The sequence below is a fragment of the Musca autumnalis genome, unplaced genomic scaffold (assembly GCF_047663935.1).
Source record: "Musca autumnalis isolate F117 unplaced genomic scaffold, ASM4766393v1 scaffold_1, whole genome shotgun sequence".
Lineage (NCBI taxonomy): Eukaryota > Metazoa > Arthropoda > Insecta > Diptera > Muscidae > Musca > Musca autumnalis.
In genome coordinates, this window is record NW_027411644.1 from 174266597 (window position 1) to 174843312 (window position 576716).

At 36.1% G+C, this 576716-nt stretch overlaps 2 protein-coding genes across 14 annotated transcripts; one reads left to right on the forward strand and one right to left on the reverse strand.

The window, feature by feature from the left end:
• Positions 1–4032: 4032 nt before the first annotated feature.
• Positions 4033–386337, reverse strand: NK7.1 (homeobox protein NK7.1). 13 transcript variants are annotated; one of them, XM_073959048.1, is made up of 6 exons: positions 385952–386337; positions 371325–371691; positions 345226–346164; positions 167199–168780; positions 134148–134506; positions 4033–14769 (listed from the first exon to the last, which is right to left on the reverse strand). In XM_073959048.1, exons 4-6 carry the CDS (start codon positions 168703–168705, stop codon positions 13240–13242), a joined length of 3396 nt encoding a protein of 1131 aa, XP_073815149.1. In that variant the 5' UTR covers positions 168706–168780; positions 345226–346164; positions 371325–371691; positions 385952–386337; the 3' UTR covers positions 4033–13239. The 13 variants fall into 13 exon arrangements, with proteins under 13 accessions (XP_073815149.1, XP_073815142.1, XP_073815140.1 ...); XM_073959041.1 differs by having other exon boundaries at positions 371325–371697; positions 384975–386336; XM_073959039.1 differs by having other exon boundaries at positions 384446–386336.
• On the forward strand, positions 203424–208264 carry LOC141389328 (uncharacterized). Its single transcript, XM_073960694.1, has 3 exons — positions 203424–204202; positions 204235–204461; positions 208140–208264. Exons 1-3 carry the CDS (start codon positions 203424–203426, stop codon positions 208262–208264), a joined length of 1131 nt encoding a protein of 376 aa, XP_073816795.1.
• Positions 386338–576716: the final 190379 nt, after the last annotated feature.

Sequence of the window (576716 nt, forward strand, 5' to 3'; positions counted from 1 at the left end):
GAAGTTGAGGACAACAATCCTCAGACCGTTGTCGAACTAATGAAAGATGCACTGATGCAGGTAGTAGGTAAAGTGAAACGAAGGGCTGGTAAAACGAGAAGGACTTGCTACAACTGTCGGAAAGCTGGACACATTGCACGAGAATGCAGATTGCAACGACCAAGGACCAGATCCGCCTCACCGCCTTTGAAAAGCGAAGACCAACTTGTGGCTAAGAATCCGAAAAATGAGACATCAGGTGAATCAAAAAAAGTAAATTCCGTCAATCACGAAGCGCCGCTGGCAGATGATGAAAACGATGGTCCCACAATCTCTATAGCCATAGTCCAGCAGGAGAATCACAACTTAACGGCTAAAGGCTTTATCAATGGTGTATTGCGTACCTTGACATTGGACACCGGTGCAGCAAAGTCCATTATTAGACCGGATTTAGTAAAAGGGAAGGTATTGCCGTTAAATGGAGTCAAATTGAGTACGGCCACAGGCGAGACTACAACGGTTCATGGAAAGGCCTACCAAAGGCTGAGTATGGGTAGGAAATCGGTAAATTTCGATTTTATAGTTGCCGATATTGTGGACGAAGTTATACTTGGCGTGGACTTTATGATTGCCTTCGACATCAACCTGGACATAAAGCACCGTGTGATGACTTGGTCCAATGTGGAAATACCGATAAATGTGGGCTACAACGAGAAAAGCAAGCATCGCCAAAGTGCAGAATCCGACGAGATCGCTGTAGATGTCCGTACGCTGAAGGTGGAAGCCGCTGACAATTGGCCCGTAGGAAAGTGGAAAAATCTCGCGACGAGGAGGAAAAAGAGAAGATGTACGTCGAGGAAAGGTCTATCGAAAAGCGGCCGTACAGCAAGGAAGGGCAAGTCCGAGGAAGACCAGGTGGCACTTAGGAAGGTGACCACGAAGAAAGAAGGTATAGCATCGCGATTCCTGGAGAGAAAGCAACGTCGTCCAGAAGAGCAAGAGTCCAAAGCTGACGCAGTAGAGGGTACATCTAAATCAGTTGCCACCACTACAGAACGAGAACTGCATCTAGTCAAGAGGAACAGGCTTAAGCGGGAGGCAGTGTTACCAATGCCCATACCACCGAGAGGGAACTGTGCCTATTCGGGACGAACAGGCTTAAGCGGGAGGCAATGTTACGAATGTAACTGATAGGTTTAAGTTAGTTTAGTTTAATTTCCGTTAATTTAAAAATTTGAATTGTAACGTAAAGTTTTTATTACGCAGTTACTTTATTTAAGCAACAACAACTACCATGTAGAACTCTCTTCATCATTCTAGTCGTTACATTACCTTTTGTTAATGTTCTTTTGTTTGTTTTGTTTTGCAACAATAATGTAATTATCGTTTAGTTCCTACTTCTTGTATTTCGTGTAATTGTTTGTTGTTGTAGTTACGTCATTACTGTGCTTGTATGTATGTGAGTATGGATGTTCGCTTAGTGCGAATGTGAGTCTGTGTGTTCGCTGCACAGATTCGAGTTGTTGCCATATTTCTAGATATTTCTAGACCAAGGAGATTTTGGGTATAAATAGAGTTACAAATGGCAACATTGAGTTGAGTTGTGTTTTAAGCGTTGAACTGAACAGATCGGCAAAAGAAGTGCTGCGTGCTAACTAGAGACAAGCTGTGTGCTAGTAATTAAAGTCGGTTCCGAATAAGTGTAATAAAGTAAATAAAGCATTGTAGAAACGTAATCTAAAACGAACCCTGTTTTATTTGGTACAAATCGTACTGGGGAATAAAACAACGTCTACACGGACATTAGTTAAATCTAATTCCGTAACAATATATTTTTGGTCAGTTCGTTCATGTCTTCAGTGGGAGCATGAGCGCGAATAAAGCTGATGTTGGAGAATTTTGATTTTATCCTAATTGTAGCAAGTCTTTCATTCACTGGGGTATACAGTGCGTCACCTTTAGGTGTTGTGTTGACGCCTTTCCCAATCAATCGTATTACCTGTATGGCAGATATGTCGGACTTGTACCTCTCAAGTACATCTGTCAATACGTAAACTGAACCTATAAAAAGTGCGAACATTCCAGGTGCAGATTCGCAGATCGTGATCCTTAAAGTGTTTTCGGGGGTTGTCAACTTTAGATGGGTTTGTTTTCCTTTTCATAGTTGAATGCTTTTTGGGGGAGCCGATACTAGCCCTACGCCCAACCCAACTTTTTAACGTTCTTATGGGTGAACGCGCGGCACATGTTAGCTCACTACCTTTAACGGGTATTAAAGGCAACTCCCCAGATGTCACCACGGTGAGGTCAGTGTACAATTCAGATGAAAGAGAGAGTGACCAAGACCCCTACGTCACCTATCGATTAATTGCATTATTCATAATTGACATGTGTATAGGTGTGATTCTACCGGGTAAATTTCTTTTTTTGGGTGTTTATTTGGGTAAACAAATGCTGTGTTCCAGAACCTGCAAGAAGCTACTATTTTTTACTACGATAACATTTTTTCCTTTATGTTATCGGAAAAAATAGTAAAAATTAGTAGATTCTTGCAGTACTGGAACAGACCAAAAATGTTATTTTGTTCTATGAAAATTTGAAATGATAAATATTTTCTTTATATTTTTTTTTCATTTGACATTTATTTCCTTTATCAAATTTTTCATTTCACATTTTCATAGAAACAGAATTGACAAAGACATAAATACAACAAGATAAGACATTTTTTTGCTATCATTCTTCAGTGAATGGCTTTTGAATTTAACATAATGTTATATCACGATATGCTGATATAACATTTTTTTCTTTTATACATTTTTACTTATTTAACCGAATTTACCGATCCAATTGACATAGAATCATTCTTGAATAGATTCTTGAATTCATAAATTTCGTTTCTGATACCATTACATGAAATGTTCCTCCTTGGATGCGATTTTGAATTAACTGCAACCTGTTAAGGGTAATGTTTCTATACAAAGTTTCGTAAACATTTTTTTGTTGCATGCATTTTGTATAGTCTTAGTTGTATTTATGTCTTTGGAATTGAGCACCAGAAAAGCGGTTTAACCACACGAGCTAAACTTTTTATATGTCAAATCGGTAGTTGGAGTTGCTTGTGCGAAAAAGTTAATGAAGAATGCAAAAATTATAGCTTTTTTGGGGAAATCGTGAGTTAATCCATCTGATAAATGATAAAGTTTGGATCTCGGTCCAACGTTTATGTTTTTCTGCAATGAGAACTACAACAAACCGCTGTAAAAGCTTCCAAATATCAAAAATTATGCTGTCACAATATATGAGAGATTTACCAAAATATGGACCAAAATTGGTAATATTTTAACTTGTCCCGTATCCAAAATAGGTAATTTTATATAAAGTCAGGTAAAGTTTGCTAAAGCGCTGCGTTTTCGCATCTAATTGGATGATTTTAGTTTCTGTAGTTTCTACCCACATATTGGGTAAAAACCAGGGTATTTACCCATTTGTACCCAGTTTAAATTTTAATGGGTATTTATCCATTTCCCATCTCTAGACAAGTGTTACCAGTTTTAGGAAGTATTGAGGATACATACCTTACAACTGAGGCCAGACCTTGGCTCAAATAACTTTTAGATATAATCAGAATCAAAATTGATTTTTCTATCTAAAAAAGTTATGCGCAAAATGAAACAAACGTTTTGTAGAATTAAAGATTAAATTGTTATTTATTTTTATGTTTCAAAATAACAACTAAAGATTTTCAAATAAAAGTTAATTTACATAATTTAATTGTATATACATATATATTTAATTATAAATTATATTTTTTATTTATAGTTTCTATAATTGAGCTGTGACTTGTTAATGTGGTTTTAAATCTAATCTTCTGCCTTAACAATTTATTTTGTTTTGTAATTTTTGTTTGACTTTTTTTCATTTTTTACATACATATATGACTTCGTATACTTTCAGATTCTTTTCAGATTTTCAAATTATCACATGAAATGTTAAGAGTTTTTTTTGTTTTGTTTAAATTTCTTTTTCGTATATTTTTTAGCTTTTATTAAATTCTGGTTATATTTAATTATTTAATCAACACTGTCATTGTTTTATGTTACGCTTATGGCCTCATTTGGGATTATAAATTACTTAAGAGCTAAATAGTATTTTTGTTTTTGTTTGTTTGCTGCATATGTATATTACATTTATTATTTTTACAATGAAATCTACAATATAATAAGTGTTAATAAATAGATAATTAAAAGTTATAATTTTTGTTAATAGTTGAAAACTATAAACATGTCTGGAGACTATCGATTTTACGACCTTCTTGGGGCCAGTAATAATAAGGGGCTTACATGGGGCTGTTACTATGTCAGTTATTGAAAAAGCACCTGTATTGTGCTGGAAAAAAGGCAGTTCTGAAAAATTATGCGAATAGGTTTACAAATCGAAGTACTGATTCCATCAGACAGCTGATATTAGGTGTGTTAGTTTACTCAACAATTTGTACAAGTTCATTAACTTCTTGTAATCGGCGAAGGTATTTTGCATTGTACTGCAGAGTAAACGAACAACATCCAGTAACAATTTGTACAAATTTTGAGTAAACGAACACACATATTAATAACAATTTCAAATTAATATATTCGACTATTCATAATGAAATGTTGAAGCAATCCGTATTACAAAAATTACATTTTTAAAGTAAATTATTTTTCAATAGTTACAGTTTAAAAGCTATCAAGGCAATTATGAATATTTCCTTCGTAATTTTCCGCACGGAAGAATGTTTTAAAAATTTAAATTCAATATTTTAAAACGTTTAAAACATATTCCCTTTTTGGACATAAATATGAAAATAAAAAAATATGCAACTGGGGAAAGGGAATAAATTCTGCACGGTTTTTTATTCATGATTATCCTGTATATTCTTTGCTATTGCGATTGATCTTTAAATTCAAAATTAAACTGACATAATACATCACTCTATTGTAACAACTGTGAGCTACTACTAAAATACATCACCTCATACTAGATGTGACCTCGCTTCTCAAAAGTGGAATATAAGCAGAACAAAACTCAATAAAATCGCTCACTTTACAGGCCACATTAGGAGCTTAATATTAAATTCAGGATTAACACAAGTTTTTGGAAAGATATACCGTGGACAAAATTAAGTTAATAAGTTGTTGTTTACATTTCAATTTTGTTTTTCTTTATTGGTGCCCAACATGGGCCATGTAAGACGACTTCTGTGCAACATAACAGCGCAACCACAACCAAAAAATGAAGTTTAATTCAAGGAACAACAAGCCTTAGCAGATTCAACAACCCATTATACCTGATACAGTTCACCGTAGCAGATTCCTACAGTATACATTATAAGATTCAACAATCCATTATTCCTGATACAGGTTGCCGTAGCAGTTTCCCCAACCTATTATTCCTGATTCTTCAATAAAGTCGCTCACTTTGTCCGGTTCACACTAGAGTAATTTCACTGAAATTTTGTCATGATATTGTATGATTTTCGGGAAAAACACATCATTTCAAGAAACTCGTATACGCGCTTTCATTAGTTTGCCATTTTTGCTTTGTTGCAATATTCGTATGAAAGAAATAGACCGTTATAATTTACATTTTCTGTTACTTTCATTCCATTTTCAGGGATGAAAGATACCAAGCCACGGCCCTGACCGACTTTAATATGGCAAAGTTCAGGATTATCTTGGTCCCTTTTTCATCTCATGTGGAGACTGACCTCTCTATGGTGTCACCTGTGGAGCTGCCTTTAACATCCGTTAATGGTAGTGTGCTAACATGTGCCACGCGTTCGCTCATAAAAACGTTAAAAACTTGAGTTGGGCGTTGGGTTAGTAATCCACCCGGCCCAAAGACAGCTTACTATGGAAAAACAAGGGAAAAGAAGAAAAACAAACCATTCTAAAGTGGACGACCCCCTCAAACGTTTTAAGAACCAAGATCTGCGAATCTGCACCTAGAATGTTAGCACTTTTTATAGAGAAGGTAGAGGGTACGCATTGACAAATGTACATGAAAAATACAAGGCCGATATTGCTGCACTACAGGATTGGGAAAGGCGTCACATGAACACCTATAGCTGTCGTGACATAAATCACGGGTTTGGCTGCGGATTTGTTGTTGGTTGGACGTTAAAACATCTGGTCTACAACATCACCCCAGTTAATGAATGACTTGTGTACAATACGGATAAAAACCAAATTCTTCATCTACACTACATCCGACAATGGAATGAGGCTCATAGACTTCGTATGGGAAGGATCTCGTTTTTTTATAGTATGTTGGCTCAGACTCAGAGCAATAACAATAGCCTGATATTTTGATGATTAACTGATCTTAATGCTAACATTGAGCCGCATTATGTAATAGGAGTCGTAGGAAATTGAAGTTTCTCGATCAAAAATACCCAATTTTCAGTAGAATTTCAAGTTTATTTTGCACCAACTCTCTTCATTCCTTCGTTTTTCTTTTGTAATTTTATAAAACTAAGAAGAAACTGTTAACTTATGCCAAATTGTTAAAGTATTATAGACAATTAAAGTCCACAGCTTTCATAATGTCTTATTTTCCCGGTACTAAAGTCATAGTTCGATCAATTTTAGCGTTTTAAACTTGAAATGGCTTTTATTTATTCCAATTTTAAAGAATCGTAACAGTAGCATTCAAAATTTGCATTTTTACTCAAGTTATTAAATAATGTGCTATTCCGATGAAACACTTTGAACCGAATAAATTTTGGTCTTTTTTAAATAGAATTAAAAAAATTATAACGGTACTTAATGGAATCCAAACTTTTTGTTGAAGGATACTTCATAAAATTACAAACCAAGATATATAAACTTTCCTGAGGTTATTCCACGGATATCGACTAAACTGAAGTAACAATAACCAATTTGAAATGTGCTATTGACATGAAACGGAGTGTATTCCACTCAACTGACCCAATTGCTTAGTCGAAGCACTCCTCGTCTTGATAACATATCAGCACAGTGGCAAAATATGACCCATATCCATCCTCCATTAAGGAACCCAAGGTATGAGCAGCAGTATAGTGCTGCTGCCGAAGAAAAAAAATGCGGCATATAGAACTACTTTAACATATCAGCACAGTGGCAAAATATGACCCATATCCATCCTCCATTAAGGAACCCAAGGTATGAGCAGCAGTATAGTGCTGCTGCCGAAGAAAAAAATGCGGCATATAGAACTACTTTACAATCAGTAGAAACGCCTAGCGCACTAGAGAGGTATCGGGAGAAATGGTGAAACGTCTTATTCGCAGGAAAAAAGAGAGAAATAGAAAAACGGCGGTGTGGAAAATCGAGATATACAGGAGCCACCAAAGAGTGCAATATCAAACTGATGGCTTTGGGGAAAGCACACCTTCCAGTAGAAACCATCAAGGATATTTGGTAACGGATACAGATAGAGCATTTTTTCAAATGCTACCGAAGACTATGAAGAGACAGACCACAGATTCAATCCCAGAAGCTGATATTGGATTTATACATAAGTCTGATCCCTATTGCTTAGATAGTATCAGGGATATTGTGCGAACGACTAAAGCCTATGGTCGACGAAATAATTGGGTCATACGCGGCTAAGATCTGGCAAATGCACAATTGACCATATGGTAAATATATTTTGCGGCAAATTTTGAAAAGACCCAAGAAATGCAGATTGACACCTATCACCTTTTTGTCGATTGTAGAGCCGCCTTCGGCAGCAAGTTACGTTCAAAGGTATTTCGAGTCTGAATTTGGTATGATACCAATCCTCAATTAAAATAGGTAAGAACCTCTCCTAACAGTTCACTACCAATAGACTTTTCAGACAAGGAGGCAGCCTTTCGGGTTATCTTTTCAACATCCTGCTGGAAAAGATAATACGAGATGTAAAAGAAAATGACATGTTACTTGCTTATGCTGACGATATAGACATCTTGGGTCGATCAGTAAAAGAAGTAACTGATACCTTTGAGAAGGTCGAAAAATAATATGCTAAAGTGGATCTGGCGGTAAACGTCGACAAGACCAAGTTGATGATTTCTACTCGCAATGCATCCATAGAACTCGGACAAAGTGCGGAAGTTGGTTCCTATAATTTTGAGGTTGTTAAAGACAATGATACTGCCCGTGCTTATCTATATTTCCGAAGCCTGGGTATTTGCGCAAACATATGAGATAGTGCTTAGTATCTTTGGAGAGAAAAATTCTTCGACAGATTTACGGTTCAATATGCTTTAACGGTTTATAACCACGAGCTACATCTGCAATACAACGACATAAGTACAGTTAAACTTATTGAGTTGCAACGATTGCGTTGGCTAATGGATGTGAGAACTCTCCGAGTAGTTTACATCTACAGTGACCACGAACTTCTGATTGAAGAATTAAAGATTCGAGTAAAATATACAAGGTATACCGTTTCAAGACTCTGCAGCAGCAAACGTTTTTTCTGATGACATATGCAGAAAGCTAAATCAAACACGGCTCTGATGTTCGCAAAATTAAAGTCTGCTGAAGCTAATTACAACAATGATGAAAATATTTTAATTAAGTTAGTTCGAAGAGACAGACGGTAACGGTAGAAGCACAATGACTTTTGTTGCTTGCTTCACGCTCCATTTCAAGTAAATAAATAAAGACCAGGTACTACCTAATTCAAATGCTATTTTGGATTTCTTTATTCCTTTACACAAATTCAGGCTTGGATAAGCATGCATTTCTCATTGTGTTCTCACCTTAAAGGGGTGAGTACATAAGCTGCCTTGCCTGCTTACCTTGCTGATAAAAGAATAAAAAAGAAAAGGGCAACCCAGTTCGAAATTTGCTCGGCCTTCTTTATTCTTTTATTTTTATTATGTTAGAAATGAAGCAGGAAAGCAAGGCAATCAGGCAAGGCAGCTTATGTACGCAGGCCTTAAGGGTTCAACAACTTCGCATCCGAGGCAAAAGACGCTGCAAGACGGGGGAACACACGGACAGTCTACAAGATATATAAGAGACTCACAAGACAAATATTTTATTCAATCGAGGAACAACTTCATAAATGGAGGTAGTTCTTTGAATCTCCACCAACAGAACCAAACAGTGCCCATAATGAGGCTTTGTGAAGAAGAACCCTAAGAAGGGACATATCAACCTCAGCTCTTTAACTAAGTGAAATCAGAGATGCAATTACGGAGCTGAAAAATAAGAAAGCATCTGGACTGGAAATATTTAAATATACCCCATTTCAGACCAATTCATATGGCCAAAATCCACGAAGATTGGATTACAGAAAACATACCACTATATTGGAAAGAAGAAGTGATCGTTCCCATACCGAGGAAAGGTGATCTTAGAGAATGTAAAACTGGCGGAAGAGTATGGTAATCGTTCAAATATCAACCCAATCTAAGATCCGTATATTCAATACGAGTGTTAAATCCGTTCTGCTCTACTGATGTGAAACATGGGACGTAAACGTCACAATAATCAATGAACTGCAGGTCTTTGTAAATAGATGTCTGAGAAAGATAAATAAAGTTTTCTGGCCAATGCGCATCAGCAATCAAGACCTTAGGCAGAGATGCAACATGCTCCCTTAGACATCGAAATCAGACGAAGGAAATGGATAGGTCATATTATGAGACAAGAGTACACTAAAATCACCAAAGTTTGCTTCCAATGGAACCAACAGGGACATAGAACCGGGGGACGACCAAAGATTACATGGCGAAGATTAGCGGAAGAATTTGGAAGCAAAGTTCTCACATTGCAACAGCACAGACGCCTGACACAAGACAGAAGGAAATTCAGAAGTTTTGTCGACAATTTAAAAAATGTTATGTTAAAATGAGAAAACATTAATATGAAACCAAACTTTACTAAACCTAATACTGAAACTGCTACTCAACGAACACGAAGACTAAAAAAGCAAGAGAAATATATCAAGAGAAATGACTCAATGAAACCGAGGACAACAAAGTTATTAGTACATGAATATTGCAGACAACAGAACAGAGAGAAAGAATAATAAAGCAGAGCAATAATAAACTCGCTTTCGCTGTGAATATTGAATTCATTCAAAAAAGATCATAAGCATAGGAAACAACTTAAGGCCTGCGTACATAAGCCGCTCGGCTTTCTTACTTAATTCATTTCTGGTAAAGCAATAAAGAAATGTCAGAACCACATTTCAATTAGGTCGAACTTGGTCTTTGGTCTTTTACCAGAAATGAATTAAGCAATAAAGCCGAGCGGCTTATGTACGCAGGCCTTTACTCAGATATAGAGTTTAATAAATTCCTGTTTCGTATACATATTTTGGATTAAATAAATGTTGTAAATTTTGGAAACTAATTACTCGACGAGCAATACTATTTATTTGGGAATAAAGTGATTTCGGGAAGGAGAAACCTATTGTGGTGCTTGGGCAAATATATTAATGGCCCGGGGAGCAAGTGTTTTGCTTTATTAGGCGGCCATCAGACCATCTGCTTTTTCACATGTATGTTGTCACTTTTAGTATACTAATACTACAGAACAGCTGATGTCATACATGTGAAAAAGCAGATGGTCTGATGGCGGTCTTAATTGAAATTCCACAGATGGCCCATTGGGCCAAACCACAGCCGTTTTTGTTGCCTCTCGGGTAAGTAATGTTGTTGAGAAACTTGTTTGCACGATGCTTGTCAAAAACCAAGTTGATATTCGATATTCTGCTCCAGCCAGAGATGGAAATTTCAATTGTTGTAAACGAGAATTTATTGCTGGCCAACTGAGTTGACCAGGGATTGTGGATCGGTGGTGGTCGGCTCTAGAAAGTTGGTGAGTGACCCCAAAAACAGTAATGCTAGAGTAACGCAAGATTCAATGTATCACAAAATTCATTACGTCATGCAACACAGCGAAAAATGGAATCACTCGAAAAACGACTGTTTAAGACTGTTCAAAATTCATTATGTCATGCAACACAGAGACAAATGGAAACATCCAAGGAGTATGAAGCTAGATTAGTACAAACGTGATTTAGAATGGGGCGCGTGTCGTGCCGTGAGTAGTGCGTGTTCGTGCCTTTTCGAAAAACGCAGTGTTTGTTCGTGTCGTGCCGCAATACATTTTTCGATTATGTCGAGTTTTCGTGGTCGTTTTGTGCATTTACCCTGTTTTTGTTCAGAAAAATACTATATTTTGTTTTTTGTATATTCGTTACAGAACATTCAAAAACACAAAACACAGTTTTTTTTCTGAGCAAACAGGGGTAAATGCACAAAACGACCACGAAAACGCGACAACATCGATTTGTTGTCAATGAGAGCCGAACCTAAAATGTTCTGGACGACATTTTTGCTGAACATTTCGAAGTTGAAAAACGTCATCTTGTGGTACTTTTATAGCAGCTCTTTAGATAAAGGACGAAAAGGACATTGAAGGAAGCGAGTTAGAAGGTCGAAGTGCTGTACGAAAATAATCCTCATTCGATTTGACTGAAGACATGTAATATCAAAAATAAGCTAAAGCAACAGTGGACAAAGATATAACGATAATTCCTAATGGCTTACAGGGTCTCTAGCAAAAACTTCATCACGCCATATCGCGAAAGATCGACTCACGGCGAATCTGTCCTTCGGGGTTCTGTATATACTCACCAAGGGCTTTCATCTCCAATAGGAATTTTTCACCCCCCAAAATTTCGGTTCACAGTGTTAGAAGTACATATGAATATATTTTAAAAAACAAATAAATGTACACCTATATCGATTTCTCCTTTTTTGTAATTTCGTGCGTGAGTATGTGTTCGTGCCTTCTCCAAAAACGCCGTGTTTGTGCGTGAATATGCATTAAATTTTTGGTCCGTGTTCGTGCCTAATTATTTAGGCACTCGCCCATCTCTAGCTATGATCCTGCAATTTAGAGTGAGGGTTTCTAATGGTGATTAGGTGCGTGATAAGGCAGGGTTTTTGGAAATTCGTACTGGGTTCGAATAGTACTAAAATGTACTTAAAATTGTACGATTTGAGTGACTTATTGGAACACAACACAGAGGCGAAACGGCTGGATCTAGATTACTGTAATTTTGAGTGAGGGTTCATATTAAGGTGTAGGAGTGTATGTGGGTTGGAAGATATGCGCCTGAAAAAATATTCATCTTGATATCAAGGTATCGGCGCTGTGGCTGTGTTTTATGAATTTTATATGTTTGCAATGTTAGATCTTTATGGTATGAGTTAAATCTGTGCCCTTGGGAGTAAATCAAAATTCTTAACGGTTTGGAAGATATCAGTCTGAGAAAATTATCCCCTTTGGCATCAAGGCTTCAAGTCTTTGGACGACCTTAAACGCGAAAGTGCAAGTGCGAGCGACAAACGCCGAGACACGTATCTCCTCTTTTTTGGTCTTCTATAACGCTGCAGTGTCTGAATATATGGTTAATTTGTTCATGTTGCACGGTGTAATTAATATTAATGTTAATGCAGCAAACTCGTATCTCAATAAATGCGTTTCGTGTTTAAACGGAAAAGATTAATATATTATTACTACTAATATGCGTAGATGCACTCAATTCCCTAATAATTGCCTTTTACACTTTTACCCAAACACCGATGTATCAAAATATAAATCGTTTTTTATCTCTCCTGAAAAGTTGTATTTATTTTAAGATACGAGGTTGAGAAATTAAGGCATGTCATAAGCATATTTATTAATATCAAGCTTCCAATGGTTGCAAAGAATATAAGCGTCTTTATTAAATTTTCTCTTTGATTTTGTGGCATTTTAGGAGGTTGAGAGATATTGGTGAATTACGTTGGAACTGTAAAAAAGTGTCTTGGAATAGTTGTAACAAAAAATGGTTTACATGCTACATTTTATCAGTTTTAAAATTTTTCTAGAACAAAAATCTATTCTCTTATTTATGGAGATAAAAAATCGCCATGATTCGCTCCTGACCATTGCAAAGCCCCTTTTTAGGATATAGTACTAAAATTTGATAGCTTCTCCAATTCTTTCAAATTTTATAAAAAAGAACAGAAAACATAAATTAACCGATTTTGTTGTCTATACAAAAATCTATATAACACTTAACTTATTTTAAATATGTACATATTTATGTATGTATGTAGGTAAGTAGCAGCATCATAATTTATTATTTTGACATAATTTTTGGCACACAATTTGTTTGTTTCTTATGGTTTTTGGACTGGAAGATCTTTTTCAAAATGTCGATTTTTTTCGATTTGAGTAAATTTTAAATTTCTTGCATTTCAGTATCGCCATTATCATCATTTACGACTGCGGGAGAAGAAGATGAGGACGAAGAGGAGGATGACGACGATGATGAGGAGGAGGAAGAAGAAGAATCATTTACAGGCTCTGCAGGTTCTTCTTTGATTGCCAATCCATTTTTGTTCTCAATAAAATTATCATCAATTTCCATGGGTGTAGATGCTGTCTCAGCATTTGATTTAGTTCTATCTACCTCTCTGGCTGAAACTTCATCATCCTTATCATTCAAATCACATTGCATTTTAAGCTGCTGCTGATGATGATATGGTTCATCTTTGTTTTGACCATTCATGAGTGGAATAGCTGAGACAACATTGCCTTGTTTTTTTGCGGTCATTGTGGTGTCCTTTGTTTCCTTGATTTCTGTTTTAATCGCGGCAGCCTCTTTTGCATGCAGCTTTTCACTTTTGCTGGTAGTCTTGGCCTTTTTTAGCAAAGCCGCTGCAGCTGATGCACCCTCGGAACCATTCAATTTGTTGGCCATTGCTAAAGCATTTGAAATTTTCGATGCGGCCAATTTACTTTCAAAATCCATTTCGCCATAATGTGGACTTTGTTGGCCACCATGAGCGGCGGCGGCACGTAGCAATGTTAATTGCAACTCGCGATGTTGTGGCGATTCCTCCAGTTTGATTTCGAGTTTTTCAGTCTGTTCCAAGGGTGCTGCAGGCTCCACCGTTAATGGAATAGCATGATGATGATGTGGTATGGCATGATGATGGCGATGATGACCACGTTGGTGATGCTGCTGCTGATGATGATGTTGTTGGTTGTTGTGCAATTGTTTATTGTTGTTGGCTGCTGCTGTTGAACTGGGTCCATTCTTGTTATCCATTACTGCTGCATTTGTATTATTTGCTAATTTGCCAACAGCAGCACTAGCATTGTTGCCAGTTGTTGGATGTCCCGAAGCAGCTTGTAATGCATGTTGTAAACTACTACCACCACCACCACTGCCACTACTAGTTTGCTCATGATGCTGCTTTGTTGAACCTGTAGCATTTTTTGAGGTCTTCTCCAGCAAAGCATTCAATTGTTTTTTGATTTTTGTCGCTTGTTTAGCGGTTAATTTTGCACTTAATTCATTTGCAATGTTGCGTTTACCTTCGGTATTAGCTACCTCGACGGCACCACTACTGCCAGAGCTATTTCTGGTGCCATTAATGTGATGAGCATTTTTCTTTGTTGTAGCCGTTGTTGTTAAAATCGCATCAGTGTTTGTGGTCACTGGGCCATTTGATGTTGTTGCTGGCGGCATGGATTTGCCATTTGGCGTAATATTGTTATTCTCCATTGTTGTTGTAGTTGAGGATGCTGTTGTTGTTGTTGCAGTCGTCGTTGCTCCGTTTGCTGTGGATGACGAGGTAGTGTCACTTGCTGTAGATGTTGCTATTTTACCAGAATTTGCAGATTTAACCTCAGCTGCCTCAGAGTTGGTAACATTATCTTGCCTTTTCCATTTGGTTCGACGATTTTGAAACCATATTTTGACCTGGAAAATAGAAAGAAAAATGGGATTTTTAATATAAAAAAATAAATGATAGAAATGTTGCAAAATTGAGAATGGAATTTTTTATTTATTATTGTCTTATTAGGACGAAGCCCATTCTTTATGAAAGTTTTTAATTAATTATTTGAATTAATCGATCTAATGAATTCTAGCGAAGTACCACACACACAACCACTATGCTACGATCGTTTCGCTGGTGGTTTAGGCCAGCTCATCAGGCATATTTTGAATGTAAATGGCTAGAAGACAAAGGCGGATTTTGATAACTTCTATTTATACAACCATTTTTACAAATTTGTAGATATGAAGTATTTTTTGAAGTCTTTTTCTATATCAATTCACCCTAGTGAATTGTAATGCCCTCCATTTCGGAAGGTTTTGCTGATATCATATGAAGAAGCGTTCTAAGCCACTGCCAACCTATCATATCAACACTTCTTCATTACGCCAGGACATTAAAATATATACTACTGATGCCTTTTTGAAGATCAGAGCCGAATTAATTTTTAAACCTTTGAGATGCTTCTAGAGACCATTTAGGAAAGAAAAGGCGCTTTTAGAGACCCTTTAGAAAAGAAAATGCTTCTAGAGAAATTTTCTGAAAGAAAGGGTAATTTAATATAGACCCTATCACATTAAAATTTCAGCCTTCGTTCCCAAAGAAATTACCAAGCTGCTTGCTTGCTCCGACGACAACCATATCATTTATTCCACAAAATACAGTTTAATTTATGATTTCATCAATATTTGAGCTACTTTATTTATATTCCTTCTTGGGGAAAAGGGAAACAATAATTCGCCAATCCATACGCTGCCAGAGAAGCAACAACAAGCACTCATCATTAATTAACATAACACGAATCATTAAATATTTATCTATCGTTACGCATTAACACGTCATTCTCAATTTTGGCAAGGAAATTCATCATCAATATCACCAAGATCGTTGCTGACGTCGCCGACCGTCATCAAGATCACACTGTCCGCTAAATCAGGTAATGTAAAATATCTAAATTTAAGACATTTTTGTATTCTTGCAATAAGTTTTTTTTTTTTGGTGTTTTTGATGATTTGGTCTGTCAGTGGATTCAACCAGGGCCTATTTAGTCCCACTATTTATTTACAGACTAATATTATACTATAGTATGTATATGAAACTATGAAAGAAACAAAAAAATGGCGCCCAATTAATTGAGTCGAAGAATTCTGAATCTGAATCTTATAAAGATTTTACAGATTTGCTATAAGTAACTTTCAACTAATTTTGGTAAAATAAGTTTTCATCTCATTTCATTGAATTTTGCGGAACAGAACTCTTACTTATTTAGTTGGCCCTCTACAGGACATTTGTCCTATGAGCCGAACTAAGAAAAGATTTCCATTCCTCTCTATTTGTTGCTTTATTTCTTCAATTTGGAATACCGTGCTTTTCGATCCCGTCTTCCGATTGTTTACTCCATAGATGCCTTGACCTACCAGTTTTGCGTACACCGCCATGGCCATTAGTTATATGCCGTTTTAGAGGGTTCATCATCGCTCTTTCTCAATACATGCCCTAGCCAACACAATCGTTGCAACTCGATACGTTTAACTATACTGATGTCGTTGTATTGCAGGTACAGTTCGTGTTTCATAAGACGTCGATATTCTCCGTCAACGCAGATTGGCCCCTAGATTTGTGAATATTTTTTCTCTCAAACAAACCAAGCTTTGCCTTATTTGCTTGCGCAAGTACCCAGGCTCCAGAACAATACATTAGCAAAGGTAGTACCAGTGTTATGTGAAGAGTAATTTTTTGACGATTTGTGCCTTTGTTTTTAAACTGCTTTCTTTAAGCGGGCGTTTTGGCAGCGCGGACGTTCATTTTTGTCAGTCATCATGCAATTTTAATGTTGTTGGACAGTTTGACACATCATCGATACATCAAAAATCGACAGTCAAAACTGATCGTTCGCAGCCCACATAAGTCAAAGTAGCATCTGTTAGCCAATACAATTCTTCTTCTTTTTTAACAACTGATGTTGTTTCATGTGTTTTTGGCGGTGCCGAGGTAGACGAAAATTATAGGAACCAACTTCCACAGTTGGTCCAGGTTTTATGGACGCACTGCGCATCGACTCCATCAACTTGGTCCTTTCGTCGTTTATAGCCAGAGCCACTTTCCCTTACTGGTCCCATGATATCCATTGTTGGTGTAAAGTGCGTCATTTCTTGTAACATCTGCATCTCATTGAACCTTTTCCAACAGGATGTTGAAGAGATCACACGACATGCCGTCTCCTTGTCTGAAACCTCTTTTGGTACTTAACTCTTCGGAAGAAGTGCCTTCCTATTTTAACTGACGACCGAGTATCAGTTAATGCCATTATACAAAGCCGAATGAGCTTGTCGCAAATTCCAAATTCAGACATGGTTGGAACACCTTTAAGCATCATGGGGTTGTCGAATCTACATCTCTTGGAGAAGATTTACCGCAGGGTAAATATCTGGTTAATAGTGGACTTGCCAGGTATGGCCTAATTATATCGTTGATCATAGGCTTTAGAAGTTAGCACAATATCCCTAACACTATCTTATAAGAAATAGGTAGAAGGCTTATGCCCCTGTAGTTAGATCATACATTCTTATCTCCTTTCTCGTGGATGGAGTACAGGATGCTCAGGTTCCAATCGTTGAGTACGCGTTCTTCCTGCCAGATGGTGCTAATTAACTGATGGATACACATTAGCAGCGTGTCGCCTCCGCTTTTGGACAGTTCGGCTTGTAAGACATCGGCTCCTGCTTATTCTTAAGCCGGTTTATTGCTGTGTTTACCTCATCTTGGCTGGGCGTTATACATTCAATACCATCTTCTGGGATTGAATCTGTGGTATCTTCGCCGTCTTTGCTACTATCGGATACCAACAGTTTGGAAAAAGTTCTTTCTATATCCTGAGCACACTATCTGTATCAGCTACCAAATTGCCTTGCTGGTCTCTACAGAAGGATATGCCTGTACCAAAGCCATCAGTTTGATGTTTCACTCTTTTGTAGAACTTTCGGACTTCATTCTGGCTCCTGTATATCTAGATTTTTTCACACTCCCGCCTTTCCATTTCTCTCTTTTTTCCTTCGGAAGAGATTTTTTCTTCTCTCATTTTCTCCCGATACACCTCTGGTGCACTACGCGTTGCTATTGATTGTAGAGTAGCCCTATATGCCGCATTTTTCTCTTCGGTAGAAACATGACACTTCTGGTCATACCATGGATTCCTTCCAGCTGTTTGCATGGAGTGGGCAATACTTTGCCAATGTGCTGATATGTTATCGAGACGATGAGTGCTTTGACCAAGCAAGTGGGCCAGTTGAGTGGAATATGCTTTGGCTATCTGTTGTGATTGCAGCTTACCGATGTCCAACTTCTGTGCTGTGTCTGTTCGTACTTTATTTGCTACGTTTAATCGGTACGTAGCTTTGCTGTAACAATGTGGTGGTTTGCTCCTCGGAACGAACGAACGTACATGAATATCTTCCATCTGTCACAACGTGATCAATTTGATTACTTGTTTTTTTTTTTTGTTTTTGGTCTGAAGACACCCAGGTGCCCTTATGAATGTCGAATGGCTTAAATCTGGTACTGCTAACTACCACGTTTTTTGTCGCTGCGAAGTCTATCAGCCCCATTACATTGTTAGATGTTTCACTGTGACGACAGAATTTCCCGACTGTTGGGCCAAAGATATTCTCCTTTCCAATTTTGGCTTTAAAATCACCTAGACTAATTTTAATGTCATGGGCAGAACAACGGCAATATGTTTCTTCCATGGTTGAATAATAAGGTGTAACGCCAAATACAGCTGATCTTCATACCAGTTGTCAAAATTCGTTATTGTGAATAAAATCACATACAAAATGTAAACAAGCAATTCACAGTAATGCATTATTGCGAGCAAATTTGACGTTTGACATGATTTGACGTAACACCTTCTTATTCCACCATGGTTTCTTCTAAGCGCTCCTAAAATATATGTTTGGTCTGTTCGTCCTTGTCTCCAGTGGGAGTATGGGAGCAAATAAAGCTGATGAAGAATTTTGCTATTATCCGTATTGTAGCACAAAGAAGGTTAACCCGGCAAAATGCTCCAGTGAAAACGCCGTTTAATGTATGTATACGGCGTTTTATATCGGCCCCATATTTTTCAAGTACATCTGCCAATGCGGAAACTGCACCTTCTCTATAAAGACTCATGGTCCTTAAAACGTTTGCGGGGTTCGACGACTTCAGAGGGGGTTGTTTTTCTTTTTCTTTGTTTTTTCATAAGGGGAGGGTTACTAACCGGACACCCAAACCTATTTTTTTTAACTTTCTAATGATTGTTTGCTTAACGGGTATTAAAGGCAGCTCCCAGGTGACACCACGGGGAGGTCAGTGTCCATTTGAGAAGAAAGAGGGACCAAGATAAATCCTGGGCTTTGCCATGTTAAAGCCAGTCAGGGCCATTGCTTGGTATCTATCATCCGCTACGTCACCCACAACTCAATATTAATAATTTCACATTAAACAAGTAAAAAAGTATCAGTCGGCTTTACCGACAGAGATATACCCTCAGCCTGTGTATATTGAAACAATTTTTTTTTCTCAAAATACGTATATATTTAGGGGTTTTAAAAATCTTGGGCGTTTGAACCGACAAAAATGTTGTTTAGGATTAAAGATCAAAAGTTTTGCGGATGAGATACTAAAAGGAATGGATCGACATTGACCGTTATGGAAGTGGATCTCCAGCCACAACATATGGTGCCATAGGGGGTTTTTACAATCTTCGGGCTGTTTGCTCAATAAGTATGGACTTGCCCCTAAAAACACTTTACCATCGTAATTGAGGCAGCGAATGCAAGTTGCTTCAACAAAAATCAAAGTGAACTTATCCGAAATTTGGGGAGGGAGGTACAGGATGGAGTGGACAAATATAGTCCATATTTGAACCTGATCTATATCTGGTAGATATATTAGGATGTGTAAAGTATAGACCAATTCGGCCACTCCCTTCAAGAGTTACCGTACGAACAATTTTTCCGAACATTTTTGAACTTTTGTGGGGGAGGTGCCTGAAGGAGTGGACTGATATGGCTTATCTTCAAACTTAAACTATGTTTGCACAAAATATTACTAAGACTAAATTTTGGACCGAATCGGCACATCCGTTCGAGAGTTATCTTGCGCTCCAACCACCTCACACGGTGTCATAGGAGTTTTTTGCAACTTTCAGGCAATTTTCTCAGGAAGTATGGACTTGCCCCTGATGAAACTTGTACCGTCGTATGTAGGGCAGTGAATACAAGTTGCTAAAACAAAAATCAAAGCAATTCGAGAGATGGCCCTAAACTGAACTTTTCCGAAATTTTGTGTGGGAGCTACCCGAAGGAGTGGACCGATTGAGTCCATATTGAAACTTTATCTAAGTCTGGAACACATTCCACGATGGGCAAAGTATGGACCAAATCGGTTACTCCCTTCATGAGTTATCTTGCGCACAAATTTTCCGAACATTTTCGAACTTTTGTGGGGGAGGTACCGGAAGGAGTGGACCGATATAACCCATCTTCGAACTTAAACTAAGTTTAGGTAAAATATTACGAAAGCCAAAATTTGAACTGAATCGGTTAATCCGTTCGAGAGTTATCGTGCGCTCCAGCCAGCCAGCCATACAGACAGACGGACGAACATTGCTCCATCGACTCCAAATTGTCTGAAACACATTTCGTCCAAACATACTTGGGGTCTAAAACCATTATTTCGATGAGGCACATTTTTCCCGTATGAAAGTGTATATTAGGGCTATAACCAAAAAAATACCACCACATAGTCGTGTAGAGCATGGAAAACTATTATGAAATACGGCGTTAATTTTTCTCTATCGCGAAAAAAGTTTCCGCACCAAATGCATTGAAGTTCAGTAATGCATTTTTTAATTTTAGCTGTTATGACAACATATTTGCTTTTTATTAAATTTTTTATTTTTTTGTAATCTAATTTAAAATCATTACCAAAGCGTTCTGGACCAATTTTTTCTCAATTCGCGCCATTTCGGAGCATTTTAGGAATTTTTGACACTATTGCAATTTTTGTTTTTTCTTTATAAACTCGTGAATTTTATGTTTATATTTATTGTACCTACCGGACAAAAGAATATAGGGTCATTTGCAACGAAGTCGCGAAAGTTACAGGCTGTTTTTGTTGACTTTGCTGTGAGAATCGGATATGTTTTTTACAAAAATACAACACCAGTACCACTTGGGGAATTTTGTCCTAATAATGAAAACGCGTTTCTAAGATCGATTCGGTGAAAAAAGTTTCCGCACCGGCCGTGATTACTAAAACCCTTTTGATATTTTTTCTACTTAAAATTTTAAATTTGCTTTGTTTGAATAAATATTTATAGAAAAAAATACAATTCTCACAGTCAAAGACAACAAAAACAGCCTGTAACTTTCGCGAATTAGTTGCAAATGACTCCATATTCTCTTGTCCGATAGGTTAAAAAAATATAAACATAAAATTCACGAGTTTATAAAGAAAAACCAAAAATTGCAATAGTGTCAAAAAATCCTAATATGGTCCGCAATGGCGCGATTTTAGAACAAATTGGTCCAGAACGCTTTGATAATGATTTTAAATTAGATTATAAAAAAATAAAAATTTTAATGAAAAACAAATATGTTGTTATGACAGATAAAATTAAAAAATGCATTACAGAACTTCAATGCATTTGGTGCGGAAACTTTTTTCGCGATAGAGAAAAATTGACACCGTATTTCATAATAGTTTTCCATGCTCTACACGGCTATGTGGTGGTATTTTTGATATTTGCAAAAAAGTGCAAAAAGTTATATCCCTAGTGTATATACCCTCGTTAGCATAAATGCTGAGGGTATAAAAATCGTTATTCTCTGCTAATTATTTGATAGAAAATCGTGTTGAAAAATGTATTTCATCATCACTAGACATCGGATTTTGCATATTTGCATATTTTTTAATATTAAAGATACGAAGATTCTGATTGGACCAAAATTCGTTTCAAAGAAATCTAAATTCAATGGCAGGGTCATATTTCGTATTTATTTTGCATATTTTGCATATGCACAAAATATGCAAAAAATATGCAAAATATGCAAAAATATGCAAAATATGCAAAAAATATGCAAAATATGCAAAAAATATGCAAAATATGCTAAAAATATGCAAAATATGCAAAAAAATATGCAGAATATGCAAAAAATTAGCAAAAGATGCAAACAGATTTCATTTAAAGTTGGAAAAACCATCAAAAAATACATAAAAGTGTTCTAAACTAAGACTGTTGACCGTATAACGTCGATTTTTTCAGCATATTATTATGTTATTGATACCATTTACGACAGTGTGGTGTAGGGTATAAAAATATGGTATCGTAGTACCATTTTTTTATTATTAAACTATGTAAAAATATAAAATTTGATAAAATATCAAATGTTTTATGTAAAATTCAATATTTTCTTTTTGTAGCATCTTAATTTAATTTGTAGGATTGGGCTGGTTTTAACTCAAAGGACCAAATCGATCTCGGATTTTTTAGCCGGGGAGCCGCCTAAACCTTTTAGTATTGTTAGATTTTAAGATTGTCAAAGTTTGAGCACAATTCGAATATGTTAAAACATGGTACTGGGGCCTCGAAGTTATAAAAATCCATTTTTTTTTTGCTATTTGGCGACTTCGACGGCCCATATATGTGGAACGGTTAAAGCTACTTGCCCGTATTACGCATTTAATTAAAAGCTATTCTGTTCTTAACATTTCTTGCTGAACAACAAAGTACGCAAGTGTTACTGAATTCGAGATAATAAACCCAATGTCCCGAAAAAGGCCTTAGGGCAAAAATGGAGTCTATTAAAAAAAAAAAAACTTTTTTCTTCCTATATTATCAAATTTTTGCGAATGAAAACGAATATATTTTACTTTATTTGAAAATGTTGCCTATTAGGGCGAAGATCTATTTTAATATTAATTTTAATTCATTTCTCGTTGGAGTCGAGCTTAATGACCGATGGATGATGTTTGCAAGTGAAAAAGGAAAGCCGAAGATTCGAACCCCCACAACCACCATTATGTGACATTTTTCAACGCCCTAATTTCAACGTCTGGGTAAACGTAGCTACCTATTAGTTATCTTTACCTACGCGTTTAGTAATTTCTCCATGTCATTTACCGAGGCCGTGTAACTTTTGAAATCATGTGGTAATATTGGTGATTTTCATTCATGTTTCGCAAAATCATTGCCACATAGAAGTGTTTTACAACTTTTAACACATTGGCAACGATTAACCAAGTAAAATCCTTGGTGTAAGTAACACGGCCGTTTTTAACTCGGTAACGTTACCTATGCGTTGAAATTATAAAATGTTGCTTACACGGGAGATATCTGTGAACTCATATAAAGCTACGTGTTGAAATTACGGGCATTAAGGGACTGACATAATGTGGTTTTAGAGCCATCTGGGTACAGATGACAACTTGGTGGTGAACTCGATTCCTTGCTATGGCGCTCACAATTTTCAATTTATTTACCATCCTTTACCACTCCTGGTAATTGATGTTCTGTGGTCAAGATGCATTATCTTTTTCAAGAAATTCGGAGTTAAAGTTTAATCTCTTGAACAACAATTAAGTCTCACTTGTAATTATGCCTGGTAAATATTTTTCTATGAATTTCGGCAGTTGATTTTTGTAAGTTTGGATCGATTATTTCTGGAGAAATGTCTATCTTTGCTTTGATAAGATTTTTGTCGTCTTTTGGATATTTACGGTGTTTTGCACTATCAGATCAAACAATGCCAGAGCAATAAGTTCAGGACTATGGTACCACATATGATTTATCATTATGTTATTTCCTTTATGTGATATTTGTTTGTGAATGCCTTTCGTATTAAGTAAATCTTCAATGCGGTTTAGGTCTTGTTTTGGACCTAAAATATTTCTGAATATTGTTCAAACGATTTAAACGCAAGGTGCTTCTACGGCCTCTTGTCCTTGGGAAGTGGGTTGGGCAGTAGTTTTAAAACACTCTCGCCTACGTCGAACTTTGATTTGTCAATCGCAGACTATTCTTATAGAAATCGCTTGAAAATGTTTGGTTGATGTCCGGATGTGCTTCCAAACTTGCAGTCAAAAATCCCTCTCAACAATTTTCTAACAAGTTTGTACGGTTCTACCTAATAACTGCTCGAGCTGGTGAGACCCCATTTTTCTAGGCATTTGTACACTGCTAGTTCTTGTTTCTCCCATGAGCTACTGTCAGTTTCAGGAACACCTAGGAGTTGTTCTTTACCTCAATGTGATACCAGAACAGCAACCCGTTTTTTCTTCCCTCTTTTGAGAATATCTGGTAATAGTTTTCCATGCCAGTGCACACAAATAGCCTCGTTCCTTGAAGCTGTTGCGTTTATTTTTCACAGTTTATTCTCCGCTTTTCACGGATAAAGCTTTTAGAGATATTATATTTGTAGGGATCCTATCCGATAGATTCTACTGTAGCCATAATGATACTAGTAACGTTCCTATACACCTTACAGGGGTCCAGCACCAATGACAATTGCATAGTTACGACTTTCTTGAAGCCACACTTGATTGTTTTCGGGACAGATGGTTCTTCAGATTCTACGATACGTTTAGCATCAAAACAAGACCTAGACCTCATTGAAAATGTATTGAAATATGAAAACATTGACACACAAATTTCTGAAAAGGGAAATAACAACATAATTAATAATTTGTGGTATCTTAGTCCTGAACTTGCTGACCTGGCATTATTTGATCCAACGGTGCAAAACGCCGTAAAGAGCCAAAAGGCGACAAAAATCTTAACAAAGCAAAGATTAACATTTCTTCAGAAATATTCGATCCAAACTTCCAAAAGAGCAACTGCTGAAAATCCTAGAATAAGTTCTGGGATAATTCTTGTTGTTCAAGAGATCAAACATTAACTCTGAATTTCCAGGAGACACAAAGGATGGTAAACAACTTAAAAGTTGCGTAGTCAGCTGTACCCAGATAGCTCCAAAACCACATGATGTCTGACTCTCGAATAAATTTTATTTAGAACAAAATGTAAAAGACATTTGTTTTCATTCCAAAAATTTATAAAAATGAAGAAAATGTTTTTTAATAGTCTCCATTTTCGCACAAAGGCGTACCTAGTCACGTTTTTCGGGACATTGGCTTTATTATCTCGAATTCTGTAATACATATTTAGTATTAGATTTATTATATATACTTATATTTTGTTGTTCAGCAAAAAATGTTAAGAACAGAATGGCCTTTAATTTAATGCTTAATATGAACAAAAAGCTTTAACCATTCCAGAGAAATGGGTCGCCGAAATCGCTAAATAGCCAAAAAATCGAGATGTTCATAATGTCGAGGCCCCAGTGGCACATGTTAACATATTCCAATTGTGCTCAAACTTTGAAGTCTTAAAATCTGACCAAACTAAAAACTTTATGCGGTTGCCGCCTTAAAAAATCCGACATCGATTTGTTCCCTTTGAACAATAACCAACCCAACGCTACAAATTATAACAAAGAAAATATTGAATTTTACACAGAACGTTATATATTTTAAATTTTTTTATTTTTTTGCATAGTTTAATAATAAAAAATTGTATTACAATACCATTCTTTTATACCCTACACCACACTGTCGTAAGAGGTCTCGATAACACAATAATCTGCTACAAAAAAATCGACGTTAAACGGCCAACTATCTTAATTTAGAACACTTTGAAGATTTTTGAGGATTTTTCTAACATTAATTGACAATTTTACGACTTTTATGACGATTTTCGGCCAAAAACTGTTTGCATATTTTGCATATTTTTTGCATATTCTGCATATTTTTTGCATATTTTGCATATTTTTTTGCATATTTTGCATATTTTTTGCATATTTTGCATATTTTGCATATTTTTTTTTGCATATTTTGCATATTTTTTGGCATATTTTTTGCATATTTTTTGCATATTTTTTGCATGTTTTTGATATGACCCCAAATATCGAAAAGTTGACCCTTGAAACGCCTATATCCAAAATTTGAGTCCAATCGGATGAGAAATAAAAAACATGCAAAAATCCGATGTCTAATCATCACCATCTGTCAAAAAGGAATATTTATGTGTATGTGTTGCGTATGAAAACGTCTGGCATGAATTATGAGTTATTAAAAGAACAAGGTGTCTAAATTCCCTAGGTGAATTGCTGTGCGACCTGTCATTCTGCTGCCTGCCTCTTCACAACTCACAAAACATATAGAATGGCATAACCTATATGAGGGCATATCACTTAACACATTTACAATACAAGATGTGTGTTTTTTTACGTGCCATAGGGATTGATGGACTACTCATCCATCTATTTTTCATGGCAAAATACTTCATTGGGTATGTATGTATTTGTGTTGCTCTCTTGCTGAAGAATGATGCTTATGATGTTGTTGTTTTGGGGGAAGAATATTTCATAGTTGTGAATGATTTTCGTTATTTTCATATTTTCTGTTTTAAGTATTTAATGTTGTTTTTTGAATTTTTGTTTTTCTTATTCATCAGTGCCTGTAGAATGGTATTCAATCGAGTCAATTTCTTTTGGGCAAGAAGTTGAAGGAACAGCAGCAAAATCAGGCAGCACTAATTAAGTGCGTGATTTAAATAGACATCATTGGTTTCATGCAACATTGGCAACATAAGTTTCATGACGAGGGGAAGAAGGAAGGAAGGCAGAAAGAAGGAAATGTTTGTATTAAAACCATATGTTTCTGAGGTAGGGATGAGTTTCTTAGTGGCAAAAAATCTTTACTGTATTTACTGCACTTTAAAAAAATTGATGAGTTAGAACGTGGCATTATTTAGACGATGAGGGGTAGTCTAAATGCTACATCCGCTAAATGTCATAATTTTGTTATGATTTTCAATCTAACCTCAATAATTGACGGATTAAAGGTGAAATTAGTCTCCGTGTAGGGAGGTGATATATGTACATAGATACCCCAATAAAAGATCATGGATGACTTGAATATGGCAAAGCCTAGGGTTTTTTAAAAACTTCAAGAAAAAAACTTGGAAACACTTACGATATTTGCATGCGGTTGCACATTAACGCGACGCTCAATGGACTAATTCTCTTCAATCCTTCAACAACTTCAAAGTATTTGTGGTCGTCTAGTCAAACTATCACGATGGGCGTACAACAATGAACTTGGGGTGAACCCATCTAAGACAGAGCTGGTTCTGTTTAGAAACAAATGACAAGTCAAACCATTCACCCTACCAACGCTAGATGGAGCAGCCCTGAAGCTCTCTCTAAAGACCAAGTACCTCGACATTATCCTGGACCATCAACTAACGTGGAAAGGGAATGTTGAAGAACGTGACAAGAGGGGTCTTATAGCCCTTTATTCATGCAATAACTTCATTAGTAAAAGTTGGGGATTGAATCCACCTTTCACGCATGGAATTTTTACGACCATAATTTGCCCTATTCATACTTATGTTTCTTTGGTATGGTGGAATGCAGTGCGTAAGACATCCTTTCTCCACTAAATAATTACCGTTCAAAGAGCGGTATCACTTTTAATTACCGTTGCCATGAAAAACACTCTACCGTTGCCATGAAAAACACCCTACAGACTGCCCTCAATGTACTACTGGATCTTCAACCGTTGAATCTCGTGGTGCACAAGCTGGCAGCAAAGATTGCTCTCCGACTCAAGGAGATAAATTCATGGTGCAACTCCGAATTTGTCCACGCTGCTATTTTACGACAATCTGGAGGTTATCAGTGATTATATATCACCACAACTACACTTCGACGAGATTTATGTTCGGATACCCAAACAGAGAGGCCTGGACTCACAACTCCCCACTTCTACCCGGTATAGAGGTTTATACCGACGGTTTCAAGATGAAAAGGGGAACAGGAGCGGGCGTCTACAGCGATACCCTTAACCTACGGCTCTCGTACAAGCTAAACGAAAAATGTAGTGTCTTCCAAGCCGAAATCTTTGCAGAGTTGATAAGAAACATGGAAGGGGACATAGCTGGACCGGTGACTATCTATGTGGAAAGTCATGCGGACCTTAAACCAATTATATCCCACTCAATCAAGTCTGCTGCGGTCTTGCACTGCAGGAAAGCTTTGGAGGCACTAAAATCAATCGTTACCTTGTGCTGGGTCCCGGGGCATTGCAACATCGAGAGAAATGAAAAAGCGGATGAATTGGCGCGTTGCGGATCTGAGCCAATCGACACTGCAATCGACAACTGAATCAAACCATCCTTGTGCCACTTCATGCGGCAGTTAGAACAACGATACCAGGACAGGACTGGTCAGGTTTGGCACAACGAACCCGGCTGTATGGTGACCAAGACAATATGGCCCATCCTCTCCAAGCGAAGGACCACATTTCTACTTTTCATGGGGAAATCCGACCTGAAACTAACTATAGGAATAATCACGGGTCACTGCAGAGTAAGGGGAATGTCCTGCAAATGGGAAGGAGATGATGATATTGACTACTGCAAGTTGTGCGAGGATGAGGAGGAGACGGAGACGATCGAACACCTATTATGACGATGCCCAATGCTCGTGACCCGTAGAATGAGAATCATGGGGTAACACCTGTTCCAATCTCTGACAACCTTCGGCCAAACCGAGCCCACAACCCTGCTTCTACTTGTCAAAGGTCTGAGATGGCTTCAGCGAGAAGGAACTACTGCACCATAACATGACAAACTCTCTGACTCTCTTCTCTAAACCTAAATCGTATATAATTTTTCTACACGCAGAAAAATATATGTTAGAAATATGTTTGGATCCAAACAAATATTTGTTTGGGACTGATTGCAAAAAAATATATGTTTGGATCCAAACATAATTTGTTTGTGTTCAAACAAATATATGCTTGCAACATTTTGTAACATATCTCATATTTATTTGTTTGGGTACCAACATATTTTTTGTGTTAGAACATATTTTTTATGGGTGGAGAGAGGATTTTTGTCAAAGAGAGTAACAACAGGGCTCTCGCGGCTGCGGAATGTTGTTTTATAATAAAGAGATGTATGTATGGCGTAATAGGAGACGTAGAAGCTTTGGTGGTGTGTATGCGGTAAAACACGTGTGTTTCGTGCTTTGTTGTTATTAACCAACGTAGCAAGCGAAGAGGAAAAGAAACAAATGATATTAATTATGTCATTCTCTTGTTTTCAGTTTTCTAAATACAATCGTTGTCACATTTCACTTTATACACCTTTCTTCTTCTACCTATGACTCCTATTTTCCTCTCTACAACTTAATCTTTCAATACATTAACAGGATGAACACAATGGACCACAAGGTCCCTGAGTGGAGTGGGGACGCCAGTATTTTTTTGAATTCACAAACAAAAATCGCAAGACCCGTAAATTAATACATGGTGTTCACTAGGGTCTTCTTGGGAATCGTTTAATATTTCTGATCGTAAACAACCATTTTCAAGACTTTAAAATTTGTTTATTTTGAAATCTGCTACATCCAGAAACAATATCTACTTTATTTTCATAATTTTTGTTCTTGTTAATTTCAAAGTGTTCTAAAATTTATGTTGTGTTCATTTTTTCAATGATTTCAAAATAGAACAACGTAAAAAATGAGGCGAGATGTTCTTATTCATCTTGACAGACATTCGTCATTCACATTATCTCATTAAGTTGATTTCCATAAGATTTTCTAGTCGAGGGAGAAGATGAATTTGAAATGTTCAAAAAATCTATTTTCCCCAAATAAAAAACACTTCTGGGGTTGGCCTGTCTTTCGTCTTTCTGCCCGCAGAGACAGACAGGCAGGCTATCATCATTCCACAGGAAATGTATTTCATGCTGATGTGGTAATTTTTATGCTTTTAATTGTTGTTAAAGAAAAAAAAAAAACAAAAAAAAAAATAAACGAGAAGAAAAATATTATAAATTTTCTTGTGTCGCTTTTACTAATTAACGCTGATATTTTTCCATTTTCTCGCTGTGGCTAAAGATTTCATAAAAAATATGTGTTTTTCAAATAGTTATTTTGAGTGTTTGTTTTTTGTGTTTCTTTTTCAAAATGGGAGGGAGGGGTGAAGGTAAAATACATGACAAGAATACATTACACTTAATTGTTGTTGTTATACATTCATTGGCCATTTGGTTTTGTTTCTTAACGAGGAGTACGACTATTAATGATATTCTCAATTTGTAGCACAATTGGTTTTCGTCGACGACTAATTGCCAAAAATAAAAAACAAAATATTTAAGAAGGTTTATGGTTTGTGTTGTTTTAGATCATTTTTTATGATTTTTCTCAGTTAAGTTCTTGGAATGCGGTATAATGGGATGGGATTTCTTTAATTGACTTAAACAAATAAATTGTGTATTATTTAATTTATTTATTTAAATATGTCACGGTGCGCCTTAACTAATTTTAAATGGAAGGGGCTTACACCTGGGAAGTTTTTGCAGATTCTGAAACTACAATGCTCATAGATGAGAAATATCAAGAAACAAAAAAATTGTCGGAGGGATTTTCAAATAATTCGCGATTTAAGTCTACATTTTTAGGGGTTCTTTAGGTTTTCACGATTTTGCTTGGAAACCACGAGTCCTATGTAAATGGACCTAAAGAAAATATTGTAGCTGTGAAAATCCTCCACAAGATTGACCCTTTAGGTTTTACCGTTTTTGAGATATAGAAGTTCAAATTGAGACAATGCAGGGACTGTATCGCCTCCTTATAAAACAATGTCATTACTGCAATTTCCCAAATTAAACTTATATATCTTGAAAATGGTACAACCTAGGAAAAAATAAATCCAGTCTTGTAGAGAATTTTCACAGCTTCAACATTTTCTTTAGTCCCATTTTGATATGACTTGCGGGTTCCAAACCAAATCTTGAAGACTTAAGATAAAAACCTAAAAATTTGAATTGAACCTCTATATCTCAAAAATGGTAAAACCTACAAAAAAAAAACCTAAAGGTGAGACTTGTAGAGAATTTTCACAGCTACAACATTTTCTTTAGACTCATTTCGATACGACTTGGGGTTCCTAAGCAAAATCGTGAAAACCTAAGAAAACACTAAAATTGTGAATTTTGATCGCGATTTATTTAAAAATCCCTCCGGCGATTTTTTCTGATTTTTTAATTTTTTATATCTATGAGCATTGCTGTTTCAGAATCCGCGAAACCTTCCCATGTGTAAGCGGCTTTCATCAAAAGTCAGTTAAGGCGCACTGAGCATGATATTGTTTTATAAGGAGGCGAAACAGATATTTCTCTAACTTTTGGCAAGGATGTTCTATATACTATTACTAATAAATCTTGTCAAAAATATAAATATTTTCTACAGTCTGCACCAAGCAGTTGTGACGTAAACATTAAAATGCGATTATCTCAAAACGGGAAAATGGCGTATGGAAAACTTAAGCATGACACCGACGATATGTATAATAAAGTATATTCATTCTTTTTAGAATAAATTTAACCAAGATTTTTTTTCTCAATTAAAATCTAATACCAACTAATGCTTCTTTAACATTATTTGTTGTACAATTGAATAAAAAAAAAAAAAAAAAAACAATAATAATGATGATCAACATCAATATGCACGGACAACAATTTACCACATATAAATGTCTGCCACAGTCATTAAACATTTTTTGCTTGCATTTTTCCAATTTTCCAAACCATTCTCTTAAACAGCATCATGGTCTACACAATCGACAACAGCATCGGATATGATATGCAACAACCAGGTTTCATCTCTCTCCCCCAAATAAAGATAAAATACACAAAATATTGAGTGTTTATTTTATGAATGTTTTAAAGAACCTCACGACCATTCAACATCAATAAAAACAACAATATTCTTTTCACATATTTCGGAATACTTTTGTATTAAATGCTCAATAAAGAATACTAAAACAACAACAACTGAACAGCAAAAGGCACAATTGTAAACAATAAAATTCAATAGTGGAACAGAGGTTGGGCACAGAGAGAGAAAATTGTCTTTCCTTTAACAAAAATTATAATTTTTTTCTTACAGAGCCAGACAATTAATTAAAGAGATTGTTTATCCTGACCCCAGGTTAATATATCTTCTTAGGATTAAAAGTATTGTAAAAACAAACGAAAACGGCGCTAAGTCTAAGTCCAAATTTCAGCAATTAAGCAAGGATAATGTGGCCAAAACTTTAGAAAAGCAGAAAATCAGGTATTTTTGTTATGTAGGAACTATATCAAAACGTAGACCTATATCGACAATTCTGTGCAGACATATTTTATAGTTCCAACAGAGATTAAACACCAAATTTCAGCTATTTCGGATAAAAAGCCGGTTAAAACCATTAAAATACCGAAAATCGGTAGTTTCCGTTCTTAAAACGCAAACACCCTATGAGTAGCAGAAACTTTTGTATCAAATTATAAAGTTCTATCTTCTATAATTCTTCTGTCAGATGTTTTCTTTTGCCGAATTTATCCAGTCAAAAATATCCTCTTTCAGCTAAATAAAATAACATTCATTGCACTTTATTATAAAAAAGGTTCCGCACAAACCACTTTGATTTTTATTTTTTTTTTGAACAAATTTTTTAAAATGAAAACAAAAAAATGTTTCTCAAAAAAATTATTTCCTGTTGCACAAATGATTGGCCTTTTGCCTATTAATGACTAAAATAACTTTTATCCCATTTAAATTTTAAATTTATTTTATGATATATGAAAAAACGTTACATATAATATAAAATGATATATATGATATAATACGATGATAAAATTAGTGAGATACAAACGGTTATGTCATTTTAGTTATGTCGTGTGGCCCTATACCTTGTTTTCAGTTAAATATCTGCTCACAGTGACTTCAAAAAATTTTCAAAAGTTCTGAAAAATAAAAACCTTAAACCTGAAAAATAAAAACCTTTGTGCGGAAGTTTTTTAATCGAATCACTTTGTTATTAAGATATAATTAAAATAAGATAAGGTTGTAAGAAATGCATAACCCTAGTATATATAGGACAGCACCTTCGGGTACCTTCCCCACAAAAGTTCAACATCTTCGCTTATGTACAGTTTAAGGTATGTTCGATGATAGTTTTGTAATTTGTACCGAAGGTACTCTTTTTGATCTTGTTTACATCGATATTTCTGACATAGACTCCAAAAAAAGCTCTAAGGGATCCCACGGTGACCAATTAAAAAGGATGGTTGGCACGATAATTATCGACTGACGTTGGTCCATTCTTTGTTTATCGTAATATTTCTCTCACTCTTAAATTAAGTCCGAAGATGGACTATATCGGAAAACTCCGTCCTCTTAGCTTAAAGACTTAAGAACTTTTTGAGAATTGTTTTGGCATTTTCATCAAAGCTAGTCCTTAGGATTCTGATTACAACGACATATTTTTTTTTGTGAACAAGTCCATGCATCCCAACTTTATGATCCTGAAGTTCTAAAAAGTCCTACTGTAACCAACTAAAATTGTTGGTTGGCACGATAACTATCGAAAGGAATGACTCTCAAAATTAGATTCAGTTCCAAGATTGACTTTGTCGGTTCATGCTTTCAGGTACTTCCTCGGCAAAGATTCATCACTTAGTGCCGTAAATGGGTTGGCTTCAGAGGAGACGGATCCCTCGTAAATCACGATTAGTCTCAGTTAGGGTAGTGTTTCTGTTGATGCCGAGGACGATTTATCCGATGACGAACTTGAGACCACAGTCGTCTCAATGACGGTAACCGCCGTTAAACTGGCCTCAGTAGAAACCGCTAACCCTTCGAACTAGAAAATTGAAGGAAGAACCTCGACCAATGATTTGGGCGAGAATATTTTCAACACGTGCCGTAAATCGGTTGAGTAAGGAGAAGAGAGGATCCACGTCCATCACGATGGGTGAGTACAGGTTTCTCATGCATCTAGCATCCCGATTTCCGCAGAAGCCAAGTTGAGTTCAAAGTCAACATCGACCAAAATCGTCGTAAATCGGTTGACTAAAGAGAAGAGAGGACCCCCGTCCATCACGATGGGTGAGTACAGGTTTCTCAGGCATCTAGCATCCCGATTTCAGCAGAAGCCAAGTTGAGTTCAAAGTCAACATCGACCAAAATAGTCCCTACTAAAAGCCAAATATGAAGCCACGATGGCTTGGCTCAACCCCCACCTAATTAATAATCTCTTTTAGATTTAATTACCTTCTTCAAAGGGATTCTATGCTACCACACCGGTAGGACAAAGTGAAGGATGCGAAGTGAAGAAATCTGGGAAGTCCGACTCGGCACCACCACATACATATACTTGGGCATGTGATTTCTAACAAAACCAATCTTTCTCCATCAAAGAACATGGTGAAGGGTGTTAGTTCAAAGGAGGCACCACACCCTAAGGCTAAGAGATCCAACCCGAGTCTTGACACCAAAACTTCTACCTGCTATCTAAACAATGAGAGTCGGAAAGATACCACTGCCAAGGTGATCTCTTTTATCGGATAGGAACGCTGAAAATATCACCATATGGCCATCCAGATGAACTTCAAGTGGCAGATATCGATTAAGCTGGTCCTGGTGGGAAGATTAGATAGCATCGGAATATATAGTTTCCGGGGCTGATCAGTAGTCGAGCTATTCTGAAATTTTAATAAGCTAAATCTTTTGTTTGCTGGCAGGTCAAGTTCGAAAATGGGCTATATCGGTCCCCGTTTTCAAAATCGAATTAGCTATAATTTAGTATTTATGGTTTCACGTGATCCAGAAACTTCTGCGACAAAAATTATGCACAAAGATCCATGTTTTGGTATAGCACAGTAAATCCCGATTGTCGATATTACCTGCAGTTTGAAGTTCCCAGTGGTCAAATAACATCTCTACAAAAATTGTCAATGTTTTGTTGAAGCCCCCATATAACGGTACCTCCCTATGGTCGGTTTTTGGGGATTTTTGTTAAATTTTTTGACATAGCTACCTGTAATTTGTCCATTGAAGTTCCTAAAGGTCACAAAACTTCTCCAAAACTTTTTTAGAGATTTTTCCGAACTATCTGTAATTTGGCATTTGAGGTTCCCAGTGGCCACAAAACGTCTCCACCAAAAATTGTCAAGATATGCGACAAGCGTTCTGACGCAAAATTCTATCGTGTTGGGAAAATGCTTTTAGTTTGTTTGAGCCACTTCGTTTTATGTTTAATAACGGTAAAAGTAGTGAAAACAGGGTTTCTAACATTTTCAATTTTAAACGGGCATATCCTTTTTCCTTCAAAAGGGGTGAATAATATCTTTAAAATAAGTTATCATTTTTTTAAATCGGTTAATAAATGGTTTAAGTCTGAAAACCTCCACAAAAAAACTATAACTGAATTTCTCATAATTATCAAAAAAACAAAAAAAAAGAAAAATATATATAATGTTTCTTTGTTTTGTTCAATATTTATTTTGAAAATTGTGAGAAATTCATTTATAGTTTCTTGTGGGTTTTTTTTTCAGACTTAAACCACTATAACATAGTATTAAAGAGTTCTGAATTACTGTCTTGGCTACAATTGTTTCTTTGTGTTGGATCGAAAAATTCCAAAAAACGTGGATAAAAAACTTAAAGTCAAAATCGGGGGGCTCGATTTTCACCGTAGACCTATGGTCTAGTGGACTTTTTTTGCTCAGTTCAATCCCAGGAATCAGAAACGCGAAGGGCCCATTAAGGTTAACTCTCATAACTCTCGAACAGATCAAATTTGGACTTCGTAATATTTTGTCCAAACTTAGCTTAAGTTCCAAGATGGGCTATATCGGTCCACTCCTTCCGGTACCTCCCACACAAAAGTTCGGAAAAATTGTCCGCACGATAACTCTTGAAATTAGTAATCGATTTGGTCCATCTTTCTCCCAGAAATTTGTTGGTATAGGTCCACGCCTTCATATAGCCCCCATAGAGCGGTACCTCCCGATTTGCGGTTTTTTGAAGGTTTTAGCCTCGTTATTACACTGAAATTTGGTACTTAGTCTTCGTTGGGGGTATAAAATGTTCTTCCAGAAATTTGTTGGTATAGTTCGACTCCTTCATATAGCCCCCATAGAACGATACCCCCGATTTTCGGTATTTTGAAGGTTTTGGCCACAATAATCCACAGAAATGAATGAAATTTGATAATTGGTCTTCATTTGGAGTATTAAACGTTCCATATGACATTTGTCGGTATAGGTACACGCCTTCATATAGCTCCCATAGAACGGTACCTCCCGATTTTCGGTGTTTTGAAAGTTTTAGTCTCATTATCACACCGAAATGACTGAAATTTGGTACCTAGTCTTCGTTGGGGGTATAAAGCTTTCTCTCAGAAATTTGTTGGTATAGGTACACGCCTTCATATAGCCCCCATAGAACGGTACCTCCCGATTTTCGGTATTTTGAAGGTTCTGGTCACAATAACCCATCGAAATGATTGAAATTTGGTATTTAGTCTTCGTTGCGGATATAAAACTTCCCCCCAGAAATTTGTTGGTATAGGTCCACGCCTATATAGCCCCCTAGAAGGCTACCTCCTGATTTTCGGTATTTTGAAGGCCTTGGCCTCAATATTTCTCCGAAATGGCTGAAATTAATTATATAAACTTAGTTGTGTGTATAAAACTTCCCCCTGAATTTTGTCGGTATCGGTCCACACCTTCACATAGCCCCCATAGAACGGTACCTCCCGATTTTCGGTATTTTTAAGGTTTTAGCTTCATTATCACACCGAAATGGCTGAAATTTGGTACTTAGTCTACGTTGGTGGTATAAAACTTTCCCCCAGAACTTTGTCGGTATCGGTCCATGCCTTCATATAGCCCCCATAGAACGGTACCTCCCGATTTTCGGTATTTTGAACGATGTGGCCTCAATATTCCACCGAAATGGCTGAAATGTGGTATTTAGACTTCGTTGGGGGTACTCAAACTTCCCCTTTAAATTTGTTTATATAGCCCCCATGGAAACGTACCTCCCGATTTTCCGTATTTTGAAGGTTGTGTCTCCAATATTCCACCAAAATGGCTGAAATTTGGTTTTTAGTCTTCAATGTGATATAAAACTGTTCGCCAGAAATATGTCTGTACAGGTCCACGCTTTCATATTGCTCCATTTCTGACTAAAATTCGTCGGTATAGGTCCACGTTTCGACATAGCCCCCATAGAACGGTATCTCCGGATTTTCGTAATACTGAAGATTGTGACGTCAATATCCAACCGAAATGGCTGAAATTCGTTTTTAGTCTTCCAAGAGTTATAAAATATTCCAGAAGAGTATTATCAGCATACCTTGTCCTATATCTCCATAGAAGCGTGCTTCTTGATTTGCGGTATTTTTTAAGTTTTAGCCACATTCTCATACCGAAATATAGGAAACTTGGTATTTAGTCTTCTTTGAGCCTAAAAACTTTTCGTCAGAAATTTGTCGGTATAGATCGACGTTTTGAAATAGCCCCCATAGAATGGTGCCTCACATTGTTTTACCGAAATTGCTGAAATTTAGTATTAAGTCTTCTTCATACACGAAAGGAAACTAATTATTCCATTTTACTTCAATACAACTTGTGGCGGAGGGTATAAGAAGTTCGGCCCGGCCGAACTTAACGTCGTTCTTACTTGTTGGTATTTTAAAGGTTGCGGCTGAAATTTGGTATTTACGGGTTATTCAACTTTCCCCTCTAAATTTGTCTGTATAGGTCTACGTAAAGGTTAATGCCTCAATATTCCACAGAAACGGCTGAAAGTTGGTATTTTGTCTTCGTTTTGGGGTATTCGACTTTCCACTGAAAATTTGTAGGTATGGCTCCACGCCTATATATAGGTACCTCCCGATTTTCGTAATTCTGAAGGTTGTGACGTCAATATTCCACCGAAATGACTGAAATTTTATATTTTGTCTTCCATGGGGTTATAAAATATTCCAGAAGAGAAGTATCAGTATAGGTCTACGTATTCTATATCCGCCATTGAAGCGTAACTCTTGATTTTGGATATTTTGAAGGTTTTAGGCACATTATCTTACCAAAAAATCGGACATTTTCTATTTAGTCTTCTTTCCGCCAGAAATTTGTAGCCCCCATAGAATGGTATCTCCCGAATTTTACCGAAATTGCTGAAATTTGGTATTTAATCTTCTTCTTAAACGAACAGAAACTAATTGTTCCATTTTACTGAAGTACAACTCGTTGTGGAGGGTATAACAAGTTCGGCCCGGCCGAACGGCTTTCTTACTTGTTTACTCGTTTATTTTGTCACAGAAAGATATTTTCCCAAGAATGTGTACAAATTCCTAGATTCCAAGATAGAAAAATGCAGTTATTTCTCAGTGTACTTCATTCATGATTTTAAATATAAGTTTTTTTGTACTACATTTCATATTTTGTTCAGTTCAACTACAAAATGAATAAAGGAAGAAATTATTGGCGGGGTTTTTATTTGCTGCCATTTGTCTGGGCATTATTTGCAGGTCTCTTTCACTAGGTGATATCCGCATTATAGATGGTAGCTATTGTGGTCGTTGTTGCTGTTGTTGTTATTAAATTGTTGTCGGTGTTAATACCCCACTAGTGATGTTGATGATGGTGTTGCTGTTGTTGTTGTTGTTGATAGTATTATTATTGTTGCTGTTTGTTAAATTACGCACATAAATGGTTTTCCGAGCTAATGGTGTGTAGCATGTTGCGATTCATCGTTTAGCAGCGTTTGGTTGGTCTTCTACTTGGTGGATGGTTTCAATTCAAAGTACATAGAAAATTTTGACAATATGCTGTGCAATTATACTGGGGACATACAGTCAGGGACAAAAGTTTACATACACCCCCTAAATCTCGGGTATTAGGGTTAGTAGTGATTTTTATGAAATTCCAAGTATGCAGTTTTATTTCGTGAATGCGTATGTGTGAATGCATACAAATGTATGACTACTGTTTATGGTAACATTTATATTCAGATCATTTTGATAGATATTTGGTATAAATACTGTAATAGCATTATTTTAATTTGCTACAAAATTTTAAGACAATCTAAGGTTAAAATTATGCCACAAATTTTGTGTTGTATGGCATAAAAATATCAAGACATTTTTGAAAACCATTTATTTGTCATTGCATCACAACCCTACCTTACCCCTGCCCACATCTAATCTCTTCCACACAATTTGTTTATTTATTTAAATGCCAAAAACGATTACTATACCACCACATAATTATAAACATTTTTAAGATCATAGATTACGAAAAATTTATGAATGTTTAATTGAATATTCTGCCAGTCTTTCAGTCAGCTAGCCAGTCACTTGGATTGGTTGTCTTATTGAATGTTTTTTTCTGTAAACATTTTCTAATTATTTTCATATTCAACAACACATTTTTGTGTGAGAGGTGGTGGTTATTCGTTTTCATTTAGATATTAATAATGACGAATGTTCTCACTCAGTGTGTGAAATAAATTTCATTTAAATTAACCAAAAATCCATTATAACATAAACAATAACAACAACAGTAAACGGCAACTCAGCATCGTCTAAATATGAAATTAAAAAATATTTTAATGGGCCGCTAAGAAATGCTGACCGAATGCCTTGAGATTTTAAATGAAATCAACACAAAATTATTTGGTTTTAATGTGATTACAATTGCTATGGCATACAGAATGCATTTGATTTAAATTTGAATATTTTCTTTTGGGAGTAAGTGTTTATAAAAATTGCTGTTTGCAAGTGCAAGCTATTAATTTAAAATTTATTTATTTTCTCTATGAATATTAAGCAAAATTTAGATCGAGAGAGAGAGAGTGTATTTAAGGTGATTATTTCGTAAATTAGTGTACAAAATTATTAAATTTTTGTATACCTAAAATCAAAGTCGACTTTTTATGGAAAAGAAGGATAGTGCGTATGATTGTTACTATAATCTTTCTAATTAATAACTATCATACTCACCAGGGGCTCAATTCTGTTTCTATGAAAATGTGAAATGAAAACTTTTATAAAGGAGAAAGCTGTCAAATGAAAAAATATAAAGGAAATCTTTTTCATTTCAAATTTTCATAGAACAAGAATTCAGCCCCAGGTTTCCAATGTTCAGAAATACAAAATATTAATAAAAAAAAGCTAAATCTCAGAAAGTGTTTATTTATGAAAAATTAAATAAAAAGGACATAATAAAAAAATAAGTTACATTGTTTTATTTATATTTTTTTCTTAAACTCAATAAGAATATCCTTCTTCATGGTGGGATCTTTCAAATAAAACGTTTGAAGAAGAATATAATTATTGAGGCTAAAAGAAAATTATTTTCTAGTTTTCAGTGTATTTATAAATAAAACACTGCAGCTTGTTTTTTATACCCTCCACCATAGTATGGAGGGTATATTAAGTTTGTTTTTCCGTTTGTAACGCATTGAAATACTCATTTGCGACCCTATAAAGTATATATGCCCTTGATCGGGGTAAAATTCTGAGTCGATCTGTGCACGTCCGTCCGTCCGTCCGTCTGTGGTAATCACTCTAGCATCCACAAAAATGAAGATAGGACGCTGAAATTTTGGGAAAATGCGTCTTTTGTTTGCAGGCAGGTCAAGTTCGATGATGGGCTATATCGGTCCACGTTTTGGTATAGCCCCCCATATAACGGTACCCCCGATTTACGGTATTTTGACCTTTTTAGCTACATTTTCAGACCGATGTAGCTCTAATTTGACATTTTGGGCTCTTAAGCGTCACTAAACTTATATAACAAAACTTGTGGACATAGGTCCACGTTTTGGTATAGCCCCCATATAACGGTACCCCCCGATTTACGGTATTTTGACGTTTTTAGCTATATTTTCAGACCGATTTATCTATAATGTGACATTTAGGGTTATTAAGTGTCAATAAACTTATATAACAAAAGTTGTGGAGATAGGTCCACGTTTTGGTATAGCCCCCATATAACGGTACCCCCGATTTACGGTATTTTGACGTTTTTAGCTACATTTTCAGACCGATTTAGCTCTAATTTGACATTTTGGGCTCTTAAGCGTCACTAAACTTATATAACAAAACTTGTGGACATAGGTCCACGTTTTGGTATAGCCCCCATATAACGGTACCCCCAGATTTACGGTATTTTGACGTTTTTAGCTACATTTTCAGACCGATTTATCTATAATGTGACATTTAGGATTATTAAGTGTCAATAAACTTATATAACTAAAGTTGTGGACATAGGTCCATGTTTTGGTATAGCCCCCATATAACGTTACCGCCCGATTTCAGGTATTTTGACGTTTAAGTTCACATTTCTGGACCGAATAAGCTATAATTTGATTTTTAGGGTTCTTAGTGGCCAAAAAACTTATATTCGAAATAATTATGAACGTAGGTCCATGTTTTGGTATAGCCCCATATAACGGTACCTCGGTATAACGGATTTCGGTATCCCCATATAACGGATTTTCGGTATTTTGAGAATTTTACCTACAAGTTTTAACCGAATTATCTGTAATTTGACATTTGAAATTCTTAGTGGTCACCACACCTCTCCACCAAAAATTGTCAAGAAAGGTCGATGTATTGATAAAGCCCCCATATAACGGTACCTCCCGATTTTCAGTAATTTGATGATTTTAGCTACAATATTAAACCGAACTAGCAGTAATTTGACATTTGAAGTTCTTAGTGGTCACAACACCTCTCCATAAAAAATTGTCAACATAGGTCCATGTTCGGATATAGCTCCCATATAACGCTACCTCCCAATTTTCAGTAATTGGCAATTTTATCTAAAATTTTTAACCGAACTAACTGTAATTTGACATTTGAAGGTTGTAGTGGTCACCACACATCTGCATTAACAATTTCCAACATAGCCCCAATATAACGATACTTCCCGATTTTCGGTACTTTGATGATTTTACTTAAAATGCATCTTTGTGTTTATTTCAGCTTTAGTCCATATTTTGTTGTATTCAAGTATTTGAATAACAACAAAATGTTTTACAGTGGATATGAAATTGATTAGTTGCGGGCGGAGGGTAGGGAATACTATAGTTTCAGTTGTCACCAAACAACTTCATCAGTTCCCTTTTCCGCCGACTCTGTATCGATAAACAGGTCAATAAGCCCATCCAGCAAATTAAACAAAATGAGAAATTTGCTATATGGCCCTAAAACTGATTACCCTACAATTTGAGTCGAACTAAAGAATTTTATATCCACCACTGTTTTTATGTCGTCTTTGCTTTGCAAAGAATACGAACATAGGAGTGTTGCTTCAATAAGCGGGGGTAAAACAACGAGAAAGTTGTTGTTTTTGCATTACGCATTGATCAACAAGGCCGTGCTGATGCCTATTATTGTTGTTGGCGTTTTTTATTGTTGGACTGCAGAATTTTACATCTTTGTGTTTATTTCAGCTTTAGTCCATATTTTGTTGTATTCAAGTATTTGAATAACAACAAAATGTTTTACAGTGTTTACAGTTTTACAGCGAAGGGTAGGGAATACTATAGTTTCAGTTGTCACCAAACAACTTCATCAGTTCCCTTTTCCGCCGACTCTTTACTTAAAATGTTTAACCGAACGTAGGTCCATGTTTTGGTATAGCCCCAAAACAAACCTCCCGATTTTCCGTACCTTAGCTTTATTTTTTGGACGAACTTTCTGTAATTTGAAATTTAAAAGCCAACAAAAATTGTTCATTTATGTTCATATTTTCGTATAGCCCACATACCTCCGAACTAGCTGTTAATGACATTTGAAGTTCCCATGTTATGTACAGATTTTCGGTATTTTGAGGATTCTAACTACAATTTTTAATCGAATTAGAAGTTATTTGACATTAAAGGCTCCCATCAAAAACTGTCAACATAGGTCCATGTTTTATTATAACTCCTATATAACGGTACCTCACAATTTCTAGCCCATCAAAAATTGTCAACATACATAGTTAGATATAGGCACCATAAAAAAGGGCCTACCGAATGAAACATTTTATGTACATTATCTGACATTTTAACGTACCCACTTAAAGTTGGGGACAGGAATGAAAACTAATTATTCCATTTTAGTTCAGAATATTTTATGGTGGAGGGTATGAAACGCTTTTTTACTTGTTAATTATTTCTCTTTTATTTTTAATTTTTAGTCAATAATTTTTTCCTATTCATGTATCCATGTCATCCAAATCTAAAAAGTGTGCAAAGTTTTAGTTCGATTGGTCAACGACGACTGTGTTAAAAATGAGTTACTAGACTTGAACTATACAGACGACAAATCAAGTTAAATAAAACACTGTAAAACATGGAATAAAATATTTGAGAAAATAAGTTTCGATTTGTGTTATTACCTTTTCATTCCCTCGACTACATTTCAAACGGTTATTGACTTTTTATTTATCGCTATTTAATAAAAATTTAAACTTTTTCTTTCATAAACAACAAAGACGAAATAAGTCCTTCAAACACAACTTCATAAGTCAAAGAAACATACAAAATACGTTTTACAACTTCTTCAGAATTTTATGTTTTGTGTAAAATACTGCAAAGTCCTTCCTTTATGAAATCAAACTTTTAAGAAAATACTTATTCATTGTCCTTGTAAAAGTTATGTGACCACAAGTTTTCTCATTGCCTTACCATCTGTACAATAATTCAAGCTTTGTTTGGGTTTTGTAAAAAAAATGTCGCGGTAAGTATTCGCCATTAACTTTAATTTCCACAGCTCTTTATTCGCTTCGTAAGTTTTTTTTCTTGTCGAGTTTGTTTTCTGATTTCACTTCTCGTCATATTTTATATTTCTCTTTTATTTTGTTTTTGAGAGGTCATAACGATGATTAAAACGTTTCGATGTGAAATATGACTGCATTTATGTTGCAAGAAAATTATTTAAAATGTAGATAAATCATTTATTTGGAGTAAATAATTGTTACGCAATGTGTCAAGCTTACCAGCCACCAACATACCATGACAACCGACCATAACGTCTTAACCCCATTCAATATCGTGAGGAAAAACTTGCCTAAGTAGCTTCTTTTGGCACTCAGAAATACAAATGTAAATATGGCTGGTTACATGAGATGTTAATTTTATGAAAATATACACATTAGGGCGATGACTTTTTGACATTTTCTTAAAAATTATTTTGATTAAACTTTTGCCAATTAACGACTAAAATAACGTTTATCCCTTTCAAATATTAACAAGTAAGAAAGTATAAGTCAGTAGTACCGACACACTGTGGTGGCACTTAAATATTGAACTGAAATTTTTATCAATGGCTCCAAGTGGCCTTAAACACACAGTAACAACAAGTAAAATGTAGTAAAATGTTGCAAAACCGACTGCAACAGCGATATACCCTCAGCCTATGTGAATTGAAACTTTCAGTCACAATTTTGGTCATATCAAAGTGTATACACTAGGGTTATGACTTTTTACAACATCATATCCCTGTATCATAGCGTGATAAGTTTCTACATAAGTTTACATAAAATCTTAAATATAAGGTGATTCGATAAAAAACCTCACGCACAAAATGATATTAAAATTTGAATTCATCGGAATTATGGGTCATTTTTTGAAGTTTCTATAAGCAGATATATAATTGAAAATAAAGTTGAGAGCCACCTGAGAAACCAAACTGACATAACATTTGTTTCTCACTAATTTTCTTTAATTCTGAGAATCATAAAAATGTCGTAAACGATTTTTTATATAATTTTTACCAAAAAACAAAAAATCAAAATTTTTTCTAAGTCGTTTGTAAATGACCTTTTTCCATATTTGAATGCAATAAACGTTATTTTAGTTTAAGTAAGCCAGAGTTTATTCATTCATGCAACAAAAAATAATTTTTGAGATTTTTTTCCAAAAAAAAAATATTTTTTTAAATCGATTTGTGCGTGAACTTTTTTATATTTCAATGGAATAAACGTTATTTTAGTGATTAATAGACAAAAGTTCATTCATCTGTGCTACATGAAATCTTTTATGAGAAAAAATGTCGAAAAGCCATAACCCTAGCCTAAAGGCTGAGGGTATAAAAATAATTTCTGAATGTATTAGAACCTGTATCAATTGAGATGTTTGCTGCCTATACAAAAAGCGTGAAAAACGGCTGTTCGAAGAGAAAGGTCACTCCACATCCAAGTTTATCAGTTGTCGACTAGAGATAGGTAAGTCGACTTTCGATTAATCGACTTTTTGCAGTCAAAAGTTTAAAAGTCGAAGTCGACGTTTATTGCCCTGATGGGCAATATTCTTTAAAAAACGGACGTTTATTGCCATGATGGCCTTTAAAAAATCGACGTTTATTGCCATGATGGCCAATATTCTTTATTTTTTCTGATCTCTAAAGGCAAAAGCTACATTTATGGGAGTTGCGTGTGCTTTCTTCGAAACAACAACAAAATATATTTATTTCAAAATTTTGTTTAGAAGAACGCAAACGCAACACGCTTAAATGCCAGAAAATTGTCCTAAAAATACGTCGACAGTCAGTTTTCAATGATTATGTGTAGTTGACTTTGGCAGTTTTACAGTTTTCTGACAGCTGATCTGTGCAAAGGTTTAAAATTAAAAGAAAACTCGAAAATCGACGAATAATCGATTATAGTCGATTTTCTGCGGTTACGAAAAAGTCGAAATAATCACCAAACCGAAAAATCGCATTTTTAGTTTTAGGCCAAAATCGAAAAGTCGAAAAATCGATTATTGCTTTTCATTACCTATCCCTATTGTCGACATTATGGGCATGATTGCGTTCTTCGCGTTGTTATGGAATATGAACTCCATGGGCCGAAAAAAATCATCAAACATTGAGCACTTCTTGTGAAGGATTAGATGAGCAATTTTGCTCATTTGAAAGCAGCCTTCACAAATTGTGGAACTGAGGTTAAGGCTGCAGAGACAACATGAAGTTTCTCTTCTACCTCACTCGTGTGTTCCTTCACTTTACTTAGAGTAGAGAAATCCCTTTTGTAAAGTTAATGCTAGAGTTGTGTAGTTCCGGAACGAACTAGTTCCAAGGAACTATTGTAACTATATCGAGCTCTTGCATTTATATAGTTCCTTTAGTTCCAGTCGTGCATATAATTCCTTTAATTTGTATAGTTGATTTTTTTCCTTTATTTCCACACTTATTTCGATCTTTTTCGTTTGGTTCGTTCATCATTCAGATGCGGTCACATTGTAAAATAAACGTAAATCACATCCATCGCATAAATTAATCCACCAAAAAATTTAAACAACAAGTAAAAAAGTATCAGTCGGCTTTGCCGACAGAGATATACCCTCAGCTTGTGTATATTGAAACAATTTTTTCCCAAAATACGTCTGTATTTAGGGGGCGTTTTTGGGCGTTTGAACCGACAAAAATGTTGATTAGGATTAAAGATCAAAAGTTTTGCGGAGGAGATACTAAAAGGAATGGATCGACAATGACCGTTATGGAAGTGGATCTACAGGCACAACATATGGTGCAATAGGGGGTTTTTACACTCTTCGGGCTGTTTGCTCAAGAAGTATGGACGTGCCCCTAAAAAATGTTTACCATCGTAATTGAGGCAGCGAAGGCAAGTTGCTTCAACAAAAATTAAAGTGATTCGATAGCAGGTCTTAAAGTGAACTTATCCGAAATTTTGTGTGGGAGGTACCGGATGGAGTGGACAAATATAGTCCATATTTGATCCTGATCTATAACTGGTAGATATATTAGGATGTGTAAAGTATAGACGAATTCGGCCACTTCCTTCAAGAGTTACCGTACGAACAATTCTTCCCACCATTTTTGAACTTTTGTGGGGGAGGTACCTGAAGGAGTGGACCGATATGGCTTATCTTCGAACTTAAACTATGTTTGGACAAAATATTACTAAGGCCAAGCTTTGGACCGAATCGGCAGACCTGTTCGAGAGTTATTTTGCCCTCCAACCTCCTCACACGGTGTCATAGGGGTTTTTTGCAACTTTCAGGTTATTTTCTCAGGAAGTATGGACTTGCCCCTGATGAAACTTGTACCGTCGTATTGAGGGCAGTGAATACAAGTTGCTAAAACAAAAATCAAAGCGAGATGGCCCTAAACTGAACTTTTCTCAAATTTTGTGTGGGAGGTACCCGAAGGAGTGCACCTATTAGGACCATATTGGAACCCCATATTACTCTGGTAGAAAGTTTACGCTATACAATGTATGAACCAAATCGGTTACTCCCTTGAAGAGTTATCGTGCGCACAAACTTTCCGAACATTTTCGAACTTTTGTGGGAAAGGTACCGGAAGGAGTGGACCGATGTAGCTCACCTTCGAACTTAAACTAAGTTTGGGCAAAATATTACAAAAGCCAAAATTTGAACCGAATCGGTTCATCCGTTCGAGAGTTATCGTGCGCTCCAGCCAGCAGGACAGACAGACAGACGGACGGACATGACTAGATCGACTCCAAATTGTCTGAAATACATTTCGTCCAAACATACTTGGGGTCTAAAACCATTATTTCGATGAGGCACATTTTCATCGTATCAAAGTGTATATACCCTCCTTAGCCTAAAGGCTGAGGGTATAAAGAAAGAGAAAAATTCGTTAAACTACTTTACTCTCGAAACTATTTTGAACGAAGGAAATAAAAATAACGACGGAAGAGAAAGATTGAACTATGTCGCTCTCGGAACTATTTGGAACTATCGAACTATATTAAGGAACTAGTTCCTTTTGGGAAAAGGAACTAGAAAGATCGATCCGCTCCAGGGACTAGATTGCCCAACTCTAGTTTAAGCAGATCTGCAACACAACACTAAGTGTTGCCTGGCGCCATCTGACATTGGCATTGAAAAATTGTCATTTTTCAGCATAGACGTACTCAGTAGAGATGGGCAATCTAGTTCCCGGAGCGGATCGATTTTTTTAGTTCCTTTTCCCTAGTTCCTTAATATAGTTCCATAGTTCCAAATAGTTTCGAGATCGATATAGTTCTATGAATCTTTCTTTTTCATCGTTATTTTTGCTTCCTTTGTTCCAAATAGCGTCCTTTTTGTTCAGCGTTCTTTTTGTTTTCATTTGCTGGATAATTCGAAGTGAATTTGGTATAAAAGAAGAATGAAAGGAAGAATGAAAGGAACTATATGATCTAAAAGAAATTAATATATGATTGCAAGAGCTGGTTATACTTCCAATAGTTTCTTGTTGGGAATAGTTCCTTGGAACTAGATCGTTCCAGAACTACACAACTCTATCTGATTCCGGCCTTGTTGACCAAACGTAGACGTTAGCGCTACGTAGTGTAACAATATTCAAATTTATCAGAAGGTCTCCTTGGTGACTGGGTTCCTCCAACAAAACAGGGTGCTGTCGATGCAGTTAGTGTCTACTTTTTCCAAGAGCATCCCTGGAGAGGTTTGCTCACTTAGGCAGACTTTAATAGCAGTAGTAAACAAAATAGTGTGAATGTCATATATGTATTTCAGAAACCGAGTTACGTCATAAAATATAACGTGTGATGTTACGTATACGCAGTTTGTTCATACAAATGGTCATAATTACAAAAAAAAACGAATCATATTTTCTGACCCAATTGTATAATTATTACGAAAACCCCTACATCTATCAACAGGAATGTTAAGTTGTGTATGGAAAATATTTTATAAATATACAAATATCGATGGCATAAAGATTCATGAAGATTCTAAAACAATTATGCTTTAACACAACAATGCTAACATATTTATGAGCGTTTAACAGCATTTATTGGACATACTAATTGATTTTATTGTTCTTTGGGGATTTGATGTTCCCCCATAGGCGATGTAAAATGGCGACGGGGAGTAGATTTTATTCCCTTGTAAAAAACAAAAAAGGGTATTAAAAGATATATTTATATTTTTATAATTGTGTAGAAGAAATAGAATAATGAATAATTTTAAACGAAAGCAATAGAAAAAGACAAACGATAGATTTGAACTATATACGAATTCAAATGTTGAGGTTGTATTCTACATTTGTCCCAGAGTTAACCATGATAAACTACTATATTTTGATTTAATCAACGTAAAATATATGCCAAACGATTGATGATGCAACCATTATCACGATAAAGTGACCCAAAGTAAATAAAAATGATCTTTGCCCTAACAGGCAAAATTTCAAAAAATAAAAAACAGGCTGAGCCCGGCTGGTATTTGAACCCACGTCCTTGAAAACATATGAAAAAAATGTTGTCACGGATTGTTAGCGTTCAAAGCCAAAACTCATAACTTCAAAGGCAGCGCAAAAAAAGCGTTTGTCGTGAAGAAAACACATTTCTGTGGCCAAGTATCCGCGTATAGTATAAAACACATTTGCATTTGAAAAACGATAAGTTCTAGGACAGAGAAGCCATTACATAGACGATACGTCCGAAGATTTGCTTTACCACCAATGAAACCAGGTAACGTAATTTGGTGACTATGTGGGTTCGAGTCCTTGGCTTTCCTTTTTCACTTGCAAATAATTTCCGATCATCAAGCTTAACTCTAAACGAGACAATTAGTAAATAAAGTTTGTTATATTCATAAAATTCATATGTAAAACCTAAAGAAATACAAACAACAGTAAAACAATACTATTGTCCAAACTAAGATATTTTACTTTTTGAAAAATCTTTACAAACATAAAAACCCCCATGACTTTCCATTTTTTAAAAAGAATTAAATCAAAAAGAATAGCTTTTAAATTATAGTTTTCAACTGTATGCAAAGACCTCTGAAACTGTAGTACGAAATGAAGGGAGAGAGAAAAACATTATAAACAGGAAATGCAGAGAAAAAAAGGGGTTGGTCAAGAATCCAGCTTCATTAATTTGCCTCAATTATAGGACCTTAAAGTAAATTAGTTTCGCTTTTTTTTTTTGCATAATTTTATATTTTATGCAACTGTTTTTTTAGTTTTTAAGCATAGCTCAAAAAGTGCACAAAACAAAATATTCACAACACGAAAAGAGGGAGAGTGGAAGAAAAAAATAAACAATCCAACAAAAGCTACCATGAAAATGGAAAGAAAATGTACTTCATTTTGTTTATACTTATAAATACTTTGGTCTGGGGACTAAAAGCCAGCCATTTGAATCATGGAAATACAGAAACAGGAGGCCTTCATGGTTCTTTACATTTTAATTGGTTTGTAAATGCCCCAGCTCAAACACACACAAACCCTAAAGTTTATATAGTAAACTCATAACCGTCATCACTAAGAGTTAAAAAAAGAGGAAAAACTTTTGCTGCGGCTGCTTCGGGACCAACATTACTATTAACAAAACTGTGAAATGCAGATGCTAGGTCAGTTAGCAACTTTTATTTTCCTGTTTTATAACAGCAGGACCCTAAAGCCATTCTTCACTTAAAACATTGCAGGGTTTTAGCGCAGAAACTTATGTTAACATTATGCCTGCATTTTTTTCTATTCGATTTCAGAGCTTGCTTGCTAATTTTAATATTTTAACAGAAGTTTCGCTCGTTTTATGAACAAATATTTAAATTGAAACTACATTAAGTAATGTTAAGGGGGGGAAAGAAGGGAATATTAGGAGCTTCAAATTCCAAATTCCTAGCTAATACAGCTGAAACAAGTGGCCAATCTAGAACGTTTGACATTCCAGTGTTTAATTTTATTAACTAACATAGAACATTGGTGGCGTCGTTTTTATGGGGACAGCTGATACAATTTTTTTTTTCCAGACTATTTTCGAAAAACAAATTTATTAACTAACGATAAATCGTTAAATGTGAACTAGTCTAATACTAATCACCTGTTAAAAAGGTTATGGAAGTCAGCTGATTTACCAACTACGCCCAATCCCACGGCGGCCTTTTCTATGCCCCAGATTAGCACGGAGGAATATTCGACCAGGAACCGTCACCTCAACAATTATGTGTTTGTGTTCGTGTATTTTTCCACCTTGGGAGCGGCAATTTATCGCGGATTGTCTGCTCCGAGCTCTTTTGGTCCGTGCCGGGACAGGGATGAACCCCAGGCCAGTATGGATGTGTTCATTTTGCCAGATCGGCATACACCACATGTAAACATCGGTGTGATGTAATAGATGTTGGGCATGTTTGCACTTCCGAGGGTTCTCTGGCCTTAGTCGCACCCAGGATTACTGCGATAGGTATGTCGTCGTCGTTCGATTCTTCGCCGTCGTCGGAATACGAGGCGCCCACGCAGTTTTCTTAACAACAAACACAACATATAATACCACAAGTTGTTGTTCAGCGGTCCGGAAATGCATCATGCCTCAATTCAATAGCAACGGTTTTCACAATAAGGATATCGAAATTGTGGACTTTATGAGTCGAAAAACATGATGGTCACCGCGATCCAGAAAACAAAGCTTACCGCCTCCTGTAGCTTACAACGTTGCGATGGTTACAACGTTCTACGGAAGGATCTCACAAGAAGCGGAGGAGGAAGTCTTTTCTTTCTAATACACCAGTGCGTTCATTGCAAACCTATCTCGTTTGAGCCTGACTCCAGTGACAAATGTGTGTGGTATTGCCGAGGTAGAGCTACATAATGTGTACATACCGCAAAGAATATTTGTGTCCTGCGCGATATCAGTTCGCTTTTAGAGGGTAATAACTATCTGAAGGTAGGCGTCTTCAGTGCCCATCATGAGCTTTGGCATTCCGCCATTGGTAATTTTGATGGCTCCACAGTTTGTACGGTGAACGAACACGCTCCTATGATGATAATCACAGCTCAACAGATATCACCATCTTCCGATCATCGTCTCCGTTAACAGTTTATCAGACTTCATAACCTCTGACCGTCATTTCTGAACCATGCTGATTGATGATTGGTGAGTGTTCAGAGAAAACTGACGTGTCCTGGCAACCCGTTATTTCCTTGGCTCAGACCACTTTCCTATGATCGTCTTAATAAATAGACCACCCGCCTTCATAACCTCTGACCGCTGTTCTGTTCTGAAATATGGAAAAGCTAATTGTCAAGTGTTCAGAGAATATACCAATCACCGCTTCAGAGAACTGCAGATTCACTTAGATTCTTGGGTAGCTGAGAGAATTTTTCGCTAGCCACATACCTTCTGGTGAATACCCGAAATCAGACCAGACCAGTCGTACGAACCCTGAAGACCCAAGCGTTAGAGAACTTACTCTTGAAGCCAACAGGCCAGTAGGAGAACATAAGCGGAAAAAGTAGGTAGAACACCTGAAGCAATGCAACATTGGTACAGAATTAATTAAATTATGGGCAAGGGTTAAATCACTATCGAATCCAGGAAAGAAGGATAATAGAACGACTGTGACTTTCAACGACGTGAAAGTAACTTACGCAAAGAGGGTGGTATTTTTTTTGTTAATTTTCTCGTTTAGAGTTAAGCTTGATGATCTGAAATTATTTGCAAGTGAAAAAGGAAAGCCAAGGACTCGAACCCACATAGTCACCAAATTACGTTACCTGGTTTCATTGGTGGTAAAGCAAATCTTCGGACGTATCGACTATGCAATGCCTTCTCTGTCCTAGAACTTATCGTTTTTCAAATGCAAATGTGTTTTTGTACATTAACGCGGATACTTGGCCACAGAAATGTATTCTTCATGACAAACGCTTTTTGCGCTGACTTTGAAGTTATGAGTTGGCTTTGAACGCTAACACGCCATGACAACATTTTTTTTTTTGATATGTTTTTCAAGGACGTGGGTTCAAATCCCAGCCGGGCTCAGCCTGTTTTTTTTATTTTTTGAAATTTTGCCTTTTATGGCGAAGATCATTTTTTAATGATTTTTGTTAATTTTCTCGTTTAGAGTTAAGCTTGATGATCTGAAATTATTTGCAAGTGAAAAAGGAAAGCCAAGGACTCGAACCCACATAGTCACCAAATTACGTTACCTGGTTTCATTGGTGGTAAAGCAAATCTTCGGACGTATCGACTATGCAATGCCTTCTCTGTCCTAGAACTTATCGTTTTTCAAATGCAAATGTGTTTTTTTACATTAACGCGGATACTTGGCCACAGAAATGTATTCTTCATGACAAACGCTTTTTGCGCTGACTTTGAAGTTATGAGTTTTGGCTTTGAACGCTAACACGCCATGACAACATTTTTTTTTTTGATATGTTTTTCAAGGACGTGGGTTCAAATCCCAGCCGGGCTCAGCCTGTTTTTTATTTTTTGAAATTTTGCCTTTTTAAGGCGAAGATCATTTTTAATGATTTTTGTTAATTTTCTCGTTTAGAGTTAAGCTTGATGATCTGAAATTATTTGCAAGTGAAAAAGGAAAGCCAAGGACTCGAACCCACATAGTCACCAAATTACGTTACCTGGTTTCATTGGTGGTAAAGCAAATCTTCGGACGTATCGACTATGCAATGCCTTCTCTGTCCTAGAACTTATCGTTTTTCAAATGCAAATGTGTTTTTGTACATTAACGCGGATACTTGGCCACAGAAATGTATTCTTCATGACAAACGCTTTTTGCGCTGACTTTGAAGTTATGAGTTGGCTTTGAACGCTAACACGCCATGACAACATTTTTTTTTTTTTTTTTGATATGTTTTTCAAGGACGTGGGTTCAAATCCCAGCCGGGCTCAGCCTGTTTTTTTATTTTTTGAAATTTTGCCTTTTATGGCGAAGATCATTTTTTTAATGATTTTTGTTAATTTTCTCGTTTAGAGTTAAGCTTGATGGTATTTTAACCGGCCGTTTATAGAGCACCTCGAGATTGATAGGGCGAAAAAGGGGTGTGCTACGCCGTATAAGAGCCCTCCCAACCGAGCGGGTACCACCACAATTTTCGATGAGCAATGTTGCAAAAGTCATCCGAAACGCAAAATCAATCAAAATCAAAAAACAACTTGGACCCACACGGAATCTCAATTGTAATTCTTAAGCAGCTGGATGAATCCGGAGTTGAGTATTTGACAAGTGTCCTCAATCTGGCGATAACCACCTATATTTATATTGTACAAGAAGCCTAAAAAGTTGGCAGGGTGGTCCCGCATGATACATGGCAAGAATGCCAGCAGAGGTGGGTGAAGTGTAAAAGCTGATCTACTTCTTGTTGCCACTAGCGAAGATTCTAGAGGCATTACACCTCCGCACAATAAGAAGCAGTTTCCCAGTTGTCCAACATCAGCAAAGAGTCCGGAAAATGCACAGCACACGCCATAGCTACACATATCAGTCTATGACTGAACCAGAACAGGTCGTGCGATCGAACAGCTACCATAGCTGTTGACCTACCAAAGGCCTTTGATACCGTCAACTATGCCATGATGTTCAAGGACATAGAGATGACATCTCTGTAGCCGTGTTTGAAACATTGCACGCCAGTCGTTTGTGGAATTCACACATAAGAAGTCTAAAGTGAAACGGAGAGTTCGCCAAGGCCAGGTGATATCTTCGAAACTGTTTAATCTCTACATACATACATACTTATGTTTCCACAACATCTCTCACATCAATGAGTGCACGCCGATTCATATTGGCTTAATGATATGGAAGCTACTTTTTTCGCAGGGTCCGAACGGCGCGTCTTACGACACCACTTGTATAGAAGTGTTTCATGGCTGAAAAACTCAGGAAATGCAAGCCAACATTACTCTGAAGGGATTTTCCACCGCCGTAAATTTTGATGTTCTGCTTAGAGATTGAACCGCAGACCATCTGAGTGCAATGCGGACATGCTTACCACTGCATCACGGTGTCTCCCTGTTACACATCTACCTTTCTAAAGCTCCACAACCTCCAGACGGCATAGAGATCGTAATGTATGCGGATGATTGTACGATCTTGGCATAGAGTTCTAGCGTCGATGGCCTACATATCGTCGGTGTCATGCTTAAGTGTTCCATACGCCATTTTTGACTTTTTTAAATATAGGTGGTTCCTAAGGTTTTCGTATCCTTTTGAGGAATATGAAAACACATACATACATATGTTCCCACAAAAACCCCGAAAGGAAAAGGTAGATTTCTCCACGGCCACTGCCGAAAATTTAGGTGTTCTGGTCAGGGATTGAACCGCAGACCTTCTGAGTGCAGGGACGAAGACGGGAAAATATTCGCCGCTAAATCCACTTCGACAATGTTCACCAACTGGACGTCTGAAATGAGGTTTCCCCTGAACATACTGGTCGATGGTGTCCTGATTTCAACCACTAACTACCCCAAGATATTGAGTGTAACGTTCGGCAGCATCCTTAAGTCGTCCGCGCAAGCCACAGCTATTTGCGACAATAAGGAATAAGGTTCTCATGCCTCTGGCCGGCAGCACTTGGGGTCCTGACAAAGAAACCTTGTTGACTCCTTATAAAGCAATAGGTCGGACCGTGGTTAGCGTACGGAACCAATGTGGTATGCGAATGTAATGTGAGTTTTTGCTGGGTACAACTGTAAGTTGGGCTTATGGAAAACATTCGGTCACGGGCCATCTAATTAAGCATATCCGTTCATTTTATATATTAAAACAAATTCTGCCTTACAAAATTATTATACGATATACATACATATGTATGTATGTATGTATGTACGAGTATGTACATTAGTGTAACGATTTTTTTACAACCTCATATCTCTGTATCATAACGTGATGAGTTGCTACATGTTTTTTTTTAAGTCACTGTAAGCAGATTTATAATTGAAAATAAACTTTATAACCAAACTGATATGACATTTGTTTCTCAATTCTTTGTTTCTTTAATTCTGGGAATCATAAAAATGTCGTAAAAGCTTTTTCAATGGTATAATTTAAAAAAAATCTAAATTTTTTCAAAGTGGTTGGTGCATACCCTTTTTCTATATTCGAATGGAATAAACGTTATTTTAGTTATTAGTAAGCTTAAGATTATTCATTCGTAAAACAGGAAATCATTTTTGAGAAAAAATTTTGTTCATTTCATACATTTTTTCATCAAAAAAATATTTTTTTAAATCGATTTGTGCGTGATCTTTTTTATATTACAATGGAATAAACATTTAAATTTACTGATTAATAGGCAAAAGCTCATTCACCCGTGGTACAGGAAATCATTTTTGAGAAAATAAATTGAAAAGTCATAACCCTAATGTATGTGCATATGCATATATATGTACGAGTATGTGCATGCATATGTGCATTAAAATGTCCACAGCCATCAACCAACAACAAAAATAAAAATTGTATTTATAAATTTCAATTAAATTGCAAACTGATTGATAACGAATTTCAAATACATCAACCGGAAATTAAAAGAGACAAAATCCACAACATAATCTACTCAATTTGCCACATAATTAGCACAGAAAAAGAGTGCATCAAAAAACACCAAACATTTACAAAAACATAGGAAAGATTGAAATGTGTCTGCCGGCCTGTCACTAAAGCCTTGTGGCCTTTTAGCAACAAAGTGTTGCAATGGGGAACCGTTTGGTTTTCGTTTTTTTCGTATCTCTGTCTCTATTGAGGAGGTAATTTAAAATGTCATTAATTTGTTTCTTCATGCAACACTCAAAAATAATGTGACGATGATGAAAAATATATTAAAAATGTGGAAAAAGGAAAAAAGAAAAAAGCACACACATTTTTGTAGAGTGTGAAAAATCTACTCAAAACCCTGAGATGTTGGGAAGGTAATGGCAGGGGAGAAGAGAGAAATTAATTAAAATGATGCTGTATGTGATGACGCCTGTAACAACAACAAAAAGATACCAAAGTAGTCTTCTTCATAATATTGGTGCTGTTGCTGATGATGATTACTATTCTAAATTTAAGCCAACAAGATTAATGCAGCTGCATAGAAATGCGTTTTTTTCGCACTTAATGTTAGAGAAAATTTACGTACTACGTGCAGTTAATGCTGCAGGCAATTTTGATGTAAATCAAAATCTTTTAAATTGTTCCTTCGGTTCGCCTTGTTCACTCATTCAGTCACTCGCTACGCACTCAAGGAAATTGCCGAAAATATAATATTATTCAACAAGATATTGTTGAGTTTGTGTGCTTTATATGAGATTTGTACAGCCAAGGAAAAATATCAGAAAGGAAAATATTTTTTTGTATTAATGTGAGTGTTCAGTTGGCTACCTGATTTTATTTATAGAAACCACATTTATAAGCGCTCATTATTTAAAGCCCTTTGGGTATAGCATTGAATTTGTCGCATATATGTATGTATGTATCTGTTCAACCAAAACTTCTGTACTAGTACGAAGGGTGCAGAAACAAGTTAGAAAGTATCAGTCAGCTGTGCTGACCGAGATAAACCCTCAGCCACGGACCTAAAGCAAAGAAGTAAACACAATACGGTACCTCCCGATTTTTGATATTTTGAAGATTTTAGCTAAAATTGTTAACCGAAGTAGCTGTAATTCGACATTAAATGCTCTCAGTGGTCAAAAAATTTCTTCACTAAAAATCACCAACACAGGTTTATGTTTCGGTATAGCCCCCATAAACGGTACCTCCGGATTTTCGGTATTTTGAGGATTTTAGCTAAAATTTTTAACCGAACTAACTGTAATTTGACATTTGAGGTTCTCAGTGGTCATGAAACTTCATGACTTAAAATCGTCAACATAGGTCCATGTTTTGGTATAGCTCCCATGTAACGGTATTTCACTATTTTCGGTATTTTGAGGGTCTTAGCTACATTTTTTGACAGAACTACCCGTAATTTGATATTTGAGGTTCCCTGCAGTTATAAAACTTTTCCACTAAAAATTGTCAAAATAGGTCCACACTTTGATATAGCATCCATATAACGGAAACTTCCGATTTTTGGTATTTTGAAGATTTTAGCTAAAGTTTTTAACCGAACTAACTGTAATTTGACATTTCAGGTTCTCAGTGGTCATGAAACTTCTTCACTTAAAATCGTCAACATAGGCCCATGTTTAGGTATTTCGGTACGGTATTTCCCTATTTTCGTTATTCTTAGGGTCTTAGCTACATTTTTTGACAGAACTACCCGTAATTTGACATTTGAGGTTCTTAGTGGGCACAACACTTCTCCACAATAATTGGTAACATAGGTTCATGTTTTGGTATAACCCCCTTATAACGGTACCTTCCGATTTGTGGTATTTTGAGGTTTTTAGCTAAAATTTTTAACCGAACTAACTGTAATTTGACATTTAAGGTAGTCAGTGGTCATGAAACTTCTTCATTTAAAATCGTCAACATAGGTCCATGTTTTGGTATAGCTCCCATGTAACGGTATTTCACTATTTTCGGTATTTTGAGGGTCTTAGCTACATTTAGTGACAGAAATACCCGTAATTTGATATTTGAGGTTCCCTGCAGTTATAAAACTTTTCCACTAAAAATTGTCAAAAAAAAGGTCCACACTTTGATATAGCATCCATATAACGGTAACTTCCGATTTTTGGTATTTTGAAGATTTTAGCTAAAATTTTTAACCGAACTAACTGTAATTTGACATTTGAGGTTCTCAGTGGTCTTGAAACTTCTTCACTTAAAATCGTCAACATAGGTCCATGTTTAGGTACAGCTCTCATACAACGGTATTTCCCTATTTTCGTTATTCTTAGGTTCTTAGCTACATTTTTTGACAGAACCACCCGTAATTTGACATTTGAGGTTCTCAGTGGTCATGAAACTTCTTCATTTAAAATCATCAACATAGGTCCATGGTTTGGTATAGCTCCCATGTAACGGTATTTCACTATTTTCGGTATTTTGAGGGTCTTAGCTGCATTTTTTGACAGAACTACCCGTCATTTGATATTTGAGGTTCCCTGCAGTTATAAAACTTTTCCACTAAAAATTGTCAAAATAGGTCCACACTTTGATATAGCATCCATATAACGGTACCTTCCGATTTTTGGTATTTTGAGGATTTTAGCTACAATTTTTAACCGAACTAACTGTAATTTGACATTTGAGGTTCGCAGTGTTCATGAAACTTCTTCACTAAAAATCGTCAACATAGGTCCATGTTTTGGACTGTATCGAAAGTCAATCCATTGTCCTTATTTGAACTTCTATATCTCAATAACGTTAAATAACTACGAAGATATCACAAAAGTCAATATTGGAGAGAATCTTCATAGCTACAACATTTTCTTTAGTACCATTTCGTAAGGACTTGCGGTTTCCAAGCAAAATCGTGAAAACCTAAAAAACCCTTAAAAATGTCAACTTGAATCGCGATTTATTTAAAAAGCGCTCCGGCGATTTTTTAGTTTTTTGATTTTTCGCATCTATGAACATTGTAGTGTCAGAATCCACAAAAACTTCCCAGGTGTAAGCACTTTCCATTTAAATTTGAATCAAGAGCACCGTGTACATTGTTTGACAGAACTACCCGTAATTTGACATTTGACATTCCCTGCAGCTATAGAACTTTTCCACAAAAATTTTCAAGATAGGCCCACACTTTGATGTAGCCTCCATATAACGGTACCTTCCGATTTTCGATATTCTGAGGGTCTTAACTACATTGTTTGACAGAACTACCCGTAATTTGACATTTGAGGTTCCCCGCAGTTACAAAACCTTTCCACAAAAATATTCAAGATAGGTCCAAACTTTGATATAGCCACCATAATAAGGTACCCCCTAATTAAATACATTTTTATACCCTCAGCCTTTAGGCTAAAGAGGGTATTTACACTTTGATACGACCAAAAATGTGCCTCATCGAAATAATGGTTTAAGACCCCAAGTATGTTTGTACGATATCCGTTTCAGACAATTTTGAGTAGATCTAGCAATGTCCGTCCGTCTGTCTGTCTGTCCGTCCGTCTGTCTGGCAGGCTGGTGCGCACGATAAGTCTCGAACGGATCAATCGATTCGGTTCAAATTTTGGGTATCGAAATATTTTGTCCAGATTCGATTTAAGTTCGAAGATGGGCCATATAGGCCCACTCCTTCAGGTACCTCCCCCACAAATGTTCAAAAATTGTCGCAAAACTTGTGCGCAGGATAACTCTTGTAGGGAATAACCGATTTGGTCCATACTTTGCACATCGTGTAATTTCTACCAAACTTAGTAGAGGTTCCAATATGGACTCAATCGGTCCACTCCTTCGGGTACCTTCCACACAAAATTTCGGAAAAGTTCAGTTTAGGACCTGCTCTCGAATCGCCTTGGTTTTTGTTGTAACATCTTCACTGTCCCCTAGACGAAGGTACAAGTTTCCTCAGGGGCAAGTCCATACTTCCTGAAAAATTAGTCTAAAAATTGAAAAACAAACCCTATGACACCATGTTCATGGGTGAAAGCGCAAGATAATTCTCGAACGGAAATGCCGATTCCGGCAAAAATTTGGCCTTCGTAATATTGTTTCCAAACTTACTTTAAGTTCGTAGATAAGCCATATCGGTCCACTACTTCAGGTACCTACCCCGAAAAAGTTCAAAAATATTCGGAAAAATTGTGCGCACGGTAACTCTTGATGGGAGTGACTGATTTGGTCCATACTTTACACATTCTCATAATATCTACCAGATATAGATCAGGTTCGAATATGGACTATATTTGTCCACTCTATCCCGTACCTCCCTCACAAAATTTTGGATAAGTTCACTTAAAGACCTGCTCTCGAATCACTTTGATTTTTGTTGAAGCAACTTACATTCGCTGCCTCAATTACGATGGTAAAAGTTGTTTCAGGGACAAGTCCATACTTCTTGAGAAAACAGCCCGAAGGGTGTAAAAACCCCCTCTGGCACCCCCATGGTCTATGTCAATCCATTCCTTTAAGTATCTTTTCCGCAAAATTTTTGAACTTTAATCCTAATCAACATTTTTGTCGGTTCATACGACCAAAATTTTGAAACCCCCTAAATACTTAAGTTTTTTGTGAAAAAAGTGTTTCAATTTGCACAGGCTGAGGGTATATCTCTGCCGGCAAAGCCGACTGATACTTTTTTACTTGTTTAGATTAGAATAGATAATTTAGGCATCTGGAGTATCCGTTGTCGAAAATTTTATGCACCTAAAATTGAGGACAGGAAACGACTTAACGACTTTTTACTTGTTTACAATAGTCCTCTCGGTCCACCTCTCCTGTTATTGTTTTGTTGTACAGTCCCTAGAGGTGAAATTTATTTGAAAACAATTTTTTCTCGAGCTTGTATTAAATTATTTGTCACTTCTAAAGTGTGACAATATTGCAAATGTTTGTGTCGCTTTTTTGTTTCTTCAAAGTGTGGCGGCAGGTTTTCAAATAAGAATAGTGTCGCCATATATTCATTACAAACTTTTTAAAGAACACACATTTTATTCATTTAGAATATAAGTTTTATTTTTATTTTTTGTCATAATAATATTCTGGCTATGAGAACGTCCATGTGTTCTATGCCGTATCGAAAAATAAACAAACAATGCATCTAAGGATACCTTGTGCAAATGAAAACTACGCTAAAATATATAGGTCCATATGACTCAGTCATTGGCCCATCTGTAGTTGCTTCTTTGTCATTTTAGTTACTCGCTTATTGTCAGTTTTTTTACGTAGGAAAATGTAGCGTATTGCTACCAGACGGACCCCTGCACAGTTACGGATTAAACATGTAGTAGTGGAGAATTCTGGTGGCGAGTCCTGTTACAGTATGACAAACTTATTAATCCCCATTTGTTTGTAAATAGTATACATTATCGTAGCGCAACAATATATCGCAAGGTCTCGCTTTCCAAGCACTTATTCTTCAATTTTATGAAGAGTGATTTTTTCGATTCTCAGCTAAAAAAGAGTAGAATATTCCTATTGAAAATGGTTTCAGTATCTGTTATCCTCTGTATTGAGTTAATATGGCACTACAGTGTATCACAATTTGTTCATATTTTTTATTCAAAATCAATTTTGTAAATAATTTCATTCAATCTACGCTTACATATCTAGCTATATTCATGTGATATACATACATATGTACTTGAATTATATCACCTGTGTGTGTTTATTGATTATTTGCATGCTAATTACAACCAAAGGCAAATATTCAAATTGATAATATTTTGAAAATGGTGGCCAATTTCATTATAAAAACACATGTTTTGTATAATAAATAGCCAGCAGTTAGCATAAACAATTTAAATATACACACAAACAAACACAACAGCAACAACAATAACAAAAACAGTAAACCAATTTGTTATTTTTGCCACACTCATGAATGGTCATCATCAAAAACTGATTATATTTTAAATTTATTTATTTTTATATTGGAAATTCAAAACAAACCATTTAAACATTTCCATTTGAGAGATATTCTGGCGATTGGTTGGTCAGTATGTCGGTGTATTGCCATAATGTAAAATAATATTTAAAAGAAAAAAAAAAAAAAAAAACAACAAATGTTTGGTCAATGTCCACCACAGTGATGGACAGACAAATGGACAACCTGCCAGACAGACATTAGGAAAAAAAAAAAATAAAAACGTCTGTTTTTGTTTTGTTTAGTGATGATGTGATATGAATTCAGGCATTTTAAAACGTGAATGTGATTTGTGAGTATGCAAATATAGATGTGTGATATCTGTGTGTATTCGACTGAGTATGTGTACAAATGTGTTATAGCCAACGGCCAATTGCAGCTTTGTTATTGGCCAAGTTAGACAATATTAAAATATTCAAATTAGAAATATATGCATATGTATTAGTTTACAATTGTTGTTGTTGCTTTTTTCAATGGATGCCCATCGGTGTGAAAGAGAGCGTTATAGAATATTTATGTAGATGGCTTTGAGGAATACTAAATTGTTTAAATAAAGAAATTCATCAATCCATGCCGCTATTCATGTTGGCTGCTAATCTGTTATTCAAATAGACTGTGAACAGTTGAAATCATGGGCTGAGAAATAACGATTACAAGGTTTAGTCAAAAGAACGAAAAACAAAAATAATTCATAATTTATATAACAATAAATTAACTTTTTAAAATAAATAACTATAAAATTTTATAATTTTGTTTTTAAAATTTTATAATTTTATGATTTTATAATTTTATAATTTTGTAATATTATAGTTTTATAATTTTATAAGTTTATAATTTTATAATATTATAATAAATATTATAATTTAATTTTACAATTTTTTAATTTATAATCCTATAAGTTTATAATTTTTTAATTTCATAATTCATAACTTTATATTTTTTAATTTTATTATTTTATAGCTTTATAATTTTATTATTTAATAATTTTAAAATTTTATAATTTTATAATTTATTTTTTTTTTATTTTTATATAATTCATAACTTTATATTTTTATAGTTTTATAATTTTATAATTTTGGAAAAATAAATAAATATTAAAAATCAAGAACAAGATCTTGTTTTTATTTTTTCACATGACCTCGAGCCAAACAAAACATAAAAGAAGATAATAAAAGTCCAAAGCTCAACAATAGGTACTACAATAATAATTTTAAATTTTAAATAATAATTTCATAATTATAAATTTTATAATATTGTAATTTTATAATATTATAATTTCATAATTTTATTATTTTAAATTTAAAATTTAATAATTTTAAATTATATAATTTTGTAATTTTACAATTTTACTATTTTATAATTTTATAAATTTATAATTTTATAACTTTATAATTTTTCTAACTTTATAATTTTATGATTTTATAATTTTTTAATGTTATAATTTTGTAATATTTACATCTTTGTGTTTATTTCAGCTTGAGTCCATATTTTGTTGTAATTCAATTGTTTGAATAACAACAAAATATTTTAAAGTGGATATGAAATTGATTAGTTGCGGGCGAAGGGTAGGGAATACTATAGTTTCAGTTGTCACCAAACAACTTCATCAGTTCCCTTTTTCGCCGACTCTGTATCGATAAACAGGTCAATAAAGCCATCTAGCAAATTAAATAAAATGAGAAATTTGCTGTATGGCCCTAAAGCTGTTTACCCTACAATTTGAGTCGAACTAAAGAATTTCATATCCACCACTGTTTTTATGTCGTCTTTGCTTCGCATAGAATACGAACATAGGAATGTTGCTTTAATAAGCGGGGGTAAAAACAACAAGAAAGTTGTTTTTGCATTACGCATTGGTCAACAAGGCCGTGCTGATGCCATTATTGTTGTTGGCGTTTTTTATTGTAGTTTTATAATTTTATAATTTTATACGTTTTCGACATTATAATTTTATGATTTTATAAGATTAAAGTTTTATAAATTTATGAATTTATAATTTTTGTAATTTTATAATTATATAATTTTTTAACTCTGTAATTTTTGTATTTTTATAATTGTATGATTTTATAATGTTATAATTTTAATATTTTAAATTTATAATTTTATAAATTTATATTTTTTTTATCCACAAACAAAAAACAAGGGAACTGATGAGGTCCTGTGGCGAGGATCGAAACTAGTCTTCCCTGCCTTACCCCTTGGCGAACAATGCCAAACCTTCTCCACTAATAAATTGGTTGTTTTAAGTATTAAAACAACAACAATGGGATTAAGCCAGACTATTTTGGAAAAGTCAAAATTGTAACAGCTATCCCAATAAAAAAAACGTCACCAATATTTTATTTTATAATTTTATATTTTATAATTTTTTAATATTATAATTTTATGATTTTAAAATATTATAACATTATAATTTTATATTTTATAATTTTTTAATTTTATAGTTTACAATTCTATAAGTTTATAATTTTTTAATATTATAATTCACAATTTCATATTTTTTTAATTTTATTATTTTATAGTTTTATAATTTTATAATTTTAAAATTTTAAAATTTTTGTTAATTGATAATTTTAATTTTTTTTTATTTTATAATTTCATAATTTTATATTATAATTTTATAATTTAAATGTTATAATTTACAATATTATAATTGTATACTTTTATAATTTTATATTTTCATAATACTATAATTTTATAAATTTATAATTTTTGTAATTTTATAATTATATAATATTATGACTTTGTAATTTTAAATTTTTATGATTTTATAATTTTATAATGTTATAATTTTCAAATTTTGTAATTTTATAGTTTTATAATTTTACAATTTTATAATTTTTTTATTTTATAATTTTTAATGTATAACTTTTAATTTTTAATAATTTAGAATTTGGAATTTAGAATTTAAAATTTTATCCATATTTGTAAAAAAGTACATTTTATAATATAATAATTTTACATTTTATAATTTTATAATTTCATAATTTTATATTTTATAATTTTACAATTTTATAATTATATAATTTGGAATTTACAATTGAAAATTTATAATTTTAACCATATTTTCTTCTATTGCTATTTCTAAAAAATGTACATTTAATACAATAAATTCTGTTTAAAGTCAATATAATTATAATTATATTGAAGTCAAGACTCATCATTTTTTTCGCGCTTTTTATTTTTTATAAGAATATTGTCTCACACTTGTTGCCATTTTATATACATATGTATGTATATGTATGTATATTTGCATAATTCAATTTGTTAATTCAATTTGGGGGCGGAGCACAGCTCTATGGATGTAAAGGTAAAACTGTTCTATAAGCTTTTTTATTTATTTTGGCACGTATTTAAATAAAAACAAACTCACATACACATACTGCGTATATGTATGTGTGTTCGCTTACCTTGAAGAAACAAAAAAGAAAAACATGAAACGTGCTGCTAAATTGAATTACATTCTCACACACCGAGCTAGAAGGGCGTGCTTAATAAATTTGTATGGAACGACGATTTAGGTGTGCTCCGCTTGTAGACATTTATTATGTCAGACATTTCTTCGAAATAATTTTATTTCTTCGAACCAAAACAGAATTTCATGTTCTTTTTAAGGAATGAGAACAAGAAGAATATTTAATTCAATTTATCTAATGGTGGTCGGAAAATTTTTGTAAATAAATAAACAACTTCGTAAGAAATAATATGATATTGTTTTGTCATAACGTGTATAATGCATAGAAATATGTATTGTTCTCAGGACAATTATACATACAACATATGTAATTGGACAATTGGATCAAGCGGTACAAAGTTACAAAATTATCCAATACCACTGAATTAAATACAAACTTTTAGACATTGATGATTTAAAAAATTGACTCTTTGATGTAGAGGTTGATAGATAAATTCCGATCGTCTCAAATCAAAATATCAATCATTTATATTTTCGAATCTCTAGAAGTCGTATAACAGCATACTAAGTTTTCGTTTTACTTGTTTTTTACATGTTTGTAGAATTACTCTAGTGAAATACTTTACTTTCTTTCAGCCTTGAACATTATTTTCCTATAGTTCAGTATCTATTCAGGACGTAAAAATGTGCAAATGAGTAAATGACTTTTTATGTAGTTATTTGTTCGAATCTTTCTCCCACTTTAATAAATAATTCCAATTTAAATTTTTTCTCTTAGCTTTGTCCAATAACTAATTATGTTAATTGGCATTGGGGCAAGTATTAAAAATAGCATACTTACACATAACTATTTACATACTTACATACATGCATTTGTATATCAGATGAAAAAATATACATTTCACATTTTGTTTGACCTCATTTCAGTGCAATTGTTGTGTACCTATGTATGTATGTAGATGAATGTTGTTGAAATCCCATTACATTTAATTACATTTTTACCATTTAAAATGTTTTAATAAGGATTAAATAACTCATTTGAAGAGTATTATATGTATTATATAAATGACAATGTGTGTGTTTATTCAAACATATACATTAGTACATTTGTTGTGTGTGAGTGTATATGACCACTTGTGAATCATTTGCACATGAATAACATTTACAATTATTTTTATCAGCAATTCGTTGGTAGCCTGCCATGGTAATGCTCTGCTAATCTCATTTAATAGCTAAATTAAATAGTTATCACAACTTTACAATTGATATCTAACCTAGAGCTTGAGGATGGAGGGCCTTTAATATTTATGTATAACAGAGGTGGATATTAAAATTATTTATTATTAATTTATATTTAATTTTACCACACTTCACATTTTTATTTTGTCCGCTGTTGGGGTTGAACATTTGAACTTATAAGTTTTAGCTAAACCCCTCCAGAAACTCTAGACCTACTGGCAATTACTCACTTTCCGGAGGACAAGGATGCCAATTCTGTTACCCTGACGAAAACAAGAGAAATGCTGTTTGATGGACAAATAAGATCTTACATAAATCGTGATGGACAAATAAGATCTTACATAAACTGACACATGGCTTATGTCAAAGGGAAGTCAACAGAAACAGCATTACACGAGATTGTGAACTATAAAGAATAGATTATGGACGCCTCGAATCACACCTTAGCTGGCTTTCTAGATACAGAAGGATGGTTAAATAATGTGGAACTTGAATTCTCCTCTAGAGCTACTGAGTAGCTCCTCTCTTCTAACTAATTGAATTGATAGAATGCTGGAAAGCACACTAATCAACTCAATTATTGGAGAGAGCTCTGTAAGAAAATCAGTCACTAGAGGCACCCTACAGGGGGGAGTCTTATATCCTATGCTGTGGCTTCTGGTAGTGAACGGGATACTCGAGAAATTTGATAGACTAGGATCTAGGGTATTTGCCTGTGCAGATGATGTAGTCATCCTAATTAGCGTCATTTTTTTGTTTACGCTCTCTGAACTAATGCTAGGTGCACTAGTAATTTTTTTCACAGGGCTTATCATAATGGCCTTGCTGTGAATCCAGCAGAGATAGAGTTGACACTATTCACCAGGAAAAAACATTGCTGCCTTTATGTCGCCAATTGCCTTGAAAATGGACCAAGATGGAAAAGGAATACCGAAGAGGATACGAAGAGGTGTGTAATTTCACTTTACCTCTGTTAGAACACCAGAACTAAATGTTGAGGTTTCAGAACACATGTAATACATTGGCTGTATAGACCAGTGGTCTGCCTTATCTTGACCTATTGTTGTTGTTTTTGTAGCAATGAAATAATGTTCATTCGTGTATTATTTCAATTATCAGGTTCTAGTTCCTCTGTACCCAGACTCAAAAATTGTGAAAACTGGACTGGTTGCGACCACAAATAATCAGGAGAGAATCAGCTAAACAAATGCAGCGTGTCCAGTTGTCTAAACCAAATGTCGGGCATATGTTTGGTATCGTGGCATAAATTTGAGCCTAATATAAATTCAGGTGGCTGCATCGCTCGGATCTTAACTGGACTAAAACTACTCGTGTTTGCATTGGTAGTTAGTGCTCTTCTGCTGCGATGGATGGGAGGTGGTATCCAAGTACGGCATTCACACTGTATCTCTGTACTGACTGCGCGACTGCATCAGTTTGAATGCTATCCAAGCCTGCCTTATAAGCACGTTGGTCTGGAGGTTCTCGTTTATACCTTTGGACCTCTCTCTCGCTCACGAAGATCATTTCTTACGTGTCTAGGTGGGGAAAGCCTTTCTATTAAACCGTGACAGTGGTACTGCATTAGTAGCATTCTGTTGTGCTTATGCAAAGGTAAAACCTTCATCTCTTTGCAGTGTTGAAAGTCTTAAAGCTACTAGGGGATACGACAGGGTTTGCAGGTATGGTAGTCACAGTATAAACTAAAGGCATTAGGGTCCTTCTCTATTCCAAAAACTTCTGGTATGGTAAATTTTGTTGGGTACATCAGAGCTCGCAATATCGAGGGAAATGGACCCTGAACTTCAGATGGAGAACTGTGTGAAGCCACCGCTTTGCTTCTACCTCGACACACTGAATAAGTTCTATGTAGGTAGGGAAGTCACAGTATACGTGGATAGACAGGCTGCCCTAAAGGCATTAGGGTACTTTTCTAAGACTTTTCAAAATTTCAGGTCAATTCCAAAAATTTCAGTATAGCTGCTAAATGTTTGTTGAGTACGCCAGGCCAGTGCAATGTGGAGGGAAATGAGACCCTGACCTTTGCTTTTTTCTCGACAAACTCAATAAGTTCTATGTAAGGAAAACCGGAAAGATTTGACAGGACGGACCTGAATGCAAGGTGTAGGCAATCTGGCCGGCAATCGCATTGAGTAGAACTGTGTCCCTTCCATAAGATCTATGACAAGTAAGTGGGAGCACAACCACATTGAGTACTGCAGGCTATGCGAAGATGTCGAAGAGATTGAAACAATCGAGCACCTTCTTTGTCGGTGTCCTAGTCGTAGGCTGTTTGGTGCAAATGAGATTGCATTTCTCTCATACTTTTCTTCCATTTAGCCCCGCTAAAATACTGCAGGAACCTTAATTTGCTATGGGACGGGTCATCCTAGACCACAAGTTCAACTTATTCTTTCCTCTATCCCTTTATCCACACTCCTCTCACTTTTTGTGGTCCACGTCCTCCTTCCTCCCTCATATTATTTCTTCTATCTTTTCAGAATAAGCACAATGGACCACTGGTCTACGAGTGAAGTGGCTGCAAATAAGGAACGGTAGCCGCGCATTCTGCATCCAGGCATGTCAGGAGGGATTTTTCTTGATCTAGAAAGAGATGTCCAACGTTACAAAGGAGAACCCTTAGATCAGCAAGCTTATCAAGCAGGTTTAAATAGCATTCTCATGGATGCAGTTGCAGATGCCATAAACAACTATCGTGTGAATGCGGTCCTCAGGGAACATCCCCCATCTATTGCAGCTGACGCGAGCCTGCTGCCGCGACAAACCAGAGTAGTTTTGGCTCAACTATGCTCGGGATGGTGCAGCCGTCTAAATATCTATAGGGAAAAGATCGATGACACCGTGCAAAACATCAGCCCAGCATGTGGCAAAGACCCGCACGGCACACAGGACCTTTTCAACTGCCCTGCCAAACCTACTCAGTTTACTCCGGTAAATCTGTGGTTACATCCAATCGAAACAGTCACATTCCTGCAACTAGAGATAAACCCAGAGCCAGATTAAGTAGAAAAACTTCTGGAAGCTTGTATATATGTCTTATTGGATGCACTTCGTTCAACATTTTAGAAAATCCTAGATTGAGGATTCTAGAGCTGTCTATGCATCAGCTAGCGGGTATAAATATGTGAGTTGCAAATCAGACCGCGAATTAAAACCGTGAGCTAAGTAAATTGAAGTCGTGTACGAATAATTGCAATAACGTTAATAAATCATTGTCCGACTCGTAATCTAAAGAACTCTCTTTTTGTTTGGTACAAATCGTATCGAGGAATAAAACAACGTTTACACGGGGTTAAGATAAACCTAATTACGTTTTTATCTAGTTATTCAGGGTCACTTGAGCCTGAATCTCGTCTAAGCATTGAATAAGCGTTTCAGTACTGACGTTGTTGAATGTGATGAAAAGCACTTTCAGCAATGTCAATATAGACAGCGGCTGTATAAATTTTCTTGTCGAAGGTGGCCTCGATGTGGTGCGCTACCATTATATGATATCCACTGATTTTTTAATGTGTGTTGTTTATATTTCTGAATTGACTGCGGGTTCCATTGTTTTGAGTAAGAATACGGTTAGAATAATCGGTGATAGGATCGTACTGCGTAATTTCCCTCGACAGGTTTAGAAACGAAAACTCTACTCTTGTCTCCTGCCAGTCTCAAATAGGATACGCGAAAGTTTATCGCATTTTGAACATTCCAACCATCTTGGGTAGTTAGCAAAAGCACCATAATTAAATGGGTTAAAACATTTAAGTTGTCATTTTCATTAAATATCTGCCAAAATTTCATAAAACTCGTAAATTAATTTTCAGGTATCATATGTTCTAATCAACCAATCAGTTGTAATCTTCGTTGTACGTTTTTCAATTTAATTACCTTCGTAACTAACGAATAGGTATATGACTGTTGTAAGTGGTTTCTAATGATTATTGTTGGTATTAGCAACAATTACAATATGTGTTTAGTGTCAATAACAGCAGCAGCAACAACAACAACAAAGTCAATAACAGTAGTCACATTATTGATACGATGAGAGAACTTAATTAACAAGGCTTATGAGTGTAATTAAATTTACACCGAGAAAAATTTATGGAAAATTCTGTATATGATTGTTTTTCTTGTTTGATGAAATTAATAAATAGATAAACAATTTTAGTAAATATTTATAAGTTTTAGTTTTTTCGACTTCTTTATGGTTTATAAAAGTGTTTGTCGAGCTTGATGCCTTTGTTGCTGTATTTATTTATGACCTGTTCCACTAAGACGATTCGAATTCAAATTCGGTCGAACTACTACAAAAATTCTGTTGTTGAATAAATATTTTATTCAGTTTTGCTTTCGATCAAACACAAATTTTCTACAATAACAGGAGTTTGGTTGTAATTCGAAGGAGTTTGAGGTCCATAATTTCCAATGAAATTCACGGAATTTCGAAATATTAGAAATTGAAGCAATTCTTCGTCTAAGGTTATAACCAATGTCCATTAAAACGAAGTTTATTGATGTTTAAGTACGATTTATTAAATTTTGTACTTTGGTTGGTATCTTCGACTTGATTTCACAACTTGTGCATAACGAAGCTTTGGTCTTATTGGAAAGCAAATCTTCAGTTTAGAAGGCAACATATCGATAGCTATAGCTTTATCAGGTATACATTATAAGAAGGTGCAAGAACGACACAGTCGACCCTTAAGTTGCCACCGGACATTCTTTTGATTGAATTGCACACATGCAATATTAAATAGAAGTTATCATCTGGAACGCATGTACGATGACACATAAAAATTTCCAAGAAGCTTTAGAACGATTCTTAAAGGATTTAAGAGCAATTCACGTTTAGATTTCAGACAAACACTGCCAGTTATACTATTCCAGCAGATGAAATAAATGCATGGGTCAAGTCATCAGTTAACATACAGCCAAAATTTCATATAGGCACCAACATTTCTGAAGATGTTTTTTTATAGTCACGTGCAGTTTCCTACTATTTTGCGACGCAAGAAAAATATAATTTAACAAGTGAGCAAAGGCTATAGTCGGGACGGGGCCGACCATGTGATACCCTACACCACTACCCCTGTGCATAAACTTTTCACTGGTAAACATTTCTTTTAGGGAATATAATCCGACTACCACCAAAAATAATATGCCTCTTTATCTCTGGGACCCCCATAAGCAACCAAAATTTCGTGACCATCCGATCAAAATTACGACCTGTAGCTTGATTGCAAAAAATGGAAGAATTGGATGCATTACCGACTATTGTGGTATCTCCCTTGTTTGACCACCTTCGCCAACCTGCTTTACACCAATGTAAAGGTAATATTTTCTTCTTCCATTGACAGGCTTTGCCGTTGGAATACCCCTACTAGAAGCCGATATATTCACAAAGAATAAAACTTTGAATTTGTCTCCAAATGAGTTTTTCCCCATTCCGACCCCTAAATATTATCCGACTATCACCAAAATCAATAGGCTTCCTCCTCTGTGGGGCCCCCATCTACCCCCAAAAATTTCGTCACTATCCGATCAAAATTCCAACTTGTAGCGTGATTACAAAAAATGGAAATATTGGGTATATTACTGAATTTTGCAATATCTCGGTTTGCTCACTTACGCCAACATACTTTGCATCAATATAAACGAGATCGTTTCTTCTTCCATTGACGGGTATTCCTTTTGGAATACTCCAACCAGAAGCGCAGATATTCGCATAAAAAACGTTGACTTTTCTCCACATAAGCTTTTCGCTTAGTCCGACTCCTGAATATTATCCGACCATCACCAAAATAAAAAGGCTTTTTCCTCTGTGGGACCCGCATCAACTCCCAAAAAATTCGTGACGATCCAATCAAAATTGCGACCTGTAGCGTGATTACAAAAAAATCGGAAAATGGGATGCATTATCTACTATTGCGATATCTCTGTTGTTTGACCACCTACGACAACCTGCTTTACATCCTTGTAAAGGTGATATTGTCTACTTTCCTTGCCAGGTTTTGCTTTAGATATACCTCTTAAAGAAACAGAGATATTGGCTTTGAAATAAAACGTTGATCTTTCTCCAAATAAGTGTTTGCCCATTCCGACCCCTGAATATTATCCGACCATCATCAAAATCAATAGGCTTCTTTCTCTTTGGGACCCCCATTAACCCCCAAAAAATTCGTGACGATCCGATCAAAATTGCGACCTGTAGCGTGATTACAAAAAAATCGGAAAATGGGATGCATTATCTACTATTGCGATATCTCTGTTGTTTGACCACCTACGACAACCTACTTTACATCGTTGTAAAGGTGATATTTTCTACTTTCCTTTCCAGGTTTTGCTTTTGATATACCTCTTAAAGAAACAGAGATATTGGCTTTAAAATAAAATGTTGACTTTTCTCCAAATAAGTGTTTGCCCAGTCCGACCCCTAATTATTATCCGACCATCACCAAAATCAATAGCCTTCTTCATCTATGAGACCCCCATTAACCCTCAAATCTTCGTGACGATCCGATCAAAATTGCGACCTGTAGCGTGATTTCCAAAAAAATAGAAAAATGGGATGTATTACCGACTATTGCGATATCTCCGTTATTTGGTTACCAACGCCGACCTAGTTTGCATCATTGTAAAGAGGGGATCTTCTACTTTTAGAATCAGACTTTGCTTTTGGAAGGTTTTCAACCAAAGCTGTGATATTCGTCAATATAATTAAAATCGCAAAAATGAAAATTGGGGTTTTATTTGCTTCTATTATGATATCTTCGTTGTTTGATCACCTACGAGCACCTGCTTTACATCATTAGAAAGGTGATATTTTCTACTTTCATTTTCAGGTTTTGCTTTTGGTATACCCCATATAGAAGCTGAGATATTCACTTTGGAAAAAAACGTTGTCATTTTATCCACCTAAGCTTTTTGCCCTTTCCGACCCCTAAATATTATCCGACTATCACCAAAATCAATAGGCTTCTTCCCTCCGGGACCCCTATCAACATGCAAAATTTCGTGACGATCCGATCAAAATTGCGACCTGTAGCGTGATTACAAGGTTTAGATGGACAGACGGACAGACGGACAGACGGACGGACGGACGGACTGACGGACGGACACACATAGCCAGATCGACTCAGCTCGTCGAGACATTCATTTTGGTATATATAAGTATGGGTCTGCGACCATTATTTCGATGCGTTACAAACTTTTTGGCCAAAACCAACTTATAATACCCTCCCCACATAGTGGTGTAGGGTATAATTAAGAAAAGGTAACATAAAACTGTTCCAAGGCCCAGCAACGTGGACCGGGCCGGCTAGTTTATAATAAATATCATAACAGTTTATTTATATTTCACGGTGCTCTTGAAGCAACTTTAACATGGGACAATGCATTGACGGTATCGCTACCTTATAAAACAAGTTCATACATGGTGCGCCTTAACTAACTTTAAGTGAAAACCGCTTACACCTGGGAAGTTTTTGCGGATTTTGAAACAGCTGTAGCTGTGAAAATTCTCTAGAGGATTCACCGTTAAGATTTGTTCATAGGTTTTACCATTTTTGAGATATATAGATGTTCAGTTCACATTTTTAGCGTTTTTGTTATGTTTTTACGATTTGCTTGAAAACGGGAAGTCTCATCGAAATTGGACTAGAGAGAATCTTTTAGCTGTGAAAATTCTCTACAAGATTGGCTAATTTTTTCCTAGGTTGTACCATTTTCGAGATATATAAGTTTAAGTTGGGAAATTACAGTCATGACATTGTTTTATAAGGAGGCGATACAGTCAATACATTGTCCCAATTTGAACTTCTATATCTCAATAACGGTAAAAACTACGTAATTATCATGAAGGCCAATCATGTAGAGAATTTTCATAGCTACAACATTTTTCTTAATCCTTTTTCGATAGGACTTGCGGTTTCCAGGGAAAATCCTGAAAACCTAAAACACCCTCAAAATGTCAACTTGAATCGCGATTTATTTAAAAAAACGCTCCGGCGATTTTTGTATACCCCCCACCATAAGAAATAATCATTGTAGACCCAAAAAACTATATATATTCTTGATCAGCGTGCAATTCTACATCGATATAGCCATGTCCGTCCGTCACTGTAGCGTCCGAACGAATTGAAGTAGATGGATGAAATTTTGGTAGAATCTATTATATGCATGTAGGACTTTTGACTTTGAGAGCGGTCTATGTAGGTCCACGATTTCTTATAGCCCCCATACAAAGTGACGCGTGAGGCGTCGTCGTTTTAAGGAATTGTTAAGATATTTATCCCATTTTACCACCGATTTGGTTGTAATTTTGCATTTTGTGTCTCCAGAGGCTAAAAAACATTTCTACCAAAGTTTGCTTATATAGGTCCACGTTTTGGTATAGCCCCCATATAACGTCCCATATATAGTTCGCGTCACTTTAAGATATTTTGAATTTATTGGTCTCATTTGACCACAGATTCGGTTGTATCTTTGTATTTTGTGTTTCCAGAGGATAAGAAACATTTCTACCATAAAATGTTTATATAGGTCCAGGTTTTGATATAGCCCCCATAGGACGATATCTCCCGATTTAAGGTATTTTGAAAGTTGTGGCCTCAATATCGGTGATATGACTGAAATGTAGTATTTAAACTGCCATGAGTATATAAAATATTGCAGAAGAGAAGAAGTATCCAATAACCCCCATAGATGCGTACTTCCCGATATTCGGTATTTTGAAGGTTGTGTGATCAATATCTCATCGATACGGATGATATTTAATAGTCCATTGGTGGCATAAAACTTTCCACCTGAAATTTTCCGGTATTTTTCCATGTTTTTATATACCCCCCATAGACAAGTCCCCTCCCGATTTTCGGTATTTTGAAAGTTTTAGCCACATTATTCAACGGAAACTTTCCTCCAGAAATTTATCTGTACAGTTCAACGTTTTATACAGCCTCCATAGAACGGTGCTCTCGACATTGTTAACTATCCAAATCCAGAATATCCAGGTTTAGGTCTAATCGGTATTGCCCAATTTTATGTATTTCGCTCACTTCGGAAAATTGTAAATATTGGTACATGTTTTGGAAAGAACAAAAAAGTCGCCCCATACGAGCTGTTTTGAAGGGAGTAATACTCCCAGTTGAGATATATGATGTACTACTCCTGTAAACGAAATTAAACTAATTGTTCCTATTCACTTCAATACAGTTCGTGGTGGAGGGTATAAAAATTCGGCCGAACATAACGCTTTTCTTACTTGTTTGTTTTTTGATTTTTCTCATCTATGAACATTGTCGTTTCAGAATCCGCAAAAACTTCTACCTTCCTTTTAATGTTACTTCAAGAGCACCGTGATGAGTATGAGCCCGAAAAATAGCAGCGTTCGCCATCAGATGCTGTAAAAGCTGTTTTTGAGGTGTCTCAATCGGAGTGGGAAAAAGTGCTTCGACAAATGGTTTGGGTGCAGGAAAAAGTATATAAATCATGCTGGAGATTATTTAAGAAAACAATAAAACTATTTTTGTTAGACCAGCAACTTTTTTAGTTCCCCTCGTATCAAACAAATTGTTTTCAAAAAAGTAAGTCCTAGATAAACAGTCTACATTGGTATCAATATTAAACTTGTTACATTAAATAAATTTATTTGTGATATTTTACAACGACAATATAGATATTATGAAAATGAAACTATCGAGAGATGCTGTTATCTGCCGGCTCTAATTCCCTATCTATTTATTCGAGAATGTGTAGGAACTATAAAGTCATTAGAAGGAGATTTGTAGCTAAATATACACGTATGTATGTGTCTTCCAACAACAACAGCAGATAATAATGTCTGCACATAAATTACAAAATGTGATGTTGATATTTGAATTTTTGATAAGTAATTTAATTACAAGTGAACACTTGTGGTTTGAAAACCTCACATGATACATCGTATATGTATGTACGTGTGTGTGGATTTATTGAAGGTACGTTCAAAATAGCATACTCAAACCATTGGCATTATAAGGGCACTGTGCAATTTGTAAGAATTACATATTAATTGTTGAATCTAATTATATGCAGTGTGAGATTTCTAAGAAGTAAATTATATGAAATTTCATTATTACATAGGTAAATACTATTGATGGCTCTTAAGCCATCATAGTTTATAGAATTGCTATTGAAATTGTTCTTGAATAACCTAATGAGTTCAATATACAAACAATATGCAATATAGTTTATAGAATTTGGTATCTTAATAAGAGGTTTGCATGACTAAACAAAGCCTTAATATTGTGACTGTTATATTGAATGTAAACTATTAGTTATAAGTTTATTTAGGTAAATTGCAGTTAATTTAAAAATTTGAATTGTAACATAAATTCATAGCAGTTATTCTATTTTGAATCAGTTAAAAAAAAAAAACAACAAATAAATACATCGTAGCAATTTCCACAATAATTCATTTATTGTTTTGCCACTAGTTTTCTAGTTGTTGCACTCTTTTTCATATTTGTTGTGCTAACTCAGTAGTATTATTACGGAATTAGTTTTAACATAAAACCTGTTGACGGTGTTTTATTCCCCCGATACGTTTTGTATCAAATAAAATGCTGATTCGTTAGATTACTATTCTACAATGCTTTATTTACTTTACTACACTATTCAGCTCTACTTTACTCTCTCAGCTCTACTTTATTTAGGTTATACTTTACTTCACTGAAGGTTTTAGTTCGAGGGCTATTTTTTTAATTTTTGAAAAAAAAACCATTTAAAAACTCATATACTCCAAACAAATATTTGTTTGGTTGAAATATAAATAGAAACCCAAACAGCCATAAAAAACATACACTTACACACAATTACACTGTGCAACATTTTTAAGGTGATCTTGTGCAAACAATTCGAACTGAAGATTTTTTGAAAGTACAGACCAAAACGACAAGAACCCTTAGTTTGGTTTTGTCGTGTCAGATCCAGCTCGGATTTTATAGCCGCATCTAAACATGGTTAAATATTTAGTTTTTAAAGAAAATAAGGGCTATATCTCTGAAACCAATGCGAATATTCTTCTGACCTCTGAAGCAAATTTGTAGATAAGAACAAGGACAACATATTTGGAGAATTAATGAACTCGAAAAACTACATTATTTGCCTCAAATTTCAAAATATATGCAAAAATTACACAATTTTTATACATTTCGCACCGTATTTCCAAAACCGTTAACTTTTTCTGAATATTTTCTTTTGGAAAAATATTCCCTGGAATGTAATACACAACTCTTCAGAACATGTCATTGTTGTAAAATGCTTCTATGCCGTTGCTTTCAGTACATTTTTCAACGACGATTTAATAAAAATATCAATAATGTAGTGAAATCCGAAATTCGAGAAAAAACTGTTGGTGTGAACTGCGTTTGAAATACGTGTTGTAAAAGATATGATGCAAAATACCGCTGAAACAACATGAAGTGAGCATTTTAGAGGTTCAGAATGTTCTAAAGAATTGTTGAGAACTTTATTTGGAAGATTTTTGCAAAAGGTTACTTGGTTCAACTCCCAATAGTTTAGCCGATACTGACCAGAATTTCAGCAATTATGTAAAATTTTCTATATTTTATAGATTTTGATGCCCTAGATGGAGTTTTCCTTATGTGGTTTTTTCAAAAGATAAGTTCTACTAGTTTAGGGCTACGATATTGCTAAAGACAGCAAGGCCAAATTCCTATTCGTTTCTGAGATAAAAGCCTGATAACTACAAAAAAGTGTAGATTTAGCCCGGTTTAGATGAGGCCATAAAATCCGAACTGGATCTGACAGGACAAAACCCTACTAGGGTTTCTATAGTCTAAATATGTACTTTCAAAAAATGCAGACTAAAAGTTGTTTGCATTTTCAGTGTTGCATAGTGTTATAAATGGTTGTAGATTTTCTTTTATTAGAATTACCAAACACAAAAGCAACAACAGACGCATATATACATAAAAATTCAAAATACATGAAATTGTGTCACACTTTTAGAAAGAAAAACAGATAAAAACTGTAATTATAAAATATAGTAACACCGTTGAACGGTTCTCATTAGTTGTGAAATACTAAAACACATTCTCCTCAAAATTGAAATCATCAACGGTAAATCGACATCTGTAATCAGTTGATTATATAATTTAATAAATATGTACATCCATATTTCAAATATATGCATGTATATGAAAAATGTATTAATGTTATTACCAAAATTAAATGCGATTTCTTTCTTGTCCAATAAAATATTTCCATACTCCTTTTTGATTCAATTATAAAATTTCCAATTGGGTGACGTAGGGGGTGGAAGATACCAAGCAACGGTCCTGAACGGTTTTAACATTGCAAAGCCCAGGATTTATCTTGGTCCCTCTTTCATCTCAAGTGAACACTGACCTCCCCGTGGTGTCACCTGGGGAACTGCCTTTAACACCCGTTAAAGGTAGTGAGCTAACATGTGCCGCGCGTTCTCCCATAAGAACGTTAAAAGCTTGGGTTTGGGCGTCGGGTTAGTAACCCTCCCCTAGAAAAAACAGCATACTATGAAAAAACGAAAGAAAAGAAAAACAACCCCCTCTAAAGTTGACGAACCCCGCAAACGTTTTAAGGACCATGATCTGCGAATCTGCACCTGGAATGTTCGCACTCTTTATAGAGAAGGTGCAGTCTTCGCATTGGCAGACGTACTTGAAAAGTACAAGACCAATATTACTGCCATACAGGAAATACGATGGATTGGGAAAGGCGTCATAACAACACCTAAAGGTGACGCACTGTATTATAGCTGCCATGACGTAAAGCATGAGTTTGGTTGCGGATTTGTATTTAGTCTGGTATCCAGCTTCACTCCAGTGAATGAAAGACTTGCTGCAATTCGAATAAAAGCTAAATTCTTCAACATCAGCTTTATTTGCGCTCATGCTCCCACTGAAGAAAAGGACGAACAGACCAAAGATATATTTTACGAGCGCTTAGAAGAAACATATGACAGTTGCCCTGCCCATGACATTAAAATCATTCTAGGCGATTTTAATGCCAAAATTGGAAAGGAGAATATATTTGGCCCAACAGTCGGGAAATTCAGCCTCCACAGTGAAGCATCTGACAATAGTATGAGGCTGATAGACTTCGCAGCTGCAAAAACATGGTAGTTAGCAGTACCAGATTTAATCATCTCGATATTCATAAGGGCACCTGGCTGTCTCCAGATCAGAAAACAAGAAATCAAATTGATCATGTTGTGATAGATGGAAGACATTCATCGAGCGTGTTGGATATACGATCGTTCCGAGGCGCAAACATTGATTCGAACCACTACCTTGTTGCAGCAACGGTACGCACCCGCTTAAACGTAGCAAAAAAAGTACGAACAGACACACCACGAAAGTTAGACATCGGTAAGCTTCAATCACAACAGATAGCCACAGCATATTCCACTCAACTAGCCCAATTGCTTAATCAAAGCACTCCTCATCCCGATAACATATCAGCGCAATGGCAAAGCATTGCCCACTCCATGCAAACAGCCGCAAAATCCATACTTGGATACCAGAGGCCTCCACCAAGGAATCCATGGTATGATCAGGTGTGTCGTGCTGCCACCAAAGAGAAAAATGCGGCATACAGGGCTACTTTACAATCCGTAGCAACGCATAGCGCACGAGAGAGATACAGGGAAAAAAGGAGAGAGGAGAAACGTCTTTTCCGCAGGAAAAAGAGAGAGACGGAAAAGCGGGAGTGTGAAAAAATCGCGATGTACAGGAGCCAGAATGAAGTCCGAAATTCTACCAAAGAGTCAAGCATCAAACTGATGGCTTTGGTACAGGCACATCCTCCTGTAGAGACCAGCAAGGTAATTTGGTAACTGATACAGATAGTGTACTCAGGATATGGAAAGAACATTTTTCAAAACTGTTGGTATCCAATAGCAGCAAAGACGACGAAGATACCACAGTCCCAATCCCAGAAGATGGTATTGAATGTATACCGCCCAGCCAAGATGAGGTAAAGACAGCAATAAATCGGCTGAAGAATAATAAGGCAGCAGGAGCCGATGGCTTACCAGCCGAGCTGTTCAAAACCGGAGGCGACACGCTGATAAGGTGTATTCATCAGCTAGTTAGCACCATCTGGCAGGAAGAACGAGTACCCGACGATTGGAACCTGAGTATCCTGTGCCCCGTCCACAAGAAGGGAGATAGGACTGTATGCTCTAACTATAGGGGCATAAGTCTACTCCCTATTGCCTACAAGATCGTGTCAGGGATATTGTGCGAACGACTAAAGCCTATGGTTAACGAGATAATTGGAGGAGTTTTGTACCAAAAGAGGTTTCAGGCAAGGAGACAGCCTTTCGTGTGACCTTTTTAACATCCTGCTAGAAAAGGTTATACGAGAGGCAAACGTGAAAAGAAGTGGCATAATCTACACCAATAGCCACATGTTACTTGCTTATGCTGATGATATAGACATCATGGGACGATCAGTAAAAGAAGTAACCAATACCTTTATGAAGGTCGAAGAAGAATCTGCTAACTAAATCTGCTAACACGTTGGGTCTGGCGGTAAACGGCGAGAAGACCAAGCTGATGGTGTCGACGCGCAATGCGTCCGTTGAGATCGGACCAACTGTTGAAGTTGGTTCCTATAATTTTGAGGTAGTAAAAGACTTCGTCTACCTCGGCACCTCCGTAAACACAACAAACGACATCAGTAAAAAGAAGAATTGTAACGCTCTACAAAACACTGATACTACCCGTGCTGATGTATGGTTCCGAAGCCTGGGTACTTGCTCAAGCATACATGGCAGTGCTTGGTGTGTTTGAGAGAAAAATTCTTCGAAAGATCTACGGACCAATCTGTGTTGACGGTGAATATCGACGTCGCATGAACCAGGAGCTGTATTTGCTGTACAACGACATCAATATTGTTAAACGTATCGAGATGCAGCGATTGCGTTGGCTAGGCCATATCATAATAATGAGCGATGATGACCCCGCTAAAATGGTGTATAAACACGGACCGCTTGGCGGTGCACGCAGAATTGGCAGGCCAAGGAATAGATGGCGCAAACAAGTGGATGATGAGATGAAAAGGCGCGGTATTCCAGAAAGCGAAGCAACAAATAGAGAGAATTGGAGATCTTTTCTTAGTTCGGCCTATAGAACAAATGTTCTCTAATGGGCCAGCTAAGTAAGTAAGTAAGTAAAATTTCCAATTATAAAATATATTGGGCATTTAATTTACTAAAAAGCACAATTTCTTTCAGTAAACACAAAACACTGATTTATTCATTCACTTCATTCATTTTACCGTCTTAACTCAACGACTGCCTTGGGGAAACTAAAGAAAAAGAGAACAAAAATAATTCATACCATTTTTTCTTTTCCTCTTCGCTTGCTAGGTTGGCTAACTTTAAGCTACAGAAAAAATGACTGTTTGTGGAAAAAATCGAAACAACAACAAAGCACGAAACACACGCGTTTGGCCGCATACACACCACCAAAGCAAAAACAAACTTTTTTACCCTCCAGTCTTCGCTTCTGAGTCTTCAATTACATTATACACACAGCTCTTTTTTTATAAAATAAGCGAGAGCCCTGTTGTTACTCTCTCTCCACCCATAAAAAATATGTTGGTACCCAAACAAATAAAATTAAGATATGTTACAAAGTGTTGCAAACATATATTTGTTTGCAGCCAATCCCAAACATAAATTTGCTTGGATCAAAACATATTTCTAACATATGTTATCATAAGTAGTATTTAAATAAAATATTACTGAATAAAAATCACTGTCTTACAAGCACTCACTAATATCAGACTTCCACGTCTTTTCTATTCAATATATCAGTCATTATTTGGTTATGGGAGCAATCTTTAATGATCTTAACCTACTACAAATCTGAAGGTCGTATGGTCTATCATACCAATGGACAACATACAAATATGGAGTGGGATAAAATTGAATATCCTAAAAAAGTTTCCAAATATTTTAAAAATAGATATTTTAGGTATTTCTCGACTGTATAACTAACTGCTTTATAACTACTTATTTCGTGCAACATGCCCTTGATAAAATAGTTGATTTGTAAGTAGTTGTTGCTACCAAATCGTTACATATTAACCCATTATTTGATAAAGGAGCTTCCTTTGCTGAGATATAACAAATTTACATAACATCCATTCATATCATTGACGTAATTTATTTCCCGTCTTTGCCATTTGGCAAATTTTCACAATTTCCATTTATTTTTGTTACACTCACGTTGTTATTGTTGTTGTTATTTAACGCAATATGTACATGCATACATATTTATTTATATATGTACATGCATTTAACCGAATTAATGTAATTATAAATGAAAATAAATTTTATTTTAATTAAGTTGTGGTTTTACTCATAAACACACGTTGAAAATGTTGGCCGTATGGTCGACTGCCTGGCTGCCTGCTGTCTTATAGCACTTCATTAAGGCAATTTTTCTGCTGGTCCTGCAGCAAATGCCATGGGAGACAAAAAACAATAAATAATTTTATATTTTATTTTTATAGTTATTTAATTATTCATAAATGCTGATATGAAAATTATTGTTGAAAATGATGAAACTATTTAGCATAGACATTTACAGCTTGCAAGGGTTATTAGGAAGATGTGAGGGATGAGGTGGTGTTGGTCATTTATTAATTCTTTTGTTTATATGAATCTTTAAATTCAGTTTGCGGTTATTAGCTACGAAAAGTAATTTAAAGATAATTAATACATATATTATCGATTTGCCGAACACACATTTATATAATCGCAAAAGGTCAACTCTGACGTCTGTATTGGAGCCTGCACAATCGAGGTTACATGACTTATTCATTTCACAAGAACAAGACCAAGAAAAGTAGTTCGTATTTGTACAGTACAATACAGTTTAATTAAAGCATTTATTATATCAGCCGCTTGTTGGTTTTCGTTATTTAGGCATTTGCTGATCATTGTACATCTCACACAAACTTCAGGTATTATTGATAATACAGACTCAATTGGGTAAAGGCAATACACTCCACATGAAGAGCAGAGATATTGTATGTTCTAAGAATAAAATATGGTATTTTAAAAAGCTGTATATTGTTGATTAGACATATATTTTGTGTCATTATGGTGCTGACACTAAATATATGATTGAAACAACAATATATATTTTCAGATTTTTAAAATACGTACGTACGTATAACCTTTTCTAGCAGGATGTTAAAAAGATCATACGAAAGGCTGTCTCCTTGCCTGAAACCTCTTTTGGTACAAAACTCTTCGGAGAAGTTCTTTCCTATTTTAACTGAAGATCATGTGTCAGTTAGAGTCATTTTACAAAGCCGAATGAGCTTCAGACATTGCTTGGAATACCTTTGAACGTAGCGGGCTGTCGAAGGCTGCTTTATAATCGACAAAAAGGTGGTAGGTGTCGATCTGCATCTCTTGGGTCTTCTCCAGGATTTGCCGCAGGGTAAATATCTGGTCAATGGTGGACTTGCCAGGTCTAAAACCGCATTGGTATAGTCCAATTATTTCGTTGACCATGGGCTTTAGTCGTTCGCACAATATCCCTGACACTATCCTGTAGGCGATAGGGAGAAGACTTATGCCCCTATAGTTGGAGCATAAAGTCTTATCTCCTTTCTTGTTGGCGGGACACAGGATGCTCAGGTTCCAATCGTCGGGTACGAGTTCTTCCTGCCAGATGGAGCTAACTAGCTGATGCATACACCTTATCAGCGTGTCGCCTCCGGTTTTAAACAGCTCGGCTGGTAGGCCATCAGCTCCTGCTGCCTTATTATTCTTTAGCCGATTTATTGCTGTCTTTACCTCATCTTGGCTGGGCGGTATTTCATTCAATACCATCTTCTGGGATTGGATCTGTGGTATCTTCGTCGACTTCGTTACTATTGGATACCAACAGTTTGGAAAAATGCTCTTTCCATATCCTTAGCACACTATCTGTATTAGTTACCAGATTACCTTGCTGGTCTCTACAGGAGGATGTGCCAGTTCCAAAGCCATCAGTTTGATGTTTAACTCTTTGGTAAAATTTTCGGACTTCATTCTGTCTCCTGTACATCTCGGTTTTTTCACATTCCCGTCTTTCCATTTTTCTCTTTTTCCTGCGGAAAAGACGTTTCTCCTCTCTCCTTTTCTCCCGATACCTCTCTAGTGCGCTACGCGTTGCTACTGATTGTAAGGTAGCCCTATATGCCGCATTTTTCTCTTCGGTAGCAGCACGACACTCCTGGTCATACCATGGATTCCTTGGTGAAGGTCTCTTGTATCCAAGTACTGATTTTGCGGCTGTTTGCATGGAGTGGGCAATGTTTTGCCATTGTCCTGATATGTTATCGGGACGAGGAGTGCTTTGATTAAGCAGTTGGGCCAGTTGAGTGGAATATGCTGTGGCTATCTGTTGTGATTGCAGCTTACCGATGTCCAACTTCCGTGTTGTGTCTGTTCGCACTTTGATTGCGACGTTTAATCTGGTACGTACCTTTGCTGCAACAAGGTAGTGGTCCGAGTCTATGTTTGCACCTTGGAACGATCGTACATCCAATACGCTTGATGCATGTCTTCCATCTATCACAACGTTATCAATTTGATTTCTTGTTCTTTGATCTGGCGACAGCCAGGTGCCCTTATGAATATCGAGATGCTTAAATACTGCTAACTGTCATGTTTCTTGCAGCTGCAAAGTCTATCAGCCTCATACCATTGTCAGATGTTTCACTGTGGAGACTGAATTTCCCGACTGTTGGGCCAAAGATATTCTCCTTTCCAATTTTGGCATTAAAATCGCCTAGTATAATTTTAATGTCATGGGCAGGGCAACGGTCATAAGTTTCTTCTACGCACTCGTAAAATATATCTTTGGTCTGTTCGTCCTTGTCTTCAGTGGGAGCATGAGCGCAAATAAAGCTGATGTTGAAGAATTTTGCTTTTAATCGAATTGCAGGGAGTCTTTCATTCACTGGGATGAAGCTGGAGACCAGATGTTTTAACCTCCGACCAACTACAAAGCCGCAACCAAACTCATGCTTTGTGTCATGGCAGCTATAATACAGTGCGTCACCTTTAGGTGTTGTTGTGACGCTTTTCCCGTTCCATCGTATTTCCTGTATGGCAGTAATGTCGGCACCTTCTCTACTGCATCTATGTAAATTCTATGTAAACCTGCTTGACAGGGATTCTCTCTTATAACGTTGGACTTCTCTTTCTAGATCAAGAAGTTCCATTCATTACCATATGCTGATTAGGATGGCTCTCTCGGTAACACCCGAGCAAGTATTGCATCGAAGTTATGCCATTGTGTTGCTGTACTGGAAGAATATTTGTCTCCTCATGTAGATGTTCCATTGAAGAGATGCGGATGTTGCAGTTTTCATGGCGGGTTTGAATATTATTAAATTGCATTGCACTTAAATTGGTGGACCACTCTGGCGCCGCATAGCTTACCACAGACCGAGATATCGCATTATATGTGGTCAACAAGGTTTCTTTATCTGCACCCAAACTGCTGCCGGCTAGGGGCTTGAGGAGCTTGTTTCTGACGCACACTGTCGCGAGTTCATATTAACTGTGGCCAAAAATAGAAGGAGTTATTGTAGGTGCATCAATTTTGGTACACGTATCTACTATTGATTGATCGGTCCACGTTTTGATATAGCCCCCATAGAACCGTACCTCCCGATTTTCGGTATTTTGAAAGTTTTACGCACAATCACCAGCCGAAATTACTCAAATTTGGTGGTTAGTCTTCGGCAGAGGTATAAAACATTTCAACAGAGAATTGTGGGTGTAGGTCCACGTTTTGATATAGGCCCCATAGAATGGTACCTCCCGATTATCGATATTTTGAAGATTTTAGCGTCATTATTACACAGAAATTGATGAAATTTGGTATTTAATCTTCGTTGGGGGTTACTTACTTTCACCTTGAAATTTGTCTGCATAGGTCCACGCCTTCATATAGCCCCCATAGGACGGTACCTCCCGATTTTCGCTATTTTGGAGGTTTTAGTCTGATTATCACCTCGTCTTCCTATAGCCCCCATAGAACCATGCCTCCTACTTTTCGGTATTTTGAATGTTGTGGCCTCAATATCCACCCGAAATGACTGAAATTTGGTGTTTAGACTTCATATTTTTTGTGAGCTTATTGAATACATCAAAATCTTGTCTATATATATATGAGAAATTTCCTTTAAAAACATTTTTGACCGATTAATGGTCAAAAAAATCGAATTTTGAATTTCGCTGTTCACCATTTTTTTTTTTTAAAAATTGATATTTGTAAATTTCTCTCTTTTTAAAGCAGGATTATTAGGTACTTAATAAGCCCACAAGCATATATGATTATCGGTCCATTCGTTTTCGCGCTATAGCCAACACCGCAAAAGGCTTTGTTATGTAACGACACCTAGGGCCCTTTGCCGAGGTTAGCTCGCGGTGGCCAAAGTTCGTCACAGAAATTTATTTCTGTCAGTGACAGGAGTAAGGAAAGACACAAAGGTATTTTCAAAGAAGGGTTATCCCGCTTTATTTAGATGATTTTATTACGTCGCCTTAGTTTCCAAGACCTGGGTCGGTCCTCGTGTTAACCAATGATATACTCCGCCACGGCGGCTTTAGCGTGGTAGGTCCCGGAGTCTGTCCGTCGGTAGACCTGCACAGATTCAGGACGGATATGTATACCAGCGGCGTTGGACAACTCACTGGTCGTCGGACAGCTTCCCAATACCGCTCTGCCTGTGGTATTCCCGGACAATAATTCCTTGGGATTCCTTGGTAGACAATGCTCTCCTGGTGGCGTGTGGCAACTCACCAGGCTTCTCGCTCGTGGCTCTGCGGCGTCACTATGCCTGTTCCGGGATTTCGTGGGGAACAAGGCTCCTCTGGTGGCGTGTGACAACTCACCAGGCTTCCTGTTCAGGATCGCGACGGGTATGGGTACCAGTGGCGTGGGACAACTCACTGGGCTGGCAACCGGCTACTCTATGTGGTCGGAAGTGGCGTCTCAACTCACTCCCCCGATTCTAGTGGCCTTACACAACTCACTAGTTCAAAATGTCCCCGGTCGGTAGCCGTTCACAGTTGGCGTTCACTCTACTCACCTGTGTTCTTGGGTTGCCTTGCACTCTTGTTATTATTAACCTGCTGACGTAGACTCCACGTACTGGATTCGCGAACTGATCCCCGTCCTAATTTCGCCACATCCCTTTATAGTGCGATGTAAACAACCCCGCCTACCTTATCCACTTGCATGTTGTTGCTTGTTGTGCACTTCGCGGGAATGCACTAAGGTTCTCCGTGCAGGCATCGTGTTGTTGCTTGTTTACAACCAAGTGGGGTCGGAATGCATAAAGGTTCTCCGTGCATGCATCGTGTTGTTGGTTGTTTACAACCAAGTGGAGTCGGCATGCACAAAGGTTCACCGTGCATACATCGTGTTGTTGGTTGTTTACACCCAAGTGGAGTCGAAATGCATCAACCGCAGGCGCATTGTTGTTACATGTTTACGCGCATACACCGAGTCGTTTACTTGCAAGTGCATTCGCCGGCAATGCAATCGCCAATAGAAAGCCTATTGACGTGCGTTTTGTTGCTAGATGTTTACTTGCAAGTGCATTCGTTGCAATGCATTCGCCACTAAAACCCTATGGACGTGTGTTTTGTTGCTATATGTTTACAACGATGAACTCATTTGAATATCGTTGGACGTTGGTTTTAAAAATCTACGCAACGGTAAGTTGTTTTGATCCTTAGGGTATGAAAACAACTTCGAGGGTCAGTTGGACAATGTAGAGAAAACATGACATTTGGTTAATTCAATTTATGTTATATTATCAAGTATTCAGTTCAAATTCAACGCTTAACCCTATTATAATATTAATATAGTACCATCCTGTGGTACCAGTCTGTGTAGCCGGAAACGAGCCAGCGACTTCCGGCGTCACAGTTAAAAAAGGGGGTAACCCCTGAGTGAGGTGGTCGCTGAGAAAGAGAAATAACATATTCGTCTGCAAACCTCTGCAGCTGGAACATTTATACGTTTGAAGTACTCACCTTTCACAACTCAAACAGCAAATAATATCGATATACACTTTTATACAATTTTTTCCCAATCCACTAATTTTAAAATTTGGTTCACAAAACAATTTTGGAGCAGAATTTAAGCAAAATAAAGACAAAAATACACATTTCCCAGCAAAATAAGTCCTCCCAAAATCATGGGTTTCGTAAGGGATCTTCCCCATTATTTTTACAAGGGCATGTCGAACTCAGTTTCTAGTTATTTTATGACCACTAGAGTAACTAGTTATTCTGTGGCCAATAGAAGTTCAAAAGTAAAGTGAAAAAATTCTATTTTTAGAACAGTTGATGTGGAGAATTTGTTTTTAATTTCCACACACTTCTTACTTTTATTTTACTTTATTTTATTTCGCTCCCTTCCCGTGTTGAACACACGATCTCTCTGATTTCTAACCAAACACACTACACACTATGCCACGCACATGAACATAAAGGGTTGCTTAAGAACTTAAATGTGCAGTGCACATGTGCACCACGAACTGTTATTTTTATACCCTCCACCATAGGATGGGGGTATATTAAGTTTGTCACTACGTTTGTAACTACTCGAAATAATCATTGTAGACCCCACAAAGTATATATATTCTTGATCAGCGTGCAATTCTACATCGATATAGGCATGTCCGTCCCTCTGTCCGTCTGTCTGTCTGTCCGTCTGTCCGTCTGTGGAAATCACTCTAGCGTACGAACGGATTGATGTAGGTTGATGAAATTTTGGGAAAATATGTTATATTTACGTAGGACTTTTGGTATTGAAAAAGGGCTATGTAGGTCCACGCTTTCGTATAGCCCCCATACAAAATGACGCGTGACGCGTCGTCGTTTTAAGGAATTTTTAAGATATTTGGCCCATTTTACCACCGAATTGATTGTAATTTGGTACTTTGTATCTCCAGAGGCCAAAAAATATTCCTACCAAAGTTGGGTTATATAGGTCCACGTTTTGGTATAGCACCCATACAAGGCTCCATATAAAGTACGCGTCATTTTAATATATTTTGAATGTATTAGACCCATTTGACCACAGAATTGGTTGTAATTTGGTATTTTGTGTCTTCAGAGGTCAGAAAACATTCCTACCAAAGTTGGGTTATATAGGTCCACGTTTTGGTATAGCCCCCATATAAGGCCCCTTATAAAGTACGCGTCATTTTAATATATTTTGAATGTATTTGACCCATTTAACCAAATAATCGGTTGTAACTTTGTATTTTGTGTTTCCAGAGGCTAAGAAATATTTCTACCATAAAATGTTTATATTGGTCCACGTGTTGATATAGCCCCCATAATACAATATCTCCCGATTTTCGATATTTTGAACGTTTTAGCCTCATTATCACACCGAGATGGCTGAAATTTGGTATTCAGTCTTCTTTAGGCGTATAAAACTTTCCCCCAGAAATTTGCAGGTATAGGTCCATGCCATCATATAGCCCCCATAGAACGGTACCTTCCGAATTTCGGTATTTTGAAGGTTGTGGCCACATCAATCCACCGAAATGGCTGAAATTTGTGGTGGAGGGTATAAAAAGTTCGGCCCGACCGAACTTAACGCTTTTCTTACTTGTTAATTAACAAAAAGTTTTTGTTTTTGTCAAAAACTCGCGTGCCGACGGTGAGCGTTGAACACACAACCCTAGAATTTATAGTCGGACACACACACACTGTGCCACCGTCCTCATTACTTAGTGAGGAGTAAAGTAAGTAGGTTTACCTTGTAAATTTTTTAAGAAGTAACCCATTACTTTTCAGATTACTTGTAATGCGAAAAGAAGCTTGTTTACATTACTTTGTAAAGGGTTACATAATGACTATCGGATCCAAATTTTTGCTGGGTTCCAACAATTATCGGATTTGAACCTTCACATCGACAAAATCACAAATCAATACAATAATTAAAATTCCTTCAAATTGAAATGTTTACTTTATATTCTCATCAATAAATTTGTATTCCGAAGTACTTGATTTGGACCATTTTTGGCCACGGTCGTGACACTGTGTGACGTGAAGATGCTGTCGAATGTGACCCCTATAATTTTGCGGTAGTTTGTGGTCATTCAATTCTTGTACCATCGACCATGACATTTAATTCTATTCTCACCTGTGACGTCCATGTGATGAACAGAGTGCCGTAGATTTAGTGGCGGATATTTTCATATTCCTCGCGTGTAAAATTTTGGGAAAATCTGTCAAATAGGAGTTCTGCCTTTCAAAAATGACATCGGAGAAGGTACCTGACGTCAAGATCGTACAATCGTCCGCATATGTTACGCTCTAAATGCCGTCGGGAGTTGGTGAAATAAAGGAGAGGTAGAAGTTAATCAGTTCACGAGATGTGTGCCTAGGAGACAGCGGCACATGCAGACAGTATTGTGGAAACTTAGGAGAACTATGTTCATTAAGGAATTAACTGGAAAAAATATAGTATAGGAAACCTGCTTGCTAAGGGCCTTTACTAAGTTCTGGGTTTTCGTACCCATCCTATATATAGAACGGCACATCTAAACCTAATGGCATAAAATAATTTTAAATAACACTATAAATATAAATAAAATTCAATTAAATAAACATACTCGGCTTTAATGTCCTGATAAAATACTTTGATTAGAATAATAAAAAATACTACATTTTTTATAAATAAATGAAGTTAAAGTAAAAACCTTTGAAATTTTAACGAATTGTAATTATAATTGTCATCAGTTGTTGCATTTTAGTTAATTGAATTCAAACATATTAAAATGTTTTTATAAGCTAAGTATATAAAACAATAAAAGTAAATTGTTTTTTTTTCATATATTTGTAATGTTTTTGTGATGTGATTTATGTTTTTTGTTCATTTAGCCCTTAATTGTCGTGGTAAATATTTAAATTGATTAATTTGCTCTCAGGCTGGCTTTTAATTGCAACTTTTTTTCTTCTCATGAATAATTATTCTTTTTTTATAGATTTTTTATGGATGTTTCCTATAGATTTTTAATATTTACAATTAAATGAATATTATTTGTTAATACCTTTATTCATTAGGTTATGATTTCAAATGACTGTCTAATTGATTTAATTAAATATTTTGTGTGAATAGTTTTTGTCTTGGATTATGTTTACACTCAGGATAAAATTCAATTAAATATAATATTTTTTTATTTTATAATTTAAAAATGGGACTTAATCTTTAAATGATTATGTGCGGAAGTATGATAAATTGATTTTAATTCAAAATTTTGTGTTATTGGAAAAATTATGCTTCATACATTATTTATCCAACATAGAGATGGACAGTGGGTAAATACCCAATGGGTAAATACCCGGTAAATTGGGTAAATACCGGGTAAATACCCATTTGTGGGTATTTATTTGGGTATTTACTATATTGAATCGCTAATACAACATCTTAGACCCTATTTCTGGGTTTAGGTTATGAAATCGATTCAAAATGGATAGTTGTACAATACTTTAACCAAGTGGGTAAATACTTGGGTAAATACCCGAGTATTTACCCAAGTGTTGGGTAAAAACTCATTAACTGCCGAATAGAGTTGTACAATCTAGTTCATTTGAAAGATCTAGTTCAATAGCTCAGCTCTTTTAACTGAACTAGTTCAGCAATCTAGTTCATAGTTCACTATCCAGTTCAATCATTCGGATCAGAATCATTGACGGGTTCTTAATCGTTCACTTGATGAAAACCCATACATACACCCAAAAAGGGACAAACCCGAACCAAAAAATATCACATTTAGATATTTTATTCCATTCATAAAGAAAGATTAAGTTTGCATTAGGTTTGGAAAAAAACGTTCTTCGGAAAAAATTGTAATTAGAATTTCATTTAAGTGGCTGGCAAAACATCTTATGTTGTGTGTAGTAATTATCACTGCGAAGAAAGCTTTGTGTTTGTATGTTTATTTTAATTTTTTCCATTTTCCAAAACAAGGCACATTGAATAGGTAATGGATTCGATATATTGGGATATGTTATTTCAAAATGTTCTTTATGTGTTATATGTTATTTCAAAACTTCACATTGATCCAAAACATAAACAAAACTCATTACATTACGAAGGCATCAATCAGCACAAAATACGGCGTCACTTTATTCATATGTGAATGACATGCTGAATTAGATTGTGAATCGATCGTTCGTTGATCGTTCTTCGTGGAGCTTTCGGTCGGCGCTCAGTGAGCTATTGAACTATAATGAACTATATCGACTGATCTAGTTCATACGCTCTTTTAAATGAATCGTTCAAATGAACTAGTTCGTTCATGAACTATACAACTCTACTGCCGAACCACTTGACGTAAGCTGACAAAATTTGGCTCAAATCTTACTTATGTCAAGAGAATATCTAGCATTGAAAATGGGGTCTCTGGGTCCATGTTTTGATATAGTCCCCATATAACCGTACCTCCCGATATAAGGTAATTTTTTGTCTATTTGCCTCATTGTACAATCATAGTTGCTGAAATTTGGCACAGTGAGTTCTTAATATGTAGAAAATATCCTTGCAAAAATTTGTCAACATAGGTCCATGTTTTCTAATAGCCCCCATATAAGGGTACCCCGATTTCGAGTATTTACCCAAATTTTGGGTAAAAACTCTTTAACTGCCAAACCACTGAACGTAGGCTGACAAAACTTGGCATACATCTTTCTTGTGTATTTACTATATTGAATGGCAAATACAACATTTTACACCTTATTCCTGGGTTTAGGTTGTAAATTCGTTTCAAAATGGATAGTTTTACAATACTTTAAACTAGTGGGTAAATACTTGGGTAAATACCCGAGTATTTACCCAAGTGTTGGGTAAAAACTCTTTAACTGCCGAACCACTTGACGTAGGCTGACAAAACTTGGCATAAATCTTTCTTATGTCAAAAGATCTTCTGGTACTGAACATGGGGTCTCTGGGTCCATGGTTTGATATAGCCCCCATATAGCCGTACCTCCCGATTTAAGGTATTTTTCACCTATTAACCACATTTTACAACCAAATTGGCTGTAATTTGGCACAGTGAGTCCTCAATGAGTAAAAAATATCCTTGCAAAAATTTGTCAACGTAGGTCCACGCTTTCTTACAGCCCCCATATATGGGTTCCCCGATTTCAAGTATTTACCCAAATATTGGGTAAAAACTCCTTATCTGCCGAACCACTTGAAGTTGGCTGACAAAATTTGGCTCAAAACTTTCTTATATTAACAGTATTAAAGGTATTGAAAATGGAGTCCCTGGGTCCACTTTTTGATATAGCCGTTCCTCCCGATTTCAGAAACCCATATTGGGGCTACAAGAAAACGTGGACCTACGTCGAAAACTTTTTGCAAGGATATTTTATACGTATTGGGAACTCACTGTACCAAATATCAGTCAGTACGATTGTAAAATGTGGCTAATAGTTAAAAATACCTTAAATCGGGAGGTACGGCTATATGGGGGTTATACCAAAACATGGACCCAGGGACTCCATTTTCAATACCTTTAACACGTTCGCGGACGCAAGCAAATTCAGGGAGGTGAAAAAAATGACACCCAATTATTTTTGAATTTAGTTTTTTTGTTTTTATTTAATAATTATTGATTGTTATTATTTTTTTTTACTTATTATAGAATGTACCTTGTTGAAATAAATCGTATTATGTATATTAATCACCAAAACTTACGATTGTATTCAAGTAAATGAACAAAAATTGGCTGACAATGTGAATGCTATAGCATTCACGTCATTTGCCATCGGAATGCTATAGCATTCACGTCCGCGAACGTGTTAATACTATTGATATAAGAAAGTTTTTAGCCAAATTTTGTGAGCCTACGACAATGGTTCGGCAGATAAGGAGTTTTTACCCAATATTTGGGTAAATACTTGAAATCGGGGTACCTATATATGGGGGCTATAAGAAAGCGTGAACCTACGTTGACAAATGTTAAGAAGGATATTTTATAATCATTGAGGACTCACTGTGCCAAATTACAGCCAATTTGGTTGTAAAATGTGGCTAATAGATGAAAAAAACCTTAAATCGGGAGGTACGGCTATATGGGGTCTATATCAAAACATAGACCCAGAGACCCCATGATCACTACCAGAAGATCTTTTGACATAAGAAAGATTTATGCCAAGTTTTGTCAGCCTACGTCAAGTGGTTCGGCAGTTAAAGAGTTTTTACCCAACACTTGGGTAAATACTCGGGTATTTACCCAAGTATTTACCCACTAGTTTAAAGTATTGTAAAACTATCCATTTTGAAACGAATTTACAACCTAAACCCAGGAATAAGGTGTAAAATGTTGTATTTGCCATTCAATATAGTAAATACCCAAATAAATACCCACAAATGGGTATTTACCCACCGTGTGGGTATTTACCGGGTAAATACCCGGTAAGTACCATCTCTAATCCAACATATATTAATATTTTAAGAAGCTAACTCGGCTCAACAACTGCCTTATTTTCACAATACAAAGCATTTAAATTAGGAAACATTTGAAGTCTAATCGATGATTTAACAATTTAAATGTTTGAAATAAATTAAATTTAAATGCTAACCCATTAGATGTATATCGCTATAATTCCTAACCAAACAATGAAAATGTTCATTTAAGTTGTCAATTCCATTGCCAATAAATGGCATATTTTCTCAAAACATTTGTTGTATTTGCCTGTGAAAATATGGTTTCAATTTATGAGCAGGTTTTGCATTGAAGTAAATTGCTCAGATGTATTATTGTATAGTCGCCATACTTTCCATATTTCTAAGCATTAACAAATATTCCATTTGATTAAATCTTTTTTTGTTAACAATTTTCCAATTTTCAACAAATATAATTATAAAATGTTATTTGTTAATCCTTAGAACAACAACAACATTTATTATTATGCGATTTTAATTAATTCCTAATTAATTTATTTACAAATGATTTGATTTACATAGTTGAGGCTTAATTTGCATTAAAGAACAACAAAAAAAGGTAAACATGTCAACCTCATTTTCATAATTTTATTTGTTGTGTTGAAGTACAAATGTTTAGGTATGAAGCATGAAGGAGGTGGGGTAGATTATGTGTTTTTAGAGAAGGAGGTAATGTGAAATTGCACAAATACAAAATAACACTTAAAATAAGAAAAAAATATTGAGCAAGAGGTTGCGATATAATTCCATAGGATAAAAATAATCTATGCTAGTGGGAAACGCTTACGTTTAAATTTCACAATAATGTGTTTGTTCCCGTACTCCCATTAAATGGGTTATTTCTTTAAAATTTTACAAGACAAAACTATTTATATTACACATTACTGTCGCGAGTATTTCTTGTTGCAAAATAAGAATGGGATATGATAGATTGGCAGTGGCTTAGAACGCCAAGACCCCGACAACATTGTCTGTTTGTTGGAGAGAACCCGATTAAAATTCAATAAATTAAAAACTTTCATAAATAATGACCGTCGTCCTAATAAGACAACAATAAATAAAACTTCACAGCAGTGCCCGGCTGCTCCGGCTGAGGTTTGAACCTGGGTCCTCTCCAACAAACAGACAATGTTGTCTGGGTCTTAGCGCTCTAAGCCACTGCCAATGATAGATTCCGATATGGAAGGCATTACAATTCATGAAGAAACCCCATCTTCGATTGTAAATGTGTATGTATTGAGAAATAGTTCTAGACAGGACACTAGGTTGACTTGATAAGTAAAAGGCTTCAAAAATACTTCATATCTGCAAATTTGTAATAATGGTTGTATAAATAGCCTTTGTCTTCTAGCCATTCACATCCGATATGCCTGATGAGCTGAATTAAACCACCATCGAAACGATCGTAGCATATTGGTTGGGTGTGTAGGACTTCGCTAGAATTCACTTTTTCAATGCAAACTCCTTAAGGCCAGAACAGAATCAATCGTCACTTGCTTTGCTTGCTTCTCCAAATTTCAAATTATAAAGGAATGCCAGAGCTTCTTTGCAAATCCGCCTGCGTTCCCCTTTAGGAGGCTCGGGCATTCCTTTATAATTCGACATTTGGGAAGCAAGCATAGCAAGCGACGATTGATTCTGTTCTGGCCTTTAGGTCATGATAGCTCGATTTAAATTCAATTAATTAAAAACTTTCATAAATAATAACTGTCGTTCTAATAATACAACAATAAATAAAAATAAATTTATTTTTCCGTTCACTTTTAAAGTAAACTCTTACTCTATTTCGAACATTTTGCCTCCCACTTTTACTTTTCAAGAAGGAGTACTCGCGAGCCCTGCATCATAAAACAAACGAGTCTGAAACTTGTACTCTACGAATACTTCCACTCGAGAGTAAAATCGAACAAATCATATGTATGTACCAGATTGACACGAAACTTAAAATGTTTCGTTTTGGGAACGGCACATTTCGGAGTGCTTGCTGCTACTTTCATTCGTCCTAGCCGGGATTGCAGAAAATCCCGGACAATGGTTGGGTTCTGTCTGTCAAAACCGATCTTACGCTGGTCAGTTTCGATGCGATGCAACAAATGCATGGATTGGTTGGACTTCAGGGTCTCCATGTAATTCCAGATCAGAGACTACAACAGCAAACGCAGAGAAAAAATATTTTTTGCTTTTGTTGGAAAAGCAATATCTATTTTTGCTCGAACAATTTATTTGTTTCGTTCAAGCTTGTAATTGCAAATCCAAAAGTACAAATTATTGCTCCAAACTTAAGAAACAAAAACAACTTGCGAAATTCGGCAATATTGTAAAAATCATTAACAATACCGATGGTATGAACTATCATAATCTAGAATTTTCACAAAAACTATTGTCAGCTCAGAAAATCTGTTACTGACATTTTTGATTTGATTGTTTATAGTTCTCATATACACTTTCCACATAACTTTGGTATAAATGTCACGTATAAAATTATGAGTATTGACAAACATAGGTCGCCACCGTGGTGCAATGGTATGCACACCCGCCTGGCAATATCAAATTTTCAACGGTGGCAAAATACCCCTCAGTGATGTTGGCGACATTTTCTGAGTATTTCACCCATGTAAAACTTCTCTACAAAAGTGGTGTCTTAGACACGCCGTTCGGACTCGCAATAAACAGTAGGTCCCAATCATTAAGCTAATATGAATCGGGGTGCACTCATTGATATGAGAGAAGTCTCTCTTGTCCCATCTGGGATGTTTGTGGAACAATTATATAGGTATTATTGACACATATAACACATGAGCAGGTTATGCCAGTTTTAACTAAGAAGACAACAAAGTGAATGAAGAAATAAAACTACTCCTTCGCGCTCATCTGAGCAACCACCCCAACATAAGGAATAAATAACCATAACAAATATAAGAGGAAAAAACAAATTACGACCAGGCAAGGTTTCTCCCAAAAACCACTTCTCTCAACCATCAAGACACAAAGAGGAAAAAAAAAGAAGAATCAAATGAAAGCAAGAGTCTCAAACAAACAAAACAAAAATAAAAATAAACAAAACTCACCGAAATTAGTTTTTACCACGGCATCGATTACCGAGAGAAGAGAATAAAATTGTCGAAGAAAAGGGAATAATATTGTCCAGTGGACAAAAACTATTGTTGAATATCACAAAAATAATTGTTGTGATTGACAAAAACGATGGTTGGAGTCACAATACTACATACGGAATCTAACAATATCTTTACAATACATATTTTGCTCTTCGAATATTGTTGGATCAATCATATTTTTTTCTCTACGTGCAGACACTATGTTGTTTCATGTTTTTAATATCATCATCATCGATGGAGCCCTCAATCGTACAGAGGACTCAACCAGAATAATCTGTGTGACAAAACAGTTCTCATGGCACTATAGAAGGCATTCGATACGCCATTCTACTTGAAGACATTAAAGCCACGCACAGTGCAAAATATGAGCACTTTAGCGGAACTTTACTAATAACTTTTAAAGGAAAAGGTGTAGATTCCTAAAATTTTGCACAAATGTTTCTTATATTAGTGGACAGTGTGGGGCTCAAATTGGGCCACATAGACCCGCGGTTTCCTGTAGCGCTCATGTAACGGTGGCTGCCGTTTTTACGTTTTACATTCATTTTTCAATCGATTTTGATGCAAATTGGTATATTGAGTTTTCAGCGGATAGAAAACTTATGTAGAAAATATTTTCAATATAGGTTCGCGTTATGGAATAGCCCCCATATTGGGTATTTTAAAGGTTAAAGACAAACATTGCAGCCGATTTTGATGCAAATGTAAATTTTAACATGTTAGCGAATAAAAATCCTCCTCACACAAAAGCTGTCAACATAGGTCCACTTCTGGGTGAAGCCCCACAACCCTACACATCTATTAAGGAGTAAAATGTCAATATTTTTTGTTTTCATTTGTATCTATAAAGTTTATTGGTCCATTCAGCATTTTGTTAATAATGTCTTTCAGATCAAGTTCAGGTCTGCACTGCATTACAATGTTTAACGTATTTTGGTATTTGCACCGCAGCATCTAAAAATGTTGCACTATATGTAAATCACCAACATTTAGAGGTCAAAACTATGAAAAATTGCGAGAGGTTTCTTAATTTTACAGAAATTATCATTGTTGGAATTAGTGAGTCCATTTCTTCAAAACACAGTCAACAATGGCGTTCATTGTCGCGTTTTCCTTCCACTTTTGGAAAATGCAACTGAATGAAATTCCCGAAGTCTTTTTAGAAAATCTTGAATATCTCCAAAGACCGCGCGATACCGCACCAGTTTTATAGCTTTGCGAACAGAGGAGAATCCAATCTTTCAGATTATATATATCTTAACACGTGAATATACGGAACTCACTTTTGAAATGTCCACGGAAAGTAAAAAATTATAATTTTGAAAACTTCAAAAAATCACTTCTTTCCGACTAAAATTGCACGAAAACAATAAGGATTTTTTGCATTTTTTTAAAGTGTAAAATATCATAATGGTTTTATAAAATATTAAGAAAAATAAATCATGGCATACTGACTTACCATTTGTCCGCGCCACTCCATTTTTTTAATGAATCAAAAATACATTTCTTACAAAAAAAAATGTTTTTCAAAATAGTCAGGCTTAATCCCATAGTCGTTGTTTTAATATTTTATTCAAACAACTTTAATTCATTAGTGGGAAAAAATTGGCGATGTTAACCAAGGGGTAAGGCAGGGAATACTATAGTTTCAGATCTTCAACACAGATCTTCAACAGTTCCCTTATTTCTTGTTTTTCAACAAGAAACTTTTTATACCCAAGTGTCAATTGCTAGCTCAAATAGATACGTGCGCAAAGAAACACTCTGATCGAGAATTTCTTTGGCTCTACCTAAACTCTAGCAACTTCACTTTTTTCCCACTAATAAATTAAAGTTGTTTTAATAAAATATTAAAACAACGACTATATGATTAATCCTGACTACTTTGGAAAAACAAAATAGAAGTCGCCATCCCAAACAAAAGCGGCAACCCTCCTAAAAAAATTAATAAACAAAAGTGCAACTTTAAGTGCATTTTTAAGTCGATTCGTGAAGTAAATCGGCAAACTGAGTATGGACCATTTGCAGTGGAGTACTTAGCTAACGAATTCAATAAAAGTTTAATTAATTTCATGTACTTCGAAAATCCCTTAAAGTTCCACCAAACTTCCCAAATTTCGCACTTTGCCACGCCAGCTTCTAGGCGAGTTCGAAGCGTTGAATCCTAAAATAGGAGTGCGGTCGCCAGTCATATGTGGAGTTCAGGTATGCGAAGTCAAGGCGGGTTAATTTGTTCAAACTTTACCCCTCAGGACTTGCACAACCAACGGACGGTATAAACATCATATATTTTGTGGATGATTGTACGATAACATACTGAAAATCGGGAGGTACAGTCCTATGGGGGATATATCAGAACGTTGATCTGCAAATTTCTGGAGAATAGTTTTGTAGCCCAAGCGAAGAGTAAATACCAAATTTCAGCCACTTCGACGGGATAAAGTGGCTCAAGCCGTTAAAATATCGAGAGTCGATGAGCACCGCCCTATAGGAGGTACGTCAAAACGTGGACCTACACCGGAAATTTTTTGAGGGAACATTTTGTAGCCTCAAAGAAGACTAAATACCAAATATTGCTATCGTTCTGTTGGTGCAATGCCAATACGTTGATCTACTCCAACAAATTTCCGGAAAAATTTTTTGTAGCCCAAGTGAAGACTGAATACCAAATTTCAGTCATTTCGATTGGATAATGAGGCTAAAACCTCAAAAATACCGAAAACGGGAGCTACCGTTCTATGAAATCGGGTGGTACCATTGTGTAGGAGGCTATAATACAACGTGTTGAAATAAAACAAAAGCTTAAGCAAAGTTTTGAAAATCAATATGAAATAAATAAATGTGGTATGCTATCTCTAATATTAATCCAATTGACCGAATAAACCATCAACCACTGCCGCCATACCTCATTCAATTGGCAATCAATATGTCATTATTAAAAGCCATTAACAATAACTGCAAAAATTATAAATAATTTTCACTAAATATCGACAATTATGTGTCATATTTGCTGTTATTTACATACATACACACATATTCAATTTGATGTTATGGCCATTTAATGGCAAATTCATAGACCAGTGCAGCAATAACACCTCGAGCATACAATAAAAAAACTGAAAACAAATATTTCATAAATTGTCCAACTAAATGCCTTCGAATACATGGTTGGCACTTTGCTATGGAAAATAGTTGAAGAGCAACATAGTGGCTGGGGTTTGTTGTGTTTGTCTGCTAGTTGGTGGTTGCAATGGTTGGATGGATATTCAATCTGTAGCTACATATATAACAATTTCCGCTTCAAAAGCACTAGCAAATAGAAGCAACTGTTGCTTCGGCTAATCGCCTAGTATGCCTGTGAAAACAACAAACAGACATGGACATGACATAATATTACATTGGTGTGTATGTATGTACGAGTATGCATCATGAACTTACATGGTAAATATGTTGGTTTGTGTGCCGTTGTTGTACAACACGTTGAGGTCAATTTGTTAGGAAAATAAGCAATAATGCAACAATGTTGCTTTGTCGTTGCTTTGCTCTCTCTGGCTGTTCTTTCATAATGGCCGGCATTTGGTGTTGATGCGCCGTACCTACAATGGAATGGTTTCACTGCTTACTGCACTTGCTGCTTTTGCAACCAGTTGATGTTGAATATATCATTTTATTGAGATTGTCGTCGCTGTTGTTGTTGTCGTTGGCGCTTTTGTGCCTCCTATCCTTTTCTAATTTAACTTGATCGTATTTCATGCCTGGCATTTTTTGATGACTAACCAACAGACCAACAAACAATCACCAGTATGGTTGAAAGACCCAGACAGGAGGCGCAAGGACAGACAGACAGCCAGCCAGCCATACAAATAGGCAGATCATCAGATATCTATGTGTGCATAGATAATCACAAAGTACTTTTAGCTTGTTTGGCTAACTTATAAAAGAATTAAATGTTAAATATGTTTCAAATTTATTACAGGAAAACAGAGTTGAACGCCAACATCCACTAGCAGGATACAAACACACACAAATATTTTCAAATGAAGGGGGTTGGTTAGAGCAGTTTGGTTGTTGTTGTTGTAACAGTGTTTTATTTTCTGTTTGTAAGTTCTTTTTCTGCTTAGTCTGGCTCTGGGTTTATCTCCAGTTTTAGGAATGTGGCTGCTTCGATGGGATGTAACCACAGATCAACTGGAGATAGTTGAGTAGGTTTGGCAGGGCAGTTGAACAGCTGCAGTCTATCGTGCATGCCTGGGCCACACGCTGTTTTGCACTATAGAAATTTAGACGGGGAACTCCCTGTTTCACTCTACTCAACGGATAAGTTGAGCTCCACCATCACTGTTCTATCACACAGCTTGCTCTGGCTGAGTCGTCGACCAATTTGTGTGGAGATGGCGTGCAGCGCTGTTGTCTAGCTGCTTACAGACGCTGGCTACAGGCGACAAAAGCGAAATCGGTCTGTACGATTTATATTTGGTGGGTTCAGTAGCGGAACCACCCTGTCCATTTTCTAAACTTCAGAACAATGTGGGTGGATAGTGAGATACTCGACTCCCGGCTCATCCAGGCGTTTCAGCATTACCATCAGGAGCCAACGCTTTGGATTATTTAGCGTTCTTGATGACATTCGCAGCATCATCCATGGAAAATTGTGGTGGTTCAATCTGGGCAGGAAAAGATCTAATGCGATGTAGTACTTTTCTCTTCGCTCTGTCACTCCCGGGGCGGTAGATAAACTGTCGATTGAAATAACTTGCGCACCACTTCGGATCAGTAAGCGTAACGTCGTAAAACGATACTGAGGCCCTATCTTCTTTTTTTCAGGGTTCGAGAGAGACTTGACCGTTGTCCACAATTCATTTATTTAGTAACTTGTTCCGCATATGCTCCCCGACCGACTTGTTAGCTTCCAGTGTCAGCTCCGTGACTCTGGGGTCACTGGGGTTGGCACGACGAAGCTCATCACTCACGCTTATTTGCTTAGCAGGTATATGGCGCGCGGTTACAGCAGTTATTATGTCTGCTACCCGAACATCGGAAGGGCTGGGCAGATCTCTGAAGCGGTGATTAGAGAAATCTCTGAAACTAGTCCAATTAGCTTTCTCATGATTGGTGAAAATGCGGCGTTCAGAGAATGATGAAATCGGGCGGTCTGCTGATAGAGATTATTATGGAGAGATGATCTGATCCAAGAGAAACGACGGGTTGCCAGGTGACGTCATTTGTCAGACCAGGTGATACTATGGTTATGTCTTTCGAACTGTCACACTACCCGCTAATTCTGGTAGGGGTGTCCTCATTGCCAGTGCAAAACGTAGAACTATCAATCTGCTCAGCCAGAACTATACCCCTCTGGTCGTTTCCGAGGACCGAATGCCACAACTCATGATGAGCATTAAAGTCCCCCAAGACCAAAAGGGTACTAATGTTGGGTCTGTAACCTGGAGTACAGCTATTTAACGGCGGGATGTATTCATTCAGCAATTCTACCTCGGCAGTTCCAGTTGTCAGGCTCAAGCGAGACAAGCCTATATTGAACAGACTGGTGCAATAAGAAAGCTAATGCCTCACCTCGACTTCTGGCGTGATCATTCCCCAGTACGTTACAACCATCACAACGCTGTAAGCTGTAGTTATGTGTGTGCGGCTGCTGTTGAGAGGACTGCGGGGGAATCGCGAAATCGGAGGACGACGACTCACTTGGGGCTGTGTTCACGCAGCATGCAGCAACAAAGACCCGGTCGTAATCGCTATAATCGACAAGTCCAGAACAAACCCTTAGATTCAAGCACTCCTGACATCTATTGCATGCCACCGAAGATTGGATTTGGATAAAGATGCGGATGTGACAAACAGAGCACAAATATATTGGTCCTTTGGGTTTTCCTCCATCCCGGCACGGACTAAAGGAATCCGGAGCAGGCTTTCTGGGATATGCTGCTCAAAACCTCCGTAGGGGTCTTCTATAGAATAGAAGACTTCCGTAGGCGTCTTCTATAAAATAGAAGACATCCGTAGGGGTCTTCTATAGAATATAAGGTATCCGTAGCGGTCTTCTATAAAATAGAAGACAACCGTAGGGGTCTTCTATAGAATAGATGACATCCGTAGGGGTCTTCTATAGAATAGAAGACATGCTTAGGGGTCTTCTATAGAATAGAAGACAACCGTAGGGGTCTTCTATAGAATAGAAGACATCCGTAGGGGTCTTCTATAGAATAGAAGACATCCGTAGGGGTCTTCTATAGAATAGAAGACATCCATAGGGGTCTTCTATAGAATATAAGACATCCGTAGGGGGTCTTCTATAGAATAGAAGACATCCGTAGGGGGTCCTCTATAGAATAGTAGACATCCGTAGGGGTCCTCTATAGAATAGTAGACATCCGTAGGGGTCTTCTATAGAATAAAAGGCCTCCGTAGGGATCTTCTATAGAATAGAAGACCTACCTAGGGGTCTTTTTCAGGATAGAAGACCTCCGTAGGGGTCTTCTATAGAATAGAAGACCTTCGTAGGGGTCTTCTATAGAATAGAAGACCTACCTAGGGGTCTTCTATAGAATAGAAGACCTACCTAGGGGTCTTCTATAGAATAGAAGACCTACGTAGGGGCCTTCTATAGAATAGAAGGCCTCCGTAGGGGTCTTCCATAGAATAGAAGAGAATAGAATAGAAGGGGTCTTCTATAAAATAGAAGACCTCCGTAGGGGTCTTCCATAGAATAGAAGAGAATAGAATAGAAGGGGTCTTCTATAGAATAGAAGACTTCCGTAGGGGTCTTCTATAGAATAGAAGACTTCCGTAGGGGTCTTCTATAGAAAAGAAGACTTCCGTAGGGGTCTTCTATAGAATAGAAGACTTCCGTAGGGGTCTTCTATAGAATATAAGACTTCCGTAGGGGTCTTCTATAGAATAGAAGACCTCCATATGGGTCTTCTATAGAATAGAAGACCTCCCTAGGGGTCTTCAATAGAATAGAATACCTCCCTAGGGGTTTTCTACAGGATAGATGACCGCAGTAAGGGTCTTCTATAGAATAGAAGACCTTCGTAGGGGTCTTCTATAGAATAGAAGACCTCCCTAGGGGTTTTCTATAGACTAGAAGATCCCCATTCCATGAAAAAAACCTACTCGTTTTCTACGATAAGACTTGCCGATTTTCTATGAGAAGACCTACTAATCTTCTATGAGAAATCCTATTGATATTTTATGAGAATTCCTACAAGTCTCCTGTTAGTAGATTTTCTATTACAATACCTATAGGTCTTCTATAAGATGACCTACTACCGCTATGACCAGACCGACTGGTCTTTTATGAGAAGACCTATTGGTCTTCTATGAGGAGCCCTACTGCTCTTCAATGAGAAGACCTAGTGGTCTTTTGTGTGAATACCTACTGGTCTTCTGTTGGAAGATCTTCTATGAGAAGACCTGCTAGTCTTCTATCAGAAGACTTACTTGTCTTCTATGAGAACACCTACTGGTCTTCCGTTAGAAAATCGTCTGTATGAAGTCCTGTAGGCCTCGATTTTCTGAGAGCTAAGAACTGCTAATCTTTTATAAGTAGACCTACTAATCTTCTATCAGAAGACCAATTATTCTTCTAAGATCTTTTAAATGAAGACATACAGGGCTGCTATAGCAAAACGTCCTGGTCTTCTATGAGAAGACCTAGTGATCTTCTGTTAGAGAATCTCCTATAAGAAGGTTTACAGGTCTTCTATGAAAACTCCTTCCGATCTTCTATGAGAATATCTACTGGTCTTCTATGAGAAAAAAACTTCTGGCCTTCTGTTAGATAAACTTCTATAAGAAGACCTACAGGTCTCCTATGGGACCACCTACTACTTTCTACGAGAAGACATACTCGCTACTGCTAGAATATCATCTATTGATTTCTATGAGAAGACATTGTGGTCTATCTATCTTTTTGTCCACTTTAAGAAGACCTAGTGGTCTTTTTCTGTATAATATCTCGTGAATCTGAAATCTGTAGATATTGCAGCCTCAAATTGTTAATGACTTTTTTCCTGCCAATCCAAATATCCCAACCTCGTTGCAAATTTCGATTTGCCATCAGATATGCAATGCGTAAATACGGTGGCAATTCGCAACAATTCCTACAGACGATTATATTGTGCGTACTCCTCCTATATGGCATGTGAATGCTATTGACTGTGCACAACAAATACAAACAGACAAACATATTTACATGTTGTCAGTCTAATATGCTAATGCGGCAAATAGACACTTTTAACGTAACGTCCTCTGCTCCCTCAGTAGTGGCTAAACAAATAATCATTATTTGTTTATACGCACTAATAACAGGTCGGACACACAGTTTGGGGACGAAACTAGTAAATTGCTGGGGCATTTGCTGCTGTTGTGGTATGTTGTCTATCCGCGGTGTATATGTTTAGTATTTTAAGCATGGCCAGACATTATTAGAAATGTGTAATTATGACGAATAACAACAACAGCAAAAAATGTTTGTGAATATGAAATGATGACTGCGAAATGATGATGAGGTGGTTTATGACGATAATGTCGGGATATGTGTGATTTTTTTTTGTGTTTAATAAACCGTCAATATTCAAGTTAATATTTAATTTAAAGTTGATGTTCGTCGACCACCAGGCAATGGGTGGTGGACAGTGGTACTACTTCCTGCAGCTACTGTACTTCTCCTTCCCAATCCCTTCTTGTAATGTGAGGCCTAGTGATTTTGTCAGTTTTTAATTTGCTTTGACCATTGGACATTTTTTTTTTTTGAATTTACTTATGTTGCGTTTAATATGCAAAATGCAATTTGCAACGTCGCGTGACGTATGTAATCATGTTGTTGTTGCTGCTGCTGTTGTTGTTGTTGTTAAACATACAACTCCCATCAATTTATATTGCTGATTTCCTCCAAACCTCCATCCAATTCCCATTATTGTTATGTCTATGTTATGACCCTATTTAATGGGGGTGAGGCGCTCTCACACTGTCAAAAGCACATGGCGAGTGCTTGTCACTCAATCAAACAGGGCTTTTCACTTTATAATGGGCACAACAATAAAGTTATTAAGATTTGTACATACATACATATACACACACACATGTATACGAGGATTGGGGGGGAAGAGATTTGAATTAAAATTTAATTAACAAAGGATTTGGTAGGGGTAATTTATTTGTTCATATATAAAAAATGTTTAGGATTGGGGGCCACAAAGATGTTTTATGGGATTTACATTCTCCTCAAAGACTCTTCACCTACAAATTCTTTTAAATAATAGGCTTTTACTAAGGATAAATCCCCAGTTCCGTCGGCTTATTTTAGTATTTTAAGCATGATATTATTAGAAATGTGAAAATTTGATTTTTTTTGTGAATGAAATCCCCGCGGGCCTATAACGAAGGTACAAAAATATCTTCTGACTTGTATGTTGATATGATCTACTAATGTAATTCTTAAAATTACCATTCAACCATCGTAACTATCCATTCCATACCAACCATAGCTCCATACATTGTTGCAACATTTAAATCGTAGCAAAAATATGTTCTAAAATGTGGATATGAGTTTGGGTCGAATTCAGAGCATATGAATTGGTTTGTCACATTTTGTCGTCTGCAATTCATTCGCCCATCTATGGCTATGGACGACAACAACATTTATCCGAACATTGAATGCCATTACCGCCGCCAGTCAGTTATTTGTGCAACATACCATAACCCCAACAGAGTTCGGATTCTCCGTGATGCTGTTTGCTGCAGATGGATAGATAGAGATTGTATGCATGTCATTTTTATAATGTACCATGATTGTGTATGTGCTGAGTGTGGTTGTACATGCATGTATGTAAATCTGTTTATGTTCATATGTATGTGGAGACATTTTTAAATATTTTAAATGGTTTTCATGTCGGCATTCATAGCTCCAATGCTAATGCAATAAAAGCAACAGCATCATTATAACTGAAATGTGTAATAACAACAGCAGCAACAATAACACAATTGAGTTAAAGAAGTAAAAATAACGGCATTTTTACGTTGATCTTGGTCGAACATTTTATATCCTACGCCACAAGGACACATACACATTTTCTATTCCAACTAATACTACTTAAAGAGAGGTTATATCTTTGAAAAATTTGAAAACAATAAAAATAGCGTCCTATCCCACAACGTGGATGTTTATCGATAACTTTCTGCTAGGAAGTTTTTTACTTCTTCTTCACCACGGCAAAAACACCACAATTTTGGTCAATTCATTTGATTAAATAAAATCTTTATTACACCGAAAATCACGATGATCATTTATACAGAGGATACGTGAAAACTTAGACCCACATCCCTTGAAAATACTAAACAATTAATTTCAGCCATTTCGATTGGATAATTTGTCTACACGCAGAAAAATATATGTTAGAAATATGTTTGTATCCAAACAAATATTTGTTTGGGACTGGCTGCAAACAAATATGTTTGGATCCAAATATAATTTGCTTGTGCCCAAACAAATATATGTTTGCAACATTTTGTAACATATCTCAATTTAATATGTTTGGGTACCAACATACTTTTTATGTGTGGAGAGAGGATTTTTGTCAAAGAGAGTAACAACAGGGCTCTCGCGGCTGCGAAATGCTGTTTTATAATAAAGAGCTTTGTGTATGGTGTAATAGGAGAAGCTTTGGTGGTGTGTATGCGGCCAAACACGAGTGTTTCGTGCTTTGTTGTTGTTAACCAACGTAACAAGCGGAGGAAAAGAAAACAAGTAAGAAAAGCGTTAAGTTCGGTCGGGCCGAACTTTTTATACCCTCCACCACAAATTTCAGCCATTTCGGTGGATTAATGTGGCCACAACCTTCAAAGTACCGAAATTCGGAAGGTACCGTTCTATGGGGGCTATATGATGGCGTGAACCTATACCTACAAATTTCTGGGGGAAAGTTGTATACGCCTAAAGAAGACTAAATACCAAATTTCAGCCATATCGGTGTGATAATGAGGCTAAAACGTTCAAAATATGGAAAATCGGGAGATATTGTATTATGGGGGCTATATCAACACGTGGACCTATATAAACATTTTATGGTAGAAATATTTCTTAGCCTCTGGAAACACAAAATACAAAGTTACAACCGATTCTTTGGTCAAATGGGTCTAATACATTCAAAATATATTAAAATGACGCGTACTTTATAAGGGGTCTTATGTGGGGACTATACCAAAACGTGGACCTATATAACCCAACTTTGGTAGGAATATTTTCTGGCCTCTGAAGACACAAAATACCAAATTACAACCAATTCTGTGGTCAAATGGGTCTAATACATTCATAATATATTAAAATGACGCGTACTTTATATGGGGCCCTATATGGGGGCTATACCAAAACGTGGACCTATATAACCCAACTTTGGTAGGAATATTTTTTGGCCTCTGGAGACACAAAGTACCAAATTACAACCAATTCGGTGGTAAAATGGGCCAAATATCTTAAAAATTCCTTAAAACAACGACGCGTCACGCGTCATTTTGTATGGAGGCTATACGAAAGCGTGGACCTACATAGCCCGCTTTCAATACCAAAAGTCCTACGTAAATATAACATATTTTCCCAAAATTTCATCAACCTACGTCAATCCGTTCGGACGCTAGAGTGATTTCCACAGACGGACAGACAGACAGACGGACAGACGGACGGACATGGCTATATCGATGTAGAATTGCACGCTGATCAAGAATATATATACTTTGTGGGGTCTACAATGATTATTTCGAGTAGTTACAAACGTAGTGACAAACTTAATATACCCCCATCCTATGGTGGAGGGTATAAAAATTGTACTAAGGGGTTATGGCCACTTATTGAGCACGAAAAATGAAATGTTTCATGAATTTTTTACAAGAAATTTACTAAAAATATTGCACACTTTTCTGACAAATGGCCGTCTACCAAACACTGTTTTTACTAAAGTAGTTTGTGGTGCCCACTGTAGCTCGCAAATGTCGATGTTTCATACAAATCACGAATTTTCTCTTTCTAACGCTCATATCTCAGCGAATTTTTGTCCGATCGACTAGAAATTTTTGCAACATATTCTAATCTTCCTGTACTTCAAAATGAGCCAATAAACAAATTTTCGGTTTAGTAAAATTTGTAAGTCTTCAGTTTTCTAAATACAATCGTTGAGTAAAGACGCTAAAGTGAGTGAATAAATAAATCAGTGTTTTGCGTTTTCTTAAAGAAATTGTCCCTTTTAGTAAATTAAATGCCCAATATACATTATAATTGGAAATTTTATAATTGAATCAAAAAGGTGAATGGAAATTTTTTATTGGACAAGGAATAAATCGCATTTAATATTGGCAATTACATCAATACATTTTCCATACACATACATACATATGTATATTTGAAATATGGATGTACCTATTTATTACATTATATAATCATTTTATTCTAAATGCCGATTTCCCGCTAAGGAGTAGCGTTCAACGATGTTTCTATATAATTTTTTCTTTTTAAAAGTGTGACTTTTAATAAAATATTGTAATTGCAAATCCGAAAATACCATCGTTGCTCCAAATATAAAAATCAAAAACAACTTGCGAAATTCCGAAATATTGTAAAAATCATTAACAATACCGATGGTAGGAACTTTCATAATCTGGCATGTTTACAAAACTATTGTCAGCCCTGACATTTTTGATTTGATTGTATATAATTCTCATATGCACTTTCCACATAACTTTGGTATAAATGTCACATATGTATTATATATTGATGAACACAATACATGGTCAAGTCATGCTGCTTAGTTGTCAACAAAGACAATCAGAATTACTCCATTGCAATAATTAAAACCCATAACAAACATTAAAAGAAAACACAAACTACGACCAGGCAAGTTTTTCTCTCAAAAACACTTCAGATTGTGCCGGTATAACTCAACAATCAAAACCCAAGGAAGATAGAACAAAAACAAATAAAAACAAGTATCAGTCGGCTTTGCCGACAGAGATATACCCTCAGCCTGTATATTAGGGCTATAACCAAAAAAATACCACCACATAGCCGTGTAGAGCATGGAAAACTATTATGAAACACGGTGTCAATTTTTCTCTATCGCGAAAAAAGTTTCCGCACCAAATGCATTGAAGTTCTGCAATGCATTTTCTAATTTTATCTGTCATAACAACATATTTGCTTTTCATTAAAATTTTTATTTTTTTGTAATCTAATTTAAAATCATTATCAAAGCGTTCTGGACCAATATCTTCTCAAATCGCGCCATTTCGGACCACATTAGGATTTTTTGACACTATTGCAATTTTTGGTTTTTCCTTATAAACTCGTGAATTTTATGTTTATATTTTTTAACCTATCGGACCAGGGAATATGGGGTCATTTGAAACGAATTCGCGAAAGTTACAGGCTGTTTTTGTTGACTTTGCTTGTGAGAATCGTATTTGTTTTCTACAAAAATACAACACCAGTACCATGTGGGAAATTTTGTCCTAATAATGAAAACGCGTTTCTAAGACCGATTCTGTGAAAAAAGTCCCGCACCGGCCGTGATTACTAAAACCCTTTTGATATTTTTTCTACCTAAAATTTTAAATTTGCTTTGTTTGAATAAATATTTATAGACAAAAATAAAATTTTCAAAGGCAAAGTCAACAAAAACAGCCTGTAACTTTCGCGAATTAGTTGCAAATGATTCCATATTCTCTTGTCCGATAGTTTAAAAAAATATAAACATAAAATTCACGAGTTTATAAAGAAAAATCTAAAATTGCAATAGTGTCAAAAAATCCTAATATGGTCCGAAATGGCGCGATTTTAGAACAAATTGGTCCAGAACGCTTTGATAATGATTTTAAATTAGATTACAAAAAAATAAAAATTTTAATGAAAAGCAAATATATTGTTATGACAGATAAAATTAAAAAATGCATTACAGAACTTCAATGCATTTGGTGCGGAAACTTTTTTCGCGGTAGAGAAAAATTGACACCGTATTTCATAATAGTTTTTCATGCTCTACACGGCTATGTGGTGGTATTTTTGATATTTGCAAAAAAGTGCAAAAAGTTATATCCCTACTGTATATATTGAAACAATTTTTCCCATAAACCGTATGTATTTAGAGGGTTTTAAAAATGTTGGGCGTTTGAATCGAAAAAAATTTTGATTAGGATTAAAGTTTTGCGGAGGAGATACTAAAAAGAATGTATCTCCAGCCACTACATATGGTGCCATAGGGGGTTTTTACACCCTTCGGGCTGTTTCCTCAAGAAGTATGGACTTGTCCCTGAAAAAAACTTTTACCATCGTAAATGAGGCAGCGAATGCAAGTTGCTTCAACAAAAATCAGAGTGATTCGATATCAGGTCTTAAAGTGAACTTTTCCGAAATTTTGTGTGGGAGGTACCCGAAGGAGTGGACCGATTGAGTCCATGTTAAAACCTTATCTAAGTCTGGTACACATTTCACGATGTGCAAACTATGGACCAAATCGGTTCCTCCCTTCAAGAGTTATTCTGCGCACAATTTTTCCGAACATTTTTGAAGTTTTGTGGGGGAGGTACCTGAAGGAGTGGACCGATATAGCCCATCTTCGAATTTAAACAATGTTTTGATAAAATATTACGATGGCCAAATTTTAGACCGAATCGACAGATCCTTTCGAGAGTTATCTTGCCCTCCAACCACTACACAAGGTGTCATAGGGGCTTTTTGCACCTTTCCGGCCATTTTCGCAGGAAGTATGGACTTGCCCCTGACGAAACTTGTACCGTCGTATGGGGGGAAGTGAATACAAGTTGTTGCACAAAAATCAAAGCAATTCGAGAGCAGGTCCTAAACTGAACTTATCCGAAATGTTGTGTGGGAGGTACCCGAAGGAGTGGGTCGATTGAGTCCATAATGGAACCTCATCTAAGTCTGGTAGAAATTTCACGATGTGCAAAGTATGGACCAAATCGGTTACTCCCTTCAAGAGTTATCATGCCCACAAATTTTCCGAACATTTTGGAACTTTTGTGGGGGAGGTACCGGAAGGAGTGGACCGATATAGCTCATCTTCGAACTTAAACTAAGTTTGGACAAAATATTACGAAAGCCAAAATTTGAACCGAATCGGTTCATCCGTTCGAGAGTTATCGTGCGCACCAGCCAGCCAGACAGACAGACGGACAGACAGACAGACGGACGGACATTGCTAAATCAACTCCAAATTGTCTGAAACACATTTCGTCCAAACATACTTGGGGTCTAAAACCATTATTTCGATGAGGCACATTTTGCCCGTATGAAAGTGTATATCAAGCTTTTTGTAGAAAATTAACTAATGTTGAAACTGAGGTATGGGGTATTGTAACTCGCGATCAGTTTCACTAAACCATAACTTTTGACCGCATTTCGGTAAAATAAACTGTTTTAGCCCGATTCACCGAGGGGTTTCTTAAAATAATAATTTGAGCGGAAGCTGTGGTCTTACTAATGTAAAAAAATCGGAAAAAATCGTTGAAATAAACGAGTTTCATTATGTTATTTTCCAATTAGTGGTTTTACAACACAATGTAGAGTTTAATGCTCAAAGGAGAAGTTAAAGAGTACACTTCAGAGTTGAAGTTTCTAATGTATGATTTTTTAATATATCCACTGTATCTACCTCAAACGGATGCTGACATTTTGAAACCTAAAAAATGGGGTTTTTTGAATTTTTGCTCTAATCGGGACGCGCAGCTGGATTTTCCTAAAAGCTTATTATTTGATTGTAGTACGCTCGATTTCGCATTTTTTAATGCATAGCATGAGGGTGTAGCCCTAACAGGATCACAGTAATCTGCGCCCAAACACGAAATTTTTGTGCGTAAATTTTTCTCAAAAACCTATTTTTTTGGTTTAAAATTTACAAACGTCATTCGATTTCCGTGGAAACTCGCGTAAATTTAGTTTTTTTACGTTCTGAATCTAACAAGCCACGACGCGTAAAAATCCAACCACTAGATCGGCGGATATCATACCCCTCAAATTTCGAAAATTTGCAAAAAATTGTTTTGAAAATATCGCATATTAAAACGCGCTTTGGATATGTCAGTTCTACTTAAATAAATAGATCTTTACGCGTGTTTAAACTGCGCGAAAACAGATATTTAAAAATTCTCGTAAATCCAGAGATATAATAGATTTTTTCTAAAAATTGAGTGCGATGCTACACCCACGGTTCTTGATGGATCGCATTGAAACGGCATAGAATGATGTATTTTTTAATGGTGATTATTGAAATCGGATGCGCATAAAATGTAAATGAACTTCGCGGAAATCATGACCATTTTACAGTATTTTGCACCCTTATATGCAGCAGATGCTACATCGTGGCCGCCAAATAGAATTTGATAAACTGTACATCAAATAAAAGGGATTGATTCGCTGTGTTGTAAAATCGGATGCGCATCATGTCATTTTCATAATTACGCGGTTTATATGCGTCTCAAATGTTGTAATACTCAATATAACATTATTTTAACGTTATGCCACTGTTGGAATTCCTTCTGATTTAATATAAGGTTCTAATAATATTATCCAATAGGAAAACTATAAGCGAAAAATTTGTTACAACGGAATATCATCATTATTGCGTGAAATTTTGACGAAAATGCCGAAGAACTCAAACATTTTTTCTCCAACTTTTCCTATAAAACCACAAAAAAATAAAATTAGAATAATATGATTTTAATTTTTTCGTAATATTTTCTTCGTATTTTTGCAAATAACATGAATACTATAGCTCCAACCTTCACAACTTAGGTTTCATTTTATTCCTCAAAATGTCTGGATGCTGTTATAATTTTTTTATATATTTTTCGTAAGTATGAGCGCTATTGTTTCAAAAATATGTTTGTAAATACGTGAAATTATTTAACAAATTTGATTTTTCGCGAATATATTGAGACTTTGCGATTATTTTTTGCTTCATCGCAAAGGTTACGAATTCAGTTAACGATAATAGGATATAACAGCTAACTATATTAAGCTGCGATTTTTTTAGAATTTTTTCTAATTATCATAATTAAAACGGTCATATCTTTTGCGCGCAACGATCAAAATTATTAACGAAAACAGATTTGGAATGCTAATTTTTTTTCTTAATCTATGTACCAAAAATCATTGATGTAGTATCAAAATTTTTTTTTGATTTTTTTGAAATGGAAAAAAACAATTTTAGACATTTTTCCTGATATACCCTTTCTAGCCTAAAGGCTGAGGGTATAACAAGAATCTAATTGGGGGTGTATATACATGGTACAACAATATAAGGTAACGGAAAACAGCTGATTGAACTGGGCTGTAATATTAGTGTCAAATTCCGTACGACATTTTTTATATTTATATCTATTTTCGTTATATATTAGAGACATACATTTTTTGAGGAAACAAATATATCATTCCCACAAAGACTTCTTCATATCAATGTCATGTAACCTTCTCCAAGTCTTAAAGACGTGCTGAAACTAAAACACCTCTTATGGAGGCGGGACAACATTCGTTAATATGTGTGGTATTTTGTTGAGTTTGAAAAAACTAAAGCCCTAATGAACATGTGCTTTTTTGATTTCAAAAACAAAAGATTCAAACACCTTCTCCTTTTTCAATTATGCCAAACATTTTTGCAAGAATTCTACTTTCTGCGAGAAATTATCCATTTAGTGCAATAATATGGAAACATTCAAATTGAAAATGTTACGAATTTTCATTCATGTTTTTCAAAATATTCAATCAAAAGTTAAAAATATTTTATTCGTTTTTTAAATTCCAATAATTTATAGACATTTCCCTGGTTTGTTTACATATACCGATGACACTAACATTACAAACAAAAACAAATTTCTATGTGGTTGTTGTATTTACTTTACCTTGTTAATTCTACCATGGTGTATACATACGAACCAAAGATCAAATTTTCCCGTCAAACAAACAAAACTCGCCAAAAATTGAATACCGAGAGAAGAGAATAAAATTGTCGAAGAAAGGGAAAAATATTCTCTCTTCTCAGTGGTATTAAACCTTGATTAAAAGAAAGCAATATTCTTCAGTTAGCGTGGCGGAAGAGTTTAGTACTTTCATAAACAAAAGGAAACTAATTGTTCCATTTTACTTCAATGCAACTCGTGGTGGAGGTTATAAGAACTTCAGCCCGACAGAACTTAACGCCGTTCTTCCTTATTGAACCTAATCCAAGTTTGGACATAATCTTCCTTAGTATTTTCAGAAATCTGAAAATATAAATTGTTGATTCAAAAATATATTTTGTGTTAATATGATACCTTGCACAAAATATATGGTTGAAACAACAGTATATATTTTCAGATTTCTAAATTAGCGTTTTTTGTTCTTAGAATATGATTGCTCCAACAATATCACTTCTCTGCGCGTAGACTAAACAAAGCTAGAGCAGTTTTCGGACAACTCAGCATGTATAAAATCGCTTTTTCTTTACGGCATTGAAACAAGGCTTGTATCTAATCACGCAAAAGCTACATGTATTAGTAAACGAATGCCTCAGGGCTATATACAGGAACTAGAAACCTATCCAAAAGCTGATTAAACGTAGAAATGGAGCTGAATGAGCCTTTAGAATAGAATCCCCAATGATATGAAATCTATTAATTGTGTACTATGATTATTGATTAATTGGATACTAATAAAGAAGTAATTATATCTCCGTAAACTCTACTTCCAACGGAAGCTATATATTATTTTTATATAAAAAACAGTTTTATGTTTATTTGTTACAAACTATAATAACAAACAAAATATGTACATATCAGATATACACTTTCGTACAATTTTATACGTACATACATGCGTACAGATATCCCTGTTCTATATGTATGTATGTATTAAGCCCCAAAAGTATCATTGTACTTCTGCATATGTTTGCCAATTTGTAGTTATGTGGTATGCGGCTGAGTAATTAATTGATTTTTATCTGACTTAAGGCTATTTTACAGTTTGTTGATGACAGTTTAAATTTGTTTATATCTCCATCTCTCCTCAACAACCATCTCCCCTCTACAATCACCAGCACAGCTTTACATTGCTCTTGTACATTTTGTCTGGATACAAAGAAAAAAAAGCGATACAAATTTCGAGTACATAATTGAAGCATGGATAATAAATGGCATTGTCTATAAATTTGGGCTTGTGTTAAATGAAATAATTGTTTTTACATTCTGTTGACATTTTATTGGGATTATTAATTTAATTGTCTTCTTTTGGATTTTCTTTTAGATAAATAATTGAAACTGATTTAAAGAAAGATACAAAAAAAAATTGATTGGAAAAATATCTTGTAGAAATATTGGATTATTTTGTTGGTTATTGTGCTAAAAGTTAGTTAATATACCTAATATACTTGCACATAATGTCATACTAAAATCATAAGAACAAAATAGGGTACATAGTTACAATGTAACATTGTGCCCAGGAACATAACATCATCTGTTACGCAAGAAATGGTCGTAAGTCCACTTTTTTGGGAAATCGCGTTTTTGTTACAGAATGATAGTACAAGTCAAAACACGTTGTATGATGTAAAGAAAATTGTATTAAGTCGCGTTTTTCTATATGTTTTGCCCTTGTCGGAAAAGGTCATAAGTCCATAAAATGTGGAAATTTGAGTACGAAAAGTTCACAGGAAAAGTTTTATTTTGAATGAATACTACAGCTAAAGTAGTTAAGATATAATGATAAACGTCATCCATGGTTGGGGTATATTGCAAAGAAGCAGCCTACAACTTTGGATGATAATCGGATAATATTTGGAGGAGCCGAAAGACCGAACTTTTAATTAAATTAAATTAATTAAATTAATTAAATTAAAATCTGATCATTTCTATTTCATAATTTAATTATTAATTTTGCAGCGAATTTTTTTCTTGACAGCTATTTAGCTTTATAAGCGCACTGATTATGAAGGGTTGACTCCTGACCTTTTCATTGATGCCAATTGTGATGATATATGTTTGTGTTCAAATACCACGCATATTGCAACATATGTAAAAATCCCAATTTTTTATTTTTATTTTATTTTATGGTCGTATGTCTTCACATTATTAAAAAAATCAAGTGTTGTACGAGGGTCACTGGAAAACTTTCTGGCCTAGGCAACACGCAGTGTCGTCAGTCGCCATTTGATATTTTTTGGAAAGTTTGATAGTTTGTAGCCTAAGCGTACTCAGGACAGTTCGACATACGACCATGTGTTGGGTTGTTTACAGGGCACAGTGGTGGCACTTACTTCTGAATAATATGTATATCGAACTGAAATTGTTATCAATGGCTCATAGTGTCCTAAAATTAGGTGTCCTAGTAAAATATTGGTGTCCTAGGTCCAACTGTACTGTTACCAACACATTTTTCAACCGAATTTGCTGTAATCTGGTACCAAGAGTTTTTAATGCATAGTAAACCTCCCTGCGAAAAATTGTCAGTATTGGTCCATTATTTGGTATACTCCCCATATGATTTTTTTTATCGATTTATTTAGGCAGATGTCAACCACATATTCTAAGCGACTATGTTCTTATAATGATCTCAGACTTCAGGACACCATCTTATAAAGAAATGTCATATCGGTCAACTTTTGACCTCCATATAGGGTTACCATCCTTTTCTTGATACTTTATAAGATTTGACCACATAAGGTTGTCCCAAAAAATAAAAATAAAATAAGTTATTTTTTAAAGTGAATACCCCCAAATCTTTTTTCTTCCCTGATTTTTTATTACAGCTCTAAGTTACCATAGAAATCGCTAATAGCACAAATACATTATATTGAAACTAAATTTAAAAAAGGATAATAAAATTGCTTAAAAATATTCCATAAAATATAAATTCAGCAACTAAAAAAGGGAGTTAAACTTTTAGTCATAACTGCCAAACCGCCAAAAGTCTATGCAATTTTGAAATCTACAGGCGCTAGGCTTCAATTTGGTACTTGTGGTCATTCTTGCGAATTTTTGGAAAGTAACTTAAACTTTAAGGAAATCCATATATCTATATTAAATATTTTCATTTTGACCCATATTATAAATAAAATATATGGCAACCCTAGTAATTTAGAGGAATTTTCATAACTAGAAAAATGAAGCTAAAGCAATTTACTAAACGATTAAGTTAAGGCGTTAATAAAAGGTCTTTATTTCACAAATTCGCTTAGAATATAACCATTTTTTCTCATTTTTAAACACAATTTTTTCTTCAAAATTAGTTATGTTTATGAGGCTTTTTCTCCTTAAGAACCGCGAAAAAAGGAAAAAAATAAATTGAGTTTCGAAAAAGTTGGAATGTTTTGAAGCAATTTGCATTTTTTAATTTTTAAAACGATGTCATGAATTTTTTAATTTTTGTCGTTGGGCGCATCCACTGTGCAGTGGCTTATTGAGACACCTCAAAAAAATGGTTTTTGAACTTTTTTACAACATCTTCTGTCGGCGAAAATCGTTGACCAAGCCTTTTTTCTTTATGTGCTGGAATCAAATGAAGTCATTGGATACCCAGTCAGGGCTATACGGCGTATGACCCATAAATTCTAAGTTTTGTCCGGTCAAACAGGCGCTGGTTTGAATCGATTTGTGAGAACTCGCATTGTCATGATGCAGAACGATTTGTCTTCTCTTGTTCGTTTTTCGAATTTTTCAGGAGACTTCAGGCAAACAAATTGTGGTGTAACACTCAGAATTAACCGTCCTACATTTCTCAAGCCGTATTGTCGCCACACGGTCAGTTTTACCGAAGAAACAGGCGACCATTTGCTTCGAAGGTCTTCTTCCATGAACAACTTTCGTTGGATTTGGCTCGCTTTCGAAGACCCAAGTGGTCAATTACTGTTTTGTTTCGGGCTCCTAAGCATAGATCCATGATTCGTCATCTGTGACGATCTTATAAATGCCGTTTGAAGCACCGCGATTGTTTTTATTCACAATTTCTTTGCACTAATACACAAGATCCTTTTTTGAGCGATTGCTCGACCTAGCGAGAAAAATCTATTTTTGCGGCCAGGTGTTCATGCAATATCAAATCTTAGTTGGTAGAAGAAATGTTCAAGGATGCCTCTATCTCACGGTATATAACATGGCGATCCTGCATTATTGCATTATTCGTTCACGCATGGCTTGAATTTTTTCTGGCACAACAGCCGATTTTGGACGACCCTCACAACCTTCGTTTTTTTGCGAGTGTCCTTTATCAGCATACAAAGATTTACTTTGATCGATGCACTCTTGCCGTGATTATCCACGTCGAAATTTATGTAAAAATATCGGACGAAAATGTTCACAAGTAAATTTTATTTTTTACTTGTTTTCAAGTCCCTGCACAGTGGATCCACTTTTATGGAGAAAGTGGCCAAAAATATTTAGAGTGTAAAAATCAATCCAATTCGCCGGTTATGGCTTTGTGCTGCTGCGAAGAGTGTTTTATGAAACCATGAACGTAACATTCACACCTCTTTCCTTTCTGCAGGGGGTATACAGTATGCATTGTTTTCTGCTGTGAATACAAAATGACATGAACAAATGTCCCGATTATCTTATGATGCAAAAATAGGCTTGGGGAAACAAAACAACATAAAATCCAACCAATTTAGCGGATTAAAAAAATCAAAATTTGTGTCTGAAAATTGATAAATTTCTTTATATAGATCTTATAGCGTTCTTCCTGAAAGGCACGTACCGCAAATGTAAGACAAATTTGAAAGAAGATATCTTCATCTTTCCACTGATGCCAATTATCTTAATATACGTGGTCAGATAACAGAGTTATACGCTAATATATCCATAGAAACCCTATTCTAGAGCAGCTGTAGTCAGCGACCCACCATGTATAGTCTGGCACTAGACGGCAGCTGATTTTAATACTGAGTAATCTTAAACCCATGACCTATTTTGAAAAATTATTCCCGAGGTGGACACTGGTGGGCATAATGACTAAAACCTTAGGTCAAATTTAAGTATAGGATCGAATTGGCATTACACATTACACTAAGAAAATATGCAGCTAACTAGAATTCCACAACACACTAAAACACTATTTTTTAATTAAAATTAAGCTATTACCTCCTCCTTCCTAAACCACTATAATATTTTGCTATACGTATTAGTTTCGCGATATTTTGAATATATTTACTTGCACTTAAAATATAGGTTGTACTCGTAAACCCAAACCTTACTTAAAATTTCGCGTCAAACAGAGCATCAGTGCGACCTTCAGAGCCGCTGCAAAATATGAAAAAAAATTAGTTTTTGGTCCATTCCATCCCTTCCGTTAATGCATTTTGAATTCCATTTAACTTTGTTACATTTAAACATTTAATATTGACTCTAATATTTATACCCTATACCACAATGTGGAAAAGGGTATAATAAGTTTGTTTTCCCAAAAATTCATGTAACGCCGCGAAATATTCGTCGTAGACCCCTCATGTGGTATACCAAACTTCATATCTCGACGAGATAAAGCGATTTAGCGATGTGTGTCCGTCCGTCCGTCCGTCCGTCTGTCCGTCCATTAAAAATTGTAATCAAGCTAGAGGCCGCAATTATGGACCGATTGTCACGAAATTTAGTATGGAGGTCGGGTTTGGACCAGAATAGAACTGATTAGTTTTTGGCGATGATCGTGAAATGTTAAAGGGATGAAATGGACCAAAAACAAAATTTTTGCTCGATTTTGTAGCCGCTCTGTAGGTCGCAATAATAGTCCGATCGGCGCGAAATTTTAAACGTAGTTTTGGTTTGAGATGAAGAAGTAGCGTGCAAGTCAACGGTATGATCGGATAATATTTAGCGGGTTAAATTGATCTAAACTTTTGTGTGAAAATTGGTAAAATTTCTAATGCACGTCTTATAACTTTATCCCAAGAAGACGCGTTTAGTGGTATAGGGTATCACATGGTCGGCCCCGTCCGACTATAGTCTGTTCTTACTTGTTTTGAAATGAATTTGAAAATGTCTTTATTAAATTTGTAAATATGTTTACCACAAATTGTTGTAATAATATTCATAATCCTAAGTGTAAATATTATCATTCCTTTGGGGTTTAAATAGCCTGAGTAAATTATTAGAAATTCTTTCTCTCTGTCATTAATTAGCATCATTAATAATGAATTTCTTGATGCAATTTAATGTTTTGCGGTTAACAATGTATTTTCATATATTATGCAACATATTTCTTGCATTCAAGAGTGTGTTCATATGCAGTTAACCCTTTCATTTGAAGAGTAAATTGTTTCAGTGGAGGACATTTTAAGTTTCTATTGTGAATTTTATAGAGGACATTAACTATAATCAATCATCACTAATTCTCGTGAAATTATAAATATGTAAATAGTTTCTTTTGGACCCCATCAGTTATTGAAGCGTTAAGTTTGTTTGTTTAGTATGTAGAATATATATTATATAATATAATAATATATTATAATTAACTGTAAATGTGTGGAATAACATTACATAAACAATATAGTTGTATAGTTCATGAACGAACTAGTTCAATTGAACGATTCATTGAAAAGAGCGTATGAACTAGATCAGTCGATATAGTTCATTATAGTTCACTGAACTATAATCAGTCGGTGACCTACGATCACCGAACGAACGATTCACAATCTAGTTCAACATGTCGTTCACAAATGCAAAGTGACGCCGTCTGTTTTAAGTGATGCCTTCGTGATGTGATGAGTTTGTTTACGTTTTGGATCAAAGTACATGGAATGGAATAGCTGCTCGAAAATGAAGATTTTTACAGAAACATAGAGACATAACATATTCCAATATGTCGAATCCATTACCTATTGAAGTACCTTGTTTTGGATAGAAAAAATAAAAAGTAGAAACGCACGCGACTCTCAAAGCTTTTTCGAAATGACAATTTCTACACACACACACAACATACGATTTTTTTGCCAGCCACCTAAATGAAGGACGTTTTTTCTTAAAGTAATACCAAGTTAATCTTTCTTTATGAATGGAATAAACTATGTAAATATAATATTTTTGTTCTGGAGAAGTTAAATTACATTATTCAACTGTTTGTTTCTATTTGGTGTATGTTTGCGTCTTCATCAAACGAACGATTAAGAGCCGGTGAACGATTCTGATCCGAATGATTGAACTGGATAGTGAAGTATGAACAAGATTACTGAACTAGTTCGGCTAAAAAAGCTAAACTATTGAACTAGATCTTTCAAATGAACTAGATTGTACAACTCTAATAAACAATTGCACATTACATTGAATTACTCTAATTCACAGCCACATTTGTGTAACATAAACCCACCATACCATTGCTATCGAACACGATATCGTTTTCAAATGTTTCTCAATAGCTTTGCGGATATTTTAGTTCGAGAACGACACATGAGAATGAATTGAAAACAATTTATTGGTCGTTCAGTTTGTGGCAGGAAAACCTTCGATTTCGGATATCGGTTATAATATTATACGTAGCATTTATTTAGAAATTATTTGAAAAATGCAAATGGAAATTTTGTACAAACAACATAAAAGCTTCGTTCCCGTACTTTTTAATGGTAAAACTCGTAAAAGAGAGAACTGCAAAAAATTTGTTCTCACACACAAGTTTTTTGAAATAGTTCGGGAACGGAAAAATGGAAAATACGTCAAAAAACTGGAACAAATGTCAAAGTCGGCGTATCAGCCAATCAGACGCCGGCAACCATGTTACTATTTTTTTACTCGCCCAAATTTGTCGTGTAAAAAGTTTTTAAAGAGAGCGTCATTCAGCGCCATTTTTGTTTAAAGAGAAGTGAACATTTTACAACTTTTTTGTGTACGGGAACGCTTTTTCGAGTAAAATGTGTAAAAGTCGTAAAAATTGTAAAAACTTTTTAGTTCTGGAACACAGCTAAAATTATTTTTTGAAACAAAAAAATTTCCAAAATAAACAATCGTCTGCTATGTACGAAAAGGTCGTTAGTCCATTTTTAGAATTTTTTTAGGAGGAAGAAAAAACATTCTAACGCTTTCTGTATTAAAGATTTTCTTATGGTGCTAAAAACCGTATTCTTCGTTATTTTTTTTTTTTTGCTTCAATACCTGTATTTTGATGACCAAATTCCATCGCGTTTGGGAGATAATTGGATATTAGTTTCAATTTTTGTTGGTACTTATGACCTTTTCGCGAAATATTAGTCGCAGATCTCCCTTGCCATGTTTCATGTCTCGATGAGATAAAGCGAACTAACTACGAGTATGTATGTCCGTCCATTAAAAATTGTAATAAAAACTCCAGGCCTAATTATGGACCGATCGTCACGAAATTTTGTGGGGAGGTCAAGTTCCGACCAAATTAGGCCCATTTATGTGTTGGTGATGATCGTAAAGGGTGAAATGGACCAAAAACAAGTTCTTATCTTACTTTGTAGCGGCTCTGGAGGTCGCAATGATGGTCTGACTGGCGCGAAATTTTATGTAAGGTTTGGGTTTACGACAAAAAAGAAGCTTGCAATTTAACATGAAGATCAGTTAATAATTAGCGGGTTAAATGGACCAAAACTTTTGGGTAAAATTTGGTATTTTTTAATATGATGACTATATCATTATTCCTGGAAGACACGTTCCACCCACGAAAGTTATATTTGGAAGAGAAATGATTGGTCTTTGATGCCAAATATTTTGATGTGCATGGTCAGATAACAAATTTCAGCCAAATATATCCTGGGATCCACAGTTTTAATTGTTTGTTGTGTAACAATAATCACGCTAGAGGACGCATTTATAGTTCAATATCGACAACATTTCCCACGAAGGAATAAACTTAAAAACTGTATGATTCAAATGCCTATAAATGTATGATTATACGGCTCGGGAAACATTAAAATTTTTATTTTGCAAAACACAAAGGTCGTATTACATATAAGGCCACATATAATTCTAAGTAATATATACGAAAAAAAAAAATATAAAAAATTTAATTTTTTTTACTAATTTTGCAATATGATGGTATTTGAACACACACAGAATTGGCATTAATGAAAAGGCCAGGAGTCCACAATCCATAATCAGTACGCTTGGAAAGCAAAATAGCTGTCAAGTATACATTTTCGTTTGAAAATAAATAATTAGATTATTAAATAAAAATTATCAGATTTTTATGCAAAAATCCGGTCCACGGGCTTCGCCAAATATCATTCTATTATCGTCCAAAGTGATAGGCTGCTTCTTTGCAATGTACCCCAAGCATGGATAACGTTTATTACACTATGCAACACTGAAAATGCAAACAACTTCTAGTATGCATTTTTTGAAAGTACATATTTAGACTACAAAAACCCTAGTAGGGTTTTGTCCTGTCAGACCCAGTTCGGATTTTATGGCCTCATCTAAACCGGGCTAAATCTACACTTTTTTACATTTATCAGGTCTTTATCTCAGAAACGAATAGGAATTTGGCCTTGCTGTCTTTAGCAATATTGTAGCCCTAAACTAGTAGAACTTATCTTTAGACAAAACTACCCCATCTAGGGCATCAAAATCTATAAAATATACAAAATTTTACATAATTTCTGAAATCCTGGTCAGTATCGGCTAAACTATTGGGAGTTGAACAAAGCAACCAGTTGCTAAAATCTTCCAAATAAAGTTCTCAACAATTCTTTAGAACATTCTGAAACTCTAAAATGCTTACTTCATGTTGTTTCAGCGGTATTTTGCATCATATCTTTTACAACACGTATTTCGAACATAGTTCACACCAACAGTTTATTCTCGCATTTCGGATTTCACCACATTATTGGCATATATAGTAAATGGTAGTTGAAAAATATGCTGAAAATAACAGGATAGAGGCATTCTACAACAATGAATTGTTCCGAAGAGTTGTGTATTACATTCCAGGGAATATTTTTCCAAAAGAAAATATTCAGAAAAAATTGACGGTTTTGGAGATACGGTGCGAAATGTATAGAAATTGCGGAATTTTTGCATATATTTTGAAATTTGATGCAATAAATGTAGTTTTTCGAGTTCATTATGTCTCCAAATATTTTATTCTTGTCCTTATCTACAAATTTGCTTCAGAGGTCAGAAGAAGATTCGCATTGGTTTCAGAGATATAGCCCCGAATTTCATTAAAAACTCAATATTTAACCATGTTTAGATGGGACCATATAATCCGAGCTGGATCTGACACAACAAAACCCAACTAGGGTTTCTTGTCGTATGGGTCTGTACTTTCAAAAAATCTTCAGTTCGAATTGTTTGCACAAGATCACCTTAAAAATGTTGCACAGTGTTATTATACCTGTACTACTTTAGATCTAGTATTCATCCAATATATAATTTTTCCTTTTCCTACTCAAATTTCCAAATTTTGTGGACTCACGACCTTTTACGACAAGGGCAAAACATATAGAAAAACGCGACATAAAACTTTCTTTATATCATACGACCTGTTTTGATTTGTACGATTTGACGACGACATGTTTTTAGCTTATTTTTCATTCTTTGGCCATAGAATAACTGGTAATACAGTGCGATACAGGGGTGCCAAGTTGGTGGTTTTCCCGCTACTTGTGGTGATTTTTGGCATACAAAAAACAACGTTTATGCATGAATGTAAACTGTTTTAAGGTAAAAATCGCTACCGACCTATGGTGCGTATGTGGCTGTAGCGATTTTTATCTCGGAACAGTTGGCCTCGCTGGTGCGATATGCCCTTATAAAAGCAATGCGTTGGTAGGGTGTTTTGTAACTAGTAACTACCACCAAAATGTAGTATAAAAACCCATTATTTGGTAATGATTTTTTTGCTGAGTAATATAAGATTCCTTACAGTTTATGGTTATTGATAATAACTTTTTTTCAAGTTATCCCAAACCTATACATCGGACAGTCTCACAATATGTTTCAAAGATTTAGAAAACGAAGTTGTATATTGGAATATCAAATTGGGTATTTAACAGTATTTCAGCTATATCCCCTTCGCGTCAGTTTATCACACATTTGGTTTTTAAAAAAATGCCGAAAGCTTACTATTCTACAAAACTATTGACATTCTCATGCCATTTATAATCCATTGAATTGGTCCGTTTAAAAATGTCAATAAATATTTCCGTTACAATGTGTAAAACAATGTTGCAAATTTGTTGTTGTGGCATTAATTAAAATAGACATCAGACATATGGTTGGTTGCTACTGTTATGGGTTGGCAGGCAGCATCGATGTATGTACAGTCGACATCGATCTATGTACAGTCGGCCACAAACATAAGTATGCCACCTTGAACAAAACAAAATGAAAGGATAAAATTAAAAAAAAAATCATTAGATTAACAATAACAGAAAGATTTAAGTTAAGAAACTTCCTGTTATATCATACAAGATAAGTTGATAATCACTCCATATTGATTTGATAGTCCATTGTTTAGCTCTTTATTTTTAGATATATTTATTTGAAAGTGATCAGTATTTTTTTAGTTCCACGATCGAGTATATGTTTCATTCATTTATTACTAGTTAATTTATTATTAATTAATTTATTAGATTATAGTATTTTTCCCTCAATAAATATTTGCAGCAGTACATACTTAATTTTGCTATAGACTGTATATTTATTATCTGTATGTATGTCTGATCAAGTAACAAACATAAATTTTCTACTGCTGCTTAAAAGACAATACAGCTTCAGAAAATAATAAAATATCTTCAAATTAAAAGTAGATTATAGTCAATATTCATTTGAAATCAATTGTCGAAAAATATTTTAAATTTCTACTTGAAAGAGATTTAATACAATGTTGTTGTTGTTGTTGCAGTTGATGTTTCTAATTGTTATTGTTGCTATTCGTATGAAGCTAATGGCATTTTTGGCAAAACATAAATAGGAGGTGGGTGGTGAAATATATATTTGCAATGATTACTCTTACCCATTTGCCAGCAGCATAAGTACACATGACTGTGTGTGTGCATTTTGATATAATGCTTTATTATAGTTTAACATAAATTTATTATAATGAGTCAATAAATCTCAATTAATATCAGATGTGGATTTTCATAACTACAACACACACATTCGCACTTTCTCTTGCATATGGAGATATGCTGCTGAAGGGCATTTATTACAATGTTTCGTATCTTGATGTTGTTGTTATTATTGTAATTGTAGTTATTTATTAATGTGTGTGCGTGTGCATGTATGTGTATAACTACTGCTGTTGGTTATTATTGTGATTATTATTGTTGTGGTTTAAGTTGTTATAATTATTATTATGTGCGCAATATGGTCCTTGGCAATTTATACCAAGCACCGCCACCCGTACTCTCTCCTTGTTCCACCACTCTTTGTACACTACTTCTAACACCACTTCAGGGAAATGCAAATATAGCTGTCCATATGCCAAATGCCTGCAAAACATTTTCATAATTTATAATTTATTACATCAACGAGAAGTGCATGTAAGGAAATTGTTGAGGAGGGATATGAAGTTATGGTCTTTTAGAAGACCGATAGGTGTTTCTATTTAATTGTCTTCTATAGGACATAGAAAACCTACTACCATATACACAATTTTGATTTCAATATGAATATTCCTTAGATTTTTACAGGAAGCAATATCGGTTTCCAATAAGGAGAAAAAATAGTCTTCGTAATGAAGACCTCTGGGATTTTCATTAAGAAGTCCTATGGACTTTCAATAATAGGCCCTGAAGGGTTCCTACATAAGCCTTCCATAAAAAGACCTGCTGGTTTTCTACAAGATGACCAACTGGTCCTCCGTACGAAAAGTTTTTATAAGAACACCAACTAATCTTCAGGTTAGCTTTTATTTTCAGGTGGTGTCGTAAGACACTCCGTACGGACTAGGTGATAAAAAGTAGGTCCGAAATCAATATCAAGCGGCGTGTACTCATTGATATGAGAGAAGCTTCCTTGTCCCTTCGGGGATGTTGTGGGAACATAGGTATGTATTATTGTTAAAAAGATATATTAGTTTTCGAAACCAAAGAAGTAAAAAAAATGGGCATACAGGATTTTGTAAGAAGACCACTGAGTCATATATAAGAAGACTTCCTGGTCGTAAAGAAAATTAACTGGCCTTTCATGGGAAACCTGGACTATTTTCTCTTAGAAATCCTACATGTAGTCTATAAGAAGAACCCTTATTGTATATAAGACATATACGACTTTTATAAGGCAATTTACTGGTCTATTACAAGAAGACCTACTAGTCATCTATAAGAATATGTACAGATCTTCTTTAGAAGAAGTCCCAACGATCTTCTTAAGCTATTCCTACAAGGCTTCTATGAGAAGACCTGCTGTTCTTCTATTAAATAAACCTATAAGAAGTCCTACTGGCCTTCTATAACGGTCAATGTGTTTTCTATAAGAAGACCTACTGCTCTTCTATAAGATTTCCAGCTCGCCCCCTAGAACATACTGGTCTCCTATAAGAAGAGCTACTGTCCTTACGTAAGCGGTTTAAATGATTATCTATAAAAGAACCAACTAAATTTCTTTACGCAGACTTAGCGGTATTCTTGAAGAGGTGCATGGAGTCTTCTGTAGAAAGATTTACTGGTGTTAGAATACCCGAGATAAGACTTATTATCCCAGCAGAATGATCTCCACGGCACAAAGCCGTCTACTGAAACCTGAGGAAGTTGTGAGTAAGGGAGACTCATACAAGCCGATCTCTCTTCTCTCGCCAGAAAGAAACAACACTTGACGCCTTAATCTTCCCTAGCTTTAGAAGAAATCACCAAACTGGAATAGAATAACGACTGCCCTTTACGCCATAACCACACATGTATGCAGAGAACTCAACCGGAACAAACCGTTCTTGTGCCACACCATCCTGGTGTAGGAAATTAATGACACTATCCAATCGAGTTTTAAACGATGGCGCCCTGTAGAATAGAAGAGGTAGTTCTCCAGAGAAGGGGTGATATCTTCAGAAATGATCAATCTCTAACTCGTTGGACTTCCACAACCACCGGATGGCGTAAAAATCGTGTCTATACGAACATTAGCTAGTTAATATACACTCACACTAGGACCTACAGGTCAATGGAGTAAGAATTCCGACCACAAATTACACCAAAATTTTGTGGGTCAAAATTGACAGCCTACCGGTGTGGTCTGCTAATGATAGTTACTCGGCGAAAGAAACTTCGAACCTGCCAAAATATTGTCCTGAAAACCGCAACAGGGTATCTTAACATATCGTCAATTGATCACATATTTAATGAAGCCATTTAACCAATTCGGATCATCCGAGCATGCCACTATTATGTGCGATAAACTAAGAAGCAGGAACTAGGTTCTCAAGCTCGTAGTCTTTTCATGTCGCCAATTGATGATGATAATATACATGAGCTTATGTATACAGACCTTGTCCCAGGCAAGTAAGGCGGGGTCTATATTATTTGCAGAAATATGTGCAGAAATACAAAAGAAAACCTCTAGATCAACAAGCTTATACTGCACTACTGACTAAACGCTATCCACACATATGCAGTAGACAGCGCCATCCCATAGTGAGAATAATGTATTGGGGGATCATCCAGCACCCATTGCATCTGGAGAAGTACAACTTCAATGATAGACAGGAGCGATCTTAGTACTATTGGGCGCAGGATGGTGTAGCCAACTCAATTCGTATTGGGGTAGAATTGATAACGCAACACAAAACATTTGCCTGGCGTGGGAAAACGGCCCACACGATACGTTACACCTTTTCAAATGTCTCGTAATGCTTATTCTTTTGATCGCCAGGTCTCTATGGATGCACGAAGTTGAAGACTGAAAACACAGCTTATTTCTAGGAGAAGTAAACTTTGCTATCTGGAGTATATCAATTTCTTTTAAACCAATGAGACATCAATGTTTTCCACCCATTGAGAATCCGAAATATTAAGTTACAGCCACTTCAGTACAAAAATCCTTTAAAAGACTTCAAATCCGGCCGTATGGTTTACCTTCAAATCTGAGAACCCGCCATCAACATTTAAATATGGCTAAAACCTAAAAAAATACAAAAAATCGGAAGGCAGATTTCATGGGAGCTGCATCAAAACGTAGATCTATACCGACAGTTCTCTGCAGCAACTAAGACTTTATACGCAATTTTACTCATTTCTAAAGGATAATGCGGTTAAACCCCTGAAAATATCAAAAATAGGCGGTATCGTTCTATGGGGGCTATATCAGAACGTGGACCAGTACAGGATTCTCAGGAAACGTTTTGTAGCCCAAAGAAGACTAAATACCAATTTTCAACCATTTCCGTGTGATAATGAGGCTAAAACCTTCGAAATACTATATGCTATATCCAAAGCGGTTCTAACAAATTTCGGGGGAAATGTTTTGTAGCCCCAAAGGAGACTTAATACCAGTTTCAGCTATTTCCGTGTGATAATAAGGCTAAACCCTTCAAAATACCGAAAATCGGGAGATACTGTTCAATATTTGGTACTACAGTAAAATCGTATGTACCTAATTATAAAGTTCTATCTTAAATATCTGTATCTTCATTTCAACAGGAATTAAGGAATTTTTATTATTTTAAATATAGTCAAATAACTCGGATATTTTCGGGAGAAATCTTTATAAATTATTATTTCTGATTTTTCGACCTTTCAAGCTCGACGTTTTCAAGCTCGACGTCTAACAGCCTGTTTATGTATTTCGAAACGAAAATGTGTGCGCATAAAACACACCCAAACTTTCCTTTTAGAAATGTTACTTCCTTTGCATTTGATTCAAAACAAAACAAAAATTGAAAAACATACTCGGGTTTGGTAGTGTTTCTTACGTATTAGTTTTCTTATCGACATGCATAAACAGGCTGTATAATTATTTATTTATTGAAATATTAATAATTGCGAAATATTGATATTTCAATAAATAAATATTTAAACCACAACACTTGGACCTCGAGCTTGAAAAATGATTTTTACTTTATGAGAAATCTTTACTTTAGTAGTTTGGTGGCCCTCAAGGCTCTCAAGTCATGGTCTATCCATTGATGTCAGTTACCTTTATGATACTACAATAAACACCCCTGCGTATGATTACCGACAACATTCATACACTCCCACTTCATGTACCTGTGTAAACATTTAACAGTTTTGACATTTCGATGAGTTCACTTGAACTATGAATTTTAAGAGGTCTACTATGAAAACACGCTCTGCAGATGACAAGTTGAATTTGGTTGGTGAAATCGAATCGTAGAATCCGCTTTCTGTGTAAATTAGATATGCAAATTACTTTAATATGCTTAGATTTCCGATTTCGAAATGGCATTGCAGCAGTGTTCTGTACTACCCATAATAGGACGATAGAGGCGGTCCCATATTAAGAGCAAATATACGCATATAATTGTGTAATAATGTCACCTAATTAAGGAATATTATTACATTTCTCTACCGGACAATAGATATATTTGATATTTTCCATTATCAAAAGATAATCAAAAAGGATTCAGACTCAGGGATCGGAGAATCCCACACAAGCGTTTTATGTTTTGAAATGTAGTCGTTGCTACAACAACTGCCACGATGATAAATTACTGGTGAGAATGATAACTTTCGAAATCAGAATCTTCTCGAACTGTTCATATGCTTTTGGTTAATTCTGGAAGCCTACACTTCTCGAGGAGTGTACACACATTCCGTGATAATGTTTTCTAGGCGTCTGGAAAACAATATACCAAAATAAAAAAAAAGTGAAAGAGCATTATGTTCGCATAGTCAGCATTGGGGCTCTGTTCATAGGTCGAAGCCAACAGGAATCCGGCCATATACAAAGTCTTTAATGTTTGAAATCCGGGGCTGGATCCTGCCGAGGACTTCAAATAGAAAGTTACTATTTTATTTGTTGTAGAGCTTTTAAATATTTGAAATCGCATACTCTGCACGACTCAAATTACAGTTAATATTCACCACATGTTTTTTAGCTTAATTAAAATCCTTTTCTTCCCAACTTGTTATACGACCCTCATATAATTGATATACTGTTCTGCATATGTGATTATAATCACACCTAATTTGAGCATTCACAAGCTCATAAACCACACATTTTCTATTTATAAATAATATTATGTTGTTGTCGTTTTTGTTGTTTCTAGTATTTGCTATTAATATTATCCATAATTGGTCATTGAATCTAGGAATTTTCCATACAAAGCTACAGTAGAAGTTAAGCAATCAGCTCAATGAAGCTTTAATTATATAACAAATTTGTTGGTTGGGGTTCAGTTGATGTTACTAGTGGTTTTGATTATGTATTATACCATCAACAATTGGCTAGCTTGCAGAATTAAATCGGTGTAGTAATTATTTTGAAAATTATTGTATAAGTTAATTGTTATTTTATTTTTGTTCAGCTAAGCTAAGCCAATTGAATGAGATAATTGGAGGGATTTTTAAGAAGAAAAGATTAAAATACCATTTTTGCCGGTTATAGACAAAGTTTCTTAATAATCATTTTTAGTTTTGTGTTTGTTTTGTTATTATTTTAAGTTTTTTAATAATAAGGAACCCCTCAGCGTATGATTACCACCAACACTCATACGCTCCCACTACACGTTTTATTCAATAAATTAATCCGCTGAATGAGAGGAATTTTCACGGAGAGACATTTTTACTAAGAAAACTCTTTGGATGTAATTTTTGTTGGTTAAAGATACGGTTTCTTAATGTTATTTTAGCTTTTGAACATTAAACCTCTCGGCGAATGATTATTGAGAACACTAATACGCCAACCACAACCCCTGGTAGAATCTCTCTTAAAAAACTTACCTGCGTCTCGGTAACATTTAACAGCTTTGCCATTTCGGTGCGTTCACTTGAACTAAGGTACTTTTTAATTTCAAATTGTTTTTCCAATTCGAATATTTGACGACCGGTAAATGTTGTTCTCGCCTTCTTTTTGCGTCGGGCATCTGTTGAACCCGAATCGGAATCATCCTCGGTTGTTTCCATACAACTTACAGCTGGTGGTGTAGTACTGATGGCAGGTGGGGCCAAACGTTCACGCATTAAGCTATCACTACTGCCCGAGGGACTGACATCTGGTGGGAGAGTGACACTGCTTGCGGCATGGGCTGAGGACAATTTCTTCTTTTTCATACTATTTTTAACGGCCGTGTGATGAGGATCTGTAATGAAATGCAGAAAATGGAAATTGTAGTCAATATTCATGTTGTATGCTATTAGCCTTCCCACCCTCTTTCTCCCTCTCTCTCTCTCTCTCTCTCTCTCTTCCCTTTGTCAGATACCACTTTTGTTAATTAATTTAATGTGTTTATTTTAATTACACACAAACAAAAGATAATTCAATTTTTAATTCAGTTTCATTATAATTTATTCAACGCAACTTTGGTCATTTGTGTGCAATATTCTGTGGTATTTTATTTGCCATTTGACTTCGTTGACGTCCAGCAGCCGCTTATTGTCTGTCTGTCCGGTTTCCTACCCACAGAGCGTTTCATTAATTAATTGCACATGTTTAATTCACAATATTTATTTTTGTTATTTTTATTGTAATTTTTTCGCAGTGCTCTGTTATAGCATTGCCATTATTTAATATTTGCCCTTTTGCAATTTCCAACCACGTTGTATAATGGTAAAATATTTAATGGTCTCTATGATGAGGTTTTTTTTGCTTTTGGCTGAGAATCTTTATTATTGTAAATGCTGTTTATTTAAAAATGATTTTATAATCAATTGCAGCTGGTCATTAAGTGCATTTTTATTATTTTAAATTGTTTAAAAAGTCAAAACACTTTTGGCGATTTCGAATAAACTTTGGATGATTTCCTGGTGGATGGTGAATGTCATGTTATGGGTCTCATATTATGATTATAACATTGTGTAATAATTCATATGAGAGAAGTTTCCCTTTGTCTCCTCGGAGATTTTGGTTAGAAATTCTTTAATTCAGTAGCAAAACGATGTCAGTAACCTTAGTGATACTATAATACACACCCCTGCTTATGATTACCAACAAAATACATACGCCTCACTACACTTTTTTTATTTAACGACAATAAACCCCACTGCGTATGATTACCGTCAGTACTCATACGCTCTCACATCACATTCTGCAATTTCCCCAAAAAAAAAACTCATCTGCACCTCGATAATATTTAACAATTTTGCCATTTCGATGCGTTTACTTGAACTACACACTTTATATGGTCTACTTTAAAAGCACACTCTGCTAGTGACAAATGTAATTTAGATGCCAAAATATCCATGTAAATCTGATCGCATCGTAGAATCCGTTCTCTGGTTAATCTAGTTATGCAAATGACTTTAATGTGCGTAGGTTTCTGATTTCGAAATGGGGACATGTTAAATTCATCGTAAACATCAATCCCGAGACAGATTTGGATTAGCCTCGCTTTTGCAATCAATACCTTCTTCAACGGGAAGGTTTGGGACACCTTTTGACGTTCAAGGGTGTGATGTCAAAGGGGAAATCAGTCTCATGATAAACCAAGGATGTCGTAGGCTGGGAAGGCTGATTCGGCCCCGGCCTCGAATTGCAGCAAGATCCAAGCGTAGGAAAAAATACCACACAAACTAAGCTAATAAAAAAAACACTAACGTGCGTTAGTTTTAAACGAGCTTCGAGTGGTCGTCATCGATAGAGCTGACCTTGATGGAAAAAATCATATATAATCGAAGGCTGCAGAGTGGGAAGAAACAGCATCAAGATAAGCCAAGGACGCAAAAAGCTGAAAAAACTGACTCAACAGAGGCGTCGACCCTTGGACTTGTGGATTCCACAGGATCAAACTTTTTCACCTAAAACACGATGAAGAGAGTTAGGTCCGCGAAGGAACCACACCCGAAGGCCTGAGACCCAAACCGAGTCAGGAAAAATACCACTGTCAAGGTAGCTTCACAAACTAACCAAAGGTACGATCCCAATACAAAAAGAAGAACACCAAACGACCGATGGTTCTAAACGAGATTCGAGTTAGCTTGATTGAAAATTCAGCGATTAATGATAAACCAAGGATGCAGAGGGATGAGAAGACAGATTCAGCACTGGCCTCGCACCCCTGGGTATGTGGATTCGACCATGGCCAAACTTAATCCACAAAAAACATGACCAGAGTGTTAGATCATCGGAGAAGCCACGCTCGAAAGCCGAGACAGGACTCCAATTTTTCTAACTCCTCTACTGAAGAACACAAAACGACCGATTGCTTAAACCGAGCTTCGAGTGGTTGTCATCGATAGAGGTGACCCTGATGGAGAAATCAGCGACAATTAATGGCTACTTACTTACTTAGCTGGCCCATTACAGAACATTTGTTCCATAGGCCGAACAAAGAAAAGATCTCGATTCCTCTCTATTTGTTGCTTCGCACTCTGGAATACCGCGCCTTTTCATCTCATCATCCACTTGTTCGCGCCATCTATTCCTTGGCCTGCCAATTTTGCATGCACCGCCAAGCGGTCCATATTTATACGCCTTTTTAGCGGGTTCATCGTCGCTCATTCTTATGATATGGCCTAGCCAACGCAATCGCTGCGTTGTCGTTGTATAGCAGATACAGCTCGTGGTTCATGCGACGTCGATATTCACCGTCAACGCAGATTGGTCCGTAGATCTTTCGAAAAATTTTTCTCTCAAACACACCAAGCACTGCCATGTCTGCTTGCGCAAGTGCCCAGGCTTCGGATCCATACATCAGCACGGGTAGTATCAGGTTTTTGTATAGCGTTATTTTTGTTTGACGAGATGTGGCTTTGTTTTTAAACTGCTTACTTAAACCAAAGTAGCATCTGTTGGCCAATACAATTCTTCTTTTTATTTCACAACTGATGTCGTTTGTTGTGTTTACGGAGGTGCCGAAGTAGACGAAGTCTTTTACTACCTCAATATTATAGGAACCAACTTCCACAGTCGGTCCGAGCTCAATGGACGCATTGCGCGTCGACACCATCAACTTGGTCTTCTCACCGTTTACCGCCAGACCCACTTTTGAAGATTCTCCTTCTACCTTTATAAAGGTATCAGTTACTTCTTTTAGTGATCGGCCCATGATGTCTATATCATCAGCATAAGCAAGTAACATGTGACTATTGGTGTATAACCTTTTCCAGCAGGATGTTGAAGAGATCACACGAAGGGCTGTCTCCTTGTCTAAAACCTCTTTTGGTACCAAACTCTTCGGAGAGGTTCTTCCCTATTTTAACTGAGGACCTCGTGTCGTGACATGGCTTGGAATACCTTTGAACGCAGCGGGCTGTCGAAGGCAGCTTTATAATCGACAAAAAGGTGCTAGGTGTCGATCTGCATCTCTTGGATCTTCTCCAGGATTTGCCGCAGGGTAAATATCTGGTCAATGGTGGACTTGCCAGGTCTAAAGCCGCATTGGTATGGTCCAATTATCTCGTTGATCATAGGCTTTAGTCGTTCGCACAATATCCCTGACACGATCTTGTAGGCAATAGGGAGTAGACTTATGCCCCTATAGTTAGAGCATACAGTCTTATCTCCCTTCTTGTGGACGGGACGCAGGATACTCAGGTTCCAATCGTCGGGTACTCGTTCTTCCCGCCAGATGGTGCTAACTAGCTGATGACTACACCTTATCAGCGTGTCGCCTCCGGTTTTGAACAGCTCGGCTGGTAAGCCATCGGCCCCTGCTGCCTTATTATTCTTCAGACGATTTTTTGCTGCACTTGCTTTGCCATTGCGCTGATATGTTATCGGGATGAGGAGTGCTTTGATTAATCAATTGGGCTAGTTGAGTGAAATATGATGTGGCTATCTGTTGCGATTGCAGCTTACCGATGTCTAACTTTCGTGTTGTGTATGTTCGTACTTTGTTTGCTACGTTTAGGCGGGTGCGTACCTTTGCTGCAACAAGGTAGTGGTCCGAATCAATGTTTGCGCCTCGGAACGATCGTACATCCAACACCCTCGATGATTGTCTTCCATCTATCACAACATGATCAATTTGATTTCTTGTTTTATGATCTGGAGACAGCCAGGTGCCCTTATGAATATCGAGATGATTAAATCTGGTACTACTAACTACCATGTTTTTTACAGCTGCAAATTCTATCAGCCTCATACCATTGTCAGATGTTTCACTGTGGAGGCTGAATTTCCTGACTGTTGGGCCAAAGATATTCTCCTTTCCAATTTTGGCATTAAAATCGCCTACAATGATTTTAATGCCATGGGCAGGACAACGGTCTTCTAAGCGCTCGTAAAATATATCTTTGGTCGGTTCGTCCTTTTCTTCAGTGGGAGCATGAGCGCAAATAAAGCTGATGTTGAAGAATTTAGCTTTTATTCGAATTGCAGCAAGTCATTCATTCACTGGGGTGAAGCTTGATACCAGATGTTTTAGCCTCCGACTAACTACGAATCCGCAACCAAACTCATGCAGCTATAATACAGTGCGTCACCTTTAGGTGTTGTTGTGACGCCTTTCCCAATCCATCGTATTTCCTGTATGGCAGTAATATCGGCCTTGTACTCTTCAAGTACTTCTGCCGATGCGAAGACTGCACCTTCTCTATAAAGAGTGCGAACATTCCAGGTGCAGATTCGCAGATCATGGTCCTTAAAACGTTTGAGGGGTTCGTCAACTTTAGAGGGGTTTGTTTTTCTTTTCTTTCGTTTTTTCATAGTAGCCTGTTTTTTTCTAGGGGAGGGTTATTAACCCGACACCCAAACCCAAGTTTTTAACGTTCTTATGGGTAAACGCGCGGCACATGTTAGCTCACTACCTTTAACGGGTGTTAAAGGCAGTTCCCCAGGTGACACCACGGGGAGGTCGGTGTCCACTTGGAATGAAAGAGGGACCAAGATAAATCCTGGGCTTTGCCATGTTAAAACCGGTCAGAACCGTTGCTTGGAAAATCGTCGGCGAGATATTTTGTTATCAGGAGATGGGGATCTTGCAAAACAATTGCAATTCAGTAGTGCCGTCTTTTATAGGGGAGTCAAGGTTATCTGCTGTGGGAATAAGGAATCGTTGGATTACCGTGGCGAAAGTACTTCATGGATACAAGAAATACGAAGGCCACCTCATCAACATCTAAAGATGGTGTATTGCCATGACACCAGACGTGAACTTCGCTGTGGATTTGTAGTTAGCCGAAGGCTTAAACAGATCGCCTCTAGATCCATCACGGTGGATGAAAGATTAACAACAATTCGGATAAAAGCTAAATGCTTCAACACCAGTCTTGTCTGTGCCCATGTCCCGGCCTAAGACAAGGACGTGCGAAGATATTTTTTACAAGCGATTTGAGGCAACATATGATAGATGCCCTGCCCGTAATGACATTGACTAGGCGATTTTAATGCAAAAATTAGAAAGGAGGATATTTTTGGACTAACAGTCGATAAATTTCGCCTGCTCAGTGAAACATAAATAACGGCATAAAGTTGATTGACTTTGAGGCAGCAAAGGACATGGTAATTGGCATCACCAGGTTTAGACATGTCGACATACACCAGGCCACGTGGAACTCTACAGATCAAAAAACAAGAAACCGAAGTTGGCAAGGCACCTCCAGAAATAAGACAAACAAAATCAGTTCTGACATATGGAAGAATATTTATTTATTTATTTATTTCGGTCTATGGAACATAATTTCCTTACAGACTATGATTTAAAAAATATAAGTATTTACAAAAAAAAAAAGAAAAACATATTTTTAATCAAATTTAGTTAAAAAATATAATTTAAAATTATCTTTTGAAATGCTGAATTCTATACACTGGTTAAATTTCTTTTGGTATTTCATGTTAATGGAATTGATAAAACAAAAAGTCCGTGTTAATGGGCTATGATTAGCATAGTTAACGCGGTGTAGGCAAACGTTAAACACATCGGTATATCTCATTTGCCTAGGTGGTACATAAAACGGTATACGCGATATTAATTCTGGAGAATCAATTGAATCATTAATCAAATCAAAAACAAAGAGAGCCGAATTAATTTTTCTACGATGCTCAAGAGTTTGTAATCCCAAAAACAAACACTTAGAAATGTATGTGGAATGGCAAATGGAAGGAAAAGATTTTAAAGCATGTTTAACAAATAATCGTTGAATTCTTTCTACGCGGGAGGTATGGGATATACCATGTGGATCCCAAATAATTGAAGCATATTCAACTCTAGATCTCACAAAAGCTGTGTAAATAACTTTTAGAGTGCAAGGATCAGTAAAGTCATTACAATTTCTCTTAATAAATGCTAACATTTTATAAGCTTTCGGAAGCATGTAATCGATATGAGGCACAAACGACATGGCTGAATCGAAAACAACCCCAAGATCACGAATAGTTTCAACTGTCGTCAATGTATGTTCACCAAGTTTAAAGCGGTATGAAATAGGATGATGGGATTTGTTATATGATATGTGAAAACATTTAGAGATATTTAAAGGTATTCTATTCGAAATGCACCAATTGTATAGATTATCAAGATCAGCCTGCAGATAAACTGCATCCAATAATGAATCTACTTTCGAAAAAATCTTAAGATCGTCTGCGTAAAGCAGGAATTGGGATCTAAAGAAACAAGAAGAAATATCATTAATGAACAAATTGAAGAACAAGGGACCTAATACGCTCCCCTGTGGAACACCAGATGTTTGAACATATGGTGTAGAAATGAAATCAGCAATCCTTACTCTACAGATTCTATTTGATAAGTAGGAATCAATCCATTGTAAAAAAGATGAGTGGAAGCCTAAACATTGTAATTTGTATATTAATATCGAATGGGACACTTTATCAAAAGCTTTGGAGAAGTCCGTATATATTGTCTCAACTTGGCTTTTATGCTCCAAGGCTGAGATGCAATATTCACTAAATGTTGCAAGATTTGTAACTGTGGATCTGCCAGTGAAAAATCCGTGCTGTTGCGGAGAAATAACTGATTTTGTTAAGAAAAACAGCCTTTTATATACAATACGCTCAAATAACTTTGACACGCAGGATAATTTAGATATAGGCCGGTAACAAGAAACATCATGTTTATTGCCGCTTTTAAAAACTGGGGTGATTGATGCTGTTTTCCAGCAGTTTAAAAATATTGGCAAAGACATTGTAACGTGGTTTTCTTATCAGCTGGGTAAGTCCATTCACGTCCATTCAGAAATTTAGATCAATAAATTCTACTATGTTCTATTTCAATAAAATGCGATAGTGTGATAGGCTTGGCAATGCTTTTCGAAATATCTGCGAGCCAATCTCCGTATGGTTAAACGTATTGAACAACAAGGCAGGTTCTGTGCGCAAGCAGATCCACGTAAGTAAGTAAGTAAGAATCCCAACCAAGAGACAAGGTCATGATCGGATAATGGGGGTCTTGTCATTACGGTGTCAGTAACTATTCAAAGGCAAGATTGTTTAGAAACGCGTGATTGTAAGCTGTACTTTTGTACGGTTTGGATAAGATTCCGTTCAGCACTAAGTTTCAAACATATATTTTTATTTCAGCGGAATGTTGTTCTGGCATTTCTAAACGTAACTTAAAATATGTTCTAAAAACCTTGTTGCGTATGACTATTGGCGTATGTTATACGCATAGTGGTTTTAAAGCATTGTTAGACTAATTACATAACTATGACTTGTTCAGAATCCTTTTTCGACATGTACGTAAAAATTATTGTAGAATTTAAGACATTTCATGATAAATTTTAAAAATGATTTTTTTTTTCATTTAAATTCATTATTATTAAAAACACATTTATTTTTGGTTCTAAACATTTTTATTAGGCAATTAAGCAAAACTAAATGCTGCAAATAACTGCGTGTCTGTTGTGTGAATATTAGCATAAAAAAACAAACAAAACAACAACAAACTTAACCAAGAATTTATGACAAGTTTAATGAATGCCCAGTTTTTGTAGAAAAACAGCAGCAGCAACAACAACAAGATTGCTATTTAAATGAAAAATACTTGTTTTGTGGCTATCTGTTTGCCATTATGACCAACTAGATAAATAGACAGACAGACGGACGGATATATTTTGACATTTTCATTTGAAATTGAAATCCATAAATTCAATTAAATTTGCCACCAATTCTAACGATTGACCAATATTTGTGTGTGTGAGTATAACTAACTAAGCATTATATCATGTTTGTGATAAGCGTGTACATATTTTGCAATGTTGTGTATTTTAATATACGATTTATTGATTTTTTTTATTATTATACCCTATACCACAATGTGGAAAAGGGTATAATAAGTTTGTTTTCCCAAAAATTCATGTAACGCCGCGAAATATTCGTCGTAGACCCCTCATGTGGTATACCAAACTTCATATCTCGACGAGATAAAGCGATTTAGCGATGTGTGTCCGTCCGTCCGTCCGTCCGTCTGTCCGTCCATTAAAAATTGTAATCAAGCTAGAGGCCGCAATTATGGACCGATTGTCACGAAATTTAGTATGGAGGTCGGGTTTGGACCAGAATAGAACTGATTAGTTTTTGGCGATGATCGTGAAATGTTAAAGGGATGAAATGGACCAAAAACAAAATTTTTGCTCGATTTTGTAGCCGCTCTGTAGGTCGCAATAATAGTCCGATCGGCGCGAAATTTTAAACGTAGTTTTGGTTTGAGATGAAGAAGTAGCGTGCAAGTCAACGGTATGATCGGATAATATTTAGCGGGTTAAATTGATCAAAACTTTTGTGTGAAAATTGGTAAAATTTCTAATGCACATCTTATAACTTTATCCCAAGAAGACGCGTTTAGTGGTATAGGGTATCACATGGTCGGCCCCGTCCGACTATAGTCTGTTCTTACTTGTTCTGTTTACATTTGATGTATGTATATGTTTGGATTTTGAAAAGTACATGAAAAGTTATTTAAATGGATTATTTAAATTAATAGCCAATTTGAATTCAAATACAAAATACAAAATTTTAAAATTAAAAGGTTTTTTATTGGTCACGAGAGACATTTGGTAATCTTTTGGTCTGTTCCTTTACTTTAAAGCATGGTAAAAGTGGCAAAAGTATAAAAGTTGCAAACTGCTTATATCAATTGTATACTTACATCAAGCAAAGGAATGCTTTTTGAGTAAAAAGTAGTAAGACTTGAAGATTCTTGCACGTAAAGGAACTGAGCTTTAGCTAGTAAAATATGGATGCTGTGGAACACCGTTTTCTGTATTGGAAACATTCTTATTGTCCTACAGCAGTGCAGTGCCTAGGACAGTTTTGTGCTCAACCGACGTCATTAGAATATCCTTAATCCTCAGAAGATAAAGTACCAACTAAACTTACAAAAGACCCACAAATTTTAAAAATCTGCAAAAAACCACATGTCGTATAAGTAACGTCAATAGTTATGCGCCCCAATAGTTATACGTAATTTGCTTATATAACCTTTGTTCTCATATTAGACAATGTTTTTTCCATTTAACTTAAAACAAGTAAGAAAAGCGTTAAGTTCGGTCGGGCCGAACTTTTTATACCCTCCACCACAAATTTCAGCCATTTCGGTGGATTAATGTGGCCACAACCTTCAAAATACCGAAATTCGGAAGGTACCGTTCTATGGGGGCTATATGATGGCGTGGACCTATACCTACAAATTTGTGGAGGAAAGTTTTATACGCCTAAAGAAGACTAAATACCAAATTTCAGCCATATCGGTGTGATAATTATGCTAAAACGTTCAAAATATCGAAAATCGGGAGATATTGTATTATGGGGGCTATATCAACACGTGGACCTATATAAACATTTTATGGTAGAAATGTTTCTTAGCCTCTGGAAACACAAAATACAAAGTTACAACCGATTCTTTGGTAAAATGGATCTAATACATTCAAAATATTTCAAAATGACGCGTACTTTATAAGGGGTCTTATGTGGGGACTATACCAAAACGTGGACATATATAACCCAACTTTGGTAGGAATGTTTTCTGGCCTCTGAAGACACAAAATACCAAATTACAACCAATTCTGTGGTCAAATGGGTCTAACACATTCAAAATATATTAAAATGACGCGTACTTTATATGGGGCCTTATATGGGGGCTATACCAAAACGTGGACCTATATAACCCAACTTTGGTAGGAATATTTTTTGGCCTCTGGAGACACAAAGTAACAAATTACAACCAATTCGGTGGGAAAAGTCCTACGTACATATAATATATTTTCCCAAAATTTTATCAACCTACGTCAATCCGTTCGGACGCTAGAGTGATTTCCACAGACGGACAGACGGACGGACATGGCTATATCGATGTAGAATTGCACGCTGATCAAGAATATATATACTTTGTGGGGTCTACAATGATTATTTCGAGTAGTTACAAACGCAGTGACAAACTTAATATATCCCCATCCTATGGTGGAGGGTATAAAAATGTTGACCTAACCTGTCTTTGCTTATCATACATTTTTCTAATTTTTTAAAGAACTATAAAAGTCCACCAAGATAAAAATTACAAAACCATTTGAATTACCCTCCTCTTTCTAACATTTGAAATCATAATAAAACAATTAAGGCTAACTGGTGGCACGCAGGCAATTGCAAGTTCGCAAATCGAGGGGTAAGCAAATGCAATTAAATTAGAAACAAACAGAAAAAAATAATTGTTAATGACACCAACAACAGATCAGCTCAAATAGCTGCAACAAACTTAACAACGTTATTGTCGGCTGGCTGCCTGCTTGCCTGGCAGTTCAAAATGCTATTTAGCAACTAAATAGCAAATGGTGGGGATTAGTTGAAATGAAAAACAAATGTACAATTAATTAACACTAACAACAGTGAAAACAACAACAAACAACAACACTTGCTCCGTAGCAAGTTGTAGTAGCAACAATCATGACAGCTATAGTTACGACTACACAATCGAATGAATTGAATGTTACGACTTTGAAACGGAATCATTTTCCAATTTAAACACGTACCAAACACCAGCACCACCACCATCACCAACACCAGCCAGCACTGCCATTAGAGCCCAGACTATTAGAAAAAAATATATATGACCGACACTCGCCTGCACTCAATGAAAATGCAACGACGATGATGATGATGGTGATGAGGCAGACAATAACACCCACTCATTGAATGGAATGAACGACCAAACTTGTGTGAATACATGGACGGACGGACAGACAGACGTATGAACCGAACGAACAAACAATCTATAAATTGAATGGTTGGGTCGTTCAATGGATTGATTGCTCACCAATTTTAAGTTGAATTGCAATGCAATGCAATTTCTAAATGCATTCCATATTGAAATGTCTAACTAACGTTATGTTCGGTGATGGTTCGAAGACGAGGAAAGTGCTATGGGAATAGGTTGAAAACAATTTTCATTTCATGGATTTTAATATCAACAATTTAGTTTGAATCATGCAATGAATATTGATGATGATTTGTGTTGTGATCATCATAAGGCGATGTAAATGTTTTAACCTAAATTTTGAAAAAAATATCTGCAGTCAATTTATATTATTTGAAATGAAACTCGTGGAAAGAGATGAATTGTTTCCTTTATATGGATCGTATAATTATTAGCTTTGATTATGTATATTTTAGATGGTTCGGAAAGTTATTTCAAATGGTAATTATTTTGTTTGGAAATCTAGGCGTATACATTACCACAAAAGTTATACGCGCTAGAGGAATATTGTTTTTTTTTACTGGAAACTCAACTACGTTTTAAAATACAACTTTGTTTTTCCAACTCGAAACCTGACGAGTTTGGCGTAGGAGATGATATATTCCCAAATGTATTTTCTGTTCCAGAAACTTCAAAAATCCATTATTTTTGAATTTTTTAAATTTGTAAAGGAAAAAAAATCAAAATTTAAATATAGTAAACTCTTGCAGGTTCTGGTAGAGATCGATAGATTGCATATTTAGTAGCATCGATCTTTGATCTTTTCCTTACTGTGTTTTCAAATACTGTGAAATGATGCATTTTTTACTTGTCTATTAATAACTAAATTAACTTTTGTTCCATTTAAATATTGACAAAGGTCGTGCACAAAACACTTTCACTTCATATGATATATGGAATAAAGTTATATATGATATAAAACAAGTGAGAAAAGGCTATAGCCAACCTATTTTGCATCATAATAGAGGTGACATATTCCTCATCTATTAACGGGCGTTCCCCTTGGAATACGCCTACTGGAAGCGAAGATATTCTCATTTGAATAAAACGTTAAATGTTCTCCACATGAGTGTTTTGCCCATTCCGGCGCCTGACCAGACCTGTACCGTGATTTCAAAAAAAGAGAATAGTAAAAAAGCGTTATGTTCGGCCGGACCGAACTTGTTATACCCTACACCATAAAATATTCTGAACTAAAGCGGAATAATTATTTTCATTCCTGTCCACAATTTTAGGCGGAGATATTTTGTAACCACTGATAGGGGATGGAAGATACCAAGCAACGGTCCTGACCGGTTGTAACATGGCAAAGCCCAGGATTTATCTTGGTCCCTCTTTCATCTCAAGTGGACACTGACCTCCCCGTGGTGTCACCTGGGGAACTGCCTTTAACACCCGTTAAAGGTAGTGAGCTAACATGTGCCGCGCGTTCGCCCATAAGAACGTTAAAAACTTGGGTTTGGGCGTCGGGTTAGTAACCCTCCCTTAGAAAAAACAGTCTACTATGAAAAAACGAAAGAAAAGAAAAACAACCCCCCCTAAAGTTGACGAACCCCGCAAACGTTTTAAGGACCATGATCTGCGAATCTGCACCTGGAATGTTCGCACTCTTTATAGAGAAGGTGCAGTCTCCGCATTGGTAGACATACTTGAAAAGTACAAGGCCGATATTACTGCCATACAGGAAATACGATGGATTGGGAAAGGCGTCACAACAACACCTAAAGGTGACGCATTGTATTATAGCTACCATGACGTAAAGCATGAGTTTGGTTGCGGATTTGTAGTTAGTCGGAGACTAAAACATCTGGTATCCAGCTTCACTCCAGTGAATGAAAGACTTGCTGCAATTCGAACAAAAGCTAAATTCTTCAACATCAGCTTTATTTGCGCTCATGCTCCCACTGAAGAAAAGGACAAACAGACCAAAGATATATTTTACGAGCGCTTAGAAGAAACATATGACAGTTGCCCTGCCCATGGCATTAACATCATTCTAGGCGATTTTAATGCCAAAATTGGAAAGGGGAATATATTTGGCCCAACAGTCGGGAAATTCAGCCTCCACAGTGAAACATCTGACAATGGTATGATGCTGATGGACTTTGCAGCTGCAAAAAACATGGTAGTTAGCAGTACCAGATTTAATCATCTCGATATTCATAAGGGCACCTGGCTGTCTCCAGATCAGAAAACAAGAAATCAAATTGATCATAGATGGAAGACATTCATCGAGCGTATTGGATGTACGATCGTTCCGAGGCGCAAACATTGATTCGGACCACTACCTTGTTGCAGCAAAGGTAGGCACCCGCTTAAACGTAGCAAACAAAGTACGAACAGACACAACACGAAAGTTAGACATCGGTAAGCTGCAATCACAACAGATAGCCACAGCATATTCCACTCAACTAGCCCAATTGCTTAGTCAAAGCACTCCTCATCCCGATAACATATCAGCGCAATGGCAAAGCATTGCCCACTCCATGCAAACAGCCGCAAAATCCATACTTGGATACCAGAGACCTCCACCAAGGAATCCATGGTATGACCAGGAGTGTCGTGCTGCCACCGAAGAGAAAAATGCGGCATATAAGGCTACTTTACAATCCGTAGCAACGCGTAGCGCACGAGAGAGATACAGGGAGAAAAGGAGAGAGGAGAAACGTCTTTTCCGCAGGAAAAAGAGAGAGATGGAAAAGCGGGAGTGTGAAAAAATCGAGATGTACAGGAGCCAGAATAAAGTCCGAAAATTCTACCAAAGAGTGAAGCATCAAACTGATGGCTTTGGTACAAGCACATCCTCCGGTAGAGACCAGCAAGGTAATTTGGTAACTGATACAGATAGTGTACTCAGGATATGGAAAGAACATTTTTCAAATCTGTTGGTATCCAATAGCAGCGAAGACGACGAAGATACCACAGTCCCAATCCCAGAAGATGGTACTGAATGTATACCGCCCAGCCAAGATGAGGTAAAGACAGCAATAAATCGGCTGAAGAATAATAAGGCAGCAGGAGCCGATGGCTTACCAGCCGAGCAGTTCAAAACCGGAGGCGACACGCTGATAAGGTGTATTCATCAGCTAGTTAGCACCATATGGCAGGAAGAACGAGTACCCGACGATTGGAACCTGAGTATCCTGTGACTCGTCCACAAGAAGGGAGATGAGACTGTATGCTCTAACTATAGGGGCATAAGTCTACTCCCTATTGCCTATAAGATCGTGTCAGGGATATTGTGCGAACGACTAAAGCCTATGGTCAACGAGATAATTGGACCATACCAATGCGGCTTTAGACCTGGCAAGTCCACCATTGACCAGATATTTACCCTGCGGCAAATCCTGGAGAAGACCCAAGAGATGCAGATCGACACCTACCACCTTTTTGTGGATTATAAAGCAGCCTTCGACAGCCCGCTACGTTCAAAGGTATTCCAAGCCATGTCTGAATTTGGTATCCCCGCAAAGCTCATCCGTCTTTGCAAAATGACTTTAACTGACACGAGGTCCTCAGTTAAAATAGGAAAGAACCTCTCCGAAGAGTTTGGTACCAAAAGAGGTTTCAGACAAGGAGACAGCCTTTCGTGTGATCTCTTTAACATCCTGCTGGAAAAGGTTATACGAGAGGCAAACGTCAAAAGAAGTGGCACAATCTACACCAATAGTCACATGTTACTTGCTTATGCTGATGATATAGACATCATAGGCCGATCAGTAAAAGAAGTAACTGATACCTTTATGAAGGTCGAAGGAGAATCTGCTAAAGTGGGTCTGGCGGTAAACGGGGAGAAGACCAAGTTGATGGTGTCGACGCGCAATGCGTCCATTGAGCTCGGACCGACTGTGGAAGTTGGTTCCTATAATATTGAGGTAGTAAAAGACTTCGTCTACCTCGGCACCTCCGTAAACACAACAAACGACATCAGTTGTTAAATACAAAGAAGAATTATATTGGCCAACAGATGCTACTTTGGTTTAAGTAAGCAGTTAAAAAACAAAGCCACATCTCGTCAAAGAAAAATAACGCTCTACAAAACACTGATACTACCCGTGCTGATGTATGGCTCCGAAGCCTGGGTACTTGCGCAAGCAGACATGGCAGTGCTTGGTGTGTTTGAGAGAAAAATTCTGCGAAAGATCTACGGACCAATCTGCGTTGACGGTGAATATCGACGTCGCATGAACCACGAGCTGTATCTGCTGTACAACGACATCAATATTGTTAAACGTATCGAGATGCAGCGATTGCGTTGGCTAGGCCATATCATAAGAATGAGCGATGATGACCCCGCTAAAAAGGTGAATAAACACGGACCGCTTGGCGGTGCACGCAGAATTGGCAGGCCAAGGAATAGATGGCGCAAACAAGTGGATGATGAGATGAAAAGGCGCGGTATTCCAGAAAGCGAAGCAACAAATAGAGAGAATTGGAGATCTTTTCTTAGTTCGGCCTATAGAACAAATGTTCTGTGATGGGCCAGCTAAGTAAGTAAGTAAGTAAGATACCTAAATAAGGTAAAAAAGCATAAAAATTTATTTACTTCGTCGGGAACCTTATATGGGGATATATCGAAGTGTTGACCTATGTTTTTGATGGAGAAGTTTTGTGACCACTGGGTACCTCAAATGTCGAATTGTATATATTTGAGTTAAAAATTGTAGCTAAAAACCTAAAATCGGACGGCTTCGTTATATGGGGGCTATACCAAACCATGGACCTATTTTGACAATTTATATAGGGGGCTATTACAAAAACATGGACCTATGTTAACAGTTTTTGTGGAGATGTTGTGTGACCACTGGGAACCTCAAATGTCGACTTACAAATATTTTGGTTCGAAAATTGTAGCTAAAATCTTCAAAATACCGAAAATCGGGAGGTACGGTTATATGGGGGCTGTTTTAAAACATGGACCTATGTTGACAGTTTTTAGCGGAGATGTTTTGTGATCACTAGGAACCTCAACTGTCATATTACAGGTAGTTCGGTTAAAAATTGTAGCTAAAATCCTCAAACTACGGAAAATCGGAAGGTACCGCTATATGGGGGCTATACCAAACCATAGACCTTTGTTGACATTTTTTAGTGAAGATGCTTTGTGATCACTAGGAACCTCAACTGTCAAATTACAGGTATTTTGGTCAAAAAATGAAGTTAAAATCCACAAAATCCCGAAAATCGGGAGGTACCGCTATATGGGGGCTATTCCAAAACATGAACATATGTCGAAATTTTTTGCTGAGTATCTTTTGTGATCACTAGGAACCCCAACTGTCGTAGTTTGGTCAAAAATTTTAGCTTAAATTCTCAAAATACCGAAAATCGGGAGGTACCGTTTCATGGGGGCCATACCAAAAAGTGATCCGATATAGCCCATCTTCGAACTTGACCTGCCTTTGGATAAAAGACACTCGGGTGCAAAGTCGCCAACCAGAGCTGTGATATTCGTCATTATAACTAAAATCGCAAAAATGAAAAGTTGGGTTTTATTGGCGGCTATTGCGATATCTTCGTTGTTTGACTACCTACGACACCCTACTTTACATCGCTGATATTTTCCCCTTATGGAAGCTAAGATATTTGCTTTGGAAAGAACGTTGACTTTTTCTCCAAATAAGTTTTTTGTCCATTCCGACCCCTAAATGTGATCCTACCGTCACCAAAATCCGATCAAAATTGCGACCTGTAGTGTGAATACAAAGTTTAGATGGACAGACACACATATCCAGATCGACTCAGCTCGTCGAGACATTCATTTTGGTATATATAAGTATAGGTTTATGACCATTATTGCGAAGTGTTATACACTTTTTGGGCAAAACCAACTTGTAATACCCTCCCCACATAGTGGAATATGGTATAATGATATCTATGTAATGATATAGCAATAAATTTGGTAAGAAACAAAAGCTTATGTCATTTTGGTTATAGCGTGTGGCTTTAACGCTTGTTTTGAGTTATATATGTGTGTGCTTAAATCGACTCCAAAAAATGTCAAAAATCTAATATATGAAAACTGTAAAAGTTTTTTGTGTGCGAGCTTTTTTTTTTATCGAATCTTCTTATAATTAAGATTTTATCTAATCTTGGGTAAAAGCTCATCAAAATATGCTACAGGGATACGAGCTTGTAAAAAAGTCATAACCCTAACATAGCTTGTTTAAAAGATAGTATTTGACAATAGTAAAGAAAGAAAAAATAATAGAAATCCTTTGTAAGAAAATTCAAGAAACTCCCGTTTTTTCTACCTTTACCATTATAAAATCACTTAAGGAAGTGCTCTAAAAAACCAAAGGTATTTTCTTATTCACTGGACTCCAACAAAATCGAATTAATACAGCAGAATAATTTTTGTGTAATTATAGTGTGACTGCTGTCCTCAGAGTTTTATGTACTCCATCTATAGCAGCTGATACATGAACGAACACAAAAGCTTATCAAATATTGCTACAACAATTGCCCAATATTTCATCTCTAAATATTAACTAAAAACTAATATTTTTCTCAGTGTAGCTTGTGTGTCAAAAACTGACTGTCTATTTATGAAATATTAATAATTGTTATCGCTGTATCATGGCAGTTATTTTTATTTTTGTTGTAATATTTATTTGTCGCTGTTATTCTTTATTTTTAGTTTTTTTAGTGTCTGTAATTGAACAGCAAAAGTCATTAATCGATAGACACTCGTTCGGTATGGTTCAGGCCAGTCAGTCAATGGTTCATGATTTGCATACTAAAATAAAAAAACACGCTTTTCAGTAGTGAAGAACAACAATCGAAACTATTTGTGAGGTTCTCAGGTGGCTGGTGGTGTTTTATTATTGTGTTAGCCCCCCATTGTATTAAATGTGTTGTTAACTTGTTCAAAATATTGCTGGAATTGTTCGTTGTCGTTTTTTTGTTTTTCATTGTATAGGATACCATATTAAGGGGTAATTAGAAAACAAAAACAAAAATCAATAACAACAAATCCTATGGAAATAAATAACAACAACCACCACAGTTCTGTTGACGTTGTCGCTGTTTTGACCCAGACTAAAGTGAGACTGATTTAGTAGAATTGTTGTTATCATTATAACGAATCGAAATTGTAAATAGCTGCGGTTAAGTCTTAATGCTTATTTGCCATTTCAAATTTGGTATTTTGAATGCAGGTTTTGTATTTAATTATCAATTAATAAAGTGTAAAAATAATACATTTTTTCCGAATAACTAATTGTATATTCAATTAACAAAAATTGATGAATTCAAAAGTACAGGTAGAAAAATTGTCGTAATTAATTAATAATTTTGAAATTATTAAGCATTGTAATGACGGGGAGAACAATAGAAATAAGAATTGTAGAGGGAAAATAATGAAAACCGGTTTGTAAGGGTTTCAATAATATAATTTTATTAGTTGCAGTTTCCAAAAGTTTTCTAATTACTTTCGTGCGTATGATTATTGCCGTTATGTATTCGCATTGGTACCGTATGTAGGTTAGGGTTATAACTGTTTGCCTTTTTTCTCAGAAAGGATTTTCTGCAGCGGAAATGAATGAACTTTTGCTTATTAATTACTTAAATAACGTCTATTCTATTTAAGGATTAAAAAAGTCAAGCACAAACCAATTTGAAATTATACGTATTTTTTATTTTTGCCTGCACTGGAAGAATTCTGCTACCGTCAATCATGTGGTCGTAGATTTTGTGGCGAATATTTGCATATACCTTGCATGGAAAAAAGTGGTAATATAAGTCAAATAGGTGTTCAGCCTTTCACATATGGCATCAGGGAAGGTACGTGACGCCAAAATCGTTCAATCATCCGCACTCGTTCTCTCAATGTCGTCTGGAGGGGGTAGAATACAGGAGAGGCAAAGGTTAAACAGTTCCGGAGAAATCACCCAACTCCCAGTTTCACTCTATGGGGTTTGGACTTCTTGTTCCTGAATTCCTCGTTCTACTGTTGTCCACACATATAATTGATTGTCAATCCGGAAGGTTGTCTGGTCGATATCCTCAAACAGGGTGGAGTGCTTGACAGGATCAAAGGCTTTTGATAAGTCAAGTGCCACCATCACTGTTTTATCAAACGGCTTGCTCTGGTTGAGTCCTCGACTAATATGTGTGGAGATGGCGTGCAGCGGCAACTTGATAGCTATTTCTGACGCTGGGGAGGACTAAAGCTCAAGGGTTTTTGCTACGGGCGACAAAAGCGAAATCGGTCTGTACAATTCACCTTTGCCCGGCTTCAGTAGGCGAACCACCCTGCCCATTTCCAGACTTCTGGAACGATGTGCATGGCTAGCGATAGGTTGAGAACTTAATGGTATACTCGACTTCCGGCACATCCAACAGTTTTAGATTACTTTTTATTTTCCATCAGGGCCCAACACTTTGGATGTTTTAGCGTTCCTGAAGACATTTGCAACATTATCCATTGTGGTGGTTCAATCTTCGCCCCTGTCACTCCCGGGGTGCTCGAACAATTTCGATTGAAATAACTTGCGCACCATTTGGGATCAGTCAACGTAGCGTCGCAAAAATTTAGCCTTCTGCCGTTTCTGTTAATGTGATTATGATAGATGCCTGTCATATCTGTGTTTGTGTGTTGAAGAAGTTTGATAGCATACTTCTGAGCTTGTAGTTTTATTTCGTCTGTGACTAAGTTTATACGAAGATCTCTGTGTAGATCGGAATTTCTTACGTACCATGGAGCTTTTGCTATAGATCGTAGGATTTTATTTTGTATTTTTTGTATCTTTTGGATTTCGGGTTGATTTGCACTTCCCCATAACTGTATACCATATGTCCATATGGGTTTAATAATTTGTTTATATACAAGTAGTTTATTGGTTATAGTAATGTTTGGCTTTGTTGAGAAGATCCAATTTAGTTGATTTAATTTCAGTTTAATTTCTTGCACTTTTTTCTTCACGTGCTCTTTCCACTTAATCTTTATATCAAGAGTCATTAGTAGGTATTTTGCTGTGTTAGCATATGGAATTTTGATGTTGTTTATGAAAATTGGTGGTGTGCGTGGGTTATTTTTATTAGTTAAAAGCATATGAATTGATTTACTTTCATTTAATTTAAGTCTCCACTTTTTTGTCCATGTTACTACTCCTTAAAGAGCTGTTTTTAGTTTATCTGTTGCGATTTCTTCTGTTTTACCACTGGCTAATATAGTTGTATCATCAGCAAATGTACCGAATGTAGACTCTGGCGATATTGGCATATCGGATATATATAGGGTATAGGAGTGGGTGCCACCGTGGTGCAATGGTATGCACACCCGCCTTGCACGCAGAAGGTCGTGGGTTCGATTCCCCGGCCAGGCAACATCAACATTCTCAACGGTGGCAAAATACCCCTCAGTAATGTTGGCGACATTTCCTGAGTATTTCAGCCATGTAAAACTTCTCTATAAAGTGGTGTCGTACGACAAGCCGTTCGGACTCGGCGATAAACAGTAGGTCCCATATCATTGAGCTAATATGAATCGGGGTGCACTCATTGATATGAGAGAAGTCTCCCCTGTCCCGTCTGGGATGTTTGTGGAACAATTATATTATATATAGGGTATAGGAGTGGCCCAAGGACACTCCCTTGAGGCACACCTGCTCTTATTGGTTTTAGTGATGAGTACTCATATTCAACTTTCACTCTAAAAAAACGTTCTTCCAAGTAAGATTTTAATATTTCAAACATTTCTGTAGGTAAATATTCGTGTAGTTTAAATAACAGGCCTTTATGCCATACCTTATCAAAGGCTTGACTTATATCCAGAAAAACTGCAGATACTACTTCTTTCTTATCAATCGCTGTTTGCGCTATATTTGTTATTCTGTGCACTTGTTCAATTGTAGAATGTTTTTCTCGAAAACCAAATTGATGTGTAGGTTTTAAAGTTCTGATTTCAGCTATTTTTTGAATCTGGTAGCAAGAAGTTTCTCAAATATTTTGGACATTATTGGAAGCAAGGATATTGGCCTATAAGATTTCAAGTCATTTGGTGGCTTACCAGGTTTCTCTACGACGATTATTTCCGCAACTTTCCACTGTAATGGCACATGTCTTAGTCTGAAGCATGCATTTATAATGTATAGTAATGTTCTGATAGCCTTTTCTGTAAATTTCTTTACTATTTCCGTGGTAATTAAATCGTATCCTGGAGTCTTTTTATTGGACAGATCTTTATTTATTACTGTTTTCAATTCACTAACTGTTACCGTTTTTAAAGGGTGCGAGTCTATTTTATTGACAGGTGTAGTATTTTCCTCCGATGTTTGCACTGGTAATGGGCTAAATGTGTTTTCAAAATGCTTAGCAAAAAGTTCTGCTTTGTCTTGATCCGTTCTGATCCAAGTTCCGTGGGGATGTTTAATTGGAGGTATTTTTGGTTTAACTTCGTTAATATGTTTAGTAGCTTTCCACAGACTGTAATCGCCTTCTTTAGATGTAGACAGGCTTCATTTTTAATTAACCTCTTGAGCTCTATAGTCAATTGATTGAGTCTTCTCTTGTTTTCTGTAGTTCTGTGTTTTTGCCAAATCCTCCTTGCTTTGCGTTTAGCTGATAACTTTTCTCTTATCGATTTTGGGTAGTTTTTGTAATTTGCAGTTTGTCCGGTGTTTCCCGTAGTGCTTTGCCAACAGGCCTGTTGAATAGATTGAATAAAGCTTTCTAGATCGTCATCAATATCATTTCTAGATTTAAGAGACGTGCTTAGTGTTATATTTTCATCAAGTAGTGATCTGAATAGTTCCCAGTTAGTTTTCTTAGAGGTTAATGTAGCAGGTGTTGGTTTTGTGATTATATAGTCTCCTACAGTTAAGATGAGTGGTGAATGATCCGAAGACAATCCTATATAGTTTTCAATATGTAGATATGATTCGGGTACATTTTTTACAATGAAAAAAATCAATTAAATCCGGTATAAGGTTTGTATTTGTTGGCCAATATGTAGGCTCATTTCCAGATATTACTCGGCACTGGTTTCGTTTTATAGTCTTAGTCTTGATCCCCATAGCTTATTTTTGGCATTGAAGTCTCCTCCAAGTATGAAATATCCTAGACTGGCAGTCAAAAGACACATGTTCTTTGGAGTGCAAGAAATAGTATCCCTCTCTTATTTTCCTCCATAGAGGGTTATCCTAGGCACAGGAAGTTCAATTAACCACATTTTTATTACCTAACTCTATGTATATCTGTTCTGCTCCTACATCTTTCCTGTCCATCTCTCTTCTTCTCCCTCCCTCTCTTTTCAGAATGAGCACAATGGATCACAGGTCTCCGAGTGACAGGTGGCTGTCAACAATCAATGGCATTTGCGGATCATTGGCTCAGTATACAATTATTCCGTGCTGAAGATTTCGAAGAACTATCTGTGGCTCTAAATGACCCTCATTCATAAATAAAAATTTTGAAATTAATTTTTGTGTGAGATTTTTTTTATCGAATCACCTTACAATGATACACGGTTACGAGGTTGTAAAAAGTCATACCCCTAGTAGACAAAGCTTGAGGTTGTTTATCCTGTTCCTGAGTCCTGTCATATTTTCATATTTTCAAAGCTTTTAAAAGTACTTCCGTGCGTATGATTATTGCCGTTATGTATACACATTGGCAACGTATGTAGGCGCGGAAGAAATATGGAAATTTAAACGATAGATTGAAATAATTTTAGCTGTTCCTGAGTCCAATTCCCATTTCATCACACCAACAAATTAAATATTTGCATGTTAGTTTTAATTGCATATAGCCAGCCCTGCACTTGTTCTCTTCTCTTCTAATGGCACAGAACGAACAACCATGAGCTGTACTAATTGCTATGTTGACCTAAATATTCACTTAAATGGCATTTACTTGCTGGCATTGTTGTTGTTGCTGTCGGGGTTGCTATTGTTATTTTAAATGTTTATTTCAATTTAATGATTCGCATGTTTATTGAATATGTGGCTTTTTTGCAGTAGTTCTTCACCAACCTCCATCATTCATATTTTTGTTTTTTTATTATTATTGTGTATAGAAGAATTTTTTGCAATCAATTTATTGTTTATGTGCAGCGTTATGTGTTGTTGGTTTTTAGTGCGGTTAGTTGTTTTTGTTCCCTTCTTATACTTGGAGCATGTGTGGGGACTGAGGGAATAACCTGGTATTGGGTACATTTAAACAATTAATTCAATTATACTAGCAGTAACCATGATGCATCATGGTCGAAGTAGTTGTTGCTGGTTGTTTGTTTTACGATTTTTTAAAAGGTAATATAATTTTAAGTATACATAGCTTAAATTTGTACAATCATGTGGTAGAATGGTTCTATTGTTGGTGTTCAGTTATTTAGAAGAAGAATTCTAAAAAATAATCAATTTGTCAAAAAACCCCTCTTTAACGCCAAATAATTGTTATTAATATCGTTACCTGAAATGCCCAAAGACGTAACCCTCAAAGGGTTACGTTGAGGGTTACGTCTTTGGGCATTTCAGGTGACGACATATTAATTTTATAATCAAATTTATTTACCCACTTCTTTCATTTACAAGTGGAAGAAAACTTCACAGATATTTTGTTCAATATATCTTCGAAATCTTCAAAGCAGCTGCAATAAAAATACAAAACAAAATAATAACTATAAAAACTTCTCGCTTAATAGCCATTCCACTCTTAAAAAAACAACGTAATGAAATGTAAATTGAAATGTTTCCAAGTGTGGCGGCTAATTAACACATAAAAGCAAGGCGCCACAAACTGACTGCCTGGCTAATGAGTGTGAAGACAGTCGCCTCATTAAATGGCGTTCACTTAAAACGCCCGTTTCGCCGAAATTTAACAGTTAGATCAATTAGATCACGTAAACATGTAGTACACACGTGACATTTAAAATTGTCCAAAATAAAAACAGAAATATTATGGTGATATTTTTCGTTGGCTTATATGGAGTGTTGGAAATGACATAAGGAAATGAATAAACACCAAATTAAAGATATCAATTAGACCGCTTTTGTGAAGAGTTTCAATGGGTTGTTGGTGTCTCCCAAAAATTAAATCAAATAAAACAATACTAAAGACCAAATTTCAGGTATTGAGGCCACAACCTGCAAAATGCCGAAAATCGGGAGGTACTGTTCTATGGGGGGCTATATGAAAACGTAGACATATACCGACAAATTTCAGGTGGAAAGGTTTACATCCCCAACGAAGACTAAATACCATATTTCAGGTATTTCGGTCTGTTAAGGAGGCTAAACCCTTCCAAATACCGAAAAGGGGCACCTGATGGTCCAACACATTTTTATACCCTCAGCATTTATGCTAACGAGGGTATATACACTCTCATACGGGTTTGGTTTTAGACCCCAAGTATGTTTGGACGAAATGTGTTTCAGACAATTTGGAGTTGATTCAGCCATGTCCGTCCGTCTGTCTGTCTGTCTGGCTAGAGCGCACGATAACTCTCGAACGGATCAACCGATTCGGTCCAAAATTTGGCTTTCGTAATATTTCGTCCAAACTTAGTTCAAGTTCGAAGATGGGTTATATCGGTATCTCCCCCGGAGGTTCGGAAATGTTCGGAAAATTTATGCGCACGATAACTCTTAAAGGAAGTAACCGATTCGGTCCATACTTTGCAAATCGTGAAAGGAGCAAACGGAAACCGTCCAGAACTTTTTTTGGCCTCTTGGCAGTCTGGAAGACTGTGAGGTAGTAAAAATGGTCCAAAACTTACTTTTTGAAACGAAAGGGGCAGTCGATGATTTGAACACCTTCTCAACGTTTAAAGGTTGTGACTTTGTCGTCACTTTTAGATTATTGGGGTGTGTTACCCATGGCCTTGGTATCTCCTTAGCTTTATCAAGTTGCAGTTGGGTCATATCCCTTGAAACCATCCTCTGCTAGAACTGGAGATTCCCATAGTCGTCATCTTTATAGGTGGCCCCTGTGATTCACTCCCACACTTGATGTGGGAATTTCACTGATAGGAAGTTCCCTTGTTGCAAGATAAGAACAGTTCATTTCGAACTTCCCCACAAACTTTACGTGCTTTCTCTTCAGCTTAAATTCCGTTCAGCTATGATTTTTGGATCTGTTTTGATGTATCGACTGCAGTATGTATGTTACTGTCCTTCGATATGATTTGCATTTAATGGAGTTACCAGCAAACCATTCGATAGCCTCTCTACTTACCATGGCACTGACTGTCAGTTCAGCGATATTTGATTGTTCCTAAAATAGCACGGGCTCATCCGACAGCAGTACAGATAGTCCTTAGGAGGATGCCAATGCAGAATCAACAAGCAAAGGGAAGCATTACCCAAAAGGCATTGTAAGGCGCTGTGTTATCAGGAATGGAAAATTCAGTAAAATAGTACTTTTTTCAGTACCAGTACCGAAGTGAAACTAAAAAAGCAAAATTCACACTTTGCTTCCAAGATTAAATATTTATATGTATATGCAAATTGGTAGAAATTTTAAAAATCTGGATGTATGTAGCTTTATATTGGGAATATACCAAAATAATAAATATTTATCATTTTCTCTGTGGAGCTCTTGTTGTTTTTACTGAAAAAAACATTTTAAGTTTTTCTAAAAAAAATAATAAAGTCCTTTTCTATGAAAAAAGTATCATTTCAGTACTTTTTGAAATTTTTAATTTCCATCCCTGTGTGTTATAAGCTCAAAGCTGTCGTTCCACCAGTTTTCCGCTGGAGACATTGCAATCCCAACGCCATTTCAGTCAAGATTTCAAAAAGCTACCTACAAGGAAGCTGCTCGGGTGAAGGAGTACTTGGTAAGTAGAATATGGAGTCTTTCTACAGACCTCACTTGGCCCTGCGCTCAGTTCAGCCGCCTCGAAGAGTTAAATCCTATTGTTTAGCTTACTAACGCTCAGGCCAACCCTGGTTGCGTGTTTTTTCTTTCATTCAATCACATCCATCTCGAAATTTTTCTTCAAAATTATTTTTTGGTGCTTAATGTTTCTCTAAGACGATTGGAAGTCAAATTCGTTCGAATTACTACCAAACTTCTGTTTATTGAAAAATGTTTGAATATTTGCTTCATTTGTGTTTTAATTAGACAACAATTTTCTAGAATAACAGGAGTTAGATAGTAGAGGGAATTTGAATTCGAATCGTCTTACAGAGACAGGCCAAAAGATTTTTTTTTATTTTTTAGTGAAGTGTTGAGGTAGTTTTGGAAAATCGTTCATATGGGTACGAAGAGTACTAAATATTATTAAGTTTGGTAAAATTTTGTGGTATTGGACGAACGGATATAGCAGGAATCCTGAGATTCGGAATTATGATTACCGTTATTATTTTGTATTAATATCAGTGTAGGGTTGAGATATGTGGTTGTTGAAATACGTACCATAAGTATACGAAAATTACTAAATGGTACTCAATTTGTTGTTGGGTGCAGGGACAGAGCTGGAATCGGTATTTTTTGGTACCGTTTGGATAATATAAGGATTTTTTTTAAATGCGTAAAAATTTTGAAATTTGGTACGAGCGTAGCTGATGGCTGAAATTTGTCTTGGTTTATTTTCTTACAAGAATGTTTTATCTTCTGAGGACAGAAAGGCCTTAATTAAAATGGCTCGCTTTTGATGTGTAAGGGTGATATAAGGCTGTTTTTTTTAATATCGAACGAGTAGTATTTAAATAAAAATAAATATTAATTAAAATTGGTATTAGTACAAAAATTTTTTCAATGTTCTCAATTTCCATATTAAATATTGTTTATTATACCCTACACCACTATGTGGAAAGGGTATTATAAGTTTATTTTGGTAAAAATGTATGTAACACCGCGAAATATTCGTCGGAGACCCCCAATGTGGTATACCAATCTTCATATCTCGGCGAGATAAAGCGATTTTGAGATGTGTGTCCCTCCGTCCGTGTGTCCGTCTGTCCATTATAAACTGTACTCAAACTCCAGGCCGCAATTTGGAACCGATCGTCACGGAATTTGGTATGGAGGTCGGTTTCATATCAGAATAGATCGCTATTTTAATTGGTGATGATCGTGAAATATTTAGCGGGTGAAATGGACCAAAAACATAATTTTTATCCGATGTTGTATATGCTCTGTAGGTCGCAATAATAGTCAGATCGAAATTTTAAATAAGGTAAGAGTATAGGACAAAGAAGTAGCTTGCAATCAGATAATATTTAGAGGGTTAAATGGACCAAAACTTTTGTGTGAAAATTGTGAAAAATTTTAGTATAAAGCTTATATCTTTATTCCTTGAAGAGACATTCCGGGCAAGTAAGCTATACTTGGAAGAGGAACGCTTGACCTTTCTATTGATGTCAATTGTGTTGGTGTACACGATAAGATAACAGAGTTACAGCCTAATATACCCTGTTATTTGTTTGTAGTGTAATGATAAACACGCTAGAGGTCGCAATTATAGTTCAATAATGACGAAATTTTGCATGAGGTGAGAGTTTAGGTCGAAGAAGAGGCCTACAATTTTGGATGATGATCTGATATTATTTAGTGGGTGAAATGGACCATTACATTTGTATGAAAAATACAACAAAAATATTTTTGGTCTATGTTTTTTTCCTGGAGGGCATATACCGGCAAAGTAGACTACATATGAAAATAGAACTACTGATCTTCCCCCCGATGAAAATTGCAATAAAGTGTCTGCTAGATAACGGGCCTACTGTTTAATATATAATGGTTTATGTGTAGAGAACCAAATTTTCCCATTGCCAGTTGTTGCATTGTTGCATATTACATTTTAATTGTCCACCTTTGCCACCTTCTTTCAAAACGATTCCCCAGCCAGGCAAAATCAAATTTTAAAACGGTTTTAATACGCGATGAGTTAATACATATATGTAGTGTTGTAGGGTATCACATGGTCGGCCCGTCCGACTATAGCCCTCACTTACTTGTTTTTATATATATCCTTTCCGCACACGAAGTAGCGGGCACTTTGATAGTGTTTTATAAAAGAAAATATAAAAAAAAACCAAAAGGTTTAAAACTCAAAAAAATTTTATTAGTGTTCTATTTTTCTGTTTTTTCTTCTTCATTATTGTCTTATTTAGTTATCATTAAAAACGTCTAAAACGGTTGTTAATAGCGTAAAATATTAGTAGTGAATCTCGGGTACCAATATCTCAATAGAACCTTTATGAACTATTGACTCACTACCTCCAATTTCTGTTGTGTAATTGTTTTAAGTCTGTGACGCATTTCTATGAAAGTTGTTCCAATTTAATTTTGTTGTTGTATTTTTTATATTTATACATTTATTTTAGGGCACTCATTTAATTTTTAGTGATCCAAAAAAATTTGTTTTCAAAATTATTAAAATAAATGCAAAAAATTAAACGTTTTTAAAAAGTATAGGACTGATTATGAAAAGAAACAAAATATCTATTTTTTAATGTTGGTGTGGCTATGTTGAGCAATGAACAAAATAACATTCAGAACTATGTAAGTGACAACATGACATAAACACATTTTAATGAATACCAAAATGGTAAAGCGCAATCAGAAAAACACCAAACCCCAAATGAAATAAAAACATTAAAACTTATTTTACACAAATGTGAATGTAGAACAACTTTCAAACTCTCTTCTTAAATGATTCGAAAAGACAAATTACAAAGAAATCATCTAAAAACGGGATCTTCCACAATTTCTGGTCTAATGATGCCGTTAAAATGGAATGCCACCCCCACTGACACAGAAATAATATTTTCATTACGACATAAAAAAGGCAATGATGAAATAAACCGAAATTTTGTGACAAGTGAGTGATAAAGAATTCAGAAAAAAAATCTTTTCAAAATTGATATAATAAACATTTGTGAAATGTTTTCGCTTTCATTTATTGTTGTTTTTTGGAATTTTTTTGTGTCATCTCAATTAATTTCAATATATTTTAGGTTGTGGTCATTAAAATTACGACTTCTGGGCATTAAAAATAAAAAAACAAGTAAATTTACTTTACTTAATAGCCATTAGGGGGAAATTTAAAGGATCTTATTAAATATACAAAAACAACAAACAATGTTTTGTGATTTTTTATTGCAAAAGCGATGACATTTGAGAAGCTTAGAACTTGTATTATTATTGTCTACATTTTTATTGACATAATAAACTTGTATTAGAATCAATTAAGATTGACAATAATAAATGAAAAAAGATTAATGACATTAGTAGAATTGTTGATGATGATTTGAAAATTATACAGCAGCAGAACTTTGGAACAATTTGAATTCAAATGTTATTTTAAGTCAAATTGGCGTTACATGCATACATATGTATGTAGGTGACTTTGTTTCTGTCCGGGGGCGAATGATTTATTCCCGGCCTCAGGCAATATACCATCCCCTTTAAATAGAAAGTAAGGGAGTTTTTTCGATCGTGCAGGATTTCAACGTGTGTATGTATAGAAAGTAATTCTAGGCGAATGGTTGACTTGAGAGAGAAAATATTTCAACCATACTTCAGACGTTATCAAACTCGACCTTTCTCCATCTAGACACACACATCGTTCCACAGAATGCTGCTATGAATCCTTTCCAGTGGAAAAGGTGCTTCTTTAGACCATTTCCAAAGGAAATAGTGCTTCTATAGACCCTTTCCAAAGGAAGTAGCGCTTCCATAGACCCATTTTATAGGAAAGGGTGATTCTATAGACCCTTTCCAGTTGAAATGATGCTTCTATAGAACCTTTCCACAAGAACAAGGCTCTTCTATAGACCCTTTCCAGAGAAAAGGGTGCTTCTTTAGACCCTTTACAAATGAAAAATGCTCTTCTATAGACCCTTTCCAGAGGAAAGGATGCTCTAAAAACCCTTTCCAGAGGAAAACTTGCTCTTATATACTTGTAGACCCTTTCCGGAGGAAATTGTTCTTCTATAGACCCTTTCCCGAGGAATGGGTGCTTCTATAGACCCTTTTACGAGGAATGGGTTCTTCTATAAACCCTGTCCCGAGGGAAGGGTGCTTTTATAGACCCTTTCCAGAGGAAGGAGTTTTCTATAGAGCCTTTCCTGAGGAAAGGGTGCTTCTATAGACCCTTTCCAGAGGAAGGGGTGCTTCTATGGACAATTTTTCGAGGACACGCTGCTTCTATGGACAATTTTTCGAGGACAGGGTGCTTCTATAAACCCTTTCCTTTCCAGTAGAAAGGGTGCTTCTATATAACCTTTCCAGTGGAAAGGTTGCTTCTATAGAACCTTTCCAGTGGAAAGGGTGCTTCTGTAGAACCTTTCCAGTGGAAAGGGTGCTTCTATAGAACCTATCCAGTGGAAAGTGTGCTTCTATAGAACCTTTCCAGTGGAAAGGGTGCTTCTATAGAACCTTTCCAGTGGAAAGTGTGCTTCTATAGAACCTTTCCAGTGGAAAGGGTGCTTCTATAGAACCTTTCAAGTGGAAAGGGTGCATCTATAGAACCTTTCAAGTGGAAAGGGTGCTTCTATAGAACGTTTCCAGTAGAAAGGGTGCTTCTATAGAACGTTTCCAGTAGAAAGGGTGGTTCTATAGAACCTTTCCAGTAGAAATGGTGCTTCTATAGAACCTTTCCAGTGGAAAGGGTGCTTCTATAGAACCTTTCCAGTAGAAAGGGTGCTTCTATAGAACCTTTCCAGTGGAAAGGGTGCTTCTATGGAACCTTTTCAGTGGAATGGGTGCTTCTATATAACCTTTCCAGTGGAAAGGGTGCTTCTATAGAACCTTTCCAGTGGAAAGGATGCTTCTATAGAACCTTTCCACTGGAAAGGATGCTTCTATAGAACCTTTCCACTGGAAAGGGTGCTTCTATAGAACCTTTCCACTGGAAAGGGTGCTTCTATAGAACCTTTCCAGTGGAAAGGGTGCTTCTATAGAACCTTTCCAGTGGAAAGGGTGCTTCTATAGAACCTGTCCACTGGAAAGGGTGCTTCTATAGAACCTTTCCAGTGGAAAGGGTGCTTCTATAGAACCTTTCCAGTGGAAAGGGTGCTTCTATAGAACCTGTCCACTGGAAAGGGTGCTTCTATAGAACCTGTCCACTGGAAAGGGTGCTTCTATAGAACCTTTCCTGTGGAAAGGGTGCTTCTATAGAACCTTTCCAGTGGAAAGGGTGCTTCTATAGAACCTTTCCAGTGGAAAGGGTGCTTCTATAGAACCTTTCCAGTGGAAAGGGTGCTTCTATAGAACCTTTCCAGTGGAAAGGGTGCTTCTATAGAACCTTTCCAGTGGAAAGGGTGCTTCTATAGAACCTTTCCAGTGGAAAGGGTGCTTCTATAGAACCTTTCCAGTGGAAAGGGTGCTTCTATAGAACCTTTCCAGTGGAAAGGGTGCTTCTATAGAACCTTTCCAGTGGAAAGGGTGCTTCTATAGAACCTTTCCAGTGGAAAGGGTGCTTCTATAGAACCTTTCCAGTGGAAAGGGTGCTTCTATAGAACCTTTCCAGTGGAAAGGGTGCTTCTATAGAACCTTTCCAGTGGAAAGGGTGCTTCTATAGAACCTTTCCAGTGGAAAGGGTGCTTCTATAGAACCTTTCCAGTGGAAAGGGTGCTTCTGTAGAACCTTTCCAGTGGAAAGGGTGCTTCTATAGAACCTTTCCAGTGGAAAGGGTGCTTCTATAGAACCTTTCCAGTGGAAAGGGTGCTTCTATAGAACCTTTCCAGTGGAAAGGGTGCTTCTATAGAACCTTTCCAGTGGAAAGGGTGCTTCTATAGAACCTTTCCAGTGGAAAGGGTGCTTCTATAGAACCTTTCCAGTGGAAAGGGTGCTTCTATAGAACCTTTCCAGTGGAAAGGGTGCTTCTATAGAACCTTTCCAGTGGAAAGGGTGCTTCTATAGAACCTTTCCAGTGGAAAGGGTGCTTCTATAGAACCTTTCCAGTGGAAAGGGTGCTTCTATAGAACCTTTCCAGTGGAAAGGGTGCTTCTATAGAACCTTTCCATTGGAAAGGGTGCTTCTATAGAACCTTTCCAGTGGAAAGGGTGCTTCTATAGAACCTTTCCATTGGAAAGGGTGCTTCTATAGAACCTTTCCAGTGGAAAGGGTGCTTCTATAGAACCTTTCCAGTGGAAAGGGTGCTTCTATAGAACCTTTCCAGTGGAAAGGGTGCTTCTATAGAACCTTTCCAGTGGAAAGGGTGCTTCTATAGAACCTTTCCAGTGGAAAGGGTGCTTCTATAGAACCTTTCCAGTGGAAAGGGTGCTTCTATAGAACCTTTCCAGTGGAAAGGGTGCTTCTATAGAACCATTCCTATAGAACCTTTCCAGTGGAAAGGGTGCTTCTATAGAACCATTCCTATAGAACCTTTCCAGTGGAAAGGGTGCTTCTATAGAACCATTCCTATAGAACCTTTCCAGTGGAAAGGGTGCTTCTATAGAGCCTTTCCAGTGGAAAGGGTGCTTCTATAGAACCTTTCCAGTGGAAAGGATGCTTCTACAGACCCTTTCCTTCCAGAGGAAATCGTGCTTCTATATACCCTTTCCAGAGGAAGCCCCTTCTTTAAACCATTTCCAAAGTAAAGGGTGCTTCTATAGACAAATTTTTTGTCTTTTATTTTTAGATGCAGGTTAGAAGACACTTCATACTCTATCGCTCAGAGTGGCAAGAATATATTTCTGTTGAAAATACACATCGCAGATGATATTAATAAGCATCCCCAAATTTAAACTCCTAACATTTAATCACCTTCTCTCTCTCTCTAAATGCTCGTACTTACCCTTCTTCAAATGTTTGCCCAGCAGTGACTTTTCTCGTTCTGGGGTTATACCCAAAATTTGATTTTGTTTGACGGCAGGCGGTGGTGATAGGGAATCTCTAGACTTTTTGGCTACACACAAATTCAAAGGCTGGTCAAGACATAAATCTTCGGAAGCGGGAATAGCGGCAGGCGTCGGCGTATTTGTAGTTGTGGGCACACTTGGAATAACAGCAGCTCCTCCTCCACCGCCACTCACCGCAACATTATCATCTTCACTTGTATCACTAGCCGAAGCACTTCGTGCCTGATGTTGTTCATATTGAGTGATCTGTTGTGAGTATTGTTGTTGGAAATTGCGTAAAATACTCTTGGGTGATTTGGCAGGTGCTGGTGGTAATGTTGTAGCCGATGAATTTGACGATTCATCGTGTGGATCGCGCGATATTAAATTGTTTGTATTGTGCGGTAGTGTGTTGATGTTAGTGGTCGTTGCTGTTGTTGACATAGTTGTATTATTGTTGTTGCTGCCACTACCAACCGAGTGAATGGCCACATTTAAATCACGCAAACCCAGTATATCGGCAATGGTATGAGGGGTGGGACGTGTTGGTGGGCGGGCATAAACATGAGGATGCCATGTGGCAGGTGCTGACATATTCGTTGATGTTAAATGAGCCTCAGCCGATGCTGTGGGCGATAGATTTTGTCTGGTTTGTGGCGTTTTGGCTTGTACACCAATGGGTGGTGGTGATGATATTAACGGTTTATTGGCAGCCGTAACGCCCCCAATACTACTACTACCACCACCTCCACTACTAATGGCCAATGCTGGCGAACTGGCGGCATAGCCATTTGTATAGCTGTGTTGATGCCTTGGAGGGGCTTCTAAAGATTTTTGTAAAAATGTCGTTGTTTCACTTGGTTTGTTTTCTTTAATGCTGTTGTTGTTGGTATGTTGGGCAGAGGTAACATCACCTGCAACATTGGCACCTGTTGCGGGTGAAACTGCTGCCGTTGCTGTATTTTGACTAGTTAGAGCTGCAATTGAATGTATCTGATGATGATGCTGCTGTGGCTGTGAATGTTGTTGTTGATGATGATTGCCATGATAATTATTATTAAAAGCCTCTGCTACATTGTTGTTGTTGCTGCTGTTAGTAATGTTTTCATACATTGCCGCTGTTTGTGTGGGTGGTATGGTCAAAGGACTACGATAAACATATGAACTTGTGGCCATTTTGTATTGCACCTGTTCCAATTGATGTTGTTGTTGTTCAAGAGCAAGCTTATATTCAGCTGCGGTGCTGTATTGAACTGGCGGCGGATATGATTGCTGCTGTGGAGAATGATGATGAATATGATGCTGCAGCTGTTGTGCCTGTTGATGCAGTTGTTGTTGCTGCTGCTGCTGATGTATGCTGTAATATTTTTGGGCCACTGTCGTTTCAAAAACGGGCGCATGAGCTGCACCGCTGACCATATCTGTTCGTGCTGCCACCACGTCACATTCAATTTCGGGCATCATTTATAAACATTTGGCTGCCTTGTTTTGCATTAAATGGTATTGAATGTTGTTGTTAATTTTCATACATTTGATTATCTGCAATGAAAAAAAAATAAATAAAAAAAATTGTTAATATAATTGTAAATAATAAATATAATGTTATTAAATATATACTACATAACTTATAATATATAATTTATAAATTATAATTTATAAATTATAATTTATAAATTTATAATTTAGTACTAGCAGACCCCGGTCCGCGTTGCTGGCCCGCCGTAATGAATTTTAATGACAACTTTTTATCGACTTTATGCTCGACAATTTAAAAATAGGTATTTTGTACCTCACTTCTTCGGTCCATTGTCAAAGCGTGAATCAACACATTTTGTCTGTAACCTTTCTTCTCTCTTACGGACTTTGTCGAATTTTTCTCCAATTTGTGCCTTTTAGGATTTATTATCGTCCATGTCCCTGTCTTTATCCCAAAGCGATCTAATTATAAAAGTTAAAAAAATGGTTAAATCGAATTCTCCCGCTTATTGAGACTTATATGTTTTAGCTTTTCATGGCTGATGGACCGTTGAACCTCACCATTCAAGTACATTTGTAAATATATAGTTTTTCTTGATCGGGGACGCAACCGTTGTCTCGAACACTAATTCGTCTACAAATATATAGCATTTTGGACCACGGGACATTCCTGAATATTTGCTGAAAATTAGGTTCAGTAGTTTTGGAAAAATAATGTTTTGAAAAGAGTGGGCATGGTCATCAGTTTTCAAGATATAACATATTAAAAAAAGTGGTCCGGTATTTTGGCTCCAAATATGTACCTAGGGTGCACACAACTTCATTGCCTACCAAAATTTATGCAGAAACCAATATAATCATAAATTTGGCTTATAAATATCGTCGGTGTCATGCTTAAGTGTTCCATACGCCATTTTTGACTTTTTGAGATACAGGTGGTTTCTAGGGTTTTCCGGTATGCTCTCTCTGAATTTCAAGTCGGCTTTCTCCTACCTGCTCTAGTTATCCACGCCTCGACGGGAAAGCATACACTTTTTTCAGTTATGAAATTAATATTTTAAAAAGTTACAATTTTAAAAACACATTTCAAAAATCAGAATTTTAATTTTCGATTAAGAAGTATTTATTTTATTGAGGCAAAGATGAACATTTTTTTGTCACTTGTGATGTGATTTAAAATATTTCACATTTGTGTCATAAGTGCGGATATGGAACAAATCGATAAAAATTCTTTTTTTTAAATCTCTATATTTTTTATATTCCAATACATATTCCTCTAAATTTTTGCAAATATGTTCTCTATACTACTGTGAATATTTTAAGTCAAAATTATAAATATTTGCTTTAGCCAGCTCCAAACAGTTGTGACGCAAAACATTAAAGTGCGATTATATCAAAACGGGCAAATGGCGTATGGAACACTTAATCATGACACCGACGATATAGCGTTTAACAGAAAGGCATGGGGAAGGTACCCCACCTCTTCCGAAATTCCCTTCAGTAGTATTGGAGTTATGACATATTGAAAAACAGGCGTGGTCGGGCCTATAGGCCCCGAAGAAGTACAAAGATTGTAGATTCCTTTCCGAAATTCAACTGAATTTGTAGCCTATTTTAAGCGGGGCCATCTATTTACATTCCCTGGCAATTTCAGGAACATCGCTTCAGTGGTTTTTGTAGAAATGATAAAAATTGAAAATTGAAAAAAGTGGGTGTAAAAGTGGGCATGGTCAAATTTTCTTTGCATAAAAACCCAAGTCGAAAATCGGTCCAGCCGTTCTCAACTGATGCCATTACCAACGAACGATATTTGATTTTTATTTATAAAGATTTAAAAGTTTAGACAAATCTCGATTTTCTTGAAAATCCCTTCAGTAGCCTTACCTAATTAGAAAGTGAGCGTGATCGGATCTTAAGTCCCAAAATAAGTACGTTTGGTTGGAGAAACAATCGCCATTGACTCGCAAATAAATTCCCAAACCGATACATTCGTATGTGTTGCAAATATTGCATCTTTACAAAAATAGGGAATATGGAAAGTACCCGCCCGATCCGAAAGTCAAAAAATATGTAGCCTATTTTTATCGGGGACCAACCCTGTACATTCGCTGAAAGTTTCAGAAAAATCGATTCAGTAGTTTCGTAGATATAACATATTTAAAAAAGTGGGTGTTGTCCAGTCTTAATGCTCCAAATAAGCACGTAAGGTCGGAGACACAATCGCCATTGACCCGGAAATTAATTTTCAAAGCGATACATTTGTAATTGTTGCAAATATTGCATTTTTACAAAAATAGGGCATAGGGGAGGTACCCCGCCCGATCCGAAATTCAACCAAATATGTAGCCTATTTCAACCGGGGGCCATCACCCTGCGATCCCTGAAAATTTCAGGAAAATCTATTGAGTGGTTTCGTAGATATAACATATTTATAAAAGGGGGCGGAAAAGTGGGCGTGGCCAATTTTTCTTTGCATAAAAACCTAAACTGGACTATGACTAACATTTCAACAAAAAATTATCCAAATCGCTCCAGCCGTTTTCAACTGATTCAATTACCAACAAACGACAATTGAGTTTTATATATAAAGATTTAGTATTTAGTATTTAGTATTTAGTATTTAGTATTTAGTATTTAGTATTTAGTATTTAGTATTTAGTATTTAGTATTTAGTATTTAGTATTTAGTATTTAGTATTTAGTATTTAGTATTTAGTATTTAGTATTTAGTATTTAGTATTTAGTATTTAGTATTTAGTATTTAGTATTTAGTATTTAGTATTTAGTATTTAGTATTTAGTATTTAGTATTTAGTATTTAGTATTTAGTATTTAGTATTTAGTATTTAGTATTTAGTATTTAGTATTTAGTATTTAGTATTTAGTATTTAGTATTTAGTATTTAGTATTTAGTATTTAGTATTTAGTATTTAGTATTTAGTATTTAGTATTTAGTATTTAGTATTTAGTATTTAGTATTTAGTATTTAGTATTTAGTATTTAGTATTTAGTATTTAGTATTTAGTATTTAGTATTTAGTATTTAGTATTTAGTATTTAGTATTTAGTATTTAGTATTTAGTATTTAGTATTTAGTATTTAGTATTTAGTATTTAGTATTTAGTATTTAGTATTTAGTATTTAGTATTTAGTATTTAGTATTTAGTATTTAGTATTTAGTATTTAGTATTTAGTATTTAGTATTTAGTATTTAGTATTTAGTATTTAGTATTTAGTATTTAGTATTTAGTATTTAGTATTTAGTATTTAGTATTTAGTATTTAGTATTTAGTATTTAGTATTTAGTATTTAGTATTTAGTATTTAGTATTTAGTATTTAGTATTTAGTATTTAGTATTTAGTATTTAGTATTTAGTATTTAGTATTTAGTATTTAGTATTTAGTATTTAGTATTTAGTATTTAGTATTTAGTATTTAGTATTTAGTATTTAGTATTTAGTATTTAGTATTTAGTATTTAGTATTTAGTATTTAGTATTTAGTATTTAGTATTTAGTATTTAGTATTTAGTATTTAGTATTTAGTATTTAGTATTTAGTATTTAGTATTTAGTATTTAGTATTTAGTATTTAGTATTTAGTATTTAGTATTTAGTATTTAGTATTTAGTATTTAGTATTTAGTATTTAGTATTTAGTATTTAGTATTTAGTATTTAGTATTTAGTATTTAGTATTTAGTATTTAGTATTTAGTATTTAGTATTTAGTATTTAGTATTTAGTATTTAGTATTTAGTATTTAGTATTTAGTATTTAGTATTTAGTATTTAGTATTTAGTATTTAGTATTTAGTATTTAGTATTTAGTATTTAGTATTTAGTATTTAGTATTTAGTATTTAGTATTTAGTATTTAGTATTTAGTATTTAGTATTTAGTATTTAGTATTTAGTATTTAGTATTTAGTATTTAGTATTTAGTATTTAGTATTTAGTATTTAGTATTTAGTATTTAGTATTTAGTATTTAGTATTTAGTATTTAGTATTTAGTATTTAGTATTTAGTATTTAGTATTTAGTATTTAGTATTTAGTATTTAGTATTTAGTATTTAGTATTTAGTATTTAGTATTTAGTATTTAGTATTTAGTATTTAGTATTTAGTATTTAGTATTTAGTATTTAGTATTTAGTATTTAGTATTTAGTATTTAGTATTTAGTATTTAGTATTTAGTATTTAGTATTTAGTAATTTATATTTGATGTATATTTCGGCTAAATTTAGTATTTAGTATTTGTTTTATTTCGATTTGTTCAAAGGATGTTTAGGACCACCACTCCTATCAATTTTTTTGTATAGTCATAGGATGGGTGTATTCGACGAATCCGACTGATTTTTGTATACTTCTTTTTACTTTGCAGTACATATTTTCACATTTCTGCACTAAATGGTAATATCCTGTATCCATTTAGTTTGAATTACCGCAAAAATATACTCGTCCCCCCTCATTTAGATAAGAGCGTAATTTCGTTTTCTATTTGCCTTAATTTCTTTACAAACTTTAAATATAAATAAACATATAAAAATCTACCTTTCAACTTAATTTTGATGAAAATGTACTTGTCTATCCAACAACTACTGCAGCTGTATTAAATACTCGGCACTGGAAAATGTACTGAAGAGTGGTATACAAAATACACACAAACCCACTCATCCACCCACCAAACATAAATAGACAAACATTCATTCATTCATTCGTATAGCAGCAATACAACTAAACTTTATTATGTTATCCTTTATTTAAAACATTTCATTTCAATTCAATTAAGGCAATTAATTAAATGTTCGTTGAGTGCAATAAACACACATACACACAATGCATAGCATACATAAATTAAAATGCATACAGTTACAAATGGAACTACAAACACACATATAGTACATTGATATTAACTCATTTTTAAATGGTTAAAGTTCAAATTTATCCTATTCAATTTAATAACGCGACCTTATTTAGAGGAGAGGGCAAGTATAAGCCGAAGAGAGGGAAAAGAGCAAATAGCAGATATCAAAATGTGAAAAAATTGGTTCATTTATTGCCATGGTTTCTCTGGATTCTTGTTGAATTTGTAGAAGAGTAAGAGAACAAGAAGGGAAGCAAGAAGAAAGGACGTCATATGGATTCATGACATCTATGTGTATGTATGCCAGTGGTAGTAGTTTTTTTTACCATGGTTAGTTTAAGGTTTGTCCTCCTCATAGAAGCCTCGCCATGTACGTTGTATAATAAACTACAAAATATATAACTGCAATTTTTCTTCTTTCTCTTTTTCGTCCTCCTTTCGTCCACTCTATCGTTATCCTCATTGTCGTTGTTTTGCATATCAGTTGAATGTTGGGTACACTAGTGAATTAAATATGCCATAATAATTTGACTCTATTGCACTTGATGAAAGAATCACAGAATCAACTAAGCTCGCATGCAGTAACACGGGACCTCCTCCATGTTACTACTACTACTCAGAGTTGGCAGATATTGGGGAGATTTTAAATTTAAATTCTTGGGAAATATATTATTAAATGAAAATTGGTATAACAAGGGTAATAAAGGGTCGGATTTAAGAAATTAACACTTGATGCAAATTAGTAACGACATGAAGCAAAAAGAGAATAAGAGGACATCACAGGAAGAAGCCGATAATTTTCTGCAATAAGTATTTTTGAGAAAATAAGAAAGCAGCCAGTCCAATTGGATAATATGGCTTAACCCTTAAATATATATCTAACAGATGGCGGCTATACCAAAATGCACTATGCTGACATTTGGGTGGCACATATACCGAATAACCCATTACAAAGTAATCTAAGCAAGCTACCTTCTACGCTATAGGTAGGCTAAAAAATAAAATAAAATGAGGTATTTCTTAAAAAATAAATGTTTTACTTCTAATCTAATATACACAATTAAATGTGTCACTGTGTGATAGTAAGTATCTAAATCTGTTGTATAAGCTTTTATACAAATTTTTCTGTAATTCGTTAGGTAACCTTCAACCTTTTTTTGTTACTTTCTCACAAACGATGTGAGAGGAAAATCTCAACACGCTTTCATGAATAAATTTAACACCAACAAGTTAACACACATTGTCGTTTTCCCACTACACTATTCATGGTTGTTTTCCATGAATGCATATACAAACAGAAATACATATATACATATGAACGTAAATGATGACGACAACAGTTACGTATTCACATTTACTATATCGAAACATTTTTTTAGAATTGTGAATGTTTCTAGGGAAAAGAATTCTATTTAATGCTAAAATTTTCTATTTATGTAAATTAGAAAAAATGTAGGTAAATGTTGTGATTATTTTGAAAATATATAAAAACAAATAATTGCAATATTTAATAAATGTTTTTTTAGGATGGGGATAATGAAATGAGTTTGGTTTTTAGGTCAAATGAAATTCATTCATATTAGTAAAATAAACTCTCATAGAAAGTTATATATGAAGAAATAGGTTCGGTACAGCAGTTTGTCCTCTGGACTGAAAAAAAACACGAGTAAAACTTTTTATACCACAATAAAATATTCTGAACTAATTAGGTGAAATAATTAGTTTCCTGTTAGGTGCTAAAAAAGGTCGACCACGGAAACCCAAGATGCCTAAATTAGGAAAAACGGATCTAAAAATTTCTTTAATCTGTTGGTACCTTCATATGGGGAATATATCAAACCATGGACCTATGTGGACGATTTTTGGTGGAGGAGTTTCGGAACCTCTGACAACTTCAAATGTCAGATTACAGCTAGTTCGGTTAAAATATGTAGCTAAAATCCTCAAAATACCGAAAATTGCGAGGTACCGTTTTATAGGGGCTATACCACAAAATTGACCTATGCAGACGATTTTTGCTGGAGAAGTTTCGGGACCAATGGTCACCTCAAATGTGAAATTACAGCTAGTTCGGTTATAAAGTGTAGCTAAAATCCTCGCAATATCCAAAATCCAAAACGTGGACCTATGTATATTGAAGAAGAAGAAATTGGGGGACCACTGATAACCTCAAATGTGAAATTACAGCTAGTTTGGTTAAACATTTTAGCTAAAATCCTCAAAATGCCGAATATCGCGGTGTACCGTTGTACGAGGGCGGTTCGGAAACTTCTTAGCCTATCAATGAAAGAGAATAGTTAGTTTTTCAAAAATATTTTTATTTTTCAATATAATCTCATGAAACTTCAATACACTTAGTCCAACGCTTTTCTAGCAATTCTATCCCTTGATTAAAATAGTTTTCCTCAAGGTCTTCAAAATAGTGGTTTACAACTGTAATTGCATCTTCATTTGAGGTAAAACGCTTGCCAGCGAGAATTTTTTTTAGATTTGGGAACAAGTGAAAGTCGCTGGGAGCTAAATCAGGAGAATAAGGTGGGTGGTCAAACAACTCGTACTTTAATTCCTTGATTTTAGCCATTGTTAAAACACTCTTGTGCGCTGGTGCGTTGTCTTGATGAAAAAATATTTTTTTGTGTTGTAAGCCAGGACGTTTTTCTCGAATTTGTACATTTAATTGATCCAAAAGGTTGCAATAGTACTCTGAATTTATTGTTTTACCCTTTTGCGGATAGTCAATCAATAAAATACCTTTGAAGTCCCAAAAAACCGTTGCCATAACCTTACCAGCCGATTGAATTATTTTTGCCTTCTTTCGGGCACTTCCTCCAGCTTCAGTCCATTGTTTGGATTGTTCTTTTGTCTCTGGAGTATAGTGGTGGATTCATGTCTCATCAACAGTTATAAAACGACGCTTAAAATCCATTTTATTTCGCTTAAAACGATCCAAACAAGCTTGAGAAATGTTCATTCTTGTGCGTTTTTGATCGACTGTTAACAAATGCGGCACCCATCTTGCAGAAAGCTTTTTGATCTGTAGTTCTTCATGCAAAATTAAATGGACTCGATCATTTGAGATGCCCATGATATTAGCAATTTCACGCACTTTTACTCGTTGATCATTTTATACCATACCATGCACTTTGGCTACAATTTCTGTTGTTGTTGCTGTTTTTGGACGTCCACTACGTGGTTCATCTTCAATGCTTGTACGACCACGTTTAAATTCAGCAACCCAATTTTTTACTGTTGCATATGAAGGAGCACATTCACCTAACACATTCACCATATCATTATGAATTTCTTGTCCCGATAAACCTTTTTTTTATGTAAATATTTAATGACAGCACGCATTTCTAATTTTTCCATTGTAAAAAAATTGCGGATGCTTCATTTTGAACACCTGTTTCTATATGAAGGAGTTGCCAGATCGAAACAAAATTTAACACGTGTTCATAACAGAGATGGAAGTTTCCAAAACACTTAACTTTTTTCTGTATATACCGCGCTTTTTGTGCTAGGCTAAGAAGTTTCCGAACAGCCCTCGTATATGGGCTATTCAAAAACATGGACCTATATTGTCGATTAGGTCGTTAAGAAACTCCAATGTCAAATTTCAGCCAGTTCGATCAAAACATTTAGCTAAAATCCTCAAAATACCTTATATCGTGTGGTACCATTATATGTGGGCTATACCAAAACCTGGTCCTATATAGTCCATCTTCGAACTTGACTTGCCTATGGAAAAAGATACTCGGGTGCAAGATTTTAGAATTTTATCTCAATTATTGCAGACGCTAGAGTGATAACAACAGTTTTTTTTAGCGGGAAGTTCCCACAAACTTTGTCGGATCTTATGGAAGAAGCTCTAGTCAAACTATCGATATGCACGCAGAGAAGGAATAGAGCAATCATATTTTAACAACAAAATAGTGTATTTTAAAAATCTCAAAATATACATATTGTTGTTTCAACCATATATTTTGTGTCAGGAAACATAATGACACAAAATATATTATTGCTTCAACAATATATATTTTCAGATTTTTAACATACACTATTTTGTTCTTAGAATATGAATGCTCCTACAATATCACTTCTTTGCGTGTGGGCGAACATCAATGGTCTTGGAGTGAACGCATCGAAGACTGAGCTGGTTTTGTTTACAAACAAGAGGAAGGTCTGCTCCTGCTTATAAGATAGTGTCAGGTACATTATGCGAACGACAAAATTCTAGGTCAACGAAATTATTGGGTTATACCAATGCGGCTTTAGACCTGGCAAATCCACCATTGATCAGATATTAACCCTGCGACAAATCTTGAAAAAGGACCCAAGATAAGCAATACACATTTATCATCTCATTTATCATTTTTATAGATTATAGAGCAGTCTTCGATAGTTCCTTACGTGCAAAACTATTCCAAGCCATTTCTGAATTTGGTATCAGCGTAAAACTAATTCGGCTTTGTAAGATGACTTTTATTGATACCTGGTTCTCAGTGAAAATAGGAAAAAACCTCTCCAAACAGTTCAGTACCAAAAGAGGTATTAGACCAGGAGTTAGATTTTCTCTTTAAAATCCTGTTATGCTAGCGTCAAAAGAAATGACACAATTTACACCAATAGCCACATTTTACTTGCTTATGCTGACGATATAGACATCATGGGTCGATCAGTAAAAAAAGTAGCTGACACCTTTACAAAGGAGAATACATAGTCTAAATTGGGTCTTGCAATAAACGGCGACAAGACCAAGTTGATGGTATCGACGCGAATTGCGTCCATAGAACTCGTTAGTCGGCGTGGAAGTTAGTTCACATAATTTTGAGGTAGCTAAAACGCAACAAACAACATCTCTTGTGCAATAAAAAGAAGTGTAATATTGACAAACTGGTTCTACTTTTGTCCGATTAAGCAGTTTAAAAACAAAATCACATCTCGTCAAACAAAAAAAAAAAAAAAAAAAAAAAACGCTTTACAAAATACTTATACTATTCATGCTAATGATTGGTTCCAAGGCCTGGGTACTTGCGCAATCAGATAAGGCAGTGCTTGGTGTGTATGAGAGAAAAATTATTCTAAAGATCTACCGTCCAATATGCGTTGACGGCAAATATCGATGTGTTAAGAACTACGAAGTGTAACAGGCCAATATGCGTGAATGCCGACGTTGTAAAAATTACGAGCGTTGACGGTGAATGTCGATGTGGTAAGAATTACGAGCTTTATCGACATACGACGACAGAAGTTGAAAAAATATAATTAAAATTGACGTCACAATCTTCAGAATTACGAAGATCGGGATGTACCGTTCTATGGGGGCTATACCGAAACGTGTACCTATACCTTCGAATTTCAATCGGAAAGGTTTTTACCTCCAACGTAGACTAAATACCAAATTTTAGGTACCGTTCAATGGGCTAAATGAAGGCGTGGACTTGTACCGACAAATTTCTGGGGAAAGTTGTATACCCCAACAAACGCTAAATACAACATTTCAGCCATTTCGGTGAAATATTGAGGACATAACCTTCAACCGCTTTATGGGAGCTATATGAAGGCGTAGACCTATATCGACAAATTTAGGGAAGCAAGATGAATACCCCAACGAAGACTAAATACTAGATTTCAGTCATTTCGATGGGTTATTGTGGCCACAACCTTCAAAATACCCAAAATCGGGAGGTACCGTTCTATGGGGGCTATAGTAAGGCGTGGACCTGAACTGAAAATTTCTGTAGGAAAGTTTTATACTCACAACGAAGACTTAATGTCAAATTTGAGCCATTTTGGTGGAATATTGAGGCCAAAACCTTCAAAATACCGAAAATCGGGAGGTACAGTTCTATGGGGCTGTATGGAGGCATGGACCTATACCGAAAAATGTCTGGGGAAGTTTTATACCCACAAGAAGACTAAGTAAAAAATTTCAGCCATTTCGATGTGATAATGAGGCTAACACCTTCTAAATACCGAAAATCGGGTTGTAACTTTCAATGGGGGCTATATTAAAACGTGGACCGAAATTACAAAGCTCTCCCTTAAAAATTGCGAGCTGTATCTTAATTTCAACAGACGGACGGACATTCTTTTATCGACTTAGAATTTTACCCGGAATATATATACTTTATAGGGTTTCCGATGAAAATTTCGATTGATAAATTTAGTTATACCCTCCATAATAAGTAAGAACGGCGTTAAGTTTGGCCTGGCCGAACTTTTTATAACCTCCACCATGAACTGTATTGAAGTGAATAAAAACAATAAGTTTCCTTTCGTTTATGAAAGTTCTTCCTCTTATTGCAGGAGTAGTATATCCCAACTGATAACACTATGCAACACTGAAAATGCAAACAACTTCTAGTATGCATTTTTTGAAAGTACATATTTAGACTACAAAAACCCTAGTAGGGTTTTGTCCTGTCAGATCCAGTTCGGATTTTATGGCCTCATCTAAACCGGGCTAAATCTACACTTTTTTGCATTTATCAGGAGTTTACCTCAGAAACGAATAGGAATTTGGCCTTGCTGTCTTTAGCAATATTGTAGCGCTAAACTAGTAGAGCTTATCTTTTGAAAAAACCCCATGAGAAAAACTCCATCTAGGGCATTAAAATCTATAAAATATAGAAAATTTTGCATAATTGCTGAAATTCTGGTCAGTATCGGCTAAACTATTGGGAGTTGAACCAAGTAACCTTTTGCAAAAATCTTCCAAATAAAGTTCTCAACAATTTTTTAGAACATTCTGAAACTCTAAAATGCTTACTTCATGTTGTTTTAGCGGTATTTTGCATCATATCTTTTACAACACGTATTTCAAATACAGTTCACACCAACAGTTTATTCTCGCATTTCGGATTTCTCTACATTATTAACATTTTTATTAAATCGTCGTTTAAAAATGTACTAAAAACAGAGTTGTGTATTACATTCCAGGGAATATTTTTCCAAAAGAAAATATTCAGAAAAAATTAACGGTTTTGGAGATACGGAGCGAAATGTATAAAAATTGTGGCATTTTTGCATATATTTTGAAATTTGAGGCAAGAAATGTAGTTTTCGAGTTCATTATTTTTCCAAATATTTTATTCTTGCCCTTACCTACAAATTTGCTTCAGAGGTCAGAAGAAGATTCGCATTGGTTTTAGAGATATAGCCCCGAATTTCTTTAAAAACTCAATATTTAACCATGTTTAGATGGGGCCATAAAATCCGAGCTGGATCTGACACAACAAAACCCAACTAGGGATTCTTGTCGTTTGGGTCTGAGCTTTCAAAAAATCCTCAGTTCGAATTGTTTGCACAAGATCACCTTAAAAATGTTGCACAGTGTAATACTCCCTTCAAAAGAGCACATATGGGGCGTCATCGTAGTTCTTTCCAAAACATGGATCAATATTTACAATTTTCCGAATTAAACACCCAATATTAAATTAAAACAATCTCGTTCAAAAATTTGACAAAAAACCATCGAAATACATAAAATTGGGCAATACCGACTAGACTTAAACCTGGATATATATGGAAATTTTGTTTGCGAGTAAGTTTTCTATGTTCTGGGAACACAAAAATCCAATTAACCGGCACCGATATAGTCCATTTTTAATACCAAAAATTGGGAGCAGTATCCTGATTTTAACAGACAGATTTTAACGGACAGACGGACATGGCTATTTCGATTTAGAATTTTATGCTGATCAAGAATACATATACTTTAAAGGGTCTCCGACGAATATTTCGATGTGTTACAAAGGGAATTATAATTTTAATTATACCCTCCATATTATGGTAGCATCACGTATCGAAAAAAAAAATTGTTAATTAAATTAATAATTTAGCTATATCCAAAAAATACTACATATTTTGATGGTACCTATTTATGAAGGCTTTGAGAACTCATCTTCTCCCCGTAATATACGATTAAGGCGTAAGTATTCTAAAAAAAATATTAACACTAGATCACCCAAAAGCTCTCCTGAATTTATCTCAATTTTTTCGAATCTCACCCCACTCTGATACGTGTCGAATACAGTCACCACCACTTGTAGATAAGTTTTAATAAATGTTAAAATCGACTTTATTTATGCAATATTTTTTTCTGAAAAAAAACTTCCATCTTCTTTCATTTCATTACAAAAGAAGAAAAAAACAAAATTCGCATGAAAAATAAATATTTTTGTTTTTTTATTTATCTCTAATCCACAGAACAAAAATTCTTTGGTATTCTTATACACATACATACAATGTATGTATTTCATGCATACAAGTATTTATATGTACGTTATGTAAATGTATCCTTACAAATAAACAATTTACACATTTTATATTATGCTTTACAACACACACACACACACAACACAAATATACATTGGGTACTAAATGCAGAGTGATGAAGATGCAGTGTACACTGTACATATTTATAAAATTGCATATCCTTTCATTATGAAATAGTTATCATTTATTTATTTTTATCCAATGGCATTTGTGTTGAAAATATTTATCCGGTGTTGTTGACATTTATAATTGTGTTAATTTAATATGTGTTTGAAATCTTTCGGGCAAATAACATACCAAATGAATGTGTACTATGAACTCAAGGATATGCCTTTTAATAGGACAAGGATATTGTGTAGTAGTATTTATTTGAAACATATGGAAACGATTTATATGAACGATTTATTTATAGAATCCATTTGAACTAAATATATGATGTTTTCGAACAGCAGTAGTAGTAGTTACTTTATTCTAAGTGCAAATAAATTAACTAATTAAATTAAGTATATGAGTCACTATTTGTGAGGACTCATATAGTCAGTCATTTAGTATACATTTTGTTTTACAAAATAAATATTTTTACTTATCATTTGTTGCTCCTTATCGATTTCTTTCAAAACCCAGTTTTATTTGTATATATTATTTGGTTTATTGGGAAAATCACATACATATAAACTATAACTTTGTAAGTTTAAACGATTATTCTGCAAAAACAAACCCAGCAAAAATGTGAAAGACACCCATTACAAAGTAATGTAAATAAGATAACTTATTAATAAGTATAATTACACTGTGCAACACTGGAAATGCAAACAACATCTAATGGGCATTTTCTGAAAGTACATATTAAGACTACAAAAACCTTAATTGGGTTTTGTGTTCTTAGATCGGGTTTAGATTTTATGGCCTCATCTAAACCGACCTAAAATGAGCCTCTTTTCCAGTGATCTGACCTTTATCTCCGAAGCTAATAAGAATTTTGCTTTGCAGTCTTCAGCAATATTGTAGCCCTAAAGTAGTAGAACTTATGCGTCAAACAGATGAACTAGGAAAAGCTGCATCTAGCGCATCAAACTCGTTAAAATATAGAAAATTTACATAATTTCTGAAATTCTGGTCAGTAACAACTAAACTGTTGGAAGTTGAAACAAGTAACCACTCTAAATATGTTCCAAATAATGTGACCATCAATTCTTTGGAACATTCTGAACCTCTAAAATTGTTATTTCACGTTGTTTAAGGGGTATTTCATAACAAACCTTTTACAAAACTTATTTCAAACAATGTTCACACAGGCTGTTTATTCTCATGTTAGGGATTTCAATGAATTATTGAAATATTTACCAAATTGTTGTTGAAGAATTTGCTATAAACAATGCGATAGAGGCATTTTACAACAACATAATATTCTGAAGAGTTGTGTATTACATTCCATAGAATATTTTCCCCAAAGGTAACATTAAGAAGAATTTAACATTTTGGAAGATACGCTGCGAAATATACACAAATTATAGAATTTTTAGATATATTTTAAAATTTTAGGCAATAAATGCAGTTTTTCGAGTTCACTATTCCTCCAAATATTTTCTTCTTGCTCTTATCTACAAGTTTGCTGCAGATGTCAAAACAAGATTCGTATTGCTTCCAGAGATACAGCCCCGATTTGTTTTAAAAATTCGATCTTTAACCATTTTTAGATGAGGCCATAAAAACCGAACCCGATCTCAGAAAACAAAACCCAAATATGGTTTTTGCCTATTGGTCCTCTACTTTCATAAAATTCTGGACAGAAGTTGTTTGCACGCGATTGGCTCAAAAATGTTGCACAGTGTTATTTTAAAAGCTATCTTTATGTTTCTTGACTCCAATACGGTAACACTTATTTTGTTATATACTTGCTTTTACACAAATCCGTATTGTCTTCAAAAAAAAAAGGAAAAGGACAATGCAAAAGAAAAAAATATTGTTTTCTCAAAATTGTAAAGTCCTTGAGAACGTTTCACGTAAAAGGATGACAATATTATGAAATATTGAAGTTCTATTTTAACATTTATGAAAATGGCAATGCGAGGTGACTAGTTAGAATGAAAAAGGTAAGCCTTCAGATTACAAGGGCATCACAAAATAAAAAATACAACAAAACAATCGGGCATATTATGAAAGCCAAATATTTTTCTTCTCTGCATTTTCTTTCTCTTCGGCGAACTTTATTCTCACTTCGGTTGTTCGACCGTCAGGTATATATCGAGCGGCTGCAGCAGTGATTATGTTTCTGCTACCCGAATATCAGAAGGCTTGGGCAGATATCTGAAGCGGTGATTAGTAAACTCTCCAAAACAAGATCAATTATCTTTCCATTGAGTGTACTGATGGATACAATCATGGGGCGAACCATGATAAACGACTGCCAGTTGACGTCATAAGTCAGACGAGGTGACACGATGAATCTATCTGGCGAACTGTGACACTTACCGCTAATTCTTGTAGGGGTGTGCTCATTGACCTTGCATAACGTAGAGCTATCAATCTGCTCAGCCAGCACTTTACTTTACTTAGGTCTTTGCCTAGGACCGAATTCTACAACTCATGATAAGCATCATGGTTTAATAAGAAAGGTTAGCCAAAGCTTTATGTCAATTTAAATTTTTTCATTCGAGTATTCCTAAAACTTCAAAACAATATACACAAACTGTGTATGTGTGTGTGGTGTTTGAATAATATGTCAAACAATTTTAAAAACAATCGAATTCAATGATTTTTAAAATTTATTTTTGGAACATTTGTATGGAAATAATTCGCCAGGATATCATTGAAACAAACATTTTATCATATCCACAACTTGATTATGCGGAGAAACATTGGTCCTTCATTCATTTTTCGCGATTTTTATAAAATGCTCAAAACTGGTGTTGTAAACAAACCCACTTGTTGCTTAATTTTGAAGTTTTAGGAATTCAGGAAAAACAAGGGTTCTATAGATTTTTTCATTTAAATCTACCTCTTTACTTATACCATGGATAAGCATTAAAGTCTCCCAAGACCTGACGGTTATGACCTTCCAAAAGCTGGCTAAATTTGGGTCTAAAACCTGGAGACAGCTATTTATCGATTGGTCTTCTTCTGTCAAAAGAAGAGACCTTTTTCTGTCCATAAAGGGCGTCGAAAGGTCTTCTGTTGTCTATAGAAGACCACAAGAAGTCTTCTTCTGCCAATAGGAGAGCTTAAGAGGTAATCTTCGGTCTATAGAATACTTCAAAATGTTTTCTTCTGTCTATAGAAGTCATCAAGAGGTTTTCTTCTGTGCACGAAATACCCAAATATGTGTTATTCTGTCCATGGAAGAGCTCAAGAGGTCTTCTTTGGTCTGTAGAAGAGCTCAAGAGCTATTCTTCGGTCTATAAAATCCATCAAGAGGAATTCTTCTGTCTATAGGAGATCTCAAGCGATATTCGTTGGTCTGTAGAAGACTTCAAAATGTTTTGTTCTGTCTATAGAAGTCATCTAGATGTTTTTTTCTGTGCATGAAAGAAACAAAGAGGCCTTATTCTGTCCATGGAAGACCTCAGTAGGTCTTCTTCGATCTCAAGAGCTATTCATCGGACTATAGAAGACCTTAAAAGGTTTTTTTCCGTCTATAGGAGATCTCAAGAGGTATTCTTCGGTTATAGAAGACTTCAGAATGTCTTCTTCTGTCCATAGAAGTCATCAAGAGGGTTTCATCTGTGTATGAAAGACCCAAATAGGTCTTATTCTGTCCATGGAAATCCTCAAGAGGTTTTCTTCGGTCCATAGGAGATCTCAAGAGGTATTCTTCTGTCTACTGAAGTCATCAAGAGGTTTTTTTGTTCATGCAAAGGCCCAAAGAAGTCATATCTTGTCCCGTCTATAGAAGAGATCAAGAGGTATTCTTCGGTCTATAGAAGAGCTCAAGAGGTATTATTCTGTCTATAGAAGACATCAAGTGGTTTTATTTTGTCTATTTGAGATCTCAAGAGGTATTCTTCGGTTTATGGAAGAGTTCAAAATGACTTTTTCTATCTATAGAAGTCATGAAGATGTTTTCTTATGTGCATGAAAGACCCAAAGATGTCTTATTCTCTCCATGGAAGACTTCAAGAGGTATTCTTCGGTCTATAGAAGCGCTCAAGAGGTATTCTTCGGTCTATATAAGAGCTCCAGAGGTATTCTTCGGTCTCTCCTATAGACCGAGGTATTCAAGAGGTATTCTTCGGTCTATAGAAGCCCTCAAGAGGTCTTCTTCGCACTATAGGGGATCTCAAGAGGTATTCTTCGGTCTATAGAAGAGCTCCAGAGGTATTCTTCGGTCTATAAGAGATCTCAAGAGATATTCTTCGGTCTATAGAAGCCCTCAAGAGGTCTTCTTCGCACTATAGGAGATCTCAAGAGGTATTCTTCGGTCTATGGAAGACTTCAAAATGACTTCTGTCTACAGAAGTAATCAAGAGGTTTTTTGTGCATTAGAGAGGCCATTCTGTCCATGGAAGACCGCAAGAGGTCTTCTTCGGTCTATAAAAGAGCTCAAGAGCTATTCTTCTGCCTATAGAAGCCCTCAAGAGGTCTTCTTCGCACTATAGCAGATCTCAAGAGGTCTTCTTCGGCTCAAGAGGTATTATTCGGTCTATAGAAGAGATCAGAAGGTCTTTTTGTATCTATAGGAGACTCTTCGGTCTATAGAACACTTCAAAATGACTCCTTCTGTCTATATAAGTCATCAAGAGTTTTTTTAGTGCATGAAAGAGGTCTAATTCTGTCCATGGAAGACCTCAGGAGGTCTTCTTTGGTCTATAGAAGCCCTCAAGAGGTCTTCTTCGCACTATAGGAGATCTCAAGAGGTCTTCATCGGCTCAAGAGGTATTATTCGGTCTATAGAAGAGATCAGATGGTCTTTTTGTATCTATAGGAGACTCTTCGGTCTATAGAACACTTCAAAATGACTCCTTCTGTCTATATAAGTCATCAAGAGTTTTTATTGTACATGAAAGAGGTCTAATTCTGTCCATGGAAGACCTCAGGAGGTCTTTTTTTGGTCTATAGAAGCCCTCAAGATATCTTCTTATGTCTACGGTCTATAGAAGACTTTAAAATGTTTTCTTCTGTCTATAGAAGTCACCAAGAGGTTTTCTTCTGTGCATGAAAGACCGAAAGATGTCTTATTCTGTCCATTGAAGAGGTCTCAAGAGGTCTTCTTCGGTCTGTAGAAGAGCTCAGAAGGTATTCTAAGGTCTATGGAAGACCTCTAGAATGGGAGACGAAATTTTAAATCATCATATTTGATATGGGAGGATTTTTTTTAATTAGGCTTTTAGCCAAATGTTCTGTAGTGGACCACCTAAGTAAGGAAGTTTTATTTTTGGGGCTATAACTTTTTGGTAAGAAACAGCAATAATTATCAAGCTTCGTAACTCGAACGAATATTGCGTGACGAACATGAAGTCTTCCTCTGAATATCGTTAGTTTTGTGCACCTGTTGTTGCGAATTTTTATAGCTATTGTTTTGCGGCTGCGACATCTCCATAGGTGGTAAAAAATACCCCTCAGGATAATGTTGAGGACATTTCCTGAATATTTCAGTCATGTAAATCTTCTCAGAAATTGATGTCTTAACACTCGAACTCGGCTGTAAAAAGTAGTTCCCATATTATTGAACTAATATGAAACGGGTGAACTCACTCATATGAGAGAAGTCTCCCTCGGGGAGGGGAACATATGTTTGTATGTACATATGTCACATTTAAACTTCAGTTTCAATTAAATGCATCCCCTCGATTTAGAAATTCTTCCCGTTTAAAATATTTAATTAATTTTTGGGGTGCTTGAATGAAATTTTTATATTGTTTTCATCGAAGGATACTTCGATCAAACCCCTCCCGATTACAACCCAACACTTTTTTGTTAAATTATGTGACTGGTAGTATCGTTTTCGATTGTATTATTGATTCTAAAAAATTGGCATTTTATTCACTCCACCTACGTACATCATGAATATCAGGAAAAATATGTATGACCCCCATCCACACTTCCATGCTGATGCTTTCCAATGAAACGAGGAAAAAATTATACGGATGACAATGAATGAACAGCGAAGAAACAGAAGAGACAGAGTAAATAAATTCATTTTTCAATTTTTCAGTTATTTATGTTGGATTTATTTATGGTCGTTTTTCAACAATGGCTATAACAACAACAACAACGACGACGATGACGACGACAACAGTTGGAAACTTAAATGGCAGATTGTCAGACAGACCGGCTGGCAGGCAAACAAGCAAGCATGCCAGTGATCCCACACGAAAACCATTCTCTGCAGAAAATTTTGAGCTTTGAGGGGATTTACAGTGTTTATGTGTAAACATTGATTCGATAAAAAGTTTATTTTCCAAAAGCAAGCAGGATGGAGGGAGGGGAGGTGTAGGAATTGTTTGAAGCATTGTGTTTATATGGAGCATAGCATTGGATCCTTTACATGAATGAATTGCAAATTGATGTCCCATTGAGTGTAATTGTGTGTGTGGGAGCTTTATTCTGCTATTTGGAAGAGTTTTGAAAAAAAAAATCATTTGTCTGCCTCACTGTAGCTGTGGTTGTGTGTTAATATAAATGCCATAACTGTCGGTCTATTGTGTGTGTTTTTGTCTGCAAGTGTATATGTTTTGTTTTTAAAAACATTTTGGCTTTTAACTCATCTCTCTTGTCTCATCTCTGGGGTATATTTTTGGTCAATTATACGTTTTCAAAACTTATTTAGGACATTTTACAAATAAACACATATAAACACCCGCACACACACACAAAAATATTAACATACAAACACATTTAGGCCATACTTATGGAACGTTTTATGGATTTATATTGTTTCGGTTTTTTGTTGTTTTTTTTCAATTTTGTGATTATTGTTGTTTTATTTTGTTTGTGTATGTCTGTGTTTGGTATTTATATTGGCTGGGGAATTTGGCCAGCCTGGCCATTTTTGAAACAATCTAAGAATGTTTATAGCAAAGGAGGGAAGCGACGAAGGTTGTAAAATGTCAACTTTCAATTGAATTTAAATTAACTTATTTATTTTTATGGTCAAACAAATTACAAAGGTATTTTATGTTGCTTTTATCATTGTCATTGTTGTAGTGGTTTTTGTTTTTCAAAATAAATACAACAAATATGTAAATCGGATTATATCTATTGATGTTATTTGTTTGACTGCATAGAAGTGTTTGCAGGTAATGTATAGCAAATTATCATCAGTCATTTATTAATAATGATATTTTTAGATATTTGTTTATTTGAAATGAAGTTAAAGGCTAGAGGATTGAAATCTCGGTAAATGTCTTTTTTGGAACGTTGGAGAATTCTTTTAATGGGTTATCATTAAATATATTGTAAAGATGAGTCTATATACGAATCTGTCAAATGATCTGCTTGGATTATAGGTGTATTTTGTGTTGACTTATTTTATATCTATTTAATTTTTTATTTATTTTTCTTTGGGTATCAGGGCATTGCCGTGTCGAGGGAAATGACAAAGTTGATAAATTAACAAGACGGAGTTCTCAGTCCACCTACGTACAAGTGGAGGAATGTGTCAAGCCTCCGCTCTATTTCTTTCCCGACAAACTTAAGAAGTTCTACTTTGAGAAAACCATAAGAATCTGGCAGGACGGATCTGAATGCGAGATACAACGGTCAATCTTAGTGGTAATCTCAGGACGTAGAACGCCACTCAACAAGAAACAGATCAGAATTGCTGAAATTGCAAGAAAGTGGGAAGACAACAGCATTGAGTGCTGCAGGCACTGCGAAGACGAAGGTCTTCGATACCGTTAACCAGGCCAAGCTATTCGCCGATATAGAGAAAACCTTCTGTCAAGTCGTGTTTTAATCGTTAGATTATTAACCATGTGTGTGGACGCCAGTCGTATGTAGAATTCAGAAAAAGTCTAAGGTACGTAGAGTGAACCTTTTTGAAACTCCACACCCTTCAGATGGCATAGAGAACGTAATGTATGTATGACCTAGTGCAGTTCTTCTCACTGGGGAATATCCACTGTCACACTGTTCACCACCTGAACGGCTGAAACGAAACTCCTCCTGAACATACTGGTCGATGGTGTCTTGATTTCAATCACAAACTACCCCAAGATATTGGTTGGTTCGACATGAAGCTATATGCCCGTCTGGGGTAAGCTATGTGGCTCCAATGTGGTATGCAAATGTTAGTGCAGCGCCCTGAGAATGTGCCTCTTCAGTGGAATTGAACCGGATAACTGATTAATATTTACGAACGAATATATTTGCGTTGCTACAACAACAGAAATCTCGTCTCCATCCTTCCTTGCCTGTTCCATCTACTTACCTCGTTCTCTCCCCTATTTCTCTCACTTTTTGTAGGTGTTCATCATAGACCGCTGGTCCCAGAATGGAGTAACAGTCTACAATAATTGCAGCTGGGCAACCTATAACCTAACCTATTGGGGGACTGTTCTGGTCCTCTGTGGCATTTGGATCAAACGAAAAATAAAAATAATTGAATAAGATCCAGTACAGTAAAGACTGATGACATCAATGTCCTAAAGCATGATGACGAGGTCGACTGTATCGAATGCCTTCTATAGCGCCACGAGAACATTTCTTTCACACGGCTTACATGTGCAGTTATAGAGTGAACGGCAGTCGTTGTACTATGATGCTTGCGGAAAACATGTTGATTATCGACAATTTGGTAACTTCCTCTAACGCTTAGGATGTGTAAGGCGTCGAGTGTCTTTGCTTCTAGTGAGAGAAGAGATAGAACTGTAAGATCCTCCCTTACTCGCAGTTTTGATGCTTAGGGAACTATGTGGTTGGCTAACGACAAATTGAGCACCTTGTTAAAATACTCTGCACTAAGTTTTCTAACTTCATCTACGGTTTATCTTCGGCTGAAAGAGTTCTAGTGTGGCGCGAAACTCATCTTTTTGCTCTATCACCACTCGGGCGTCAATCTCGTGATTCTGGGATCACTTGGGTTTGTATGGCGGAGATTATTTCGTTCCACGCCGATTTCTGCAGCCTAGATGCCCTATGTTCAACCTGAACTGTTTACATCTGTTTTGTATTTATGTAATTAATGAACTTATATTATGTAAGACATACAGATACAAATAAAGGACATATATATATATATATATATATATATATATATATATATATATATATATGCGGGGAAGTTAGGTTCACGGGTATTTCACGATCAGGAACTGAACTGGCAGCTCTTGAATTAATTATGTCTCTGAACCGTTTCTCTGCGACACGAACATCTAAGTGCCATGAAGCGCTGGAGGACTGAGGCGGAAGAGTTTTAGAGCGACGCGAAATTCGTCTCTTCGATTTATCGCCTTCCGAGTGCTTTACGGCATCTGTTGCAACATCGTCGCCAAAAATGGCAGACGACGACCAGTGTTGGAAGCGATTTAACCGTTGACCACAGTATTAAGTTGCAGTTCTTATAGCTATTTTTCGTTTGTGCTCGTCTATCAAACTATTGATCTCAAGCGTCAATTTCCTGACTCTTGGATCAGCCGGGTTTGTACGGCGGAGATCATTTCGTTCCACGGCGATTTCTGCAGATTCTGCTGGGAATTTAGGACTTATCTGGGGGTATTCTACCTGCCTTTATCTTGCAGCTATAGAATTGATGTCTCTTAATACTTAGCAGCGATCCGAGCATCAAATCCCTGAAGCGATTGTCACCTAACTCTCTGAATTTAGAGCCAATTAGCATCCTAAGAACTTATGAAAGCACGATTTTCAGGATATGATTTTGCCAATTAGCATCCTAAGAACTTATGAAAGCACGATTTTCAGGATATGATTTTGGGGAGGCGGGGAGCCATATGTCGTGGTGCAATGTGACAAGTGAGTTGCTGCGAAGCCACATGCTGTTCGGAGACTGTCGAAGCATTTCATACTGCGACGACAATGCTGATGATGAATACAAGGATACACTGAAGACCAGCACTAAGCAATGTTGCAGTCTCATACATGGGGTAGACCCTGAAATGCACCCAGTCCATGCATAAGTATCGAGACCTGTGGAGGATGTGGTTATGACAGACAGAATATAACCATGGTCAGGGAATTTCTTCGGGGAAATTGAACCATAGTTAAAGGAGCTTGCTGAAAAAATGTCAAAGCGATCCAATATCCTTTGACTTCACTTTTATGAACAATTTTGAATTTTTGTGTGGAAGGTACCCTAAGGGTTAAACGCATCTATGAACTTGATCTAAGTTTGGACAAAATATTACGATGTGCAAAGTTCGGACATAATCGATTACTCCCTTAGAGAGTTATTGTGCGTACCATTTTAGCGAAACATTCTGAAGTTTTGTGGTGGAGGTACTCGAAGGAGTGAACCGATGCGGCCCATCTTCGATATTGGTTAGAGTTTGGAAAATATATTACTAGGTGGAAGGTTGGGGCCAAATCGGTTGATCCATTTGAGAGTTATCATACGCGCCAGCTACCCAGATAGACATACCGATGTAAGGGCTGAATCGAATCTGATGCCTGAAACGGATGTAGTCCAAACAGACTTGTGGTACAGAACCATTACTTCGATGATGAGCGAAGAAAAGAAAACACCTCTACACATATATGCGAGTATGGCTGTGTTTTAGGTGCAGTTTTCTTCTTAGTGGCCTTTTAAAGCCTTTTAAAAGACGATTGATTAAGAAGTTGGCAATTATCGAAATTTTACAGTCTGAACTTATATAAAAGCGTGAGATTAGATCAAACAAGACCACAGATTTCGATTTCCAAGTGATAAAATACTTATAAAGGTATACAATATGACATTAAGTTTGCGAATAGCCACCCTAATATATAACCCAATATTAGTATAAGAATATTTTTCTGTTATTCTGAACTTCTAAAATAGCGTGAGATTAGGTCAAACAAGACCAGATTTCGATAAAATACTTATAAAGGTATATGACAATAACACTGTGCAACATTTTTAAGGTGATCTTGTGCAAACAATTCGAACTGAGGATTTTTTGAAAGTACAGACCCAAACGACAAGAAACCCTAGTTGGGTTCTGTTGTGTCAGATCCAGCTCCGATTTTATGGCCCCATCTAAACATGGTTAAATATTCAGTTTTGAGAGAAATTCAGGGCTATATCTCTGAAACCAATGCGAATCTTCTTCTGACCTCTGAAGCAAATTTGTGGATAGGAACAAGAATAAAATATTTGGAGAAATAATGAACTCGAAAAACTACATTTATTGCCTCAAATTTCAAAATATATGCAAAAATTCCACAATTTTTATACATTTCACACCGTATCTCCAAAACCGTTAATTTTTTCTGAATATTATCTTTTGCAAAAATATTCCCTGGAATGTAATACAAAACTCTTCAGAACATGTTATTGTTGTAAAATGCCTCTATGCCACTATTTTCAGTACATTTTCCAACGACCATTTAATAAAAATGTCAATAATGTAGTGAAATCCGAAATGCGAGAATAAACTGGTGGTGTGAACTGTGTTTGAAATGCGTGTTGTAAAAGATATGATACAAAATACCGCTGAAACAACAAGAAGTAAGCATTTTAGAGTTTCAGAATGTTCTAAAGAATTGTTGAGAACATTATTTGGAAGATTTTTGTAAAAGTTTACTTGGTTCAACTATTAATAGTTTAGCCGATACTGACCAGAATATCAGCAATTATGTAAAATTTGCTATATTTTATAGATTTTGATGCCCTAGATGGAGTTTTTCCTATATGGTCTGCTCAAAGGATAAATTCTACTAGTTCAGGGCTTCAATATTGCCTAAGACAGCAAGGCCAAATTCCTAATCGTTTCTGAGATAAAGGCCCGATAAATGCAAAAAAGTGTAATTTTAGCCCGGTTTAGATGCGGCCATAAAATACGATCTGACAGCACAAAACCCTACTAGGGTTTTTGTAGTCTAAATATGTACTATCAAAAAATGCACACTAGAAGTTGTTTGCATTTTCAGTGTTGCATAGTGTAAGTTTGCGAATAACTACCCTAATATATAACCCAATATTAGTATAAGAATATCTTTCTGTTATTCTCTTCATATAATAATATCGTAACTTAAATAACCTTCCACTAAAAAAATTACCCTTTTTATAAAAAATTTCAGAGATTGACATGCATTCCTCTGAAAACCTCAATATCCTTGAAAATTATAATGAGATTTATTTCCATACATCCTTAGTTTGCTTTAAGCACATTTGATATGCTTTCAACTATTCATGAAGTTGCTACTTGATTTTAATGACATTTTGTCTATTAACGAGGAACGATCCAACCACCCTCTTTTGTGAAAATTTCATAATTTAATTAGCGCATGTTTTTTGGCAAATGACAAAAAAAAACTTCACGTACATTGCTACATAACTTCTAGAATAATTTATAAGACAGCAAGGGTGGCATTATGAAGAAATTATAATTGAATGTGTGGGTTATTGTTTGCATGTTACAATTAACACTCTAATAGTTAAGCGTTCTTTAGGATAGGAATGTGATACAGAAAGTTTTGAAATATTTACTACGTTATTGCTTTGTCGACAATTTAGCCTATGACAATTCAGTAGGCTGCTCTTAGTCGATCTAACATTGACTAATTTCATTGTCCAGCATTTACATTACCTAAGTGCCCCTTTGAAATTTATGGAAATCTACACATATTTCCATAGGGGACTCGACCAAGAACATTTGTTCCACAAAACGTACTTGGAATAGATTTCCAACCGCGCTTATCTTTTATTTTGCCCCTCAAATAGTCAATACACTGCTTTGGCCATCCCCATACAATTAACTGTAGGGTATCTCTAAGTAGGCCATTCTGATTTGTCATTCATATCCATCCCCATATATCCAGGAAATAATTTTTCATATCAATTGCCTTTGTCACGTACTTTGATTGCAAAATAACTCCCCCGACAATAACAAAAAGTAACTACGAAGAATGATTCATCCCCAAGAAAAAGAATTTTGTCATCGAAATAAAATTAAAACGGAAATTATAATTGACATTTTGTTTGTTTTTCTTTGAATTGACTGTGTCCTTTTAGTCCTTTAATGGTCTTTATTATCTGCCCTCAATTTAATAGAGTATAATGGAGATACCAACTGGGTAGAAATTCAATAAAAGCGTATTAAGAACAACAATAACAAGAATAATAAAAACAACAAATACAACAGTTACAACACACCACAGGACATCCAAGCAATTTAAGAATTAATAATGAAAGCCCTTACCCTCGCACCCACCACACACGCACACACAGACAGTAAGCCACTCAATTCAAGTGACAAATGAACTTTATGGTGATGATTATGAGGATAATGATGATACAGCGCAGAGAGTAACAAAGTGCAAAAGGCATGAGAGTAAAATAACCATTGCGCATAATCCTTCAGAGCAACATGTTGCCGCAACAATTGTTGCCTTGCAGTTTCTTGTCAACAGGGAATTCCTTTTCTCTTTGCCGTTATCATAACTTTAAGTTAGAGTGTGTGTATGTGTGTTAGGGATACGTAAAATCGATTTCGGTTAATCGGTTATTAGCCGTAAAATTTCTAAAAGTCGTAGTCGACTATTGAATGTGCGAAAACCGGATAATCGATTATTCTAAGTCGACTTTCGGAGGACGGAGCCAACTAGTATTCGTAGTCAACCATCAGTCGTATTCTATAATTATTCGTAGTCTACTATTAAACGTGGTCGACGCTCACACCCAATAGTCAACTACGACTAATTAGTTGACTATTGGGTGTGCGCGTAATCAACGGAACTTTTTTTATACATATAACCACCACGGATCGCATCAAGGAAAATGGTAGATTATATTCGATAATAATCGGTATTCGGCGGTTAACGATTAATCGAAAGTCGACACTCAACACTCTCGAATAATCGACTAACCGACAATCGAGTTTTAGTTTTTTTTACAAAAACCGAGTGATCGAAAAACCGATTATAGCATTTCACTGTGTATCCCTAATGTGTGTCTGTCCGTGTATGTCGCTGTCTATTAAGCCAATCTAATAACTTTTTAATCTTTTTATTGCTTCCATCCCTTGGCTCTCCCCATGACTAACAGGAATAACACACATCTGACTTCCATCCTCTATTTGTCTTCCTTGGAGAAGAGTGAATCAGCAGAGAATATACACACAAGTACGAAACTGTAGCCAGACAACAAACAAAAATTATTGCGAATTACAAATCCAACCCAAGCAGAGGAATTAAAGCATCAACTACGAAAATGTGTGCCATTATGTAAAGAGATTCTGGTAACTTCTTTGTTTTGGCTTCCTTTTTTTTTAAGAATTTCTTTATCCTTTCTCAATTCCTACAAAAATATGAACTAACAAAATGAACAGAATATACTTGAGAAAAAGATATGAGACATTAAGGTATATGGCAAAAACCAAAATTGTTTTACAATCGATGAATCCGAATTCGCGAACTGTTAACATATTCTAAATAATATGACTGAATTTTTTTAAAATAAAGTGTTTTAAAGTGTTTTAGGAAGGATCCCATAATGTAGATCATTAAAATAAATTTTCGTGTAAGCTGTGTTGGCATCAATGTAGAAAAATGGGTAAAAATGGGTTGAAGCCAAAAAGTTTTTTTTATATTCCCATCCGATTTCTGGCTTAACCCTACCTTTTATAGACCTATGCCCAAAGAAAGATTCAAAGAATACACCAACAACATGATATTAGTGTATGATTTGTCGATATATCCACTGCATCGGCCTAAAATTGATGCTGACATTTTGAAGCCGCAATTTCGGGGTTTTTTGAATTTCTTTAATAATCTCATGAGTGTGCTCCATACAGCATCCTAGTAATTGGAGTCGAAAAGCCAAAATTTGATGAGTGAATTTTTTTTTAAAAAAAAACCTAAAATTTACAAGTGTCATTTAGTTTTTTTACGCGACGGATCTAATGAGCTCTTCCGCGTTTGAATTCATCCACTAAAACCGCAGATATAGATACCTTGAAAATAGGAAAATCTACAAAAAATTATTTTGACAAATCCGCGTACTAAGCCGCGATTTTCATTGAACATTTTTACATATATGGAAGAGATACGCGAGTAATATGGGTCTTTTACGCAAAATATAATGTGGCACATCCGCGGTTCTTGCAGAATCTTATTGAAATAGGTGTATATTGGCGTATTTTTGATGGGTGCTACTAAAACCGGATGCGCATCAAAATCGTATGCAAATTGCGCGATTTTTACCAACTTTAATAGTTTTTGCATTGTGTAATGCAACTGGCGGCACACAATGACCACTGAGTGAAACATCGAAATGTGCATAAATATTGAAAGAGACTGATTCGCTGTATCCAAAAACGGATGCGCATCAACTGATTTTAACTAAATCGCGAATAATAGGCTTTTTAATTTTCACATTTTTTGAATGATTGTAATTTCAATATTACTCTTAATTTCCTATACTAATAAGTTATCCCAATAAGCAACTAAGCTTTTGCGCGCATCGGCCAATTTTGTGAACGCGAACAGATTTGAAACCAGAATTTTTTCCTTAACCTCTATACCAAAAATTGTACAAGTGCTTGCATTTTTTTTAATTTTTTCAAATGGAATTGCAAGGGAATTTCGTTATTACCATATATATCAGGAAAAATGTATAAAATTGTCTTTCCATTTCAAAAAAATCAAAAAAATTTGTTGATACTACATCAATGACTTTTGGTACATAGATTAAGAAAAAAATCAGCATTCCAAATCTGTTTTCGTTACTAACTTTGATCGTTGCGCGCAAAAGGTAAGACCGTTTTAATTATGATAATTAGAAAAAATTCTAAAAAAATCGCGGCTTAATATAGTTAGCTGTTATATCCTATTATCGTTAACTGAATTCGTAACCTTTGCGATGATGCAAAAAATAATGGCGAAGTCTCAGTGCATTCGCGAAAAAATCAAATTTGTTAAATAATTTCACGTATTTACAAACATATTTTTGAAACAATAGCGCTCATAGTTACGAAAAATATATAAAAAAATTATAACAGCATCCAGACATTTTGAGGAATAAAATGAAACCTAAGTTGTGAAGGTTGGAGCTATAGTATTCATGTTATTTGCAAAAATATGAAGAAAATATTACGAAAAAATTAAAATCATATTATTCTAATTTTATTTTTTTATGGTTTTATAGGAAAAGTTGGAGAAAAAATGTTTGAGTTCTTCGGCATTTTCGTCAAAATTTCACGCAATAATGATGATATTCCGTTGTAACAAATTTTTCGCTTATAGTTTTCCTATTGGATAATATTATTAGAATCTTATATTAAATCACAAGGAATTCCAATTGTGGCATAACGTTAAAATAATGTTATATTGAATATTACAACATTTGAGATGCATATAAACCGCGTAATTATGAAAATGACATGATGCGCATCCGATTTTCCAACACAGGGAATCAATCCCTTTTATTTGATGTACAGTTTGTCAAATTCTATTTGGCGGCCACGATGTAGCATCTGCTGCATTTAAGGGTGCAAAATACAGTAAAATGGTCATAATTTCCGCGAAGTTCATTTACATTTTATGCGCATCCGATTTCAATAATCACCATTAAAAAATACATCCTTCTATGCCGTTTCAATGCGATCCATCAAGAACCGTGGATGTAGCATCGCACTCAATTTTTAGAAAAAATCTATTATATCTCTGGATTTACGAGAGTTTTTAAATATCTGTTTTCGCGCAGTTTAAACACGCGTATCGATCTATTTATTTAAGTAGAACTGACACATCCAAAACGCGTTTTAATATGCGATATTTTCAAAATAATTTTTTGCAAATTTTCGAAATTTGAGGGGGTATCATATCCGCCGATCTAGTGGGTGGATTTTTACGCGTCGTGGCTTGTTAGTTCTGAACGTAAAAAAACTAAATTTACGCGGGTTTCCACGGAAATCGAATGACGTTTGTAAATTTTAAACCAAAAAAATAGGTTTTTGAGAAAAATTTACGCACAAAAATTTCGTGTTTAGGCGCAGATTACTGTGATCCTGTAAGGGCTACACCCTCATGTTATACATTAAAAAATGCGAAATCGCGAGTACTACAATCCAATAATAAGCTTTTATGGAAATCCAGCTGCGCGTCCCGATTAGAGCAAAAATTCAAAAAACCCCATTTTTTAGGTTTCAAAATGTCAGCATCCGTTTGAGGTAGATACAGTGGATATATTAAAAAATCATACATTAGAAACTTCAACTCTGAAGTGTGCTCTTTAACTTCTCCTTTGAGCATTAAGCTCTACATTGTGTTGTAAAACCACTAATTGGAAAATAACATAATGAAACTCGTTTATTTCAACGTTTTTTTTCGATTTTTTTACATTAGTACGACCACAGCTTCCGCTCAAATTATTATTTAAAGAAACCCCTCGGTGATTCGGGCTAAAACAGTTTATTTTGCTGAAATGCGGTCAAAAGTTATGGTATAGTAAAACTGATCGCGAGATACAATACCCCATACCTCAGTTTCAACATAAGTTAATTTTCTACAAAAAGCTTGATATAACATTTGAAAAATAAAAATGATTTAGTTCATTTTTAGACGATTTATAGAGGTACATTAGGGAATGAATAATTAGAAGATTATCTAGGCCATATTCTGATTAATAATAAAGCGTATTCCGTACTAACACCACAAAAGAGTCTACACCATTTTCACATGTAATTCGAAGAATTTCAGTTGTAATTTGATTATTTCATTTGAAATTCGAAATTTCACTTGTAATTTGAGAATTCCAATTGAATTTCGAATTATTTCATTTGTAATTTGAGAATTCCATTTGATATTCGAATTATTTCATTTGTAATTTGAATTTTTCATTTGTAATTCGAATTATTTCATTGGTAATTCGAATTTTTTCATTTGTAATTTGAATTTTTCTATTTGTAAATCGAATTTTTTCATTTGGAATTTCAAATGAAGAAAATTCAAATTACAAATGGAGCAATTCGAATTACAAATGAAATAATTCGAATTACAAATGAAAAAATTCAAATTACAAATGAAATAATTCAAATATCAAATGGAATTCTCAAATTACAAATGAAATAATTCGAATTCCAAATGAAATTTTCAAATTACAAATGAAATAATTCGAAATTCAATTGGAATTCTCAAATTACAAATGAAATGTTTCGAATTACATCTGAAATTATTCGAATTACATGTGAAAATGGTGTAGTATGGATTACCTTCATATAAGTTAGTGTCGGCTTATTCTGTTTTAAATTCAATGATTATCGGCGAGTAAGAGCGTAGTGCCAAGGGATGGTCCGTCATTTTTAGGGTTTCGGTCTTTAAACTGTTGTAAGCGTCGAAAACGTCATATACCTGTTCCTATCTAAACAAAAAGTCAGGATGGAAAGTATCCATAAAGGCATCAAACGAATAAATCAAAGCACAGAGGAGGAATTCTTCCTCTTATGGGGTCTCCACATGACCTAGCTGGACGTTGTTTACATATTCCAAAAATATAAAATATCAATTTGCTCCGCCATTTATATCTTTACGGGTGAACTTTCTTAGGGTTGTGGTGTCACAACACTAACAACTTCAGTTGTGGGATCCATTGGGGTTCTTAGCCCATTTCGTCCCGAGACAATTTTTTTATTTATTTTTTTAAGAAAAAATACTTTTTTAGGGTAACTAGGATCCACTGATGTCAAAAATCTACACAAAAAAATTTCCGATCTTTCGTTTTCCCGGAAAATGGTGTTCGAAATTTCGAACACTGGCGCTTAACCTACATATATGTATAAAAGTAAAAAAATTATTTATTTTCTGTTTTATTGATTAATTTTATAATTTTCGCCCTATTTTTCGGTTTTTTTTTTTCGGGGATTTAGATGCATTATCCTACAGAAATGTCAGTAATTTTATATATATTTAGTTTTCTTTGGGACTACTAAAATTTCCTCCAGAAATTTGTCAGTGAAGGTCCACGTTTTATATAGCCTCCGTAGAATATTACCTCCCGATTTTAGGGGTTTTCAGAGTTTTAGCCGCAAAATCCTACAGGGGAAGGGAAGATTTTTTTTATTTTGTGACAGATTAGACTTAATATCTATACCAAAACATGTTAAACATGTTATCTTTTTTGTCCATAAATATTTTTTTTTGAAAAAACTACGATTTACTAGGCGTTTATACACAGACAGTATTGGCAAGACAATAGTAAAGTTACAAACCATTTTCACCAATACATTCATACTTTTCTCTATACATATTTAAAAATTTATAAATGTATTTGTGAAGAAGGTTTGTATTTTTGCTATTGTCTTGCCAGTACTGGCATTTGTAAACGCAGGGTAACCCTGCGAACAGTAAGATAAATCGAACACCAAGTACGAAATGTATTAATATACTCGATTGAGGCTTTGATTCCCAAAGGGAATTTTTCGCCCCAGACGTTGACTTCATTTTGTGTCACAGTGTAATCAGTATGATTTCCCATAGAGACCACAATGTCTTTCATAGGAGTCCAACAGGTCCTTTAATAGAAGACAAGGATGACTTCTCACAACAGACAATATGAGAAAACCAGTAGATCTTTGTGAGAAGACCAGTAGGTCTTCTGGCAGAAGACTTGTAGGATAGATTATATAGAATACGTTAAATTTTCAATTATAATTCGATTGTCATGCAACATTACTTTTGTGATTCTTTTTTACTTCTTTTCTATGTATTTAATATTTGACCACGTTCAATAACATAATTGATAACAATTTATGGCTCAGATGGTCTTCTTTAAATGGGCCGCTTTAATTGAAATGTCCTCGACCAAAGCTGGGATATTCGCCTTTCAATTAAAAATAAAAAAATGGAAAATTGGATGATATTTGGATACAAAAACTTGCTTCTTCCTCTCTGTGCTGCAACAATTTGGAAGCCGCATGAGCCGAATAGCCCATCACAAAGTTATGTAAACAAGCTACTTTCTGCAGCTGGCAAATAATGGGTTATTTCTTAAGGCGTCCACTCACCTATCAGTCTGCCCGACAGCATGTATGTGATAGTGTGTGTACATTTTCGAAAATTTGAGAATGTATGTGTGAGTTTTTCAAGACTGATGAAAATCAAAATAGTTTTGATTTCAAAATAAACCCCCTTTAGTTTGGGTGAATTGTGTTTATTTTCAAATTGTCAATATAAAATTTTTGTTTGTGAAGGAAAAAATAAAAATTTAAAATCAATTCATTTTTGGAGGAAAATTTCAAGATTTCGAGAATTGACTGAAGGCTTTGCTACACACTTGTCATGCACACACATACAAAAAGGGTTCATCGGCCCGACAGCATGACTGATAGGTGAGTGGAGGCCTTTAAAAATTTTACAAAGCAAAACTACTTACTAAGTAACTAATGAGTACGCTTGTACAGAGCGTATATGTACTTACTTACTTAGCTGGCCCATTACAGAACATTTGTTCTATAGGCCGAACTAAGAAAAGATTTCCAATTCTCTTTTTTTGTTGCTTCGCTTTTTCATCTCCTTTCATCGCCTTTTCATCTCATCATCCACTTGTTTGCGCCATCTATTCCTTGGCCTGCCAATTCTGCGTGCACCGCCAAGCGGTCCGTGTTTATACACCTTTTTAGCGGGGTCATCATCGCTCATTCTTATGATATGGCCTAGCCAACGCAATCGCTGCATCTCGATACGTTTAACAATATTGATGTCGTTGTATAGCAGATACAGCTCGTGGTTCATGCGACGTCGATATTCACCGTCAACGCAGATTGGTCCGTAGATCTTTCGAAGAATTTTTCTCTCAAACACACCAAGCACTGCCATGTCTGCTTGCGCAAGTACCCAGGCTTCGGAGCCATACATCAGCACGGGTAGTATCAGTGTTTGGTAGAGCGTTTTTTTTTTTGTTTGACGAGATGTGGCTTTGTTTTTGAACTGCTTACTTAAACCAAAGTAGCATCTGTTGGCCAATATAATTCTTCTTTTTATTTCACAACTTATGTCTTTTGTTGTGTTTACGGAGGTGCCGAGGTAGACGAAGTATTTTACTACCTCAATATTATAGGAACCAACTTCCACAGTCGGTCCGAGCTCAATGGACGCATTGCGCGTCGACACCATCAACTTGGTCTTCTCACCGTTTACCGCCAGACCCACTTTAGCTGATTCTCCTTCGACCTTCATAAACGTATCAGTTACTTCTTTTACTGATCGGCCTATGATGTCTATATCATCAGCATAAGCAAGTAACATGTGACTATTGGTGTAGATTGTGCCACTTCTTTTGACGTTTGCCTCTCGTATAACCTTTTCCAGCAGGATGTTAAAGAGATCACACGAAAGGCTGTCTCCTTGTCTGAAACCTCTTTTGGTACCAAACTCTTCGGAGAGGTTCTTTCCTATTTTAACTGAGGACCTCGTGTCAGTTAAAGTCATTTTGCAAAGACGGATGAGCTTTGCGGGGATACCAAATGGTAGCTGTGTATCAATGCATAGTGTAAAATCAAACAAATCATCTCCCATAAAATCCTGCAACGGTAGCTCACCTCGACTTTTGGCCACGTCACCATTAACCTCATCGGCATTTTCCTTAAATCAATTACCCAGAAGACAAATTTCACCCAACTCCAGTTTCCGCAGTTATGCTGGCGAAGAAAATCAAACGTTGAGACCCGTATTTGCCACTCCAATGCCAATGCCACCAACACGTCAAGGATTATTTGCCTCTGATTTGCAATTGAATAATAGACCAACACATCATGGATCCACATTAGGATTGAATACCTCCATGACAGCGGCTAGTGTTTTTAATAATTCGTTTGTTGAACCCAGAGAACAATCACGTATAATCAACCAAACTCAGGATAATGATGCCTCATTCTTTACTGCAGGGAATACGACTACAGTTTTTAATGGCGACAGAACCTATTCACAGCAGCAGCCTACACAACATGTTACCTCTGGGATATTTTCACCATTCTCGGCCTCAACAAGTGCTGTTTATCAACAAACTTCAAATCAAAATACTGCCACCACAAGACCAAACAGACTATTGTCACCAACCAGATTTAGTACCACCAATTTAGCTCACAACTCCACCAATGCCTCATGGTTGGCGGGTGGCTATTTCAATCAAAGACAATCAATGACAGAAATTCCAAGAAATGGATTACTTTTACAAACAGTTAATAGCCCACTAACACCCATGGATGAAGGTCTCTCAAGAGCTTCCTCACACCAGGAAATCCCATGTCAAGAGAAAATTCCGTATGTCCAGATATTAATGATTATCATCAAAGAACTTTAACTATGGAAAATATCAATGGATTTCAACCAATAGATTCACCAAGTCTGGGAGCATTTTCACCAAGACCATCGGTGTTTTCAAATCCTTCACTTCACACAACCTCTCAACTGAACAGTGATATTTGGCGTCAAACAGCCTATAGTCGAAGACCAATTAATTCAGCCAATTCGGTATTTTCATCCCGCTGTCGAAGGCTGCTTTATAATCGACAAAAAGGTGGTAGGTGTCGATCTGCATCTCTTGGGTCTTCTCCAGGATTTGCCGCAGGGTAAATATCTGGTCAATGGTGGACTTGCCAGGTCTAAAGCCGCATTGGTATTGTCCAATTATCTCGTTGACCATAGGCTTTAGTCATTCGCACAATATCCCTGACACGATCTTGTAGGCAATAGGGAGTAGACTTATGCCCCTATAGTTAGAGCATACAGTCTTATCTCCCTTCTTGTGGACGGGGCACAGGATACTCAGGTTCCAATCGTCGGGTACTCGTTCATCCTGCCAGATGGTGCTAACTAGCTGATGAATACACCTTATCAGCGTGTCGCCTCCGGTTTTGAACAGCTCGGCTGGTAAGCCATCGGCTCCTGCTGCCTTATTATTCTTCAGCCGATTTATTGCTGTCTTTACCCCATCTTGGCTGGGCGGTATACATTCAATACCATCTTCTGGGATTGGGACTGTGGTATCTTCGTCGTCTTCGCTGCTATTGGATACCAACAGTTTTGAAAAATGTTCTTTCCATATCCTGAGTACACTATCTGTATCAGTTACCAAATTACCTTGCTGGTCTCTACAGGAGGATGTGCCTGTACCAAAGCCATCATTTTGATGCTTGACTCTTTGGTAGAATTTTCGGACTTCATTCTGGCTCCTGTACATCTCGATTTGTTCACACTCCCACTTTTCCAACTCTCTCTTTTTCCTGCGGAAAAGACGTTTCTCCTCTCTCCTTTTCTCCCTGTATCTCTCTCGTGCGCTACGCGTTGCTACGGATTGTAAAGTAGCCCTATATGCCGCATTTTTCTCTTCGGTGGCAGCACGACACTCCTGATCATACCATGGATTCCTTGGTGGAGGCCTCTGGTGTCCAATTATGGATTTTGCGGCTGTTTGCATGGAGTGGGCAATGCTTTGCCATTGCGCTGATATGTTATCGGGATGAGGAGTGCTTTGATTAAGCAATTGGGCTAGTTGAGTGGAATATGCTGTGGCTATCTGTTGTGATTGCAGCTTACCGATGTCTAACTTTCGTGTTGTGTCTGTTCGTACTTTGTTTGCTACGTTTAAGCGGGTGCGTACCTTTGCTGCAACGAACGATCGTACATCCAACACGCTCAGAGCGTATATGTCTTGCTTCAAATCTGAGAGTTGTGTGGACAATGCTCACTGTCGACAAACAATTTTTTTAGCTAAATTACGAAGATTTTTAGTGTATTTTTCGACATCTAGTGACCATAGAGGAACTAGTTATTCAGTGCGATAAAAGTTCGTTATTTGGAAATGGCACCCCTCGATTAAAAATTTATTAATCTATTCTGGAGCACAGTACGCTCCAGTGATCTTTTTCATATAGTTAAACAATTAATTTTCGATTTAATATTCAATTTTCTATTTTCTTTCTGCAATACCTCATACAAAACAATTTCCGATTGCGTGAGTGAGTGAATTGAAAATGTTATTAAAATGGATTTTGGTTGTATCTTTTTTCTTGTGTTGCCATTGCATGCCCCTGTATTGTTGAAAAGGGGGGATATAAATATTCCACTTATTTTTCAATGGGTAAACAGAAGCTTTTCACTAAGTATTTTATTGAGAAAGTCCCCATGGCTGACTGGTTGTTGGGAGTTTATTTCTGTGTGACAAATGATGACATTCATCCCTTTATAATTCCCTTACGATTTCATTTTGGTTTGGGATATGGCAATATGGATGATAATAAAACTATGGGGGTGATTTAAGTAAGACTAAATGGTAGCCAGTGGCAAAAGAGAAAGAGGAGTTAGGAACAAAGAGCGGAAAGCTATTTCCATAGAAAGTTTAACATTGAGTGGGTGCAATACATCTGACATCAGCATAATTTTATGTTCGTTCTCATGTATGAAGTGGTGGGGTATTGAAGAGTGTTTATAAAAATAGACATCTGTTGGAGAAGAGACTGGGAATAGAGAAGGACGAAAAGCACTGGTAAGCCAGCTAATAGAAAATATCTTGTTCTTGTCTTTAGTTTCAGGGTTAAAGACTTTTCTTATATTCTGGTTCCAGAAATTAATTTTTTTATTAAGATGTATGCATACCTGCGTGTATTCCGAAAGAACTTGCTCTCATGATACCTCTTTAGCATAAAATATTTCTTTCTGGAATTATATTAAAATTGTTACTTTTATATGCAACAAATATCTCTACTTTATTGTTTTCTCAAACTTTAGTGGCTACCCCTCGCACCATAATATTGGCATTTAAAAACGCCCTCCAAAACTTGAGGACGTTATGAAATAGAGTAAAACGAGCTAATGGTAGCAATATTACATTTTTCTTGGTATTTAAATGCTACGTGAATGTGTGTGTGTTTGTGTTTGTACAAACATGTAAATGTCATAAAGATGTCATTATGCCTTTTGGCAAAGATTTTATTGTAGTTTCACGTATCTACATATAACACAAGGAGCAATATGAATAGATGGATGGATGTGTGGAAGAATATTTGTTCTAACCTTGTACCAAACTCAAACAGCATGAAATGTTTTTCTCTCTCCATATCAATATGAAGAACAAGGAAGTACAAGCAAACAAACACATATGAATATACACATACATATGTATTTTTATACATGCCATTTCGCATAATAGTATAATGATACATATGTATGTATATAAGAAAAATATTCTTATATGAATTGTGTTTCATATAAAATACAAAAGAATTCAAAACTTCAAGCATATCATCATCAACATCGCCTTCTACGCCCTCTTTGGGCTGTTGGTAATAATAGTTGAAGAAAAAAACGAGCTGAATAAGAACAAATTTGTCATCATTTTAGGTTGTCTGTTGTGATACGTTTTCTAGGGTTGAATGTTTATGTATAGCCAGTTTTTTTCTTCTTGTTCGAATGGAAAATCTCATCGCATCATTTTAAGGAGTTTGAAGAAAGCAAACGAAAACATTTTTTGGCATTGTTATTATTTTCAACAGTTAAGGATGTTTTTGAAAAGGACAATAGCAAATAATATTCCAACCATTTCCATAGTCGTCGGCTTTTGTTCAAAAAAATATTTTTGAAGTTTTTGTAAAGGCGTAATTTTATGTCTTCTTTCTTAATGATTGTTATAGTAAAAGTGGAGCATGAAAAATTTCTAAACGTTGTTAATAAATGGGTAAAAGTACGGTGACAGTGAATCACGAGGGTATGGGTGCACATCCACTTGGATTCGCATATACAATTTCTAGACTAAGCAAATTTTAATTTTTTATATCTTCAACCTTTAATGTGTCTCAAGAATGTTTGGACGAAATCAGTTTCAGACAATTTGTAGTCGATGTAGGCATCTCCGTTTGGTAGGCTGGAGCGCACGATAACTCTCTATCGGATCAACCGAGTTGGTCCAAAATTTGGTTGTTGCAGTTTAGGAACTCATCACGGATTGTCATGTCCTTTTTGCAGCAGGTTGTGCTCGCGACCAGTCGGGCAAGTCCATAATTTCTGAGATAATATCCCATAAGCTCTTAATAACCCTGCCTGCATGAATTTAAATGACTGCAAAACACGAAAAGTTACGAATTGAGTATCCGAATTGGACGAAACTTTGCACATCGTAACATTTCTTCCAAACTTATATAAGGTTCAAAGAAGTTCTATATTGGAAATTTTTACAGCGATATAATATTTTTTGGTGGAAAAGTCCATGCTCCCCGACATAATGGTTTGAATGTTCTAAAAGTCCAAGGTGATCAACTAAAGATGAGCGAGATGACAATCGAAAAGAGTGATTTGCAACAATTGGGCATCGTAATATTTCACACCTAAATCATGTTCTTATAGGGAAACTATCGGTTCTCTCACACAAAATGTCTAAATTATTCGCAAATCTGCAGTTCTAGGTAATGTCTAATATCGTTTTGAAATTTGTACAGCAAATCATATTAAGACAGTATAATATTTATCGGGGGTAAGTCCATTCTGACTGAAACGGTAAAAACTATTTCTCCTAAAACGAGCTGTTCTTCTAAACTTACGTCGAATTAGATGTGGACTACTTCGGTTCACTTCGGTTCGGCAGTGTCGACTGATACATTTTTTACATGTTTTTGTATAAATATTGCTCCTGGACTAAGACGATACTAACCTCAGACTTCGTGAGGGCTAAAAAAGTTCACTAACCGCCCCTTTACATTAATCGATATGCATTGTGCGAAATGATTGCTGCCTATGATCCTCTACTGTCTTGGTGCGATGCGGAATCTTATCCAAACAAGTACAAATTGCAGATTACCTCAGGCATCCTTAGACTTCTATTCTCTGGTCTGGAGATTGTTATTCTGCGTACCAAGTATGCGTATAGGGTCCACAGGGCCGGTGACGGCCTTGCTGACAATACTCTTCTAAATGGAATCTCCTTCACTCTTATGATCGCAAGTTTGCATCCTTCCCAGAGTTCGCAAAGACCAACTACTGAGATAACAGGGAATCCACACACAGACAGCAGCAGGCTGAACTGAGTATGCTTGAAAGGATCCCCATCGCTCAAAAACAGACGATCTTCAATAAGCAGCCATCGATTTACACTGATTTTACCTTGATCGAACCGCAAGTCTAAGTTCATCTCGAACCATCGGTCGTTTGGTGTTGTTTCCAGCACTGTCACCCGTGAGAAGAGCGCCGGAAGTAAATTTGTGGTTTTGGTTAGATTGTGAGGCTATTTTGACAGTGGTATCTTTCCGGCTTTCAGTCTCTTGATGGCAGTTAGATTTTGCAGAGGGCTTGGATTTCTGACTCGGTTTGAGTTATTTAGTCTCCGTGTGTGGTTCTTTTCTCTCTTCACCTTGTTCTTTAGTAGAGAAGGGTTGGATTTGGTTGAAAGCACAAGTATAGAACCCGGTGCTGAGTAATTTTTTCCAGCCCTCTGCATCCTTGATTTGTCTTGGGGTTGATTCATCATCTTTGACTGCGCATCCTTCTGAAGGTGAATTCTGCCGGTGAGATGACAGAGCCTCCCTTTTGAGAAGGTGTTAGTTTCAAAAGGTCTTAAGGGGCCATTTGGGGCCGATGCTTACATTGGATTCAATTTGGCCTCTACAGTAACATTCCGCAGCCCTTTACTCGCGAGCAAGCAAATAGAGATTCTCTCTCCACTCACTAATTGAAAAACCATGCACTAACAACAGTGTTTACTCAAATTGTTGTTGTGTGCCGATTGCTGCTCTACAGACATCGGGATGAGAGAGAGAGAGAGAGAGAGTTTGTTAAGATCAGAATTTACCTTGGCTAGGTGAAGGTATCTTATTTAGACTTTGCTCACAACATTAATCCTGATCAACCTGCACTTTTTCATCGTGATGGTCGAGGGTTTTTCTTCTCTTTGTAAATCGATTACCGACACTGATTGAGGTAGTGAGAACATTCTCGTCCAGTTCCATGGTCGAGGTTCCTTCCTTAATAGTGTCCTGCATTGGAGGGGTAGTTCTAACGGCTGCTGCCGATGCGTAACTCTTCTGGATACTAGACTGTCGATTACATAGAGATTGCGGTAAAATATTGGGTCGATCAGTAAAATAATTAATAGAGAAAGAAGGATGATATCGCCGCAAAAGGCGTCCACAGAGCTCAGACCAACTTTACTGTATGTCAAAAGGCCGAAATTGCTATACCATCGGTGCGGACATTTTTAGTCATTTCAAATATGTAGAAGAAGCCGGGGCGACTTGAAACCCTTAAAGGGCGCGTTGCTTTCCTGATTCCTGGGATTGTACTGAGCCTCCCGATTTTGACTTGAAGATTTTTATCCACGTTTTTGTGGATATTTTGGCATATAAAAGCTAAACTATTGAGATTTTCGATTCAACACTGAGACCAAAAATTGTAGTCAAGACAATAATTAAGAGCTCTCTAGTACATCGCAGAGCACTGGAATGCTTCTCCAGGCAGTTTTGGCCTTGAGACAGTGCAAATTTCTTGAGAAATTTCGAAAAATGACACAGTGCTACAACAGTTGGTCAGAAAAATATTCAACTTTAGTAGTCAACAAATGACACTGTATTTGTTGACAATTTCCGAAAAATTTTCACAGTCTCAAGGCCAAAATTGCCTAAAGTAGCGTTCCAATGATTTTGCGATGTACTACATAGTTCTTATTTATTGTCTTAGCTACAATTTTTGTCTGAGTGTTGGATCGAAAATCTTAATGGTTTGGCTGTTATGTGCCAAAATATCCAAAAAAACGTGGTTAACAAATTTCAAGTCAAAATCGGGAGGCTAGATTTTCACCGTAGATATATGCTCTAGCTGACTTTTTTGCTCAGTATAATCCCAGGAATCAGAAACGCGACGCGCCCATTAAGGGTTTTTCCTTCCACACAAATCGCCCCGGCCTAATATGGAATGGTATTACTTATGTCTATATTAACAATTTTCTGACATCCTTTAACTATGTCGCTACAATATCCACTGTGCTACAAAAGTTGATCAGAAAAATATTCAACTTTTGTAGCACAGTGTCATTTATTGACATTTTCCGAAAAATGTTCACAGTCTCAAGGCCAAAACTTCCTAAAGGAGAGTTCCAATAATTTTGCGATGTACTAAAGAGTTGTTAATTATCGAAAATCTGTTATATGCCAAAATATTAAAAAAAAAACGTGGATAAAAAATTTCTAGTCAAAATAGGGATGCTCGATTTTCACGTAGACATATGCACTAGCAGACTTTTTGCTCAGTATAATCCCAGGAATCAGTTCTTTTCCTTCCACATAAATCGCCCCGGCCTAATATAGAATGTTATTACTTATGTCTATATTAACAATTTTCTGACAGAAGGTTTCTACTTCCTTTAACAGTGTCGCTATAATATCCAAAATCCGATACCTTGGTACTATATTGACAATGTAATCAAAAAGGTTACTGCTGCGAATCGTTTGGCCAATGTGGCCAACACCTTCAAAATCACTAAAATTGGAAAATGATGCCTTATGCTGGCACCATAATATAAATATATTTATTATAAAAAATTCTAAGGAGATTTTTATACTACTGTGCACAAAAATATTATTATATCATCACAAAATTTCTATGAAGCGTGCCAAACACCGGTAGCTCGAAACACACACAGCAAGAACCACCACCGCCACCATTCAAAAGAGACAAGAATCAAGTCGCACGCTTCTAACGTTATTATTTATGGAGTGTTTGTTATAACAATGTTGCACAATGATGACATAGCCATGGAGACGGACGAGGATATAAAAATGATGGCAACAACAACAATAATGCCTATAACAATGATGATAATGATAATAAAGTTCTTGTTGAAGATGTCAGCATGCTATTATATTGACGTCTAGAGTAAAATATTGGATAATGAAGTTAAAAGAAAATAAGAACATAACGTAGAAGTTTTTTTGAGCTTAGGGATGTAACTGGCATACATGTTTAATCGTGTTTTTCACATAATTTAAATCGATGCCTAACTGCTTAGTATTCAGGAGAAGAAAATTTTATTATTTCAATGGAAACTAAAAATTTAATTTGAACACAATCCATATTCTATGAAACTAATTTGCATAAAGTTTGTTGGATTTACATCTTAGATTCATTATAAAATAATGATTTGAAACCCTTAGCTATTTCAGTATTTCCTTCCATCTAAAAACGGAATTAAGAAAGCAGATCGAAAACTTTTTATATTCCATCGTAAACCATTTTCACATGTAATTCTAAGAATTTCACTAGTTCGAAACATTTCACTTATAATTTGAGAATTCCAATTGAATTTCGAATTATTTCATTTATAATTTGAGAATTCCAATTGAAGTTCGAATTATTTCATTTATAATTTGAATTTTTCATTTCTAATTCTAGTTTCTCAATTCGTAATTTGAATTTTTTCATTTGAAAATTGAATTATTACATTTGAAATTCGAATTATTTCATTTCTTCAAAATCTATAAAAGTCTACTTGTTTTTGAAAAACCCAATAATAATACCCTAAATCTATAAGCCATCTATAAAAATCACTCGACTTGAAAAAAGGATAATGAACATAAAACTTGGCTAAATTTAGAAGCCAACCAATGCAAACTAAGCTCGTCCTCTTTCCCTTCCTTCATCACACACTCACTAAAAACGTAAAGAAAAAACATTAAACCAAAAAAATCTAACTAAAAAATTGGCACGAGGCCAAGTGAAATCAATGCCAGTGTTAACTACAAGTTTAAAGGCAAAAGCTACAACGAAAAAGGCAAAAAACGAATTGCAAAGTCCAACTAAAGCAGCAGCTGTAACAGCAGCAACAACTAGCGATGTTGAAGCCAACCATGTTCCGTTGTTGTTGTTGGACATACTAACAGGAATTTAATTTGACATTTGACAAGGATCAACATTGTTGAAGCTCCCCAGGTATTCACATAGATGGACGGACAAACACACACACACACAATCTCATCGGAGACACCAAAGAGATAAAGGACATCCATCCAATGACAACTACAAACAAGGTTGTGAGAAAATTGAAACGACTTTACTTCAATAAAACAAATCAATTGGCACTCTGTGTAAAAGTTTTTCTGTTCGTTTTGTTGCTAGTCCAAAAGCCCATTAAAATGTTAGCCAATAAAGAGAGGGAGATAAAGAGAAAAACAATAATTAGAATGCTTGTTATCTAATACAGGTGAACTACAAAAGGACATGATTTGTAGTTTTTTGTTTGTTGGCATTCGATTTGTCAATTTAGAATTTCTAAAGGATTTTATATGGCTTTAACAGAAGATGATGGGTAGAAAATTAGTTGAAAACAAGTTTGTAATTGATTTTAAAATTTGCAACAATTGTGATTGGCTAAATTGAGTTTGTGTCGGTTATTTTATTTTTGTAAATATCTAATCCTTTAGATATTATCTTCAGTTTGGATGATAGATAATTAGGTCTTCTAGAAGACATGATTAAATTTTGAATATTAGTATTTAAAATAATTTAATAAATAACCACGGTGCCCTTGAATCAAATTTAAATGGAAGGTGCTTACACCTGGGAAGTTTTTGCGGATTCTGAAACTACAATGTTCATACATGAGAAAAATCAAAAAACAAAAAAAAAATCGCCGGAGCGCTTTTTAAATAAATCGCGATTCAAGTTGACACTTTTAGGGGTTGTTTAGGTTTTTGCTATTTTGCTTGGTGACCGCAAGCCCTATCAAAATGGGAATAAAAAAATGTTGTAGCTATCAAAATTCTCTACAAGATTGACCTTAATGATATATTCGTAGGTTTTAAAACTTTTGAGATACAGAAATTGAAATTGGGGCAATTCAAATTCAATTCAATTCTGTATCGTCTCCTTATAAAACAATGTCATGAGTGCATTTTCCCAACTTAAACTTCTATTTCTAAAAAAGTGGTACAACCTAGGAAAAATTACATAAGCCAGTCTTGTAGAGAATTTTCACAGCTATAAAATTTTCTCAGGTCCCATGCCGATAAGACTTGCCGTATTCAAGCAAAATCGCGAAACCCTAACAAAAAAAAACCTAAAAATGTAAACTGAGCTTCTTTATCTCAAAAATGGTACAGCCTGAGAACAAATCATAAACGCCAATCCTGTTGAGAATTTTCACAGCTACAACATTTTCTTTAGCTCCATTTCGATTGGACTTGCTGTTTCCAAGCAAAATCATGAAAACCTAAAAAACACCTAAAAATGTGAATTTTGACCGCGACTTATTTGAAAATCCCTACAGCGATTTTTTCTTGTTTTTGGATTTTTCTCATCTATGAACGTTGCTGTTTCAGAATTCGCAAAAACTTCCCCTGTGTAAACGGTTTTCATTAAAAGTTAGTTAAGGCGCACCCTTCATGACATTGTTTTATAAGGGGGCGATACAATCATTGCATTGTCCCAATTTGAACTTCAATATCTCAAAAATGGTAAAACCTACGAAAATACCGTGAAGGTCAATCTTGTAGAGAATTTTCAAAGCTACAACGTTTTCTTCAGTTTCATTTTGATACGACTTGCGGTTTCTAAGCAAAATCGTGAAAACCTAAACAACCCCTAAAAATGTCAACTTGAATCGCGACTTATTTAAAAAGCGCTCCGGCGATTTTTTTTCTTTTTTGATTTTTCTCATCTATGAACATTGTAGTTTCAGAATCCGCAAAAACTTCCCAGGTGTAAGCACCTTCCATTTAAATTTGGTTCAAGAGCACCGTGTAACGTCATTTTATTACGAAATAATAAATAAACAAATTCTGTTAAATAGTAAATAATTTCAGGAGAATTGGTTGGATTGGTCCAAAATTAAAACAAAAATGATGACATAATTGTGCCAAAAATGGATTATCAAAAATGAACCAGTGAACCAAAACTGAAAATAAAAGTTAGTAAGGAACAAGTAAAAAAATTTCAGTCGTCTTTGGCGACAGAGATATACCCTCAGCCTGTGTGGCAAAAAGTTGAATATTTGTGGAGGTGGTGTCCCAAGTATGGGACAGATAGGGCCAAAATTTAAACATAAACTACGTTTCGACAATATTTATAGATCCAAAGTATTTTCGAACTTTTGTGGCGGAGGCACCGGAAGGAGTGGACATATAAGCATTACTTTCGCATTTTATCTAATGTTCGAAGAAATATTGCGATATCCAATGTATGAACGAACGCAGTATTCGGTTCGACCTCTCCAGCCACAACATATGGTGCCATAGGGGTTTTTTTTACAGCTTTCGGCATGTTTTCCCAAGAAGTATGGACTTGCCCCTGAAAAAATCTTTACTGTCGTAATTGAGGAAGGGAATGCAAGTTGCTTCAACAAAAATCAATCAAATCCTTAGGCCATGTTAGCTCGATTAATCCAATAATTAAAAATCAAGGTGATTCGAGAGCTGGTCTTGAAGTGAATTTATCCAAAATTTTGTGTGGGAGGTACCCGAAGGAGTGGACAAATATAGTCTGGTAGATATATTAGGATGTGTAAAGTTTGGACCAAATCGGTCACTCCCATCAAGAGTTATCGTGCGCACAATTTTTCCGTACATTTTTGAATTTTTGTGGGGGAGGTACCTGAAGGAGTGGACCGATATGACTTATCTTCGATCTTAAAGTAGGTATGCACAAAATATTACGTTCCGTTCGAGAGTTATCTTGCGCTCCAGCCAGACAGACAGACAGACGGACGGACATGGCTAAATCAACTCCAAATTGTCTGAAACACATATCGTCCAAACATACTTGGGGTCTAAAACCATTATTTCGATGAGGCACATTTTGCCCGTATGAAAGAGTATTTGCCCTCGTTAGCATAAATGCTGAGGGTATTCAAATTTAATTTTAATTCTCAAAATTCCTCGGAGGACTTACAAACGATATGTCAAATTAAAATTACATGCACATGTAGATTACAAAATCGAAGTATTTGTCAATTGTGCTCAGAAATATTATTATACTAGCAAATGCCCGCTACTTCGTATGCGGAAAGGGCATAAAATATATATGAACAATATTTAATATGGAAGTGGTGAACACTGACTGATTCGGTTGTACAAAAACCCATTTTTAATACCAACATTTAAGATATACACCAACAGCGACTCATATTGCAAATTTCAGACTTGACTTCTGGTTTTGCTCCTTCACTAACACAGCATTCCCTCCCAATACGAATTTCCAAACACTGAACTTTATCTCACCCGTTCACAACAACAATAGCGCACATTCACAATTCAAGGTTGTAGCTTCAGCGGTTTCGCCAAGAACCCGAATAGGTTCGCAAAATTTTCGGAATATATACCCATATAACGGTACCCCTCGACATAGTGTATTTTAAAAATAGAACAAATCTATACTGTCCAATTTTCTTTACATTTGGACCTTGAATACTCAGAGGATATAAAAAGCTTAATTTAAAAAATGTCTACTTCAATCCACTTTTATTAGAAGAGATATTTTGAAGACATAGAGTATTTTGAAGATTTTATGCACATTTTCCAATTCGGAACTTTTGGCAGGAAAGGTTAGAAAAAAACTATTTTAAAAAAATTTAATGTTAATGTGCACGGGTGTGCCAACCGTATATAACGGTAAATTTTTTGATGCATTTCAATTTAGGCCTTTTTATTATCAGGCGAAAACCTTGTAGTTAACAAAATTGTCGCATTGGACCACGTTTCCAAATTATCATACAAAAAACAAAAAAAAAAATTTGAAAAGATTCTTTACGTCTGACTACATAATTCCAGTACATTATTTAGAAACATAAAATTAATGGAACAATATTCAGTACAATTTATCAAACTCCGAACTTTATTTCAAATTTCAGAGTGATCTTCATAACAAATATTTTTCTGTTTCGTATTTTTTGTCCAAATTATATAATCCAAGCTGTGTTCCTACACCCAACACTTTACGTTCCCCTATAGTAGGTATTTCTCACTTTAACCGTTTACACAATACCAAAATGGTTTTGGTACCAACATGTTACCAAACTTTTCGTACACATAATTAAACGTTTCAAAACTTACTTCCTCATATTCAACATACATATATCCCAATCGCAATTCACTTTTCCAACTTTATATGTTCCCCTGAAACCAATTATAGTACTATTTAGTACTTTTTGTATAAATAAGTACGAATTTTCAAAACCTCCTCCCTACCTCCACTCTGAACAACAATTGCTAATCTAATACCGAATTTCAAATCCAATACCGAACTTCAAATTTAAAAATTCCATTTCTACCACTTCAAATCACAAAGAGTACAAAATTCTGTACCATATACCAAATACCAAAAGGTACCAAATTTTGTACCATTTACCACTTTTCGTACACAACTTTCCAAAAACTACTTTCATACCTCAGTTCTTTTCGTTCACCTAAATCCAAATTATAGCCAATGTAGTTTCATTTAGTACTTTTCCATAAGTACGAATTTCCAAAGTAACCGCAATCCTACAATTCAACAGTAATCTGTTCACGCAAATACTAATTGTATCGAATTTAGTACCATTTTGTACTGCTTCTTGCACATTAGTATGATTTTCCAAAGTTACCTCCATATCTCAATTCTACATTCTAACAGTAATCTTAATTCGAAGTTTGACGATTGCAGCTCTATCCGTTCACCCAAATCAAAATCGTACAAAACTCACTACCATTTAGGACTTTTCTACCTTTGGTACATCTTTCTTACTCTGTACCAGTGACTCTCATTCTAATTTTCAGCACTATTCGTTAATACAAATCCAAATTGTACTATATTTAGTACTTTTCGTACACTTTTAGTTCAAATCCGTTCACCCGAATCCAAATTGTAAATTTAGTACCATTTAGTACTTTTGTTAATCTCCTTCAGTAACCCTCAGTCCAAATTTCAGGATTCCAGCTCAATCCGTTGACCCAAATCCAAATTGTACTTAATTTAGTACCATTTAGTACTTTTCGTACACTAATAGGTCGACTTTCCAAAAACCTTTCATTGTTACTTTTCATCAGTAACCTTCATTCCAAATTTCAGTATTCCAGCTCAATCCGTTCACCCAAATCCAAATTGTACTAAATTTAGTACTTTTCGTGCACTTACAGTTCGAATTTCCAAAATTTTTTCTTTGTTACTCTCCATTAGTGACCCTCATTCCAAATTTCAGGATTCCAGCTCAATCCGTTCACCCAAATCCAAATTGTACTAAATTTAGTACTTTTCGTACCCTTATAGTTCGAATTTCCAAAAAACCTTTCATTGTTACTCTTCATCAGTGACTCTCATTTCAAATTTCAGGATTCCATCTCTATCCGTTCACACAAATCCAAATTGTACTAAATTTAGTACCATTTGGTACTTTTTGTGCGCTTATGGCTCGAATTTTCTAAAACCTTTCATTGTTACTCTCCATCAGTGATCCCCATTCCAAATTTCAGGATCCCGGATCTATCTGTTCACCGAAATCCAAATTGTACTAAATTGAGTCCCATTAGTACTTTTCGTACACTTATAGGTCGAATTTCCAAAAACCTTTCTTTGTTACTCTCCATTAGTGACTCCCATTCCAAATTTCTGGATTCTAGCTCCATCCGTTCACCCAAATCCAAATTGTACTAAATTTAGTACCATTTAGTACTTTTCGTACCCTTCTAGTTCGAATTTCCAAAAACCTTTCATCGTTACTCTTCATCAGTGACTCTCATTTTAAATTTCAGGATTCCATCTCTATCCGATCACCGAAATCTAAATTGTACTAAATTTAGTACCATATAGTACTTTTCGTACCCTTCTAGTTCGAATTTCCAAAAACCTTTCATCTTTACTCTTCATCAGTGACCCTCATTCCAAATTTTAGGATTCCAGCTCTATCCGTTCACCCAAATCCAAATTGTACTAAATTTAGTACCATTTAGTACTTTTCATACACTAATAGGTCGAATTTCCAAAAACCTTTCTTTGTTACTCTCCATTAGTGACTCCCATTTCAAATTTCAGGATTCCATCTCTATCTGTTCACCCAAATCGCAATTGTACTAAATTTAGTACTTTACGTACCCTTATAGTTCGAATTTCCAAAAACCTTTCATCGTTACTCTTCATCAGTGACTCTCATTTTAAATTTCAGGATTCCATCTCTATCCGATCACCGAAATCTAAATTGTACTAAATTTAGTACCATATAGTACTTTTCGTACCCTTCTAGTTCGAATTTCCAAAAACCTTTCATTGTTACTCTCTATCAGTGATCCCCATTCCAAATTTCAGGATCCCGGCTCTATCTGTTCACCGAAATCCAAATTGTACTAAATTGAGTCCCATTAGTACTTTTCGTACACTTATAGGTCGAATTTCCAAAAACCTTTCTTTGTTACTCTCCATTAGTGACTCCCATTCCAAATTTCTGGATTCTAGCTCCATCCGTTCACCCAAATCCAAATTGTACTAAATTTAGTACCATTTAGTATTTTTCGTACCCTTCTAGTTCGAATTTCCAAAAACCTTTCATCGTTACTCTTCATCAGTGACTCTCATTTTAAATTTCAGGATTCCATCTCTATCCGATCACCGAAATCTAAATTGTACTAAATTTAGTACCATATAGTACTTTTCGTACCCTTCTAGTTCGAATTTCCAAAAACCTTTCATCTTTACTCTTCATCAGTGACCCTCATTCCAAATTTCAGGATTCCAGCTCTATCCGTTCACCCAAATCCAAATTGTACTAAATTTAGTACCATTTAGTACTTTTCATACACTAATAGGTCGAATTTCCAAAAACCTTTCTTTGTTACTCTCCATTAGTGACTCCCATTTCAAATTTCAGGATTCCATCTCTATCTGTTCACCCAAATCGCAATTGTACTAAATTTAGTACTTTTCGTACCATTATAGTTCGAATTTCCAAAAACCTTTCATCGTTACTCTTCATCAGTGACTCTCATTTTAAATTTCAGGATTCCATCTCTATCCGATCACCGAAATCTAAATTGTACTAAATTTAGTACCATATAGTACTTTTCGTACCCTTCTAGTTCGAATTTCCAAAAACCTTTCATTGTTACTCTCCATCCGTGATCCCCATTCCAAATTTCAGGATCCCGGCTCTATCTGTTCACCGAAATCCAAATTGTACTAAATTGAGTCCCATTAGTACTTTTCGTACACTTATAGGTCGAATTTCCAAAAACCTTTCTTTGTTACTCTCCATTAGTGACTCCCATTCCAAATTTCTGGATTCTAGCTCCATCCGTTCACCCAAATCCAAATTGTACTAAATTTAGTACCATTTAGTATTTTTCGTACCCTTCTAGTTCGAATTTCCAAAAACCTTTCATCGTTACTCTTCATCAGTGACTCTCATTTTAAATTTCAGGATTCCGTCTCTATCCGATCACCGAAATCTAAATTGTACTAAATTTAGTACCATATAGTACTTTTCGTACCCTTCTAGTTCGAATTTCCAAAAACCTTTCATCTTTACTCTTCATCAGTGACCCTCATTCCAAATTTCAGGATTCCAGCTCTATCCGTTCACCCAAATCCAAATTGTACTAAATTTAGTACCATTTAGTACTTTTCATACACTAATAGGTCGAATTTCCAAAAACCTTTCTTTGTTGCTCTCCATTAGTGACTCCCATTTCAAATTTCAGGATTCCATCTCTATCTGTTCACCCAAATCGCAATTGTACTAAATTTAGTACCATGTGCGCCATGAGCGCACAAAAAGTACCAAATGGTACTAAATTTAGTACCATTTAGTACTTTTCGTACCATTATAGTTCGAATTTCCAAAAACCTTTCATCGTTACTCTTCATCAGTGACTCTCATTTTAAATTTCAGGATTCCGTCTCTATCCGATCACCGAAATCTAAATTGTACTAAATTTAGTACCATATAGTACTTTTCGTACCCTTCTAGTTCGAATTTCCAAAAACCTTTCATCTTTACTCTTCATCAGTGACCCTCATTCCAAATTTCAGGATTCCAGCTCTATCCGTTCACCCAAATCCAAATTGTACTAAATTTAGTACCATTTAGTACTTTTCATACACTAATAGGTCGAATTTCCAAAAACCTTTCTTTGTTGCTCTCCATTAGTGACTCCCATTTCAAATTTCAGGATTCCATCTCTATCTGTTCACCCAAATCGCAATTGTACTAAATTTAGTACCATGTGCGCCATGAGCGCACAAAAAGTACCAAATGGTACTAAATTTAGTACCATTTAGTACTTTTCGTACCATTATAGTTCGAATTTCCAAAAACCTTTCATCGTTACTCTTCATCAGTGACTCTCATTTTAAATTTCAGGATTCCATCTCTATCCGATCACCGAAATCTAAATTGTACTAAATTTAGTACCATATAGTACTTTTCGTACCCTTCTAGTTCGAATTTCCAAAAACCTTTCATCTTTACTCTTCATCAGTGACCCTCATTCCAAATTTCAGGATTCCAGCTCTATCCGTTCACCCAAATCCAAATTGTACTAAATTTGGTACCATTTAGTACTTTTCATACACTAATAGGTCGAATTTCCAAAAACCTTTCTTTGTTACTCTCCATTAGTGACTCCCATTTCAAATTTCAGGATTCCATCTCTATCTGTTCACCCAAATCGCAATTGTACTAAATTTAGTACTTTTCGTACACTCATAGTTCGAATTTCCAAAAACCCTTTGATACATCTTTCTAGCTCGCCATCAGTTACCCTCATTCCAAATTTCAGAATTCTAGCTCTTACCGTTTCCCTAATACAAATGGTACCATATTTAGTACCTTTTAGTACTTTTCGTACACTTCTGGGTCGAATTTCCAAAAACCCAGCCTTATCTCACCCCTACACACCAACAGCAACCTACACCCAAAATTTCAACTTTCTAGCTTCCGCGGTTTCGTCTGGGCGGTGATGAATCAGTCAGTCAGTCAGTCAGTGAATACCTCACCTCACTGCTCTTTTATATATATAGATCATCACACATTTGTATGAAGCGAGTAGAACACCGGTAGCTCGACCAAGCACCACCATTCCAAACATACAACAATAAAGTCGCACACTTTTGTTCTTATTATTTATGGAGTATTTGTTATAATAATATTGCACTATGACATAGCCATGGATGGGGACGGACTAAGATATGAAGATGATGGCAACAACAATAGTGCCAATGCTCCCGAAGTAAAAATTGAAAGCTAACACTATAGAACATATTAAATTTATTTTTCATGTTTCTCTTATCCACCTTTTTCACACCAAAACTTAACTAACAACTACTTTTAGTGTTTGCTTTATTCCTCTTGTCATCCTCTACATCCATAGAAGCAAATTCTTAAAATGTCATCGATTTAAAAAGAAATCATAAATATTATGAGTTTTCCCAAATGTGTTTTATTATTTGAGAAGGATATTTTTAGCTATACCTTTACAGGTATGTTATGTTTCTGACATGTCCCACTTATATAACATTTATAAAAAAAACTCAAAAGGGTATAGCATTATTTTCGTGGACAGGGGTACATGCATCCCTATGAGAGACATCTAAAATTCTAAAATGAAAATAAAGTTTGGAGTAAACAAGAAACTTGAGACTATTCAATACCTTATTAGACAACAAACCTACGCCTAAAATAAAGTCTTTTCCAATTGAAATTACTTTTACACGATTTCGAAACAATGTTTTAATGTATTTCGTATTTATTTATTGACAACAAAAGTAAAATTGGGATTTATTCAAATGTTGATAAAATTAATCTATAGGCAGATTTAGTTGCGTCTTGGAGACATTATTAACTTATGTTTTTCTGAAATTTGGTGTTTAATCTTCGTTGGGGTTACAAAACGTTCCACCTGAAAATATCTTTGTGTAGGTTTCCGTCTTTATGTAGCCCCATAGAAGGGTACTTCCCGATTTACGGTATTTTGAAAGCCTTGGCCTCCATATTTCACCGAAATGGCTGAAATTTGGTATTTAGTTTTCGTTGTGGGTATAGAACTTTCCCCCAGAAATTTGTCCGTATATGCCTTCTCTTTAATATAGCCCCAATAGAACGGTACCTCCCGATTTTTAGTATTTTGAAGGCTGTGGCCACAATAACCCATCGAAATGGCTTAAATTTGGTATTTAGTCTTCCTTGGGGGTATTCAACTTTCCCTTGCAAATTTGTCGGTATAGGTCCACGCCTTCATATAGCCCCCACAGAAAGGTACCTCCCAATTTTCTTTACTTTGATGGTTATGGTCTCAATATTCTACAGAAATGGCTGAAATTTGGTATTAAGTGTTTGTTGGGGGTATAAAACTTCCCTCAGAGCGGTACCTCACGATTTTCTGTATTTTGAAGATTGTGGCGCCAACAACCCACCGAAAGCGCTGAAATTTGATATTTAGTCTACGTTGGAGGTAGAAACCTTTCCGACTGAAATTCGTCGGTATAGGTACACGTTTCGATATAGCCCCATAGAACGGTACCTCCCGATTTTTAGTATTTTAAAGGTTGTGGCCACAATAACCCATCGAAATGGCTTAAATTTGGTATTTAGTCTTCGTTGGGGGTATTCAACTTTCCCTTGCAAATTTGTCGGTATAGGTCCACGCCTTCATATAGTCCCCATAGAACGGTACCTCCCGATTTTCGGTATTTTGAAGGTTATGGCCACAATAACCCACCGAAATGGCTGAAAGTTGGTATTTAGTCTTCGTTGGGGGTATTCAACTTTCCCTTGTAAATTTGTCGGTATAGGTCCACGCCTTCATATAGCCCCCACAGAACGGTACCTCACGATTTTCTGTATTTTGAAGTTTGTGGCGCAAACAATCCACCGAAAGCGCTGAAATTTGATACTTAGTCTACGTTGGAGGTAGAAACCTTTCCGACTGTAATTTGTCGGTATAGGTACACGTTTCGATATAGCCCCTATAGAACGGTACTTCCCGATTTTCGTAATTTTGAAGGTTGTGACGTCAATATCCCACCGAAATGACTGAATTTTTTATTTAGTCTTCCATGCGGTTAAATTCCATGAGAGAATTATCAGTATAGGTCCACGTCTTTCTATATCCCCCATAAAAGCGTACCTCACAATTTTCGGTATTTATAAGGTTTTAGGTACATTATCTTACCGAAATATCGGAAATTTGGTATTTAGTCTTCTTTCCGCCAGAAATTTGAAATAGCCAACATGGAACCTTGCCTCCCGAATTTCGGTATTTTGAAGGCCACATTGTTTTGAAATTTGATATTTAGTCTTCATCATAAACGAAAAGAAACTAACCACTTTACTGCAAGACAACTCGTGGTGGAGGTTATAACTTGTTACTTGTTTTAGCTAAAAAAGGTCAAGTTATAAGTACCGTTACTTCAAATGTAACGGTACAACCAACGAAATTTTAGGGTTTTCTCTTAGCTAGCATGTTTTCTATCCCCTTAATGTAAAAACATTGGCGATTTTCGATTTGTTTGCATTTTTGGTACAAAATATTGCATTTAGCCACACTGTGCGACGTGGTATTCCAATTTTAGCGCAATGCAGTGTAAGAATTTAAAACAAGAGGAAGCCTTGTCTCCCATATCAATCTAAGTCAATAAAATGATATCCGTCCGACTGTCTGTTGAAATCAAGATAATTTTACATATATTACTCCTAGCATGTTTGGTATTGATATGACCCCTACACCTCTTTTCGGTATTTTGAAAGTTTAAGTGGCATTATCCTAACGAAATATTAAAAAAAATTGGTATTTACTCTACAGTGTAGATATAAAACATTTTTGCAGAGAATTGTAGGTTTAGGCCCACGTTTTGATATTGCCCCTATTGCACAGTGGATGCGCCCAACGACAAAAATCAAAAAATGCATGATACCGTTTTAAAAATTAAAAAGCGCAAATCGCTTCAAAACATTCCAAAATTTTCAAAACTCAACTTATTTTTTCAATTTTTCGCGGTTCTTAAGGAGAAAAAGCCTCACAAGCATGACTAATTTTGAAGAAAAAATTGTATTTAAAAATTAGCAAAAAATGGGTATATTCTAAGCGGAGTTATGAAACAAAAGGACTACTATTAACGCCTTAACTTAAGTTGAATCATTTAGTAAATTGCCTTAGCTTCATTTTTCTAGTTATGAAAATTCCTCTAAATTGCAAGGGTTGCCATATATTTTGGTTATTATATCGGTCAAAATGAAAATATTTAATATAGATGTATGGATTTCCTTAAAGTTTAAGTTACTTTCAAAAAATTCGCAAGAATGGCCACTAGCGCCAAATTGAAGTCTAACGCCTGTAGATTTCAAAACTATATAGACTTTTTGCGGAAATTTGCGGTTTTGGCAGTTATGACCAAAAGTTTAACTCCCTTTTTATATTTTTTTGGAATATTTTTAAGTAATTTTATTCTCCTTTATTAGATTTATTTTCAATATAATGTTATTTGTGCTATTAGCGATTTCTATGGTCATGGTAACATAGAACTGTAATGAAAACTCGCGAAAGAAAAAAAATTTGGGGGTATTCACTTTAACAAATAACTTACTTATTTTATTTTTGGGACACCCTAATGTTTGACCACGATAAAAAGTGGGGATTTTCCCCGCACTGAGAAACAAAAATGCATTATTGCAAGTAATTCTGTGGTTAAATCTTATAAATTACCAAGAAAAGGATGGTAACCCTATATGTAGGCTGTGGTCAAAAGTGGGCCGATATGACATTTCTTTATAAGATGGTGTTCTGAAGTGTGAGTTCATTATAAGACCATATTCGCTTAGAATATTTGGTTGACATCTGCCTAAATAAATCGATATAAAAATCATACCAAATAATGGACCAATACTGCCAATTTTTCGCAGGGAGGTTTACTATGCATTAAAAACTTTTGGTACCGGATTACAGCAAATTCGGTTGAAAAATGTGTTGGTAACAGTAAAATACTTTAATTCAGAATGATTCATTACATGGCAACCACGCGAAATTTTGGCCCTAGGACCCCAATATTTTACTTAGAGTGTTTTTAGGCCACTATGACCCATTGATAAAAATTTAAGTTCGATATATTAATTAGAAGTATTTTTGTCATACCTTCCCATGTAAGTGCCACCACTGTGTATTGATCACATTATCCAACCGAAATAGCTAAGATTTGGTTTTTAGTCCCGTTGGAGACATACAATATTCCTGCAGAGAATTTCCTGTATAGGTCCACGCTTTCATATAGTCCCCTCCAGGGTTTCGGTATTTTTAATTTTTTAACCTAATCCCACCGAAATGGCTGAAATGAAATTTTGGTTTTTATTATGCTTTGTGGACATTTTTCAGCACTGATCTTTATGTTGATATAGTCCCAATAGAACGCAAATAGCTCCATTTTTTGTATTTTCAAGGTTACAGCAGCATTGTCCCACAGAAATCGAAAAATGTTGGTAATAGTCTTCGTTTGGGCTTTATGAGACATGGAACGTCCTTGTGATAGCCGAGTTGGAACAATGTGGCGAACATAATACTACAACAGAGATTTTACGTGAAATACTAAAGAAAGGAAGCTATATTAATCTAAGGGGTTTACCATTATCGAAATATCTAAAGTTTCCTTTCTGAAGTTTCGAACCCACGATCCGTTGTGTGCTATGTGGACTTGCTTACCCTTGTATCCCAATCCATTAACGTTAATGTGACATAGAATATTGTTGCCCGATGCCTTAACCTATTCTGTTATAATTTTCAATTGACCCGATGAGCAGCTTAAGGATTTCTCATTTACCCTTCCCAACTATGAAATTAGCCAATATTCCAAGTCATTGAAATTCTTTGACCAAGTATTTCCTTTTCAAATTCAGTTTATTTTCGGTTATGTGTTTCTTATTTCTTTTCTTTCGGTCATGTCTAAAAAGAAGGAATTTTTATTGTTTTCAACATTACATTATAATCAAATCAGTTATGAATGTTAAAAACCAGTAAGGAAAGGATCAAAGTCGGGCGGGGCCGACTATATGATACCCTACACCACTGTGAATATGTAAAATATAAATCGGAGCTATATATCTAGATCTTAACCGATTTTGATATAATTTGGCACATTTATTTCCAGACCGAATTCAGTCACACATTCCAAATATCATTGAAATCGGACTTATATAACGTGTTTGGAGCAGAAAAACACGAAATCGGCCGAAAATATATATGGGTGCTATATCCAAATCTGAACCGATTTCGATATAATTTGGCACATTTATTTCTAGACTGAATTCAGTCACACATTCCAAATTTCATCGAAATCGGAAATATATAGCGTGTTTGGTACATAAAATACGTGAAATCGGCCAAAAATATATATGGGAGCTATATCCAAATCGGAACCGATTTCGATATAATTTGGCACACTTATTTCTAGATCGAATTCAGTCCAACATTCCAAATTTCATCAAAATCGGACGTATATAGCGTGTTTGGTGCAGCAAGTACGTGAAATCGGGCGAAAATATATATGGGAGCTATATCCAAATCTGAACCGATTTTCACCAAAAGCAATAGCGTTCTTCCTATGGCTAAAAAAGTTGTAGTCCCCAATTTTCAGCTGAATCGGACAAAAAATGCGACCTGTATGTTGCGAACAAAAATACATGGACAGACGGACAGACAGACAGACAGACAGACGGACGGACACGCATAAATCGACTCAGAAAGTGATTATATGTATATCCCCAAAAGGAACTGTGGGTCTATTTCGTTTCCTTTTGTATGTTACATACAAATGCACAAAGACATAATACCCCTTACCACTGTGTGATGTAGGGTATAAAAAGGAGGGTTGAAAATATGTTATAGGTATATAACATTTATTATATGGTTGATATACATACATCTGAATTTGAATCTGTCTCAAGTTATTTATAGCAATTCTGTTTGTCTGTCCATTCATATCAGTGACACTTGTGTGTTTGTGTGCTTGAAGTTCATTCAATTCTTGGGTCTGGTATTTTTTCATTTCATAACTAAATTCAGGCAAAGAAGATGAAACGGAATTTTGTGAGATTTGTTTTCTCTCTGCGAATTCAGTTTCTGCTTGAACTGTTCTTGAACTCAATTTTTTCATAATGATCTGGTGCTGGCTGCTGCTGAATCATAATAACGAAGGGTATGATTATTAAGTTGCATGTTCGTTTCATTCATAGCTTTTTTCTGTTGGCCTTTTTTGGGTCTTCTTATGTCTGCCAATTTCTTGGGCTTATGGCTGGATTTATTTCTTTGGCCATTTATTTTGTTCTTCGTCTTTTTTGCTTAATATTTGTCTTATTTGCCACCAGTTTGCCTTGTTATTGAATTGTGGTAGAGACCCTCTATAAAGGGAGGCGTGGAGATTGCATATTTACAGGTTATTTTTTTGTGATATTTTTTCAGTTTTGGCCATTAGCAAGTGTAGCAATGAGAACTGTCTTGTTTTGGCTGTTTGCGATTTGTTATTTTCTGATTATTTTCGGGTTTTTGGCCATATTTTCTTTTTCATGTTCTGCAAAAGGTCCGACGACGACGACTGCATGCCATGTGTTTGGTCTTTGCGTTCATAACTTTTTCGTTTTTTGGTTTTTTCTGTAGCTTAGTTACGCTGGCGTCGGCAATTAACTTTTGTTTTTTTTTTTCGACCAATGATTGATGATTTTTTAAAAGCACAAACCAGCATCATTTGCACTGATTTGTTTTTTTTCGGTTTGCCTCTTCTTGTTGGGTTCTCACAAATATTTTGCGTGTTTTTGCGGTTGAGTTATTTAGACCTTTTTCCACAAGCCATTTAAATTCCTAGCGTGTTATTCGTCTTTTTTTTGGGTTTTGGTTTTAGAAATGCAAATTATGAGAAGTATATTTGAAAATTGATAATTACTTGTTCATTGAAATATTAAAAATAATTTGGACGTTAATTAGATTCGAAGTCGCAAACGGGGATATTTTTCTTAATGACTACAGGTAATTGTAGGATTTTCATGAATATACTTTACTTATTATTATATTTTCCAATGAAAAATTAAATCATCTTAGTGAAATTCATTGTAAGGACATTTCTTGGCGGCGTTAATTTTATAGTTCCAGGAAAATATTGTAGTCTTCAAAGAAAAGAAACCTCAATTATAATGTAAAGTAATTTATCGTTATTTTGTGTCAACAGTTAGAATAAAAGCATGTTCAGAAAAAGCAACTCGTTCAGAATACCCGAGCATTTATAAGTTTTTCGTTCTACACCCCGATTTTTGGTGTTTCCGACTCGTTTTTTTTTATAACAAGGCGCAACGCTTAAAATACAAGCAACTTCTAATAAGAATTTTTTGAAGTACGTATATAGACGATTGGATTTTATGACTTCATCTGAACTTGATCAAATCCGTAAAAGCTATTCCATTGCCTCAAACATTATCGGAACTATATTGCTATCCGGTAAAGTCATCTGGCGGGAGACATCACCTTGTGTATCCACTACTGCTAATGGCAATATATTATTGGGGCACTCCCCCCACTCAAGAATAAGTCTTAAGAAATTAAATTGGCTACGCTTAAATTGAAAGATGGAAAATCTCAAACAATCTCCAGAGTTTGTTAGATGCTTTGAACCTGTGTGGACTGTTACCCAGGGATGCAAACTGTTCAGAGGTAAAAATCGCTACAGACCTATGGTGCGCATGTGGCTGTAGCGATTTTTACCTCTGAACAGTTGGCATTAAAACAGTTGACATTCCTGCTTAAATAGTGGTTTTTGTACGTCAAAAATCACCACAAGTAGCGGGAAAACCACCAACTTGGCACCCCTGCTGTTACCTATCCAAAAGGGTGAATATAGGGGTTGTAGTTCGACTGCAGGAAATGTTCGACAAGAAAAGTCATCATCAGTTGCCAGCAGAATCTGCTAGATCGCCTTCTTCGCGTTTTCGTGGACGATTAGCTCCATGGGTCGAATAAGTCACCAAACATCGAACATATCTTTGTGTAGGATTTGATGAGCAATTACGCTCAATTGAGATTAATGAAACAGGTAAAGCTGAGATTAATGAACAGTGTCTGGAACAGAGCTCCGATTTGCTCGTTTTTAAACGCGAGTGAAAAGTACATGCGAGTGGGAGTACTCGAAGAGTACGAGTCGAGGTGGGGCAAGATGAGGGCGGGGAAGTTGAGGGAGTGTACTCACTCCTACTTTTGCAAAACTCGTACTCGCGAACACTTTTCACTTTATGCTTCGCGATTTATTTTTTCTACTTGCTCGAGTACTCCCGCTCAAACTCTCGAGTAAAATTCGAGCGAGTATTTTGAAGCTCTGTAGTGCGATTCTGTAACCACTTAACGACAGAATTAACGACGAATGTCGTTAGTTAACGATAATTTTCGGTAAGTGCTATTCCGTATACCAATTTTAACGATTTTTGTCGGTAAATTTTGTCGTTAATTACCGAAAATTATTGTTAAGTTAACAACCAAAAAAAGTTGTTGTTAAGTCTTAACGACAGTACATTATTGCAATATTTTGCTGATTTCTTTTAAAAACGGCGTTTTTATATGAGCATATGTTATGTTAATGAGGAGGGCACACAAGGTAAATTCTGCCTTATTGAGAAAAATCTTATTAAAGCGTTTGCAAAAGGGTTAACTATGTAATATAACATGGGTCAGCTTCGACACTGTTGTGCTTTCGCCAGACCAGATTTTATTGAAGCTGCATAAAGACCACCAAAGAGAAAGTTGTAGAACTTCGATTAACTCATAACTTTCCCTGTCTTATTTATTATAGAAGTAAATCGTAAGCTAACGCTTCAAAAGAACACATGTGTGGTACTGTTATGTAAGATTTATATTATTTCCGTTAACACTATCTTCCCAAGATGCGTTTGTTGGCTTTAATGTCGTATTGAAGCCAAAATGCTATAAGTTCGGATTTCCGAACTATAGGTCATGAGAAGTTCCATTTAATATGGGCGTGAAATGAATAAATGACTCAAATGGCGGTAACGTGGATCCACGAACGTCACCGAAGGGGCTTAATTATGTGAAACCTCAAAGTTCAATTTTTTTCCTTTTTTTGCGCTGTTCAGAATTTTCGCACAAAGCACCACAACCCAAAATATGACCCTACCTTTGTAGTTAGAAAAAATAAAACAGCGGTTCACATACATATAGGAGGGATTATACCAAATTTATAATTTTTAAATCATGCATGTATAAAATACAATTCACTATAATAGGAAGTGACCTTTTGACCAATGATCCTTACATAAATCTGTTAAATTTTTTTGTCAGTAATACGTTTAATATATGAATGTGTGGTAGACATAAATAATGCAGCTTCTCTTGCTTCACCAAAGACGGTGTAGATGTACACGCATATTTTTTTGGTCTAAAAGACAAGTTCTTGCCCACTTCAAAACCATAAATTGGGGATATTCTATAATTTGTCTCGCCGAACTATTACGGTGGAGGCTAATGATATATTTCTTCATATCCTGGAATAAAACCACCAAAATCTATGAGAATCATGCATTGTTCCTCCTAGAAGTACTCACATACACACTTGACGTTTTTGAAGTTGAAGTTACTCCTGGGTTTCGCATTGTTGGGATACTTGTAGACACTTATTATATGCACCTTCCTTCCAAAACAAGATATTTTTCCTCCTTTGCGCGTTTTATATTCTGCAGTTGCGAAGAAATAATGTTTTTAATTTAAAAATACATTAATAAATATTAAAATATATTATTTGACAATTTGTCTTTCCATCGATATTCGTCGGTATGTGCTAACGATTTCTACAATCGGTAACATAAAGTTACAGAATAGCACATTCGTTAACTCAACCGAATATTTTCGTTAACTACCGATGTCGGTTCGTTATTAAAAAAAGTTACAGAATCGCACTACTGGTCTGGAAAGACGACTTGATGTTTATCTTGCCATTTCAGACGGTGAACTATGCGGTCCTCCCCCACAAAACTTCAAACTTTTTTGCTAAAATGGTGCGCACGATAGCTTTCGGAGGTAGTGACCGGTTTTATCTAACCTCTGCACATTATAATATTTTTGATATACATATAACAGGTGCAATTTTTTCGAATTTTGTATCAAAGGTATTTCGCTTACAACTTTTTTTCGCTTCAAACTTTTTTGCTAAAATGGTGCGCACGATAGCTTTCGGAGGTAGTGACCGGTTTTATCTAACCTCTGCACATTATAATATTTTTGATATACATATAACAGGTGCAATTTTTTTCGAATTTTGTATCAAAGGTATTTCGCTTACAACGATAGAACGTATTAGTGGACAAGCCCATACCCCCGAACGTAATTGTACGAAATCCCTAAAAAACCCTTTGGTCACTATCTGAAGTAAATGGTGGATGCGATAACTATCGAAATGAATGACTGATATTAATCCAACCTTTGTACATTGTAATATTTCTCTCAAACCTTAATCAAGTTCGAAGATGGACAATATCGGACATCCGGTACCTCCCTCATAAAAGTTCGAATTTTCCGCTAAAGTGTTGTTTTAGGGCTGCTCTGCTAGTAGTGCCTTAAGACACACAGTTCGCAATCTGCTATAAAAAAGGGAACCGGCTGTAGGAAGTATATGAATCGGGGTGTTTGTAGCAACATGAGCTGTTCGAGGATTGTTTTGACATTTTATCGAAGGTAAGCCTTGTGATTCTGATTACTACGGTACAATATTCTTGCGTAAGCAAATTCTTCTTTTTTGCTATCTACATTTCTCTCCCAAGCCGAATAAGGATACATATTTCAGCAGCAATGCACTGACTTCTAGTAAAGTAATTGTTAGGTAATTTTTGAGGAAGATAATTCTATGCCTACACGCAGAAAAATATATGTTAGAAATAGGTTTGGATCCAAACAAATATTTGTTTGGGACTGGTTGCAAACAAATATATTTTTGGATCCAAACATAATTTGTTTGTGTCCAAACAAATATATGTTTGCAACATTTTGTAACATATCTCCATTTTATTTGTTTGGGTACCATTTTTTTATGTTAGAACATATTTATTATAGGTGGAGGGAGGATTTTTATCAAAGAGAGTAACAACAGAGCTCTCACGACTGCGGAATGTTGTTTTGAATGATTCAATCGTTGAGTAAAGACGGTAAAGTGAGTGAATAAATCAGTGTTTTGTGTTTTCTTAAAGAGTTGGTGCTTTTTAGTAAATTAAATGCCCAATACATTTGAAATTTTATAATTGAATAAAAAAGGTGAATGGAAATATTTTATTGGACAAGGAAGAAATTGCATTTAATATTGGTAATTACATCAATACATTTTTCATATACATACATATGTATATTTGAAATATGAATGATGATTTTGAGGAAAATGTGTTTTATTTCTGTGGAATTTGTATGTACCTATGTGTCTGTTGTTGCTTTTGTGTCAATAAACCACCACCATTTATAAATGTGTGTATATGTTAGAGATAGCCAGTGAGCGCATACTGAGAGCAAGTGAGCATACATTTTGATGTGTTTTACATTGAAATTTACGCTCCCTTGCTCTCCGTAAGCGCTCACTGGTGCATGTGTTCGTTTTTTGTGGCTTCTGGGTTTGTATTTGTTTGCAGGACCCAAGCATATGTTATGTTTACATGACCCAAACATACGTTATGTTTGGGACTGATTGCAAACAAATATACGTTTGCTGCAAACTATGTTTGGGGCATATGTTAGAGAGGCCTCCGTGTACGAATTTAGATGATACACCCTGACTTGATTTTTCTCTGTCCTTTACTTAGCATCATCAAGTCGAGTCTATAAATAGTAAACAAGTTTATACGGACAGGATTGTTAAAAAGTTTGAAAATTACTTCACATAATATGTGGTCGTGCATTGCCAGGTAACTTTAACTTATTTTTAATTTATTCGTGCTTATTTGTTTAACATACCAAGACTGCAGATAGAAGTTGTATGAAATCGAGTTTACGTACCTGAAACAAAAGAAAAACAAATTATTTAATATAAGAAATTTTTAACATACACATATCATCGATATAGAACAAAATCTAATCTAAATCTTATGTAGTTAAAAACTCATTGGATAATATTTTTTGTTAAACATAAATGATTCCAAAAAGAATTAGCATTGTCTTCCTGTGAACACTGTACTTGGCAATGACATTTTACTTAATCAAAAATATTTAATTAATGCCATTTAACACAATACCACCGGAATATGAGGATACATCATCAATGTCAAAATCATTATCCACCACTTAAAGTTCTCCGTCGCCAAAAACGACAACAACAGCAGCAGAAATAATCACTAACAATATCTTAATTATTATCAGAGCAGCATCCTTCAAATTCATTCACTTAGTTGTGTACAAACTTACAGACATACATAAACACAGCAAGTTACCCATTATCATCGTCATCATCACAAACCATAACGAAATTGTTGGGCAACATTTTCCATACCTTCGCAAAGATTAACTTCTCCCCATTTGTTGGGCCTTTGCTCTATACTTATGGTATCATGACATCATTAACGTTTAACAATGGTGGCTAAAACAAATAGTTTGGTTTGTTGTACTTGACTGATTACTAGCTACATCTGTCATTTTGCTCAGAAGCACACACAGACATTATTAATTTGCAAAGAATTAGTTTTAATATTGGCAACAATGTATGTGCCGGCAGGAAGGCAGGCAGTCAGCCAGTTATTTGTGGAGTATTCTGAGGATTACAAGGGAGACAATTATTGTTTGTTAGATACAAAGTAAAGAAAGGTGACTATGAGGGATATACTTTGGACATCAGCATCATCATCATTGGCAACACGCACACACACGCATGCATACATATTAATTATTGTTATTATTATCAAAATATTTCTGCTGAGAATTAAAATGATGAAGATGAATATGACGATATTAGTTGAGAAAAAAATAAATACAAAACTTGAGACATAAATTAACACAGCTATACTCAACCCAGCAAAACAATCGTACGGACGCTACGTCGGATGTCGGATCCGAAATATGAAAGTTATATGAAGTGGTTGACATAATTTCGGAACAAAACGTCGGAGCGAAATCGGATCGATTTCGGTCAGAATTCGGAACGAAATCGAAAGAAAATCCTTGGGAAATTCGGAACGTGAAGTTTATCATCCGAATTTTCGTACGATTTCTGAACGATTTCGGAATAATGCATGAAAATCGGAGGTACCTTCCGAATTTTCGTAAAGATTTCTGAACGATTTTGGAATAATGTCGTATGAATATCTGACGCCTCTTTTTTATAACCTCAGCATTTATGCTATCGAGGGTAATATACACTTTCATATGGGCAAAATGTGCCTCATCGAATTAATGGTTTTAGACCCCAAGTATGTTTGGACGAAATCCGTTTCAGACAATTTGGAGTTGATTTAGCCATGTCCGTCCATCTGTTTGTCTGTCTGTCCGTCTGGCTGGAGCGCACGTTATAGTGCGAATTATCGTATCGAGTTATCTCTCGAATGGAACAACCAATTCGTTCCAAAATTTGGCTTTCGTAATATTTTGCCCAAACTTAGTTTAAGTTCGAAGATGGGTTATATCGGGCCACTCCTTCCGGTACCTCCCCCACAAAAGCTCGAACATGTTCGGAAATTTTGTGCGCACGATAACTCTTGAAGAGAGTAAACGATTTGGTCCATACTTTGCACATCTTGAAATTTCTACCAGCTTTAGATGAGGTTTCAATTTGAACTCAATCGGTCCACTCCTTCGGTTACCTCCCACACACAATTCCGGAAAAGTTCAATTTAGGACCTGGTCTCTAATCGCTTTGATTTTTGTTGTTACAACTTGCATTCACTGTCTCCGATACGACGGTTCCAGTTTCATCAGTGTCTTTTCCATACTTCCTGAGAAAATAGCCTGAAAGTTGAAAGAACGTCTACGACAACGTGAGTAGTGGTTGGAGCGCAAGATAACCCTTCAACGGATCGCCGATTCGGTCCAAAATTTGGTCTTTGCAATATTTTGTTGAAGCTTAGTTTAAGTTTGAAGATAAGCCATATCGGTCCACTCCTTTAGGTACCTCCCCCACAAAAGTTCAAAAATGCTCGGAAAAATTGTGCGCACGATAACTCTTGAATGGAATGACCGATTTGGTTAATACTTTACACATCCAAATATATCTACCAGATATAGATCAGGTTCGAATATGGATTATATTTGTCCACTCCTTCGAGTAACTCCCACACAAAATTTCGGATAAGTTCACATTAAGACCTGCTCTCAAATCTATTTGTTTCTGATTTTTGTTGAAACAACTTGCATTTGCTGTCTTAATCACGGCGGATAAGTTCGTTTTTTTCAACGGCAGGTCCATACTTCTTACTTATACCGGTCAATACAATACCGGTCCATAACTTCCGGTACTTCCCCACAATATTAAAAACAAAATTCACTAAAATAGTATGCACGCTACCTCTCTTGAACTGGGTAACCAATTTGGTCCAAACTTTGGAACTCCTAATATTTTGTCCAAAAAAACTAAAATGGCCCATATCGGTCCTCTTCTTACGGTACCTCCCCGCAAGAGTTCAACATTTGTGTCTAACTGTAGTTTAGGGTCCGACGCTGTTCGTTGTGATCATGTTTAAAGGTTTAATATGTTTTCCGTGGACAAGTCCATGATTCCTGGCATACTGGTCCAAGAGTTATACGATGACCCACTGAAATGACTAGTGGGCGCGATATCTATGGGAAGGATATAACTCCCAAAATAAGATCCACTTCCATAATGAACCAAGTCGGTCCATTCCTTCAAGTACCTCTTCCGCAACACTTTTGCACTTTAATTCTAATCCACATTTTTGTAGGCAAGCTCAAATGTCCAAAAAAGGCCATAATATTCCGAAAAAAACATTGGTATATTCTGGAAAGGGAAATTTACTTCCGACATTCTCTCCGAAATCTGAACGAATTGCCCTACGAAAATTCGTATAGAAATCGAAACGAAATCTGAACGAGTTTTCTTCCGAAATTGTGCATATGTGTCGGACATCCGACATTTGGTTTGCTGGGAAGATACTTATTTACACGCAAATAAACCCACACTTAAACAATGGAATAATGAACTTCGTATTGGTAAATATATTTTTGGTTCCTTTGACACGCACATACACAATGCGATCATTTAATTAGGAACGATACAGTGGCGTAAAAGAAACAAGCTTAATCATAACAACTTTAGGAAACAAGGAAATTTGGAATGAGTATTCCTCTCGGTGTTTCTACGTACATATCAGGATGGATTATTCTGCAAAGAATAAACCTGCGAATTAATATTATTTCGAAAACAGGAAATTACTTGAAGTGTTTGTGTAAGCGCATAACAAAACCCAAAAGCTTGAAATTTTATTTCTCCCTTTGGCACCACTGTATCCATTAAAATGCTTGTGGTAGACAATAGCACCAGTCTGCTTGTCCGCAAAGGGCATTTATTCTGTCTGTTTAGTTAATGTGCCACAGTCCGTTTGCCCAACCATTCAAGCTATCCTTTTTAGCTTATTTTCTTAGCCAACCATCACTTCATCATCTTCTTCTGTTTCTCCTCGAACATCGTTTTAATCATTAATGATGAAAGCGTGTGTTTGCGTTTCCATTTGCTGCTGTTCACATTGAGTTGATGATTTCCGTTTTGATTCATAAAAATTCACCATAATTAAATACAGTCGAAAGACATTTACTTATACACTTATAATCTCATCCTTTTATTTCCGTTTTGTTTTTTTGTTCGCTTTCTTCTTTCAAACTGGCTTGAATGCCTCTTTATTTTATTATGGTGTAGAGGGTTCTATAATTTGTCTTGTTGAGAAAGGGAGATTCTTGTTTAATTGTCTGTTGAATCATCATCATCGTCGACGTCGTCATCTCATTATAATAAATAAAATAACCATTCAAAGTTATAATGGCGTACAATGGTCACCAATTGAATGGTGGCAGAGGTTGGGCAGAAACATACCAAAGTCAATTAATTTTTACAGTTTTTCGAAAGAATCGAAATTAATCGTTTTTATTGTACTTGCTTGCCGGTCCATCTGGCTGTTATAGGCTCGGTTCATTGCCATTAGTTTTAAACAAAACAAGCAATTAATGAATGTTTGATAAATCGTCTTTTAGTTATAAAGGATTATTGTTTTGATGAAGAACTTCTTTTTCATCTTTAATGTGATTACAAATAGGCGGAACATTTTGAAAGTGAAGTTAGAAGTAATTAACATTTTCGATGGGGTGTCGGCAAAATTTTCTGCTTGAAATTCATTTCTGGTTAGAACTACTTAGCTTTTCGTTAAGTTCTGCCATCAGAAAATATGTAAAATCGTAGACGCTGTGACTTAAAATTATGATAGACAACTTTGAATGTTAAAAACATATAGACATACAGTTAGTCAACTATATTATTGCAAACGATGAATTTTTAAAAATTTAGATATTTAATTAGAAATTAGTAAAAGTAATTCTTTCAATAATGTTGGGCCTTTTGTAAATATCTGTTGATTTACTTGTTAATGACAACATCAAGCCAATAAATGCAGAAATCGGTCGGAAATAACAAAAACTATGGGCAAAATGGATAGGTACCTGGTTTTTGTGATGTCAACTTAATAATTGCAAAATGAATGAATGTGAAACAAACTCGAGGAATTTTCCTCGCAATTTTTTCCAATTAAGGATTTTTATGAGTTTTATGGTATGTGGGCATGTAGATCCATAATTTTTAATCATAAATAAATTTTTGTGTGTGTAAAATAGACAGTATATTCAGAAAAAGAGAAAGTCAGGTAAGCGGTTTCGGAAAATATGCTACATTTGGTCTATTCCAATTATAATAATGGTAAATCCGAAAGAGATATCCTTTAAGTCACCTCTTGTAAGCTGAGAAGTGTATACAACATCATTCACCGCACCGAGAAAGAAGCCAGTCTCAACTGAAGGCGTTACAAGGCAGACCCAAAACAGTAACCACGCGAATTGACGGGAGAATGATAAAAGAAATTGACGAAAGAGGCCAAAGGAGCACCAGAAAATTGATTTTTTTTTAATTAAAAATGATTTTGGAGTAAGTGTGTCACATGGAAAAGTCATAAAAGTGCTACATAATAACAAGCACTCATCACGAGTGACTAGGTAAAAACCATTGCCCTCCTACAGCACAATATAAAGAAACTATTCAGACAACTTTTAGTATCGGCATGTCGTTATATTTTGTGATGAGACTAAAATTATGCTGTACTAGCACGATGGGTGTCAAAAAGTATTGCGTAAACCCCTTTACAGTCATGGAAAACAAAAATTTGATACATACCGTAAAGTTCTGAAAACTGTTATTTATGGTATGGGGTTGTATACCAAGCAGTGACGTTGGTAACATCCAGATTTTGGAGGAAACAATGACAGAGGAAGTTTATTTAGATGTTTCAAAACATGATTTAACCAAAAGCGTCAAGAAATTTAGGCCTGTTGGTCCTGAAAATTCAAACAAATTGCAATATTGCAATTGCAAAAAGTACTACCAAGACAACGCCCCTAAGCATAAATCTAATTTATGTAGGACTTGGTTGTTATACAACTGTACCAAAGTCATTTACATCCCGTTCCAATGTCTAGATATTAACCCCATCGGCAATTCATGGGTACACCTGAAGGAAAAAGTCGGGAATAGGTCGCCCACTAACCTGGGAGACTAAATTAAATGCAATAAAGAAGAATGGCAAAAAAATACCATTGGAATATGACATTACGAAACATATTTATTAAATTCAGATACGTTTACAAGCTGTTTTTGATGCCAAAGATGGGCATACGAAATATTAGAACCAACTTTTCGAAAAATACCGTAAAAGACTGAAAACTTGTGAATTTTGCAATTCATTTTTGTTAATTTTAAGTAATTGTTACTGAAATTCAGCTGCTTTTTTATTTTATTATATTAATAAACATTTGTAAGAATTATACTGTTAACAAAAATTTTAAAAATGATATTTATTTATACCAATAAAATGATGTGTTATTTCAAATTTTGTAATAATTTTTGTTTTGCAATAATTAAGTTGACTAACTGTATATGTTTTTACTTTTTATTTTTTATTATTTTTCATCATTTTGTTAAAAAACATTTGGCCTGGTCGAAATCTTAGGATTTGTTGAACTAAATGCACTATGAACACTACCTGATGTGACTTGCTCCCCTTTTCATCACAAAGTGCAACCTGGGAAACTACGAAACAATAATTTTCATATAATGAAATCTTATAATCTAACATAAACATAAATAGATGCACATTGATTAATATGCACACTGCACACATAATAGTTAAGGGCGATAAACACGCATAAATTAAGACCACTATTTGAATGTCACTATCGCCATGTGGGCGCACCAAAAAGTGAAAACATTTTCAGTGGAAATACACTTTCTATTTTCAGCTTTACAAATGACTTACTTTTTCATCTAATAATAAAACTCACAGTTTGTCACACAAAACTGTACATACTTCCGGCCTTAAAAGATCATAATCGTTTAACAAAAAAGAGCAGATCCATTATCGAACAGTCTCACGGCTGACTTCAAACTTATGTGACTCTATTTACATAAAATAATTTACTTACAAAACTGAACATTCCTCCTGCCTTATATGTTCCTAATATTTTAACAATCATGTTATTATCTTTTAAGGCTGAAGGCATTCTATGTTCTAACTTATGATGGAACAAGTAAAAGATGGCTATAGTCGGACGGGGCCGACCATGTGATATCCTACACTACTTTCCCTGGGCATTAATTTTCCGTGGAATTTATTTATATGATTGCGAAGTCTCCCTTTTTCCTTCGGGATGTTGTGGGAATAGACATATGTAGGTTTGTATGATTGCGACACGTTATATGTTATTTTCATTATTTCGTAATTAACAGATAGATGGACGATATTTCTTAAAAAAATTAAAATTTGTGTTAAGAATGAAAAAAAAATACCAAACGCATTTAGAAATAGCTTTTGGTGACTTTATCCAATTCGATCAATGAAAGAGATCAATATTTCGAGGTATTACATTACTTCTAATCAAAGCTAGCATAAAAACTTCAAACCCCTGTACAGCATGGTAATTTGCATCAATATAAAAAATGGGAATTCCTCTATCATGATTTTATAACTATACTATCATGGTTGCGAAATTTTGTAGCATGGAAGATAAACGTAGTTCCTTACAAACAAACCGAACACATTTATAGGGTTTTCCAAAATTTCACGATTTTGCTTGGAAACCGCAAGTCCTATTGAAATGGGATTAGAGCTAATGTTGTAGCTGTGAATATTCTCTACAAGATTGACCTTTGTGATACTTTCGTTTTTCCACTTTTGAGATATAGAAGTTAAAATTGGGACAATGAACTGACTGTATGGCCTCCTTACAAACAATATGCGCCTTAATTAAAAAAAATCGACGACGTGATTTTGAAATAAATCGCGGTCAAATGTCACATTTTAAGGGTTTTTAGGTTTTCAGGATTTTGCTTGGAAACCGCAAGTCCTATCGAAATGGGACTAATAAAAATCTTGTAGCAGTGAAAATTCTCTACAAAATTTTTTATGCAAAATCCTTAAAATCTAAAAAAAGAGAACTTTAACAGCGATTTATTTAAAAATCCCTCCAGCGATTTTTTCTTGTTTTTGGATTTTTCTCATCTATGAGCATTGCTGTTTCAGAGTCTGCAAAAACTTCCGAGGTGTAAGCGGTTTTCATTTAAAGTTAGTTACGGCGCACCGTACATGACATTGTCTTTTAAAGAGGTGATACAGTCAGTGCGTTGTCCCAATTTGAGGAAAAACCTACGAAAATATCACAAAGGTCAATCTTGTAGGGAATTTTCACAGCTACAACATTTGCTCTAATTCCATTTCAATAGAACTTGCGGTTTGCAAGCAAAATCGTAAAAATCTTAAAAAAAACACTAACATTGTGAACTTTAACCACGATTAATTTAAAAATCCCTTCGTCGATTTCTTTGGTTTTTTGATTTTTCTCATCTGTGAACATTGTAGATTCGGAATCTGCAAAAACTTTTGAGGTGTAAACATCTTCCATATAAAGTTGGTTCAGGCGTACCGTGATGTTAGACAGCAATTCCTTTATTTAACTGCTACAGTGATATAATTTGCATCAAGTGAGAGGTCAAGTTTACTTTTCGTAAGTTGTCCGAATATGATTTAAAATTAAATTTGGATTTTTTCCCACAAAAGTTGTGGTCAATTTTACACGCTAAATACTATCCGATCCGACTGGTTAACACGACATTTATTTCATCCTAATTTTTTTGTGTTTCTAACTTAAAACGTCGAGTTATTTTCGAATCTGGAAGCGGATTTTTTTCAATCAGCTCTTGTTTTTGAGATATAACTCAAAATCGTTTTTACGATTATTACCTAGAATTTCGTTATTCTCGGATACAAATAAATATTTTTTGCGGGTTTTTCGAAACGATTATGTCAATGAGATGTTGTACGATCTACACAAAAAGTTTCTGCAATAATTATGCCGATTACATATCAAAAAATATAGAAGACATACAACGGACCTTGCAAAAATTGCGTATTTTGAGCAATTTAAGCAGTAATTACGTCATCAAGGGAAGTGGTAGGATCTTCATACTGCTTACCGGGTATGCTTCGGGTGTCTACTGTATAGTACAGTATACAAATATATAATATAAAGTTCATAGCGCCCACGTGTTAATATCTCAGGGAGTATGGATTTGTCACAAAAAAAAAGAAAAAAAAAGAATTCCGTCATAACAGAGACCGCGAGGAAAACCTTTATCAAAAAACATCAAAAGGAACAGAGAAATGTTCTCAAACTGTACTTTAGCAATGAAATTAGAAGTTTTGTGTTGGAGGTACCCGATTTTTTCGATTTTCATAAATGTTTGAAGAAATGTTGCAAAGTTTGGACAAAATCCGCTACTCCCTTCGAAAATTATAGTGAACAAGATCTATAGAAAAATTTTGTGAGGAGGCATCCGAAATGATGAACTTGATCGAAATTAGGACATAGTATTACGAGGTGCAAAGTTTGGACCAAATTGTTTGATCACTTTGAAAGTTATCAATCGCCTCCACATTGTCGGAATCGGATTTCGCCCAAACACATTCGGTGTTCAAAATCATTATATTGATGACATTTTAGATCGTGTATCTACTTAGTTAGCCTAAAGTTAGAGGCTATAATAACATTTATTTTTAAAACATACCAGTTAGCTCAGTCAAAGTCGAATTTTGTTCGAGAATCCATCGATCCCATGTGTACAAAAAAATTATTCGGCGCCAAAAGTATTATTTTAATTTTCTCAAATAATGTAAATCTTACCATATAGTGACTAAAGTAAAAGTTTTAAATAATTCTAACGTTATCAGACAAAGCCCACAATCCGATATTTCTTTCCCATAAGCTTTCAAGCGAAACACATTTTGTAGTAATCGGTTCATTCGGACCTGTTCACCGCCTTTTTTATCTGGACCTTCGGTTCAAATAATTAGATGTCTGAGTCCGTCCCACAGGAATTAATTTTAAAAAAAGGAGTTTTAAAAACTGATCTGTTTCAATTAGGATTATTTGTTGAACGTGTATCATGTGATTACTGTCCAGCTAAAAAATCCTTACAAAATAATGGATTTTTATAGTAATTTTGGAAGTCGTAACTACCCAGCAAAATTTTTAAGGAAGGGGTTCCATGCGATGACGTGATTTCATGACATATTTTGCCTTGGTTAAAACGAAGTCGTGGAAGATCCGATCTTTTCATTAGCATTTGAACCAATGCAAAGAAAGTCGTGAAAGATCCGATCTTTTCATCAGCATTTGAACCCATGCAAAGGAAGTCGTGAAAGATCCGATCTTTTCATCAGCATTTCCATCGATCCGATAGAGATAAATTTTTTTGTTTTTATTTATAGAAATATATAAGATTATTTATTTACAATAGCCTTGATGTTGTCGGAGACTCGAAATCACAACCAACGTTGTTAAAACTCTCGTCTAATGATGTCATTGCAAGGGGTTGGTGAAAATGTCATTCCAAAGCATTGGTGGAAATGAAATGCCAAAGCATTGGTGAAAATTACATGTCAAAGCATTGGTGTAAATGACATGCTTTGGATCCAAAAATGAATAGCATCTTTTGGGGTCCACGCTCATATAAAATTCATCGATGAAGATGCTAAAAAGATGACATGCCTGGTCACTTACACCCATGATTGAATGGCATCTTTGGCATCGAACATTTTGCTGGGTATTTACAAAATTCCGTACTAACCCATTATCTTAACAAGGGCATATCGCACTGAATAACTAGTTATTATATTCTATGATCACTAGAAGTTGCAAAATAAGCTAAAAAACATTTGTTTTGTTTTTAGAACAGTTGAGAATTTGTTTTCAATTTCAACACACTTCATATTTTTAGTTAATTTTATTTTGCTCTCTGCTGGATTATATCATGCGAATTTCAGTGCCACTCGTACGAACATTAAGGGTTGTTTAAAAGCTTACATGTTTTGTTGAAACAAAACTCGCGTGCTGACAGTGAGCGTTAAACACATTACATAGTACGTAGTGAAATAAGTAGTTTTACCTTCTTATTTTTGCTGGGTAGAGTCGCTCAAGAATGGTAGACTTTACGAAAAAAATCATACGAATCGGTTTGCAGAGAATTTTAGGATTTACTTAAGTGACATGTTTATGGTTTTTGAGAAAAATAAAAAAACATTAAAATTTGTCCTTTGATACCGAATGACTTTTTTGGAGATTGGGACTTTTAGCACATTACTTGTAATAGCTGAGCTCTGTAGGAATTTTTTCTATTTTAATATCTATGTATATTTTATTTATTTATCTATCGAGTAACAGAATTATCTACAATCTTTGGTAAGTGGAAATTTTTAAATGTTCATAAATGTTATTTTCACCTTTTTACGAAGATGAAAGCTTGCGCAAAGACTTACCGATAAATGTTAGCTTCAACATATATCAACCTCAACGACAAAGCCACTGAGATTCCTATAAGAATTATTATTAAACAATTCACAAATATGTATTGGTCTGATTTTTTCTAAAGTATTCTTAGCAAATACACGAGCATAATAGTTGTAATCCCCAATAAAAAAGCCATTAAACGTTTTAAAATTGACATCAAAACATACAATCCATGTGAATGTATATAAAACTGTTCCAACCAACTACTCTGTAATTACAATTATAAACAACAAACGTATCTTTATTTATCAATTCTCGAAATTCAGTCGCCCTTCATCCTTTTATCCATTCATTCACCACCACTTAACCGGTAGTCAATGTACCCAGAGATGGATATTGTTTAACATTTTGTGTTGTCCTGTAGTTGCTGTTTTTTTTTCGTCCTTCTTTATGGCCAATACCCACTTGATCGAGGTTACTGCCACATAATTGAAATAAAACTTTGTGACAACATTCACACAACTGTTGTTGCATTTGTTGTTTTCGTTATCGTTGTTGTCATTATTCGGTCATCGTTTTTATACTCTTCAACTCAATTGGGGAATTGTAAAACAGACAAATTGAAAAATTGCTAATTGAACAGTGGTTTTGGAGCTTATGAATTGGGCCAGGTCAGGCAATGTGCGCTTGCTGAGAGCAAGTGAGCATACATTTCAATGCATTTTACATTGAAGTTTTCGCTCACTTGCTCTCAGTAAGCGCACATTGCCTGACCTGGGAATTGGGACAACTCTTAGCAATGGGAGATATAAGAATATCCCTGGAAGATGGAAACTACCTAAAAATCCATGGTACGATCAGAAGAGGAGAGGGGAAATGTGTATTTTTAGAAGAAAGGAAAAAGATCAGGAATAACCTGAGTGTGAAAAACTCGAGACTTTCAGGAGTCGGAATGAAGTCCGAAAATTTTACCAGAGTATAAAACACAGACTGAGGCGGCGATGAAGATACCCCACAAACCAATCCTAAACGACGACATTAACCTAGCCAAAGTCAATTCATGACAGCAATAATAAATCCGCTGAAGAACTATAAGACAACAGGAGCTGATGGTCCGTCTACCAAACTATTCAAGACCGATGGCGACGTACTGATAAGCAAAATTTGGCTGGAGCATTCCTCCATACACAACAAGACAAGAGGTACATTTGTATGTGTGAATCCAAAGCATGAGTACTTGCGAAATCAGATGAAGTAGAACTAGGTGTGTTTGAGAGAAAATATTTTCTAAAAATGTATGGAATAATATGGGCTGACTGTGAATACTGATGTCGCACAGTGGTTTAGAATAGCTTTTTTCCTGGTCAAAACCCTGTAACTTACGAAGGGATAGAAATACTTTCATAATTCTTTTTTTTTTTGTTCGACAGATAGCACTTTCAGCATTCTGACACATCAAAGCCATCAAGTTCAGTCTACCGGTTGCGAAGGTGAAAGTTAAAATTTTGGGTTTTTGCATCAAAATATGAGTGTTTTTGAGTTGTTCATATGTTCTAACTGATTAAAAAAGGACAAAACCCAATAAACAAAGCATAAAAATACAAAAAAAAAAAATTAAAAAATTAAAAAAAAAAAATTTTCAAAAAATTTAAATTTTTTTCTAAATTGAAAAAATACTCCTTGGGTTTTCATAAAACTCTTATAAAAACTCATATGAAGAAAAGACAAAATTTTTTAGTTTTCCATCGAAAAAAAATTAAAAATTTTTTTTAAATGGAGGACTTGCACTCTTCTGTATGTGCAAGTCCTCCATTCTCAGAACCTGAAGATATGTATCATCCCACCCTTATGGTAACTCTTGAACTCAATAATAGTTCAACTACTAAAACTTTATCGCAAACTAAGCCAAGTAAACTAAATTTTGGTAAAACTAATGTGGTCCTTCTGCGTTCTATCTTATCAAATAATACTTGGTTACCTCAGGGAAACATTGATTCCCGTATTTCAAATTTTTATAAAGTACTTAATGATGCATTAACAGTATCAGTTCCTCTCTTAAAGATGTGCCCAGAAATGGGTCCTGCTTGGTTTACTCCACATCTCAGGAGTTTGCGCAATATGAAAAGTAGAATGTATAATAAATTTAAAAGATGTAATTCCACTTTAAACTTTACCAATTATGCAAAAGCTAGAAATGCGTTCAACAGAGAAAATTCAAGGTGTTATTCAAATTACTTAATTAAGATGCGAAATAATTTTCATAGTAATCCTAAAAACTTTTATAAATTCGTAAACTCTAAAAAAAAAGTACGTGAATTTCCTAGTAGCATGAGACTTGGTTGTAGTGAATCATGTGACCCTAATGACATTGCAAATATGTTTGCTGACTTTTTTCAAAATACTTACTCCAAATTTTCAACTAACTCCCTTAATTACCCTTTTAATATTCATAAACTTAACCAGTTTCCTCGCATTATTCTCACTGAGGATGAAGTATTAAATGGTTTATTGTCATTGAAATATTCAAACTCACCAGGTCCTGATGGTGTTCCGACTTCTATTTTAAAATCATGTGCATATGAACTTTATCGTCCCCTAACAATTATTTTCAATGACTCGTTGACATTGGGATATTTCCCACTTGTCTGGAGATCTAGCTTTATTATTCCTTTGCATAAATCTGATAGTAGATGTGTGATTGAAAACTATAGAGGTATTGCAAAACTAAGTGCAATTCCTAAACTTTTTGAGCTTCTGGTTTCACGCCGAATAACTCATTTCGCTAGATCTATAATATCACCTTATCAACATGGTTTCGTTAAGGGTAGGTCTACCTTGACAAATTTATTGGAACTTACATGTCACGTTCACAATGGATTCGTAAATAAATGTCAAACTGATGTTATATACACAGATTTCAGTAAGGCCTTTGACACCGTTGTACACGAATTGTTAATATATAAGCTTGATTCTATGGGGTTCCCATCAATACTCTTGTCTTGGATACGTTCTTATCTACAGGACCGTACCCAAAGGGTTTCTTTTAATGATATTCTGTCAAAAAATATAACTGTGCATTCTGCTGTTCCTCAGGGTAGCCATTTAGGTCCATTACTTTTTGTACTCTACTTAAATGACCTTCCGTCTGTTATTCATTGCTCTAAAGTATTAATGTTTGCTGACGATGTTAAACTGTTTAGCAATCATGATTCTTATAATCAATCAATTAATCTGCAACATGATTTGTATTCTCTTTCCAACTGGTGTAGTGTCAACGGTATGTCATTAAACTTAAAAAAATGTAAAAAATTGTCATTTTATAGATCTCGTCCTGATTCTTGCGATTATTTCATAGGTTCTCACAAATTGGATAATGTAGACTCGTTTGTGGATCTTGGAGTTATTTTAGATAGTAAATTACGTTTCAACTTACATATAGAGTCTTGTGTCAATAAAGCCAAGTCATTACTTGGCTTTATAAAACGCTGGTCTAAGGAATTTGACGATCCATACGTGACCAAACGCTTATTCACTAGCCTTGTCCGACCAACATTGGAATACGGTTGTGTACTTTGGAGTCCTTTTTACAAATGTTATTCTGATAAGATAGAATCAGTACAAGTTCAATTTCTTTTATTTGCTCTTAGAGGCTTAGGGTGGAGCACAAGTGAATCTCTTCCACCATATGAAAACCGTCTAAAGTTAATTGACCTTCCAACGTTGGAAAAAAGACGTTTAATGCTCAGATCTATATTCATTATTAAACTTTTTCGTGGACAAATTGAATCTCAGTTTTTAATTGGCGAAATCAATTTTAATGTACCTTCACGTAATACTCGAAACTACATACCACTTAAATTAACGTTAGCGAAATCTAATTATGAAATAAGTAATCCACTCCGATCTTTATGTGATGAATATAACAAGTTATATAATAGGATGTCTTTATCGGAACCTCTGCATGTCATAAAAAACTTTATCTTACGTTCTTAGTATTGTTGTAGCAGTTGCCAGGCAATATGTTAGATTAGACCTATTTTATTTTTTGATGTGTTTGTCTTTAAAATGTAACTTCCTAACCGGCTGATGTTTTGCTGTAGCTGGTTTTCCCTAGTCTACTAATCCCCCATATTCCGGAATATGAGGTGTACGCGCTCCCTACGTTAAGGGGAGGTGGCCCTCTCGGTCGGCAAGGGCGGGAAAGAGTGGCGTTGGGAACGATCGAAAAAAAAAAAAAACTACATGAATGACTTTTGGTACACGGCTTGAGAAAAAATTCCCATTCTCAAATCTGTTCGAGATACTAATTTCGGTTATTGCGCGCAAAAGTTATGGCGGTTTCAATTCTGATAATAAGAAAAAAATCTTTAAAAATCACTACTCATTATATTGAGAAAAGCTGTTAACTAATGGCTTCTTACGTACTATATGATTACTGAGGTGCTATAACATTAGTAAAAATTTTGTAAATTTTCGCGGAAAATAAGAAAGAATTAAAAAAAATTGTAGTTTGCAATATGTTTTGATAGAATTCAAGCTGTTTATGCATCCTAAAAATATTTTAAAAATATGTGCGTAATGTAAACATCACGAGTATTCAAATGAAACCAAAACTTTACAAATCTATTTAGCGGTTCGCATATTATGGCAAAAACAAAAATTATATTGAGCAAATTCAAAAAAGAAAAAAATATTTTTCAAATTTATTTTATGAAATAGTTGAAGAAAATATAAGAAAAATAGGTTGGAGTTCTTTATCTATTTTAGGTAAAATTCGCGCGAAAAGGCACATTTATTATTGTAATCACTTCAGTACACACGCTAACACCTTGAGGAAGATATGGAAGACCTTCAAATAAATGATGGGTTCCCTTAAACAGGGAATAATTTTGAAGGAAAACTGTATCAGGTAATATACATTTTGAAATGCGTGAAAATAGCGAAATCCTCAAAATCAGTTGATGCGCATGCGGTTTCCCGATACAAGGAATTGTTTTCTTTTCGTTTGTATACTTTTAACAAGATTTACATTGGCGGCTGCGATGTAGCATCGTCTACAGTTTAGTGTGCCAAAAACTGTATAATGCTCATAATTTGCACAAAGTGCATACACTTTTTATGCGCATCCGATTTCACTATCAACCGTGAAAAAATACATCGATCTAAACATATTTCAATAAAATCCATCAAGAACCGTGGATGTAGCATCACACAGTATTTTTTGGATAAATCGGATACAGCTCCCATGTCACTATATTTGTTAAACCGCTGTTTTCGCACAAACGCGAGTGATGATTCAGTTTCTTCATTGAAATGGAAACGATCCACATAAAACGCGAATTAGTCAGCGATATTTTGAAAAACATTTTTCGCAAATTTTTCCATTTTTGCAGTAGCCATATCCGCCGTTCTAGTAGATGGATTTTTACGATCTGTGATTCATATGATCCCGATCGTCGAAAAACTAAAATATCGCGGGGTACCAGCACACTCAAAACGATATTGTAAATACTGTACACAAAAAATAGGTTTTTTAGAAAAAATATCGCACTAAATTTTGGCCTTTGGCAGTAGATTACTCTGCTGCTGTGTGGGCTACATACTCAATATACATATCAGATTATGCGAAATCGCGAGTTCTTTAATCCTATAATTGGTTTTTCGAAATATCCGAATGCGCGTCCCAGTTACATAAAAAAATACAAAAAACGCCTGAAATCCGGCTTCAAAATGTCAGCATCCATAAAAGGTGGATGCAGTGGAAATTTTGAAAAGTGATACATTAAAAGTGTAATCTTCATTTTGTATTCTCCTACTTTTACTTTGGACAGATGTCCGTCATTCGAATGGTTTAATGAGAAATCGAATAGCAATGTAAAAAACCTGTTTAGCTTCAACGTGTTCTTACCTATGTTTTTTCCTTTACGCGGTCGTAACTACCACGTAAATTAAATTTTTTTGCTAAATTTTTGAGCTTTGTACAAAAACATCTAACTTAATCCAGCAATAGTCGTAGTTATTGGTAAACTACAATAGTTCGCGTATTATAATAGTGCAAACCTTAGCTTCATGGAAACTAACAAATTTTGACTTTTCCTCATATACATATTAAAAATATGTCCATTTGTGTGAAAAAGCTATAATTTATATGGGAAACGGTATGGAAAAAGCAAACTTTTTTCCCCATGTAATTTCAAAAAATTTAAAAACGTGTTAAACGGACGGAACGGGTGCAAAGTATATGTGGGCTGAAAGAGGACACTTTCGGGCATCATTCTGTGAAAACGGAACTTTGTTCCAAGCTGTTCCCTAAAAGTTCTGGTCCACTAAACTTGGAATTTCACTAAAATTTACTACCTGAGGAAAAATAAAACAGCTTACTTCATGTAAACGCTACGTTAATTTTTTAAAAACTACTCTTAAAGGCAACAAACGACTCTTAAGGCAACCTAACAAAAAAACAATGTTATAGTTTCTGAAAAATAGCTGTTTCTTTCTCCAGAAATTTGCAAAAATTACGTATTTTCCAAAATTTTGAAACATTTTTCGTCTTTAGGAGCACACCACGCCCACACCTTCCAATATTTTGATCCAATTTTTTGCTGTTCTTAGTTTCAATAAGTTTACGATCGAATCCCATATAGAAATTAACAATCGCTGACAACAAAAATGGGGTTTTTGACTGTGTGTCGCATGGACGATAAGTTGTACTAGCCGATATAGTAGAAGGTGCCGCCGCCAAAAGGCACGATTATTTTCCAATTGACGCAAAAAATTTTAAAAGTTCATTGTTGTGGCTAAAATCCGAATCCTATATTTTGTGAAAATCGGGCCAGAATTTGGTATTGTTCCAATATACATATTTGGCCAATTACAGGTAATTTAGGCCCTATAATATAGCTGGTATTAAAATCCGAGCCAATTTTCACAAATTTTTCTAGGCTTCTTTTTTAGCCACAACAATGAACTGGTAAAATTTGTTCATAGATTGAAAAATAATTGTGGCCTGAAAAATTCCTGGTTCTCTGAAAATATAAAAAGTACTATGGAAAAAATATTGGTCAGGGGGCAAGGGTTATCGTTAACTGATCATCACAAATTTTTGTAGAAATCGTTTTTTTGCCACAACAATGAACTTATATGAGAACATCTATTGGATCATTAATGAGTCCTTTAGATTAATTTCGTAAAAATACAACTTTAGTCCCATACAAATTACCATGGAACAAAGACCGCTCTGGTGACACGGGTTAACGTTAACCGATCGCCGTAAAATTGCATACATAAGGTTTTTGAATCAAATGGAAAAAAATTATTGGGTAGGCATTTAAAAAAAAAATAATTTTTTGGGCCGCCCTAATGTACATATATAAAAAGATCGGTGCGGTGGATGGAACGTTCTATTCACAAAAGTTCAACACGTTGGGTTCGTTTGTAGATGTTCGGGAACACGATCGGTTCGGAACAGCTGACCCGAAGGCCCCGTGGAACTGCTGACCCGATGGTCCTGTGAGATGTGTAACGTGACCGCTACTTCTGATTTATACTATCTCACTAAAAGGAATGTTGAGTTCAGTGTATTTCCTGTTGACTCGCCTTACAAATAATTCTCATTCACTCTATAAACCCAGAGGGATAAGGTGTTGGGTTTTCGTCGCTGAAGTTGTCGAGTGCTAGCGTTTACCGAAGTGAAAGAAAATACGTGTGGCATTGTCTGCAGTCCTATCTGATTCAACCGAAGACTACATCAGCCATCGACCTAGCGATTTGTTCGCTCGTGACGATCCGTTCGTTCCTGTCGCTTCGTTCGCTCCTGCCGATTCGTTCGCTCCATGCGATTTGTTCGCTCCTGCCGATTCGTTCGCTCCTGCTGATTCGTTCGCTCCTGTCGATTCGTTCCCTCTTGTTGATCCGTTCGCTCCTGTCGATTCGTTCGCTCCTGCCAATTCGTTCGCTCCTTGCGATTTGTTCGCTCCTGCCGATTCGTCGCTCCTGCCGCTTCGTTCTATCCGTTGTCTCACTATACCCGACTATTTTCGTTGCAGAACAGCAATCCGAATAGGAACGAATCGAACCCAATACCCGAAGACTACCGAGCCGAACTCAATACCCGAAGACTACCGAGCCGAACTCAACACCCGAAGACTACCGAGCCGAACCCAACACCCGAAAACTACCGAGCCGAACTCAACACCCGAAGACTACCGAGCCGAACCCAAAACCCTAACACTATCGATCCGATAGCAATCCGAATATCACCGAGCCATGCGATCGAGGACTGCCGATCAGAAGATTGTCGATTTCACTATTGCCGAGCCGATTGTTATCGACCGACTGTCAACGACCAACCCCATCTGGTATCCGCCGATTACCACCTACTTGATACCGACCAAGTCGAAGCGATTCCACTCGAGGCCTTACCAACATATACTACAACCTCTACTAATGTCCATACTATCTGAAACTTATGTTTACGAAATTATATAAATAAAACTCTGAAGCACAGTTCCATCGTGTCTCATCTCACTTAAGGTTTGTGGGTCCTTGAGTCGACCCTGGCAGCGCCTGAGCTAACCTCAGCCTTTGGTAAAACCACTCGTTATAAACAACTGACACGAATGTCTTGTGGAACTGCTGACACGAAGACCCAATGGAACAGCTGACCAGAAGGCCCTGTGGAGAAACAGCTGACCCGAAGTTCCATTAGCCACCACAACTTAATGAGTAGCTCCCAAAAAGTATTCCCATCGCTATAATTGTATTCCTCAATAATGGGCCGAATGTTCCAAAAATCTCCCCCCACCCCAGTTCAATTCATTTTGTCGTATTGATTAAAATCATAGGTTACTCCATCTATTGGATAATTTTTTATATGGAAGGTATTTCAATTTTTGTCACATGTGTTACCCCTTTTGTCTAGAACCACAGTGCAATATTAAAAAGAAATGTCATTAAATTGCATTTTAATAGGACGTATAACAGCAATACCACCCACGATATAACGGGATGGTCTTGCATACTGCTATTTAAAACGATAAATAGCAACATAGAAGACGAATGCAGAAAAAAACTGAAAAAATCAAGCTGTATCCCTTAATGACTTTTTAAATGTAATGAAAGTAATTTTCAACAAGAGTTCAACTCCGAGGATTTTTTTATCTAGCCACTTTTAATTGAGAAGTTCGTAAACCTTAACATCACTCGCTCACCACTTCAGGCAAGAAAGAAACATACAGTCGTCATTTTGACACACACACCCACTCAATACGGATATGTTGTACCTTCGAATGTCATGATATTATCCTGATGGCAATCGTCAACGTCGTTATTATCAACAACACTGGGTAGATGACCAACCGTCGTAAGCTGGCCAGGGAAAGCGGAAATAAAGTCAAAGTTATAATAAAAATGAAAAAAGGAAATAAACAAACGAAATAAAATACAATTTAATTTGTTAAATGAGAATAACAACAAAAACAAAAGGAATTTAATGACAAATGCACACACACACACATACAGATGAAAAATATACAACAGAAGTTCGCAGACTTAAACGTTTTTAGTTGTTGGTTGTATTCTCTTTCTCAGGGTTTTTTTTTTCGTTTTCACAATACGTTCTACTTTGTTTCAAGCATCTGCCAAAATCTACACAGCCAGCCAACCAGGCAACTAAGGAATTAAATTTCATGAAACATTTGCCAAAAATCTGTTGCCATTTTGGTAGTTTTCGTCCAAAATGAAAAGGAAAATATTTTTTAATGGACATTTAACAAAAAATTCCTCAAAAATAATGAATATTGCTTTAATTTTAGATTTTAAAACAAGTTGGAACGGCGTCAAGTTCGGCCGGCCCGAACTTGTAATGAAGTAAAATGGAGCAATAAATTTCCCTTTGTTTATGACTAAATACCAAGACTAAGACTAAATACCAAATTTCAGCAATTTCCGTAAAACAATGTGGCTAACCTTCAAAATACTGAAATTCGGGAGGTACCTTTCTATGGGGGCTATATGTAAACGTCGATCTATGCCGACAACTTTCTGATTGAAAGTTTTTAGACTCAAAGAAGACTAAATACCAAATTTCCGATATTTCTCTAAATAATGTGGCTAAAACGTTCAAAATACAGAAAATCAAGAGGTACCCTTCTATGGCGGATATAGGAAGACGTAACTTCTGCAATATTTTGTACCCCATGGAAGACTAACTAACATATTTCAGTCAGTTCGGTGGGAAATTGACGTTACTTCCTTCAGAATTACGAAAATCGGGAGGAACCGTTTTATGGGGGCTATATGAAAGCGTGGACCTATACCGACAATTTTTTGGGGGAAAGTTTTATACCACCAGCGAAGACTAAATACCAAATTTCAGTTATTTCGGTGGATTATTGTGGCCACAACCTTAAAAATACCGAAAATCGGGAGGTACCGTTCTATGGGGGCTATATGAAGGCGTGGACCTTTAACGACAATTTAGGTGGAAAAGCTGAATACACCCAACGAAGACTAAATACCAAATTTCAGTTATTTTGGTGGATTATTGTGGCCACAACCTTCAAAATACCGAAAATCTGTAGGTACCGTTCTATGGGGGCTGTATGAAGCCGTGGACCTATACCGACAAATTTCTTATGAAATGTTTTATACCTCCAACGAAGACTAAATATCAATTTTTGGGCATTTCGGTGGATTGTTGTGAGCACAACCTGAAAAATACCGAAAATCGGGAGCTGCAGTTCTACGGGGGCTATATGAAGGCGTGGACCTATTCCCAAAGAAGACTAATTACCAAATTTCAGCCATTTCGGTGGAATATTGATGCCACAAACTTCAAAATTGCGGAAATCCGGAGGTACCGTTCTATGGGGGCTATATGACGGCGTGGACCTATACTGACAAATTTCTGGGGGAAGACTAAGTACCAAATTTCAGTCATTTCGGTGTGATAATATAGCGAAGATTGGGTGGTACAGTTTTATGGGAGCTATATCAAAACGTGGACCGATATAGCTCATTTGCAATACGAAACATCCTAGGAGTAATAGAGTTTTCTATTATCAAATTATCAAAGCTCTATCTTAAAAAATCTTAAAAATTGCGAGCTGTATCTTGATTTCAACAGACGGACGGACTGACGGACGGACATGGTTATATCGATTTAGAATTTTACCTTGATGCAGAATATACATACTTTATATGGTCAACGATGAATATTTCGATGTGTTACAAACGGAATGAAAAATTTAATTATACCCTCCATATTATGGTGGAGGGTATAATAAAGAATACGGACTATTTTCAAAATCCATCTAGCCAACCAAGTCAGGCAAAATGTTTCTTCTTTAATTTTTGGATTAAAAAAAAATATTCCCAAAAAATTCAAACACTTATCCAATATCTTTTTTTAGTCCGATGACCTTAATTTTTGGTAGTTAATGACTATGGGTAAAGGCAACACTGCCTCTTGGTAGTAAAAAGTCGAGCAAAGCAAAGCAATTAATTAGTAGCCATTGCAACGCTCTCTCCGGACAATGTTATTTCTCAGCATACTACTATCTGTATGTCTGTCTAACTGTTGGTCCATTTATATCACCATTTTCCCTTCCTTCTATCCTCTGTTGTTTTATTTGGCAGTACTAGAGGGCCAGCAGCCTGTTGTTGTCAATGACGACGACTTTTGTCTGTGGGTCGGTTGTTCAGTGTCTGTTGCCATTGTTCACAAACTTTTTAAGGCATTGCTACTGGAATTCTAACATACAAACATTTGTTTGTGTGTGTATATATGTATATGCTGCACTGCAACACTCTCAAGCTTTTCCATATCATGGCTATATAATAGTGTTTTGTGTGTATGTGTTTGTAAATAACAGTTACAAAGTATAAAGGATTAATTAAAGTGAAGGAAAACGAAATAATGTTAATGCACTTCACTTAGCACTCAACTCATACTCCACTCCATTCCATTCGAAAACTGCCAGTCAATTCAGTCAGTGAGCCAGCCATCCAGTCGATATGCTGGCAGAATAAACTCTCCAGAGAGTTGTTAAATGTAGAAGTAGTAAACTTATTGCCATCCGTCGTCTGTGTGTATTTTTGTTGGCTTGGCCTGATTACGGTAAAAACGACTTTGGTTGAGTAGCTAACTTACCGACTGATTGGTTGGGTGCAAAACGTTTATTGTGGACAAAAAGAGGAATATGGAAAATAAAGAAATGTTGAGAGGGGTGAACACAGAGTGTAAAATTGTTTCTTAAATGTGGTTAATGTTATCTATTAAGTTAATGAGATGTACACTGAAAGAAATGGGCGAAAAAGGGTATATCTATGTTTTCAGCTAATTTTTCGAACGAGCATTCCACAAAGCTTTTGTTGCTTAGAACTGCATTAAGATGATGTTTAGCTGAAATGAGGTCAGGATAGTAGTTAACAGACTAAAAAATAATAAAACAGCAGGAATTGGTTGTCTACCAGTTGAATTATTTTAGATGTATGCATCAGTTGATTGGTACAATGATAAAAAACTCGTCACATTTATCCCATGCATTAAAAAGAAACAAGAGCTGCTGAATTATGCCCGCCGCACCGTTCCACACTGTGACTTTCTTAACATTTAGGTGGCCAAAATTGGAAAAATTCATGTTCGCCGATCTCCATGATTTTTTATCATGTAATACATAAGAGTATATGTAATTTAAAAATGTTGCGAAAAAACAACAAAAACAATAAGAATAAAAATGACGGCTTTCAAAATTGAAATATGAGAAATTGTAAAATAATATGTTTTTTAGAGTACAACATTTAGTCAAATTGTCGCTGTTGTAAAAAATTTCGTACCGATACTACTTATTATATTATTATTAATTCTTGATAATTAATAGATTTTTAATGTAAATGGTAAGTTTTGTTGCATTATAATATATATTTGATAAAAAATTGTGTTGATCAAAAAATCTCTAAAAACAAGGGGAAAAATCAATAAACAAAATATTAAATGGAGTGCGTAAAAAAAGTCCACCAAAGTCCAGCTGAGTTATTTTGCTAAAAACAATACCCGAGGAACCTAGTATCTAAATACAAAAAATTGGCTGCAACTACTTGCCCCTTTCGGTTTTACAGAAAGATTATAATGGCGATTCCAAGAAGTGCACTTTTTGAGGTTTGGCTTGAAAACAAAAATAGTGCCGGAAAATGTGCATTGTTGAATTATATAACAAACCTTATTGGAAAGGACGTTGACTATCCAAAGTTAAAAAAAAGTATAGAGCGTTTGTGTTATCGTTTTAATAAAAAATGGGATTCATCACATCGACTTAAAGCCCGTTTTTAGGATTTTCATTTCATTTCATTTCATTTCAGGATTTCACATTTTGCCTTCTTGATGTTGGACCGAGTACTTCCCAATACAGTAACAGAGCTGTAGGAAGACCTGCAACGGAGTTCAGTGAATTATCTCACCGCACAAAAAGGCGGGTAGCTAAAAATCTTGTAAATGCTTTTGATTCTGAACACTTGTTAATGGCAGCTGAAATGAACTTGAGATCATCAGGAAAAAGAAACTCAGCGGAAATAGTTCATCAATTATCTACAGCATCCCCCTCAAAAGGCACGGCTCTCAAAAAAGCACAAACATCCACAAAAAGTTCAAAAGTATTGTCTTCAGACCAAGCTCTTGCACTTATTATAGATACCGGCTTATCAACTAATGAATACGATTTGCTTAGACAACATTTGGCAAATATTAGTTCAAAAATATGTCCGTCATATAATTGTATTAAAACTTCAAAACTTTCCTGAGAAAATTACAATATCAGAAAATCAAGCAGATATTGAATTACAGTCACTAATTGATCACACATTATCTCGACTTTGCGCTACTCCATCAGTGTTAAATATACGTGAATCCTCTAAACTAAGTGAGATAAATGCAGTTTTTAAATGGGGTTGCGATGCACAGTGGAAAAAAGTATCGATTTAGCGCGCCAAAAGTAAAAGTATATGTTTTATTGTATGTTTGTCCATAAATTCGATATGAACAGCTATAAATTGACAATTTTACTTCATTTATTAATGTATTTGGTAAACTTGTATTTTTACCGTAGAATGGTACCTATAGATTTTCGGTATTTTAAAGATTTCTACCACATTATCCAAGCGAAACGGCTAGGATTTGGTATTTAGTCTCCGTGGCGGTTATGCATACACTCATATAAACATTTTCGGTATAGGACCATGTTTTCATATAGCCCCCATAGACCGGTACACCGATTTCGGTAACTTTGGAGGTTTTAGCCATATTATCCAACCGATATAGCTGAAAGTTGACATTTAGTCTTCGTTGGTGGTATAAAATATTCCGACGGAGAATTTTCGGCACAGGTACATGCATTGATATGGCCCCCATAGAAAGGTACCGCTCTAATTTCAGAATTTTTACATAAAAATTATATTAATAAAAATAGTAATAAAATAAAATGTTGCAGTTTGTTGCAGCTAAAATTTTACAAATTAGTTAAGAACTATGTGTACTAAAAATAAAATAAAAAATCTACGCGCCATCCCGCGACACTCCTTAGTAATAGCTTTAACAAAGTGCTCAATTTGGAAAAAAATCGGATATCACATGTTTTAAGTGTAAAATCCGAGTTGCAATAAATAACATCTTATATTCAACATTTTTTAAATCACCTGCGTTACGAAATGTTAAATTCAATAAAGCTTTAAAATTACTTTGTAGGAAGAGTGCATGCGACGATCACAAATTTACTACTAAACTATATTATGAAGACTAGTTAAAAAAATGTCAACCAAAAACGGACCGTTATTCCGCTTATACTGATGCAAAACAAATTATTTCAAATGCAGTTCTATTCTATGGACACCTTAGATTAATACTGCAACAATCATTTTTAAATTGGCGTATGTGATTTTTTTGACTTTTGGCGCGCTAGATCGGTATTTTTTTCCACTGTGCGATGGGGCTACACAAGTCAATTATAAACAAAAATTTTCAGCAGAAAACCAATCCGATAGTAGTTTGTTTTCTATATCAATCGTACTTTTGCAAGTAAGTTCAAAAATTGACAGAAAAGAAAAAATAATATGGAAAAATCCAACTCCAAATTCAACCCGATGTTGTCGTCCTATTAAGCTCGTATTTGCCAAGGAAACACGTGAACGTATTACTAAAGAGGAAAAATATGGAGGTACAGCTGTGTTCAAAATAATAGGAGTGCTCATTAACACCAAGGGAATGGTCGAATAAACATGGTTAAACTTACCCATTTTGGTTTATTTTGAATTTGTTTAACATTGTTGACATCCCAACAGTTAATTCATCAGCAGAAATGTGGTAATCTGTTTTAAATTATTTACTGTTTACACCAACATTATAAATCGCCTTCAAATTTGTTGTTCAAAAAAATAGGAGTGCGGAAGAAAAAGGACAATAAAAATATTTTTAGTTGAGTTTAAGATCAAAAGTGTCTATATTTTAGTTGACAGTAGTGAATCCAATAGATTTTATGAAATTTGATGGCTGTTGGAAAACAAAAGTTCTTTTGGAGGTAGCCTAAAAACAGGTGATTGTCCTTGCAGCGATTTTTTCCATAAATTGAGCACTTATTGGGTAACTCAATGGATTTTGTAGACAGAACTTTAGTGATTAGAGAATTTTTGATGCTCTGACTGTTATCTCGAACAATATATAATGATCGGTATCCCAGAAATTTGTGTATTTTGATCCTTGAGCCAAGTTTAAGCCGGTTTCCGTTACTTCTTTACGTAAGCATCGGTTAAAAAAGCGTATCTATAAGGCATTAATATCTCAATCAAGTGATTTTTTGAGGTCCTTAGCATCTTAACTGCACGCAGAATTCATTATATGGTTCATTTTTGAATAATTGGATGATTGGCACATATGAGACATTTTTCAAAACGCTATGTTGAGAAGGAAACTTTAAAGACAAACTTTTGAAGTTGGCCTAAGACTATTTTTATTAGGTTTTGCATCGTATAATAAAAAGTTTTCTAATGAAAATTACCTAAATGAAGAATTTTTGAGTGAAAAACGTAAGTTTATATTGAAAAATATATTACGGCGTATACCAACCTTAGTGCAATCCCAGCCTGCGTATCACTAAATGGTTCAAAGTACATTTCAACCGTTCACGTTTTAAACATTTTTTGAATAGAAGCGAAACTCATTGCATATACAAGGTTAGCATCCTAAGGACTTTTAAATATTATTTGGTTAGGGGAATAAATTCCTTATAGATACGATTTTTTGGACGATCCTTGCCTTAAGGGCTAATGTAAACTGTCCTTAAACTTGGCTCAAGGATCAAAATACACAAATTTATGGGATACCAATCATTATATATTGTTAGAGATAACATCCATAGCATCAAACAAATCTAATCGTTAAAGCTTTTGTCTACAAAATCCATTGAGTTGCCCAATAAGTGCTCAATTTATGGAAACAATTTCTGCAAGGACAATCGCCTGTTTCTTGGCTACCTCCAAAGGACTTTTGTTTTCAAACAGCAATCAAATCTCATAAAATCTATTGGATTTACAACTGTTAACAAAAATATTGACAATTTTGATCCTAAACTCAACTAAAGCTATTTTTATCATCCTTTTTCTTCCACACTCCTATTATTTTGAACAAAAACTTTAAACACGATTTATAATGTTGGTGTAAACAGTAAATAATTTAAAACAGATTGCCACATTTCTGCTGATGAATTAACTGTTGGGATGTCAACAATGTTAAACAAATTCAAAATAAACCAAAATAGGTAAGTTTAACCATATTTTTTGACAATTTTCTTTTTTTGTATGGGCGCTCCTAATATTTTGAACGCAACTGTAGGTATACAAATATTTTTAATATTTTTTTCTAAGTCAATTTGAGAATTTCCATGTGTCTGTCCGCCCGTCTGTTGTATGTAAGCGAATTTAGATAGACGTCTCAAATTTTGTGCAAAAGTGTATTTTTTTCAAGCAGGTCAAGTTCGAAAATGGACTATATCGGTTCATGTTTCGGTATAACCTCTCAATAAAAATACTGCACCATTCGAAGCAGCTGTTGGCATTCGAATTTCTCAATGATCAGGAAATTTCCCTACAACTAGTAAAAAAGTATTTGCCGACAGCCTGTGTGAATTGAAACACTTCTTTTTCAAAAACGTATGCATTTAGGGGGTTTTCAGAATTTTGGGCGTATGAACATGGCGACAAAAATATGGATTTGGATTAAAGCTCAAAAGTTTTGTGGGGGAGGTACCTATAGGAATCGACCGACATAGTCCATTTTGGAAGTGGCTCTTATTTTGGGAGTCATTCCTCTCAATAAATGTCGCGCACACCAGTCATTTCAGTTGGTCACCATACAATTTAGATGAACGAAAAACATATTATCGCTGTAAACAGGGACACTAGGAGTACCTTCGGTACAAATTTCCAAAGAATCCCCGAACAAAACCTTAAACAAAAATGTTGAACATTTGTGTGGGTGGTGAACGTAAACTAAGTTTTGACACAATATTTCAATATCCATAGTTTGGACCAGCCACTAAACTTTCTGGCCGTGGGGTTTTTTACAGCTTTCGGGTCATTTTCTCAATAAGTGTCGACTTGCACTCAAAAAACTTGTACCATCGTAATAGGGACATTGAGTGCATCCTGTTGCAAAAAATCAGTACGATTCGAGAGGAGGTCCTAAACTGCACTTTTCCGAAATTTTGTGTGGGAGGTACCCGAACGAGTTGATATTACAACCTGATCTATGTCTCATAGAAATATCACGGTGTGCAAAGAATGGACCAAATGGGTTACTGCCTTCGAGAGTTATCGTGCACACCACTTTATCGAAAATCTTGAACTGTTGTGGGAGGTACCCAAAGGAGTGGACCGATATGGCCCATTATGGAACATAATTTAAGTCTGCACAAAATATTACGACTGCCAAATTTTGGATCGGTTTGGTTTATTCGTTGGAGAGTTATCGTGCGCTGTGTCTACTGCACATGGTGCCTTAGCGGGTTTTTACAGCTTTCGGGCCATTTCCCAGGAAGTTGCGCCTGAAAAAAAAAATGTACCGTCGTAATGGGCGCAGCAAATACAAGTTGTCACAACAAAATATGAAAGCGATTCGAGAGCAGGTCCTAAACTGAACTTTTCCGAAATTTTTTGTGGGAGTATGGACCAGATCGTTTACTACCATTAAGAGTTATCGTTCGCACAACTTTTCCGAAGACTTTCGAAATTTTGTGGGGGTGGTACCTAAGGAAGTGGTCCGATATGGCCCATCTTAGAACTTAAACTAAATTTGGACAAAGTATTACGAATGCCAAATTTTGGACCAAATCGGTTCATCGGTTCGAAAGTTATCGGGCGCACCAGACGGACATTGCTAAATCGTCTCAAAATTGTCTGAAATGGAAGTGGTCCGATATGGCCCATCTTAGAACTTAAACTAAATTTGGACAAAGTATTACGAATGCCAAATTTTGGACCAAATCGGTTCATCGGTTCGAAAGTTATCGGGCGCACCAGACGGACATTGCTAAATCGTCTCAAAATTGTCTGAAATGGATTTCGTCCAAACATACTTGGGGTCTAAAACTGTTTTTTCGATGAGGCACATTTTACGCATATAAAAATGTGTACAATAGGATCTCCCGATTTGAATTGGTTTGCAGGTTTTAACCGCTGTTCGAGGATCCTTTTGAAATTTTCACTAGAGGTAGTTATTGTGGTTTTGATTACAACCATTTCGTGTGTAAGTCGATTTTCCCGATATACTATCCAGGAAGATCTAGAAAATTCTACGGTGACCAAGTAAAATGACTAGTGGCAACAATAACTTTCGAAAGGAGTTACTCCCAAACTTAGATCAAGTTTCAAATGGACTATGTCGGACCCTGCCTTTTGGAGATAATGGTCCAAAAGTTTAAAAACCCCCTGCCGGAACCAACTGAAATGATTAATGAGATGGAAGAAGTTTTGCAACTCTTGATATTTCTTCCAAACTTACATTAAGTTCAATGAAGTTCTATATCGGACAACTCCTTCCCAAAACCCAACCCTTTCGGTAATGGACTGTTCGAGAATCTTTTTAAATTTAAAATCGTATCTGAAATTCCAAGATAGACTACACTCAGGTAGATCAACCTAAAACTAACAATTACATGCCTTAATCCAGTTTACGACCACTTTATGGATCGTGTCGAAATTTCTATAACGGGTCACTTCTCGGATTGAGTTGAAATTTTACTAGGTGTAGTCCTTAAGATTATTTTTGTTCTAGAGTAGCTAATACTTCCCGAGATAAGGGCCTTAACTCAACGCATTTGTACTTGTTCTAATTAGGGACGAGTTATTGTTGCTTTTTACAGTAAAAGGCTGAGGGATTTAGTTGTCGGATAAATAAATCAATTCAAAATGTTATGAAATTGACTGAACTATGGTACAAAGTCTTTCAGCAGAAACGTATTTTAAAGTGTCCGTTACAATTTATGAATATTTCGATATTTAATGGTGATGAGTTTCAAATGTTCGTTTTTGTCGAATTTAACACTTTTTTGCTTTGTTGTTATTAACATAAAAACGAAACAAACCTTTCAATTTCATAAAACTAATTAATTACAATATAATAACACAATGTACCCAAAGTACGATCTCTCACAGTTAACACACAATTAACACAATGTTTACAAACCCCGTTAGAAATGACGACTAGGGCATACAATTTGAAAACACAGTATTTTTCTATGATGTCCTTCTTCTGTATTTCGAAGAACCAGCAATTGCACAACGTTACAATAACACGATGGTAACGATGAAGATGAAGCCGAAAGGCCATTATGCTTAGCAACAGGGTGAAATTGTCATAGTTATTCGCCCGCCATTATCTAATTGGTGTAACACGAAAGAGAAGAGTGTAGTGTGGAGATGGGGGAGAGAAACTGGTAAGGAAAAAATGTTACAACATTACAATCCCAACAAAATCTAAAGACTTACGAAAAATGTTGTTCCAAAGAATGAGTAACTGTGGAAAATTGACGATAAAGATAATCAAATAAAGCTAAATGAAGTTTAAAGGGTAGATGTACTACCCCCCACCACTCCGTATATTAGTACACTAAAGTTTAGCTAAGATAAGAAAGCAAAAAATCCAACATCCTTTTAATAAGGCACGTAAATGCTTTGAACGTTTCTTCAGTTTCCTTTATCTGTAACTTATTGCGTGCCAGTATTGCCGCAACTGAGTTCATTAATGTTTCTTCTTGGTGTTGGTGTTGCTTGGCTAACAAGGCTTCACCGCGTATATGGAGCAAGGATACGCAATTTATTTCCTTTTGCCTGCTTCGTTCGTTCTTCGTTCTTTTGCTACGTTCAGCTCCATGGCCCTGACTGTTTGCTATTAAATACATGGCAGCGGCAACGGCTTATAATTTTCATTATTGTTCTAGTTCTCATTTTAAGAATTTCTTCTTCTACGCTTCGCAGCAACGATTTAGTATCTTTAAAATACTTTTGCAAGGGGTTTTAATTGTTGTCGGTGTGTGTGGCTTTTTGCTGGTGGTATTCAGTGTCGTGTGCCAATTTGTTGATGCTGTCTCCCTTCGCATGCAGAGAGGTTTAAGCAATTAAAAAAAATTGTTGCCTGGTAATGCTATTTAATTAATATTGTCAAGTGTTTGAAGCTGTACAAAACAGTTTCTGTGCAAACACCCGCCTTCCGCATCATCCTGTAATATGATACAAACGCATACATTGTTAAGTTTTTCACGAGATGAGGGAAGAATGTGTTAGTGGATGTCTTCATTTAAGTCTGCATGTGGTAGTTGCCATGGGAAATGTTGTCTAAAAATATGTTAAGAAGTGGTTTAATATTTATATATACATGTGAATGTTTCTGAAATATGTTGTCTTAATTGAGCCAATCTAAATGTTGGGGCTGGGGAAGAGTGGAGTCTCAAGACAATTTGCTACGGGCGACAAAAGCGAGGTCGGTCTGTACGCTTCACATTTTCTGACATCATTGGTCTTAGTAGCGAGAACACCTTGTCTATTTTCCAGAATTCGGGAAAAATATGCGTGGCTAGCGAAATGTTGAGAACTTTGGTGAGATACTAGACTCCCGGCTCATCCAGTTTTTTCAACATTACCATGGAGATCCTGAGGACATTCGTACCACCATCCATTGTGAATTGGTTCGTGGTTCGTCCTCGGCAGGAAGAGCTATAATGCCAAGTAGAACCTTTCTCTTCGCTCTACCGCTCCCGGGCACAAGTCGAGAAACTGTCGATGTAAATAATTTGCGCACCTCTTCGATTCAGTCAGCGTAACATCCCCAAACGTGACTGAGGTTCCATCTTCCTGCATTCCAGGTTTCAAGAACGACTTAACAGTTGCCCACACTACAATTATTCCTGCTCCAATGTTGCAACTCTTCAGATAACTTAGCCCCCTGCTCCGCTTATGCTCAAACTGTTAACTTACAGTGTCAGCTGTCTGAGCCTGGGGTCGCTGGGTTTGGCTCGACAAAGCTCATCACGCTCATTTCCTAATTCCGTCGCCTCTGCTGGAAAATATTGTCTCACTTCGCGTATTCGAGCAGCAGGTACTTGACGTGCGGCTGAAGTGCAGTGATTATGTCTTGCAACCGTTTTCTCTGCAACATAAGCATTAGAATAGTTAGACAGATCTCTAAAGCGATGATTAGTGAGCACTCCAAAACTAGGCCAATTTTCGTTCCTATGATTGATTAAAGTGCGGCGTTCAGAGGAGACAATTATGGGGAGATAGTTTGACCAAAGAACTGCGCGCCTCTGCACTAATTCCGGTATGGGAGTTCTCATTGACCTGTAAAACGTAGAGCTATGTGTCTATCTGTTCAGCGTTATACCTCTCTGGTCTTTGCCGAAGACCGAATCTCACTACTCACGACGAACACTAAAGTCCCCCAAGACCAGACGGATATAAACATCAAAAAGCTGGCTTATGTTGCGCCTATGACCTGGAGTACAGTATTTATCGGCGGGATGTAAACGATGTCACTAACGAAGCGTTTCAATTGTAATTCGGAAAAATCATTTATAATTCGAATTATTCCATTTGTAATTAGTTGCAATCCATTTAAAATTCGAATTATTTAATTTGTATTCAGAATTTTTTCATTTGTTATTAGTATTTTTCCATTTGTAATTCGAATTATTCCATTTGAAACTCAAATTTTTCCATTTGTAATTCGAATTTTTCCATTTGTATTCGAAATAAAAATTAGCACATTTCTTCACCATTTTCAGAAGAAGTTCGTATTATTTTGGGTTCAATTCGTAACATTTAATTTGTAGTCGAGCATTCCAATTGTAATTCGAAGTATTTCGATTATAATTCGATAATTCCATTTCAATTAAAATTATTTCAGTGGTAATTCGAATCATTTCAATTGTAATTCGAAAATTCCTTTTGTAATACGAAATATTCCATTTGTAATTCGAAATATTTGATTTTTACATTTGAAATTGGATCTTTTCTATTAGTAATTCTAATTATTAAATTTGAAATTCAAAATAAAAAAAGACAGAATATTTAGTTGCATTGGTTTTATATTTCGTTCTTCGAATTACAAACAAAATTTCTCCAATTACAAATGAAATAATTCGAATTTCAAATGGAATAATACGAATTTCAAATGGAATAATTCGAATCACAAATGGAATTTTCGAATTACAATTGAAATGCTTCGAATTACAAATGGAATTCTCGAATTACAAATTGAATAATTTGAATTACAACTGGAATTTTCGAATTACAAATGGAATTTTTGAATTACAAATGAAATGTTACGAATTGAACCTAAAATAATTTTGTAATTTTTTATTTCGAATTTCAAATGGAATAATTAGAATTGCCAATGGAATAATTCGAATTACAATTGAAATGCTTCAAATTACAAATTGAATTCTCGACTTACTAATGGAATAGTTCAAATTACAAATGGCATTTTCGAATAACAATTGAAATGCTTCAAATTACAAATGAAATGATACGAACTGAATTTAAAATAATTTCAATTACTTTTGAAAATGTTTTAGAGCGTTGCCAATCTACTGTCGTCGTTATATGCTTACAGAGACGTTACTCGTCGGTATAGGCTTCAGAAGCGTGAAATTCGACAATATTTACAGTGTTTTATTTAACTTGCTTTGGTGTCGGTTTAGTTAAAATTTAGTAACTCATTTTCTACACAGTTGCAGTTGACCAATCGAACTTAACATTGTACAGGTTTCATATTTGGATGACAATACATAAATATGAAACCAAAACCAATATTGGTTCTTTTTTTTTCCTATAGCGGTACCACCCAATTTCAGGTATTTCAGGGATTTTAACTTAATTTTTGGCCCGAATTGTCTGTAATTTGTCATTTGGGGTTCCCAGTATACAGAAACTGACCCTTGTAGCGTAGTGTCACATATTACTTGTTTTGTTTTACTTTTAATTTATTGAAAACATAGTAGTTTTGTCTTTTTGTAATTGTGTCATTGTTTATGTTGTCAAATATTTTAATTTACCTCAATACTGATATAAATATTTTTTCATACATTCATTCTCTTTGAAACCTTCGTATCAAACACATATAATTTTATTAAATAAAGAATAGTTTTTTTGTAACGTGTTCGTGTTTTCAATCCGTTCAAGAACCTTCTGCAATTGGCGCACACAAAGATTAACATCCCGCTACAAATTGACGCCCAACAGCGAGGCCAGAATAACGCCCAGAAAGCCGTGAAGAAGGATTTTTATTGAAAATATATTGGTGAATTGGTTTCCGACAATAGTGGACATAAATTGTGGCCCTTTCCGTCTGGAAAAATCTCAAATTTTTTTCTTCAACCCGTGTAACAAGATAAGGAATATCCTGTCCATAGTCAATATCTATGAATAAAAGAGTTATTGCAGAAGGTACACGCAAAATCAAACGAATTACGAGGAATACGAACATGGTTTCGCTTACAACAGAACAATTTGAAAGTCTGTTGAGATCCATAAACAGACCCAGCGAGAAGAATTGATCGTTTAGCGGTTGCTCAGCAAGATACAATGGAGAACGATGTTCTACGAAAGTTGAGGAGTTTATATCAGCTATAACAACATACCAGCTTGTTGAACACGTTGCTGATGCTAATGCTGTTAATGGTATTCCTATGCTACTTCAAGGAGATGCTGCAGAATGGTGGAGTGGTGTTAAGGGTAAAGCCAATACTTTCAAAGATGTCATTAAAATGTTACGTGAGGCCTTTGCTCCACCGAAATCAGCATGGCGAATCTATGCGGAATTGCTTGAGCTTAAACAGGGTAAGAATGAACCTACATATACATTCATTAGAAAGAAGAGAACGTTATTTGCGCAGTTAGCAGAAGTTCCTACAGAAACCAGCCAGATTGATATGGTGTTTGGGATGCTTCATCCTCAAATAAGGGAACGCGTCTTTCGCCATAAAGTTAACACCTTTGAAGAACTTCTGGCAGATGCAAGAGAAGCTGAAATTACAATTAGTGAACGCGTTGTTGTGAACACTAAACATTTAGAAAGTGGTATTCAAGGTGGTCTAAAACGTTGCTCCTTTTGTGGAAAGAAAGGCCATACTGCTGAAAGCTGTTTTAAAAAGCAAAATGTTGTTGAAGATGTAAATTCAAATGCCAAGACAGAAGTTTTAAAACCGAAATCGTCTTGCTACGGATGTAATGCACCAGGTTTTGTTCGTGCGAATTGTCCTAAATGCAATGAAAAGCTAAAGGCAAGTTTTAATTCCTATGATATGTGTATCGGTCGTGACATTCCAAGGGTGAATGTTGAAATATTTGGATTTTCTGGACAAGCTTATTTTGATTCCGGCTCTAAAACGAGTGTAGCCAGTTCAAGTTTAAAGCTAATTATGCAGTTAAAAGGATGTAAATTTGATACCATTAGATGTAAAACAACGTTGGCCGATGGATCCACAACCAATCAAACATTTCTTACAACAACATGCAAGGCATTGGTTGGAGGAAGAAGTTTTGACATCGATTTTTTGGTTTTTCCGGAAAATAAAAACAACCGCACTCTTCTGGGAACAGATTTTATGGAGCAGGCAAGTATTGTACTGAAGGATGTCCTAATAAAGTTTTTGATTTTGCTAAAGAGCTACCAGTCGAGTTGAACTTAGCAGAAACAAACAAAATTACTGAATCGTATGTTAAACGCAAGCCAGTAAAACTAGCAAAGGGACATATGGATTCTCCATTTATGAATCGAATGAGAAGTTGTCAATCATATGTTTCGGACTTTGAGTCTTATGGTCCTGATTACCATGATTATTCTCCAAATTCAAGCAAAGCTATATTTAAAGATGCTCTACCAGATGATGTCACTACTCCACATAGAAGAAAGTATGCTGGCTTATCACCACATATGCACCCCACTCACAGCAACAGAGTGGAAGATGAAATATACACCGAACTTCGCATGGCTGACTTTAAGATCCCGAAAGACTCAGATGCGTTTAATGTTAACGAAGAAGATGAGATTCAATTGGATTCCATGTTGGTAAAATACACTCCATCCGAGGACCCAAGTCCATTTGCAACACACAAACTAAACACAAGCGATCATCAACCATCATTTTCTTCACCTGTTTTAAAGCAAGCCGTTGTTGACATGTCTTTTGCTATACAATCGGACGCAAGTGCTCATGCGTTAGGAGAGGTTTCATTGCAGGGGGAGGGCAAAGAAGAACAAGCAGTTGAATATGCAAACTGTTTATTAAGCGCTACGGAACGAGGAGAAAAGAAGCAAATAGAACTGAAGTCACAGGACAAAAACAAATTATATGTGGACAATAGTAGACGTCCGCATGAAAATGTTGATATCGGAACGGAAGTCCTTGTCAATAAGAATGTCTTAAGTAATTCTGGGAAAGGAGTTACATCAAAGTTTGTGCCAAAGAGGGATGGCCCATATGTTTTTAATCCTAAAATAGGCTCAGCATCATTTGAAGTTTCATCACCAGATAATCTTAACATTCTTTTGGGCAGATACGACTCATCAGCACTAACCCTATATAATGCAGCGAACGTTGATCAATTACCGTCACCTAGATACTCGCTGCGGAAAAGAGGCAGACAAAAGAAAACATCTTAATGAAGCCGCCTTGTTGTTGACGCGTGACTCGGGGCGAGGTTTCACACGTCAAAGGGGGAGTATGTAGCGTAGTGTCACATATTACTTGTTTTGTTTTACTTTTAATTTATTGAAAACATAGTAGTTTTGTCTTTTTGTAATTGTGTCATTGTTTATGTTGTCAAATATTTTATTTTACCTCAATACTGATATACATATTTTTTCATACATTCATTCTCTTTGAAACCTTCATATCAAACACATATAATTTTATTAAATAAAGAATAGTTTTTTGTAACGTGTTCGTGTTTTCAATCCGTTCAAGAACCTTCTGCAATTGGCGCCCACAAAGATTAACATCCCGCTACACCCTCCAAAAATTGTCGACATAAGTCCAGGATTTGGTATAATCCCCATATAGCGGTACCATCCGATTTCAAGTATTTTGAGGATTTTATCATCATTTTTAGCGCGAATTGGCTGAAACTTGACATTTGGAGTACGCAATGGTACAGGAACTTCCTCACCAAAAATTTTGGAAATAGGTCAAGGTTTTGGTATCGCCCCGATATAGCGGTACCACCGGATTTCAGGCATTATAAGGATTTTATCTTCATTTTTAGCGCGAATTGTCTGAAACTTGACATTTGGAGTACGCAATGGTACAGGAACTTCCTCACCAAAAATTTTGGAAATAGGTCAAGGTTTTGGTATCGCCCGATATATCGGTACCACCCGATTTCAGACATTTTAGAGTTTTTATCTACATTTTCGACATACAATGACTGTAATATGGTTATGGGGTTCTCAGTGCACAAAAAAAATATTTACTAAAGAATTAAAAATAAAAAATAAGACCTTACTTGTTTATTAAGGTATTAATCGCGGTCCCTTTACTATTATAAATTTAGTTTTATTGGAATGAATATGTCAAAGTGACATTAACAAATGAACGGAAATGGATGTTAAAATATTACTGAAATGAATTTAATAAGCAAGTCCCAATTTACATTAGGCGAGTTTACTTGCGGCAATTGTCAGTTTGTAGGTGAGAGAGGGGGCTGAGAGGCAAAGGGTTACCATATGCCTCACCTCTCTCTCCATCAAACTGACAATTGCCGCAAGTAAACTCGCCTAATGTAAATTGGGACTAATATTCATCGTAATATTGCATCGCCTAAAAGCATGCATCACACTTCTACAAATGAGCCATTTGAACATTTTTTAATTGAAGTCACTTTGAATAATAAAATAATATTAATATATAATAAAAAAATAATTAAAAACAATAAGTTACAGTGTTCTATTTATGAATGCACTAACTAGAAAACACTTTTTCGCTTAGCCTCAATAAGCACATTCTTCTTCATGACGGAATCTCTCAAATAAGAATTAAAATTTAATTAATTCTCTTCCGAGTTAAGCTTTTTAGACCTATTATATACATTGAAAAGTTAGGAGTCTACCGAAGTCCCACGCATTGAACCATTTCTTCGGAAGACTCCTAATTAATTAAATATCACTATAAATGACATTCGCTTTAATAAGGCAAAAATAAAAAATTAAAATTAATAATGGTGACAAAATTAAACGGTAAGCGTTTTATTTGAGAGATTCCATCATGAAGAAAAGTATACTTATTGAGGCTAAGCGAAAGGTGTTTTCTATTTGTTAGTGCATTTATAAATAGAACAGTGTAACTTAATTTTTTTAATTATGTTTTTATTATAGATTAATAATATTATTTTATTATTCAAAGTGACTTCAATAAAAAAATTTTCAAATGGTTCCTTTGTAGAAATGTGATGCATACTTTTAGGCGATGCAATATTACGATGAATATTACGTATTTAAAAAATTCATTTCCGTAATATATTAAAATCCATTTCCGTTCATTTTTTAATGTCACCTTGACATATTCATTCCAATAAAACTAAATTTATAATAGTAAAGGGAACGCGACTTATACCTTAATAAATAAGTAAAGTCTTGTTACCATAATTGTATTTTTATTTTATTCAAAATTTATAAACCTTGTGACCATTTTTTTTTCAAATTTCATTGCATCTATAACTGTATTTTGTTCTAACATACAACAAATGAAAGGTCCTTCCTATTCCAATGTGAACTTTCCTCAGTGGGCCACTACTAAACAAAAGTAGCATTGCCATAGAATCTCGTGTTTAATTAAATATTATTATATAGCAAATTTATTATTCACATTTGTTTGAAGTATATGGTACCTCCTCCGTGGATATGGAGGGAGATATGCAACATATGAACATGCAACATGAAAGTAAAGTATTTTGTTGTTCATATTTCATAGTAAAAAAATATTGCAAGCTATTTTTCGTGTGTGTGGGCACTATTGAAATTGAGTATTTAAAAGCCCTGGCTGGCAGTTAATATGCAAATGACCGAGCAAAGGTCCTTTAAGCGTGCTTGTTGCATTACATTACGATGGTTGTTGTTTTCGTCCTCCATTAGCATGTTTTTTCGCTTTTTTATTTTAGCAACTAAGAATAAATATTAACCCTGTCCCTGTTTTTTTTCTCTTCTAACCATTGTGGCGTTTGTGATGTGATTTGCATTTTGCGTGCAACGTTTTTTTTTTTTTTTTGGTGTAAAAATAAAAATGAAAACTCCCTCTTTACAAGTCATTTTTAATGCACTCTGTCGAAATGTTACTTGGTTCTGCCCTCATGTTCTTGTTGTTGCGTTATACTGCAATCACATGGCATTTAAAGTAAATCTTAACTACATCACTCCCTCCATCACTATCAACTAACCACCCGGCTTTACTTATTTAAATAACGAAAGTGTTGTGGTACCTTGCATACTTTTTTGTATGCGCCACATGAGTTAATTACTATTTCACTTAAGTGCAATTTTAAAAACGAGAGGAGAAAAAAAATTTCTGGGGTGTTAACCACAAGGCAAAAACAAAAAAAAAAAAAAAAAAAAAACGGAGAAATGCAAAAGAATTGAAATGGGTATTTAGAGTAATGGAAGCAAATGTTAATGCGATTGTATAATCGGATTTATTTTAAAAAGCAAACGTTTACTGCAATATAAAATTAATATTATTTTCAATTCATTACTGACCTTTGGACTTTAAGAGGATTATATTTCATACTTTTTTTTGTTTTGCTAAGTAAGACGTCATTACTACGAATTTACTTTTAGTTTAAAATTTGCATTAAACTATGAAAAGTTAGTTTGTTTATTAAAAAATTAAGTGAATTAGTTGATCAAAAGGTGGTCCCATAGCACATTGAAATTAGATAGAACAAGTAAAAAGTATCAGTCGGCTTTGCCGACAGAGATATACTCTCATCCTGTGTGAATTGAAACAATTTTGTTTCCCAAATAAAAAATAATTAAAACCAGTAAGGAAAGGATCAAAGTCGGGCAGGGCCGACTATATGATACCCTACACCACTGTGAATAGGTAAAATATATATGGGAGCCAAATCCAAATGTCAACAGATTACGATATAATTTGGCACATATATTTCTAGACCAAAAACCGTCACAAATTCCAAATTTCATCAAAATTAAACATACATAGCGTCTTTAGTGCATCAAATATCTTAAATCGGGCGAAAATATATATGGGAGCTATATCCAAATCCGAACCGATTTCGATAAAATTTGGCACACTTATTTCTAGACCAAGTTCCGTCACACATTCCATATTTCATTGAGATCGGACATATATAACGTGTTTCGTGCACCAAATACCAAAAATCGGCCAAAAATATATATGGGAGATTTATCCAAATCTGAACCGATTTTGATAAGGCACAGTGTGTTTCGTGCATCAAATACCTCAAATCGGCCGAAAATATATATGGGAGCTATATCCAAATCTAAACCGTTTTTCACCAAAAGCAATAGCGTTCTTCATTAGGCTAAAAAAATGATCTTCCCCAATTTTCAGCCAAATCGAAAAACAAATGCAACCTGTACGTTGCGAACGGACGGACGGACTTGCATAAATCGACTCAGAAAGTGATTCTATGCATATCCCTAGGAGGAACTATGGGTCTATCTCTTTTCCTTAGACATGTTACATACAAATGCACTAACACATAATACCCTTACCACAGGATGGTGTAGGGTATAAAAATTAAGTTACAGTGTTTTATTTATAAATGCACTAACAACTAGAAGATCATTTTTCATGATGTCACCATTTTTAATTTAAATGCAAGCGTTTTATTTGAGAGATTCCATCATGAAAAATAATCTTATAGTTTGCGCATGATTGTACGATCTTGGTTTGGGTCATATTGTCGATAGAATATTTGATAGGTTGAAAGTCTAAATCTGATTTAGTGCAGTTCCTCCATCTGAGGAATATGAAAACATCCGCCGCTAAATCCACTTCCACACTGCTCACTACCTGGTCGGCTGAAACTAGGATCCCCCAGAATATATTGGTCGGTCGTGTCCTAATTCCTACCACTAACTACCCCAATATATTGGGTGTAACATTTTTAAGGCGTCCTCGTAAGTCATAGCTATTTGCGACAAGATCAGAAGTAGGAACAAGGTTCTCAAGTCGTTGGCCGGTAGCACTTAGGGTGCTGTACCCGAACAATCTTTGCCTTCTCATGCAGATGGTCTACTGGAGTCATAAGGAGACAACCTGTTGCTGTTCTCAGGGCGGTATTTTGACAAGTTTGAATATTTTTTTATCTCGTGTTACTTAGATTCACGGACTAAACTGGCGCCGCATAGCATACCACAGACCGACCTATTGCGTTGTATGTGACCAAGAAGGTTTCGTTATCTGCGTCCAAAGTGCTGCCGGCTAGGGACATGAGGACTTTGTTCCTACATTTCAGCTTGTCGCAGATGGCTATGTGCGGATGACGAGAACGTGCTGCCGAATGTGACCCCTAGACTTTTGGGGTACCTTGTGGTCCGAATACTGCTATCAGTATTAAACTCTCTTCTAACCTATGGTGAACAGAGTGGACGTAGATTTAGTGGCGGATATCTGCATATTCCTCGCGTGAAAAAAGTTTGTAAGATCGGTCAAAAAGGAGTTCAGTCCTTAACAAATGTCAGCAGAGAAGGTACCTGACGCCAAGATCGTACAATCATCCGCATATGTTACGATCTCGATGCCGTCTGGAGTGGAAGGAATACGGGAGAGGTAGAGGTACAACCCAACCTTGGGAAACTCACAGTTTTACTCTACGGGGTTTGGATTTCTTGTTCCTGAATTCCACATGAGACTGGCGTCCACACATATAGTTGATTACCCAACGTTTCAGTCTTGGCCGGAAAATTGTCTGCTCAATGTCCTCAAACAGCGTGGAGAGCTTGACAGCATCAAAGGTTTTTGATAAATCAAGTGCCACCACCACTGTTCTATCACACGGCTTTTCCTGGTTGAGACCTCTACAAATATATGTGGAGATAGCGGAATCCATAACAATTTCTGGGGAGGACTAAGGCCTCAAGGGCCTTTCATGCGGGTGAAAAAAAAAACGAAATCGGCCTGTACGATTCACCTTTGCGGAAATCCTTGCCTGACTTAAATTTCTGGGGAGGACCTCGGCCTCAAGGGCCTTTGTTACGGGCGATAAAACCGAAATCGGCCTGTACGATTCACCTTTGCTGAAATCCTTGCCTGACTTCAATAGCCACCACCCTGTCCATTTTCCAGACTTCGGGAACGATGAGGGTGGCTAACGACAGGTTGAGAACTTTAGTGAGATACTCCACTCCTGGCACATCAAGCTGTTTCAGCATTACCATAGAGATTCCATCAGGGTCTAACGCTTTGGATGATTTAGCGTTCTTTTGCAAAATCATCCATTGTAAACTGTGGTGGTTCATCCTCGGCAGGAAGAGATCTGATGCGTTGTAGTACTCTTCTCTTCACCCTTTAACTCCCGCGTTGCTCGACTAACTGTCGATTGAAATAACTTGCGCACCTCTTCGGGTCAGTCAACGTAACGTCGCCAAACGTGATTGAGGTCCTATCTTCCTTCTTTCCAGGTTTCGAGAGTGACTTAACCGTTGCCCACCATTCACTTATACCGACTTCAATGTTGCAACTCTTCAGATGATTTAACCACTTGTTCCGGTAATGCTGCCATTCTAATCACAATATGGTTGATAGGTCCGCCCATTCAGGCAGGTCAAGAAGAATTTGATTGATCTAGAAGAAGAGGTCCAGCGTTACAATAGGGAACCTCTAGATCAACAAGCATATCAAGCGGGTTTGGATAGCATTCATACGGACGCAGTTACAGATGCCATAAGCAGCTATAGTTTCAATGCTGTCCCCGGAGCACATCCTCCATCTATCGCAGCTGAGGATCGTCAGCAGTCACGACAAACCAGAGTAGTTTTGGCTCAACTATGCTCGGGAAAGTGCAGCCGTCTAAACTCCTATTCGGCAGGGATTGACGGCACTGTGCAAACTTTCTGCCCAGCATACGGCACAGGCCTACACAACACACGAAAACTTTTCATCTGCCCCGCCAAACCTACCAAACTTACTCTGTGGTTACATCCCATTGAAGCAGCCACGTTCCTGGAGCTTGAGATTGATCCAGAGCCAGATTAAGCAGAAGAACGAATATACAAACATGTAATATAAAACACTGTTACAACAACAACAACGAAACTTGCTGACCTATTATAAAGCAATACGCCAGCCTGTGTTAGGATATGCGGCACCAGCGTGGTATGCAAATATTAACGCTAAGCAATGGAAGAATAATGGACAGGCTTCCCCCACATATGCACGCCAGGAGAAATGTTCATGATCTGGAGAGAGAGAGGTCCAAAGCTACAAGCTAGCCTCTCTAAATCAACGAGTCTGTCAGAAAGGCTTGAATAGCATTCACACTGATCCAGTTTTGCAGTCACTACAAAGATACAGTGCGAATGCCGCTCTCGTAGTTAAGATCCAAAGGTTTAGACATTTTGAAGGTTTTAGCCACATTCTCTCACAAAAATGACTAAAATGTTGCATTTAGTCTTCTTTGGGCCTAAAAAACTTTCCTCCACAAATTTGTACGTGCAGGTCCACGTTTTGATATAGCCCCTATAGTACGGTACCACTCGATTTTCGGTTTTTTGAAGATTTTAGCCACATTACCTTACCGAATTGACTGAAATTTGGTATTTAGTCTTTTTATGCTACCAAACTTTTCTTGGAAATTTGTCGGTATAGGGCCACGTTTTGATTTATCCCCCGTAGAACGGTATCGACCGATTTTCGCTATTTTCACGGTTGATCTGAATTATTCAATATTAAACTATGTCCATGTCTTGTAATGTTAACGAATTTTTCCCAGTAAAAACCATTTTTGAATCAATCACCATAAAGTGCTCGATACCCAATGTTTGCCCGATAAGCCGAATTGTGGGTTCTCATAACGACAGAAATTTTTTAATATGTTTTATTTAATCATCATCAACAGCTTCTTCACAAAAACACTTATTTACTTTTCGGGTCATTTGAACTGCATTGAAAACCATAACTTTGCATTCGGTTTCTTTTAAATGGTCCAACGTTTAATATTTTTATTGTCTGCAATATTTTTAAACTAATTTTTTCAACGGCAACAATGTATTGGCATTATCTTTTCAGTGGCAGTAAATCCTTTTAAGTGGCTATATGGACTTTTATGTGGGGACAAGTTGATGTTATACCCAATCAATGTATGTCTGCATGTTCAGGCCGAAAGTTTCACTTATGGATTTTCGTTTTCATTTTATTCCATTTCATTTTTTCGATATTCGCAAATGCCACAAAATGCAATTTAATTCATTTTCATAAAATATAAATCAATATTTTGCCATGCCATTTTTATAACTTCATATGGTGGCAATTGTGCATAGCTTGAGCTTGTTGTGGTCTGCTGGTTGAAGGCTTGCATTTCCAGTCAGTGACAATTTTAATGCTCGGTTGATATGAGCGAAAAAAACGAGAAGAGGAAATATGAAAGACATACAAATAAAGACTCTTCGTTGTTACAGATATACATATGTAGCTGAGATAATATTCCAATTGAAACTCCATTTAAATACTTTACTCTATATTCAGATTCATATGTGTGTGAGTACAGTATACAATGTGGACGATGATACACTAACCGTTAAATGAAAAATAAATAATAAATTAAATGGGGTAATTTTTCTCAGTATTTCATTGCGAACAGATAGACGAACGGATAAATGCTTGCAAAGATATTCCGATGTTTACTATGGGAATGTTGAAAGTTTCACACAACTGTAGTCAGTACATAAGTTTGTCATTTTACGGTTCTCCGAAGTCGTACGTGTATACAGACAAATGTACTCTTGTTTGTTTTGAAAACTATATAATGATTTTGCACTATGGGAAGACATGTACCATAAGGAAAGTAATTAAAGGACACATAATTAATATTTAATTGGAACCGACAAATGGCAGAATTTGCAAAAATCAAGCTATAAGCCTATCAGATATCAGCAAACATACTGCTGGATCCTACTCTGGCAAATTTGTCTAGTAAATAATAGAAGAAGAAATCGCAATTTTTGTTTCAATATCTTAAATTTGTTTACAGCTTGTACTAGTTTTTAGGATAGGGAAGCACTTTTTTAACAAAAAAAAAAAAAAAAAAAAATGCAAAAACAGTACAACATTGCAAATTCCGGGCCACAATTATTAACTACCCAGCATAATGTTCGATGCCAAAGATGCTATTCAAGAATGGGTGCAAGTGAAATAGAATGTCATTTTTTGTCAAAGATGCAATTCATTTTCAGATCCTAAGCATGTCATCTTTACTAACTCGATGGAATGGCATCTTCAACAATTCTTTGGCATGGCATCTATACCAATCCTTTGGCATGCCATCTTAACCAATTCCCAAGAATAGCATTTTCACTAATATTTGGCATGTCGTTTTCACCAACCCTTTGGCATGTCATTTTCACGTCTTGTTCGGAAAATGGAAAATGCTGTATTGAAAAATTATTTTCTTTTTTTTATTTTATTTATTCAAAGGAATTAATGAAATAACTATAATTTATTTATCATTATAAAGTTTACATCTATAATTGCAGTTTGTTCTCGTTGTTGTAACAGTAGTTAATATGTTTGTATTCTCATTTTTCTGCTTAATCTGACTCTGGGTCTATCAGTCGTAAGAATGTGGCTATTTCGCTATTTATATGGTTTGTAACCACAAAGCTGCAAATTTAAGTTTCTTAGCAGGATTGGTAGGGCAATTGAAAAGGAGCAGTGTGTCGTGAGGGCCTGTGCTGTATGCTGGGCAGATGTTTTCCACGGTGTCATCAGTACTTGCCCTATAGAAATTTTGGCGGCTGCACCATCCCGAGCGTATTGACCCAAAACTACTCTGGTTTGTCCTGACAGCTGGCGCTTCTCAGCTGCGATGGATGGTGGATGTTCTCCAAGGACCGCATTCACACGATAACTGTTTACTGCATCTGCGACTGCATTCGTGTGAATGCTACTTAAACCTGGTTGAAAGGCTTGGTCTAGATTATGACCACGGATTGCTCTGAGTGAGTCCTCTGCTAATATGTAGATGGAGGTGGATTCAGCGCAGTTGTTGTGCTGCTTGCGGACCCTATGCTATTGATCGGCAACTGGAAAGTTATTTCTGATGCTGGAAGAACTATAGCCACAAGAGTCCTTGCTACGGGCGACAAAAGCGAAGTCGGATGCTGGCATCCTTTTCGGGCTACAGTAGCTGGCCTATTTTCCAGACTTCTGGAACGATGTGTTTGGCAAGTGATAGGTTGTAAATTTAAGTGAGAAACTTGACTTCCGGCTGTCCCAGCTGTTGCAGTCTAAACACCGCCGCTGCACGCAACAGAGTTTAATTCATCCGCAACAAGTTTTGATTCATCTTACAAAAGGATTTTACTTCCCATCAGTGCAGTGCAGATTTCGACATTGACTCCAACTGCAGATTACTATTTCGTGAATTTTATTTTACAACGTTTTGGAAATGTTTGTTGTTTTGTAGGGATCTACAAATCGACTTGTTGAGCAGGGTTCTCTAGAGCAGGCAAGGAAACTTTTATAATTGGTCTCTTCCTTTTCTTTTAAAAATGGTAATTGTTGCAAAAATGGTAAAAGTGGTGAACCGCTCTCATATAAATTGTATGCTTTTAAAAGTAAGGAAACACTTTGCGGGTAAAAACTGGTAACCTCAGGCACGTAAAGGAACACGACTAATACCAAAGAGTGCAGTCCGACTCTACTTTTAGCTCAATGATTGGGACTTCCTAGCATAATAAATCTTACATTGCTTTAAACGTACATATTTAGATAAATAAAAGAATATATACATGTGTAAAAATAAAAACACAAAATTCATCTCTATTGGATCGATGGAATGGGTTCAAATGCCAAGGAAAATATCGGATCTATCACGACTTCTTTTTAATTGGTTCAAATGCTGATGAAACGATCGGATCTTTCACGACTTCTTTCGAATGGGTTCAAATGCTGATAAAAAGATCGGATCTTTCACGACTTCATTTGAACCAATGCAAAAGATCCAGTGAAATCATGGCATCTCATGGAACCACTTCCATAAAATTTTGCTAGGTATGTATATGGAGGGTTAGTTGGCTGAACTGATATGTATATGCTTCATTGGTGGTATACAATTTTCTATGTATAGGTCGACGTTTTCATATAGCCCCCATGGAATGGTGCATCCCGATTTTCGGTTTTTTGAAGGTTGTGGCCTCATTATCCAAACGAAATAGCTGAAATTTAGTATTTAGTCTTCGTGTGGGTATACAATTTTCTAGGTGAAATTTCTTGGTACAGGTCCACGTTTTTATATAGCCCACAATAGAATTGTACTTATCGATTTTCGGTATTTTGAAGGTTGTGTCCTCATTTCCCACCGAAATGACTGGCATTTGGTATTTAGTCTTTGCTGTGGGTATGTAACTATGCGCCAGAAATATGTCGTTATAGGTCCACATTTTCATGCAGCCCCCATAGAAAAGCTCAATATACCACATAAAACTTTTTACCAGAAATTGTTTGATATAGGTTCACGTCTTCATTTACGGCTTAGTAGAACAGTACCCTCCGTTTTTCTGTAATTTGTTAGTTTTAACCCCACTTTTCAACCGAAATTGCTAAAATTTAGTATTTTGTCTTCGTTAGAGTTACAAAACTTTCCTCCAGAAACGTCTGGATACAGCTCGACATTTTGATACAGCCCCCACGAACGGTACTACCGATTTTCTGTATTTTGAAAGTTTGCGATCCGCATGTCGGGTTCCATTTCCTGGCCAAGCAAAATCAAATGTTTAGCGGTGCAAAAGACCCCTCAGCGTAATTTTTGGCGACATTTCCTCAGTATTTCAGCCATGTAAAACAAGTGTACAATTTCTTCTCAAGTTATATGGACTCGGCTATAAAGAGTAGGGCCCATATCGTTGAGCTAATATGATATGAGAGAAGTCTCCCTTGTCCCTTCGGGGATGATTGTGGCAACATATGCATGTGTATGTATGTTCATTGGATAATGCCTAAAGTATTGAATTTTTTGTGGATGGTAACCGAAGGAGTGCACCAATATAGCTTATTCGAACTTAAGATGGTCACAGTGGATTTTTGTTGAGGTTTTGGACCATTTTGTCAGGGAGCATGGATTTACCCATGAACAAATTTATATCGAACAGGACCATAAAAATTACTTTCGGTAAAAATTTGCTAACGATGCTCAAACTGCACTTAATCAAAAATGTTGAAATTTAATGAAGGAGGAAAATGCCCAAGGGTATTTTTCAATACAGACCTTCTTGTAATGAAAATTTATGATGTGCAAAGTTTCGGCCAAGTCTGACACTCAACGTGTAAGTTTTTGTGCTGATCAGTCGTTTGAGTTGGTGCAGATTTTGGGACATTACTTCAGGATGTATGGACCTGCCCTCGAAACAAATTATGCCGTTGTAAAAAAGGCCACGAGCACAACTTGCTGCACAAAATTTCATTACGATCCTATACTGCAGTTGTGAGAGGTACCCGACGGAGTGGACCGATATAGTCCATATTCGAAGCTGATCTATGCTTGGAAGAAATATTACGATCTGCATCGTGTGCACCATTTTAGCCAAAAATTAGAACTTTTGTGGGGGAGGTATCTGAAGGTGCTTAGACAGGAGTAAAATACTTCAAACAACTAGAAATTGGGCGGTACCGCTATATGAGAGCTATCTCAAAACGCGGACATAGGACCTTCATATCATATCTATCACATCTCTGATATCGGGCGGTACAGTTATATGGGTCTATTTCAAAACGTTTGCCTAAGTCCACAATTTTTGGTGGAGATTTTTGACTACTATGAACGCTGAGTGCCAAATTATTACTAATTCGGTGAGAAAATCTAATTAAAATCTCCAAAATACCTGAAATCAGGCTCTACCGTTATATGGGGGCTATTTCAAAACAATCCTCAGACAGCCCTTAAACTGCACTCAAACGAACGTTTTGAACTTTGAGTCAAAGAAAAACATTATATCGCTGTTAACAGGACCATAAGAAGTATCTTCGGTAAAAAATTCAAAACTGTCCTCAAACAGCCGATGTACATCTTTTTAGGACTTAATGTACATTTGGAAAAAATTTTGCGATACGCAAAATTTATGCCAAATTGGTTACTCCATTTATAAGTTATAGTGCTCGTCAGTCATTTTACTCGGGGTCGACAGGGGTTTTATAGCTTTTGAGCCATTATCTCAGGAACTATGAATTTGACACCAAAAATAAATAGTAATATCGTAATGGAGGCCGTGAGGACAACGTGCCGCCACAAATGTCAAAACGTGCCGAGGCATGTCCTCAACCTGCATTACTGCGAAAAATGTTTACATTTTGTGTGGGGATACCCAAAGTCGGGGAACAATATAGTACATATTTACAATTTCCACATAGATTAGAAACTATGTTTAGAAGAAATATTACGATGTGCAAAGTTTGAACCATATCCGCTACTTTTTTCGAGAGTTGTTGGGCACACCATTTTAGCAAATTTTTGTGGGGCGGTACTCGAATGAGTGGACCGAAATTGCCCATCTTCGAACTCGATCTATGTTTGGAGAAATATTACGAGATATAAAGTTTAGAAAGAATCTGTTGATCCGTTCCAGATTTATAGAGCGCACTAGCCAGACTGACAGAAGGATGGAGAGGGCTAAATCGACTTAAAATGTGAAAAATCTTTAGTGGTCATACTTACTTACTTAGCTGGCCCATTACAGAACATTTGTTCTATAGGCCGAACTAAGAAAAGATCTCCAATTCTCTCTATTTGTTGCTTCGCTTTCTGGAATACCGCGCCTTTTCATCTCATCATCCACTTGTTTGCGCCATCTATTCCTTGGCCTGCCAATTCTGCGTGCACCGCCAAGCGGTCCGTGTTTATACACCTTTTTAGCGGGGTCATCATCGCTCATTCTTATGATATGGCCTAGCCAACGTAATCGCTGAATCTCGATACGTTTAACAATATTGATGTCGTTGTACAGCAGATACAGCTCGTGGTTCATGCGACGTCGATATTCACCGTCAACGCAGATTGGTCCGTAGATCTTTCGAAGAATTTTTCTCTCAAACACACCAAGCACTGCCATGTCTGCTTGCGCAAGTACCCAGGGTTCGGAGCCATACATCAGCACGGGTAGTATCAGTGTTTTGTAGAGCGTTATTTTTGTTTGACGAGATGTGGCTTTGTTTTTAAACTGCTTACTTAAACCAAAGTAGCATCTGTTGGCCAATACAATTCTTCTTTTTATTTCACAACTGATGTCGTTTGTTGTGTTTACGGAGGTGCCGAGGAAGACGAAGTCTTTTACTACCTCAATATTGTAGGAACCAACTTCCACAGTCGGTCCGAGCTCAATGGACGCATTGCCCGTCGACACCATCAACTTGGTCTTCTCACCGTTTACTGCCAGACCCACTTTAGCAGATTCTCCTTCGACCTTCATAAAGGTATCAGTTACTTCTTTTACTGATCGGCCTATGATGTCTATATCATCAGCATAAGCAAGTAACATGTGACTATTGGTGTAGATTGTGCCACTTCTTTTGACGTTTGCCTCTCGTATAACCTTTTCCAGCAGGATGTTAAAGAGATCACACGAAAGGCTGTCTCCTTGTCTGAAACCTCTTTTGGTACCAAACTCTTCGGAGAGGTTCTTTCCTATTTTAACTGAGGACCTCGTGTCAGTTAAAGTCATTTTGCAAAGCCGGATAAGCTTTGCGGGGATACCAAATTCAGACATGGCTTGGAATACCTTTGAACGCAACGGGCTGTCGAAGGCTGCTTTATAATCGACAAAAAGATGGTAGGTGTCGATCTGCATCTCTTGGGTCTTCTCCAGGATTTGCCGCATGGTAAATATCTGGTCAATGGTGGACTTGCCAGGTCTAAAGCCGCATTGGTATGGTCCAATTATCTCGTTGACCATTGGCTTTAGTCGTTCGCACAATATCCCTGACACGATCTTGTAGGCAATAGGGAGTAGACTTATGCCCCTATAGTTAGAGCATACAGTCTTATCTCCCTTCTTGTGGACGGGGCACAGGATACTCAGGTTCCAATCGTCGGGTACTCGTTCTTCCTGCCAGATGGTGCTAACTAGCTGATGAATACACCTTATCAGCGTGTCGCCTCCGGTTTTGAACAGCCAATCCCATCTTCTGGGATTGGGACTGTGGTATCTTCGTCGTCTTCGCTGCTATTGGATACCAACAGTTTTGAAAAATGTTCTTTCCTGAGTACACTATCTGTATCAGTTACCAAATTACCTTGCTGGTCTCTACAGGAGGATGTGCCTGTACCAAAGCCATCAGTTTGATTCTTGACTCTTTGGTAGAATTTTCGGACTTCATTCTGGCTCCTGTACATCTCGAGTTTTTCACACTCCAGTTTTTCTATCTCTCTCTTTTTCCTGCGGAAAAGACGTTTCTCCTCTCTCCTTTTCTCCCTGTATCTCTCTCGTGCGCTACGCGTTGCTACGGATTGTAAAGTAGCCCCATATGCCGCATTTTTCTCTTCGGTGGCAGCACGACACTTCTGATCATACCATGGATTCCTTGGTGGAGGCCTCTGGTATCGAAGTATGGATTTTGCGGCTGTTTGCATGGAGTGGGCAATGCTTTGCCATTGCGCTGATATGTTATCGGGATGAGGAGTGCTTTGATTAAGAAATTGGGCTAGTTGAGTGGAATATGCTGTGGCTATCTGTTGTGATAGCAGCTTACCGATGTCTAACTTTCGTGTTGTGTCTGTTCGTACTTTGTTTGCTATGTTTAAGCGGGTGCGTACCTTTGCTGCAACAAGGTAGTGGTCCGTTCACGTTTTTAGGTTTATTTTAGGTTTTCACGATTTTGCTTGGAAACCGCAAATCATATCAAAATGGGATTAGAGAAAATGTTGTAGCAGCTAGTAGATTTTATGCTATTGTCGTAGGTTTTACCATTTTTAAGATATAGAAGTTCAAATTGGGACAATGGATTGACTGTATCACCTCCTTATAAAACAATGTCATGGCTGCAATTTCCCAACTTAAACTTATATATCTCTAAAATGGTACAACCTAGGAAAAAATTATGAAATCCAAACTTGTAGAGAATTTTCACAGCTATAAGATTTTCTCCAGTCGATAGAACTTGCCCTTTTCAAGCAAAATCGAAAACATAACAAAAAACCTAAAAATGTGATCTGAACTTCTATATCTCAAAAATGGTAAGACATAGGAACAAATCATAAAGGTCAATCCTCTAGAGAATTTTCACAGCTACTACATTTTATTTGGCCCCACTTCGATATTACTTACGATTTCCAAGCAAAATCGCGAAAACCTAAAATAAACCTAAAAACGTGAACTTTGACCTCGATTTATTTAAAAATCCCTCCATCAATTTTTTCTTGCTTTTGAATTTTTCTCATCTATAAACATTGCTGTATTAGAATCCGCAAAAACTTACCAGGTGTAAGCTTCTTCCATTTAAAGTTGCTTCAAGAGCACCGTGTTGTATAATAACACAAATAAAATAATGAAATCTAAAATCTGATGGTACTTTTATAACACTGTCCAACACAATTCAATTTTTTTCAAAATATAAAAATATGAGACACGTGTATCGGCGTTTTAAAAGTTTACGTCGGAAAGTAACCAAAATAGGCGGGTCAAGTTCCGCCCATTTTTAATTTTTTCGAAATATTCGAGTTAAGATATCTTTGAATCCTTACATTTCAGGTATATAGTGTCTTTGGCAACTTTACAGAGGAGTATATGGGCAATATTTTTGTTAAAAATTTTAACCCTCATGCGATTCATCAAAGGGGTCTTTTTTGTCATTTTTTCAAAAATCTTTCAAAAACTCCTTAAAAATGTGATTGTATCAAATCCAAATATTCTACAAAATTGTTCGCCATAAAATTTTACTATAGGTCTCAGAATACACGAAATCTGTATCTCTTGTCTAATCGCCAGGAATCTCTAAAAATGAAAAACACGTTTTAGGGTTAAAGTCGGACTTCATCTGAGTTTATTCAAAATTGTCCCACAAAACATAATTTTAGACAGATGATGTCAGAGACAAAAATATTCTTCGTCAAATTTCACTACGGGTCACCAAAGAAATGAAATGTCTATTTACATTTTATAGCATGAAAATATTAGTATCAATTTTGCTAAAAAACATGAAAATATTTCCCAATTTTTTGATGAAAAAAATTTTCCTTCTTTTTTCGAGTTGGTACATGGAAGTAATATGAAACTTGGTTATAGGTGAAAAGTGTCAAAGGATGAAAATTTCTACACAAAATTTCACCATGAGTTTCAAAATAAAGCATATATCTATGTATAATATTTCCTTAAAAAAATAGATTGCAAATTTATATATATTAGGATGAAATTATATCCCAGCAAAAATTTGGATCCGGTAGTCATTACGTAACCCATTACAAAGTAATGTAAACAAGCTTCTTTTCCCATTACAAGTAATCTGAAAAGTAATGGGATACTTCTTAAAAAAATTACAAGGCAAACCTACTTACTTTGCTCCTCACTAAGTAATGAGGACGGTGGCAAAGTGAGTGTGTGTCCGACTATAAATCCTAGGGTTGTGTGTTCAACGCTCACTGTCGGCACGCGAGTTTTTTTTAATTAAAAAATAACTGTTCGTGGTGCACATGTGTACTGCAGATTAAAGTTCTTAAGCAACCCTTAATGTTCGTGTGCGTGGCATAGTGTGTAGTGTCTTTGGCTAGATATCAGAGGGTTCGTGTGTTCAACTCGCACAGCAAGCGAAATAAAATAAAGTAAAATAAAAGTAAGAAGTGTGATGAAATTAAAAAAAAAATCTCCACATCAACTGTTCTAAAAATAGAATTTTTTTCAACTTACTTTTCAACCTCTAGTGGCCACAGAATAACTAGTTATTCTATGCATGTCAATTTCTAAGGTTTATTCCGTAAATGCCACCAAAGTAGGAGTTAGCCCCATCCTTGTAGATTTTTGGACCATACCAAATTGTGCATGTGAGAGCCCATATGACACCTATATTTTCACTTGACCATAGCCGTAGATCTTTAATGTATTTTCACTTTACAACCAATGGCTTATCCAAACTTCGGAATTTAAGTTGAAAGTATTAAAAATACGCAATTTGGACAGGTCCAATGTGGTTTTTTTATATTCCACATATATATGCACCACAAATATTTCAAAAGCATTATGAATGGACGCACAACATCTTCTGTATGAATTCACAACGAAAAACCATCAATATGATATTTACAGTATTCTATCACAAAGACAATCTGTATGAAAATTGGGAAATATGGCCCTAAAACATATATATCAAAACAAGTGCTGCTAAGAATGTTATATGCTATGGTTACAGATTTCTTTTATTCAGAGACCCATAATGAAATTTCGTTTGAAACATTTCTTTCTTTAACAATATTCCCAAAAAGTAAAGGATTTTGCTAGATTTTGATCCAGTATGGAATTATGTAAAACTAACAGTCCAAAATTAAAACATATAATTTCATCCTAATATATATAAATTTGCAATCTAATTTTTTAAGGAAATATTATACATAGATATATGCTTTATTTTGAAACTCATGGTGAAATTTTGTGTAGAAATTTTCATCCTTTGACACTTTTCACCTATAACCAAGTTTCATATTACTTCCATGTACCAACTCGAAAAACGAAGGAAAAAATTTTCATCAAAAAATTGGGAAATATTTTCATGTTTTTTAGCAAAATTGATACTAATATTTTCATGCTATAAAATGTAAATAGACATTTCATTTCTTTGGTGACCCGTAGTGAAATTTGACGAAGAATATTTTTGTCTCTGACATCATCTGTCTAAAATTATGTTTTGTGGGACAATTTTGAATAAACTCAGATGAAGTCCGACTTTAACCCTAAAACGTGTTTTTCATTTTTAGAGATTCCTGGCGATTAGACAAGAGATACAGATTTCGTGTATTCTGAGACCTATAGTGGCGAACAATTTTGTAGAATATTTGGATTTGATACAATCACATTTTTAAGGAGTTTTTGAAAGATTTTTGAAAAAATTACAAAAAAGACCCCTTTGATGAATCGCATGAGGGTTAAAATTTTTAACAAAAATATTGCCCATATACTCCTCTGTAAAGTTGCCAAAGACACTATATACCTGAAATGTAAGGATTCAAAGATATCTTAACTCGAATATTTCGACAAAATTAAAAATGGGCGTAACTTGCCCCGCCTATTTTGGTTACTTTCCGACGTAAACTTTTAAAACGCCGATACACGTGTCTCATATTTTTAGCTCTACTTTCATAATCTACTCGATTTTCCTCGTCATTTCTTTTTGTTGTCGCACAGTGTAATTGATTTTATAGTATAATGGTACTACGCCTGGCATGCACTCCGAATGACAGGATTCAGGTATTAAGGCTTAAAAATCTATTCCAGATATATATCATAGTAATTAGTACCGCACTAAAGCATTTTGGACTCTTAGTAAAAAATAGGTCCTCTCGAAGAAATAATCATTTGAACCGCTGGCAACGATACTTCTCGGTTTTATCGTTGAAAACAAGCAACAACTGCTCTTCTTTAACACGCCATATTCATTTCCAAGTAATAATCATAAAATAACCACATAATATTTATCGTAAAAAATTTGCATATTTACTTACTCTGCGGCAAATTGTTTTGTTGTCGTTTTTTGTACTTTGTATATGCTTCACTTTCAATTATACTGACCTGAAATTGAGAAACAGAGAGAAAAAACAACTACAATAAATACAAAGTAACATTAAATCAATTTTAATGGCATAACTGAAGGCTATTTATGTCCGCATGCATGTCCAACTAAATGAATGTGTAACACACAAAGCATGTGTACGGGGCTATCTTAAAAGAGTGTTGGACATAATTGCCTATCTGTCCGGTTAACATTTTCAAGTCATAAATAATTGATTGTTAAGAAGAAACAAAAAATGAAACAAACAGCACTTTACTCCTCTTGTTCTGGGCCGAAGTAAAAAATAACAAAAAAACTTCAAATAAAAAAACTTGGCAAGCTAGTGTAACAACAACAACAGGAGAATAAAAAACGCAATAATATTAACAAACAAGTTATGCGATGAAGTACGTCATATTACTCCACACTTTGTTACATATCAATTTTTGATTGATTTGCTGTCAGACTAAAAAAACAAAAAAAACACGTTATTTATTACTTGGAATCGAATATGAATTTTGATTATTCCGCTGCGAATTTGTTTTTCTGTTGCGTTTTTTTGTTTTTGTTCCAATTGATTTGTAATATTGTCATACTTGTTCAATTACATTCCGATGCAGTTGTTGTTGATATTGTTGTATTTTCATGGTTTTATTGTCATATGACATTTTTAGTTCAGTTAGTTAATTGAAAACATAATTGAAATGTTTGAAATTATTGAAAGAATGTTTAACTAATGAAAAATTCATGTTTTATGTCAATTGGTGAAGAGCTGGCGGAAAAGTGGAGTTCGTTTATTGCATATGTGTTCGTTTCGGTTGATGGACAGTCAAATGTGGACTGCGCTACACCAAAATTATGCAGGTGTTATGAGGCAGCAGCAATTCGCTTTGGTTTGAGTCCATGAAGGACGAAAATAATGTTGATTTTTTAGGTCACTTCTTAAATGTAAATGTAGAGAAAACCCGGGTTTCTTAGATTTTCATTTTTAAAAGGGCACAACTTCTTTTTTCACAACGGATTTCAATTCCAATAGAATATTATCTTTCAAACAAGCCATATATTTTAAAATCGATTAACAAATGGTTAAGTGGCACGGTACGCCTGAACCAACTTTAAATGAAAAGGGCTTACACCTAAGAAGTTTTTGCGTATTTTGAAACTACAATGTTCATAGATGAGAAAAATAATAAAAATACAAAAATGCAGGAGAGATTTTTTAATAAAACGCGGTCAACGTTCACATTTTTAGAGTTTTATGCTTGGAAACAGCATGTCCTATGAAATAGGATTACAGAAAATGTTTTAGTTGTGAAAATTCTCTACAAGATTGACTTATATGACCTTTTCCTCGGTTTTGCAAAAATAAAAAAAACAATAAAAATGGGAACTTTGACCGCAATTGTTTTTAAAATCCTTCCTCCATTTTTTTTAGTTTTTCTCTTATATGAGCAATGTAGTTTCAGAATCCGTAAAAACCAACGAAGTATGTATAAGCACCTTCCATTTAAAGTTAGTTTAGGAGCACCGTGCAAGACATTATTTTATTAGGAGGCGATACCGTCCAATTTGAACTTCTCTATCTCAAAAATGTTAAAACCTACGAAAATATCATGAAGGACAATCTTGTAGAGAATTTTCACTGCTACAAAATTTGCTTTAGTTACATTTCGATAGGAATCGTGAAAACCTAAAAAACTCTAAAAATCTGAAGTTTGACCGCAATTTATTTAAAAATCTCTCCGGCGATTTTGTTATACCCTCCACCATAATATGGAGGGTATAATTATATTTGTCATTCCGTTTGTAACACATCTAAATATTCATCGCGGACCCTATAAAGTATATATTCTTGATCGGGGTAAAATTCTAAGTCGATATAACCAAGTACGTCCGTCCGTCTGTTTGTTAAAATCAAGATACAGCTCGTAATTTTTAAGATAGAGCTTTGTAATTTGGCATAGAAGTAACTACTGCTCCTAGGATGTTTGGTATTGCAAATGGGCTATATCGGTGCACGTTTTGATATAGCCACCATAGAACGGTACCATCGGATTTTCGGTATTTTGAAGGTTTAAGCTTCATTATCGCACCGAAATGGCAGAGATTTGGTACATAGTCTTCGTTGGGTGCATACAACTTTTCCCCAGAATTTTGTCGGTATAGGCCCTCGCCATCATATAGCCTCCATAGAACGGTACCGCCGATTTTCGGTATTTTGAAAGTTTTGGCTTAAATATTCCACCGAAATGGCTGAAATTTGGTCTTTATTTGGGGTACAAAACTTTCCATATAAATTTTGTCGGTATAGATCCACGCCTTCATAAAGCCCCCATAATCTCCGTTAGTGCTATAAAACTTTCTCCCAGAAATGTGCCGGTACAGGTCCACGCCTTAATATAGCCCCCATCGAACCTTATCTCCAGATTTCCGGTATTTTCAAGGTTATGGCAAAAATAACCTAACGAAATGGCTGAAGTTTAGTATTTAGTCTTCGTTGGGGGGTTTTCAACTTTGCTCTTTAAATGTGTCGGTATAGGTCCATGCCTTCATATAGAACGGCACATCCCAGTTTTCGGTATTTTAAAGGTACTGGTCTCAATATTCCATTGAAATTGATGATATTTGGTATTTAGTCTTTGTTGGGGTTGCAAAACTTTCCACCTGAAATTTGTAGGTATAGGTCTACACCTTCATATTGTCCCCATCGAACGGTATATCCAGATATTCGGTATATTCAAGGTTATGGCCTCAATATTCCACCGAAATGGCTGAAATTTGGTATAAGTCTTCATTGGGGGTATTTAACTTTCCTCTTTAAATGTGTCGGTATAGGTCCACGCCATAGTATAGGCCCCATCGAACGGTATCTCCAGATTTTCAGTATTTTCAAGGTTATGGCCTCAATATTCCACCGAAATGGCTGTAATTTGGTATTAAGTCTTCATTAGAGGTATTGAACTTTCCCCTCTAAATTTGTCGGTATAGTCCTCGCCTTCATATTGCCACCATAGAACCTCTCGATTTTCAGTATTTTCAAGGTTGTGGGTTCAATATTCTACCAAAACGGCTGAAATTTGGTATTAACGTTCCCCCCGAAATATGTACATACCGGTCCGCGGCTTCATATAGCGCCCATAGAACGGTACCTCCCGAATTTCGGTATATTGAAAGTTAGCAACATTGTTTTACCGAAATTGGTGGAAATTGGTATTTAGTCTTCTTCATAAACGAAATGAAATTAATTTTTCAGTTTTACTTCAATCCAACTCGTGGTGGAGGATATAACAAGTTCGGCCGGGCTGAACTTAACGCCGTTCTTATTATTTTTTTTTTTTTTTTTATTTTTCTCATCAATGGACATTGTTGTTTCAGAATCCGCAAAAACTGCCCAGGTGTAAGCACCTTTCATTTAAAGTTAAATCAGACGCACCGTGCTAGGTGTTTGATTAACAATTAACCATAGAATAAACACGTAAAAGGTTGTCAGTCGGTTTTACCTATGCAATATATTCTCTGCCTAAGATGGAAATAAAAACCATTTGTTGATTATTAATCCGTTTATCTAGTGTGTTAAATGTTCGCTTGATCCGAATAGAAAATACCGATTCCGACCATTTCCTAGTAGTAGCCAATGGAGCGGCGAAATGTGATATGATACAGAATGGAATTTGAACTTCTAAAAAGTGCTAACACAACAGATAACACCTCTTGATCCAGTAATGGGTTAACGCTAATGTGTAAACCCTACCAAATAAAAATTCCTGGTCGGATAGGGAGTGTCGTAAAGCTGCTGGAAGGAAGAACAGAGCGCTCCTTCAGTCACTATCGATACGGAGATGATGACCGTTTATGTACTGAACAAGGTCCCGCACAAACCACTTTGAAAATATTTTGTAAAATTCTGAGCCGATAAACTAAGACAGAATGGCGCACAGATGCGTCTGTTGCTTGCCAGTGGCCAAGAAATTTCTCCACCAAAAATTGCGGATATAAGTCCACGTTTTGGAATGGTCCCCATACTGCGGTACCGCCCGATTTCTGATATTTTGACGTTTTTATCGATGCTTTTATCCATTTCTGATTTGATTTTACATGAAGGGTTCGTAGTGGTTAATGAACGTCTTCACTAAATATTATTGACATATGCCAAAAAATTTCTGATCCAAAAATAATGGAAAACGACGTTTCTGCCCAAATTGAAAGTAATTCTGAGGTCCACATTTAGTATTGCCCCACATAAATTTACCGAACCTTACAAGTTATTTTGATGTTTTAATCTACATTTTCGGCACAAAATTGTTATATAGGATTCCCAATGGAAAGTGTTATAACAAATTGCGGACATTCGGACTTTCATAACAGAAAGGAAACTAATTATTTAATTTAAGTACAGAATATTTCAAGGTTCGGTAATGCGGAATTCACGCTTTACTTGTTCTATTTTTAATCATTTTGTTCTATTTTTAATCTAGCCATGTGCGTACATCTGTCTATCTGCTTAATTAAGAAATCTATCGAAAGGGTCCAAACTTTGTACATTGTAAAATTTCTTCCAGAGCTGGATCAAGTTTGGATATGGACTATATCGGTCCGCTATTTCGGATTCTTCTCTCACACTGCAGGTAAAGGGCTGATCAAGAATCATTTTAGAATTTGTTACCCTAGGTAGTCTTTGTGGTCCTGATTACAACAATACAATTTTTTGTGGTCAAGTCCACGCTGCCTGATATAATAGCCCGAAAGTTTAAAAAATCCCTACCGGCACAAACTAAAGTGACTGATGAAAAAATTAACGAAAACTCCTTGGGATACCTCCCTCGTATGTCTTCAAAATGATTGCTTTGATACAGTTTAAGACATGTTCCAAGAAGTTTCCTAATGTTTATAGAAGGTAATCCTTGAGATCCTGTTTGCAACGATAAAATGTTATTCGTGAGCAAGCACATGCTTCCTTTAAAATATAGAAAGCTCTATAAAATAGAACTATGTCAAACAAAACATTGATAAGTGATCGAGGTAGTGATTGAACTGGTTAATCCTTTGCACATCGCAGTTTTTTCGTGCCCTGAAATAATGGCCAGAAAGTCCTTAAAACTCCTACGGTAGTTTGTCACCGGCGTCTCAACTACCAAAAGCAGCATATTATATGAACGCTCACTCCTTTAGGCACCTCCTCAAAAAATTCAACATTTCCAGTTCTCCAGACCATTTTTCGGACCATGTTAAAATTTTAGTTGTTATGCCGGGTAGTTTTGCCTACAACATAACAATTTATTTCTAGGGGAACTAAAACTTCGCTAGATATGGTCCCCGAAATTTTTTTCACTTAATAACAGTTTTATTTTATTTTTCAAATTTCCCTTGGTAATGGCACAACCTTCTCGATTTTGTAATGACGTCTTTTGTAACGAAAATTCTTTTTATAGGGCATTCCTGTAATGCAGTTTTTACAGTCATAGGCTGAGGGTATTTAGTTGTCGGCGAAACCGACTGATGCTTTTTTAGATGTTTTTATACGCTCGTCCACATAATGGAGGGTATATTGTCATTCCGTTTGTATCTCCTCGAAATAAAGGAAACAATAATAGCATTGAAAATGGGCTCTAAAGGTCCACGTTTTAGTACAACCCCCCATAAAAAGTGACATCTTAACACCCTGACGCTTTAAGGAATAACGAAGATATTAGTCTCATTTGACCAACGAATTGGCTGTAATCTGACATTTTCTATTTCCAGAGGCTAATAAACACTTCTACCGAAATTTTTTTATAAAGGTCCACAGTAAGCCGGGGCGATTTGAAAACCTTAATGGGCCCTTCGCGTTTCTGATTCCTGGGGTTGAACTGAGCAAAAAAGTCTACTGGACCATATGTCTACGATGAAAATCGAGCCTCCCGATTTTGACTTTAAGTTTTTTATTGACTTTTTTTGGATATTTTGGCATATAACAGCCAAACCATTGAGATTTTCGATCCAACACAAAGACAAACATTGTAGCAAAGACAGTAATTAAGAACTCTCTAATACATCGCAAAAGCATTGGAACGCTTTTTCAGGCAGTTTTGGTCTTGAGAAGGTGCAAACTTTTCGAAAAATGTCGATAAAGGGCACTGTGCTACAAAAGTTGACCAGAAAAATATTCAAGAGTTCTGATGCAAAATTCCATCTTGTTAGGATCCATGGAGAACGAGAATGCCTTTAGTTCATTTGAGTCACTTCGTTTTATTTTTTTATAACGGTAAAAGTATTGAAAATCTGGGTTTCTTATATATTCAAATTTAAACGGGGATATCTTATGTTTTCCACAACGGATTTCTTTTGACCCTTCTTCCTTTTAAAGGGTTGAATGATATCTTTTGAATAAGCTATTATTGTTTTAATTCGGTTAACAAATGGCTAAGTTATAGTGGTTTATGTCTGAAAAACCCCACAAAAAACCTATAAAGGAATTTCTCATAATTTTCAAAATAAATATTGAACAAAACCCCGGCTGAGGTTTGAACCTGGGTCCTCTCCAACAAACAGACAATGTTGTCGAGATCTCAGCGTTCTAAGCCACTGCCAATGTATCATATCAACAAACTAGTCGACATGATGCCAATGTATCATATCAACAAAACTAGTCGACATGATATCCAAAAACTTCAAAAACTGAAGGCATTACAATTCATGAAGGAAACCCCCCTTCGATTGTATATGTGTATGTATTGAGAAAATGATTCCTAGACAAGACACTAGGGTGACTTGATAAAGAAAAAGACTTCCATAAATACTTCATAATTACAAAATTGTAAAAATGTTTGTATAAATAGAAGTTATCAAAATCAGCCTTTGTCTTCTAGCCATTAGCATTCAAATACGCCTGATGAGCCTGGCTTAAACCACCAGGCGAAACGATCGTAGCGTAATGGTTGAGTGTGTGGTATTTCGCTAGAATTCATTTTTCAATACAAAACTCCTTAGGCCATATTAGCTCGATTAATCCAATTAATTAATTAAAAAAAAACATTATATTTTTGAAAATTATGAGAAATTCCTTTATAGGTTTTTTGTGGGGTTTTTCAGACATAAACCACTATAACTTAGCCGCTTGTTAACCAATTTAGAACAATAATAGCTTATTCAAAAGACATTATTCACACCTTTAAAAGGAAGAAGGATCAAAAGAAATCCGTTGTGGAAAAAATAAGATATGCCCGTTTAAATTTGAAAATGTAAGAAACCCAGATTTTTACTACTTTTACCTTTATAAAAAATAAAAACGAAGTGACCCAAACGAAAAAAAGGCATTGTCGTTGTCCATGGATCCCAAGACGATATAATTTTGCATCAGAACACTTGAATATTTTTCGGGTCAAATTTTGTAGCACAATGTCATTTATCGACATTTTCCGAAAAGTTTGCACATTCTTAAGGCCAAAACTGCCTGAAGGAGCGTTCCAATGTATGAGAGAGTTTTCAATTACTGTCTTGGCTACAATGTTTGTCTTTGTGTTGGATCGAAAATCTCAATGGTTTGGCTGTTATATGCCAAAATATCCAAAAAACGTCAATAAAAAACTTAAAGTCAAAATCGGGAGGCTCGATTTTCACGGTAGATATATGGTCCAGTGGACTTTTTTGCTCAGTTCAATCCCAGGAATCAGAAACGCGAAGGGCTCATTAAGGTTTTTTTCCTTCCACACAAATCGCCCCACCCTAGTCCACGGGCTATACCACCCCATATAACGGTACCATCAGGTATTTTTCACGTTTTGATCTAGATACTTACTTACTTACTTAGCTGGCCCATTACAGAACATTTGTTCTATAGGCCGAACTAAGAAGAGATCTCCATTCCTCTCTATTTGTTGCTTTGCTCTCTGGAATACCGCGCCTTTTCATCTCAACATCCACTTGTTTGCGCCATCTATTCTTTGGCCTGCCAATTCTGCGTGCACCGCCATGTGGCATGTATTCATACGCCTTTTTAGCGGGTTCATCATCGCTCATTCTTATGATATGGCCTAGCCAACGCAATCGCTGCATCTCGATACGTTTAACAATATTGATGTCGTTGTATAGCAGATACAGCTCGTGGTTCATGCGACGTCGATATTCACCGTCAACGCAGATTGGTCCGTAGATCTTTCGAAGAATTTTTCTCTCAAACACACCAAGCACTGTCATGTCTGCTTGCGCAAGTACCCAGGCTTCGGAGCCATACATCAGCACGGGTAGTATCAGTGTTTTGTAGAGCGTTATTTTTGTTTGACGAGATGTGGCTTTGTTTTTAAACTGCTTACTTAATCCAAAGTAGCATCTGTTGGCCAATACAATTCTTCTTTTTATTTCACAACTGATGTCGTTTGTTGTGTTGACGGAGGTGCCGAGGTAGACGAAGTCTTTTACTACCTCAATATTATAGGAACCAACTTCCACAGTCGGTCCGAGCTCAATGGACGCATTGCGCGTCGACACCATCAACTTGGTCTTCTCACCGTTTACCGCCAGACCCACTTTAGCAGATTCTCCTTCGACCTTTATAAAGGTATCAGTTACTTCTTTTACTGATCGACCCATGATGTCTATATCATCAGCATAAGCAAGTAACATGTGACTATTGGTGTAGATTGTGCCACTTCTTTTGACGTTTGCCTCTCGTATAACCTTTTCTAGCAGGATGTTGAAGAGGTCACACGAAAGGCTGTCTCCTTGTCTGAAACCTCTTTTGGTACCAAACTCTTCGGAGAGGTTCTTTCCTATTTTAACTGAGGACCTCGTGTCAGTTAAAGTCATTTTACAAAGCCGGATGAGCTTTGCGGGAATACCAAATTCAGACATGGCTTGGAATACCTTTGAGCGCAGCGGACTGTCGAAGGCTGCTTTATAATCGACAAAAAGGTGGTAGGTGTCGATCTGCATCTCTTGGGTCTTCTCCAGGATTTGCCGCAGGGTAAATATCTGGTCAATGGTGGACTTGCCAGGTCTAAAGCCGCATTGGTATGGTCCAATAATCTCGTTGACCATTGGCTTTAGTCGTTCGCACAATATCCCTGACACGATCTTGTAGGCAATAGGGAGTAGACTTATGCCCCTATAGTTAGAGCATACAGTCTTATCTCCCTTCTTGTGGACGGGGCACAGGATACTCAGGTTCCAATCGTCGGGTACTCGTTCTTCCTGCCAGATGGTGCTAACTAGCTGATGAATACACCTTATCAGCGTGTCGCCTCCGGTTTTGAACAGCTCGGCTGGTAAGCCATCGGCCCCTGCTGCCTTATTATTCTTCAGCCGATTTATTGCTGTCTTTACCTCATCTTGGCTGGGCAGTATACATTCAATACCATCTTCTGGGATTGGGACTGTGGTATCTTCGTCTTCTTCGCTGCTATTGGATACCAACAGATTTGAAAAATGTTCTTTCCATATCCTGAGTATACTATCTGTATCAGTTACCAAATTACCTTGCTGGTCTCTACAGGAGGATGTGCCTGTACCAAAGCCATCAGTTTGATGCTTGACTCTTTGGTAGAATTTTCGGATTTCATTCTGGCTCCTGTACATCTCGAGTTTTTCAGCCTCCCGCTTTTCCATCTCTCTCTTTTTCCTGCGGAAAAGACGTTTCTCCTCTCTCCTTTTCTCCCTGTATCTCTCTCGTGCGCTACGCGTTGCTACGGATTGTAAAGTAGCCTTATATGCCGCATTTTTCTCTTCGGTGGCAGCACGACACTCCTCATCATACCATGGATTCCTTGGTGGAGGTCTCTGGAATCCAAGTATGGATTTTGCGGCTGTTTGCATGGAGTGGGTAATATGTTGCCATTGTGTTGTTATGTTATCGGGACAAGGAGTGCTCGCGTTAAGCAATTGGGCTAGTTGAGTGGAATATGCTGTGGCTATCTGTTGTGTTTGCAGCCTATCGATGTCCAACTTCCGCGTTGTGTCTGTTCGTGCTTTATTTGCAACGTTTAGACGGGTACGTACCTTTGCTGCAACAAGGTAGTGGTCCGAATCAATGTTTGCGCCTCGGAACGATCGTACATCCAAAACGCTGGATGAATGTCTTCCATCTATTACAACATGATCAATTTGATTACTTGTTCTTTGATCTGGAGACAGCCAGGTGCCCTTATGAATATCGAGATGATTAAATCTGGTACTGCTAACTACCATGTTTTTTGTAGCTGCAAAGTCTATCAGTCTCATACCATTGTCAGATGTTTCACTGTGGAGACTGAATTTCCCGACTGTTGGGCCAAAGATATTCTCCTTTCCAATTTTGGCATTAAAATCGCCTAGAATGATTTTAATGTCATGGGCAGGGCAACGGTCATATGTTTCTTCTAAGCACTCGTAAAATATATCTTTGGTCTGTTCGTCCTTTTCTTCAGTGGGAGCATGAGCGCAAATAAAGCTGATGTTGAAGAATTTAGCTTTTATTCGAATTGCAGCAAGTCTTTCATTCACTGGAGTGAAGCTGGATACAAGATGTTTTAGTCTCCGACTAACTACGAATCCACAACCAAACTCATGCTTTACGTCATGGCAGCTATAATACAGTGCGTCACCTTTAGGTGTTGTTGTGACGCCTTTCCCAATCCATCGTATTTCCTGTATGGCAGTAATATCGGTCTTGTACTTTTCAAGTACGTCTGCCAATGCGAAGACTGCACCTTCTCTATAAAGAGTGCGAACATTCCAGGTGCAGATTCGCAGATCATGGTCCTTAAAACGTTTGCGGGGTTCGTCAACTTTAGAGGGGTTTGTTTTTCTTTTCTTTCGTTTTTTCATAGTAGGCTGTTTTTTCTAGGGGAGGGTTACTAACCCGACGCCCAAACCCAAGTTTTTAACGTTCTTATGGGTGAACGCGCGGCACATGTTAGCTCACTACCTTTAACGGGTGTTAAAGGCAGTTCCCCAGGTGACACCACGGGGAGGTCAGTGTCCACTTGGGATGAAAGAGGGACCAAGATAAATCCTGGGCTTTGCCATGTTAAAACCGGTCAGGACCGTTCCTTGGTATCTTCCATCCCCTACGTTTTGATCTAGATGTTCAGCCTAAATTGGTTGCAATTTGGCATTTATGATTCTCAGTGGTTAAAAACTTCTCCACCAAAAATTTTGGACATAGGCCCATGTTTACATATAACCACCATCGAACGTTACCTCCAAATTTTCATTATACTAAAGTTTTTAGCCTCATTTTTTCACCGAATTGGCTGAAAATTGGTATTTGATCTTAGTTGGGGCTACAACGGTACAGGTTTTGATAAATTCCACATAGAACGGTACTTTCCTATTTTAGAAATTTTCAAGGTTTTAACTGCATTATACAACCGAAATAGCTGACAATTAGTATTTAGTGATATATATAGCCCTCCTAGAAAGGTACCTCCCGATTTTGTGTATTTTTAAGGTCTTAGCCACATTATTTAACCGAAGTAGGTGAATTTTGGTTTCGGGGCGAGCATAACGCCGTTTTCAATTGTTTCATTTAATTTTGAAAATATGTAAATTCTCCCAAGAGAGGAGATTTAGCAGTTCTTCTGAAATTGAGGTTTTAATACTTGTATTAAGGTATTTTTTTTATTTGTTATTTCACCTGAACATAATAGTTACAATTGTTATCAACAAAATTTCTAACAAAAATTGATATTCGACAATACAAAAACTCAATTTGTTTTGGCAATTCTGGTTTCACTAAACATACAACCAAGAAAACATTTATACGGCCATCGATCTAACCAAACGTTCAGCATCCACTACATCCATCCATCCATCCATGCATTTTTCATTCATGCACACAACGAGTGACGACATTAAGCGGTTGGTGCAAAAAATAACTGCTTAACTGCTGTGTTTAAGAATGTGGATATCAATTTTTTTTCTTTCATATTTTCTTTTAACGCAAAGTGACTGGTCTTTCGTCTGGTCACTTGTTTGTTTATGCTGACCGGTGGTTTTAAAGATTATCGTTGATGGTATTTTATTTAATTTCTGTTCCTAAAGGGGGACATGCCTTTTTTATGATTTATTAATAGCCTTTTATTTTCTTCATAAAACCGCAATTTGCGTATGTACTTATTTGTTGTTGTTTTGGATAGGTTTTTTTTTTTTTAATTTGTAATTAATATCGAAAGCGGGATTATATGGGGCTATTCTCTGAAACAGTATATGTTGAATGATTTGGTAATTTAAATGTTTTTTGATTTGAGGTTTACGATGTAAATTTTTTCGAAAACTAACCACAATTTGCGTAATTAAGGAAATATGTTGATCGAAATTGTAATGTTTATGTGACTGAGTTTAAGAATTTTTTAAGGTATTTGTAATAGGATTTTGTTTTTAATAAACACAATTAAGAAATAGTTGTCAAAAAATACATTTAAGATATCATTTAAGATCTGACTTGACATAAATAGAAAAAATAAAGAAAACTGAGGAAACAAGAAATCTTCTTTTTGAAAACCAAACGATTTTAGATAGAGGTATTCTTATAGATGACATGCGGTTCTACTTAAAGAAGGGACTTTTTTGGAAGCGAAAGGCTAAATAGGTTGTCTGTGTAGGACAAATGAGTCCTATTATAGACGACTATGGATCTTCTAATAAACGTTTAATGCACCTTTTTTAGCGATTAATCGGAATTCTAAGATGACCTTCTTTAGAAAACAAGGATTTTTTATAAGAAAGTTATTTTGGGTTTTTCTTACAAAAGAGTAAGTCTTCTTATGGAAGACCAATAGGACTTTCTATCGCAGAACAATAACTCTTTTCATAGAAGACAAAAGGTCTTTCCATAAAAGACCCTAAGGTCCTGTTATAGAAGGCCAATAGGCGTTCGCTTCGCGCTTCTCGTTTTTGATTCTTGGGATTGCACTTATCAAAAAAGTCCACTAAACCATGCGTCTGCGGTGAAAATCGACCTTTGTTGATAATCTTTGGTAGAAAATGTTTGTGAACACTTAGAACCTCTAAGTAAAATTACAGATAGTTCGGTAACAAATGTCGCTGATATTCTCAAAATTCTGAAAATCGGAAGGTACCGTTACCAAAACATGGACTATTTTTGGTGGAGATGTTTTTGACCACTGGGAACCTCAAATGTTAAATTACAGGTAGTTCGGTCAAAAAGGTAGCTAAATTGCTTAAAGCACCTAAAATCGGTAGGTACCGTCATATGGCGGCTTTACCAAAACATGGATCCACATTTACAATTTGTGGTGGATATGTTTTGTGGCCACTGGGAACCTCAAACGTCAAATTACAGGTAGTTCGGTAAAATACGTCGCTGAAATATGGGGGCTATACCAAAACATGAACGTATATTGACAATTTTAAGTGGAACCGTGTCCTGATCACTGGGAACCTCTACGTCAAATTACAGCAAGTTCGTTAAAAATGTCGCTAAAATCTTAAAAATATGGAAAATCGATAGGTACCGGTTTATGTATATACCAAAACATGGACCTATGTTTTTTGACCACTATGAACCCTTAATGTTAAATTACAGGTAGTTCGGCCAAAACAATTCAGCTAAAATCCTCAAAATACCGAAAATCGGGAGTGAAATGCTATAATCGGTTTTTCGATCATTCGGTTTTTGTGAAGAAACTAAAACTGGATTTTCGGTTTGTCGATTATTCGAGAGTGTTGAAAAAGGCGACTTTCGATTAATCGTAAACCGCCGAAAACCGATTATAATCGACCATTTTCGTTGATGCGATCCGTGGTGTATATGTATGTATAAAAAAAGTTCCGTTGATTACGCGGTTTCAGCACACCATATAGTCAACTACGACTAATAGTCGACTTCGTTTAATAGTAGACTACGAATAATAATAGAATACGACTGATGGTTGACTACGAATAATAGTTGACTTCGTCTTCCGAAAGTTGACTTAGAATAATCGATTATCCGGTTTTCACACATTCAATAGTCGACTACGACTTTTAGAAATTTTACGACTAATAACCGATTAATCGATTGACCGAAATCGATTTTACGTATCCCTAATCGGGAGGTACCGTTACATGGACCTCAAACGTCAAATTACAGGTATTTCAGGCAAAAAGAGTCGCTAAAATCCTCAAAATATCGAAAATCGGGAGGTACCGTTATATGGGGGCTATACCAAAACATGGTTTGTTTTTCCTTTCTTTCGTTTTTTCATAGAAGGCTGTTTTTTCTAGGGGAGGGTTACTAACCCGACGCCCAAACCCAAGTTTTTAACGTTCTTATGGGTGAACGCGCGGCACATGTTAGCTCACTACCTTTAACGGGTGTTAAAGGCAGTTCCACAGGTGACACCACGGGGAGGTCAGTGTCCACTTGGGATGAAAGAGGGACTAAATTAAATCCTGGGCTTTGCCATGTTAAAACCGGTCAGGACCGTTTCTTGGTATCTTCCATCCCCTACATCACCCAAGGTTATACGACAGGCAAACGTCAAAAGAAGTGGCACAATCTACACCAATAGTCACATGTTACTTGCTTATGCTGATGATATAGACATCATGTGCCGATCAGTAAAAGAAGTAACTGATACCTTTATAAAGGTCGAAGGAGAATCTGCTAAAGTGGGTCTGGCGGTAAACGGTGAGAAGACCAAGTTGATAGTGTCGACGCGCAATGCGTCCGTTGAGCTCGGCTGTGGAAGTTGGTTCCTATAATATTGAGGTTATAAAAGACTTCGTCTACCTCGGCACCTCCGTAATCACAACAAACGACATCAGTTGTGAAATAAAAATAAGAATTGTATTGGCCAACAGATGCTACTTTGGTTTAAGTAAGCAGTTTAAAAACAAAGCCACATTTCGTCAAACAAAAATAACGCTCTACAAAACACTGATACTACCCGTGGTGATGTATGGCTCCGAAGCCTGGGTACTTGCGCAAGCAGACATGGCAGTGATTGGTGTGTTTGAGAGAAAAATTCTTCGAAAGAACTACGGACCAATCTGCGTTGACGGTGAATATCGACGTCGTATGAACCACGAGCTGTATCTGCTATACAACGACATCAATATTGTTAAACGTATCGAGATGCAGCGATTGCGTTGGCTAGGCCATATCATAAGAATGAGCGATGATGAACCCGCTAAAAAGGCGTATAAATACTACTGGGAACCTCAAATGTTAAATTACAGGCATTTCGGTCAAAACAATTAAGCTATAATCCTCAAAATACCGAAAATCGAGAGGTACCGTTATATGGGGGCTATACAAAACATGGACCTATAGCTCTGTGACCACTGGGAACCTCGAATGTCAAATTACAGGTAGTTCGGTCAAATAATGTAGCTAAAATCCTCAAAATACCGAAAATCGGAAGGTACCGTTTTATGGGGGCTATACCAAAACATAGACCTGTGTTAAACATTTTTGGTAGAGACGTTTTGTGACCACTGGAAACCTCAAACGTCAAATTACAGGTATTTCAGGCAAAAAGTGTCGCTAAAATCCTCAAAATATCGAAAATCGGGAGGTACCGTTATATGGGGCCTATACCAAAACATGGACCTATAGCTCTGTGACCACTGGGAACCTCGAATGTCAAATTACAGGTAGTTCGGTCAAATAATGTAGCTAAAATCCTCAAAATACCGAAAATCGGAAGGTACCGTTTTATGGGGGCTATACCAAAACATAGACCTGTGTTAAACATTTTTGGTAGAGACGTTTTGTGACCACTGGAAACCTCAAACGTCAAATTACAGGTATTTCAGTCAAAAAGTGTCGCCAAAGTTCTTAAAATATCGAAAATCGGGAGCTATCGTTATATGGGGGCTATACCAAAACGTGGACAGATATAGCCAATCTTCGAACTTGACTCGCCTATGGGAAAATATACTTGGGTGTAAAATTGTAGCGTTCTAGCTCAATTCTTGTGGAAGCTAGAGTGATTACAACAGACGGACATAGCTATATCGACTCAGAATTTTATCCTGATCAAGATTTTTTTCAATGCAAATGATTTTTTCAATGCGTTACAAACTGAAAAACAAACTTAGTATACCCTCCACATTATGGTAGAGGGTATACAAAACGTTACAAAAAATTGTGAATTTTGTACATTTTGACCTTTTGACCATGAAAACGAAGATTTTTCTATATTTTGAAAATAAGTCAAAATTTCAAATAGTTTACGTATTATGAGCCCAGGAAATTTTGCTAATTTCGAAAACAAAAAAAAAAAAACTGCAAGTCAAAATGTGGAAACTCGATTTTCACCGTATGTGTAGTGCACTTTTTTTGCTCAGTACAACCCAAGAATCAGATACGCGAAGCTCTTCTTTCGATGTTCTAATCGCCCCACCCTTATGTACATACTTATCTCGATACCTTTCTCATTAAGAAAATTTATCTTAACAAATAAGCTAAATTCTATGTGTCTAAGAATCTACCCACGAATTAATTGTGACTCTAACTGTTATTTACAACCACTTGTGAAATATTACAACAAGTTTATCTGATTTTTTAACACCACTTGTATTTATCGCTGTATATTTACATTTCTAAAATATTATAATCTAAACAAGTTATATAGTGATTTACAATTGTTGCAATAGTTAGTTAAGTTTGTATAACAATTAATTTACAGTTTAAGCAGATTTTTAATTACTAAATGACCTCGATGGTTGATCTGCATAAATTTCTTGTAGTTTTAATTCTTTTTCTGCTTTTTTTTCAAGAGACCAGTTCTTTTAGTTAGCTTACAAAACACTTACGTTAACGCTCTATTCCATTTCCGGTGATTAGTTGTTGTTGCTGCTGTTGCTGAGGTTGTGATTGTTTATGCTTTTCAAAAAAGTGATAATTGCAATGTCAATTAATTGAAATATCATGCAATGAACAATGTAGACAGCTAACTGGTCTAACTGCCTGTTTGCCTGCCAGCCAAGCCAGGTAGCAGTCACTCAGCCTGCAGCAATAATTTCATAGCATTTACAATGTAAATAAATACTTGAGTGCAAACGAAATTATTAGTGAAGAAAACGGCATGGGGAAGGATAACTGTGAAACACCAATCGGTTTATGTAGCTGTTTAAGTGTTAAAGCTTTACTTCACGGGCATTCGGGAGGTACCGTTCAATGGGGACTATATCAAAACGTCGATCTAGGCTGAAACATTTTTGGCTGAAAGTTTTTAGACTCAAAGAAGACTAAATACAAAATTTCCGATATTTCGGTAAGATAATGTGGCTAAACCTACAAAATACCGAAAATCAACAGGTACGCTTGCTTCTATGGGGTATACCCTAAATGAAAACTCAATACCAAATTTCAGCCATTTCTGAGAAATATTGAGGCCACAACCTTCAAAATACCGGAAATATAGGGAGGTACCGTTCAATGGGGGCTATATGAAGGCGTGGGCCTATACCGACAAATTTCATATGGAACCTTTAATACCCAAAATGAAGACAAAATACCAAATTTCAGCCGTTTCTGAGGAATATTGAGGCCACAACCTTCAAAATACCGAAAATCGGGAGGTGCCGTTCTATGGGGGCTATATAAAGGCGTGGACCTATACCGACAAATTTCATATGGAAAGTTTGATATCCCAAATAAAGTCTAAATGCCAACTTAAAGCCATTTCGGTGGATAATTGTGGCCACAACTTTCAAAATACCGGACACGTTATATCGATTTAGAATTTTACCCTGATCAAGAATATATATACTTTATAGGGTATCTGATGAGCATTTCGATGCGTCACAAACAGAATGACAAATTTAATTATACCCTCCATATTATGGTGGAGGATATACAAATGTTGGGCATTATAGACCGGGCATATACGTATATATGAGTGGACAGGTCTAGTGACCTAAGTAAAAAATTCGTCTTGAGGAAATAAAATGTCTATTACCGCTGGGAATACTTCCCCTCCTATTCACATTGATCAAGACTTGATCACAGACACCTATTGATTTCAAAGTATTTTATTTTTTATTCGCACACCAATACAACAAAACCAAAAATAAAAAAAATATAAAATCCACACAACCCGCCATTGATCTATTTTTAAAGAAGCTGTTAAACAACATTTTTTAATTAAACTGATAAAATAGGCGAAATGAAAGAATAGCGAATTGCAAACGTTTAAAGCTACCGTCTACCATACCATGTGTATTTCAATATGTTTGTGTGTGTGCGGAGTTAATGGCTTAAGCATTTTAAGTTGGTTTTAACTTTTAACCAGCACTCTGTCAATTTGTTAACTTTGTGGATGGATGGTGGTGGCTGACTACCAGCAGCAATGCTAACTGACAACTTAACTGCACATTTAAATGCAACTGTGCACCAACCACGCTGCACAACAGCATCTAATAAAATAAATGATTAATTACAATTTTTAAAGTGCATGCCGGCTGTCTGTCTGTCTGCGAATTTAATTTGTCCATAGAAATGTAATGCCATGCAATATTCATTCTGTACCATTATATAGAGCTGCAAAACTTAAACCACTAACATTTAAAACGTCAACAGTTAAAAACTCAAGTCAAAGTACTTTATTAAAATCCGGCAATACAAGTTATTTATTTAGCCAGTTTGTTTTAATGCTTTGCAAATGAAACCGAAAATTTTGGAATTTTTGTTAAAGCAGTTGATTAAATGTTTTAAAACTCCTTGTGTATTAGCCATGGAATTCTAAGAATTATTGTGAAAAGTAATTAAATTAAATAGTTTCCACTTATTAGATTATACCTCTAATGGGGACTATAGCATACCATGGACGCATTGAAGACTTTTCTGAATTCGTTTTTCCAAAGGAAACCCCCAATAATTTGTCTTCACAGATTTCTAATTTATATTTGGAATTCAATATTAAACATATGGAAATTAAGGAAATCAAAAGTTAGGTCTAAATATTGGAAATTACGGGCGTTTTTCGTATTCGAGAAAATATGTAAATTTTGCAAATTTCTGTAGATTGAAATAACATTTTGCGGAAAAGGTTATCGATAGAGGGCTATGTTTTTGGTTAGGAAGTTATGATTGTTATGTTATGAAGTTATGATTCGGTAAAATAAATTAGCGTAGCGTCTACACGAGATCAGCTTGAGGAAATGTAGTTTAGTCAAATTCAAACTTTAAAGGACTAGAACTATAAAGGCATTAAAAGGAATGAGGTGATATATATCCCATATTACATTACATACAGATTTCAGGATTTTTCAAATTTTTTCCAAATTAACCAAGCTCGTTATTAAAAAAAATAGTTAACAAATAAAGTTACAGTGTTCTATTTATAAATGCACTAACAACTAGAAAATAATTTTTCGCTTAGCCTCAATAAGTGTCTTCTTCTTCATTATGGAATCTCTCAAATAAAGAGTTTTATTCCATCATGATAAAGAATATATTTATTGAGGCTAAGCGAAAAATTATTTTCTAGTTGTTAGTGCATTTATAAATAGAACACTGTAACTTAATTTTTTAATTATATTTTATTTTTAACTTTTTAGAAAATTCATTGTTTGACCACTGAGAACCCCACAATCAAATTACAGCCAATTTATGCCGAAAACGTAGATAAAAACTTTAAAATGCCTGAAATCGGGTGGTACCGATATATACGGACTTTTGGTGTAGCCTGGACTTATGTCCACAATTTTGGTGGGGAAGTTTCTGTACCACTGTGAACCCCAAATGCCAAGTTTCAGCGAATTCGGGCTAAAAATTAAGATAAAGATAAATACCTGGGGCAGTTTCTGTACCATTGGGAACTCCAAATGCCATGTTACAGCCAGTGCGGGCTAAAAATTTAGATAAAATCCTCAAAATACTTGAAATCGGTTGGTACCGCTATATGGGGGCTATACCAAATCCTGGACCTATGTAATGTCTGGCTGGTGAGCACGATAACTCTCGAACGGAGCAGCCGGTTTTTATCTAACATTTTGACCTCGTAATATTTTGTCCAAATTTAGATCAAGTTCGCAAATCGGTCAGATGGGTCCACTTATTCCGAAGGTTCCTCTCGGACAACATCTTCGGGTACCTGCCTCACAAATGTTAAGAATTTTCGCTTAAGTGCATTTGGAAGGCTTTTTGAAATTTTTAACGAAGGTACTCCGGTTAACAGCGATATAATGAGTTTCGTGGCAACTCCATACACCCAGACATAATGGTCCAAAACCTTTAAAAAAACCCTACGATGACCAACTTAAATGTCTGGTGGTCACGATAACTATTGAAAGGAATGAATCCAATTCCAACATGGGCCATGCCGGAGAATTGCTTCAGTAACATCATCAGTAAAATTTTAACATTTTTGCGTTTTAATTCAGTTTAAAGACACATCCCGAATCGTACTTAAATTTGTAGTAATTCTATTCATTTGCAGGGGGACTTCAATATTTCATTTTGCGTAAACTGTGTTGATTAGGTCTGTCAGAGGAATAATTAGGCCCAAAATGTATGATACCTACAACACAATCGCTCAAAAATGCCTGTTGGAAACTTCCAAAGCTTATCTCTTATTTTTTTTTTTTAAATTACCCGATGGGTATTTTTTGGGTCATGGAAAAATAACCATGTTCCGCCAACGAATCGTAATAGAAGACCAAATATTTGAAGATGCGTGCCGCGCCGTTTTTCTTTGTCAAGGTTCAAAGGTTTTAAATGACCTTTTGCCTATTATTGGCTATAATAACTTTTATTCCATTTAAATATTGAAAAAGTTTTTCAGATGACTTTATGTATGAGCTTTTTTATCGAATAACCTTATAAATAAGATTTTAGCATAAAAATCTAAATTTTGAATTGTTCTGTCCACTATTTCCCTAAAATCTAATATATTTTTAAAACATCGATCGATGAAGGACTAGAACTTTATATTCTAAATATGCCCGCAAAATAATATGTCAATCGGTTTACTGGTTTACGAGCTAGAGTTTTGGTAACGCAAAATGCTTTAATAACGCTGTGTAGCAGCATTTTTGGGGGTGGAAAATTTCATATGGAGATGAAAGCCCTTGATGAGTATACTAAGAACTTCATCGTGCGATGAAGTTTTTGATTTTTTCCCTATAATACTTGGGAAAATAGCTCCATATCTCTGTTTGGCGTTGCTGTAGCTTCGTTTTAGGGTGACATGTCTTCAGTCAAATCGATTGACGAATCTTTTTGTAGACAATTTCATTATTCTAACTCAATGCCTTTCATGTCCTTTTCGTCTTTTATTTCTTGAACCGTAGTGAAAGTACCACAAGATGAGCTTTTTCAGCATCCAAATATTCTACAAAAGTGTTGCTCAGAAGATTTTAGGTACGGTTCTCTTTGACAACTAATCGATTTTGTCCCGTTTTAATTGTCATTTTTTACATTTATTCGGACTTGGTTCAAAATTAAACTATGTTTTGTTTTTCTGTATATTCGTTATTGGTTATGTATAGGTAGTAGACATAACAATTGGTTATTGCTTATGTAGACAACTGGGGTGCTTCTGAAATATTTACCACAAGTAGCTGTTGTAATGATGAACACGTTAATAACAAATTTTCTTGGAGGATCGATCCGGTTATCACAGTTTTTTGCTGGGATATCGATAGATAGGGCTTTTTTATCACACTAGCCTGCGAAAAACATAATATAGCTATGTTCGGTAATATATTTGGTTCGAGCCCTCCAGCCACTACATATGGTGCCATAGGGGTTTTTTTACAATTTTCGGGCTGTTTTCTCAAGAAGTATGGACTTGCACCTGAAAAAAACTTTTACTTCCGTAATTGAGGCAGCGAATGCAAGTTGCTTCAACAAAAATTAAAGTGATTCGGGAGCAGGTCTTAAAGTCCCAGCGAAAAGTTTGCCTCCAAAGAGGCAGTTAAATGATATGTACAAGTGATTTGGAAGTGCATCAAATTATGCATTTTCACTCATGATTTTTACAAGGGAGTGACCCCGGAAAGAGGCACTCCATTGCACCGCATTTTAACTAACCCTTTGGCATTGCATTTTAACTGAACCTTTGGCACTGCATTTTAACTGACCCTTTGGCATTGCATTTTAACTGACCCTTTGGGGTAGAATAGGAGGCAGTCCAGAGCACGTGTTTTGAATAACAAAATAAAATGCATTTATTATTTGTGTAAAACAAAAATATTAATAACTTTATTAAATTAACATAAATTATGAAAATTCTCTATTGAATTCAATAGCAAACATGTGTGTTCCTTCGCTTTTTATTTAATCCAAGCTTAAGTGCTTTTGCTTCTTCTGCTAAATGGGTTTGATATTGTCTTCCCATCACCAGTTAAGATTTCGACATGTATCCAACAGCACCCCATTGGGAAATTTTCTTCTCGTGAGTTACCGGAAAAATGTTCACAAATTAAATATTATTTAGTTTGTATTAACAAATGTTTGGAAATGTTAACGCGATTATCTCTTTTATTCCGCTGCCTGTAGAGATATATAAACTGATTTATGTACATGTAGGGATCTCTAACAACTGCTAATAAAATGTAGTGAACGGAGTGCCTTTTTCACGACTCCGTTTGCACTGCATCCGGATGCTGTTAAATTGTGAGGAATTGGAGTGCCTTTTTCACGACTCCGTTGAACTGCCTCCGGATGTTGTTAAAATGTGACGAATGGATGTGATTCTTTGGATTGCATCCAAATGCGGTTAAAATGTGAGGAATGGAGTGCCTTTTTCACGACTCCGTTTGAACTGCATAAAAACATGCCGTGAAAGAACTAGTCTACATTGCACTACTTCCAATTTATTTTGCTGGGGTGAATTTATTCAAAATTTTGTGTCGGAGGTACCCGAAGGAGGGGACAAATATAGTACATATTCTAACCTGATCTAAACCTGGTTGATATTTTAGGATGTGTAAAGTATGGACCAAATCGATCACACCCATCAAGAGTTATCGTGCGCACAATTTTTCTGAACATTTTTGAACTTTTGTGGGGGAGGTACCTGAAGGAGTGGACCGATATGCCTTATCTTCGAACTTAAACTAAGTTTGGACATAGTATTGCGAAAGCCAAATTTTGGTTCAAATCGGTTCACCCGTTCGAGAGTTATCGTGCGCACCAACCAGCCAGACAGACGGGCATTGCTAAATCGACTCCAAATTTTCTGAAACACATTTCATCCAAACATACTTGGGGTCTAAAACCATTATTTCGATGAGGCACATTTTGCCCGTATGAAAGTGTATATACCCTCGTTAGCATAAATGCTGAGGGTATAAAAACAGGGTTTCACGGTCATTTGCCATAAAACTTGTAACGTGACCGTTTCATATACCCCTACACGCATTCAAGTGCACAGTTAGCATAGTGGATACATTTAACTTCGGTGTAATTAACTACAATCACTGTTACACAACAATTCGCATTCACTCCGCATAACTACCCGCATATGTATTCTGGTTTTATTCACCGAAGTCGTCGATCACCAGCCGAACAAAGTACGAATAGACGTGGGGCTCGTCCGCAGTCTACCATACTAGTTAGCTACGATTCGATCCAGCTCATAGCAAGCTCTCAGCTCTTAGCAAGCTCCCAGCTCATAGCAAGCTCTCAGCGCTTAGCACGCTCCCAGCTCTTAGCAAGCTCTCAGCGCTTAGCACGCACCCAGCTCTTAGCAAGCTCACAGCTCTTAGCAAGCTCCCAGCTCTTAGCAGGCTCACAGCTCTTAGCAAGCTCCCAGCTCTTAGCAGGCTCACTGCTCTTTTCAAGCTCACAGCTCTTAGCAAGTTCCCAGCTCATAGCAAGCTCTCAGCTCTTAGCAAGCTCCCGGCTCACAGTCAGCTCAAGCTCATAGCCAGCTCCATGCTCTTAGCCAGCTCCCATTAACCGATCTCTTCCCCCACAGGAACCCGAACCGAGTCACACACCCGACGACTGCCGACAGCAACCCGAATACGACAGAGCCGAGCCACATACCCGAGGATTGCCAATGAGCCGACAGCAACCCGAATACCTCTGAGCCGAGCCACATACCCAACGAACCGACAGCAACCTGAATGCCACAGAGCCGAGCCACATACCCGCAGATTGCTAAAAAGCCGACGACAATCGGAGCACTACCAAGCCGAGTCACACACACGACGATTGCCAATGAGCCGACAGTAACCCGAATACTACAGAGCCGAACACACACACGACGATTGTCAACGAGCCGACAGTAATCCGAATATTACAGAGCCGAACACACACACGGCGATTGTTAACGAGCCGACAACGATCCGAACACCACAGAGCCGAGCCATACACCCGACGACTGCCGAGTTGACAGTCACCCGAATAGCCGACAGCATCCGAATACATCAGAGCCGACGCAAACATACACGATTGCCATCGAGTCGACAACAACAACCCGGCTACCATCGAGCCTATTACAACAACGCAATTGGCACTGGTTATCAACACACACATCTCATCCATATTCCTCACAAATATTGTTCGTATATCCAACACCAAGAGTTTTATAATAAATATTGAAATTGTAAACACTCGTGTTTTTACTTAAGGTTTATGGGTCCTTAGGTCAACCCTGGCAGCGGCTGAGCTTACCTCAGCCCTAGAAAAAACCACTCGTTATAAACTCTTTCAGATAAAAAAAACTTCCAAAAAGTTTGTAGTTTTCCTGGAAAAAATTAATTTTCCATTAATTTTTTGTTGGGCTTTACAACTGAGGACCTCCCCTTAAAAAATATGGTAATGTTATGTTTGTTGTTTTTTTTTTAATGTACAAATGGAGTGGTCTCATTTTCTTTAGTATGCTAATATCTGCGAGTTCTTTACTTCATCCTCGTTGTGAAGGGTTCGGACATTTCATGTATAGATCTACAGATCGTTGTTCTTAACACAATTAATCAACATTATACTATAGTATAATGATTATAGGGATTCATTGTCCTCTTTTTCTTCGTTTTTAATATGTAAGATTTTTCATATTCATATTATTCATATTCTAACACTGCGCCTCAAGCCGAGTTCTACAGTTCTTTTACAGGGCAGTTTTTTTCACTATGGATAAGAAATCGACCAATAAATATACTTTATAATGTTAAAGACAATAATCATCACACAGATACGTATTACAAAAATAAATTTGATTTTAATAGCAATCACAAATTTGCATTTTTATTTCGCTTGTCTTTTTTTCTATTGGACTTTTATTTCGATCGCCGCTATGTTTTTGTATTTTTTGTTTCATTTTCACACTCGCACACATATTAAAGCGCTAACAAAAAAGGGGCGGAGTCTCGGCAATGATTATAATTTAAATGCTTTGCGTCGCTACTGGTCTTTTTGAGAAGTGATCGTTGAGTGTTGCTGGGACATTGTGAGATTTGATTTAACTTTAGCGTTTACGCCGTTGTCTTCGCAGACGTTGCTGACAAAAGCTTAGAGCAACAATATAAATTTAACAATTGCTGAGCCGTTGGGCAATTGCATCGATCATTGGCGTCTAATAAAAATACACACAAAACATATGGCCGGTCCGACGATAGCGATGTTAACCACAATAAACGCTGGCAAATGATTGTGGATTTAAATCGTGAACTTGTTTTATTACATTAAATGATTTTTTTTTGTTATTTAAATAAAAAAACTTAATTTCAAGAAGGAATTTTTATAGAATTTTCGTCGACCAACGATTAGTATATCAATGATTAGTAGGCCAATGATTAAAGTCTCAGAGTGAAATTGTTATATCGCAATTATGAACATTGCTGTTTTCACTGCTGCTGAGATGATCGTTAAAATGTTAAGTTTCTGTAAAAAAAAAATCCTAAAAAGACCATGCTTTAATGCAATAGTAATGTTGCATAGCTTACACTGAAAGAACACATTCATACATCACATGCCAGACTTAACACTCGGTTGGATTTGCGTGCAATTAACTGTTAATTTGTCACTTGTATTAATTGAAATGAACATTTAATGTATTTATCGTGAATGTGACCATTGAAAATGTAAATTTCAAATAAATACAAGTAAAAGTCATTTTAAGTTAAGTGGCCCAACCCTAAAGAATTTTGTAGCGCCAGGTTATACATGGCAAGTTTTAAATCACGTATGCGGCAGTCGATCTAAATTACATTAAAAAAAGATACTAAGAAAACCACTTAGTAAAAGTCTGCTCAGTCTTCAAGATCCCACATCTTACGGTCAGTTAGAATTAGACTTTACATTAGACAATTTTTTATTTGTTAATATGCATATGAAGTTGTTAACGTTCAATTTGTTTCGCTTTGAACACGATATGTGACACACATATTTACTAATGTGGACTTTAACCACGAAATAATATAAGTTCTTAATTAAATTTCAATACTTTTATATTTTTGTGTTACTGCTCGTATGCAGAAATCATGTCGGAGTAACAATTACATATGTATAATAGTGTACACCAAGTAAGTGTCTGTTTATAACACTTAAAACATTTTTTCGCGGGAGGAAAGAATTTGAAATGATTTTATAATCTATTTTTTCAATAATTAATAATTGCAAAATTTTCAAAATAATACTTTAACTAAAAAATCTAAATGTCCAAGTTTGCCTTTCAACTCGTCTTCTATAGTAATAAATATTCTCCCCTATTATTTACATCATTTCTTTATATTTAATTTAATTTCAATTAATTTATTCATTTAATATTATTGTAAACTTTTTTCGCCATCATGTTGTATTATGCAAATTTATATACAGATCAATTCTCACTTGGTTAGCCGCCAGACATTTATAGCTGTTGTTATTGTTGTTTGGCCCATGTGTCTGTGTTCTTGTGTGTCTATCTATGAATTCATTCATTGCGATTTGTTCATTGTTGTTATTAATAACTAACTATTTCATTGTAAGCGGTTCGGTTCTGTTTTCTTTCCCCTGATATGATCTATAAATATTTATTGATTGTGAGAGATTGTTTGATTTATGGCGACTATAATTTCCATAGTGAGCTTTTTTTAAAGCAATTCATATTAAATTCGCTAGTCAGGTTGATTCGAGTTATGGAATTTGAATGATTGATATATACGCTGTAATATTTAATTAAAAGTGAAATGGGATAAAAATTCCATTAAGAAAACGTGTGTATTTAAAAGTATGAATGTTGGTTATGATGCACATATTTTCAATGAATATTTAGCAGGAAGAACTTTGGCTGGAAATTAGTTATTTTGGGGGGTTTTCAAAATAGTGAATACTTTTTTCGGGATGTAGGAACTTGCGAGAAAAATATGTAGCTTCTGGACTTGTGAATAAACGTGGAACTGCCAATAAATTTTATATTCGTATTTTCTGTCCACACAGATATCCCAAATTACATATTATTACATATTAGTCAATAACAACAACATATTGAGATTTGTGGCTAATACAAAACTCAAAATGTCAAATGTGGGTTCTACTTCTAACCTACACGAAGATAAAAAATATTTTTCGCGTTTGTAAAAATTCTAGATTATGATAGTTCCTACCATCGGTATTGTTAACGATTTTTACAATTTTGCGAATTTCGCAAGTTGTTTTTTATGTTTGGAGCAAAAGATTGTATTTTTTTGGATTTGCGATTACAATGCGTGAACAAACCAAATAAATGGCTGGAGCAAACATTTTTATCTTTGTTCCAGCCATTTATCATATCATAATCTAGAATTTTTACAAATACTACTGTCATGAAATTTTTCATTTGATTGTATATAATTCTCATTCGTCACCCAAAATGCCCGAAAACGTATTTCTAAAAAAATAAAAGTAGGTTTTGATTGAATCTGATGCAAAAAGCTAAAATACACACTCTTTCTAAATTTCAAGCTTCTACGTTTAAAATTGCGATCCTATTCAAGAAATTCCAAAAGACAAAAGGGGTAACCCACATTTTTTGAAAACTAAACAGCAGTAGTGATCAATGTAATCTTTGATTTTTGACGCAATTATAATGGGTTTAATGCGCAATTAGGTTGGGTTTAATGCGCTGATTACGAAAATATATAATTTTCATGCATACCGGATCCGGTTATCCGGTTATTTGACCCGAAAGTCTAGATTAAAAAATCGGGTTAGACCCGGTTCTACTGAACAGGAAAGCTTATGGAAATAACTATCACATAGTGTGGTTACTTTAACCGTTTTGCCCCTTACTCGGATTATTTCTCCATATATGTAATTTGACTCTAAGATCCTTACTAAATAATGGGTTTTTATAGTACTTCTTGGTAGTAGTAACTGTTTGCAAAACCCGATACTAACCCATTATTTTAACAAGGGCACGTCGCTCTGAATAACTAGTTATTCTACATCCACTGCACAGTGGATGCGCCCAACGACAAATATCAAACAAGTGAGCCAAGGCTATAGTCGGGTCGGAGCCGACTGTGTGATACCCTACACCACTACCCCTGTTCATAAGCTTTTGACTAATAAAATTCAAAATATTAAAATTGGGATAGCTTAGCGCTTTTGTTCTGAATGTCTTCATTAACACAGGTCAATTTTTTGAAACGCATTTACGTGCCATCGACAGTACAACCCAAATAAAAAATGGAAAAGTGTGATGTGGCATACATCACACTTTTCCATCAATAGGCTTCTTTCTCTGTTAGACCCCCATCAACCCCCAAAATTTCGTGAGAATCCGATCAAAATTTCGTAGTGTGATTGCACAAAAATGGAAAAGGGATGCATTACCGACTATTGCGATATCTCTGTTGTTTGACCACCTATGACAACCTACTTCACATCGTTGTAAAGGTGATATTTTCTACTTTCCTTGCTAGGTTTTGCTTTCGATATACCTCCTATAGAAGGGAGATATTAACTTTGAAATAAAACGTTGGTCTTTTTTCCAAATATTTTTTTGTCACATTCCCCTGAATAATATCCTGCCAATATCAAAAATCAAAAGTTTTTTTCCTCTGTGGGACCCCCAATAACACCCAAAATTTCGTGACGATCCAATTAATGTGATTTCCAAAAAAGTGAAAAAATGGGATGTATTACCGACTATTGTGATGTCTCCGTTATGTGGCCACCTACGCCAACCTACTTTGCATCACTGTAAAGATGGGATTTTCAACTTTCACAGTCAGACTTTGTTTTTGGAAGATCCCCAACCGATGCTGTGATATTCGTCATTATTATTAAAATCGCAAAAATAAAAAGTTGGGTTCTATTAGCGGCTATTGCGATGTATTCGTTGTTTGATCACCAACGAGAACCTACTTTACATAATTAGAAAGGCGATATTTTCTACTTTCATGGCCAGGTTCTGCTTTTGGTATACCCCATATTGAAGCTGAGATATTCGCTTAGGAAAAAATAAGTTTTTTGCCCATTACGACCCCTAAATATTATCCGACCATCAACAAAATCAATAGGCTTCTTCATCTGTGTGACCCTCATTAACCCTCAAAATTTCGTGACGATCCGATCAAAATTGAGACCTGTAGCGTGATTTCCAAAAAAGTGGAAAAATGGGATGTATTACCGACTATTGCGATATCTCCGTTATTTGGTTACCTACGCCGACCTAGTTTACACCATTGTAAATATGGGATCTTCTACTTTCATAGCTTTTGGAAAGTCATCAACCAAAGCTGTGATATTCGTCATTATAATTAAAATCGCAAAAATGAAAATGTGGGTTTTATTTGCGACTATTGTGATATCTTCGTTGTTTGATCACCTACGAGCACCTACTTTATATCATTAGAAAGGTGATATTTTCTACTTTTATTGTCAGGTTGCTTTTGGTATACCCCGTATAGAAGCTGAGATATTCGCTTTGGAAAAAAAACGTTGTCTTTTTATCCACATAAATATTATCCGACCATCACCAAAATCAATAGGCTTCTTCCCCCCGGGAACCCCATCAATATCCAAAATTTCGTGACGATCCGATCAAAATTGCGACCTGTAGCGTGATTACAAGGTTTAGATGGACAGACGGACAGACGGACGGACGGACGGACGGACTGACGGACGGACACACATAGCCAGATCGACTCAGCTCTTCGAGACATTCATTTTGGTATATATAAGTATGGGTCTACGACCATTATTTCAATGCGTTACAAACTTTTTGGCCAAAACCAACTTATAATACCCTCCCCACATAGTGGTGTAGGGTATAACAAGTAAAAAAGTATCAGTCGGCTTTGCCGACAGAGATATACCCTCAGCCTGTGCAAATTGAAACAAAAAAACTTATGTATTTAGGGGTTTTCAAAATTTTGGTAGTATGAACCGACAAAAATGTTGATTAGGATTAAAGTTCAAAAATTTTGCGGAAAAGTTACTTAAAGGAATGGACCGACATAGACCGTGGGGTGCCATAGGGAGTTTTTACACCCTTCGGGCTGTTTTCAGAAGAAGTATGGTCTTGCCTCTGAGACAACTTTTACCATCGTAATTGAGGCAGCGAATGTAAGTTGCTTCAACAAAAATCAAAGAGATTCAACAGCAGGTCTTAAAGTGAACTTATCCAAAATTTTGTGTGGGAGGTACGGGATGGAGTGGACAAATATAGTCCATATTCGAACCTGATCTATATCTGGTAGATATTATGAGAATGTGTAAAGTATGGACCAAATCGGTTACTCCCTTCAAGAGTTATCGTACGCACAAATTTTCCGAACATTTTCGAACTTTTGTGGGGGAGGTACCGAAAGGAGTGGACCGATATAATCCATCTTTGAACTAAGTTTGGACAAAATATTACGAAAGCCAAATTTTGGACCGAATCGGCAGATCCGTTGGAGAGTTATCTTGCGCTCCAACCACTACACACGGTGTCATAGGGTTTTTTGTTACTTTCAGGCTATTTTATCAGGAAGTATGGACTTGCCCCTAATGAAATTTACAGCGTCGTATAGAGGACAGCGCATACAACTTGCGTAAACAAAAATCAAAGCGATTCGAGACCAGGTCCTAAACTGAACTTTTCCGAAATTTTGTGTGGGAGGTACCCGAAGGAGTGGACCGATTGAGTCCATATTGGAACCTCATCTAAGTTTGGTAGAAATTACACGATGTGCAAAGTATGGACCAAATCGGTTATTCCCTACAAGAGTTATCGTGCGCACAAGCTTTGCGACAATTTCTGAACATTTGTGGGGGAGGTACCTGAAGGAGTAAACCTATATGGCCCATCTTCGAACTTAAATCGAATCTGACAAAATATTTCGATACCCAAAATTTTAACCGAATCGATTGATCCGTTCGAGAGTTATCGTGCGCACCAGCCAGCCAGACAGACAGACGGACGGACATTGCTAGATCTACTCAAAATTGTCTGAAACAGATATCGTACAAACATACTTGGGGTCTAAAACCATTATTTCGATGAGGCACATTTTTGGTCGTATCAAAGTGTAAATACCCTCTTTAGCCTAAAGGCTGAGGGTATAATTAGAAAAAATAGTTATATTCTAAGCGAATTTATGAAACACAGTACTATTTTTAACGCCTTAACTTAAGTTGATTCATTTAGAAAATTGCTTACGCTTCATTTTTCTAGTTATGAAAATTTCTCTAAATTGCAAGGGTTGCAAAATATTTTGGTTATAATACTGGAAAAATGAAATTATTTAATATAGATATATGGATTTCTTTAAAGTTTTAGTCACTTTCCAAAAATACGCAAGAATGTACACTAGTACCAAATTGAAGCCCAGAGCCTGTAAATTTCAAAACTGTATAGACTTTTTGCGGAAATTTGCGGTTTTGGCAGTTATGACCAACAATTTAACTCCATTTTTTAGTTGCTGAATTCATATCTTTTGAATTTTTAAAATTATTTTTTTTTATCCTTTCTTACATTTTTGTTCAATATAATGTTTTTGTGATTTCTTTTAACATGGTAACTTGGAGCCGCACTGAAAACTCGATATTGAAAAATAAAAGGTTTTGGGGGTATGCACTGTAATAAATATTTTTTCTTGTTTGGGACACCCTAATATTGCAACACGTCAAAAGGTGAAAATTTTCCCCGCACTGAGAACAAAAACACGTTATTACAGGTAATTCTGCAGAAAAACAGTGATTAAGTCTTATAAAGTTCAGAAAAATATATGGTACCCCATGGAGGCTGTGGCCAAAAGTGGACCTATGTCACATTTATTTATAAATTACTGTTCTAAACTCGGAGTTCACTATAAAAACCTAATCCGTAACTTGGAGCCGCACTGAAAACTCGATATTGAAAAATAAAAGGTTTTGGGGGTATGCACTGTAATAAATATTTTTTCTTGTTTGGGACACCCTAATATTGCAACACGTCAAAAGGTGGAAATTTTCCCCGCACTGAGAACAAAAACACGTTATTACAGGTAATTCTGCAGAAAAACAGTGATTAAGTCTTATAAAGTTCAGAAAAATATATGGTACCCCATGGAGGCTGTGGCCAAAAGTGGATCTATGTCACATTTATTTATAAATTACTGTTCTAAACTCGGAGTTCACTATAAAAACCTAATCCGTTTAGAATTTGTTAAATATCTGTAAAATACATTAAATCGAGATCGAAATCATATATGGTGGTATAGCAAATCATGGACCAATATTGACAGTTTCTCGCTGGGAGGTTTACTATGCAATAACAACTCCTAGTACCGGATTACAGCGAATTCGGTTAAACAAATTTTGTTGGCAACAGTAAAATACTTCAATTCAGAATGCCTCACTACATGGGAACCATGCGAAATTTTGGACCTAGGACTCCAATATTTTTGTTAGAGTGTTCTTAGCCGCCGTGACGTAGGGGTGACGTAGGGGATGGAAGATACCAAGCAACGGTCCTGACCGGTTTTAACATGGCAAAGCCCAGGATTTATCCTGGTCCCTCTTTCATCTCAAGTGGACACTGACCTCCCCGTGGTGTCACCTGGGGAACTGCTTTTAACACCCGTTAAAGGTAGTGAGCTAACATGTGCCGCGCGTTAAAAACTTGGGTTTGGGCGTCGGGTTAGTAACCCTCCCCTAGAAAAAACAGCCTACTATGAAAAAACGAAAGAAAAGAAAAACAAACCCCTCTAAAGTTAGCGAACCCCGCAAACGTTTTAAGGACCATGATCTGCGAATCTGCACCTGGAATGTTCGCACTCTTTATAGAGAAGGTGCAGTCTTCGCATTGGCAGACGTACTTAAAAGGTACAAGGCCGATATTACTGCCATACAGGAAATACGATGGATTGGGAAAGGCGTCACAACAACACCTAAAGGTGACGCACTGTATTATAGCTGCCATGACGTAAAGCATGAGTTTGGTTGCGGATTTGTAGTTAGTCGGAGACTAAAACATCTGGTCTCCAGCTTCACTCCAGTGAATGAAAGACTTGCTGCAATTCGAATAAAAGCTAAATTCTTCAACATCAGCTTTATTTGCGCTCAGGCTCCCACTGAAGAAAAGGACGAACAGACCAAAGATATATTTTACGAGCGCTTAGAAGAAACATATGACCGTTGCCCTGCCCATGACATTAAAATCATTCTAGGCGATTTTAATGCCAAAATTGGAAAGGAGAATATCTTTGGCCCAACAGTCGGGATATTCAGTCTCCACAGTGAAACATCTGACAATGGTATGAGGCTGATAGACTTTGCAGCTGCAAAAACATGGTAGTTAGCAGTACCAGATTTAATCATCTCGATATTCATAAGGGCATCTGGCTGTCTCCAGATCAAAGAACAAGTAATCAAATTGATCATGTTGTGATAGATGGAAGACATTCATCCAGCGTGTTGGATGTACGATCGTTCCGAGGCGCAAACATTGATTCGGACCACTACCTTGTTGCAGCAAAGGTACGTACCCGTCTGAACGTTGTAAATAAAGCACGAACAGACACAACGCGGAAGTTGGACATCGATAGGCTGCAAACACAACAGATAGCCACAGCATATTCCACTCAACTAGCCCAATTGCTTAACGCGAGCACTCCTCATCCCGATAACAGCAATGGCAAAGCATTGCCCACTCCATGCAAACAGCCGCAAAATCCATACTTGGATACCAGAGACCTCCACCAAGGAATCCATGGTATGATCAGGAGTGTCGTGCTGCCACCGAAGAGAAAAATGCTGCATATAGGGCTACTTTACAATCCGTAGCAACGCGTAGCGCACGAGAGAGATACAGGGAGAAAAGGAGAGAGGAGAAACGTCTTTTCCGCAGGAAAAAGATAGAGATGGAAAAGCGGGAGTGTGAAAAAATCGAGATGTACAGGAGCCAGAATGAAGTCCGAAAATTCTACCAAAGAGTCAAGCATCAAACTGATGGCTTTGGTACAGGCACATCCTCCTGTAGAGACCAGCAAGCTAATGTGGTAACTGATACAGATAGTGTACTTAGGATATGGAAAGAACATTTTTCAAATCTGTTGGTATCCAATAGCAGCGAAGACAACGAAGATACCACAGTCCCAATCCCAGAAGATGGTATTGAATGTATACCGCCAAGCCAAGATGTGGTAAAGACAGCAATAAATCGGCTGAAGAATAATAAGGCAGCAGGGGCCGATGGCTTACCAGCCGAGCTGTTCAAAACCGGAGGCGACACGCTGATAGTTAGCTAGTTAGCACCATCTGGCAGGAAGAACGAGTACTCGACGATTGGAACCTGAGTATCCTGTGCCCCGTCCACAAGAAGGGAGATAAGACTGTATGCTCTAACTATAGGGGCATAAGTCTACTCCCTATTGCCTACAAGATCGTGTCAGGGATATTGTGCGAACGACTAAAGCCTATGGTCAACGAGATAATTGGACCATACCAATGTGGCTTTAGACCTGGCAAGTCCACCATTGACCAGATATTTACCCTGCGGCAAATCCTGGATAAGACCCAAGAGATGCAGATCGACACCTACCACCTTTTTGTCGATTATAAAGCAGCCTTCGACAGCCCGCTGCGTTCAAAGGTATTCCAAGCCATGTCTGAATTTGGTATCCCCGCAAAGCTCATCCGGCTTTGTAAAATGACTTTAACTGACACGAGGTCCTCAGTTAAAATAGGAAAGAACCACTCCGAAGATTTTGGTACCAAAAGAGGATTCAGACAAGGAGGCAGCATTTCGTGTGACCTCTTCAACATCCTGCTAGAAAAGGTTATACGAGAGGCAAACGTCAAAAGAAGTGGCACAATTACACCAATAGTCACATGTTACTTGCTTATGCTGATAATATAGACATCATGGGCCGATCAGTAAAAGAAGTAACTGATACCTTTATAAAGGTCGAAAGAGAATCTGTTAAAGTGGGTCTGGCGGTGAACGGTGAGAAGACCAAGTTGATGGTGTCGACGCGCAATGCGTCCATTGAGCTCGGACCGACTGTGGAAGTTGGTTCCTATAATATTGAGGTAGTAAAAGACTTCGTCTACCTCGGCACCTCCGTAAACACAACAAACGACATCAGTTGTGAAATAAAAAGGAAGAATTGTATTGGCCAACAGATGCTACTTTGGTTTAAGTAAGCAGTTTAAAAACAAAGCCACATCTCGTCAAACAAAAATAACGCTCTACAAAACACTGATACTACCCGTGCTGATGTTTGGCTCCGAAGCCTGGGTACTTGCGCAAGCAGACATGGCAGTGCTTGGTGTGTTTGAGAGAAAAATTCTTCGAAAGATCTACGGACCAATCTGCGTTGACGGTGAATATCGACGTCGCATGAACCACGAGCTGTATCTGCTATACAACGACATCAATATTGTTAAACGTATCGAGATGCAGCGATTGCGTTGGCTAGGCCATATCATAAGAATGAGCGATGATCAACCCGCTAAAAAGGCGTTAATTACGGACCGCTTGGCGGTGCACGCAGAATTGGCAGGCCAAGGAATAGATGGCGCAAACAAGTGGATGATGAGATGAAAAGGCGCGGTATTCCAGAGTGCGAAGCAACAAATAGAGAGGAATGGAGATCTCTTCTTAGTTCGGCCTATAGAACAAACGTTCTGTAATGGCCAGCTAAGTAAGTAATTAGTAAAAGTAATTAATTAATAAATTAAATATTAACATTAGAATAAGTGAGCTCATGAACAACTCTGACATTCGACCACTTACACTAATATATTTGGTATGGATTTTAAGCTTAGACGGTCTATTTTATTATCAGGACTTTCTTTTGTAGTACGTTTAATAGAACTTAAAATTTCAAATATTTAAGTAAAAATTCCACAAATTGGAGTATCTGACTTTCTACAACTATTGAAGTATATGGTTACAATTTTGAATAATTTTCATAAAATGGCAATGCGTGAGTCAAATTTCTTAAATGCAATTATACATACTTCAACAGAGTTCAACATTTAGAGCTGTAAACAATGGAAACAATTTTGTAAAAAAAAAAAAATAGAAATAAATTATAATTAGAATTTAACCTATTTCAGAAAGCTATCGGTGCCTTATATTAACAATTAATTTTTAAAGCAATGACTTATATAGTCATTCACAAAACTAGCCCTTTTAAAAAATATTCCATGTAATTAAAACCAAACCTTCTATCACCGCTCAAAGTATTTTCACACTATTGTTTATTAATTGCGTTTCTCACACATTCACAACTAACTCCACATGAAAGAATGCTGCCATTAAAATGGGACAATAACAATAAAAATAAGACTACTTGCTCTAATCAACTCAATTAACATACAACGCTTATTAAACAGGGAAAAACGGGAGGTCGGGCAAGCTAAACACGACAATAATAACAACAACAGCAGCAATAGCGGCGACAAATAACAACATCTAAAACAGCTATAACAATCTAGCAATCTGTAGCGCCAAGTGTTGGTTTACAAGTAAAAATAAACTATCATGTTCAAATGGAAATTCAGCAACAACAACAATGATGCCATCATCAACAACAAAAACATCATTATCATGCTGATATTTTCACAGCTAGCTAAACGAGTCAGTAGCTCTGGTAACAATGTTTCAGATGATGCTGCCGATGACGCCTCCTGGTTTGATGGCGATGATGATGATGTACTAGAGGCATGAGTCAGTGTCAATTAAGTTGGAAAAATAAAACTAGGAGAGCATGCCATCAACAACATCCAATCATATAGATATTTGGATATGATTGTATGTTTGCAATTTTTTCTTTGTAAACAAATATTTTGAAGATCCATATACATATATGTACATATGTACTCGTATATGAAGTATGAATGGTCTTTAGTTAGTCATACAGACATTTAGACAGTCGGTGTTAGAAAATTTGCATACAAATTGTTTCACAATTACTGGAATCACTGAATTTTTACAGTTGTGCTTAGTTAGTATGGCAACGTTTTTTATTGGGCTAAAATAAAGGACTGTCCATTACCCATAACATAACTTCAAATATAAGTTTAGTGTTGTGCATATTAGGCTACTCTATAATTAAAAAGTGAAGGAGAGAGCAGAAACGAGTTTTCCAGAGAAAAGGAAAAAACGGGATACAATAAAATCTACACGATCCAGAACGAAATCTAAAAACTCTATCAAAGACTGAATCATCAAACTGATGGCTTTGGTAGAGGTACATCCTCATTTAGAAATGTTTACGAAACGTAAATCAAATTCCATGAAGGTCTATATCGGACAACACCTTCGGGTGCCTCGCTCACAAAAGTTGAACATTTTTCCTTAAGGGCTGCTCGGGGATAGTTTTGACATTTTAAACGACAAAACAACAATCCTTCGGCGTGCAGTGGTCCCACTTGAAAAGCAGTGCCAAAAATAGTTCTAATCAAGCTACCGCCTCGAAATTTTAAACATAGGTATATTGAGGCAAAAATATAGAAAACAGTTAGTGGATGTAGGGCCACATTTAGGTATAGCCCCCATATAAAGGTACCGCCCAATTTTTGGTATTTCGACGAATTTATACATATTTTCCAACCGATTTAATTGTAATTTTGCATTTTGAGTTCTGAGTTTTGAGTGAACAAAGCAGCTCCTTGCAAAAAATATTCAATATAGGTCTACGTTTAGGTATAGCCCCCATATAAAGATACCGCCCCATTTTCGATATTTTGACGAGTTTAGCCACATTTCCCAACCGATTTAGATGTAATTTTGCATTTAAGTTCTGGGTGAACAGAATGGCTCCTTGCAAAAACGTTCAATATAGGTCTGCGTTTAGATATAGCACCCATATAAACGTAGCTCCCGGTTTTCGGAATTTTGAACTATTTTTGCCTAATTTTCCAACCGATTTGGCTGTAATTTTGGATTTTGAGTTCTCAATACATAAAATACCTCCTTGCAAAAAATGTTGAATATAGGTCCAAGTCTAGGTAAAGCTCCCATATAAACGTACTTCCCGATTTTCGGAATTTTGACGATATTACAGCCGTGGTATAAGGGGAATAACTAACCGGGGGCAGATGGCGGCAGCTGGAGTTGTTTTATCGTAAACTAGAGACTTTCCCCTGTATTTAAAAAAATATGGAATATGGAAAACGATTTATGAATATATTTTTTGTAAAAACATTCTGGAAATTGAAAACATTCATTCTGGAAATTGTACTTTTACCTTTTTAATTTTGTTTAATTCCACTCATAAGCTGCGAATGCTTTGCCGATGTATTTATGTTTTTAAGGCACCACTTACAATTTAAAATTTTTTCGACTTAATTTAACATATTACAGCTGTAAATTGGCAAAAAATGTACTGGATATTAAAAATTTTACGTGTTTAAAGAATATTTATTTCAAATGCAATCCACGGCCGGAACCATAGTGCGGCGGCGGGTTCATCGCTACAGGATTGACCCGGAACCATACAACACTCGTATTCCGGCCAGCGGTTGAAACTTCAGTGTACATATGTTTTTATTTGTATCGTTTTTATGAGTTGGCAGCATATCCGGGAATGCCTGCTATGGATTCTTTTGGTCGGTGCCGCGACAGAGGAAAACTCAGGACCAATAAGGATGTGCTCAGTTTGTCACATTCCACCACACAAATAGTTCGGTGAGATACAATATATGTCGGGAGTGGTTGCATCTCAGGCATTGCTCCCGACTTGTCCATGTAAGGGACTACGACAGGGACTATTTTGCTGAATGCTGCGAGTACACAGCTAACAGCGAGTAGTCGGCATCAGAATATGAGACTCACCGAAGTCCACTCAACAGCAGCAGCACAAGCAGCAATGGACTCCAAGGTAAGATCGAGGATATAGTGGATTTTATGAGTCGGAAGAATATTAAAGTCGCGGCGGTGCAGGAAACCAAGCTCAACAGCAGCTTACAGCGTTGTGATGGTAATAACGTGCTAATGGAGGATCGCACCAAAAGTGGAGGTGGTGGATTAGCTTTATTATAGCACGATTCGGTTCAATACCGACCTATCTCACTTGAGCCTGGTTCTAGTGACCGATACGTTGAATGTATGGAGGTAGTACTTAAGTGTGAAAATGCCGACGTAGAGTTGCCTAACGCATATATCCCGCCGATAAATAGCTGTACTCCAGGCTATAGGACCAACATTAGCCAACTTTTTGAATCATAACCGACTAAGGGGACTTCAATGCTCATCATGAGTTGTGACATTCGGTCTTCGGATAGGTACAGTGCTGGCTGAGAAGATTGATAACTCTAATGGGTACTTTACACGAAATGTTTTTACATATAGGTTGTCACTTTGCATATACATTTTGTATTTAAAAAGTGACAACCCATATGTACAAAAACATATCGTGTAAAGTACCCATAAGTTTTGCACGGAAAATGAGGACGCCGCTGCTAGAATTTACGGAGAGTGTAACAGTCGCCATATATAAACATCGCCTCACATGGCAACATGTCGTTTCTCCCAGGTCAGACCATCTCCCCATAATTGTCTCCATCAGCAGACCGCCCGATTTCATCACCTCTGAACGCCACACTTTCAGAAAGTTCAATAATCACCGATTCAGAGTTCTGCCCAACTCTACTGATGTTCGGTTATTAGTGAGGACGTTTCGAGTCAAAATCACGACTGTAGCGGCTCGCTATATACCTGCTGGTTGAATACCCGAGCTTCGTTAAAGCAACCACAGTGGCCCAAGAATCAGGAAGCAAACACTGGAAGTTAACAGGTTGTTCGGTGAGCATATGCGAAACAATGCGCTAAATGATTTGATGAGATGAAACATTAGAGCCGGAATTAGTGAATTGTGAGTAACGGTTAAGTCACTCTCGAACCCTGGGAAGTAGGAAGATTGGGCCTCAGTTACGTTTGGCGACGTTACTATAATTGGTCCTAAGAGGTGCGCAAGTTTTCCTTACCACCACAATTTACAATGGATTGTGTTATGTTGAATACCATCAATAACGGTAAATCATTCAAAGCGCTGGGTCCTGATGGAATCTCCATTGTACTGCTGAAACAGCTGGATGAGTCGCGAGTCGACTATCTCATCAAAATCTTCAACCTGTGGTTAGCTATCCACATCGATACGGAAGTCTGCAAAATTGACAGATCCAATGGCGCTGCACGTCATGGTCATGGTCGATGGTACCCGAATTTCGACCACTAACTACCCCCACAGCTATCTGCGACTAGCTGAGAAGTAGGAACAAGGTTCCTCCTCATGTTCTCATTGGACCATCAACATGAGGAGACAAATATTTTTTCAGTACAGCAACCAAATGGAATGCTCTCACAGATGTAGACGTAGACGCCATGAACAATTATCGTATCAGTGTGGTCGGAATGCTCGAGATGGTCAGAGATATAAATTTCAAAGGCAGCATGCGCCACAGGTGTGCACTACACACAGAACCTTTTTAATTGGTGGTTACAGCACACAATCCACATTTCTAAAAGTGGAGATAGATCCAGATTACGCAGCTGTGACAACAACAACATACAAAAGCTCGAAAAAATGGTGACCAACTTAAATGGAACACAATAACTATCAATAACTATCACATTGGTCCAATCTATACACATTGTAATATTTGTCTCAAAATTAAATTATCATCGAACTTGTATTATATCGGACATCTCCTTCCAATATCTGTTCCTTAAGTGCAGTTTAAGGGTTATTCGAGGATTGTTTTCTTTTGATTCTAATTGCAACGATATAATGATTTAGTGGGTCCAGTCCATGCTTCCTGACATAATAAGCTCGATAACTACCGATGTAAATTACTTCCAGAATTAAATCCGTTTACAAGATGAACAATCCATTCCTTTAGGTACCTTCTTCACGCATGCGCCTTAATTTGCCCTCATTTAGTTGCCACACAAAAGTGCGGTTACTACAGATAGTCCTTGTTATTTTTGGTTTATGTGCTATTTATTTCTTCATAACTGCTAAACTACCATCGTCGAAATGTTGATCAAATTAAGACAAACAACTGCAGCATTTAATAGAATAAACATTTGTTTGAGTTATTTCTGCTTTGTAGTCAGTTGTTGTTAAAATATTTCTTGCAACACAAAAACATTATACTCTAATCAATTCAGAAATTCCACGAAATTACCCTGTCATTCGTTTAGCCGAGAAATAAATTTATAATGGAAACTGTTGATGTTTGCTTTGTGTTGATGTCCTCCTATAAATGCGACTCAGTAATAAAGGCCGTGGCGTGAAAGGCCTTTGAATGAATACATTTTCAATAAGCGCAATAAGAAATGCAGTTTTTGGTTTTATTTTTCATTTATTTGTCCTGTGTTAATGCTGCTTCTCAGCAAAATTTTTCAGTATACATCCATATTTTTTTTTACTAACTGTTCCAGAGATATAACTTTTTAAAAAAAGTAACACAGCGATTTCGCGATTTGATATTTAAAATTAATTTTTATCAATGATCGAACTCTTTGAATTTCTTGTGGTTTTTTTTTTGTATTAAACTACGATTAATTACAAGTATTGAAAGTTCTTTTTGGTAGTGGGATTCAAATAATTACTATTACTACCGAAAATAGAAGCAGTTTTTAAGATGTTTTAATAAAACAATAAAATAAATGTTAAAAAAATATTTTTTTGTTGGTAAATAAATGTTTCACACTGATATAAAGAAAAAAATTATCGACAAATTAAAAATTATAAAAAATAGTAATTATTCGAATCGCACTACTAAATAGGACTTCAAATTTTTGTAATTAATCGTGGTTTAATACCAAAATATTTAAGAAAATCGAAGACTACAATCATTTATATAAACTTGAAATATTATAATTCTAGGTAATTCTAATGGAACTCAATCAGAATTAAATTTTTTTGTAATAGTTTGAAATAAACATCGATATATGTCAAAAGGCCCTTGATATACCCACCCATCTGTCCTTAGCCAACCTTCATCGAATGTCTTTTCACATGACTGAATACCACCTAAGACTCATATGCACAATTGTTGTGTATTTTGCTTTTATTTCTTCTTATATTCTAAAAAAAAATCAAATGAGGAAAACAACAAATTGTGGCACACAATAAAAATGATTATTGTAAACACATTCAGTGTAGTAGATATATCAAAAATAAACGCAGCCCAACCATTAGGAAGCCATAGTGACCAAACCAATAGATAAACACTCATACATATAAACAATTACCCGCTTATAGAGTTGCAAAACGAATAGCAATATTAAACCTTAATCAAAACGAACTGCAAATCTTGTCTATTGCAAAGCAATTAACATGAAATGTTAAGTAAGAAGAAAAAATAATGACAAATTATGGGTGTTTCCATGCTGAGAACACAAGTACAGATGTTGGCCATAAAGTTATGACAGAGATACGCTGTTTCTGAAATAGTGATTGGATAGTTTCTATCAACATGGTGATCGTTTTTCTCAATTAATCTATAGTTGTGGCGATGATGCAGTGTGCCTAATATCCATTCCTCTACCACTCATGACCGTTGTTAACAAGTTTTTCTTTTTTAATAAGATTTAATCACTTCGCGTAATAGCACTTGATGATTGACGACTTTTAAATGTACTCAATAACTGTTTTAAGTAGCTAAATATCTAATCTAACCGGAAATAAAGTTGTTTTGCAGATGTGGAAATATTTTCTTGAAAAAGCATTTACATCTTAAAGTTGTTATTTAAAAGACACAAAGTGTTGTTAATGTAAATTCAATTAATTTGGCGTTACAATTGGTTGACATAAATTGGTTGGCATAAATTGGTATTAGTTTCGACTGGTCCGAACTTTTGAATCCCACTACCGTAGGAGAAACTGATATCTCGAAAATATGAAGCAGACTCTTAACTGCACAAAGAAAAACAAGTTAGCAAAGGCTATAATCGGGACGGGGTCTATAGAAAACTTGAAGAACTGAGCAAACAATTTCGACACAATCCCTACTAAGAGATAAAATTCTTCTGAAATTTATGACTACAGATTAAAAAGTTGCAAGCAATTTTAAGTCTGCAATTATATTAAATACCCTACAAATGTGAACTTTGACCGCGATTTATAAAAAAAATCCCTGACGAAATTTGTATATTTTTTTTAATTTTTCTCATCTATGGACATTGTAGTTTTAGAATCCGCAGAAACTTCCCAGATGTAAGCACCTTTCATTTAAAGTTAGTTCAGGCGCACCGTGTATATGTTATATATTTAGCCACAGTCAACAACATACATAATACTGATTTAAAGCTCTGTTGGTCTTCTTGATTAGCAGTCTACATGTTTCGAATACACCAACTAGAAGCGGAAATCAGGGACGTACGCAGGGGGGGGGGGGCACGGGGGGCCCGGGCCCCCCCCGAAATGGTTTGGTCCGACAACATTTTTTGAGCAACTTTAACAAATTATTACGATTTTTTCTCTAAAATAATTTTTTTTTCAAATTTCAAACGAAAACTTATATTGTTCTGAAGGTTCTGTACTGAAAATGTACTTTGTAAACAAGTCGTCTAAGAAATAATTAAATTTTTTTAATACTCTTTTTAGAGAAACTTCCAGTAAAACTGAATTCCTTCTTTATGCCATGCCAGTATTTCGGAATTCTGTAGTGAATATAAAGGTTTTGAGCCTTAAAATCATATTGTATTCAAAACGATTACAAACTCAGTATTGTGCGGATTAGATGTACATAAAATGTAATGACTATTGGACAATATGTACGACATATCAAGGGTTTTCCGTGGATTATATCTCGAAATCCAGTTAGAAAATTGTTTTACTGCTTTAATCAAAATTTTGTATTCCTATTTTATATCAACTTGTTGCTAAACAATGGGATAAAATAATGGAGAGCAAGTAAAAAAGTATCTGTCGGCTTTGCCGACAGAGATATAGCCTCAGCCTGTGTATATTGAAACAATTTTTTCCCAAAACCGTATGTATTTAGGGGGTTTTAAAAATTTTGGGCGTTTGAACCGACAAAAATGTTGATTAGGATTAAAGATCAAAAGTTTTGCGGAGGATATACTAAAAAGAATAAATCTCCAGCCACTATATATGGTGCCATAGTGGGTTATTACACCCTTTGGGCTGTTTGCTCAAGAAGTATGGACTTGCCCCTGAAAAAACTTTTACCATCGTAATTGAGGCAGCGAATGCAAGTTGCTTCAACAAAAACCAAAGTGATTTCATATCAGGTCTTAAAGTGAACTTATCCGAAATTTTGGGTGGGAGGTACCGGATGGAGCGGATAAATATAGCCCATATTTGAAACTGATCTATATTAGGATGTGTAAAGTATGGACCAATTCGGCCACTCCCTTCAAGAGTTACCGTACGAAAAATTTTTCCGAACATTTTTGAACTTTTGTGGGATAGGTACCTGAAGGAGTGGACCGATATGGCTTATCTTTGAACTTAAACTATGTTTGGACAACATATCGGCAGATCCGTTCGAGAGTTCAATGTTCAAACTTTGGTTATATGGTATTGTATTAAAATCTGCTGTTATTTGTATTTTATATCACGGTGGTCTTGAACCAACTTTAAATGAAAGAAGCTTAGATGAGAAAATCAAAAAACAAAAAATCGCATTTTTATGTTTTTTTTTGGTTTTGACGGTTTTGCTGGGAAAACTTAAGAAAATGTTGTAGCAGTGAAAATTCTCTACAATATTGTTTTAATATGATATTTTCGTAGGTTTTACCATTTTTGAGGTATAGAAGTTCAAATTGGGACAATTCACTGACTGTATCGTCTCGTTATAAAACAATGTCATGATTACAATTTCCCAACTTAAACTTATATAACTCAAAAATGGTACGACCGAGTAAAAAAATTACGAACCCCAATCTTGTAGTTTCATCTCGATAAGACTTACTGCTTTGAAGCAAATCGTGAAAACCTAACAAAAAAACTAAAATTGTGACTTCTATATCTCAAAAATGGTAAAACCTAAGAACAAATTTACAAAGGACTTGCTATTTTCAAGCAAAATTGCGTAAACCTAAAAAAATGTGAACTTATTATAATTCCCTCCGCCGAATTTTTCTTGTTTTTGGATTTTTCTAATCTCATCAACTTTCCAGTTATAAGCTCCTTTCATTTAACGTTGGTACAAGAGCACCGCGATTTTGAAACCTCAGTCGTTAGGCTAACGATAAAAATGTGCCTCATCGAAATAATGTTCTTAGACTAATCATGTGTTTTGATGAAACCCGCGTCAAACAATTTGGAGTCGATTTATCCCAGTTCATCTGTCTGTCTGGGTGGGCTGTTCGAGGAGCCATTGCACATTTTGACCAATGGTACTTCTTGCTGTCTTGTTTACAAAGATATTATATTTTTAGTGGGTAAGTTCATGGTTATGTCAGGATTGGTCCAAAATCTCTAAATCTTACCTCGACCAAATAAATTGAATTCCAAAACTAGGTCCACTCTCAAAATGGACTATATAAGTCGATTCTTTCAGGTATCGTGTGTACAAAAGTGCAAACCTTTTCATCAAAGTCACATTTTTGAGCACAACATAAGCATTTATTCGTAACGCCAACAATCGTAAAGTTGTACAACCCAAATGTTTCGAAATTATTGTCGTCCAAAAAGGAGACGAAATTCTGAAACTTCTTGGCTATACAATTTATATCTATGTCTATATATAAAAGCCACAACTCACACAGGCTGAGGGTATATCTCTGTAGGCAAACCCGACTGTTTTCCAGGATTCGGAGTCTATAAGTAGTAAATTACATCGCCCGGATCCTGATAATTTATTTTCTTTTTTAATGTAATTTTCTGAATTTGTAGTTGGCTTTCACGGACTCTATCACTTCTGGTAAAATAGTAAAGCTTTGGTGTTTTTATGCTCTTAAAGAATATTATTTTCTTACAATAATACAACATTTTTTAATGGCACTGAAGTTAGTGTGTTAATATGTACTTTGAAGAAGAAACGGCGTTATGTTTGGATCGAACTGTTTATATCCTCCAAACACTGCATATATCTATTCGACATATTCGCGAATGCAATCCCTGTGTTCGAACGTGGATCTATTTGCACCACTTTTTGCATGAAACTTCTCCCACCAAAAGGATTTCCAAAATCCATATTACTGACGATATTTTTAAAAACTATGCTATAGTCTCGAATTATAGAAAATCTTTCGAAAGCTATTCGCTACGGGATTAAGAACCCAAAATGCCAAATAAGAGCTAATGTGGTTGAAAATTCTGGGATACACCAAAACGTACATCTATATGGGTAATATTCATTTGAAAGATTTTTTAGTTATTACTTCAATTCTGTTGGAGAATTTGGACTAATTATATTATAATCAGTTCCAAATTTCAATCTTGTATCTAAAATATTGTGATTGAATATATATACTTTGTGGCAATATTGAATATACATAAAATCAACTAAAAACCCTTTAAAATAGCTTTACGTAACGATATAAAACATTTTTAATTTTCATGATTTTTGGTCAAGTTGGGCCCCCCCCGAAATGAAATCCTGCGTACGTCCCTGGCGGAAATATTTGCATAAGAACAAAACGTTGACTTGTTCCCCACATAAGTTTTTTGTCCATTCCGATAACCGCATATTATCCATCCTTTACCAAAATAAGTAGACTTCTTCCTTTCTGGGACCCCCATAAATCCCAACCTATCGCGTTATATGTGGTCAAAAAGGTTTCTTTACCTGCACCGCAAGTACAGCCAACTAGAGACTTGAGGACCTTGTTCTTACATTTCAGCTTGTCGCAGATAGCTGTGGCAAGCGCGGGCGACATGAGTATGCTTTCGAATGTGTAGTTTATGGTCGGGAATCTGCTATCATCGGCCATGACATTCAACTCTGTTATCACCCCTGCCATATATATGGTGAGCAGAGTGGTAGCAAATTTTGTGGCGGATATCTGCATATTCCTCGCGTGGAAAATGTTGGCAATACCTGTCACATAGGAGTTCAGAATTTCACAAATGACATCAGGGAAGGTACCTGACGCCAAGATCGTTCAACCATTTGCATTTGTTACGATTTCAATGCCGTTTCGAGGAAGCGGAATACAGGAGAGGTAGATCTTAAACGGTTCTTGAACTCTCACCCCACCTTGGGGAACTCCCTGTTTCACTCTATGGGGCGTGGACTTCTTATTCCTGAATTCCATGTATATAATTGATTATCCAAGGTTTCAAACTTGCCCTAAGGCTAGTCTGCTCGATGTCCTCAAACAGAGTGGAGTGCTTGACAGTATCAAAGGCTTTTCATAAGTCAATCGCCACCATCACACGGCATGCTCTGGTTGAGTCCTCGACTAATATGTGTGGAGATCCCATGCAGTGCCGTGCTGCGTACGGAACTAATACTGATAGTTGGCTACTGGATTGCTATTGCTGAGTAAAGCCTCAAGAGGCTTTGCTAAGGCCGACAAACCCGATGTCGCCATCCTTGCTTGGCTTCAGTATCAAAACCACCCTGGTCATTTTCCAGACTTCGGGAATGATGTGGTGTGCTAGTGACAAGCTGCGAAATTTGGCGAGATAATCATCCTACTATTTCAGCATTGCCATGGAGATTCCATCAGGACCCAACCCCTTGCATTATTTAGCGTTCCTGATGGTATTTATAGCTTCATCTATTGAAAACTGTGGTGATTACCTTTTGGCAGGACGAGATCTAACGCGAATTAGTATTATTCTCTTCACCCTGTCATGCCTGGGGTGATCGGATTGCAAGTGACGTCATTTGTCAGACCAGTTGACACGAGGGGCGTCTTCATTGACCGTGCAAAACGTAGGGCTATCAATCTGCTCTGCAAGCACATTACCTCTTTGGTCATCTCCGAGGACCTAATGCTATAACTCATGATGATAATTAAAATCGCCCAACACCAGACGGATATGACCTTCCAAAAGAGGGCTAATGTTGTGTCTATAACCTGGGGTATTTATTGGCGGGATGTATATGTTCAGCAAATCTACGTCGGCAGTTCCACACCTGACTGCCAGCCCCAAACATTCCTTGTGCGGATTATTACTGCCAGCGAGATAGGTCTGTATTGAACAGGAAAGCTAGTACCCCACCTCCACCTCTGGTGTGATCCTTCGTCAGTACGTTGTAACCATCACAAAGCAGTAAACTGCAGTTGTTGATATTCTTCCGACTCATGACTTTTTTCTTCGATCTTACCTCAGAGTCCATTGCAATTAAATTGCAAAAAGGATGCATTTTCAGGGATTAGAACAACAACTGCTGGTGTTTCCTCCGGGTTTTCCTCCGTCCCGGTACGGGCCAAAAGAATCCGGAGCAGGCATTCCGTGATATACTGCTCCCAACACAGAAAAACGATACAAATACAATCATGTGTACACTGAGGTGGCTGCTGCTGGCCAGAATACGGATGTTGTGTGGTTCCGGGTCAATCCTGTACGAAAGAACCCGTGGGATTGTCCACCTCCCTGGGAAAGCTTGCCATTGGGTGGAAAGAGTTGAAGTTCGGATAAAGAGAAAAAGTTTTGCGATGTTTGCTCTTTGGCCAGGCATTGTAGGTATCACATCATCGGCCTAAAGGAGTAGCAAGCTTCCTCGATATGACTCAGGCCTATCACAGAATGTAGACGGGTCTTTTGCAAGAAAAATAGTCATACACTTTAATTTGAAAGGACCTGTTGCTGAGAAAGTTTTCCACTATGTGAAAGAGATGACGTTCGGATAAGGAACACGTGTTACCTCTGGTACCTCTTATACAAAATTTCGGAAAAGTGCAGTTTAAGAGTTGCTCTCGAAACCCTTTGTAACAATTGGTATTCGCTGCCCTGATTCAGGATACCCACATTTCTATGCGGAATTTTCCACTGCCGATCCCAACAATTCTTCTCACTTCAGTGAAAGATTTTTTGAAACTGCTTTGTAAGTTGTCGTTTTCATTTTTTTTATACCCTCAGCATATATGCTTTCGAGGGTATATACACATTCATACGGACAAAATGTGCCTCATCGAAATAATGGTTTTAGACCCCAAGTATGTTTGGACAAAATCCGTTTCAGACAATTTGGAGTTGATTTAGCCATGTCCGTCCGTCTGTCTGTCTGTCCGTCTGTCGGATCAACCAATTCGGTCCAACATTTGGCTTTCGTAATATTTTGTCCAACCCTAGGTCAAGTTCGAAGATGGGGTATATCGGTCCACTCCTTCCGGTACCTCCACCCCCTCCTCAAAAGTTTGAAAATGTTCGGAAAATTTGTGCGCACAATAACTCTTGAAGGGTCCATACTTTGCACATCGTGAAACTTCCACCAGGCTTAGATGAGCTTCTAATATGGACTTAATCGATCCACTCCTTCGGGTACCTCCCACACAAAATTTCCGAAAAGTTCAGTTTAGGACCTGCTCTCAAATCGCTTTCATTTTTGTTGTGACAACATTTATTCACTGCCTTCCATACGACGGCACAAGTTTCATCAGGGGCAAGTCCATATTTTCTGAGAAAATTGCCTAAAAGGTGCAAAAAATCCCTATAAGGAAAGATGTGCCGATTCGGTCCAAAATTTGGCTTTCGCAATATTTTGTTCAAATATAGTTTATGTTCGAAGATAAGCCATATCGGTCCACTTCTTTAGGTACCTTCCCCATTAAAGTTCAAAAATGTTCGGAAAATTTGTGCGCACGATAACTCTTGAAGGGAGTGACCGATTTGTCCCATACTTTACACATCGTAATATATCTAACAGATATAGGTCAGATCCGAATATGGACTATATTTGCTCACTCCTTCGGGTACCTCCCATACAAAATTTAGGATAAGTGAACTTAAGACCTGCACCCGAATCACTTTGATTTTTTGAAGCCACTTGCATTCGTTGTCTCCATTACGGTGGTAATTCTTTTTTCAGGGGCAAGTCCATAATTCTTGATAAAACAGCCTGAAAGGTGTAAAAACCCCTATGGCACTATATGTAGTGGCTGGAGCGCACGGTAACTCTCGAAGTGTAATCTCACTTAGGGTGTAATATGATGATAGGGTCAATCATTTAATTTATCCCGTCTTAAAAGCTACAAAATATTTCTCTCCATCCAACTTTTTTTTTTGCATAATAGTAATATTTAATGTAATGTACTTTAGTGCGTATGAGTATTGCCGCAAAGTATACGCAAAAATAATCCACTACTGCTTCGGCATTTTTACAGTATCAGAATTTTGAATTCCAATTGATATATTTTTAAAATCAATACAACAATGTTTGCCCGTATTTGTTTAATAATTTAGCAACGTATTTACAAAAAATTCTGTGGAAATCAATGTTTAAATGATACCCTAAACGAAATTATTTATAAAAATAAATAAAAGGTTTTGTTTTTCATACAACAATTTGAAGTTCACTCACTGTTCACTGGAATTGAAAATGGCAAATTTCATTTTAAATATAATTGTGACTTGCTTGCTGCCCGGCTCATTGTAAATTTAATAGGAAAAATGAATTATAACTGACTCGTGTTGTTGCTGGTGGTAGTGGTGCTGTTGTGGCAATTGTTAAATGTTTAACAAATAACTAAATATTTTTATTCCAAGGGGGTTGGTTAGAAAATAAAAGGGATCCGGGAGTGAGCATGTTTTTTTTTTTGGAGGCTTATCATGAAAAATAAATTCAATTAAATAAATTGTTATAACATTTTCAGTTGTACTTTTTTCTGTGGGCAATTGTTAATAAACTCACAATTTATTGTGTTCGGTGATGTTTACTTTACAGCAATAAGTGATCGGGTTACAGAGGGAGAAGATGCGGCTATTTAGCAATGTATGAATGTAAAGGCTTGTTTTCAAAATTCATTGGGGAGTCATTTGTGCCAGTGTAGTTAGTTGGCTGACTAACTGACTGGCTGGCATTCATTGGAATTGCAATCGAAGCGCAATTAATAATTTAAATTGATTTTTACAACGGCTGCAATAGTTTTGCAATCATTTAATTACTCGTGTTTTGTTGTGGCTTTGTATGTTGCTGTTTTTTTGTGTGCTGATTTTTTTAAATAGCATTTTTTGTTTACGTTTTAATGTCAAAGCTATTTGTTTGTTGTTGCTGTTGTATCCTTATCAAATACATTTATCAATAAATAAAATTGAAATTTTTTTGTTATTAAAAGTGAACTAAAGTGAAATATGGACTTAATGACCACTACAATTTAGCACATGACAGAGCCGCTAATAGTGTCAATTGCACTGAGAAAAATAATAGCTTATAGTAATGAAAAAGGGAAATTTATCAGAAGAACTAAGTAACCAAAGACAACAGCATTTATGAGAATTGTCCCAGGGAATAATCACACAATAACATGGTGTTGACGACTCGAAGATTTAGATTATGCGCATGATATCGGCTTTATATCGCTCAAGATGTACAACATGCAGTTAAAAAAACCGCATGAATCTTAGTGTACATTAGACTGGTTTCAACTCGGCACCCTCCTAAAGTGTTTAGTTTTATTAGATTTTAAGATTGTCAAAGTTTGGGCAAAATCGGAATATGTTAACTCGTGTCACTGGGCTTCAAAGTTTCCATAGTAATTTTTATGGAGCCAAAGGCGAATCTTCACGAAATCGCTCTACAGACCACATTTATTGTCCAATCGCTGAAATAAGTTTACCTGTACATTTGTGTGACTACACAAGTAATCCTACAAAAATTTTTGAAAATCTTGTCGATTTTTAATTTGAACGTATTAACATATTCCGATTGTATTCAAACCTTGGCAATCTTAAAATCTAACAAAACTAAACACTTTAGGTGGTGCCACCCTAGTGTACATACCTTTGTATTTATATCGTTTTTCTGTGTTTGGAGCAGTATATCCTGGAATGCCTGCTCCGGATTCTTTTGGTCCATGCCGCAGGAACCAAGGACCAATATGGATTTGCTCGGTTTGTCACATTTGCATCCACCACACTCAAACTTCGGTGAGATGGAATGCCGAGAGGGGGTGCATCTCAGAAGTTGCTCTCGACTCGTCCATGTAGGGTACTACGAGGGCTAAGTAGTGTTGTTTTATGTTAGTACCTACCTTGCGGTCTACCTCACAGTGCTCTTAGCACCGGGTGAATATAATGGGTCTGCCAACGCCACAGCACAAATGTACAAGTATCAATTCGCTCACACGTATGTATTTGGACGTGATCGCTCCTTGTTAGGTGCGGAGTCTATCTAATTTTCAGCTCTTCTCTAGGTCAGGAACCCGGTGTCACATACGAGGAAAGCTCTGCCCACGATTTGGGTCTTAACCACAGCCACCGCGATGCTTCCACAAGGGGTCCTACACCAACTGCCTGGCCTCTAATATCTACATAGTAAGGACATTCCGTCAGTGCATGCCTTCAGTGCTCAGTCATCCCACTCCACACAAATCTGTCGCGGACAGGCATTTTGCGTGCAAAAATGCATTTACAGAGCTATGCCCCGTCAGTAAGAATCCCCGACTCATGCAAAAGCCGAAGTCTGGGCGGTCTAGTACGAACGATGCGTCAAAAATAAATTCGCACGTCATTATTCGTCCACCTAGTCCGCCACCTATCAGCAGCACGCTCCTGAAGTATGGCACTGCGCTGCTTTCGAGGTACTATGTTAACATAGCCTCCAGTTAATCATTATGATCAGAATACGAGACTCTTCCGCAGTTCCCCACTTCAGCCGCACACGCAACACTGAACACCAGTCGTTGCTGTTCCAATCGCTGAAAATGCATAACTTTTGTAATTTAATTGCAATTGCGAGGTAAGATCGAGGAAATAATGGATTTCATGAGTCGGAAGAATATCATTGTTGCGGCCGTGCAGGAAACCCAGCTCAACAACAACTTCAGCTTACAGTGTTGTGATGGCTACAACGTATTGAGGAAGGATCGCGCCAGAAGTGGAGGTGGGAGGGTTAGCTTTCCTTTTGCACCAGTCGGTTCAATACAGGCCTATCTCGCTTGAGCCTGGCTATAATGACCCGTACAAGGAATATATGGGGGTACAGTCAGTTGTGGAACTGCCGAGGTAGAATTGGTGAACGTATAGATTCCGTCGATATGTAGCTCCAACATTATCCCTCATTTGGAAGGTCATAACCGCCTGGTCTTGGGGGAGTTTAATGTTCCTCATGAGTTACAGCTTTCAGTCCTCGGGAACGACCAGAAGGGTGTCGTACCGTCCAACCAAAATTAGCGAAGAGTATTACAGTTCGCCAGACATAACCACCGTGTGACCTGTTTTTGAGTTACGGACAATCGGTAAAATTAAAATGCTTATAATTTCGGCAATTAATGATATTTTTCGGTAAGTTAGCGATAAATAAAAAGTAGTCGTAAAGTTCTACCGACAGCAACAATGTTGTCAACTATTTTTGAAATTTTCATTCATGATTTTGTGTTTTAATTTTACCGCTTTTTGTCGGTAACTCAAAAAATGAGGTAGAGAATCGCACTACTGGTCTGACAAATGACGTTACCTGGGTCTCCCAATAATTGTATCCACATTTCATCACCTCTGAACGCCGCAATTTCTTCACTTATTTCAAAGCTAATTGTCCTAGTTTCTGAGAGTTCACTAATCACCTCTTCAAAGGCCTGTCTAACTCTTCTGATTTTCGACTAGCAGAGAGGACGTTCCGAGACATTATCACTGCTACAGCTACTCGCTATCTACCTGCTGGGCGAATACCCCAAGCGAGACCAAATCTCCCCGCAGAGGGAAAAAGTGGCTAAATCACTTAAAGAGTTGCACCATTGGAGCCAGAATAAGTGAATTGTGGGCACTTGTTATGTCACTCTCGAACCTTGGAAAGAAGGAAGATAGGACCTCAGTCACGTTTGGCGTCGTTACGCGGACTGTTTCGAAGAGGTGCGTTATTTTCATCGACAGTTTTTCGAGCCCGGATGATTGTAACATATTGGCGTCAGGTACCTTCCCTGATGTCATTTGTGAAAGGCTGAACTCCTATTTGACAGATCTTACCACTTTTTTCACGCGAGGAATATGCAAATATGCGCCACTAAATATACGGCCACTCTGTTCACCACATGGAATACAGAGGTGATCACTGACGGTACCAGAATTCAGATCACCAACTACTCCGCTGTCGATTTGTTTCCATGTTTCGGTCATTCGAGTTTACTACATACTCTAAAAGCACGATAAAGTGACAATTTAAAATTGTTTTCTAAAATCTTCCGCAGGGATTGTGAATTAATTTTCGGAAAACAAGTTCTTTAAAAAATTTTAAAATTCCTTTAATTTACTAAGATTTTTTTGGAGATTACGCAATCTTGTGTTTTGTCTACCTCAATTGAGATATACGTGCGTATTGATTATGACGGTACTTATACGCACCATGGTAACTATGTTTAAAACGTTTCTAGCAAATTAACGGTGTTCGTTGGCATCATAAATAATGGAAGATTATAATAGGGATTATTTTGTTTAAATTAAATTCCCGGTAATTAAAAATTGCTATTGAATAATTATAACAACTTCTTTGAAAACTCACCTTTAAATAGAATTAGCAAGTCCTTTGATGGTTTAGAAGAGAGACAGGATAACGCCGGCTATACTCAAATGATGTTGGTTTGTTTTGTGTTTCTTCTTATAATCACTTCAAAATTATTAGCTCCCTTGTAATTCTTTTAAAAATTTGAAAACACAACGATATCAAATTGTGGCCACATTAATTTTTCACAATGATAAATTGTTTAATAAAATGCCTTTCATCTTTCACCAATTTTCTATTGAATAAAAATAATTTTTTAGCTTTGATGTCTTTGTCAAGGACAATGATACTTTGTTAATAGTATTTATTTCAAATGTTACTTTTTGTGTGTGGTTTTCTTTCTTTTTCACTTTTTCACTACTCTATACACGTGTGTGGTTGTAGGGGCGGGCAGGCATCTGTATTGTGTATTGTTGACATAAATAAATTTACCATATGCCACACACACTTCTCTGGAATATATCCTACGTCGTTGAATTGTTTTCGATTTTATCCTTAGTTGCTGCCTCCTGTTGTTATGTTCCTCTCATTATTCTCTTCTTGCGTTTAATCCTTAATTAGCCTAACAAGGTGCAAATTAATCCACTCTAGTTAATTAAATTGTTGTATATTTTTATGTTGCAGGTTTGTGTTGGTATGTTTGACTTGGCGTATAAGTGTGGGTTTCATTACTTGGGACTTCAAATTACATTCTGCCTTTTGTTATAAATTTTGCTTTTGCTTGCTTTTCATACGTTTATCTTTTTGGAGTATGGATATTTTGTTTCCTTTTTGTTTTAGGTGAATGGTTTGTATTTTTTCTTAATTGGAACGATCTCATTAACTATATTAAAATTTAATTTTTAATGGCTTTGGGTGTTTTACATTTTCTATAATTCTGGCAATAATTTTAAGCCGTATTTAATTATATTATTTATATTTAAAATTATTGGTTTTCAGCTGAAAATAAAAAAGAGAAATAATTTGTAAAAATTAGTCACATTTTAACGTTTTAAGAAATAAAATGAAATAAAGAAAAGAATATATAACTTAATTAGTAATTCATATGAAATTTCTGTAGACACAAGTTAGTCTGTAGATGTTCCATCAAAAACGTGTACTTTTCTACATTTACTAAGAAATTCTTAATAACTAGAAATTCCTTAATATAATATAGTCCCTTGCTTTGGTTTTTTCAGTGTGAGATATCTAAAGCGTATACATTACAACAACACGTATACGCATCATGACAACAATAGCTTCGAGACTAAATGTGGTTTATAGCACTGCGCAAGATTTTTAAGGTGATCTAGTGCAAACAATTCGAACTGAGGATTTTTTGAAAGTACAGACCCATACGACAAAAAACCACAGTTGGGTTTTGTTGTGTAAGATCCAGCTCGGATTTTATGGCCCCATCTAAATATGGTTAAATATTGAGTTTTTAAAGACATTCGGGGCTATATCTCTGAAACCAATGCGAATCTTCTTCTGACCTCTGAAGCAAATTTGTAGTTAAGGACAAGAATAAAATATCACTGTGCAACATTTTTGAGCCAATCGCGTGCAAACAACTTCTGTCCAGAATTTTATGAAAGTAGAGGACCAATAGGCAAAAACCATATTTGGGTTTTGTTTTCTTAGATCGGGTTCGGTTGTTATGGCCTCATCTAAACATGGTTAAAGATCGAATTTAAAAAAATTGCCTCAAATTATATATCTAAAAATTCTATAATTTGTGTATATCTAGCAGCGTATCTCCCAAAATGTTAAATTCTTCTTAATGTTACCTTTTGGGAAAATATTCTCTGGAATGTAATACACAACTCTTCAGAACATTATATTGTTGTAAAATGCCTCTATCGCCTTGTTTATAGCAACTTTTTCAAGAACAATTTGGTAAATATTTCAAGAATTCATTGAAATCCCCAACATGAGAATAAACAGCCTGTGTGAACATTGTTTGAAATAAGTTTTGTAAAAGGTATGTTATGAAATACCCCTTAAAAAAGTGAAATAACCATTGTAGAGTTTCAGAATATTCTGAAGAATTTATGGTCACATTATTTGGAATATTTTTAGAATGGTTACTTGTTTCAACTCCTAACAGTTTAGTTGTTACTGACCAGAATTTCAGAAATTATGTAAACTTTTCTATATTTTAACGAGTTTGATGCGCTAGATTCAGCTTTTCCTAGTTCATCTGTTTGCCTTATAAGTTCTACTAATTTAGGGCTACAATATTGCTGAAGACGGCAAAGCAAAATTCTTATTAGTTTCGGAGATAAAGGTCCGATCACTGGAAAAAAGGCTCATTTTAGGTCGGTTTAGACGAGGCCATAAAATCTAAACCCGATCTAAGAACACAAAACCCAATTAAGGTTTTTGTAGTCTCAATATGTACTTTCAGAAAATGCCCATTAGATGTTGTTTGCATTTCCAGTGTTGCACAGTGTATTTGGAAAAATAATGAACTCGAAAAACTACATTCATTGCCTCAAATTTCAAAATATACGCACCGTATCTCCAAAACCGTCAATTTTTTCTTTTGGAAAAATATTCCCTGGATTGTAATACACAACTCTTTAGAACATGTCATTGTTGTTGTAAAGTGCATCAGTACATTTTTCAACGACGATTTAATAAAAATGTCAATAACGTAGGGAAATCCGAAATGCGAGAATGAACTGTTGGTACGAACTGTGTTTGAAATGCGTGTTGTAAAAGATATGATGCAAAATACCGCTAAAACAACATGAAGTAAGCATTTTAGAGTTTCAGAACGTTCTGAAGAATTGTTGAGAACTTTATTTGGAAGATTTTTGCAAAAGTTTAGCCGATACTGACCAGAATTTTAGCAATTACGTAAAATGTTCTATATCTTATAGATTTTGATGCCCTAGATGGAGTTTTTCTCATGTGGTTTTTTCAAAAGATAATTTCTACTAGTTTAGGGCTACAATATTGCTAAAGACAGCAAGGCCAAATTCCTATTTTTTCTGAGAAAAAGGGCTGATATATGCAAAAAAGTGTAGATTTTGCCGGGTTTTAATGACGCCATAAAATCCGAACTGGATCTGACAGGACAAAACGCTACTAGGGTTTTTGTTGTCTAAATATGTACTTTCAAAAACTGCATACTAGAAGTTGTTTGCATTTTCAATGTTGCATAGTGTAGATTAAATATTTCAATTAGTTTTGCACTTATCATTGCATTAAAGTTAAGCTGAAGCATTTCATTGTTTGGAAGGAATTTATCCTAGAAATCAAAATAAAACTAAATATATGTATAAATAATACCAAATCCAGTTTGACGTAAGTAAAATATTCTTACACAGAACTATTAATCATAATGGACTTTTCAAGGTACTAACCAAAAATGTGGATATTACACCTACACGCAGAGAAGAGATATTGTAGGAGCAATCTAAGAGCAAAATAGGGTATTTTAGTAATCTGAAAATATGTATTGTTGTTTCAACCATATATTTTGTGCCAGGAACCATAATTACAGATTTAACACACAGATTTTTTTACAATACACTATTTTGTTCTTAGAATATGATTGCTCTTACAATATCTCTTCTTTGCGTGTACATATCGTCACCCGAAATGCCCAAAGCCGTAACCCGTACAAAACGATATAACATAAAAACTGTTTTATAGAATACTAGCAAAGTGCCGGCTACTTCGTATGCCTAAAGGATATAAAAAAAACAAATAAAAAATGTTTAATATGGAAATGGCGAACACTGAAAATTAAATACCATTTTTAATTAGTATTTATTTTTATTTGTGTACTGTTCGCACCACTTTAGTTCGATTTTCAAAAAAAAAAAAAAAAATCAGCCCTATCTCACCCTTACACATCAACAGCGAGCCACTTTTTTGCGGCGTTCTGATTAAGGATTTTCTGTGCTCAGAAAGCTAAACATTATTGTAAAAAAATAAACCCAAGACCAACGTTAGTACCATTTAGAACTCTTCGTAGCCTTTTAGTAAGTATTTCCAATACCATTTCAGCCATTAGCGACCCTCATACCAAATTTCACAATTAGTATGCATTTCAAACAACAATGAAAAAACTCATTATATTATCGTTCATGCACTAACAAAATGGTACCAAATTTAGTAGTTTACGTACACCTGGGTATAACCTTAAAGAATACCTTTTTAAATCAACCATATATGCAAACCGCGATTCTCATTCCCAGATCTATAAGCTCCCCCACATCAAATTATAGTACTTTACATATAAAAGCATAGGAACGAATTTCCGAAACCTCCTCCTAAAATTTCAAAAACTCCTGCTAACCGCTTTAAACAATAACAAATTTTACCAAATTCTGTACCATTTAGGACTTTTCATAGTATGCCTTTCCGAAGCCATCTACATATCTTAACCCCATATACCAACAGTGACTCTAAGAACAAATTTTAGAATTCCAGCTCTGTTCCTACATTTAGAGCGCATAGGTTCATTTCGTAAATTTATGGAACGTAGTTCTTAAAACACGTCCATCTACCAATGTTACACACTAATACTCACTCTAACTCCAAAAAAATAAAGATTCCATCTCTGTCCTTACACCCAACAGCAAATTCAGTACCATTTAGTAATTTTCGTATACTTATGGTACGTATTTCGACAACCACAAGTCTCAACCCTACACTGACATTACTACAAAATAATAACAGTAATCTTAATTGCAAATATAAGGATTCCAGCTGTATCCGTTTGTCCGATACCAAATTGTACCAAACTTAGTATTCTTCGTACCCATAAGTGAGATTTTCAAAAACTACCTCAATCCTTCAATTTGAAAGTAATCTTAATTAGTACACATAAGTACGAATTCTCAAAACTTCTTCAGTCTAACAGCTCTGCAGTAATCATAATTTCAAATTTCAGCAATCCAAAGCTATTCCGTCACCCAAATCCAAATTGTACCAAATCTAATACCATTTTGAACTTTTCGTACTTATAAGTACGATTATCCGAAACTTCTTCAATCCTACACTCCAACTGTAATCTTAATTCAAAATTTTAGGATTCCAGCGCTATGCGTTCCCTCAACTCCACATTGTACCAAATTTAGTGATTTTCGTACCCGTAAGTACGAACTTCCAAAACTTCCTCAATCCTACACTCCAACAGTATCTTTAACTCAAAATGTAAGGATTCCAGCTCTATTCGTTCACCCAAATCTAAATTGTACCAAATTTAGTACCATTTAGTGCTTTCCGTAACCATAGGTACGACTTTCTTAAACTACTCAATCATACACTTCATAAGTAATCTTAATTTCAAATTTCAGGATTCCAGCTCTATCTGTTCAACAAAATCCAAATTGTAGTACCATTTAGAACTTTTCGTACACATAAGTACGAATTTCCAAGACTACCTCAATACAACAGTCCAACAGTAATCTTAATTCCAAATTTCAGGATTTCAGCTCTGTTCCAACCAAATTTAGTACAATTTACTACTTTTCGTACCCATAAATACGATTTTCTAAAACTACCTAAATCCTACAACCCAGCATTAATCTTAATTCAAAATTTCGGGATTCCAGCTCTATTCGTTCATCCAAATTCAAATTTAGTACTTTCCGTATCCATAAGTATGCATTTCCAAAACATCCTCAATCCTACACGCCAACAGTAAATTTAATTCTAAATTTCAGGATTCCATCTTTATCTGCTCAACCTAGTTTAGTACTTTCCGTACTTATAAGTACGAATTTCAAAAATTACCTCAATCCTACACTCAAAAAGTAATTTTAATTCCAAATTTCAGGATTCCATCTCTATCCGTTCACCGAAATCCAAATTTTTACCAAATTTAGTACCTTCCGTACCCATAAGTACGAATTTCCAAAACTATCCTACACTTCAAAAGTAAACTTAATTCCACTTTTCAGGATTCCAGCCATATCCGTTCACCCGAATTTTATTTGTACCAAATTTAGTACCTTTTAGTACTTCCGTACCCTACGAATTTCCAAAACTTCGTCAATCCTTCACTCCATCAGAAATCTTACGAATTTCCAAAACTATCCCGATCATACACTCCAAAAGTAATTTAATTCCAAATTTCAGGATTCCAGCTCTATCCGTTCACCCAAATCTAAATTGTACCAAATTTAGTACCATTTAGTATTTTAGTTCAAATAAGCATGCATTTCCAAAACTACCCCCATATCTCAATCCTATACTTCAACGGCAATCTAAATTCCAAATTCCGGGTTTTCAGTCAGGTTTTCTATCCGTTCATCCAAATCCAATTTGTATAACCACTTTAGTACCATTTAGTACTTTTCGTACCCTACGAATTTCCAAAACTTCGTCAATCCTTCACTCCATCAGTAATCTTAATTCCAAAATTTCGGGTTTTCTGGTCTATCCGGTCACCCAAATCCAAATTGTACCTAATTTGGTACCATTTAGTACTTTTTGTACACATAAGTATGAATTTCCAAGACTACCCTCATATATCAATCCTACACTTCAACGGTAATCTAAATTCCAAATTTCAGGTTTTCAGCTCTCTCCGTTCACCCAAATCCAAATTGTACCAAATTGAGTACCATTTAGTACTTTTCGTACACATAAGTACGAACATACAAAACCATTTTCTTATAATAACACCACTTCCCAAACTTGATTCCCATACCAAATTTCAAGATTGTAGCTATAACCGTTCAAAATACACAAATGGTACAAAATTTAATAAGTTTATTACTTTTCATACACACGGTGCTCTTGAAACAATTTTAAATGGAAGGTGCTTACACCTCGGAAGTTTTTGCGGATTCTGAAACTACAATGTTTATAGATGAGAAAAATAAAAAAAAAAAAATCGCCGGAGCGCTTTTTAAATAAATCGCGATTTAAGTTGACATTTTTAGGGGTTGTTTAGGTTTTCGCGATTTTGCTTAGAAACCGCAAGTCCTATCAAAATGGGACTAAAAAAAAGTTGTAGCTATAAAAATTCTCTACAAGATTGGCCTTTATTGTATTCTCGTCGGTTTTACCGTTTTTGAGATATAGAGTTCAAATTGGGACAATTCAAATTCAATTCTGTATCGCCCCCTTATAAAACAATGTCATGACTGCAAATTCCCAACTTAAACTTATATATCTAAAAGAATGTTACAACTTAGGATAAGTTACTTAAGCCAGACATGTAGAGAATTTTCACAGCTTTAAGATTTTCACAGGTCCCATATCGATAAGACTTACCGTATTCAACCAAAATCGCGAAACCCTATCAAAAAAACCTAAAAATGTAAACTGAGCTTCTTTATCTCAAAAATGGTATAGGCTGGGAACAAATGATAAACGTCAATCCCCTAGAGAATTTTCACAGCTACAACATTTTCTTCAGCTCCATTTCGATTGGACTTGCGGTTTCCAAGCAAAATCGTGAAAACCTAAAAACACCTAAAAATGTGAATTTTGGCCGCGATTTATTTAAAAATCCCTACAGCGATTTTTTCTTGTTTTTGGATTTTTTTCATCTATGAACACTGCTGTTTCAGAATTCACAAAAACTTTCCCTGTGTAAGCGGTTTTCATCAAAAGTTAGTTAAGGCGCACCCTTCATGACATTTTTTTGTAAGGTGGCGATGCAGTCAGGGCATTGTCCCAATTTGAACTTCTATATCTCAAAAATGTTAAAAACTATGAAAATACTATTAAGGTCGATCTTGTAGAGAATTTTCATAGCTACAACATTGTCTTTTGTCCCATTTTGATAAGACTTGCGGTTTCTAAGCAAAATCGTGAAAACCTAAACAACCCCTAAAAATGTTAACTTAAATCGCGATTTATTTAAAAAGCACTCCGGCGATTTTTTTTTGTTTTTTGATTTTTCTCATCTATAAACATTGTAGTTTCAGAATCCGCAAAAACTTCCAAGGTGTAACCACCTTCCATTTAAAATTGTTTCAAGAGCACCGTGTACACTTATAGGTCGAATTTCCAAAAACCCTTTAGTACATCTTTCAAGGTCTCCATCAGTGACCTTCATTACAAATTCCCGAATTCTAGCTCTTCCCGTTTGCCTAATACAAAGGGTACCATATTTAGTTCCTTTTAGTACCCTTCTAGGACGAATTTCCAAAAACCCAGCCTTATCTAAACCCTACACACCAAAGCAACCCACAGTTAAAATTTCAACTTTCTAGCTTCAGCGGTTTCGTCTGGATTAATCTTATGAGGGCGCGCATTTCGGGTATTATTAATCCTGTGCGAATGAGATCTTTCTTGCAACAATATATGCAAAGTTACCCCATTTAAAAGACATTTCTATAATAGGATCGTTAACGTAAAAGTTCGAAATTTTGCCCCATCATGCATTTTAGCTCTGTCTATCAGATTCCATCAACAAACTAATAGTTATTTTAAGTGGGTTATGGCTTCGGGTATTTCTGGTGACGATATGTATAAGATATAACAATTTTTAAAATTACTTTGAAAGGAAAATAGTGAAAAGTACAAATCGAGAGAAAACATAAAAAGACACATTGTGTTCAACCCATTCTTATACTCTCCACCATAATATGGAGGGTATAATTAAATTTGTCATTCCGTTTGTAACACATCGAAATATTTATCGGAGACCCTATAAAGTGTATAGATTCTCGATCAGTGCTAAATTCTAAGGCGTTATAACCATGCTCGTCTGTCCGTCCGTCTGTTGAAATCAAGATACAGCACGTAATTTTTAAGATAGAGCTTTGTAATTTGGCATATTACTCTAAGGATATTTGGTATTACAAATGGGCTATATTGGTTCACGTTTTGAAATAGTCCCCATAGAATGATACTACCTGTTTTTCGGTATATTATCACCCATAGAACGGTACCTCCTGATTTTCGGTATTTTAAAGGTTGTGGCCACAATAACCCACAGAAATGGCTGAAATTTGGTATATAGTCTTTTTTTGGAGGTAAAAGCCTTTCCGACTGAAACTCGTAGGTATAGGTCCAAGTTTCGATATAGCCCCTATAGAACGGTACATCCCGATTTTCGTAATTCTGAAGGTTGTGACGTCAATATCCCACCGAAAGACTGAAATTTGTTATTTCGTCTTCCATGGGGTTATAAAATATTCTTGAAGAGAATTATCAGTAAAGGTCCACGCTTTCCTATATCCCCCATAGAAGCGTACCTCTTCATTTTCGGTATTTTGAAGGTTTTAGCCACATTATCTTAAAGAAATTGAGCGTTTTTTAAACATTACTCTCTGTATAGAGAGGTAATGATGAAGTTAGGCCAATGGGGGAATACTCCAGACTTAACCAATCTTAAAGAAATATCGGAAATTTGTTATTTATACTACTTTGTGTCTAAAACCTTTCCGCCAGAAATTTATAGGTATTGATCGACGTTTTGATATAGCTCCCATAGAATGTATCTCCCAAATTTCAGTTAATTTTTATGTTTAGTCATATTTTTTTCCGATATTGCTGATTTTAGTCTTCTTCATAAACAAAAGGAAACTAATTGTTTCATTTTACTTCAGAACAACTCGTGATGGAGGGTATAACGCCGTTGTAACTTGTTTAACATAAAAATAGCCACAGCTTCCACGCAAATAAACATTTCAGGCCAATATTTTTTACCAAGTCATAAACATTTCATTTTAACCAAATTCATTTAATTTGTATAATAAACCTCCATAATTCGCGAGTTCTAAAAAGGTTAAAACTTGGCTTCAACTGTGTTAAATTTTCAAAAATATTGCCCCCAAACTTTGATACAACCAAAAATTTGCCCCATCGAAATAATGGTTTTAGACCACAAGTATGTTTGGACGAAATTCGTTTCTGATAATTTGGAGTCGATTTGGCAATGCCTATTCGTCTGTCTGGCTGGTCCGCACGATTATTCTCGAACGGATCAACCGATTCGTACCAAATTTTGCAATATTTTGCCCAAACTAAATTTAAGTTCGAAGATGGGTAATATCGATCCACACCTTCGAGTACCTCCCTACAAAAGTTCAAAATGTTTCTGTAAAATGGTGTAAACAATAACTCTTGAAGAGGCAATCGCTTTTGTCCAAACTGTGCACATCGCATACGGTCGACTCCTTTGGGAACCTCATACACAAAATTTTGGAAAAAGAGAAATTTAAGAGCTCATCTCGGATCGCTTTGGCATTTTTTCATCACGTTGTCCTTGCAGCCCACTTTACAATGGTACAGTTTTTCGGAGACAAGTCCATACTTCCTGAGATAATGGCTTAAAAGCTCAAAGAAACTCTGATGTCACCAATTAAATTGACAAGACCGTAAATAATTCTCGCAGGGAGTTTCTGATTGATCCAAACTTTGCACATCGTATTATTTAATTCAGTCATGTATCGGTTGGAATATGGACTATATCGGTCCTTACCTTCGGTTACAAAAGTTGGGAAAAGTGAAGTTTGAGGACTTGTCTCGGATCTATCTGAAATTTTTCGCAAAAGGTTGTTTTCACGGCCCCTATTACTATGGTACATTTTTCTCAAGAGTAAGTTCATACTTCTTGAGATAATGGCCCAAAATCTTAAAAAAAACCCCTACCGGCAGATACTAAAATCGCTAGTGTGCAAGATAGCTCTCAAACATATTGGAAATTTGTAAATGTTTTGTTATAGACCAATTTACAACGGTTTCTCTCGATTTGAGATATTTTGAAGGTTTTAACAGCATGTTCTGATACATTTGTGGACATAATAGACAGATAGTAAGGTCCCATATATTCTTTAGTAGCCAGAACATTTAGGGTATATCATATTGACTGTATTCACTGTAATATGGTTTGTAGTAGTGGTAGTAGTAGTAGTAGTAGTAGTAGTAGAAAGCCTTACTACAAAAAGGTTTAACGGTACTATCACGGATGTTGTAGTGGTCGTCTTCCAAATTTCGTATAGTCCGAACTTTACGATTTTTAGCAAATTTGTAATTGACATTTATATTGTCTAAAACCTAAAATTAATTGAGCTCCCGTTGAGGGCATATTTAGTATTGTAATGTGAATAATTATATATGTGTATTTTATATTTAACAATTTTCGCTCAAAACATGTCTATCTAACCTAAATATTTCTATCTACATAAAATTAATTGTTATTGTAAATTATTTCCGGGCTCTTGCTCCGACGTAAACATACATACTTACGCACTTTCAGCTAGTCTCCAGACGTTTTGTCTTGGTATGTGCGTATGGATGGATGTAAGTTACAGGCTGGCATGATAAAAGTGTTAATTATGCTATGATAACACATCATTTATTTTATTTTTGCTTGGGATTTAAGTAGATCTACTCCAGTCAGTGTCTGGCTGGCTGGTTTCATTTGTGACATGATGTGGTAGATGGGCATATGAGTCAGCGTGTGTATCTGCGTTCGTTTGTCTGCATGTTAAACAATTAAAAATGCCGACGGGCTTGATTCCCATATTAATAGCAAGTCTGTTATGGAGGAAGGTTTTGTGACCAAGGAGGAGGAAATACACGTACATACATGTGTGTATGTGTGAATGTATGTGAATGTTGCCAAGTGTCTGTATTAACTGCGTGTTTTGTTATTTTTGAATTTTTTGTAACATGGTTTTTTTCGCATTTTTGCTTCTTTTTGTTGCTTGTTGTTTTTATTTTGTATCGTTTTAATGTGTTTTGTTTTTGTTACTTTTGCTTTACATTTTGCACTTCGAAATCCCATTAACAACAGGCAATCTGACTAAACAAATCCACATACATAAAAACAACAAGGCAGAAAAAATCGAAAGACAAAAACAAAAAAACAGCAACAACAACATACCATAACAAGAAACAATTTACTGACATTTATGAACTCTAAATACTTAATTGCTTTTTAAAGCGATAAAGCGTGAGAAATTTTGTTAATTTGTTTATTGTAGAAATAACAAAAAGGCAAAACAATCTACCTCATCCACTGCTCCTCCTCCTCCCCGCATGGCACCTTTTAACGAAAACGAAAAAGAATTAAATCTGTTAATATATAAAAAAAACATCATCAAGAACAACAACAGCAAGAAATATCTAACTAACAGCATTAAACGAACTTTGACTAGAACTAAACGACCTGAACCACAACGAAACGCTGGAAAAAAATCGACGATATACAACTCAGATGTAGATCAAAATTCAAGATAACAAATTATTCGGTTTCGATGAAAACATGTTCCTCTAAAATTAGATCACATTTAAATTTAAAAATCGTTTATTAATAATTTCGTTTCTGCCATGGCAAAAAACGTGCCGTACACCATTACACAGCATAAAACAACACTGACTGACACTGGTGGTGGTGTTCGGCCGCGGTATGGCTTGTTTCATTTTACTTGACAGCTCTTAATTGGGTGGTATTATGAAATATTAACAAAGACAAGGGAGAACAACAACAACGACAATGACGATGTTAATGATAGCCATAATTTATTGAGAATATTTATAAGGAAAGAGTTAAATGTTATTAACTTGATGTATATAATTGAATTTTGTTATTGTTATTATTATTATTTATTAATTAACTTATTATTGAGAGCCCAATTGAACGAGTTGTGAACAAGGAAAAAATTATTACCGAAAAACATTTTTAGGTCATCAACTGTGAGGATTTACGATCTAAGATTGAGTTTTGAGAACAAAATATTTGCAAATTTTAGCATAAAATATTGAATTCATATTGTTGTTGGCGTTTTTTTATTGTTGGACTGCAGAATTTTACATCTTTGTGTTTATTTCAGCTCTAGTCCATATTTTGTTGTATTCAAGTATTTGAATAACAACAAAATGTTTTACAGTGGATATGAAATTGATTAGTTACGGGCGGAGGGTGGGGAATACTATAGTTTCAGTTGTCACCAAACAACTTCATCAGTTCCCTTTTCCGCCGACTCTGTATCGATAAACAGGTCAATAAGCCCATCCAGCAAATTAAACAAAATGAGAAAATTGCTGTATGGCCCTAAAGCTGATTACCCTACAATTTGAGTCGAACTAAAGAATTTCATATCCACCACTGGTTTTATGTCGTCTTTGCTTTGCAAAGAATGCGAACATATGAGTGTTGCTTCAATAAGCGGGGGTAAAACAACGAGAAAGTTGTTGTTTTTGCATTACGCATTGATCAACAAGGCCGTGCTGATGCCTATTATTGTTGTTGGCGTTTTTTTATTGTTGGACTGCAGAATTTTACATCTTTGTGTTTATTTCAGCTCTAGTCCATATTTTGTTGTATTCAAGTATTTGAATAACAACAAAATGTTTTACAGTGGATATGAAATTGATTAGTTAATTTGCTGGATGGGCTTTTGTTTAATTTGCTGGATGGGCTTATTGACCTGTTTATCGATACAGAGTCGGCGGAAAAGGGAACTGATGAAGTTGTTTGGTGACAACTGAAACTATAGTATTACCCACCCTCCGCCCGTAACTAATCAATTTCATATCCACTGTAAAACATTTTGTTGTTATTCAAATACTTGAATACAACAAAATATGGACTAGAGCTGAAATAAACACAAAGATATTGAATTCATATTAATAATCTTTTGCAGAATTTTATCTAATACATATCTACAATCTTTAATTTTCTAATCACTTTGTAAACCCCACTAACGTCATTCCAGATTCCCCTTGCCTGGACTAGAGTGCGTAATGGACTGCGGAAGGCGCCACATCAACACCTAAAGGAACGCACTGTACTATACCTATCATGATATAAAGCACGAGCTTGGTTGCGGATTTATAATTAGTCGAAGATTAAAACATCAACATCAGTGTTATCTGTGCCCGTGCCCCGATCGAAGGCAAGAATAGCAGACCAAATAAATCCATTACGAGAGCTTAGAAAAAATATATGACCGGTGTCTCGCACACGACATTAAAATTATTCTAGGCGATTTTTATGTCAAAATATCATTGGTCCAACAGTCGGAAAATTCAGTCTCCACAAGGAATGCGGCTGATAGACTTCGCAGTGGCAAAAAACATGGTAGTTAACAGAACAAAATGTAAGCATCTCAACATGTATAAGGGCTCCTTACTGTGAACAAACCAAACAAGTGCAAACCTCGTTTTCTGCAGGGCTGAACTTTTATACCCTTCGCCATCAATTATATTAGCCAGCCATTTGAAAAATGTCGTTATATGGGCAATATACCAAAACAGGGACGACCTATGCATACAGTTTTTGGTGGTAACCTCTAATGTCAAACAAATATGAACGGAAAGAAATGTCTGAAGGAAAGTTTTGCAACTTCAACGAAGACTAACCCCCTGTTTTTGTAAAAAATTATTCTTCTCACACGAAGAGTCAAATTTTTTTAGATCAATTTACTCGCTTTAGCGCAAATGTAGAGCGCGGATTTTTAAATGAGGAATTCTTAGCCGAATTAGAAACGGGTATACGAAAAATAAGGTATGTATATATTCTGGGGGCTGAATTATAGATGCCTAAATTATTACGAATATAGACGAACGAACAAAAATAAGTTACAAAAACAGGGGGTAAATCCCAAATTTCAGTCATTTCGGTTGAACAATGTCTAAGACATTAAAAATACCGAAAATCGGGGTACCGTCCTTTGAGGGCTATAGGAAGAAGTTTAAAACCCCCAATGAAGACCAAAAAATAAATTTCAGTCACTTCGGTGGGATATTGAGGCCACAACTTTTAAAATACCGAAAATCGGGAGGTATCGTTCTATGGCGGCTATATCAAAACATGGACCGATAGAGCCTATTTTCAACACCAAACATCCTAGGAGTAATAGTAACTTCTATACCACATTATAAAGCCTTATCTTGCGAGCTGTATTTTGATTTCAACAGACGGACGGACGGATGGACAGACGGACAAGGTTATATCGACTTAGAATTATGCGGATCAAGAATATATATACTTTATAGGGTCTCCGACGAATGTTTCCATGTGTTACAAACGGAATGACAAATTTAATTATGCCCTACATATTACGGTGGAAAGTATAATAACAGGTAGGCCGGGTGAAAATATAGCTAAAAATCTTCAAAGGTACCGCAATATGGGTATTATACCTAAATATGCCAGTTGACAGTTTTTGGTATAGAAATGTTTTGAGAAGTTTCGTGACCACTGGGAATTTCAAATGTCAAATTTTAGCTAGTTCGGTTAAAAAATTTAGCTAAAATCCTAAAAATATCTAAAATCGGAAGGTACCGTTATATGGGGCCTGTACTGAAAAATTGACGTATGCTGAAACATTTTGATGTAGCAGTTTTGTGAGAATGTTAAATGTGAAATTACTGGTAGTTCGGGCTGAAACATGGACCTAAATTGACAATTTTTGATAGAAAAGTGTTGTGACCCCTAAAAACCTCAAATGTCAAATTACAGCCAGTTCGGTTAAAAATGTTAACCAAAATTCTCAAAATACCGAAAATCAGGATTTCGGAACTCCAAACTCCTTCCTCTGAACCTCCGACCACCCTCCTCTGAACTTCGGGACAACATCCGACGACCCTCCTCCGAACTTCGGAACACACAACAACAGACAAAGAGCAAAAAAAAAATTGTTTCACTAGATTTTACTCTTCGAGCAAACTCGTACTCTATTTCGAGTATTTTCACTCGTACTCTTATTTTTAAACCAAGAGTACTCGCGAGTGCTCCCACATCGCAGGTATTTTTAACTCGCGAGTAAAAACGAGCAAATCGGATTTCTGAATATACCCTCCCTACTATGATCGAAGGTATATAAATGAAACTACTACTATTGGGTTAAGGAAGGAAGTGGCTACTGACCACAATACTGGATTATGCGGACATCGCATTCAGTGTTAATTTATGATTCTGGAACTCTAACCCGAAATCGTGCCCCGTTTTCCATTCCGAACAGGGTATCGCGTACAACGAAATTTTGACAAAGCTCAGCAAAAAACTCATTAACAAGTAAGAAAGTATCAGAAGGAAACACAACACTTTTGACGTCTATAGGGTTTGTTGTGTTTTTGGCCCAATTGCACAAGAAGGATGGTCTTGCCCCCGGAAAAATTATACCGTCGTAACTAGGGCCGCATACAAAACCAGACGAGTCCTTAAACTATTCTCTTTCCAAACATTATGTGGGAGGTACCCGAAAGAGTGGTCAGATGTATTCAATATTCGAACATAATCAATCAATGGGTCATTATCTTAGGAAATATGGACATGCCCCCAAAAAATTGCGCCTTCGACAGGGCCAGCATGAAGAACTTGTTGCAAAAAAAAATTCAAAACGATCCGAGTAGAGCTCTTAAACTTCACTTTTTCCGAATTTTAAGTGGAAGGTACCCGAAGGGTGGATCGGATATGACTGGATGAAATTATACGATGTGCAGAGTCTGGACCAATAAAAAAAAAATCTTCCGGATTAGCCATTTTAATTGGTCCCGTTGGGGTTTCTTGGAATTTTACGCCATTATCTCAGGATGTTAATTACTCCCGAAAAAAATTGTACCGTTGTAAAGGGTGCCGCAAAAACAACCTGTTAAAAAAATTCAAAACTATCTGAGAGGAGCTCTTAAACTTTACCTTTTCCGAATTTGGTGCGGGAGGCACCCGAAGATCATATTCGAACCCGATGTATATTTTGAAGGCCTAATATGATGTAACACGTTTGGACCAAATCGATTACTCGCTTCGAGAGTTATCATTCACACCATTTTAACGAAAATTTTGAACTTTTGTGGGAGAGGTACCCGAAGGAGTGGACCGATATAGCCCATCTTCGAACTTAAACTAAGTTTGGGCAACATATTACGAAGTGCAAAATTTGCCAGACAGACGGACGGACAGGGAGGAATCGACTTCAAATTGTCTGAAACGAATTTCGTCCAAACTTACTAGGGGTCTAAGGCTGAGGGAATAAAAATGTCCTTACTAAGCCATTATTTTAACAAGGGTATGTCACCAGAAATAACTTAGACTTATAAATGTCGTAACTAGTTATTTAATTACTTAATTTAGTGGTAAAAAATAACCACATATTTCTCGCAACATGTCCTTCTTAAAATAATGCGTTTGTAAGGACATTTGTAATGGTTGTTTGGTTGCTAGGTTCGGTCAAACAAGAAGCAGATACGCCGAATATATTTGTTGATCTGGACCACAGTGTGAATAAGCGTATAACAATTTTATCTAATATATCACTTATAGAACTTTCCATTTCGTTCTGCAAACTAATTGAAACGGTGTCATTTATTTATTTATTTTATTTCATTCGCACTGTCGCCACATTTACTTCAAACATTGATTGCAGTGCATAAACGAACATAATTGTTTTTTATCTGTGGAATATACACTCCGTCAAGAGGGAGATCGCTTTTCATACCAACAAAACATCAAAGCATTTTTTTCGGTGAGGAGGGAAATTGTAAACGATAGTGAAGCCGCCATGAATATTGTGTGGAAAAAAATTCTTCAATGGGTCACTCGTTGTTGGTGCATGGCCAACAATTCCAATAAATTCTGTGTCAAAACCCCCTCAACAACGTCATCATTGTTGAGTTTAGTTGAGTGCGAATAACCAACGATTGCATGCAGTCATTCAACGTCATAAACAAATAATTCTACTGTCTGCTATTATCAGCAACAACAACAGTCTGATGATTTTGTTTGGTATTTACATTCACCGTTTTTGTTTTGTGCAAATGTTCTCCGCTCTGCTTTATAGTTATTTGTTTTGTTGTCAAAGCCTAGAATTGTGACACGAATGTTATGTTGCAAAGTGTATTACTATGCCGCCACTTAGTGTAATCGATTCAATGGTTTTTGGTTTGATTTATTTATTTATTTTTTCGACACAACTTCAAAGCTTCAAATCGGGTACTTTCCAAAATTAGTCATTTTGAAAGATTGCATTAAAAATTCATCTTTATCTTGTCTTTCCATTGACGCTATTTGGGTGAATGACTTTAAGTTAAAAATTTATCAAATATTTAGAAAATTTTATCACTGAACACTTCAAAATTAACTCCATTCAATAAAAAAGCAATACACCATCATTGCCTAGTAACACAAACATCACATTTTATTCTTTATATTTTCCCGCCTTTTTATCTCTTATTCTTCGTTTTCTAATTTTGTGTTTTATATTATTTGTCGGTATCGGCTTCTTTGCTCTTGTTGCAACGCTATTTACAAACAAACAAATTGCTTTGCAATTCACTGCAATGCCAACGCCAAGTGAGTTAAGTGGCTTCATGAACAGTAGTCAGTCCGTCATTCAGTGGCAAATCACAATCACACACATTTCACATTTCTGTAGATACGAAACGAAACACAGTAACTCTTAATTGTTCAATTAATTAGAGCAGAAATAGTATACGACTTCAATCAAAACTTATAAACAATTAACAATTTAGAAATGCAATATAGGAAAATAAAGTATGAAGGAGAAGGGGAATGTGATGATAATAATTTATTAACACTCACAATATGGGTGTAGTAATTTTTGCTTAGCAGGTAGATTGCTCTGGGGAACTGTTCTGAATTTAATTAGGAACTCACAAACGAATTATTAATTCTTAGATTTAATAATAAATAAATTGCATAATTTTTAAAATGGAAACTGCAGTTTTGAATTGCAGCACTGAATAAATAAACAAGTCAGAACGGCGTTAAGTTCGGCCGGGCCGAACTTGTTATACCCTCCACCACAAGTTGTATTGAAGTAAAATGGAATAATGAGTTTCCTTTACTGTATGAACTACTAAATTTCAGCAATTTCGGTAAAGCAATGTGAGGCACCATTCTATGGGGGCTATTTCAAAACGTCGATCTATACCGACCAATTTCTGACTGAAAGTTTTTAGGGTCAAAGAAGACTAAATACCAAATTTCCTATATTTCGGTAAGAGAATGTGGCTAAAACTTAAAAAATACCGAAAATCAATAAGTACGCTTCTATGGGGATATAGAAAGACGTGGGGATATAGGGGATATAGATACTGATAATACTCTTCTGGGATATATTATAACTCTTGGAAGACGAAATAACGAATTTCAGCCATTTCGGTTGGATATTGACGTCACAATCTTCAGTATTACGAAAATCGGGAGGTACCGTTCTATGGAGGCTATATCGAAACGTTGACCTTTACCGACGAATTTTAGTCAGAAATGGGGCAATATGAAAGCGTGGACCTGTACAGACATATTTCTGGCGAACAGTTTTATATCACATTGAAGACTAAATACCACATTTCAGCCATTTTGGTGGAATATTGAAGACACAACCTTCAAAATACGAAAAACCGGGAGGTACCTTTTCTTGGGGGCTATACGAAGGCGTGGACCTGTACCGACAGATTTAAAGGGGAAGTTTGAGTACCCCCAACGAAGTCTAAATACCAAATTTCAGCCATTTCGGTGGAATATTGAGGCCACAACGTTCAAAATATCGAAAATCGGGAGGTACCGTTCTATGGGGGATATATGAAGGCATGGACCGATACCGACGAAGTTCTGGGGGAAAGTTTTATACCACCAAGGTAGACTAAGTACCAAATTTCAGCCATTTCGGTGTGACAATGAAGCTAAAACCTTCAAAATACCGAAAGTCGGGAGGTACCGTTCTATGGGGGCTATATGAAGGTGTGGACCGATACCGAAAAAATTCTGGAGGAAAGTTTTATACCCCTAAAGAAGACTACGTACCAAATTTCAGCCATTTTGGTAGGATAATGAAGCTAAAACCTTCAAAATACCGAAAATCGGGAGGTACCGTTCTATGGGGGCTATATGGAGGTGTGAACCGATACCGACGAAATTCTTTGGGAAAATTTTATACCCCTAAAGAAGACTACGTACCAAATTTCAGCCATTTTGGTAGGATAATGAAGCTAAAACCTTAAAAATACCTTAAATCGGGAGGTATCGTTATATGGGGACTATACCGAACCGTGGACCTATTTTGACAATTTTTAGTGGAGCAATTTCGCGGCCATTAAAAACCTCAAATGTAAAATTTCAGCTAGTTTGGGCAAAAAATGTGGCTAAGATCCAAAAAATACCTTAAATCGGGAGGTATCGTTATATGGTGACTATACCGAACCGTGGTCCTATCTTTACAATTTTTAGTGGAGCAATTTCGCGGCCATTGGGAACCTCAAATATAAAATTTCAGCTGGTTTGGGCAACAAATGCGGCTAAGATCCTTAAAATATCTTAAATCGGGAGGTACCGTTATATGGGGGCTATACCAAAACTTGGACCGATATAGCCCATCTTCGAACTTGATCTTCCGACGGCTAAAAATATGGTATTCCCCAATTTTCAGCGAAATCGGTCAACAAATGCGACCTGTATTTGCGAACGGACGGACGGACATGCATAAATCGACTCAGAAAGTGAATCTATGTGTATCCCTAGAAGGAACTATGGGTCTATCTCGCTTCCTTTTGTATGTTACATACAAATGCACTAACACATAATGCCCCTTACCACATAGTGGTGTAGGATATAAAAATATATACAGTCAAAATTGCTTATAATGTGGGTTAAGGGACCGACGAAATTCGGATGTTATAAGCGATAGTCGCTATAAACGATATTAATAAAATGAGGTGCCTTTATAATATATAGTGGTTATAAATGTGTTGGTTAAATAAATGCAAATTTTCCTACTACATTTTCGTTTCACTTTGCATTATTTTCGAAGTAGCTTCGTTGCTTAGCTAATACCAATTTTCGCTATGCATCGTTCGATTTTCGATGTTGCGTTGTTTAAAGATTGAGTGTCTAATTTTTTTATACCATCCACCAAAGTATACCCTGCATATATTAAGTTTGTTTTTCCGTTTGAAACGAATTGAAGTAATCGTTTACGACCCTACGAAGTATGTATACTCGTATTCTATGTTGATTTAGCAATGTGCGTCCGTTTGTTGTAATCACCCTTTCATACGAATGATTTGAGATAGAGGGCTGTACATATGTGTATTTGATCTGAGCTTAGATCAAGTTCGAAGATGGGCTACATCGGTCCACTTTTTAGTATAGCCTTCATATAACAGTATCACTCGATTTCAGGTATTATTACCTTTTAAACTACATTTTCAGACAACATTAGCTATAATTTTGCATTTAGTGGTTCCAGTGATGTAGAAACTTCTCCACCAAAAATGATGAACTTAGGTCCACGATTTGTTATAGCCCTCATTCAGGTATTTTGACATTTTCTTGCAGAATTAGACCAAAATAAATATACACTCCACGTCAGGTGAATAGAACACTTAAATTTTTGTTAATGTTAGCTTATTTATCCCAAAACGACTGAATCTACGATTTTAATCTTGTACGGATTTAAAGCCTATGATGTTCCGTATCAAACACAGAAAAAAATATGTTTCTAGCTTTTCGCGATATGATTTTTTGATCATTTTTCCGATAGTATTATGAAAAATAGGCATTTATTTTCGGTCATCAGGATAGAACAGTCATTTTATTTCCGCGAATTGTGGAGATGTTAACGCCGAATTTTCTTTCAGTCGATAAAGCGGGGCTTTCTAATCATTTTTCACCAATAAAACCATATAAATAATTCCGCGGACGCCGAAATAACAGCGTAAAGAGGTTTAAATTGACGGATAAATAAAACATCTCGGAATATCAATAAGAGTCGCGCAGTTATGTCATATTTCTTCACAATAAGATAGAATATGACACAGACAACCTCGACGGATACATTCGAGTGCTGCGGATGCTGATAACATGGAACTTTTTCAAAATAATTATGAAAAACGTCAAAATTTCTTATAAAAACCTTGAATTTTTCTTCAATAACAAGTCTGCCGTTTAAAGGTTTTGACATGTGCTCCACATTTAGAGGAAGATAATCTGATTGAAAACAACTGCTATTTTAATACACTGAGCGAAATTTTAGTACTTTTTAAAAGCAACTTACGCAACCTTAAACTTCAATTTCCATGACTGTGTTTTTCCGCGAAAGCGGGGCTTTATATATGCGAGTTTAGTTAAAAAAACGACTAATTCGTAAAATCCGGTATGGAGAGCATAACCTGGTCCATTATTTTTGGAACATAACACTATTGAGAACAGTCGCGGACGCCGAAATAAGAACACATATAAAATGTAAAGTCCAAAGGCTGTGTTCAATTTGAAAAATGTTCTAAAATTTCCCTCAGTGTATTAAAATAGCGGATGTTTTCATATCAGATTATCTTCCTCTAAATGTGGAGCACATGTCTAAACCCTTAAACGGCAGACTTGTTCGCGGAAAAATCATTTTATTGATGAAAAAATCAAGGTTTTTAGAAGAAATTTTGACGTTTTTCATACTTATTTTGAAAATGTTCCATCTTTTCAGAATCCGAAACACTCGATTGTATCCGTCGAGGTCGTCTGTGTCATATTCTATCTTATTGTGAAGAAATATGACATAGCTGCGCGACTCTTATTGATATTCCGAGATGTTTCTATTATCTGTCCATTTAAACCCGTTTACGCTATTATTTCGGCGTCCGCAGAATTATTTATATGGTTGTATTGGTAAAAAATTATTAGAAAGCCCCGCCTTATCGACTGAAAGAAAATTCGGTGTAAATATCTCCACAATTCACGAAAATAAAATGACTGTTCTATCCTGATGACCGAATATAAATGCCTATTTTTCATAGTACTATCGGAAAAATGATCAGAAAATCATTTCGCGAAAAGCTAGAAACATAATTTTTTCTGTGTTTGATACGGAACATCATAGGCTTTAAATCCCTACAAGATTAGAAACGTAGATTCATTAGCTATGGGATAAATAAGCTAACATCAACAGAAATGCAGGTGTTCCATTCTACTGACGTGGAGTGTATGTAATTGGGTATGTAGAGTTCCTAGTCGTTCAAGTAATTTCTCCACCTAAAATTGTGGACATAAGAAACAATATTCTTTACCCTCTAACCTCTCTCCGAACTTTACATGGCTTTCCATAGAAAATCTTAATTAGCTTTGCGTTGTTGAGTGGTGTTCTTTTGGAACGTATCAACGCACATTGGGGCAATATTCCAAAAAAGGAGATTAATTCAGGAAAGCATTTGATGGGTCAATATAACGGAACACAGTTATAGTGCAAATTATGGGATTGGAGAGGTAGATTCGAAGCCCTCATAAATGAGTACCATAAAACCTATAAAGTGTTTTTACGATTTTGCCTACATTTCTTATTTGATTAATCTAAAATCTTCTAATACGATTAATTATTGGTTAAGGTAATATTTGGCAAAAAAAAAAATTATAAAGTTAGGTCAATATTTTAGTGTAGCTCCCATACCAGAGTATCTCCTGATTTTATGTACTTTGAGGGTCTTGGAATTTATGTCCTCGTAAATGAATAAACATAGGCAAAAACACGTTGGAGCTACAGAGTTTTTTACGTTGCTATTCGATTGCTGGTGAAACCAGACATTTGACGGACATCTGTCCAAAGTAAAAGAAGATGAATACAAAATGTAGAATACACTTCTAATGTATCACTTTTCAAAATTTCCACCCCATCCACCACTTATGGATGCTGACATTTTGAAGCCAGATTTTAGGTGTTTTTTGTATTTTTGATTGAACTTGGGATTAAAGTACTCGCGATTACGTATAATTCACTAAATGGTATGCACGATATCCCTTGAACGGTGCAACCAAATTTATCCAAACGTTGGATCTCCTAATATTTTGTCCAAATTTAGTTTAACTTCTAAAATGGCCGATATCGATCTTCTCTTTATGTTACCTCCCCCACAAAAGTTCAACAATTGTGTCGATCTGTCCGTAGATGAAAGTTTTAATTCAAATGGGCTGAGGGTATATCTCTGTCGGCAAAGCCGATTGATACATTTTTACTTGTTTTAAACTCATTTGTCTTGCACTAAATCCGTAATGTCCTTGAATTGTGTCGTTTCCCAACGTTCTAAGGGCCGTGAAAGCCGTTTCCTAGCCGAGGTAATGTTCCATGCACCACGTGCACAGAATTCACTATTTTCTGCACAACGTATTTTGTGGCGGTGCTTTTGTAAAAAAATATATTGTTCTCACACGAATTGTCAAATTTTGTAGATCGATTTACTCGCCCTAGCGCAAATGTGGAACGTAGATTTTTGAATGAGGAATTCTTAACTATATATAGAACGTGTCTACGAAGAATTAGGTCTCTACGTCATTTAGGGGCTGAGCTATGGATGCCTTAATTATTACGAATATAGACGAACGCACAAAAAATAGTTACAAAAACAGGGGGTTAGTCTACTAATATCCACCTTACTCATTAAAAGTAGTCCTCATCTCTCATTATTTCAAAGGGATGTATTGATATTTTTATATCCTACACCACAATGCACAGTGGTCCCACTTGTATGGAAAGGAGTGCCAAAAATAGTTCTAATCAGTGAACGCCTTGAAATTTTAATCATAGATTTATAACGAGCCCAAAAGGGAGAAAAACAAACTTAATGGATGTAGGTCCACACTTGGGTGTAGCCCCCATATAAAGGAACCCCCGATTTTTTTTGTATTTTGACGATTTTAGCCAATTTTCGAGTTGATTTGGCTGTAATTTTGCATTTTGTGTTCTGAGGGAACAACATACCACCTTGCAAGAAATGTTCAATATAGGTCCACGTTTAGGTATAGCTCCCGTATAAACGTACCTCCTTATATTCGGTATTTTGAAGATTTTAGCCAGATTTGTTGTCATTATACCCTACACCACTATGTGGAAAGGGTATTATAAATTTGTTTTTCCGAAAATGCATATAACATCGCGAAATATTTATCGTAGACCCCCATGTGGTATACCAAAATTCATATCTCGGCGAGATAAAGCCGTCCATTAAAAATTTTAATCAAACTCCAAGCCGCAATAATAGACTGATCGTCACGGAAATTTGTATGGAGATCGGCTTAATACCGGATTAGACTCCTATTGTTATTGGTGATGATCGAAAATATTTAGTGGGTGAAATGGGCCAAAACAATTTTGTTTTATCGATTTGTTGCGGATCTGTAAGTCGCAATTATAGTCTGATCGGCGAGAAATTTTAAGTAGAATTTAGATTTACCGCAAAGAAGACACTCACAATTAAACTTGATGAACAGATAATACGAAAACTATCTGGACAGGCAACATCGCGTGTTGCCAGGCGCCATTTAAAATTTTTGTTCGACAGTTTGACAGTTTTTAGCCTATACGTACTCAGGACAGTTTGTCATACGATCTTGTGTTGTGTTGTTTGTTGTGTGACTTCAAAAAATCACTTTGCAAAAAAATGGAATTTACTCGTAAACTTTTTCGTCCGATAATTTTTCACAACTTTCGACGTGGATAATCACTGCAAGAGTACATAGATGAAATTAAATCTTTGTATGTTGATAAAGAGCCATCCTATAGCAGTATGAAAAACTGCTTTAATGAATTCAATCGTGGCCGACACTAGCCAAAAAACGAAGGTCGCGAGGGTCGTCTAAAATGTTTGAACGGATAATGCAAGATCGCCATGTTATATACCGTGAGATAGAGGCATCATTGAGCATTTATTCCACAAATTAATATTTGATACTGCATGAACACTTGGCGCCAAAAATGGCGTTTTTATCGTTGGATCACGTGTTGATCGGTGCAAGAAATTTCGAAAAAAATACGATCGCGGTGCTTCAAAAGACGTTTTGAAATATGAACCCGAAAAATAGTAGCAATCGCCAGAAGATGCTGTAAAAGCCTTCAAAACCTTTGTTTTGGAGGAGTCTCAATCAAGCCACTGTAAACAACCCAACACATGGTCGTATGTCATACTGTCCTGAGTAGGCTTAGATTAAAAACTGTCAAACTTTCAAAAAAATGGCAAATTACGCCTGGCGACACTGCGTGTTACCTAGGCCAGAAAGTTTTCTTGTGATCCTCGTAACAGTCGAATCGCCCCGATTAAGCAAATATATTTAAATTTAACCCACAGCAAACAATGAAGAAGCACCTAAGCATTTTGCATACTACCAAAATTCTTTTCTTTTGAATTATTTCATATTCCACTTTTTCTAATGAGGTCCTATTATATTTGGTTTATTTAGATGGCATACTTACATAATTTAACTGGCGTTTAATAAAGATGAAATATATCCACATAAATAAATCCTTTTGTTGGCTGGCGCATCAACAGCTTCCAATGTTAAGCAATTTAAGAATTTTTTGTGTGATTATTTTTGTTGTTTTGTTTTAATATTATTTCACCACGATACTGGTCTTTCGTCTATTCGTGTTTTTTTTTCTTTTTCCTCTTCTGATTATTTGACTTTAATGTGTTTCACTTTTTTTGGTTGGTTGATTGGTTAAATGACCAGATTTTTAACACTTTATTAACGTATTCATTCTTCTTCGAAAATCAATTCATATATTCAGAGATTAAAATTAATATTCATATCGATGACAAAAGCTGATAATCTTTTGTTAACTTAATGTGCGGAGAGAAAAAAACATTAATTCATTAATATTTTGCTTTTAATGACGAAAAATATTTGATTTTATTTGGATACACTTTTGATTGGTTGATCTTAAAAAATATGCTCAAACACACACACACGCACACACACAATTACACTTACTGCATAAGAGACGAGGTTTAAGCCGATAATGGTATTAATCACAATAAAGATACTTCGTATAAAAGATGAATAGAAACAAAACTGGCTATAGAATTTATTTATTTAAAATTTCAAAATAACAACAGCCAAAAACCAAAACAATAGAAAAAATCAATAATGTTTTATGGCCAAGACCCGACAAGCGCGAGAGAGAAGCAAATTAAAATACCAAAAGAAATATCAGATCGCCAACAGTGTTTTTGTCACCGATCATCATCTGACTGACTAACTTTGATCGTGTCGCTGTTATGGACTGACTATGTTAATCGTGTCAAAAATCAACTCAGCCATAGTCATTTAGTTGACGGTGTGGATGAATATTTTGCCGGTACCAAAAGAAAACAAATGTCCAAATTATGCTAATATAGGCGGCTAGATATTTAAAAAAAAAAAAAAAACAGAAATATGTATTTTTAGACGAATTTGTTAAATCGAATCGTAACATTTTTTTTTGTTTTAGTAGTTCTTTTGTTTTGGTTTTATCCGCTTAGACATGTGTGCGAGTGTTTGCCGGGGTGGATGAAAACGAAAACAAAAGCAAATGGGGGTGATTTGATGTCAGGCCGTCAGTCACAAGTGATTCATGAGACATTTTGCTTTGAAATGATGCTGGTGTTTTGGAAAAAAAATGTTTATTTTTTATAGTTGTTTTTATTTGCCCAAGCATTTGTTGAAGTAGTTTCTTCTGATTTCAGGGCTTGGGTCTCTTAAAATTATTGCTAAGCTTTATTATTGCCAAGCTTATCTCTCTTTCCTTATTTATGTTTTTTTTTTTTTTTTTGGGTTTTGGTGAAATTGTAATTAGCCATTTTGTTTTTATGCAATTTTACTCAAGATAAATATTTATATTTATGTGATTAAAATTCATTAATAATTTGAAACTTTTAATACTCTTTGTCAGCCTCATAATTTTGAATTAGATCTGTATTGTTATGTAAATGTCAAGGCATTAAGGAAATCCCAATGTGAATTAAAATTTAGTGGTTCTTTAATTTATTCCACAAACAAAAAACTAGGGCATCATTTGTTTCGTATATACCCCGTGAAACTTAAGGCTACATAGGATTAAAAATTTTAGAAATTTGTCCAAAATTCGTGCAACAATGGTAAATTAGTAGTTTAATATGAAAAATAAAACAATGTTTTTCCATTCAAAAAAAAAAATTCCAAACAAAATTTTTGATGCTACATCAATCATTCTTGGTACATAGACTATGAAAAAAATCGTCATTCCAATTTCGTAAAAGATATAACCGTTTTAATTTTAATATTTAGAAATATAAATATTTAGAATATTTAGAAATATAATATTTAGAAATATAAAAAAAATCGTGGCTTAATATAAAGCTGTTATATTTTATTACCCTTCACTGAATTTGTACCCTTTGCGATGATGCAAAAATACTCCTGAAATGCGTGAAAAATCACAAATCACTAAATCGTTGCCCACGCCTTTTTTCTTGATATGCTGGAATCAAATGAAGTCATTGGATCCCCAGTTAATTCTATCAGTTTACGCACGGCTAAATTTTTTCTGGCACAACGGCCTATTTCGGGCGACTTTCACAACCTTAGTTTTTTTGGCTAGTGTCGGCCACGGACACCATAGTCCTATAAGATGGCCCTTTATCGATATACAAAGATTTAAATTGATCGATGCACTCTTGCAGTGATTATCCACGTCGAAATTTGTGAAAAATGATCGGAAAAAAATGTTCACAAGTAAATTCCATTTTTTTTTGCAAAGTTATTTTTTCAAGTCACTGTAAACAAGACTACACATGGTCATATGACAAACTATCCTGAGTACGTTTAGGCTAAAAACTGTCAAACTTTCCAATAAAAAATTTCAAATGACGCCTGGCAACACGCGGTGTTGCCTAGGCCACAATGTTTTCGTGCAGCTCTCGTATTTGCAAAAATATTTCTCGAAATAATAAAACATATACACGCAGAAAAATATATGTTAGAAATATGTTTGGATCCAAACAAATATTTGTTTGGGACTGATTGCAAACAAATATATGTTTGAATCCAAACATAATTTTGTTTGTGTCCAAACAAATGTATGTTTGCCACATTTTGTAACATGTCTCAATTTAATATGTTAGGGTTCCAACATATTTTTTATGTTAGAACATATTTTTTATGGGTGGAGAGGATATTTGACAAATAGAGTAACAACAGGGCTCTCGCAGCTGCGGAATGCTAGTTTATAATAAAGAGATATGTACATGGTGTAATGCGTAAAAAAACGTGTGTTTCGTGCTTTGTTGTTGTTAACCAACGTAGCAAGCGAAGAGGAAACGAAAAAAAATGGTATTAATTATGTTGTTCTTTTTTATTAATTTCTCTAAATACAATCGTTGAGTAAAGACGGTAATGTGAGTGAATAAATCAGTGTTTTGTCTTTTCTTAATGAAATTGTGATTTTTAGTTAATTATGTGCCCAATACATTTTATAATTGAATCAAAAAGGTGAATGGAAATATTTTATTGGACAAGGAAGAAATCGCATTTAATATTGGTAATTACATCAATACATTTTTCATATACATACACACATACATACATATGTATATTTGAAATATGGATGTACCTACTCGTATTTATTACATTATATAATCATTTGATTCCAGATGCCGATTTCCCGCTGATGATTTCAACTTTGAAGAAAATGTGTTTTATTTCACAACTAAGAAGAACGATGTTTCTATATAATTTTTTTCTTTTTAAAAGTGCGACTTTTTGTAAATTATTTCATTCAGTTTTTCTTTTATTAAAGAGTGTTATGTATTTCCTTGGAATTTTGTATGTTCCTATGTGTCTTTGTTGCCCCATTTATAAATGTGTTTACATGCTAGAAACAGCCAGTGAGCACTTGCAGAGAGCAAGTGAGCATACATTTGAATGTGTTTAACATTGACATTTACGCTCCCTTGCTCTCAGAAAGCGCCCACTGGTGCATGTGTTTATTTTTTTGTGGCTTTTGGGTTTGTATTTGTTTGCACCCAAACATATAATTTGTTTGCAAGCAAACATATATTTGTTTGCAGGACCCAAACATATGTTATGTTTGGGACTGCTTGCAAACAAATATATGTTTGTTGCAAAATATGTTTGGGACATATGTTAGAGAGGCCATTTTTTTTCTGTGTGTACTTACAAACAATATATACAAAAAACAAGTGAGCAAAGGCTATAGTCGGGACGGGGCCGACCATGTGATACCCTACACCACTGGTAAACATTTCTTTTAGGGAATATAATCCGACTACCGCCAAAAATAATATGCCTTAATATGCAACCAAAATTTCGTGACCATCCGATCAAATTTACGACCTGTAGCTTGATTGCAAAAAATGGAAGAATTGGATACATTACCGACTATTGTGGTATCTCCCTTGTTTGACCACCTTCGCCAACCTGCTTTACACCAATGTAAAGGTAATATTTTCTTCTTCCATTGACAGGCTTTGCCGTTGGAATACCCCTTCTAGATGCCGATATATTCACAAAGAATAAAACTTTGAATTTGTCTCCAAATGAGTTTTTCCCCATTCCGACCCCTACATACTATCCGACAATCACCAAAATCAATAGGCTTTTTCCTCTGTGGGGCCCCCATCTACCCCCAAAAATTTCGTCACTATCCGATCAAAATTCCAACTTGTAGCGTGATTACAAAAAATGGAAATATTGGGTATATTACTGAATTTTGCAATATCTCGGTTTGCTCACTTACGCCAACATACTTTGCATCAATATAAACGAGATCTTTTCTTCTTCCATTGACGGGTATTCCTTTTGGAATACTCCAACCAGAAGCGGAGATATTCGCATAAAAAACGCTGACTTTTCTCCACATAAGCTTTTCGCTTAGTCCGACTCCTGAATATTATCCGACCATCACCAACTCCCAAAAAATTCGTGACGATCCGATCAAAATTGCGACCTGTAGCGTGATTACAAAAAAATCGGAAAATGGGATGCATTATCTACTATTACCATATCTCTGCTATTTGACCACCTACGACAACCTGCTTTACATCCTTGTAAAGGTGATATTTTCTACTTTCCTTGCCAGGTTTTGCTTTAGATATACCTCTTAAAGAAACAGAGATATTGGCTTTGAAATAAAACGTTGACCTTTCCCCAAATAAGTGTTTGCCCATTCCGACCACTGAATATTATCCGACCATCATCAAAATCAATAGGCTTCTTTCTCTTTGGGATCCCCATTAACCCCCAAAATTTCGTGACGATCCGATCAAAATTGCGACCTGTAGCGTGATTACAAAAAAATCGGAAAATGGGATGCATTATCGACTATTGGCATATCGCTGCTATTTGACCACCTACGACTACCTACTTTATATTGTTGTAAAGGCGATATTTTATACTTTCCTTGCCAGGCTTTGCTTTTGATATACCTCTTAAAGAAACAGAGATAATGGCTTTAAAATAAAATGTTGACTTTTCTCCAAATAAGTGTTTGCCCAGTCCGACCCCTAATTATTATCCGACCATCACCAAAATCAATATGCTTCTTCATCTATGAGACCCCCATTAACCCTCAAATTTTCGTGACCGATCCGATCAAAATTGCGACCTGTAGCGTGATTTCCAAAAAATAGAAAAATGGGATGTATTACCGACTATTGCGATATCTCCGTTATTTGGTTACCTACGTCGACCTAGTTTGCATCATTGTAAAGACGGGATCTTCTTTTTTCAGAGTCAGACTTTGCTTTTGGAAAGTTTTCAACCAAAGCTGTGATATTCGTCAATATAATTAAAATCGCAAAAATTAAAATTAGGTTTTATTTGCTACTATTGTGATATCTTCGCTGTTTGATCACCTACGAGCACCTTCTTTACATCATTAGAAAGGTGATATTTTCTACTTTCATTGTCAGGTTTTGCTTTTGGTATACCCCATATAGAAGCTGGGATATTCGCTTTGGAAAAAAACGTTGTCATTTTATCCACCTAAGTTTTTTGCCCTTTCCGACCCCTAAATATTATCCGACCATCACCAAAATCAATAGGCTTCTTCCCCTCCGGGGCCCCTATCAACATGCAAAATTTCGTGACGATCCGATCAAAATTGCGACCTGTAGCGTGATTACAAGGTTTAGATGGACAGACGGACAGACGGACGGACGGACTGACGGACGGACACACATAGCCAGATCGACTCAGCTCGTCGAGACATTCATTTTGGTATATATAAGTATGGGTCTGCGACCATTATTTCGATGCGTTACAAACTTTTTGGCCAAAACCAACTTATAATACCCTCCCCACATAGTGGTGTAGGGTATAATTACAACAGCCTCCACACATTGTGAAAAATAAAATGAAGCCTATGCCGTGAAGTCGTAGCTATATAATGAGGAAAGAAAATTATATTATTCTAATTTTGTTATTTTATGGTTCTATAGGAAAAATTGAAAAAAAATGTCAAGCGTTCATTCTCATTTTCGTCAGAATTTCATGCAATAATGAAGATATTCCGCTGTAACCAACTTTTGCCTTATAGTTTTCCTATAGGCGATCGTTTTTAGATCATTAAGGGGTAGTTTACACTATATGTAAATGTCATATGACACGAAATAAAAACATTCAATATCTACCAACGCAGGCAATGTGGAGACGTAATTTTATTACATTTTTTCTGGTGTGAACGCACAAAGTAAATGGCGTAAGGAAAATCCCCAATATTGCACATATTAGCGACTATATAATGATGGAAAATTTCATGTCATATGACATTTACATATAGTGTAAACTACCCCTAAATTAAATCATAAAGAATTTCAATTGTGACATAAAATAACCACAATTAGCATACACATTTTTTGATAAGTCCAGTGGATATATTAAAAAATCATACATTACAATCTTCATATTTGAACTTCTTCTTGGAGCATTAAGCTCCACATTGTGTTGAAAAGCATTTTTCCTATTTTTTGCATTAATACCAACACAGCTTTCGTTCAAATGCTTATTTTAACAAATTCCTCGTGAATTGTGCTAACGTAGTTGATTCTACAGAAATGCATTCAGAACTTATGGTATATCACAATTGATCGTGAGTTACAATACTCCATACCTCAGTTTCAACATATGTTAATTTTCTTAGCTAAGGCCCATGTATGTATGTAAATAATATTATTATGGAATTAGGTTTAACTTAACTCCGTGTAGACATTGTGTGATTCCCCGATTCGATTCGTACCAAATAAAATGAGGATTTTACTGACTACTTTCGTTTCAGTTCGCGGAATGATTTACAACTCACACACCCACCTGCTATTCTTGCGTATTTATACTCGCTCACTGTAGCATAGCCTGTTATAGAATCCTCTATCTAAGATGTTCTGCAATGGTCAAGCGAAATGTCACTCAGTTCGCAAATACACATGCAAACATACAGAAAGCCGATTGAATGTAAACAACAAATGGGGCAGAGGTAATACATAAGAGTGAAAGTATAAAGGGTAATAATGAATGACGTGACAATGCAGAACAACAATTGATGAATGATAAAAAACAATTCCAAAATAATCAGGCAAAATAGCGAAAACAATTCTATACAGTAGTTGCTGTTGTAAAATTAACTCAACAAAAGCAAATGGTTAGCAAAAATTTGCGCTACAAATCCGATTGGAATCCGATGGAAGTTTATATGAATTATCTAAAACCCACCAGTTACTCTCATAACAATGCATTAATTTTTTTCTGGATATTTTGCAATGGATGGCTACAGCCCTTATTCAAACCCATTACTTCGGACTCGTCTATAAATATTAGGTCCCATCTCAGTGAGCTAATAACAATCGGGGTGCGCTCATTGATATGAGAGATGTGTTGATCCTTCAGGAATGTTTGTGGGAACATACATATCGTCACCATAAATGGAGGAGAAGCAAAATACGTTATAAAATGAAAAAACTGTTTTATGGAATATTAATCTTATGAATGCGAGTATATGGGATATTATCCATCACATAGGAATGGGAGTAAGTAATCAAACCAAAACCGCGGAAACGCATGGTTTTTAGGATCCGTCATTACAACATAATCGGCAATGTTATACCATTTTCCGAAATGTCTTTTCTTGAATATGATCGTTATTTTTGAACGTAGAAACTTGAAATTTTGCAAGAGCATGTGTTTAAGTCCATTGTATTAGATTCAATCAAAAAACTAATTTTGACTTTTGTTGGAGATACGACTTCGGGCATTTATGGTGATGATATGTATGTATGATTCAAGCACATTATTTAGTAATACAATTTCTGTCAGGTTATTGTTCTTAACAGTGACACAGCGTGAAGTGTGTCTAACGACAAATCAGAAGGCTGCATTTGTGTTCCTTATAAAATACGGTCAGTATAGATCAACGTTTTGATAATGGCCAGATCTAAGTATTCTACAGTTAAGAACCACATTGTCCAGCAGAATTGGTTGTAAATTGGTACCTTGCGAGAGGTGAGGCTTCCATATGCGTTAACCTTCACTTCTCAACACTAAACTCAAATCTCCCGGCAAATGACTGTAGGTAAATAATAATCAGACAAACAATTTTATGTTTTAGGAAAAATTGCATAATAGTTCTGTTTTTCAGAACCTTCGCGAATTCAGTGTTATTGCCAGTTTTGCAACTTTTTGCCATAAAAAAATTCCTGCACTCAAAAAAAAAAAAAAACTAAACTAGGAAAATTAAGAAAATGGAGATGAACGGCACTCTGTTCGAAAACTTTTTACACTATAAATGTCTCTATGTTTGTTGGGATGTGATTGATCGTTGCATTGATTTTGACATTTCCGTCGGAGTTTTAAACATAACATAAATTTCGAACAAATTATTTGTTTATGGGATTAAGGCAATTTTTATACCCTATACCACAATGTGGAAAAGGGTATAATAAGTTTGTTTTCCCAAAAATTCATGTAACGCCGCGAAATATTCGTCGTAGACCCCTCATGTGGTATACCAAACTTCATATCTCGACGAGATAAAGCGATTTAGCTATGTGTGTCCGTCCGTCCGTCCGTCCCTCTGTCCGTCCATTAAAAATTGTAATCAAGCTACAGGCCGCAATTATGGACCGATTGTCACGAAATTTAGTATGAAGGTCGGGGTTGTACCAGAATAGAACTGATTAGTTTTTGGCGATGATCGTGAAATGTTAAAGGGATGAAATGGACCAAAAACAAAATTTTTGGTCGATTTTGTAGCCGCTCTGTAGGTCGCAATAATAGTTCGATCGGCGCGAAATTTTAAACAAAGGTTAAGTTTATGATGGAGAAGGCGTGTGCAAACCAACATGAATATCAGATAATATTTAGCGGGTTAAATGGACCAAAACTTTTGTGTGAAAATTGGTAAAATTTGTAATGTACAGGTTATATCTTTATCCATGGAGGAAAGATATTGCAAATCTATAGTGGTATAGGGTATCACATGGTCGGCCTGTCCGACTATAGCCTGCTCTTACTTGTTTTTAATATTTTTATAAGCATTGTTTGTATTTAAAAATATATAAAAATAACCAGTATTAAATCCCTGCACTTTAAAATAGTATTTTAGACCTTGTGATCGAAATTTCCACTAGTTTATTATACCCTCAGCATTTATGCTAACTTTCATACTCATCGAAATAATGGTTTTAATCCCCAAGTATGTTTGGACGAAATCCGTTTCAGACAATTTGGAGTTGATTTAGCCATGTCTGTCTGTCTGGCTGGCTGGAGTGCACGATAACTCCCGAACGGATCAACCGATTCGGTCCAAAATTTGGCTTTCGTAATATTTTGTTTAAACTTACTTTAAGTTCGAAGATGGGTTATATCAGTGCACTTCTTCCGGTACCTCCCCCACAAAAGGTCGAAAATGTTCGGAAATTTTGTGCGCACGATAACTCTTGAAGGGAGTAACCGATTTGGTCCATACTTTGCACATCGTAAAATTTCTACCAGACTTAGAAGAGTTGCCAATATGGACTCAATCTGTCCACTCCTTCTAGTACCTCCCACACAAAATTTTGAAAAAGTTCAGTTAAGAACCTGCTCTCGAATCGCTTTGATTTTTGTTGTAACAACTTGTATTCACTGTCCCCCATACGACGGTACAAGTTTCATCAGGGGCTAGTCCATACTTACATACTGACACCGTGTGTAGTGGTTGGAGCGCAAGATAACTATCGAACTATGTTCGAAGATAAGCCATATCGGTCCACACCATATGGTACCTCCCCCACAAATGTTCAAAAATTGTGCGCACAATAACTCTTGAAGGGAGTAACCGATTTCGTCCATACTTTACACATCCTAATACATCTACCAGATATAGATCAGGTTCGAATATGGACTATATTTGTCCACTTCTTCGGGTACCTCCCACACAAAATTTTGGATAAGTTCACTTTAAGACATGCTCTCGAATCACATTGATTTTTGTTGAAGCAACTTGCATTCGCTACCTCAATTACGAAGGTAAAAGTTCTTTCAGGGGCAAGTCCATACTTGTTGAGAAAACAGGCCGAAAGGTGTAAAAATCCCCTATGGCACCATATGTAGTGGCTGGAGGAGAGCAACTTTAGTTTAACTTCTAAAATGGTCCATATCGGTCCTCTCCTTAGGGTACCTCCCGCTCAAAAGTTCAACATTTATGTCTAAGTGCAGTTTAGGGTCTGTTCAAACATCCTTTGGAAATGTATACCGATGCTGTTCGTTGTGTTCCTGTTGTAAGCGATATTATGTTTTCCGTATGTAAGATATCTATCGAAAATATATTACATCGAAAAAGAGACATGTAATTTTTCTGTATTTTTGAACGCACAAATTGCTTATTGAAAATAATTTTATTATTTTTTACATACTAAAATTCCGCTATTTTTAATTGTTTTTATACCCTCCACTATAGTATGGAGGGTATATTAAGTTTGTCATTCTGTTTGTAACACATCGAACTAATCATTTGCGACCCTATAAAGTATATATATTCTTGATCAGGATAAAATTCTAAGACGATCTAGCCATGTCCGTCCGTCCGTCTGTTGTAATCACTCTAGCGTCCGCAATAATTGAGCTAGAGTGCTGAAATTTTGCACCCGATGGTCTTTTTTCCATAGGCAGGTCAAGTTCGAAGATGGGCTGTATCGGTTCACTTTTTGGTATAGCCCCCATATAACGGTACCTCCGGATTTGAGGTATTTTGACGTTCTTCGCCACATTTGCAGACCGAATTAGCTATAATTTGGCACTTAGGGTTCCCAGTGATCATCAAACTTATATACCAAAGGATATGGGCATAGGTCCATGTTTTGGTATAGTCCCCATATAACGGTACCTCCCGATTTTCGGTATTTTGAGAATTTTAGCCACAATTTTTAACCGAACTATCTGCAATTTGACATTTGAGGTTCCCAGTGGTCATGAAATATCTCCATGTTTTGGTATAGCCCCCATATATCGGTACCTCCCGATTTTCGGTATTTTGAGAATTTTAGCTACAATTTTTAGCCGAACTAACTGTAATTTGCTATTTGAGGTTCACAGTGGTCATGAAATATCTCGACCAAACATCGTCAACATAGGTCCATGTTTTGGTATAGCCCCCATATAACGGTACCTCCCGATTTTCGGTATTTTGAGAATTTTAGCCACAATTTTTAACCGAACTATCTGCAATTTTGACATTTGAGGTTCTCAGTGGTCATGAAACATCTCCACGAAACATCGTCAACATAGGTCCATGTTTTGGTATAGCCCCCATATATCGGTTAACTCCCGATTTTCGGTATTTTAAGAATTTTAGCTAAAATTTTTAACCGAACTAGCTGTAATTTGCCATTTGAGGTTCTCAGTGGTCATGAAATATCTCCACCAAACATCGTCAACATAGGTCCATGTTTTGGTATGGCCCCCTTATAACCGTACCTCCCGATTTTCGGTATTTTGAGCATTTTAGTTACAATTTGTAACCGAACTATCTGCAATTTGAAATTTGAGGTTCTCAGTGGTCATGAAATATCTCCACCAAGCATCGTCAACATAGGCCCATGTTTTGGTATAGCCCCCATATAACGGTACCTCCCTATTTTCGGTATTTTGAGAATTTTAGCTACCATTTTTAACCGAACTAGCTGTAATTTGCCATTTGAGGTTCTCAGTGGTCATGAAATATCTCCACCAAACATCGTCAACATAGGTCCATGTTTTGGTATGGCCCCCTTATAACCGTACCTCCCGATTTTCGGTATTTTGAGCATTTTAGCCACAATTTTCAACCGAACTATCTGCAATTTGACATTTGAGGTTCTCAGTGGTCATGAAACATCTCCACGAAACATCGTCAACATAGGTCCCCGTTTTGGTAAAGCCCCCATATAACGGTACCTCCCTATTTTCGGTATTTTGAGAATTTTAGCTACAATTTTTAACCGAATTAGCTGTAATTTGCCATTTGAGGTTCTCAGTTGTCATGAAACAATTTTAGCCACAATTTGTAAACGAACTATCTGCAATTTGACATTTTAGGTTCTAAGTGGTCATGAAATATCTCCACCAAACATCGTCAACATAGGTCCATGTTTTGGTATAGCCCCATATAACGGTACCTCCCGATTTTTGGTATTTTGAGAATTTTAGCCACAATTTGTAACCGAACTATCTACAATTTGACATTTGAGGTTCTCAGTGGTCATGAAACATCCCCACCAAACATCGTCAACATAGGTTCATGGTTTGATATAGCCCCCATATAACGGTACCTCCCAATTTTCGGTATTTTGAGAAATTTAGCTACAGTTTTTAACCGAAATAGCTGTAATTTGACATTTGAAGTTCTCAGTGGTCATAAAACCTCTCCAACGAAACATCGTCAACATAGGTCCATGTTTTGGTATAGCCCCCATATAACGGTATCTCCTGATTTTCGGTATTTTGAGAATTTTAGCTGCAATTTTTAACCGAACTAGCTGTAATGATCGGTATTTTGAGAATTTTAGCTACAATTTTGTCTATTCAAAAATAATCGTCAATATAGGTCCATGTTTTGGTATATAACAGAGATATCGCAATAGCATTTTTTCTGCAATCACACTATAGGTCGGTATTTTGATCGGATCCTCACGAAATGTTGGGGATGATGGGGATCTCACAGAGAAATAAACCTATTGACGGTTGGCGTACATCCCACTTGCCATTCAACAAAATTGACCTGTATTAATGAAGACATTCAGAGCAAAGGCGCTAACCTATCCCAATTTTAATATTTTGAATTTTACCAGTCAAAAGCTTATACACAGGGGTAGTGGTGTAGGGTATCACATAGTTGGCCCCGACCCGACTATAGCCTTGGCTCACTTGTTTTTTTTTTTTATTTATATTACGTGTATTTTTCTAAATGATTTGATCTAAACAGAATGTGTCACTATTTTATATAAGCTTTATAACTTCGCATAACAATATTTTTTAAAAAATATTTTTTATAGGACACCTCGATTTGTTTTCACAATTAAAAAGTTATAAATCTTTTAATATGTTTACCATTAAAATAATCCAGTAACATTGTTGTTATCTCCTTGTTTCTTTTTATATTTTTGTTTGTTATTTTTTTTTTTTTTTTTTTTTTTTTTTGAAAATTCACCAAGTATAGGATTATTGTTTTGTCTTTAATATTTCAATATTTATTATTTTTACTTGGGATCAGCATTATTTTTCTATTTTATAATATTTTTTGTTTTTTTACCACATTTTGACAGTGGTTTTTTGTAATTTTTTCTTAACTTTTTCATTTAATGTTTCCACTTAATTGCTGTATTTCATTATTTTTAATTGAAAATTTTTTTATTAATTTCGTAATCTTTTAATCATTTTATTTATATAGGTAATTTTTGTCATTACACAAATTAGTTTTTATTATCATTAACATTAAAACGGTTTTTCACATTTTATTTACAACTTTGTTTTGTTTTTTATTTTATTTTTCTTTTATTTCAATTTATTCTCATTGTATTAGCTGGCGTACATGTGTATGCGTGCGTGTGTGTGGGCATATTTTAAAATTGATGTTTATCTCTTTGATTTATTTGTGCTTTTAATTAATTGCTTAATTAAATGCCGTCGGCATTGTTACGCGTCGGCGTCAACGTTTCCCCGTTTATAGGTGAATGAGTGAATGAATAACTACCGTCGTTAGCACATCATTGAACGCGCGTACAAAACGAATACAACAATCACAAATTAACGACCATCACAACGATAATAACGACGACGATGATGAGTATGACAACGACTATGACGACGATGACGGCGGCGGCAATACAATGCGTATTATGTTGTTAAAACGTTTAACTCAAAATGGCAATTATTTCTCTTTATTTTTTGTATTTCTGTATAAAATTTCCTTTGATCACCCAACAAGCTCTTCAGCAGACAAAACAAACACTAAAAGCCCGCAAATTACAATGTCGATGATAATGACGAACAATAAATGAAACACTGCTGGCTGAATGCTTGTTTATTGGTTTAGTTTGCCATTCGTCGTCGGTTGGTTGGTTGGGTCACAAACATTTTACATTCATTATTCCTTGTTGCTGCTGCTGTTGTTGATGTTGATGATGGTTTGTCTGGCTGGATGTTGCTGATAAGGCGATGCTAAACAAAAATCGCCAAACATTATTCGCACACGAATCACTGGGAAACTGAAAACGGCACTCAAACGTAAAGGCTAAAGATTAGGCGCGATGCCGATAATAACAACTTTGACTGCGACGTGGCTGCGAACCGAGAGTTGATTGTTTTCAAATCAACCTTACTTTTTTGCTAATTTGATCCGTAAGAAGTCAACAACAACAAAACGATAAACGTTTAACAAACTAATGAACTGTGTGTGTTCAATGGGCAGACTTTACTAAATGACTCTTCCATTACTCCATGCCATTAACAACAGCCAAGCAAGCTGGAGGCACACACAACAACATTTGTATAAGTACAACACATACACTAACCGACAACACCATGCTAGACGGGGGGACGACCGACCCCACTTACAATATTAAACACTCTCCCCGGTACACACACGACTCATACTTCCAACTCTCTTGTATTTGTTATTGTTATTTTTGCTTCTTCTTCTTTTCGAAATGAAACACCATGTGTTTTGTTGCTTCGATTTACTCGCTGCTTCACTTTGTTCCGTGTTTCAATTATAAAATAAATTTTATTATGATTTGTGAAGTTCAAAAAGAGCTGCTTGAACTGCGCCGTACAACTATTTAACGACGACTGAATGTGGCAATTATGTATCTAGATACATTTTGCCCAACTTAAGTCGAAACAACAGCGACAGCAGCAGCAACAACACACACAGGCTGTCGTTAGCAGCAGAATGTGGCGACAGAAGCGACACTGGCACACAACGAACGCCAAGTAACAACGACATCGTAAAGCACAGTACACCAGTAGAACATAATAAAGAACTCTTCTGGGGCCATGATGTAGTAGCTCCCCCCAACCCACAACAAATCAGAAGACAGCAGACACCAAACGAATGTTGTGTGACGTTCACACAAAGAGTCATTGATGTTTTTTTGTTTGGAGGGTGTGTTAAAGAAGACATTTTTCAGGACGTCGACTGCAAAGTCAGCGTTCACTGTCGTCGTCATCATCATTCAACATGCCAATGATAATAATGACGATGTTTATTGTCATCATTATCAACATTTTATTGCTTAAACGAAAACGTTTGTTGATGTTGCTTCGCTTAGCTCCTTCATACAATTTTGTATATGGTTTTTTGCTACTTGCTTGCATTCACAGACACACACAAACGCACAGACACTGGCGTTCACATTCATATCCACTTTAAAAATCCTCATACAATTATACACTCTTGTGCACATTTACATTTCATAGCAATAATAACAACAATAATAAAACACATTAAATGCCCTCCCCATATTTCTGTATCAACAACAGTATCGTGGCAAAATATTATTAAGGATTTAAGTAAGAACTTTCCTGTATTAGTTTAATATGGGCTTATCCGGGTGGAGAATGGAGAATCGAATCCTCAAAATACCGAAAATCGGAAAATACCGTTATATGGGGCTTTACCAAAACATGGACTCATGTTGATAATTTTTGTTGGAGAAGTTTTGTGACGACTAGGAATCTGAAAAAGTAAATTACAACTAGCATTGTAATCCTCAATATACCGAAAAACGGGAAGTAACGTTCTATGGGGATTTTGCAAAACATTCACCTATGTTACAAATTTTTTAAGGAAGAGTTTTGTCACCACCTGAAAACTCAAGTGCAAAATAACAGATATTTCGGCAAAAAGATTGTAGCAAAAATCCTCAAAATATCTACAATCGGGAGGTACTATTTATGGGGTCTATACCAAAACATGGACACATGATGACAATTTTTCGTTGGAGAAGTTTTGTGACCACTGCGAACCTCAAGAGTCAAAGTACATATACGTAGTTCGGTTTAGTCTTCGTTGTATAAAACCGATATAAACTTTCCACCAGAAATTTGTCGGTATAGGTCCACGTCTTCATATAGCCCCCATAGAACGGTACCTCCGGATTTCTTGTATTTTGGAGTTTGTGGCCTCAATATCCCTCCGAAATGGCTGAAATTTGGTATTAAGTCTTCCTTGGGGTATAAAACTTTCCACCTGAAATTTGTCGGTATAGGTCCACGTCTTCATATAGCCCCCATAGAACGGTACCTCCGGATTTCCGGTATTTTGAAGGCTGTGACCTGCCTCAATATCCCGCCAAAATTGCCGTAATTTGGTATTAAGGCTTCCTTGGGGGGTAAAAAGCTTTCCACCTAAAATTTGTCGGGTTAGGTTCAGTCCTTCATATAGCCCCCATAGAACGAAACCTCCCGATTTTCGGTATTTTGAAGGTTGTGGCTGTTGGTTGGTTGGTTTACGTGGTGGCTATACTTTATAGCCTCAATTAGTATGTAAGAGATGCCGTTTTGAAAACCACACCACTCGTTCAGAGATTGCTATGTCGTTGTTTCGTGTTGGCAATTAAAACCAGCCTGATGAATTTAGGAATCGCAGAAGATCTCCCAGACCTACTTCTGTTTTCTATGTGATATCATGAAGGAACGGTTGTCCAAAAGCTTTAAATCGTCGTTGCATTTGTGCAGGGCAGGAACAGAGGAGGTGCTCAACAGTTTCCTCCTATTCTTCATTCCCGCAGCTACGTCAGTGGTCATTGTGTGGTAGATTTATGCGGTTTGCATGGTTACCAATTGCCCAGTGACCGGTTAACACTGCAATAAGTCTTGTAGGTTCCGTCGAGTTTGTTTAATCAGGCACTTATTGCCTTTGGCGTTTTAATGAGGCCACGTCGATTTTGATATCTGACATGTTACCGTTTTGTCCTATCTACTTTCAGCCAGTGATATATAGTGTTTGAAGATACCCCCTTTAACTACTCCCATTGGTATTGCGACTGACACCTTTGTTAGTTCGTTAGAGGCGGATCCTGCTCTAGCTACCTCGTCTGCTTTTTCGTTCCCAACAAGTCCCTTATGGCCCGGGTTCCAAGTGAGAACTACTCTTGACAGACGCCCTATTTTAGCAAGTTCTTCTTTATAATCTTTCACTAGCTTTGATGTGACAGAGTTAGATTTTAGTGCAAGGAGCGCCGCTTGACAGTCGAAAAAGATTCCTATTGAGTTTGCTGTGTGATGTTGTAATAGTTCAGTACAGGCCTCCTTTATTGCCAGTATCTCCGCTTGAAAGACGCTGCAGTACTCAGGTAGCTTTGTAGATGTACATATATAAGTTTGCTTCTTCCGAGAACACACCGGATCCGACTCCACATTTCGTCTTGGAGCCGTCCGTGTATACTTTAGTGTCATGAACCGTCAATGGTGATCCATTACGCCATTCTCTTCTGCTTGGAAATTTAACTACAAAAGGCTGATCAAAATTCATTCATCATTCACAATAATCAGCAGTGGTTGATATTTCTTTCGGAAGTTTTTGAAGCACGCACGCATGTCCGTAAGCTCTGTTGTGGCTGTAGTTATACATTTCTCTATTTTATTGACTTGTCTGAAGAGAATTTTAAACAGAAAAATTGTACACACAAACATTTCTGTACCTATTATTAAAATATTTGTTGCATAACAAATATGTAAAATGCATAAATTTTGCATATTTCCATATTATTTTTTGCATATGCATGATTTATGAATTTTGCATATGTCATATGTTTCAACTGCAACTTAATCAGAAGCCAAAAATATGCCGAGTCCCAAAATTTGACATGTATCGGACTCGGAAGAATCTTTGAGCAGGGGTCGTTACGTGATCCATAATGTGTTTGTTTTCGTCTATTTTTTCCGGTCCGTGTGGGGATAGAAAAGAACCACTCCCCAACAACAAATGCAGCTCCTAAAACTAAATGCTGTTGTACGAAAAGCGGAGAAGGATGCCATACCTTCCTTATACATCGGTCTGTCCAGTACAAACCTGTCTCGCTTGAGCTTGATTCTAGTGAACCATACATCAAATGTATGGGGATAACAGGAAAATGTGGGACTGGCGAGGTAGAGAATTTACCAATCACTGATTCAGGAGTTGCCCATTCTCTTAGGTACTGAAATAGCAGAGATAATTTTACGGAACATCAGAACAGATGCAGCCGTTCGCTCTATAACTGGTGATCGAATACTCGTAATCGGACCAAATTTCCCAGAAGAGGAAAATGAGAATGATGAGCTTCGTCGTACAAATCCTGATGACACAAGCGTTATGGAACTTACTCTGGATATCAACAGGCTAATAGGAGAGCATAAGCGGAAAAAGTGTCTGAACCACCTGAGGCAATCGAAATTGGTGTAGGATTAAGTAAATTGTGGACAAGGGTTAAATCATTCCTGAACCGGGGGAGAAGGAAGAAAAAACGGCTGTTACTTTTAACTAAGTTATTGTAACAGAGGTGCGCGTATTATTATAACCGGAAATTTATAGAGCACCCTAAGAGTGATAGGGCGAAGAAAAGTGCGGCCAGGATGTCAGAAGAGTCGAGACGTAGAGGTCGATCTCTCTCTCTCTCTCTCTCTCTCTCTTGTCTCAAATAGCGAAGATTTTTGAGTTACTACTCTTCCCAGATGGCCAACATAATAATGGATACCGGAAAATGCACAGCTCCACAACATCAATACATGCCATATCCACACATCTCAGTCTACGACTGAAACAGAAAAGACCGTGCGAGCGAACCGTTATGGAGTCTCTTTACTCATCAGAGCCACAGCTATTTCCTTCACGATCTAAAGTTGATCAGTTGACATCCGAACTACATATGTAGACACAATATGGACTTAGACCGTACGACACTCTGCATTTGTTAAATTGCCCAGCTAAACCCAATCACCTGTCACCTGGTTCTTTATTGACGCAACCAGTCCTGGTTGAGTATTAGGGTTATACTTTTTGAAATTTTTTCTCAAAAATGATTTCCTGTAGTGAGAATGAATGAACTTTTGCCTATTAATGCCTAAAATAACATTCATTCTGTGTTATTATAAAAAAGGTTCCGCACAAACCACTTTGATTTTTTTTTTTTGAAAAAATTCTATGAAATGAAAAAAAAATTTCAAAAAATAATTAACTGTTGCACGAATGAACGCCTTTTGCCTATTAATGACTAAAATAACTTTTATTCCATTTAAATTTTAAAAAAGGTGCCGCACAAACCTCTTTTAATTTTTTTGATGTATGAAATAAAGTTATATATAATATAAAATGATATATATGTTATAATACGATGATAATATTAGTGAGAAACAAACGGTTACATCATTTTGGTTATGTCGTGTGGCCCTATACCTTGTTTTCGCTTAATTATCTGCTTACAGTTACTTCAAAAAATTTTCAAAAGTTTTTAAAAATAAAAACTTTAAAAGCTTCTTGAAGGTTTCAACCTCATTATCACACCGATTGTGCTTAAATTTCGTGTTTAGTCTACGTTGGAAGCATTCAACTTTCACTCGAAAATTTGTTGCTATATGTCCACATTTTGATACAGCCCCCATAGAACGGTACCTCACATTTTTGGTATTTTCAAGGTTTTAGGTTAATGGCTGTTATTTGGTATTTTGTTTTCGTTAGGGGTATAAAACTTCCCACCTGAAATTTTTCGGTACAGGTCCACTCTTTCATATAGCTCCCATAGAATTATACCTCCCGATTTTCCGTATTTTGAAGGTTGTCGGTGGCCTCAATATCCCACCGAAAATGACTGAAATTTGGTATTTAATCATCCATAGGGGTATAAAGTATTCCAAAAGAGAATTATCATTATTGGTCTACGTCTTCATATAGACCCCCTAGAAAGGTTACCACCCAATTTTTGATATTGTAAGGTTGTGGCTATGATATCCCACCGAAATGGCTGAAATTTGGTATTAAGTCTTCGTTAGGGAAATGCAACCTTACAACTGAAATCTGTCCGCATAGGTCCACGTCTTCATATAGCCCCCATAGAACGGTACCTCCCGATTTTCGTATTTTAAGGTTGTGGCTACGATATCCCACCGAAATGGTGGAAATGTGGCATTTGGTCTTGGTTGAGGGTATAAAACTTTCCACCTGAAATTTGTCGGTATGTGTCACCGTGTTCATATAGCCCCCCAGAGAACGGTATTTTGATTTTCGGTATTTTTAAAGTTGTAGCCTCAATATCTAACGGAAAATGACTGAAATTTAGTATTTAGTCATCCATAGAGGTATAAAGTATTCCAAATTATCAGTATTGGCCCAGGTCTTCATATAGCCCCCTAGTAGGGTACCTCCCGATTTTCGGTATTTTGAAGGTTGTGACATCAATATTCAACCTTAATGGCTGAAATTTGGCAGTTAGTCTTCGTTGTGGGTTCAACTTTCCACCAGAAATTTTCCGGTAAAAATCCAAGTCCTACGAGTAATATAGCCCCCATACATCGGTACTCCCGATTTTAGGTATTTTGAAAGTTTTAGCAATCTTATGTAGCCGAAATGACGAACATTTGGTATTCAAAAATCAGACAGTATAGGTCCACGTTTCGGATCACCAGATTTAATCTTTTTGAATATTTTAGTCACATTTTTGTACCGAACTCGCAGATCCCGGTCCGCGTTGCTGGCCTGTCGTAATGAGTTTTAATGACAACTTTTTATGGACTTTATGCTTGACATTGTCAAACCGAGGCGGATTTTAAATGTATCTCCAGATTTTGTCTGTAACCTTTCTTTTCTCATACGGACTTTGTCGAATTTTCTCGTCCATTGATGCTGTTTAGGATTTATTATCGTGCATGTCCCCTGTCTTTATCCAAAAGCGATCAAATTATAAAAGTTAAGAAAAAATGGTTAAACCGGGGACCATCCCTGTACATTTCATGACAATTTCAGGAAAATCAGTTCAGTTTTTGTAGAAAAGACTAAAATTGTAATCTGAAAAAAGTGGGCGTGGTCAAATTTTCTTTGTTGGGTTATGGCGAACATTTCAAAAAAAATTATCCAAATCGGTCCAGCCGTTCTCAACTGATGCCTTTACCAACTAACGACATTTGATTTTTATTTATAAAGACTGAAATTTTGTGTGCCCAGAAGTTAGGAGACTTACTCGCAAAAACTATCCATATATATCCAGGTTATAGTGTAGCCCCATGAACCAGTATTGCCCAATTTTATATATTGCGTTTTTTTAAACAAATTTTCGAACCGGTACTGCTGTAATTTGCTATTGTGCGTTGTCAGAGGGTGCAAAAGCTCAATTTGGAAAACTGTTAATAATGGTACATGTTAAGGAAATATGACGTCCCATATGAGATCTTTTAGAGTGTGTTTGCTAAATTTTCCTTCTGAAGTGGATATATCTTAGTATTTTAGACTCTCAACGGGTAGAAAACCTGTACGCAGAATATTATCAATATAAACTGATTTTATTTCATCGTTTAAGATATTCTACTCCTCCAAGGAATAAGCCTTAACGTAGAGGAAGAGCTTAGTCCTTTCATAAATGAGGGAAAACTAATTGTTCCTAATGACTTCAATACAGTTCGTGGTGAATGTTATAAAAAGTTCGGTATGTTTAATATGTTGTGCCAAAAATATACAGTAAAAGTGAATTTATTTTTTTATCGGAGTAGGGAGAATGAAAACTCTCATACAATACAATTACATGATAAGAATTACACACAATTTTATTTGAAAACCACAGATATTTTTGGTACACGGAGGAAAAAAGGCCTTTCTAACATATGCCCCAAACATATTTTGCAGCAAACATATATTTGTTTGCAATCAGTCCCAAATATAACATATGTTTGGGTCCTGTAAACAAATTATATGTTTGTGTGCAAACAAATTATATGTTTGGGTGCAAACAAATTATATGTTTAGGTGCAAAAAGAAACAAACCCAAAAGCCACAAAAAAAAAACACATGCACCAGTGGGCGCTTACTGAGAACAAGGGAGAGTAAATTTCAATGTAAAACACATTGAAATGTATGCTCACTTACTCTCAGTAAGCGCTCACTGCCTATCTCTAACATATACACACATTTATAAATGGCGGTGGTTTATATAAATACCAAGCACAAAATCAACAACAGACACATACATATGTAGGTACGTACAAAATTCCAATGAAATACATAACAGACTTTGACCCTGCAAACATAAACTATCGCGGAAATGACTTAAGCTTACCGCCTAGGCGATGGAAACAGTCGCAGGCGATAGTCGCGGAAGTCACCCTGAAGTGACCTCCTTTGTGTTTAGTTTTCGGCAGGGGTATGAAACATTGCAACAGAGAATTGTGGGTGTAAGTCCACGTTTTGATATAGCCTTTATATAACGGTTTTCGGTATTTTGAAGATTTTAGCCTCAGTGTCACACCAAAATTGCTGAAATTAGGTACTTAGCCTTCGTTGGGGGTATAAGACGGAAGGACGCAATTTTCGGTATTTTGAAGGTTTTAGCCTCATTATCACACCGAAATGGCTGAAAATTGGTATTTAGCCTTCATTGGTGGTATATAACTCTCCACCTGAAATCTATCAGTGTAGGTCCTCGCCTTCATATAGCCGCATGGAACCATACCTACCGATTTTCGGTATTTTGAAGGTTGTGCCCTCAATATCCACCCGAAATGTCTGAATTTTGCTGTTCAGTCTTCACATTTTTTGGGCTTATTGAATACATCGAACTCTCGTCTTCAAAAATGAGAATTTTTCTTTAAAAACTCCCTCATGAGGTGGTCACTGAAAAAAGAAATGACATGTTCGTCAGCGAACCTCTGCAGCTGGCACCTTTATACATTTGAAGTATCACTTTTCACAACTCAAACAGCAAATAATATCGATATACACTTTTATACAATTTTTCCCACTCTACTAATTTTCAAATTTGGTTCACAAAATCGATGTACTAAGTATTACTGACTTGGGTACCTGTAAACACCATATGATCACTATTTACTTCTAAACAAAAGTAAATCCACGTTTATTACATCCAAAGCAACTGTAAAAATTTATTTTAGAACGATACATTACTTTAAATATGAAAATATTGGAGCATAATAAATGCTCTGTTCGAAATAGTAAATAGTAGATTCTTGCAGTTCTGGAACAGACCTATAACTAATTAATTTTAGTAAAAAAGGACAAAAATGCATATTTCCAATAGTTATCGGGGTTTAACCTTCACATGAACAAAACTGCTTGACAAATCAATACCACAATTCAAATTCTTTCAAACTGAGATGTTTACTATCAATTCTCATCAATAAATTTGTATTCCGAAGTTCTTGGTTTTGACCATTTTTGGCCACGGTCGTGACTCTGTGCGGCGCCATTTCCTGGAAGTCATTCCCGCGGTAGTTCTTAGAATTGAAAAATATTTTTGATATTTTTATTATTATTTTTATGTTAGTATTTTATTTTATTTCTTTATTATTTTTTAAGTAAGTACGCTTTTAGAGAACTTATATTTCTTAGCTGAAACACTCAGAAATTTCCCCCTACATTAATTATGCAATTTTAAAAATATGATCTGATTGTCTGGTTTGGGAATCGAACCTCGGACATTCAGAGTGCAAAGTGAGCATGCTTACCACTACACCACCGTGTCATATTATCACCATATAGGAAAATGTCCTACATTAGTTCAAATTTGTTAAATTTTTAAATAAATGTAAACAATCGGCTTTGAGGTCACTCAGTAGTCAGTCAGGAGTGCCTGCACACTCGATAAAAGAAGAACCGTAAAGCTATGGAAATTGTTTCTGTAAAGCACCAACGAGCTTCTTTTATTTTCCTTGGCGTGTCTCATAAGTAACACCTTAGGCGAGGGAGTGAGAAATACGGAATGAAATAATTTATAAAAAGTCACGCTTTTAAAAAGAAACAAGTAAGAAAAGCGTTAAGTTCGGCCGGGGCGAACTTTTTATACCCTCCACCACAAATTTCAGCCATTTCGGTGGATTAATGTGACCACAACCTTCAAAAACCCGAAATCCGGAAGGTACCGTTCTATGGGGGCTATATGATGGCGTGGACCTATACCTAAAAATTTTTGGGGGAAAATTTTATAAGCCTAAAGAAGACTAAATACCAAATTTCAGCCATCTCGGTGTGATAATGAGGCTAAAACCTTTAAAATATCGAAAATCGGGAGATATCGTATTATGGGGGTTATATCAACACGTGGACCTATATAAAAATTTTATGGTAGAAATGTTTCTCAGGCTCTGGAAACACAAATACAAAGTTACAAGCGATTCTTTGGTCAAATGGGTCGGATACATTCAAAATATATTAAAATGACGCGTACTTTATAAGGGGCCTTATATGGGGGCTATACCAAAACGTGGACCTATATAACCCAACTTTGGTAGGAATGTTTTTTGGCCTCTGGAGACACAAAGTACCAAATTACAAACAATTCGGTGGTCAAATGGGTCAAATACATTCAAAATATACTAAAATGACGCGTACTTTATAAGGGGCCTTATATGGGGGCTATACCAAAACGTGGACCTATATAACCCAACTTTGGTAGGAATGTTTTTTGGCTTCTGGAGACAAAAGTACCAAATTACAACCAATTCGGTGGTAAAATGGGACAAATATCTTAAAAATTCCTTAAAACGACGACGCGTCACGCGTCATTTTGTATGGGGGCTATACGAAAGCGTGGACCTACATAGCCCGCTTTCAATACCAAAGGTCCTACGTACATATAATATATTTTCCCAAAGTTTCATCAACCTACGTCAATCCGTTCGGACGCTAGAGTGATTTCCACAGACGGACAGACGGACGGACACGGCTATATCGATGTAGAATTGCACGCTGATCAAGAATATATATACTTTGTGGGGTCTACAATGATTATTTCGAGTAGTTACAAACGTAGTGACAAACTTAATATACCCCCATCCTATGGTGGAGGGTATAAAAAATATATGTATATAGAAACATCGTTGAATGCTTCTCCTTAATTGTGAAATAAAACACATTTTCCTCAAAGTTGAAATCATCAGCGGTAAATCGGCATCTGGAATTAAATGATTATATAATGTAATAAATAGTTACATCCATATTTCAAATATACATATGTATGTATGTATATGAAAAATGTATTGATGTAATTACCAATATTAAATGCGATTTCTTCCTTGCCGAGTAACATATTTCCATTCACCTTTTTGATTCAATTATAAAATTTCCAATTATAAAATGTATTGGGCATTTAATTTACTAAAAAGCATAATTTCTTTAAGAAAACACAAAACACAGATTTATTCACTCACTTTACTGTGTTTACTCAACGATTGTCTTTAGAAAACTGAAGAACAAAGAACAACGTAATTATTATCATTTTGTTCTTTTCCTCTTCACTTGCTACGTTGGTTAACAACAACAAAGCACGAAACAAACGTGTTTGGGCGCATACACACCACCAAAGCTTCTGCGTCTCCATACACCATACACACAGCTCTTTATTATAAAACAGCATTCCGCAGCCACGAGAGCAATGTTGTTACTCTCTTTGACAAAAATCCTCTCTCCACCCATAAAAAATATGTTCTAACATAAACAAGTAAGAACGGCGTTAAGTTCGGCCGGGCCGAACTTGTTATACCCTCCACCACAAGTTGTATTGAAGTAAAATGAAATAATTAGTTTCCTTTCGTGTATGAAGAAGACTTAATACTAAATTTCAGCAATTTTGGTAAAACAATGTGAGGCACCATTCTATGGGGGCTATTTCAAAACGTCGATCTATACCGACCAATTTCTGACTGAAAGTTTTTAGGGTCAAAGAAGACTAAATACCAAATTTCCTATATTTCGGTAAGAGAATGTGGCTAAAACTTAAAAAATACCGAAAATCAATAAGTACGCTTCTATGGGGATATAGGAAGACGTGGACCTATACTGATAATACTCTTCTGGAATATTTTATAACTCTTGGAAGACGAAATAACGAATTTCAGCCATTTCGGTTGGATATTGACGTCACAATCTTCAGTATTACAAAAATCGGGAGGTACCGTTCTATGGGGGCTATATCGAAACGTGGACCTATACCGACGAATTTTATTCAGAAATGGGGCAATATGAAAGCGTGGACCTGTACACACATATTTCTGGCGAACAGTTTAATATCACATTGAAGACTAAATACCAAATTTCAGCCATTTTGGTGGAATATTGAAGACACAACCTTCAACATACCAAAAATCGGGAGGTACCTTTCCATTGGGGGCTATATGAAGGCGTGGACCTATACCGACAAATTTAAGGGGGAAGTTTGAGTACCCCCCACAAAGTCTAATTACCAAATTTCAGCCATTTCGGTGGAATATTGAGGCCACAACGTTCAAAATACCGAAAATCGGGAGGTACCGTTATATGAGGGCTATATGAAGGTATGGACCGATACCGACAAAGTTCTAGGGGAATTTTTATACCCCTAAAGAAGACTACGTACCGAATTTCAGCCATTTTGGTAGGATAATGAAGCTAAAACCTTCAAAATACCGAAAATCGGGAGGTACCGTTCTATGGGGGCTATATGAAGGTGTGGACTGATACCGACAAAATTCTGGGGGAAAGTTTTATACCCCTAAAGAAGACTACGTACCGAATTTCAGCCATTTTGGTAGGTTAATGAAGCTAAAACCTTCAAAATACTGTATCGGGAGGTACCGTTCTATGGGGGCTATATAAAGGTGTGGACCGATACCGACCAAATTCTGGGGGAAAGTTTTATACCTTTAAGGAAGACTACGTACCAAATTTCAGCCATTGTGGTTGGATAATGAAGCTAAAACCTTAAAAATACCGAAAATCTGGAAGTACCGTTCCATGGGTTCTATATGAATGTGTGGACCGATATCGACAAAATTCTGGGGGAAAGTTTTATACCTTTAAGGAAGACTACGTACCAAATTTCAGCCATTTTGGTAGGATAATGAAGCTAAATCCTTAAAAATACAGAAAATCAAGAGGTACCGTTCTATGAGACTATATCAAAACGTGGACCGATATATCCCATTTTCAATACCAACCATCCTGTAATAATAAAAACGTCTGTACCAAATTTTGACTCTCTATCTTTAAAATTGCCAGCTGTATCTTGATTTCAGCAGACAGACAGACGGACGGACAGACGGACATGGTCAAATCGACATAGAATTTTATGCTGATCAATAATATATATACTTTATAGGGTCTCCGACGAATATTTCGATGTGTTACAAACGGAATGACAAATTTAATTATACCCTCCATATGGTGGAGGGTATAAAAATATGTTGGTACCCAAACAAATAAAATTGAGATATGTTACAAAATGTTGCAAACATATATTTGTTTGGACACAAAAAATCATGTTTGAATCCAAACATATATTTGTTTGCAACCAGTCCCAAACAAATATTTGTTTGTATCCAAACATATTTCTAACATATATTTTTCTGCTATTTTTTCCATACTATTTCGTAAGGTTTTACATTCCTATGAATCAAAACATTAGCACCTTTTGCTTGGAATTATGACAACCGTAGTTGCGACCACTTCCCAGTTGCGTTATAATAATACAGCACACGACTGTCGTTCATTTTTTAATATAATCTACGACATTAAATGTTTCATATTAAAATACACATATAGGGGGATTTTCTGAATGCATTTGTGTTGACTTTACTCGCACATTTCCATTAAAAAAATAATAAAAGTTCACAGAAATATAATATGGTCGTGGGTGAGTAAATGTGTGCGTGCGTATGTGTGACGGAGTGTAGAGAATGCGCGCGCCCCCATTATAAATAAAATTATATATTATTATAATTACAATTATGGTTCTTGTGCTCTCGTTAATGTTACAATATTTCGTTTGTTATCATTGCTGCCATCAATTTTTCTCTCTCACTTACTCCATGTTTTGGTATTTCTCTCTTGAGAGTATGGGGGGCAATATGGCATTAAGTAACTCTTAGTATCCATTTTGTTATGTTATTGTGTGCTCAAAATCTACCCCCACCTCAAGGTTGTGAGAATTTGCAAAAACCATCATCTCCGACTCTCGTTTCTTTTTCATCACAAACTCGTCATGGCAAGAGGGCGGGCGATGAGAGAAGTGGAGAGATAACAAACAATTTATAAGTCAAATAAAATTGCAATTGAAACCACCTCTAGTGTGTGTTAATGTTGTTATTATTGGGGTTTTTGATTCTTGTGGAGGATACGATGAGCTCTGTTAGAGAGGACGCTAGCAGAAGCAGCTACAGCAAGCAGCACTCTCAGTCGCCGACAAGAACACAGCAAAAAGAACATGTGGAAAATGTGGCATTTGTTGTTGATTCATTTGTTTTCAGTTGTAAACCAACCAGCTAGTTAGCAAGACCATGTTACCGAATTAAAGGTTTTGCTTTCAGTTAACATTTTACGCTTAAAAACATCGCTCTTGTCTTGTATTTGTATTTAAAGTCTGTTCCTCCGAACATGATTATGCCTCTTCGATTGCCCGTTGTTAACTGTTGGTTGGTCATTGCCATCGTTAGTTGTTTTACTTGGCTGGCTGGCTGGATGACTGGCTCACTGAATGACTGGCTCTTGTTGATTGCCATAGCCTCCTCTGAGGGCAGAGACAAAAGCAGCAACTGAAACAAAAAGCCAGTCTCACTTTGTATCTCTTCATCTATTAAATTGTAATTGAAAATTGTTTTTCTCGTTTCAATTCACTTTGAGCTTTTTTCCTTCGGCTGTCGTTGGTTGCTGTTTTGCTTGTTATGGTTCATTTGCTGTTGTTTTTGCTTTGATTGGGGTTCTGTATCGTATTGTTGTGTGCATGTATGAGTGTTTGTTTCGGTGATAGTGCCATGACAGCAGTTATTGTTGTAATTAAATCATCCTTTTGATTATTTATAAATGGATTTTCATTCAGTGTTGAGATACATTTTTGTTTCCATTAAGGCAACATGTTGCGCGAAGGTCGTATTGTATTTGGAAAATTGAGAGGAAATTTTATTGTTGTATCATAATTGTTATGTCAATTATACCATAGTTATTTAACAATTGCAATGACATGTAGTATTTAATTAAATGTTTATATTTGAATACACAATAATGTTTGAAAGAACGTGTTTTAATTTTTTTTATTAACATTTGTAACACTACACGGTGTCCAATATTCCTAAAATCCTGGAAAAAAAAATTTTATCAATTTACACAAAATACGGTCATATATTGTTTATAGTCATATATTGTTTCTTGTTTAATAAGTGGGTATAAAAACAGGTCAAAGTGACCCTATTTGGAACTTTTTTGTCTCAATATTTAAGTTGTTTCGTTTTTATGTAATATTTTATTTTGCAAATATATACAGTTTGATAAGTATTTGTTTACAAACTAAAAAAACGAGCACCAGATTAAATGCATAAATAAAACAAGTAAGAAAAGCGATAAGTTCGGCCGGGCCGAACTTTTTGTACCCTCCACCACGAACTGTATTGAAGTGAATAGGAACAATTAGTTTAATTTTGGTTATGAAAGTACTAAACCCTTCCTTTTATTGCAGGAGTAGTACATATATCTCAACTGATAATACTCCCTTCAAAACAGCTCATATGGGGCGACATTTTTGTTCTTTCCAAAACATGGACCGAATTAAGCGAAATACATAAAATTGGGCAATACCGAATAGACCTAAACATATTTTGGATTTGGGTAGTTAACAACATCGGGAGCACCTTTCTATGGATGCTGTATAAAACGTTGACCTGTACCGATAAATTTCTGCAGGAAAGCTTCGTAACTCCAGCGAAGACTAAAAACCAAATTTCAGTAATTCCCGTTGAATAATGTGGCTAAAACTTTCAAAATACCGAAAATTGGGAGAGACCTTTCAGGTAGAAAGTACCACCAAAGCAGACTAAATATTAAATTTCATCCGTTTCGATGTGATATTGATGTCATACTGATAATTCTATAATGAGGCTAAAACCTTCAATATACCGATAATTGGGATATACTGTTCTATGGTGGGTATATTAAAACGTTGACGTATACCGACAAATTTCTGAGGGAAATTTTCTTACCGTTCTATGGGAGCTAATTGAAGACGTTGACCTATACCGACCAATTTCAGGTGGAAGGTTTTATAGCCTCAACGAAGACTATGTACCAAAGTTTAGCCATTTCAGTGTTATAATGAGGCTAAACCATTTAAAATACCAAAAATTGGGATGTACCGTTTCATGGAGTGTACATCAAAACGTAGATCGATACCGATAAATTTCTAGGAGAAAGCTTTGCATATAAAATTTCAGCCATTTTAATAGGATAATATAGCTTGGGTGCCACCGTGGTGCAATGGTATGCACGCCCGCCTTGCACGCAGAAGGTGGGGGGTTCGATTCCCCGGCCAGGCAACATCAAACATTTTTCAACGGTGGCAAAATACCCCTCAGTAATGATGGCGACATTTCCTGAATATTTCAGCCTTGAAAAACTTCTCCAAAATTGGTGTCTTAAGACACGACGTTCGGATTCGGCGATAAACAGTAGGTCCCATATCATTGAGCTAAATATGAATCGGGGTGCACTCATTGATATGAGAGAAGTCTCCCTTGTCCCGTATGGGATGTTGTGGAACAATGTTTTTTTTAATATAGCTAAAATCTTCAAAAAATACCGAAAATCGGGAGATATCGTCCTATGGGGGCTATATGAGGGCGTGGACCTATACCGACAAATTTCATCTGGAATATTGTATACCCCCAACGAGATTAACTACCAAATTTCAGTCATTTTGGTGGGATATTGAGTTCACAACCTTCAAAATACAGAAAATCGGAAGGTACCGTTCTATAGCTGCTATATGAAGACGTGGACCTATACCGACACATTTAATATGCGTTTAATACCCCAATTGAAGACCAAATACCAAAATTCAGCCATTTCGGTTTAATATTGAGGACACAACCTTCAAAATACCGAAAATAGGAAATTACCGTTCTATGGGGGGCTATACTAAGGCGTGGACCTGTACCGACAAGTTTCTGGGGGAAAGTTTTATACCCCCAACGGAGACTAAATACCAAATATCAGCCATTTCTGTGGAATATTGAGGCCACAACCTTCAAAACACCGAAAATCGGAAGGTGAGTTCTATGTGGGCTATATCGAAACGTGGACTTATACCGACGAATATCGAAACGTGGACCAATACCGACGAATTTCATATGGAACGTTTAATACCCTAAATGAAGACTAAATATCAATGTCGGTGGATTAACGTCCACAACCTTCAAAATCCCGAAAATCGGGAGGAACCGTTCTATGGGGCTATATGAAGGCATGGATCTCTACATAAAAATTTCTGGGGGAAATTTTTATACCCCCAACGAAAACTTAATACCAAATATCAGCTATTTCTGAGGAATATTGAGGCCACAACCTTCAAAACACCGAAAATCAGGAGTTAAGTTCTATGGGGGCTATATCGAAACGTGGACCTATACCGACGAATTTCATATGGAACGTCTAATACCCCAAATAAAGACTAAATACCAAATTTCAGCAATTTCGGTGTGATAATGTGGCTAAAACCTTCAAAATACCGAAAATCGGGTGATATCGTCCAATGGGGGCTATCTAAAAACGTGGACCTATATAAATATTTTATGGTAGAATGTTTCTTAGCCTCTGGAAACACAAAATAGAAAGTTACAACCGATTCTGTGGTCAAATGAGACTAATACAATCAAAATATCTTAAAGTGACGCGTATTACTTATGGGGCGTTATATGGGGGCTATACCCAAACGTGGACCTGTATAAACAAACTTTGCTAGAAATGTTTTTTAGCCTCTGGATACACAAAATACCAAATTACAACCAATTCGGTGGTTAAATTGGACAAATATCTTAAAAATTTCTTAAAACGACGACGCGTCGCTTTGTATGGGGGCTATACGAAAACGTGGACATACATAGCCCGTTTTCAATGTACGTTCGGACGCTAGAGTGATTTCCACAGTCGGATAGACGGATATTAGGTATATAATATCCCTATTAAGAGGGTTACCATATGGTCCATGGGGGTACCAGATCGTATTACATGTAAACAATGTCCTACGAGTATAAGTCTCAAACCAGGGACCGAACTTTTTATACCCTCAAAAAGGTTAGGCTAACACCCGGATATACATGGATATTTTTGCGAGTAGGTTTTCTATTCTCTCGGAACTCAAAATTCCAATTATCAAGTAATTCGTTAGAAACATCTCCAAAAACTCCTAAATCGGGTGATACCCTTACATTGGGGCCGTACCAAAACGTGAACCTGTTTTGTACCTATTATAATAGTTTGTACCCCTAGTGAAGACTAAATACGAAGTTTCAGTTATTCCTTCTGAACGATGTGGCTAAAAATTTCCAAATACAGCAAATCAGTAATATCGATCGATGGCGATTGTACTAAAACCTCGACATATACCGAACAAGTTTTTTCAGTCATTTCGGTTGAATAATGTGGCTCAAACTATTTCTGGTGGACATTTTTATGTAAGATATTAAGGCCACAACCTTCAAAAACCGAGAGGTACCGTTGTACAGGAGCTATATGAAAACGTTGAACAATGAAGACTAAATACCAAATATTCGTATGTCGGTGGGACAATGAGACCACAATCTACAAAATACCGAAAATCGGGAGGTGCCGTTCTATGAGGACTAAATGAAACCGTGGACCTATACCAACAAATTTCAGATGGAAGTTTTATACCCTCAACGAAGACTAATTGCCAAATATCAGCCATTTCATTTGGGTTAGGGCCACGACCTTGAAAACACCGAAAATCGGGAGGTACCGTTCAATAGGGACTAAATAAGTACGTGGACCACAACCTTCAAAATACCCATAATCGGGAGGTAGTGTTCTATGGGGGCTATATAAAGACGTGGAAAGTTTTATATCCCCAACGAACACTAAATACCAAATTCCAGCCATTTCGGTGGGATAAGGAGGTCACCACCTCCAAAATACAAAAACTCGGGAAGTGCCGTTCTATAGGGGCCATATGAAAACGTGGATCTACACCAATAAACTTCAGGTGGACTTAATGCCAAATTTCAGCCATTTCGTTTAGATATTGAGGTCACAATCTTCAACATACCATAAATCGGTACCGTATAGGTACCGTTCTATGGAGGCTACATAAATACGGGAACCTTCACAAAGTTTTTTCAGGTGGAAGGTTTTGTAACCCCAATGAAGCCTATACCGATAAATTTCAGGTAGAAAGTTTTGTATCCGCAACGAAGATTAAAAACCAAATTTTTACCCATTCTGGTGGGATATTGAGACCACAAGCTAAAAAATACAGAAAATCGGGAGGTACCGCTCTATGGGGTCTATATGAAGTCGTGGACCTAGACCCACAAATTTCAGGTGGAACGTTTAATACCCACAACGAAGACTAAGCACCAAATTTAAGCCCTTTTCTCTGGGATAATGAGGCTACAACCTTCAAAATACCTATAATCGAGAGGTATCGTTCTATGGGGGCTATATAAAGACGTGGACATACGCATAGTTTTTTTTTCAAGTGGAAGGTTTTATACCCCTAACGAAGCCTAAATGCCAAATTTCTGCAATTTCTGTGGGATATTGAGGCCACAACCTTCAAAATACCCATAATCGGGAGGTAGTGTTCTATGGGGGCTATATAAAGACGTGGAAAGTTTTATATCCCCAACGAACACTAAATACCAAATTTCAGCCATTTCGGTGGGATAAGGAGGTCACCACCTCCAAAATACAAAAACTCGGGAAGTGCCGTTCTATAGGGGCCATATGAAAACGTGGATCTACACCAATAAACTTCAGGTGGACAGTTTTGTCCCCCAACGGGGACTAAATGCCAAATTTCAGCCATTTCGTTTAGATATTGAGGTCACAATCTTCAACATACCATAAATCGGTACCGTATAGGTACCGTTCTATGGAGGCTACATAAATACGGGAACCTTCACAAAGTTTTTTCAGGTGGAAGGTTTTGTAACCCCAATGAAGACTAAATACCAAATTTCAGCAATTTCTGTGGGATATTGAGGCCACAACCTTCAAAATACCCATAATGGGAAGGTAATGTTCTATGGGGGCTATATCAAAATTTGAACCGATATAGACCATTTTCAATACAGAATATCTTAGAAGTGTTAGAAATTTCTATACCTAATTATAGAGCTCTATCTTAAATATTGCGAGCTGTATATTGACTTCAACAGACAGACGGACGAACTTCGGACTTAGCATTTAATGCTAATGAAAAACACTATACTTCATATGATCTCTTCGAATATTTCGATGTGTTAGTCAAATTTAGTTATACCCCCATATTAGGGATACGCAGTGAAATGCAATAATCGGTTTTTCGATTATACGGTTTTCGTGAAAAACTTAAAACTCGATTTTCGGTTAGTCGATTATTTGAGAGTGTACTAAAAGTCGACTTTCGATTATTCGTTAACCGCCGAAAACCGATTATAATCGAATATAAACGACCATGATGTATATATGTATGAAAAGTACGGTCCATTACGCGGTTTTAGCACACCCAATAGTCAACTACGACTACTAGTTGTCCGCGATTAATAGTAGACAACGAATAATAATGGAATATGACTAATGCTCGACTACGAATAATAGTTGACTCCGTCTTTCGAAAGTCGATTAAGAATAATCGATTATCCGGTTTTCGCAAAGACAATAGTCGACTACGACTTTTAGAAATTTTAATTATCGATTAATCGATTAACCGAAATCGATTTTACGTATCCCTACCCCATATTATGGTGGAGGGTATTACTAGCTGAACACAGTACGATATTAAATATAGGAATTTATCTCATAACATTAAGTTGTATACCCTCAGGATTAGGGCTACAGAAGGTATAGAGGGTAAAGTCTGTCACTGTCAGAAATGTACTTTATTGAAATAATGGCTATAGCCACAGCATTAATGCTAACGAAGGCGTATACGCTTTGAAACGACCAAAAATGTGTCTCATCAAAAAAATGGTTTCGGACCCCAAATATGTTTGGACGAAATCTCTTTCATATGTCTGTCTATCGGTATGTTTCGCAAATTCATACTTCCTGAGATAATGTCTCAATAGCTTTTAATAATCCCGCCGGCACCAATTCAAATTCAAATTCACGAAATTGAGTATCCCAAAAGTTCAATATTTTTTGCTTATGTGTAGTTTATGTTGTAGTTTTACCGAAAGTATTTCTTGTGGTCCTGTTTACAGCGATATAATGTTTTTGTGGGCAAGTCAAGGCATCCTGAAATAATGACCAACTAAAGTGTCTGAAGGGTACGATAATTGTGGAAAGGAGTGATTGATGGACATTGGTCCAAACTTTTTGAGTTGTAAAGTTGCTTTCGCACTTCAATAAAGAAAGAATGTGGACAATATCGGACCAACTCTTTCGGATGCCTTCCACCCAGAATTTCAAAATTTTTAAAACTGTGCAGCAGGTAGCCTTCGCGGCTTATATTACGAGATTATAATTCTTACCCCCAAGAAGAATTATACAGACTGAGATAATGACCCTAAGGTAAACATCTTACTGCTACCAATTATGGCTCTTAAAGGGAGTCCTCGATTTGGCTCATGTATACACATCGTAATCGTTCTTCTAAACGTACGTTATATTCGAAGATAGAATATCGGTCCACATCTTCCGGTACCCCTTCCATAAAAATCGAAAAACTTAAGCTTAAAAACAGGTTGTCTCCTCATGTAGTTGGTCCACTGAAGATATGAGGATGCACCATGTTGCAGTTCACAGAGCGGGCGGTTCGCCGACAAAATTGCCGCGGCATAGCTTACCACAGACCGACCTATTGCGTTATATGTGGTCAACAAAGGTTCGTTTATCTGAACTTAAAAATCTTGTTCCTACATCTTGTCGTAGATAGCTGTGACAGGCGCTAACGACATGAACATGCAGTCTAATGAGACCCCCAGAATTGTGGGGTTGTTTGTGGTCGGAATTCTGCTATCATCGACCATGACATTCAACTTAGTCCCACCGCTGTAGTCCATGTGGTGAACAAAGTGGCCGTAGATTAGTGGCGGATATTTGAATATTCTCTCGTGGAAAAAGTTGGTAAGATCAGTTAAAAATGTGTTCAGTATTTCACAAACAACATGAGGAAAGGTACCCGACGCCAAGATGTTACAGTCATCAGCATAAGTTACGATCTCAATGTGGTCTGCAGGGGGTGGGATACAGGAGAGTTAGAGGTTAAACAGTTCCGAAGATATCACCGCACCTTACGGGATTCCCTATTTCACTCTAAGGGGCTTGGACTTCTTGTTTCTGAAATCGACGTACATACGACTGCCGTCCACATATATAATTGAATATCCATCTTTTCAAACGTGTCCGGAGGGGTTGTCTGCTCGATGTCCTCAAACAGCGTGGAGTGCTTCACAATAGCAATGGCTTTTAATAAGTCAAGCGCCGCCATGTCTGTCCTGTTGTACAGTTTGATCTGGTCGAGTCTTGGACTAATATGTGTGAAGATGCCGCGCTGCGAATTCCGTCTGCACGATTTACCTTTGCTGGCATCCTTGCGTGGTTTCGGTAGCGGGGCCATCCTGTCCATTTCCAGATTTCGGAGACGATGTGGGTGGCTAGCGACAGGTTTCTGGCCTAGACAGCCGTGCGTGAAAGAACAATGCAATATCGCCATGTTATATACCGTGAGATAGAGGCATCTTTGGGCATCAACTATCATTTGATATTGCATGAACACCTGGCGGCAAATGCAATGCAAGATGCAACAAATTTCAAAAAAATACGATCGCGGTTCTTCAAAAATCGACAGACACTTTTTGAGTTCCCCGACTCCTGGAGCATCTAGCTGTTTCAGTATTACCATTAACCGATTCCCAACATTCACCGGCTCCAATGTTGCAACTCTTCAGGTGATTTAACCACTTGTTCCGCATATGCTCACTGACCAACCTATTAACTTCTAGTGTCAGCTGCATGACTTTGTCGTCACTGGGGTTGGTACAGCGAAGCTCATCACACTCATTTGCTAATCCGCTCCTCTGCTCGGAAGTTTGGTCTCAATTCCGGTATTCGACCAGCATGTATGTGGCTAGCGACTGCAGCAGCGGTGATGTCTCTGGACGTCCTTTCTGCTATCCGAACATCAAATCTGCTATCCGAACATTTTACTTGAATTTTTGATTTTATTTTGCTTTCGTTGTATAATTCTTATATAAATCGGATTTGAATACAATTGAGTTTACTCCAAACACATAAACAAACTACAATACATTATATCTTGTATAAATAGAAACAAGTAAGAAAGTATTTGTCAGTAAGTCCTCAGCCACTGACCAAAAAAAAAATCGAAAGAAACAAAACCAAACGCAATAATTGTGCCGTATATAAAATATTCTGATTTTGTATCACGAGTTTGCTTTAAAATATGTAGGTACCGTAATGTGGGGCTATACCAAATCAATGACATATACCAAACATGGAGAACTCGAACTATTAACTTATTTTAAATTTTTTGGGCCATTATCTCAGGAAGTATTGACTTGCTCCGGAAAAAATTGTACCGTTGTAAATGTGCCCGCTAGAACAACCTACTGTAACGTGGTTTTGTCATAGGCTGGGGTAGACTTAATCGTGTCCAGGGTCGCCATAAGGGCCCACCAAAAATTCGGATCCGTTAGTCATTATGTAACCCATTACAAAGTAATGTATACAAAAATAACTATTTATACTACTTTAGTAAGGAATGAGTATGATGGCACAGAGCGTGTGCGCCCGACTACAACTCAGAGAGTTTTTGCTCACCGCCGGCCGTGTACTTTTTTTTAAAAAAAGCAAAGAACAGTTGGTGGTGCAAATGTAAACACATGTAAACCTTTAAACAACCCTTAATGTTCGTGTGTGTGGTCTAGTGTGTAGTGTGCTCGACTACAAAGCAGAAGTTTGTGTGTTCAAATCCTGTAGAGGGCGGAATAAAAAAAATTAAATAAGAACTTTGAAGTGTGTTCAAATTGAAAACAAATTCCACCTCAACTCTTCTAAAAATAGAAAAAAAATTAACTTATGGCTTATTTTTCAACTTCCTGTGGCAATAGAATAACTAGTTATTCAGTGTGACATGCCCTTGTTAAAATAATGGGTTAGTAGGGGGTTTTGTAAGTAGTTACGACTACCAAAAAGTAATATAAAAACCCATTATTTTATGAGGACTTTTTTTGCTGGGGCCCACTAAATGTTACAGAATAATAAGACGAGTAATCTCCCTTTTCTGAGGGTGATTCGCTGTTCGGTAGTAGTCGATTTGAAGATAATCGGTAACTCGATGATTCGAAGATAAACGGGAACTCGATGATTCGTGTTTTAGATGTTCGGCCACTCTGGGTTCGTATGTGTTCGGTCACTCGGTGATTCGGTGTTCAGGGTTCGGCCACTCGGTGTTCGTATGTGTTCGGCCACTCGGGGTTCGTATGTGTTCGTCCACTAGGTGATTCGGTGTTCGGGATTCGGCTACTCGGTGTTCGTATGGTTGCTCGGGCCCTCGACTCTCGTGTTGTAGGCGTTCGGCCACTCGGTGATTAAGCACTCGGTTCGGTTGTTCGGGTCGCCGTTGGTTAGTGTTAGTTCTAAGTTAAGCTATAGAGTATACTACGAGCACTGACTAGTGGAACTAGTGGAGTGGAACAACACACGAAGGTGGAGTGAATGTATTAGCCACAGCGCAAAGGAGTAACTCTCAAAAGTACTTCCCAACCTCTCTACACTCCCGTGTCGGCTGGCGGACTACGAACACACAACTGTACTCAAGCCCGTATGACTGGCAGTAGCAAGCCTTTCCCCAACAAACTGAAATATTTGTGTGTACAGTTACACAAAGCGATTGAGAATTACACCGTAGTCTTTATCCTGTCGATCACCTCCAATTACCCTTAAACCACACCTCACAAAGTAATGCATGTTCACCCAACAGTGTGTATTAGTTGACTGGCTGCGGCGCTGTTGGGTTGTGGGACCTTGATGTTGGTTGGCTAGTTGTGATGTTGTTGGTGTTATGTACGTGATCATCTAGTCAAGAATCAAAACGATGCGAGACGAGCTCTTAAACTTCACTTTTTCCGAATTTTGTGTGGAATGTACCCGAAGGAGTGTACCGATATATTTCATATATCAATCTGATACATGACTGGGTGAAATAATACTATGTGTAAAGTCTGCACCAATCAGAAACTCACTGCGAGAATTATCTAGCTGATTTGCCATTTTGGTCGGTGCCGTCAGTGTTACGTGGGGCTTTTATGCCAATATCTCAGGAAGTATTGACTTGCGCAAAAAAAACTGTACCGTCGTAAAGGGAGCCACAAGGACATCCTCCTGAAAAAAAATTCAGAACGATCCGAGAGGAGCTCTTAAACTTCACTTTATCCAAATTTTGTGTGGGAGGTAAATTTGGTTCGAATCAGTTGATCCTTCGAGAGTTATCGGGCGCACCAGCCAGACATACAGATGACTCCAATTTGTCTGAAACGAATTTCATCCAAACATGCTTGGGGTCTAAAACCATTATTTCGATGAGACACATTTTTGGTCGTATCAAAGTGAATATATACCCGTTCTAGCCAAAAGGCAGAGGCTATAAAAAGGAAGTTGAAAAAGATTCGTAGGAGTTTTATTCAAGTGAGCAGCACTGTACGTTCAGAATATTTAATGCAGCGTCAGGCACCATACTTTTCTATTGCATACTTTACGGGGTGTCATTGTGTGAGTGCATGCTTTTTCAATGGGTTGAATTGTGTGTGTGGAGAGAGCAACGGTAATTGAACGCACACGGGCGCCTAATCTCCTGACGCTGATTTAATGGTGGTGGGTATAAAAGTTCGGCCCGGACAAACTTAACAATTTCTACTCACTCCATTGTACTCAATGTATACTGACAATATTTTGTTAGTACTTTACCCACTGTGCCTAAAAGCAAATTCATTCCATAACTCGTTGTTAATGTTCAAACTCAATTAAGATTACATATTTATTGCCTGGCCCCATTCAACTAATCCAGTCAAGCGCGGTCAATACCCATTCATATACGATGAGTCGCAAAGGAGTGGAAACATGGCGAGGGTACAAGCAACAAATTGAAATAACTTTTAAAGTACTTTAGCAACATGTTGCTAAACATTTAAATGGCATAACAAACGAACTGTGATGCGCTGCGCTGACATCAATACCCACATTACCCCCAAACCCCAATTAAAACAATTTTATTACTCTGAGTATGATTTGCTTCGCATTTCTACTACTTTGCTGAGAAGAAAAATGCTGACTTAGTGAATTTTTTGTTATTTGCTTGTCATGATGAGGATGATGACGTTGTGGATATGCCGAGAAATAAATCAGCGGGGTTCATCTTCATACATAATTTTCAACAATTACGGAATTTTCTTTTTAATTTGTGCAAGTTTTGAAGGATGAAAACGCACACGAACACACACATATTGAACCAACACTCACTGAAACTGTGGTCCATATGGCAAGAGACAAGAAAACAAGGAAACCCATCCACTAATTGTCGTTGTGTTGTTTTGGATGGATGTTTCATTATGCCCGCTTTTGTTGTAGTTGTTGTTGCGATATTATTTTTAGGAAAATGAGTTAATTTCACGCAGTGCTCGCTCGCTTAGTACTTCTCTATAGAATGAGGAGCAATGATATTTACAACACCACCACCATCATCATCATCAGCGACAACAACAACAGCAAAAACACCAACAACAACAACAGCCATTACAACACATAACACATAATGAACTTAAGTACTTTCTGAGTTATTATGGCGCTGGAGGTCGTTGTGTTTATGGTTCGTTCTACTGATGATGATGACGATAATAATGATGTCGTGGACTGACGACACTGCTGCCACCATTGCTCTGGAGTAGAGTAACCCAGAGTCATTCTAAGTCTTTGACTATGTTTGTGTGCATGTAATTAAATGTGTACTTTATATAGTGAATGATGAGGAGGAGGTGGTGGAGGAGAGCTGTTACCACAGAAGACTTCAGAAGACTGTTGTGAGGGGGTCGCATAAAAATCACCGAACTGAATTGAAAGTGTTTTTAATGATTGTTCGAATATGAGCTATGTGAACTGTGCGTACTAAATGAATGACTGTCTGAATGTGTGTATGTGTGTAAATGTAATTGTGGGTGTTTTTTTCACTGTTTGCTTGTTTGTTTGCTAGTCCATGGTACGAGTACTACATGCTACTGGGGATGCTCCCTGTTGTTGTTTTCGTAATGAACTACCGCTGCATTTTGAATGTGGAATTTTCAATTTCATTATTTTTATTATTTGTCCGTGGTTGATGATGTATTGCAGCCGTCATTTGGGTTACTCTGAGTTGAGTTTGTTGTTGTTATTGTTCTTGGCTGTGTATAGCAGAGTACGATTGGAGTACATCAACTATAGTTGTCGATGATGTATTTTGTGTTTCAATGGTTTTGATTTATTTTTATTTTCTAAATGATGAATGAAAATGAAATTGAATTTCCATTTTCGGTATTTGAAGTACAATGGAAAAATAGTATAAATGAAGAACAGATAGATAGATAGATAATTGTAGCAGTTTGATACTACATGCGTAATTGGCTATAGCCTTCCCTACACTTCAGTCTTGAATAACATTATTCACATTCAGATTGAAAAGGAATTGGAATGTACATATTACATCCGAAACCGGTTATAAACAAGTAAAAAAGCCGGGCCGAAATACCTAAAATCGGGAGGTATCGTTATATGAGGCTATGCCAAAACATGATCCTATTTTCAAGATATCGCACCCAGAGGTATCGCAGATATCGTACTTCAGTGGGTCATCGTATAACATTTGATCCAGTATGCCAGGAAGCATGAACGAGTAGCATCGGTATACATTACCAAAGAATCTTCGAATAGAAAAACTGCACATACACAAAAATGTTGAACTTTTGCAGTGAATGTACCTTAAGGAGAGGATCAATATGGGGCATTTTTGGAAGTTAATCTAAATTTGGACAAAATATTAGAAGATCCAAAGTTTGGACCAAATTGGTTACCCTGTTCAAGGAAGTGTATCGTGCATAGGTACAATTTTAGTGACATTTTTTAAATTTTGGGCGGAAGTACTGGAAGTTGTAGACCGGTATTGCCCATCTTCGAACTGAAACTAAGTTTGGACCAAATTTCCAAATTTCCCACTACACATGGTGCCTTAAGGATTTTTACAACTTTCGGGCTATTTTCCCAGGAAGTATTTACTTGCCCTTGAAAAACCTTCTATCGTAAAGGGGGTCAGTGAATGAAAGATGCTTCAACAAAAATCAAAGTGATTCGAGAGCAGTAAAGAAATTCTGCAATACATTTTTTTAAGTTACCGACAACAATGGGTAAAATTAGAACGAAAAATATGAATGAAATGTATCAATTAAAGTTGACAAAATTGTTGCTATCGGTAGGACTTAGCGACAGTTTTATTTTGGTTGTAAACTTACCGAAAATTTTCGTTAATTACCGAAATTATAAGCATTTTAATTTTACCGATTTTTGTCGGTAACTACAAAATGAGTTGCAGAATTCCAGTACAGGTCTTAAAGTGAACTTATCCGAAATTTTGTGTGGGAGGTACCCGAAGGAGTGGACAAATATAGTCCATATTCGAACCTGATCTATACCTAGTAGACATATTAGGATGTGTAAAGTATGCCCCTGATGAAACTTGTACCGTCGTATGGGGACAGTGAATACAAGTTATTACAATAAAAATAATAGCGATTCGAGAGCTGGTCTTAAACTGAACTTTTCCGAAATTTTGTGTGGGAGGTACCCGAAGGAGTGGACTGATTGAGTCCATATTGAAACCCCATCTAAGTCTGGTAGAAATTTCAGGATGTGCAAAGCATAGACTAAATCGGTTTCTCCGTTCAAAAGTTATCGTGCGCACAAATTTTCCGAACATTTTTAAACTTTTGTGGGGGAGGAAACCGAAGGAGTGGGCCGATATGGCCCACCTTCGAACTTAAAGTTGAAATATTGCGATACCCAAAATTTGGTTTGAATGGGTTGATCCGTTCGAGAGTTATCGTTCACACCAGAAAGACACATGGAGAGAGGACGGACATTCATAAATCGACTCCAAATTGTCTGAAACGGATTTCCTCCAAACATACTTGGGGTTTAAAACCATTATTTCAATGATGCACAGTTTGCCTGTATGAACGTGTGTTTACCATCGTTAGCATAAATGCTGAGGTTATAATAAAAATCCTCAAAATACCAGAAACCGGGAGGTACCGCTATATCGGGGCTATACAAAAACTTGAACATGTCGCTCATTTACTCAAAGAGCGACACATTTCAAAAAATCAAGTTCTGAGAAAAATGCGTTTTAAGTTGCCGATTGAAATTAGACTTCCCAACTTAAAAAGATTATTACACAAAAACTAATAAAATAACTAGTTAGACCATATTTTGTAGAGAACTAGCCAGATATCAGTGCTAAATTTCTGTACAAGATCAAGCATGACTTGAATTGTTTAAGTGCTTCATAAACTCAAAAAACTTTTTTGATGATTTATGCCAAACTCCTAGAAAATAAGCTGTAACTCGTTGAGTTTTAGAGATATCAACTTGAAAATTTGTAGAAGTCGTACAAAAAATAGAAAATGCTAACTCCAAAAACCCATTTTTTTAGTTATGCCACTCTTTGAGTAAATGAGCGATATGTTAACAATTTTTGGTGGAACGGTTTTGCGGAAACTGGAAACTTTAAATTTTAAAATACAAATACCTAAAATCCGGAGCTACCGTTATATGGGGGGCTATACCAAATAATGGTCCTATGTTGACTATTTTTAGTGGAGTATTTTCGTGACCACTGGGAACCTAAGCTGTCAAAGTACAGGTAGTCCGGTCAAATAATGCAGCGTATATCTTCAAAATATGTAAAATCCGGAGGTACCCATTATACGCTACCAAAACGTAATCCTACTATTTGTGGGGAGAAGTTTTGTGACCACTGGGAACCTCAGCTGTCAAATTACAGCTGTTTCGATTGAAGAAATGTAGGTAAAATTCTCAAAATATCTAAAAGCGGGAGGTAACGATTTATGGTGGCTATTCCAAAAAATATACCTATGCTGACAATTTTTGGTGGAGACCACTGCGAAAGTGCAGGTAGTACGGTCAAAATGTAGCTAACATCTAAAATATGGGCATGTAACAAAATCTGAGCCGTTGTAGCCTAGCATTAACCTGCCTATGGAAAACAGACACTCACACGCAGAGAAAAAATATTTTTCGGTTTTGTTGGAACAAAAATATCTATTTTGGTTCCAAAAATGTGTTTGTTTTGTACAAACATTGTAATCCAAATCCAAAAATACCATCTTTTGTTCCGAACATAGAAAACAAAAACAACTTTCGAATTTCCGCAATATTGTAAAAATCGTTGACAATACCGATTGTAGGAACAATCATAATCTAAATTTTTTACAAAACATATTGTCAGCCCTGAAAACCAGATATTAAATTTTTTGATTTGAGTGTATATACTTCTCATATACACTTTCCACACAACTTTGACATATGTAAATATCGCGTATAATATTACGAGCATTGATGAACGCAATACATGGTTTGCTACTTTAGCTGACAACAAAGACAAACAAAAAGCCACAAACAGCCACCACAACATAAGGAATAATTAAACACCATAACAAACATGAAAAGGAAAGGAGAATGAAATAAAAATGAAGATTGAAACAAAACAGAAACAAATAAAAACAAGAGTCTCATTGTTGGTATACATAAACACAAAAACAAAGATAAAGGCAGCATGTCATACAAACACCACAACTCACCAAAATTGTTTTTTCAACACGGCATCGAATAGCGAGAGAAGAGAAAAAAATTTTAGAAGAAAAGAGAGATATATTGTTCAGTTGACACAAACTATTTTTGGATTTAACAAAAACGATTGTTGGATTCACAATACTACATAAGGAATCCAACAATATGTTAACAATACATATTTTGCTCTTGGAATATTGTTGGATCAAACATATTTTTTTCTCTGCGTGCAGGTTTATAAATGTAGAGTTCTAACTGAAATAGTGTGGACAAGAGAGTGAGTACAACAGACAGACATGGATAGATGACCCTTTTTCGCTTGGATAGGTGAATGGTTTTAGCACCAGCAGGTTTGCCGCTGGAGAGACCAACGCGCCCTGGACCAAACAACGCCCGTTTAACGGCCAGCGGCTGCACCTCTGTGAACATATGTTTGTATTTGAATCGTTTTCTGTGTTGGGAGCAGCATATACCGGGATGCCTACTCCGGATTCTTTTGACCCGTGCCGAGACAGAAGAAAACCCAGGACCAATATGCATGTGCTAGGCTTGCCACATCCGCATCCACCACACTCAAATTTCGGTGATATGCAATAGATGTCTGGAGTACATCTCAGGGGTTGCTCTGGACTTGTCCATTTTAGGTACTACGAAATGCATCATCTTTGCAATTCCATTGAAATGGACTCCGAGGTAAGATCGAGAAAATAGTGGATATTATGAGTCGGAAGAATATCAATATCTTAACTTATACATCCCGCCATTAACAACTGGTTATGACCGACTGAACTTAGCAGACTTTAATGCTTATCATGAGTTGCGACATTCGGTCCTCGCAATAACCAGTGGGTTATAGTGCTGGCTGAGCAGATTGATATCTTTACACTTTGCACGGTCAATGAGGAATTAGCGGAGAGTGTCACAGTTCGCCAGATATAACGATTGTGTCACCTGCTCGGACAAATTACGCCACCTGGATCAGACCATCTCTCTATAGTTGTATTTATCAGTAGACCGCCCGATTTTATCACTTCTGAACGCAGCACTCCCATAAATCATGGGAAAGCATTGCCCTAGTTTTATAGATTTCAGAGATCTGATCATCCCTTATGATGTTCGGGTAGCAGAGAGGACGTTCCGAGACATCATCACTGCTGATGCCGCTCGTTATCTGTATGTATATCTTCTGGTCAAATACTCGAAGTGACACCAAATTTCACAGCAGAGGTGGCGGCATTAGCAAATGAGCTTGTTGAGCTTCCTCGAGTCAATCAGGGTGACTCCAAAATAAAAGAGCGGACTATAGAAGATAACATAAGTGGAAAAAGTGGCTAAATAATCTGATGAGTTGCAACATTGGAGCTGGAATAAGTGAATTGTATACACGGGTTAAGTCACTATCGAAACCTGAGAAGAAAAAGAAGAAGAAGATAGAACCTCAGTCACGATTAGTGACGTTACAGCGTAACTGATCCGATTTGTGCGCAAGTTAGTTTAATCGACAGTTTGACGAACACCGGGAGTGACAGAGCCAAGCGAAGAGTACTACGTTGCAATTTAGAATGGACGATATTGTGAATGCTAAAGCATCCAAAGCGTTACACTGTGACGGTAACTTTGTGGGAATGCTGAAACAGCTGGATTTGCCGGGAGTTAAGTATCTTACCAAAGTTCTCAACCTGTATCTGACCTGTCATTCCCGAAGCCTGGAAAATAAGCTACTGAAGCCAAGTAAGGATTCCAGCAAAGGTGAAACGTACATACATACCGATTTCGCTTTTGTCGCCCGTAACAAAGTCTTGAGGCTATTAACGACAGCAGCCGTCTCCACACATATTAGTCGAGGACTCAAACAAAATCGCCATTAAATCCACTCCACTCTGTTCCTCGCATGGAATGTGGTGGTAAGCACTGACTTGAATGTCACAGTCGATGGTAGTAGTAATTCAACTGCTAACTACCCCAAGAGGCATGCTCACGTCGTCCGTGCATGCTATAGCTATCTTCGATAGGTCGAGATATAGGAACATCGTCCTCAAGTTCCCAACCTGCAGCACTTGTGGTGTAGACAAAGAAACCTTGTTGACCACAAATAGCGCAAAAAGTCAGTCTATGGTAAGTTGTGCGATGCCAGTCTGGTCCGTGAACATAAGTGCAACGTGATGGAACAACATGCAAACTTGTTCTGAAAAATGCAACAGGCTACTTCCTCATGTCTACAGAGGCACATCTTAATGAGGAGACAACGATTCTTCCGGTGCAGCAACCCAACGCCATGCAGTATTTGCTCGGGTGTTACTAAATGTTTTGTCATTTAAGGTTACCTAAATTGTAAACATCGACCCATATAACGGTATCTCCCGATTACAGGAGTTTATTTACATTCGTTGACTGAACTACATATATGTAATTTGTCATTTGAGGTTATAGCCCCAATATAACGGTACCTCCCGATTTTCTATATTTTCAGGGTTTCAGTACTATCAGTAATTTGTTTTTTGAGGTTCCTGGCGTTCACAACACATCTCCGCTAAAAATTGAAGGTCCATGTTTTGGTATAGCCCCCATATCATGGTTCCTCCCGATTTAAGATGTTTTTACCAAACTTCCTGTAATTTGATATTGCGGTTCCCAGTGGTCACAAAATTTCTCCACCAAAAATTGTCAACATAGGTCCACACTCTGATATAGGTCCCATATAAAGGTGCAGCCGACCGAAGACATCTTTAAATACTTTTTCTGACCAAATTTTGGCATTTGCGGTAGCAATGGTAGAACAACTTCTTCACTCAAAATTGTAGACAGGTATGGAACATAATTATTCCATTTTAGCTCAAAATACATACAGTTATGTTTGAGAGTATAAAAAGTTCGATCCAGCCGAACTTAACCATTAACCATTTTTATACCCTCCACCATAGTATGGAGGGCCCTATAAAGTATATTATTCTTGATCAGGGTAAAATTCTAAGACGATCTGTGCATGTCCGCTCACCCGTCCGTCTGTGGTAATCACTCTAGCATCCACAAATATTTTGTTGTTGTGTATTGTTGACCTGTTGTATTGTAGTTTTTATATTATGATATTTTTCGGCTTCGCGTTGTTTATTTTTGAAAAAAACGTTTTTCTTTATTTATTCCAATGTTTCGATTGACATCGTCAATCATCTTCAGGGAAATTTGTTGAGAAAAGCTATCGGAATAAATAAAGAATTTTTTCAAAAATAAACAACGCTTTTTAAAATCCACAAATCCACAAATATTCCAAAAATTATGGGCATAGGTCCATGTTTTGGTACTGCCCCCATATAACGGTACCTCCCGATTTGTGGTATTTTGAGTATTTTAGCTTCAATTTTTAACCAAACTAGGTGTATTTTTACGTTTGGGGTTCTCAGTAGCCTCGAAACTTCTCCACCAAAAGTCTTCAATATAGGTCCATGTTTTGGTATAGCCCCATATAACGGTACGTCCCAATTTTCCGTATTTTGAGAATTTTAGCTATAATTTTACATCGAACTAACTGTAATTTGACATTTAAGGTGTCAGTAGCCTCGAAACTTCTCCACCAAAAGTCTTCAATATAGGTCCATGTGTTGGTATAGGCCCCATATAACGGTACGTCCCGATTTTCCGTATTTTGTTTAAATGTTTAGTGGCCACAAAACTTATCCACCAATAATCGTCAATATAGGTCCATGTTTTGGTATAGCCCCCATATAACGGTTCCTCCTGAGTTTCGGTATTTTTAGGAGTATAACTAGAATTTTAAACGGTTTAGTTGTAATTTGATTTTTGAGGTTCTCAGTGGTCACGTAACTTATCCATCAAAAATCGTCAACATAGGTCCATGTTTTGGTATAGCCCCCATATAACGGTACCTACTGATTTTCGGTATTTTGAGAACTTTAGGAAAAAATTTTTACCGTACTAGCTGTAATTTGATATTTAAGGGTTCTCTGTGGTCACGAAACTTCTCCGGCAAAAATCGTCAATATAGGTCCATGTTTTGGTATAGTCCCCATATAACGGTACCTCCGGATTTTCGGTACTTTGCGAAATATAGCTACAATTTTTAACCGAACTAGTTGTAATTTGACGTTTGAGGTTCTCAGTGGCCGCAAAACTTATCCAAATAAATTCGTCAATATAGGTCCATGTTTTGGTATAGTCCCCATATAACGGTACCTCCCCAGTTTCGGTATTTTGAGGATTTTAGCTAAATTTTTTAACCGAACTAGTTGTAATTTGACGCTTGAGGTTCTTAGTGGTCATGAAAATTTTGCACCAAAAATCGACAAGATAGGTCCATGTTTCGGGAGGTAACGTTATATGGGGGCTTATAACGTTACCTTCCGATTTTCGATATTTTGAGGATTTTAGCTACAATTTTTAATTGAACTAGCTGCAATTGGACATTAAAGGTTCTGAATGATCACGAAACATCTCCACCAAAAATCGTCAACATGGGACCATGTTTTGGTATAGCTCCCTCCCGATTTTCGGTATTTTGAGGATTTTAACTACACTTGTTAACCGCGCTAGCTGTAATTTGACATTTAAGGGTTCTCTGTGGTCACGAAACTTATCCACCAAAAATCGTCAACATAGGCCAATGTTTTGGAATAGCTCCTATAGAACGGTACCTTCAGATTTTCTGCATTTTTATGGTCTTAGCTACATTGTTTGATGGAACTACCCGTAATGAGTTATAAAACTTTCCACCAAAATTTGTAAAGATAGGTAGACATTTTGATATAGACCTGTATGTGGTACTTTTCACCTGGCTGAACACATTTTTTAGATTAGATAATTTAGGCAATTTAGGGGTATCCATGGTCAAAAATGTTTCCACCTAAAATTGTAAAATTATTCCATTTTAATTACGACTATTTTATGGTGGAGGGTATAAAAAGTTCGGCCCGGCCAAACTTAACGTTTTATTTTTTATTTTATTATTTATTGATATACAAAAGTTCATTCATTCCAGCTAAAGGAAAAACAATTTTGTGAATATAAGTCGAAAGTCATTACCCTGATGTGTATGTGTAATTTCAATGGACCCAATCATCTTTTAATTACAGAAAATTTTTAGAACAATTTATATTTCAATATGCTTTTAAGTTTATAAAAAATTACAAAAAAAAAAAACTATGAAAACAATTTGCCGCCAAAGATGCATAGCTGTCTAAGTGAGTGTGAATAGACGTGAGTGAATTGATTATATCTATATCTGCTCAGAGATCAGTATTGTGTGAAATTAATTTGTAATAATTGTGTGTGTTGCTTTTTGTTTTTAATTTTTTTTTTGGCGCTATGGCAATTTGTTTTCATTTTTCACGCTGCCATTACAATCTATTTGGTATACCCTGCTTCGGATGCAGCAGTACTACGTGTTCGGACGAATGTATAAATACCATCCGTTGCTATGAGTGTCGGGTTTGTATTTTCATTCCTCACTTTCAATTCCGTTCATAATAATGAAAATGATGAATTGCAACGCTTTGATTGCTCGCTCTTTAAATGTAAACTGGCAATTGGTGCTCCAGGTGGGGAGGAACACTCCTCTGTTTTGTTGAAATAATTCAGATATCATCATCCATAGCATTCATATTTATATTGTTGTTCTATTTCATTGTAATAATGTTGCTGCTTTTCGTCATTCCTTCCTTATCTCTCCCCTCTCTCTCCGTCTTCCTAAAGAGTTGTATTCACTGTTTTGAATTGTTGATGATGAACTGCTACTCTTGAGTAAGTGTTACTAATTGATGGTGATTTAACAACTGGAATATTCTATTGCTAGGATTTCTGATGTTGTTGTTTTTCTTGTTAGTCTTACTATTGCTGCTAATAATGATGATGATGTTGGCAAAACGACTTTGTTTCATTGCTGAAAATACCAGCAATTAGAAAATTGTTAGGAACAGTGAGTTGGGTTGCAACAATTTAATTTGTTATAAGGAAGGAAGGTTTAAAAGAATGATGAAAGTATGCAGTATTATTGTGGGTCTACGAATTAAATAAATAGCCTCGGGTAATTTAATGGATGGGGTGGGAAGGAGTCTCAGAGTAAATGTCCAAAACGTATTGTCAAGATTTTGGACATTTAGATTTTTATGCCAAAACCTCATTTTTATACCCTCAGCCTTATGCTCTAGAGGGTACATACACTAGAGATATAACCAAAAAAATACCACGCCAGTGCCATGTGCGGAATATTGTCCCGATAACGAAAGCGCGTGTTTTAGTTCTATTCGGTGAAAAAAGTTTCCGCACCGACTGCGATTACTAAGCCCTTCTGATATTTTTTCCATTAAAAAATTGAATTTGCTTTATTTGAATAAATATTTATAGAAAACAAATACGATTCTCAAAGGCAAAGTCATTAAAAACAGTCTGTAACTTTCACTAATTCATTGGTTCACTTTAGGACCTGCTCCCGAATCTCTTTGATTTTTGTTGAAACGACTTGCATTCGCTGCCTCAATAACGACGGTAATAGTTTTTTCATGAGCAAGTCCATAATTCTTAAGAATACTGCCCGAAAGGTGTAAAAAACCCCTATGGCACCATATTTAGTGGCTGGAAGGCACAATAACTGATCCACCGATTTGGCCCAAATTTTGGCCTTCGTCATATTTTGTCCAAACTTACTTTCAGTTCGAAGATGGGCAATTCTGGTCCATAGCTTCCAGTACTTCCCCCCAATATTTTAAAAATGTCACTAAAATGGTACACAATTTCTCTTGAACGGGGCAACCAATTTAGTCCAAACTTTGGATCTTCTACTATTTGTCCAAATTTAGTTTAACATCTAAAATGGCCCATATCGGTCCTCTCGTTAGTGTACCTCCCCCACAAGTGTTCAACATTTGTATTTAAGTGCAGTTTTGGGTCTGTTCGGAGATCCTTTGGAAATATATACCGATGCTGTTCGTTATGGTCCTGTTTACAGCGATATTAAGTTTTCCGTGGACAAGTCCATTCTCTCAAGTACCTCTTAATCCTAATCCACATTTTTGTCGGTAAGTTCGAACTGTCCGTAGATGAACGTTTTAATTCATATAGGCTGAGCGTACACCTCTTTCGGCAAAACCTAGTGATACTTTTTTACTTGTTTCATCACCATTTTCTAATTGATATAAGAAATTCGATAGATTCGAACATATATTGAAACTAAGGAAACGAAAAGATTAGGTCCCGTACGTAGCTGTAGTGGCAACCTATGTTCATGAGCTGTGCCAGATATGGGATAGGCTTGTTAATCGAGGGGTTCTATCTTATATTGTAGGAGATAATGAAGATCCCGACCACTAACTACTCCAAAATTCTTGGGGCCACAGCTATCTTCGAGCGGCTGAGATGTTGGAACAAGGTCCTCAAGTTCCTAACCCACAGCGCTGGGGATGTAACGCGATAGGTCGGCCTGTGGTAAGCTATAGCACACTTATAGCTTACCACAGACCGAGTTAGTGGTCAGTTGTGACATTCATCTCAGTGCTCCATCCACATAGATTGCGGTGAACAGAGTGGCCACAGAGTTAGTGGCGGATATTTTCATATTCCTCGCATGGAATAATTTGGTAAGATCAGTTAAAAAAAGTTGTTCAGCCTCTCACTAATTAGGGAAAGTACCTGATTCCAAGATCATACAGTTGTGGCTCTCTAAACTACTTGTAATTTGTTTTTAATCAACATACTTTTTCATTTATTGTCAGCATATAAAATATAATTTTCAGTTGGAATAATTAAACTAAATTAAATAGTCTAACACAGTCATGCGCATCTATAACCATTTCAATGTAGTTCTGCAGTAGTTCCACAGATATCACCTACTCTAGTGAAACTCCACGTTTCAACGTACGGGGGTTTGACTTCTTCTTCCAAAATTCCACGTACGACTGACGCCCACACATATAATTGATTAGTCAACGTTTCAAACTTAGACGGACGGTAGTCTGCTCAATATCCTCACACAGCGTGGAGTGCTTGACGGTATCAAAGGCATTTGATAAATCGATTGCCACCAAAACTGTCCTCTTTTACGGTTTATTCTGATTGAGTTCTCTACTAATATGTGTGGAGATGAAGAGGGCAGCCCTGTTGTTGTGCTGTGCAGCTGACGGAACCCGTGCTGACGCTCGGGGGGAGTAAAGCATCAAGAGTCTATGATACGAGCGACAAAAGCGAAATCGGCCTCTAGGATTCACCTTGGCTGGCATTCTTGTATAACTTCAGTAGTAGGACCACGCTGAGACCTTTGGTGAGATATTCAACTCCTCGCTCATCGAACTACTTCAACATTACAGTGCAGATACCATTCGGGGCCAATGCTTCGGATGATTTGGTATTCCTGAAGTCATTCTTAACACCATCCATTGTAAATTGTGGTGGTTATTCCCCGGCGGGAGAAATCGAATGCGAAGTAATACTTTTCTCTTCCCCTGTCCCTACAGGGACATCTCTTCGGATCAGTCATCGTAACATGATTATTGGGAAGACGAACAGAAGCACTCGTGCACCATAAGCAACATCGTGTGCTTTCGTTCGTTTAAAACATTAGATCCTACATTGTAGACCCTTTCTTGTAGAAAGCGTGATTGATTAGACCATTTCTTGTAGAAAGGGTGCTTCATTAGACCCTTTCTTGTAGAAAGGGTGCTTCATTAGACCCTTTCTTGTAGAAAGGGTGCTTCATTAGACCATTTCTTGTAGAAAGGGTGCTTCATTAGGCCCTTTCTTGTAGAAAGGGTGATTCATTAGACCATTTCCTGTTGAAAGGGTGCTTAATTAGACCATTTCCTGTTGAAAGGGTGCTTAATTAGACCATTTCTTGTAGAAAGGTTGCTTCATTAGATCCTTTCTTTTGGAAAGCGTGCCTCATTAAACCCTTTCTTGTTGAAAGGGTGCTCCATTAGACCCTTTCTTGTAGAAAGCGTGCCTCATTAGACCCTTTCTTGTAGAAAGGGTGCTTCATTAGACCCTTTCTTGTAGAAAGGGTGCTTCGTTAGACCCTTTCTTGTAGAAAGGGTGCTTCGTTAGACCCTTTCTTATAGAAATGGTGCTTCATTAGACCGGTGCTTCATCAGTCCGTTTATTGTAGAAAGGGCGTTTCATCAGTCCCTTTCTTGTAGAAAGGGTGCTTCATCAGTCCCTTTCTTGTAGGAAGGGAGCTTCATTAGACACTTTCTTGTAGAAAGGGTGCTTCAGTAGACCCTTTCTTGTAGAAAGGTTGCTTCATTAGACTCTTTCTTGTAGGAAGGGTGCTTCATTAGATCCTTTCTTATAGAAAGGGTGCTTCATTTCTTGTAGAAAGGGTGCTTCATTGGACCCTTCCTTGTAGAAAGGGTGCTTCATTAGACCCTTCCTTGTAGAAAGGGTGCTTCATTAGACCCTTTCTTGTAGGAAGGGTGCTTCATTAGACCCTTTCTTGTAAGAGGGGTGCTTTATTAGACCCTTTCTTGTAGGAAGGGTGATTCATTAGCTATCGTGTTTTACTCCATATTTAATCTTCTGTGCAACAGCATTATTTCAGAATGGTTATTTGAGTGATTGTACAATTTCATACTACGTTACCAATCATTTTTTACTGCGCCACTATGCTGTTTTCGTTTCGTATCCTTCAAATTATTGCTGTTTACTTTCCGTGTTGTTCTTCTTTGTTAGTCATATTCGTATGTTGTTGTTGCTTTTTTTCTTCTGAATGTAAAAAGGATTGTTTGAAATTTCTCAGTATTTTCTTTTATAATTAATTAATTGCTTTGCCATTCCTCATCAATGTTTTGTTGCTACAAGTTCATCTTCGCATTATTCAGTTCCGACTGCTGCCACTGTTGCATGTTTTTTTTTTTTTGTTTGTTTCTGAGCTGTAAATTAATTTCAAATTGTATGGCCATTAGGTTGATTGAATGAAGAATGTCTTCCTTCGTCTTTCGTCTTATCGTTTTGCCTTTTCTTCTTCAAATACACTTTAAGTTATCTTGAATGGTGAGAGTGATGATTTGAAAATTAAAATAAAATTTAATTAAAAATTTGATGGACCTTCGATGGAGGCATTGCTGAACAACAACAACAACAACATTGTATTGATGGGTTTTATTCAATAACAAAACATTTGATATACTATTTTGTATACAACATTTAATAGCCAATAAAAGTCGTTAAGATCAAGCTTGTTTTTCAAACAAAAATAGAAACTGAATTTTGATAATTTTAATAATTATTAATACCACCTACAGATTTGTATTTTATCGTTTAAAAATCCATGTTGTCTATCTATAAATACCGCATTAATATATGTAGTTTTTTATGTTATTTCGACCAAGTTTCGTTAACCAAAGACATTTCGACTAAATTTAATGGTTCAATAAAACGATGAAAATTATGAGGGAGGCTATTCAAAAGCCACGATAGCTATTTCAAAAACATAAAGCGATGGCATTAATATGGTAGAAAACATTTCATGGGCAAACTGAAACATAAAATCTTTAAACTAATTCTCAAATGCTAAGACACTACTACCTTCGACGAGTTGTGATAGCAACAAATCATGGAAAACAGAGATGGCTATTCAAATACTTTAAGGAGTAGCAGCAAGTGTAGTGATAAGCAAGAATATTTTTTCAATAGTTTACTGCATTATATAATTATCCTAACTTGTTTTACAAGCATATTGGCATATTTTAAATTTTTTACTGCTATTTTTGAAAACCTAATAACAAATCACTATTCACTGGTTAGTTCAATTTGAGTCTACTCTAAAATTAAAGACATGCCCATCAAGGAATATGTATGTTTAACAGACATCATTGTCATTATGCTGATGTTGATTGAGTTGTGTTTGATGCAAACAATTCTGACTATTTATATCTCTGATAATTTGGAACAAGTAACGTAACAGTTATGAATTGCATTTTATAGCCATTCGGTTTTATAAGCTTGTCAAAGGTATATACATATATATCGATGTTTACTTTGTTGCATTACATTGAGATATACTTACATATGACCTTTGGTCGGTGATACTCACAGATTGTCCACAGATTGAAAGCAATGTAAAACATACGTGTTTCTTGCTCAATTATGAGGATTTTGGACCACTTAGGTGGGTTTGTCTAAATATGTACATATGGATAGGTACATAAAGGAACAAAACGTGTGGAATGAAAACTAATAAAAGTCGTTAAGTTCGTCCTGCCGAACTTTTTATACCTTCCACCATGAAATAGACTTAATTAAAATGTAATAATTAGTATTCTTTCACAATTTTAGTTAGTTAGTTAATCTACTCTAAAAAATATATTAAGCCAGGTTCAAGGTACCACCTACTGGGCTATATCGAAGTGTGGGGTTAAACATTGTTGCTTAAAACCTCAAAATACCGAAAATCGGGAAGTACCGTTATATAGGGGCTATACCAAACCATGGACATATCGAGCCCTTCCCGCGAAAATGATGTAAGCGACATTTTTTCGATATTCGTTTTTTTACGGAAATCTATGAAGAATATTCCAACACACCATCTCCCAAATTTTTAGAACTCAGCCATGTACCGTTACGAAATTAGAGCAAAAACAATTTTGATGTAAGCGCCATTTTTGCTTTTTGTGTACATTTGTTTGTGACAGCGAATTGTCGCTTACATCAAATTGCACATTTACATACCATGTCGTTATTCAACTATATAACAAGAAATACGTTTTAATCTTATAATTCTTCGAATAAATACTTGCTATAAAATTAGTGTGCTTTGTTTTTAAATTGTAGATAAGAATTACTCTAAAAATGATTTGTTTAAAATATTTTTTTTTGATGTAACCGCCACTTCTCAAAGTAAAAGCCTGATTGTGTGACAGCGAAAAAGATGTAAGCGACACAAACTACCGTTATATTGAAGATATTCCACAATTTTTTTATTTTTTCAGTAAATAAGATTTAATAACAGAACTATACCAAATTTGAATAAACAATTTTGGCTATATCAAAAGTTATTCAATAAAAACCGTCTCCTGTAAAATTAGCTTATTGTCGCTTACACCTTTTTCGCGGGAAGGGCTCGATATGTTGACGATTTTTGGTCGATAAGTTTCGCTATCACAGAGAATCTCTAATGTCAAATTACAGCCAGTTCGGTTAAAAATTGTGACTACAATTCTCAAAATGCCGAAAATCGGGAGGTCCTTTTATATGGGGGCTATACCAAAATATGGACCACTGTTGACGATTTTTGGTGGGGAAGTTTCGTGATCACAAGGAACCTCAAATGTGAAATTACAGCTAGTACGGTTAAAAATTTTAGCTGCAAATTTAGCAGCAAAATAAATTGTAAGTAGTGCAATATAGACTAGTTCTTTCACGGCATGTTCTGATGCAGTTCAAACGGAGTCGTAAAAGACGCACTCATTTCCTTACATTTTAACCGCATTCGGATGCGATCCAATGAATGACATCCTTTCCTCACATTTTAACAGCATCTGGATGCAATCCAACGATTGATATCCATTTCTCACATTTAAATTGTATCCGAATGCAGTTCAAGGGAATTTGTAGATACCTACAACTACAGATCTTTTTCAAAGATAGAAAAGTTGTGCATAAATTTTTAAAAATTTTATATAAAATAAAAAATACAACCAAAAGTTGGGAACAAGAAGAAAATTTCCTAATGAAGTGCTGTTGGAAATCTCAACTAGTGATGGGAAGACAATATAAAAAAATGAAGCAATAACATTTCAGCTTGGATTAAATGGAGAGCTGGCGAAACAAACTCAGTTGCGATTGAATTTTACCCTTTGTGGCCCGACGTTGCCTGTGGAGAATTTTGCATGTTTTCCCACAATGTTTGAGATATATGTATATACTAAGTTGGTGTCGGTAGATCGATTCCAGAAGAATAAAAAATGGAAAGAACATTCAAATAAATAGCAAGATTGGCGAAGTTATGCTTGTTTAATTATAAGAAGTGGAGTAAAAATTTGGACGTGAAATATTTTGGTGATTTTGTAAAATGCCTTTAAATGTCAAATTGATTGAATATTTTCAGCCGGCACTTTTTAAAAAATCTTGCTCAGATGTTGGTCTAATAAAATTAAAAAACAAATTTACAATTTACAGTACCAATTAATAATGGTAATTTTTTAAATTTGAAAGTTGCCTGTGGGCAACATTGGGCCATTGTGGTAATAAAGTGATTGCTTTAATGGAAGAGGAAATTGCTGGTTTGTGGCATTCAATGAAATACAAAGGGTGATTGGAAACTTCGGGCTTGTGAAAAATATTGTATTTATATTAATATTGGATGATTAGACTTGAATTTAGAGGAGAACAAGTAAGTACGTATCAGTCAGCTGTGCTGACGGAGAAATACCCTCAGCCACTGACCAAGAATAAAACAACAAAACCAACCAAACAATAATTATGCCGTATATAAAATATACTGATTTTATATCACGAGCTTGCTTTAAAATCTGTAGGTACCGTAACGTGGACTTATAACAATCATTGACATATACCAAACATTTTTGGCAATCAAACTTCCTCATAAAGGACTCAAAATATTAAATTATGTTAAAATAAGTTTGAAAGAAATTTTTGAACAAGTTTTAGAGTTATCTTGCACAATATCCGACAGAGTTTTGAAGCTTTTGGGCCATTATCTTAGGAAGTATTGACTTACTCCGGAACAAAATGTACCATTGTAAATGAGGCCGCTCCAACAATCTACTGAAAAAGAGTCAAAACGATGCGAGAGGAGCTCCTAAACTTCACTGTATCCGAATAATATATACGCAAAGCCTGCATCAATCAAAAACTCCCTGCGAGGATTATCTTGCGGATTTGTCATTTTGGTTGCTGCTGTCAGGGTTTCTTGGAGCTTTTAGGCCATTATCTCTGGAATTATTGACTTACTCCGGCAACAAATTGCACCGTCTAAAGCGAGCCATAAAAAACTTACTGAAAAAAATTCAAAACGATCCGTGAGGAGCTCTTAAACTTTACTTTATCCGAATTTTGTGTGGGAGGTACTCGAAGGAGACCGATACGATCCATATTCCAACCTGATACATGACTGAATGAAATAATACGATGTGCAAAGCCTGCACCAATCAGAAATTCCCTGCGAGGATTACCTTGCGGATTTGCCATTTTGGTATCTCAGGAAGTATGAACTTTCGCAAGGAAAAAATTGTACCGTCCTTAAGGGAGCCGCAAGGAAAACTTACTGAAAAAATTGCGAAACCGTCCGAGAGGAGCTCTTAAACTTCACTTTATCCGAATTTTGTGTGGGAGGCAGGGACGTACGCAGGGGGGGGGGGGGGGCACAGGGGGCCCGGGCCCCCCCCGAAATGATTTGGTCGAACAAAATTTGCTAAGCTACTGTAACAAATTATTACATATTTTCTTTCTCATAAACATTTGTTTATGATTGGAGATTTCAAATGAAAAGAAAATTTATATGAAAACATATCTTTTTCTGAAGTTTCTGTTCAGAAAATGTGCATCATTATTAAGTTTTTTAAGAAAGGTTTTCAATTTTTTTGTTTGGACTCTAATGAAATCTGAATTACTTCTTCATGGCATATCATTCCACTATTAAATACGAATTCAGTAATGAATTTACTTCAAGTTTGTTATATCATATTCGAGGTATATAGAGGTCTCGAGGCATTACACTCAATGGACATACATGAAAAAATGTCTATTGGACAAATGTATGAAGGGTTTTTCGTGGACTATATCTTAAAGCCGATTATAAATTTGGCTCACTGGCTTCACAAATTTGTTGCTAAACAGTAGGAGAAAATAATGACGTAAAATGAATTTGTTTGCGTCAAAAAATGCTAAAATTCATAATCTATAATCAAGGTAGTATAACACTGTCCAACATTTTTAAGGTAGTCGTGTGCAAACAACTTCTACCGAGGATTTTAGGAAAGTACAGACCCAAACGACAAACACGCTGCACGGTGGTCGAAAGCACTGATCTAGCGGCGCGAAATTCATAACATACAAATGAATTGAGATACGTCACTGAAATTTTGCACAAACTCAGCTTATACCTGTGGGTAATAATGGACCAAATATGAACAATATCGGCTAATGTTTTGGTATAGCCCCCATATAACGGTACCTTCCGATTTTCGGTAGTTTGAGGATTTAAGCCACAATTTCGTAGCAAATTAGCTGTAATTTGGTACTTAGGGTTCCTAGTGGTCACAAAATATTTCCACCAAAAATTATGAACATAGATCCACGTTTTGATATAGCCCCCATGTAACCGTACCTCCCAATTTAAGGTATTTTGAATATCATGACCACATTTTTAATTCAACTTGGCTGTAATTTTACATTCCGTGTTCTCACTGCGTACAAAATCTTCTTGCAAAACATTTTCAATACGGATTTATGTTTCGATGTAGTCCCTTTTATGGTACCCCCGATTCGTTGAATTTTTACTTGTTACCCATATTTAATAACATATTTAGCTATACTATGGTATTGTAGTGTCTCCGGGTGTAGAACTCCTCCTTGCAAACATTTCTCAAGATAGGTCCATATTTTGATTTAGCTCCCATACAAATGCACAGCTAAATTTGTATGAATTTCATGCAAAATCCCTTATTTTAAAAGTGCAGTCATCAAAAGATTTGCAAATATTTGCAGCCCGAATGTGGTTATTCAGTATCCAGAGAGTCCAATTTCATTCCCCAAAAAATAATCCGACCTAAGTTCGGCCAAGTTTACAAGATGCACTCTATGGAACAAGCGCGTACAACCCATAAAAACACTAAAAAATTTAATTTTTTGAAAATTTATTGCTATATAACTAAGTACCTCAAGACCCCAAACTAAGTTTTATAATTTAAATCACACCCTCTGCTATTAATTAAAAATATATCTTGTCCATTTTCATTACGAATTTGTTTAACATTTAAACAAATATTAAGTTAATTTTTTGCAACAATTTTTTAAAATCTGATGCAACAAAAACTCTTGTATTTGATAGTGAATAATTGAGTGAATATTTACAAAAAAAAAAAAAAAAACAAAATCTTTGTCTGCAAAGTGTCTGTAATCGATACAATGGAAAATATTTCGCAATTTTATAGTTCGATTTTTTGACTTTCGCGCCGCTAGATCAGTGGTTTCGACCAGTGTGCGCTGGTTGGGTATTGTTTTGTCAGATCCAGCTAAGATTTTATGTCCTCATCTAAAAATGGTTAAATATTGAATTTTACGAAAAAATATCGAGGCTATATCTCGGAAACCAATTCGAATTTTGTTTTCACCTTTTAGCAAACTTGAAAATAAGGGAACAACGAAAATATTTTTACCAAAAATCGACTAGAAAAACAGCATAAACGTTATAAAATGCATGTAATATCTAAAAATACCACAGTTTTGATATAGTTTGCACCATATCTTCTAAACTTACAAATTTGTCGTAATGATATCTTTGAAAAAAATATTCACTTGAATGTGATATACAATTCATTTGAACATGCCTTTGTTGTTTTATGTCTCTATCATGGTGTACCTAGAATATTTTCCAACGATAATTTAATAAATATATCAATAAATCACCGCGAATTGCCAAATATGAGAATAATCTGTTCGTGTCAGCAGTGTTTGATATACATGATGTAAAAACAACTTGAAGGAAGCATTTTACATCTTCACAATGTTTCAAGGAATTGTTAAGCGCACTTTTTAAAAATTGTCTGTAAAGGTAATATGGTTCGGCTCCCAATGGTTTAGCAGCTATTGACTAGAATTTCAGAAATGATGTAAAATTTTCTATATTTAATCGGTTTGTTTGTATGACATATAAGTTCTGCTGCCTGAGGTCGGGCTACAATATTGCTAAAGACTGGAAAAACAATAATGCGAAAAATTTCGTTTTAGACTGGTTTAGATAAAGCTATAAAATTCGAACCGGATATGAAAAGTAGAAACAAAAATTTCAATTAGAAGTCGTTTGCATTTTTAGTGTTGCACAGTACACTTATACCCTCTGCCTATAGGGCATTTAACACAATACGTCTGTCTGTATCTCTGTTTATCTGGCAGGGTGGAGCGCATGATAACTATCGACCGGATCAACTGATTTGGTCAAAGTTTTGGATCTCGTAATGTTTTAAGTTTAAGTCATATCGGTACCTCCGCCATAAAATTAATCGATTCTATCTAAACTTGGCACATCGCAATTTTTCTTCCTTGACATAGACCGATCCTAACATGGGTTATATCGGTCCACTCCTTCAAATATCGTAAAATTACTTCCAAATGTACACCAAGTTCCAAGAGAATATGTTTGGAAAACATTTTCAGTTATATCCCTCACAAAAGTTCAACATAAGCGCAGTTTAAAGACTTTTCGAGGATCCTTTGGACATTTCTTTTTGTTGATACTTGTAGTCTTGTTTACTGCGATATCCTATTTTTCGTGGGCAAGTCCACGCTTCCTGACAAAGCTCAAAATACTAGTTTTTTAATTCGTTTCCAACTTATTACAAGTTATGACAAATATAAAACTCTTTTGGACACAAGTGGTCCTTCTTGATTAATTTGCCTATTATTAGCGAATAATTTTGTTATTGTTATTTGTCAAAACTATGTAACATTTGAAGCAATACATTTAATTTAAGAAATATTTAAATCCTAGTTCCAATAAGTTGCAAGAACTGAGTCCAGCAAAGTGTTTAATATCATCGAGTCCAAAAACGTCCACTCGTACAATTATAAAATGAATGCCTCTTCTGTATCATTATACCGAAAGTAGAGAATACAGCCGGAACAACAATCATGTAATTTTTTCGACTTAAAGTGTATTGTCACGATTTAGCTAAATGTTTGCCGATTGATTTCTGATATTGGTTTCTGAGATATTTGTTCGACCCTGCTTTGGCATAGCCCAAACATGAGTTTTGTAGCCTCATACAGTACTGCGAGAAGGATTCGGAGTATATAAGTCGTAGTCTGTATAGTCCGATTTGAAATTTCTGAAGTTTTTAATTGTCTTGCACAGACTCTATCACATCTAGTAAAGAAGCAAATTTGGCGTTTTTATGACATAAAATAAAATATTATTTTATCGACACAATATCTAGATATACATATAAATCCAAGCTGCACTCCCGAATTCGAGTTATTCTTCTTTTTCGAGGTTTTTAATTCATAGAAGTCGAAAAAGGGGTTATGTTCGGGTATACCTCCAACACATTAAACCCGTGTATAACCTAATTCTCAATATATTTCATATAAAATCAACTAACAAAACCTTTAAAATAGCTTTACGTAACTCTACACAACATTTCAAATTTTCATGATTTTTGGTCAAGTTGGGCCCCCCGCGAAATGAAATCCTGCGTACGTCCCTGGTGGGAGGTACCCGAAGGAGTAGACAGATATAGTTTATATTCGAACCAGATCTATATCTGGAAGGAATATTACGATGTGCAAAGTTTTGACCAAATTACAGACCATTTTACAGACAAATTTTTAACTTTTGTGGGGGAGGTACCAGAAGGAGTGAACTGATATGGCCCATCTACGAACTTAAACTAAATTTGGACAAACTATTACGATACCCAAAATTTGGTTCGAATCGGTTGAACTGTTCGAGAGTTATCGTGCGCACAAGCCAGACAGACAGACATTTTTCGTTTCAAAGTGTACATGGGAAATGTTGCAAATTCTTCCATATTCCATTTCCAAAAAATTTAATTTTTTTTCGCGCTACATCAACGATTTTTGGTACATAGGTTAAGAAAAAATTCCCCAGTACAAATCCGCTCGCGAGAAAATTTTTGGTTGTTGCGGACCAATGTTATCGCGGTTTTACTTCTGCTTTTAAGAAAAAAAATATTATAAAAACGCTAATTATTTTATTGAGCTCAATAGTCACTAAAAAGTTATCGCGAAGTGACGTCATGAAGTAGATTGCATAATATTTGTAAAATGTTACTCAGCATTCGCGGAATTTACAAACTATTGACAAAATTTTAAAAGTAGTCCGATTTTTTTCATAATATAGGTCCATTTACCCGCCAAAAATTACAAAAAAAAAAAAACAGTTTTAAATAAAGACTCCACGGGCAATCAAATGAGACCAACTTATAATCAACGGGATAGTAGTTAGGATATTATAGCCAAAATAAGCACATATTTGTGTTACAAAACACAAATTTTGGTTTGGAATAATAATTTTCGCATGCATTCTAGAGTTGAAAATATTGGAAAAAAATCTATAGGAGTACTTCTTCTATTTTTCCTGAAACTTCCAAGAAAATGGGCGGATTTTGCTTTATCCACATTCACACAGAAGGTTTCCCATTGAGGAAAGCTATCGGGTTATTGAAATAAATCATTAGACTTCTTAAACGGAAATAGAGTTCAAATAAACCGCTTTAACTTATATGCATTATAAAAATATGTGTAAATGGCGTAATTATCAAAATCGTTTTGTCCGCATGTGATTTTCATGTACAACAAGACCATATCTTTTAATTTGTATATATTTTTCGAAATATAACTTGTAGCATCAGCTGCATCTAAGCATTAAAAAACATCTCTAATTTGCGCAAGGTACAATAAATGTTGTTCCGCATCCGGTTTAAGTGTCACCACGAAAGTCTACATCGATATATATATATATATATATATATATATATATATATATATATATATATATATATATATATTTCAAGGCGATCAATCAGGAACCGTGGATGTACCATCACACACTATTTTTGGGATAAAATTAATGTAGCTCCCTTATCAGTGAAGTTTATAAATCTCTGTTTCCGCAAAAACGAAGATGCTGCACTAGTTTTTTCATTGTAGTGGAAACGGCCCCAGAATACGCGATAAAATGTGCGATATTTTCGAAAACAATTTTAGGTGATTTTATGATTTTTTTGGAAAACGTGTTTGCGGAACGAAATTAGAAGAAAATTCCAAAAAAACACTTAAAATCTGGCTTCAAAATGTCAGTATCATTTAATGAAAAGTTTTAAATAGGTGAGATGATCCTTATTTATTTGGCTTCTACATTTACTTTGGCAACATTATCGTGAAAAGTGTTGTTTAATCACAAATCGCAAGAAAACAAAAAAAGACACGTTGCCTTCAACCCATTTTTTAACATAAATGTAGCCACAGCTTCCACGCAAATTAACTTTTAGGCCAATAATTTTTGCCAAGTCTAAAAACATTTCATTTTATCCGAAAGCATTTAATTTGTATGATATTCAACCAAATTTCTCGAATTATTAAAGACTAAACCTTGGCTTCAACTATCTTCAATTTTCAAAAATATTGCCCATATACCCTTCTAGCCTAAAGGCTGAGGGTATAACGAGAGTTATCGTGCGCACAAGCCAGACAAACAGACATTTTTCGTATCAAAGTGTATATACTAGGGTTATGACTTTTTGACATTTTTTCTCCAAAATGATTTCCTGTAGCAGGGATGAATGAACTTTTGCCTAATAATCACTACGCTATCGTTTATTCCATTGAAATATAAAAAAGTTCACGCACCAATCGAGTTTAAAAATATAATTTTTTGAAAAAAATGTATGAAATGAAAATTTTTTTTTTCAAAAAATATTTTTTGTTGCACGAATGAATAAATATAAGCCTACTAATAACTATAATAATGTTTATTTCATTCAAATATTGAAAAAGGTCATGCACAAACCACCTTGAAAAAATTTTGTTTTGTTTTTTGTTAAAAAATTATATATTTAAATAAAAGCGTTTACGACATTTTTACGATTCTCAGAATTGAAGAAAATTAGTGAGAAATAAATCTTATGTCAGTTTAATTAACTCATGTAACTCTAAAGTTTATTTTCAATTGTATATTTGCTTACAGTGCACAGTGGATCCACTTGTATGGAGAAAGTGGCCAAAATTAGTTAGAGTGTAAAAATAAAGCCAATGCGCCGGTTACAGCTTTGTGCTGCTGCGAAGAGTGTTTTAAGAAACTACGAGCGTAACATTCTCCCCCCTTTCCCCTCTGGTAAGAATTGTTTTATGCTGTTAATACAAAATGACATGAACAAAGGTCCCGCTTATCTTATGATGCAAAAATAGGCTTGGGGAAACAAAACAATCTCCAAAACTACATAAAATACAACCAATTTAGCGGATTAAAAAACAAAATTTTTGTCTGAAAATTGGTAAAATTGTTAATATAGATCTTATAGCGTTCTTCCTGGAAGGCACGTACAGCCAACGTAAGACAAATTTGGAAGAAAATTTCTTTATCTTGCCACTGATGCCAATTATCTTAATATATCGTACGTGGTCAGATAACAGAGTTATACGCTAATATATGCATAGAAACCCTATTCTAGGGCAGCTTTAGTCAGCGACCCACCATTTATAGTCTGGCACTAGATGGCAGCTGATTTTAAAACTCAATAATCTTAAACCCATGACCTACTTTGGAAAATTATTCCCGAGGTGGGCACTGGTGGACATCATGACTAAAACCTTAGGTCAAATTTAAGTATATGATCGAATTGGCATTACAAAATACACTACGAAAATACGCAGCTAACTAGAATTCCACAACACGCTAAAACACTATTTTTTAATGAAAATTAAGCTATTACCCCCTCCTTCAAAATCCACTATAATATTTTGCTATACATATCAGTTTCGCGATATTTTGAATATATTTACTTGCACTTAAAATATAGATTGTACTCACAACAAAAAATATTAGTCAAATGTTCCGATTTTTGAAGCTATTCTTAAGAAGATCGCGTTCGAATGAAACAAAAACTAATATATTTTTGCCTTATTAAGGCGAAGGCCATTTATAGTGATATTTAATTAATTCTCTTTCGAGTTGAGCTGTTAGGCCTTTAGAGATACATTGAAAAATTAGGAGTCTACCGAAGTCCCACGCATCCAACCATTACACTACGTTTCACGGGTGGTAAATCCGATCTTCAGGTGTATTAGGATGTTGTTTTTGTGGCAGACGAAGGCAAAGCTTGGTAACTGGTATATATATCGAACTTCATTAGATAAATGTATATGCGAAATTATGTCAGTTAATTGAAACTCCAAACTTTTCCTATAGTCCTGCTTTGGTAATCCCATTTTTCAATGTTCACAAATACTATGGTAAGTTTTATTCCTACATCATTAGTAATTGCTCTTCTATATCAGAAGATTTTATTTTTTGATCATCAATTATTGTCTACTAAAGTTTTGACAAGTTGATGGTGGCTTAGAACGCTAAGACGCCGGCAACCTTGACACTCAGTTGTCGGAGACCCAGGTTCGAATCCCAGCCTGGCTAATGCTGAAATTATTTTTTATTTTTGCCTTTTTAAGGCGAAGGCCATTTACCCGTGAAACGTAGTGTAATGGTTGGATGCGTGGGACTTCGGTAGACTCCTAATTTTTCAATGTATCTCTAAAGGCCTAACAGCTCAACTCGAAAGAGAATTAATTAAATATCACTATAAATGGCCTTCGCCTTAATAAGGCCTGGGTCTCCGACAACTGAGTGTCAAGGTTGTCGGCGTCTTAGAGTTCTAAGCCACCATCAACTTGTCAAAACTTTAGTAGACAATAATTGATGATCAAAAAATAAAATCTTCTGATATAGAAGAGCAATTACTAATGATGTAGGAATAAAACTTACCATAGTATTTGTGAACATTGAAAAATGGGATTACCAAAGCAGGACTATAGGAAAAGTTTGGAGTTTCAATTAACTGACATAATTTCGCATATACATTTATCTAATGAAGTTCGATATATATACCAGTTACCAAGCTTTGCCTTCGTCTGCCACAAAAACAACATCCTAATACACCTGAAGATCGGATTTACCACCCGTGAAACGTAGTGTAATGGTTGGATGCGTGGGACTTCGGTAGACTCCTAATTTTTCAATGCATCTCTAAAGGCCTAACAGCTCAACTCGAAAGAGAATTAATTAAAAACTAATATATTTTTGAAAAGGTCCATGTCATAGCTGTCAGAGTTGCCAGATGTTGTACCAAAATGTTGACATTATTTTTTTATTCTTGGATAATGGTTGGATCCACTGTGCATTATTGACATTTTTATTAAATCGTCGTTGAAAAATGTACTGAAAGCAACGACATAGAGCCATTTTACAACAATGACATGTTCTGAAGAGTTGTGTATTACATTCCGAAAGAAAATATTCAGAAAAAACAAGTGAGCCAAGGCTATAGTCGGGTCGGGGCCGACTATGTGATACCCTACACCACTACCCCTGTTCGTAAGCTTTTGACTAATAAAATTCAAAATATTAAAATTGGGATAGCTTAGCGCCTTTGCTCTGAATGTCTTCATTAACACAGGTCAATTTTTTGAAGCGCATTTAAGTGCATAGACAGTACAACCCAAATAAAAAATGGAAAAGTGGGATGTATGCCAACCATCAATAGGCTTCTTTCTCTGTTAGACCCCCATCAACCCCCATAATTTCGTGAGGATCCGATCAAAATTTCGTAGTGTGATTGCACAAAAATGGAAAAAGGGATGCATTACCGACTATTGCGATATCTCTGTTGTTTGACCACCTATGACAACCTACTTCACATCGTAAAGGTGATATTTTCTACTTTCCTTGCCAGGTTTTGCTTTCGATATACCTCCTACAGAAGGGAGATATTAACTTTGAAATAAAACGTTGGTCTTTTTCCAAATATTTTTTTTTTCACATTCCGACCCCTGAATAATATCCGACCATTTTTCCTCTGTGGGACCCCAAATAACACCCAAAATTTCGTGACGATCCAATTAAAATTGCGACCTGTAGCGTGATTTCCAAAAAAGTGGAAAAATGGGATTTATTACCGACTATTGCGATATCTCCGTTATGTGGCCACCTACGTAGTTTACATCATTGTAAAGATGGGATCTTCTACTTTCATAGCCAGGCTTTGCTTTTGGAAAGTCCCCAACCAAAGCTGTGATATTCGTCATTATAATTAAAATCGGAAAAATGAAAAATTGGGTTTTATTTGCGACTATTGTGATATCTTCGTTGTTTGATCACCTACGAGAACCTACTTTACATCATTAGAAAGGTGATATTTTCTACTTGTATTGTCAGGTTTTGCTTTTGGTATACCCCGTATAGAAGCTGAGATATTCGCTTTGGAAAAAAACATTGTCTTTTTATCCACATAAGTTTTTTGCCCATTCCGATCCCTAAATATTATCCGACCATCACCAAAATCAATAGGCTTCTTCCCCTCCGGGACCGCCATCAACACCCAAAATTTCGTGACGATCCGATCAAAATTGCGACCTGTAGCGTGATTACAAGGTTTAGATGGACAGACGGACAGACGGACAGACGGACGGACGGACGGACTGACGGACGGACACACATAGCCAGATCGACTCAGCTCATCGAGACATTCATTTTGGTATATATAAGTATGGGTCTACGACCATTATTTCGATGCGTTACAAACTTTTTGGCCAAAACCAACTTATAATACCCTCCCCACATAGTGGTGTAGGGTATAATTAACGGTTTTGGAGATACGGTGCGAAATGTATAAAGATTGTGGAAATTTGTTTCAGAGATATAGCCCCGCATTTCTTTAAAAACTCAATATATAACCATGTTTAGATGGGGCCATAATATCCGTGCTGGATCTGACACAACAAAACCCAACTAGGGTTTCTTATCGTTTGGGTCTGTACTTTCAAAAAATCCTCAGTTCGAATTGTTTGCACAAGATCAGCTTAAAAATGTTGCACAGTGTAATTCAATGATGCATGTTTTATAAAAAACTAGCTGAACCCGGTGCACTTCGCTACCCCGAACAAGGTAAAATATATTTTGATATATTTTCGTCACACATTCCAACTTTCATTAAAATCAGGAATATATAGCGTGTTTTGTGCATCAAATACAAGAAATCGGTAGAAAATATATATTGCAGCTATATCCAAATCTGAACCGAATCCAATATAATTTGGCAAATTTATTTCTAGGGCCCAATTCCGTCACACATTCCAAATTTCATTGAAATTGTACATATATAGCGTGTTTAATGTATAAAATACATGAAATCGGCCGAAAATATACATATATGGGAGCTCTATCCAAATCTGAACCGATTTCAATATATTTTGGCCAATTTATTTCTAGACCAAATTCCTTCATACATCCAAAATTTGGATACATTATATGTTACCATTCTATAGATATTTGCATAAAAATAATATAAATTTTTTGGAGGTACATCCGATTCTGATGCTATATCTCCGGATCAACGCGGAATTTCAGAAATTGTTATAGTTACCATATCAGGCCATGTAGTGATATACTCTGAAATTTTCACGAGTCCATAAACTTCAAACAAACAAACAAACGTACAAATATTTTTCTACTTTATATATAGATGTTAAATGTAAAATGCATTTTAAACGAGTTATTATAGAATAAGTTTTTTAATGGTTTTAATACTTTCTTAACAAATATATTGAGTTATCATATAAACATGTAATAAATATACGTACACATTATTTTATCTACAAATTTGATTGACATACCCGGAATAATAAATAACTACGTAATGAAAATACATACATATATCATGCATATATATGTGAATGATATGTATGTAAAGTCATGCATATACATACATATATGTGCATGTATATTTATGAATTCGCTGTGCACACACATTGATGTGTGTAATCCAGTAAACAAAAATAACTGTCATTCTTTTATGAGTTGTTCTTCATAATGGAAATGTTAACAATTTAATATGTTTGGCGTTGTTGTCTTCCATTCAAATAAGGTGACCAGGAGCAATTAAATTGTGTTTTATGGTTTCGAGGAAAAGTGTTTGAAATATCATGTAGTTATGGTAATAAATTTGTCAATTAAATGACAATTTTAAATCTTTACTTTGTGATTTAAAAAATTAACAACTAAAAATTGTTGTATGAAGAATTAATAACAAAAATCATCAGATAATAAAATTTATTTATTTTTAACAAAATTATAGAGAAAATGTTCGTTGTATCCCAACTTGATCGTGCCATTCACCAAATAGGTCAAACATGTTAATATTATCCAACTCGTGGGTAAGAAATATCTATCTACTCGATAATATCTACTGGAATTGGCGTAAATAGGTTAGCATACAACTTCTCTAGAACTCGTTTGATGTAAATACTTTAAAAATATTTCTTCAGGTGACAGTTTTCTAAATTTTAAATGTATTAAACTAAATTTATGAATTACTAAATTTTCTTCTTTTTCTAAAGTAATCACCGAGTGAGAATATCTTTGGCCCAACTGTCGAAATTTAGCGTCCACAGTGAATGTTCCACCAACATACTTGACAATGTACTCTGAAGTACAAGACCGCTACTCGTATGGGTTTGAGGATTAATTTTGGGAGACCATGGGGTTTTGTCTCTGACACTAGGTACAAACTTGGAGCCAAACTACGACCACTTAGTTTAAATATCTTGAAAACTGATGATCACGTCCAGATATGGTCTGTATGACGATTTTTTAGGTTTTCGACGGTAAGAAAGTTGTAAACGTCGAAAACGTCATATACCCCTAGAAAACGTATAAAAAGTAGTAAACGTCGTAAACCTCAAAAAATTTATGTTACCATCATATTTTTCACTTAATAATAAGTTTGCTAGCCTGTGTTTGCTATTGTAGAGCGTCCGTACCTTTTTGTTTTTTGAAAATAACATCACATTTTTATTAATATTTTAATTTTTAAAATAACTGAAATAATTGAACAATAAATTGGATTACACACTTAGCACGCCATCTACAATATATTCCGAACACTACCACTACTTTACGTATAATTCAAAGAATTTGTATAAAATGTACATTTTAGAGTGAAATCTTTTTATTCCTGCTTTTTTAATAAAATAGGATCTCAAATAATAAAATGAGTTTTATTATTATTAAAACACATCGATTTTTAGGTTAAACATTTTTTTGTTTATTCTGTCAAAACCTTGTTTGTTTGGCTAGGTTTACGACGTTTCCGACGTATGTAATATACATACGTCAGAAATGTATGTCAGATACGTCATAATTGCAGACAGACCATCTCTGATCACGTCCTCTCTTTACATTGCAAATACTTCCAAACCTACTGAGCTTAATTTCTTAAAATTAATTTGCTATTCAATGGTGGTTGCTATTTTCAAACCAATGAAATATGCAATACACTCATTTTAATACTGCAAAAAATTATATTTAAATTTGGTCACCTCAAAATACTCTACAAATCCATTGTTCGTATAACATCAGATAGCTGGTTTATTTATATCCTTTAATACACCATAATCACAATTATAATAATGATGACAGCAACATTTACTTCATTTGTGTACCGACATTCCTCTCGCTTCTCGTTATCATTCGTTAGCTACCTATGTTGTTGTATATCCTTAACAAGCTTTCAATTCAACAAGGCCGACAACAGCCAGACCCTTCCCTTCACTCATACAACCTTATTACAACTACCATGCCATGGTGCAGAGCAAAACATATAAATTGCGCCATCATTCGCTCTACGATGGTTCATTGCAGGCAGGAAGATGCCGAGGAAGCAAAAAAAGAAAAACAGACAAATCAATTTAATGCTTTTAAGCAGAATTTTATTAGTTTTGCAACATGTTGATGAAAACGACAACGACGATGACGATGACGACGGCGGGTCAAGTGGTTGGGCAACATTTCGTTAAATGGTTGTTGTGTTGCACATGCCATTACGTCCTTCGACATCCTCTCTGCTTACTTTTATATTCAAGGATAACAAAAGACCAATTAGTTTCACTAGCACTCGTTTATGTTCGTTTGTTCGTTCGTGAATAACAAACTCATTTTCTCTCGTTTTGCGATTCGTTTTATTTCTCTGCTTATGTGCTTTTGAATGCTTTTAACTCTCCTAAGGGTTATTGGCTTACTTCTACTTCTACATTGTTTGTTTGCCTTGTGCTGTCGTCCGTGTCGTGAATGTGTGCGTTCGTTCGTGTTGTTGTGTCTCTGTTGCCATAAATTTTGCAAGTGTTTTCAATTAGCGCACATTTTGCGACTTTAATATTCAATGAGCAGGATATACAAACGTACACATATAAACACATACATACAATGATGGCAGAGATGGACGAGATTTAGATGGTTTGAGTTGCTTATCTCTACCATTCTCTTTCAGTGTTGTAGTTGGTACATATTCTGTTACTCATACGCATGCAGTTGGAAGTGCTTTATAGTGTTTTCTTGAGAAAAAACGTTAATTTTTTATTCAATTCCCCAAATTTGGGGGATTTACAAAGTCAATTTATGATTGGTTGCATCGACTGGTACCGTTGGATTTAATACAAATCAAAAAATCGATGATTTTTTCCGCAGATTCTTTCCGAGTTTGACGTAAATAAAAGCCTAGCCCAGAAGGTGCATTTGAATTTTTTAATTAATTATTTAGCTGGCCCTCTGAAGAAAATTTGTCCTATTAATCGAGCTAAGCATAGATTTTCTATCCTGTCTATTTGTTGCTTCTCTTTCCTAGTTTCTAATATTGTATTTTTAATATGGGATTCCACTTGTTTACACCTTCGAAGCCTTTGGATTCTAGTTATACATACATGTACCGCCCGGGTATGGCCCGTATTTATAAACCTTTTTTAGTTTTCATATAGTCCCCATAGAAACGTACCTTCCGATTTTCGTTATTTTGAAGATTGTGGTCTCAGTATCCCACCGAAATGGCTGAAATTTGGTATTTGGTCTTCGTTGAGGGTATAAAATTTTCCACCTGAAATTTGTCGGTATAGGTCCACCTCTTTATTTGGCCATACCAAAATGACTTAAAATATGAGAATTTGTCTTCGTTGGAGGTATAAACTTTACACCTGAAATTCGCCGGTATAGGACCACGTCTTTATATGACCCCCATAGAACTGTACCTCCCGAGTTTCGGTATTTTGAACAGACATGGCTGAAATTTAGCATTAAGACTTCGTTGGAGGTTAAAAACTTTCCACATGAAGTTTGTCAGTACAGGTCTACTTTATTATATAGCCCCCAGAGAACGGCAACTCCCTATTTTCGGTATTTTGATGGTTGTGGCCCCAATACCCAACCAAAATGGCTGAAATTTGGTATTTTGTATTCGTTCCACTAGAAACTTATCGGTATAGATCTAAGTTTTCATATAGCGCCATAGAAGGGAACCTGCGGATTTTCGGTATTTTGGAGTTTGTGGCATCTATATCCCACCGAAATGTCTGACATTGGGCATTTAGTCTTCGCCGTTATAGGTCCACGTCTTCATATAGTCCCCTTATAATGGTACCTCCCGATTTTCGGTTCTTCAAAGGTTGTGGCCTCAATATCCCACCGAATTGGCTGAATTTTGGAATATAGTTTTTGTTGAGGGTTATAAAATTTTTCACATGAAATTCGCCGGTATAGGTACACGTCTTTATATTGTACCCACAGAACCTCTCGGTTTTCGGTAAATGTGGTATTTAGTCGTCGTTGGGGGTATAAACTTTAGAAATATCTCAGTATAGGTCCACATTTTCATATGGCCGTCATAGAAGTGTACCTCCGTATTTTTGGTATTTTGAATGTTGATGCATCAATATGCAACCGAAATGGTTAAAATTTGGTATTCAGTCTTCGTTGTAGGTTAAAAACTTTCCAGCTGAAATTTGTAGATACAGGTCTAGGTTTTATATAACCCCCACAGAAGGGTATCTCCCAATTTTCGGAATTTTGAAGGTTGTGACCTCAATACTCAACCAAAATGGCTGTAATTTGGTATTTAGTCTTCGTTGTAGGTTAAAACCTTTCCAACTGAAATTTTTTAATAAAGGACTACGTCTTTTTATAGGTTGGAGGTTGTGGTCTCAATATGCCACAAAAAATGGCTGAAATTTTGTATTTAGTCGTCATTCGGCGTATACAAATTTCCACCAGAAACTTTTCGATATGGAAGGGTACCTCCGGATTTTCGGAATTTTGATGGTTGAGGCCTTAATATATAGCTCCCATAGAACGGTACCTCCCGATTTTTTATTTTGAAGGTTGTGGCCTCAATATCGCATCAATATGGCTGAAATTTTGTATTATGCCTTCATTGGTGGAGGGTATAAAAAGACCAGACCGAACTTAACGCCGTTCTGACTTGTTTTTATTTACCATAGGCTTTAGTCGTTGGCACAATATTCCTGCCACTATTTTATAAACAATAGACTTATGCCCCTATAGATAGAACACAAAGTCTTATGTCCTTTCTTGTGGACGGAACGCAGGATGGCCAGGTTCCCAACAAGTTCTTCCTACCAAATGGTGATAATTAGCTGAAACATGCACCTTATCAGAGAGTCGCCTCCGGTTTATTATTCAGCGGGTTTATTAATATCATTACTCAATTTTAACCCGGCGATATACATTCACTATAATCTTCAGGAATTGGATCTGTGTTAGCTTTGTCGTCTTCGCTAGAATTGGGTACCAACAGATTGGAGCGCACGACAACTCTTGAAGCGAGTAACCGATTTGGTTTATACTTTGCACATCGAATTGTTTTTTCCAGACATAGATTAGGTTCAAGTATGGAATATATTCATCGGGTCCCTGTTATGACGGTACAAGTGTTTTTATGGGCATGTCCGTACTTTCTGAGAAAAATGGTCTGAAAGCTGTAAAAACCCTTACGGCCACAATCTGTAGTGGCTGGTGTGCACAACAACTTTCGAACGGGTACTGTGTTGGTACAAATTTTGCATATCGTAATATTTCGGCGAATCTCAGATAAAGCTTGAATACGGTGGTGGTCCAAACTATAGATCTGGTTATACTTGGTCCAAACTTAATTTAGGTGCGAAAATGGGTCATATTGCTCCACTCCTTAGGTTAACTTCGCTATAATGGTACGGGCGATATCTCTTGAACGGAGCAACCCAGGTGGTCCAACCTATGGATCTGGTAATATTTAGCCCAAATGTAGTTTAGGTTCGAAAATGGGTCATATTGGTCCTCCCCTTAGGACAACCCCTCATAAAAGTTCAGTATTTTTTGCTTAAAAGCAGTTCGAGTACTGAGGAAGTTTCGCATCAGAGGTGAATGCGGGGTATTTGCTTTTCTATTGCACCAGTAAACAGACCTAATTCGCTTGAATCAGGTTGTAATGACCCGTATATGGAATGTGTGGGTAACAGTCATCGTGTCAACTGGTCTGACAATTGACGTTACCTGGCAATCCGTCGTTTCTCTTGGGTCCCCCATAACTCTCCCCATCAGCAGACCGCCCGATTTCATCACCTCTAAACGCTGCACTTTAATCAATCATTGGAAAGCTAATTGACCTAGTTTCAGAGAATTCACTAACCACCGTTCCAGAGATCTGCCCAACCCTTCTGATGTTCGGATAGCAGAAAGGATGTTCCGAGACATCATCACTGCTGCAGCAGCTAGCCATATACCGGTTGGTTGAATACTCGAAGTGAGACCAAATTTCCCAGCAGAGGCAAAGGGAGTGATGAGCTTCGCTGTGCCAACCCCAGAAGCTAATACTGGAAGTTAAACGGTTGGTCGGTGAGCATATGCGGAGCAAGTGGCTAAATCACATAAAACTTGCAACATTGGAGCTGGAATAAGTGAATTGTGGGCAACGGTTATGTCACTTTCGAACCAAGGTAAGATGGAAGAGAGGACCTCAGTCACGTTTGGCGACGTTATGCTGACTGATCCGAAGAGATGCGAAAGCTATTTTAATGGACAATTTGTAGAGCATCCCTGCGCCCTCGATCGAAGAGAAAGATGACCATACCAAGGATATATTCTACGAGCGCCTAGAGAGAGCATATGACCGCTGCCCTGGCCATGACATTAAGATTGTTTTAGGAGATTTTAGGGCTAAAATTGGGAGAGAAAATATCTTTGGTCTCACGGTCGGATAGTTCAGCCTTCATGAGGTAACATCCGACAACGGAATGAGACTGATCGATTTTGCAGCGGCAAAGAACATGGTAGTGAGCAGTACCAGGTCCAAACACCTTGACATAAACAAGGCCATGTGGATATCCCCAGATGGAAAAACAAGTGTGTTAGATGTCCGATCAATTCGAGGAGCGAACATCGATTCGGACCATTTCTTTGTAGCAGCAAAGGTACGCACTCGCCTTAATGTTGCGGCAAAAGTGCGATCTAACACAGAACGGAAGCTGGATGTCGAGAAGCTGCAAACACAACAGATGGCACAAACCTATTCCGCTCAACTGACACACATGCTGGAAGACGGCACTCCTTGTCCCGATAATGTGAAAGCGCAATGGCAAAGAATATCACCCTCAACAACTGTGCTTGGATACCAAAAACCAACACCTGAAATTCTATGGTACGATCAGGAGTGTCGTAAGGCTACTGAAGAAAAGAACGCGGCATACAGAGCAACCCTGCATTCAGTAGCAACACGAAGAGGAGAGAGGAGAAGCGTATTTTCCGAAGAAAAAAGAAAGAACAAGAAACTCGTAAGCGTGAGAAACTCGAGATGTTCAGGAATCAGAATGAAGTCCATAAATTTTACCAGAGTGTAAAACACCAGACTGAAGGGTAAGGTGCAGGTACATTCCCCTGCAAAGATGACGAAGGGAATCTGGTAACTGATACAGATAGCGTACTGAGGTTCTGGAAGGAGTATTTTATGAAGCATTTTATGAGGCGATGAAGATACACCAGAGCCATGACAGCAATTAATCGGCTGAAAACAATAAAGCAGCAGGAGCTGATAGGCTGCCCGCGGACTGTTCAACACCGGTGGCGAAATGCTGATAAGGAGTTTGGATCAGTTATTTATCGAAATTTGGCAGGACGAAAGCATACCCAACTATTGGAAACTTAGCCTCCTATGTCCCGTACACAAGAAAGGAGACAAGTGGGTGTGTACAAACTACAAAGGCATACGTCTGCTACCCATCGCATACAAAGTGCTGTCGAGCGTTCTGTATGAACGTCTAAAACCCATGGTCAATAAAGTAATCTGGTCATACCAATGTGGCCAATTACTTACGAAAGACAGATCGACACATACCACCTGTTCGTCGATTATAAGGCCGTCTTCGACAGCCCAATTCGACCAAAGATGTTCCAAGCCATGTCTGAGTTTTCGTATCCCAACACAAGATCAGCTGTTAAAATAGGAAAAAACCTATCCGAACCTTTTGAAACTAAACGAGGTTTCAGAAAAGGTGACAGTCTATCGTGTGACATATTTAACATGCTACTGGAAAAGGTCATACGGGAAGAGAATGTATATACGGATAGAGATACAAATATCACTATATACAATAAGGATATAATGTTACTGGACTACGCAGACGATATTGACATAATAGGTGGATAAACTCGGCCTACACAGACGATATTGACATAATAGGTCGACCAACTCGATCCGAAACAGCCAACTTTGCGAAAATTGAAAGGAGTCTGCCAAAGTGGGTCTGTCAGTCAACGGCGATAAGACAACATTTTGGATATCAACACTAGGGTTATGACTTTTTGACATTTTTCCTCAAAAATGATTTCCTGTAGCAGGGATGAATGAACTTTTGCCTATGAATCACTATGCTATCGTTTATTCCATTGAAATATAAAAAAAGTTCACGCACAAATCGATTTTAAAAAAATAATTTTTTTAAAAAAATATATGAAATGAAAAAAAAAATCAATTTTTCAAAAATATATTTTTTTTGCACGAATGAATAAACATAAGCCTACTAATAACTATAATAACGTTTATTTCATTCAAATATTAAAAAGTCGCGAAAAAAGTCACTTTGAAAAAATTTTAAATTTTTTGTTTTTTGTTAAAAAATTATATTTTTGAATAAAAGCGTTTACGACATTTTTACGATTCTCAGAATTGAAGAAAAATAGTGAGAAATAAATTTTATGTCATTTTAATTATCTCATGTGGCTCTAAAGTTTATTTTCAATTATATATCTGTTTTCAGTGACTTCAAAAAATTGTCAATAATTTTGATAAATTCAAATTTTAAAATCAATTTGTGCGTGAGGTTTTTTCACCGAATCACCTTATAATTAAGATTTTATGTAGTCTTATGGCAAAACTCATCACGCTATGATACAGGGATATGCGGTTATAAAAAAGTCGTAACCCTAATCAACACGCAAGATGTCTAGTAGACTCGGACCAACTGTTGATATTAAGAATTACAATTTTGAGGTAGTAAATGACTAGACAGCGGAATCCTATGCAAATGCATATATGGTTGGGATGGTCATGGAGAAAATTTGATTAGACAGAAACTCGTTTTATCACAATATAAAACGAACTAGGCCCAGAGATTTTTGCATATTTTACATATCTTACACATTTTGACATATTTTCATAAAATTAGCATATGCGAAACCATATACACAACCATATTCAAGAATTTGTGGCCTAAGTATCCCACCGAAATATCTGAAATCTGGTATTAAGTCTTCGTTGGGGGTACAAAACTTTCCACCTGAAATTTGTGGGTACAGGTACACGTCTTTACATAGAACGGTACCTCCCGATTTTCGATATTTTGAAGGTTGTGGCCTTAATATCCCACCGATATGAACGAAATTTGGTATTTAGTTTTCCTTGAGGGTATAAAACTGTCGACCTGAAATTTGTCGGTATAGATCTCCGTCTGTACCTCCCGATTTCCGGTATTTTGATGGTTGTGGCCTCAATATCCCTCCGAAATATCTGAAATTTGGTACTAAGACTTCTTTGGGGGTATAAAGCATTCCACTTGAAATTTGTCGGTATATGTCCGCGTCTTCATATAGCCCCCATAGAACGGTACCCCCCGATTTTCGGTATTTTGAAGGTTGTGGTCTCCATATCACTCCGAAAGGGCTGAAATTTGGTATTAACCCAGCAAAAATTTGGATCCGGTGGTCATTACGTAACCATTTACAAAGTAATGTAAACAAGCTTCTTTTCGCATTGCAAGTAATCTGAAAAGTAATGGGTTACTTCTTAAAAAATTTACAAGGTAAACCTACTTACTTTACTCCTCACTAAGTAATGACGACGGTGGCACAGTGAGTGTGTGTCCGACTATAAATCCTAGGGTTGTGTGTTCAACGCTCACCGTCGGTACGCGAGTTTTTTTTTGTAATTACAAAATAACAGTTCGTGGTGCACATTTCTTAAGCAACCCTTAATATTCGTGTGCGTGGCATAGTGTGTAGTGTCTTTGGCTAGAAATCAGAGGGTTCGTGGGTTCAATTCGGGCAGACAGCGAAATAAAATAAAGTAAAATAAACGTAAGATGTGTGGTGAAATTAAAAACAAATTCTCTACATCAACTGTCTAAAAATAGAATTTGTTTCACCTTACTTTTCAACTTCTAATGGCCACAGAATAACTAGTTATTCTAGTGGTCATAAAATAACTACAAACGGAGTACGACATGCCCTTGTAAAAATAATGGGGAAGAAAGGGGGTTTGAGAGTAGTTACGGCTGCTAAAAATCCCTTACGAAACCCATGATTTTGGGAGGACTTTTTTGCTGGGAAGTCTTCCTGAAGGTATAAAACAATCCACCTGACATTTGTCGGTATAGGTCCACGTCTTCGTATAGCCCCCATTCAACAGTACCCCCCGATTTCCTCCCTCAGAAATGGCTGAAATTTGGTGTTAAGACTTCCTTGGGGGTATAAAACAATCCACCTGACATTTGTCGGCATAGGTTTACGTCTTCATATAGCCCCCATACAACGGAACCTCCAGATTTCCTCCCTCTTAAATGACTAAAATTTCGTATTAAGTCTTCCTTGGGGGTATAAAACCTTCCACCTTTTCGGTATAGGTACACGTCTTCATATACTCGTAGCTCCCATAGAACGGTACTCCTCGATTTCCGGTATTTTGAAGGTTGTTGCCTCAATATCCATCAGAAATGGCTGAAATTTGGTGCTAAGTCTTCCTTGGGGGTATAAAACAATCCACCTGAAATTTGTCGATATAGGTCCCCGTCTTCATATAGCCCCCATACAACGGTACCTCCCGATTTCCGTTATTTTGATGGTTGTGGCCTCAATATCCCTCCGAAATGGCTGAAATTTGGTATTAAGTCTTCCTTGAGGGTATAAAACAATCCAGCTGAAATTTGAATATAGCCCCCATACAATGGTTCCTCCCGATTTCCATTATTTTTATGGTTGTGGCCTCAATATCCCTCCGAAATGGCTGACATTTGGTATAAAGTCTTCCCTGAGGGTATAAAACAATCCACGTCTTCATATAGCCCCCATAGAACGATACCTCCCAATTTCCGGTATTTTGTAGGTTGTGGCTGTGGTTATACACTTTCCTATTTTATTGATTTGTCTGAAGAGAATTTTAAACAGAAAAATTGTGCACAAACATTTGTGTGCCTATTATTGAAATATTTGTTGCATTTTGCATAATTTTGCATATGTCATATGTTTCGATTGCCATTTAATCAGAAGCCAAAAATATGCCCAGTCACAAAATTTGACATGAATCGGACCCAAAATGCAACCCCTATTCCGTTGTCTATAAATGACTTTATCTACTTCGGCACTGCCATAAATAAAACTAACAGAATCAGTTATGAAATCAAGAGAAGATTAATATTGGCCAATAGATGCTATTTTGGTCTCCGATGGAAAGACCAAGTCAAATATGATATCACAGATCGGTGCGTTTGGAAATCTGTTCTTAGTACGGCTTATGGAACAGGACGTTATGTTTAGTATAAAAGTCATCTAAGTAAAGTAAGCCTTATTATCTGTAGTTAGACAGATTGCAAATATGTATACACCATACACACTTTCAAAGTAAAAATTGTGTGCATTTCTTTTGTTAAATTAATAAATTCAAGCATTTTTAAACACTTATTTGTACATTGTACTCATTCCTGTTTCCATTCCCGAACACAAGAGATATATTCGAAAACATAATGTGTGCACTTAATTTAATTAAAAGCATTTTAATAGCTGCAGATCTAAAGATATTAACAGTAAAAAAACTTCACTATTCTGCACTTTCACACAGCATTACTGTTGCAACGACGAACAACATCATTGCCACAATATCTTCATCAACAACGATAGCTTACGCAACATCTTTACCGAGTCAGAGTAAATTACTTTAGAGCTTCCGTTTAATATTCAAACAAACATGTCTGTCCACAGGATTATGCATTTACACGGCCATGTTCAACACAAGCCACACTCCCACACACATACAACCGGGCAGGCGGATTCTAATTTAACCTGGTAACATTGTAGCATTCATGGTTTAAGTATGTATGTATTTCTGTGAAGGTAAAGTGCGTGACTTTGAATCTATGGTAGTTATTCTTTTGCCATCATCCACACGTGTCGTAGCCCACCTCTTTACTCTTTCTCTGCATCGCTTTACAATACAGATGATGGTGATGATGATTACGATGAAAATTATTATCCAGACTGTTGTTAATTATTAAGCCATTTGCCACCCATCTTCATTGACTGAAGTTATTGTTTGCTGTTGCTGCAGCACAAGTTAAATGCAGAGATTATTTCAAACAATACGACAGTGTGTCGTGGGCACAAATGGATTGCCTACCATTCACATGACTGCTACTGTTCTAGAGCTGGTGGATTCCAACTGACAACCATAATGAGTTGTAAATGTTCGGCGTATGTGTAATGTCACAATCATCGTTATCGTCCACGGCATTGTAGTTATTAACGCAATTTAACTGTCCATGCCAGGTGTAGAGTTCATGTGGAGATTGTCTTTCTGGGGGAGGTTTTAAAGCATGGACATTTTAATGTAATGAAATTGCTGTTAAACATTTAAGTTTCTTCATTGATATACATTTAAGAGATGGGATTACTTAAGAGTGCCTTTTCTACACGAAAAGGTACTAAAGAGTAGCTTTTCCTTACGAAAAGTTACTAAAGTATACCTCTTCCTAACGAAAAGTTACTAAAGAGTACCCTTTCTTTTCGAAAAGAAACTAAAGTATACTTTTTCTTTACGAAAATTAATAAAGAATAACCTTATTTAGGAAAAGCTATTAAAAAGTTACTAAAGGGTAAGTGTACTAAAGAGTACCTTTTCTTTACAATAAGGTACGGAAGAGTATCCTCTCTTTACGAAAAGGTACTAAAGAGTGTTCTTTCTTTACGAAAATGTACCTAAGGTTACCATTTCTTTACGAAAATTACTACAAAGTACCCCTTCTTTACGAAAAGGTACTAAAGAGTACCCTTTCTTTACGAAAATGTAATAAGGAGAACCCTTTCATTACGAAAACGTACTAAAGATAAACCTTTCTTTTCCAGAAGGTACTAAAGGTACTTTAGGAAAGGCTACTAAAGAGCACCCTTTCTTTAGGAAAGAGTACTAAAGAGCACCCTTTCTTTAGGAAAGAGTACTAAAGAGCACCCTTTCTTTAGGAACGCGTAATAAAGAGCACAATTCCTTTAGAAACGGGTACTAAAGATCACCTTTTCTTTACGAACGGGAACCCTTTCTTTAGGAAAGAGTACTAAAGAGCACCCTTTCTTTAGAAAAGAGTACTAAAGAGCACCCTTTCTTTAGAAAAGAGTACTAAAGAGCACCCTTTCTTTAGAAAAGAGTACTAAAGAGCACCCTTTCTTTAGAAAAGAGTACTAAAGAGCACCCTTTCTTTAGAAAAGAGTACTAAAGAGCACCCTTTCTTTAGAAAAGAGTACTAAAGAGCACCCTTTCTTTAGAAAAGAGTACTAAAGAGCACCCTTTCTTTAGAAAAGAGTACTAAAGAGCACCCTTTCTTTAGAAAAGAGTACTAAAGAGCACCCTTTCTTTAGAAAAGAGTACTAAAGAGCACCCTTTCTTTAGAAAAGAGTACTAAAGAGCACCCTTTCTTTAGAAAAGAGTACTAAAGAGCACCCTTTCTTTAGAAAAGAGTACTAAAGAGCACCCTTTCTTTAGAAAAGAGTACTAAAGAGCACCCTTTCTTTAGAAAAGAGTACTAAAGAGCACCCTTTCTTTAGAAAAGAGTACTAAAGAGCACCCTTTCTTTAGAAAAGAGTACTAAAGAGCACCCTTTCTTTAGAAAAGAGTACTAAAGAGCACCCTTTCTTTAGAAAAGAGTACTAAAGAGCACCCTTTCTTTAGAAAAGAGTACTAAAGAGCACCCTTTCTTTAGAAAAGAGTACTAAAGAGCACCCTTTCTTTAGAAAAGAGTACTAAAGAGCACCCTTTCTTTAGAAAAGAGCACCCTTTCTTTAGAAAAGAGCACCCTTTCTTTAGAAAAGAGCACCCTTTCTTTAGAAAAGAGCACCCTTTCTTTAGAAAAGAGCACCCTTTCTTTAGAAAAGAGCACCCTTTCTTTAGAAAAGAGCACCCTTTCAATAGAAAAGAGTACTAAAGAGCACCCTTTCTTTAAGAAATGCTACTAAAGAGCACCCTTTCTTTAGGAAAGGCTACTAAAGAGCACCCTTTCTTTAGGAAAGGCTACTAAAGAGCACCCTTTCTTTAGGAAAGGGTACTAAAGAGAACCCTTGTTTTAGGAAACGGTACTAAAGAGCATCCTTTCTTTAGGAAAGGTACTAAAGAGCACCCTTTGTTTAGAAAGGGTACTAAAGAGCACCCCTTTGTTTAGAAAAGGGTACTAATGAGCACCCTTACTTTAGGAAAGGGAACTAAAGACCACGCTTTCGTTAGAAAAGGGTACTAGAGAGCACCATTTATTTAGGAAACGGTACTAAAGATCACCCTTTCTTTAGGAAACGGTACTGAAGAGCATCCTTTCTTTACGAAAGGTTACTAAAGATCACCCTTTGGTTAGAAAAGGGTACTAAAGAGCACCCTTTGTTTAGAAGGGGTACTAAAGAGCACCCTTTGTTTAGAAGGGGTACTAAAGAGCTCCCTTTGTTTAGAAGGGGTACTAAAGAGCACTCTTACTTTAGGAAAGGAAACTAAAGGGCACCCTTTTCGTTACAACAGGGTACTAAAGAGCACTCTTACTTTAGGAAAGGAAACTAAAGAGCACCCTTTTCGTTACAACAGGGTACTAAAGAGCACCCTTTCTTTAGAGAAGGGTATTACAGAGCACCCTTTCTTTAGAGAAGGGTATTACAGATCACCCTTTCTTTAGAGAAGGGTATTACAGAGCACCCTTTCTTTAGAGAAGGGTATTACAGATCACCCTTTCTTTAGAGGAGGGTATTACAGAGCACCCTTTCTTTAGAGAAGGGTATTACAGAGCACCCTTTCTTTAGAGAAGGGTATTACAGAGCACCCTTTCTTTAGAGAAGGGTATTACAGAGCACCATTTCTTTAGAGAAGGGTATTACAGAGCACCCTTTCTTTAGGAAAGGGTACTAAAGAGCACCCTTTCTTTAGGAAAGGGTACTAAAGAGCACCCTTGTTTTAGGAAACGGTACTTAAGAGCATCTCTTCTTTCGGAAAGGGTACTAAATAGCACCATCTCTTTAGGAAAGGGTATTAAAGAGAACTCTTCTTTAGGAAAGGGAACTAAAGAGCACCTTTGTTTAGGAAAGGGAACTAAGAGCACCCTTTCTTTAGGAAAGGCTACTAAAAAGCATCCTTTCTTTAAGAAAGGGTACTAAAGTGCACCCTTTTCCTTATTAAAGGGTACTAAATAGCACCCTTTTCGTTACGAGAGGGTACTAAAGAGCACCCTTTTCTTTACGAAAGACCCCTTCAATAATTTCCATGTAATTACAAATCAAACCCCCACACCCTTCCCCCATCCTCCCTAAACTGACTTATGCAAATACCAATCAGACGGATTAACTTGTCCAATAATGCCAGCCAGACTTAATTTTATTTCATCTTCATCATCATCTGACTTTACGTCTTATTAAGTCCATTGCAAATGGGAGGGACTCGAATGACAATGGAATACCATTAAAATCACTTAACTCTATGAATTTCCAAAGAATGTCATATTGTGTCATGTAAAATATGCAAATTGATTTCATTCTAAGCCACACACATGCGGTCTGAGTGTGTGCTTGGTGCGCGGTGTCTGGTACACGGGTAAGAAGACAACGACGTACAGCAACACCCACGAATAATATACATTGAATGCGGCACATAGACATTTTCAATGAAACTATCAGCTCGTGTCAGACTACCCAGGAAGATCTAAGAAAATATGTCTGTATTAGCAAGGCTTTTAGACACAAAAGGGCAAGTGCAAAAGAATATTTATTGAAATATCATTATGTGCGTACTAATTGGTCGTATTTTCATAATAGTAATCAGTGGCGTAATTGAAAATAGTTAAAATCAGGTTTTCTTGGCCCTTTTGAGAAAGTGAAGAGCAAAATCTATACCCTCGCCACAATGTTAGTTTAGGTTGAGATGAGGGACGAACAAAATTGCCACATGCCCGAATGGACATTCTCTTAAGTGAGAGTAGTCCTGTTGTGCGCTCGTTTCCCACGAAAAGGGTTCATAGCACCGAAAAGGCTGGGTAATTATTGAAAAGCATATCCCTCAGACTGATACGGTATAATAGAATATGGTATATTGACCCACCTGCTGTGATCCGTTGATTCTGTTGTAACAAAATATCATATGTTTGTAAGTAAACTTTTATACCCTCCACCATAGTAAGGTTGGTATACGAGGGCTGTACGAAAACTATCTATCCTAGGCAACACCGTGTGTTGCCAGTCGCCATTAGATTTTTTTTTTGAAAGTTTTTTTAGCCTATAAGTACTCAAGACAGTTTGTCACACGACCTTGTGTCGTGACTTGAAAAAATCACTTTGCAAAAAATGGAATTTACTTGTGAACATTTTAGTCCGATAATTTCTCACAACATTCGACGTGCTTAATCACGGCAATAGTGCATCGATCAAATTAAATCATTGTATGACGATAAGGGGCCATCCTATAGCACTATGAAAAACTGGTTTAATGAATCAAATTGTGCCGACACTAGCCAAAAAAACGAAGGTCGTGAGGGTCGCCCAAAATCGACCATTGTACCGAAAAAAAGGAAGCCGTTCGAGAACGGATAAAGCAATATCACCTTGTTATATACCGTGAGATAGAGGCATCCTTGGGCATTTCTTCCACCAACTAACATTTGATATTGCAAGAACACTTGGCCGTAAACATGGATATTTCTCGTTAGGTACAGCAAAATTGGACAATCGCTCAAAAAAGGGGCTCTTGTGGATTGGAGCAAAGAAATTGTGAATAAAAACGATCGATGTGCTTCAAACGACGAAAGTTGGAAAGTTGAAACTGACCGTGTGGCAACTATACTCGTACGGCTTCAGAAATGTAGTATGGTTAATTCTGAGTGGTAAACTGCAATTAGTTGGCCTGAAGTCCTCTGAGAAATTCGAAAAACGAACAACAGAAGACGAACCATTCTGCATTATGACAATGCGAGCTCTCACACATCGATTCAAACCAGCGCCTGTTTGACTGGACAAAACCTTGAATTGATGGGTCATCAGCCGTACAGCCCTAACTGGGGATCCAATAACTTCATTTGATTCCACCATATCATATTCAACTCAGTGTTTAGTGGCAGATATTTGCGTATTCCTCGCTTGGAAAAGGTGGTAAGATCAGTTAAATAGGAGTTCAGACTTTCAGAAATGACATCAGGGAAGGTACCTGACGCCAAAATCGTACAATCATCTGCATACGTTACGATCTTAATACCGTCTGGTGGGGGTGGAATACAGGAGAGGTAGAGATTAAACAGATACCACCCTGTTTCACACTACCGGGCTTGGACTTCTTGTTGTTGAATTCCACGTAGGACTGGCGTCCACGCATATAATTGATTATCCAACGTTTAAACTTGGCTGGAGGGTTGTCTTCTCAATGACTTCGTGAACGATGTAGGTGTCTAGCTAAAGGTTGAGAACTTTGATGAGATACTCGACTCCCGACTTATCCAGCAGTTTCAGCATAACCATCACGATTCCATCAGAGTCCAACACCTTGGATGATTTAGCGTTCCCGATGACATTTGCAACATTATCCATTGTGAATTGTGGTGATTCCTCCTCGACAGGAAGAGATCTAATGCTCGTAGTACTCTTCTGTTCACCCTGTTACATCCGGGATGCATATGCTCAGTTCCAATGTCAGCTCCCTGACAATGGGTTCACTGGGGGACGGAGTCCAACACCTTGGATGATTAAGCGTTCCTGATGACATTTGCTACATTCTCCATTGTGAATTGTGGTGATTCCTCCTCGACAGGAAGAGATCTAATGCGCGTAGTACTCTTCTGTTCACCCTGTTACATCCGGGATGCATATGCTCACTTCCAATGTCAGCTCCCTGACAATGGGTTCACTGGGGTTGGCTCGACGAAGCTCATAACGCTCATTTGCTCTCTGAAACTAGCTTTCCCATGATTGGTGAAAGTGCGGCGTTGAGAGATGATGAAATCGGGCGGTATGAAGCGACGGATTTGCCAGGTGACGTAATTTTTTTAGACTAGGTAACACGATGGTCGGGGGAGCTCTGCCACTCTACGCTAATTGTGGTAGGGGCGTCGCACAGTGTTGCCGCGTGGACAAAAATAAAAAAATGTGATGTTAACTTTTACATATGTTTATGTTATCCGATACAACAAATCTGAAATGATTTTTTCGATATGTGCATCCATAATGAAGTTATAGTTCTTTAAATATTAAAAATATTTCCCAGATAATCTAAAGCGATATTCATATGAAAATTGGACGACATTTAAAATAACATTTTCTGAAAAGTTTGTTGATAATATTAAAGGTTTTGTATGGGGATTTGATGGGTGGGCTATAAACAAAAAATTTTAGTACAAGGAGTAAAAATTTTATCAAAAATTTAGCGATTTATAGCAAAATCGGGGAAAGATATATATGGGAACTATATCAAAATCTGAATTTTTTTGAAAATCTGTAGAGCTACTCAGGGGCCTAAGGAAATATTACATATTAAATTTGAAGGCTATTCGATCAAAATTGACAGAGTTATACCAAAATCGGAGAAAGATATATCTGGGGGCTATATCCAAATCTAAACCGATATGGACCAAAGTTGAAATTTTTCATTCCTATGCCCTCATAAGTACTTGTGCAAAAATTTATCAACCTAGGTCAACTCCTTCTATTTTTGTCCACTTTTGAATGGAAGCGGCAACACTGTGCGTCGTCATTGACTCTGCAAAACGTAGAGCTATGAATCTGCTCGATCAGCCAGCACTATACCCCTCTGCTCTTTGTCGAGAAACGAATGCCACAACACATCATGAGCATTAAAGTCCCCCATGACCAGATAGTTATGACTTTCCAAAAGCGGTCTAATTTTGCGCCTAGAACCTGGAGTACAGCTATTAATCCGCATAATGTGTACGTTAAGCAACTCTTTCCTTGCAGTTTCACATCTGAGTGCTACCACCAAACATTCCATGTACGATTGGTATGGTGTAATATGAGATGCATATTGCATCTTACCGAAATTTGAGTTTGGTGGATGCGGATGTGACAAAATATAGTTTGAAGGCCCAACTGAGAAGTGGATTTTTTAAAAAAAATTTGAAGGCCCTACTGAGGCGTGAATTTTTTAAAAATATTCTTTGACAGCCAAACTGAGACATGATTTTTTAAAAATATTTTTTGAGGTTCTATGACGTGGATTTTTAAAAATACTTTTTGAAGTTCTATCTATGACGTGGATTTTTAAAAATATTCTTTGAAGTTCTATCTATGACGTGGATTTTTAAAAATATTTTTTGAAGTTCTATCTATGAAGTGGATTTTTAAAAATATTTTTTGAAGTTCTATCTATGAAGTGGATTTTTAAAAATATTTTTTGAAGGCCCAACAGAGACGTGGATTTTTTGAAGGCCCAACTGAGACGTGATTTTTTAAGGCCCAACGGAAACGTGGGTTTTTGTGATGGTCAAACTGAGACGTGCATTTTATAAAGGCACAACGGAGACGTGAATTTTTTTAAGGCCTAACTGAGACGCTAATTTTTTTAAAGCCAACTGAGGCGTGGATTTTATTAATTATGTTAAAATTATTTTTTAAATGTTTTTTTTGTTTGTTTTGTTTATTGTTGAAGTTCAATCTCATTTTCGATTGTTTGAGTGGAGTATTCCCCCATTGGCTCAACTTCATTTATTTAAATGGAAGGTGCTTACACCTGGGAAGTTTTTGCAGATTCTGAAACTATAATGATCATAGATGAGAAATATCAAGAGACAAAACACAACGCCGGAGGGATTTTCAAATAAATCGCGATTTAAGTTCACATTTGTAGGTGTTCTTTAGCTTTTTACGATTTTGCTTAAAAACGGCGTTTCCTATGTAAATGGGTCTAAGAAAAAATTTTGTAGCCGTGAAAATTCTCCACAAGATTGACCTGTATAATATTTTCGTAGGTTTTACCGTTTTTGAGATATAGAAGTTCAAATTGAGACAATGCACAGTCAGTCGCTTCCTTATAAAACAATGTCATTAATGCAATTTCCCAAATTAAACTTATATATCTTGAAAATGGTAAAACCTAGGAAAAAATAAATCATCTAATCTTGTAGAGAATTTTCTGAGCTTCAACATTTTCTTTAATCTCATTTTGATATGACTTGCGGTTTCCAAGCAAAATCTTGAAGACTTAAGATAAAAACCTTAAAATTCGAACTGAACCTCTATATCTCAAAAATGGTAAAACCTACGAAAAAACCTAAAGGTCAGACTTGTATAGAATTTTCACAGCCACAACATGTTCTTTAGACTCATTTCGATACGACTTGCGGTTTCCAAGCAAAATCGTGAAAACCCAAAAAACCCCTAAAATTGTGAATTTTGATCGCGATTTATTTAAAAATCCCTCCGGCGATTTTTTCTGATTTTTTATTTTTCTTATCTATGAACCTTGCTGTTTCAGAACCAGCGAAATCTTCCAATGTGGAAGCGGTTTTCATCAAAAGTTAGTTAAGGCGCACTGAGCGTGATATTGTTTTATAAGGAGGGGATACAGTCAGTGCATTGTCTCAATTTGAACTTCTCATCTCAAAAACGTTAAAACCTACGAAAATATCATAAAGGTCAATCTTGTGGAAAATTTTCACAGCGACAACATTTTTCTTAGGCTTATTTACATAGGACTCGCGGTTTCCAAGCAAAATCGTGAAAACCTAAAAAACCCCTAAAAATGTGAATTTAAATCGCGATTTATTCGATTTTTTTGGTTCTTGAGATTTTTTATCTATGAGCATTCTACTTTCAGAATCTGCAAAAACTTCCCAGATGTAAGCACCTTCCATTTAAATTTGGTTAAGGCACACCGTGTTTAATAATTAACTCTCTTCAAAAATAGATTTCACTGACTAGCTACAATACGAGTACGAGCAACAATGTAGCTGGATACCATTACCAGCCATCTACCTTTCAATATCCTTTTAATTAAATTGATTTTCTAATACAGTATGTAGTCCTAACTACACACCTCACCTTCAATAACAACAAAATCTTTCCTCTTATTTTCCAGATACTCAGGAAATATTAATAACTTGTTCCACTGAAATGAAACATCCTCTCAAAAATTCCTGAACAGAGTAAAAATATCACAAAAGTCGCAACACATTAAATATTCTTAGCTCAAGTATTCAGACTTGCTGATGTCTGTCTAACTGACTGCTGGGTTTTGAGTTCTTTGCAAATTCTTTTGAACAACAAATTTCTATGTTACAGGTCGCAGCTATAGGTAAAAGTCCATCATCATCATCATCGTCGTCGTCATTTATATTGGTTGGTGTGTGTCTATCATTATGTCTGTCTATCATTTCGGATTGTCTATTGGGTGGTATAAATGTACGAAGTTCAGAGAAGAACATTGTGTACCCGTACTACTTGTCTTATGATTACAATATTGCTATTTATGCTGTTACCAGGGTATTTGTTTTGAATGGATGTATTCTTGTCAATTGTCGTTTGTTTTTCACTTACTCTGCACATTCTTAGACCACCCACATTTATTGTTATTGTTGACTAACATGATTTTAAATGTATTTTTACAATGAAATGAACATAACTTCTTACTAGGTGTATTTTGTTTCGGTTTTTATTAAGCAAATGACGGATGGTGGTTGTTGGTAGCATTTAAGTACACGGGGAGAAAATATGGAATAACGACCAATAAAGAAAATATGGCTTTATCACCTTTTGAGGTAAGCTTATCCCAACGTGTATATCCCGAATTTTCATAAAACTGTGAATTTTATTTATATTTGTCTATCTATCATTACAACTTTTATCAGTGTATTCCAATTCCAAAAATTCTTTGAACTTCAGTTCATATTTCTCAGAGGAAGTTGAAGTGACTTTTGTTCTTGTTTATTTTTCTACTTAGGCACGTTGTCACTGTATGAAATGCAAGCACATTCACATAAATATTATTATCCACATATGTATGTATGTATGTATTTATGTAAATTTGTATCACTCGAAAAAGAATTAAAATGTTTATATTTTTGTCAATGTTGTCTGGTAATTGATTTTTTGTCGTATTTAGCAATTTCTGTGGAATTGTGAATTATTTATGAGAGATTTGATTTTGTGACTGAATTGTCATTGATGAAGCCGTACATATTTTAATACTGCGTAGTTAAATTTGGTTTGACAATTGGATGATTTATTCATTTAGTAAAAAGAGAATGAACGACGTAAAGATCTGCCGGTTTGAACCTTTTATACCCTCCACAACAAGTTGTATTGAAGTAAAATGGAACAATTAGTTTGCTTTTCTTTATGAAAGTACATACTAAGCTCTTCCGCCAAACTAACTAAAAAATGATACTTTCTTATAAACAGCGTTTAATTCCAATGCGACATGGATGTTTTTTACCCATTCAGAATCCGAAATACCAAGGACCACATGATAGCTTAAGTCTTTCTATTACAGAGAGTAATGTTTGCAAGGCGAATTGACAACATTGCAAAATTTGCTGATCGCTACAAATATTATGATTTCATCCCGGCGAAAGGAAGTGTTCACCTGGGTTTTTTAGCAGGACAATCAATGAGCAAAAGGAAACATAATCCAACAGGCATTGCAAGACGCTTTGTTATCCTAGAAAGCAGCAATGGCGTGCCACCAGGTTTACGCAGAGGGCAGGAATCCAAAAAGCTATCTACAAGAAAGCTCCTCGGGCAAAGAAGTGCTTGGTAAGCACTCTTTTTCGACAAACCTCAAGGTGTTTGCTTTAAATATCAGAGCATAGTCCTCTATAATGAATCTATAGAAACTAAGTTGGCTGCGCTTAATTTGAATGACTGGAAAGCTTAAACAACCGCGGAATATTCGGAATAATTTGGTGCATACCGCGACGGAAAAAACCACAGGACCAATATGGATGATCTCGGTTTGTCACATCCGCAGACACCACACTCAAACTTCAGTGAAATGCAGTAGATGCCGGGAGTGGTTCCATCTTAGAGGTTGCTCTGGACCGTTCCATGTAAAAGAGTAGGGGACTATGTTGCTGCATGCTGCGTGAACGCAGCACCAAATGAGATAGCAGATTGATAGCTCTACGCCCCTGACAGATTTAGAGCAGATTGTCACAGGTTCCAGATATCGTGTTAACGGGTCTGACAAATGGGTCAGTCCACCCCCACACAATTGTCAACAACAGCAAACCGCCTGATTTCATCGCGTGGCACTTCCACAAATCATGGTCTTCTTAATGGATAATGTTGCGAATGCCATCGCTAAATCTACCAAAGCTTTGGGCCATGATGGAATCTCCATGGTAATGATGAAACAGCTGGACGAGTCGCGAGTTGAGCTTCTCAACCTATCGTTAGCCATGTGGATGGCGTGCCCGAAGTCTAGAAAATGGGCAGGCTGCTCCCGGTACTGAAGGCAGGCAAGGACGCAAGCACAAGTGAATCGTACAGACCGATTTATCTACCCAGTTGTCGAGGATCAGCATGGGTTCCGTAAGCAGTATACACGTAGCACGATAACAATGCTGCACGCCATCTCCACACATATTAGTCGAGGACTCAAACAGAGCAAGCGCCACACTGGCGCTCTACTTGTCAAAAACCTTTAATACTGTCAAGCATTCCATGCTGTTTGATGGCATTGAGCAGACTACTATCTGACCAAGATAGAAACGTTGGTTACGTACTTGGCATTCAGAAACAATAAGACCAAGCCACCTAGAGTGAAACAGGGAGCTCCTTAAGATGGGTGATATCGATGGAACTGTTAACCCCTACCTTTCCTGTAATTTGTGAAAAGTTGATCTTACAATATGTAAATATCCGCTACTAAATCTAACCACCAACTAAATCTGACCACCAACTACCTTAAGATTCTAGGGGTCACATTCCAGTATGTTTACGTCGTCCGCGCTTGCCACAGCTATCTAAGACAAGCTGAGATGTAGGAACAAGGTCCTCAGGTCCCTAACCGACAGCACATATAACGCAATAGCCCGGTCTGTGATAAGCTATGCGGCGCAAGTATGGTTCGCGAATATAAGTGCAACGCGATGGAAAAATATTCAAACCTGTCCGAATGCCGGCGCACAGTGTCATGACAGCGGCCAAAAATGGTCAAAACTAAGTACATCGGAGTATAAATATGTTGGTGGGAGTCAAAAGAAAAAATTCCTATAAGGTTTTTGAATTTTGGTATTGATACGTCAAGTAGTTTTGCATATATGAGGGTTCAAATTCTATTCTTTATTTCATTTTATTTCCTAAGGCTCCTGTTTAGTTTTACCGTTGACCTAGGTTGATGACTGTTTGCAAAAGTGCTTATGAGGGCACAGGAATGAAAAATAATAAGGCAAAAATAAAAAATTATTTCAGCATGAGCCAGGCTGGGATTCGAACCTGGGTCTCCGACAACTGAGTGTCAAGGTTGCCGGCGTCTTAGCGTTCTAAGCCACCATCAACTTGTCAAAACTTTAGTAGACAATAATTGATGATCAAATCAAAAATAAAATCTTCTGATATAGAAGAGCAATTACTAATGATGTAGGAATAAAACTTACCATAGTATTTGTGAACATTGAAAAATGGGATTACCAAGCAGGACTATAGGAAAAGTTTGGAGTTTCAATTAACTGACATAATTTCGCATATACATTTATCTAATGAAGTGCGATATATATACTAGTTTCCAAGCTTTGCCTTCGTCTGCCACACAACAACATCCTAATACACCTGAAGATCGGCTTTACCACCCGTGAAACGTAGTGTAATGGTTGGATGCGTGGGACTTCGGTAGACCCCTAATTTTTCAATGTATCTCTAAAGGCCTAACAGCTCAACTCGAAAGAGAATTAATTAAATATCACTATAAATGGCCTTCGCCTTAATAAGGCAAAAATAAAAAAAATAAAAAATATCAACTTTGGTGCATATCGGTTCAGGTTTGAATATCTCACATACATTGCGTGTATCGAATACATAAAATCGGGCGCAAATATATACTGTATTTCCCGGATATAAGCACTGTGGAAAATGCAAGCGAAGTAGTGCATATAAGCGGGGGATTCATATATCGAAGTCCCGTTTATAAGCACAATTAGTGCTTATATACAAATCCCGCTTATAAGCACTATCGGTGCATATATAAAATCCCCCATATACAAATTCTCATTAAAATTGCACTTTATTCGTTTTTGATTAACCAAAGAAGAAAACCATGTCATTCATAAACCATGTCATTCAAAACATCCCACTTTTTTGTTTAGCACTAGGGTCGGATATCAATAGAAGTTACGTATATTTAAAGAGAGAAGAATCTTAATTATTTTTATTCGTAAACAAGTAAAAAAGCGTTAAGTTCGGCCGGACCGAACCATGAAATATTCTGAAATAATATAGAATAATTAGTTTTCTTGCTGCTACGAAAGTACAAATATCCACAATTTCAGGCAGAGAAGACTTTTGACCACTGAGAACTCCAAATACCTAATTTTAGCTAATTCGGTCAGCTAAAAGTTTGAAAATACTTGAAATCGGGCGGTAACGTTATTTGGGGCTATACCAAAACATACGCTTTTATAGATAAGTTGTTTGACCACTAGGAACTATAAATGCCAAATTATAGCTAATTCGGTCTGAAAATGTGGATGAAAACCTCCAAATACCTGAAATCGTACGGTATCGTTATATGGGGGCTATACCAAAACTCGAACTGCAAACAAAAGACTCATCTTTCTGAAATTTCAGTATTCTATCTCTAATTATATATGATTACCACAGAGGAAGGAACGGAAATGCATGGATCCAATCCGAATTTTACCCTGATAAAGAATATTTATACTTTATAGTGTTGCAAATGATTATTTCAGTGAGTTACAAACGGAAAAACAAAGTTAATATAGCCTTCATACTATGGTGGAGGGTATAAAAAGTCCGTTATTTTTGCCTGTGCATTGTCCATAATAGAATTGCTCTATATTTTCTATTTCATGAAGCAATTTATTGGCAGGTAATTTTGGAAATTTCATTTTCTGCACAATCGTTCTCATCTAATTCGTTATTCTACGACATAACTTCTCTGACTTCCTTGGATCTCCATAACATTGTAGGTTGTTACTGCTCATCAAAAATCTATATATGAAGAAAAGACAAAATTTTTTAGTTTTCCATAAAAAAAATTAAAATTTTTTTTTTAAGCTACATGAATGATTTTTGGTACATACATTGGGAAAAAATCCCATTCTTAAATCTGTTCGAGATACTAATTTTGGCTGTTGCGCGCAAAAGTTATGGCGGTTTCAATTCTGATAAAAAGAAAAAAATCTTTAAAAGACTCTAATCATTATATTGAGAAACTCTCTTAATTAGGGGCTCCCTACATACTATATGTTTACTGAGGTCCCATAACTTTAGTGAAAAAGTTGTGCATTTTCGCGGAAATTAGGAAAGAATTCCAAACAATTGGTAGTTTGCAACTTTTTTTAATAAAATTCAACCTGCTTATGCCTCTGAAAAATATATAAAAAATATGTACGTAATCTAAACATCGCGAAGATTCAAATGAAACCAAAACTATACAAATCCGTTTAGCGGTTTGCATATTATAGCAAAAAACAAAAAATATATTGAGGAAATTTATAAAATTTTTGTAAGAGAAAATATTTATTAAAATTTATTTTGTGAGTTAGTTGAACAAAATGTAAGAAAAATAGGTCGGAGTTTTTCTTCAATTTTAGTTAAATTCCACGCAATAAATCACATTTTTTATTCTAATCACTTCTCGAAAACACGCTAACATCTAGCAGAAGATATGGATATCTTGCAAATAAATGTTGGGTTCCTTTAAATGGGGTATAATCTTGAAATAAAAATGTATCGGGTAATGTTCATTTTGAAATGCGTGTAAATCGCGAAATCCTAAAAATCACTTGATGCGCATGCGGTTTACCAATACAGCGAATTCTTCTCTTTTAATTTGTACACATTTGCCAGGATTTACTTTGGCCGCTAGATGTAGCATCGTCTGCAGTTTAGTGTGCAACAAACTGTATTACGCTTATATTTTGCACAAAGTGCATACACTTTTTATGCGCATCCGATTTCACTATCAACCGTGAAAAAATACATCGATCTAAACATATTTCAATAAAATCCATCAAGAACCGTGGATGTAGCATCACACAGTATTTTTTGGATAAATCGGATACAGCTCCCATGCAACTAAATTTTTCAAACCGCTGTTTTCGCACAAACGCGAGTGATGATTCACTTTCTTCATTGAAATGGAAACGATCCACATAAAACGCGAATAAGTCAGCGATATTTTGAAAAACATTTTTTGCGAATTTTTCAATTTTTGCAGTAGCCATTTCCGCCGTTCTAGTAGATGGATTTTTACGATCTGTGATTCATATGATCCGGATCGTCGAAAAACTAAAATATCGCTGGGTACCAGCACACTCAAAACGATATTGTAAATACTGTACCCAAAAAATAGGTTTTTTAGAAAAAATATCGCACTAAATTTTTGGCCTTTGGCAGTAGATTACTCTGCTGCTGTGTGGGCTACATACTTAATATATATATCAGATTAAGCGAAATCGTGAGTTCTTTAGTCCTATAATTGGTTTTTCGAAATATCCGAATGCGCGTCCCAGTTACATAAAAAATACAAAAAACACCTGAAATCCGGCTTCAAAATGTCAGCATCCATAAAAGGTGGATGCAGTGGAAATTTTGGAAAGTGATACATTAGAAGTGTAATCTTCATTTTGTATTCTCCAACTTTTACTTTGGACAGATGTCCGTCATTTGAATGGTTTAATCAGAAATCGAATAGCAATGTAAAAAACCTGTTTAGATTCAACGTGTTTTTACCTATGGTTTTTCCTTTACGCGGTCGTAACTACCACGTAAATTAAATTTTTTTGCTAAATTTTTGAGCTTTGTACAAAAACATCTAAATTAATCCAGCAATAGTCATAGTTACTGGCAAACTACAATAGTTCACGTATTATAATAGTGCAAACCTTGGCTTCATGGAAACTAAAAAATTTTGACTTTTCCTCATATATAAAATTGAAATTTGTTTGTCTGTATGTTTGTTTGTTTGTTTGTGCCTTATAGACTCGAAAACCGCTGAACAGATCTTACTGAAATGTTTAGGGTACATTGCTACATGGCCTGAAATGAAAATAGGCTATATCATTTTTTGAAATTTCGCGTTGATCTGGAGATATAGCATCAAAACCGGATGTACCTCCAAAAAATTTAGATTTTGTATGCAAATATCTTTATCATTTATCTGTCCCATTTCGATAAAATTTGAAATGTGTAACGCAATTTGGTCTAGACATAAATGTGCCGAATTTTATCGAAATCGGTCCAGATTTGGATATAGCTCCCATATATATTTTCGGCCGATTTTCCGCATTTGATGCACAAAACACGCTATATACGTCCAATATCGCTGAAATTTGGAATGTGTAACGGAATTTGGTCTAGGCATAAATGTGCCGAATTATATCGAAAACGGTTCAGATTTGGATATAGCTCCAATATATATTTTCGGCCGATTTTCCACATTTTATGCACCAAACACGCTGTATATGTTCAATTTCGCTGAAATTTGGAGGGTCTGGCGGATATTGTTCCAGAAATAAATGTGCTAACTTATATAGAGATCGGTTCAGATTTGAATATAGCTCCCATATATATTTTCGGCCGATTTTCTGTAGTTTATGCACCAAACTCGCTATTTATGTCTAATTTCTGTGAAATTTGGAATGCGTAACGGGATTTGGTCTAGACATAAATGTGCCAAATCATAGCACGCTATATATGTCCAATTTCGATGAAATTTGGAATGTGTTACAGAACTTGGTCTAGAAATAAATGTGCCAAATTATATCGAAATCGGTTCAGATTTGGATATAGCTCCTGTATATATTTTCGGCCGATTTCCTGTATTTTATGAACCAAACTCGCTATTTATGTCTAATTTCTGTGAAATTTGGAATGCGTAACGGGATTTGGTCTAGACATAAATGTGCCAAATCATATCGAAATCGGTTCAGATTTGGATATTGCTCCTATCTATATTTCAGGCCGATTTTCTGTATTTGATGCTCTAAACACGCTATATGTGTCCAATGTCGCTGAAATTTGGGATGTCTGACGGAATTTGTTCTAAATATAAATGTGCCAAATTCTATCGAGACCGGTTCAGATTTGGACACACTACATATGTCCAATTTCACTGAAATTTGGAAAGCGTGACGCAATTCGTTCTAGAAATAAATGGGACAAATTATACCGAAATCGGTTCAGATTAGAATATAGCTCCCATATATATTTTCGGCTGATTATCCTTATTTTATGCACAAAATGTGAATGTAAGACGGGATTTGGTCTAAAAATAAATGTGACAAATTATATCGAGAGCGGTTCATATAGGAATATAGCTACCCATATATATTTTCGGTCGATTTAATGTTTTTGTTATGTATGTTCAATTTCAATGAAATTTTGAAGACTTAGCAGTCAGTAAAAGTCATCATTATTTATAGAAGTACTTATAGTTGGAATTGACCAACAGCCTTGGTATCATATCTTTGAAAGACTTCTTAAGATTTATGTTTTATTATGATATATCTAAATCATTAGGAATACTTATAGGCGGAAAGGCTTTCGAAGGAGTGTTACCTCCTGAAACTTAAAAAAAATACCATAGTAGCTCCAAAACAACCCTGAATAGGTATATAACTCCTTCATATCTCCTATTTTTATTCGTTAAAATATTAAAAACGTTAATATAATTATGGCATTCCATTATATTTTATCGTAGTCGGGGCAGCAAAGCGCGCCGGGTTCAGCTAGTCACATATAAATACAAAAAACATGCCTTTTTAAATATCAACAATATTCATTGATTTTCTAAATTAGTCAATAATTTTTTGCTTTTTTGCCACCGCCTTAGCCAGCCAGTAGATGCAATTAGTTCAGGTTTCTCTAAAGGCCTGAAAGACCAGCTCCAAAAGAACACATTTCGAAGACTTCCTGCTCATTTTGCGTTTTATATTGAGATTTCTTGACTAGTCTTTCTCCACATAACTGTCCTTCCCACGTATATGCTTGCCATATGTAAGTCAATGACAATTTTTATTATCATCCAAATTATTTTGAGCCGGTGCATATAAACGAATTTTTTAAGCCAACGTGAAAGAATGATGACAAAATTTCAAGTGCTTATAAGAAGGGAATGCATATAAGCGGGATGCATATATCGAAATAACATCAATGTATTTTGAACAAAAAATAACATTTGCACAAATTTCTGTGCTATTAACCGGGGAATGCTTATATCCGGGGTGCATATAAGAGGGAAATACTGTATGAGAGCTATATCCAAATCTGAGCCGATTTTTGTCAAAATCGGTGAAACTTGAGGGACCTGAAGGCTATTCATCAAAAATTGAGCGAATTATAGCAAAATCGAGGAAAGATATATATGGGAGCTATATCTAAATCTGGACCAATGTTTACAAAAATCGGTGAAACTACTCAGGGGCCTAAAAAAATATCATATATAAAATTTGAAGGCAATTCGATTAAAATTTACCGTCTTATAGCAAAATCGGGAAAAGATATATATGGGGGCTATATCCAATCTGAACCGATATGGACCAAAGTTGATATTTTTCATTCCTGTGCCCTCATAAGTACTTGTGCAAAAATTCATCAACCTAGGCCAACACCTTCTATTTTTGTACACTTTTTTATGGAAGCGGCAAGATTTGCGGCGCAAGTATGGTTCGCGAATATAAGTACAACTCGATGGAAAAATATTCAAACCTGTCAGAATGCCGACGACAGCGAAAATTGGTACAAACCAAGTAATTTGCAGTACAAAAATATTAGTGGGAGTCGATAAAAAACATTCCTATTATAAGTTTTTGGAATTTTGTTCTTGAAACGTCAAGTAGTTGCCAAAGATGCCATTCAATCATGGGTGCAAGTGATTTGGCATGTCATCTTTTTAGCATCTTCATCGATGAATTTTATATGAGCGTGGACACCTAAAGATGCTATTCATTTTTGGATCCAAAACATGTAATTTCCACCCATGCTTTGGCATGTCATTTTCACCAACCCTTTGCAATGACATTATCATTACGACGAGAGTTTTAACAACGTTGGTTGTGATTTCGAGTCTCCGACGACATCAAGCCTATTGTAAATAATTAATCTTATATATTTAGAAAATGTGTGTAAATAAAAACACAAAATTCATATCTATTGGATCGATGGAATGGCCTCAAATGCTGATGAAAAGATCCCGACTTCCTTTGCATGGGTTCAAATGCTGATGGAAAGGTCGGATCTTTCACTACTTCCTTTGTATTGGTTCAAATGCTAATGAAAAGATCAGATCTTTCACGACTTCGTTTGAACCAATGCGAAAGATGTCATGAAATCGCGTCATCGCATGGAACGCCTTCCTTCAAATTTTGCTGGGTGAGGGTTCAAATCCGATAATTGTTGGTAATATTTTCCCAAAATAAACAATTAAATTATCAAATTGTTGAATATTTAAAGTAACGGCCATTATAAAACTGATTTTTTATTTATTTATTTATTTGAACATTTAATTATAATAAAAATTACAATAAAATTATATAAAAATAGCACTAGCATCTAAGGTTATCGGCTAACTGATTTTTTAAGTTCTTTTGGATGTAATAAACTTGGCCCCACATTTGTTTGAAAGCAAATTGTGATCATATGGTGTTTACAGTTACGTAGGCCTGTAGATCCTAATTTATAAATTTTGTAAAGCAAATTTTAAAATTAGTAGAGTGGGAAAATCTATATTAATAAAAGAGTAAAGTGATTGACTGACTGATTTAATGATTCATCAACGCCCAGACCAAACGGCTGAAGCTAGAATCTTGAATTTTTGGGTGAGGGTCAGTCTTGGTCCGAAGGTTTCAGATAAGGCTGGGTTTTTGGAAATTCGAACTAGATCGGTACGAAATGTACTAAAAGGTACTAAATATAGTACCCTTTGTATTAGGCAAACGGGAAGAGCTAGAATTCTGAAATTTGGAAGAAGTCACAGGGTTTTTAGAAATTCGAAATAGAAGTGTACGAAAAGTACTAAAATGTACTAAACATGGTACTATTTTGTATTATGTGAACGGATAGAGCTGGAATCTTCAAAATTGAAATGAGAATCAAGAAAGGGAAGTAGGGCTGATATAAGAGGTGGTTTTGAAAATGTGTACGAAAAGTACTAAATTGTACTAAATTTGGTACAAATTCGATTTGGATGAACGGATAGAGTTGGAATCCTAAACTTTGGAATTATGATTACTGTTGGTGTGTAGGTTTGAGATATGGAGGTAGTTTTGGAAAGTCATACATATGGATACGAAAAGCACTAAATGGTACTTAATTTGGTGCAATTAGGATTTTGGTGAACGGATAAAGTTGGTATCCTGAAATTTGGAGTATAGGATTGGGATGTGGAAATAGGTTGGAAATTCGTACTTAGGTGTACGAAAACTACAAAATGGTACTAAATTTAGTACAATTTGGATTTGGGTGAAAGGATTAAGATGAAATCCTGAAATTTCGAAATAAAGTTATTGTTGGAGTGTAGGATCGAGGTTGTTTTGGAAATTCAAATCCAAATCCAAATTCGTAATAAACTTGGTACAATTTGGATTTAATTGAACGGATAAAGATGGGATCCTGGAATTTCGAATTAAGATTATTGTTGGAGTCTACGAATGAGGTAGTTTTGGAAATTCATTCTTATGTATACGAATAGTACTAAAAGGTACTAAATATGGTACCCTTTGTATTAGGCAAACGGGAAGATCTAAAATTGTGAAATTTGGAATGAGGATCACTGATAAAGAGTTAGAAAGATTTATCAAAGGGTTTTTGAAAATTTGACCAATGAATGTACGAAACGTACTAAAAGTTATTAAATTTAGTACCAATTGTGTATATTTAAGGGATATAGATAGAATCTTGAAATTTTGTATGGGAATCAAGGCTGAGGAATGGTGATGATATAAGGAAATGGCTTCGGAATTTTTTTACTTATGTACTAAGTGGTACTAAATTTGGTACAATTTACATTTGGATGAACGGATAGAGCTGGAAACTTGAAACTTCGAATTAAATTGCTGTTTTAGTGTAGGATAGATATATGGAGGTAGTTTTTGAAATTCGTTCTTATGTATACGAAAAGTACTAAATGGTACTAAATTTGGTGCAAATTGGATTTGGGTCAACGGATAAAGCTGGAATTCTAAAATTTGGCATTATGATTACTCTACAGAATTTACATGTGGAGGTAGGTTTCGAAATTCGTACTAAATTGCACTAAATTTGGTACAATAGTGCTGTTGGAAGTACTAAATGGTACTAAATTTGGTACAAATTGGATTTGATTGAACAGATATAGCTGAAATCCTTAAAACTTGAACTAAGATTACTGTTGGAAGGGAGAATGTAAAGGATTTCGATAGTTTTGGAAATTCCTCCTTATGTGTACCAAAAGTACTAAATGGTACTAAATTTGGATCAAATTGGATTTGGATCAGCGGATAAAGTTGGAAGCTGTAACCCTAAAACTTGGAATAAAGAATACTGTTGGATATAGAGATAATTCTGGAAATTCGTAATTATGTGTACAGAAAGTATTAAATGGTACTAAATTTGGTATGATTTGACTGACTGATTGATTGATCAAGGCCTAGACCAAACACCTGAAGCCATTTGTACCCGTGCTAGAATTCCGAAATTTGGAATGAGGGTTATGGTGTGCAGGATAGATGTAATGAAGGGTTTTCGGAAATTTAAACTATAAATATACGGAAAGAACTAAATTTGGTATTATGTGAACGGATAGACCTAAAAACTTGAAATTTGGAATGATAATCAAGTATGGGAAATGGAGTGTAAAATTGGGATACGGAGGGAGTTTTGGAAATTCGTACTAAATGGTACTAAATTTGGAACAATTTGAATCTGGATGAATGAATAGAGCTGGTCATTTGGAAATTTGTACTTATGTGTAGGAACGGTATAAATGGTACTATATTTTGTATTGGTTGCAGGGAAAGTTTTTGAAATATGTACTATATTATTACGAAAGGTACTAAATAGTACACCCAATACAACGTTAGTGTGTGGGGTTGAGATATGGAGGTGGTTATGAAAATTTGTACCATAAAGGGATGAAATTAATACATTGTACAAAATTTGGTATTGGGTCTTTCTGGAATTCTGAAATTGTGTAAATTCATACTATAAGTGTACGATAAATGCTAAATGGTACAACATTTGGAATAATTTTGGTATTAGATGAAGGTAGAGAACTGGGTCACAGGTGATAAGTGGGATTGATATAAGGAGAAAATGGGAACTATAAGCGAGGAATGTGATATATCTGGAATTCCGAAATTTGGTAATATGGTAACTATTTGCGAGTGATGTTGAGATAATGAGGTCGTTTAAGAACTATAAGTATTATAATCGTACGGAAAGTAATAAATGGTACTAAATTTGGTACAATTTGGATGAAAGGATAAATCTGGAATTTTGATATTAGGGTCACTGCTGGTGCTTAGGTTTAAATAATCTACAAAAACCACTGAATTTTGTATAGATTGAAAGGATGGAATTGGGATTCTGAAGTTTGGTGTGAGTGTCACTGTTGGTGTGTTTGGTATTAATACGAACGAATTTGAATTCGAATCGTTTTACAGAAACTCGACATAAGTGTACGAAAAGTATTTTTATGTACCATTAGTTTTATGTATGTTACGAAACGAATTTTGTAATTTCAACAAATTTTTCACATTTTCCTTTATAAATTTTCAAAATATGAACGGGGTAAATAAAAAGTCTGTATGCATCCCATTTCCTATTAATGTGAACTTTTCGCTAACGAAGTAGCGGGTACATGCTAGTATTGTATAAAAGTGTATATCGATATTATTTGCTGATTGAGTTGTGACAAGTGAGTACTTCAAATATATAAAGGTGCCAGCTTTAGAGACTTGCAGACGAACATGTTACCTTGCTTTTCCAATGACCACCTCATTAAGGGGTTACCATTTTCTTTAACAAAGCGTTTTGCGATGTCGATTGAAGCTAGAAAACGAACACAACATTTCAGTTATTTTGGTTGGATAATGTGGCTAAAATCTTCAAAATTCACAAAATCGGGCGGTACCGTTCCATGGGGCTATACCAAAATGTGGAACAATACCCACAATTCTTGGTAGAAATATTTCTCAGTCCTGGCGAAGACTAAATACCAAATATCAGCAACTTCGTTTGGGTAGCTGAAACCGCCAAAAAATGGGGGCTATATCAAAACGTGGACTTATGCTCATAATTTTTATGAGAAAAGTTTTTTGTCCACTGGGAAACCTCGATTCAAAAATTAATCCAATTTGGTCGAGAAACTTAGGTAAAATCTTCAAAATACCAAAAAACGGGAGGTACCGTTATATGGGGTCTATACGAAAACGTGGACCGACCTTCCCAATTTTTTGTCTTCGACATTGTCAACCAACAACAAGTACTTGTACTAAAATTAATCCACCTATGCCAATTCCTTCTATTTTTGGCCACTGTTTATACGAACTCGCGACATGGTGCGCCGCAGGTTCAAATATGGATTATATCGATACACTCCTTTGTGTAGCTTCCACACAAAATTTCAGTAAAGTGCAGTTTGAGAGTATAGTGGCTTGAGCGCCAATAACTCTACAACGGATCAGCCGATTCTGTCCAAAAGTTGACCTTCGTAATATTTTGTCCAAACTCAGTTAAAATTCGAAGATGGGTCGTGAAATTGGTCCAATCCTTCCGGTACCTCCGCCTAAAAATTCATGAAATGGTACGCGCTATATCTTTTGAATAGAGCAACCTATTAGAACCAGTCTTTGGATGTCCTAATATTTTTTTCAACTTTAGTTAACCTTCGAGAATATCGGGCACCTACCCCACAAAAGTTCAACATTTTTGTTTAGGTGCAGTTTGGGGTCTATTCGAAGATATTTTTGAAATTTTATGTCGATGCTACTCCTAGTGGTTCTGTTTACAGCGATATTATGTTTTTTTCGCCGGCAAGGTCATGCTTCCTGACATAGTGGTCCAAACGATTACGGTTGTACAGTGACCAACTAAAATGACTGGTGTGCGCGATATCTATCGGAAAGAAATTACTCGCAAGATAAAATCCACTTTCAAAATGGACTATGTTGATGCATTCCTTCAGGTACCCCATCCACAACAATTTTGAGTTTTAATGCAAATATATATTTCTTGTCGGCAAGTCCATACGTCCAAAAAGTTCAAAATGCATAATTATGGGGAAAAAAGATTTTAGTTGCGTAGCCGGTATTCGATTTGTCAAGGCCCACTAATAATCTTTACTTGTTTAATAAACAGAAAGATATAACAAACAAAAAACCCTCAAATTTTGATGCAAAATAGGCGTTACTATACTGACGAATGTTTTTCGGATAACTTTAATCCATACATTAATATAAATTGTGCTTATATTGTTGGCCCCTTTTTTCAACCTTCTATAAGACTTAAATTATCTTGGTCCTGTTTTGTTCCATTCAACATTATCAAAAATGTCACAACTGACCAATGAAACAGAGGCAATTAATAATATTGGAACTTGATGTCCTTTCATATCTACATTAAGGACCATTATGATATGAGAGTGTACAAGTATGCAATTAAATAGACCAATTAATTAATGCTAAATACACATGAATTCAATTCAATCAAAATGTATAGATATGTATGTATGTGTGTCCATTTGTATGTGTATGTATACACAGGCAGATATCCAAAGAATCTATCTCTCTGTCTGCCCATAAGCCTGCAATTTGAACGAATCAATTATTATGTGAGAAGTAAATAATGATATGGAAAGTAAATTGAGGCATTTAAGTCAACAACAACAACTACAAATGCAAATGGAATTGTCTATTAGATTTTCACAATATGTATTTAGTCCCTGGGTAACTTGTTCAAAAGATGAGAATGTTACAAGCAGAGAATTACTTACTATAATTGTAACATTTTCATAAAACTGATTGTAGATTGAAATCTCTACAATAGGTTTTGCATTAAAAAATACATCAAACACGAGCTAATACAATATTGCAAAACATAGTGTGAAAGACTGTGATTACATGAATAAGATTGAATTGAACTTAAACACAAAAAGTGACCCGTTGAAAAAGAAAGAGCCTAGGTTTGGGATGGACTATTTTTGTTATACCCTCCATTATATATATATTAAGTTAGTTTTTCCGTTTGTAACACATTGAAGTAATCATTTGCGATACTATAAAGTATATATTCTTGATCAGGATAAAATTCTGAGCCGATCTAGCCATGTCGGTCTGTCCGTCTGTTGTAATCACTCCAGCGTCCACAAAAATAGAGCTAGAGCGTTATATTTTTGCGCCAGAGTATTTTCCATTTCCGCCTTTTTTCCAGAGGCAGGCCAAATTTGACGATGGGCTACATCGGCCCATGTTTTGGTATAACCCTCATTTAACGATACCTCCTGATTGTCGGTATTTTAGTAACTGTAGCTACAACTTTTAACCGAACTAGTTGTAATTTGGCATTTAAGGTTCTTAGGGGTCACAACAATTTTTCTTCAAACTGTCAACAGAGGTCCCTGTTTTGGTGTAGCCCCCATATAACGGTACGTTCCGATGTTCGGTATTTTTGGGAATTTTAGTTACAATTTGTAGCCGAACTACATTTGAGATTCTTAAATGTCGTAACACTTCTTGACCAAAAATTGTCAACATAGGTCTATGTTTTGGAATAGCCCCAGTATAACGTTACGTCTAGATTTTCCGTGTTTTGAGGGTTTTAGCTATATTTTTTGACTCAACTACACGCAATTTGACATTTGAGGTTCCCTGCAGTCACAAAACTTCTCCACCACAAACTGTCAACATATGTCCATATTTTAGAATGGTCCCCATATACCTCCCGATTTTCGGTATATTAAGGATTTTAGTTAGAATTTTTAACCGAACTAGCTGTAATTTACATTTGAGATTCTTAGAGGTCATAACACTTCTTCATTAAAAATTATCAACATAGGTCCATGGTTTGGTATATCCCCCAAATAACGATATTTCCAGATTTTCGGTATTTTGAGGTTTTTAGCTAAATTTTTTGACCGAACTACCCGTAATTATACCCTACACCACTATGTGGGGAGGGTATTATAAGTTGGTTTTGGCCAAAAGGTTTGTAAGGCATCGAAATAATGGTCGTAGACCCATACTTATATATATCAAAATGAATGTCTCGACGAGCTGAGTCGATCTGGCTATGTGTGTCCGTCCGTCCGTCTGTCCGTCTGTCCATCTAAACCTTGTAATCACGCTACAGGCCGCAATTTTGATCGGATCGTCACGAAATTTTGGGGGCTAATGGGGGTCCCAAAAAGAAAGAAGCCTATTGATCTTGATGATGGTCGGATAATATTCAGGGGTCGGAATGGGCAAACACTTATTTGGGGAAAGGTCAACGTTTTATTTCAAAGCCAATATCTTTGTTCCTTCAAGAGGTATATCAAAAACAAAATCTGGCAAGGAAAGTAGAAAATATCACCTTTACAACGATGTAAAGTAGGTTGTAGTAGCTGCTCAAACAACAGAGATATGGCAATAGTCGGTAATGCATCCCATTTTCCGATTTTTTTGTAATCACGCTACAGGTCGCAATTTTACTCGGATCGTCACGAATTTTTTGGGAGTTGATGCGCGTCCCACATAGGAAGAAGCCTATTGATTTTAGTGATAGCCGGATAATATTTAGGGGTCGGAATGGGGAAAAACTCATTTGGAGACAAATTCAAAGTTTTATTCTTTGTGAATATATTGGCTTCTAGTAGGGGTATTCCAACGACAAAGCCTGTCAATGGAAGAAGAAAATATTACCTTTACATTGGTGTAAAGCAGGTTGGCGAAGTTGGTCAAACAAGGGAGATACCACAATAGTCGGTAATGCATCCAATTCTTCCAGTTTTTGCAATCAAGCTACAGGTCGTAATTTTGATCGGATGGTCACGAAATTTTGGTTGCTTATGGGGGTCCCAGAGACAAAGAGGCATATTATTTTTGGTGGTAGTCGGTTTATATTCCCTAAAAGAAATATTTACCAGTGAAAAGCTTATGCACAGGGGTAGTGGTGTAGGGTATCACATGGTCGGCCCCGTCCCGACTATAGCCTTTGCTCACTTGTTTTACATTTGATGTTCATAGTGAGCACAAAACATCTCCACCAAAAATTGTCAACATAGATCAAGGGACCCACCACATAACGGAACCACCCGATTTTCCGTATTTTGAGGATTTTATCTAAATTTTGTTAAACCGAACTACCTGTTATTTAACACTTAAGATTCTCAGTAATCTCAAAACATCTACACCAAAAATGTTCAACACAGGTGCATGTTTTGGTATAGAGCCCATATAACGGTACCTCCCGATTTTCGGTATTTTGAAGATTTCAGCTACATTTTTGGTATGGACTACCGATTATTTCGCATTTTAGGTTCCCCACTGGTCACAATATATCTCCACCCAAAATGATCAACATAGGTACATACATATGCCCATGTTTTGATATAGCCCCCATATAACGGTACTTCCCGATTTTCGGTATTTTTAGAATTTTAGCTGTTTTTTTACCGAAACAGTTAATACAAAACATCTCCACCAACATAGATCCATGTTTTGGTATAGCCCCCATACAACGGTACCTCCAGATTTTCAGTATTGTGAGGATTTTAGCTACATTTTTTGACCGAACTACCTGTAATTTAACATTTGAGATTCCCAATGAACACAAAACATCTCCACAAGAAATCCAGTGTTTGTTATATCCCCCATATCCCCACCAAAAATTGTCAACATAGGTTCACGCCTTTATTTAGCCCCCAGAACATACATACATATATACACCGTCATTACTGGAAACGTAAGGTATTACTTTATAATGACCAAACGGGACTTTTTCGTTACATATTATTAAAACAAGCTAGAAAGTATCAGTCAGTTGTGCCGATGGAGATATACCCTCAGCGTCGGACACAGAAAAATAGGTAAACTCAATACCTATAACGTCTCTATGTTTTTTTTAATTTTGGGCCAATTTCCCAAAAAGAATGGACTTTGACAGCCAAAAAATTGTTACGTCGTAACAAGGGCCACAAAGACAAAAAATGCAAAAACAAAATTTAAACAACCCGAGACGAGTCCTTAAACGACACCCTTTACAAAATTTGTGTGGGAGGCACCCGAAGGAGTGTTCCATATTCGGACGTAATCCAAGTCTCTAAGAAATAATACGATGTACAAAATTAAGACCAAACCGGTTTCTCCCTTCGAGGGTTATCTTAGGCACTAGTCAGTTTAGTTGGCATCGTCTCTGGAAGTATGGACTTGCCCCAATAAAAATTGCAGCATCGTAAAAGGGGCCGCAAGGCGAACATGTTTCAAACAAATTCAAAACGGTTCGAGAAGAGCTGTTAAAATGTACTTTTCCCAAATGGGTGGGCCGATATAGTCCATATCCGAACCTGATATATGCATGGAAGTAATATTTCCACATCCTTAGTTTAGAAGAATTCGGTTATTCCATTCTGAATCTAATCTTAGCGATAAATTTTGAACTTTTGTGGGGGTAATTAACGGAAGGGGTAGACCGCTATGGTCCATCCTCGAATTTAAACAAGTGAGCAAAGGCTATAGTCGGGACGGGGCCGACCATGTGATACCCTACACCACTACCCCTGTGCAAAAGCTTTTCACTGGTAAACATTTCTTTTAGGGAATATAATCCGACTACCACCGAAAATAATATGCCTCTTTCTCTCTGGGACCCCCATAAGCAACCAAAATTTCGTGACCATCCGATCAAAATTACGACCTGTAGCTTGATTGCAAAAAATGGAAGAATTGAATGCATTGCCGACTATTGCGGTATCTCCCTTGTTTGACCACATTCGCCAACCTGCTCTACACCAATGTAAGGGTAATATTTTCTTCTTCCATTGGCAGGCTTTGCCGTTAGAATACCCCTACTAGAAGCCGATATATTCACAAAGAATAAAACTTTGAATTTGTCTCCAAATGAGTTTTTCCCCATTCCGACCCCTAAATATTATCCGACTATCACCAATATCAATAGGCTTCTTCCTCTGTGGGGCCCCCATCTACCCCCAAAATTTCGTCACTATCTGGTCAAAATTCCAACTTGTAGCGTGATTACAAAAAATGGAAAAATTGGGTATATTACTGAATTTTGCAATATCTCGGTGTGCTCACTTACGCCAACATACTTTGCATCAATATAAACGAGATCTTTTCTTCTTCCATTGACGGGTATACCTTTTGGAATACTCCAACCAGAAGCGGAGATATTCCCATAAGAAAAAACCTTGACTTTTCTCTACATAAGCTTTTCGCTTATTTCGACTCCTGAATATTATCCGACCATCACCAAACTAAAAAGGCTTCTTCCTCTGTGGGACCCGCATCCACTCCCAAAAAATTCGTGACGATCCGATCAAAATTGCGACCTGTAGCGTGATTACAAACAAATCAGAAAATGGGATACATTACCGATTATTGCGATATCTCTGTTGTTTTAGCATCTACGAAAACCTAATTTACATCGTTGTAAAGGTGATATTTTCTTCTTTCCTTACCAGGTTTTGCTTTTGATATACCTCTTAAAGAAACGGAGATATTGGCTTTGAAATAAAACGTAGACCTTTTCTCCAAATAAGTTTTTGCCCATTCCGAGCCCTAAATATGATCCGACCATCACCAAAATCAATAGGCTTCTTAATCTGTGAGACCCCCATTAACCCTCAAATTTTCGTGACGATCCGATCAAAATTGCGACCTGTAGCGTGATTTCCATCATTATAATTAAAATAGCAAAACTGAAAATTTGAGTTTTATTTGCGACTATTGTCATATCTTCGTTGTTTGATCACCTACAAGAACCTACTTTACATCATTAGAAAGGCGATATTTTCTACTTTCAATGTCAGGTTGTACTTTTGGTATACCCCATACAGAAGTTGAGATATTCGCTTTGGAAGAAAACGTTGTCTTTCTATCCACATAAGTTTTTTGCCCATTCCGACCCCTAAATATTATCCGACCATCACCAAAATCATTAGGCTTCTTCCCCTCCGGGACCCCCATCAACATCCCAAATTTCGTGACGATCCGATCAAAATTGCGACCTGTAGCGTGATTACAAAGTTTAGATGGACAGACGGACGGACGGACGGACTGACGGACGGACACACATAGCCAGATCGACTCAGCTCGTCGAGACATTCATTTTGGTATATATAAGTATGGGTCTACGACCATTACTTCGATGCGTTACAAACTTTTTGCCCAAAACCAACTTATAATACCCTCCCCACATAGTGGTGTAGGGTATAACTATGTTTGGACAACATTTATGAGACCTTAAACTTGAACAAAGAGGTTGATTCTTCGACGGACATGGGTAAATCTACTCCAAATTATTTGAAATGGATTTCGTGCACACATACTTGGGGTCCAAATCCATTATTTTGATAATCTTGTTGGCGTAAATGTTATATCGTCTGCTCCGCCGGAAAAGATCGTAAGTCGACTTTTTTTGGAAATCGCGTTTTTGTTACAAGATGATGGTACAAGTCAAAACACGTCGTATGATACAAAAAAAAAATGGGAGTATGTCGCGTTTTTCTATACGTTTTGCCCTTGTCGGAAAAGGTCGTAAGTCCACAAAACGTACAAATTTGAGAACGAAAAGGTCGTAAGTCCACAGGAAAATGTATACTTTAAAAGAATACTACAGCTAATGTAGTTCAGATATAATGTTTAACGTCATCCATGGTTGGGGTACAATGTAAAGAACTAGCCTACACCTTTGGATGATAATCGGATGATTTTTGGCGGAGCCTGTGGACCAAACTTTTGAACAAAAATGTGGTTATTTCTATATTGCAACGAAAACTTACATTTGAAATCTATTTTCCCCTATAAGCGAACTGATTATGAAAGATGGATTTCTGGCCTTTTCATTGATACAAATTGGGATGCTGTATGTGTTCAAATACCTCATATATTGAAAAATTTGTAAAAAAAATCAAAATTTTTACTGTCGTATATCTTACTTAACATTATCAACTGGTAATTTGTGGTTTCTATAGAGACATTTATTCACATAACGAGATTAGTTTGTATTCTAAATTCAATAAAGTAATACCTTCTAACGGACGGGTAAGTGCAATGTTTATATTATTAAATGATTCTAAAATAATAATTGATTGAAATCTTATTAAACTAAGAAGACAACATCGTTTTTGCTAACAAAGAGCAGTATGAATTTGGAATGGAATTAGACGATGGTGTCATGGGTCTAGTTCCCTATGGTTTTCACGGTGATTCTGAAAGCTCTGATGATAAACTTCCTAAACGCAGGAAGACATTACATGCCATGTAGAATCTCATGGTTTGCAGACAAAAAGATGCAATGCGTTGGGGCAGAAATACTTGGAAAGACAAAAAAAGGACACTATTTGGGATTACAATGTAGCTAAGAAACCACGTACATTAACGGAATTAATCATGAAATTTAATTGAAGGAAAAAGTCGTAAGGCAAAAATACAAGGTCGTAAGTACAACGTGTCATGTTTTATATTAAATATTAGCCGAACCGGTCCACGTTTCTGGCCCTTGAAACAGTTCATGTTACCTTTTCTTATGTCAATTAAATTTTTTTGCATCGCAAATTAGTTGGGATATGCAAGTTAATATCAATAACAAGTAAGAACGTGGTTAAATTCGGCCAGGCCGAACTTGTTTTCCCTCCCTCATGAGTTGTATTGAATTTTACATCAATTAGTTTCCTTTCGTTGATGAAGTAGACTAAATATCAAATTTCAGCAATTTCGCTAAAACAATGTGACTAACCTTCAAAATACCGAAATTCGGGAGTCACCGTTCATGGGGCTATATGAAGGAGTGGACCTATATAGACAAATAAATGGGAGAAAGTTTCATACCCGAAACAAAGAATAAATACCAAATTTCAGCCATTTCGGAGGAATATTGAGGCCACACCTTCAAAATACCGGAAATCGGGAAGTACCGTTCTATGGGGGCTATATGAAGGTGTCAATACCAAACATCCTAGAAGTAATAGAAACTTCTATACCAAATCACGAAGATCTATCTTAAAAATTGGGAGCTGTATCTTAATTTCATGGTTATACCGACTTAGAATTTTACTCTGGTCGGGTCTTATTGCTAAAATATGTACCCAGGATTCGGGAAACGGAATCGTTCGTAAGTTTTATATATATAGCGCATTTAAAAAAATAGGGCACAGATGTAAACCGCTCCTCCAAAATTCAACAAAATATATAGCCTACTTCCACCAAGGGACATCCCTGTGCATAATCTGAAAATTACATGGAATAAGTACTTAGGGTCGGAGATTCAACAACCGTTGCCTCGCAAATTAATTTTCTGACCGATACTTTCATATCTTTTGCAAAAAAGCGTTTTTTAAAAAATAGGGCCTCCCCCCCTCCGAAATTCAAAAAAATATAACGCCTATTTTCACCTCGGTTGTTCCTTGTATATTCTCTGAAATTTTCAAAAAATCGGTTCTGCCGTTTTTGAGTCTATGCGGAACATACACATTGTCTTTTATATATAAGATTTCACACAAAAGTATTGGTCCATTAAACCCGCTAATAATTTGTCTTAAACTCAAATCATTCTTAAAATTTCGCACCGATCGGAATATTACTGCGATCTACAGGACAGCTACAAAGTCGGGTAAAATTTGTGGGTTTGGTCCATTTCACACCTTTTGATCATAACCAACATCTAATGGGGTCACTTCTGGTCGGAACCCGGCCTCGTCACAAAATCTCGTGACGATCAGTCCAAAATTGAGGCTTGGAGTTTTATTACAATTGTTAATGGATGGACGGACACACATAGCTAGATCGCTAGATATGAAAAAATGGCAAGGGGAGGGGGTCAACGACGAATACTTCGCGATGTTACAGAAATATTGGACAAAACAAACTTATAATACCCTTTCCACATTGTTTTGTAAAGTATAAATATTTTATTTTAAAAACGTCCGTACATTGTAGGAAAAGGTCGTAAGTCCCTACAAAAATACAAAACTGTACAAGGAAAAACTCGTAAGTCCAAAGACATCCAATTATCTCCCAAACGCGACGGAATTTTATCAAACAAAGTACAGTTCACCCGCTAAGAACTATCCGCTCATTACCCAAAATTATTGGCATCATCCTTGTACAAAATTCTTACCTCGTGTAAAAATGTGTCTGTATTAAACTATAACTGCAAACTCTAGCGTGGTTACTATACACACAATGTGGAGAGATAACTCACGTGGGCGAAATGTATCTACCAGTAATAAAAATATAAGATATAAAAATATAAGATATATATATATATATATATATATATAGGGATTTCTGAGTGAAATCGGACACTTTTTCAAGATGAGGTTTTTGTTTTCCTTTATTTTTTGCTGTGGTGATGCTGCTGATTAACAAAACATTATTTTCAGATTTTTTTACTAACGGTTCCAGAGATATCGCGCCTTGAAAAAGTCAAATTCTGTAAAAACTACATGCAAAGAAATACTCATAACTTCTTTAATATTGGTCCAAATTGAAAAATATATAATGATAAATATGTACTCTTAGCTTCAAAACTACGGGAAGTATTTTGGGGTATTGCGAAATCCAAATACCAAATTTCGTGACGATCCGTCCATAGTTGCGGTCTTTAGTTTGATTACAATTTATAATGGACAGACGGACACACGGAAGGACAGACACACATCGCTATATCGCTTTATCTCGCCGAGATATGATAAATAGTATATAACATTGGGGGTCTACGACTAATATTTCGCGGTGTTACAAGAATTTTTAGCAAAACAAATTTATAATTCCCTTCCTACATTGTGGAGTAGGGTAAAAAAACTTTACAGCCATTAACAGAGCAATCACAATTTTCATTTTATTTTACTATTCGCTTTCAATCACACTGTGCCATTAATATAGATATCTTATTTTAAAATTTCCCCCAACTGAGTTTGTAATTTCATACTTCACTCAGAGATTTCTGCCATATCCAAAAGACTTGATGTAAATCTAAGCATTTAAAATTCATAGCATAATTGCATTCAAATACCACAACGTAATGCACAACAGGGTTAGAACGAACATGTCCTTGTATGTATGTAAATATGTTGATACATTGAATGATTTGAACGAGTTCATTTGTAATGAATATGTTCATTATGATGATGATGATGTGGATGACGATGTGATAATTCGGATTAAAAGTATAAACATGCTAAAACGTCAATTGAATAGATTTTGAAAAGATACTCGAAATGGTTTTAAATAGGTGAATTCTTATTTGCTTTATGTTAATTCTATATGAGGAGTTCATATTAATTGAGTTAAGTAATGCATTGTGGCGCTCAATGTAGTTAGCAAAAGCTATGCCAAGTTTACACTTGCGCTCCAAAATCCACTGGATTTCACGAAATCCTGAAATACACCCCGGTGTTTACACTTATTTTTTGTTGATTTCAAACATATCGCAATGATCAAGGTAGATGCATATTCGCAGCTGAGCGAACATACATTTTCAAAACAAATTGTTGTAAATTGAATTAAACATCAAAAATATACGACAATATAGAACTTTACAACTTTGTTTCGAAAATTATCGTAAAATTATCTATTGCTCTGTTCCCGAACCTGCAAGAAGCTACTATTTTTTACTGCGATAACATTTTTTCCTTTATGTTATCGGAAAAATAGTAAAAATTAGTAGATTCTAGCAGTACTTGAACAGAACATATATATCGTATTAATTGTGTATAGTACCAAAAAATAAAACAATAATTTTATCGTTGAGACATCATAATAATAAATTTTGATAGATAAATGTTGTGTGCTAAAAATGCGTTCTCGTACACCGAAATCTAGCAAGACTTGCAATTCTGTTTAAACAAAAATAGCGACGAATAACACCATCTTCTCCTGTTTTCTGCCATAAAATGTTGGCCTAGTAGAAACCAGCAGCAAGCATGTTCATATGTTCATTGGTATCTAATATTAAACTGATACGTTGATTTTGACATTTCTGCTGGAGTTTTTGCAATTTCCGTCATTTTTCCATTCCCGTATTTTTTAGGAAATTTGTATGGGGAAGCAATTTTAGACATTTCGCTCTTTTTTCTAATGCTTGGTTTACATTTACGAAATCCACTCGATTTCAACTGTCAATTCCTTAGCTCAAACGTCAAATGAAATCTCATCTGGATTTCATTTGACGTTTAACCTATGGATTTGACAGTTGAAATCGAGTGGGTTTCGTAAATGTGAACCAAGCATAACATTACCATTAAAAAGTACGAGAACGCAATGAAAAATAGCATTGTAACAAAGTAATCTAATATTTTTTTCACATTGTTTAAAAATTTTGATTCTAAAATTTTTTGTTTCAGCAATTGAACATCTACCTTGTTTATTGTGATACGTGAAAAGTGTTGCAACTTTTGGTACTTTTTCAGTCACAAACAGGGTTCTATTTTGTATATCGTGTCATTTATTAAATGCTACAATATTATGTTAATAAGAGCACATGGTATACCATCTCCTTATCTGATACGTCGATTAATAATTATGATTTGTCAAGGTCATTCCTATTTCAACAGAGTTTCATGTTTCAGATAACCATTTTTTTAAAGCCGTATGAGTTTTGCTGTATTGGGCACGTATTTGACTCTCTGGGTATTTTCAAAGTTTTAAAAATAGCATTTATGTGATCGAATATGATCCATAGGTCTCAATAGGTCATAGAATAGGTAGACACACTGAGGTCAAAACATGCATACATATTTAAGTGCCTGACGAATAAAGCAGTAGAAGCTGATCGGTGATCACCAGCCGAAGTGTTTATGAGGGGTTCGTTGATTAGCTGTATGCATGAAACAGTTAGCACAATTATTGGTACCTGAATATTCTATTTCGGGCCAACAAAATGTAAGGTAATACAGTAAGTTTAAACTTTAAATATCTCGTTTCCATCACCAATAAAATTGTATCTAAAATCTGTCCGTCTGTCAGTCTGTTTGGCTGGCTGGAGCTCAGGATAACTCTCGAACGGACTAACCGATTTGGTTCAAACTCTGTCCTTGGTAATATTTTGTCCAAATTTAGAGTTTCATGATCCCTACTTTGCACATCGTAATATTTCTACTAGACATAGTTCAGGTTCGAATATGAACTATATCAGTCTTCACATTCGAGTACCTCCCACTCCAATTTTCTGAAAAGTGCTTTGATTTTTTGCAAAAGCTTGTATTCGCTGCCTCCATTACGGCAGTATACGATTTGCTGCAAAAAAACTTCTACGGCCTCCATGACTAGTGGCTGGTGCACACGACAACTTTCGAACCGGATACTGTGTTCGTCTAAACTTTGCATTTCGTCTAAACTTTTGCTAATCTTATTTGAAGTTGAAAGAAGCACATTGGTCAATTCCTTTGGGTGCGCTCTCTCTAAAGTTCAGCTTAACCTAATGAGGTTATGTGTTATGGGGGGTTAAATAGCCTTGCTGAAGATGACTTGCCTTTTTGGTACACCCGATTAAGATATTTTAAAGGTCTAACAGGCATATTGTACAGACCTGTCCGATTCAAGATATTATGTAGGATTCAATAAATACATTGCCCATCAGAAATGGTTTTAGTGTGGGCTTCATTCATTATTTTGACTAAATCTACTTTTTCAATTTAGAAAGGATACGAAGACTAAATACCAAATTTCAGCTATTTCGGTTGGATAATGTTTTTAATACTTAAAATGATCGCAAATCGAGCGGTGTAGTTATATGCAGAGTTTCGGAGCGGGGTTTACGAGTCGGAGTCGAGCAATTTTGCTGGAGTCGGAGTCGGAGTCTGAGTCGAAAATTATAACACGACTCCGACTCCGGGCAAATTTGTATCCACATTATATAAATATAACATTAAATTTGGAGATATTGTTCCATCATTTTTAGATGACAAGTTTTCAGTTACCTTTCTGTCGAATATGCTGTCCTTCTAGTTCAGTTAATTCCATGCCCTTTTTGTTCTTAAACTCAAAAAGTAAAACAAAATGAAATTTTCTACAAAAATGTTCCACCGAAAATTATATGTAGGTTTCCCATATCCAAGAAATCGGTATTGTCACGTTTTCATTGCCCTTTAGCAGTTTAACCAGTTACTTTTTCAAAAAAAAACGCATGTTTATGTATTTCGGTAAATTTCGCATAATCTATTAACAATACATGAAATTCGGATGGTTACGCTTCTGAATTCGGGCATCATAAATTCGTTGTTGGTCAACGACAGATTCATCCCCAGGATTCATTATATACTCAATGGGGGCCTTAGATATAGTTCATGTGTATCCGAGTTTTCTACACAGTCAATAGCATATACGAAATTAATTGAAATAAATAATCATAGTTTTCATGAGAAAGGATCGGTAAAAGTGATAAAGGACAATGAAAACATGACAATATCGATTTCTTGTCCTAGTGGACCGACCCTACATAAAATTTTCCTAGCAAAATTTTTGTAGAATATTATAATGAACGAAATCTCATCGTGTGCTAATTTTTCAGTTCCAGAATACATCCAATGCCTACGTGGTGGGTGGTGTACACAATATATCTCAAATATTTCAATAGACTTATCCACTCCACACCAAAGTTCAAAATGTGAGCGCTGAATTTTAGTTTAAGGGGTGATCCTTACTTATAAATTTTAGAAAAAAGTAGTAGTAGTAGTAACGTTAAAAATTGGACCACATATTCTATGATATTTATACATAGAATATGTGGTCCAATTTTTAAGTCGATCAGGAAAATATTCCCTCAGTATGAGCGTTGGATGGGAACAATTTGTTTTATTTTGTATGCAGCATATAAACTGTGTTTTTCCCGAAATCGGCCACAAAAATATATGACAATTGGTTTCTTAGTTTTCGAGCTATAATTGGCACCGCAAAATGCTTTAATAAAAACAGGGTTTCGTAGACCGACTCCAAACTTCGTAATATTTTCTCTTTCAGATGAAGAAAAAAATCTGTCAAAAAGTTACGTATTTTTCTCGGAAAAAAATCATGAAAAATGGCTTTTATTGGCTTATAAGGCTAAGCACACTAAAACGTTGGCTTAATCCAGTTTGAAACTTGGTCATGAACTGCTTACAATTTTTATTGCATGTAGTCCTTATGATTTGTATTGCCCCTTCATTTTCACATATATTGAAAGCTTACAGATTTTCGCGGAAGAATTCCGTCCAGAATACACTCGTGCAAAAAAAGGAAAATCGACAAAAATTTTCTAACTTTGCTATTTTTCAATATAAGATTCGGCAGAAACCATATTGATATCTTCGAATGTATTCGAACGAATGCCTTTCTAATACATATGTATGAAAAAACTAACACATTAGCCTATATAGGCCAAAATATAGGAAAAAGTTAAAAATTTGTGCACATTTTATTCATTTGTAACGGTATAGGAATTCAATCTTGGAGTCGAGCCGGAGTCGGAGTCGTGAAGAAAACTCGTTTGGAGTCGAAGTCGGATTCGAGGTATTTTTGGCTCCCTGGTTATATGTAGTACATATCAAAATGTGAGCCGATATAATACATTTTAACACATTCTATACCAAATTATATGGCAGACAAGAGGACATCATAATGACGACTTATAATTTAATGCTGATCAAGAATATGTATTTATTTTTAGGGTCTCTGGGATGTCTTTTTCCGGGAAATACTGTATTGATTTTTCGCTTGTGTTGAACATACTGCATTAACAAAATCATTTTAATGTTTAGAAATTTGAATTGTATATATCAGGGTTACTTCGTTGATGGATATCCTACCTTGTATCTATTTGCTTAGTGTTTTCATGATAATTCGGCGATTTCAAAAATACATTGAATAAACTTTTATAGAATTACATTATTTTTAGTAATGAATTGAAAACATATTTTTGTTTTACGTCATATAACCAATTTGTGGGAAAAATCAATGCCACTGCGATGTAAGGATGTATTTGATTTTGATTGATAACAACTGGGGTCTATTTTTATGTACAAACAAATATGTAGTGTTTCTCATAAATAAATATTTCTTTTGTCTCATGAGCAGTGTTGCCGAATTTGACGATTTATCGTGATCTTGACGATTTTTCACAAAGTTGGAAAATGACGATTTGACGCTTTTATGCCCTGAAATGACGATTTTTCACGTTAGCTTAAATTGCATTAAATAAAACAGTATGACTAGTATAACTACACTCCACGTCAGTAGAATAGAACAACTAAATGTTTGTTATTGTTAGCTTATTTATCCCGAAGCGAATGACTCTACGTTTTTAATCTTGTAGGGATTTAATGTCAATAATGTTCCATATCAAACACAGAAAAAATTGTGTTTCTAGCTCTTCGCGAAATGATTTTCTGATCATCTTTTCGATAGTACTATGAAAAATAGACATTTATTTTTGGTCATCAGGATAGAACAGTCATTTTATTTTCGTGAATTTTTGAGATATCAACGCCGAATTTTCTTTCAGTCGATAATCATTTTTCGCCAAAGAAAACATATTGTTACGAATGTAACTGATAGGTTTAAGTTAATTTAGTTAAATTTTCGTTAATTTAAAAATTTGAATTGTAACGTAAAGTTTTGCTACGCAGTTACTTTATTTAAGCAACAACAACTACCATGTAGAATTCTCTTCATCATTCTAGTTCTTACTTTACCTTTCATTAATGTGCTTTTGTTTTGCCATAATCATGTAATTATTGTTTAGTTTGCTACTTCTTTATTTCTTGCATTTGTTTGTTGTTGTAATTACGTCATTAGTGTGCTTGTCCATTTGTATTGATCTTCGCCCATGTATGTGAGTCTGGTTGTTCGCTTAGGCCGCCATCAGGCCATCTGCTTTTTCACATGTATGACATCAGCTGTTCTGTAGTATTAGTATACCCAAAAGTGACAACATACATGTGAAAAAGCAGATGGTCTGATGGCCGCCTTAGTGCGAATGTGCGTCTGTGTGTTCGTTGCACAGATTCGAGGTGTTGTCAGACGTCTTCTAGAGGATTCTTGAACGAGGGAATTTTGAGATAAGTACAGGTGGAACAAGCAACGGCGAGTAAGTTGTGTTTTAAGCGTTGAACTGAACAGATCGGTTAAAGAAGAGCTGAGTAATAACTAGAGACAAGCTGTGTGCTTAGTAATTAAAGTCGGTTCCGAATAAGTGTAATAAAGTAAATAAAGCATTGTAGAAACATAATCTGAAACGAACCCTGTTTTATTTGGTACAAATCGTACTGGGGAATAAAACAACGACTACACGGAGATTAGTTAAACCTAATTCCGTGACAATATAAATAATTCCGCGGACACCGAAGTAACAGCGTAAAAGGGTTTAAATTAACAGATAAATAACACTTCTCGGAATATCAATTGGGGCCGTGCAGTTTTGTCATATTTCTTCACAATAAGATAGAATATGACACAGACAACCTCGACGGAAACAATCGAGTGATTCGGATGCTGATAAGATGGAACATTTCAAAATGAATTTTATATGTGTTCTTATTTCGGTGTCCCCGACTGTTCTCAACAGCGTTATGTTCTTATATAAATGTACTAGGGTATGCTCTCCATACCGGATTTTACGAATATAGTAGTTTTTTAGCTGTTCTATTCTACTGACGTGGAGTGTATATTTTAACCAAAATTTAACGAAAGAATTTAAAGAAAATAATGTTGCAAACTCGATTTTATGAGCTTTTTTAATGTTCTTAACGATTTCCAGCCAGATTGGCTATATTTAGGTACATATTTGGAATGGGTGCCACCGTGGTGCAATGGTATGCACACCCACCTTGTATGCTAAAGGTCGTGGGTTCGATTCCCCGACCAGGCAACATACAATTTTCAACGGAAATGTAGGCGACATTTCCTTAGTATTTCAGCCATGTAAAACTTTTCTACAAGTGGTGTCGTAAGACACGCCGTTCGGACTCGGCTATAAACTGTAGGTCCCATATCATTGAGCTAATATGAGCGAAGTCGCCATGTTATATACCTTGAGATAGAGGCATCCTTGGACATTTCTTTCACCAACTAACATTTGATATTGCATGAACATCTGGTCGTAAAAATGCATTTTTCTCGTTAGATCCAGCTAAATTGGACACTCGCTCAAAAAAGGCTTAATTAAAAAAAATTAAGTTTCAGTATTTAATTTATAAATGCACTTAAAACTAGAAAATAATTAGTCGCTTAGCCTCAATAAGTATATTATTCCACATGATGGAATCTCTAAAATAAAACGCTTGCCACCGTTTTTAATTTAAATGCCAGCTTTTTATTCTTCCATCTTGTGGAAGAATATACTTATTGAGGCTAAGCGACAAATTATTTTCCAGTTTTAAATGCATTTATAAACAAAACACTGAAACTTAATTTTTTTAATTATCTTTTATTTTTAACTTTTTAGTAAATAAATTTTTTGGCCACTGAGAAGTCAATTAAAGTCAATTTAGGTCGAAAATGTAGATAAACACTTTAAATTGGCTGAAATCGGGTTGTATCGTTATAGGGGGCTACACCAAAATCTGACCAATATCCAAAATTTTTGTGGGGAAGTTTCTGTATAACTGGGAACTCCAAATGCCAAGTTACAGCCAATTAGGACTACAAATGAAGACAAAATCCTTATAACACCTTAAATCGTGTGGTACCACTATATGGGGGCTATAGGAAAAAATGGACCCATATTGGTTTTGGTTTCATATTCATGTATTGTCATCCAAATCTGAAAAGTGAGCAAAGTTTCAGTTCAAATGGTCAACTGCAGCTGTGTTAAAAATGAGTTACTAGATTTGAATTAAATCAGGTGGTACCGCTATATGGGGTCTATACTAAACCTTGACCTCTGTCCACAATTTTTAGTGGGGAAACTCCTGGACCATTGGGAAATCCAAATACCAAGTTAGAACCAATTCGGGCTAAACATGAAGACAAAATTCTCAAATTACCTGAAATCGGGTGGTACCGTTATATGGGGCGGTAGGAAAAAATGGACCCATATTGGTTTTGGTTTCATATTCATGAATGAAAAGTGCCCAAAGTTTTAGTTCGATTGGTCATCTGCAAATGTGTCAAAAATTAGTTACCAGATTTGAAAAGCAAGATAAATGAAACAATGTAAAAACACTGTAAAAATGGACCAATATTGGTTTTGATTTCATATTCTTGTATTGCCATCCAAATCAGGAATGTGTACAAAGTTTTAGTTCGATTGGTCAACTGCAACTGTGTTAAAAATGATTTACGAGATTTGAACTAAACGGACACCAAAACAAGTTAAATAAAACACTGTAAAAACAAAATATTGTTTTTTTCTGAACACGAACCGGGCAAATGCACAAAAGGACCATGAAAACGAGACTAAATCGATTAGTTGCCAATGAGAGTCGTACCTAAAATTTTCTAAGTGACATTTTTGCAGAACATTTCGAAGCTGAAAAACGTCATCTTGTGGTACTTTTATAAGGGACGAAAAAGACAATGAAGGAAGCGATTTAGAAGGTCGAAATGATCTACGAAAACAATCCTCATTTGATTTGACTGAAGATATGTATGTCATTCCATAAATAAGCTAAAACAACAGTTAACGAAGTTATAACGCTAATTTCAGATGCCTTAAAGGGTCTTCAGCAGAAACTTCATCACGCCATAACTCGGAAGTTCGTCACACGGCGGATCTGTCCTTCGGGATTCTTAATATACTCACCAAGGACTTATCTCTGCCCCACAATTTCGGTTCACGGTGTAGTTCAAGCTAGTTCTGATAGACTCAACGCATTCGTACACAAAGTTTATATTGTTCTACTATTACTACAAAATGATAACAACAGTGAAAATCATTAGCGAAACGTTTGAAATTACAATATTCCAATAAAGAACATGCAAAGAAAAATTGATCAATAAAAAAAGAGTCGTCAGAGAAAAAATTTTTCCTTCGACATTCATTCGACATTATTCCAAAATCGTTCGTACCTCCGATTTTTATACGACATTATTCCGAAATCGTTTAGAAATCTGTACGAAAATTTGGAATAAAAAATCGCCCTCCGAATTTCCCAAGGATTTTCTTCCGATTTCGGTCCGAATTCTGATCGAAATCGATCCGATTTTGCTCCGACATTTCTTTCCGAGATTATATCAATCACTTCATACAACTTTCGTTAAGATATCGTTACGATTTCGAAAAAAGACATCGGACGTAACGTCCGAATTTTGTTTCGATTTCGTTACGATATCGATGTGATTGGTTTGCTGCGAACATACATATACACAAATATGTATGTATTGTGTTTTTGCAAAGCGAAGAGCTGGGAACTTGAGCAAGATCCAATGGAAAATGTCACCTGAAAATGTCACAATAACTGTAGACGGGTAAGCAACAAAAATTATTTTATACTTCCCATATACATTTATTTTTGTTACATGTAAGGAAAATCCCTCAACTATCACCCGTAATTATTGATCGCTTAAGTGCCACTGAAAAACAAATATGAGCACTAAACGGCAATTATATTAACAAAACAGTGAAGCGAAAAAGATAAGCAAATAAGGAAAACAGAAAATGAATATCAAATGTACTGTCAATGGCCATTATGATATAAATCTGTATATGTTGTATATGATTTGATAGTGGTCGTGTATGTGTACACATCCATTAGATAAACGTTTGTTATGTACATGTGATTGTTGTTGTTGTTGTTTTATAACTAAAGTACTTGTAATCATTAAATTTATTGACATCCATTCACAATTCTGGCAGACAAACAGGCAGGCCAGAAGGCAGGCGAAGAGACAGCTGCACGTTTCGAGGGACACACTTATTCATTCACCCACTCACGCACATTATAGACAGCTAGTCAGCCAGCCATACATACTTATCTCCATCTGATGATAGTATCAATAATTGGATATGTTATGAATACTCAGTTGAGTAATTATTTTAATGAATAGTGGCATTCGTGGGCGTACATTAAATGTGTGATACGATAGATACACAATGACAGTCGTCCGTTTTATATTCAATAAAACTTGTCATAATTATGAGACGTGTAATGGTTTCGTTATATTCATATTTTTTGTTTTTTTTTCATTCTTTATGGCATTGTTAGTTATTCATTAAATAGTGGTTGTAAATGTTTACAACGACCACTACAATGTTGAAATATTAAATTTTAATTATTTCCATGAAACTAATAATTTTTATTTTCTTTCTCAGAGTTTTAGCCTTTTTGGAAATTTTATGGAAACATATTTATTAATCACAATGAAATATAATATTGTGTATATTAATATATCCAAAAATGTCTCGCATTGAAATGCATACCCTTCAATGTTAAATGGTATGCCAATCGGTTAACGATAATACGCGCCCGGAAGCCAGTTTAGGGTGAATTAATGTTAATTGTCTAATCGATATTAAAATATCACTATATCATAAAAGCGGGAACTTGGACCTATATCGATAATTTCAGGAAGGTAAATCTATTTACACGGATTACGCACGAGAGGAGTAAAACGTCTTTTCCATAGGAAAAACCGAACAATAGAGGAAAGGGAGTGAAAAACGTCGAGATGTACAGGAACCACAATGAAGTTCGAAAATTCTACCAAAGAGTGAAACATCAAACTGATGGCACATCCACCTGTTAAAACCAGAAAGGTAACTTGGTAACAGATACATTTTTCCAAACTATTGGTATCCAATACTAGCGAAGACAACGAATATCCAATTCCAGAGGATGGTAGAGCAGTAACCAATAATGGCTTACCAGCTGAATTTTTCGAAACCGGAGGCGACACCCTGATAAAGTGTATGTATCGCCCAGTTAGCACCATCTGACGGGAAGTACGCTTCGATTGGAACCTGAACATACTGTCTCGCGTCCGCAACAAAAGAGGAGGATTGACTAGAAATTTATCCTGCGGAAAATCCTGAAAAATATCCAAGATATGCAGATAGACACTTACGATATTTTTGTCGATTGTAGAGCAGCCTTCGACAGCCCCTTACTTTCAAAGGAAAGAATCTCTCCGAACATTTCAGTTCAGGTTTCAGGCAAAGAGACTGCCTTTCGAGTGATATACAATATACATGTTACTTGCTTATGCTGAGGACATTGACATCATGGGTCGATCAGTAAAATATGTAACTGATACGTTTAAGAAGGGCGAAGGAGAATCTATTAAAGTGAGTCCCGCAGAATAGTGCAATAAGACCAATTTGATGGCATCGACGCACAATCCGTCCATAGAGCTCGGATCAACTGTGGAAGTCTGTTGGTGAAAGAAGAATAATGGTACTGGCAACAGATTCTACTTTGGCTTAAGTAAGAGGTTTGAAAACAAACCCGTTTTCAAATAAATAAAATCAGCTGAGCCAAGCTGGGGTTTGAACCCACGTCCTTGAAAAACAAAGGAGAAAAGTTTTATCACGGCGTGTTAGTGTTCAGAGCCAAACTCTTTACTTTCAAAGGCAAGGCTAAGCGTTTGTCATGAAAGCACAACTAAATGGGAAAATCCCCACTGTTGTTGTAAAAAACAAAACAAAATGCATTTGAAAGAAGAAAACTTCGAGGACAGCGAAGCCCCTCCACATCCGATATGTCTGAGGAGCCTTTACAAAGGCGAAACGAATCGTCGGCTTTCCTTTTTCACTTTCAATATTCATCGTTAAGCTCGATTCCAATGAGAAATTAATTAAAAATTAATACTAAAAATGATCTTCGCTAAAAAAGGCAAAATTTTTAAAAACAAAAACCGTCTCTCATCAAACAAAAATAACACTCAACAATACACTGATATTACCCAAACTAACACGGTGTGCCTTAACCAAATTTAAATGGAAGGTGCTTACTCCTGGGAAGTTTTTGCAGATTCTGAAACTACAATGCTCACAGATGAGAAATATCAAGAAACAAAAAAAAATCGCCGGAGGGATTTTCAAATAAATCGCGATTTAAGTTTACATTTTTAGGGGTTCTTTAGGTTTTCACGATTTTGTTTGGAAACTGCGAGTCCTATATAAATGGGCCTAATGAAAATGTTGTAGCTGTGAAAATTCTCCACAAGATTGCCCTTTATGATATTTCCGTAGGTTTTACTGTTTTTGAGATATAGAAGTTCAAATTGAGAAAATGCACTGACTATATCTCCTCCTTATAAAACAACACCATGCTCAGTGCGCCTTAACTAACTTTTGATGAAAACCATAGAAAAGAAAAATAAAGAAAACAGAAAAAATCGTGGGGGGATTTTTAAATAAATCGCGACCAAAATTCACAATTTTAGGGTTTTTCAGGTTTTTACGAGTTTGCTTGGAAACCGCAAGTCGTATCGAAATCAGTCTAAAGAAAATGTTGTAGCTGTGAAAAATTCTCTACAAGACTTACATTAGGTTTTTTCGTAGGTTTTATTATTTTTGAGATATAGAGATTCAGTTCAAATTTTTAGGTTTTTATCTTAAGTCTTCAAGATTTTGCTTGGCAACCGCAAGTCATATCAAAATGGGACTAAAGAAAATGTTAAAGCTGTGAAAATTCTCTACAAGACCGCATGATTTATTTTTCTTTAGGTTTTACCATTTTCCAGATATAAAAGTTTTATTTGGGAAATTGCAGTAATGACAATTTGAACTTCTATAACTCGAAAACTGTGAAACCTACAAAAGTATCATAAAGGTCACTCTTATGGAGAATTTTCACAGCTACAACATTTTCGTTAGGCTCATTTACATAGGACTCGCGGTTTCGAAGCAAAATCGTGAAAACTTAAAGAATCCCTAAAAATGTAAACTTAAATCGCGATTTATTTGAAAATCCCTCCGGCGTTTTTTTTTTTGTTTCTTGGTATTTCTCATCTATGAGCATTGTAGTTTCAGAATCTGCAAAAACTTCCCAGGTGTAAGCACCTTCCATTTAAATTTGGTTAAGGCACACCGTGCTAATGTATGGTTCCGAAGCCTGTGTACTTGCACAAGCAGGTAACATAGTACTTGGTGTGTTCGAGAGAAAATACTTCGAAACATCTACGGGCCAATCTGTGTTCATAGTGAATATCGACATATCACAGTGGTTCAGAGATCGATTTTCCTGACCAAAACCCCTAATGAACCATGAAACCAGTATGGAAAAGATCAAAGTCTGTCGAAGCCGAATATGTATATGATACCCTACACCACAGTGAATATGTTTACAACATCGAATAATTACATAAAACGATAAAACGAAGAGACCCAAACGAACCAAGTGTATTTTCGTTTTCCGTGGACCTCAACACGATAGAATTTTGTAACAGAACGCTTGAATCTTTTTCTGGTCAACTTTTGTATCACAGATTCATTTATCGATATTTGCCGAAAACTTTGCGCAGTCTCAAGGCAACTGCCTGAAGGAGCATTCCAATACTTTTGTAATGTACTAGAGAGTTAATTATTGTTTTGGCTACAATTTTGGTCTTTGTGTTCGATCGCAAATCACAATGGTTTGGCTGTTATATCCCAAAATATCTAAAAAAAACTTCAAGTCAAAATCAGGAGGCTCGTCTTTGTGTTCGATCGCAAATCTCAATGGTTTGGCTGTTATATGCCAAAATATCCAAAAAAAACTTCAAGTCAAACTCGGGAGGCTCGATTTTCACCGTAGACATATGGTCTAGTAGACTTTTTTGCTCAGTTCAATCCCAGGAATCAGAAACGAGATGGGCCCATTAAGGTTTTTTCCTTCCACACAAATGGCCCCGGCCTAGTGTATATGTATCAAGCATTCTCAACGGGAATGTTTTGTACCCCCAACCAAGACTAAAATCCAAATGTCAGCCATTTCGGTTAGATAATGTGGCGAAAGCTGTCAAAAATGTCGAAAATCGGAAGATACCATCCTATGGGGGCTATATCAAAACGTAGACTTATACCGACAATTCTCTGCAGGAATGTAGTTGTTACCTATTTCTCTAGGATAATGCGTTTATACCTTGAAAATACCTCAAATCTGAGGTACGGTTCCATGGGGCTATATCAAAACCACAAATTTCTGGGACAAAGTTTAGAAGCCCCAAAATACCGAGAATCGGGAGGTAGCGTTCTATGGGGACTTTATCAAAACGTGAACCTACACTGACAAGTTTCTGGGGGAATGTTTTGTAGCCCCAAGGCAGACAAAATGAGCAATTTCAGCCATTTCAGTAAGATGATGTAGCTAAAACCATCAAAATTCCGAATATCGGAAGGAACCCTTGTAAGGGGACTACATCAAAAAGTGGACCTATACTGAAAAATGTCTATGGGAAAGTTTGGAATCTCCAATAAATATTACATTGCAAAATGTAAGCCATTTCGGTAAGATAATGTAGCTGAAACCTTCCAAATACCGAAAATCAGTATGAACCATACTATGGGGGTCTACATCTAAACGGGGACTTATACTTAAAAATTTCTAGGGGAAAGTTTGGAAGCCCCAATGAATACTAAATGCCAGATTTCAGCGACTTCGGTTAAACCTTCATAATACCGAAAATTGGGAGGTACCATCCTATGGGGGTATATCAGAACGTAGACCTATATTGACAAGTTTCCGACGTAAAATTTGGAAGCTCCAAGCATAAATGGCGAATTTTAGCCATTGAGGCCACGGCCTTCAAAATACCGTATATCGGGACGGACGAAGAAAAAGTACACAATTTCAGGGTATAGTAATATTTGTCATTCCGTTTGTAACACATCGAAATATACTTTATAGTGTCTCCGGCGAATTGATCAGCATAAAATTCTTAGTCGATATAACAATGTCTGTCTGTTAAAATCAAAGAAAGCTCGCAATATTTAAGATAGACCTCTATAATTTGATACAGAAGTTCATATTTATGGAAAAATATTTTATTCAACAACAAGAAAAAAACAATATCGGTAAAAAGAAAATTCATCTATATATATAAAAGAGTAGTGAGGTGAGTGACTGACTGACTGACTAATTCATCAGCGCCCAGACGAAACCGCTGAAGCTAGAAAGTTGAAATTTTGGGTGCAGGTTGCTGTTGGTGTGTAGGGGTGAGATAAGGCTGGGTTTTTGGAAATTCGACCTAGAAGTGTACGAAAAGTACTAAAAGGTACTAAATATGGTACCCTTTGTATTAGGCAAACGGTAAGAGCTAGAATTCTGAAATTTGGAATGAGGGTAACTGATGGAGAGCTAAAAAGATGTACCAAAGGGTTTTTGGAAGTTCGAACTATAAGTGTACGAAAAGTACAAAAGGGTACTAAATTTAGTACAATTGAGATTTGGGTGAACATATAGAGCAGGAATCCTGAAATTTGGAATGAAGGTCACTGATGAAGAGTAACGATGAAAGGTTTTTGGAAATTCGAACTATAAGTGTACGAAAAGTACTAAATGGTACTAAATTTAGTACAATTTGGATTTGTGTGAACGGATAGAGCTGGAATACAGGCATTTGGAATGTGGGTCACTGATGAAGAGTAATAATGAAAGGTTTTTGGAAATTCGAACTGTAAGGGTACGAAAAGTACTAAATGGTACTAAATTTAGTACAATTTTGACTTGGGTGAACGGATTGAGCTGGAAGACAGACACTTGGAATGAGGGTCACTGATGAAAAGTAACAATAAAAGGTTTTTGTAAATTCGAACTATAAAGGTACGAAAAGTACTAAATGGTACTAAATTTAGTACAATTTGGGTTTGGGTGAACGGATAGAGTTGGAATCCTGAAATTTGGAATGAAGGTCACTGATGGAGAGTAAAAAAGAAAGGTTTTTGGAAATTCGAACCATAAGTGCACGCAAAGTATTAAATGGTACTAAATTTAGTACAATTCGGATTTGGGTGAACGGATAGAGCTGGAATCCTGAAATTTGGAATGAGGATCACTGATGAATAGTAAAAATGAAAGGTTTTTGGAATTCGAACTATAAGTATACGAAAAGTAATAAATGGTACTAAATTTAGTACAATTTGGGTTTGGGTGAACGAATAGAGCTGGAATCATGAAATTTGGAATGAAGGTCACTGATGAAGAGTAAAAAAGAAAGGTTGTTGGAAATTCGAACTACAAGGGTACGAAAAGTACTAAATGGTACTAAATTTAGTACAATTTTGATTTGGGTGAACGAATTGAGCTGGAATACAGACATTTGGAATGGGGGTCACTGATGAAGAGTAACAATGAAAGGTTTTTGGAAATTCGAACTATAAGGGTACGAAAAGTACTAAATGGTACTAAATTTAGTACAATTTGGATTTGGGTGAACGGATGGAGCTAGAATCCTTAAATTTTAAATTAGGGTCACTGGTGGAGAGTAACAAAGAAATGTTTTTAGAAATTAGAACTAAAAGTGCACGAAAAGTACTAAATGGTACTAAATTTAGTACAATTTGGATTTGGGTGAACGGATAGAGCTGGAATCTTGAAATTTGGAATGAGGATCACTGATGAAGAGTAAAAATGAAAGGTTTTTGGAAGTCGAACTATAAGTGTACGAAAAGTAATAAATGGTAGTAAATTTAGTACAATTTGGGTTTGGGTGAACGGATAGAGCTGGAATCTTGAAATTTTGAATGAAGGTCACTGATGGAGAGTAAAAAAGAAAGGTTTTTGGAAATTCGAATTAAAATTATACGAAAAATACTAAATGGTACTAAATATAATACAATTTGGGTATGGGTTAACGAATAGGGCCGGAATCCTGAAATTTGGAATGGGGGTCACTGATGAAGAGTAAGAAAGATGTACCAAAGGTCGAAAAGTCCTAAATGGTAGTGAGTTTAGTATGATTTGGATTTGAAGAGCTGGAATCCTGAAATTTGGAATTAAGATTACTGTTGGAATATAGAATTGAGATATGGAGGTAGCTTTGGAAAATCGTACTTATGTGCACGAAGTAGTACTAAATGGTACGAAATTCGCTATAATTTGTATTTGCGTGAACAGATTATTGTTGGAGTGTAGGATTGAGGTAGTTTTGGAAATTCGTACTTATGGAAAAGTGCTAAGTGGAACTACATTGGCTATAATTTGGGTTTAGGTGAACGGATAGAGCTGAGATATGAAAGTACATTTCGGAAAATCGTGTACGAAAAGTGCTAAATGGTACAAAATTTGGTACCTTTCGGTATTTGCTATATGGTTTAGAATTTTGTACAATTTGTGATTTTGTAAAGGGTACAACTGGAATTTTGAAATTCGGTATTAGATTAGCAGTTGGTGTTTAGAGTGGAGGTAGGGAGTAGGTTTTGAAAATTCGTACTTATTTATACAAAAACTACTAAATAGTCCTCAAATGGGTTTCAGGGGAACTGGAAAACTGAATTGGGGTTAGGATATATGTTGTATATAATGAAGTAATTTTTGAAACGTTTACCTATGTGCACTATAGGTAATTTGCCCTGTTTTTAAGACAAAAATTAATAACAGCGGAATTAAAGGATTTATTAACTTTTTAAATTATTTGTGTGTAAAAGTGAGATAAAACAAAGATTTTTACAGATAAATTCGGATATAACGAACAACGGTTATAAGCAACTACGTATATAACGAACAAAGCTATTTTTTCCAATGCAATTTTCATTAGTTTTCTTATACACAACAAACTGTTGAAACCGATCACGGTAGTAAGTAACAAAAATTTTGTCCCCGCGAGTAGATTTTCCAATGAATTGTTACTACAGTTTTGTGTATTCTTTGAATATACGCTAATAAAGACGAGTTTAGTACTTCCTTAAACCGTATCAATGGTTAATATGTAATAGAGAGATAAAATAAAGCTTACTACTGCCGCACCGTTTATAGAAAACAACGGATATACCGAACAATTTGTCGCCATTACTTATTTTACTTGCAATGAAATTGTAAACAACAATATTTTTTGCATTTATTCTTTATTTCCTCAAACCAAACTTCACACAATTTTAGGACTTTTTAATGAGAAGTAACCTAATAAAATCTCATAAATATCAAAAAACGGGCAAAATCGGGTTTTGAAACCTAGCAATACCAATGCATAAGATTTTCAGTAATGTGTTCTAGGTGGCAAAATCGCGGCCAAACACGGCCAATTTAGTATAAGTCTATATGAAGTGATTTTAGGAAAAATAAAATATTTATTTCTGACTTTTTGTGTTTTTTGGTCGCTACCCAGAATGTTTAAGCTATATTATGTATTAAATAAATTCCTCTCGCAATTGCCATTCTATTCCATTTTACATATATTTATATTTGGTTTATTTTTCCGCGGTTTTAAATACATTAAAATAGGCCTTACAATATATATTTTTTAGTTTTTCTTCGAAATTCTCACTTTGACTGCAATTTAAACCGCGATAATGACGCTATTTTGAAAAATATCATTCATATTAATAAATTTTGACATGTTCTTTTTTCAATGCCAACTAAAAAATTATTATTATTAAAAGTTGCAAAATCGACTTTTTGCCTCAAAAACTGGGCAAATTACCTATAGTGATGTGTAGGAAAAGTTGGGTATCATGTTGATACCAAAACCATTTTAAATAGTTAAGGTACTAAATTTGGTGTTGGGTGTAGGAACAAAGCTGGGATTATATAATTTAAAAATACGAAATTTGTACAAAAAATACGAAATTGAAAAATATTTGTTATGAAGATCGCTCTAAAGTTTGAGACAAAGTTCTGAGTTTGAAAAATTGTACTGAATATTGCCCCATTGATTTGATGTTAACGCCAAGGAGTTTCTACATAATGTACTGAAATAAAGTAGTCAAACGTAAAGCATCTTTTCAAAAAATGTTTTTTGTTCTGACCGCTTTGGTACAATTTTGTTAACTAGAAGGTATTTACCCCTGATATTAAAAAATCCTAAATTGAAATGCCTTCAAACAATTGTCCGTTATATACTGTTGACATAGCGGTGCACATTAAGTACAATTTTTTGTAAAGAATTTTTCTAACCTTTCATGCCACAAATTCCGAATTTCGGTTGGAAAATGTGCAGAAGATCTTCAAATACTCTAAATCTTCAAAATATCTCTTCTAATAAACGTGGATTGAAGTGGAGATTTTTTAAATTAAACTTCTATATCCTCTGAGTATTCAAGGTCCAAATTTAAAGAAAATTGGACAATATACATTTGATCTTCTTTAAAAATACACTAAGTCAAGAGGTACCGTTATATGGGAATATACGAAAACGTGGCCGAAAATTTAACGGACCTATTCGGGTTCTGGGCGAAACCGCTAAAGCCAGAACCTTGAATTGTGAATGTGTGTGATTTTTTTTTGTGAAGGGGTGAGATAAAGTTAAGTGTTTGGAAATTCGTGCTGGAAGAGAAGGCTGTGTTAGTGAAGGGGTAAACCCAGGAGTCAAATCTGCAATATGATACGTATTTTTGGAAATTCGAAATAAAAAATATGGTAGCTGTGTAGGGATGCGATACGGCAATTTTTTTTTTTTAAATTCTGACTACAATCGAAAAAAAAGTAGGTCTTAGTACAACAATATCTCCAGTATTCACCATTCCCGCATTAAATATTGTTTATATATATTTCGTTTCCTTTCCGCATACGAAGTAGCGGGCATTTGCTAGTCTACTATATATATTTAGGTTAAGTTTTAACAAAATTGTTACCATCGTAAGTTTTTGTGCTTTGTAATATTTTTGAAGGACACATAACCTCGCCGTGTGTTTGTCACTAACAAAAGCATGTTTATAAGATTATAGACACTGATGATGACGTTGACAATGAAACAGTCATAAACATCCACTTAATAGAGACGTAGACAAGAATTGATTCCTTTGTCTAAATTTGTATGTTGTGTACACATTTGAAGTTCATAGGGTTTGGGTAAAACGTTTACATTATCGGACAATAAGTGTTTTGTTTATTTTGCTTAATGGTTTTATTAGTAGAACTGAATCAATAAACATATGATTTTAATATTCTAGATTTATGTTAAGGGGGGGTGGGGGTTGGCGGGTAACCCTTTTATTTAACATTCAGATAACTAAGTTATCGAGCTGTCATCATTGTTGTTTTAATAGTTTTAATTGGGTTTTGTTGGTTGTTTTAATAGTTTTAATTGGGTTTTGTTGGTTGTATATCTATATTAATAAAAGAGTAGAGTGACTGATTCACTGACTGACTGACTGACTGATTGATTCATCAACGCCCAGACGAAACGGCTGAAGCTAGAATCATGAAATTTTGGGTGAGGGTCACTCTTGGTCCGAAGGTGACAGATAAGGCTTGGTTTTTGGAAATTCGAACTGGAAGGGTACTAAAAGTACTAAAAGGTACTAAATATGGTACCGTTTGTATTTGGCGAACCGGTAAAGCTAGAACTTTGAAATTTGGAATGAAGGTCACTGATGGAGAGTTAGAAAGGTGTACCAAAGGGTTTTTAGAAATTCGAACTATAAGTGTACGAAAAGTACTAAAGTGTACTAAATTTGGTGCCAATTCGTACTTTGCGAACGGATAAAGGTTATAGGTTGAAATTTGGTGTGAGAATCAAGGTTAAAAGGTACGGTTGACATAAGGAGGTGGTTTAGGAAAAGTGTACACATGTGTACGAAAAGTACTAAATGGTACTAAATTTGGTACAATTATGATTTGTGCGAACGGATAGAGCTGGAATCCTGAAATTTTGAATTAAGGCTACTGTTGGAGAGTAGAATGGACGTAGTTTTGAAAATTCGTACTTATGGGTGCGAAAAGTACTAAATGGTACTAAATTTGGTACCCTTATGATTTGGGCGAACGGATAGAGTTGGAATCCTGAAATTTTGAACTAAGGTTACTGTTGCAGAGTAAAATGGAAGTAGTTTTGAACATTCGTACTTATGGGTACGAAAAGTACTAAAGGGTACTAAATTTGGTACAATTTGGATAAAGGTTGAACGGATAGAGCTGGAATCCTGAAATTTTGAATTAAGGCTACTGTTGGAGAGTAGAATGGACGTAGTTTTGAAAATTCGTACTTATGGGTGCGAAAAGTACTAAATGGTACTAAATTTGGTACCCTTATGATTTGGGCGAACGGATAGAGTTGGAATCCTGAAATTTTGAACTAAGGTTACTGTTGGAGAGTAAAATGGAAGTAGTTTTGAACATTCGTACTTATGGGTACGAAAAGTACTAAAGGGTACTAAATTTGGTACAATTTGGATAAAGGTTGAACGGATAGAGCTGGAATCCTGAAATTTTTGAATTAAGGCTACAGTTGGAGGGTAGCATGGAAGTAGTTTTGAAAATTCGTACTTATGGTTACGAAAAGTACTAAATTGTACTACATTTGGTACAATTACGACGTGGGCGAACGGATGGAGCTGGAATCCTGAAATTTTGAACTATGGCTACTGTTAGAGGGTAGAATGGACGTTGTTTTGAAAATTCGTACATATGGGTACGAAAAGTACTAAATGGTACTAAATTTGGTACACTTATGATTTGGGCGAACGAATAGAGTTGGAATCCTGAAATTTTGAACTAAGTTGGAGAGTAAAATGGAAGTAGTTTTGAACATTCGTACTTATGGGTACGAAAAGTACTAAAGGGTACTAAATTTGGTACAATTTGGATATAGGTTGAACGGATAGAGCTGGAATCCTGAAATGTTTGAATTAAGGCTACAGTTGGAGGGTAGCATGGAAGTAGTTTTGAAAATTCGTACTTATGGGTACGAAAAGTACTAAACTGTACTAAATTTGGTACAATTACGACGTGGGCGAACGGATGGAGGTGGAATCCTGAAATTTTGAACTAAGGCTACTGTTAGAGGGTAGAATGGACGTAGTTTTGAAAATTCGTACATATGGGCACGAAAAGTACTAAATGGTACTAAATTTGTACACTTATGATTTGGGCGAACGGATAGAGTTGGAATCCTGAAATTTTGAACTAAGGCTACTGTTCGAGAGTAAAATGGAAGTAGTTTGAAAATTCGTACTTATGGGTACAAAAAGTACTAAATGGTACTAAATTTGGTACAATTTGGATATAGGTTGAACGGAAACAGCTGGAATCCTAAAATTTTTGAATTAAAGCTACAGTTGGAGGGTAGCATGGGAGTAGTTTTGAAAATTCGTACTTATGGGTACGAAAAGTAATAAATGATACTAAAATTGGTGCAATTATGATTCAGGCGAACGGATAGAGTTGGAATCCTGATGTTAGAGAGTAGAAAGGAAGTAGTTTTGAAAATTCGTACATATGGGTACGAAAAGTACTAAAGGGTACAATTTGGATATAGGCTGAACGGATATAGTTGGAATCCTGAAATTTGAATTAAGGCTGCTGTTAGAGAGTAGAATGGAAGCAGTTTTGAAAATTCGTACTTATGTGTACGACAAGTACTAAATGGTACTAAATTTTGTACAATTTGGATTTAGGCTGAGCGGATAGAGCTGGAATCCTGAAATTTTGAATTAAGGCTGCAGTTGGAGGGTTAAATTGAAGTAGTTTTGAAAATTCGTACTCATGGGTATGAAAAGTACTAAATGGTACTAAATTTGGTACAATTACGATTTGGGCGAACGGATAGAGCTGGAATCCTGAAATTTTGAACTAAGGTTACTGTTGGTGAGTAGAATGGAAGTAGTTTTGAAAATTCGTACTTATGGGTACGCAATGTACTAAATGATACTAAATTTAGTACAATTATGATTTAAGCGAACGGATAGTGCTGGAATCCTGAAATTTTGAATTAAAGATATAGTTGGAGGGTAGAATGGAAGTAGTTTTTAAAATTCGTTCTTATGGGTACGAAAAGTACTAACAATTACGATTTGGGCGGACGGATGGAGCTGGAATCCTGAAATTTTGACCTAGGCTACTGTTGGAGAGTAGAACGAAAGTAGTTTTGAAAATTCGTACTTATGGGTACGAAAATTACTATATGGTACTGCATTTGGTACAATTACGATTTGGGCGAATAGATAGAGCTGGAATCCTAAAATTTTGAAATAAGGCTACTGTTGGAGAGTAGCATGAAAGTAGTTTTGAAAATTCGTACTTATGGATACGAAAAGTACTAAATGATACTAAATTTGGAACAATTACGATTTAGGCGAACGGATAGAGCTGGAATCCTGAAATTTGAATTAAGGCTGCTATTAGAGAGTGGAACGGAAGTAGTTTTGAAAATTCGTATTTATGGGTACGAAAAGTACTAAATGATACTAAGTTTGGTACAATTACGATTTGGGCGAACGGATGGAGCTGGAATCCTGAAATTTTGAACTAAGGCTATTCTTGGAGAGTAGAACGAAAGTAGTTTTGAATATTCGTACTTATGGGTACGAAAAGTACTAAATGATACTAAATTTGGAACAATTACGATTTAGGCGAACGGATAGAGCTGGAATCCTGAAATTTGAATTAAGGCTGATGTTAGAGAATAGAATGGAAATAGTTTTGAAAATTCGTACTTATGGGTACGAAAAGTACTAAGTGGTACTAAATTTGGTACAATTACGATTTGGGTAAACAGATAGAGTTGGAATCTCGAAATTTGAAGTTGAGACTACTGGTGGAGTGTAGGATTGAGGAAGTTTTGGAAATTCGTACTTATGTGTACGAACAGTACTAAGTGGTAGTAAATTTAGTACAATTTGTATTTGGGTGAACGGATAGAGCTTGATTCCTCAAATTTAGACTGAGTGTCGCTGATGAAGTGACCAAAGTACTAAATGGTACAAAATTTGGTTCGATGGTGATTTGAGTGAACGAATCCTGAATTCGTAATTGAGATTATTGTTGAAGTATAGAATTGAGGTACTCTTGGAAATTTTTACTTATGTGTACGAACAGTGCTAAATGGTACTATATATAGTACAAATTGGATTTGGGTGAACGGATAGAGCTGGAATCCTCAAATTCGGAATTGACATTACTGTTGCAGTGTAGAACTAAGGAGTTTTGGAAATTCGTACTTAGAGTACAAAAAGTACTAAATGGTACTAAATTTTGTACAATGGGGATTTGGGTGAATGAATAAAACTGGAATCCTGAAATGTGGAATTGAGATTTTTGTTGGAGTGTAGGATTGTGGTTGTTTTGGAAATTCGTACTTATGAGAACAAAAAGTATTACATTTCGTACAATTGGGATTTGGAATCTGGAATCCTGAAATTTGGAATTGAGATTATTGTTGAAGAGTAGGATTGAGGTAGTTTTGGAAATTCGTACTTATGGGTACGAAGAGTACTTAATGGCACTCAATTTGTTGTTGGGTGTAGAGACAGTGCTGAAATCTGTATTCTTTGGATTTAGGGTGAGTATTGGTGTGCAAAGTTGGTATCGCTGTTAATATGTAAGGGTGAGATACTGCTGATCTTTTTCAAATCGAACTAAAAAGGATTCGAACAGTACTAAAATAACAATAAATATTGATTAAAATTGGTATTAGTGCAATAAAATTTTCAGTGTTCGCCATTTTCATATTTTATACTGTTTATTTGTTTTTTATATCCTTTCCGCATACGAAGTAGCGGGCACTTTGCTAGTATGATTTATAAATGTGTATAATAGTAATATACATAAATGTAGTTAATGTGGGCAATTTAATTAGTATATTTAATTTACGGTTGGCATATCTACGATTGTTATAATGGTCTTTTGGGTGAAAACATTTTTGTGTCAATTGATTGTTTATAATGCTCTTTTTAATAATGGTTTCATATCTCACATATTCTTGTTTTCTATTAGAAGTCGTTAGAAGTCATTAATGTCTTCTGTGAAAAGACCTCTCGTACTTCTAAGAAACATCTTGTGGAGAAATCAAACTGGCTAGACTTCTTGCTAAATTTGTATGAGAAAAGTTATAGCCTTCTTTAGAATGATCTTCCTGACTTTTATAAAAGATATCCTATTCGTAAGCTTTGAGGATATTTGGTCTTTTGAAGAACTGTTGAGGAACCAAGCGCCTTTTATGAGATTAAATGTAGTGTCCATATCAGGAGTGTGGGGTAAATTTGTCAATATATTCATGCTGAGGAAGGCGCAAATGTATGTAAAATTGAAATGACCAAAAGGAAGAATGTTTAACAAATCGTCGTTACATTATGGGTATTGCATGTATAGGGTGGTGGATATAATTTCCGATTGTCTGTTCGACCTAGTCGAACCTAAAGTTGGTTTTACTTGGTTTCTTTTTGAGGCGACGGACAAAAGACACTTTCCACCATAAGATACTAACTTTTCATGCAAAATACAAGCAGTATTATCGGACTGCTATTACGGTAATTCGGTATTCGGGTCTCATTGGTTACATACATAAGTCAAATTGGAAAAATTGTAAATATATAGGTCTTTGTTTTGCTAGAAAAACCTTATAAGGATACCGCCCACACTGTAGCTCGAAAATGAGGATGATCCGATCTTCATATGTTTTTGTGGGAATATTAAACACATAAAAAGCTTGTCATTAAGTGAGACACTTTAAAGTTTTTTTACGAACTTATGGCGAAAAAAAACTTTCCATTATTTTGGTTAAGATCGAAATTTTGATTTTGACAGTTCACTTTTTTTAAAAAAAAAAATAAATATTTTTAATTCCGTTTCAATTAAGGACAAGGTTATAAGGTTATTAATGATCACACAAAAACATTTGCTGATTGGTTTATTTGTTTTCGAGCTACAGTGGGCACCGCAAACCGTTTTAGTAAAAAAGTGTTTCGTAGACGGCCATTTGTCAGAAAACTGTGCAATATTTTTCAAAAAAAAATCCGAAAGTAGCTCAAGGTGTGACCTTTTAGACGAAAAACTATCAAACTATCTCTACATTGTGGAGCGGCATAACAGTGGGAGTAGTTAATTTGGTTTGCATATGCGGCTAAGAGAGTTTTTGAATGTTTCTGTTGAATTCGCATTTAAACGAATTCGTCGGTCACATTTATTCTTGAGGTCGAGTCGTCATAAAATTGGGGAAGAGTTCTTTGGTTCAATACAAAGAACTAAGGAAACTGATGAGTCCAAGTGGCGTTGGACGAAACTAGTCTTCTCTGCCCTTTCCTAAGGTAAATCAATTTAACTACACCCACTTTAAAAACTCGTTGTTTTTAAAATCTGTGATTAAGCTGGTCTTACTTTGAAAATAAGGACGAAAACAGAATCTTTTAAAACAAGTACAAAAGTGTCAGTCGTCACACAATACTTCTAACGTCTATATAATACGATGTACAACGTTTCGGCCAAATCAGTTACTCCCTTCGAGGTTTCTCTTACGTACTACGCAGTTCAGTTGGTGCCGGCAGGAGCTTTTGCCATTATCTCAAAAAGTAAGAACTTGCCCCTGAAAAACATGTACCGTCGTAGTACAAGGGGCACTAAAGAACCTTCTGGCCGAGGCAACACGCAGATGACATTTTCTTGGAGTGTTTGACAGTTTTTAGCTTAAGCGTACTTAGGACAGTTTGACATACGATTATGTGTTGGGTTGTTTACAGTGGCTTTATTGAGACACCTCCAAAATATGGTTTTTGAACGCCTTTACCGCATCTACTGGCGAAGAAAATCGTTGACCACGCCTTTTTTCTTGATGTGCTGGAATCAGATGAACTCATTGGATTTGAAACAATCCACAAGAGCCTTTTTTGAGCGATTGTCCAATTTTGCTGGATCTAACGAGAAAAACACATTTTTGCGGCCATGTGTTTATGCAATATCAAATGTTAGTTTGTGGAGGAAAATCCCAAAGATGCCTCTATCTCACGGTATATAACTCGGTATCGCATTATCCTTTCTTTTCTGGCACAACGGTAGATTTTGGGCGACCCTGACGACGTTCATTTTTTGGCGAGGGCCGGCCACGATAGAATTCATTAAACCAGTTCTTCATAGTTCTATAGGACGGTCCTTTATTACATACAAAGATTTAATTTGATCGATGCATTCGTGTCGTGATTATCCACGTCGAACGTTGTGAAAATTCTTGAACGAAAATGTTTACGAGAAAATTCCATTTTTTGCAAAGTGAGTTTTTCAAGTTACTGTAAACAATACATCACATGGTCGTACGACAGACTGCCCTGAGTGCGTCTAGGCTAAAAACTGTCAAACATTCCAAAGAAATTTTTAAATGGCACCTGGCAACACGCGGTTTTGCCTAGGCCAGATAGTTTTCGTGCAGCCCTCGTACTATCACGATGGGCCCCAAAAAGAATGTCGAAAACCTCTTACAGCCATGGAAAACAGAAGTTTAATACATACCGTAAAGTTCGGAAAACTGTCTCTTATGGTATATATACCAACGACAAAGGACGTTTATTTGGATAAAAAATGATTTAACCAACAGCGTCAGTAAATTTTGGTTTGTTGACCCTGAAAATTCAAACAACTCTCAACATAAATAATGCCAAGGCAATGACCCTAAACATTAATATTACACTGTACAATAAAATTGAACTTTTTTTAAAATTACAAGAAACCCCGCACAGATTATGAAAGAGGACCGAAAAAAAGAAGACACGTGTATCGGCGTTTTGAAAGTTTACGTCGGGAAGTAACCAAAATAGGCGTGGCAAGTTCCGCCCATTTCTACAGGTTTTGAAATGTTCGACATTAGATTCCTTGGAATCCTTACATTTTAGGTATAAAGTGACAATATTACTGACAACAATGCGGGGTATCTTTTTATGAAAAAAATTAACCCTCATGCGAGTCACTAAACGGGTCTTTTTGGTCTCTTTTTCAAAAACGTTTAAAAACTCCTTTAAAATGTGATCGCATCAAATCAAAATATTCTACAAAATTATTTGCCATAAAATTTTACTATAGGTCCCCGAATACACCAAAACTCTAAATCGTACCTAAACGCCAGGAATATGCCAAAAGTAAAATCACGTTATAGGGTTAATGTTGTACTTTATCTGAGTTTATTAAGTTTTGTGCCACAAATCTTCATTTTAGATAGAAGACGTCAAAGACAAAAATATTCTCCATCAAACTTCAATATAAGTCGCCAAATAAATAAAATATGTATTTACAATATCTATCAAGAAAATATATACATCAAGTTTGCCAACAAAACACCCAAATATTTTTTTTGAATAAATTTGTTTTGTTCTTTTTTCGAGTTGATGCATGAAAGTAACATAAAATTTTATTTTAGACAAAAGGTGTTAAAGAAAGAAATATTCTACACAAAATTTCACTGTAAGTCCTTGAACAAACTAGATATCTAAGTAGAATACTTTGTTAAGAAAATGACGTTACAAAATTGAATATTATATTATAGGTGGAAGTTCTTTGTTAAACTTTTAGACTCTTAATTAAAATTTATTCCATACTGAGTCAAAATCTCCTAAATACTTCACTTTTTGGGAATTGTGTCACAAGAAGAAATGTTCCAAATCAACTTTCATTATGAGGCTCTGAACAAAAGAAATTTGTAGCTATAATATTTAACATCTCCAGAAGCTTTCGCATTTCATATATGATTTAGGACCATATTCTACCATTTTTATTCACATTTTCGTTATCTGCGGTCACAAAATATATTTTATTGATCTTTTTTCATAATAAATTGTTTGAGATGATTATGTGTGCTCGATCCAAACTGTTTTTGGATCACCTATGGTGAATATATATATAGGGAAAATATTGATAACCCATATCGGACATTGTAAAATTACGTATTTTAGTACTGTTAACTAAAATAACGTCATCAGGATAAGTCATAGGTTCCTGATATTGTATGTGAAAATGCGGGGATAGTCTACGGTTATTCTCCAGTGAATATATTCGACATACAAGTCCTAACGTCCATGATTTTGGCATGGTCCTAAATACTATAATGGTGGCAGCTACTCCTACTCTGATAAAATTTACTGAATTAACCCTAGAAACTGGCATACATGTGTTTATCATGAATGATCATAACAATTTTACTAATATTTTAAGACTTCAGTCTTATCGGGCTATAAGCTCCTTTTATTGTCAATGAAAAATAAATAAAAATTACTTATTTCATTATTCTATCCGACGTTTCGTTGGGTTTTTTCCAACTTCTTCAGGGATAAGTTTTTATTTGATAAGTAATTTCTCGTCAGGTTTACATTTAAATATTAATAATTGCGGTTAATAATAAAAACAACACAAACAATTAATTGTATAAATGCAAAAATAATCCAAAATTAAGTTAAAATATCACAGAGTTCCTTATTACTACTAATCACAGATGTTTAAACACGATTAAAATATTGCCAAAGTGTAAATCGCGTTGGTGTTATCTTTATCTCAATTTTAGTTAGAATATGGCTAGTTACTTCAATTTAAGGGTTAATTCACTCAGAGTAGGAGTAGCTGCCATCATTATAGTATTTAGGACCATGCCAAAATCATGGACGCTAGGACTCGTATGTCGAATATACTCACTGGACAATAGCCGTAGACTATCCCCGCATTTTCACATACAATATCAGGAACCTATGACTTATCCTGATGACGTTATTTTAGTTAACAGTACTAAAATACGTAATTTTACAATGTCCGATATGGGTTATCAATATTTTCCCTATATATATATATATATATATATATATATATATATATATATATATATATATATATATATATATATATATATATATATATATATATTCACCATAGGTGATCCAAAAACAGTTTGGATCGAGCACACATAATCATCTCAAACAATTTATTATGAAAAAAGATCAATAAAATATATTTTGTGACCGCAGATAACGAAAATGTGAATAAAAACGGTAGTATATGGTCCTAAATCATATATGAAATGCGAAAGCTTCTGGAGATGTTAAATATTATAGCTACAAATTTCTTTTGTTCAGAGCCTCATAATGAAAGTTGATTTGGAACATTTCTTCTTGTGACACAATTCCCAAAAAGTGAAGTATTTAGGAGATTTTGACTCAGTATGGAATAAATTTTAATTAAGAGTCTAAAAGTTTAACAAAGAACTTCCACCTATAATATTAAATTTTGTAACGTCATTTTCTTAGCAAAGTATTCTACTTAGATATCTAGTTTGTTCAAGGACTTACAGTGAAATTTTGTGTAGAATATTTCTTTCTTTAACACCTTTTGTCTAAAATAAAATTTTATGTTACTTTCATGCATCAACTCGAAAAAAGAACAAAACAAATTTATTCAAAAAATATTTGGGTGTTTTGTTGGCAAACTTGATGTATATATTTTCTTGATAGATATTGTAAATACATATTTTATTTATTTGGCGACTTATATTGAAGTTTGATGGAGAATATTTTTGTCTTTGACGTCTTCTATCTAAAATGAAGATTTGTGGCACAAAACTTAATAAACTCAGATAAAGTACAACATTAACCCTAAAATGTGATTTTACTTTTGGCATATTCCTGGCGTTTAGGTACGATTTAGAGTTTTGATGTATTCGGGGACCTATAGTAAAATTTTATGGCAAATAAGTAAGACCCGTTTAGTGACTCGCATGAGGGTTAATTTTTTCCATAAAAAGATACCCCGCATTGTTGTCAGTAATATTGCCAAAGACACTTTATACCTTAAATGTAAGGATTCCAAGGAATCTGATGTCGAACATTTCAAAACTTGTAGAAATGGGCGAAATTTGCCACGCCTATTTAGGTTTCTTCCGACGTAAACTTTCAAAACGCCGATACACGTGTCTTCTTTTTTCGGTCCTCTTTCATAATCTGGCCGAATTATGTTGTAATTATTTTTTGTGTTGTACAGTGTTATTTATGTAGGACCTAGTTGTTATACAACTGCACCAAAGTCATCGACACCCCAGTCCAAAGTCCAAATATTAACTCTATCGAAAATTTACGGGTTCACCTAAAGAAAAAAGTTGGGAATATGTCGCCCAATAATAGGAATATGACATTCCGAAACTTATTTTTTCAATTCCCAAACGTTTACAAGCTGTTATTAGGACCAACTTTTCCAGAAATACCGCGTAAGACAGAAAATTTGGGAATTTTTAATTTTTTTAGTTGACTGTGCAAACAATGAGTTTATTTCTATTTGTTAAATTTAAGATAATTTTAGTGAAATTTGGTAATTTTTTTTATTTTATTAATAAACTTGTGTAGGAATTAAACTGTTAACAAATATATTTAAAATATTATTTATTTACCGCAATAAAACTTTGTTTTATTAAAAATGTTGTGATAATTTTGGTTTTGCAATAATTAAGTTGACTAACTGTGTATGCATGTATGTTTGTAAGGTTATCGAAATGATTTTATATTCAAGAATTATGTTGAGAGGGGGAAAACCTTTTTATTTAGCCTTCAGATAACTGAGTTCAAGAGCTGTCATCATTGTTGTTTTAATAGTTTTATGTAATTGGGTTTTGTTGGATTTATATATTATTTATATGTGTATAATAGAAATAGGCATAAATGTATTTAATGTGGGCAATTTAATTAGTATATTTGTTGACATATCGACGATAATCATCATACTCAATATGGTCTATTGGGTGAACACGCATAGTTTAAAGGAATTATGATTAAAATGCTGATGAACAGTTTACTCAGACAAAAATTTGCTCTATTTTCTGGATATTTATTAACGTCATATTTGTACGGAGTACTGATGTCGCTAATACGACTCCAATTTTCTTGAAAGTGATTTGATTTTAACACCTGCAACACACAATTCATATTTTTTATCGCAATCTATTAAACAATCAAAATAACAGCGTATAATATTTCATAGTTTTCACTTTTTTATTTGTTAAATACATACATATGTGCATACATATATTTTTTTGAGAAATAGAAATTTATGTTTATGTCATATTTCCATATAAACGGCAATATATTTATGTCTTTTTAATGTATGTATTTAAATAGCTACGATTTTTTTTTGTACAATAAAAAGAGGAAAGTATGTGTGAAACAACAACTAAAATTATTAGTTCATTTTATGACAGAAAATATAAATTTTTTATTGTTCTAAATTTGCTAACGTAGGGGAGAATTAAAAAAAATAAATTTTGATTGTTTTGTCACTGCAGTCCACATGAAAAATGTACGGAAATATATGTATTTCCATTTTGACCAACGGCATTCTTGTGACAGGTCATAAAAAATCAACAAACAAAATATGAATAATTAATAAAAAATTTTATGATAAATAGTATAAGCCCATAAAACCATCTAATTGGCTGGTTTTCCTCCTGCTTTTACCACCCACTGGGAACCTGATTATGTGTTTTTATAATTATAATACATTTAAACTGGCGAAATTTTTGAAATAGTGTTTAATAAAAATTAAAACAAAATTAAGAATTTCACAAATAATGATCTTCGACCTAATAAGATACAAATTAATAAGAAGTCATAAAGACATTAAGTTTGGCCGCGCCGAACTTTTTATACCCTCCACCACGAGTGGCGGAGTCAAGGCTTATTCCTGGGAGAAGTGGAATATGCGAACTGAAGAATATCACTTCCTTTTAAACAAAGTATATGTCGAATGATGCATCGATGTTTTCTGCCCATTGAGAATCCGAAATGTTACATTCATTCCATTTGGACGATGTGTGTATAATAGGGATACGACTTTGGCTTTTGTCAAAAAAAAATCCAAACCTTATCAAAATATGATATTTCCATTTTGACCAACGTCATTCTTGTGATAGGTCATAAAAATTAAACAAAACAAACTATAAACTGCTAATAAAAAACATTTTATGATAAATAGGAAACCTAATTGGCTGGTTTTCCACCACCTACTGGGAATTATATGTATTTCTAATTATCATAAAATAGTTAAAATAGCGGAATATTTGAGATACTATTTAATGTCACATATCATCACTAACAAAACGGTTGATGATTATTTAGATTCGCTCTTTCTGGTATTTCCCCACAAACGCCATAATATTTAAAGCACTCGTGTGTGGTCCCCATAGTTTTTTCGGAAGGTCACTCTTTCGAGTATAAAACCCTAAAAACAGCTTACCACCCGAACCAAGCAAAACTGGAATAAGATATTTAAACTTATGTCTAAAAAGATATTTGGTAATATTCAAAAAAGTTTCACAATTGTTGAAGTTGAAGTTCACCATTTAATAAGTCGGGAACTGTTTATACATTTTATACAATATGAATATGCTCATATTAAATGAAGAACGACGCTAAATTCGGCTAGGCAGAACTTTTTATACCCTCCACTACGAGTTAAATTGAAGCAAAATTGTAAGATTACTTTCGTATATTTTTTGAAAGTACAATTTGATGGTTTTTGAAAGTACTAAGCTCTTCCGCAACGTCAAGGCTTATACCAAAACGTGGACAGAAATTGAAAATGGACTATTTTCAATATCAAACATCATAGTATTTTTATTTCATTCACATATGCCTAGTCATTAATGTCATGTTCACACGAGCGTTTCAATTACGTTGTTCGCCTGTCGAACGACGTACACGTACACCATTCTTAATTAACAGAAACATACACAAAATTTTCTTCATTTTTGTTTCCTTGTTTTCACGAAAATTTGAACCGAAAACACATAAAATATACATTAAATGAATAGGAAAAGCAATAGACCTTCCTTCAAATGTATCTTCTATATTTAACCTTTCATTCATTTATTCCATAAATTCTGAATAATTTTGTATTTTCAATATATTTTCATATGTTTCTATTTTCAAAATTAAAGAGAGAGAGACATGTCAAAACAATGTTTGTGTATACAGACTTTCAGTTATTTGTTTCCTTTTTGTTTCTGACTTTTACGCGAATTTGAACTAATGGACAATAAATGTATGTGGAAATAAGAACGAAACACAACCATCTTCCTTCTGCATCTATGTATATAAAATGTTTAGTTCATTAATTTTCATTCATCTTTTTCCTTTTTTCCAAAAATGTTTGTGTTTACAACAAATTTTTCAATTTTGAATTTAGACATGTCATAATAAATGTTTTCGATAAATTCTCTCATTTGTTAGGGATGGGACATAGTACTTATTCGTCGTTCAGAGAGTATTTCTAATCGAACAACGTAGAAAAATCTTCGTTCGTTCATAGAATTTTGTGTGGGGAAATAAGTAATTTATTCGTAGTTAAGGGTCGAACAACGAATAGAGAACGAACGACGTACAATATTAAAATATATGCTCTGTTCCAGAACCTGCAAGAAGCTACTATTTTTTACTACGATAACATTTTTTCCTTTATGTTATCGGAATAAATAGTACAAATTAGTAGATTTTTGCAGTTCTGGAACAGACCAATACATAACAAAGGCAAACCTTGAGCTTTTGTTACAAATTTCATGGAAATCGGTGCAGTAGTATTGGAGATATAACATATTTAAAAAAGCAGGCGTGGTCGAGTTTTTAGGCCTCAAAGAGGTACCTAGTACATTTTTAAACCGATACATTCGTACTTTTTGCAAATAAAACGAACGACATTTAATTTTTATTTATATATGCTCTGTTCCAGAACCTGCAGGAAGCTACTATTTTTTACTACGATAACATTTTTTCCTTTATGTTATCGGAAAAAATAGTAAAAATTAGTAGATTCTTGCAGTACTGGAACAGACCAATAGACTAGCTGAACCCGGTGCGCTTTGCTGCCCCGACTACGATAAAATATAATGGAATGCCAGAATTATTTTAACGTTTTTAATATTTTAAGGAATAAATATAGGAGATATGAAGCCGTTATATACCTATTCAGGGTTGTTATGGAGCTACTATGGTATTTTTGTATGTTTCAGGAGGTAACACTCCTCCGAAAGCCTTTCCGCCTATAAGTATTCCCAATGATTTAGATATATCATAATAAAACATAAATCTTAAGAAGTCTCTCAAAGACATGATACTTAATAGCTGTAGCCTTGGTCAATTCCTTCCCGACTATAAGTACTTCTGTAAATAATGATGACTTTTACTGACTGCTAAGTCTTCAAAATTTCATTGAAATTGAACATACGTAACAAAAACATGAAATCGACCGAAAATATATATGGGTAGCTATATTCCTATATAAACCGCTCTCGATATAATTTGTCATATTTATTTTTAGACCAAATCCCGTCTCACATTCACATTTTGTGCATAAAATACAGAAAATCAGCCGAAAATATATATGGGAGCTATATTCTAATCTGAACCGATTTCGGTATAATTTGTCCCATTTATTTCTAGAACGAATTGCGTCACGCTTTCCAAATTTTAGTGAAATTGGACATATGTAGTGTGTCCAAATCTGAACCGGTCTCGATGTAATTTGGCGCATTTATATTTGGAACAAATTCCGTCAGACGTCCCAAATTTCAGCGACATTGGACACATATAGCGTGTTTAGAGCAAAAATCGGCCTAATATATAGATAGGAGCAATATCCAAATCATAACCGATTTCGATATGATTTGGCACATTTATGTCTAGACCAAATCCCGTTACGCATTCCAAATTTCACCGAAATTGAACATAAATAGCGAGTTTGGTTCATAAAATACAGGAAATCGGCCGAAAATATATGTGGGAGCTATATTCAAATCTGAACCGATCTCTATATAAGTTAGCACATTTATTTCTGGAACAAATTCCGTCAGACCCTCCAAATTTCAGCGAAATTGAACATATACAGTGTGTTTGGTGCATAAAATGTGGAAAATCGGCCGAAAATATATATTGGAGCTATATCCAAATCTGAACCGTGTTCGATATAATTCGGCACATTTATGCCTAGACCAAATTCCGTTACATATTCCAAATTTCAGCGAAATTGGACGTATATAGCGTGTTTGGTGCATCAAATGCGAAAAATCGGCCGAAAATATATATGGGAGCTATATCTAAATCTGAACCGATTTCAATATAATTCAGCACATTTATGTCTAGACCAAATTCCGTTACACATTTCAAATTTCAGCGAAATTGGACATATATAGCGTGCTTGGTGCATAAAATACCGGAAATCGGCGAAAATATATATGGGAGCTATATTCAAATCTGAACCGATCTCTATAAAATTAGCACGTTTATTTCTCGAACAAATTCCGTCAGACCCTCCAAACTTCAGCGAAATTGGACATATATAGCGTGTTTGGTGCATAAAATAAGGAAATCGGCCGAAAATATATGTGTATGGGAGCTATATCCAAATCTGAACCAATCTCAATATAATCTGGCACATTTATTTCTAGAACGAATTCCGTGAGAAATTCAAAATTTCAGCGAATTTGGACATATATAGCGTGTTTGGTGCATAAAATAAGGAAGTCGGCCAAAAATATATGTGTATGGGAGCTATATCCAAATCTGGACCGATTTTGATATAATTTGGCACGTTTATTTCCAGACCAAGTTCCGTCATACATTCCAAATTTCATCGAAATTGGACATAAATAGCATGTTTGGTACATAAAATAAGGAAATCGGCCGAAAATATATGTATGTGGGAGCTATATCCAAATCTTAACCGATTTGAATATAATTTGGTAAATTTATTTCTACATCAAATTCCGTCACGCATACAAAATTTGGAGATTGTATCTGTAACAGTTCTAAAGATATTTGCATACAAAATCTAAATTTTTTGGAGGTACCTCCGGTTTTGATGCTATATCACCAGATCAACGCGAAATTTAAAAAAATGATATAGCCTATTTTCATTCCAGGCCATGTAGCAATGTACCCTAAACATTTCAGTAAGATCTGTTCAGCGGTTTTCGAGTCTATAAGGCACAAACAAACAGACAAACAAATTTCAATTTTATATATATAGATATAGCATATTTAAAGAAATATGGTACAGAGAAAGTACCCCGCCCCTTCGAAATTCCCTGACAATTTCAGGTTCAATAGTTCTTGTAGAAAATATCAAAATTGAAAAAAGTGGGCGTAAAAGTGGGCATGGTCAAAATTTCTTTGCACAAAAACCTAAGTCGGGTTATGGCGAACATTTCAAAGAACTGTCCAAATCGTTCCAGCCGTTCTCAACTGATGCCATTATCAACGAACGACATTTGATATTTATACAGACTCCGGTTCATCTGAATAGAACCAACCAATATTTGCCTAGAAATACCGTAATATCTGACGATAGGAGAGGAATTGTAAATTATATTTTTGTGGACACGTAGAGTGTATAGTAGCCGATATTTTCAATAGCTAACATGTTTCACATGTGCCATATAACAGTACTTTTTACTCGCTTTATGAAACAAGTCAAAATATTAGCATTTTTAATGGTTCACCAGGATAGAACCACCCTAAGAATTTACACAAATCCTTTGCCAGATGTGGTAAACCTTTATAAAAAAAAACTATTTATAAGTATAAATAAAGGCCGTGAGTGCTGATTGCCAACAAAAATTGTGCAAAAAAAAATTGTATTAGGTTCTTGGAATTTGATGAAAATCGATGCTAAGAGCTCCGAAAAATATTCTTATGAAGAAATCAGTAGAAACAATTTATAAAGTCAAAATTTTATACTGAATTATGTTCAACATTTTTAAGACTACAATAAAATTACAAAAAAAAAAGTTACATTTGATAGGTTTATAAGTCCGAAACAGAGGAAATATGGTAAAGATAACTCAAATTTATACCTTTCCAATCCAAGAATTGACATTTTATCTCAGGAAAGTGAATGCAAATCGATGGGTTTCACTCAGTTTCGTTGGCTGTGGACATTACAGGTCCAAAAAATAAAGAAAATCCCACCGCCCAACGCTTCATTGGACAAAATGTATGAAGCGTTATTCGTGGACTACATATTGATTGTTATTTGTTGCTAAACAAGAGGAAAATATGTAGCATACCCACTTGGGTTTTTGTTCCCTGTGCAACATTTTTAGGTAATATTGTGCAAACAATTTGAGCTGAGTACAGACCCAAATGACAAAAACCATAGTTGGGTTTTGATGTGTCATATCCAGCTTGGATTTTATGGCCCCAACTTAAGATGGTTAAATATTGGCTTTTTGAAGCAATTCGGGCCATATCTCTGAAATCAATGCTAATCTTCTTCTAACCTCTAAAGCAAATTTGTAGGACAAGAATAAAATATTTTGTGAAATGCTGAACACGAAAAACTACATTTATTCCCTTAAATTTTAAAATATATCTAAAAATTCCAGAATTTGTACACATTTCGCACCATATCTCCAAAACTGTTTAATTTTTCTTAACGTTTTCTTTTGAAAAAAATATCCGTTGGAATGTAGTACACAACTCTTCAGAACATGCCATTGTTGTAAAATGCCTCTATCACGTAATTTTTCAACGACGATTTAATAAATATGTATGTCAATAATGTGGTGAAATCCGAAATGCGAGAACAAACTGATGGTGTGAACTGCGTTTGAAATACGTGTTGTAAAAGATATGATGCAAAATATCGCTGAAACAACATGAAGTAAGCATTTTAGAGTTTAGAGTTTGTTTGAATGTTCTGATAAATTGCTTTATTTGGAAGATTTTTGCAAAAGGTTACATGGTTCAACAATTATGTGAAATGTTGTATATTTTATCGATTTTGATGCCCTATATGGAGTTTTTCTTATGTGGTCTGTTCAAAAGATAAGTTATACTAGTTTATACTACAATATTGCCAAAGACAGCAAAGCCAAATTCCTAATCGTTTAGCTGATACTGAACAGGATTTCAACAATTATATAAAATGTTGTATATTTTATCGATTTTGATGCCCTATATGGAGTTTTTCTTATCTGTTCAAAAAGTTATACTAGTTTAGGGCTACAATACTGCCAAAGACAGCAAAGCCAAATTCCTACTAGGATTTTTGTAGTCTCAATATTTACTTTAAAAAAATGCATATTAAAAGTTGTTGCATTTTCAGTGTTGCATAGTGTAATTTTGGGAGAAAATGTTTTGGTTGTGTAGCCTGTATTCGATCTGTTTATAGTCGCAAATTCACACAGGCTGAGGGCACATACATATCTGTCGGCAAAGGCTATTGATACTTTTTGACTTATTTTTCAGAATTCAAAATTCACGATTTGAAACGAAACGAACTAATTCCAAACGTTTACAAGTTTTGTTAAATATAAAACGCTATTGGGCAAAAGTGGTCAATAGACAAGGGTTTTATCAGGTATTATAAGCGAATAATTATGTGGGGATCTTTAAGGATCGATTGCTATTTTTCAAAACTAGACTTTAAGAAATAAAAAATTAAGAAATATTTAAATTCTAGTTCCAATAAGTTGCAAGACCTGAGTCCGGCAAAGTGTTTAATGTCATCTAGTACAAAAACGTCTACTCATACAATTAAAACATTAAAAAAACTTCTTTTTAATTGGCTTACACAGACTCTATCACTTCTGGTAAAAAATCAAATTTGGTGTTTTTATGGCATTAAAGATGAATTCCAAAAGGAATACCAAAATCTGTATTACAGCTAATATTCTAAAAGTTAGATTAAGAGCTTTGAAATACTGAAAATCTTGCGATAGCATAAACAATGGCAATTCTCTGTACTTTTAAAATTCAGAGATATACCATAACGTGGACCTATATTTTTTAATCATATAGGTAAAAAAAAACAGAAAACTGGGCGGAACTTTTATATGGCGACTATACCGAACGTGGTCCGATATGGTTTATTTTCAATTCTAAATATTCGACATATATTTTATACTCTGTAAAAAGTTAAAATAGTATCCTAAATGCTTTACGTAACGCTACACACCATTTAAATTTTAATGATTGGTCAAGTTGGGCCAATGGGGGTCCCACAGAGAAAGAAACCTATTGATTTTGGTAATGGTCGGATATTATTCAGGGGTCGGAATGTGAAAAAAAAATCTTATTTGGAGAAAAGGTCAACGTTTTATTTCGAATTGAATTTCTCTGCTTCTGTAAGAGGTTTATCGAAAGTAAAACCGGTAATGCATCCCTCGTCGTAATTTTGATCGGATACTCATGAAATTTAGGGGGTTGATGGGGATCTCACAGAGAAAGAAGCCTGTTGATGGTTGGCGTACATCCCACTTTTCCATTTTTTTATTTAAGTTGTACTGACGATGTACTTAAATGCGTTTCAACAAAATTGACCTGTATTAATGAAGACATCCAGAGCAAAGGCGCTAATCTATTCCAATTTTAATATTTTGAATTTTATCAGACAAAAGCTTATGCACAGGGGTAGGGGTGTAGGGTATCACATAGTCGGCCCCGCCCCGACTATAGACTTGGCTCACTTGTTTTTTATAGCCCCCATATAGCGGTTCCACCAGATTTAAAGTATTTTAAGGACATAATTCCAGGTTTTGGTATAGCCCCCATATTTATGAATAAATTTTTATCGCATATTTAAATTTGTCATCAAAGGTCGAAAATGCATGGACCAAACGAAGCTTTTTAAGCACGGAATGACAGATAACAGACAATACTATAACAAAATGCAAAAAAAAAAAAAAAACACAAACATTTGCGAAAATATCCGAATTTTACGTAAATTTTTGCATCCATTTTTTGTACGTTTAATCGACCAGTGGCGGGTGACGTGGGGGATGAATGATACCAAGCAACGGTCTTGACCGGCTTTAACATGGCAAAGCCCAGGATTTATCTTGGTCCCTCTTTCATCTCAAGTGGACACTGACCTCCCCGTGGTGTCACCTGGGGAACTGCCTTTAACACCCGTTAAAGGTAGTGAGCTAACATGTGCCGCGCGTTCACCCATAAGAACGTTAAAAACTTGGGTTTGGGCGTCGGGTTAGTAACCCTCCCCTAGAAAAAACATCCTACTATGAAAAAACGAAAGAAAAGAAAAACAAACCCCTCTAAAGTTGACGAACCCCGCAAACGTTTTAAGGACCATGATCTGCGAATCTGCACCTGGAATGTTCGCACTCTTTATAGAGAAGGTGCAGTCTTCGCATTGGCAGACGTACTTGAAAAGTACAAGGCCGATATTACTGCCATACAGGAAATACGATGGATTGGGAAAGGCGTCACAACAACACCTAAAGGTGACGCACTGTATTATAGCTGCCATGACGTAAAGCATGAGTTTGGTTGCGGATTCGTAGTTAGTCGGAGACTAAAACATCTGGTATCCAGCTTCACCCCAGTGAATGAAAGACTTGCTCCAATTCGAATAAAAGCTAAATTCTTCAACATCAGCTTTATTTGCGCTCATGCTCCCACTGAAGAAAAGGACGAACAGACCAAAGATATATTTTACGAGCGTTTAGAAGAAACATACGACCGTTGCCCTACCCATGACATTAAAATCATTCTAGGCGATTTTAATGCCAAAATTGGAAAGGGTATTGGAAAGAATATCTTTGGCCCAACAGTCGGGAAATTCAGTCTCCACAGTGAAACATCTGACAATGGTATGAGGCTGATAGACTTTGCAGCTGCAAAAAACATGGTAGTTAGCAGTACCAGATTTAATCATCTCGATATTCATAAGGGCACCTGGCTGTCTCCAGATCAAAGAACAAGTAATCAAATTGATCATGTTGTAATAGATGGAAGACATTCATCCAGCGTGTAGGATGTACGATCGTTCCGAGGCGCAAACATTGATTCGGACCACTACCTTGTTGCAGCAAAGGTACGTACCCGTCTAAACGTTGCAAATAAAGCACGAACAGACACAACGCGGAAGTTGGACATCGATAGGCTGCAAACACAACAGATAGCCACAGCATATTCCACTCAACTAGCCCAATTGCTTAACGCGAGCACTCCTTGTCCCGATAACATAACAGCACAATGGCAACATATTGCCCACTCCATGCAAACAGCCGCAAAATCCATACTTGGATTCCAGAGACCTCCACAAAGGAATTCATGGTATAACCAGGAGTGTCGTGCTGCTACCGAAGAGAAAAATGCGGCATATAGAGCTACTTTACAATCAGTAGCAACGCGTAGCGCACGAGAGAGATATCGGGAGAAAAGGAGAGAAGAGAAACGTCTCTTCCGCAAGAAAAAGAGAGAAATGGAAAAGCGGGAGTGTGAAAAAATCGAGATGTACAGGAGCCAGAATGAAGTCCGAAAATTCTACCAAAGAGTGAAACATCAAACAGATAGCTTTGGTACAGGCACATCCTCCTGTAGAGACCAGCAAGGTAATCTGGTAACAGATACAGACAGCGTGCTCAGGATATGGAAGGAACATTTCTCCAATCTGCTGGTATCCAATAGTAGCGAAGACGATGATACCACAGATCCAATCCCAGAAGATGGTATAGAATGTATACCGCCCGGCCAAGATGAGGTAAAAACAGCAATGAACCGGCTGAAGAATAATAAAGCAGCAGGAGCCGATGGCTTACCAGCCGAGCTGTTTAAAACCGGAGGCGACGCGCTGATAAGGTGTATGCATCAGCTAGTTTGCACCATCTGGCAGGAAGAACGCGTACCCGACGATTGGAACCTGAGCATCCTATGTCCCGTCCACAAGAAAGGAGATAAGACTGTATGCTCCAACTATAGGGGCATAAGTCTTCTCCCTATTGCCTATAAGATAGTGTCAGGGATATTGTGCGAACGACTAAAGCCTATGGTCAACCAAATAATTGGACCATACCAATGTGGCTTTAGACCTGGCAAGTCCACCATTGACCAGATATTTACCCTGCGGCAAATTCTAGAGAAGACCCAAGAGATGCAGATCGACACATTTCACCTTTTTGTCGATTATAAAGCAGCATTCGACAGTCCCCTCCGATCAAAGGTATTCCACGCAATGTCTGAATTTGGTATCCCCGCAAAGCTCATCCGGCTTTGTAAGATGACTTTAACTGATACTAGGTCCTCAGTTAAAATTGGAAAGAACCTCTCCGAAGAATTTTGTACCAAAAGAGGTTTCAGACAAGGAGACAGCATATCGTGTAACCTATTCAACATTTTGCTGGAAAAGGTAATACGAGATGCAAATGTCAAAAGAAATGGCACAATTTACACCAATAGCCACATGTTACTTGCCTATGCTGATGACATAGACATCATGGGACGGTCAGTAAAGGACGTAACTGATACCTTTAGGAAGGTCGAAGCAGAATCTGCGAAAGTGGGTCTGGCGGTAAACGGCGAAAAGACCAAATTGATGGTGTCGACGCGCAAAGCGTCCATAGAGCTCGGGCCAACTGTGGAAGTTGGTACCTACAATTTTGAGGTAGTTAAGGACTTCGTCTACCTCGGCACTGCCATAAACACAACAAACAACATCAGTTGTGAAATAAGAAGAAGAATTGTATTGGCCAACAGATGCTACTATGGTCTAAGTAAGCAATTTAAAAACAAAGCCACATCTCGTCAAACAAAAATAACACTATACAAAACGCTGATACTACCCGTGCTAATGTATGGCTCCGAAGCATGGGTACTTGCGCAAGCAGATAAGGCAGTGCTTGGTGTGTTTGAGAGGAAAATTCTTCGAAAGATCTACGGGCCGATTTGCGTTGACGGTGAATATCGACGTCGTATGAACCACGGGCTATATAAGCTATACAAAGACATGCATATATGTAGTTAAACGTATCGAGATGCAACGATTGCGTTGGCTAGGCCATATCATGAGAATGAGCGATGATGAACCCGCTAAAAAGGCGTATGAATACATGCCACATGGCGGTGCACGCAGAATCGGTAGGCCTAAGCTTCGATGGAGCATACAAGTGGATGAAGAAATGGAAAGGCGCGGTATTCCAAAAAGTCAAGCGAAAAACAGAGAGGAATGGAGATCTTTTCTTAGTTCGGTCTATGGAACAAATGTTCTGTAATGGGCCAACTAAGTAAGTAAGTAAGTAATCGACCAGTGGCTTTATGTGGGTTAAAAATGATCGAGGTCAACCAAGAAACATAACTACTTGGCACACGGAAGATCGTGACGATGTATAAACCCATCTGCCATTCTAAACTTCTTTACAAGTGGTCTTACTATGATCGACACGCTGCTTGAGCTAATATTATTATAAAGTAGAAGTCCACCGCTTATCCATTCTTGAATATTTGTTGAAAATAGTTTATTTTTTATGCGTTTATCCAAATCCCTTTCACAAACAAGAATTTATTTCTCCGATCAAATATTTAAAAGCATAAAACAACAATTTAACGCACAAGTTTATCTCATAATTGAGAATGACACCCCAAACCATCCTACCTACCTATTAAGCTGAAAACAAAACATCGAATTGTTGTTAATATACGACAATGACAGTTAGTAATTTCAACCAAATTGTCATTTGAATCAATTTCTGAGATTATAATGCTATCAAATGCCATATCTTTCTATCCATTATAGCATAGTTCATTTTATTGTTTATGTGATTGAGTGGGGGAACAAGGAAGGAAATGAGATACATTTTGTCTCTTAAGAGCTTATGTTAGGTTGAGAATAGTACGCATGTCTCTGTACAAAAAAAAACTCAGTTATCACAGTTCATCGTCATCGTCACACAATGCTCAGCTGTTGGTAACTACATACCAACAATGCCAACACACAAACAAATAAAATGGTTACAATTACTTTTACATACTATAGCGTAAAGCTATTTCGTATCTCAGGCGGCGCTCCATTCCATATCCTCGTAACTCGTCGTCATATCACATTTAAACAAACATCCATTCACACACATTTCACAGAGAATGTTAAAGCTTAGCTACTCTGTCGTAGCAAACGTTTGTAATCGTTTCTGTTAGTTGTGGTAGTAGAGTAATATGCGGGTAGGGTATGTATGTACGTACGTGAGTGCCGTTTGTTGGGTCATAAAACCTCATCATGATAATTGAAAAAGATTAAATAACTTTTAGTCATTCGTAAACAAGCTACAAACGACAACAACGGAAATCCAACAAGTCCATTACATTTTATAGTCTTTGCAACATTTTCCAACAAATTGTCCATCCGTACATTCAGCGTGCAACATTTCTCTATTGAGGCCACACATTGTGAAATGTTGTACAACATGTTGCCTACATGGGGATATTATCTTCCTCCGTTCTTATTTTCAGCTACTGATGTTTTTCAAATCTGCGGTAGTTAGTGATTTATTATGGACTTCTTTAAGTGGCTACTGAAGTTTTAAAGCATTTTGAAATGGTTCATAAACTTTAAGAAATGGTAATAAAATGTAATCATGAATAAATAACTCCATTCAATACTAATTCAAAACTTTTAATTTCATAAAGTAATAATACAGAAACTTTTCCATTACTCTGGCATTTGATAACCCACATAAACGTATTATTCTTCAATGTTATCAACTTTCAAAATTCCGATATATTGTCTCGAAAAAGAGGAACGAAGTAAGGGTATACGCCAAATAATGATAATCCATTTTATTCACAGGCTTATTTTGAGTAATCCGCGAAATATGTAAACTGCGTACTAGTCCATAAGTAACTTCACTCGATCAAAAACTTCTGAGACGACCGGTTAATAACACTGTGCAAAAATTGTAGGGTCAAGGTCTGGGCGTGGGAAATTCCAAGTGGGGGTTATAGTATTCGGTTAGTAGATCAAAACCCCAACAACGTTTTGGATTCTCAGGCCAAACCATTTTTTAGAGATCCATATATGTATATCTCCCTAATCAAAGGCTATGGGTCCCCAATGTTAAGAGCTATCCTTCGCAATATTAAAGATATAGCTTTGATAAACCTTGGTACAAAAAATGGGTCAGGTAGGTCCATTTTTTGGTATAGCCCCCATATAAGGTTATAACCCTATTTCCAGTATTTTTTACGTTTTACCCATATTTTCCAACAAATTTCGCCAAATCTCTGTTCTAAGTCCATAGACACTATCTATGCAAAAAATCATCATATCGCTCATTTACTCAAAGAGTGGCATAACTCAAAAAATGTGTTTTTTGAGTCAAATTTCAATCGACAACTTAAAACGCGTTTTTGAAATGTGTCACTCTTTGAGTAAATGAGCGATATGTATAGGTCAAAGTTTTGGTATAGATAAGAGGTCTATATATAGATACCCCATTAATTTAGCTATTTCGAGGTACATACCTCCTGATTTTACCTATTTCGAGGGTCTTGACCACATTTTCCAATCGCTTTAGCTGAAAATTTGTAGTTTGATTTCTTTGGGAGTAGAAAACCTGCCTGCAGAAGATTTTCAATATTGGTATATATTTTGGTATAGCCCCCCTATAACTATACCTCCCAAGTCTATGTTCCGAACCTATTTGGATTGGGGTGTGGTAAATTCCAAATGGAGTTGATGGTATTAGGTGAGAAGAACAAATCCCTATAAGGGTTTTAAATTCTCATGATGATTTTTAATTTTATGATAAATTCCCCATAAGAATGTACCTCGCAAGTCCAAGTTCCGAACCGATTTGGTTCGGGATTCCGTTCCGTTTCGAATACATCAACATTTTCGTCGAGAGTATATATATTCTGGATCAGCATAAACTTCTAAGTCGATATAACCATGTCCTCGTGTCAGTCCATCTGTCTGCTGAAATCAAGCTCGCAATTTCTAAAATAGCACCCTCCCGGTTTCCTGTGACCTCAATTCCCCACCGAAATTGCTGAAATTTGGTATTTAGTCTTCGTTCGGGGTATAAAACTATCCACCTGAAATTTGTCGGATAAGATCCACGTACCTGCAAATTTTCGGTATTTTTAAAGTTGTGGCCTCAATATCACCACCGAAAGGCTGACATTTGGTATTAAGTCTTCGTCGAATAAGACTTCTTAGCTGAAATTTGTGACCTTCATATAGCCCCCATAGATCGGAACTTTTGATTTTTGGTATTTTGAAGGTTGTGGCCTCAATTCCCCACCGAAAAGGCTGAAATTTGGTATTAGGTATTTGTGGGGGTATAAGACTTTCCACCTGAAATTTGTCGGTTTTGGTCCACGCCTTCATATAGCCCCCATAGAACAGTACTCCGATTTTCGTTATTTTGAAAGTTTTAGTGGTATTATTCACCCGGAATAACTGAAATTTGACAGTTAATCTTCGCTGGAGTTTTAAACCTTTCCTTCAGCAATTTCTCAGTGCAAGTAAACGTTTCATTCAGTCTCCATAGAACGGTACTCCCATTTTTCGTTGAACGTTTTAACCACATTATTCAACCGGAATTTCTAAAACTTGGTCTTCGCTAAAGGTACTTACTTACTTAGCTGGCCCATTACAGAACATTTGTTCCATAGACCGAACTAAGCAAAGATCTCCAATTCTCTCTGTTTAGTGCTTCGCTTTTTGGAATACCGCGCCTTGTCATCCACTTGTTTGCGCCATCTATTCTTTGGCCTGTCAATTCTGCGTGCACCGCCATGTGGCTCGAATATTCAACGATATTCAACGTCAACGCAGGTTGGTCCGTAGATCTTTCGAAGAATTTTTCTCTCAAACACGCCAAGCACTGCCTTATCTGCTTGCGCAAGTACCCAGGCTTCGGAACCATACATCAGCAACGGGTAGTATCAGTGTTTTGTAAAGCGTTATTTTTGTTTGACGAGTTGTGGCTTTGTTTTTGAAGTGCTTACTTAAGCCAAAGTAGCATCTGTTGGCCAATACAATTCTTCTTTTTATTTCACAACTGATGTCGTTTGTTGTGTTTACGGCGGTGTCGAGGTATACGAAGTCTTTTACTACCTCAAAATTATAGGAACCAACTTCAACAGTTGGTCCGATCTCAATGGACGCATTAGGCGTCGACACCATCAACTTGGTCTTCTCGCCGTTTACCGCCAGACCCACTTTAGCAGATTCTCCTTCGACCTTCATAAAGGAATCGGTTACTTCTTTTACGGATCGTCCCATGATGTCTATATCATCAGCAAGTAATATGTGGCTATTTGTGTAGAATGTGCCACTTCTTTTGACGTTTGCCTCTCGTATAACCTTTTCAAGCAGGATGTTGAAAAGATCACACAAAAGGCTGTCCCCTTGCCTGAAACCTCTTTTGGTACAAAACTCTTCGTAGAGGTTGTTTCCTATTTTAACTGAAGATCTTGTGTCAGTTAGAGTCATTTTACCGAATGAGCTTTGCGGGGATACCAAATTCAGACATGGCACTATAGGTAATTTGCCCTGTTTTTGAGACAAAAATTAATAACAGCGGAACTAAAGGATTTTTTAACTTTTTAAATTATTTATGTGTAAAAGTGAGATAAAACAAAGATTTTTACAGATAAATTCGGATATTACGAACAACGGTAATAAGCAACTACGTATATAACGAACTAAGCTATTTGTTCCAATGCAATTTTCATTAGTTTTCTTATACACAACAAACTGTTGAAAACGACCACGGTAGTAAGTAGCAACAATTTTGTCCCCGCGAGTAGATTTTCCAACGAATTGTTACTACAGTTTTGTATATTTTTTGAATATACGCTAATGAAGGCGAGTTTAGTACTCCCTTAAACCGTATCAATGATTAATATGTAATAGAGAGATAAAATAAAGCTTACTACTGCCGCGCCGTTTATAGAAAACCACGGATATAACGAACAATTTGTCGCCATTACTTATTTTACTTGCAATGAAATTGTAAACAACAATATTTTTTAAATTTATTGTTTATTTCCTCAAACCAAACTTCCACAATTTTAAGACTTTTTATTGAAAAGTAACCTAATAAAATCTCATAAATATAAAACAACGGGCAAAATCGGGTTTTGAAACCTAGTAATACCAATGCAGAAGACTTTCAGTAATGTGTTCTAGGTGACAAAATCACGGCCAAACACGGACAATTTAGTATAAGTCTATATGAAGTGAGTTTAAGGAAAATAAAATATTTATTTCTGACTTTTTGTGTTTTTTGGTCGCTACCCAAAATGTTTAAGCTATATTATATATTAAATAAATTCCTCTCGCAATTGCCAAGCTATTCCATTTTACATACATATATTTATATTTGGTTTATTTTTCCGCGGTTTAAAATACATTGCAATATGCCTTACAATATATATTTTTTTAGTTCTTCTTCGAAATTCTCACTTTGATTGCAATTTAAACCGCGATAATAACGCTATTTTGAAAAATATCATTCATATTAATAAATTTTGACATGTTCTTTTTTATTATTATTAAAAGTTGTCTTAAAAACTGGGCAAATTACCTATAGTGCATGGCTTGGAATACCTTTGAACGTAGCGGGCTGCCTAAGGCTGCTTTATAATCGACAAAAAGGTGGTAGGTGTCGATCGGCATCTCTTGGGTCTTCTCCAGGATTTGCCGCAGGGTAAATATCTGGTCAATGGTGGACTTGCCAGGTCTAGCGCCGCATTGGTATGGTCCAATTATTTCGTTGACCATGTACAATATCCCTGATACTATCTTATAGGCAATAGGGAGAAGACTTATGTCCCTACAGTTGGAGCATTAAATCTTATCTCCTTTCTTATGGACGGGACACAGAATGCTCAGGTTCCAATCGTCGGCTACGAGTTCTTCCTGCCAGATGGAGCTAATTAGCTGATGCATACACCTTATCAGCGTGTCGCCTCCGGTTTTAAACAGCTCAGCTGGTAGGCCATCAGCTCCTGCTGCCTTATTATTCTTCAGCCGGTTTATTGCTGTCTTTACTTCATCTTGGCCAGGTGGTATACCATCTTCTGGGATTGGATCTGTGGTATCTTCGTCGACTTCGCTACTATTGGATACCAACAGTTTGGAAAAATGCTCTTTCCATATCCTTAGCACACTATATGTATCAGTTACCAGATTACTTTGCTGGTCTCTACAGGAGGATGTACCAGTTCCAAAGCCATCAGTTTGATGATTCACTCTTTGGTAAAATTTTCGGACTTCATTCTGTCTCGTGTGCATCTCGATTTGTTCACACTCCCGCTTTTTCCATCTCTCTCTTTTCCCAGCGGAAAAGTCTTTTCTCCTCTCTCCTTTTCTCCCGATACCTCTCTAGTGCGCTACGCGTTGCTACTGATTGTAAAGTAGCCCTATATGTCGCATTTTTCTCTTCGGTAGCAGTACGACACTCCTGGTCATACCATGGATTCCTTGGTGGATGTCTCTGGTATCCAATTACTGATTTTGTGGCTGTTTGCATGGAGTGGGCAATGTTTTGCCATTGTCCTGATATATTATCGGGACGAGGAGTGCTTTGATTAAGCAGTTGAGTGGATTATGCTGTGGCTATCTGTTGTGATTGCAGCTTACCGATGTCCAACTTCCGTGTTGTGTCTATTCGCACTTTGTTTGCTACGTTTAATCTGGTACGTACCTTTACTCCAACAAGGTAGTGGTCCGAGTCTGTGTTTGCACCTCGGAACGATCGTACCTCCAACACGCTTGATGCATGTCTTCCATCTATCACAACGTGATCAATTTGATTTCTTGTTCTTTGATCTGGCGACAACCAGGTGCCCTTATGAATATCGAGATGCTTAAATCTGGTACTGCTAACTACCATGTTTCTTGCAGCTGCAAAGTCTATCAGCCTCATACCATTGTCAGATGTTTCACTGTGGGACTGCATTTCCCGACTGTTGGGCCAAAGATATTCTCATTTCCAATTTTGGCATGAAAATCGCCTAGTATAATTTTAATGTCATGGGCAGGGCAACGGTCATAAGTTTCTTTTAAGAGCTCGTAAAATATATCTTTGGTCTGTTCGTCCTTGTCTTCAGTGGGAGCATGAGCGCAAATAAAGCTGATTTAAATAAATACAACGTAAATAGATAAAATAAATAAATATATATACCATGTAATTTGAAGATCTATCGTCCAAAAATGTGCACTTGTACCTCACATATCACGGTGCTCTTGAAACAATTTTAAATGGAAGGTGCTTACACTTCGGAAGTTTTTGCGGATTCTGAAACTACAATGTTTATAGATGAGAAAAATAAAAAAACAAAAAAAATCGCCGGAGCGCTTTTTAAATAAATCGCGATTTAAGTTGAAATTTATAGGGGTTGTTTAGGTTTTTGCGATTTTGCTTGGAAACCGCAAGTCCTATCAAAATGGGACTAAAACAAATGTTGTAGCTATAAAAATACTCTACAAGATTGACATTTATGGTATTCTCGTCGGTTTTACCGTTATTGAGATATAGAAGTTCAAATTGGGACAATTCAAATTCAATTCAATTCTGTATCGCCCCCTTGTTTTTGGATTTTTCTCATCTATCAACACAGCTCTTTCAGAATTCACAAAAACTTTCCCTGAGTAAGATGTTTTCATCAAAAGTTAGTTAAGGCGCACCCTTCATGACATTGTTTTTTAAGGGGGCGATACAGTCAGTGCATTGTCCCAATTTAAACTTCTATATCTCAAAAATGGTAAAAACTACGAAAACACCGTAAAGGTCGATCTTGTAGAGAATTTTCATAGCTACAATATTTTCTTTAGCCCTATTTTGATAGAACTTGCGGTTTCTAAGCAAAATCGTGATAATCTAAACAACCCCTAAAAATGTCAAATTAAATCGCGATTTATTTAAAAAGCGCTCCGGCGATTTTTTTTTGTTTTTTGATTTTTCTCATCTACGAACATTGTAGTTTCAGAATCCGCAAAAACTTCTAAGGTGTAAGCACCTTTCATTTAAAATTGTTTCAAGAGCACCGTGATATGCTTCGAAAATAGTGGGCATATATTGTGATATCAAAAATATATTTTATACCGGTAGAAATAACTAACAATGAATAGAAATTCTAAAATGTTGCATGCAAACAAATTTATAAATCCCAAAATTATTCATATTCAATTACACAGCAAAGAAGATAGCATAAGCCAGCTGCGCTAACGGTGATATACCCTCAGCCTCTGCCGTATAAAAATATATTTATTTTGTAACATGAGTTTGCTTCAAAATAGGTGGAATCTGTAGGTATCGTAATATGGGCCTATATCAAATCAATTTTAGTAAGCTAACTTCTGAGTTTTGGAAAAAATTGAGAATTATTTTTTTCAGATTAGTAATTTTAGTTGGAGCCGGCAGGTGTTTTTGGAACTTCCGGAATATTATCTCAGGAAGTATGACTTACCCCGGAAAAGGGACCAGAATAGGGACCGTAAGAAGAACTTTCTTAAAAAAAATAATAATCAAATAGATCCGATACATGTTCTCAAACTGCACTTTTCCCAAATTTTGTGTGGGAGGTATTCGAAGGACGCACCGATATAGTAAATATTCCAACCTGACACATGACTGGATGAAATAATACGATGTGTAAAGTTTCGACCAATCAGAAAATCCCCTTAAGAGTTATCTTGCGGATTTGCGGCGTAAGTACAATCTGCTGAAAAAAATTCAAAACGATTGGAGAGGACTTTTAAATTTCCCTTTTCCGAATTTTGTGTGGGAGGTACGCTAAGGTGTAGACCGCTAAGGTGTAGTCTTATCTGATCTATATATGGAAGCAATGATAATATATGGAAAATTTGGAGCAAATCGATTGCTCACTTCGCCAGTTATCGTTCGCACAATTTTTCGAAAACAATTTTGAACTTTTTTGGGGGAGGTGTAGCCTACATTCGAACTTAAACAAAGTTTGGGCAAAATATTACGATGTATAAAATTTGGTTCTAATCGGTAGATCCGTTCGAGAGTTATCGTGCGCACCAGCCAGCTAGACATTAGGAGATACAGATGAACGGACAGGGCTAAATAGACTCCAAATTGTCTGAAACGAATTTCGTCGAAACATATGTACTTGGGGTCTAAAACCAATATTTCGATGAGACACATCTTTGGTCGTATTTTGTTTGTATCCCCTTTACCCTAAATCCTGAGGTATAAAATAGGTAGCGAGGCGACCCCATGTTGCAATATTTGTATAAAAAATCTAATATGACAACTGAACTGAAAATGTCTCTGTCATAATAGAGACAATTTGTAGCATGGGAGGAAATTGTGGTACTCCACACAAAACCCATAATATATTAGGCAGTAGACCCGTTATCTAGCAGACACATTATTGCAATTTGCATCAGGGGAAAGGTCAGTAGTTATTATTTCATATGTAGGCTACTTTGCCGGTATATACCGCCCAGGAATTAAAATATGGACCAAAAATAAAATTTGTATATTTTTCATACAAAAGTAATGCAAAACTATAGGCATTTTCTTCTACCTAAACGCTTACCTCGTGCAAAATTTCGTGATTATTGAGCTATAATTGCGACCTCTAGAGTGCTAATTACTACACTACAAACAAAAAACCGGATATATTAGGCTGTAGCTCTGTTATCTGATCACGTACGTCAACGTAATCGACACCAGTGCAAAGGTCAAGAGATCGTCTTCCAAATATAACTCACAAGGGAAGAATGTGTCTTTCAGGAACAAAGATATAAGCTGTATATTACAATTTTCACAATTTTCACACAAAAGTTCTGGTCCATTTAACCATCTAAATATTATCTGATAGGCATCTCAAATTGCAAGCTACTTCTTTGTCGTATACTCTTACCATATTTAAAATACATTTACCATATATTTAAAATACAGAGCCGCTACAAAATTGGATAAAAATTATGTTTTTGGTCCATTTCACCCGCTAAATATTTCACGATCATCTCCAACAAAAATAGGGATCTATTCTGGTCTGAACCCGACCTCCATGCAAAATTTCCTGACGATCGGTCCATAATTGCGGCCTGGAGTTTGATTACAATTTATAATGGACCGACGGACGGACACACATCTCAAAATCGCTTTATCTCGTCGAGATATGAAGATTGGTATACCACATTGGGGGTCTCCGACGAATATTTCGCGGTGTTACATGAATTTTCCCCAAAACAAACCTTTCCACATAGTAGTGTAGGGTATAAATATCATATGTCCACAGAAACTTCAATAAGTATGCGTGTGGAAACAGAGTTAGCAATATATTTATAGGGTTCATATTTTCATATGACATATCTAAATAATTATTGGACTTTAAATATTAATGTAATACAAGTTAATTCATATATACATACGTAATCAAATTCGGGGTTGCGAAGCTCACCGGATTCAGCTAGTAATATATAAAGTTCGGGAATGGTGCTGATCGTTCCACTCCTTCTGGTACCTCCTCCACAAAAGTTTGCAAAATTTCGCTAAAATGGTTAGTTTAAGTTCGAAAATTACACAAATCGGTCATCTCCTTACAGTACTTCTCACACAAAAGTTTGAAAGTTCCCTGGTATTTATCATTGCAATTTTATTTTATTTTAAAATATAAGCACAGATATCCACATCCACATTTGTGGGATTGCATACACACGTACTTTCCACTAAGAGATCCTCTTGTAGGCCTGTAAATTGCATTTGCTTAATTGCTGCAATAAAATCGTCATAATTAAGTTGAGATATCGTTCTGGTAGTAATTATAAATGACAACATCGCCATGCAAAAGACTTTGCCGTTGTTGAGTTCACAAAGTGCGTTGCGCTTTGTCGCGAACAAAGACCATGCGACATGTGTCAGCTATGCTTGTTTATTCGTTCGACCAGCCAACCCAGTCTAAACCAGACAAGAGAGCATTTAACAAAACAGAAAAAAAAACAAGTAAGAATGGCGTTAAGTTCGGACGGGCCGAACATTTTATACCCTCCACCACGAGTTGTATTGAAGTAAAATGGAACAATTAGTTTCCTTTTGTTTATGAAAATATTAAGTTCTTCCGCAACGAAAACTGAAGAATATCGCTTTCTTCTAAACAAGTTTTAATAGCAATGAGACATCGATGATTTTTACCAATTCAGAACCCAAATTACCATGTTACAAAACCATACCATGTTAAACAAGTTGTACAAAAATTTGTGAAAATCGGCTCGGATGTATTAAAACTTTTCATTTCAAAAACAAAAGCTCTCTTTTTTAATAATTAATGCCTGTGAGCAAATTGACACACACCGACAGCCCATAGGCGCCCTGATGGGCTCCTACGTTTTATACCCATATAGAATACCAAATACCAAATTTCAGTCATTTCGGTAGGATAATGTGGGTAAAACCTTAAAAATACTGAAAATCTGGAGGTACCTTTCTAAAGCAGCTATATCAAAACATGGACTTATACTCATAATTCTATGCAAGAATGTTGTAAATACCAAAACTAAATACCAAATTTTGCACATTCGGGTATGATAAAGCGACTAAAACCTTGAAAATACCAAAAACCTGGCGGTATCGTTCAATGGAGGATATATCAAAACGTAAACCCTATAGAGTCAAATTTCTGGGAGAATGTTTTGTAGCCTCAAAGAAGATTAAATACAACATTTCAGACATTTCGGTAAAATAATGTGGCTAGGACCTGCAAAATACCGGTACTTGGCATTGGGGCTACATAAAATCGTGGACCTATACTGACAAATTTTTGGGGAATATTTTGTAGCTCCAAGAAAGACTAAATGTCATTTCGGTGAGAAAATGCCGAATATCGAGAGTTATTTTTCTATTGCAGCTGCATCAAAACGTGGACCTATACAGATAATTCTCTACAGGAATGTTGTATAGTCCCCACGAAGGCTTTATAATGAATTTTACTTATTTCTGTAGGACAATGCGGCTAAAACCTTGAAAATACCGAAAATCGGGCGGTACGGTTCTATGCCGGAAAGGTTTGCAGCCACAAAGAAGACCGAATGCCAAATTTCAGCCATTTCGATGATATAATTTGGCTTAAACCTTCAAAATACCGAAAATCGCGATGTACCGTTCTATGGAGGCCATATCAAAACGTGGACCCTATACTGAAAAACTTCAAAAAAAAGTTTTGTGGTCTCAAAGAAGACTAAGACCTAAATTTCGGCCATGTCGGAGGGATAAATTGGCGAAAACCTTGAAAATACCGAAAATCGGTAGGTACCGTTTTATGGGGGACTATGAAATGAAATTTTCCGAGCGACATTTTTGCAGAACATTTCGAAGCTGAAAAACGTCATCTTGTGGTACTTTTATAGTGGCGCTTAAAAAAAGGACAAAAAGGACATTGAAGGAAGCGAGTTAGAAGGTCAAAGTGCTCTACGAAAATAATCCTCACTCGATTCGACTGCAGACATATCATCTAAAAATAAGCTAAAGCAACAGTGAACAACGATGTAACGCTAATTCCTGACGGCTTACAGGATCTCTAGCAAAAACTTCATCACGCCATAACGTGGAAGTTCGTCTCACGGCGGATCTGTCCTTCTTGGTTCTTAATATACTCACCAAGGCCTTTCTTCCCCAAGAGGAATGTTCAGTGCCCCAGACTTTCACCTCTATTTTGTTGCACAGTGTTATCCATTTCTATAGAATAATGCGGCTAAAACCTTGAAAATACAGAAAATCGAGAAAATTGAGAGGTACCGTTCTATGGAGGCTATATCAAAACATGGATCCTATACCGACAAATTTTTCGAAGAATGTTTTGTAGCCTCAAAGAACACTATAACCCATATTTCAGCCATTTCGGCGAGAGAATGTGGCTAAAACCTTCAAAATACCGAAAATCGGTATGTACCGTTCTAAGGGGGACTATAAAAAACTTGGGTCTATACTGACAAATTATCCATTTCTATAGAATAATGCGGCTTAAACCTTGAAAATACTGAAAATCGGGAGATACGGATCTATGGTGGAAAGTTTTGTAGCCACAAAGAAAACTGAATGCCAAATTTAAACCATTTCAGTGATATAATGTGGCAAAAACCTTCAAATATCCAAAAATCGGGGAGTACCTTCTTATGGGGGTCATATCAAAACATGGACCCTATACCGAAAAACTGAAAAAAAGTTTTGTAGCCTTGAAAATAAGGAAAATCGGTAGGTACCGTTCTATGGAGGCTATATCAAAATATGGACCCTATACCGACAAATTTCTCGAAGAAAGTTTAGTAGCCTCAAAGAACACGAAAACCCAAATTTCGGCGAGAGAAAACCCAAATTTCGGCTAAAACCTTCAAAATATCGAAACGTGGACCTATACTGACAAATTTCAGGGAGAAAGTATTGTTGCCCCAAAGAAGACTAAATGCCAAATTTCAGCCATTTCCTTGAGAAAATGTGGTTAAAATCTTCAAAATACCGAAAATATGGAGGTACGTTCCACAGTAGTGGCACCTACAAGGGAAGGTGTGACAAAAATACTTCTAGATAATATATAGAACTGAAATTTCTATCAATGGGTCCTAGTGACTTAAAAACACTCTAACAAAAATATTGCAGCCCTAGGTCCACGCATTCGCGTGGTTCCCATGTAACGAGTCATCATGAATTGAAGTATTTTACTGTTACCAGCACGTTGTTAAGCCGAATTTGTTGTAATCCGGTACCACGAGTTCTTATTGCACAGTAAACCTCCCCGCACAAAATTGACGGTATTGGTCCATGAATTGGTATAATCCCTATATGAAATATATCTCGATTTATTTTGGTATATGTTAATCAAATATTCAAACGAATAGATTTTAATAGAGAACTCAGAGTTCTGAACACCACCTTATAAAGAAATGTGATATAGGTCCACTTCTTACTGCAGCCTCTATATAGGTTTACCATCCATTTTTCGGTACTTTATAAGATACAATCACATTTTTCGGCAGAATTAGCTGTGATGTGTATTTTTGGTTCTGAGTGCGGGAAAATGTCAAAGTTTTGGCGTGGTCCAACATTAGGGTGTCCCAAAAACGAAAAATTATTTATTAAATTAAATACCACCAAAATTTTTCCTTTTTTCACGACTATTCAATGGGGCGCATATTAATTTAATTTATTAATTTGTAAGCATTTTTCTCGTTAAGATCCGCGAAATAGCAAAAAAATTGAGTTTTGAAAAATATGAAATGTTTAGAAGCGATTTGCGTTCAAATTCTTAAAATGATGACATGCATATTTTGATTTTTGTCGTTGGGCGCATACACTGTGCGTTCTCAATCTTCAAATTCTTAAAATGCTGACATGCATTTTTTGATTTTTGTCGTTGGGCGCATACACTGTGCGTTCTCTGGTAGCTCTATAAAAAAGGGAAACCGATTTTCAATACCAAACATCCTAGGAGTAGTACCAAATTATATAGCTCTATCTTAAATACTGCGAGCTGCATCTTAATTTCACCAGACGACGGACGGACGGACAGAAGGACATCGTTATGTCGACTTAGAATTTCATGCTGATCAAGAATATATACATATGTATATACATACATGTCGATATGTTACAAACGAAATGACAAATTTAATTATAGCCTCCATATTGTGTATATCATTTAGCGATAACAGCAACAGCAGAGGAACCACTGCGACCATTTAACAAAACCATACATCCCAAATCAAAAAGCAGGAGAACAATATTTTACTGATCATATTTTTGCTGTTCTTTAAGTTCTTTTCACATCTTTTTGCATCTTCTGAAATGCTTTTTATCCATTCTAACCCTACGCTTATGATAAATACCACAATTTGCAGCTCATTGCAATAGACGACATAATTTGCATTATAAGATGTGACAACAATTCATAATGTTGACTTATCTACCGGAGAACAAAGAAAAACACGTTCCAACAGCATCAACATCATCTCAGAGATTTTAAATGTCATTCGCCCGGTGCAAACGTGAATGAGAAGGAAATTATATTCATGGAATGTCTGCTTCCACTCACACGGTGAATGTGAGTATCTGGTTGTTTTGTTTGTTGGTTGTTTTGAGAAGATTTTAGTTTTGATTAATTTATGTGATCTCAAGCATTTTCGCATCAAAAACATAATTCTTAATTGCTCATTTGAAGAATTTAGCCTTTGTAACATTTCAGCATTTCAGCGTTGATCTCTTAATGACATGGCAGACTTGTGTCTCTATTTATTTGCCAGGAAGGCTAAAAGGGAATTCTATGCATATTTTATTGCTCTTATAAATACAAAAATATGAATTGAAATCTCCCCCGTGTTGACATGCAAATAGTGTGTATGTTGCCTGCTGGGCAGTTCTAATTTCACATTTTGTCCGATTTGCTAATTAGCGTTTTTATACAATGTTATAAATGAACATTAATTAAACTACGATGCTTTGCTTGTTTTAAATGTCACATTATTTAATAAATAATTAATTACAAACATACAAAAGCAACTCTTTAAATAAAACTATTAATTAAATTACTTAACTAATTAGTGGTAAACATTTCCAACATATCTCATTTATATATTTTGCATATATTGTATTTTTTTAAAGCTATCGTATATGGTATATAACCGTTCATTATAAACTGTATTTACAGGGGAAAAACACAATATTAAACGGAAATGGAAATATGCATGAGGCAATATGGGCGACATTTGATCATTACAGTTCAAGCGATACAAATCTACGTCACGAGAGATGTCCTAACGGTGAAGACTCGTGGTGTTCATATCAACGGGCTCGAGCAAGAAAAGAGGCTTTCATAAGCGATTACAGACCACTTCCATCAAATGTGTCTTTACTCGAAAGATGCGTCGGCTGCTTCAATCAAAATAACAACGAAAGCTTCAATCAACTTATTTGGAAAATTTGCCCCAAGACCCTTTCAAGTGGAGCCTTCGTTGCAAATTTAGCAGTTTACATTGCGATTTGGCTTTTTAACGAAGGTACAAAATCATTGTTTTTTTATTTGAGCCCGATCGGAGTGGGCTTTGGACAAAACGCACACGAATATGTTAAAAAAATCGACCAAGCACGAATTGCACTAACAGAGAGACGTGCTGCCGAGTGCACTCGTGACGGAAGATTGCTGCCAAATTTCACTAAATTTCCATTTTACAAGCTGCATCGTCGGCGGAAAAGCTCCAAAAATACATTTTTTATTCATGTCAACCGAAATAAAAACTTAAGACGCGTTTTCCCGAAATGCCATTTTTGAAGTCGGTGCCAACGATAGCTCGAAAACGGATAGACCGATCTTCGTATATTTTCGTGAGCTTATTAAATACATAACAAGTGAGCAAAGGCTATAGTCGGGACGGGTGCGACCTACACCACCGACTATTGTGGTATCTCCCTTGTTTGAACACCTTCGCCAACCTACTTTACACCAATGTAAAGGTAATATTTTCTTATTCCATTGACAGGCTTTGCCGTTGGAATACCCCTACTAGAAGCCGATATATTCATAAAGAATAAAACTTTGAATTTGTCTCCACATGAGTCTTTCCCCATTCCGACCCCTAAATATTATCCGACTATCACCAAACTTAATAGGATTTTTCCTCCTGGGGCCCCCATCAAAAATCCAACCTGTAGCGTGATTAAAAAAATGGAAAAATTGGATATATTACTGACTTTTGCGATATCACGGTTGTTTGCCCATTTACGCCAACATACTTTGGGTAAATATAAAGATCTTTTCTTCTTCCTTTGACGGGCTTTCCTTTTGGAATACTCCTACCAGAAGCGAAGATATTCGCATAAGAAAAAAACGTTGACTTTTCTCCACATAAGCTTTTTGCTTCTTCCGACTCCTGAATATTATCCGACTATCACCAACTTAATAGGCTTCTTCCTCTGAGGGACCCGCATCAACTCCCAAAAAAATCCGATCAAAATTGCGACCTGTAGCGTGATAACAAAAAATCGGAAAATGGGATGCATTGCCGATTATTGCGATATCTCTGTTGTTTGACCACCTACGACAACCTACTTTACATTGTTGTAAAGGTGATATTTTCTACTTTCCTTGCCAAGTTTTGCTTTTGATATACCTCTTAAAGAAACAGAGATATTGGCTTTGAAATAAAACGTTAAGCTTTTCTCCAAATAAGTTTTTGCCCACTCGGAACCCTAAATAGTGTCCGACCATCATCAAAATCAATAGGCTTCTTCCTCTGAGGGACCCCCATTAACCCCCAAAATTTCGTGACGATTCGATCAAAATTGCGACCTGTAGCGCGATTTCGAAAAAAAAAATTGAAAAATGGGATGTATTACCGACTATTGCTATATCTCCGTTATTTGGCCATCTACGCCAACATACTTTGCATCATTGTAAAGGTGGGATATTCTATTTTCATAGTCAGACTTTGCTTTGGAAGCTCCCCATTCAAAGCTGTGATATTCGTCATTATAATTAAAATCGCAAAAAATGAAAAGTTGGGTTGTATTAGCGACTATTGCAATATCTTCGTAGTTTGACCATCTACGACAATCTACTATACATCGTTGTAAAGGTGATATTTTTTACTTTCATTAGCAGTTTTTGCTTTTCATACACCCCTTATATATGCGGAGATATACGCTTTGAAATAAAACGTTGAATTTTTCTCCAAATAAGTTTTTTGCCCATTCCGACCCCTGAATATTATCCGACCATCACCAAAATCAATAGGCTTCTTTCCCTCCGGAACCCTCATCAACACCAAAAATTTCGTGACGATCCGATCAAAATTGCGACCTGTAGCGTGATTACAAGGTTTAGATGGACAGACGGACAGACGGACGGACGGACTGACGGACGGACACACATAGCCAGATCGACTCAGCTCGTCGAAACATTCATTTTGGTATATATAAGTATGGGTCTACGACCATTATTTCGATGCGTTACAAACTTTTTGGCCAAAACCTGCTTATAATACCCTCCCCACATAGTGGTGTAGGGTATAAAAACCTTGTCTTTAAGCGAAACAGATTTTAATTTTTTGGCCGAGTTTTGGGTAAAAATCGGTTAATTTTTTTCGTTAAAATCGAAATTTTGATTTTTTCAGGTCACTATTTTTGTTAAAATAGATTTTTGAAAATTCTGTCTCGCTTAAAGACAAGATTATTAGGTTATTAAAACGCACACCATAATATATGAAGATCGGCCCATTCGTTTTCGAGCGAGCGTTGGCAACGCAAACCCCTTTCACAAAAAACGGGTTTCGCAGGTAGCCATTTACCACAAAACTGTGCAATATTTTTCAACAACAAAAATTCCAATGGTAGTTTAAGATGCGCTCTTTCATAGGAATAAAAGATTCACCTAAAAATATTGGTAGTTTTCTCAGAAAAAAATTATGAAGAATGAGTTTTTTTGGCGGGGCGATATACATAGAAGGAAAAAAGCCTTAATGGGTGGGTCGTGTTTCAGGTTCCTGGGATTGTACTGAGCAAAAAATCTAATGTAGCATATGTCTACGGTGAAAATCAAGCCTCACGATTTTGACTTTAAATTTTTTCCTCGTTCTTTGGATATTTAAGATTTTCTTAACCTTTTAGTCGTATTCTATTCTTTGTGATAACTAGCATTAAGTAAAATTGTGATATTTACAAATTTAGGGGAGGACGTAGGGGATGAATTGTACCAAGGAACGGTCTTAACCGGCTTCACCATGGCAAAACCCAGCATTTATCCTGGTCCCACTTTCATCTCAAGTGGACACTGACCTCCCCGTGTAGTTGGGTTGGGCGTTGGGTTAGTAACTCCCCCCGTCAAAACAGCTTACTTAAGACAAAAAAAAAACAAAAAAAAGAAGAACGAGTACAAAAGCGTTAAGTTTGGCCGGGCCGAACTTTTTATACCCTCCACCATAAAATATTCTGAACTAAAAGGGAATTATTATTTTCTATCCTGTCCACAAATTGAGGCGGAGATATTTTTTGACCATTGATACCTAAATAAGGTAATGATGTGTATAGAAATGTCTTCAATCGGCTGACAACCTTATATGGGGATAAATCAAAGTGTGCACCTATATATGTTGGTAATTGTTGGTGGAGAAGTTTTGTGACCACTGGGAACCTCAAATGTCGAATTACAAACAGTTTGGTTAAATATTGTTGTTTAAATCAAAACACCGAAAATCGGGAGGTAGAGCGTGAGCGTGAGAAACTCGAGATGTTCAGAAGTCAGAATGAAGTCCGAAAATTTTACCAGAGGGTAAAACACCAGACCGAAGGATTTGGTGCAGGCACATTCTCCTGCAAAAATGACGAAGGGAATCTAGTAACTGATACAGATAGCGTACTGAGGATTTGAAAGGAGCAATTTATGAAGCTCTTGGTATCGAATGGGTGGCGATTAAGATACCCCTTAAACAATCGTAAATGAAAACGTTGAATGTCTACCACCTAGCCAAAGCGAGGTTATGACAGCTATTAATCGGCTGAAAAACAATAAGGCAGCAGTAGGAGTATGCATCAGTTAATTTGCGAAATTTGGCAGGAGGAAAGCATACCCAATGACTGGAACCTCAGCCTACTATGTCCCGTACACAAGAAAGGAGAGAAGACGGTTTGTGCAAATTACAGAGGCATACGTCTCCTACCCATCGCATGCAAAGTGCTGTCGAGTATGCTGTGTGAACGTTTAAAACCCATGGTCAATTAAATAATCGGTTCATACCAATGCGGTTTTAGACCTGCTAAGTCGACAATTGACCTAATCTTCACACTGTGCCAAATACTGGAAAAGACCCACGAAGGACAGATCGACACATACCACCTGTTCGTCGACTATCAGGTAGCGTTGAACAGCCCAATTAGCGCAAAGGTGTTCCAAGCCATGTCTGAGTTTGGTAGCCCTGCAAATCTTATACAATTATCCAGGATGACATTGGCTAACACAATATCAGCTGTTAAAATAGGAAAGAATCTATCCGAACCTTTCGAAACAAAATGAGGTTTCAGAAAAGCTGACCGTCTATTGTGTGACCTTTTTAAAATTTCTTACTGGAAAGGTCATACGACATGCGAATCTATATACGGCCAGAGATAAAAACAGCACGATATACAATAAAGATGTAATGTTGTTTGCATACGCAGATGACAGAGACATAATAGGTAATTCAACCCGAGCCGTAACAGCCACCTTTGCAAAAATTGAAAAAGAGTCTGCCAAAGTGGGTCTGGCAGTCAACGGCGATAAGACAAAGTTTATGTTATCAACACGCAAGTTTTCCAGTAGACTCGGACCAACTGTGGATGTTGATAATTACAAGTTTGAGGTAGTAAATGCCTTTATATACCTCGGCACCGCCATAAATAAAACTAACAACATAAGTTTTAAAATAAAGAGAAGAATAATATTGGCCAACAGATGCTACTTTGGTCTAAGTAAATAGTTTAAAAACAAAACCACCACTCGTCAAACAAAACTTTCACTCTACCAGACACTGATACCACCCGTATGTATGTATGGATCTGAAGCATGAGCACTTGCGAAAGCAGATGAGGCAGAACTTGGTGTGTTTGATAGGAAAATTCTTCGAAAGATTTATGGACCAATATGCGTTGACGGTGAATTCCGACGTCGTATGAACCACGAGCTATACCAGCCGACCGACATCGATATAGAAGAACTACAACGATTTCGTTGGCTTGGCCATGTCAGCAGGATGGATAAAGATGTCCCCGCCAGAAAGGCATTTGAATACGACGGTATACGCTCCAAGGGAAGGCCAAACCTCCGATGGAAAGACCAAGTTGAAGAAGATATCACAAAACATGCATGCCAAATTGGAGAAGTAAAGAAAAAGATAGGTGCGTTTGGAAATCTGTTCTTAGTTCGGCTTATGGAACATGACGTTCTGTTTAGTTTAAAAGCCATCTAAGTACATATTTAATTTTGATTATATTTGCATTTATTATTAGTTTAACTAGCCGAACCGGTCCGCGTTGCTGGCCCTTCTTATATTTTTTACGCATTACTAATTAGTCGGGACCTGCAAGTGACTATAAATACAAAATCTTCAGAAATGTTGGTGTCGATATGCAATTTCAACACACCGCCGCCAAAAAACTAATGACTTGAGGCATGCATTTATTTCATTTGCTGGAATAGTAAAATTGGAAGTGTTTGTCTGAAATCTAAACGTGAATTGCTTCTTAAATCCTAAAGAATCAATCTAAAACTTCTAGGGAATTTGTATGTGCCATTATGACAGATGACAACTGCTATTTAATATTTCATGTGTGCCCTTTATTAAAATGAATGTCTACTGACAATTTAAGGACCGACTGTGTCGCCTTCCACCTTCTTATAATGTATCTTTTATACCTGATAGAGTTATAGCTATCGATATATGGCCTTTCAATCTAAACAATTGCTTTCCAATACCACCAAAGCTTCATTATGTATACAGCGCTGCCGACAGTTTTTGATCGGAAATCGTCAAAAAAATCGTCAATAAAATTTGGAAAAAATTCGTCAACATAGCCCAAAACAAGGTTTTGTTACTGCTTAATGTGATTTTTCGCTTATAGTTATGACAACGAAACTGACTGCAAGATATAAAACCCACAGCAATGAAGCCAATTTAATCTCACTTATATACCGCCATAAAAAAGAATTCACCAGATGAAAGTTTTCCCTATGGCTATCGATTTTGCAACAACGCAGCAAGGTAAATACATTGCCAGTTTTGAATGACAGCTTTGCTCAAATATCGCCTGATTGACTTCTGACCGTCCATGTGTTTCGGTCACGACTGACTAGCTGACCTCTTAAGGAGCGCAGAAAGCTGGACTCCTACATTTTTCACAACGAGATAGACGATTTTCATCCATTAACAATCCTAAAACAAATTTTCAACTGATATACTTCGAATGTGAGACAATAATGATGAAACTACCTGTATTTCAGATGTGTACCTAAATATAGTCACCTAAATCGAGTTTGTAACATTGTTTTCGTTAAATTTTGGTTAAAATATAGTTATCCTGTTTCATTTCATGCAATTTTGGCTAACGTGAAAAATCGCCATTTCAAGGTATAAAATCGTCAAATCGTCATTTTCCAATTATGGTCCAAAAAATCGTAAAAATGACGATAAATCGTCAAATTCGGCAAAACTGTATGTATAGCATCTGGTTTTTCCATTGATTTGTAAATTATTTAAGAAAGTAGGAGTATGTACCCAGATTAGGGGAGACGGAATAAATTTTACATATATAGCGCATTTAAAAAAGAGGGCTGCTCTGAAATTCAAATTTGTAGCCTACATCTACAAGGGCCCACCATGTACATCATTTGAAAATGACATGGAAATGTGTTCTGAAGTTTTGGAGATAAAACATATTTAAAAAAATTGGCGTGGTCGGGTCTTAAGGCCATAAAGAAGTACCTAGTGTGTGAGACACAACAACCATTGCAAATTAATTTTCAAACAAAAATAGCGTGTTTAAAAAATAGGACTTAGCGGAGGTACCCCGGCCCCTACGAGATTCAACAAAATATATTGCCTATTTTCACCAGGATCAACCCAAAAAATCTATATAACATAACATAATAAAAAGTGGGCGTGAATGGGTCTTTAGGCCCCAAAAAAGTATTTAGGAGAGGTACCCCGCCCCCTCCGAAATTCACATATTAAACCTATTTTCACCACTGGTCATCCCTTTGAACGACATTTGATTTTTATACCCTACACTAAGGAAAGGAAACGAAATAGACACATAGTTCCTTTTGGGGATATATGTACATATAATCACATTCTGAGTCGATTTATGCATGTACGTCCGTCCGTCTGTCCATGTATTTTTGTTCGCAACGTACAGGTCGCATTTTTTGTCCGATTCAGCTGAAAATTGGGGAATGGAGGCGATACAGTCAGTGCATAGTCCCAATTCGAACTTCTATATCTCAAAAATGGTAAAACCTACGAAAATATTATTAATTGTGGAGAATTTTAACAGCTACCACATTTTCTTTAGGCCCATTTACATAGAACTCGCGGTTTCCAAGCAAAATCGTGAAAACCTAAAGAACCCCTAAAAATGTGAACATAAATCGCGATTTATTTGAAAATCCCTCCGGCGATTTTTTTTTGTTTCTTGATATTTCTCATCTATGAACATTGTAGTATCAGAATCTGTAGTAAGGCACACCGTGTTATGTTTCGAGGCCTTTAGTCTTGGGGTGTAGGTGGCCGATTTGGCTGGGTTTTTGAAAATTTGTAGTAGAAGGGTTACGGAGAAAAGTACTAAAATGCACAAAAATTGTACCTTTTGTATTACGCGAACGAGTAGAGCTAGAATTTTGAGCGGAAAATTGGGATAGGGACGGAGTGCAAGATAGTTGTTTTAAAAGGTTTTTAGAAATTATGAAAATAAATTTACGACAAGTACCAAAAAGTACTAAAGGTGTAGAATTGGTATTATGTGAACGAATGATGATATCGGTTGAGAACTTTTGTTTATGTTCGGAGGTGAATTGGAAATATGTACAAATATATACGAAAAGTACTAAATTAAGTACTGTTTGGCGTTGAGTGAACGGATAAAAGTGGAATACATACAAACATATGTTTCCAAAATACCCCCGAAGGGACAAGGGGGTTTCTCTCCTATCAATGAGTGCACGTCAATTAATATTGGCTCAGTAATATGGGACATACTTCTTATCGCCGAGCCGGAACGGAGTGTCTTCCTACACCACTTTCTAGAGAAGTTTTTCAAGGCATTACACTGAGGGGATTTGCCACCGCCGAATCTGAGACTTTCTGAGTTCAAAGCGGAGGTGCTTCTCACTGCACCACGATGGTTCCCAATGCCTATGCAATAGTTACCATAAAAGCAGGCAATCTTTATGGTGGTAAGTGAACGATAAAAATGAAATAATGATATTTATTGTCTACGTCACTGATTGTGTGTATGTTTGAGGTACCACGAACAAAATAACCATAACCGTGATAGAAGACCAAAAAAGAGTATATACTTGCCTCGGCGTTTGTCGCTATCACATGCACTTTTGTCGTTACGGGCCCACAAACATTAGATTTGATTTACTGCCTCAAATTTGTATCTCATTAAATGCGTTTTACGCTTAAACTAAAAAAGTTTGGCATATTATTCCTATTAATATTCATAGATGTACTTAATTCCCCAATAATTGTCTTTTACACTTTTACCCAAACACGGGTGTATCAAAATATAAATCGTTTTTTGACTCTCCTGAAAAGTTGTATTTTTTAAGATACGAGGCTGAGGAAGTAAGGCTTCGATATTCATAGTATTGTAGGGTATCATATAGTCGGGCTCGCCCAACCTACCAACGAACGACATTTAATTTTTATTTATGTATATAGATTGTTGTGTATTTTATTAACTTCATTTTGATGATATATGTAAGTGTAAAATTTGACGAGAGATTATATATTCAATAAGATACGAATCCCTGAAGATGTTGGGAAATACCAATGAAACGTAGGATCGAAAAATGGAATAATCTTTATTTTATTATTAAACCACCAGCGATAAGATCGTAGCATATTGGTTGGGTGTGCGGAACTTCGCTAGAATTCACTTTTTCAATACAAACTCCCTAGGTCATGTTAGCTCGATAAATTCAATTAATTAAAAACTTTCATAAATAATGGCCTTCGTCCTAATAACACAACAATAAATAAAAATTCACAGCAGAGCCCGGCTGCCCCGGGTGAGGTTTGAACCTGGGTCCTCTCCAAAAAACAGACAATGTTGTCAAGGTCTTAGCGTTCTAAGCCACTGACAATCTATCAAACTAAGATATACTGTCTTTGACAGCCCGGTATGCCATCATGAAGCGTTGCCAGGCCTTGACTTATCAAAAGCCTTTGATACTGTCAAGCACTCCACCCTGTTTGAGGATATCGAAAAGACAACCCTCCGGCCAAGTTTGAAACGTTGGATAATCATTATATGAGTGGACGCCAGTCGTTCTTGGAATTCAGAAACAAGAAGTCCAAGTCACGTAGAGTTAAACAGGGAGTTCCCCAAGGTGGGTTGATATCTCCGGAACTGTTTAACTTCTAACTCTCCTGTATTCCGCTCCCTTCAGATGGCATTGAGATCGAAACGTATGCGTATGATTGTACGATCTTGTAATTTCCCAGATGTCATTTGTGAAAGGCTGAACTCCTATTTGACTGATCTTACCACCTTTTCCACCCGAGGAATATGCTATGTACACCACAGGGACGGTACAGATGAGAACAGAGTTGAATTTCATGGTCAATGGTAGCACAATTCCGACCACATACTACCCCAGAATACTAGGGGTCACATTCGACAGCATGTTCTGGTCGTCCGCGCAAGCCACAGCTATCTGCGACAAGCTGAGATGGAGGAACAAGGTTCTCAAGTCCCCAACCTCCAGCACTTGTGGTGCAGACAAAGAAACCTTCTTCCAGTTCAGCGTCACAATAATATGCTTTTGTTGCAGTACTTGCTTGGGTGTTACCATGAGAACTATCCTAATAACCATATGGTGAATAGGAGTCGCCCACCCAAGCAAGTCAGGAGGGATCTACAAGAGAGAGAACCCCTAGATCAACAAGCCTATCAAGCAGTTTTAAAAAGCATTCACACGGATGCAGTAGCATATGCCATAAACAATTATTGTGTGAATGGTGTCCTCGGAGTGCATTCGCCATATATCGCGGCTGTGCAGCGTCAGCTGCCACCACGCATCAGAGTATATTTGGCTCAAGTACGCTTGGGATGATACAGCCGTCTAAATTCCTATAGGGTAAAAATCGATGACACCGTGCAAAACATCTGCACATCATGTGACATAGGCCGGTACGAGACACTGCACCTGTCCTGCCAAACCTATTCAACTCCAGCAGATCTGTGGTTACATCTCATTGAAGCAGCCACATTCCTAGAACTGGTGAAACACCTAGAGCCAGATTAAGCAGAAAATGAACTTACAAACATAAAATAAAAACACTGGTACAACAACAACCACGATTAAAATCATTATTTGTCATCAAACATTTTGGTGGATCTAATAAGTCTGACCTAAAAACATAATCACCTGTTGAGGTTTTTCTCTACTATCCTAATACATAACCTTCGCTTGGAATTTTCTATCTCCGAGAATTACTGTTGCACTAATTTCAACGTTTTTATACGCAATTACAGATTCCTAACATGTGGATCTACTGTCAGATAAGCTTTATAACTTTTTTTGGTCCACTAATTTCTATCTACACCTCTAATCGCAAACTAATTCTTATCATTGTGTGTCCACTTGTCACCATCACCACCACCAAATCATGGGTCCACAAATGTTTGAATTTATTTTACGACATAACATTCAAATTCAAAGAACCAGTCAAACTTCCAAGCAATTCAAAAACTCTAAACAATTTCAAAGAAAAATTCAAATTGCCACAATTCGTAAAGTTGACGCTTGTCAGCGACTTTCTGGGCAAGTGTTCATTCTTGTTGTTGTTGCTGTCGCTGCTGTTGCTATTGCCAGATTAATGTTGAATTGATGTTGACGATGAAAATGCTAATGCATACCGTTGAAAAGATGTTGATCCCAATTTTGTAATGGCTGGAGTGAGGGACGGACTAGAAGTGAAACGAAACCCGTTACCGCCCCAGCCAGCCAATGTCGATGATCTATTATGCCACTAAGTGGTGCTATTTATCAGTCTAGTTTTGTGGGCAACGACTTACGTATAGATACGATAGATGAGATGTTTCGTTTTACAGTCAAGCAGTTTATTTGTCATTCCTGCATCATCAAAACTGTTGACATTTCTATTGCATATTTCGTCAATGTTGTTGTCGTTGTGAATGTGTTCACTTGCATGTGATCTTCTCAATGCGAAGAGGTATGATGTGTAATATCTGGATAGGAGATGGGAACAAAATTCATGCGACTTAAGATGCTGACGACACACACACACCGACAGACAGCAAGAAGTCATTGTCATAGACAATCAAAAATATGATGGTGAGTCAGTCAGATAGTCTTTGGATTTGAATTTTCTACCATTCATTCCACAATTTGAGTGCAATTAATTTACGTATTTTTCTTTAGTTGTTTTCGTTGTTGTTGTCTTTGTAGCAGATGATGATGATGTTTTTCTTACTGTTTTCATGTTTGAACTTTTTATGCCAAAGTATCTTTAAAATGACATTCGTTGCGCTTTATTTAAAAGCATTTAGCAATGTCTTAGCACATCAGCGTCAGCATCATCGTCATAATCATTGGGATATTTATTTGTTGTTGCACAGTGGTCCTAAATGCACTTAACGCTTATTGTGTCTTTGTTGAATATATTCGATTTTGTTTTAATATGGGGATGAAAAAATTATTATTTTTTCCTAAAAATAAAGATGCCATCCAGGAAAAGCCTTACAGCCAACAGCTGAGGTTAAATCTCTATAAGTATATTTGACTGTTATTTCATGACTTGTTCTATGTTTAACAAAATAATTGTCGGCAAGTAACAATATATGTAAGAAAGGCACACACGGTGCGCCTTAACTACCTTTAAATGACAGGCGCTTACACCTGGGAATTTTCTGCGGATTTTCAAACTACAATGTTCATAGATGAGAAAAATCAAAAAATCGCCGAAGGGATTTTTAAATAAATCGCGGTCAAAGTTCACATTTTTAAGGTGTTTTAGGTTTTCACGATTTTGCTTGGAAACCGCAAGTCATATCGTAATCGGACTAAATAAATGTTGTAGCAGTGAAAATTCTCAATGGTAATTTCGTAATGGTAATGGTAGTTTCGTAGATTTTACTATTTTTATACCCTCAGCATTTATGCTAACGAGGGTATATACACTTTCATACGGGCAAAATGTGGCTCATGAAAATAATGGTTTTGGATCCCAAGTATGTTTGGACGAAATCCGTTTCGGACAATTTGTAGTTGATTTTGCCATGACCGTCCGTCTGACTTCTGCGTGGCTGGCTGGAGCGCACGATAACTCTCGAACGGATCAACCGATTTGGTCCAAAATTTGGTTTTCCTGATATTTTGTCCAAATTTATTTTAAGTTCGAAGATGGGTTACTCCTTCCCTTTCGGAAACTTTTTGCGCTCGATAACTCTTGAAGAGAGTAACTGATGTGGTCCTTACTTTGCATATCATGAAATTTCTAGCAGACTTAGATGAGGTTCCAATATGAACTCAATCGGTCCATTCCTTCGGGTACATCCCACATAAAATTTCGGAAAAGTTTAATTTAGGAGCAGCACTCGAATCGTTTTGATTTTTGTTGTAGCAGCTTGTATTCACCGCCCCCATACGACGGTACAAGCCAGTCCATACTTCCTGAGGAAATAGCCTGAAAAGTACAAAAAAACCATATGACACCGTGTGGTTGGAGCGCACGATAACTCTCGAACGGATCTGCCGATTCGGTCCAAAATTTGGCATTCGTCAAATTTTGTCCAAAGTTAGTTTGAGTTCGGAGATAAGCCATATCGGTACATTCCTTCAGATACCTCCCCCACAAAAGTTCAAAAATTTTCGGAAAAATTGTGCGCACCATAACTCTTGAAGGGAGTGACCGATTTGGTCCATACTTTACAACCCTTAATATATCTACCAGAGATATCATGTTTGAATACGGATTATATTTGACGACTCCTTCGGGTACCTCCCAAACAAAATTTCGAATAAGTTCACTATAAGACCTGCTCTCGAATGACTTTGATTTCTGTTGAAGCAACATGAATGTACTGCCTTAATTGCGACGGTAAAAGGGGCAAGTCCATATGTAGTCGGTGAAGAGCACTATAACTCTCGAACTGATCAACCGATTTGGTCCCAAATTTTGACTTCGTCATATTTTGTCCAAACTTAGTTTCCGTTCGAAGATGAACAATAACTTCCGGTACTTCCCCTCTATATTTAAAAAATGTCACTACAATGGTATGCACAATATCTCTTGAACGGGGCAACCAATTTGATCAAAACTTTGGATCTCCTAATATTCTCTCCAAATATAGTTTAACTTTAACAAGTAAAAAGTCGATAAGTTCGGCCGGGCCGAACTTTTTATACCCTCCACCATAAAATAGTCTTAATTAAAATGGAATAATTAGGGTCCTTTCACAATTTTAGGTGGAACAACTTTTCGGCAATGGATAGACTCCTACTGCCTCCCTCTATTGCTTAAATTACATTGTGAACACAAATGTTGGGGCAGAGATAATGGAGATGAAAGCCCTTGGTGTGTGTATATTAAAAACCCCGAAGTACAGATGCGCCGTGAGTCGAACTTCCGCGTTATGGCGTGATGAAGTTTTTGCAAGAGACCCTGTAAGCCATCATGAATTAGCATTATATCTCTCACGGCGTATCTGTCCTTCGGGGTTCATAATATACTCACCAAGGCCTTTCTTCCCCAAGAGGAATTTTCCGAGCCCCAGACTTTCACCTCCATTTTGTTGCACAGTGTTACCTAATCTAATCTAAAAAAATATGTTCAGCTAGGTGAAAGGTACCACCTACGGGGCTATATCAAAGAGTCAACCTATCTTTAAAATTTTTGGCGGAAAAGTTTTATAACTGCAGGGAACTTCAAGAGCCAAATTGAGGGTAGTTTCATCAAAACAATGTAGACCCTCAAAAATGGACCCATTTTGACGAATTTTAGTGAAGAAATTTCGTGAGCACTGAAAATTACCCGAAAATCGGGAGGTACAGTTATATGGGGGGGTATACCAAAACATGGACCTATACTGACGATTATTTTTGAATAGACATAATTGTAGCTAAAATTTTCAAAATACCGATCATTACAGCTAGTTCGGTTAAAAACTGCAGCTAAAATTCTCAAAATACCGAAAATCGGGAGATACCGTTATATGGGGGCTATACCAAAACATGGACCTATGTTGACGATGTTTCGTTGGAGATGTTTTATGACCACTGAGATCTTCAAATGTCAAATTACAGATATTTCAGTTAAAAACAGTAGCTGAAATTCTCTAAATACCGCAAAGCGGGAGGTATCGTTATATGGGGGCTATACCAAAACATGGACCTATGTTGACGATGTTTCGTTGGAGATGTTTTATGACCACTGAGCACTTCAAATGTCAAATTACAGCTATTTCGGTTAAAAACTGTAGCTAAAATTCTTAAAATACCGAAAATCGGGAGGTACTGAGAACCTCAAATGTTAAATTGCAGATAGTTCGGTTACAAATTGTGGCTAAAATTCTCAAAATAAGAAAATCCGGAGGTACCGTTATATGGGGGCTATACCAAAACATGGACCTATGTTGACGATGTTTGGTGGATATAGTTCATGACCACTGAGAACCTCAAATGGCAAATTGCAGCTAGTTCGGTTAAAAATTTTAGCTAAAATTCTCAAAATACCAAAAATCGGGATGTACCGATATATGGGGGCTATACCAAAACATGGACCTATGTTGACGATGTTTCGTGGAGCTGTTTCATGACCACTGAGAACCTCAAATGTCAAATTGCAGATAGTTCGGTTAAAAATTATGGCTAAAATTCTCAAAATACCGAAAATCGGGAGGTACCGTTATATGGGGACTATACCAAAACATGGACCTATGTCCATATCCTTTGGAATATAAGTTTGTTGATCACTAGGAACCCTAAGTGCCAAATTATAGCTAATTCGGTCTGCAAATGTGGCGAAGAACGTCAAAATACCTCAAAACCGGAGGTACCCTTATATGGGGGCTATACCAAAGAGTGAACCGATATAGCCCATCTTCGAACTTGACCTGCCTATGGAAAAAAGACCCTCGGGTGCAAAATTTCAGCACTCTATCTCAATTATTGCGGACGCTAGAGTGATTACAACAGACGAACAGACGGACATGGCTAGATCGTCTTAGAATTTTATCCTGATCAAGAATATATATACTTTATAGGGTCACAAATGATTAGTTCGATGTGTTACAAACAGAATGACAAACTTAATATACCCTTCATACTATGGTGGAGGGTATCAAAATGTGTTCAGCTAGGTGAATTGTACCACCTACGGGGCTATATCAAAGAGTCAACCTATCTTTAAATTTTTTGGCGGAAAAGTTTTATAGCTGCAGGGAACTTCAAGAGTCGAATTGAGGGTAGTTTCATCAAAATAATGTAGACCCTCAAAAATGGACCCATGTTGACGAGTTTTAATGAAGAAATTTCGTGACCACTGAAAATTCCCGAAAATCGGGAGGTACAGTTATATGGGGGGATACACCAAAGCATGGACCTATATTGACGATTATTTTTGAATAGACAAAATTGTAGCTAATCTTCTCAAAATACCGATCATTACAGCTAGTTCGGTTAAAAATTGCAGCTAAAATTCTCAAAATACCGAAAATCGGGAGATACCGTTATATGGGGGCTATACCAAAACATGGACCTATGTTGACGATGTTTCGTTGGAGATGTTTTATGACCACTGAGAACTTCAAATGTCAAATTACAGCTATTTCGGTTAAAAACTGTAGCTAAAATTCTCAAAATACCAAAAATTGGGAGGTACCGATATATGGGGGCTATACCAAAACATGGACCTATGTTGACGATGTTTGGTGGAGATGTTTCATGACAACTGAGAACCTAAAATGTCAAATTGCAGATAGTTGGATTACAAATTGCGGCTAAAATTCTCAAAATACCGAAAATCGGGAGGTACCTTTATATGGGGGCTATACCAAAATATGGACCTATTTTGACGATGACCACTGAGAACCTCAAATGGCAAATTACAGCTAGTTCGGTTAAAAATTTTAGCTAAAATTCTCAAAATACCGAAAATCGGGAGGTACCGATATATGGGGCTATACCAAAACATGGACCTATGTTGACGATGTTTCGTGGAGATGTTTCATGACCACTGAGAACCTCAAATGTCAAAGAGTCGACCGATATAGCCCATCTTCGAACTTGACCTGCCTATGGAAAAAAGACCCTCGCGTGCAAAATTTCAGCACTCTATCTCAATTATTGCGGACGCTAGAGTGATTACAACAGACGGACAGACAGACGGACATGGCTAGATCGTCTTAGAATTTTATCCTGATCAAGAATATATTTTATAGGGTCGCAAATGACTAGTTCGATGTGTTACAAACAGAATGACAAACTTAATATACCCTCCATACTATGGAGGAGGGTATAAAAATGGCAGATATCAATCTTCTTTTTATGGGACCCTGCCCATGAAAGTTCAACATTTGTGTCTAGGTGCAGTTTAGGGTCTGTTCGCAGATCCTTTAGAAATGTATACCGATGATGTTCGTTGTGGTCCTGTGGACAAATCCATGCTTCCTGGCATACTGATCCAAAAAATTATAATATGACCCACTGAAATGACTAGTGGGCGCGATATCTATGAAAATGATATGACCCAAATGGGATATGGGAGCTATAACAAAACATGGATATATGTTGACGATTTTTAGTGACGATACCGAAAATCGGGAGGTACTGTTATATGGGAGCTATATCAAAACACGGACCTATGTCGTCGATTTTTAGTAAATAAGTTTCGTGGGCGCTGTGAATTTCAAATTATAGCTAGTTCGGTTAAAAATGTGACTAAAACCCTCAAAATACCGAAAATCGGGAGGTACTGTTATATGGGGACTATACCAAAACAAGAACCTATCTTGACGTTTTTAGTGAAGAAATTTTGTGGCCACAGAGAACCTCAAACGTTAAAGTACAGCTAGTCCGGTTAAAAATTGCAGTAAAACTCCCAAAATACCGACAAATTTCAGGTGGAAAGTTTATACCCCCAAGGAAGACTTAATACCAAATTTCTGCCATTTCGGATGGATATTGAGGCCACAACCTTCTAAATACCAGAAATCCGGAGGTACCGTTCTATGGGGGCTATATGAAGACGTGAACCTATACCAAGAAATTGCAGGTGGAAAGTTTTTTACCCCCAACGAAGACTAAATACCAAATTTCAGCCATTTTGGAGGGATATTGAGGCCACAACCTTCAAAATACCAGAAATCCGGAGGTACCGTTCTATGGGGGTATTTACCCAAACTGCCGAATCACTTGACGTAGGCTGACGAAATTTGGCTCAAATCTTACTTATATCAAGAGAATATCTGGTATTGAAAATGGGGTCTCTGGGTCCATGTTTTGAAATAGACCCAAATAAGGGTACCTCCAGATTATTGAGAACTCACTGTGCCAAATTTCAGCCGATATGATTTAAAATGTGGCTAATAGGAAAAAAATACCTTAAATAGGGAGGTACGGATATATGGGGCTATATCAAAACATGTACCCAGAGACCCATTTTCAATACTAGATATTCTCTTGATATAAGTAAGATTTGAGCCAAATTTCGTCAGCCTACGTCAAGTGGTTCGGCAGTTAAAGAGTTTTTACCCAACATTTGGGTAAATACTCGGGTATTTACCCAAGTATTTACCCACTTGTTCAAAGTATTGTAAAACTATACATTTTGAAACGATTTCACAACCTAAACCAAAAATAGGGTCTAAGATGTTGTATTGGCGATTCAATACAACAAATGGGTATTTACCCGGTATTTACCCACCGTGTGGTAAATACCATCTCTAGGTGTAAGCTCTTTTCATTTCAAGTTGGTTCAAGAGCACCGTGAGGCGTATAAATACCTAAAAACCTAAATCTTCCCCCATCAAATAAAAATGAGCTGCACTGTAAATTTACAATGAATATCACGCAATAAACCCTTATGATTGGATGTACATGCGAAATCGGTTATTACGTCAGCGTTTATAACGACATATCGGTTATAACTACCAAAACGGAAAGTCCCAAATTTCTGCGCATATAGCGACCAATGCCGTCTGTCTCTTGACCTTTTAAAGTATACCACTTGATTTATTGCATTAAATAGATCATATCCCCAATTACCTGAGAGAGTTATTTTCTAACAGAAACTGTAATTATTCTTTTTACATAATCTCTTCCCCAACACTGTGGCAAAACCTACTCATCTCCATACCTCCGAACATTAGCATTTAACATGCAACATGGGAGCAGCCAAACAACAACCAAAGAGAATTCAACATCTTCTCAGCAACCAGTTAGTGTGGATGGCACATTTATGGTGAAACGAATTTTTAAATGACGCCAAATGAAAATCTATTATTGGGGAATTGAAGAAAGGCAACGCAATGCAACTGACAAACAAACAAAACACAAAAAGGAAAAAGAATTTTCGCCTTAGGCACGAATCTTTAAAGTTGTAAAAATGCAATTAAATCGACATGTTTGAATCCTCCTGCTAACATGTCATCTTTCCACTCAAACGAATTGAAGATAAACATATGAACATTTATATGCCTGGACAGAGGGTGAGCGTGTGGTAAGTGGAAATATGGAAGAGCTATTCACCGACTAGCCTATTGGTAAGTGAGTTCTTGTGTCCGTCCACATATATTTCTTTCTTAAGTGCATTTGCCTATATTTTAATGTTCGATTTTCAATTGCTTTCCATACCCTCCACAGTCACATTCATCATCATCTTAGAACCATTGGAAATAATAAACGCACAATGCCCCTTCTTCATTCAATCACAAATACAAACATTTGTCTATTTATAGATATTCTTGCTAGCTTGTGTAAAATGCCTGATGTCGTTGATGATGCTGGTGGCGTTGGTGATGATGTCGATAGATTTTATGATGATCTATTACTGCGACTTGTTCGTGTTATTTCTTGTTTGTATCCATTGACTCTTCTTCTTTGGGATTTTATTAAATTGTTTTTATTTTCATCTTTTACGCTCATAAAACGCTGTTAAATTGGTCGTAAAATTAGTTCTGTAATTGGAAACAAATACAGGCTGTCATCGTAAATCTTGAGATGCATCATAAAATCTGCAACAGGATATCGAGTGATTTGTTCTACTTGTGGTGTCGTCATCTTGTGTTTTGATCTTTACACATCTCTTTTATAAATGTGTGGCAATAAAATATTTTCTTTGGTGATATAAATATTTTGAAGAAAATATGGCAAATGTGTTAGAAAAGTCGTTGAGCTGTTAATGGTGTATTATAAAAATAGCACTTAATCATAAGAACAAAAGTTGAAGGACCTTTCTAGTCCGGTCAAAATAGACATTGAAATAGCAAAAATTCCCACAAAGCTGAATTTTGATGGAGAGCTAGGGTTTGCCATTAGAAGCAACGTCCTAAAAGTCCCCATCGATCACATGTGTGCAAAAAAAATTATTCGGGGTCAAAGGTCAAAATTTAAGGGTTTTTAGGTTTTCGGATTTATTTTTTGAAAACGGTTGATCTAATCAAAAAGTGACTAAAGTAAATATTGTAGACAGAAAAATTATCTACAAGTTTGATCCTTATATTTTTTTTCTTAGAAGGAACCATTCTTGAGATATAGCTGTTCTAAAAAACACATGATTTTTATGCACTTATAAGGGAAATATGCACATATTCAGACGAACCGGCTAATATAAGCGAAGTAATCGGGTCTGTCCCCCAAAAAATATATATTTTCTTGAAGAGCGAAATTATAGCTATCTTCTAAAAAAATTCCAACAAAATCGGAGTGTGTTTAGTAGTGTTATTCAATGTTAGAGTAATTTTATGCAAAAATAGCCCATTTAACCCACATGTACAATCGAAAGCCCAACGGGAACGACCCCAACGAAAACTCTCCGATTTTTTTCAAGTTTTGTCCGAAGGTAGGGTTTGTTGCGCTGATTACGGAAATGTATAATTTTCAACGGTTGCGGATCCGGTTCGCCGGTTATTAGACCCGAAAGGCCAAATTTAAAAACCGGGTTAGACCCGGTTCTACTGAACCGATTACTGCAAAGTGGATATCGTTTGAAAGCTTACCGAAGTATCTAACACATAGTGTCGTTACTTTAACCGGTTCGCCTCATAATGTACTTACACGGCAAATTTTTTATTTGACTTTAAATCGAGATATCTCGAAAATGGTAAGTGTTTTTTAAGAATCATAAAGACCAATCATGTAGACAATTATTGAATCTACAACTTTTACTTTAGCGGGCTTTTGCTAAGTATTACCGTTTTTGAGAAAAATTTAAAAAACTGAATAATTCCTCCAAAAATGACCTTTGACCCCGAATAACTTGTTTTGCACACATGGGATCGATGGGGACTTTTAGGACGTTGCTTCTAATGGCCAACCCTAGCACTCCACCAAAATTCAGCTTTGTGGGAATTTTTGCTATTTCCCCCTTATACGCATGTCTATTTTGACCGGACTATTCTGTTCATTGGACAATTTCATTAACAACTATATTATTCCATGGAGGAAACAAATATTTTTAAATATGTGATACATCTTTACAATAGACTGCGTAAAAATGTTGAGAATTATATGTTTTCGAAAGTGTACTGTTGTAGGGAAATTTATTTGATTGATATTCACTTCCAGTAGCTATTCTGGGTAACTGCCAGTGACTGTGATCCCTGGCTTAGGATGAAAGTTTGTTGCGATCAGGGACGACGATTTGGTCGTGTAAAAATGTTTAAGTTCATTTAACTAATAATTATTAATAATTATTTTTCTCTTTTCCTAATATTTTATTCTATTTTTTTTTCTGAAAATTTCAAATAGAATCTTATATTGTTCTTAAGTTTCTGTACCGAAAATGTACTTCACTCATACGTTTTGTAAGAAATATTTTAAAATGCTTTGCTTGAATATTCTTTTTGAGATTCTCTTAGTAAAATCTGAATTACCTTTTATGCAATTTTATTCCATTTTCAAGTAATAAAGGAACGCGGAATACCGTAAGAAATATGTATACTCCATATTTATACCCTACACCACTATGTGGAAAGGGTATTATAAGTTTGTTTTGGGAAAAATTCATGTAACACCGCGAAATATTCGTCGGAGACCCCCAATGTGGTATACCAATCTTCATATTTCGACAAGATAAAGCGATTTTGAGATGTGTGTCCGTCCGTCCGTCCGTGTGTCCGTCTGTCCATTATAAATTGTAATCAAACTCCAGGCCGCAATTATGGACCGATCGTCACGAAATTTGGTATGGAGGTCGGTTTCACATCAGAATAGATCGCTATTTTAATTGGTGATGATCGTGAAATATTTAGCGGGTGAAATGGACCAAAAACATAATTTTTATTCGATTTTGTAGCTGCTCTGTAGGTCGCAATAATAGTCCGATCGCCTCGAAATTTTAAATAAGGTAAGAGTATATGAAGAAGAAGAAGTTTGCAATTTGAGATGGCGATCAGATAATATTTAGAGGGTTAAATGGACCAAAACATTTGTGTGAAAATTGTGAAATTTTTTAATAAACAGCTTATATCTTTGTTCCTGAAAGACACCTTCCCCACTCGTGAGTTATATTTGGAAGACTATCTCTTGACCTTTCAATTGATGTCAATTATGTTGATGTACGTGATCAGATAACAGAGTTACAGCCTAATATATCCAGTTTTTTGTTTGTAGTGTAATCATAAACCCGCTAGAGGTCGCAATTATAGCTCAATAGTCACGAAATTTTGCACGAGTTAAGAGTTTGGGTTGAAGAAAATGCCTATAATTTTACATGATGGTCTGATATTATTTAGCGATTAACATACACCATTACTTTTGTATGAAATATATACAAATTTTATTTTTGGTCCATATTTTCATTCCTGGAGGACATATACCGGCAAAGTAGCCTACATATGGAATAATAACTACTGACCTTTCCCATAACGCAAATTGCAAAAATGTGTCTGCTAGATAGCGGGCCTACTGCCTAATATATAATGTGTTTTGTGTAGAGAACCACAATTTCCTCCCATGCTACAAATTGTCTCTATCATAACAGAGAAATTTTCAGTTCAATTGGATTTTCATACAAATATTGCAACATGGGGTCGCCTCGCCACCTATTTTTTACCTCAGGATTTAGGGTAAAGGGGATACAAACAAAATACGACCAAAGATGTGTCTCATCGAAATATTGGTTTTAGACCCCAAGTATATTTGGACGAAATTAGTTTCAGACAATTTGGAGTCTAATTAGCGCTGTCCGTTCATCTGTCTCTCTTAATGTCTAACTGGCTGGTGCGCACGATAACTCTCGAACGGATCTAGCAATTAGAACCAAATTTTATACAACGTAATATTTTGCCCAAACTTTGTTTAAGTTCGAATGTAGGCTATGTCGGTCCACATCTCCCCCAAAAAAGTTCAAAATTGGTTTCGAAAAATTGTGTGAACGATAACTGGCGAAGTAAGCAATCGATTTGCTCCAAACTTTCCATATATTATTATTCCTTCCAGGTATAGATCTGATAAGACTATATCGGTCCACACCTTAGGGTACCTCCCACACAAAATTCGGAAAAGGGAAATTTAAGAGTCCTCTCGAATCGTTTTTTTTTTCAGCAGATTGTACTTGCGCCGCAAATCCGCAAGTTAGCTCTGAAGGGGATTTTCTGATTGGTCGAAACTTTACACATCGTATTATTTCATACAGTCATGTATCAGTTCGGAATATGGACTATATCGGTCTGTCATTCGAGTACCTCCCACACAAAATTTGGGAAAAGTGCAGTTTGAGGACCCGTATCGGATATATTATTTTCTTTTTACAGTCATTTTTCTGGTCCCTTTCCTGGGGTAAGTCATACTTAATGAGATAACAGTCCAGAAGTTCCAAAAACCCCAGCCGGCTCCAACTACAATTACAAATCTGAACAAATAATTCTCAAATATTTCCAAAAATCAGAATTTAGCTTATTAAAATTGATTTGGTATAGCCCCATATTATGATATCTACAGATTTCACGTATTTTTAAGTAAACTCTTGTTACAAAATAAATATAGTTTTAGAGGCTGAAGGTATATCACCGTTAGCGCAGTCTTCTTTACTGTATAATTGAATATGAATAATTTTGGGATTTATAAATTTACTTGCGTGCAAAATTTTTGAATTTCTATTCATTGCTAGTTATTTCTACCGGTATAAAATACATTTTTGATATCACAATATATGCCCACAAAGAACTATTTTCGAAGCATATGTGAGGTACATGGTCACAATTTTTGGACGATAGATCTTAAATAAAGTCACAATTTTCCCAATTATCAAATATACCAAATTGCGTGGTATATATTTACTTATTTTAGGTTTTTCCAAAAAGGAACCAGATGTTCAAAGACAATTTGAAGATGTAGCAGGAGGGGCTAATCAATGTGAATTTTCCAATTTTCGAATATTATTTAGAAATTTATAATTTATATTTTTTTCCACAAATATCCCAGTAAAGACAAGGGATGCTTCTCTTATATCAATACATTCATATTATGTTATTGATATGTGACCTAGTTTTTATCGCCGAGTCCGAACGGCGTGTCCTAAGTTGCCACTTGTAGAGACGTTTTTCATGGCTGAAATACTCAGGCCGTGCCACCGTAGACAATTTGATGGGAATCGAACCCGGACATTCAGCGTGCAAGGCGGTTGCACATAGCTAATTTCTACAGGTTGTGGTGTAGGGTATCACATGGTCGGCCCTTTCCGACTATAGCCTTTGCTTACTTGTTGATATGCTATATTCGATCTTTTTAGAGGTCTCGAGGCTTTATAATCGTCTTTGATCCAAAAAAAGTTACTCGTTCAGTATTATATGAATGGAAGTGCATGAAATGAAATGTATATTGGACAAAATGTACCATATATCGGTTTTCGTAAAGTATATCTCGAAAACTAATTAGAAATTTGTTTCAAAATGTTGTAATCTTACTTAAGACAATTGTTTTGTTAAACAGTAAGAGAAATCCGTTTCAGACAATCCACCTGGAACGAATCAACCAATTTTGTCCAAATTTTGGATTTCGTAATATTTTGTGTAACCTTAGTTTAAGTGATACGAGGGTTGAACGATAACTATCTGGACTAACTATGACAACTCGAATCTTTACCATGAAAAAAGTTTTATTATTTTCTTAAACAGTTTCCAGCATGATTTATACCCTTGTTCCCTTGTTCATGCGCTCAAACCAATTGTTGAAGCACTTTTTCCACTCCGATTTTTCTAACGCTACAACAGCATCTTCTGGCTACGAAAATCGTTGACCACGCCTTTTTTTCTTGATATGCTGGGATCAATTAAAGTCATTGGATCTACAGTCAGGGCTGTACGCCGGAAGACCCATCAATTCCACGTTTTTTCCGATCATAGAGGCGCTGATTTGAATCGATGTGTGAGAGCTCGCATTGTCATGATGCAGATAGTTGGCCAGATAGTTTTCTTTCAGCCCTCGTATCAATTCACTCTTCCAGGTTCAAAATTTATTTTTATACCCTACACCAATATGTGGAAAGGGTATTATAAGATTGTTTTGGAAAAATGTAAAACCGCGAAATATTCGTCGGAGACCCCCAAGATGATATACCAATCTTCATATCTTGGCGAGATAAATCGATTTTGAGATGTGCGTCCGTCCGTCCGTCTGTTCATTATAAATTGTAATCAAACTCCAGGCCGCAATTATGGACCGATCTTAAAGAAATTTCGCATGGAGGTCGGGTTAAGGCCAGAATAGACACCTATTATTATTGGTAATGATCGTGAAATATTTAGCGGGTGAAATGGACCAAAAACATAATTCTTATCCGATTTTGTAACTGCTCTGTTGGTCGCAATAATAGACCGATCGCCTCGAAAATTCGAACAAGGTAACATTATATGACAAAGAAGACGCTTGCAATTTGAGATGGTGCTCGGATGAAAATTTTTAATATACCAGTTATATCTTTATTCCTGGAAGACACATTCCGACCACGTAAATAATATTTGGAAGGCCAACTCTTTCCCTTTACACTAATGCCAATTATGTTGATTTACGTGGTCAGATAACAGAGTTACAGACTAATATTTCCAGTTATTTGTTTGTAGTGTTGTCATTAGCACGCTAAAGGTCGCAATTACATATAGCTCAATAGTCACGAGATTTTGCGCGAGGTAAGAGTAATTGTCCAATTGCATTTTTTATGTATTCATTGCAACATCTGTCGCTTCGCCACCTTTTCTACTCGGTGTCGCTACCGTTAATTTTTTTTTTAATGTAAATTGTTTGGGTCTCTATTCATTACTAGTTATTTTTTACCGATATAAAATATATTTTTGATTTTAAAAATATGTTTGGCACTAGTGCACAATTTTCGACGATTGATCTTCAATTGAAAATTTTTAGTTAGCATTTGTAGTGTTGAATAACACTGTGCAACATTTTTAAGGTGATCTTGTGCAAACAATTCGATCTGAGGATTTTTTGAAAGTATAGACCCAAACGACAAGAAACCCTAGTTGGGTTTTGTTGTGTCAGATCCAGCTCGGATTTTATGGCCCCATCTAAACATTGTTAAATATTGAGTTTTTAAAGAAATTCGGGGCTATATCTCTGAAACCAATGCGAATCTTCTTCTGACCTATGAAGCAAATTTGTAGATAAGAACAAGAATAAAATATTTGGAGAAATAATGAACTCGAAAAACTACATTTATTGCCTCAAATTTCAAAATATATTCAAAAATTCCACAATTTGTATACATTTCGTACCCTCTCACCAAAACCGTTAATTTTTTCTGAATATTTTCTTTTAGAAAAATTTTCCCTGGAATGTAATACACAACTCTTCAGAATATGTCATTGTTGTAAAATGCCTCTATCCCGTTGTTTTCAGTACATTTTTCAACGACGATTTAATAAACATGTCAATAATGTAGTGAAATCCGAAAAGCGAAAATAAACTGTTGGTGTGAACTGTGTTTGAAATACGTGCTGTAAAAGATATGATGCAAAATACCGCTGAAACAACCTGAAGTAAGCATTTTAGAGTTTCAGAATGTTCTGAAGAATTGTTGAGAACTTTATTTGGAAGATTTTTACAAAAGTTTACTTGGTTTAACTCCCAATAGTTTAGCCGATACTGACCAGAATTTCAGCAATTATGTAAAATTTTCTATATTTTATCAATTTTGATGCCCTAGATGGAGTTCTTCTTATGTATTCTGTTCAAAAGATAAGTTCTACAACTTAAGGGCTACAATATTGCCAAAGACAGCAAGGCCAAATTCCTATTCGTTTCTGAGATAAAGGCCTGATAAATGCAAAAGAGTGTAGATTTAGCCCGGTTTAGGTGAGGCCATTAAATCCGAACTGGATCTCACAGGGCAAAACCCTACTAGTCTAAATATGTACTTTCATTGCATTAGAATATTTATTAGAAATGTATAATATATACGATTGTTCCACAAACATCGAAGAAGGGACAAGGGAGACTTCTCTCATATCAATGAGTGCTCCCCGATTCGTATTGGCTATCACCGAATCTGACATCTCTTAAAGCGAAGTTTTACATGTCGCCAACATTACAGAGAGTTATGTTATCAGCGTTGAAAATTTGAATTTGCCTGGCCGGGGAATCGAAGCCATGACCTTCAGCGACCTTATTTAAGCTTGATGTGATAAGGTGACAGAATCCACAAAGTTATTTCTTACAATTACAATAAGTTTATTACTTCCATTAAGGAATTTTGATTTGCTGAAAGCTAATTCCGAGTGGTTGAGGTGTAGGGTGTCACATGGTCGGCCGCGTCCGATTATAGCATTTTCTTACTTGTTTTATTTAAATTATTTCAGCAACATTTTCAGGTACCTCCCTCACAAGAGTTCAACATAACTGCAGTTTAAAGGCTGTTCCAGGAGCCTAATGGAAAAAAAAACTATACGGTGACCAACTAAAAAATAAGATCGACTTCCTTCTGGTACCTTCTCCGCAAAAGTGCAACCCTTTTGCCCTTTAATCCAAATCAAATTTATTAACGGAAGCATTTAAATGTTCATTTGATGGGGGACATATTTTGGTTGTGTAGCTGGTATTTGATCTATCGTGAATAAAAATCTCAATTCACACACAGCCTGAGTGCATATCTTTGTCGGCAAAGTCGACTGATAATTCTTTACTTGTTTTCCAGAAAATAAAAGTCATGAATTTGCTTCCAACCGTTTACAAGTCGTGACATATTTGTTTATTGTTATATATCAAAACTATGTAATTACGAAATTAATAACTCTTCTTCTGTAATATGCTACCAAATGTAGAGAATGCCGTCTGAACAAAAATCATAGAGTGAAACAGTACTGCGAGTAGGATAAGAGTCAATAAACCGTAATCTGTACATCCCGACTCATTTTTGTTGTTCTATCACACTTTGGAGTCAGAATATGGTTAATAATTCGTGTTTCACAGTGATACTACTCAAACAACTATTGCAAGAATCTTCTCGAAATTTCCGGCGTATTTCAGACATGTAAAACTTATCTACCACCTGCGCTATAAACAGCTAATATGACCCCGATTCACACTCATTGATATGAGAGAAGTCTCCTTTGTCCCTGCATAATGAACTCAACATTTACTAATTGGCACTATAATGAACGATTTCGCGGTCCATCTGATATTGTATTGATTTTTCATACTGCATATAGAAGAATTTCTAAACAAAATAAATATCACATTAAATAATTCACATTAACCCAATTTCACTGTATGCATATTATTTATTATTGAATACGAGAACAATTAGGCGATTTGTTATACTCATTTTTATTTCTTTCATGGTGGCATTTTTTGTTATTATTAATATGGGAATTTGTAAATGTAGACACATTTATTTGAATGACTGTATTGTGCATTTTCAACTCAATTCTATGAATAATTTCGTTGAAACATTGTAAACAATGTCATTGCGAAATTTCATATTAATTGTGAATATGTTGTTGCTTGATTGAAAATATTGTAATGCTATATGATATTGAAATACCCTACTTGAGAATATTATTTCAAAATACGAAAATTGATGTTGTATCACCTATTGAAATCACTTTACAGTTTGCATTCAGACAAACAGTAGTGGACAGTTGGACGGATTTGGGGTTGAGTCGTAGAGTAACTAAAATGCAGTCGAACCTCGATTATCCGGGAACCTGCATTATCCGGGTTAGAACATAATTTTTAGTATTTCTCTGCAATACCTCTGTTATTCGTTATTATCTCCATTAACTGGGAGCGCAAAAGTGCAATTTCAAATTAATTTGAATAATCGAACAAAATGTAAACGAATCAAAAATGGAAATTTCCCTTTTCACACGATTTGTGTACCTATGGTACGGTAAAAACCATGGCACAATGAACAACGACCTCCCTCCAGCAAATGAAATTTATAAATTTAATGCAAATTTTTTTCCTGCGATTTAGTGTATTTTAATGGCTCATATCATGATCACTTTTTCTTGGCGGCTGATCTTGTTCATTGGGTTGTATGTATATTAAATACTAGCAAAATGCCCGCTAATTCGTATGCGGAAAGGGAATAATATGCAAATAAACAATATTAAATATGAAAATGGTGGACACTGATGATGTACTAATACCAATTTCAATTGGTACTTAATTTAAGTATTGTTCGTATACCTTTAGTTCGAATATCCAAAAAATGTCTTATCGCACTCCTACACTAAACACCTGCATGGATACAACTGAATATATCAGTTCCGACATTTTTCAACATTGAGTGAGTATGGATATGTAGAATGTAGTTTCAGTTACAAGTTGATACTGATACTTTTTCAAACAGGTATGATATGAGTTGGTATAGACAGAAAAAAAGGAACATATTTGTTTATATCTGGTTTGTACAAACTGATCAGGATACAAAATCTGGTTAGACATGGTGCTACTGGACCGAGTACTACAAACCAAATCAAAAATGTGAATTTCGAATTTCTTCAGAATCATTCCATGGACCAATAACAAATTCTGCATTATGAAAACCATTAGGAATCGTTTAATTTGTAATGGAG

Coding starts and splice junctions, on each gene's coding strand:
- NK7.1 (XM_073959048.1), bottom strand. CDS start 168,705: ATGATGCCCGAAATTGAATGTGACGTGGTGGCAGCACGAACAGATATG. Junction 134,507..167,198: donor GGGCAAACATTTGAAGAAGG/GTAAGTACGAGC, acceptor ATTTCATTACAG/ATCCTCATCACACGGCCGTT. Junction 14,770..134,147: donor TAAATGTTACCGAGACGCAG/GTAAGTTTTTTA, acceptor TCTATTTTCCAG/GTCAAAATATGGTTTCAAAA.
- LOC141389328 (XM_073960694.1), top strand. CDS start 203,424: ATGCATAGTGTAAAATCAAACAAATCATCTCCCATAAAATCCTGCAAC. Junction 204,203..204,234: donor CCATGTCAAGAGAAAATTCC/GTATGTCCAGAT, acceptor TTATCATCAAAG/AACTTTAACTATGGAAAATA. Junction 204,462..208,139: donor TTATAATCGACAAAAAGGTG/GTAGGTGTCGAT, acceptor TTGGTGGAAAAG/TCCATGCTCCCCGACATAAT.